At 41.0% G+C, this 572,127-nt stretch overlaps 38 protein-coding genes across 71 annotated transcripts in view; 23 read left to right on the top strand and 15 right to left on the bottom strand.

The window, feature by feature from the left end:
• LOC139657160 (glutamate receptor 3-like) overlaps window positions 1–32,792 on the bottom strand; it is a 72,371-nt gene extending 39,579 nt beyond the window's left edge. The window contains 3 exon segments of the mRNA XM_071534914.1: window positions 15,018–15,257; window positions 32,086–32,244; window positions 32,705–32,792. Of these exon segments, the coding sequence (XP_071391015.1) occupies window positions 15,018–15,257; window positions 32,086–32,244; window positions 32,705–32,792 (487 nt within the window).
• Window positions 32,793–48,947: 16,155 nt separating this feature from the next.
• cchcr1 (coiled-coil alpha-helical rod protein 1) lies at window positions 48,948–56,691 on the bottom strand. Its single transcript, XM_071534926.1, has 19 exons — window positions 56,437–56,691; window positions 55,682–55,973; window positions 55,404–55,571; window positions 55,098–55,215; window positions 54,675–54,869; window positions 54,207–54,370; window positions 53,961–54,075; window positions 53,637–53,747; window positions 53,014–53,157; window positions 52,805–52,915; window positions 52,437–52,543; window positions 52,191–52,303; window positions 52,022–52,094; window positions 51,441–51,559; window positions 51,132–51,320; window positions 50,498–50,599; window positions 50,190–50,341; window positions 49,942–50,089; window positions 48,948–49,805 (listed from the first exon to the last, which is right to left on the bottom strand). Exons 1-19 carry the CDS (start codon window positions 56,504–56,506, stop codon window positions 49,675–49,677), a joined length of 2,622 nt encoding a protein of 873 aa, XP_071391027.1. The 5' UTR covers window positions 56,507–56,691; the 3' UTR covers window positions 48,948–49,674.
• An 8,442-nt stretch (window positions 56,692–65,133) lies between these two features.
• nlgn3b (neuroligin 3b) lies at window positions 65,134–76,181 on the top strand. 4 transcript variants are annotated; one of them, XM_071534875.1, is made up of 6 exons: window positions 65,134–65,614; window positions 67,506–67,565; window positions 68,673–68,822; window positions 70,055–70,240; window positions 72,699–73,488; window positions 75,383–76,181. In XM_071534875.1, exons 1-6 carry the CDS (start codon window positions 65,134–65,136, stop codon window positions 76,179–76,181), a joined length of 2,466 nt encoding a protein of 821 aa, XP_071390976.1. The 4 variants fall into 4 exon arrangements, with proteins under 4 accessions (XP_071390976.1, XP_071390977.1, XP_071390978.1 ...); XM_071534877.1 differs by lacking the exon at window positions 67,506–67,565 and adding an exon at window positions 67,028–67,079 and having other exon boundaries at window positions 65,251–65,622; XM_071534876.1 differs by lacking the exon at window positions 67,506–67,565.
• A 3,925-nt stretch (window positions 76,182–80,106) lies between these two features.
• plp1b (proteolipid protein 1b) lies at window positions 80,107–84,111 on the top strand. Of its 2 annotated transcripts, none has more exons than XM_071534861.1 (7): window positions 80,107–80,155; window positions 82,209–82,395; window positions 82,517–82,673; window positions 82,967–83,144; window positions 83,460–83,533; window positions 83,685–83,750; window positions 84,011–84,111. In XM_071534861.1, the coding sequence occupies exons 1-7, from the start codon at window positions 80,152–80,154 to the stop codon at window positions 84,083–84,085; spliced, it is 741 nt and encodes a 246-aa protein (XP_071390962.1). In that variant the 5' UTR covers window positions 80,107–80,151; the 3' UTR covers window positions 84,086–84,111. The 2 variants fall into 2 exon arrangements, with proteins under 2 accessions (XP_071390962.1, XP_071390961.1); XM_071534860.1 differs by lacking the exon at window positions 80,107–80,155 and adding an exon at window positions 81,707–81,832.
• Window positions 84,112–84,123: 12 nt separating this feature from the next.
• On the bottom strand, window positions 84,124–97,153 carry LOC139657132 (fap1 adhesin). 2 transcript variants are annotated; one of them, XM_071534859.1, is made up of 10 exons: window positions 96,953–97,044; window positions 96,305–96,343; window positions 96,067–96,178; window positions 95,629–95,706; window positions 88,479–88,535; window positions 88,158–88,250; window positions 86,013–87,722; window positions 85,840–85,902; window positions 85,521–85,623; window positions 84,124–85,408 (listed from the first exon to the last, which is right to left on the bottom strand). In XM_071534859.1, exons 2-10 carry the CDS (start codon window positions 96,312–96,314, stop codon window positions 85,310–85,312), a joined length of 2,325 nt encoding a protein of 774 aa, XP_071390960.1. In that variant the 5' UTR covers window positions 96,315–96,343; window positions 96,953–97,044; the 3' UTR covers window positions 84,124–85,309. The 2 variants fall into 2 exon arrangements, with proteins under 2 accessions (XP_071390960.1, XP_071390959.1); XM_071534858.1 differs by having other exon boundaries at window positions 84,125–85,408; window positions 97,026–97,153.
• On the top strand, window positions 90,605–95,156 carry LOC139657169 (uncharacterized). Of its 2 annotated transcripts, none has more exons than XM_071534924.1 (2): window positions 90,605–90,786; window positions 91,572–95,156. In XM_071534924.1, exon 2 carries the CDS (start codon window positions 91,577–91,579, stop codon window positions 92,885–92,887), a length of 1,311 nt encoding a protein of 436 aa, XP_071391025.1. In that variant the 5' UTR covers window positions 90,605–90,786; window positions 91,572–91,576; the 3' UTR covers window positions 92,888–95,156. The 2 variants fall into 2 exon arrangements, with proteins under 2 accessions (XP_071391025.1, XP_071391026.1); XM_071534925.1 differs by lacking the exon at window positions 90,605–90,786 and adding an exon at window positions 91,200–91,336.
• A 3,858-nt stretch (window positions 97,154–101,011) lies between the features above and the next one.
• cwc15 (CWC15 spliceosome associated protein homolog) lies at window positions 101,012–104,472 on the top strand. 2 transcript variants are annotated; one of them, XM_071534900.1, is made up of 7 exons: window positions 101,012–101,062; window positions 101,775–101,916; window positions 102,986–103,098; window positions 103,256–103,353; window positions 103,438–103,548; window positions 103,712–103,848; window positions 104,025–104,472. In XM_071534900.1, exons 2-7 carry the CDS (start codon window positions 101,786–101,788, stop codon window positions 104,152–104,154), a joined length of 720 nt encoding a protein of 239 aa, XP_071391001.1. In that variant the 5' UTR covers window positions 101,012–101,062; window positions 101,775–101,785; the 3' UTR covers window positions 104,155–104,472. The 2 variants fall into 2 exon arrangements, with proteins under 2 accessions (XP_071391001.1, XP_071391002.1); XM_071534901.1 differs by having other exon boundaries at window positions 101,042–101,139.
• A 1,194-nt stretch (window positions 104,473–105,666) lies between these two features.
• On the top strand, window positions 105,667–113,493 carry mtmr2 (myotubularin related protein 2). Of its 5 annotated transcripts, none has more exons than XM_071534895.1 (16): window positions 105,667–105,901; window positions 106,232–106,337; window positions 106,440–106,463; window positions 106,595–106,658; window positions 106,848–106,942; window positions 107,020–107,124; window positions 107,475–107,579; window positions 107,670–107,753; window positions 108,112–108,261; window positions 108,356–108,544; window positions 108,762–108,947; window positions 109,099–109,305; window positions 109,737–109,829; window positions 109,923–110,036; window positions 110,381–110,557; window positions 111,308–113,493. In XM_071534895.1, the coding sequence occupies exons 1-16, from the start codon at window positions 105,822–105,824 to the stop codon at window positions 111,470–111,472; spliced, it is 1,944 nt and encodes a 647-aa protein (XP_071390996.1). In that variant the 5' UTR covers window positions 105,667–105,821; the 3' UTR covers window positions 111,473–113,493. The 5 variants fall into 5 exon arrangements, with proteins under 5 accessions (XP_071390996.1, XP_071390998.1, XP_071390997.1 ...); XM_071534897.1 differs by having other exon boundaries at window positions 107,023–107,124; XM_071534896.1 differs by having other exon boundaries at window positions 106,235–106,337.
• Window positions 113,494–115,300: 1,807 nt separating this feature from the next.
• fam76b (family with sequence similarity 76 member B) lies at window positions 115,301–122,361 on the top strand. Of its 5 annotated transcripts, none has more exons than XM_071534908.1 (10): window positions 115,301–115,796; window positions 117,354–117,418; window positions 117,548–117,602; window positions 117,769–117,924; window positions 118,018–118,202; window positions 118,400–118,450; window positions 118,585–118,662; window positions 118,835–118,970; window positions 119,076–119,177; window positions 121,211–122,361. In XM_071534908.1, the coding sequence occupies exons 1-10, from the start codon at window positions 115,710–115,712 to the stop codon at window positions 121,298–121,300; spliced, it is 1,005 nt and encodes a 334-aa protein (XP_071391009.1). In that variant the 5' UTR covers window positions 115,301–115,709; the 3' UTR covers window positions 121,301–122,361. The 5 variants fall into 5 exon arrangements, with proteins under 5 accessions (XP_071391009.1, XP_071391010.1, XP_071391011.1 ...); XM_071534909.1 differs by having other exon boundaries at window positions 118,838–118,970; XM_071534910.1 differs by lacking the exon at window positions 118,400–118,450.
• A 1,768-nt stretch (window positions 122,362–124,129) lies between these two features.
• Window positions 124,130–144,254, top strand: taf1 (TAF1 RNA polymerase II, TATA box binding protein (TBP)-associated factor). Of its 2 annotated transcripts, XM_071534931.1 has the most exons (40): window positions 124,130–124,409; window positions 125,547–125,661; window positions 126,056–126,179; window positions 126,265–126,381; window positions 126,835–126,957; window positions 127,248–127,489; window positions 127,614–127,829; window positions 127,930–128,172; window positions 128,267–128,486; window positions 128,936–129,043; window positions 129,646–129,813; window positions 130,615–130,742; window positions 131,289–131,396; window positions 131,524–131,697; window positions 131,822–131,995; window positions 132,312–132,416; window positions 132,517–132,717; window positions 132,885–133,026; window positions 133,563–133,693; window positions 133,794–133,874; window positions 133,982–134,131; window positions 134,226–134,345; window positions 134,794–134,969; window positions 135,101–135,333; window positions 135,517–135,724; window positions 136,444–136,615; window positions 136,817–137,028; window positions 137,462–137,570; window positions 137,671–137,769; window positions 137,887–138,064; window positions 138,194–138,261; window positions 138,352–138,474; window positions 138,613–138,705; window positions 138,838–138,922; window positions 139,091–139,158; window positions 140,581–140,697; window positions 141,501–141,596; window positions 141,899–142,124; window positions 142,913–143,087; window positions 143,464–144,254. In XM_071534931.1, exons 2-40 carry the CDS (start codon window positions 125,548–125,550, stop codon window positions 143,684–143,686), a joined length of 5,850 nt encoding a protein of 1,949 aa, XP_071391032.1. In that variant the 5' UTR covers window positions 124,130–124,409; window position 125,547; the 3' UTR covers window positions 143,687–144,254. The 2 variants fall into 2 exon arrangements, with proteins under 2 accessions (XP_071391032.1, XP_071391033.1); XM_071534932.1 differs by lacking the exon at window positions 141,501–141,596 and having other exon boundaries at window positions 143,464–143,686.
• Window positions 144,255–146,601: 2,347 nt separating this feature from the next.
• LOC139657175 (SLAIN motif-containing protein-like) lies at window positions 146,602–152,052 on the bottom strand. Its single transcript, XM_071534933.1, has 9 exons — window positions 151,946–152,052; window positions 151,392–151,463; window positions 149,669–150,115; window positions 148,909–149,048; window positions 148,665–148,796; window positions 148,380–148,478; window positions 148,078–148,296; window positions 147,324–147,482; window positions 146,602–146,908 (listed from the first exon to the last, which is right to left on the bottom strand). The coding sequence occupies exons 3-9, from the start codon at window positions 150,070–150,072 to the stop codon at window positions 146,607–146,609; spliced, it is 1,455 nt and encodes a 484-aa protein (XP_071391034.1). The 5' UTR covers window positions 150,073–150,115; window positions 151,392–151,463; window positions 151,946–152,052; the 3' UTR covers window positions 146,602–146,606.
• A 53-nt stretch (window positions 152,053–152,105) lies between these two features.
• LOC139657176 (ribose-phosphate pyrophosphokinase 1-like) lies at window positions 152,106–157,562 on the bottom strand. 3 transcript variants are annotated; one of them, XM_071534936.1, is made up of 7 exons: window positions 157,302–157,562; window positions 156,101–156,286; window positions 155,010–155,106; window positions 154,531–154,655; window positions 154,182–154,355; window positions 153,410–153,569; window positions 152,106–153,254 (listed from the first exon to the last, which is right to left on the bottom strand). In XM_071534936.1, exons 1-7 carry the CDS (start codon window positions 157,421–157,423, stop codon window positions 153,162–153,164), a joined length of 957 nt encoding a protein of 318 aa, XP_071391037.1. In that variant the 5' UTR covers window positions 157,424–157,562; the 3' UTR covers window positions 152,106–153,161. The 3 variants fall into 3 exon arrangements, with proteins under 3 accessions (XP_071391037.1, XP_071391036.1, XP_071391035.1); XM_071534935.1 differs by having other exon boundaries at window positions 155,010–155,108; window positions 156,088–156,286; XM_071534934.1 differs by having other exon boundaries at window positions 152,109–153,254; window positions 155,010–155,108; window positions 156,097–156,286.
• Window positions 157,563–159,783: 2,221 nt separating this feature from the next.
• slc6a7 (solute carrier family 6 member 7) lies at window positions 159,784–169,196 on the top strand. The gene is made up of 14 exons (XM_071534913.1): window positions 159,784–160,019; window positions 161,882–162,113; window positions 162,658–162,789; window positions 163,189–163,399; window positions 164,594–164,732; window positions 164,864–164,998; window positions 165,126–165,229; window positions 165,318–165,442; window positions 165,828–165,940; window positions 166,053–166,190; window positions 166,308–166,407; window positions 166,575–166,693; window positions 167,798–167,971; window positions 168,183–169,196. The coding sequence occupies exons 1-14, from the start codon at window positions 159,954–159,956 to the stop codon at window positions 168,351–168,353; spliced, it is 1,959 nt and encodes a 652-aa protein (XP_071391014.1). The 5' UTR covers window positions 159,784–159,953; the 3' UTR covers window positions 168,354–169,196.
• Window positions 169,197–172,149: 2,953 nt separating this feature from the next.
• On the top strand, window positions 172,150–197,765 carry rb1 (retinoblastoma 1). Of its 6 annotated transcripts, none has more exons than XM_071534864.1 (27): window positions 172,150–172,358; window positions 172,797–172,917; window positions 173,216–173,319; window positions 176,028–176,162; window positions 176,344–176,382; window positions 176,529–176,578; window positions 176,863–176,989; window positions 177,790–177,922; window positions 178,060–178,137; window positions 179,609–179,718; window positions 179,814–179,891; window positions 181,115–181,202; window positions 181,630–181,746; window positions 181,855–181,911; window positions 182,156–182,187; window positions 182,562–182,638; window positions 182,807–183,030; window positions 192,642–192,757; window positions 193,289–193,443; window positions 193,921–194,066; window positions 194,219–194,323; window positions 194,468–194,581; window positions 194,706–194,854; window positions 194,978–195,008; window positions 195,125–195,267; window positions 195,736–195,782; window positions 195,920–197,765. In XM_071534864.1, the coding sequence occupies exons 1-27, from the start codon at window positions 172,249–172,251 to the stop codon at window positions 195,982–195,984; spliced, it is 2,751 nt and encodes a 916-aa protein (XP_071390965.1). In that variant the 5' UTR covers window positions 172,150–172,248; the 3' UTR covers window positions 195,985–197,765. The 6 variants fall into 6 exon arrangements, with proteins under 6 accessions (XP_071390965.1, XP_071390963.1, XP_071390967.1 ...); XM_071534862.1 differs by having other exon boundaries at window positions 176,863–176,973; window positions 177,777–177,922; XM_071534866.1 differs by having other exon boundaries at window positions 176,863–176,973; window positions 177,777–177,922; window positions 178,060–178,100; window positions 179,581–179,718.
• On the bottom strand, window positions 183,852–186,470 carry LOC139657178 (lysophosphatidic acid receptor 6). The gene is made up of 2 exons (XM_071534937.1): window positions 186,356–186,470; window positions 183,852–184,973 (listed from the first exon to the last, which is right to left on the bottom strand). Exon 2 carries the CDS (start codon window positions 184,842–184,844, stop codon window positions 183,852–183,854), a length of 993 nt encoding a protein of 330 aa, XP_071391038.1. The 5' UTR covers window positions 184,845–184,973; window positions 186,356–186,470.
• lpar6b (lysophosphatidic acid receptor 6b) lies at window positions 188,125–190,672 on the bottom strand. Its single transcript, XM_071534870.1, has one exon. The coding sequence runs from the start codon at window positions 190,075–190,077 to the stop codon at window positions 188,971–188,973; it is 1,107 nt and encodes a 368-aa protein (XP_071390971.1). The 5' UTR covers window positions 190,078–190,672; the 3' UTR covers window positions 188,125–188,970.
• Window positions 197,766–200,133: 2,368 nt separating the features above from the next.
• Window positions 200,134–206,673, top strand: LOC139657173 (short transient receptor potential channel 2-like). The gene is made up of 13 exons (XM_071534930.1): window positions 200,134–200,148; window positions 200,538–201,230; window positions 201,323–201,523; window positions 201,637–201,801; window positions 201,935–202,109; window positions 202,207–202,407; window positions 202,487–202,649; window positions 202,859–202,951; window positions 204,225–204,417; window positions 204,547–204,674; window positions 204,790–204,862; window positions 204,973–205,105; window positions 205,742–206,673. Exons 1-13 carry the CDS (start codon window positions 200,134–200,136, stop codon window positions 206,671–206,673), a joined length of 3,165 nt encoding a protein of 1,054 aa, XP_071391031.1.
• Window positions 206,674–209,196: 2,523 nt separating this feature from the next.
• On the bottom strand, window positions 209,197–215,652 carry LOC139657137 (ribonucleoside-diphosphate reductase large subunit-like). The gene is made up of 19 exons (XM_071534871.1): window positions 215,445–215,652; window positions 214,484–214,572; window positions 214,211–214,388; window positions 213,646–213,746; window positions 213,436–213,495; window positions 213,312–213,351; window positions 213,042–213,204; window positions 212,791–212,932; window positions 212,322–212,405; window positions 212,016–212,177; window positions 211,672–211,751; window positions 211,383–211,584; window positions 211,080–211,229; window positions 210,761–210,982; window positions 210,589–210,665; window positions 210,336–210,471; window positions 210,149–210,244; window positions 209,828–210,016; window positions 209,197–209,712 (listed from the first exon to the last, which is right to left on the bottom strand). Exons 1-19 carry the CDS (start codon window positions 215,461–215,463, stop codon window positions 209,521–209,523), a joined length of 2,382 nt encoding a protein of 793 aa, XP_071390972.1. The 5' UTR covers window positions 215,464–215,652; the 3' UTR covers window positions 209,197–209,520.
• Window positions 215,653–217,459: 1,807 nt separating this feature from the next.
• rnf121 (ring finger protein 121) lies at window positions 217,460–228,014 on the top strand. The gene is made up of 9 exons (XM_071534892.1): window positions 217,460–217,568; window positions 219,235–219,272; window positions 220,697–220,838; window positions 222,324–222,478; window positions 222,832–222,939; window positions 224,597–224,717; window positions 224,828–224,961; window positions 225,979–226,080; window positions 227,021–228,014. The coding sequence occupies exons 1-9, from the start codon at window positions 217,491–217,493 to the stop codon at window positions 227,139–227,141; spliced, it is 999 nt and encodes a 332-aa protein (XP_071390993.1). The 5' UTR covers window positions 217,460–217,490; the 3' UTR covers window positions 227,142–228,014.
• An 817-nt stretch (window positions 228,015–228,831) lies between these two features.
• LOC139657149 (interleukin-1 receptor type 2-like) lies at window positions 228,832–231,339 on the top strand. The gene is made up of 5 exons (XM_071534893.1): window positions 228,832–229,079; window positions 229,153–229,194; window positions 229,276–229,338; window positions 229,484–229,613; window positions 229,860–231,339. The coding sequence occupies exons 1-5, from the start codon at window positions 229,055–229,057 to the stop codon at window positions 230,044–230,046; spliced, it is 447 nt and encodes a 148-aa protein (XP_071390994.1). The 5' UTR covers window positions 228,832–229,054; the 3' UTR covers window positions 230,047–231,339.
• On the bottom strand, window positions 230,826–236,876 carry nlrc3l1 (NLR family, CARD domain containing 3-like 1). 2 transcript variants are annotated; one of them, XR_011696170.1, is made up of 8 exons: window positions 236,715–236,854; window positions 235,504–235,789; window positions 234,019–234,123; window positions 233,791–233,868; window positions 233,573–233,681; window positions 233,219–233,459; window positions 231,275–232,934; window positions 230,826–230,922 (listed from the first exon to the last, which is right to left on the bottom strand). XR_011696170.1 is itself a non-coding variant. In XM_071534891.1 (7 exons), exons 2-7 carry the CDS (start codon window positions 235,683–235,685, stop codon window positions 231,352–231,354), a joined length of 2,298 nt encoding a protein of 765 aa, XP_071390992.1. In that variant the 5' UTR covers window positions 235,686–235,789; window positions 236,819–236,876; the 3' UTR covers window positions 231,344–231,351. The 2 variants fall into 2 exon arrangements, 1 of the variants encoding a protein (XP_071390992.1); XM_071534891.1 differs by lacking the exon at window positions 230,826–230,922 and having other exon boundaries at window positions 231,344–232,934; window positions 236,819–236,876.
• A 4,521-nt stretch (window positions 236,877–241,397) lies between these two features.
• Window positions 241,398–272,753, top strand: LOC139657152 (connector enhancer of kinase suppressor of ras 2-like). The gene is made up of 24 exons (XM_071534902.1): window positions 241,398–241,461; window positions 246,446–246,609; window positions 249,335–249,537; window positions 252,193–252,280; window positions 253,213–253,254; window positions 253,343–253,462; window positions 255,442–255,501; window positions 255,664–255,732; window positions 260,812–260,958; window positions 262,726–262,859; window positions 263,264–263,466; window positions 263,660–263,749; window positions 264,908–265,098; window positions 265,225–265,285; window positions 265,396–265,574; window positions 265,695–265,768; window positions 267,254–267,325; window positions 267,529–267,596; window positions 269,289–269,403; window positions 269,501–269,988; window positions 270,409–270,437; window positions 271,382–271,398; window positions 272,336–272,519; window positions 272,628–272,753. Exons 1-24 carry the CDS (start codon window positions 241,398–241,400, stop codon window positions 272,673–272,675), a joined length of 2,910 nt encoding a protein of 969 aa, XP_071391003.1. The 3' UTR covers window positions 272,676–272,753.
• Window positions 272,754–276,933: 4,180 nt separating this feature from the next.
• LOC139657125 (putative olfactory receptor 7A2) lies at window positions 276,934–277,878 on the bottom strand. Its single transcript, XM_071534845.1, has one exon. The coding sequence runs from the start codon at window positions 277,876–277,878 to the stop codon at window positions 276,934–276,936; it is 945 nt and encodes a 314-aa protein (XP_071390946.1).
• A 5,624-nt stretch (window positions 277,879–283,502) lies between these two features.
• Window positions 283,503–284,465, bottom strand: LOC139657126 (olfactory receptor 52K1-like). The gene has a single exon (XM_071534847.1). The coding sequence runs from the start codon at window positions 284,463–284,465 to the stop codon at window positions 283,503–283,505; it is 963 nt and encodes a 320-aa protein (XP_071390948.1).
• A 16,919-nt stretch (window positions 284,466–301,384) lies between these two features.
• Window positions 301,385–309,778, top strand: rnf167 (ring finger protein 167). Its single transcript, XM_071534903.1, has 10 exons — window positions 301,385–301,785; window positions 303,209–303,339; window positions 303,499–303,579; window positions 303,672–303,809; window positions 303,906–303,993; window positions 304,131–304,221; window positions 304,767–304,872; window positions 305,377–305,470; window positions 306,228–306,308; window positions 306,966–309,778. Exons 2-10 carry the CDS (start codon window positions 303,235–303,237, stop codon window positions 307,397–307,399), a joined length of 1,218 nt encoding a protein of 405 aa, XP_071391004.1. The 5' UTR covers window positions 301,385–301,785; window positions 303,209–303,234; the 3' UTR covers window positions 307,400–309,778.
• A 15,893-nt stretch (window positions 309,779–325,671) lies between these two features.
• srrt (serrate RNA effector molecule homolog (Arabidopsis)) lies at window positions 325,672–336,682 on the top strand. The gene is made up of 20 exons (XM_071534920.1): window positions 325,672–325,759; window positions 327,517–327,635; window positions 327,773–327,901; window positions 327,986–328,132; window positions 328,722–328,910; window positions 331,198–331,367; window positions 332,311–332,495; window positions 332,578–332,694; window positions 332,788–332,947; window positions 333,078–333,247; window positions 333,336–333,397; window positions 333,565–333,643; window positions 334,195–334,386; window positions 334,504–334,674; window positions 334,965–335,118; window positions 335,260–335,453; window positions 335,628–335,784; window positions 335,976–336,087; window positions 336,161–336,292; window positions 336,439–336,682. Exons 2-20 carry the CDS (start codon window positions 327,517–327,519, stop codon window positions 336,512–336,514), a joined length of 2,715 nt encoding a protein of 904 aa, XP_071391021.1. The 5' UTR covers window positions 325,672–325,759; the 3' UTR covers window positions 336,515–336,682.
• A 2,512-nt stretch (window positions 336,683–339,194) lies between these two features.
• Window positions 339,195–342,515, bottom strand: mogat3b (monoacylglycerol O-acyltransferase 3b). The gene is made up of 7 exons (XM_071534917.1): window positions 342,434–342,515; window positions 342,065–342,172; window positions 341,916–341,986; window positions 340,775–340,979; window positions 339,725–339,899; window positions 339,432–339,616; window positions 339,195–339,349 (listed from the first exon to the last, which is right to left on the bottom strand). The coding sequence occupies exons 1-7, from the start codon at window positions 342,513–342,515 to the stop codon at window positions 339,195–339,197; spliced, it is 981 nt and encodes a 326-aa protein (XP_071391018.1).
• A 21,898-nt stretch (window positions 342,516–364,413) lies between these two features.
• LOC139657180 (neuronal tyrosine-phosphorylated phosphoinositide-3-kinase adapter 1) lies at window positions 364,414–379,383 on the top strand. Its single transcript, XM_071534939.1, has 7 exons — window positions 364,414–364,601; window positions 371,876–372,243; window positions 372,324–373,590; window positions 373,882–374,327; window positions 374,686–374,928; window positions 378,235–378,341; window positions 378,961–379,383. The coding sequence occupies exons 1-7, from the start codon at window positions 364,414–364,416 to the stop codon at window positions 379,381–379,383; spliced, it is 3,042 nt and encodes a 1,013-aa protein (XP_071391040.1).
• Window positions 379,384–383,488: 4,105 nt separating this feature from the next.
• On the top strand, window positions 383,489–391,887 carry atp1b2b (ATPase Na+/K+ transporting subunit beta 2b). The gene is given in 8 exon segments (XM_071534915.1): window positions 383,489–383,582; window positions 388,412–388,540; window positions 388,662–388,769; window positions 389,033–389,238; window positions 389,482–389,541; window positions 390,233–390,299; window positions 390,302–390,327; window positions 390,525–391,887. Coding segments are annotated over 8 exon segments (855 nt in total). The 5' UTR covers window positions 383,489–383,491; the 3' UTR covers window positions 390,693–391,887.
• A 5,447-nt stretch (window positions 391,888–397,334) lies between these two features.
• Window positions 397,335–403,191, bottom strand: gltpd2b (glycolipid transfer protein domain containing 2b). 3 transcript variants are annotated; one of them, XM_071534855.1, is made up of 5 exons: window positions 403,064–403,133; window positions 401,982–401,984; window positions 398,441–398,499; window positions 398,089–398,267; window positions 397,335–397,947 (listed from the first exon to the last, which is right to left on the bottom strand). In XM_071534855.1, the coding sequence occupies exons 1-5, from the start codon at window positions 403,131–403,133 to the stop codon at window positions 397,335–397,337; spliced, it is 924 nt and encodes a 307-aa protein (XP_071390956.1). The 3 variants fall into 3 exon arrangements, with proteins under 3 accessions (XP_071390956.1, XP_071390953.1, XP_071390954.1); XM_071534852.1 differs by lacking the exon at window positions 401,982–401,984 and having other exon boundaries at window positions 398,089–398,292; window positions 398,442–398,499; window positions 403,064–403,191; XM_071534853.1 differs by lacking the exon at window positions 401,982–401,984 and having other exon boundaries at window positions 403,064–403,191.
• Window positions 403,192–412,726: 9,535 nt separating this feature from the next.
• chrne (cholinergic receptor, nicotinic, epsilon) lies at window positions 412,727–417,861 on the top strand. The gene is made up of 12 exons (XM_071534851.1): window positions 412,727–412,793; window positions 413,537–413,670; window positions 413,973–414,017; window positions 414,210–414,319; window positions 414,448–414,603; window positions 414,979–415,079; window positions 415,264–415,464; window positions 416,147–416,261; window positions 416,405–416,519; window positions 416,615–416,822; window positions 417,424–417,557; window positions 417,694–417,861. Exons 1-12 carry the CDS (start codon window positions 412,727–412,729, stop codon window positions 417,859–417,861), a joined length of 1,554 nt encoding a protein of 517 aa, XP_071390952.1.
• Window positions 417,862–425,513: 7,652 nt separating this feature from the next.
• Window positions 425,514–450,954, top strand: pld2 (phospholipase D2). 2 transcript variants are annotated; one of them, XM_071534849.1, is made up of 24 exons: window positions 425,514–425,653; window positions 432,529–432,686; window positions 432,804–432,931; window positions 434,729–434,871; window positions 435,039–435,132; window positions 436,361–436,426; window positions 436,559–436,617; window positions 436,733–436,978; window positions 438,197–438,340; window positions 438,439–438,522; window positions 438,688–438,766; window positions 438,891–439,001; window positions 439,116–439,325; window positions 439,423–439,606; window positions 439,708–439,826; window positions 439,927–440,040; window positions 442,675–442,779; window positions 443,267–443,355; window positions 443,779–443,892; window positions 444,717–444,763; window positions 445,074–445,208; window positions 446,501–446,654; window positions 447,157–447,274; window positions 447,442–450,953. In XM_071534849.1, exons 2-24 carry the CDS (start codon window positions 432,551–432,553, stop codon window positions 447,664–447,666), a joined length of 2,904 nt encoding a protein of 967 aa, XP_071390950.1. In that variant the 5' UTR covers window positions 425,514–425,653; window positions 432,529–432,550; the 3' UTR covers window positions 447,667–450,953. The 2 variants fall into 2 exon arrangements, with proteins under 2 accessions (XP_071390950.1, XP_071390951.1); XM_071534850.1 differs by lacking the exon at window positions 425,514–425,653 and adding an exon at window positions 431,312–431,354 and having other exon boundaries at window positions 447,442–450,954.
• A 944-nt stretch (window positions 450,955–451,898) lies between these two features.
• On the top strand, window positions 451,899–486,799 carry mink1 (misshapen-like kinase 1). Of its 7 annotated transcripts, XM_071534880.1 has the most exons (33): window positions 451,899–453,167; window positions 460,269–460,334; window positions 460,885–461,067; window positions 461,161–461,271; window positions 461,357–461,447; window positions 461,609–461,739; window positions 461,836–461,890; window positions 465,159–465,237; window positions 466,882–467,057; window positions 467,210–467,279; window positions 467,400–467,610; window positions 470,846–470,953; window positions 471,487–471,573; window positions 473,027–473,095; window positions 473,828–474,004; window positions 474,109–474,279; window positions 474,637–474,903; window positions 477,235–477,314; window positions 477,430–477,533; window positions 477,634–477,725; window positions 478,052–478,075; window positions 478,524–478,675; window positions 478,768–478,885; window positions 482,139–482,255; window positions 482,685–482,796; window positions 482,956–483,111; window positions 484,770–484,913; window positions 485,278–485,412; window positions 485,552–485,652; window positions 485,765–485,914; window positions 485,999–486,158; window positions 486,280–486,419; window positions 486,576–486,799. In XM_071534880.1, exons 1-33 carry the CDS (start codon window positions 453,111–453,113, stop codon window positions 486,657–486,659), a joined length of 3,978 nt encoding a protein of 1,325 aa, XP_071390981.1. In that variant the 5' UTR covers window positions 451,899–453,110; the 3' UTR covers window positions 486,660–486,799. The 7 variants fall into 7 exon arrangements, with proteins under 7 accessions (XP_071390981.1, XP_071390984.1, XP_071390986.1 ...); XM_071534883.1 differs by lacking the exon at window positions 473,027–473,095; XM_071534885.1 differs by lacking the exon at window positions 473,027–473,095 and having other exon boundaries at window positions 482,962–483,111.
• Window positions 486,800–494,627: 7,828 nt separating this feature from the next.
• On the bottom strand, window positions 494,628–506,667 carry gnb2 (guanine nucleotide binding protein (G protein), beta polypeptide 2). Its single transcript, XM_071534872.1, has 10 exons — window positions 505,845–506,667; window positions 503,576–503,655; window positions 502,778–502,816; window positions 501,823–501,929; window positions 500,282–500,345; window positions 499,812–499,974; window positions 498,895–498,961; window positions 498,599–498,800; window positions 497,289–497,505; window positions 494,628–495,974 (listed from the first exon to the last, which is right to left on the bottom strand). The coding sequence occupies exons 2-10, from the start codon at window positions 503,630–503,632 to the stop codon at window positions 495,868–495,870; spliced, it is 1,023 nt and encodes a 340-aa protein (XP_071390973.1). The 5' UTR covers window positions 503,633–503,655; window positions 505,845–506,667; the 3' UTR covers window positions 494,628–495,867.
• Window positions 506,668–510,960: 4,293 nt separating this feature from the next.
• Window positions 510,961–521,032, top strand: slc12a9 (solute carrier family 12 member 9). Its single transcript, XM_071534905.1, has 14 exons — window positions 510,961–511,106; window positions 514,747–514,993; window positions 515,146–515,280; window positions 515,397–515,534; window positions 515,657–515,959; window positions 516,077–516,184; window positions 516,507–516,618; window positions 516,739–516,896; window positions 516,997–517,079; window positions 517,178–517,302; window positions 517,457–517,649; window positions 517,766–517,940; window positions 518,888–519,034; window positions 519,170–521,032. The coding sequence occupies exons 2-14, from the start codon at window positions 514,783–514,785 to the stop codon at window positions 520,000–520,002; spliced, it is 2,721 nt and encodes a 906-aa protein (XP_071391006.1). The 5' UTR covers window positions 510,961–511,106; window positions 514,747–514,782; the 3' UTR covers window positions 520,003–521,032.
• A 138-nt stretch (window positions 521,033–521,170) lies between these two features.
• hsd20b2 (hydroxysteroid (20-beta) dehydrogenase 2) lies at window positions 521,171–527,381 on the bottom strand. Its single transcript, XM_071534906.1, has 11 exons — window positions 527,190–527,381; window positions 526,216–526,262; window positions 525,941–526,016; window positions 525,713–525,823; window positions 525,451–525,518; window positions 525,189–525,233; window positions 524,977–525,011; window positions 524,735–524,816; window positions 524,526–524,591; window positions 522,736–522,885; window positions 521,171–522,644 (listed from the first exon to the last, which is right to left on the bottom strand). The coding sequence occupies exons 1-11, from the start codon at window positions 527,365–527,367 to the stop codon at window positions 522,516–522,518; spliced, it is 987 nt and encodes a 328-aa protein (XP_071391007.1). The 5' UTR covers window positions 527,368–527,381; the 3' UTR covers window positions 521,171–522,515.
• An 11,151-nt stretch (window positions 527,382–538,532) lies between these two features.
• gucy2d (guanylate cyclase 2D, retinal) lies at window positions 538,533–548,046 on the top strand. The gene is made up of 18 exons (XM_071534887.1): window positions 538,533–539,418; window positions 539,614–539,915; window positions 540,075–540,447; window positions 540,582–540,666; window positions 540,769–540,883; window positions 541,016–541,135; window positions 541,305–541,385; window positions 541,899–542,075; window positions 542,171–542,327; window positions 542,425–542,574; window positions 543,047–543,195; window positions 543,319–543,482; window positions 545,193–545,385; window positions 545,759–545,933; window positions 546,702–546,800; window positions 547,493–547,587; window positions 547,694–547,779; window positions 547,962–548,046. Exons 1-18 carry the CDS (start codon window positions 538,533–538,535, stop codon window positions 548,044–548,046), a joined length of 3,492 nt encoding a protein of 1,163 aa, XP_071390988.1.
• A 7,057-nt stretch (window positions 548,047–555,103) lies between these two features.
• Window positions 555,104–560,299, top strand: LOC139657127 (insulin receptor substrate 1-B). The gene is made up of 2 exons (XM_071534848.1): window positions 555,104–555,452; window positions 557,082–560,299. Exons 1-2 carry the CDS (start codon window positions 555,104–555,106, stop codon window positions 560,297–560,299), a joined length of 3,567 nt encoding a protein of 1,188 aa, XP_071390949.1.
• The last annotated feature ends 11,828 nt before the right edge of the window (window positions 560,300–572,127 follow it).

The following is a 572,127-nucleotide window of genomic DNA, read 5'->3' on the forward strand; positions in this document are numbered from 1 at the left end:
AATGCGTGGTTGAAATGTTTATCTGAGCAATCAAACTGCCTTGAAGGAACTACCTGCAGACATTGCCTACAATCTGTTTTGAACAATTATCCAAAATACAGAGTGGGAGACAGAAATGTCTCCCACTAGCAAACAAGGTTTTGTTCCCAGTGACATGAAACATACAAAAGCGATTTCATTATTCAAAAAGGGAACAGGTTTGAAACGGGTAATTATGGACCAGTATCCATCTGGGTTTTACTTCCAAAATCCTACAGAGAGTGACAGATGAACAAGTCATAGAGTGGGTGAATAGAAGAAAATCAATTATATGAATTCCAATTTGGATTCAGGAAAACATACTCCACTGAACCCGGTCCAATAAACCTGACTGATTGTAAGAAAGGACGCTGATGAAGGTGAACTTCAACACAGTAAACCATGTGCTGTTGGTCAATAAGTTGAAGACCTTGGGGATGAACGGAGTGACGTGCTCAGCCTCCTTCCTCTCAGATAGGAAGGGCAGTTGATTTTAGGGGCTGAATTTATGTAGGCACTGCTTTGGGATTTATTTTGTTTTTACTGTACACAAATTTTATGTGAGCTGCATGCTCTTGTAATTTATTCCTGTATACATTTCTGGCAAGGAAAGATTGTCCAATATAAGGTTCTTCATTAAGAGGCACTTCCAACAATCAGAGAAGCCTACCAAAGGTTTAGGATTATAGTATGAGACAAATTTGCTTTGTCTGTAAGACAATTTTACAGACAAAGCAGATTCAGGGGTGAAGACAAGATGTGATAAGAGGTGTAGAGTATAAAGATTGGTCAATATAACCAGGGAAGCTGAAGCTAAAACTGGGTCAGTTTGATCTTATTTTTGAGCTTGCTGATATTCCCAGCATATGAGATACCTATAACAAAGGGAGAGAGAATAATTAACTCATTTATTAGGAAATGGCTAGGTGTCCCATGCTTCCTTAGCAGTGTAGCACTGTATAGGAAGGAGGTCCTTTGATTATATTTAAAATGTATTAATTTGGTTTATTTTTACAGGGACAATGAACATTATTAATCATCCAGGTTGCTGGATTTTAGAAAAGCCCTTATGTCTATCTTAACAAAGCCATTTTCTCTTTCTAGCCTAACAAAGGAATTCAAATTTGCAAAAGTAAGGCTGGAGTTGACACCAACAGCATCTAAAGACACAACAGTGAAGTGCAGCAAATACTCATAGAAATGGACTGCTAAAGAGGCAGTTCAGCAAGCACAACAGGCATAACTCAGTGGTCTGTTTACTTTGCAGAGCTCACTGTGCCATGGGATGATTCAGTAGATGAGGCATATGAAAGGAAGAAGCTGAGCTAACAGTAACCTGGCTGAGCAGCGAGACTGAAAAGCCAGGGTGCACCCTGTGGAATCTGGGTGGCATGAATCTGTAGCCACATCCACTACTATTGTAGTTAACTAAAGGGGTTTGGATTCATGGTCAGAAACTGTGGCAGGACACAGTTCCACCTTTCCAAAATAGAGAGGCTGGGCCAGAAAATAGTTTTGAAAGCCAGAAATCTCAGCACCTGGCCAAGTAATCATTGAGTCATTGCTATTGATCAACAACCCTATCAACCCCCCACAGATATATGATGGTAATTTTGTGCTATGACATATGGGACAGTAAAAACCTAACTTCTTGCACCTTTAAGCTTACTGCTTGTTGATAGAGCTTGGTTTCTGAACTGAGCTGGTTGTGTCACAGTGGTGGTCAGTGGTAGGGCTGCAACTAACGATTATTTTAGAATATTTATCGATTAATCCATCAATTATTTTTTCGATTAATCATTTAGTCTATAAAATGTCAAAAATAACAATGAATGCCCATCACAAGTTATCAATTGCTTACTTAGTCTGACCAGCAGCCAAAAAAAACTCCAAAGTATTAATTTCATAATGATATGAAACGGAGAAAAGTAGCAAATGTTAGAATTTGTGAAGCATTGTGACTACAGCAATTTATCGATTCTCCAAATTTTCAGTCAATCGACTATCAATTAATCGACTAATAATTTCAGCACTAGTCAGTGGTGAGGTCAGCAACTATTGGGTGAAATTTTGCATTTAAATGAACTGTATAGTAGAAGGCGAACTGTAGAGGAGTACAGGTCTGATCAGTGGGATTGCTCTGGGATGAGAACTGTTGAGCTGCCTGAATGTTTCATGGACCTGATTCAACAAAACATCTGTTCTGGGAGGAACCCACTTGACAAGTGACATACCTGCTCTCCCCCCTCTACATACAGCAGGTGCTCACCCTAAATAACACAAGGGATAGTTAGCCTGGTGAAATTAACAAAATGTGATTTTCACTTTCAGTGAAAACTTTCAGATTGTACAGTAAATGCATTTTTATACCATTTTCTTTGTCCATCTGAATTCTGCCCATTATGTTAACAATCACACATTTCCAAGTCTACAGTAAGAAGCGCTCCAAAGCGGCAGCTGCTGCCTGTCTTACAATTCGGGGGAAAATAAAAACCACAACCATGTCAAATGGAAAAGTAGCATTAAATCGCAAGAGTGTCCAATTGCTAATTTCATTCAGTTTCATTGATGTGAGCAACAGCGAATGTCTTTCACTGATATATCTTCCCATTCTCTGGAAACTACAGAGGACAATTTAACATCACAGGATTTAATTTTAACTTCTAATGTCTCCGCTGTCGAACTCTGTGACAGTTGTAGTTTATATGCCTGTAATATATAATGTTTACATTATAAGTCCCTATATTTTGCAGGTCATAGGTAGAAGATCTTTAAAAGACAGCGTTAGGCTGATTGACCTGAACTGACAGAAAATGGCCTCTAAATGGGTCACTGCCACAGGCGTGTGGCCATGTTGCCTTTTTAAGAGATCAATCCAATCTCTTGTTAAAGGGGCAATCCATAATTCCAGTATGGTGTCGGTGTTTAGGTTTTTTGGGTTAATTTGGATTGATATTGGAGTGAAGATAACATCTAACATATAAACATGTATTTTACAGATATAGTGTTTTGAACATTTGAGGTTTAAAATCTTGTTTAAATTAGTAATATCTATAAAGCCTGAGTTAAAACATGCCTGTGTTGTGAGGAGTAAAGCTTTATATAAGTTGAAAGCTTGTTTCTCATGTTTATGTCAAACCCCTCAAGAATCTATGTGAATATAATTAAAATTAATATAACCAAACCACTCTATATTGGGGCTGTAAGACGACTTCAAAAGCTATAAGTGTAAACTGGGATGAAACGCAGGCGTGAAACAAGCAGTGGAAGAGGAAGAGCAGTGACCCTTTAAAGGGTAATAGTTTAATCAAAGTATGAATATTATTAATAACACTCAAAACAGTGGTAAATAATACTATACAGCTCCCAAGCCAGATAATGAAAGACTGTATGGATGGACAACATAAATCTGAAATTTGCATATTTCCATTATCTGAAGAACAACATACAAAATGTGTGTGAGTGGTGGTGGAAATGCACAGTGGCAGGAGCTCATTACGTAGCGGGTCGTAAGTAATAGACAGAAAAAAAACGGTGCAGGACGTTTTTCTTGCATCCCACAGAGCGAAGCCGCTATAGCTGACTAGACTAAATGAGCAGAAGCAGCATCACATGCTGTGCTATCCTTTCCTCTTATAGCAAGGATAAAACTGCTGATTCAATAAAATGATGAATATTATTACTGTTCCTGCATAAGCTAGTGTGAATTATGTTAATGTAAATGCACACCAGCACAGAGCCTCTGTACTGGGCATACATGAGCTACATGAAACCTGCTCCAAATCCACATCACAGCCAACTTGTTACCGCTCCATAGGCCAGACTCCCATTTACCATCATGACTACTTAAGCTGTCATATCACTTCCAGTCTACGAGTCTTGTTCTGTTTGCCGCAAAATTAAGTCTAGAAGTCAGCATTAATAAATAATTTAGCATGAGTTGGGCTGGGTGAGAGAGTCCTCCATGCAGTGAGTTGTGAAAGTATGGGGACCTTGGAGTGAAATTAGCGATCAGGCTTTTAACATCAAGGCCCCTAGACTGTGAAACTTAGGTGATTATTATCATTATGTTCTTTTTACATCTAATTTCTTCATTCTTCAGTTAGTTCTGTTTATTACTATTAGGCCTGAATTTTACTGTTTCCTTCCCGAATTTCCCTCAGGGGATCAATAAAGTGCAATCTAATCTAATCTTATCTCATCTTATCTTATCTTATCTTAACGTGTAGACTCATAAAATTCTGCTCAAAACATTTAAGAAATTCAATTACAGAATGTCAGTTATTTTTTCTAGTTGCATGTAAAACCAAGTCATGCTTTGGGTGAATTCAACTTCTCCTCCTTACATACAATAACCACATGAAGTGTGTAGCTTTCAGCAACTATAGATATCTTGGAGCTACTTTGCCAAGCCTGAAATTCATTCATTTGAATCTCTATGTATCTCAGTAAGATGTCAGCTGTATGACGGACATTGCCATTAAATTGTCTGTAAAGTGTAAAATCTAGATATAGATGGTATCCCAGCCAACCACATCCAGTTGCTTCAGGTCTGCTGACAGCGCTACTGACACTGAAGCTCAGCATCCATTTATTCCACACTGTACCAAGCAGTGAACAATCACATTTTTCCCTCTTCTAAAATCCCATTTCGTTGCATTACAATCTAAGAGACTGTAGAATATCTCAAAGATAGCACCACTTTGATAATGTTGGTCACACAGTTAAGCACCAAAAAGGAAGTTTCATGAGGTGAATTTAATCTTATCTGAGACTGGAGCATATACCACTTTCTAATATATTTTATAAATAATTTTTGCATGCAAATGGAAAAAGAAACACCCAGAATAAACACCCAGAATAAATAGCTGGCAATTCCACTGGTCCACCAGCACCGGCCTGTACTTCTGCATGACTGATGCACATCTTTTAACCAGAAATAAAATTTGTTTGCAGCAACAAGAACCAATTTCACTCAGCTGTTCCAATACTTTCGCCATTGACTATAAGTGCAGACATGTGAACTGACATGTTCCCAAAAGAGCACCTAGTAGGTATTCAGAGCACAGCGATCCCCCCTCCATTCCTCTGCTGGTGACCTTCACACAGGAGTGCTCAGCAGACAGCAGTCAAATCAGGTATGGCCTTTAAAGACAAGAGGCTCTTGAGCGCTGCACCACCACATTAGCCACTCAGGAGTCTGAAGAGGCAGGGGGAGATGTGCATCCACATGCTTGATATTCAGAGAGGTTAAGACATTCAAAAGGGGTTTTGGTGCGACCATCCTGCCTCAGTGCATTGTGAGGAGCGCTCTGATGTCAGATAAGAGGCTGAGCTGACCTTCGGCTGGAGAGACCGAGGCTGACTCCGTCACCGCCCGGCCTTCATCGGGTCACACGGACAGAAACGCGGCTTTTATCAGCTCAGCGACATCAAAATAAAAATACAGCATTCTATCTCTGGGGGCACGGAGGAAATTAAAAGGCAGATGCTGGAGTGTCAGCTCTTTCCCCGGTATTCTGAGACATAATATTGAATAGCATAAGCTGGGCGATGCCTGACATTTTAAACATGTTACTAGCTGCTTAAGAAAAAGGATTTGGGGGGATTTAGAAATGATTCCCTTGTGAGTTTTATGTGAGTTTTATTTTTGTTCCATTTCTTGACACCAAACTAAGCTGGGAATTTTGGATTTCGGCATTTGTCTGAGCTTGTCAATGTTAGACTTGAGTGCGCTGACAATCAAAATGCATGGACACAAGAAAAGTTAGAGAAAGTCTTGAACTGAAGAAAATAAGTGGAAATGTCATTCAGTGTACTCTAACCTCAATAACTACAATGCACATGGGAAATGTCATACCAGAGCACCACAGTGGAAATGTCACAGGACCTCCAAAGTCTTTTAGTGAATATTAGCACTGCTGTGATTTATCAGTCTGTGCGCAAAGTGAGGGACTTTTGGTTGAAGAGTTTTCATTGACTTTGTAAACAGATGGTACATTTTACAGAAGCCAGCAGGCAGGGCAACAATCAAGGACATTTTAAGCAGTCAATTATACAGCACCATCATGAAAAATAATAAATATTCAGAATCTGGAGCATATTGTTACAAGGCTGGATATAGCAGGGAAAAACTACTTATTTTCTCACGTAAGCGCCAATTTTTACAAATAGAAAAATAGATATGCTTTAGATGTCGGGAACGAACATGAATCAGACCGTCAGTTGAGCGCTATGTGCTGGTGCTTAATTCAGTTTTCATGCATGGGCTCATTCCAAGTTTTATGTTATAAAAACTGAACAAAGATGTTCACTTATGGTAGAGATCTGTTAGGGTTTGACACCAAAATGCAAACTTAAATCAGACCTTAAGTAATTCAGAAGTCCAACAACCTTGTATAACCCAAGAATAAGTTCGAATAAACAAATAAATATTTACATAACTTGACTTCTTGAACTTTAATGCAGTTTTTATGCACATCCCATAAAGTGAAACATGCATTTTCATTCCAAAAGATTCTGAAGTCAAAAACACAAAGACAGGCAGAGACATATGCATGTACACACACACACACACACACACACACACACACACACACAGTACCTCCAAGGCAAAGAACATAAGTGAAGAAAAAGCTTTGAGTTACTGACAACATCTGCTCCATCTGCAGCACAGTAGATGCATCGATACTCAACTGGACAGTTTGTTCTTTCAGAAACTCAAAACTGACTCCTGTCTGGAGACTGAACTCAGCTGCTGTAGTCGCAGACCTGTCGGAATTTAACAAGGAATACAGTTTGCCTCTATTCATTGTCTATGAAAGGCAAATAACAGTTTGGGCACGGCTTGATGGGATAGGTGGTGACGCAAACCAGGCCCGCAACATGATGAGAAAAAAATTTAATAATATGTAAATAAGCGGGAACCAATCACATTCAGACAGCTGAAGCCATTTAGCTAGCTAGCTCGCTAGCGTGACGCACAATATCAAGATTACGTTTTCCATACAGCTTATGGATTATATTTGGGTAAATTCAAATAACAAAAAATATAAAATATACAAAATAGATCTCCATAAACAAACTGAGAATTTGCTCGGATGTTTGTCCACAAAACACACCCAATGAAACACTCATAAGTGACAACGTTTGATAGAGGGAAGCGTGATTGTGCCTGGTCGGCGTGATACCCACTAGGTTCACTCATAAAAAAATGCATGTACCCACAGTAATGTAAGACATTTTGGATAAAAGCATCTTCAAAATGTCATATTACATAATGGATGCTTTTCGTTTTTAAGTCACAATTGTTTACCTTACACTGATTGACAGTACTTGACTTAACAATCACTTTAAGATACATCTGAGGTTGTAAAAGTCTTGTTTCCACTTATATTTTTTTCAAATATTGGAGAGAAATATACCCGTATTTTGACCAAAAGTAGAATTTGCCAAGAGATTTATTTTCCTTTCTGACAGAGCCTGTGCTGGGCCGCAGCTGAGAGCAGGAGGGAACAGATTGTAAAGAAGGTAGTGAGTGTCTGTGGGTTTGATGGCACCTGGCTTTGTGTGTTTTTTTCCCTGTGTGTCTTGGGCAGCAGCTCACATGACGGCTGAGCTTGGTGTGCAGTCTCAACTGTGACTCAGCCGCCCCTCCCCTTCCCCGGAGAAGGTGACCTCTTTAAAACTGTCCTGCAGGCATCTGAGCCGCGTCGTTGTGATGGGGTGCCCAAAGCTGAGTCCACCACCAAAGGGAATTCACACAAAGCCACTGAACCTACTTTAGAGAAATCTCCAAAAATCTCAAAGCTTTAAATGCGGTTCTGCAAAGGAGAATGCCTTCAGTAGTGGTGACCAGGGAAATTTTGCATGAGCACAGAGCCAGAGAAATAAAAGGATTAAAGCTGCCAAATGACAGTAAGGGGACACTTTTGAGTACAATTAGTCTAACAACTCCTACTCCCACTGCAGACCAATGCAGATAACAGCTAGTTTTCCAAATCAGCTGAACTGCAAAGAGTCCCTCAGCGCCCCCCACCCGACCCGCTCCCCCCACCCCACCCCCTCCCTGCCAAATCCCAGATCAGAGCTAATCAAACAGAGTATTTCTTATCTAATGACAGTTGCAATGTTGCGCACAGAATGCTGAGAATGTCTCCTCTTGTTTCTATTCATTTCTTTATGTAATTTTTAACATTTCATAAAGTGATTCATAAACTTGCACTTAAAGATGATTCAGATTCTGAAGTCAAAGACAGACACAGACACAAAGACACAAAGACAGACAGAGAGAAAGCAACACACACACACACACACACACGGGCGCACACACACACACACGCACACACACACAGAGCAGAGATATTCCTCTTCCTTGAACCAGATACAAAGAAATGGAGCTGGCTGGCTCTTGTCCATCAGTGGAGAGCTACACTGGCTGCCTGTTCTCTTTCTGCTCTGCTCCGAAAAAAGAAAAAAACACCCATCCCTTAAGCAAATAAAAATGGCGTTTTTCTCTTGGGCAAACCGGGAAGCGCGCATCACATCCATCTCTTTCATAATGCAAAAAGACTACTGTTCTAATGGCCTTGCGTTGTCCTGAAAGCAAGCGTCCTGAAATAGATGAGAGGCATTTGAACGACACAGAGACAACTGGGCCAAGGCGTAAACAGAGCAGCGCCTAATAAAGTAGAGGGGCTTTCTATTCATCACCTGGTTCCTTATTCAACCATGTTAAGTACTGGGGTAAGAGCAGATTAGATATGACAAGCTGGATCTTACAGAAAAGGGAAGGGGCGGTGGAGGGGGGGGCTCCAAATTCATGAAGTAAATAACATTTGGTGCATCTGACAGTGTGTCTGACAGTGCTTGGCCCCCTGTGCCATTTGCTGTTTTCTGACGCAGGAGAGGCACAAAGGCTTTGCTGACTCCTCTGTTCCTTCCCCCAGACTTCGCCTCCGTACAGTTTCATTTTAACGTCTATTCATTTGAAGATTCTGCTATTTCTTCTGTGAGCGGCTGAGACTTCAGCACAGAGCTGAGGACGGGATAAAATCTTCACTTTAGCTAGTATTAAACCTCTCGCACCTGAACCCCTCTCCCTGCGCTCTCTGCGAGCCGAGAGCGGTGCTACTTCGCTAAATGGATATCTAAAATAAGAGAAGGATGAGTAGAATCACGTGTGGTGGATAAAGGTCATTCTATTAGAAAATCAATAACAAAAATCAATTTGTGTATTGATTTCTGAATTTCTTTCAAGTGGCAGTATTATGTATGTAAAGAGAGAAAAGGTAAGCATAGATTGTATACTATTAAAGGTAAATGATATTGCAAATTTGCTTGATAAAACCTGCTGCCTTATTTATAGAAATGTCAAAAGCTTCCAATATGGTTGATCACACTAGTTTTAGGGGTTCAAGTGGCATAGGAGCTCAAAGTTTTTGTTCTTATATGGGTTTTATGAAGGTCCTCACTGAGGCAAACAACATACTGCCCTCCACTTCTTTACAATTTCCATCTCATTGTGAATTCAGTCAGATATTTAAATTGCATTTGTTTAATTGTTAGAAACCCAGCCTTTTGTTTATGCTTTGAGCATAGCCAAAGGAACAATCTTGTATGTCTCTTTTGATACTGGACTACAATTCATCAAGACAAATCCTACTGACCCCATATTGAGGGGATCAAGGGAGCATTGCTTTGGGCTATTATGCACCTTAACTCCAGAAGAGTATAAACAAAATACAGTATGAACAAAATAATAAAGGATGAATGAAAAATTCATGAGATATACAGTATACTGTACGCAGAGAGAGAGAAAGAGGAGAGAGAGAGAGAGAGAGAGAGAGAGAGAGAGAGAGAGAGAGAGAGAGAGAGAGAGAGAGAGAGAGAGCGAGAGAGAGAAAGAGGAGAGATGAGGGAACTGTCCATGGTACTGAAATAGCAGCTTCTGCAGTGTGGGAAGCGCTACAGTTTCTTAACTTCTCAGTAAGTTAACTAGGTTGGATAAGAAACTGTAGCTCCATACTGTATAGTGGTCGGTACACAAAAAACACCTGAGAGATGTGTGAGTGGACCCGGTGCACAAAGTTGGCGTCCTTTTGGTTGGACATCATCAAAGTATACAAACATCAATATCCACTCTTGCCAGTTTAGAAATGAATGCATCCTGGACGAAGGCGATCATTACTTCATTCAGAGGAATCAGGAGAACAGAGCCGATCATAGAGAAATACCTAGATGCCCATACCACCTATCATGAGACAGCGCATTACAGTTTCCCTCGCAGTGGGAAAACAGTACAGTCAAACACAGACCAGAGTGATTTATAAAGCAATGCATCAACACTATGTTATGTCTTGCTGGATTATAATGTGGCTACACTTGTTTTGCTACGTTCTCTGCAATGCAAGCCAAAGAATCTGCTGGATGAAAAAGTTATATCTCCATATTTGAGAGTAACCATGTCGATAATAATAGACTGTCCTCATTTATCTTTGTTCTTTATGATGGAGTGAGTCTACAATTCATTAGGAATACAAATTACTCAGCCTGAGGAATATAAATCATGTCAAAATTCATAACCTCTCACTTCCCTATTAATTTGCTGTAATTTTCACTCCAAGGTCTGAAACCTGTGGAAAAAGGTATCAGGTATTCTACATCAATAATTCATACATATGATTGTGTAGGCACAGTAGGCTCAACAGCACACTGTAAAGTAGAAAGTCAGCAGCTAACAGGGCGTTTGATGTTGTTTTCAGGCCGCGCTGCCTCTGCATGCGTGGATGTGCATGGATCAACTGGTGCCATTTTTAGCCTGTGGCAGAGTGGAGTGGGCTCTCCAGAGCAGCGGAGGTTTGGTCCATGCAGAAGCACTCAGACAGAGCTAATGTCTCAGCTGCAACTTCGCAGTGAGTGCACACTGCCCTTTGAGGTTTTCACCGATGATGAGGTCACCCCACAGTGACACACAGCACCTCAACAGCCTTTTCCAAACACACTCCATGCCCGACTGTAAATCTAGAGGCAATCAGATTCCCACCGAGAATTTGCAATTCGTTCAACTCTAAGTCAGATAGGATCCTTGCTGACATAAATATGAAGCTAAATAAATATGCTCTCCACAAAAAACAAGAGAACAAAAGCACTCTATTTTCTTATAGTTTATTTATTTTTTCAGGTATAGTCCTATCTAACATTTAAGGAATTAAGAAAATAAAGAAAGACTCTACTTTTTTGGGCTCCAGTGAAATCCTCCATTACCTCCAAACCTGCAGCACCTTCCACTCACTAAGTGGAGATTTCCATTACATGTGTCTCCCTGTTCTCTCCTGTGCTCTTTCTATGTTCCCTGTGTTGCATAATAGAGTCATTGAGCGAGGAGAAAAACAGCTCTCCTGAAGCAGAAGAGCTTGATCGATGAAACTCCCAGCGCAGGACTGATGCCACATTCCCAGCATTAGGGACTGGGAGGAAAACAGTGTTTATCCACAGCGGGGGGAAAGGGCCTATTGATATGCGTCCATCTCAAAGTGTGGGTGCAGTAAGGTGCTCACGGAGTGGAACAGCTGCTTTGTGCCATTCTGTCTCTCTCACCCACTCTATGTTAATGAGCCTGTGTGCCTGACTGCTGAGTGCAGCTATTTAGCACTGTGCAATTAATCAGACGTTTCCTTGCGGAGACGAAACCAACCAGACATCCAGCAGCAGGGCAGTGTGATTACACACTGAATGCAAATTCTCCCCCAAGCCGACCTTCCCTATTTGTCAGAGTGGCGGGAGAAAGAAGGAAAATCTGCGGTTTTGGTTGTTAGATTGTAGTCCTTCATTTGGATGGCAACAACACAAGGACACACAGGTCTAATATATATTAAGTAGTGAAGTGGAAGTGACAGTCAGAATAATTGCATGATGGGATTACACAGTAAGATGTCAATAATTACATGGAATAGTATAAGTAAAAAGAAACTGCGGAGTGATATTGCTTCTCATGTCCCATTTCAGGTCCAGTCATGAAAACGTGTGCATCTCCTAATGTGAAACAAGTTGGTAATGGGGCATGGAAGAAATGATTAAATTTGGGTGAAAATCCGACATGTGGAACTGGCATATCTTGGCAGTTGCATAGTGTTGGCAGAGGGGTGCGCTCTGAGTGCCATCTAGTTTTTTTTCTGGATCTCTGTGGGTTTTCTTTCTCACACACACCAATATATTGTTTATCCTACTAGAGGGACTACAGGTGTTGTCCAAGAGTTGCATGGAAGTAACAAACTCCCATTCCTTTAAAGAGCAGCCGTGGGGAAAAAATGCAAGCATTATCATTATGAATATCTCATGTAGTGGGAGCCATTCAGATCAGCATATTGCTTTCAGCATGACAGTGAAATGGAACCAATTTGATATAGGTATGATTCCCAAAGTGAAAAGACATAGATCCAAAATCACACTGAAAATGAAGTGCATGTTTCATGCATGGGGTAAAATAGGATCTCTGAATATTTATTTTCTATTACAGTCAAAATCCCGTCATATAGCCAGGAAAGAGGACTTTTTGTGATAGCTGTGCCTTCAGGCCATGATAAATATCCCTCTTATGGTGTGTGATGAAAGGGTTTCAAAGTGAAGGCAGGGTCCACTTCTCCAAAGCAGGGCATTTACATTTTCATTTTAATGATTTTTCTTATTTCAGGCTGACATAGTAAGAAGCCATTCCCCTTGTCCAGTTGAAATGCTCTGTTCAGGTGTGTTAAGCGACAGAACATCGTAAAATACTTCAGTAGCACATTGCTGTTGTATTCTCGCACACACTCCCAACACACACTCACACAAACAACTCTTGAGAGCCCCCTGCTAGCCTTAAGTACAGCCCTCCTCTTATAATGAAGATTAAACTGACATTTGGATGAATGGTGACTATATTGCTCCAGAGCGTTGACATGTGAGGAGAAGGCAGGGACTGGCAGCCAAAGCAGGATGGCTATCAAGCCTCTCAGCAAACACAAGCTGTGCAGCATGTGGGAATCTATCCTAAACTACTGTGTTTACACTGTGTCACGCTGTGGAAATGAGCAGAGTATTACAGATGGTGGCACTCCAGCCCAGACACAGCAGGTGAAAGAGGCCACCTAAGTCGAGCAGCGCTGCAAGGGGCAGATCAGGACGCACATGTGGGAAGGCTGATTGTGCCCAAGAGAGGCAATAAACTCCGTAATCACTTTTTCTCAAACACACCAGCCAACCAATTATCAGCTTCTGCAATCTGCCACAGAAACAGAGACACACAGGCCAGATCAATGGAACTGACGTCCCCCCAATTCGAGAGCAATAACCACTTCCTAAATGAGGTCAAACCCGACACTGAACAAATAAATCACAATTATGGAAGGATCTCTGTTCTCTTTGTGTGTTAAAGCGCAAAGGAAAGATTGAGAGGAGGATTCATTTCATGCCAAAAATACTCAGTTCCTTCAGAAAACTGGCTACAAGAAAAGCAATCTTTGCAGACTTCAAAAATGCACAAAATGGCTCTGTGAGAATCGGCGGCCAATCTGTTTCATGCATGAGCAGTGGATAAAACACCCACCAGCGATGGAGATACATAAAGTGAGGCGAGTGAAGCGAAAACGGAAAGCTCTTGTCCTAGAAATGCTCAATGTCAGTTTAAAAATACTTTAAATGCACTACAGTACTGAACAGTTCTGCACATTTACCAGCACAGGCTGCACACAGAGGATCTCTACATCTACAGATCCATTTGAAATACATTTAACATAACTTACATAAGGAAAAAGCATATAGACAATGTGACATATCAAACAGGATGGAAAGCTCATGTACTAGCTGTATTAAGACACTCCTCAGGAAACAGTGGCATACACAAGACAGGGTGGTATTACACAAGAACACATCTAATTTTAATTATAATGAGTATTTTACTGTAAAGCACACATCTCCTTGCTGCTGTAAACAGGCCGCAGTCTGCTTGCGGTCCAGAATCAACACACACAGATAGTTACGCCACTGGTTCTCTTTCTTAGCGCAGCCTCTCCAGATGCTGACCCTCGGAGGACTACGAAGGCCCGTGTCTGTAAATAGTTGGCCTACATCAGGGGAGCGAGGGGCCATCAAGCACATGGAGAAGTCGCAAGTATGTTGTGCTATGTCTTTATATAATCCAATTAGAGCTAAATGATAATCAGGGAGTGCGGAGGATTAGAGACTGAGGCGGTTGGAGCTGCTCAGAGTCGCACCACAGCAGCGGATCAGCAGCACCTGTGAATGACTCACTCCTTCGGAAGCAAGGAGCTATTGACTGCCTCTCTGAGCAGCATTCAGTCACATAGTGAAGCAATTTAGGATCATTACTGGCATAGATTAAAATGTATTAGACCACTTAGAATGAGGATTGGGGATGAGGGATTTCCATATTGAAGACTGCGGTGATATACACTCTATAATAACGCGTCTAATATGAGCAGGGCTTGGCACACCACTGACTTTCTGCACATTTAGAGTGAGATGATCTCCATGGGTAGGGGAAAGCAAACCGAAATACTGCTACACTGCAAAAAACATCCATTTTAACAAGTTGTTTAGTCTCATATTCAGCCTTCAAAACTTATTTTTCTTAAAACAAGAGAAAAATTCTGCCAATGAGGTGAGATAACTCCACTTGTTTCCAATGCAGCTTCACTTGTTTCAGGAATTCAGTATCTTGAAACAAGGCAGAATAAGGCAGATCACTGCACTACTATCAAGAAAATGACACTTGATTCTACAAAATTCTTGAAACAAGTTGATTTGCATTGGAAACAAGTGAAAGTATCTAACCCCATTGATAGATTTCTTCACTTGTTTTAAGAAAATTACAATTTCAGGACTCAATAATAGACTAAATGACTTGTTAAGATGGAGATTTCTTGCAGTGTACATGCTGAATGTTAGTTTGCGGTGTTTGCAGCAGTGTGTGTTTGACTTGAAGAGAAGGCGGCTCTTACCTCTCTCTGTGTCGTAAAGGTAGACGAACTTCTCCCACTTGTAATGGTCCAGCAGACTGAGGACGGCTCCTCGCAAGCCGGGCCTCATCTGGATGACAAACTGCACGTCGGCGTCAGTGGGGAAGCTTGGCGTGATGAAGGAGGTGTGCAGCGCCCCACAGAAAGAGGTCAGCGTGTTCATGGACTTCTTGTCGTAGAAGCCAAAGATGGCATAAACTCCTCGGGAGAACTGAGAGCAGACTGGCAACAGAGACAGAGAGCAGGCTCAGGTCAGGGACAGAACAACAACAACAACAACACTGTCATTCAGAGTCTGCTCTCCCTGCAGTCACTGTCCAGGATCACTCCCTCAACGGCCAATCAGCAGAGGTGGGGACTTGAGTCACATGACTTGGACTTGAGTCAGACTCAAGTCAAAATTTTAGTTGCTTGAGATTTGACTTGATGCATGAAGAGAATACTTGAGACTTGACTTGACTTGGGACTTGACTTTGACTTGTACTTTGATGACCTGAAAAGGTTTCTAAAGTCTTGAGAAAAGAGCTTGTGTTTTCTGTAAGATATTAAATTGATTCTGGATTGATTTGTTCTGACTTGACTTGGTGTTCTACATTTAGACTTGAGACTTGACATTAATGACATGGACTTGACTTGGACATTTAAATTTAGATTTGGTCACACCTCTGCCTATCAGACAAAGTTGTAGTCCAGAAAAAATCAAAATAAATGGAATGTTAACATCGCTACATCTACTAATGGGCAATTTATGGGTATAATCCTTTAATGTAAGGGTGAGAGGTGAGAATGGCATTAATCTTCCTAGTGAAACAGCGGCTATTTGAATAAATGGGTGCCATGTGGGATGTCTGCTCCCCATGGCCATGCTCTGCTGGTGCCCTTCACTTCTCCTTGGACTAAATGCAACTGCTTGGGTAATCAACTAGAAATAATGGGGAAATCAGCACACTGGCCACAGCTCTTAATGGACAAATACCCTGAAACATGAGCATGCAAATGTGCAAGCGCTGGACTGTGCTGCACTATAAAAGATTTATAACAAGCCTTATCTGCTGCCATCTGCGAGCCTATGGAAATGAGCCTTGGCTGTAAACACACGGCGCATCAGACACTTGGGCTTACGAGGTGTAAGTATTTTATTTTATTTGTATATAATAAATGGTTTAATAACACCAAGCAGGAACGTATCAAGGATCTGACCCCGCTATTGCTTGCTCTTGTCTTAATGTTAGTAATAACCGAGGTAAAGGTGGTTGATCCCAATATCGCTGCTCTGCTGTTTCTGACCATCTGGCTGCTCCCTGCAGAGCAAACCACTGTTCACTGCAATCGCTCAATACCGCTGGTCCATGTTTCATAATGTTATGTTCCTACCAGGTTCAATGAGGGGTCTTTTTCTGCGAGTCCATGGGTGGAAAAGCAATTACACCGAGGAACCTTCACCTTGCAACATATGAATCTCTAGCTAATATTTGGGAAACGCATTTTGGGGAAAATTGCACAAACAGTGTAGAACTGGATTATAAATGGTCTTTAGAGATGATTGGCAAAACGAAAAAAAAAAAGGCGTACATCAGAGTCTGTAAACGCAGTCAAATAATTTCACAGTTCTGTGATCTCTCCATGAATTACGTTGGAGCTCAATGCTGCATGTTATTCAACAGTTGCCAAACCCTGTTCTGCTTGACTCCTCCATCAAGACAACCATTCATCCATCCACACATCCTTCATAGCTCAATTCAACCATCTTCCCCTCCATCAATTTATTATTCCTCCGCCCATCCATTTGTTCATGGCCTTCGACTGTGCTAAGTGTACACATAAGATCTATTGGTGTGTGTTGGAAGGCCAGGGGCAACACAGGTGTCCAGCTGAAAGAAAAGCATTGCATTTGTTTGGTATTACCAGTGGAAGATGTGGAAAATAAGTGGAAAATCGGCCAAGAGACTGTTGTGCCGTTGTTTCATATTTGAAGGACATTCTTTTAGCTTTATTTTGAAGACTTGAAGGGCCTTTCTTTATATTAAATGGTTCAATCCCCCCTTTTCCCTTTGAGGAGGCTTGAGAGACAGGGAAATGTCAGAGCAGACGATTCCCCATTCTGTGTTAGATTCATCCTGCTCCACAGACACTCTTTCAGGGCACAGCCTGCATCACAACAATTAACAGCACACAGATCCTCCTCAAATTATGGATTTGCAATCTTCTTTTGCAGCGGATAACATTTAGCTCTTGTTATCCATAGAGAATAGTGAGGAGGCATGAAATTAATGCCTCTCGGCTCGCCCTAACCAATTCTCTGCTCAAAATGGTAGCAATAGCTTTGTTTGTCAAGGTTAAATAGACAGCCTGTTCTCCTATAGGACTAATGAAATCATATATCTGGGCTCATGAAGCAGCAAACACTGGTGAACTACAGTCAATCCCCCTGATCACGGTCAGCCATGGAGATACACATCATTTATTTTATTGCAGGGAGGAACTGAAGCCACAGGCCCTTTTTTCTCCCACTGCAGGCACTGTGCACCTCCGTTCAGAATACTAACGCAGGCTTTATCTGCATGATTAATACCCAACTGTAGAAATGAAGACGAATTCTCTTCACTTTCTCTGAGCATCCACTTCTGTCCTTTCCTTCCTCATCTAATAAACACCCACACCATCAGCCTGTCAGTCATTACTGCTGTTACAGGTAGCGTAGGCAGCTCATTTTCTCCTTTTCTCTCTCTCACCAACTCCATCTCTCTCTGTTTCTCCCCCAGCGGCCCCGGCGCCCTCTCATGTTTTCCAGAAACTTGGGGCGTCGCAACTTAGAAGGTCTCCCCTGCAGCCAGCTGGGGAATCTTTTCTGAGTATATCATAGAACTCACTGATGTTGAGGGTGAACCTGTATGTATGCCGTGCGCTGCAGAGTCCAGCCTACAAAGTGAATTCTTAAAGCGCTATTGCTGAGGGGGGGATTGAGGGGAGAAATAACCAGTCTCTCTCTCTCCCTCTCAGTAGCTGCTGTCCTTGCCGGTGAGAGGCAACACCACAAGCAGTCAGAAAATCAATCCTTATTCATATGACCGAGCACCGCAGTAAGAGAGAGATATGGCTGGAGGAAGACTCGCTTCATATCGGGATGCAGAGGCGAACTCCTTGTACTCAGAGTCACTAAATCTACGACAGAGGCATGATGACTTAAGAAGCATAGAGAGCCTTGAGGTATGAGGGGATTGGATATTGCACTTGGACAAAGTGAGGACAATGACCCTGGGTGACGATAACAAATAGCCTGCTTATGCGCGTGCTGCTGCCCGGTGGGAAGTTATTTCTCTGCTGCTGTCTTAAGCCAGCTCCCTCCGGCGATACCAGAGGAAGCGAGAGCAGCAGGCCTTCGGTTTGCTTTTCCTGAGGGAGCCAAGCTGACGGAGAGGCAGGCCGTGCCCTCTGGAGCAGGGAACAGGGTGGTCTCTCCGCCGCGTGGGGATACCTGTCCCGTCCGAGGGTCACGCGGACGGCGACAGAGGAAAGGCAGAGGACGCAGCGCACAGAACGCAGCTGCTCTCTTAAAATTGGAGGATAGGATCAAAGAGAAACTAATATCACCGAACATATTTCAATCGCAAACCTGATTTACTGTAATCTCCACAGAAGGTGCAGGATGTTTGATACGAAGCAAACATTAATAATAAAATGTTTTTACTTTTTCCTATTTTTGATTCACTTACAAGTGCAGTTGTTTTGGAAGTTGATCGCACAGACTAGGCAGACAGCAGAACCAATTACTGTAAAGGCTGTTTCATGCTTTGAAGATATTTCTGCCTTCTGGCTCAATAAAGATCATTCCAGCCCATTCAAAGCATGACTAATAAATCCCCCTATACACTATACTAACTCAATGCTCAAGCCCCTTCCTGCTCTTGACCTTGAAAACCTTTGAATCACTTGTGTTTTTCAACATATTAATAATTCATCAGCATATATTTAAAAACCAGAAAGCCATAATGCCTGTGTCTCACGGTGTCTTATGCTGATGCATCTTTTGACACACATCGAACACCTTGGATAGACCCAAATCAGGATGAAGCCCACAAACATGGAAATAAGTAAGTAATTAGTTGTGAATTAGTGCTTTCAGTGTCTTCACTCAGTGTAAAAACAGGAGAAAAATCCAAGGCACTGTTGTAGCACAAGATGAAAAGTCTTACTTTATAGACCAGTGGTAATAGGATTAAAAAAATGTGCCAACACATTGCGGCACAGGCATGACTTCTTTACAAAGCACATAGTAAAGGCAGAATCACAGGTGCAACAAATGGCTCACATGCCCGAATAAGGTTCACAGCTTGCTGTCTGATTAAGTTTGACAGTTACACATAGTCATGCACTATATCTGATATCAGAAACGTCACATGAAAAAGGACTTTAACTTTGAAGTATATAAATTACAGTTACAAAGGCAGCTACACAGCCAGTCGTATTATGTGGAATGCCAGTCAGCAGTAGCTGTCAGCTTTATAAAGGCGCCTGACAATCAGCGCTTTAATATGTGATCTTCCAAAGCAACAGCAGGCAACTAATAGAGTTCCAAAGAGGCCAAATAGTCGGTGCAGGTGAATCATCACAAAATATGCAAAATCATTTAATTTGGCAAAGAGAACAGCCTCAAAAATCCTGACAGCATACGCAAAACACAGACAAACTGCATTAGCAAAGAGGAACAGTGTTTGCAAGCTGAAGACCACTGAGAGGGATGGTCACTCAAGAGCATAGTGAAGTTGTCCAAAACCACAAAACTACAGCCTCATAAATTATCACAGAATTGAATCAACACTTCTGTGACACAGTCTCAACAAACACTGTAAGTTGTGAGCCTAACAAAGCTGGTATTTATGACAGGACTGCCATTCAGAAACCTGCTGGGATCCATAGCCAATGCACAGAGACGCATAACCTGGTGTAAGGAGCACAAAACCTGAACCTCTGAGCAATGGGATAAAGTAATATGGTCTCATGAGTTGTCTTAAACCCTTTGTCCTATATCCGATGGCTTTATCTTTGGAGAAAGCCAAAGGATGCCTTCAACCCACAATGTCGTTGTTGCCAACTGTTAAATGTGGCATATCTGTAATGGTATAGGCAGCTATCTACTGGGAGTCATTAGGTCAGATGATTGCTCTGCATGGTTGTTATAGCTAAGGAATAGGGGCCATTTTACAGGACCAGGTTCATCCCATGGTATACTGTGGTACACATTTTCCTTGTGATGTTCATATATTCCAAGATAATGATGCTAATTCAAGAGTGGTTTCATGATCAACAGGATAAGTGGGACATTAGATCCAATATCCAACATCCCACTACACACTGTTCAGCACTTGTATGAGAGCAATCCAAGGAGCAATGAAGCTGAAGTTTCTGTTATTTTGTCAACCTTCCTGGATATTCCAAATAAACAAAGCACATCTATATGAAACACATTTCAGTTCCAAAGGCACAGAACCTAAACAACAAACCAAAACTCAAATAAACATAATGGCATTCGGCAATTGTGCTGTCTGGATCTCTCTGTAAAAAGCTGAATATTCTGGTTTTAGACCCTGTGGGAGTCGGAGTTTGCATCAGCTTCCACAGGTCTGATGTGTCATGCGATGGTTGAGAGAGACAGAAAGGATGACGACTGAAACCAGCCCCTGCATTATAGGGGCTATATTATAGGAAAGTAAATTCTCAGGTATAATCATTCTTTAATATTCACCACTAGTTGAAATTCGGCAGCCCTAACAGCAAAAACTGTCTACCAGAAAGTCAGTACATGTCATTTTTGTGGCAGACACCCTCCCACACCCATTGGCCATAAAAGTCGCATTTACAATTCTGACAATGTGTCTCTCAACTGATTATGCATCTAGTTCAGTTCTAGTCCACTCACTTGATTTCCTGCTAGTGACCTAACTCCAAATAATTATATAATTTCTGCTTAGATTCCTGTGTAGCCTTGTCGTTATTTCCTTAAATTATTTTATTTACATAAAACTCCTAATGGTAGTCAGGTGTTTATTTGCTCCAACAATGAAATTGACAGGGATAAACATTTAATCCCAAATATTTTTTTAATCCCAAATCTTTCCTTAAGTGTGATACTTCCAGTTTCATTAATTTTGATAAGCTATGTGTAAATGTAGCTTAATTAAAAAGCTACAAAGGATTTTTCTTATCAAACTGTAGTGAAATGGTTTGTGCATTGACATTTAAATGAACTGAAAACCAGAAATTAAGATGCAGCATCCTCAAGGCTCAATTCTTGCGCCCTTCTTGGGCGCTAGCTGCTGCATTCATATCAGTGCTTCCTGTTGTTTTGTGTTTTTTGCTGATAATACCAAATTAATCTCTATATATAAAAAAAAATGTCTTCACTTACAGCTGAAGCAAATGCTGGTTTAAGAAAAAAAAATCTCCAAAACATTCCAACTAACTTTTCTACATAAAACTATTTAAAAACATCTAACTTCATTTCCATAGTAAAGAACAAGAAACAGTGCAAAACAAGTGCTTGTCTTTGCATCGGAAAGAATGAAAGTCAGTCATATGAGACAGAGGATAGAAATGCAAAACACACAGAAACAACGGCAGTTACAGCCGGGTCTACCTAGACTATACATTTTCAATGCAGGGTTCAAGATTGGTTTTCTAGTATGGTTTCATTAAAATTTCAAGTTCATACAGTAATAATTTATGTGATGTCTGTGTCTGATTCAGACCTCGACTGCACAGTGATGCTTACGTCAGTTTTTACGCACCTCGTCCCACTGATTCCAGCCCTGAGGTTACATGCAGGGTTACGCATGATGCACAACTGAGTCAGTGAAGATGTACAGTAACTCAAGGTATGTCCACCTTCCTATTATGATATGCGGACTGTGGCTCTAACTTAAGCCAATTCATACACTACTTTCTTCATGCCCCCTAAACCCTACAATATGCCCCATCGATTTCCTGATGGAGAACAACAAATCTGCAAGCTAACAACTGCCAAATACATCAAATAGGATATGAATTGTTCAGTCACAAATCTTAAAGGAAATGAATTAGGCTGTGCAATGCTGTTCATTGGTCTCTGAACAATTGGAATGGTATTTAAAGCAACTCTCCACGACTAAGCAATCAAGATCTCCTGCCGTTTATGTGGTCAAGTTTTAAAGGGATCATCAAGGGAGACGGGACTACTAGGCAGGACACAGGATGCCAAGAAACCGTGTAAATGTGCTGACTGACAGACAGCCAGCGCATCCAGTGTTTCCACATAGATAGGGCCTGGATCGCTGAGCTGTGTCGTCTTTTGAATGATGATTTGCAGAGCCAGGACACGCAGCCAGCATCCCTCCCCCGTGTTATTCCGGGTAACATGCCCCCTTTCCGTTCTGGCGACAGGTGTCAGGTGCCGTGTCAGCCAGACAGAGTGTCCAGGGAGGCTGTGGGAGAATGTCAGGTCTCTGTCTCCCATGCAGTTCTTAATGGCACTGAGCAGACGCACCAAAGAGAGTATAGGCCTACAGTATATATCCGCCAGATACTGACACACAAACGCATGATCGAGGATCTTGATCTTTCCAAACATTATCAGTGCCATCAACTGTACCCATGTTACCATCAGAGAACCAAATTTTCACTCATTCATTCACTCAATCATTTACTTTCTCTACATTTACGCTTACTCCCATTCAGGGTCACAGGGGGCTGGAGCCTATCCCAGCATGCACTGGGGAGAAGGCAGGCAGACACTCTAGACAGGTCGCCAGTCCATCACAAGGCTAATACAGATAGACAGACAATCACTCACACTCGCATTCACACCTATGGGAAATGTAGAGTCTCCAATCCACCTGAGTTGCATGTGTGTGGAAGCAAACCCACACAGGAATTGAACCAAGGTCCTTCTTGCTCCGAGGACACAGTGCTAACCACTGAGCCATGGAGCCGCCCAATAACAAATTTATAACGATAAAGTCATTTCTTATGGGCAAGAATAAAGCCTAAATAATTTCAGATTGTGTAAAGTATATTTTATTATGTTTTTATCCAATTAATGTCCCAAGGGCAACTTTCCAATCATATCTGCGTGCACAGTCATCATAAACAAAATCAAGTTAAAAGTGTACAGTATTTAAAGGCAATGCCTCAGCAGAAAGGCATGAAGAGGTGAGAAGTCCACAGCCCCATTTTCCACCACACCGACGGCAGGGATGGAGAAGTCAAGGTTCTGAGTAAACACGTGTGCAAGCGAAGGCACGCATATTGAATAGGCCAAGTCCGAACAGGTCAAGCGTGCGTATCTGAGTCCACAGAAGACCTGCGTTCATTTATGCAGTCTACATCAAACCCCAAAAGCACAGTGACTGGTTTACACTGTAGGAATACAGAGAGGAAGGATATGTTGAGAAATGTTGGCCATAAAGACCAAGCTGAATGAGATTTACCCCTCTATTTCAGCCACGTGTCGAGTGTAACTCGGGACACGGGACTTTAACTCATCTTTTTTGGTCATGCCCCAAATTGCTTAAGCTTTGGGAGGAAGTATTTGAATGGTTTAGTCTAATAATTGGTAAGCAAATCAACCCTGACTGTGTTCTTGCCATTATGGGATGTTCTGAGAGAGTCTTTGAGCTACCATACAAGACCCAACAGGCTCTCATGTTTGGCATGGTTATAGCTAAAAGGGTTATTTTGAGAGAGTGGAAATCAACCTCCCCTCCTTGCTTCAAGAATTGGCTTAATGACATGGTTTCCTGTTTATATTTAGAGGAGATAAGGTAATCCACATCTAACTCTCACTCAAGGTTTCTGAAGATCTGGGGAACCCTTCATCGACCATATTAGGGGACGGGGTGTTTGATGTGTTGTGCATGTGTTGGTGTGTATGTGCCCTGATGAGTATGCCCCATTGTACATTTAATTTGTTTATCTCGATCTAATCTACCATGCATATTCATTAGTCAACCCCTGACCTTGATTGTGTATGGGTTCCTTTGACTTCAGGATCATTTTGGATCTGGTGGACATTCTGTTCTGGCAGCTATGGACACTATTGACAAGGACTAGTCTGGCATGCATGGACAAGTAACAGTCATCCATTTTATACACTTGATTTGTAATCTGGCTATTTGATTGTTGGTGTGCTTGTGTTGGGGTGGAGAGGTGGGAGTGGTTGGGGGTGTTTGTGGGTTTTGTTTATGGTATTTTTCTGTGTGTTTGTATATTGGAAAAAGCTCAAAATTAAAGCTCTCAAATAAAAAAATAAAATAAAAAATGCTGGCCATAATCTGCCCCCAATGATGTGCACACTTCAGAATTTCCCTGTGCTACTGCTGTGATCACTCATCTAATTTGATATATTTTCTTTTAGTAATGACCAGTGTTGGTTTGTAACATATTACTCTATCTTGTTTTACAGCTACCAATCAAAAGTTGCTGTTTTGGATACCTCCCCCTCTAGATATGAGACTATATCCCACCCACGTTCCTCAGTTTTTGTCATCATCAGTCGTCACCCTCTCAGTTGGAACATGCACACTCTAAACTAGCTCAGATGAGAAATGGCAGAAAAGTTTATTTTCTGTGGGTGGAGGAATTCTCACTACTTTGATTATATCGAGCAGAAGGATAACAACAGTGCACATCAACACTTTTTGTTTGCCATGCTCATTAACAGCAGAGGTTATGTAAAGTAATGTAATGTAATGTAATGTAAAAGAGAAAAGTAATGTTAGGAGTAGTGTAACAAATTACTGCTCCCTGGAAGTACAGCAATGAGGAATACTAACACAAGCAATAACGCAAGTGACAAAAATCTAACTGAAGGCAAAGTGTACACAGTATAAATCTGTGTATTATGACGTTCAAGGATTTGTATCATTTCATATTTATATCAAGATTACTGTCTGTGTTGTTATGCAATTAGCCTCAGTTGACCAAACACAGAGATAGCAGAGGGCATGTAAGGACTGAAGCCTGAGTGGGCATTTCTCCTCAGGCACCATGGTTACATGTTGGCAAGAATTCCCTTTTTGCAGATTATAGCAATGTAAAAGCATGCATGTTCCTCCAGTGGGCTACCCCCCTGCAGACACTCATTATACCAAAATAGTGGGGCAACACTATTTTAGGAGCATTCCCAGGATTAGCCCTAATCTGAGAACTACGACTGGATGCAGCCCACATGCTAAAACAACATGATAGGAGAAAATCCACAGCAGCGAGAGACAGACAGGGCCTGTGGCTATTGGAGTCTTGTATGGAAGAATACACTTTAATATTTCACCGCACCGCAGCAAAAGCACTGCTAACACTCCACCTACACATGCTTTGCACACTGCAAAAACAACATCCCCGGACTGCTATTACAAGAGGCAGGGGAATACAACGCAGTCTTATATAGCCGTTCTTTAAGTAAGTGAATTTAAAAAGGCTGTAAGCTCTGCGGCAGAAGCTGGAATGTGGAAGGGATTATGTGTAACCCACACCACCAAGATTCCCCTCAAGAAAATGAGATGCAATGCTTGTGGGGAAAGTGGAAGGTTCAACGTCTTTGCGTGCAAAGTAGTAGCACCCCTTCTGAGGTGTGAAATTTTGTGAGAACTCAATTCACTTGATCCTGGTATACATCATAACCATGAAACGCAATATTCACCTGATCACCCATCCGGTGTTGCTCTGTGCTTTAAAATAACAGTACAAAGAGACTATATAGCTGTATAATATGTATAATCACCTCATGAGGTTTAAGTTATGTTTCCTGTTTGATTATGAACATCAAAATACTGTAGAACTTTTAACGTTGCTCCTCTACATTTACCCACTAACTGTACTGATATAAATACAAATATGAAGTAGAATTAAGTATGAGGCACATGAAAGTTCTTGAAATCTATGAAAGCAAGCACTTCTAAATTATTCAACGCCCCGGTGGCATCTTTGGCTTGCTTTTGCATTATTCTGCGCAGTTCACAGCTTGTTGTCCTTGAATAATCTCAGGTAACATTTAGTAAATTACCGCACAGCGTCCAGAGGCCGCGGCAGCACTCTGTGGGCACGGGGTGAAGAGTGTTGTGTAAGACTGCAACACACTGCTGCGGCGTGGCTGTAGCTTGTCAGTAGTGATCACTGTCGCTCCGTTACCAACGCCGACATGTAAGCACATTGTGATGCACGGGATGAAAGGGGCGCTGCACATCCCAGTGGCTCGCCCTCAAACCCATTCACTGCGATTCCGCCATTTTACAGCATTATGGCCGGCCGCGCTGTGGGCGAAAACACTGCTGCATGGGTAGCTTCAGAGAGGTGCGGACGGGTTAAGCCACTCAATTTGAGACTAACAAGGAACGCCATTCTTTCATATGATAGCTGTGTGACCGCTTGGCCCAATACATCTGAGTGACAGCGGTGTCTGCAGTCAGCTGTACTTCAAATGATGTTTTAAAGCCTCTGCTGCACTTGGTACTTATGCTCATTTCCTCAGCAGCAGTATTTCCCTTGTCCAAAAGGTGCCAAGGCATTCACGCTGCATTATGACCCATAAATGTTGTCTTAACAAATCAAAGGGCAGAAAGTCTTTAATACCCCACTATTTACACCCCAATACAGCCTAAAAGCACTTAGTAAACTGAGGGTCAATTAACAAATAATTTCAGCGAAAATAGGAAATAACTGTGTCAGTGAAAAAACGGTATTGCCTGCCACTGAACTGACTCTTCAGCCAGATGAAATTATTCCCAAGAGATTTTTAAAGCTCTTCTGTTTTTGTCATGCTGCTAACCAATGAGAGCGGCATGACAAATCTGAGGATGAATGCTTGTCAACTTGGGGCAGGTCATCCAAGCTGACAGGACTCTGGCTGCAGTGGCAGTAACTCAGATATTTTTGTCAGTACATCATAATAAAAAAGGACATGCTTTTGGGAAAGTGTCTCTTTCTGTTCAAGGGCTATCAAACCAAGCGAGTCCATTTAAAATCTTTAAATGAAACATAAACATAAGTCTGATTGTCATATTACAAATATCAATAATCACACAAGGGCAATGAAGTAATTCCTGTATATTTTCTTCATGTTATTCAAGTTTTGAAAATTGAATTCAGTACAGAGCAAACAAGCACATTGTTGGTTTACAGCCAGTGAGTAAGAGAGGCTGGGTTGTCAGACTGATTATCTGTGACCTCCCTGACTCTGATGTCACCCCAACGAATCGCAACTAAATGTTATAACATAATTAGTTATTGTATGTAAACACATTTATTACTCCGATTAAAACAAAAACTATCATGTAGAACGCTCTCCCTCAGGTCAAACAATCTGACAACCTTGTCTCGGGTGCTCATGCATCATTCATGACCTGTCGGCTTAAATGAGTTCTCAGAGATGTGATGGGTCCAAGGTTGTTTTGCATTGTTTGGTTACATTACAACATAATCGTTTCGCTACAGTAACTACAGCGCAAACAACGTAGAGCACTGGCAGCCTGACATTTACCTACAGATGTGTTATTATTTTCAAAGGCTGTGCAGCTCTATGGATCCAGGCTCTAAAGATTTTCTGTGACCAGTGAGTTTTTTCCTGCTGAAACCTCTTTGCTGCTGAAACCACAAGTGAGCGATCAGAGTATAAACCAAAGGCTTAATAGAAAAAATGATCTGGCTGCACAAAATGGTTGGGGGTGCGTGAGTGGGACTGTCCAGTGCGCTACATGCTGAAGTACTGTAACATTAGCCTCGGTCTCAGTAGCACCACACTGGTTGAGTCATGCACAGAGCAGAGGGAGGTTAGGCAGCTATTTTAAATGCTCTAATAAATACTGTCATGATGAAATTTGATCAAATGAAAGTTCATCTCGGGGAAAAAATCGACTCCACGAGGATCCATGTTGCTTCTACCTCTGATATGAGAAGTAAGTAAGAAAAGTCGTAAAAAATGCATGATGTGGTTTTTCAGTCTTGCTACACTGCATAGTGATAGAAATATTCCTTTTAGTCTTTATGCAGTGCTACATGTACCGCACTGTTATCATGGGCTTGCAAATCATTCCAAAATCAACTGTCATTTCATCCACATACATTTTATATGGGCTGATTTGTGTAATACTTAAGTTGAACACATAAATAAAGGATATCTACAACCACTGTTCCACTATTTATAGAGAAGGCCTGAATCATGCATTAGGTACATGCTGAGAAAAAGAAGATATGAAGTTATCCATGTCTGTCCTTTCGCTACATGTAGACACTATAATCCACTAGGACTCGTCTTAATTCCTCCCTGACTGGGCCAGCGAAGTCGGCCCAGCCGGCGGCTCTGTCTCCTCCCTCTCTTCCTGTCCTGACCTCAGCCTTAATGGGTGTAACCTTCCCATTTCTGCATCTATGCGCACAATCCATCCCGGCCCGGGGCAAGGTGTCACATCAACACATACAGTAGCTTCGTTCCAGACACAAATCGGTGAGATAATAAACACATCAGCGCTGCTCTGTCCAATGAAATGCCCTTTGTGGGAATCAATCAACTGACAATGATTGAATATTAAGCCCTGATGATTGTCTGCTTCAGCATTCAGTTAGCTATTTGCTGTTTTATTTTGCTGGAAACTTCACATTTGCAGTGCAACACTCAATACGTCAAACTTTGAGCTGGATATAGTCTCTGCGGTAATGGAAAGTTCTGGAGTGATCTGTTCTGCCACATATTAGTAGAGAGAGGAGTGAGAGACTGAGAGGGAGAAATTGAGAGCTTGGTGAGAGTTGATTTTTCCACACTGGAGAACAAACTGGAGCCACACACATCACTGCTGGACTGTGGCCTTCCACCTATTGATCCACACTGCCAATAACAGTCATTTGCCATCAGGGATTTGTAACAATCATTACACACTGACCCAGCTAGAGGACAGGAGTGGTGTCCTCCTTTATCCCAGTCAGAGTCCATACTTGCAACAAAATACGCACTAATCAAAAAGTAATTTCTACATCTTATGATTTCCTGTCATTTATATAACTGAGTCTTTCCCAAACTCCATTGTTTGTTCCATCTACTGAAGAGGAGGTTTTCTTGACGATACCAGAGACTGCATAAGGGAAATGACAAACAGATCTACCGTCTCAGTCAACCTACCACTTGCTAATATTATCAAAATTGACGAGGTGGACTGTGAGAAGGCACAGCAATGACTAATATATAATTCTTGCCAAAAAAGCAATGTGTCAAACTAATAATCAAATTCATTTGCTAGATCATTTCTTGCCAGGCAACCAGGGTATCATGAAATATTGACAAATAAAACAGGAACCATGTAGCTAGGTGTATTTTCAAGCAATGTTCATCAAAATGCCTTAGTCAAAAACTGGCCTAGTTGGTCTGCATAATTAGCTGCCCGTTGGTCTTTTTCAACTGGAGAGCATCTAGCTTAGTTTGCAGAAACTTCCCTTGCTAAAATTAACCCTCCTGATTAAGAAACAAAATATAGCAATGGTCGCATGTATTGCATGTAAAACTTGAGCTCCTTTTTGAAAAGCCTTGAACCTTTGTTTCAGATTTCAAGTTTCAAGTTTCCTTAAAGTGTTACTACATCACATTTTAACTGAAAACAACAGTATATGTTATATGGATAAAACTGAAAGAAGGGAATCCAGGCCATGGTCTAAACCTCTTTGAAGTGCTTTTAGTAATAGAATTGCTTTTGTAATCCAGTAATCCATCTAGTGAAACAAACTGCAGCAGGTGGTACTGTGGGGGCTTCACCTGTAGCAGGTATGGCTTTTTGCATTTCCCCACATAACCTAGGTGGCTTATGAGCAGGCACATGTGAAGACATCTTACAATGAACCCTAACACTGTGGCATAAGAAGCATTTACCTGAGTTGATGTGGATTAAATGTGGGACGTAATACATGGATGGATGCTGCTTCATAGATTTATGTCATTAACATGATCCTGTGTAATGAAATTCTTCACGTATTTTACTGTGTGACTAGAGACAACTACTGTATGAGTGGATTAAAGAGGACTAGAAGAAAAATTATTTTCTAAGTTATGATTGCAGCCGTTTGCTGGCATTGTCAGTTGAGGGATTTTCGCTGGATGAGTAATTTTAAGCGATGGCATGCTTCTGGCTTCCTAGATATTGTTCACGCCAGCAAGTAAAATAGGGGCCAAGGAGGGGAGTTTGTGCATTATCCCTGTTTTGGCCTATCCAAGCATGTAACACTCTCCTCTCCCTCAAGAGCAACCGCTGAAGTCCCCTTGAGCTAAGCGCTGACCCCACAGCTGCTCCAGTGGAATTAGTCAGTGGCCGACAGTATGAGGCTGTGGTTGAACTGGGAAGCGGTGAGGTGTGAGTGTGTGAATGTGTGTAAACCTCCCCTCATCCCTGCAATGACTCCCCGAGGCTGTAAACAAGAGCATGTTCTTTGTCAACTGCCATACTCGCCAGCCACATCATCTCACCAGTATTTTACATTTTTATAGCTGAGCCCTGGAGGCGTGAGGCAAAAATCTTTTCCTTTTTTTCTTTTTTGTCTTTTTCTCACTTCATTAAGTTACACCGCCATCTCAGTGCCAGCTGACACAGTTTGGAGTACTGTAGCTGATCCTTAAGTGTGAAGTGTGCAGTGCAGTTGGTGAGAAGAAGGATAACAAATTAATTCTCCAGACAGAACTTGGTGCCCTAACTGGCAGAGGAGCAACTGGTGGACCAATTATGAATCCGTCTCACAGTCCGCAACCATTTCCATCGTACAAGCATTTACTTTATCGTACGGTAGATATTCATCAAGCCAGAGAAATGTATTCAGAGGAAAAGGAGTAGATAACTGTCCAAAACGTTCTGAGCTACTGCGCTATACCCTAACACGTCTTTTAAAATCATTATCAGAGAAGGAAAAGTGAAATATGAAGAGGCAAATTAAACATTTGCTTGGCAGTAGTCCACATTTCCAACCAAGCTCACTCTGGATGATTCAAAATTGAACTGAAAAACAAACAACAGCCTAATTCCAAAGCACACAAAGAGGAAACAGCCTAAAGATGGCCATTAAACTGCATTATATTATGGGACAATAGTAGTAAAAGTGGGGATTAGAAAGGCAATCTCCACCTCTCAAACATTACATGTAAGCCAAATCACTTTCTTTAGAGTTATATTTTTGGGGTTATTAATGGACCTTTTTTAAGATTATTTTTGAGAAAAAGGAAAGAGAGTAGGGGATGACATGCAACAAAGGTCCCATGTTGGATTCCAACCCAGGAGTCACAGTTTCACAGTACGAGCCTGAGCCCACTGAGCCACCAGGACGGCCTTTATCAAACTTAATTATTAGCATTATGGCCCATTGCACCCGACACAAAGCCCTACATCTGATGTGCAGCAGTAGAGGGAAGGTCAGAGAAGGAGGTTCAGCAACGTTCTCCCCAACTTCAAGATCAAGCATCTAAGTGACGTTGAGTAAAGCACCAACTGTTTCAGTGGAGTTACTCTGTTTGCAAGATCACAGTTGGCCACTTATAGGCCATCATCCCCCAGAAATGTATTTATTGGACCAGACACTTGGCAGGTGGGGTTTTTAAGTGTAAGACAGATCCATTTCATTCAAACACCCATTTCAGCTCATAAAAATTCAGTGCCTGGTGACATTTTTGTATTCACCTGCCACTGAGACAGCTAGAGCAAAAATAAATGTTTTTCCCATTGTGTGTGTGTGTGTGTGTGTGTGTGTGTGTGTGTGTGTGTAATCTTCCTTCCATCTGCTCTTGTTGTAAGTAAGAATGTGTTCTTTGTCAATTTGACCAGTTAGATATGAGTGAAAAATTTAAACTGTTATTGTATTTCTCAGGATGTGTGCATGTGTGTGTGTGTGTGTGTGTGTGTGTGTGTGTGTGTGTGTGTCTATTTGCATGATAGCCTACAATACCAAAAAATCTGCAGGCCTATTCTAAAAAAAAAAAAATCATTGTGCTGCAACCTGAGGGTTTCAGCGGTCGTTACTGATGAGATTCTTCTCAAACTGCATGCATTGTGATACTCACAGGCATGTGTGACAGAAAAGCTGTTGGAGGACTCGAGGTTGTCTACATTGTAATTGAGGTGGAAGGGTTTCTCCGTCACATTCTGGTTGGTGTTATACAGTTGGACAGCAAACCTGAAGGCGCTGTGCTCCTGCACTGTAGAGCGCATGAACAGTCCACCTACATGAAACACAAATTGTCATATAACATCATTCTGAATAGTTGCTTCTCAGCCTACATGAAGAGTGGCCTGTTTGTGCCAGTGATCAAATATATTTATTTTATACAGAGAGGGCAACACAACACATTTACGCATCATTTGGACATATTACATAAATTGCTTTACCAAAGAAATAGGCAAGTCAAGAAAGAGATCCCTCTGAAATGTGCTTCACTCACTAAACAATGCACTGCAGAGACTGAAACTCGGATTTATCAACTCTATTTTTACCCAGCCGCCCACAAAGACGCGCAGGATCCCATAACCTTATCGCTTAATGTGGAGAAGTGAACTTGGCAATGAATTACGCAAACAATCTAATCAATGCGACACGAAGCTGACACTTGTGGAGACGACGTGCCCTATTTAGACTATGTGAACTGAGAAAAAAATATGTTACGAGTATCCCGTTAAACTTACCAATATTGATTTGATTCGGAAACCCTGCCAGCGATTCCCCCAAAAAATACAACAAAAGAAGGACCGGCGCTCTTGTGCGATGCCACATTTTTCTCCGACAACTGAAATCAACTCCTGGTCTGAATGTGATAGAGGAAAACCAGGGAAAACCATGTAGGCTACACGGGCTTATGCGCAAAGAAATCCACAAGATGCGTCGGGTCTCTCTCTCCTCTCTCTCTCTCTCGCACTGTGTGCACCCACGGTGAATGTGTGTCAGTGCAGCTGCCCCGCCAATCTTCTGCTGCTGAAAATCAAAAGGCACTGACTTATCTCAAAGATGGTGGTGGTGGAGAGGAAAAGCGGGTCTTCTTATTGTGGATAAGGATCATTCAAATGGGCCACAGAAAGAGAGAGAGAGAGAGAGAGAGAGAGAGGGAGGGAGGGAGGGAGAGAGGGGGGGGGGGGGCGTTTATCAAACTTGGTCTGACGTTGAATTATAATAAGAGCAGCCTCCCGTCCTCCCCACGTCACTGCAGAGTTGTGGTGTGAGGCGGCGCAGCCAGCAGCAGCAGCAGCAGCCTGCTCTGCCTCTGCTGGGTTTGGAGAGCGGGCTGCAGGAGGCAGAGCCAGCAGCCCGGCACCTGTTCAGTACAGTCTCCCGAACCCATTTGGGTCAAGCTGCGGGGAATGAATAAGCCTTGTGTGTGTGTGTGTGTGTGTGTGTGTGTGTGTGTGTGTGTGTGTGTGTGTGTGTGTGTGTGTGTTGATGTAGCCTATATAATGTAATATATGTAAGTATGTACCTATATGTAATTTAATATATGTATGTATTCATGTAATGGGTGTATGTATGTGTGTGTTATGTGTGTTTATGTATGTATGTATGCAATGTATGTGTATTTATGTATGTAATGTAATATATGTGTATGTAAGTGATGTGATATCTGTAAGTATCATATATGTATGTATGTATCTATGTATCTATGTATCTATGTATCTATCTATCTATCTATCTATCTATCTATCTATCTATCTATCATGTTAGAAGTGAAATGGCAGTACCTGGAATCAAAGCTACTCATTTCTGCTCCATACATGAAGACTTCGACCAACCCTTATTCAAACAGGAAATGGGAACATCCAGTTTTGGTAGCCAACAGATGGTGGTTGCTACATTTAGTTATTTACAGTTTTCCAAATGCATTTCCTCCATATTGTATTTAGATATAGCAGCACTCATGTAGCACGTAGTCATGTACAGCAGCACCATAATCTTAGGCTGTCCCCTGCAGGTGTTTGAGTGTAGAGACTGTAGAGGTGGAAGCTAACACACTGATTTATCACTATTTAATCACTATTTGGCTCCACCAGCCCAGTAGCCTACCTAATGCTATATATTAGAATCCTAATTGACTTACAGTGTTAGTCATTGAAGCTCACATTCATTTTTTTTAGGTTACATGAATAGTTGATGCAGAGAGCCCAGGGGCGCCAACCTAATTTGAAGCTCCTCACAGGGGCGGGACGGGGTCAGGGGTTGGCTTCTCCCTGCTAAAACACCAAATCAAAACTAATGTTGTGGACATCTGAAAGGAGAATATCGACTGCTAAACCCCTAACACCAAGCAATTAGAGTATGAATTATAACAAAGCACTGAGGGATATTAGAGCTGCCAATCTAAACTAGTCTCATATTTTCATTTTTCTATTTTCATTTTTTACTTTTTATTTCTCCACTGTTAATTTACCATATCCTCTCATTTTGGACACCAAGCCGCTGGACACATTATCAAGTGTCATGGTTAGAAATGCGGCCTTGTCTCTGGACTCTGTATTACTGGACCGTGTGCTGTTAGAAATAATTGCCAGGGGTCTTGTGTGGGCCAACAGGTGCTGTCGGTCAGAGACATTTGTAAACCACATGGAGGCTGTGGAAAACGTCTCTATGTGGCATCTGTGGCTAGACCCCCTAATGACTAAGCCCTTAATCCAACCCATCAGCCATGATGAAATTGCATGTAGGACCCTTTGAGAATGTGATCGATATGTCAATAGATGTAGATTCTGAGTCAAAGTTACTTATGTGTGTTCATCATGTCCAATAAATATAGATTGATTTTTCCTACTGGCATTTTTGCAGAGACATATCGAGAACTTAGATTTTAACATAGCACACACTAATATGTGGAACAAGGACAACAAGACCTGTTCCCCTGCAAAAGTTGCAAAAGACAGTTCCACTATATATGAATCATTATGTGCGGTCAGGCAGCGTGTCATGTATTTTTGTCAGTGTAAAGAAAACACCGTGATTGCCCAGCAGTGCCCTGGAAGCAGAGTTATACAGAATATGATAAGATGCATAAAGTTGTCAGTGTTATGTTTGTATCCGAGACTCAACACTATACTGGTTCAGCTGCTGTCTTTCCAGTAGAACCTCGTCTCTTCCATCCCAGTAGATGCTCCCAGTTGTCCATTGGCCTCCCAGTGTCCAAAGGGATGGTTATTGTGCAGGGTTGGCGAGACAGAAGCCCTAGAGCTGGCAGGGGTTCAGTGCCTTGCTCAAGGACACTTCAGCAGGGTGGATGCTTGCTGTCACAGGGACTTGAACCTGGGGCCTTGTGGGAGAAGGATGATCTGCCGAATCACTGCACCACCCTAATGCTAAAGAAGTTGTTTACCGCCTGGAAATCGAACCCAGGTGACAAGAACGGGCAGAGCAGTTGCCTCTTTCATCCGCCATGCTGATGAATATCTGGCCCTAAAACCCAATGATGTGAGCAAACTTGCCACCCTCAAAAAAATGCTCCAGAGTTATTATGTGGTGGATACAATTCTACTAAAGCAATTCTCCTCGATTTGGCTCTCGTAAACTCCGCAAACTTGATTTTATCTTTTTTTATTGCTTCTCATTTAGACCACCACAATTCTATTTACTCCTGTCTACATCAATACTCTGTAATGCCTCCAGCTTGTACTAAGTGCAGCTACGGTTTTAACTGATGCTAAAAGACTAGATCACACCACCAGTGTTAGCAGCTTCACAAGGCTTGCCTTTTAGTATTAGAACTGATTTTGATTTTTTAAACATTGATGATGTTCTTTGAACTGTTTTATTATAGTTATGCCTCGGTTTTATTATAATGCACTATGGACAGCGCCTCTGTTTTGGAAAAGTGCTATATAGAAGGTTTATTATAAGATTGTGCTTTAAAGCCCAAATTTATTGGAACATATTTTATGGAACTCAGTATATGAAGAACTTTGCTACCTGAGGGTCATTCTCTTTATTCTATTTATTCATTTGAAGAGATTAAAATTGAATTACTCTATTCACCCCAGTATCGCTTACTCATTGTGGGCTACTCGTATACTCCATTAGATTAGCTCAGAAATACAATATTAATTGCGTTCATACAGGGTGTTGTGTTGGAACAGGGGAATGTCTGTGTGTGTGTCTGTCGATATGTGTTGCAGGGGTTGAAATCATTAAAGCTTCCTATCAGACTGATGCAAAACCAGCACAGCAGAATAGGCTACGGGGTCTGTGGTTATTGATCTGGATGTGTGATTTAATGCTTGGCATACAACTCTTGTCATTCACAGGATACGGCTGGTAGAACAGCTGTACAATAACAAAGTTCTATTTCATGAACAAAACATTGCCCGAATGGCATGACCTTTTTGCGGAACTACACTATCTACTGTTTGTCATTTTTCGATGTGAATGCCACGTCTCCTCCAGTGGTGGGAAAAGGATCCAATTTGTTCCCGTCTGCTAAAACATAAATTGAGATAGCTAAAAACGTTCTTGAAAAACTGGCACATGCCAGCGGTGTCTGTCATCATCAACCTATCAGCACCAAAGTCAGCCAGAGTGCAGACTACAACACACTAAACTCTACTAAACTCTGTTTTACCAGATAATGTGTGTGACGGTCTGACAACACAAAATATCTCTGCAGGCATGATAAGGTTTCTGTGTCAAGTGGGTGGAAAAGTTGATACAGTTATATCTGAAATTCATTTCTTGTTATCACTAAGCTTGTCAAGCCTGATGGAGGTATATTTGCCATCTGTAATATTCTGTTTCTCTGCCACCCACCTCTTAATGGGTTGGGCTGAGAGTACAGTCAGTGCCCAGTCTGTTTGCTGGACTTGCTCTGCTGCCTCTACAGCTTTGCACAGACATCCCTTCTGGTTTCACAGAAGATGCTGCCATCCTGGATCAGACTGTTTGCCTGGGTGAGGGGTTCCTGAGCAAAGTTCTGTCAGCATTTCCATAAATGTTAGTAGTCTTTAGGAAAGCCTTCAGGTTGTCTTTGCAGTGCGTCTTTGGGCCACCTTAGGCGTGCGTTCCACTCTTCACCTCAGCAAAGGAGATCTGCTTAGGGAGTCTCTCTCTGATACACAGCCTCTTTAACAAGATTCAATTGAGTGTAAATGTCAGCAGGCTTTTCCAGCACCTCCTATGGAGTTTAAGTAAAAATGGCATTTATAAACTGGTGACCATATGGTAGGCGCAATTAATAACATAGTGTTATTCTGGCATCACTCCAAAGAGCTTACATAAGCAATGTGACGATAAACCATGTTCCCCAGCTAGTTACTGAGAGTCTGTGTAGCCAAATGTCAGCATTTTTTTACGTGATTGTAAGTTGGCTTTGGAATCACAATATTGTTGTAAGGGCGAAATCCACACGATTATACAACTACCGTATTTGACAGATCAGAAAACTTCTACCACAGGAACTACTGCTACAGTATAATGTGCAAACATTTCAGTGTAGCTATAGCATAAAGGAAGCCGCAGATATCACAGCGCAAACACGTTCTATTACTCGTCAATACAAATCTATCAAAGTCTGTGAACTTAGCCCTGTTTTATATACAGTATAGTAATTGCTTGTTGTAACCCACAGAATTATGCACACAAGTTGTAAGCCTGAGGGAGCAGAGTGGCCTAAATACAGGCAAATGCTCCACAGCAGCGCTCCACACAGCACTGTTAGCAGAGCGCACCCAGCCACAGTCAGACACATCAGCCATCTAGAGTAATTAAGTCAGCAAAAACTGCCTCTCCAGTCAGTTTACTTGTAATCATATTCTTTCAAATTCAGTGTGAAATTTTTGTCAAACAGACCACCTTGCAGTGCAGAGATTAAAACATGAAACAGATTCTCAGATTCACACAGTACAAGTGGCTGAATTGTTAAATTTGACAGAAAACTGAGATTCTTAAATTAAATGACTTAGTCAAGCAACGACAGATATTATCCATGCAAAACAGGCTTGACTTTGCTCATAATTTCTGAAGCATGTGTCTGGAAAAAGCCAAGCTTTGCATATATGTTTTATTCCTTTTGTTTAACAGCTTATTAATTGATATTATAAATGCTGTAGGGATTGTCTCTGCACTTGTTTATTTCAGTTAATGTCTTCTGTTTTGCCATCATTACTCAGAGCTAGAACCTGTGAAATTGGATGTGGACCTTTCCAGGCATGTGACGGCTTGCTGTGGCTCTGCATTTCACATTTAAGTTGACATTAGGGCCAAAGCCTGCTAGGGGAATTGAAAAGTGCACAGCAGAAGTGCTTTGATGCATGCGCAGCCTCATTTCCTTAGGCAGATAAGGAAAATGAAGGTTGGCATTGGATAATTAAAGATGAGAAATCCGGTTGTAAACAATGTCTTCAAACGCAAACAGCGTACTGTGTATCTACTGCCATGATTTAGTCTTGGTCAAGGATTAAGAGTTGGCAAATGAAATCAAATAGAGTGTGATAACAAGTTGTACTCCTTGGTGGTGTTTTGTTCAGCAGACCAGACTGTGGCCCACTTTGTTTAAAGTCGCAACTTGTATTTAGCCAGTGTCATACACAGAGAGAAAACCTAAGGGAATATTGTGCAGTGGATAAAAACTGGGATTAATAATGTAGTTATACGTGCACAGCATGTGTAGGAGGGACTGACGCGGTGATAGAGATGCCAAAAACAGACTGCATGGACTGTATGTGACAAGCCAGTGTGTCTGGCAGGCTGTGTTCCAAGAGCAATTTTATGTGCAAGTAGTAAGTAATGCTTTTAAAATTCTTGAGAAGATTCTTGAGATGAAATGATGAGATTGTGCTTTGTGATATAGAGGTCAGACCTACAATAACTGGACTGAGGCAGTTTAGAAAGGTCAGAAGATAAAAAGAATACATTGAAAGCTCTAAAGCTCCATGATTGGGAACCTTTCGTATTTCAGTCTCCTAAGGTTCCCTGGTAAAGTGTCTGTATTTATGATTCAACACGGTTTCAACCAAGCACTCTGAGCCTCCCAACATGCTAATACAGCTTTCATTTTCGTTCAGCACAGACTTTCATTTCATTCCTCCTCACTCACAGACTACCAGGTAGCTCCTGACCATTCACAACTTATTGACGACAGATTTCACTATTGCAATTTATCTCATCAATAGTGGTAGTAGTCATGCTCCAGGTCTGATGACAGTGCACTAAGGCATGCTTTTATGCTCCAGCCCAAAACAATAAATGTTACTCTAGGCAGAAACTAACAAAAAAAAAATCACTCAACAACCTACAAAAAACAAACACAAGGGTTACAAGGTCGGCACCTATCCAGTGAGTTCATCAGCCTGAGAGATTGTCGCAATGTTGAATACAGAGGCTGCTGTGTTTCAGCAGGGCGAAAACACAGTGGAGGGATGCCAACATTTTTCTTTGGAGCAGCTGAGTGGACAAAAGCAAGCTGCAGATGTGTCTTACCAAGACACCTATTTGGTTAGACAGCTCTGAGTAATCGCTTTATTACAGCTTGTCCGCAGCAGAGGACCTCTCTGCCTTTGGCCTATAAGTGATAACTACAGAATCTGCCCTATCCTAAAAATTAATTGTGTGTTCTGGGCTATATTTGAATAGGAGAGATGCTTCCTCAAGGGTTCTGTTGACATTTTAGGTTGATTGCTCCCTTCATGAAACCTGGGAGCCAATCTACTGTGTGTGTTTTCAGTATAATGAGAGTGAGAGTGAGTTAAAAAGTTAATCTTGTGGTTTTGTCTCTCCTTCACTGAGCCCGTCTTTCTCACTGACTGAGCTAGCCAAACTAGACTTAGCAAGTCAGAAACTGAAGAGGCCAACCATCATCTTGAAAATTTTGCGTTGACCAAGCGATGCATGACATAGGCTACTCAACCTAAAGCGACACTGTCAATAACAACATCAGAGCCACATCAGTCCCCCCCCCCCCCAAGTAGCACAATAGTAACGTGAAGCTGCTCTTTTGTCATGTCTAGCTAATTAGTGCAAATAGGGACTCAGTCCATGACTCACATAAGCCTAATACATAACTAAAAACCATTTATCTACCTGGGAGGCTTTTAAGTAGCACATAAGCTGACGTTGCCTAGTAACCATCACTCCTGAGTGTATAGCCTAATACTCTCAAAGACTGCTGTGCCTTTGGTGTGTGTATGTATTTTGTGTTTTTATTTTGTTTTATGAACAGGCAAATTTACAGACCAATAAAACAAGCAAAAAACAAGTGAGGACAACCAGCATAAAAAAATGCAACCAGCAACTGACGATGTTTTCAAGCTACTTTCGGAATATAAATATATTGCAATAAGTGGAACTGGCAACTCTGACCATGTTGTTGCACTTGAAAAAAAACTGTCCAAACTGATTAATTGGAGTGCTGAGTAAAAAGCCAAGCCAAATTCTTCCCAACTGTAAACAGTGTGTCACACATAGATTGAGTTGTGTGTGTCATTCTTCTATACACTGTGAAACCCATTAACAAATGTGTATTAATTTGTTCAAATATATTTGCTGAATTAGCTGTAAAATATTTGTCAACAACATGTTTGCAAACTTTTGTCTTTGAGCTGGTAATTCTCATTTATCTCCATCTTGAACATGCATAGTATCACACTGTTTAGATCCACAAATGTCAAGGAATCTATACTAACATATATTTTATATATTTATATATTTATATTTTATGCATAAATATTAAGATCCATTTCATGATTTAATTGGATGTGTTATTATAATGCAATTACGGTCAGAAGAAGACAATTTACTGATTTATTTTACTCATTGTTCATATCAGAGCATATTATTAGATGCATTACAATTGATCTATGTGTCTAAGCAACTTTTTGTGTAATGAGAACACTCACAGCACTTTCATCTCTATGTGTGCATTATTTATTTAATTTAATTTAATTTACAACAGTGCATACTAATGCTGCAGCAAAAACTGCACTGTTTATTTAGCGAATGGTACAAATTATTTTAGCCTAATCTCAGAAGTATTAGCATAAGCAACATCATGTACTAAATACTGGACACACAGATTTAATCAAAGAGCTTATTTGCCAAAAGTGCATTGTTTAATGAGAAACAACGTACTTATTTTCTGTCATGATATTGTTGTATGGTACTTTGGTATAGTATCGTGAGGCAAAATTCCAGTATCTATCTGGTATCTGGTAAATGTACTGCATAGATAGTGTTCATTTCCAAGCGATAGACACCCAGTAATGTAGTGGTAAATTAAAAGTTGGACACAGTGTCTTCAGAAAGTTGCTGCATTCTTAGGTGTTACAGCCTGAATTCAAAATGGATGACCCATAATGTGAATTTTTATAAATTAATTTAAACTGAAATATTGAAATGTTTTGAGCCAATAAGTTTTCAACAGCTTTGCGATGGCACTCCAAATTGAGTTCAGGTGTATCAAAATCCCATTGGATGTCTGAGATGTCTTTACAACTTGACTGGACACCATCTGTGCCAGTTCAACTGATTTGACATGATTTAGAGTGAAAAACATACATAAGGTCCTACAGATGACATATCAGAGCAGAAACAACCATGAAGTCCGAGGAACTGTCCATAGAATTCCGAAAAAAAGTTGAGGAGAGGGGAGGAGGGAGGGACCTACAACCCAAGGACCGCTCTGACTGAACTACAGAGTTCCTTGCTGCGATGGGAGATTTTGCCGAAAAAACAAGTCAGTGCAGCACTTCACATATCTGGCGGTATGCAATTAAGAATGGGAGAAAATCCGGGGCGCCCCGGTGGATCACAGAGTAGAGCGCGTACCATGAGGCTCAGTCCTTCCCGCAGCAACCCGGGTTCGAATCCAGCCCGCTGTCCTTTGCTGCAAGTCCTCCCCTCGCTCTCTCTCCCATACCTTCCTGTCTATCTCTCACTATATCTGGCCAATAAAGCATAAAATGCCAAAAATTAAAATCTTAAAAAAAAAGAATCCCAAAATCCAAACGTGCCAAACTGATACAGACAGATCCAAGAAAACTCAAAGCTGAATCAGAGAAGTGTGTCAAAGCAAAACACAAAACACTTGGGCTGAAGGATGCCACAGTTGAACGTGTGAAAAACTCTCCCATTCAGTTGAGATAGTGTAGCAACCCTGGAAGGACTGCTCCTCCAAATAGATATACCTGTTGGCATAGTGGTAGCATTATTGCTTGGACAGCATGAGGTCCTGGGTTTGTACCTGTTCCCCAACAGCCACTACAATACCCTCTAAAGGGACTGTAAACTATATCTCCAGTCACTGAACATCATAAGGCAAACAAAAATCAATTACATTTTTGGAAAAGCATGAATTTATTCTTTGTTCCCTTAAAAGACTGTATTTTAATATTGTTTACATCAGTTTGATAGGTACTTGCTATGATGTATATCAGTGGTGTCCAAACATGTGTCATCGAGAGCCATGCACGTTTTCATTCTTTACTTACATACTTTGTTTCACTCACTACCATTTGGGAACCTCTGCTGATATAAATTTACTAGTCATATTATGCTTCAGTAAAGCAGAAATATTACACTTTTAACCTTTAACTGAACATGTGCTCATGAGTGAAAGCAGCTGCTGTAATGTTTGGTCTGAGCATGCACATGGCTCTCGATGAACAGTTGGAGAGCACATATCTCATAAAGATTTACTGTATGTCAGCCTAAAAATGACGTTTAGGTGGTTTTACCCTCCTTCATATCTCTGCTACTATCTTATTAGCAGTACTAGCATTAGCATGTTATGTTGAAAGGAGGGAAGCTGAAGGCAAAGTGTTCATGTAGAGAAATGGATAATGATGCTTTGTTATCATTAGGCTCATCTCTTCAAGTCAAGAACTGAAAGATATTTATTGTTTGCAGATGGCAGAATTGCCTCAGCAAACCACTATTTCATTGGTTCTCGACGGGATGAAGAATTGTGATAATGCATTATTAAAAAGTCTGTTCCGTTGGATAAAAATAAAATTGAATTGTCCTTTACTATATTGAATATGCAACTAAATTGTCGCCTGACAATCCTTTCCAAAGTATTCTTATTTGGAACAAAAAGCAGCAATTGAATCAAAAGGATATATTGTAAAACAGATTGCCCGTAAATGGGGAAAATAATGAAAAAGTCTCTGAAAAACTGGTAATTAGGAAACCTTATTTGAACAGCATGCTGGTAACCACAGGGATCTAAGGTGCAGCAGCACAGATGAATATTAATGGAAATTTGATTAAACATTCCCATGTCTTCAACTGCAGAATATCCCACAGGCAAAGTGCTTACAGAACAAAACAAATTAGCCAGGCAATGTTAATTATCTGTGTTCTGTTTTATCAAACATTCCTTGTCTCTTTTTCTGCCTGATAAGATCTCCACAACAGATGTTTTAAAGGACAGAAACAAAATTAGAGTTTTTGCCCATTGGCTGTCAGTGAGTTTCCAATGACTTTCTTCATAGTTCTCAAGGCCTCTAAAACTATGGAGTGAATTTTGGACCACACACTCTCCAGCAATTTCATTTTTTTCATCAGTGTAAGTCATTGTGACAACCTATCACTACACAATAATGCCTTTATGTCAAATAATGGGTAAGAAATCTCAGAAAAGACAGTTTGGCTATGCCCCAAAAGTGCTCCAAAATCTCTCATATGATCTCAGTTTTGCCATTTTGCCTCTGCTATTCATGCCAGTAGAAACTGATCCCAGTCTTAACTGCTTGCAGTACTGTCTCCTCCAATTGCAAAGCACTTACTCTTAAATGCTACTGCCAACATTTTGCAATGACACCAACACACAGCAACTGAAAACTATAGATGGTGTTTTAGATGCATATTAAATGCACTTCAGTGAGGGTTGCAAGGTAAGCACAGCCAAATAGTAAAACTGAAACAGCATCCATTTGTGTAAGGAGATGGTGAACATGATGAATTGAGGAGAAAACATCATGATGCTGGTTGCTACTTAAATATTGATCCAAAGAATGCTAATATACTTCGACAGTCAGACTGTGGCCTCCATTCAAGAGTAATCTAAGGTAATTTTAGTTAAACAATTGTGCTAGTGCTTTTTAGGTGCTTGGGGGTTTGCATTACTGGAGCAAGTGAAACTACAATGACTCTAATAACTCCACCTGTTAACAGCAAAGTGCTGTGGTAGCACAGTGTTGTCGTAACTACTAAACAACATATTTAATGCATCCGTTGACAAACCCACTATTGTTAGAAAATCACTGAGCTACTTCCTGGTATGTGGATGTCCTCAGGCTGCAGAGGACTTCTACCATACTACCTGGTGTATGAGCGCACACTGATTTAAAACTAAAAAACAAAAGAATATGTAGAGTCTTTAAGTTGGTTCCACTGTGGTATTAATAATAGAGGAGGAATATCTATCACAAAGCACCCTCATTTCAAAATGCAACCATATGGCATATATCTTATTGAAATCCATTATCTAACCTTGCTCTTAAAGGAGCTTATTGGAGAGGCATGTTCATTGCTTATACTTTTCCTGAGTTAATATTGAGCTTAGATGTTACAATAAATCAAATTGTGTGTGGAAACACCTCAGGTATCTATAATAGCTGGAAACATCACTCATTTAGGTAAACCTGCTGGTAGACTATTCAGTTTCTGATCTGAAAATCAAGAACAATAAGTTATCAATATTAAACATTTATTAGAGATTTATTAGCTAGAGTGAAATGTTTGTCATTGTATTATCCAGCTGTAATTCATTCAGTGGCTACCGGAAAAAGAAGGATGTTGTCCCATTGCAACAGCAATTTCCCTTTCTATGATACATCCTTATAGTTAAGAGTCTCTTAATGGTGGAGTCCATGCTCTTAGTCAGGGGTCCACAATGAAACAGAACTCTTGTCATCTATTTTTGTCAATTGTCAGAGGTCGGTATACTACAGTAGTTTGCCCTTCAGCAAAGCAGACAGCAAAAAAGGACTATAAATATTGGCCTCATTTAAACCCACTACAGTAAGGCAGTGCAATAGGAAAATACTGTAAAGTGTTGCTGTTCCATATAAAAGCTGGCATTCAGTTTGAAGATTGGACAGTTGAGTCCACTGAAATCCCCCAAACAAAGCCCCACACTGCCTGCATCTATAAATAGGGTTACTTGGCTGCTTTTCCTCACACAGCTCCTCTGTGGCCGCTGTTCTACCCTGTAGCATGGCCTGCCACAGCAGTGCACAACCATCCACCATGCTCTGATGCAGCATGCAGCGCTGGTGGTCGACTCCACTGACTCACTGGATCACATCAGCCTCAGACACAAATCCAAGTTCACTCTGACCTCAGGCCTGCAAGAACTTTGACAAAGATACGGACTGGGGCACACAGTCCAAGGCACTGCGCAAGACATTTTTGCTTGAAAAAGTCATACATGTAGTACATACACATCCACAGTGCTATTCTCATCTGAGTGCTCTGATTAAAAAATGCAATGGTCTCTCTGCAATATTGATTATAATAGTGATATGAAATTAAAATAAAGACTATTTACATGATTAAGTAACTCAACAGACACGATAAGATAAGATAAGATAAGATAAGACATTTGAACACAATATAGTAAACTACAAACACCAAGCAGTAAAGCAAAATGCAAAAAGTAAAAAGAGCATCATCAAAACATTTTTAAATATTAGGGGCAGCAAATAAGAAAGTAGCTTATTGGGATGTGAAACAGCAGTATGTTTAAAATAACATATCTGAGACGTTATTTTAGAGTTACAGAGTTAGAGAGATAAAAATTTACCAGTTTTTGGGACTTTTGCAGCATATTCCAGTCACTGGCTGTAGCGAACTTAAATGAGGACTGGCCCCAAGAGGACTTGACTTTGGGGACATGTGGCAAAATGTGACAGGCAGAGAATGTATCACGGGTGGAGGATGAAAGTTTGTAATAGGTTCTCCAAATAGGGGGAGTCAGACCATGTGAGGTCTGACTTGGGTTATGGCCAGTTAAGAGAGGAAAGCAGAATAAGTGAAGGATGAACGGTTAAGGTATTGAAAATTGGGGCAGGATCTGACCTTTGCTAGCCAGTTCTCAATGTGCTGGACATTAAGGCATTCTTGCCAAATCCCCAGCTATTTGTAAGAAGTGAGTGTGTGAATGTGTGTGTGTCAGAGGGGGTGTCTTATGAATATTTAATACAAGGTTTAATGATGATAACGGCTATTAACCCTCTCTTGAAAATACAATTCAGTGAAAGGCCAAGATTGTGCCATCTGAGTACAAATGGATGGAGGAACCACCTGCAGGTGTGGGAATCTTGTTTATGTTGGGAAAAAAAGAGTAGAGATGAGCCTTGACGCAGACACTTGGTGACAGGCAGGGCCGACGACAGCAGATGTTCTGACTTGACACACTGCACTCTGACAGCACAGTTAGCAGCCTCAGAACCAGGGGGAAGGGGGTTCAGACGGGTTCAGGCACACCAATACTTTGCAGTCTATCAGTAAAAAGGCAGCAGTCTAACAGTCGTAAAGCTTTGCTACATCAGTGAAGCTAGTGACACATCACTGGTTTGATTTAAGGTCAGTGGTAATGTAACTGCATATGCAGGAAGATACCATATATGTATTAGGAAAATCAGTCAGTTATGGATTTGATTCTGATGATTCATTTGCCTGAAATTTCAAGCTATCCCAAACTACAACACACACACACACAATTCCAGAGTCCAGACCCACTTTACGATCCAGTGGTCTAGCACTGTATGCTGTGATCCAGGGACACAGTAACACAAGTTAAGTGCCTATGCTATGCTGGCACCCACTTGCTGATTTGGATCGCTTATTTTACATGCCATTAGTTTTCAATTGTTAATAAAATGCATTGGGAGCTTATTGATTGCTTTTTATTACCTCATTTATTTCATGTCTTGTCTGGATCGCTATGCTCTACTAAATTATTCATTAGTTTACTACTATGTTGTCTCGCTGCTGTGCCACTCTTTCCGCACTGCTGAGGCAACGAAAATGCATAAATGCATTTATGCAGGTTGTATATTATAACATTCATTTTTGCTGGGCTCAAGGATGGAGCAACCATTTTGCATCATCCTGACAGTTTTTCATTAGAAACCTGTTCTCACGGTGTTGACAAGATTTCAGTTTGCAATTTGTGGAGAAACATCAAAGTAGAGGGGGCAATACATGCTGGTGGACAAGTCTCCTCTGCACATTTATTCAAGTATTTATATGTAGATTTTTTTTCACTACATGTACACATTTCGTCTCATACTAGGAAATGTGTCAGTTTGCATCATTGAGTGTCCAGCTCAATGTTGGAGGTAAGACAAATGTCTGTAAAACCTCATTACCAAATTGACCCTGTTGTTTTTTGATGTTGTTAAAAATTAGCTCATGGTATTCAGAATGTGTTTGCGGGCTGTTTTTTGACCTGTTGAAAAAGGAAACTAATGAAAAAGTTGATAAGTTAATGGTTAACTCTCACACATATAGGTTCACATTTCTAATTTTTGTGTTCTTCATTGTCTTCAATGATATCACAATAAAGATAGTGTGCAAATGATCAAGAAAAAACAATGACTAAATAGAGAAGAGTAAAAGCCAGTAAAATGGTGGAAATCATCTGCTGCTGTCATCTTTGACAACATCGCCCTCTGCTGTTTAAAACTCAAAATACAAACTAGAGACATGATTTGCTTTGAATTGTTTTTTTTTGTAGTACTTTGAGATTTGCTTGTAATGACTCGTGAATAGTGATAATACAATGTAGCTTGTTACCAATCCACTAGTTAGGACATAACTGTGTGTTATCTACAGTAAATTACATAAACAAGAGTTGGGAAGAATGTGGAGATCAAGAGCCAATGATGACATGGCTCGACTGACACAAAGGTATTTTGTATCCCTTTAAAATTATCCAGGTGTCATGATACATGTTCATATACAAAATGACTACAGAGTGTCACCAGAGTGTCGCACTATTGCTTATTATGACAGAAGCATTCAGTGTTCAAAAGACAAAAAGCTGTAGTTACATGAAGGCCCTTTTGATACCAAATAATGCTTTTGAGCTGATCTACAAATACAGACTACATATCAAATATGTTCTCTTGAGTTCATAGTCTTACATGTTGTTTTGCCAACTCTCGGCCACCAGAAATAAGCACCAGTGAACTGCTGAACTCCCCATAATGTTCTTTTCATAATGTTTGATGCATTCATCCTCCACTTTGCAAGATGGATCACCTCTCTAGCAAGCAGTGTGTCTCTGCAAATTATTTTTGATGCTGTTAGGAACAGAATAGGAAAGTCTAGAGTTTATTAGTATTTTCCCACTGCTCTCCCTCGGTTTCCCATGAGAGGCTTTAACCTAGAGGCTTGAAACTTTGAACCATCACAAAATATATTAGAACTCATGACATGACAAATGGTCCAATTATGTGGCTCATCATGATGTTTATCAGCATCCATCCTATTACTAAGTCATTTTAAAAATGACCTATATGGAGGCACTACAAATAGCAAACATTGATTTTTTTTCCTAAGATGAAATCATATAGGTCTGCCATACTGTCCCAGTCTAATACAAAGTGAGGCAGGGCAGATGTACCAATCATAAGAAAACTTGCTGTGTCAGAACCTAATTTGTGAACCTTCTCAAATAACTCTTAAGCCCTGGCACTTAAATGGACTTAAATGGATGTTAAGAATTGTTGATGGAAATACTAAAAATATGACTATATAATATGAAAATATTTTATTTAAAATTGAGAAGGTTAGTATTACCAACTGCCACATTGTGGGTTTCGACCTTGCTACTGATACTGACAACCCATTGTACTGAACCATGTCGAGGTACATACCAAATCATGAATTGTTCCACAATTACTGTCCAAAATACTTTTGGCATAAGTTATGCAAAACACCACCTCAGAGTTTGCAATATTAAGATACTTTATTATATCACACTGACAAGTAAGACATGGCACATAACTATTAGCAAGGTCAACAGAGCAGATTCCTATTAGTTTGTTACAATGTCAAGCACTTACGACCATAATTCATTTACTTCCCCACAAGTCATACCACTTTCATTTGGTGGATTATTCAAGATATTTTGATGGCCAATTTTGAAGGAAACATATTATTAAATATGTCCAATTACAATCTAAAGAAATATGAATAACATTCAATATGAAATGTTGAACATATTTTTGCCAGTGAGGTGAGTTAGTCCAAGCAAGAGAATGAATGCTTTGACAAACCAGACTATTCTGTTATTGGAATTTTAAACATTCATGTGAATTTCTTAAATTTCCTTTCCAAGAGTACTTGCGTAGATTTCACAAAGAATTTTGAAGCACAGGAAAATGTGCACCAAGTTAACAAATACTTTTTCTAGCCACTGTGTATCCAATATTCTCTGCAACAGCCATCTGTATGACAGACGCATTGTGAAACAGAAGATGATGTGAAAGCAATTCTTAAATCTTAGGAATCTATTGCTGTCAAATTTAGGCATATCTTTGCATTAGGTAGCTATCACTCTATTTATTGCTGGCCTATATATTTTGGTTCCCAATAGCATCCTACTTGCCCACCTTTGCTATAAACTAAAAGTATGTTTCCTGGCTCAAATAAATCATGAAGTCTATAATGCTACACCTGAGTATCAGCTTTGTGGGCTGGCTGTGGACGGTCCCGCTCCGTCACCCTGCCCCTCCTCCTCAGCGGAGTCGTCGGAGCTGTGGACCACTGCAGCGCTGAGAGTCTGCAGCTCCTCCAGCACCGACAGGAGTGTCTCTGACAGGGTACAAACAGGCCACTGCTCAGGTCAATAGTGTCTGTGTAGATGTTAACACTAAAAAAACAAACAGTCTGACCTTCTGCCCGAGCAGTGGCGTGAAGAGTCAATATGACAACAAGACACTATAGTTACCTTTGGCAGGTAGCGGGGCTTTTGCTCCCACGCAGCAGCTCCTCTCTGAAGGTCTTTCTGCTTGTTCACTGAGAGCAGCAGAGTTTTGCAGAGCGGTTGTGCGAACTCTCTTATACTCACTCAACAGCCCTCTCTCATGGACAGTGGCCTGGAACACATTCAGTTCACAGAAGGACAAAAACAACTGTGAAAATAGAAACATAATTTCTGAACAAACTGATTTTTACCTAACCTTGAAAAAGCCTTACCAATAGTAGGTTTTTGTCCTTCTCCGTCTCCTTTAGTTGTTTATGTAAATCCTGGACGTCCCTCTTTGTGTGTTCACTCTGCAAGTGCTGTGCTTCTCTCATCTGATCCCGTCTCCTTGCTGCCTGTCTCTCAAACTGTCGCAAAGTCATCACTGCAAGAGACAATACAGACAGAGCAATAGCCATGGGAACATTATACTGTGTAAACAATTCCAACCGCATTAGATCATGCGCAGCAATGCAGGTACGACTCCAACCCACACTTCCAACCAGTGTAGGCTGAGGTGGCACTGTGCTGATCCCTCTACCTGCTTTGGTGTGCTCTCTCCTGGCAGCATTGACTTGAGCCTCCATCTCTCTCAGTCTCTCAGCACAGCGGTCCTCCATCTCAGACACTCTCTCATGCAGGGCTGAAGAGGAACAAATACAACATTCCTCAACGAGAATTTCAATATACCTCAGGTCATACACTGGATTTTGATACATCTGTCAGCAAATCTTCACACAAAGTGGGAACTACACATACAAGGAACTGATTAAATTAATTTCAGGTTAATTGATCATTACCATGCAGGCACGGTAGAGCAGAATGGTTTCCAACAAAGCAAGGTGGCAATAGCCTAGAGGTTGGAGAAGTGGACTTGTATTCCAACTTTTAAAATTGGAGCCAGCAGCAAATTCATGGTTGGTGCACTGAAGACAAAGGAATTTCTAGTGAACCAATCTAAAAGCCAAAATTTGAATGAAATGATTGCTGCATGGTGGATTTGATGTATGTAGCAGCAGAAGCTAGCAATAGCAGACTGCTCCCAGGTGTGAATATCTGGAGCCAGAAGGATGTGGCTGAAAAAGAGCATGAGCGCTCAGTCAACTTTCCCTGGATAAGTAAAGGCTAAAAAAAAAAAAAAAAAAGTGAGCAGCTTTACGTAGCCCCTGCCTCACCCCGCTCACTCTGCTCCTGCTGGCTGAGCAGCTGAGAGCGGAGTTGCTCCAGGTTGACCTTGCTCTCCTCCAGCTGGGTCTGGGTCTGCTGCAGGCTCTGCTGGGCCTCCTCTCTGCCAGCCGCAGCCTCCTGGACCTCCACCCAGCTCTGCTCCAACTCCTGCTGCTGCTGCCTAACTTTACTCTCAACTGAGAGGGAGGGGGAGAGGTTACAAAGGCAGAATGAAACACGATATTGCTAAAAAGTGGGTATGCTACAGATAAACAGATAATGCATAATAATATGTATTAAATCACGAGGATACTCACACTGTTCTCGCAGATCAGCGAGAGTTTTCTCGATGAGCTCCGGGGTTCTTTTGAGCTCCTGTGTGAGCTTGTCTCTCTCTTCACACACCAAGTTAAGCTCTGCCTGGAGGTTTCTGATACTGGAGGGGCAACACAGACAAGGTGGCAGAGCAAATAAGCTAGCAGTAAGCCAAGTAAACACTGGGACAGAGTGTCATACAAAACAGGGCACTCTCTTAACTTGCAAGAAAGTGACAATTTTTACATGCAGCCTAATAATCCCCTAACAGGACTGATCTTATTAAAAGTGAATACTGGAGAAGCCCAATTGGTCCCAACCTAATAGAAATTTCAACAGAGTTGAAACAGAATTTTTTATGTGCTTTACCATTTCTTGTTCATATGCCTTTGTGTAAAGCACTTTGCAAACTCATAGCTCTCATTAGAATTACAAGTAGATAATAGAAGATACATATTCAAAATTAACTGGCCTATGTGTTTATCCTGTAAACTAAAAACAAAAGCAAATGTTTTGTGCATGTATAAACAGTTAATACAATCAACTTCAGCCGAGTTGGGCAAAGATCAGCGGAACCTCATACCTGTCAGCAGTCTGGTCTGTCAATTTATTGGCCTGCTGCACTTTCTGCAGAGCCACCCTCCTCATGATCAATCCTGTGAAGCAAAAACATAATGACTTTCTTTAATCAGCCATGCACAGTTCAAGCTGAACTACTACAATCACCACATTAACCTACAGTACAACCGCACCTTGGATCGTCTCCACTCGTCTTTTAGCAAAAGTTAGCCTCTGGGTAAAAACGTTGAGCCTTGCTTGAGCTGCGTCCACTTCTGCCACCTTAGCCTGAAATACCAGGTTGAATCTATGAGGAAAACATGTGAGGAAAATACAGTTTAAACTCCAAAGCATCTTCCAACATTAACAAAGGCAATTGCTTTAATTACTTTTTTCCTCCAATTGATCCTCTCATTTTAGATTCAGGTAAAAATGTTTACCTCTGGAGTGCCTCTGTCAAGGTTTTAAGTTCAGCCTCTGCTTTCTGACTACATGACTTCAGTTGTAAGTTTTCCCTGTGAGCCTGGGCCAAGTCCTGTTTCAATGTCTGGAAAGACAAAAAAACATCCACATATCAGAGTATATGACACAAATCTAATGCTCAATTTTGAGAATGTGTCATGCCCAGCTGCCCTTCTCGAACCCTCAACTGCTACTATAACCTAAGTAAGTTTTTCATGTAATCAGCGTCCTCTGCTGTGGTAAAACTGTACATGTGTTTATCACTTTCCTAAGCAGCTGTGAATTCATTGTGCATCAGTAAAATTTACAATAGCCACACAGTCGTATCACTTGTTCTGATACCAACCTCCCTGGCCACTCTCTCCAGGTCCAGCTCAGCTATCCTGTCATCCAGACTGTGTTGCAGCACACTCGCCTGGTGCTGCTTTTGTTTGAGCTGCTGCTCAATGGATCTCACCTAAGACACACAACAATGCAACAAGCACTCTTAACACAGTTTCAAACACATAGGACTTGATTGTACTGTGGTATACTATGGGTACGATTGTTGTTTACTGTTGAAAGAAGATTATCCTTCTCTCCTCTTCGTTCAATGTCCTTTGAACGAAGCTGGACGCACAACGTGAAGACTTTCTCTCTCCAGAGCTGAAGCACTTGAAGGCCTTTAGAACCATTCTTCAGTAGTGGATCTGACAAGGTCTATTTTAACATACACGCACGCACGTACACACACACACACACACACACACACACACACACACACAGCTGAGCTTTGGGGTATTTTGTTGATCACACAAGTGGCAGTACTGCAGTCTTACAGCAGAATCATAAACAATAGCAGCTACAGTGTACCATATTGTGTCAATGTGCCCAAAACATCTGTTATAAACCGAATTGGAAGGCCCAAATCCATTTTTAAAAACCAACAAGTTCTACACTAATGTCTACACTAGGTACAAGCTAAACAAGAGCTAGAAGTTAGTCACTACTGGCTAGCAGCCTCAGCAGGTATGCAACATTTAATCTATCTTTTTTATTTTTATCTTACATGTACACAACAATAGTACTCAGTACAATACATGTTTTACCTTGTGATGAACTCATAAGGTCTCGTCTGGGTAGTGAGGCGGTGGTTAGTGCAATTGAAACTTGAAATTAACTGAGGAACAAACACTCACCTTCTTAACTATTGTCTCCTCTTGAAGGGTCAATATCTCATTCACAGAGTTAAGTCTGACTGTCAAAAGCTCTGTGGTCATCTGAAGAGCCGATTTCTCCTTGTTTAGCCTCTACAGAATAATCAAGATTAGAATGATGTACTACAAACATTTCAGCATATATAAGGGCATGAATTACACTAATATGCACATGGATTTATCAATTTTATACTTAATTGGCTACACAACACTTTCTTTACACTACCGAAAAGAAAGGCACAAGCTTGCTTTATCCTCATGCAATTAGTTAACAGTGAATTGATTTTAAATCAATGTTGTCTCCACCTCAACAGTTTCAGTTAGTCTCTCGTTCTCTCCTCTCTCTGGGGAAAGTTGTCCAATGTAATTTCTAAGGCTCTGCAGTGTTGCCGACTGTGTCTCAAAAGCCTGTCTCATTTGGCTGAAAAATGCAAAACAACAACATCCAATAAATGTCAGTGAATCTGAGAGCAAATGCTTCAGAAGTTTAGTTCCCATTACTTACAGGACTTTCATTAAAATCCACTGTATTGTATCCACTGAATGTACCACCTTAGATGTTCTTTCAGCCCATCTCGCTCAGTAGACACATCCATCAGACTGCTCTTCAGCTGCAGCACCTCTGAGGTCATTAAATGAAGTCTGTCCTGTAGTTCACTGTTGGTCTGTCTTGCAGTGGCCAGCTCTGTACTGTAGGTAGCAGTCAACTGCTGCAGCTAGAGTGAACAGAGGCGAACAATGAAAAGTATTAATAACACTGTAATACCTTACTGAAATTCTCTTTTCACTTGCCCCCCTCCAGAGGAAGGTCAAAGGTAGGGTTATAATAGCACTGCTAAGATACAGAATAGCACTGCTGTAGCTGGTAGGGATTTGGTGTATTGCTCAAGGACACTTCAGCAGGGCGGATGCTTGCCAACATGAGGGTTTGATCTCCCAACCCACTATACCACCCTGTTCCCTCAAGTATTTGTAAGCTTAGTGATGGTATCAATTTCCTTGAATAGATTCTCCACACACCTCCATCTCCTGCTTCCTCTGTGATTCCTCCAATTGCTCTGACAGTCTAAGAGTGTGCTGTTTGGCTTCCTCCCCAGCCTGTAGCCTGGCCATCTCAGCCTTCAGAGCGAGCTCCTGGGCCTCTTCTCTGCTCCGCTCTGCATCCCTCCTCAGCCTTGCAATTTCCCCACCAGACTCCCTCTGAAGTCTTTCAAGCTGCAAAGAAAAATATGGTATTAATTCAAGATCAGATGTTGCAGAATGTTTGTCATATGTGAAACTGAGCGTAGCAAATCTGATTTAATCAAAGCTTGTCAATTGTGGTGAACACAGACAACAAGCCAGCATTAAATCAATTTTTAGATTTTCACAAAATACCAGCAAGGCACAGATGATATTGGCTGACATCAACAATTGAACTATTTTGTAGGTAGACAACATTACCTGTGAGTCAATTTTGTCCTTTTCCTCTCTGCGCTGATTGAGCTCCTCTCTGATTTGGCACAGTTCAGTCTTAGCCTTACATAACTCGTCACGCATTGCATCCATTTCATGACTCTGTCTGCAGTACAGAAGTTTAAGCCGTGTTGATCTTGTTCAAAATGATTCATCACAAATGTCTGTAATGTTTAGTCTAATGATAACTATAATATCAGACCCAACCATAAAATTACCCCATTGCAAAGCATTTCATGCACGCTACAACAAACAATTTACAACACTGCTTCACTACATACACATATCTCATACCTGTTCAGGACCCTGTCTTTGTCTCGCATCTCATCCCTGTGTCTCCCTGCAGTGTCCTTCAGTGCCTCCACCTGCCCCTTCAACCTCTCAGCCTCAGCCTTGTGCTTCTCCACCTCCAGTCGCCACTCCGTCTCCCACCTGGACCACGGCTCACTTCTCTCTGCAGATCTGTGTTTAAGGAAGAGGAGCTGCTCATGTCTAATATTTCTGCCAATTGACAGAGGTTAATGGTAAGAATTATAGACCAAATAAGGCATATTCGATATATTGTGAGATACCTTGCCCTCGAGTCTGTAGAGTGATCTATAGGGTTCCTCCCTCTTAGGCTGTCTCCTTGTAACATCATGATTCTCTGATTTTCCTTTCGCAATTCCAGGATTTCCTGTTGGGCCTGAGTGATGACAAGCCATGGATTGGCAGGACTAGGGTCCACTGGTGTTGCTGATGTTAGGCTTGGCCTCATCCAGGAGATAGGTGTTGTCCCTTGGCTCTGAACACCTCTGAGCACTCCAGCAGACTGGACACTTGATGTGAAATGCGATGGGGGCATCAGGTCCTTCTGGATATTCCCTAGATAACAGAATTTGATGTGAATATGTCTAGTGTGTATAGTCTATGTATAGTCCTGTTAGGTTAGGTATAGTCTTGCATAGCCATCTCCACATTTCGTTTTAGAGCTGTGCCAGCTCTGGAGAAAGTAGGTATGGTTTATGAACCTACGTAGGCACTGTAACTAACTGGCTGGTGTCAGTACCAACCACAGAAAAGCAAACAAACGTTAACTTATGGAGAATTCAAACCTTTTAACTTTGAGCTTTGAAGCCACCAGAGTCAACATGACAACTTTCCCTCCCAAAGAAAACACCTAACTTCGTCTTCGTGTTACTATGCACACAAGCTAACTAAACAACGTTACAAACTACCGTTAACTAGGCATGTATTGGGTTATTTTACTTAGCTAGCCGTTAGTATTTGCTTGCGACTGCGAGCGAAATATGTCAATATTATAATGCAGCTAGAACGAGCAACTTACTTGAAACAGCTGGTGCAGTGAAATCAGTGGGTGCGATGAGCTTTTCTTTTTCCAAGCTGTGTCTATCCATGTTAAACGCCTGTCATGGGAAATCACAGCGAAAGTTAAGGGGAAAGCAACCCGATGTGTTTGGGTGCTTCATAAAAAGTGTTTGTTCTCCCGCGGGTCACGTCACTCGTCGTTGCCGTAGTTACAACTGCAGCCTCCTCGCCTCCTCAGCTCTCGCCTTGAGCTAGTTTCGGAAACTTAGCTAACTTTTTGGTGTTCATACCACACGCTGGTGAAAATGCAAATGATAACACCATCCAAAATAACACATTTTCTTATTAGCTTAATGAACTATCTAACTGCAAAGATTAGGCTCGCGCAATGCATCACGGGATAGTTGAAGGACTCGCGGAAGTTGTTTTATTTTTTTTGTTGAAGAGGGGTGGGGCGTGTATGTGTTTGACTGGCACCTGATACGAGAGGTTGTCAACCTGTTTAACATCGGGGACTCCCAGTTACATATAGGCTACATTAGGCCAGTGACTCCGTTCTGAGACGATTTTTGTTGTTAGATATTATCTATAGCTATAAAGCATGGTCTGGCCTACTGTTGGTGGGGAAATAACAGTGGAGAGAGTGAAACCTATCATCAGAAAATACACTAATACATTCTGCCATTCTGTCCCTCAGTGTACTGGAAACCTCTAGCAAATGAAATCTGAAATTAAACCGGTCCTTCTTTTGCTGCGAAGCCCTGCTGCATGAGGTATGTCAAATCCTGTGGAAACAGGAGCAAACTGTTGCAGGGCAGCATATTAATGCAGGTTTGAAGGGTAAACTGGTGGTAATTGGGTTACTTCACTGAATTGTTGGGTTAAGGTGCATGTATTTACATATGTTACCTACAACTGTAAATGTATTAATATGAATAGCTTACAGTGCACATTTGCCATCTTGACATATTTCTGTGTGTGCATATTTTCTTCCATCTGTAGACCTACACCAGTGATGCACATTTTGCACACACTGCATATATGCTGAAAATTGTAGATCTGTGAACTGCAAACATATGCTCATCTGTAAATCTGATAACAAGGATTCTGTGTGTTTATTGATTTGTTTGTTGTATTATCCACAATATGTTATTTTGTCTTGTTTGTTTCCAGTAGCTTCAGTCCTCTCTATTTTCTCTACTCTTACCTATTCTCTATTCTTTACTGCTGCCATGACCTACTTTGCCCATGGGGTTCATTAAAGTTTCATCCAATCTAATCTATTTATGGAGTATTCATAAAACAAAGAGATATCTTTAGGTTGTTTTATTTACACAAATGATCACATATATCAACACAACCTGATGATGCTATAAAATGAAATAAACATAGTAACTGATTTAAGGAAATGGGTACATAAATACCTCAACAAAAGTTAAAAAAAAAAAAAAATTTAAAAAAGGAATATGGGTACATTGCCAAAAAAGACAAGAGGTGACAAGACAACAGGAAAGACTGTGCAGTATTTATCATATCTACCAGTGGAGGGAGAGGAGAAAGGTGAAAGCACTGTAAGTTGTTGGGGGGTGCTTGTATCTACTCAACACTTGGCAGATGCTGCAATAGGTCCTGAAGAACAAAGCAGAGGAAAAGAAGGATCAGACGGGACTGCTGGGAATCCAGAAAACAAAGGCAATACTGACCCTCATCAGAAAGAGGGCAGACTTAAGATGCAGCTCTGCTCCTTAGGTGGATTCTACATAAGAGCTAATGAGGGGGGGGGATGGTTGGATGTAGGGGGAGCAAGGCCTACTGTACTATAACAACAAGGATGTATTTTACCAATTCATCACAGGGAGAGTTATAAAGGGTGTGTTTCATCTTTTAAAATAGGGAGACAGCAGTGAACACAGCCTTGTGATTGGAAGGTTGCCAGTTAGAGTCCCTGCACCATCTGGGGAAATCTGGGCCTGACAGGGAGAATGAGTGAATGAAAAGCAGCCTCTTCTCCCTCAGCAGCTAATGTTGAGGTGCCTTTGAGCAAGGAACTTTACTTAGCCCCGAACTGATCAGTGGCAAACAGCAGAAGTGAGTGTCCTGGGTCGTACTGGGCAGCTCCCAGGTGTGAATGTATGGAACTGTGAATCTGAAGCAGGGCATTGCTGAACAAATACAGATTCTGAACAGTCCCACAGCACATTTGTGGTTTTGCAGACAATAGGTTGCTAAAAAACAAATTCAAAACAAATTGTAAAAGTGCAAACATCAGCCACAGTCCATGTGAGAGAGGTTTGTGAATTGTGACCAAAAAGGTAAGAAGTTTGATAGGGCATGGCGGGTATATGAGAATGAAGTGTGTGGTGGCTGCCTGACTGACATGAATTTGCCTTTTGATGCCCACGGCACCATGGCAACAGCGCTGTGGGTAAAAGAGCAGGCATGCTCAATCAACTTTCCCTGGGTAAAAAAAAAAAAAAGCATTCCTCATGTTTTATACAGAGAGTTGAGGGCAGTGAGAGTAGAGTAGAGAGACCGCCGCTCAACTGGAGGACCTGAAGTGTCCTTGAGCAAGGCACCGAATCCCTACCAGCTTCACATGTGAATCTGTTGATGTTGAAAGAAAATGAACGCTGTCCGGTGTTCTTCTCGCTGCGGGATGTGAATGCAACACTAATAACGGATGCCCTGGCACACCCATTGGCCACGGAAACTGCTTTATGCTTTCTCCCCAATCAAGCTGATTCAGCCCACACTTGAGAGAGTTCATGTGGAGAGAAAATGTCCATGACTGCAAAATTCGGGACTAGAAATTATGTCTTTAATTAAAACTTCTACTTTTCAAAATGCACTTGTTGGCTATCTTGGCGTGCCACATGGGTAATAATGGCAAGTATACAGGGTTGCACCCCTTGGGCCATGCATGTCATTAAAGGTGCACGTCGTAAAAGCCCAGCACACAAATCAGTTGTCCCCTCTAGGAACTATGTTGATAGTCGATCCATTATGTAATGCCCTGTTAGAACCACTGTATTACACTATAAAACTACCCAGCCAAACAGGTAGGCAATCTCTGTGTGATAGGTACTGATCCAACCTGCCTGTACCAAGTTTGCACCAGACAGCTCTACTGTGACGTTATGCCCCAACACGGCGTGTGGCCTAAAGTGACAAGTATATTCTATAAACCCTTAGTATTAATCAAGGTTCATGTTCACCCCTCCTTTTGTTTCTGAGGAAAAACAAACGATGGATCCATGCATGCACACAGTTAAGGAGATATCTGAAAAAGATGTTTACTATTCAGGCAACTGCATGGACTTCACCTCATACATGTTTGTTAATTTCTACTGTGTAGACTGTGTATATTTGCATTTTAGCCATTTAGCTGACACTTATCCAGAAAGTCTATACAAAAAGTGAAACAGTAGAAAAAGCTTAAATTCCTATTACTACAAGCAGCCGGTACACAGCTACATTTCCAGTGCTAATAAATGTTGGATGGCCTTATATAAACACTGGCATCTGTAGATTTTTACACTCTCAGAGGTGAAGTGTAGTGAAGAGTGGAAGAGTCAAAACCACAGCAACAAGATATAGTTTGAATGATTATTTCTGTGTCCTTAGTATCCAAAATAGAGAAGTGTATCAGCAACAGTCTCCTATGGGTGGACTACAATTACTGGTCATTGCTGTGGCCCTCATGCCTTACAGCTGTTACTGAAACGTTCACTATCCTACTTTCAGCCAGCCATGGAGACAATCTCCATGCATTACCCATTCAACCTGCCTGTTGGACAGCGAGTACTAGGTAAAGAAAGAGGCGATGCACTATGGGTGGACTATAATTACTGGTCACTGCTGTGGGCCTCATGCCTCACAGCTGTCACTGAAAGGTTCTTCAGCCATGGGTCCATTGGAGATGCAATTCCCATAGTGATGTGTTGCACCAGGGAACAGGGGCAGTGGCTGTATTCATGCAACCCAACCTGATTCATAACCATATATCTGATAGACTTGGAGCAATGGGTAGAGCTTATTAGTAATCCAACTCAAGATATTATATTAACTTAATGCCTAATGGCCCATGTGAAAACCTTTCTTGGATAAGTGATTAACTATTGTTCTTCTTTATCCCTTCTCGTCACCATTTGCTGTAGGCCCATGCCAACGAAATCCAGTTGATACGAAATGTTATGCTATATTTTGCAAATAACGCCCCATACATCTTTTCACCATGCACCCGCACGTACTCACTTCTTGAATAGAGCTAGCCTACTTGTTAATCTGACAAAAGGTGGATGGGTTTTGCCTGAGCACAAAACATGCGAGTACGTGAGTGGTGTCCGAGGTTACGGTGGTTAGTTAATGGTTTCTAAATTAGGATTTTGTCGGTTGTTGGAGGGTGAATTCAATGCACTGGCGTATCCCGGTGGTTGCCTAGTAACGCGCTGCCAGTGGGCGCCGTAGAGATCTCTATGGTGGGCGCTCCATTAAAACCGTTGGCGCTCCTGACCTTGGCGTCGTGAATGCGCAAAGCACACACAGCCTGTGCGAGGAGGATATTAATTTCAAGCAAAGCGGCAAAGCAGCAGATAAGAGTAAAGATATCGGTGCTTGGTATTGAATCGGGGGAAATATTGTAGGTTGAGTCTGTTGCCCTAGCGAAATTGACGGGCATGGTGATAGAGAAAATCTCGAGATGGAGCGCACATCAGCCCCTATGAAAGCAGGTGAGTTAATAATTCCGTTTTTTTCCGTGGGATGAAGCTTTGTTCAGAGTGATCACTGACATCTAGGCTAATTATTTCACTTGAGGCTATTCCTCCACCAGATAACGTGGTTGAGCGTTTGTAGGCTCGCCAATTTCGTAATTTTCTCTGATTTTTCACGTCCTAGACCTAGATTAAACAAGCTTCACACAGGCTCCAACGTGAGGTAGCGCACACACTACAGCACTTGTCGAGGCTATCTGGGCTGGGGCTTGGTTTCCTGTGTAGGTCTGGATTTGTGTATCAAATTGTAAAGCAGTGTTCATATTAATTATGGTCCCTGCATATAATGTATTCGGTTTCCCTGCATCGATCCTTTCTCCTTTTCATGGCACTGCTAAGTTATGGAATTGGGGGAATCCAGTAAAACCACACCAGTCTAATTACAAGGGCATTGGGAGCCCACACTATTGTCTGATAGACTAGGGCTTCTCTAACGTTTTCATGTCACGGACCCCCACAGACTTAGGCCGTGGAACCCCTATTGATAAGATGTTGTTCCAGGGATCCCCATATGGCAAGATTTTTGTTGTTGGTGATTTAGTATTGAATTGCACTGTCAAGACTGTGGCTGGGGAGATAACAGTGGTGAAAGTGAAACATATGTTTAGAACAGTCATTCTTGTAAGTCTCCAATTGGGATAATTTATAGTGAATTAAATGATGGTGAATTGAACTATAGGACCCCTGGAGGTCCCCTAGGACCCCTCGAGGTCCCCAGACACTTTGAGAACCGCTCTGATGCACCAACTTCAAGCATCAACCTCAAACAGTCATTAGAATAAAATGCTTAGGGAATGAAACATTTTCCTCTTTAAACATGCCACTCATAGGGCAGTGAGTTATGGTTAGCATTTTGTTGCCAGGAAACATTTAAAATATTTTTTTGCCCAGTGTCTCTCTTTTCCTATTGCTGGGAGCAATGGCAATCTACATTGCCTAAAAACGTGCAGTGTACCACACTGGATTGAGTGTGGCAAGCCCATTATGACAAGGCCCATTTGGTGTAGGCTATAAAAGCATTTACCCACAACTGTCCCATGATAGACCACAAGTTGGTAATGGGGTTGAAGCATGCACCTGGACATTTTATAGCCCACTCAGAGGCAATATTCAGTAAGTCTCACACCTATTGTGAGTGTGGGCCTAAGTTTTGACTGTCTGCATTAATGTCAATAAAATTTAAATATATGAGCTACAGCCCCCAAAACAAGCCAATTAGCTTTGGTCCGGTGAATTGAATTTGAATTACTCAAAGTCCTTTGCTGATTCTAAGTGAAATTGCAGCAAATTTGGAAGATGAATTCAAATGCTGTAAATTCATGTGTTATTTAAAGGGGAATACCTTTCATTTTAAGAATTCATAAGTGTTATTACTTTGATCTACCGCAGCCCTGGCAATATTTTTAAATACACAACATCTTTCTAAAGCCAGAGACGAACGAACCAAGTCTTGAATCTGTGATGCTGCACCACTGTACAGCCTGGAACTGCTAATTTGACAATGATTTGTTGGCTGATTTTGTGAACACAGAATTTTTTGTCTGTAATTGGAATCAGTGATTTATAGTAGTGTTATCATTTCCAAAGCAGAAGGTGTACCCTGATCTCCAAAAATACAGCTTTTCCTTCTTTTCCACTTTAATGTCTTGGGAGCCGTACATCAATGTCACACAACAGATAGGGGGAGGAACAAGTCCTGTCCTTTTATGGCTATAGGGGACAGCAGTGAGTGTTAATTAATACAGACCAAACTGACCGAGGGCAGAGAAATAACATATTTCAAAAATGAACTTCTGTGATGTTACCCTTTGAGGAGAAAGAGAAACTGATATAATGCCTCATTGTTAAAAATGATGCAAACTGCACTGATGTGCATATCGGATAATATTACTGTGTTGTGCCTTTGTAAGAGAGCGAGCTGCCTTTATTTGTATTGATGTTTCTGTGTGGAGTCTGCTAGTGTAAACAAAATGTTATGGGTACAGAGAAAAGCCTACATGCCTCATCTATGGTCATAAGCATTGTCCAGCACAAGGGCATGGAGGAAATGAACATCAGGCTTTATGTCACATTTGCCCACCTGTTCTTAGTTTGTATTAATTGAAAAGGCAGTTGTTTCTCTACATGTACAACACAAAAAATAATGGTGTCTAAATATCCAGATGTAGAAATGGTCTCCTGTGTCAAGGAATTAGTCCATCAGTTTGAGAAAGAGCTGTTTAGCCGCACTCTCTCACAACACTCAGGGCAGCACACATCAATAAATTTGATTAGGTTAACAAGCTTGTTTTTGCTTTGTTCATTGACAAGCCATGGGAACCTGATGTCTAACAATATGTGCTTACTGCTATCCCAGAATGCATAAGGACTAAGACTGGGTGCGCCTTCTTGATTACAAAGTTGTTGATTGGGGGGAAAAAAGAACACAGTTTGCTCTCCATGGTTCATTTCATGGGTGAACTTACATTTGATGCATTATGTGGCATATGCACAGGATGTGGCTAGGGGTGAATCTGTGCCCTTCTATTTGCCAAAGGATGCACAGTGATGAATCAGCAAAGACATTTAGAATGAAAATACTTTCGTAAGCGTGGTTGTGGTGAAGATACTGTACAATTAGCTATCACATTTGATCAAAAGGAAGCTCTGGTAACTGTGGTTGTGTTGGAAAACATTAGAAAACATGCATGGTGAAAGGTAGCAGGTTTGCATCAAGCATCACAGATCCAATATCATGGAACTTTCCACCAGTGGATTTAGCAATAAGAAAAATGTGGTATCAGCAGGATTTTATTTAGAGCACCAATAAGGCTGTTTTGTGGATACATAGTTACTCAAGAATGTGTAATACTGTCAAAAATGGATGTAGTGCTGAAGGATAGAAGCGCAGTTGAACAGAGTTCTTATGGTAGCTGAATAAAAACTCTCTCTGGAGGTAGGCAAACAAGCCAGATAATTAGTTTGCAGCACACGCAGATTATGACAAATGAAACTCTCCAAAAGAAGAAGCAAATGATCCTTTTCTTCAGATAAACTCCTGTTTTCTTGAGTATAAACCTCCCTGAAGTCTTACAATTAACCTGCAATGTCTGCGCTTTATGCTGGAAGGTTGTTTGTTGGCAGTGTGGCCTCTTTAGACATGCTTATTGAGGAAGTGCTTCACACTTCTATTATGCATCTGCAAGTCGCTAGTAACTTCATTGTCCGTGTTGCTTAGATATAAGACACTTATAAGGTGCTACAAACCTTCCCTATTTTTTTATATGACGACTTTAAAACACATTAAGCATAAACAAAATCACTGAGATGTCACTATAAAGACGTATTTTCCACTGAGATCCTACTTTTCCAAAGCTTATCTAATATTTGTCTGCTTTTACTGCTGTCTTTTGTGTCTTTTACATAAGAGAAAGTGTGCTTAACACCTTTTATCTTAAGATGCTTTGGCAGCATCACTCCAGCATCACAGCAGATGGGTTTTTCAGATTCCTCCCACTGGCTCCCACAGTAATACACAGAGATCTGTATTCAGTGATATGAACATAAAATACTGTTCTGTTAAAACAGTAATTTGTCCCATAAATGTTATTAGTTTTGAAATGATACCCAGGATGTGGCATACAGACGACGAGCATATATTAAAATATTTATTTAGACCCACCAGCTACAGTAGGAAGACACTGTGATTGAAAGTATAACTGCTGGCACATCATTTAGACGTGAACTCTTATTTATCTGATGATCTTGTTTTCAGATCTGGGTGCACTGCAATGAAAACAAGAAGTGTGGAGTGCGGATACCTGGCTGAGGTGTGTTTGGATTTGATAACCGTCGGAGCCAGCGGCACAGTGAGTGATGTGTGTTTGACAGGGACAGGGCAGAGGGACTGAGAGGACACTACACTGTGCATTTGTGTTGTGCAAGGGCACTCTCTTGCCCAGACCATGTGGCTGGCTACATTTAGAGACCATCTGTTGCCTGCACACCTACTACATCAGCAAGGGACTGTAACCATCACCCACTGTGCTCTTCTTTGGTGGATATTATGTTCCTGCTGGTCATTCACCAAGGCAACAAGCCAGAAATTCTATCCGACCGTGACCACCCAATTTGGGAAGCTGAGAGGCCTCAGGGTGCCCGTGCCCAGTGAGGTGCTCAGGCCGGTTGATCAGTATCTGGGGGTTCCCTACGCCGCCCCTCCCATGGGCGAGAAGCGCTTCATGCCCCCCGAGCAGCCGTCCTCCTGGTCAGGGATCAAGAATGCCACCCACTTCATGCCTGTGTGCCCCCAGAACATCCACAACACCGTGCCAGAGATCATGATGCCCATATGGTTCACCTATAACCTGGACACAGTGGCCACATACATTCAGGATCAGAGCGAGGACTGTTTATATCTAAACATCTACGCTCCAACAGAGGATGGTGAGTTGGTGTGGTAAAATGGACAACGGTGACTCTCCATGTCCATTGATCACCATCGTTGTGGCCCTGGTGTCATCTTGTGATCATCATACAGCATGCGTATCACCACTCTCCGTGTCATCGCTGCCACCAAAGGCTGATTTACCATCCAAAGCAGTGTCATCATCCTCTCACCCGTTGCACTTACAATCCATTTGACAAAATAAAATAACACGTCCGTGTATTAACAGGAAATAATTAATATTTTGGGTGTTGTGGCAACTGAAGACGTTGTCCCGATACCAGCAAACGAGTCTCTTGTACAGATTCACACGGAGAGGCAGGACTAAACATAATAAACATAATAGCGGGGTATGCTTCTGCTTCCCACTAATAGACATCCAGTGAAATAATACTGAGGTAAGGTGTTTTTGAGCATCGGTTCATCTACACTAAGCAATAATATTATGTTACTACATTTAAAATGATGAGACTAGCATATTTGGCTGTCACCACATCACAGGCAAAATATGAAGAAATAGTCATTTAATATAGCAGTGCTACTAGTTTCTTAACAATCCAAAGTGACTACTTCCTCATATTTCACTAAATCAGTGTTTTGTCTACTATGAATCTATTGATAAGCATCTTCTCTAAAAGCTACTGTACTGACAAACAAATTTCCTTAATTCAGTTGACTTCAAGCCATCAATTAAACATGATTTCTAAGGATACACAACATTTGTCACATTAACGTTCAGAGAATTGTGGTGCGAAACATTCAGCATTCAAAGTTGAAGGTTCAGAGGTTCAGCTTCAATGTGTAGCACAACACTCTTTGACTGGCTTTTCTATGGTATCGGGGCAACAACTCGCATACAGCCTGCTTGAAAGGTAGCGGTCCAGAATGGTGCAGCCCACGTTTTCAAAGCCTCCAGTCTGCCACCTTAGGGCTCCCACACACACACATAGCACCCACGCAAGCAGCTTTATTCATTTCTACATTTACATTTAAAATTCAAAAGAAATTGAAGTGACTTAACCCAGCGGTTCTCTACGCCTGTATTTCCTTGGACTGTCTTTATCATCATCTACTGAAATTTAATTTGTGCCACTGGCTTGATGGCCCTGAAACGTTTGCTGCCCATGTCTTTTTTGCTTTCTTAAATCTTGATTTTTTTTTTTTTTTTTTTTTTTTTTTTTTTTTTTTTCACCATGTCTAAAGAGTGTGTTTTTTCTATTCGATATTTATCTTTGTGGCTTGATGCCCTACACAAGTCAATGTGCAGGTCCCTGCTTGGGTTATTGATTATTTATTATTCAACCACACCATTATTCATCACAAACCATGACTATCCTGAGGCGGTTCAAGGAATATGCCCAAAGAACCGACATGATAGTTTGTGGAAAAGCATTTAAGATTACCAAGGAGAGACAAAAGGAGCGAAGAGAGACTTATTACCCCTGTCAAAGCCAAGACAGCTGGGTCAATATAATGATACAGATAATAAACAAAGTAGAGATAAATAGTTGTCTGTCATTTTGAAAACCAACAATATGTGTGTGTGCGTGTGTGCCATTCCTTATCAAGTACATGTTTACTTGATCAAAACAGAATCAAAACAGAATTTCAAACAGTTTCTGCTTTGTAATAGATGCCACTCATAATGTCATTGTCTCATGCATCTCTAAAGATCTTACATCATGTCATCTACTCTTTGTCAGAAAGCAGACACAGGGAAAAAGTGCAACACATGTAAATGAGCTGCTGTCTTTTTGCTATTTCTTACATTTCCTTATGATTTTTTCTCTGATTTTGTCAGATTGATTGGACATCTCATTCTAAATCACAGGCTCAGTCAACCTTGCTATTTTGAATTCTGTACTTCTTTCTTCCTCATGTGAATCCCAGGGACCCAACACAAGAAAAAGGGGGCGGCTTTCTCACATGGTGACAGTGATAAGTCTGAAGGTATTTTTTTTTTTAGAGCTCAAACACTTGATGCATGGATATCTTTTTTTTTTTTTTTTTTTTATGATGAACTAACTTCTCACAATTCTTTGGTTTTACTTTCTTCAGAAACCTCAGTGGGTCGTTCATAAGAAGTGAAATAAAGATAAAGTTTTGTTAGCTGAATTATTACAAAAGTTTGATTTTACTGCATCTTGGCCGTGAATCATTGATTTGAGCACTATAGCCGTCCTTAAGTGCTACATTTCCGCTGCCATGGACGTTGATGTTGGGGACTGCATTATCTATTTTGCCATCTCACAGTCTCTTGAAGATAGTACTTAGTCAATATCACAAATTGGCCTCAAAGCTTTGCATGTAGGATCCCCTGAGCCTTGTGCATTTCCATAGTAAAAATGAACATCTTTGCCATTTTACATCTTAATTTTAGATATCAAGAGCTCTGTGGAGTAAAGTACATTTTAATTTCTGAATCAGAACCGGCTCTACTGTTAAATGCATTTACAGTACATGTAACGAGGTTTGGCACAACTGAAAGCACAACTGAAAATCTCTTTCAGCAACACAACACACATGAATGCTTCTCAAATACATGCAGTTTTTTTATGCTTGTGCATGCATATAATATGTTCAATTGCAAAATGTCTCAAATATCACTTAAGAATTACTGAATTTTCCTCTCAACTGCGATACCACGAGTCAAATCTTATTTTTTTTTCTTTGTATCAATGAACCAGAGCATTGCTTCTTGCCACGTTTAATGACAGCAATATATGGTGCAGAGCACATAAAGCTCCACTATGTCCTATGAAACATGCTTGGTTAAGCACTGACATACACAAAAACTGTTGTGAATTATATTGGACCATCTGCTCATATAAACTTTGTGAGAGTGTACTTACCATGCATTTTTTGAACGTCATTGGTGCTTCCAAACCACAAGCTTTTCACCCGAGCTTGCTGCTAAACTCAGAGTCTTTCCCCATACCTCATACTGAACAGTTGGGATGTAAAGTTTTGATGAGGAAATTTTCTAATGCTCCACTTCATTGCTGGTGCCTCTGCAGTGGTTTTTGTTCAGCGTGTGTGTGTGTGTTGACGTTGCAGACATAAGGGACTCTGAAGCTCGACCTGTGATGGTCTACATCCACGGAGGGTCCTATATGGAGGGAACCGGGAACATGATGGATGGCAGCGTGCTGGCCAGTTATGGGAACGTTGTTGTCGTCACACTCAACTACAGGGTTGGCATATTAGGTGAAGACATCATCTCTGTACGGTATCTTTTACTGGTGTTTGGAATGGGGAGTTTAGCCACCAGTTAATCTGGGAGAATAAACTGTGACATTGGTATTCAATTTCTTCTACTACCACTAGGGATGGGACAATATATTGAAATTCAATATATCGCAGTGTAAAAAAGTGAGCTCCATTTTATTCTGCTGTAGTAATCACAAATGAGATGGCTTGCCCATTACAGTTTCACAAGCTCTCCATTGAAATTCTATTATTTACGCTGTGTAATGACATTTTATTGTTGTTTACATTCTAGCAAGCCATTGCTAGAAAGATTTGTGGCTCAGAAATGTGCTCAATGTGCTATTACCTCATATCTGGTCGTATTGAATCGTGAACCCCATCGTGAGGTAAGCATTTCGTCCCATCCCTAACTACCACTTATAAAAAGGAGCAGAAACATGAGTGAAAAATGCCTATGTAAAAATACTATGAGAAAATATAGGTTGCTATGAGATCTCAGTAGCATAGCATAGCTTGATTTGCATACAAGTTTTGTCCTCAGAGGACAAGGGATGCAAACACTCTTCATACCCTGACCTTCTTACACACAACCAGAAAATACGATATATCTCCCTTTAGATAGATTTATCTAATCTGTACAAAGATGAACAGCCTTTGCCATTCTTGAGAGAATGATTTAAATGTGGAGGGATGCAGGATTCACAGCCAAGGTCGAGAGTGTTTCTTTTCGATGTGTTTAACATTCAAAAACAGTACGAGGTTTAGATGAGAATAGACAAGGGAATGAGAAGTAAGGTCAATTGTAAGAGAGCCAGTGACCTCTGTGTTCTTCTGAAATTCATGTAATGCACGAGGAATAAGTAAAAGATTAGATATTTTTCTTTCAATCCAGGACAAATTTATGCACATTGAATGTTCTGTAAGAGTCTTGAAATCATGGTTAACATCTTCTTAGGCTTAAGATATTCTGCGGAGAGAATTCAGATTTCATTGGTGGCCACGGAGAAGCCTGACGGCCTCCTGAGGGACGCCACTGCCTGGATCTGAACCAGAGCGGTCTACTAAAGTCGTCAAGACACTGTGGGAAAGAGCAAAGGAGTATTTGCACCTGAGTGAACACAAAGGCAGTGTCAGATAATTCAGTAGCCCTAGCGGGTTCTGTATTACTTCAGATCAAAGCTCAGATCTGTGCTTCATTACTTACTCTATTGTCTCCCTGTGTACGCCAGGCTTCCTCAGTACTGGTGACCAGGCAGCTAAAGGAAACTATGGACTCTTGGACCAAATTCAAGCTCTCCGCTGGATCAGTAAGAACATTGGCTACTTTGGAGGAGACCCGGGTCGCATCACGGTTTTCGGATCTGGAATCGGTGCCGCCTGCGTCAGTCTGCTAACATTGTCCCACCACTCAGAGGGTAAGAATGGGCTGCTGACCCATGAAAGTCACTGTTTCAGTCACCGTTTTACCTTGATAAACACAGATTTGTGTTGTTGTTACTAACTGTTATGGTATTAATTAATACACATGGAAACAGCAACAGTAGAAAGTATGGTACAACCTATTAACCTGAGGTATTACTGATATATTATATTTTATCATGTTTGTATTGTATTACGTTCTTGCCTTTAGTGTCATCACTCAGTGTGTGTTTCAGTCTGCCTTCGAGCTGCCCCAATACAACACACACAACACACACAACACACACACACACACACATATCCATGCACACATGCTTACATGCCTGTACACACAAACACACATACACACACACATGCACTCACAATTTGATGATGATAGTACATAAGATATGGCTATATTTATTATTTCTAATTCCTAGATATTTACATTATTTTTTAGAACCCTAATATTCAACCAAATCCAGATGATTTTTGAGTTGTATTCTTGGTTTCAAGCGCAGCTCTAAATGGTCTGTCAGAAAGATGAAGTGTTATGATATGGGAGCAGGGTAAAGGGGGTGTTCGTTAAGTAAGTGATTGCCATTGTTCCCCTCTACTCAGTCTAATCAGCCTAAAAGCTTTGCCTCTTAAAATGTGCACCTCTTAAAGGAGCACACTGGCATTATAAAGTTTTCATCATCTCATCACGCTCACCTGTTTCTATCAGTTGTTTACTATCTCAGTTGATTCATTTAGCAATATTTTTGGTCAGATTTGTTTACCCCTGTTTACCTACCTGTATTGTACCTGTTAACTGGCTACAAAACAGTTCAAAATGTATCTATAACATTCAGTTTAGGTGTGCATTGGTCTTCCATAATTGCAAAATCTACCAAAGATGAGGTTCACATGGGGATGAAGTAGGGTCAGGCTTGACAGCCAAAATGGTCAATTTTTATATTTTTCTCTTTTTTGACAGTATAATTTGTATAATCAGTATAATCAGTTTTATGATTTCCTTTTTGTAATAGCTTCATCATGGCAAAGCTTTTGTTCAAAATGGTATATTCTAATCCAATTTCCATTGCAAATTTCTTTTATCCTACTGCTGGATTGATCATCCAATTATCCAATAACAAATCACCAAAATATTGTAAAAAGTCATAATCTACCCACAGCAAATAGAGGGACTGAGATCCATTGGAAGGTTAAAAATAAGCAACATATAATAAATGCCATTTGGTGAATGCTTTTATCCATATTTTGGGTTAGGGTGGGTTATGGGTGATCCAGTGATAATTGAACCTGGACAGGACCACAAGATGGGCAGGAACATCATGTTTTTATCATCGCTGGTGATGCTGCGGCAGCTGTCCTTTGTGAGATTTGTATTTGATGCCCTAGCTCAGCTGCAGCGAATGCACAAAGACCTCCGGCTGTCTTTGAAGTAGACTAGCTAGTGCCCTCAAAATCTGAAATAAATGACAGGAATGGAGGGGGAAAGTGACACTGCCCCGGCTCTCTTTTTCCACTGACTGCTGTGCTTTAACCTCAGCAGAGTATTTTTGAGTTGATACATATCACTTGTCATTTTTAGGTGGTAGAGACAAAATCCCTAGAGACAGAGGTGGCATACTGCATATAAACAATTCAATACAGCGGTGTGTTGTAGTGTCTCAGCATTGGAGGATCAGGGTTACTGCATATTCAGCTCCTTACCCAGACCTTCCACCGCACAGTCGGTATCAGCAGTCTGTGTGTTAGCAATCCTGCTTCTCTTTTTAGATACACAGTAGTAAATTATTCTACAATAGGGCTCTGGAAACTGGTGTGGGAAAATTAGGTACCTTGTCATTGAAACAATGCTGCAAATTGATCATTAATTTGAGCTGGACTGGGCAGCATTATATACATACATAAGTTATGATATGTACCATTCATTATTGAAGTGATTCATTGATACACCACAGGAAACAAATGAGGTATTGACTGAAGACAGTAGGTATTTCTATATTTTGTATCATTATAATTCTCAAAAGGGAAGGGGCCAAATGTTCCTTTGCCACCTAATTTCTGGCACCAGCTGCTTTACTGACCAGCTCCCCATCAGCTAGGCTGTGTGAACTGGCCCCTCTCACCTCCTGTCATTCTTTTCTCCCTGGCTAATATTCAGAATATGAAATATGGCATCACACATCACATATGGGCTTGTCTGCCCTTTGCCTCCCTAAATCTTGTGTGACAACAAGCCTTTGATTTAATAGAAAACAGCAATTAGTGTAAAGCACATCAATGGGCACACGTATTTGCTTGCTCAGAGTTTGGGCAAGGTGTGTGCCCTTGGAAATTGGCTGTTAGTGAGTTGAAAGAATAATGGACTAACACCATCTTTGATGTAGGGGCAGGAGTACTAACCGCTGCTGTCGGGGCCTCTGAGCTGTGTGTGTGTGTTGTTGTGCTGCACTTTGTCCCCAGGTCTGTTCCACAGAGCCATCATCCAGAGCGGCTCAGCTCTGTCCAGCTGGGCCGTCAACTACCAGCCGGTCAAGTACACTCGCATGCTGGCCGAGAGGGTTGGCTGCAACGTACTGGACACTGTGGACATGGTCTCCTGCCTGCAGAAGAAGAGCGCTAAGGAGCTGGTGGAGCAAGACATCCAGCCTGCCCGCTACCGTGTGGCTTTTGGCCCAGTCATCGACGGCGACGTGATCCCAGACGACCCGGAGATCCTGATGGAGCAGGGCGAGTTCCTCAACTACGACATCATGCTGGGCGTTAACCAGGGGGAGGGGCTGCGCTTCGTGGAGAACGTGATGGACCTGGAAGACGGCGTGTCCGGCAGCGACTTTGACTTTGCCGTGTCGGACTTCGTGGACAGCCTGTACGGTTATCCGGAGGGGAAGGACACGCTGAGGGAGACGATTAAATTCATGTACACAGACTGGGCCGACAAGGACAACCCGGAGACGAGGAGGAAGACCCTGGTGGCTCTCTTCACCGACCACCAGTGGGTGGAGCCCTCGGTGGTGACAGCTGACCTCCACGCCCGCTACGGCTCGCCCACCTACTTCTATGCCTTCTACCACCACTGCCAGAGCCTGATGAAGCCTGTGTGGTCCGACTCGGCCCACGGAGACGAGGTGCCTTATGTGTTTGGCATCCCCATGGTGGGCCCCACCGACCTGTTCCCCTGCAACTTCTCCAGGAATGACATCATGCTCAGCGCCGTGGTCATGACGTATTGGACCAACTTTGCCAAGAGTGGGTGAGTAACAGTAAATCTGAGGCAGTTTTGGACAGGGACAAACCTGTCCCACAAAAAGGAAACCACAGCACATAATGGGATGAGTGTGAGGTATTTTATCAAAATATCAAAGTTGCAGTGGGTTGGTGTGTGCTCCTTACGGCATAATGTTAGGAATGAACAGGTGCAGGTCTTGTTGGATAACGAACCCCTGATTAAGAGACTATAACAATTCACCCTTAGATAGCACTCCTACATTAAGTGCAGTCTGAACTCATGCAGTCATTTCTTCCAGTCTCATCTCCTTTTTTAATTCACAAGACCTCACAGATGAGAAGTGGTATTTCAGGATAAGATTTATAGATTAATATGAATTTCTTAACATTAATAGTCTAAAAATTAGATTTATCACTGATGCGAAGACAGTTCTTAAGCACTTAAGCTAGGTCTGCTTCCCCTTGCTCTAAGTCGACTTCACCATAGTAATAGGCCTAATTAATACACATGGAAACAAAGCAACAATAGGAAGTATGGTACAACGCATTAACTTTATGTATTACTGATACATTATATATTATCATGTGTATATTGTATTAGGCTCTTGCCTTTAGTGTCATCACTCATTGTGTTTCAGTCTGCCTTTGAGCTGCCCCCACCCAACACACACACGTACTGTACATAAACACATGCATACATGCATGCACACACAAACACACATACACACACATATACCCTCACAAATTGATGAGGATAGTACATAAGATATTAACCGGCTTACTTACTTATGCCATACTTTAATGACTAGATAGCACTCAGTAGATATTTAACTCTATACACACACCTAATGCTGAAACATCAGGACATATTTAACTGTACAGATACACCAAATGATTCTGTAGAATCCCTCTTCCCCCACATGGCTGACAAACGTTTCATCGCTCTTGGGTTTCCTGGTAGTGATGGATCTGGAAAATGTACAGTTTACTTCACATACATTTTTAAGGCAGTTCTTGGCTATTTCACAAAAAGGTTATCTTGAAGAGAACATTTGAAGAGGCACTTGTAGATCTGCTTTGTGAACTTAACCCTACTTCCATGCGAGTTGTGATTTCAAGATATTGCGATCGATCGATCTATCTATCTATCTATCTACCAGGTTCCAACAAATGAGAGTTTATTATCTTAGACATACTATGGTCTGATGTGGAACTAATATTATTGATATTGACACTGCATGGAAAAGTGAAGTTTACTTCTATAACCTTTCATCACAAAAACACAAGGAAACAAAAGCACAAGGCACAAAATAAATCAATAAAAGCATAGCGTTGAAAGGGCAATGCAGCACTGTCTCTGACAGCTTTTTCACAGTTCGTCACAGATAGAATTTGTATTTTTGTTGAAAAGAGCAGCCCAAGTGATTCGCGTAGTAGTGGAAGGCTCCGCTGCACCCCTGCTGCAGTCATCCTGAATATTGAATGAGTAGGCTTCCCCCAATGAGCCCTTTGTGAGCATTGACCCCAGCAGTGGGAGGCAGCGCAGCGCGGGTCACTGTGCTGGTCAGTGTGTAGGAATGAGGGAATGCTGAGCCCTGGAGGAGAGACGGTGACACTGCATTCTTCACCTCCAGTTTATGTTCTGCTCTTATGTTTGTCAGGTGGTTTCTAACTGTGCTTTGAATAGTGCTATGCAAATCTAATAATATACTAATGATAATAATGATAGTAATACTCATAATACTACTACTATTAATAATATTAATAATGATGATGATGATAATAATAATAATAACAATGATAATAATAATTTCACAGTTAAGTACTGAAGCGAGCAGGCCTACTGTTTCCATTTGCGTTTGGAAGAGCAAAATTGCATTTAGAGTACAACTAAAGTTTTCTTTCTCTTGTGTCTGTAGGGATCCTAACAAGCCGGTGCCCCAGGACACCAAGTTCATCCACACCAAGGCCAACCGTTTCGAGGAGGTGGCCTGGTCCAAGTACGACCCCTACGACCAGCTGTACCTGCACATCGGCCTGAAGCCTCGTATCCGAGATCATTACCGCGCCACCAAGGTGGCCTTCTGGAAGCACCTGGTCCCCCATCTCTACAACCTGCATGACATGTTCCACTACTCCTCCACCACCACCAAGGTCACGCCGCTGGACTCCACCCAGTCCAACGGTAAGAGCAAGTCCTCCAGCACCAGCCGGCCCCCCTCCTCCACCGCTCGCGGCGACGGGGAAGGCGGAAGAGAGATGGGCCCTTTGATCATGCCGAACCCAAGAGATTACTCCACAGAGCTCAGTGTCACTATCGCCGTGGGCGCCTCGCTGCTCTTCCTCAACGTGCTGGCCTTCGCCGCTCTCTACTACCGAAAGGACAAGCGCAGCCGGCAGGACGCGTCCCGGCAGCCCAGTCCCCAGCGGGAGAGCAAGGGCAACAGCGTCAGCCACACCACCACCATCGACGAGAGCCTGTCCCAGCAAATGAACCAGTGCGACGCCCTTCACAATCCCCTGCACATCTCTCCCAGCCTGGACTACTCGCTCACGCTGCGCCGCTCCCCTGAGGACATCCCGCTGATGACCCCCAACAACATCACCATGATCCCAAACTCCCTGATGGGCCTCTCCAACATGAGTCCCTACAGCACCTTCCCTGCTGGGTACAGCTCCGCAGGCCTGCCCAACACCCACTCCACCACACGGGTATAGCCTGGGAGGAGACTGTCAAGCGCGCAACACACGGAAATGTAAAGCTGTATTTAGGATGTGTAGGTAAAATAGGGTTGAGTATGTTCGTTCTGTCCTTTCAGAAGGTGTGCGACCACCAAACATTCTGCCTTTGCTTTCTCATAATAGGAAGTCTATACGCAGAGTCATTTTATAATAATCATTTTCAAAGGCAGTCAAAAAGAAAAAAGTGCATTTCATTTTCCACTTTGGCTTTTTTGGAACTTTACCTAGCAAGAACTTAGTATAATGTTTATACAGTTGGATTTGTATGGGAAGCTTTTTCTTACTCTGTGATATCTATTTTGATCTCCTATGTGGAACAAAGTGACATTACGACTCATGGTGGACAGCGATGATATCTGGGAAAAAACTGAAAAGCAGTAATATTATTATTATTATTATTATCAAGCTATTTTATACATATTTCTCATGGTACATTGCTTATTATGAAAAAGGTATTTTTACTGTAATTACTTTAAAATGCCTTGTATTGTAACATGCTCACATAGGGAATTACCATGTTATTGTAACTACAATGGATTGAGCTTTTACTAGAATACTGATCATCCCTGTGGTAAAAATGTCCAATTTATCCAAAATATTTCTATTTCAATATGCAAAATATAATACCCCTGTTTGTGTGTGTGTGTGTGTGAGAGAGAGAGAGAGTGAGAGTGTGTGTGTGTATATGTGAACATTGTATTATATTGAAATAGTGTGCGCGCGTGGTTGTGTGTGTGCTGAGAAGTGCGCTATAAAAGTGTAAATTAAGGCATTGTTTGAAATTAACAATTCAGTTTTGCATATGTAGTGTTGTGTAATCGATTGTAGTCTATTTGAGTATCCTTGCTATATTTTTGTTTTGAGTGTCTATAATTTTGCTTAATACATTGTAGGAATATGACTTCTGCTTCAGTATAAAAAGAGAATTGCTAAAAATGTATTCTCCTACTCTAATCAACTCATGGCTCTTTTGGCTTGGCTTGTTTGTACAGAATAAACTTAGACCAACATTTTATTTGTCGTTTGTTTATGAATACTGTACGGTCCTCAGAAACTTAACTGTAATTACATTGTAGCTGTATGTATACCAACTGAAGTATTCACATTTGAAAAGGAGTTTCATGAAACTTTCAGATTATTGCTCCTTCTCCAAGTGGTTTGAACCCCATACTAACAGAGTTCTATCCAGGGGTCACTCTTTACTGCTGCATTTGTGAGGATGGACATCAAGCTTTGAGATTTGATTTCTTTGATCCTATCATAATGTTGTTTAATCTAAATGAGCTGACTATTAAAAGGTTTTTGGAACTAAGGATGAGTCTTGTCAACAATCCAATTCAATTCTTTATTTGGGGAACAAAGTGTTTTGATTTCCAGACATGCTTTCACTTTTAACGCAGAGGGTGAGGATTTTTCAACAGAAATGAAATGCCACACTTCTCGAGACGATGCACTGTCAGTTTGTTCAGGGACTGACTGTCTGATTTTAGGTTTAAGGTTTTTAGCATTTTTATCTGAATTATGAAAAGGCCAATTAATTTGATTGTCTGTTCCTGTCTTTCTTGGTGCTGTTTCCTTTTCAACCATTTGCTGCTGTGCGTACACATGGTCAGAGCTGTGCTTAAATTTACGCACATTCTCAAACACAAGTACAAATGGATAAATCCCACTCTTTGCTTAAAAATGGTTGTACACATGGTTTACTCACATATTTGTACATAAGCACTGTTGATAAAAAAGGGCTGTGGATTCTCTCAACTAAAAAGACGTGCACATTAAGTTTAGGTTTAAATTTCAACCTCTGTTTCAGTCTTCGCACAGTCTACTCACCAGAGGAGAAGGTTATTGCCATTGAATGCGCTTCTGCCTCTGACTGAGCCTGAGATATTTTTGTCCCCCATTTCTTTGTCCTCTCCATGAGTACGTAAGTGGTTTAGTAATGAAAATGAAAGTTCTGGCACAGGGAGAATTTTGCCATGAAGAGAAAGTAATGAAAGCATTTACAACTGTCTTAGTTAATAGCTTATTAAGCCTTAGATAAGTTTTACTCTAACATGAATTCATGCAATAATTAACATTAGTTAAGGCAACCTATACCCAGTGATTCATCATCAGCTCACATCCCTGACAACCAACAGAATCTTCTTTTGTGGCATACAGTTTATTCATAAATGAATAAATGGCTCTCCTCCATTCAGGCAGGCTTGAGAGCCTCTAAAACTTGTCCTCCCACCTAACCCTATGCATTGACCGTCAGCACCGCTGCCTGTTCACATCTCACAAGTAGAGCTGACAAAACATCATACACACTCAGATAGTTCAGGTTCATTAACACTTCCCTCCCTTTTCTCTCACAAGGTTTCTCAGAGATTTCAAAGGCAGCGTTCCTCTCCATACTTCACATTAGCTGATAATGAATCCTTTCTACATACTATTTACTTGAGCTGTTCTGGGTTTTTGAAGGGATAACAGGCTATGGACTGTAAAATCACAAACAATTTACCAGTCCACAAACGTTTCAGCTATGATTTTTTGAAGTCACCATCAATTATGACCAGTGAATTTTCTTTAAACATCAGTTGTTTAGTCCCACAATCTTCTTAATTGTTTGAAGGGACTGTAGGCAGTAAACAGATGGTCACAGCACATGGATGGTCAAAGCTTTTTTGCAGAAAACACCCATAGGTGAAAGAGCAGTTGGCCAATGTGCCTGTAGTGTAAAAAATTAGTGAGTAGCTTTAGCAACCAAGTGGTGTGCACCGGTCTTGAACTCAGTGTTAGTGAAGGTAACTTTAAAAGTCCGAAATTACTGATTACCTCACTGAAGTTGTATTCCCTAATGAGATATAATGGAGTATTAATTCATGTAATCTGATAATGTAACAATAACAGTTACTGTCAGTCACCTACTTGTTTGTCATGGGCTTTAAATGGCAAGTAAAATAGGATGAGAGGCTACTCCAGAAAAGATAGCGTGGTGTTTGCTCCACTCCACACTAGCTTCTTTGTACTGAACCCAGCTTTGACATCAACTAGGTCAAAGATGAGGGAGGGAGGGATGGAGGGCAGCAGCTGGAGCCCACCGTCAATGTCCCCTTGTTAGTCAACTTCATCAATGTCAGTCACTGGCATTTCGATGGCCACCCTTTATTTTACTGCTTTGTCTGTGCGTTCTTCTTATCTCTGTCCGTTTTCTGAAGAAGCAGCTCTGAGGCGATAAACTATCTTGCTGACATCCAGCATGTGTTGTCCTTAAAGTGCAGACAGACAACACATGCAGGCCACAAACAGCTGAACCACTGAAAGAAAATTAAATGTCTTGCAGCCTACAAACTCTACTGTAGTGTAGTGTACAATAAGTCAACAAATCTGAGAATAAAATATTCATAATCACCAGATAGTTGTAGTTGTTGGTTAATTTGCATCCCACATATTACGTTATAGAAAACAGAGCGCTTATGTTTCTATAGGACTTGTAATGTGAATTATTATACATTGGGCTTGTTTAGTATTAAATATACTGGCTTTGATCTACTGGGTGGCTGATATATAAAGTGTGCATGTATAAGGACAGACTTGCCTTGTACTTCTTACAAGGCATATCACACCTTTGAGTGTAGTAAGAAGCAAGTATTAATGCGAGTCAGACCAGCTGAAATACAGCAAATACCACCAAATACCAAGAAAAAAGCTCTTATTGGAGTCTGTGACCCGCGCCCTGTCCTCAGTCCTGAACCCATGGCTCCATAAATAATGACTGGCAGCTGAAATGGGACTTTGTGACTTTAAGATGTGACTCGGGAAGATGGGGTCTATCTATTGTTGATGAGACAAAAGCGCGAGTCAGATTCATATAGGAGTGGCTGGGAATAACTTCTCATATCCTCATAACACAGTCACAAAGCCACCCAGCAAAACTTCAATAACCCCACACTTCTTTCTGGACATGGGTGAGTGCACAGAATTTTTAATCATTCTTATTCATCTATTATTAATGTGATCTGCAAATGTGAATTTCAATAACTTACTAATGTACCCTTTAATGTATTCTTTCTGTCCTTAGAGAAGATGTTCCCTTCATGCATTGTGGACACTATTTGTTGCAGATTAATCTTCTGTTTTCATTTATCATAAGTATTCTGATATCCACCTGTGGATTATTGATTTATCATGGATTCACCCTTCACCCTTTTTCCTAATATATGGCATGGTTTTAACAAACTGATCATTTCAGTATACTTGAACAACTGAATATAGCACAGAGATTCAGACAGGATGACTTAGTTTTCAGTAAAGGAATTATCATAACCTCATCATAACCTCCTCCAACCCCATTTAACCATATATTCAGCAAGGTTACATTGGACACAGAGTGACTCTCATCATGGCAAGGCCATGCAAGGTCATTCATGTGAAAGAGGTCAGATACTCCCACATGTGTCACAGGCATAAATTAACAAATTTACACGAGAACCTTGGGCCCAAATAACTTTGGAGTTGAGTCCGCTGTTTCTTCTCACTTGCAAATTAAATGCCATCTTTCACTCCATTTTTAAACAGCTTTGACTTGTGTTGGCATGGCATCTAAATGCATTCCATTGATGCCTTTTGCTCTGAATTCATATAGAGGTTATAATGGCCTGTTTGCCATTGTAAACACTGTTACAGAGCTCAGCTGAAGCATGGGCGTCTACAGCCAATATAATTTTTAGGGACTCTAACAATCTTCCTGCTGTTACTGTTTGTACTTAAATAGCAGTTTGTTTAACTCATGGGCTCTTGTTCCACCCATCTAAAATCCTGTGAATTGTGAAATTATAGGGACATTTTCTCACTCTGAGGTAATTAAGGCACCTGAGGCATTCACAATGTCTAACCGTAAACGTTTCTAATATTCCAAAACAGAGTTTGTGAATTGTACAACACTGATGAGTGGGGTTGTTGTTGTGAAGATATTCAAATGACCCCTCTCGTTCATTGTGCTTCCACCCACTCTTGAACACTTGAACCCAGCCCCCGCAGGCGTTGACACTCAGTGCCATGGTACCAGTCTCAGCCAGCTGTGGGTGTAGGCTGGCCTGAGTGACATTGCCAGTGGTGCTGAGAGGGTCCTGGTGACCCTGCAGCCACCAAGGACTCGCTTACTACCGTGTGTGTGTGTGTGTGTGTGTGTGTGTGTGTGTGTGTGTGTGTGTGTGTATGTGTGTGTGTGTGTGTTGTGGCACTATGCTCTTTGTTTGTTTGACATCACTGCCCTTTGTTCTTCTCTGATCATGGCAAAGACAAAGGATATTGTATCTCCAGCCACAAAGAGAAGCTCTTTCTTCAGGCCCCTGAAGCCCATATTTCACTACCATCTCTCCCTCGCCTGGTGACGCCTGTGACCGCTGGTGACAGAGGGTTGGACTATAGGGATAGTAGGGGCTCAGCTGTGAGGCGTTGGCACAAGCAGAGGAGCTGTCACATACGGATGAAACCAGTGCAGGGAGGGCTATTTTACAGTAGCAATACCTTGTAGACAGTCCTTCAAATCACTGGTTGACGTTGGGATCGTGCTTGTTGTGGAGTACAGGATCAAAAGCAGCAAATGTTTCCGGTCAGGCAGCCTTGGCTTTGCAAAGCCTTAGGTGCTTTCCTCTCTCCCATTTCTGCCAATGCAATTATTAACAAACTGGATATCTGCTACCCGCTTCAACAGCACAGCTTACACTGGAAGAAGTGCATGAGATTGTCGTGAAGTCAGTGGTGACTGGTTTTGTATGGACGCTTTATTGGGAATCCCTGCTTGAACACTTGGTTTTCACTGCTGCTCTAATTTTTTTTTCTGTTGCTTTCTTGCCTGCTGATGGAGTTTGGTGCATGCTGATGGATTTGCAGACAGAGCAAGGCCATTTTCATAGCCCCCCCGCAGGGTGAAACGGGTCCCTACCGTGGCTTAGATGTGTTGTGTGGTTATATGTGCGGTGTGTGCCGCGTGTGTGCTGATATATTATGCCCCCTCAGGTTGTTATGATTGCTGTATCCGGTGCTTTGGGGCAGTGCCCTACCCGTCCCTGGTGGCCACCCTGCTGTGCTTTGCTGGCATGGCATTATTTTGTGGCTGTGGGCACGAAGCATTGACTCAGACTGAAGTCCTCGTCGAGACTTACTTCGCCCGCAACGTTCAGGACTATGTGGTCATGGCCTCATTGTGAGTGACGCTTCAATAAAATTCTTTAGATTGTGATTTCTGATTTCTTAAGTATGTGGAATTTGTTTCACGGCTGCACTGTACTGTTTCACTGACTTCTCACTGTGACCGCGTGTCCCAGCATCAAGTACTTCCAGTACGTGATCTACGGCCTGGCATCATTCTTCTTCCTGTACGGCATCCTGCTGCTGGCTGAGGGCTTCTACACCACGAGCGCCGTCAAGCAGACCTTCGGCGAATTCAGGAGCACCAGCTGTGGCCGCTGCCTCAGTCTGACGGTGAGAGCAGGGAGGGAGGGGTGGAGGTAACAAGGGAGGGAGGGAGGGGCGGAGGTAACAAGGGAGGGAGGGAGGGGCGGAGGTAACGAGGGAGGGGGAATGTGACGTCAGCTCATTGTTAAGTTGCTGACTGGAGGTCTGTTGTTTTAGCTTGTAAGCTCATTCAAATGTTCTTTGTTTCTGTGAATTCTATACAGGGACATGAATCACAGCTGATAGTTGAATTAATGAGATCATGTCAGTCACACAATACATTTCTGTGACCTCATGCACTGCACTGTTTCCTTCAACAGTTTATTGTAGTGACATACATCTTGGCCGTCATCTGGCTGGTAGTGTTTGCCTTCACCGCCATCCCGGTCTTCTTCTTCTTCAACATGGCACAGACCTGCCACAACATTAACATCCTGGCTGAAACAACCCCCAGCATTAATCAGCATGGCTGGATTTGCATGGATGCCAGGCAGTATGGTGCGTTGCTCTTACAACGATCGACCTCATGTTTGACCTGAGAACTGCTGAGAATGTTAATATGGCCTAGGAAACTCATGCACTGATCTTTAGAGAGAAAGAATACACTGTTAAGTTGTTGATTCTAGTTCTGATATTCTTATAAATTATAAGATTAAAGATAACTATACCTTATCTTCACCTCAAAATCGGTTCTAGTCTTTACTGCTGACATAATGTATTTAAGCACGATTGGGAAAACGACTTAGTAATCATCAAGAATCATGATTCAGCAATGTTAAGAGATACATCACTTTGATCATATCTTCATTTAAGGTCTGCTACCTTGGAATGCAATGCCAGGAAAGGCATGTGGAATGACCTTGGCATCCATCTGCAAAACCAGTGAAGTGAGTAGCTGAATACAGTATTCAGTGTTCAGTCTTCCTTGTCACCATCCTCAGACTGAAAGCTTATTATGTATGGGATGGATGCATAAATAAGCATTTTTATTTAATGTGCTCTGCCTATATTAAACTACATTGTATTATGTTTCCACAGTTCTATGTCACCTATGACTTGTACATAGCTGCATTTGCTGGTGCTGGGATTGCTCTCTTAGCTTTGGTGAGTAATTGCTTTGGCAATATGCATTCTTTCTGGTCAGATAAAACATTTAATTTAAGCTTCCTCAAGTAAATACCACTAGATGAAGCACAACACAAAACTTTTGTGATTTGCTTTGTAGTTGTGGTGTCAAATGAATGTAAACAGAATGCCTGCCCACATTGTTTGTGATCTTGCCAGCATATCTGTTCAAACCCATTTTTCTCTTCTGTACTCCTTTCCATTCCTTTTCCCCTTCATCTCAATGTCTCCCTCTATAGTTCCTGTATGTGGTAGCCACCACCTACAACTACGCAGTGCTGCGGTTCCTGGGCAGGAAAGGGATACGCTGTTAAGCGCAGCACCACCTTCCCTATCTGGGTATGAGATGGACAGTCAACACATGCCACACTGATTTCCATCCATCCTCTGTGAAACAGCAACCCCAAACCTGGATCACCTGCTAGTACTTCTTTAGACCATGTCCAATAACAGACAAGTGTTTCTCATCACCATTTTGTATGAACAACAGGCAGAGGGATGAAGATAACTCATTCACAGCAGCAAGCTCTGGCCTTCTCATCAAATCCTCCTCTCAGATGATTCTCTTACGTTTGTTGTTCATTTTCCTCTCGGAGGCAGTATCCTCCATTTTGATTTACCCTTGTCGTGAAGCTTTATTGGTACTGATGTTGTCGTCGGATTGCGATGTATGTCCTTTCATGAATAATTAAGAACGATGACAGCTCGCCTTGCAAATCATAACTGCATACACTCCCTTACTGTGCTTACTGATGCATATATTGATTTTGAATATGATTTTGCTGTTGTTACCTTACTGTGATCAACATTGTGTATCAACATCCCATGAACTAAAGCAAATAAAGCTGAATGTACCAAAGTTTTGTGCAAGGATGATGTGTAGGCTGTAAGCTATCCTGCCATCTCCCTTTTTGCTTTCACTTACAATGCATGTACTTTGCATTCACTCATAGGGCATTTTTGCTTTCTTTAAATACCACTGTGTGGGGGGAAACAAAGACATGTATCCATTTTCTTGGAGGTGCTTTTATTACTGGTTAAAATAAGCAGTTTTTATGTTCCAGAGATATTGATGCTCTCACATTTAATAATAACATGCTTCCCAGGTGACTTGTGTTTGACATGTAGTCCTGCTATTTACTGAGCTGGGTTGTGGTGTGTGTATGCTCATTTGAAATTAAGACTTTGATTAAACCTTTTGAATCTGAGGCACCAAAATTGTGATTTTATTTCAGTCTAATACAGTATCTTGCAACACTTATGTAGATTGCTTAGTATTTCATTTGAGCATCTTTGCAGCAATAAATAATTTGCTCTCAAACCTTTTTCTACAGAATTCTTAATCCTGACAGTACACTATGCCCTAAAAAACATCTTTTTTGCACTTTCACAAGGCATGGCAATTGGCAGCTCTGAAGATTTCTTTTGAATATAGGGTAAAGGCAAAGGTGGCAAAGTTCCCAATTCAAACAACACATTAATCACTGCATGCTTCGAGTGTTCTCCGACAACTTCTTCGTCCCAGTTAGGCCGCAGGTCTAGAGAGTTTTTGCGAAGCAGCTTTCACAGTGGATCACTTGGCCGTGCAGGAACATGGCTGTCAGCATGTCTCCCAGGACCCTGCCACACGCACCACACTGCAGCAGCAAAACACACACTCAACATTAATAGGATGCCACAACAACATATCCACCAAAATATATAATCACAGATACATGTTTCCTACCAGGTAAAGAAGACAGAACAAACCTTCAGACAGTCAGGGTGACTGTGCACTGGAGGGTAATTAAGTGTAATCTTGACATTTCCATCAATTATTTTGTCACAGAATGAACAAATAGCGTGGCCATCCCTATTGTAGAGAGGAAGAGTTCAAAAGATTATATTGTGTTACTCTGTATGGCAGACACTGGATCTATCCCATAAAAAATGTGCTGTGCTGTTATCGACTTTAACTGCTTACATCGTTAAAGTTACATAATGTTGTTAAAATAACATAAGGCAAGGTACGTATGTATGAATTAAACCATATCTGTGTTGTTTTAAAGCTCAGAGACTAAGAACCCACCTTGTCTCAGACAGAGTTCGCGTAGTTTGTAGATCCACTGCAGGTTTTTGAAACGTTTCAGAGCTAAAAAAAAAAAAAAAAATAGCCATCAATAAGATGCATTTTCTACAAGGACAAATAAACACACATCACAGTGAATGTGATGTTGTTCCTGTTTATGAGAGCCTACTCACGTGTTGGTGCTAGCAGACTCCTGGTTTAGTTTCACCTCCTGTTTTGCATCTTCCACAGGTTCAGGAACAGCTTCAGAAACAGGTGCAGAAACAGGTGCAGGAACAGGTGCAGGAAAAGCTTCCAGAACAGCTTCAGGAACAGCTTCAGGAGAAGCTTCAGGAACAGGTGCAGGAACAGCTGCAGAAACAGGTGCAGGAACAGCTTCAGGAACAACTGCAGAAACACATGCAGGAACAGGTGCAGAAACAGGTGCAGGAACAGCTTTAGGAGAAGCTTCAGCAACAGATGCGGGAACAGCCTCAGGAACAGCCTCAGGAACAGCTGCAGAAACAGGTGCAGGAACAGCTGCAGAAACAGGTGCAGGAACAGGTTTAGGAACAGCTGTGGGAACAGCTTCAGGAACAGCTGAGGGAGCAGCTTCAGGAACAGCTGCAGAAACAGCTTCAGGAACAGCTGCAGAAACAGCTTCAGGGACAGCTTCAGGGACAGCTTCAGGGACAGCTTCAGGGACAGCTGCAAGAACGGCTTCAGGAACAGCTTCAGGGACAGATGCGGGAACAGCCTCTGGAACAGCTTCAGGAACAGCTGCAGAAACATCTTCAGGGACAGCTGCAGAAACAGTTGCAGAAACAGCTTCAGGAGCAACTTTAGCTGTGGCTGCCTCCACATCTGTTGCCTTTGCTGGTTCAATGGCACTTTCAACTAACTGATCCCGTACAGCTTCACCAACTGAATCAGGTTCAGCAGAAATCTCAACATTCGACTCCGTCTTGTGATCCGTTGCAGTCTCAGGTGCTCTGGTCTGTAAAACTGTCTCTGTTTGTGCAGCAGACTTGGATTTAGACTTGACAGCAGTTTCAGCAGCAGGCTCAGTAGGAGATTCAGATACAGAATCTGCCAGTAATTCAGCAGTCTCCTCTCCTGGTGCAGCATTAGTTACAGCAGTGGTCTCAACTGATGACTTCACTGCAACTTGAACCACTGGTTGAACAGTCTGCTCTACTGCTGGGTCTGTGGCAGGTTCTACTGTGGCTTCTTTTGGAGGCTCAGCTTTAGACTCTACAGACTTGATAACAGATTCAGCAGCAGGCTCAGTAGGAGATTCAGATACAGAATCTGCCAGTAATTCAGGGACTGGTTCAACAACGGCTGTGTCTTGAAGAGCAGACTCCTCTCCTGGTACAGCATTAGTTACAGCAATGGTCTCAACTGATGATTCCACCACAGCTTGAACCACAGGTTGGACAGTCTGTTGTACTGCTGAGATTGTGGCAGGTCCTACTGTGGCTCCTTTTGGAGGAACTATCTCACAACTCCCCTCCACAGGTAGTGTGGTTGATTCCACTCCAACATCCTCCAGATTTGAAGTGTTTGCTGGCTCTGTTTCTGTCGAGGGTCCCACTTCAGGTTTGGATTCCACTTTCAGTTCAGCAGGCACTTCAGCAATTTCATGACTCTGCCCTGTCACTGCGATAGCTGATGATTTTCCCACAGGATCACCTACAGGAGCGTCTGCAGAGACCTCAGCAGTCCCCTCACTGGGTTCTGATTGGTCAACGGGGGCATCAACATATTCTTCCTTGTGTTCTGCAGTTGTGTTAGCAACAGGTTGCTTAGTTGGCTCCACAAAAGACACTCTCTCTGAAATTCCACTTGTTGGATGAGCTGGTTCTGCCACACCATTTTGGATGAGTGTTTCTGCTTGGGGCCTGTATCACAGAGAGGGTTACTCATAACTATGCCTCCAACAGAACAGAGACTGTGCATACACTGTATGTACTGTATATGTGCTGTGTGAAAATGTTTCTATGGCATATAATTTTGCCTATCTGACAAATGAGGCTTCTTCTGTTGCTTTCCCCTCACTGCTACTTTTAAAGCAGAATTTACCAGTGGGAAATCAACACCAGGGAATCCCATAATCTATCTGGATTAAGTTCATTGGGCCTGCCGATTGTTAATAGTCAAACTGGTTGTTTGATTGTTGGTTGATTTGTTTGCTTGGTTTGATTGTTTGTTTGATTAGGATGTCTTCACATATACTTTAACAGCAACATATTAATAAAAATCCTACATACAGAATTTCACAATAATCATGAAGTTATATTTGAAACAAAATTACAGAGATCTTCTCAGACACTAACTTTGTATCCTCTGTTGTCTCCACTGTTGACCCTTCAGGTTGAGGATCTTTTTTGGGAGGGAGAACTTCAATATTTGCATGATTATCTGAATCACTAAAACAAAGAAGAAGAGGAAATAAGAGATTTACAATAAAAATACATCTAGCATCAAACATTCATACCTAGCTTGGTCTAAATGTAAAACTTGTCATAAACAGCATCACATTTGATTGAGATTAATCATGTAAAACTTTTTAAAGATGTGCAAGGGAAAAACAGATATGAGGCAGGGTAGAATATTGTTTACAGTTTGCACAATTCATTTTGAATTGAAATACTTACCCTTCAGCTGGAGAGAACTGTAAATCGAAAGGAGGGCTCACTGGAGAGGCGACTGATCTACAGGGTAAGAGATAAAGCTTGAAAAGAAACTTGCATGTCCAAGCTAGATGGCGGACTATAGCTTTCACAAAACTACATCTCACTAATTAATGCTTATGCACTTTGTGGAAAAGCAGTATAAGTGAACTATGAAACAATGAGAGCACACAAGATTTCTTCAAGACCTCTCAAACTAATTTTGGTCCAAATTGCCATCAAAGTCAAATGTTTTACATCAGGCTGATGAAAGAGAAGACCAACTTAAATGATGTCTCTTAACCCTGATTTTCACAAATATGCAAGGAATGATTTAACTGAATTTTATCAAAATCTTCTATGTGTACACTTTAATCGTTGAATATCAAGTAGTAATGAATAAATAAGGAAGTTTAGTTGTTTTGAGACTTAATCAAAAGTAGCCTACCATCTAGTCATTCTATAGGGAGGGCAGGCTGGGTGTTGGCTAACAAGTTAATGAGCTGCAGACAACTGTTAAAATATTAGTTTCTGATTAAATGCAGGAGAAACCACGGCACCAAAGCTACTACTGTCGTTTCAGAATATGAACAAGTTCTCATCTATAACTTTGCATTCTGCTCAGGTCTGTAAGTGGGAGGTTTATCTCCAACTTCTACTGCACCAAAATGTTAATTTGAAAATGTCTAGCCTACTAAAGAGTAACAGAATTAGGACAATGAATTACACATATAGGATACCAGAATGTGACTTGAATGTGGAGAAAATCAGGCATGATCAGAAAGGGTATAAATTGGAGAGAAAAATCAAGCTTACTTCAAAGCTAGATTGATTAATAAAGCAAGTTAGAGCCATAGGTTCCCACACAATGTTTATTAACAACATAAATATCACCAAGGAGGGAGGGGGTGGGGCTGTTGTCTTGAACAAAGAATGTAATACCTCACAAGCTATATGCAATAGATGGGTCAGTTATATCTGCATTAACAAACAAAGTCTTAATGTGAAGTTGTAAGAATACAATTGTTAATGTGGAATTGGAAATATCTAATCATCTGTATTACCATCTCTACCAGCGCTAGCCCTTATAGGCCCACAGCTTGTGGATCACATCAAACACTGTCCTCAGAAAACACTGCAATAATTAAAATGTCTGCCATTCACTCAATGAGCCTTATGGAAAGACTATATAGGCCTACAACTCCTCTTGGAAGCAGAAACCAGTGTCAAGACAGCCAGAGGAAAAAAATGATTTCTGGTGAAATAAAATAAAGCCCTTATTGACAGACATGTTTTTGAGGAATATGAAATGCCAACTTGAAAATACAGAATATTTTAGGGAGGAATCTGTAGGCCTACTAAATTATTTTTTTCCTAAATATCCTTTTCACAGTATATGCTTATGCAACATGTCATATAGGGATAGCAAAAATCACTAACAAAGACTCAAACACAAAACTTACACCAGACACCTTGGAAGGATGTCTACTACATTGGAAAAGTACATTCTAACTATAGCTGTTTTTACATTGTTCCTGAAGGCTGTAGATTGGGAACTTCACTATATGGTGTCAAGTCTGCCAGAATAAGCCACCTCTTGAAATGCGTGCTAGCCAAATAAAAAAGCTGTCGAAAATGCACAAAGACTCAAACACAGATCATATACCAGACAACTTGGAAGGATGTCTACTATCTTGAAAAGCTGTATTTCAACCCACTGCAGTGGCACAATTGTTCCTAAAGGCTGTAGATTGGGAACTGCACTATGTGGTGTCAAGTGAGGTGGTTGATTCTGGCTGGTAGGTCCCACTCTAGGTCTTATTCTATTTTACAGCTATATTTTCACGATATGTGAGTATTTTGATTTTTTCTGCACGCCTCAATACTCCAATATTTTTTTTTTTCACTGCGAGAGTTTTTACACTTTTATTTTGAAGGCCAAATGGCTTAACTTCCGGTGTTATATCGTTGTCTCCTGTCTGTCTGTCTGACTTTAACAGGTTGAACCAGCAGTGCAGCGAGTGCACGCCGAGCAAAGGCGCGGTCGTGTTTGTGACAGCGTAGTCTTGGCTCTCTGGAACCGAAAGACCTCTAGCGGCGATTATGGACGACACAGTGATACTTGGCATACATTTTTACGCCTAATGCTGGCACAGAAAAGCGGTCAGGACCCACATCGCTGCAGTCGGTACACAGTACGGTGCGGCGTTACAACCAACTTGGGACACCCAACCGACGTGTTTTCTTCTTTCCCCCACCCCCGAGAAATTTGGACGACGGATCCCCACGAACAGTAAGTCCACGATGTTTCAACAGGTTTCCATAACCATGCGCCAACTTTAACAGGACAGAAAATACAACATACAGGTCCGTTTTTGACAGATGAAATGGTGCATTAATCTAAACATGCAGTGGACGTGAGCTGCGGTCGCGGTAGCTTCTGTTCTCCCGGTTCTAACCATGGATGTATTAAACTAACCCTCTTTAACCCTCGTACTAGCGAGCAACGGCTCGAACGGCCATCTTGTCAACAAACAGTGGAGCAAGAATGAGGAAGTGATGTAATTCCTGTACCGGCTTGGTTCTAGGTTGCTCTCTGTGGTTTATTGTTGTCATCAGGCAAGTTAAACTGAAACGGGGGATGAATGTGACTGATCATCCACGCTGAAAAGTTTTACTTTTTTTCTTGATATTTTTACTGTGATAGTAACATTTTAGTAATGCCCACAGTGAAATGGTATTTACAACCAGTGATTCGACATTACTTGAACCAACGTTACAATGAAAAGTTTCACTATTTGTCGTTACGGGAGCATCAATAACGGTTTGCGCTGTGTAATTAGGTCACTATTCAACTTCCTAACTTTTTACACCAATATCTGTAAACTTCTTTGATTGTTACTGCTCTGCGATGTCAAAAATGTATTCATGATCTAGTTTGTAATATGCAGCCAGTGATGTATTAAGTATTAAAATATGTGATACTCATAGTGCGTTCTTAGCATGCATTGTTCATTCAGGCATATTTACATTGTTTTAGTGTATCATTCATTCATGCATTTTCTGTGCCATCCATAGAAAATATGCCATCAAGAAATCATCTTGACAAAATTGGGAAGAAGAAGAAGAAGAAATGGACAGAGGAGGCCATGGAACGTGCGCTGGTAGAGGTGAAGGCTGGAAGGTGCACAGTGAGGCAGGCCGCTAAGGAGTTTGGAGTCCCGAAATCTTCCCTGGGGGACAGGGTTAGTGGACGGGTGACACCGGGCAGCCGCAGTGGGCCAGCTCAGCTAATAACATCTGCTGATGAGGAGGTGTTGGTGGAGTTCTCCATATACATGTCCAAGCACGGATTCCCGCTTACAAAGCAGCAGCTGGTATCTTTTGCCTCATCAATATATAGACGGCAGCACCGCAGGGTGGCATTTTCTAAACTGGGTCAGACCTGGTGGCTCAATTTTAGAAAACGGCAAGAGAAGAATATCACCATTCAGCAGGCGGACAATATTGTCAGAGGGAGGACGATGTGTGTGAGGAAGGAAGCAGTGGATCAGTTTTTTCACCTACTGACCACCGTCATGGACACTAATGGGCTGAGGGAGAAGCCTCACCAAATCTTCAACTGCAATGAGACAGGATTCCAGCTGGGCAGGAAGAGGGTGATCCTTCCCAAATCTGCCAGTCTCGGCTACAAGCCGGCTCCAGGCACAAGGGACCACATCTCCGTCTTGGCTTGCTTCAGCGCAGCTGGGGAGGACATCCCTCCGTTTATCATCTACTCAAAGGCCTATCCAGGGGGAGTGTGCTACAAGACACAAGGGCCGCCTGACGCCCTCTACGGATGGTCGGAGTCGGGGTGCATCAATTCTGACCTCTTCAAGAAATGGTTCCTCAAACACTTCCTCCCGCGTGCGCCGAAGGAGCGGCCGCTGCTGCTGATCTTCGATGGCCACAAGTCGCCTCTGAACCTGGAGGTGGTGGAAGCAACTCGTAAGGAGAACGTCATCCTGCTGTGCCTTCCGCCACATTGCTCCCACATCCTGCAGCCGCTCGATGCGGGTCTCTTTTCACTACTGAAGCAGCGCTTCACAACACTCATAGGTGACGGTTGTACCGCTGAGACCTACTTTCTAGTCAGCAAGAAGGAGTTCTCAGGGGTTTTTAAGGACCCTTATCAGGCAGTGAAGGAGGAGGAGGGAGTAAGGATTGTTAAGGAAGGCTTTAGGAAATGTGGCATCTACCCGCTGAACCGCTTTGCCATCAACGAGGCCCATCTGATGCCATCACACAGCATGACCCCAGCAGCTGGACCCTCCTTGTCCACAGCAGCACAAGGGGAACCCAGAGGCTCCCCTGTAGCTGACCCCACAGGGCCTGGACCCTCCTCTTCCTAGTTAGTGACTCCCCAAGACTATGAGTCAACCATTGGTACCTCAGGTTTTGAGGCAAGATCACTTGACTTTGCATAACTTGACAAACTTGAAATAATAGAAACTAGTTACATCAGTTGGCCACTTCTTGGATGGATTTACACTCCCACTTACAACCACCTTCTCCTCCCCAGTGTGTTCTGTCTGGCAGCTGGCCACAGAAAGGAGGATTTATTGATATTCATTAATTTATTTACTTGCAAACAGTTTGCTCTAGATCAATAAAGCAGGCTTTTATCTGACCTACGTTGTTTGAATGTTGTACATCTGAGTCTAACAAGCTAGATCGGCCAATTCAACATTTTTTTTAAAATATTCACCTCAGTTTGTCAGTTTGTCAACAAATATTTAATGTTAACTTCTGGTCAAGCAGTAAGAATAGATACAATGTCACTTTTTATTTGATCACAATTTAATGGATTTCAGACACTCTTAATTCATTAGTTTTGTTAAGTGGTAGGCTTCAAGGCATATACTGTGAGCTTGCTTGCTAGTTCTGACCTACCCTGATCAAACAGGTGGTTTACTTGTTCAATATGTGTTTATGCAACCAACATGTTGCCGTATGAGAACACAATCACCATCATATCATAAAAGATGCTGACAGAGATCAAAGGACCAGTTCAAGCCTTTGCTGCATTGCCAAGTGTCATATAGGTTAAGACATTCCAATTTTGATAAATCAAAATTTTTTCCTAGATCCACTCATAACACCTGCTACATGTGATATTTTTCCAATGGACCAGGATCACCTTTGCATTTTTCCAGCTCACTGTGAAAGGCAATGAGAAATATCTGAGGTAAACATCTGTATTTCCACATATAAAGATGGAAGGGTAAACCTCAGACTCGACTCGAATGCCATTGTGAACCTTTCATTCATTCCATCTGCGCTTGAATATTCTGAATGGATTTGGTCCATTAAATCAGTTTTGAAAGGAAAATATTGTCTAAAACTATCTAAATAAGAAGGCTGAGTATTATATATTATGGTTGCATTCTTTCCCTTGAGGTAACATAGATCAAATGACATTAGAGAGTGCATGCTTTCTATTTTTGTTTTTTGTTACTTTTTCTGCTTAAATAATCTCTTTACAATTGGGAGGTCTTTATACATTCCCACATATCTAGTGTTTCCTTTTCACTTTGATAGAATGGACTCCATCTTGTGATCTCAGGAAAAAAAATCCAAAATAAATCTATTTTTAAATATTTTCTTGTGGCACAAACGAATGATTTAGCAAAGGGAGCCAAACTTTTTGGAGCGAGTGTGTGTGTGTGTGGGAGAGAGAGAGTGTGTTACTCAAATATGTGTTCAACTCAAATGATGTAATATCCTTGCAATGGGTACAGTTGGCAACAATACCCAGTGCTGGAACGCTGTGCATTAATTTATCACTGAACAATCACCATGATCTGAAGGTTTCATGACATCGTACAAATTACAGTCTATCTATAACGTAGACTAACACTCATAATGAGAACACATATTATGGGTCCAACACCTACCTATTATTGAATACCATGTGCAGCAGTATGTGAGCAGAAACTGAGACAAAAACTTTTAAAATTCATGAAATTAAAGACGTTCAGGAAAACACTGAGTTGGTGATATATGATGTGTGACAGTTGTTAAAAATAAACATTGTTTACGCTGGTAAAATATTAGTATAGTTTAAATAAAAGATATATTTTTACATTGTTACCAAATGTCACATTGAACGTTCACCAGAATCCTGAAATTCGTGATGAAGTGACTTTTGAAGTCACCAAAGGGCCCTTTCTGTACTGAAGGGCAGATGTGCAGGTGCTCAGGCAGCGGACATGCCTCAAAGAAAGCGCTCCCAGAATGATTGTTTTCTGATTAATGTATTCATCAACCAATTAAAGCACGAACGCCTGCAGCATGTCTTTGTGAATGCAGCAGAGTTGCCCCACAGCTGAGTTAATGTTTATGTTTGTTAATGTCACAGATGGTGATTTGTGCCTGAAGTACTTACACATGCATTAGCTATTATTCACTGACACAACAGAGGCGACGGAGAATTCCAGTTTAATTTGCAGGACTGTAATGAGACTGTAAGTTTGTTTGTGGTATCAAGATGAGTCTCAACATCACAATTTAACAGCATTGGTATTTTTTCAGACCGTGGAGCTTGGTATTAAAGTTTAAATACCAGATGGTTTCCTTTTGTACTTTTCTATATTGTACAATTTGCCAATCAGACAATGATAGCCCAATCATTAGACCTATCAATCAATGAGCTTCACTTGCTATAGCGGTAAAGTATGTAAGTAAATGACAAATGCAGTAAACACCTGCTTCCAAGAAGACTGTATAAAAATGATCCTTATTTGTACCTTGTACTATGAACAAATATTTCCTCGTCTGACCTCATATTTTAGTTAGGAATGTTGATGTTCTTTTACTTCTCAAAGCCTAATTTATCTTTGACTTGGTTTTGTCCCTAATATTTTTGTGTAAAACACAAATTATCACAAAATATGTAAAATTACACTTCTTTTTTTACACTGATGAACTGATAGAGTGTAGCCCTGTTAATACAAGCAGCTCATTAACTTATTCTCTAACGTATTAGTTCCTGATTTATTCCTACGTACATATACATTCAGTGGCATTTTTATCCTTTTTTACCCTTCAAGATAAGCATTAATGTTCATGTTTGAATATGTATTGCACTCACTCGAATATCTTGGCTGTTGAGAGGACGTATGAATGCTGTCTGACTGCGAGCGGTCTGCCCTCCACAGCACTGTCCATCCTGCACAAGAGAGGAGTTCATAGTAAATGTACAGCATGTTTGTTCCACCATTTCACCAAAACCTGATGCTCACTCAAATGTCAGTGCTTTCATACTGTTTGGCCTCATGTGTCAGCGTATGTATGGACAAATAGAGGGCATATACAAAACTTAACAGGTTTCAATAGAGGCGTTCAGTTCAGTGTGTGCTGTCCTGCTACACCAGGGCATATCAATTGGTAAGATGCAGTATCAGCATCACATTTATAATGTTTTCCTGTATCTAGATATATGATTCATTAAAATATTGCTGCAAATGAAAGAATGAAAGCACATTTTTGACATTGCATCTTAATCATTGCGTGGCTTTTGGCAGAATACCGTGGTTTCTCTTCCTCTTCCTCTGCTCCTTTCGCTCTATGGATCCAACTGCCATCTCCCTTCAGAGAAGTCCGCACCCTGGTGGTTTGAAACACCTGGGTTCTGTTAACATCTACAACACACACACACACACACACACATTTTATCTGTCAGTACTGTGCACCAAGCATACTGTCATAGGAAATGGCATACCATATGTCATCATACAAATAGGAATGAAATGGTGAATATAACTTACCTCTTGACATGATTCTAATATTTTCCTCAGATGTTCAGCCTGGTAAGAGTGTTGAAGCAGAAAAGGAGTAGGATAAAGTTTAGTTTACTCTAGTTTTATTGCCCCCCCCCCCCCCCCCCCCCCCCGCATTTTATGACTCAAGATTTCAAAGCAACCTGTGCTACTGCATTCTTCAGTAAAATCACTGGATCGACTGGTATCACTGGGATTGTAAAACTGGCATTCACATTTATGTTGTTGCTGGATTCCTTGCGTGTGGTGTACGCTGTTAGAGTTTGGTACACAGAGGAATGTCGTTGGAATGACTCAAAAGACTTTTATTTTGAAAACCTTTTAAAAGATGCATTTGCTGAAATAAAATAAATCCTCTTTAATAAATCCTGTGGCGTAAACAATGTCAGCCTGACGAAAATGGTGTAATAATTCTGTTCCACATTGCATATTAACTATCCACTCGGTGGCTTTGAATGTGTACTTGTAGTGCATTTATGTTTCACGTCCTGTCTTCACTCTATATGAGGTTTTCCAGCATAGTGTGTTAATCCTGTATTGTATAGCTGTCTGGAAATGTTCCAACACCAATCAACCAGGTCAAACTCATTGCGCTTGGCAAATTAAAGCAATTCTGATTTGTGAGACGAGTCTTACCGTGCCAGTTTAAGAGAAATGAGGAATAATGAGTAATCCCTTGTTAGGAGGTATGGAGCTAGTCAGTCCTCACCTGTTCCAGTCAGCTGTGTTATCGTTGTCTGTCAGACAGGAGCGGTGATTTTGCTGAGCTGCTACCTGACCTTCCTCTGGGTCTTCTTCTCAATCTGCGATGGACCAGCCTGCAAGCTGGTTTATCAGACAGAAAGGTTTCACCCTAAACTCCCACCCCCCCTATGCATTTAAGATTCCACACCTACGAGTCTGACGCCCGGCCCCTGGGTGCCGGTATACAGGTTGGTTTGGGTGATTGAGTGGGTGGCATGCCATTTGTTAGGGTGAGTGGGAAGATGGAAGGTGTCATTTTACTGTAGTTGCATATTGCTTAGTGAAAGTGAAAAGACACTTTTTCCAGATTTCTTGAACTGATAATGCACTGAAGCTGCTTTGCCAGCCAAATCTTCACAAAACAACTATTACTAGAATATTTCTCCACAATTTTCTAACTTGTGTGGCAACCTTACATGAGTTAACTTTGATAAAATAAAGATGTTCAAGCACCAGTTAAGCCAGTCCTACATACTTTAGACGAGGAGGGAAATCAATGATCAGTGCTTTTTTTACTGACTTTGGCATTTTACACCATACTGAAAATATCTTGGCCTGGACCACAACGCTGTACTTAATTAGTTGAGGAAATCTGTAAGAAACCTCATAGTGTTATTTCACTCTTAAGCTCCAAAGCATAGGACATTCCTTCACAAACACCATGCGCTTGCTGGAGGGATGCTAGGAATCAAGAGAGACCAGATCTTAATCTGCGGTTGGGAAGCTCCCCACTGCTGAGGCAGAACCTTTCAAAATCATTTAGGCTGAAGTCAGTGTGCAGCCAAGTGCACTGGATTTCACACGAAGAAGAGCTGTGCAGTGTCAACACAGAACAGGCTCTCATAGGAATAATAAAAAGTAAACAGCTTGATAATTTATCAGCTTATGTTCCCTCCCTGTGGAGCTGAAACAGGCACACAGACAAACTAAACCTCGTTACTGATTATCTTTCATCTTTGGTAAACACATTTTAATAGTGTTTGCCACCCTCCATATTATAAATATCCACCTCGTTTGTTCCTCCAGAGCACCGCTCTGACTCAGAACAACAAAAAGCAGCAGAAACAAAGGAATCATAGTGCACTCACACACACATACTCACACTCACACACACACCTACACACACACACACACACACACACACACACACACACACACAGGTGCATATACTATGAATAAGATCACATCACATCAAATCAATCAGTCATGTCACAATACACTGTTCAGGAAATGACAGTATTACTGTATGTTTTTCACCAGCACTTGAGTATTGGTAAATGTCTCATCAAGTCTTCATCTGTCCACTTTTCTGGCTTTTCTATTCTTTTTATTTTTTTTCTATTCACGTTTGCACCTGACAAGGTAATAAAAACATTTTACATACACATAATATTTTAATGCCATGTGGAATCCAGCAGAACCTCCTCTGTCAGTTTTCCTCCCTCAACACCAGCCAACGTCTTCAGTGAGAATCCTTGGCATTCACATCCAGCGCACAGAACCCAAACAGGATATATAGAGTATGTCTGTCTGATATATGACATGTTGTCATAGATAATGACATGATGTACAGAGGAATGAGAATAATGCACAATGAAAATTGTTTCAGAGAAACAGAAGGGTACATTCTGATCTGAAATGAAACTGTGTGTGTGTTGTGTAAACATGCATGCCAAAGAAAAGATAACAATGATGAGAAGAAATAAGCCTTCTTATTCATTTATTCATTCATCTATCTGGTCCTTTTTGAACCCCAAACATATCTGATCTTCCTGTGAGTCCTAATACAAACTCTTAGATGAGAGTGAATGTGTCAGTGAAGAATATCACACCATTTTCATTGTCTTTTTTATTTATCTGGCATCACATGGATGTGCAAGCCTTTGAGTGTTTTATCATGATCTTTGTGGCTATTTACTCTGTCATTTCAATATGACTTTTGACAATTTCTCATAAAAAATTGATATGAGACCCCATCTCGAAGTGTCCACGTTGGCCTGGAAATGTCTGCCTTGACTTACATCTGTGGAAATCTGCTTGACTTTTCCCCACTCTTCCTCTCCACCTCATTGCAGTGCTCATTATGTGGACTGGGACTGGGTTGCATCCAGATTGCATGTTGCCATCCCAGACACCTAGGGATGTGGTATGGCTTATCAGATTACAGTGCAAAAGATGACTTGGCAGCTTCCAGCCCTGCCAGTTACTACATCCTGGCATGATCATTTAGTAAAAGTTATACTGAAATGACAAATGTAACCATAGTCTATTTTAAACCATGTTCAAACAATAACATCAGCAAAAAGACCAGCTCATTGTTCAAATACGTGCACTGTAGAATTAAAGAAACCTTGAATTGGGGCAGTTTCCTGAGGTATGGAAGCAAGCTAAGCCAAACACAACTGTGTACGCACCAGGAAGTTCTCATGTAGACATACAGACGTCACTGCAACATGATCTAGAGAGGAGAAAATAATGTGTTGATATGAACAAATTAGTACTAAATATGAAGAAGACAAAGGTAATGCTTATTGGTTGTGTGAGGAAAAGGCAGAACAGCCCAGTTTATCACTCACAGCTGATGGTACACAAATTAAGCAGGTAGAGGAAAATATACTGTTAGGTGTCCAACCTGATAGCTGTCTGTGTTGGACATCACAAATATCCTCTCTGTGTAAGAAGCTGAGTAGAATAGCTAAATACCTGTGAAAATACCTAGACAATTGGCTCAGGCTCTAATTGGGAGGAAGTAAACTACTGTGCAGCCTTTGCTTGTGCTGGAGAAATACAGAGGCTATAAACTGATTCTGAATAAGGCTGCAAACATATTATTAGATGTCCATGCGATACTCCTGTTGTAGGACAACAAAACATTCTGGGGTGGTCATCAGTTACAGATTTGATAGGCAAAAATGTCCTCCATGCTGTTTATAACTTGCATGTGAAAAAGAGGCCAAGGCTATTAATCAGCAAGTGAAGCACAGGCATTTATTTGGAACAAGAGCAACAAATACAACTGATTATGAACTACCAAGGATGAGATTGTCAATTGGGAAGAGGATGTTTTCTTATAGTGCAATAATATAGAATAGTTTACCTATTAGGAGTTTACCAAAGAGTTAATTTAAACAAAATATCAAGGCCATATTTAAGGGCATTTGATATAAATCAATCCTAAGAATGATTACAGAAGGAGTTTTCATAAATTGTGGATGTTCGTGATTAGGTGCAGTCACAGGAATGTACACTGTAATGTTGTATTTGTAGATATTGGATTGTATTAGATGGTAAATGTAATTCTAAAATAAAATCACTGGCATTATAGCATTATATAAATGCTACCACTTGAATTACAGGAAACTTACAATGTGTTTTTAGGCATATGGTATGTGGGTGTGATGTATAATGGATGATTGATTGGATGTGTTGTATAATGTGCGTGATGTGCGGAGGGTTTGTTTTTGTGCACTTGCTTTACTAATTGCTGTCATCTGTACTATTAAATGTGTTAAAAACAACAACAACAACAACAACAACAACAACAACAACAACACTACAGCACTGCACATCTTATGGAGGAACATAGCCCACTGTTTCCTGTCTGTTCAAGCAAAAGTGCCAAACAAAGTGGAGATATAAGAAAAGGAAATTTCCTTTGTAACACAGTTTTGCTGATCACATGGCAGCACGCTTGCCCATTATATAGCTGGTTTAGCTGAATACCTTTACCTGCATCTGAGGTTATATGGTAGCATATTACAGTTTTAGTTAAGTGGTTCACAAACTGGGGGTCCTTGAGAGAGTTAGGGAGTCTCCAGCAGAATAATGATTAGTTCAATTTCACTGTTCGCATGCCGCTATTAGAGTGGTACTTTTCATTTGGTTGTTAAAGATTTCCCAGTTCCGAGTATTTTTGAATGCATCTTTTCAACAGAGGGACCTGTACCGGATGTGACGTTGACTGTTGTATCTCTCGCTTCTTTCTCGTGTGCGAGCAGGTCTGTAAGTATTGCTACTGTAATTGAAGCTTTAAATCGCAAATAAATAGTATTTGAAGATCATTCGAATAAAATAGCCTGGTGAGATATATTTAAGGTGATCTTTAACGATGCACAGCTGGCCGAAGTAGCATTATAATACTCAACTGCGATGCTAAACCCGGCTAGCCTGCTAGCAACTTGTTAGCTAAATTAGCTAGCTAGCTTAGGTTCATACTCTAGCGTCAATATAGTATAGTTTAGTTATCTTTGGTTAATATAACGTATTGCTAAAAGTCCAATTATGTTATAAAACTATTTCAAGCCAGTGATTCTGTTATATTTGCTGATTTTGTTGTTGACCAGATCAGCCAAAAAGCTTAATGGCTGAAATTGTATTTGTAGCTTGTTTTTGAACTGTTGTGAGTTTACAGAGTTCAGTAGCATAACTCTTTCCCTGCAGACCAAGGCTACTAAACTATGCCGGTAGGATCGTAAACGTTAATGGCACATCTTTAACCAAATCAACTGTGAATGAAAAGATAGCCCAAGTACAGTTGTGTATGTGCTTAGTCACCTATTGATACACAGGGTTGGGCGGTGGGATAGGGGGTGGGGGGTCTGCTACCTCACTGTAGACAGATCGACTTGTCAATTGTGTGAGAAGGAGATGACCTTTTGTTTACTACCTAGACCAGTACTTTGTTAATGCTCCTCTCATCTGTTTAACACAACAGAGCCAGCAAAGATGACTACAGCTGCAAGACCAACGTTTGAGCCGGCAAGAGGAGGGAGGGGTAAAGGAGAAGGGGATTTGAGTGCGTTGTCTAAGCAGTATTCCAGCCGTGATCTTCCTGGTCACACAAAGATCAAGTACAGGTCAGTGAATAAAGCATGAATGGAACTTAAGATGTTGTTGTGCAACACTGACTGTAGATCAGTGTGTTGCTTAGTGTACTGTTGGCTGGATATCTAGGTACTGATTTGTAAGCAGCAAGCTGCTTTTTAAACTGTTGGCTCCTGCTTCTGTCTCCTGACTCTGATCGCCTTATTGAGCAGCCTTGCTCATCTTCATTGCATGTTGCATCCCATTACCAAAAGCAACTGTGAGTCTTTAGCATTCATTTGCTTACATGTGTCACTGTTTGTGTGGTCTGTGTGTGTTAGAATGCCTCCTTGAATAAGTCAACATCTTTTTCAGTGTGAAAATTGAGGGTTGTGTGTGTGTTTATCTGCCAAACTAAAGCAACAAAATACCCTGCATATTGGATTATTGCTCAGATGAATGCTCGGAATGGGGAAATACACTTTGTTAAGTAGACATCTGACAAGATTATCAGAATCAGTTTTATTGGCCAAGTATGTACGCATACAAGGAATTTGACTCTGGTTTTTCGTTGCTCACAATGTCCTTACACAGAATAAATATACAGCTAAAAACAAGGACAACAAAATGGACAGAGGTAAACCTAACGATCTAACTACTATGTACAAATATGCATATATATATAAAAAAAAGTATAGAAAGTATATATATAAGTGAATTATATACATGAGGTAGGTGTTACAGGTTTATTGCACAGGGATAGTTTCTGTCGTTAAGTGCTTTAAGTGTTCGTCACAGTGATGGCCTGTGGGAAGAAACTGTTCTTGTGTCTGGTTGTTTTGTTGTTTTGTTTTCACATTTAAGTCAGTTAAATTATTATTTATTTTTATTTTTTTCTCGAAGTGCAGGCTTGAAGTATTCCTTTTTATATCCAAACAACGTTATTATTATTATTATTTTTATGTTATTAACTACTTTATCCAATCTCTCAATTAGTGAAACCCTCAAGCAAAAGCACAAGCAAAAGCCCTACTGAACTATGAGTTTTATGAACTGTAATACCTCTACTTGTTGTTTACTCAGATGTTTATACATTTTTTTCCACATCTTGTCCTCCCTCAGGCAGCCCACCCAGGATGCCCCTGAAGAGGTCCGTGCCCGTGACTTCCGCAGGGAGCTGGAGGAGAGGGAACGTGTGGCTGTTCGTGAGAAGACCAGAGAAAGGGGACCCAGAGGTGCGTCTCGCTGCAGACGTTAGACGAACATTTATTGGACAAAAAAAAATCTTCCAGTGGAAAGTTTTGACCAGTGATCCACTGATCCTCACTTTACCTTAAGTTGATGTTCATAGGGATACCCACTCAAAATGTTGCACGGTCCCTTGTTTTCCAGATCATACCACATCCTCCTCCTCTTCTTCATCCTCAAAGCGGCCCAGGCTGGATCAGATCCCAGCAGCCAATCTGGATGCTGATGACCCTCTCACTGATGTAAGTGCTTGACTAAATGGACAGGACCGGTGCTTAGCTGGTGTTACGCTGCCTCACTGATGTTGTGTTTGTGTGGGACTACAGGACGATGAGGAGGAGGACTCCGAGGAGGACAGCGACGATGACGACACTGCGGCCCTGCTGGCAGAACTGGAGAAGATCAAGAAGGAGCGCGCTGACGAGCAAGAACGCAAAGTAAAGCATTGTCTCACACTGATCTGTTAGTGTACCTGCTGTCTGACAAGAACAGGACTGAAAGCATAATCAGCAGACGCTGGATACAAATTCAATTTGGAAAGGGACGAAATGTTACCTTGTTTTCACAAGTAGCCTAAATGTGTTTTTTGTCCCGTCCCAGGAGCGGGAGCAAAAGGCTGAGGAGGAGAGGATTCGCATGGAGAATATCTTGAGCGGCAATCCGTTGATTAATTTGGCAGGGCAGCAGCAGCAGCAACAGCTAAACCAGACTCCGACTGCATTCAGTGTCAAGAGGAGGTATGACACAGACACACACACACACACACACACACACACACACACACATCATGAGTGTTGTTTTTGAAGGAAGTAGTCAGTTGATTCACTTACCACTGTTCAGACTGAGGCTTTGACATGACATAACTACATTGCTAATGTTTTTTTTTTTTTGTTTTTTTTTATCCTTTTCTAAGGTGGGATGATGATGTTGTGTTCAAGAACTGTGCCAAAGGAGTGGATGACGCACGGAAGGAGAAACGCTTTGTCAACGACACCCTGCGCTCCGAGTTCCACAAGAAATTCATGGAGAAATATGTAAAGTAAAGGACTTGAAGTTTTTTCTCATTTCACTGCTCTCCTCCCTCCAGCTGAAAAGGACACTGTCATCAATAACGGGAAATATCATCAATCCCAAGAATGATACATTGCTATTCATGACACATTGGGCTTTGTATAGTCAACACTTAAAATATTGTATATAAATGAGTTGCTGAGTTATACCCTATGAGTTAAGATGGTAAAAAGTTGCATTTGTGTGAGGTTGTTCAAATGTGTTTCTACATCTGAGTGTCTCTAGGTTTTTTTGTTTTTTTTTTAAGTAATTTCATTAAACTTGAAAATTTGTCTCTAAAAAGGTTGTTGTGATTTTCTCTGAGTAAGATCTTGGAACATGAATGTCATTCATCAACATGACCTCTGACCTCTGGTCATGACTTGTGTCATCTGAGGATGGAGCGTTTATTCTCACTTTTTATCACTATGTAGTGTAAGTCACAGGTTCATTTTGGGTTCACTGTGACCTATAGTGACAAAAATCCTACCACTTTAAAGGTATTTAAAGGTATTACTGCAGCATGTACACATGTAATGCTTTTTGCAGACCATGGATGTTTATGAAGACTTTCACCCAATTAAAATTTTCACTTTTCAAGATGAAACGGTCTCACATCAAAGGTTATCTGACTCAACGATTGGCATTATCATGTTGTCAAAGGTGCTGTGAAAGTCTTCAGGATAGTTTAAAAAACACATCAATTGAGGGCATTTTTCAACTTAATTAGCATATGCAAAATCAGAAGAACAGCTTCACTCAGTCCATTAACCAATACAAAACAATACATTGAGACGAGACTATTGTCTCAATATTGTGCTATTGTAATACTAACTATTGCAAAAAGACAACAAATGTTGTATATTTGAACATACAATAGCCTATATGACATAAAAACACATTCACATGTTAATTGTTATTGTTACATAAAACCTTTTGCTGTTGCTGTTGGGTCCTTAGAAGCTAAATAGTATTGAAATGTGAAAAGGTAAATGTGCAGGACCTATGAAATTGTCACAGAAAGATGCTGTAGGATGAAGCACTGTTACAGCGCTCAATGTGCTCACATGCAGTAATATCAAAATAATCTAACATCTTAAAAATGTTTCTAATTATGTACGATATTTTAACAAATTCACGATGTTTTGCATGTTCTCTCACTTCTAGTTTCACTAGTTTTTCTACTAGAATTTACTATAATAGTGAGATACCGAGATATAACGCTTAAGGGACAAGGAGCATGGAATCCAAGTGATGGTAAAAAATGATGTGCATAAGATTTATCTAATAAATTAATTAAACAGCAAGTAGTTTGATTTCTAAAATAAAACATTAACCAAAAACGACTACTTTTATTATCTGTCATTTAAGAACAAAGGGACTTTAATGCATTCACTACTCGTATTTACGATTGTCTTTGAAGGCAGCATGCCATAAAATGACGGTTGAGGCGGCAGGGGGCGCCATCTCCAATCAACTCATTGTTGTGACCACGGCTAGGGAGGCTGGGAAAAGATGGCAGCTTCCTATTCTTTGTGGGGATTAACTTTAGTCAGAGAACTGATTTAAAGCATTCACCAGTGGGTATCCAGAATTTCCTTCTCATACTTTGAATTCGCAATAACGTTACTCAATATTCAAATACTTTTACAAGCAGAACATGGAGAAGAGTGGAAGCGTCGACAGTTTGGGCTCGAAGCGCTCCTCTTCCAGACAGCCAAGTGTTGATTCATTGTCCAGGTAACTCCACGCTCTTTACGCTAGCTAAATTTACAAATTAACGAGAGGAGGTTATTGATGAATATATGAACGAGTCAGTCGATCAATATGTCTAAATCTAATGTGACATTTGGTGTAACCATTCAACGCTGGCTTTTACTAGCTGTCACGGAACGTTAACGTTGAAACAATTTAGCTAGCGGGTGTCTGGTGATGCTGACAGTAACTTAACTTACAGTTTCTCCCAAAAAAGGAGAAAAACACCATTGCGTAACGCAGTGAAAAATGCCAGCTATGGTAACTCCTATTCAAAACAACAGTTTCTTTATGCCAATGTGATGTTATTTTTAGCAGCACTTCCACGTCTCGGTCTGATAGGTCTGCCCAGGCCAAGCCACCCTCTGCAATGTCCTCTGACTCTGTGTCCACCTCTACAGAGCTCTCTCCTGAGCTGAGGGTCAGTAGCCTGTCTGTAGTGTAATCTGCTGCATTAGCTGTGCTTCATCAAAGCCATTATGATGATGACTAATGCACGACTCTCTCCTCCTCCCCCCTTCAGGTTAGGCCCAAAGCTCCTGCCAAGGTATCTCGTCTCCTAATCACAAAGAAAATGCTACCTGTCCTTGAATGATGTTTTATGGTAAAGCTGTGACTAGTCTGATGTAGCCACACATCAAGTCTCCAAGTCTAAGTTGTATCAAATGTATCCCACAGGTGCTTAGAGATTCAGTCAAAGAGGAACCACAGTTGCTTCCAAATGAAACTGTGCAAGACATGGGTAGGATTTTTCTTTGCTGCAGTCAGCTATCAAACATATAATCAAAATGGCATGTGTGTATATCCATTCTCCATATCCATGATTAAAGCAATTTGCATTTGTTGCATTGTTATTTTAATAGTGCTTTATTTAAATAGTGAGTAACTACTCATAGTGGTTAAATTGAGACATGTTTGTTTTGTTTCATAGCCAAAGATGTCACCTATTTCTGTCCTTTCACTGGACCACTGAGAGGAACGCTGACTGTCACCAACTACAGGCTTTTCTTCAAATGCATGGACAGGGTATGCTTGCTGATTTTAAAGAAACTGAATATTTAGAATATGTATTTTGGTTTTATTAATGTGTTACTGATTTCTAGGAGCCAGCATTTGTGCTGGACCTGCCCCTTGGGGTGGTGAGTCGTGTGGAAAAGATTGGAAGCGCATCGAGCCGTGGTGACGTGTCCTATGGACTTGTTTGCAAGGTGGGAAAGCCATAGAAATGGTCTGGAATAGCCACAGTTGTTTGACTTGGAGGCTAAGTTGCAACACCAGGGGCCAGTAGTATAAACCTTTGCTTAGATTCAACGCTAAATAACTGTCTGCACACAGAGAGGGAAACGGGTACGCACAGATTCTCTGAGATTTTATAAAGCACAGTGTACGCAACAGTGTCATAAATCACAGTCATTGTGAAACTGAGCGTATGAACAAGCTTTATGTCCACACAGTAGATCAGAACTCTTGACAGCAGTAAGGACACTACTTGTGTTGTAAACTGGCAAATCCCTGCATATTTACATACATGACCTGACCATGATCTCCCTATCTCCAGGATATGCGTAATCTGCGGTTTGCACACAAGCAGATGGACGACTCACTCAGGAAGTCAATTTTTGAAATCCTGATGAAATTTGCGTTTCCTGTTTCCAATGGGCTGGTGAGTGAGTCAATAGTCTCAGCCACTGTTTCTGACTGTGTAGCTCTGCACTAAAGACCAACTGATGATTTTCTCTCTTCTTCTCCCTAGCAAATCTTTTCCTTTGAATATGGGCAAGTCTTTCCTGAAAATGGATGGAAGGTGTATGACGCTCTCTCTGAATACAAGAGACAGGTATATAAAATTACCCATTAATGACTGTCATTAGATTTTACCTTTTTAGAATAAAATGTGTTTGGTATCCTGCATTTTATGTAATTAACCTAAATTTTGAAAACAGCCTTGTAGCGGAGACCAAACTAGCTTGTTATGAGTGGTTCCAACTAATTTGTGGGACGAATAGTGGAATGATAAAGCTATCTTATTCCACACAGACTTTTTTCAGGCGGATAATTACTCTTTCAAAGCAAAATGTTTTGAAGTAACGATGCAGGACGTTGGTGATTGGTAAGAAGTGCCATGTGCCAAGGATTCCCTTTAAATGTTATAGAAAGCTGTGACATTGGTTGCATGTGTTTGTTTTTTTTGGAAGGGTATACCCAATGAAAGCTGGAGGATGACAAAAGTAAATGACCACTATGAGCTGTGCGACACCTACCCATCAACCCTTGTGGTGCCTGTCAACATACCAGACGAAGAGGTGAAGAGAGTGGCTGCCTTCAGGGCCAAGGGGAGGGTACCTGTAAGTGACCTTTCTTCAGCATCACTGTAATTATCCTCTCTTATGTAGCTGGTTAGCGGGACGGTCTGTGGTGACGCTTTCTTGTCCTGTACAGGTGTTGTCATGGATCCATCCAGAGAGCCAGGCTACAGTGACCCGGTGCAGTCAGCCCATGGTTGGGGTGAATGGGAAGCGGAGCAAAGAGGATGAGAAGTACCTCCAGGCCATTATGGACGCTAACGCTCAGTCCCATAAGCTCTTCATATTTGATGCCAGGCCCAGTGTCAACGCCGCTGCCAACAAGGTTTATTAATCTCTTTAACATGATTTTGAAAAGATGTAGTCATATTTAGAAGAAAGCTATTACAATAACATGTGATACTTTATTGATCCCTGTAGCTGGTAGGGATTCAGTGTCTTGCTCTAGGACACTTGAGCAACAGGGCTTGAACCTGGGTCGTCCGGTTGAGGAACAGTCTCTCTAACATCAGGCCGCTCCATCTCCACTTAATTTTTTCCAGATGAAAGGGGGTGGATATGAAAGTGAGGATGCTTATCAGAACGCTGAGCTGGTGTTCTTGGATATTCATAATATCCATGTGATGAGGGAGTCGCTCCGCAAGCTGAAGGACGTGGTCTACCCCAACATCGAGGAATCCCATTGGCTCTCCAATCTTGAGTCCACTCATTGGCTTGAGCACATCAAGGTGAGCACAAAGATGGACCGCTGTAATTGTGAATTGGAAGAGGGACGAGGGTCGAAATGAAGATGCGCTAACTCCTAGCCTTTTGACTAAGCTGTGTGTGTATGTGTGTTTTTGTGTGTGTGTGTGTGTGTGTGTGTGTGTGTGTGTGTAGCTGATCCTGGCAGGAGCGCTGAGGATTGCAGACAAGGTGGAGTCTGGCAAAACATCAGTAGTGGTACACTGCAGCGATGGCTGGGACCGCACAGCCCAGCTCACCTCCTTGGCCATGCTAATGCTGGACGGTTACTACCGCACCATTCGCGGCTTCGAGGTGCTGCTGGAGAAGGAGTGGCTGAGCTTTGGCCACCGCTTCCAGCTGGTAAACAAGCTCTCACAGTTCCTTTATATATGTATTACAACTTTTGGGCCATAATTATGATTATGCTGCTTCCAAAAGTCCTGCCTAAGGTCATGTTAAGTCTCCCACAATCCCATAAGTCGTCAAAGGTGGGCACTTGAGTGTTATATATTTGGATCTAGTGTTATACTGGGACACAGTGCTGTCATGGAAAGTACTTCATGATTACCAATAGTTTAGAGTTAAGGAAATGGCTGTTTCAGGTATTTTAAAGAGTGAATGTTGCCTCAGTTTCAGAGTGGGCAACAGACATGCATCCCTGCTGTGAGGCACTTAAGTTTTCTTTTTCTTTAACCATCACATCTGTGGTCTCCACTGCTTTTTTTCTTCTTTTGTCTGACTTTTCCAGTCGCATCACTGATTGTCCTTTCTTCTTGCCTCCCTTCTCTCAGCGGATCGGTCATGGTGATAAAAACCATACAGATGCAGATCGCTCACCTGTTTTTATTCAGTTCATGGACTGTGTTTGGCAAATGACCCGCCAGGTAAGCAGTACTACCTGGCACTGAGGTGGACAAAAAAATTCTTTAGCATAACATGATCTTTTAAGGACATTAATGAAACTGTTTTCACTTAAGTTTCCAGCAGCCTTTGAGTTCAATGAATACTTCCTGGTAACCATCCTGGACCACCTGTACAGCTGCCTGTTTGGGACGTTCTTGTGTAACAGCGAACAGCAGAGGGTGAAGGAAGTAAGAGCATCTTTTTTTCTAAGTGTTTTGAATGTGTAATTGTGGTTGCTGACACACAAGTGGGAATTAGTTTAGAATATATGTGGTCTGGCATGATCATTTCAGGTTCAAGACTTTGTTGTCCCTCATGGGAAGTTTGGCTTGCAGCACAGCATATGAAGCTGCACATAATCCCAATAAACCAAATACAAAACCATTGAAGACGCTGCAAAACAGAACAATGACAAGAATAGTAGACTGGCTAGGGAAGTGACAGTATGGAGTGGAGAGTCTGTCTGTTACAGTTAAGCAGATTTGCAGCACATTAGTGTTATAACCACAACACCTTTTCTGTTTTTTGACAGGAGATTCCCAAGAGGACGGTGTCCTTGTGGTCCTATATTAACAGCCAGCTGGAGGAGTTTTCCAACCCTTTGTATGTGAACTACTCCAACCATGTGCTGTTCCCTGTCGTCAGCTTACGTCACCTGGAGCTTTGGGTGGGCTACTACATCCGTTGGAACCCTCGCATGAGGCCTCAGGTATGTTAAAGCAGCCTCTTAAATGTTTATTAGCTGTGTGAGTGTCCTAATGTCAATGTCCTACCTGGAAAATTGCTCCATTCTAGTGATTAAAGCAATATTCCACTTAGTTTTAACATGGGAGTTATTTGGCACTTGACCGCCATGAAAACCAGAATATAAACTAATCACCGAGATCGGATGTAGCTGGATGTGTTTGTAGCGGTCAGATTTTTACTTCCCATTCATTTGAATGAGGCCACGAAAATAGAATGAAAACTGGCATTTAATAAATTTGTGAACAGATTAAACAACAGATCCCACTACTGTGATTTTCAATTGACTGTGGGTCCAACGTTTTAGAACATAATTTCACCATATAGCATTTTTATTGATAGAAGAGAACATAGTGGAGGGATACCATTTAGGAGAGACCGGAACTACTTTCATTTTTAAATACTAATTTTAGTGTAAACCAAGAATAGAAATGCAAAATGACGACAGACCCAGGACTGCTTTGTTGTCTTAAAAGCAGGATCTGTTATTGAATCTGTTCACAAACGTGTTAAATGTTCGTTTTCAGCCTATTTTTGTGGCCTCAGTCAAATTAATGGGAAGTCAAAATCTTAACGCTATAAACTCAAAAAATGTTTTCATGGCGGTGAAGTGCCAAATAACTCCCATGTTAAAACTAAGTGGAATATTGCTTTAAGCCTTACTATCTGGATCATAGGAAAACACATTTTTGTCTTTTTTACTTTATTTTTCCAGGAACCTGTGCACCAACGCTACAAGGAGCTGCTGGCGAAGCGTGCCGAGCTACAGAAGAGGGTGGAGGAGCTACAGCGAGAGGTGACCAATCGCTCGGCTTCCTCTTCCTCAGAGCGGGCAGGCTCGCCCACACGCTCCATCACCCCAGTGCAGACCTTTGTTTGACATGACTTGACCTAGGGATGTGCCCACAAGCTGAATCCCATCTCCAAGAAGGTGCCATACCCATAGTAACCAGTAGGCCCCACCAGAGAGGATTTGTGTGACAAACCCCCTCTTAGGGTGACACACTGCTTTAGTAAGCCACTACCAAAAGTCCGGTGAAGCAGATTGCTGGCCTTGCATCTCTCACAGAGGAGGTCCTATAGCGTCTGCTTGCAACAGGACCGTCTGTGTCTCAGACCACTTGACTACAGCCATACTCTACTCCTCTTCCAGGGTTGAGAGGACACGCAACCTGATTAGATGAGTACGCTTTAGCATATCGGCCTACCTACAATCAGTGTTGATAGTTTTTCAAGTTATTAGTACACTAAAATATTACTCGGGTAAATCTAAGTATGCCTTATACACTTTATAGGAACATTCAGTTCATTCCCTACTTTGCAAAGGTGTGATAGATATTTGTTTGAAAGCCATGGTAAAAAATGGTAAAGCAATTGTGAAGATGTATATTCCTACAAAAAATATTTTGAGGTCAGAACACTAGTACTAGAAACTACTAAATGGCTTTGGATTGAATTGAGAATGTAGCTAAAGGGCTTGAGTGTTACTTTGCTTCTTCTGTTAGAAAATAGTAATTGGGCGCTTTAAAAAAAAAACGGGGTCTTCTTCTTAAGTCAATGCATTCAGAATGTTGTGACCAAATATGTATGATTGTTTATATGCATACATAGTGTGTTATGTACGACATTCCTCTCATTGAATAATTTGAGTTGTGTAAGGTTCCTTTTTCTAACTCATTAACATAATTTATTATCCTGTAGTCCAGACTTGTATTTATAATTCGCAGCCATGCTCTGTCTCTTAGTCATATAGTGAGTGAAGATGTTCTCAAGCAATAGTGAGCTACACAGGATAGGCAATAGCGCATTTGTTCCAGTTAATGGTCATTTACTCAAAATGTTGATGTGTGAGCATTTCTTGCTCATGCTCAATAAAGTTGGGATCAGACAATATGTAATTTATTTTATGGGTAGCAGGAGTTACACAACTAATTTGTTTTGGGTGTTTTTTCACTGCATGATTGATAATGAATCATAATGATTGTGAATTATTATCTGTGCCTTGTTTTGAACGATGGCTAGAATAATACTCAAGACAATGGTGTGCATACTTTTAGTTGCTAAAGTTAAACAATTAATACAGTGATGAGTCTGTATTTCTTCTGCTTATGTGAATACTTGAAACAAAGACAGGAGTCAACTAGGAGTGAGTATGGTTTGTTACATCAGCGCGTTGTGAACACAAAACCCTCTAGGCTATTTGTAGAGTTCGATGGGGACGCTGTATGTTGTTGAAATGAAAGCAGAAGCCCAATGACATTAGTAGCAAATATCTTTAGTTAAAATCTTAGCCTAAAATATATCATCAAGAGTGCCTTCTTTTATGAATGAAGGAAAATAAAAGTGTGACTTAGAAGTATGAAAATTAAAGTGTGACTGTGCTGGAGATGAACATTGGGCTGTGATGGCTCTGAAAACATTAGCCTGGCTGTATTCAGTCTGTTTCAGGCTTATACCTAAATATTAGACATTTAGATGTTGGCTCCTTTTCACAGATATTGTCATCCATCACATTGATAAATGGGCTCTAAAACATGCATTGCCCCTTAACATGCTTCTTATCCAAATATGACTTTTCTGCATTTCATTTATGCCTATTATTTAAAAGGTACATCTCTATTATCAGCAATATTAGATTGCTCTTTCCCTTGAAAACTGAAAATTGTTTGTTAAACCATGACAACTTTCCCTTCACAGTTTATGCAAAACAGTTCTTATTAGATGTATTTTTTTGCAATATCTTTCAGGCATCAGGGAGACTGCACTGCCATACGCACTTCATTACTTCAAAACTTGTTTTCAGCAATTAATGTACTGCAGGCAGCAGCTGGTCTTCTATTCTTCACTGCTACTAAAATGTCAAACAACTGCAAAAATGTAATAGAATTATAAATTAATAAAAGTCTTAATCTTATAGTCAAATGTATGGGAAGGTGTGCAGCTCTTTTCATTGTGATCATCTACAAAGGTTGTTGGGGAAACACTCTTGGCATAAATGTATGTTGTTCTATGATTTTTCACAGGTTTTCATTGTGGTCTAGCAAGGCTTTTATGAGAAATCAAGCCTACACCTGCTTCTTTGTTGCTAGTTAATTAGCAAGTGATTCCAGGGAGTCATGCAAAGACATGTCTTTCAAATTTAAACATAAGTGGTGCCCAGAAGACAAAGGATATGAGCCAGCAGAGAAAAGAAAAGGGCCATGCACACACCCTCTGATGGGAACAGGAAGACAGTGGCTTTCCTAAAGGCCTGGATATGCTTCCTCAGAACTGCTTCTGAGAACCTCCCAAAACCTCCCAACCCCTACTATCTGGCACTTCTGTCCCCTTTAATCATCACACCAAATAGCATAAAGCTGATTTGCATCCTAGAATGCTCTTGGTGTAGATTCACAGGCATGAATATAAAGACTTGACTGTGATAGTACCGGCTTTACTTCTCTTCTCAAGGCTTTGAGCTTGATGAGGAGAAGGGTAAAGATGTGAAAATGATGTTGTCAGCTCAGCACCTGCATCGCTGCTCAGAACTGGCCATGGAAGCAGGTGAACTATTGGTGGTAAACTTGCCAAATAAACGATGTAGTGATAAAAGATTTGCAGCCTAGATCTTGACGTGTCACCTTTAGTTGCAGAACTGGTACTGCGGACCGCCATGCTGCCAAGGTGCAAGGTAGCCTTCACCCCGTCACCTTGCCTCTGATCACCCCAGAAGCATCCTGACCCGTCTGCCCTCTGCCCCATGTGCTGTAGAGCTTCACGTCCCACCCTGGTTATTGGCAAAGAAGACGTTTACAGTAGAATTAGAGTTAGGATACTCATGAGAATAGGTACAGTATATTCCCAACACAGTCCCATAATAATGTGATACTTGATTGATCATCCAATTTTGACCCCTCCACACAGAGGTCAGAGGTTACGGTCAGGTGCGTCCCTGGAGCCACTGGGGAATCAGAGTTCCACCAGAGCAATGTATGAGTCTTTCCCAAGACTGATAGACCTGGTGGAATAATTTAAGTACTGAAGGGCCTGGCAGCTGCAATGGAGCGTAAACAAAGAGAAATACTTTATCAGTCAAAATAGAGCAAGAGTACAAGGGCCCTGTGGATCCAACTGGTTTTGGAGATAAAGGTAAACAATTCAATACGGCTAGGGATTGAAACTCCAGAGATATTCAGATCACACTGCAGTTAAACAGTGATTGTAGCCTCCAAACTGCATTAATGCAGGAGGTTTGAAAATTAACAGGCTTCAAAAGAATAGAGGGTTCTGGTTTGAAAAATCAGTAATTAAAAAAATAATGTCCACAAGGTAAGCAGGCTGGGATATTAGCACCAGCGTCCATATGCTTGTAGATTTGGCTGTGGCTGGTTAATTTGTCGACTCTACCCGTTACTTTAGGAACTAGCAATTATTTTGAAGGGGTTTTATGTTCCAAAATATTTTGGCTTGTAAAATAGAGTATGAATTTAGAACAGTTTGATTTGATAGTAGTAGGTTCAGATGTCACCTTTTTATAAAAGTGGATGTCTCGCTTTGGAAACAAACTCTTCTAGGTCATAAATTGTAATTATGTACAAGTACAAGTTAACTTTGAATTCAGATCCGTGATTGGCTGCGCCGTTCAAAATGTGAATCCCGCGGACGGATGTTGTGTCGCGATAGGTTTTCCTTTCTTGTGGAGCCGTGGGCCACTTCCGGTTACATGACGACGGCGTTGATACAAAAAGAGAGAAGGAAAACAGGAAAATACCTTTCTTGGCAAGAACACTGGAAACTTAATATAAATAGTCGCATTTGTAGTAACTGATTACTTAAATGCCAGCATAGCTAACTATCGATCTCGAGTCATTCTGGTCCGCCAACGCATCAGCAGACGGAGATCATAGATATTTGGAGTTTATTGTTCTTCGCCTGCTGCCCAGGTCGCTCTAGCTAAGCTATTTCTGGGCTACCTAACGCTAACTAGCTAGCTAGCTAGCTAACGTTAGTTGCCGACACAGTGTGCTCTTAGCTCTTGATTAGCTCACTGCTGGAAAGGAAATAGCAACGTTAAGCCACCCAATTTGTAGCTGGGCTCTGCTAGCCTGTTTTAGCTCGGTGACTTTTGTTGGGTGAGGATGGCAACGTCGGCTCTGTACGCCTGTACGAAGTGTAACCAGCGGTACCCTTTCGAAGAACTGTCGCAGGGGCAGCAACTGTGCAAGGTTTGGGAGTGTGTGTGTGTGTGCGGGTGACTGCCAACAAGACACAGCTCGTCAGTAAACCTTGCCCATACCCTAGGCTTTAACACACAGAATGGAGGAATCTGCGGTGATATTTCCGACTGTCCTCTATATTTGGATGTGTTGGTGTTCCGCCAGGCAGTAGTCTGCGTGCTTCAGATTATGTAACAGCTTTTATCTTTCCAACCTGGAAACGCTAATGCTATGATGGTAACCTTGTTTAGATAATGCCACAAGGCCATGCTGTCCATTTGTTAAAGAGCAATAACGCATTAAAGCCATATATTTTTCAGCTGAACATCTATGTATTTGTCTATGAGACGCTGTAAGACAATATTCTGGTCGAAACTGCCATTACTGTGCATTTTGAGGATTTTTAAAGTTTCGTCAAAAATACCAACTTGTTGCTCTTACAGTGTTTCAAATCTTGAATTGCCTTTCTTCTGGACAGACGATTGTATAGATGCACGAGTTAACAGTATATAGCTATTAAAACTGAAGCCAAAAACAGGAAATTATATAAGAAACGATTATTTTTCTACAAGATAGCACCATCACGTCCATTACATGCACAGACACTATCAGGAATGTGGCCAGCAGAATTATTGAGAAAAGTGGCATTAGTTGCCTATTTGTAAGTGTGCCCCTTGCAAAACATGTTCTGGGCAAATTTTAATTACGCACAGAACTAATGGCACATCACTTCAGGGTTAATCTGCAGTTTAAGTCGCCCCCTTTGGCCATGCTTAAGAAAAGACAGTGTTGGAGGCTTCATTACCACCCATACTCTGTCTCTGCTAACAAGCCGTCTGTTCCCACGTTCCTTTATTCCAACTGTCAATCTGCACTGTTGCTTCTTTCAAAATGGCAATGGAGGTGGAGAACTGCCAAAACAGACAGTGGCATCACTCTATAAATGTCCTGCTGGCTCTTTTGGAGACTTTTCTTTTTTCTTTCTTTTTTTGGGGGATATGTTGAAGGACAACTTTTCTTTCTACAGGAATGTTAAAGCACAGGGTCAGCTGCAAAACCTGGAGCTGACAGGGACTTACGGTCTTGCTCAAGGACACTTCAGCAGGCTGGATGCTTGATGTCACAGGGGCTTAAACCCTGCTCCCTGTGTTTTAGGGAAGGTGTCCTCCCTTCTCCCTACCTTTTTTAAGTTTGTGTATAAACAATGACTCATTTTCACTAATTGGAGGCCAAACAGTTGGCAAAAAGCCACAAAAAGGCTTTAGTATTCTTTAGCATGTACCAGTTTTGAGCAGACACTATGGGCTGAGCGACTTGAAACCTCATCACACATGAGGGCGTGTACACATTCCTTTTCATTACAACTCTTGCTCACTTACACTGTGCTCTCAGTGTCGCTCTTGACTCAAAGTCTCTTAGATTTAGAGTCTCTTAGACAACAACTTGTGAGGCGGCTGGTTTCTGGTGTCCCCATTAGACATGTAATTGCATAATTTACATGTCAATGTTGTCAGCAGATTTCCATGAGAAAAAAACACTAATATTTATTCCTTTTTTTTACCATAGGAGTGTCGCATCGCTCATCCAATAGTGAAGTGCACATACTGCAGATCTGAGTTTCAGCAGGAAAGGTGAGACTCGTCGACACTGGCTGCACCTAGTGGTGACTCTCAGCCTGTATTTATCCAGGTATGGTGACATTCTTTACATTTGTGTCATTTGTCTTTGCCGTAATGGACTGATATGTTTTCCCTTTACAGTAAAACAAATACAATCTGCAAGAAATGTGCCCAGAACGTCAAACAATTTGGGACAGTGAGTGATATGTTTCCCTTGTTTTCTTTTTAAACATTACATGAAAGTTTTAACTGCCGTTGTATTTGGTGATTCCAGTTGTATTCAGTACATATGTTTTAAGTCCGATTATGTTGAAGTAGTTTTTTCCCCTTTTAATGTTTGGTCTTTTGTCTTCCCCTTACAGCCCAAACCCTGCCAGTACTGTAACATCATTGCAGCTTTTATAGGGACAAAGTGCCAGCGTTGTACTAACTCAGAAAAGAAATATGGACCTCCGCAGACCTGCGAGCAGTGCAAACAGCAATGCGCCTTTGACCGTAAGGAGGAAGGCAGGAGAAAGGTATATATATACACACATATAGTATATACCCACACAGACTCACTCTCACACGCTTGGGGTAAAGTTGGTCTAACAACCGCTCTGTTGTCTTAGGTGGATGGGAAGCTGCTGTGCTGGCTCTGCACTCTGTCCTACCGCCGTGTCCTGCAGAAGACCAAGGAGCAGAGGAAGGGCTTCGGCTCCTCCAACTCCTCCTCCCTGAACGAGAAAGACCACCACTCCAGACAGCACCATCACCACCACCACCACCAACACAGACACAGCAGCTCTCACCACAAGTAGGTCCTCCTGTTGTGTCGCATTGCTCCCACAGCTCATCTCTGCAGCTACTTAGTCAGACTGTTGATGTTGAATGCAGGGTAGTGAAAGAATTTGAAGAGAACATTGTAGAGAGTTGCTACAATGATGTACTGTATGAACTGAAACGAGCAGTATTGCTGATCTAGCCAACTAACGGCTAACTTATCTTTTACAGACTGAGTGGGAGCTTGAGTCCAGAGCAGGAGCAGGGACTGTGGAAGCAGAGGTAAGACAAACTTTCCCTCTCTCAGAATCACATCTTCAGCTTCTCACTTGACCTGTACAGCGTATTTCAGAAAATGGTAGATGGCTGGAGTTTTTGGGCCCAAGTTGTACATTGCCGTTTGATTTTCTTTGCAGCCATAAATCGTCTTCAATCCAGAAGGAGACTCCAAAGAAGAAACCAAAACTGGAGATGAAGCCATCCAATGGGGACAGGTATGAGAGGTTTTTCAGCTGTCTGGTGAAACATAAGCAACACCACAAGTCTGGCTTTCCTCATATTGTTTGTTGCTTGATACATATAAAGAGAGTTTTTGCTCACATGGGTTGACTGCGCAGCTCAGTATTGACATGTCCTCTTCCTCTCTCTGTCCTCTTCTCCCAACAGTAGTTCCATCACCCAGTCTATGGATTCTGGCGGAACGGACAACTTCATCCTCATCAGCCAGTTGAAGGAGGAAGTAATGTCACTAAAGAGACTCCTGCAGCAAAGGGACCAGACCATTCTAGAGAAGGATCGCAAGGTAGACTGTCTGCCTCGCCTGACCCCTAACTCAAATTAATTAAAACTGCATTACTCATGGCTCCATGAAATCAGTTGATTTACTGATTATGCCTTTCTCTCCTAGCTCACAGAGCTCAAAGCAGACTTTCAATACCAGGAATCCAATATGAGAGTGAAGATGAACAACATGGAGAAAGCACACAAAGAGTCCATGGAACAGCAACAGGTAAGAAACAACATAAGCACACTTGTCATGTCCGGAAAGTACAGATGATGCATGCCAAAGCAAGCTGTTACTTGGAACTTGCTGCCCAAAGACTTATGGGTAAACCTACTGGGGCTTAAATCTACAAAACAAAGCAAATGTCCAATGACAGTGTTACCTATACCACTCATATCCATCCATTCCACTAAAGAGGTGTCAGAAAGCAACAGTTTCCCGTATTGGAGAATATCGGTAGAAGAAATTCAGTGTCTGCAGTGCTGAATTTTTTTCTTTTTGGCTTGGAAAAAGTCCAGATGGTGAAATGTCACCAGAATCTCTTGTCGGGGAGCGATGCTGTCATGAATCCCACTGGAGCCCAAAGGTAACTGTGGGTTCACGCAGTATTCCCTGCTACTCATTCATGAGTTGAATGTAACGGTGGATAAGAGGCAAATGTGTGCCATGAAGAAAGTGATCCAGTGTGTCGTCGTCATATAGCAGCAGCTTCACGTCACAAACTGCTAGCATATAAAACGGCTTGTAGATGAGTTGTTGGTGTCGTAACTGTGGATTAGTATCATTCAATATTGTAGAAATGCAAAGGAAATGTATTACCTTATTTTATTTGAAAGGTCCACAGGTTGCCTAGGGCAACACCCCGAACCTTTCCTCAAAGCAGTATGCAGGACTTAAGCCCTATTCGGACGGCATTCATTTTACAGGGGGAAGAGGCGTTATGTAATCATTACCAAAGTGTCTGTAATTTTAGTCCAGTCCAAATCTGACATGTCAGTCATTTTTACAGACTTTGCGTCCGGTCAAATCCCGGCTTCTTTTACCTCCTCTGAAATGCCCAGTAGAAATGACCTCAGGTGAAACTAGTCCCATCTGAATTGACATCCCTGAAATTGTCATGGACCCTATTCCCACAAGCCAAAGGTGTTTTTTTAACTCAGTCATTTTTCTACAACAAACACTAATTGGGATGTCGAGGTCAGACCCAAAGACTCCACTCTGGTCCAGTTACAACTTTTCTTTGCTTTTGCAGCCACGCTGGATTGTCACTCCCATCTCTGTAATTTTGGAGATGATTTAGAGGTCTCTTATCCCGTGTGAATTGTCCATTAACATTGCAGATGTCCTGTGCTAACAGTTACTTTACACACATTGTCCTGAAAACCGATCCTTCCCAATAGAGTTTATGAGGGCATTTCAGTTTCCAGGGATACATGACTATTACAGGGTGGCCATGTAATAAAACCATTCCATAACAATAGAATACAGCATGATCATGTGTAATTTCCAAATTTGTGTGTGATTTACAGTATTGATCTGTGTCTGTTGTGTCCTGCAAGTACACTTGTGCTATAAAAATCTATTAGCTAAAGTATAGAGCTACAGTTTAAACACTGATATAACTTTGACAGCTGATGCCAAGTCATCAAATACACATCCAGAAGCCCTCTAGACAGGTGCCAGACCAAGTCCCAAACAATTAAGACACAAATGTACTGTCATGCTGAAGAGCAGCCCGTGGTCAAAATATCACTTTTGGTGTTAAAATTAATTTCCTGCAGTGTGAGCCTAACTGTGGACTTAGATTAGAATACAGTCCTAATGACTTCAGTAGTTTCCAGTTTGACCATTCAGGCTGTCGTTTTGTAATATAATTCTAATTCTGTGGTGGACGTGTAATATGTTCATCCATGGCACTAAACGCTATGTATTTGCCAGCTGTTCCAGTTTGTGTTGAGCAATCTAACTGGATAAAGCCAGCCCATGTTAGCTGGCAGCATCTTGTGATGAATATAAATGAATGCTTTGAAATTATAATTTCCTTCAGCTATCTAGTCTGTCTGCAACTGCAGAATTCAAATTGTGTTTGATAGTGGTAGTGATTTAAGATTTCAGGTAAATGTGTGTGGAGCAGTTGGCCAATACAAAATGGTTAGCGTTGCTCATAGTGTTTTCATACATCCTTCCCCTGATACACTGCTGAGAAAGTATCACCCATTATAGTCATTTATAACTCTGTTTACCATTTATTTCCACAGGCTAAGAACAGAGAGCTGATGAAACAAGTGGCTGCCCTCTCCAAGGGGAAAAAGTTTGACCGGACAGGAAGTTCACTGCTCTTACCCTAACAATAGGCCCAGCCGGTAACAACACAAGAGTGGCTTCATTGTTGTAACACTGTGAAAGTCTCCCTCCTGTGTTTCCTCAATCATTGCCATCGACATTGATTATGTTCTTTATTGGTAAAGCCAGAGACCATGTTGTACATGGAAATCAACTGTTGACTCAAACAAAGAGAAACCATCCTCTAAATGTCAACATCTTTTAGATATTTTATGATGACTTTGCCACTGGCTGGGATGTGACTTTGGGAGGAGTGGAGGATGAAGCCCTCGTTTTAACACTGCCGGGCCAAAAAAAAAGCATGGTGTGCATATGTGGATAGCATTCTGTCGACTCCATGTATCCACTTGATTTCTATGGATGTCATGCAATTTATTTATTCAACTGTATTTCTTAGCTTTTTGTTTCCTCACAACATACTCAGAGAATCTCCCACATTTTGGGGTTTTCTTCAATAGCAATTAGTTATATTTTTCTAAATGGACGTGAGTATGGAAGACAAGCTCTCCTTAATGGAGACCCTGCGCAACTTTACAATGTATGCAAACGTGGGAAGGGTGACCGCAGAGTTGCTGCCCAGCAGTAGAGAAGTCTCTCCGTATCAATCTGAAAACAACCGACGAACATTTTGAAAGGCTGTTTGATGGAGAGACACCTCTAGGCTGCCCTCTTTCTCACTGTGTGACAGCTGTAGTGCTTCGCTGTTTCTCTTTAGTGGAACGATTGTAATACTGCATGATTTTACTGCCATATACCGGTTGGCATTGTGGTCTCATGTACTGTAATGTACTTTTAGACTTCTTTTTCCCCCCTCTTTTAATTAGTTTTTTAAGAATCACTTGTAAAGGTATTGCTGGGGTCAGCCATTGTATTTAAACTATTGCTTGTATCTGTTTTAGTGAGTATGTGTATGGTAAGGCCAGTTGAAATTAACACGTCTGTAGAATATGCTTTTTAAAGGAACACACCTTTCACCATGCATTATTGAGCTGGTTTCATACTGTGGCGTACAGGATCACTTTTGTACTTTTTTCCAAACCCAATGTTTTAAAACTATTAAAACTGGCTAAACTAATGTTATTGTGTGTTTTTTATAAACATTAAGCAGGAGTTCTCTGTATTTGAACGTTAATATTGCTTATTATTTACTGTTTAGGGACCATTCTAACCTGTTTTTGTTCCATAGTTATTGTGCACAAAATTGTAGTTTAAAATAGCTGAGTGCATGTTTTCAACAGTAAATAATGTTGGCTTATTTACTACAGTATTACACAGTATATTTTTACTATACACACTATAGTGTTAATGCAAAGATTTTGGCTTGAAGAGCGCACAATGGTAAAATCCACCCAGATAAAAGCCAAGATTATATTGACTTTGGGTTTTATACTGCAGCTTCTTAACCGAGAGAAACTGTTTCTATGGTATTGTGGAACAGTCAAAGTCTGGGATGAACTGAGGCACGGGTGCTTTCAAGGCTAGTAGAGGTCTAGTTATCTGATTATTTGTTGACTGTTTTCAAACATACTGTTTGTATCATCTGCAGTCTAGTGATCACATTCAAAAAGGCAGGATTAAATGTTAGAGAACTCTAAAAATGACCATGAGATATCTTCTGCGTTTATAAATGATCACTGGTAGGTACGACAAGACATCCATGAGAACCAATAATATAGGTTTAACAATTTTCCTTTTGAAACACTAAGAACTGAATACATGTTTTCCATAGTTACCTGGCTAACTGATGAAATATGCCTATCCCCCTGTCAGATCAGAGATGTTTGATCCTACAGCCAACACACTGTATACAGCAGGCATATTTTCATACTCTTGTCATGGTGTCTTTATAACAACTGGATGATGCAACAGAATGCTGAGCTCTTTTTAACCAGAGGAGGCTGGGGGAAATCCTACATATCCTACAGGGAAGAGAAACAGGAAACCGTTTGCAGTTGTGATCCTCACACAAAGCTCACTCTACCCCACCAGGAGGATGCTATACAGGCACTCCTTAGAAGAAATTCTTCCAAGAAACACTGCAAACATTGCTGTGGGAGTCTTGAGATTGGTAAAGCATAAGAGCCTCTTCGTCTGAGGGAAAACTACAGACCTCACTGTCCTCAGAGAGGTATGCAAGCATTTAGAGAGACCAAAACCCTCAAGGACCCTCTCCACCTAGGGCTGCCCTTAAGAAGAATATTGACTGGTTAACTTTACACAACTACTTATTTAAGATTAGCTAAATAAAGCCCCTGAAGTTATGCGATGTGGGATTCATGAGACCCTGACCCATAAAAAGGAGCTGAGAATGGTCTTGCAAAAGATACTTAAATAGACCTACATCTAAACATGAAAAATATTTCATAACTGACACTAATTAAGGCTAATAGTTACAAACAGTAAATAACAACGTAGTGCCAAAGACAATAGTGAAACACTGCAGCAGCAAAGACAGGAGGCAAAATTAAATGGATATTCAAAGGTAAGAAAAGTAGGCGGGCTGTTCTATTTGAGTAGAGATTAGAATGTAAACAAATTGAGCCGTCTCTAGGTAAAACTTCATATACCTGTAATCAAGCACGCATGTATCCTCGCATATATGTGCTCACTGTATAATTAATACTAATACTAACACTAATACTAATGACACAAATAAATTGTCGGGCTTTTGAAAAGGCTCAACTTCTTGGACGCAGACTCCAAAGTTAACCACGTTACGATGAGTGCCTGAACGCACCACAGGCCATCCGGGTACTTGGAGGTTCGGCTAGCTAGCTAACGATGCTACCAGTGTATTTATCTTCTTGGTTTAGCGCCGCTGTACATGACAGATACACAAATAAAAAAACACAAATTTATATCTAATCAAGCCGTTTAAAGATTGCATTAAATACCAATTCGGTGTGGATATTATTTTAACCTTACATGGTAACGACGCTGACGCTGGCTCACGGGGAAACGATGTTTAACTTAGATGTTAGCTTCTAGCAAGCTATTTTGTCTAGCCAACTTTGGCCAGACTGAAACTGTGCCAGCTAACATTAGTTAGCATTCAGCAAATGTATGAGCTGGCTAAAACCCAGTGGTACTGAATCTGAACAGAAGTCACGCAAGGTAAGTTTAAGTCGCAACTACATATATACAACCGCGAAATGGTTATATTGTAGTTTCTAAGCATTCGTTTTCATCATAGCTACAATGCAATAGGAAGCACCAGGCTGCGTTGATGAAGTCAAGTAGCTACCAGGATTGCTTCAGTTCAAGATGGGATTCATAGACCGTTTTTTGTCCCTGAATGCTTTTTATTGAACTGCAGTAAATTAGTAGATAGAATGAAACTGCCGAAATCTAAGGGATTTTTAAAAGACAACCACCATGTTTGGCTAATGTCTAAAATCACAACAGGAGACAAGCACATTTACAGAATTGAGCCAAGTGTAATGCAAAAACAAACGAACAAAGCGAACAGTTAGGAAATACAAACGTTCACAAGTCAACAGCAACTTCCCAACTGGTCAGTACGAAGTGTGCGTGTTCTACCAAGCAGTGCTTGTTGTAGGCTGGTCAGTAATACACAGATTTTAACTATTATTTAACCACGAAAGATGATAGATATTATTTACAGAAACAGTGTTAATTATAACCTTCACTTACAACAGTATAACATTTTGGTCAATAACCACACGTGATCAGAGCAGCAACGTAGATGTTTTGACTGATCTGGTGTGTTTTCAAGGCAGCAGACCATTGTGGATGGACGGCAGTTTAGATGAATCCAGTAGGACTCTTTCATCCGTTTATATTCTGTAACTGTAACGAAGGGTATATGCACACAATGTATGAAGCTGAACTGAAAATGCATAGCAAGTAGCAACAATAATGGATTTCCTATTACTGCTTTACAATGACATTATTACAATGTTATATCCCCCCTTTCTACCCAGAATCATATCTCCTCTCCCATTTCTCCATCCTATTTACACTAATATACTCTTACCTTGAAGTTGAAAAAAACCCAAAACCTCTGCTTCTCTCCTTAGCACCAGCTTAGTACTTATTTCACTGTTCTTCCCACTGACAGGATCATTCGAGGGTCACAGGAATGTCTATGGCCCTGTGTACTGTGTAGCCTACTTACTTACTATGTTGCTTGTCATGTTGGCGATGTATGTTGCACTCATTGTGAGTCAGTTTGCCTAAGAGGATCAGCTAAATGGCTAAATGCTATCTTACATGACCCTGATATTTCAGGATGTCAGACTCTGACAGTGATGAGGACCAAGACCGCCCGTTCTCTCTGACTGGCTTCCTCTTCGGAAACATTAATGAAGACGGCCAGCTGGAGGATGACAGTGTTCTGGACAATGTGAGAGTTTTGAAGATGCTTTTTCATTTAAGGGTCACATTGAAGTCACATCATTTTGCATAGCATTTAAGTTAAATGAATCTATAGTAATCCCTGGTGGAATATTGGGTCATTAAAGTTTCATCGTATCTTCAATCCTATGAAAAAATCCATCAATAATGTGACTCTACCTTAGACCAATTGCCACAATAGTACATCAGAAACTGGCTGTTAGTATGTGCTTTAAGGGGAATTTAAAATATAACAAACACTTCAACATCTTGAATTACACGATTATTAATTGTGGAGACATAAAATCTCGATACACAATTTTCTGCAATTAATTGTGCGACCCAGCTTGCTATGGTTTTTCACTGCTGACTGCGACTGTATGCCATTTCTGCTCTCACCCCAGGAGTCCAAGAAGCACCTGGCTGGTTTGGGCTCCCTGGGCCTGGGTTCACTCATCACAGAGATCACTGCCAGTGAGGAGGACGATCCAGACGAAAACAGAGACTCGGGTAGCACAGATGCAGAAGGTGAGCGTAAAGGCTTGAAGTAGCTTTGCGTCTCTGTAGTGAAGCGCTGGATGGAATGACAACTGCACTATTTTACCTTGTCCAGGTTGGGTGAAAAGTACCGAAGATGCGGTTGACTATTCTGACATCAGTGAGGTTGCCGAGGATGAGACCAAGAAGTACCGTCAGGCCATGGGCTCGCTGCAGCCCAGCAGGAAAACAGGTGAACAACCTACAGCTCTACAGACTCTAATTTACCGTTTGCTTGCTCTTATAGTCACTGAATAAAATTCTACCTCTGGCTTGATTTTTTGCATATTTTGTTTGACAATTTGCACATTCTGTTTTTGGTAGAAATTATTTCAAAATACTTACATTTGTTATTTTTTTTCTGAGATGTATAAAGGTGCTCTCATCTATCAAAATGAAATATAAGTCCAGACATGTTTTTTTGAAGGTATAACAATTACAGATTTTCCTGAGAGTTCGCAAAGTATACTTTGTTAGGTGTTTTTTGGTTGTTTTTTTAATCACCTTTCATTTATCTTTACCAGGGGTTCTAAAATTTCAGTGTACACTTTGTTATTGTTTTATTATTCTTCACTCTTACTCTCAGTGCCATTACCTTAAGTCCATATTAAACTGATTGCGTTTGTGATTCCTTTATCTGACCAAGATGATGAGGATGACTATGACGCCGACTGCGAGGATATTGATTCCAAGCTCATGCCTCCTCCCCCACCACCGAGTCTCCCTACACCTGGCAAGAAAGATGAACCCTCTCCTCAGAGCGCAAGTGGTGAGGACACGTTGATTGATAATGATGTGATACTTTATTGATCCCTGTCTACGGAACAGTAAGCCTGGAGCCGGTAGGGATTTAGTGAATTGCTTAAGGACGGATGCTTGCTGACATGGTCTTGAACCCGGACCATCCAGTTGACGGACATTCTCTCTATCCAACAGATACTACACTTGATCTTAGCCAAAAGTCAAAGAGACACAGGTTTATGTATTTGGGATCAGAAATATTTGTTGCTAAATTATTTTAGAGTCTCTTCTATTGGTGTGTTTTGTGTCTCCTCACAGTGGGGGAAGAGGGCGATGGCATCATCCTGCCCTCCATCATCGCCCCGTCCTCCACGGCGGACAAGGTGGACTTCAGCAGCTCTTCAGACTCTGAGTCAGAGACCGACCGTCCCTGCCAGGGCTCCGGGGCTGGAGGCCCCCCGGACCGGCTCACCCTCCCTCTGGCCGGCATCATGCAGAAAGACGCTGCCAAAGCGCTGCCGGGCGTCACAGAGCTCTTCCCAGTGTTCAGGCCTGGAAGGGTGAGGCGTCTGCAAAGGCTCTTTACTCACCCGAACATGATCATTATTACGTGTGCTAATGGATTATTTTGAGATCATACACTTTTCCCAAGGGGTTGCGCTGATGTCTTTTAAATCCCACCAGGTGCTCAGATTCTTGCGGCTGTTCGGCCCTGGAAAGAACATGCCGTCAGTTTGGAGGAGCGCCCGCAGGAAGAAGAAACGGAAGCATCGGGAACATCAGCCCGGGACGCCTCCTCCAGAAGGGGAGCCCACAGAGCAAGGCCAGGAGAAGAAGTCTGGATGGACTTATGAGTATGCGCCACCTCCGCCCCCAGAGCAGTGTCTCTCTGATGATGAGGTAAATCTTCATGGCTCACAGGCTGTTATAAGCTCTTCTAATGTCAACTAGTAATTGATAGGTATCGCAAGGCTTCCCAATACTCTTCTCTGCCGTCCAGATAACCATGATGGCTCCAGTAGAATCCAAGTTCTCTCAGGCATGCGGAGACGGCGACAAGGAGGCAGAGTCTCGACCCAAGGTTGCAGAGTGGAGATACGGTCCAGCCCAGCTGTGGTACGACATGCTAGGAGTCCCTGAGGATGGAAGCAACTTCAGCTACGGCTTCAAAATGAGAGAAGAGGAGACGGAGGAGCCTCAGAAGCAGGAGAAGCCTGAACCAATAAAAGAGACTGCTCAAGAGGTTTGCAGACCGTGGACGTGTGTAGTGATATCAGGGAAATGACACCTGATACATTGTGTCTTTGCTCTTGTATCTAATAAATCTCTGGTTTCAGGAGAGGGATGATGATGATGATGATGATGATGGTGAGAAGGACCAGCAAACCATTGAGAATGAGCTCTTCCTGATGGTCACCCAACTCCAGTGGGAGGAGGACATTATTTGGAATGGGGAGGATGTAAAACACAAGGGCACCAAGACTCAGCGAGCCAGCCTGGCAGGGTGGCTGCCCTCTAGCATGACCCGCAATGCCAACGCCTATAATGCACAGCAGGGTGAGTAACCCAGCCACTTCAGCCCCAAAATACAGAAAATTAAACCTCACTATGGCTCTTTTTGTGATGTAAAAGGCACATTATATGGTAAGGGTGGTGTTTACTAAGTTGAGACATTGCAGCGGTAACAACACAGAGGCGAACAGCACCTAACAACATTATACAGCTGTTGTACAGTGTTAACAGTTGTGTGAAGCATTTGTTTGGTGATTAATGTGAATAATGGTGAATAATGTCTGGAAGGTTGTGTCATCTGCCATGTTGCATACAGACTATAAACACATCTATGTTTGCTGACGACATAAGGTAACAGCCAGGCCCACAAACACATGTGTTTGTGGGTCTGACCCGGGTCTGGGTGAATGAAGTGGCTCCTACACAGGATCAACCTGGATCAGCATAGTGTAATATTTTTGGGTCATGAGTGTAATAATATCTTTACCCCACAGGTCTGACTAGAAGTAATTCCCAATTGGTGCCACCCACACCTCCACCCATGCCCAAAGCTTCTTCAATCTCTGGCTCCAAGCGGGACAAAAACAACCATGATCATCAAGGTACTGCAGTGTCTTTTATTTTTCTATAACGTAAATCAGAGCAAACCAACCCTTTCTATTTAAGCCTGACTTTCTACTATCCCTGTTATTGTTGTAAATGATTAGCCGATGATCGATTAATTGCTGTTAAGAATTTGATTGATCAAGCTTATCAGTTAAACAATCAAAGTGAACAATGTGTGGTCTCATCTTGAACTGCATCAGTGGGAGTTTTAAGTGAAATCATTATTTAAATAAAACACAAGGGGGCGCAAAGTAACTATGATGAAACATGCCAGGGTTACACCGGTCCACAGCCGGGCACAGAGCAAGACAGCGGACAAAATGCAGTCCAGTGTGGGACCATTTTACCTTAAAAGATGACAGTTTTCACTGCAAGCATTGTGATACAGTGTTGAAATGCAAAACAACTACAACAATGATAATGTACCATCTAACAAGCCAACATCCAACTGTCTTCTGGAACTGTGTTTTCTAAGCTACATTTTGCTGTTTTTTTTAAAAAGATTAATTGATCATTATTTTGACGATCGATCGATCACGGAAATTTCTTAAAATTGAGTTGCCTAATCCCTGTATTGACTGTTTTTGTTCCTCCGCAGTCTCTCATGAAGATGACTCTCCCTGGTTCTCCATCTTCCCTATCGACAATGAGGAGCTAGTATACGGACGCTGGGAGGACAACATTATCTGGGATGACCAGGCAATGCATCGCATGCTCACCCCACCTGTCCTTACTCTGGACCCCAATGACGAGAATATCATTCTTGGTACAAATTCATAAATAACATCTTCGTGCATTTTGACACTATTCCACTGTTTTACTAATAAGATTTAATAGAAATGGTGAGTGGCTGCAAAGCAGACAAAATGCGGCCACATTTCTGAAGTTGAGTTCAATTTGGGCTAATGTGGGCTACATGTTTTTGTGAGCTGACTAATCACAATGAAGTGGAAGTGGGATTTCACGCTACTTAGGGAGCTGACAGTTTAACTGCAGCCTCTTCCCCCGGCTCCTCTGCCTCTATCACCAAAGCCAGCGCAAACAGTCATCTCTTGCCATGGTCAAACAAAGCACATGAAAACCATAACTAGCCGTATGCGCAACATGCATGCATGTATCTACTGTTTGTTTATGTTACCTACGCATATTTTACAATGTAAACAAAGCTCTGCACATCATCACCAGCTGAACAGAGCGCCTGGTGTTGGTTTGGAGACACAAGTGCAAATCTGAGGACCAGGATTGAGAACCATTGGATGTCAAAGTCACTTGACAGATAACAGGGATCTGCATTTTTGATAGTGGATGGGGCCAGAAAAACAATGTTGTCATTACAATGAGACAGATGGTGTGTGGTTGATCGCACACTTCTCATATGAAAGGCAAATATCATATGGTGTAAATATTCATAATGTAGGCCATTGAAAATGAAATTGACAGGATACTTGCACTCTAGGCAGAAAAGTGGGAACGCACCCTTACTTTTAATTCTGTAAAAATGCGTGCCACCCAGGTTACTTGAGAATTGCTTACTTTGACACCACTGTCTGACTGTTGTCTCTTGTAGAAATTCCTGATGAAAAGGAGGAGAGGACGTCCCATTCCCCATCAAAAGAGAACAAGAAGGAGTCCGCAATGAAGAAGAGCCGCATTCTTCTGGGGAAGACTGGGGTGATAAAAGACGAGCCCCAGCAGGTATGTAGTCACATCAGGAGAGGTTAGGGGACATGTTGGATTATGTGACTTGGCAGATAACAGGGATAAGTATCTTTGATGGTGGTTGGGGCCTGAAAAAGTGATGTCGTCCCTACAGTGAGACAGATGGTGTGTGGATGATCATGCACTTCTCGTATTAAAGGCAAATATCAAATGGTGTGATAAGTCTGTAATTAAAAAAGGCTACATAATGTAGGGCATTGAAAATGAAATTGACAGGAAACTTGCACTTCAGGCTCCTGGGATTTTGTTTAACATCATTATGTGTGAGCAGAAACTGCAAATGTTTGGACTGATAAAGTGTATTGTAAAGGTTAACTAAGTTTTCGATATAAACAAAAACAGTTCTGTAGCAAAAATAGATGAGACGGGTATGACATTACCAGTAGGTGTTCATTGGGAAATGAATATAGTTACCACAAACTGCAGAGAAATGCATAGTGTCATCTGTGGTTAAGTGACATGCAACTCATTCATGCATGTTAATTTGACTCAGAACCTCAACTCTGCTTTCTCTCGACCCAGAACATGTCCCAGCCAGAGGTGAAGGATCCCTGGAACCTATCCAACGATGAGTTCTACTATCCCAAACAGCAAGGCCTAAGAGGGACTTTCGGTGGCAACATCATTCAGGTGAGTAAGGGGCTCATGGCAGTCGCTTGTGGTCAGCCATAGCCCGTCAAGTAAAAGTTAAAACCAGTCAATATGTATAAGTTATCCTCTTGAATGAGTCATTCAATGTCTTTTGCTTCTTTACCAGCACTCTATCCCAGCCGTGGAGCTGCGACAGCCCTTCTTCCCCACTCACATGGGACCCATGAAGCTGCGCCAGTTCCACCGACCCTCTCTGAAGAAGTATTCGTTTGGAGCATTGGCTCAGCCAGGTCCCCATGCCTCCCAGCCTCTGCTCAAACATATCAAGAAGAAGGCCAAGGTGGAGCCCCGTTCAAAACAAGCATCAGTCTATGAAGTTACAAATTGACCTAGTTGTGTTTTGCCATTTTATATTATTAAGTTTGGTGGTGTAATTAGTGTGTATGTTTATATTTTTGTCATAGATGCGAGAGCAGGAGCGGCAGGCCTCAGGTGGAGGAGACATGTTCTTCATGCGAACAGCCCAGGACCTGACAGGCAAAGATGGAGATCTGATCCTGGCAGAGTACAGTGAAGAATACCCCCCTCTCATCATGCAAGTCGGCATGGCCACCAAGATCAAAAACTACTACAAAAGGGTGGGTCTAGACTTCAGCTTCTGCTTTAAAATTAAATACAGCAGCATTTTACGTCTTAAATTCAGTTTAAGAGATCTGTGTGACTCTCAGCCTAGTCACACAGACCTATATACTGATGGGTCTACAGATGTTGTTATTTTAATGTTTATTTCAATTTGAAAAATTCTCATATAATTCATTCAATCATAAATTTCATTCTGACATCAAAGGTCATAAATTCAACTTGAAGAAACTTACAGACACCCTATTTTTACTTGTCACTTGTATGTTACATATAGTTGTTAACATGTACTATGTTTGTGACTCTACTCTTCAGAAACCTGGGAAAGATCCTGGAGCACCAGACTGTAAATATGGAGAGACCGTGTACTGCCACACGTCTCCTTTCCTGGGTTCTCTGCACCCCGGACAGCTGCTGCAGGTCGGTCCTCAAGTCAGAGCCAAAGACTCATCTGTTGACATGGAAACATCACTGATCCGTTGTCATGGCAAACTGTTATATGGTATATGTTTTCTTGTAGGCGTTTGAGAACAACCTTTTCCGTGCCCCGATCTACCTGCACAAGATGAAAGAGACAGATTTCCTGGTTCTGCGAACGCGACAGGGCTACTTCATCAGAGAGCTCGTAGACATCTTTGTGGTCGGTCAAGAGTGCCCCTTGTTTGAGGTTCCCGGGCCCAACTCTAAACGAGCCAACACCCACATCAGAGACTTCCTACAGGTATGTTTATTTACCCTAACTCTCTCAGAAACTTAAGCTACTGTTGTTGCAAGTACATAAACACTCCCCAAACATATAATTAGAACAGACAACTAGTAAAATTAGCTTTTGCCATTGCCTGTGAGGTCTGCATATATACACTCAACTGCCACGTCCGTATTTTGTAGGTGTTCATTTACCGGCTGTTCTGGAAGAGCAAAGATCGGCCCCGCAGAATCCGCATGGAGGATATAAAGAAAGCCTTTCCCTCGCACTCAGAGAGCAGCATCCGGAAACGCCTAAAACTCTGTGCTGACTTCAAACGTACAGGTAGACAATGTTTATCCCCAGCACATTCACTACTGCTGTGACCACAACCTGCCATTGACACACTGAGTCTGACTGGATGTCCAGTGAATTGTTCACTGATTGTTAAGATTGTTATTGTTAAGCTGGACTAACCTAACCCAGTTATGTCCTATCAGGGCAGTGTTGAGGTATCAGAGAGGGGATACTGTGTTGTTTGAAGCTGGTTGAGCTCAGCGATGTGTGTGCCCTACATTGACAGACAGGAATCTGGACAGGCAAAGAGCTTTTTTTGACTACTATGGATTTTACAATGCAGGTAAGAGGTAGTGTGAGGACAGTGTAAAGTACAGATGTTCAGTACGTAAGTTGAACAGACATGATTTGCTAATAATGCTTTTTCAATCTTTGACTCTAATAATGTTTAATATGCCAGTAAATGCTGAATTGTGTACCTGTAGTGGACACGATTTCAGTTGTTAACCATGTTGTATGATCAACTGTAAGGCTGCAGTTATGTGCATAGGAAAATAGCTAACACTGCCTCATCCTCATCCCAGGGATGGACTCTAACTGGTGGGTGCTGAAGCCTGACTTCAGGTTGCCTACAGAAGAGGAGATCAGAGCCATGGTGTCTCCAGAGCAGTGCTGCGCCTACTACAGCATGCTGGTGGCTGAGCAGAGGCTCAAGGTAACACAGTGTCTGTCTTCATATAACTTGATTCCGCTTATAGTGTACACAAGTGAGTATTGTTTCCACTGCTGTACTATAACTCATTTCACCCTTTCAGGATGCTGGATATGGTGAGAAATCCTTCTTTGCTCCAGAGGAGGAGAATGAAGAGGACTTCCAGATGAAGATTGATGACGAGGTATGGACCCACCTGTTTCCCTCATAATAGATATCAAGTGCTACTGACTTTGGATGAAAACTCAGATGTTTCTAAACGCCACACCGATCCTATCTTACTCACTCTAGGTCCGGACAGCCCCCTGGAATACGACAAGAGCCTTCATCGCTGCCATGAAGGGAAAGTGTCTGTTGGAGGTGACGGGTGTGGCTGATCCCACGGGCTGCGGAGAGGGATTCTCCTATGTCAAAGTGCCCAACAAGCCCACTCAACAGAAGGTCTGACTCCCCCACCAGAGTTTTCTTTAAATATTCTACCTTCTGATAGTTAGTACAGAGGGTGAAGTGTTTTGTCCTGCTGTGTGATTTGCAGGATGACAGGGAGCCACAGCCAGCCAAGAAGACTGTGACCGGGACAGATGCCGACCTGAGGAGACTCTCACTCAAGAATGCCAAGCAGCTGCTGCGCAAGTTTGGTGTTCCAGAGGAAGAGGTAAGAACACGGCACTACACACAAGCACAAGAGGGGACCTAGTGGTTTGAGACACCGTCCCGTAATCAGGGAGTCTCAGGTTTGACCCCTGCACCATTGTGTCCATCAACAACATCAGATTACTTACACTAATTATATAATGAATTATATGTTTATGCACTCCAGCAAGAATGTCCAAATTTAATAAAGTTAGAAACATGTACCTGTATTCCTAGAAAGACATTGTGTAACCTCCTGTCCACAGAGTCACCTATTCATTGTTAATGGAACAGATCCAAAATTTGTTGCTTGATGAAATCACAGGTTACAGTCCTGGCCTTTCTGGCTTAAAGGTTTAGGAGATTTGTTTATGGTCACAAATCTCGGAATGTGAGTTTAGTTTTAGGATGAGTTTTTACTCCCCTCATCGTTCAGTCTCTTTAAGTGTGGCTGTGTGTGTGTCTGACAGATCAAGAAGCTGTCCCGTTGGGAGGTGATTGACGTGGTGAGAACCATGTCCACGGAGCAGGCGCGTTCAGGTGAGGGACCCATGAGCAAGTTTGCCCGAGGCTCCCGTTTCTCCGTCGCTGAACACCAGGAGCGCTACAAGGAAGAGTGCCAGAGGATCTTCGACCTGCAGAACAAGTGAGACCAACTCTCACTCATCACAACATATTTTACTTCCCGTTCTCCTGAGCCGTCAGCAACAGGCTTCTGTTCTGAACACAACTTAAATCCTTTCGGTTTTGCCCCCCCCCCCCCCCCACCATCACCAGGGTGTTGGAGTCAACGGAGGTGCTCTCCACAGACACGGACAGCAGCTCAGCAGAAGACAGTGACTTTGAGGAGATGGGAAAGAACATTGAGAACATGCTGCAGAACAAGAAGACCAGCTCCCAGCTTTCCCGCGAGAGGGAGGAGCAGGAGAGGAAGGAGCTGCAGAGGATGCTGATGGGCGAGGAGAGCGACCGTGACAACAAGGGACGCAAGGAGCGGCGCAAGGGCTTGTGTGAGTTTCTGTGCAACAATGTGTGTGAGATTGTGTGTGTTAGAGAGAGACAGAGAGAGAGAATGATCCTTATGGTGTAGTATGGTGGTTGTGTCTACATTGGCTCTGTGAGGTAATGTGAAAAAGGCTGTGTATGTTTTTGTGTTTATGTGATTTTAACCTCTACCTCCCTCTGCTCTGCAGCCAGCTCCTTGTCCACCAGCTCCCACAAGGACGACGACGCGTCCTCCGTCACCAGCCTGAACTCCTCGGCCACTGGACGGCGACTCAAGATCTATCGCACCTTCAGGGACGAGGACGGCAAGGAGTACGTCCGCTGCGAGACGGTGCGCAAGGCCTCAGTCATCGACGCCTACACCAGGATCCGAACCACCAAGGATGACGAGTTCATGTGAGTCTCTATTCAGATTTTTACCACAGCGCTTCAGTCAGGTCAGTCAGTGAGGTTGAGACACTTTACTCCTCTGTACCTGGGTGCTATGAGTTTTCATCATAATGTGGTTAAAAAAATCATTTTGTACAAATCAAGTCTCTTCTTTATTGAGTACTATCTAATTAATAAAAAAGACGTAAAACCATAAATTATGACATCTTCGCTGCAATTTAGCTGCAACTCCCATAATCCTCTTTGTATGCAAATTAGTTTTGATGATGTTACACAAAGAGAGAACGCACTTCTGGGTTATACTCATACTTGTTGTTTAAGTATTTTATTTATTTTAATTTTAAGATTTATTTGGCAGGGACAGTACACATCAATCAACATTTTAGTTCGCACTTCAATGTAAATGTGTCAGAGTTAGCCAAGAGGCTAATTTACATCTGTAGTCCCCGGGCAGGTCAACAACATAACAAGAAGTAGTGCCTTTCTGTATATAATATGCTATACGTTTTGTTTGCTAACAGTTCAGTTGCTAATGTTAACCAGCAGGCCAGCCTGACGTTACTGTATTTTCCAAAGAAGAGATGAAGCAGCTGGTCAACCAGAGAGCCAGAGAGCTGAGATGACATTCAAATAAACTGCTACTTAATTGGGTCTATGTCATCACCACAAATGAGCAATGGGACTGTACTGAGTCTGTACTTGTTTTTTTTGTTTTGTGGCTACAGACGGAAGTTTGCCCTCTTCGATGAGCAGCACAGAGAGGAGATGAGGAAGGAGCGGCGGCGTATTCAGGAGCAGCTGAGGAGGCTGAAGCGAAACCAGGAGAAGGACAAGTTCAAGGGCCCCCCAGAGAAGAAGGCCAAGAAGGTTAAGGAGAGGCCAGACCTCAAGGTAAAAGTAAGCTTGCTGATTCAGTACTTAACTATACTTCTCTCTTTTACGCTCTTTCCTCATCAGATTCTATCACCCAGCTAAATGCACACCTAAGGCCAGCTTGGTTTGCTTCAGCCTTGAATAGCATGGCATTCTTTCAATATCATTATATTTGCACGTGCGGAGCATTTGTCCTGTTCCTTAATGTGTGCCTCTCTTCCCTAGCTAAAGTGTGGAGCATGTGGAGCCATTGGACACATGAGGACCAACAAGTTCTGCCCGCTGTACTATCAGACCAACGCCCCGCCCTCCAACCCAGTCGCCATGACAGAGGAGCAGGAGGAGGAGCTGGAGAAGACCGTCATCCACAATGACAACGAGGAACTGATCAAGGTGGAGGGCACCAAGATCGTCTTGGGCAAGCAGCTCATTGAAAGGTAGAGGGGGTTCCAGTTCCAGTTCTTTCTCTCTTACTGTAGGCAAGCATTATATCAAAGCTGTTCAGATTTGTACTCATTGCTAATTTGTGTATGTATGTATGTATGTATGTATGTATGTATGTATGTATGTAAGCTGCAAAATCCTTTCTGTAGTTGAGGAATAGTTTAATTTCACTATCATTTCATTTGGAGAGGGCAGTTTATTAGAGAATATAAGCATGACTGTTCTGATTCCCCACCATTATCTCCCCACCTGCAGTATAAACATTTGTATACCAAATCATTTCCAACAACAAGAAGGTGGGAGTCCCTCAGACAAAGTGTTATCTTATCTGTCTGTGGCCAAATGTGTATCTGTTTGGCGGGCCTTGAAATGAAAGTGTTTGGGAACCCTTGCTGTAGTGTTTGACCATATTATTTCCTCCTCCAGTGCTGATGAGGTGCGCAGAAAGTCTTTAGTGCTCAAGTTCCCCAAACAGCAGCTCCCACCAAAGAAGAAGAGACGCGTAGGCAGCGCTGTGCACTGTGACTACCTCAATGTAAGTAATTTTTTGTTTTACAGTATGCTCTAACACTTGAAATGAGAATCCTTTTAGCCAGTCTTTTGTAATGTTCTTGCTTTTGTACTGTTACTCACAGAGGCCACACAAGTCCATCCACCGCAGACGCACTGACCCCATGGTGACCCTGTCTTCTGTCCTGGAGAGCATCATTAATGACATGCGGGATCACCCCAATGTAACCACCAGGCACACACCCAAGCACCTCAACTCACAATATTTAACTTTTCTGATAGACCTCCTTGCCTGCTCTACTGGCTGTTTTTTTTTTACTATCTTTTCCTCTTCTGCACAGACATACCCATTCCACACACCAGTCAACGCCAAGGTGGTGAAGGACTACTATAAGATCATCCCTCGACCCATGGACCTGCAGACGCTGAGGGAGAACGTACGCAAGCGGATGTACCCGTCTCGGGAGGAGTTCCGTGAATGTGTGGAGGTCATTGTCAAAAACAGCGCCACATACAACGGTAAAGCTACAAGAACGCTGTTAACATCCTTTTGGGACTATTAAAAGCTGTGTGATGTTAGGTGCAATTAGACTTTCATTTTAGAAACTGGCACTGAGGTTTCACGTTTCTCGTTTTTTGTACTTCCAGGAGCAAAGCATCCAATAACCCAGGTAGCGCAGTCCATGCTGGACCTGTGCGATGCTAAACTGAAAGAGGTGAGTGTGAACTTAAACAGCAGTGAGGCCCTACTTTTTTCGCCATGTCCTCTTCCACGTTGACCCTGGAACCTCTATGTGTGTGTGCAGAAGGAGGACAGGCTGGTGCGGCTGGAGAAAGCCATCAACCCCTTGCTGGATGACGACGATCAGGTGGCCTTCTCCTTCATCCTGGATAACATCGTAACCCAGAAAATGATGGTGGTTCCCGATGTGAGTCGGCTCTTCTCACTGTTGTCTCACCTCACTCATGCATCTTCTGTTGCAGGCTGGATATATTGAGAACATTGAGTGTGTGTTATAAGTTAAGGTGATCTTCCCCTCATTCCTCCACCTCTCTCTCCTCTCTAGTCATGGCCGTTCCACCATCCTGTCAACAAGAAGTTTGTGCCAGATTATTACAAGGTGATCGTTAGCCCCATGGATCTGGAGAACATCCGCAAGGTGAGAGACACTCAAGGTTTCAGTCTTGGGACGTATATACTCCCTTCATTTTTTATCAACAGCAAAACATGGCAATGGAAAGATAATCTCTAAACCTCCGTCTCTCTGTCTGTGTATGCTGCGGTTCACCAGAACATCTCCAAACACAAATACCAGAACCGCGATGCGTTCCTGTCAGATGTCAGTCTCATCCACACCAACAGTATCAAGTACAACGGTCAGTGGTGATGCATTTAGGATCACTTTGTCACCTTTACCCCTGCAGAAGATGTCTCTCTACAAACAAACAGTGTGGCAACCTTAAAGCACAGTTATGAAGTTTCATAAAATGCTATCGAATGCGAATTATTCTTTTTATCCTTTTTTCTTTGTGTGCCTTTCACAGGCCCGGACAGCCCTTACACTAAGACCGCCCTGGATATTGTCAATGTGTGCAAACAGACCTTGGCAGAGGTACGTATAGTGTGGGCCTTAGATCACTCTTTGCCATTTCAGATAGGCCGACTGTGTTTATGGCTGAATTTTTAAGCAATAAATCACAAGAGGCCGTGTGGTACCATGATTTAGAACAGCTGAGAGGCGTTGCTAGGAATGACGTGAGGCAGAAAAAATGCTAATGTACAATAAAACTTTTATTTCTAATCAATAATACTATAATTAAATGTTATTCTTCCACCAAGCAATATAGTTCTAGTACTGGTGTTGGTGCAGGAGTCGTGATTTTCTGTTGTTAAATTAACTTATGTGTCACAGTTCTGCATTTATTGGGTAATTTACAATGGCTTTGAATGCGACTCAGCAGCCAATCAGAACTGTGGACCAGAACTATCCATTTTCATAAATTTCCATAATCACTGCTGAGTGCTGTCTGATATTTCACAATCTGTGCTTCCTTCTTTTAATTTGTGTGTAGTAGATTCTCTTTTGAATAGACACACACTGTGGATCACTCAAGCCAAACTCAAGCCATGTAGGATAAGATAAATGTCTTACCTAGAGGCGTATCCTCTCACCCTGAATATTTTACTTTTATGAATTTGCCATCTTGTGATAGGTGGGAGATTTGTCAAATTCATAAAGTCATCTCCATAATGAGTGGTGGTGGTCTGGGTTGCATCCACACTGTAACTGACCAGATTATGTCACTGTCCCAGTCAAATCTTTTGACACCAAATGTAGACATGCTGCCCAATCATAGGACGGCTTATATTTAGAAAAAACATTCATAAAGTGGTTCAAAATATTACAAACTTTATTAACCCTGCTTCATGAAGAGGTTAATCCCTTTAAAGTCAAATTTGCAGGATTTTTGCAGCCAAATTAACAATGCCGGTGTGAAAAATGTCGTCAGCCATCATTCTGAATAGCGTTTCTTTCTTTTTTTTTATAATAATATTTTATTAATTTTAACACAACCAAACAAAGAACCAGACAGCACAGATATTGCCAAATTGCAAAATAAGAATAAATAAATTAGTTAACATACATGGGTTGCATTACATACATGTGAATTGTGACTTACATGTGACTTATTTGTGAAAACAATGCGCGGGCACCCTTTCTGCAGTAGGCCAACAAGATCACCAGGAAGATAATCAAGGAAAGGTTGCCAAATATTATAAAAAAAGTTGTCATTACCCTTTAATGTAGCACTGAGGTGTTCCATAGGAAAAACCTTAAATGTTTCTCTGTACCACTGTGTGACTGAGGGAGGTGTCTCCCTGATCCACTGGAACAGAATGCAACGCCTCGCTAGAAGCAGAAGTTTACCCATTAAAGTCAGCTGTCCAGCAGATAAAGAGAACTGCCCCGTAGGTTTATTCAAGAGAAACAAACCTGGTTCCATCTTTCTGAATAGCGTTTCTGTTCTTCCAGTATGATGAGCACCTGACCCAGTTGGAGAAGGACATCTCCACCGCTAAAGAGGCCGCTCTGGATGCAGCGGACCTGGAGAGCCTGGACCCCATGACCCCGGGGCCATACACACCCCAGGTAGGAGTACAAGCCGGGCCCAGCGATTATTTATTAGCATGCTGACACACACACACACAATTTACAACGAACCAAACCGGCAATAGAGTTTACGCTCTCAACTGCCTCACGGGCCACATGTGGAAATGAATCTCCTCGCTACACCTTGTAGCGCCCCTCCTGCCCTTTTAGTATTTCTTCACCCCTTTCTCTGTAGTAACTCTTCTTTCTGAACTCTCACTTCTCTTGACTGTCATCTCTCCAATCTAGTTTCTTCACTGTAGTCTCTCCTCTCTCCCAACCTGTGTTTTTCTCCTTCGCTCCTGTCTCCTTGCCCCGTCTCTCCGTCTGTGTGTGCTGCTGTGTGTGGTGTTGGCCAGCCTGCTGATCTGTTTGACAGCGGGGCTTCAGGAAGTCTGCCCAGAGAGACCAGCAGCCTTTTCTCTGAAGGACCTCTAGTGGTTGCTCCAGAGAAGAGAGGGGGGCAGGTATGAAGAAAGAGAGAGAGAAGAGAGAGAGAGAGAGAGAAAGAGAGAGAGAGAGAGCCTGAGAGAGAGAAATACAGCTTTCAACCATCTGCCACCTCTCCCTCAACAAACTTCCTTCCTCTGCCCTCCCATAACTCATTTCCCCTCTCCTCTATCCCCCTCCATCAGAGTACCCAGCTTGTTGATGAGAGTACAGAGGATTACATTGCTTTTGTCATGCCCACTCATGTAAAAGTGGTTGTTGCTCATATGATTACAGATATAAAATGAGACTTTGCGTTTTGCCTTCGTCTTCCTGCAAGAGTGTAGTCAGACTGTTATCCTTCTGTCCTTCAGGGTCGCCACGGCAGAAGACTCGGGGAGGAAGAGTCTGATGTTGACATCGAAGGCTTTGAGGAGGAAGATGATGGCAAACCCAAGACTCCAGCTCCTGTAAGAAAGGCAGATTGATAGAAAAGTCATGTAGATCAGATGAGACCGCTATCGCTTTAGGCAAATACTCATCGTAAAATGTCACGGACCGATTATGCACCAAAGTTGCCCTCCAGTACATTGCCAACTTTTCAGGATCAGTGCACTCTATTAGTGACTTTATCAGAATCGCACAACTTTAGAAGACTCATCATACATCCAGTTTCTCTATGCACCTTAGCTTTCTCATAGTAGTCTTATATAGTAGTCTCTCTGAGTAATCTTAAAAAGTCTGGGCTTTTTTCTCCATCCTGTTTCCCCAGGCAGAGGATGGGGAGGGAGATCTGGAGGACGAGGAGGACGAAGACGAGATGCTGCTGCCGCCCCGCAGACGGCTGCACGACCAGGAGGAAGAGGAGGAGGAGGAGGAGGAGGGAGAGGACGAAGGATCCAGCCGCCCGGCCCAGGCCAGCGTGCTGTACCAGGACCTGCTCATGTCTGACGGAGAGGACGACGCCAGCGAAGAGGAGGGCGACAACCCTTTCTCCTGTAAGTCCCGCTGCAGCGCTGAGATCAGATGAAGCTTTCACGATCTCTGCAGAGAAATTGGGTCGTTGCAGCAGAAAATAGTAATAGATACAGCAAAGAAAGAAGAATATCAACAGAAAAATCTAATATAATGAATATAGCAAATGGGGGCTATACAGACATACATAGACAATAATTTCAACAGTAGAACATGTTAAGTAGAAGGTATGAATGGTACGAGGGAAAAAGTATGATGCAGAATATGTACGATATGTAAATATACCAAAAATATTAAGTATTTGCAATATTAAATCAGTGGTATCATTATAAAAAATATCAATGTATATGCAATATATTAAAAAATTAGAATAATATGGAAATATAAACAAAACAGATATGTGGAATTTACAGTGAATTATATTATTTGCGAAATGTGCAACAAGTGTACAGAAGGCCATTCAAATAGGCTTGTAGACGAGCACTGTAAGAAAAACCCCAAAAAAAACACCTATACACATTGTCAATATTCACTTTACAGATGTAGATAACATATGTACAATGTTATTTGGATATGCGCATTACTGTCCCCCCTTACCCAAACACCAGATGGAGGTACCATATGTAGAGAAAATTGACAATACGCAAAGCATCAGAACATACACAAAGAAAATGGCTGATGCCGTTCTTCCTTGTATATTGACTGAATCAGTGATAATGACTTCAGTTGAAGCAGTCTCTGGCTAATGCCATGCAGAACCCTCTGTGTTTGAGAGCTGAGCTCCTGACCGTGTGCTGTCCCTCTCCTCCAGCCATCCATCTGTCAGAGAGCGGCAGCGACTCAGACAGAGAGGTGGACATGCGAGCTCCGCCTCCGCGCAGAGCTCACCAAGAGACGGCCCGCATGGGCATGGAGCAGGACGAGAGCATGATGTCATATGAAGGGGACGTGCCCGACATGCCTCACATGGAAGACAGCAATGTCAGGTACAACAAGTCGGGAGCCAGTCATACAGTATCAATGAGCCACATTGTTGCTACGTTAAGGGTTTAATTCCAAAATGTTTTGAAAGTACTAACATTGATGATTCTAGTCAAAAATTATATGTTTATATTTGACATTTGCTGATGTCAAAATTGTACATGCAAGTGTCTTAATATAGGTGGTAATTTTAAAATATTCCATAGTGAACTTTATTTTGGAGAAGGTAAGCATTTTATTAGAATAGTTTTTTTTTATATATCTATATACAAATGTGCTAGAGTGCTTGCTGACTCCTTGTTAGAGTAGATGTCCATTTTTCTAGAGATATATTGCTCTACCTGAATCACATGGGTTTTTCTTCTTTCTTTTCTGTCTCAGTTATGGCAGCTACGAGGAGACGGAGAGCCAGAGTCAGTTGCAGCCCATTGGCATGGGCAACGGAGAGGAGTACGGCATCAGTGAGGAGGAGGAGGAGGATGAAGAGGAAGAAGCTAGGAGGAGAGGTCCGGCCGTCCTGTCCCAGGTGCAGCTCAGCGAAGACGAGGAGAGCGAAGAGTTCAGATCCATCGGAGGAGACAGCGACATGGACTCAGACAACTAGTGACATTTTCTCTAAATTCTTGAAAGTTTTCTTGAAAGCCAATCAAGGATACATTTTTTTTTTTTTATCCCAGTGTCAAAATAGCGACAGTGAGACTTGTCAGTTATATTAATTGTACATTGTCCTTGCTTTGTTTATGATGCTTCTGTTTGTTGCTACACCAGGACATTGCATATTTTTATTTTGCATTTACATGTTGAAATAATATTGTTTGTCATGGGGTACCCTGAAATTGAAGTGGTAGTTCAGTGGTTCTGTATCGTTTCAACTGTCATTTTAATAACAGAAACAACATTTTAAGCTGAAAGTCAGCATTGTTCAAAGGACAAAACGATAGCAAATTAAGTTGATCAACGTGAACGTGAACTTCAGCTGCTTCTCGATCACGGTGTTGCTGCACAAAACTCTTTGCTTCAGATCTTCCCTGAAATGAGCGTAATATATACTCTGAGAGTTTTTGCTCCTCCTAGAGACACTTGTATTATACTACCATGTGAACCATGTGGCTTTTGATCTCATTTTTTTTATTTTCTAAGCTTTAAATATAAAAAAAACTGAAATAAAATTGGATCTGTACCTTTTGTAGACAGAGGCGATGACAGCTTTTTTGTGGAAGCTTTTTTTTTTTTTCACACACACAGATACAGGGGACTTATACTCAAGTAAAAATCAGTTCATATGAGGAAAAGGAACACACACTGTTTCTCTGTTGTCATTGTAGTGTGCTGTAGACACATTTTGTGCACTTAGCTTGTTCCCCTTCCTCCAAAAAATACAACAGCATTGCTTTTTATGATGCCATTCGGAGGGGAGAAGTGGGTTCAGGTCTGTGCAGTTTCCCACTTGTTACCTGCATATCAGCTCAGCTGTTTGTGTTGTTGAGGTATAAAACCAAGCAGCTTATAACATCTCACCTCAAACAAAATCAAGATGACAAGCTAAGACACAACTGGTTTGGATTACATTATCAAAAATTAGCATTATCTTTGTGGATGATTCAGTCCACACTCTGGTAGAGGAAGAGGGGCAGGAGAGCATTTCAATATTTGCAGCGGCTGTGAAAAGTGGCATCAAATTGCTGCTGAAACTTGGCAACAAGCTCACTGCCGCACCACAACAGCAGAAATGAGACCACAACTTGCCAAAGCTTTTATGTTCATATACTACAGGGATATCTAGGTTAAATGTATAAATGATGATGATGATTTGACACTTATTTATCTTCCCTTTGTCACATATATTATCTGAACTGTTTATATTTTGTGCTCTGTGCATTTATGAGCACTGTGTTAACCAATTCAATATAATGAAAATATGATGTGCACTCACCCCACTCTATTCTTGTTTGGACAGCTTAAATATTTAACTGGCTCTGTATGCGGTGCCAGTTGTGCTGGTGATTAATGGATCCAGGTGTAGCATGCAGACAAAAGAGATCAAAGAGAACTGACAGCAATTGTCTTTTGATCGATTTACTGGGAAATAGAGTAATGATATAAACACAGAGGTGTCCTTCGGGTGACATGCAGGAACACAACAAGAGAAATGTACTTCCTTGAGAGAAGATGTAAATCGGCCTTTATGCATTTCCCTTAAATAAATTGTCGCCCCAGTAGAAGAATTTGAGGGCTCAGTTCCTGGAAACAGGTCAGACTGAAAAACTCTAAAGATAATATGTTCTTTAATGGGATATTCAGATGTTTTTTTTGCATGAAAGTAGTCTTGCCACCATCAAGGTAGTCAATGTAGCAATCACACTTCCTGTTTGCAAACTGTTTCCTGCAACTCTGCAGAACATAAACTATTCTGCAACCTACCACACAAAAGTCAAGTTTGACTTCAGATCCAGATTCATATCAGGGTCCAAATCTACATAAGATTGTCAATTTGTGACCCAGGTAGACATGCAGTTTCAATTAATCACATTGTTGCACTATCTCAATCCAAGCAGAAACTTGTGCACTGTCATTGCTTCAGGAGCTTCTTCTCACACAAGTCGTTTTACCAGCACCACAGACACCAAGTCCTTCATGTTTTACATTCTTACGGCTTCAACAACTTTACGTCAGTCCAAGGCTCCTTTCCTTGTGCAGCAGGTTTTCACATTCATGTGGACAGCGCTCTGAGATTTTCCCCCCACAGGATTTCCTCAAGGTTTGCTTCCCATCATCAAGTGCTGCTTACGTTGCCAGCCATCCAGCCTCCTCATCAGCAATCAGCTTCAAATGAAGATGACTCACATCCCAGGACTAATGACATAAGTCTTTAATACACAGCTCCAACAAGTGCTGCATGCCAGCCTAATCCTCTGACAGTCATCTCAACCAGCGATAGATCAGAGCAGACATGTCTGAGGTGTTGATGCCTGCAGAATCACACCAAACCACATCAGACACTGTAAAGTCTTCTTCACCTCCACAAGGTCTTTTGGATGATGCCATTCAATTCACGTGGGTGTAAGGCCCAACAACCTCATTAACCAATATGAGCCCAGTCTGGTAGACATGAGCATAAGTCTGTTCCTTCCTGGCCTCATGTCTGACATTTCCCTCTGCAATCTGTCAGGTTGTCAACTCCACTCTGTCCAACTGGCACAAGATATGACAGCCAAGACTCTGCTCCAGTTTGAAAAGGTGTCATGGTTTTGCTGATAGCTGCATTGCTATACTGCACAACAAAGGAAACAGGGAACTTGAGTGTAAAAGCTCTCTAAAAAATCTTTCACAATTTTTCACAATTTTTCACAATCTTTCACATTCAAAGTGAAAGTTATCTACAGGATTATGGATCTTGAGAATAAAATCAGTAAATGATTACAAAATGATATGACATGAAACATTTCATTATAATGGCTTTAAAAAATTTTAAGCTCTCTAGCTTACTGTTACCCTAAGAGTGAGGGATTCACTGGTGACATTTTTCACCTGCGGGAGGGCGGCACATTTCCACCCCAAGCTAACATCGCAGCCCTCTCAGGAGAGGCAAACACACGTCCGTGACCAGACAGGTATCCTCCTGCAGAGAATCCCTTGGCAGGGTGAGGGATCCTTGAGCTGGAGGGGCTGAGGGACTGAGACCTCTGCGGCCTTTTAACGGCTGTTGCTGGGACGGATGAGTCTCTCAAGGAGCTCTGGGATCCCGCCGACGAGCCACCGGAGCTCATGTAGGCTGCAGAAAGTGACGAAGACCAGCAACTCTTCCCCATTCTGGCAGGTGATACACCTAGGAGAGTATCCATTTTTGTTTTTATAAATCCTAGAAATACACTCTCTCCACAGAATCCACAGAAAATTGTTAAATCATATCTGTAAATTAAACTACAGACAAGTACCACACTCTTTTCCACATCACTGACTTGTGTGTTGAAATCCATTTAAAAGTAAAACCTGACAAGTGATGTTGTGAATTTGTGAATGCGTGCATGTGAGTTACGATGAGTAGCAAGGGACTTCTTCAGTGAGGAGCTCTCATTTCCATGTCAACATATTCAAAGCAGACAAATTTGGATGAGCCTTTTAAGACTGAAGATATGTTGCTGTGTTGTAATAAAAGACACTTGTTTGTGTTTTTCTGCAGTATGCATATGCTGTATTTTCTTGAAGTCAACTTATTAAATCACTAGAGAACACATCCCAACCTGCTGGAGGTCTTAATGCAACAGGGTAAGAGAGAGGGCTGATGTGGTCTTTGCCCTCCACACTGCGGCTGTCCCTCACAGCCTGCAAGGAGCGGAGGCTGGTTCTCAGAGGTGAGGGAAGACTTGACCTGCTGCTCCTTGATGCTGCTGCTGCTGCTGCTGCAACACACATCAGTGTCCACACACAGAAATCCAGTCTCAAGTACTGTTTGTGTGCTAATACCTTAGAGAGAATGTTATTATAATCTGTAAATATCTTCAGTTTCTCAAAAAGTATTCACCCTGTTAACTTTTTGCTCATTTTCTTGTGGCAATCAAAAAAACAAATCAAGATGCGTTCAAATAACATCAAAATGTAGTTAGTAAAAATGTAAAAACTTGTTTCATTTAGACATAATTCTGGTTAATATAACAAGAAAGACAGAATTAAAACAATTCTTCAAGGAGAGTATTATTCAAAAAATCCCCACTCCAACCTAAAGAGGCCTTTTGTATAATATATGCTGGGAAATGTTAAGCAACTTGTTCGCCTCTGAGGCAAATCAGCCCAAATGAAACAACTGGGTGACTAATTTTACATTGATGTTTTGATGTTAATACTTTCACACAGATTTCAAGACTTTCATTTTCTTTTTGAAGAAATATCCTAAATAAGTCCATTTTGAAACCTTTTGTTGCACAAGATAATGTCCCAAAAGTCAGGGGGTCTCTCATTTCTTGAGTCACTACAGTGGATGCATGACACTCTATTTACCTCTATTCTGAGCAAGCTTGAGCAGCTTAAACTGGGTGACTTGATGGTGAAATCTTGAAAGCTGTGGGCTGTGGCAACTCTGCTTAGCTGAGGATGTAGGGGACTGGCAGGGAGAGGAGCTCCGTGACGTGGGCGTGTTGTTAAAATTTGATGAAAGCAACATGGATGAGCCAGGGCTTCCAGGTGAAGCAGGGGTGGAAACATAGTCCTGCCTTAAACCTGGAGGACATGGAACAAAGTCATCTCCCTCCAACATGAATCCAATAACAGTTAAAATCAAGAAACGGCATTTCCATACTCACTATCTTCCTGTATACGGGCCATAATGTGGACGTCTGTCAGGTCCTGCAGTCTGTAGTCCATGGTGATGGAGTCATGTGAGACACTTGGCTCATTGTAATCTGTGCAGGTTAAAAATTACAAGACGATAAGATATGATGGGGTATTTCTAGATGTTGATTGTTGTTTCATTGATATCCTTTTGCAGCACTGATTTTATATCATTTTTATAGTCAGCCAACAACTCAGTGAACACTTTGCAGAAAAAGGAGTAAGAAGGCTTGTAAGGCTCTCATCATCATCACTACCTAAACTGTCAGAGGTACTGTGTGCTGTATTCGCTGGTCTTTGGTCCCCAGTAGAGTCCAGACAGGTGTAGCCGGTCTCATGGAAAACCACAGGACGTCTATAGGAGCGAATGCTGAGGAAACTCCTTGATCCTGAGAATACAGAAATATTATCACCAATTTTGAATCAATCTGAATATGAAGAATGTGAATCAATCCTAGTGCTGACAGTGAATAGGACTTTGAGTCTATGCCACTTGCTTACTTTGATCCAGAATATTTCTCAGTACACGACATGCCACCTCCATCTCAGGACTGGGGTTATCCAGGACTTGTCTGCACCACTTGAGAGCAGACTTGTTACTTTCCTCCACAAACTCTTGTTTCTTTGGGGACTCATATAACCTGTGAGGAAAACGAGGGCACATTTCCTATAGTCGCTAAAAAAAAACTAAAAAAATCTGCTCCCTCTCTATGTAAATAAGTTGTAGACAATTCCTCTACTGTTGGAATGGAATAACATAGACTACCTGTTCAAAAGAGTTTTAAAGTCAAATACCCCCCGTCAGACTGCCTGCCACATCAGCTCTCCTGATCAGTCCAATAGCCTCTTATCCACCTCACTGGCTACTGTCTAACTCCTACCTCTGATAGTGTATGATGACTTGTGTAGAAGCATCAGCCGGGCTGATAGGCTTGTTATTTACCTTTTGAAAGTCTCTGCCCATCTGACAGATGAACTCCTGACTCATCTATACTGTTTCTTATATTTACTGTATATTATTACTGCACAATTATGATTAGTAGTAGCGGCAGTACAAGTAATAATAGTGTATTTATTGCTCATTGTGATTTTATTTATTGCACTTGTCACATTTTAACCAACCTGTGAAGCCAAAGGCAAATTTCCACTACGATGCACAATAAAGTTCTATTCTATTCTAAAGGTCAGATGAAAAAATGAAATAATTTAACAAACAAATCCCAGTCTCAGAGAATACACTGTCAGTCTTGGTGGCACCTACCAGCTCTCTTCATCCTGCACATCGTCCTCCACATCCAGAAGCTCCACCAAGTCCAAAGCAGACTGTTCTTCTCTTGGCTCACTTTCCCAAAGCTCTTTTTGCCACTTAGTGTTGACCGTCCCATCCATGTCACAGCAAGGCAAGTGTGAATTAGAACCAAAGTTGAAATTGTCTAGTCGTTTTCTGGTATCAGCAACAAAGGACGGACTCTCCGCACTGCTGACTCTTGCTGACTCAACGTCCATCCAGATGCTGCGGTGTGAATCTGAATTGCCCTCCAGTCTAACAAAGTTGCTTTTGGACTCAGCGCTGAAAAGATGATGGTGAGCATTTGCATCAAACTCTGCTGGTTGGTTGTAAATATTCCTGCTCCTCTCACTCTTCACTTGGTGTTGGAGTTCCATTCTCTGAACTAAAGTTAGCTGTTAGCTGTTACTAAATCACAACCTGCAAAAATTGGGCGAAAGCTTAATTTAAAATCAGCCTTGAATATAATTTCTCTATAAGTTCTAGCTATAGTAATTTTGCTATGCACACACAGCGACTCTGTAGCTTCCCCATACAATCTATTGACCCAGATTTGATGAGCAGGGCTGTTAAGTGCAGACACTCAACAGATTGGATGGCTTTAAAGTGGCATCAGGAGTTTATTGGATTAAAGAGTGCACATGCTGCCTCTGAGGAAAAAAAAACACAGCTACTCAACATCAGAGGATCAACACTAATATGGACAATACTTATAGTCAAGGTAATGGCTGTTAATCAGTAGCTAGTTTTGTTTTTTGTTTGGTGTCACATATAGATTTATTCAGTATTTGACATTTATTTGTTGCCTGTTCTCAGTTAATCGTCTGTCCGGGACTTTTGGACTTTTTGCATTCAAAGCACCAAGGAGGAATTTCTCTGTTTAAAGTGTGTAATTGCTTTTTGCTGAGAGATGGGAGTGTTGTCCCCTCTTTGGGCTCTTCCTCTGAGAGAATATCACTTTGAGAATATCACACACACACACATACACATTCACATACGACTAAGATTTACAGTTTCTCTTCCTGCTATCGGAGACTTAATATTCTGTCACACCAAAACCCCTTGCTGCTTTATTTTATAGCATTACATTTCAATTACAAATATTATCGAACTGTGAAAAACTTTTAATACTTTCAGTTGCAAGGAATTTAATTGTAGGCTGCTTGGCCTGTGGCAGGGTTACACCTGTTTTTGTTTTGAGTAAAAGAGGGAAAACTATGCTGCTGCATTGGTTAAAGATTGAAAGATTGAGGATCAGGGCCAGCCAGAGTTTGATACAAGTGAATTTGTATAGGCTTATATGAATGTCTTTTACCCTGTGTGCCCCATAAGGATTGGACTTGATGAAATACTTTTTGCAATTTTTATTCTGTAATTAAGATTGACTATTTTTGTTTTCCTGTGTACTCTGTGTGTTTGGAGGTTGAAAAACTTGCCAGCACCATTTCTACTAGGTTCTAGTGGGTATTGGTGCCATTTGTAATCCTGGATTATTAGTGTAAATAAATGTATTTATTGACAAAATGGGAGGATCTGGTGAAGTAGAGAGGTGTTCTTCATGAGATGTGACAGCAAGCACTGACCCTGAACCAGCTGTTAACTCATCAAGTCAAAACCACTGGGAACAAAGCACAACATATAGTAGTATGATAATTTCCTGCAAAGGATAATTAACAGCGATGATAGATAATCTCACCAGGTTATGATGATACATCTCCACTAATGTGTGTGGGTGGACTACTGTGTCACAAGACCGCTTACTTGCAACCTGAGGAGGATTAGAGGAGAGAGGGAGGAGAAAGACATTTTAGTGACTGGCTGTATTGAAAGCCTCTCTTATGACCTATATTCTGCACGCTTTTTATTAATGATGATAGAGTCTGCTCGTACATGCACTGTAAACTGTGGTAAGTACATTTGTTATTATACTGTACATCCTGATAAATACAATTCACTAAAGAAGGTAGTTCATTGCCTTCTTATAGGAAGATATAGGAAATTACAATTCAAATGAACTTAATAACTTTTGTTGGCCATGCTTAGTATGCTTTGTGTTCCCTTGTATATTTAGATTACTATAATAATTCTACTTCATTCATATATATTAATATTTAAATATTTGGATAATAACTAAACCATCTGCATCACCAAAGTACCTGTAATTACAGCAATATAACAGTTTTCACTGCTCCCTAACCTCCTCCTTTTACAGGCTCCTAAAACAAGAAATTGAATATCTATTTTCCCAACCTGAATGCTCAGCTTTCTTTTACTCGATGATTCTTTATAATGGTCCATGTTTGTGGGTAATACTTCTGCAGTCGATGGAGCTTTAGCACATGAAGAATGAATATTTTTTCCAGCCACACGTCTGATAAACCAACAAAATTTCATTTATTTAGCCCAAGCATTATTGTTTGGTGATTAAAAAAAGCCATCAGTCTGTACAGATTGAGTTATGAAATATTTCACATAATCAAATGGTTTAATACAATGAAGCATATAAAGGCACTTAAATATTCCACTGCAAATGTATCCTAAAAACTGACATGAAACCAACCATGAAAAGTGGCTGGGTAGCCTCACTTTTCAGTGTTCCACTTAAAGCCAATTGCCCCAGTAATGATTTGAAAATTTGGCCTTGAATGCAATTCAGTGGTTTCAAGGGTCAAAATGTGACACATGATTCTAACCCAGTGAATAAGACACAGTAGGTTTTCTCCTCTGCCAATACCTGCTAAACTCCTGAACCTCATTTTGACTGGGATTGTGAGTGGTGGAGAAAATCTTATATCAGTTTCTGAGAAGGAGCTGATGAATAGGAATGGGATGATGAAGTAACACTAAAAATATCTAATGCGTAGAAAATAATAAGCTAGGAAATATCTTACCTTATCTTATCTTGTGGCATTGGCAGCTATAGTTTAGTTTTCACCATATCAATTGACAATGCCTTAATGAAACAATACAGCATATTTACATAAGCTATTTAGTTACAATCGAACAGGTCAAATAGCCAGCGGTCAGTGCACAGCAACATAACTCAGTGAGACAACTCACATACTGAAATATGAAAATTTTATTGAGAATATAAAGCCAAATGCGACAGCAGGGACAGATCACTGGTTGATGCTGGGGTGGTGGTGAGGTAAGAGATGCAAAAGCAGCAGCAGCAACAGTGGCAGCAGGGCAAACAACAGTAGAGACAGAGTTTGACAGCTTAAATAAACCGCCCACCCTATTGGGCAACGGCAATATGTGAGCTCAGCTGATTTATCAGCTGATGCGCAGCCTGAACTAGCTTCGCAGGATTCACTTCACAGCAGTCAGGAGAGTTTACCATAGTGGAGTTCCTGAGTTCCTCCAGTCATGAGGAACTGGGTGGCGATGTTGAGACGCTGCTACTCCACACATTCCTCCTCTGATGCCGCTGGCCTGTGGTTGCTGGACGTTGGTCCCACAGATGTTACAAAGGCACGTTGTTGAAGAGGTAGGACACAGATTCTCCATTGTGTGTTCGGCGAATGGCTTCTGCCAGGATTATTGCGATGTCAATAATCTAGAGGGGTTCAGTGCAAAAACAAAAACATTGAGCATGAAATCAAAACCTCAAAACAGATTTTGGGGAGATTGTGGGGAGTGGGATTGGGAAAGGGGGTCAGGCTAATCTCAGTAACCTTATGTATGAGTTGCTTTTGTACTCAAAAGACTAACCTGTATTTTTGAACACTGCTTGATTTTCTCCTCCTGAGGGATAGTGTTTGTCACAACCACAGCTTCAAAACCGGCGGCGTCAATGCGGGAAATAGCAGGACCAGAGAAAATCCCATGGGTGAGGATGGCGTAGACTTTCGTAGAACCAGCTGATACAAGCCTGAATATAAAAAACAATGTGGACCAAATCAAAAGGAAATGTCTTGTTCTAGGTAGAAACAGTCACAATGTTCATGCCGGCTATAATATACAGATTAAAGGATAATACCAGTGTAATTATAGTTTTTTCCTATCACCATTAATGCCCATGAAAGGTCTAGACCCACCGATGTGTTTGCCACAGTCAGAGGCTACTCCTGTTGTACTGCAGGTTTGCCCAACCTCCTGGAAATTATAGGCTCCTGTTGTTTTCAAATACTAGTGTAATCCATCATGTTGAACAGCATGTGTGTTGTATTATTTCCTAACATGACTTTATTGCGTTTAATGGGGACAATTTTCACTTCATTTCTGTGCAATTACTGTTTCAGAGTGAGACTTCCTGCTTCTCCTCCTTCCTGCTTCTCCTCCTTCCTGTTTTTCTTTTTTTGTTCATATTTTTTCCGTCTGAATGTTTGTTACTGTTTTGTATTGTCTGAATATGTTTCAATCTACAGCTGGTCGGAACAAGGCAGCAACATGTGAACTTTGGATTTAGTTAAGACATTTTTTTGGTTAATGTTAAGTTGCTCTGCTTTGAATACCAAAATTGCCATAATAGAGACACACTAACTTATCTGCTGCATGGCAGATTGTGCCACAAGTATCCGCCATGTCATCAATCAGGATGGCCACCCTGTCTTTTACGTCTCCAACCAGAAGCATGCGGTCCACTTCATTGGCCTTCTTCCTCTCTTTGTGGATGAGAGCGAAGTCCACATTCAGCCTGTCTGCTATGGAGGTGACTCTGCAGAGATTTCATAACAACCCCAATATTTCCACAGTTAGCCTAAAAGCAAAGCAAAATTATCTAAAAATGTAAATGATAAGGTTCCATTATCCATTAAACACCAATGTAACAAACATTGGAGCCCACCCTTTGGCCCTTGATAAAGACAAGATGAGGGTTATTTGGTCTTTACCTCTTGGCACCTCCAGCATCAGGAGACACTATGATGCAATTCCTCCAGTCACTGATGTTGTCTTTAATCCATTTCAGAACTGCCGGCTCCGCGTACAGATTGTCCACCGGAATATCAAAAAAACCCTTCAAACAGAACAATTGGGGAAATGACAGCAGCAGAGTTTCTTTGACAATTAGCCTCTTGGGTGGTTCAGTTAAGTGTTTCTGTGTTTCACACCATCTACACAGGGTATCTGTGGGTTTCTGCAAATGGGAGAAATCTAACAGAGTTTTTTCTGAGGATTGGTTTACCATCCACCCAAACAGATAAAGTGTGTATTGGTGAGGCCTATTCGACAAGCTGAAGAAATTTCTGAACTCATGAAACCTTTAAAAATATAACCTAACCACACGATTATGTCGTCAAGGGGCACGAACAGCTGCAAACTTGCCATATATCCCTTTAAGCCTTCACTTTTTCCCTTCTGAAACACTCACTTGTATCTGAGATGCATGAAGATCCATGGTGATGATATGATCAGCTCCAGAGACAGACAGCATGTTGGCTACAAGCTTTGCTGTGATGGCGGCACGACTCTGCAGAGGAATATACATATTATCTGTTAGAAGACCTGGAAGACCTGAAGCAAAGTTGTTCCAATTACCTTTTCATAACTGGTAAGACAGATTGAGAACAAACAGTAATGTAAATATTAACTAATTTTAGATCTGATGAACATCCATACAAAGGGATGAATATGCCCATTGTTGATACTTAAATGGAAATCAAGTTTAAATTGAGCAATTATGATAATTCATCATAATTGCTCCATTTACACTTGTATTGTTTGATTTATGATTGGATCAAATGGACTGAGATATGAGAGATAGGAGATATGTGTGACCAATATAATTATTTCTAATTATAATGAAATATGACAACATAACGGATAAGATGAAGGAATATCACACACGTCATTTGACAACCCTGAGACTGTCAAATGTCAGTGGGGTAACTCACTGGTAACCTTTGAATCATGGATGTACCCTCTTATCTATTCTGTCTCACAAATACTCAGTATCACTAGCTAACTCAGCTCAATTTCAGAGTGATAAAAGGCCTTGAATCCAATAAACCAAACCATAAATAAAGCATGTAGTGGGGTGACAATGGGCCCCATTCTCCAATTGTGGATTGGGCCTTTAAGTCTGATATTGATGAATCACTTGGACATACAGTATCTTTGGGTTTTTTTTACATTTCCTTAAAGCTATCGCAGGTTTTGATATGTAGGCTATAGCTGATGTATGTGGAAATACTGCTGAGTGGTGCAGGTCTTACAGTTGTACAATAAGCCCTAATCCTTTCTATTTGGTGAACTAGTACTACTGATTATGCAAAAATGAATTATCTCTAATTTCGAGAGATGTAGGCTACTATCTCAACCCTCATTTCAATCCTTATCTAAATCCTATAACTGACTGAATATGATGAAACACAATACATGTTCAAGATAAAGTCCCAGTATATTGGCTGACTTGGAGTGAATTGGTGCTTAGAATAAAGCATGAAAACTTCCCTCACCTGCAATTTGTCCTTCTTGTCTTGCCTTGCGTATGGGAAACATGGGATGACAGCTGTCACTCGTGAGGCAGAGGCAATCTTACAGGCATCGATCATGATGAGGAGCTCCATCAAGTTATCGTTGATCTCACCACAGCCGCTCTGGACAATGTAGACATCTTCTCCTCTGACGCTCTCGCCAAACTCCACACTGCAATGGCAAATAATGTCGCAATAGCAAGCAAACACTCTAAACTGGTTACATTTGGCACACTCAGAGCCGCAGGGGTCATTCTGTAAAGGAGTAGGAAACTTTCAACCCACACATGTATTTCACATATTTCTGACAGCTTGTATGTAAGAAAACATGCACAATCAAGACTTTATTTTAGAAATTAACAGTCCATTGTCTCGTGATCTATCATTTTCAATATGCAGGGAAATAGTAGGTTATAGGCCAATGTATGGCTGCTGTATTGTGGGCTTTGTTCAGCATTCTCTCTAGTAAATGTTGGCATTCATTGTAATATGAAGGAGACGAGTGGACAGCAACCATTTTGTTTTTTTGCAGTTTTTATATTAAAATGCATTTATTTGGTGTTTTTTCATCTGAAACCTACACAAAGTACTCAAAGTGTATGCAAATATGGGTGAAGTTATGAAAACTTCAGTTACCTATAACTGACCCCTTTGCTTCAATTGACCTCATTGCATCAGGGACAAAAAAAATGCTCAACATTCTACAGTATATCCTATAATATATCCTTCTGATAATTCCTCATCAGGTTGTAGTTAAAGGCTTAAATAATTGGTTCCTTTAAGAATTGCACTAATTTAATATTTATTTCAGTTCAGTACATCTCTGGAGTGGATTTTTCATCTGAATACGAATATGTGGTTCAAGCATAAGTGGGATATTGATTCCTGAGGTTTCAAAGAAATTCAGTGTCCTCAATTAGATTTCTCCTATATTTCCATTGTTTTCATTTCTATTACAGTGCATTAAGTCATTTGAAGTACCAGTAGCCTATTCAGTAAATCGATCTGGAAGTTAAAGCAAGGGTGATTGTTGTAAACTAATTTTCCACGGATTTCATTTGTTACACAAAGATATTGCAAGTCATTTTAAGTAAAACTGCAATAAACTGCTAGCTAAACTCGCTGGCTAACGTTAATAAACTCGTGACGTCGTTTCTAACTGCTAGGTAACCGTTGGGTTAGCTTACCAAGTCTCCCCGTTGCTGAACTTCGTCGTCACCACCTTCCCCAGTTCAGTCCCCAAACAGGCAGCAATCTTCTGGGAAAGGTCAGGATGAGAGCTGCCGCCGAAGACCTTAATGTTTGACATTTCTATCAGTATCTTCTATCGGTTTATTTAATCTTACCTTAAAACTAAATTACTGCTTTACGACAATGTAAACAATAAGCTAATGCAGAGAGAAAGTATTAGACTGCGCCGTTGACCCTGGAGTAGTGCCAAGATGAGAGGGAGCCCGACTTTCGCTTTCTGTTTTCCCCCCTGTGAAACTCAGCTGACACTGTCTTGTCACAGACCTTCCTGATCCACCTCCACTTTTTATAGCCAAGGACCGCGGTGCGTTTGTTGGTAGGCAGGGACAACAGGCAGGTTGCATAAGCCCAAGCCAGGTGTTGTGGCAAAATTTGTATCCCCTGTAAATGTGTCCACGATATGCCTCGATGTCACACCAGGGAAAATAATTTGATTGTTTTGTGGATTGTTTTCCTAACACTGGCTTTTCTAAACTGCAAAATAGCCTTCTGGGATTACTAAAATAACTTGCCTAATGCCCAATGAACAGAAATGCTTGTTTATTCTATCTGATTATCTCAAACCAAAAGCGTCCATTGATTCTACAAGGAACTCAGCTTGTCATTTATTAAGCAAAACATTAATTGTTTGGATCTTCTCTTCACTAAGACTACCTACATAATTTATCAATGAAGGCCAGTTCAAAATACCATTTGAATTAGAGGTATTAAGAAGGTTGGTGCATCCTATCTGGAGAGCAGTGGGCAGCTAGCTATGAGTTAATTTCTACCTAAATTCATTTTACATAATAGCCTATGGGAAAGGATGGTGATCATCCATATACACATATACACTGCCCGTCAAACGTTTGGGGACACCTAGCTTTTGAAAGTGCTTAATAAATAAGCATGTTTTCTTTGTAGATTTGCAATAACTTAACCCCATTAAAGACTAACTAGATTTAGTTTGAAGAACAACACATAGGCTTACATGTAAATATGTGTGATAACACTAAAACAATTATACATTCATTTAAAAAACCTCCTTAGCAGCTGTAACTGCTGCTCACACTTCCTTCCTTCAGACGTCCCAGAGGTTTGTGGCGCTTTGTGGTAGGCAAAACCTTCTCTTCATACCAAAGAAGACACTTTGATGAACATGAAGCGTTGAATAAATACAGTATATCCAAAGTATTAGCCTAAATATCTATTTTATGTTAACAAGAACCATTGTAGGCATTTTTTTCCTTACTTGTTCATTGAAAAATAACAGAGAAAATCATATAGTACTTAAGTAAATTCAAAAAAGGCAAACTTTTGATGGGCAGTGTACACACAAATGCCTTTGTGCATACACAAAATTCATTTTCCTCTAAATAAAATGTACTAATCTTGGGGTTAGGATTAGACAGATTTGGGGTTAGTTACTAGTTAGCCTTATGGTTGAATGATAGAGTAGCAAGCTATTATACTCACGTATCTGTTATTAGTAATTAGGCCTAGTTACATTATGTTTTGACAAACAAGAACAGCATGACTGCCACCAAGGCAAAGAAAAGGTCAGAGAGATAAAGCCACCAACACTGCCATCCAGGCAACAACCTGTCCCAAAAAAGATCCTCTGGCTGATGACGCCCATTCATTAGCACAAAAAACAACCTGTTACCTTAACAGCTTCTTCCTACCTAAACAGTCTCCTCCTCACCATCCAGTATCTGTAAACCTTACCGGTGTTACCATTTATCATTGGCCAAGCAGATTTTGCATAATTTTGCACCACTAAAATGTCTGCACAACTCTGTACACCATGACACTTTTCACATGAAATAATAATAATTTGAAACAAACATGTGAGAAAGTCATTTGTCATTTGCCAAAAGGTTATTTGAATCAACATGTTCATTTATCACTTTTTTCACATTTGTTTTTCCAATAGCCTACTAGGCTGTAAGATAGACTTAACTGTTATGAAAGTATGGATATTCACAATTATAACTGAATGATTAGCCTATAACAACATTTAAACCTGTTAAACTCGTTTTCACACCTTTAAGTTTAGGCTGGTTTAATGCGAGGCCTATAGGTAAAAATCGAATCAATTTCTAAGATAAATTAATTATTATTTGGTTTACAGACAAGGTTTCTTGTAAAGACACACATACAATCACACAAGGAAAAACAATAGGCTACAAACAAACAAAAAACACAATAAAAACATAACATAAAACATAAAAACGGCCCCAACATGTGCCGCACAGACAAACATCGGTGGGTAAGACCAGACAAGGAGTCAAGGCCTCAGAATAATGCAATTAGTGCCAAAACAAAGCACTTTTAGCAGCAGTTATACAAGACAGAAGGCGGTTTCGTCGCAGTGCCATCCTCTCTCCGGGCCGCTACTGCACCTGCGCCCTCCGCACTGCCTGCCCTCGACGACACCACAGCAGCGGACTATTTCCTTATCGTCAGTGCTGATGTAGCCGGTTCCTCACGCTTGGTGAACACCGACCGCCGGTAAAAGCATGTACTTACAATTAGACGTTACCGTGAAAAATGTATGCTACTGAGCAGACATAGAAAACAGTGAACCATCTCTCTGAACGGGGGAAATGCAGAACCAAGAGCACAAAGCGGTACCTGAGAACTCCGTTGAAGCCAATGCGACCTCACGGCAGGTAAGAGCGGAGGTTTGTTATTCAGGTTATTCACCGTCGGGACAACACTATATGCTGCTCTGTGTGGGTATAAACTATATGGTGGACTCTTGAGACCACTACGGCTGATTTAATTTGACCTAATCGCTACTATATTGGCCAAACTTGGCTTTTAAGACCAAAGTCGGTGAAGTAGTCTAACCTGTCCGTCCACATTGCTCATTCCTGGCTGCAACAGGCTTTTACACTACAGCCACTCCGCCAGCTGGAATGAAGGCTGTAGAGATAAAGCCGAGCTGGTGTGCTAATTCGCCAGATGTGATTGTCGAATAACTTATCCCAAGTGATCCCAAAAATACAGAAATGACTGACTTTTTTAGCTCGATTCTTTACATTAACGTTAGTCAGTATCCAACCTGCTTCAGTCCTTGTTTTGTCTTTAATAATGGTGTTACAATGGTGTTACATTCAGTGTAACTTCAGTTCACTGTTGAAATGTTTGTCAGCGTCAGCAGGTATAGTAAGAAAGGGGATGAATCAACGTCCGGATTTGATCGGTTGATTTTTGGTTAATTCACAAAAAACGCTGTAATATATAAGGACTTGTAGCCTCATTAGTGAGTTTAGACTGACCTTTAATTATCTTCTATGGTATCACTGTATAATATCCCTACATGTTATTATATATCGTTTATAGATTGACTGTGATACATTTATATGATTACTATAGGGTTTTTTTCATATGAGTAGTTTTGCGTCCCCTATAAATAATAGCCTACTGACTAGACTCACAAGAGGTCATGGTAACTATTTTCCTGTTCTTTATATCATAAACAATTCAATTGTCACTGGGCCTGCTTCATTATATTTTCAACTTCCACTAGTCTACTACTTCTCAAAACACTGGATTCTCATTTTCAGTCATTTTAGAAAATCGAATTTCTTTTGTAGGTTTTAGAGAAAGTCATTAATCATCATGTAGGTTTTAAATCAGTCATTAATTTTTACCTGTTTATATGAACAGAAACAACGTATTTGTTTGAGGATGCAGAGTTTCTCTTCTCATAAGTTCTGTACTTGGCTGTAAAACAGGAAACCTTGAAGACATTACATTTTGGATGTATAAAAACTTGAACTTATTTATGATGAATCTATGGTTATTGTATTTGGCCAAATGTAGTTTAGTTGGTTATATTTTCAGTAGACCTCTATGAAAGCTCAGAGAAGCAGCCTACAGTCCACAAAATCAGGGCATTCATTGTTTATGGAGTAACTTGATGACAGTATGAATTGAAGTGTTGGGTATTGTAGAGTATCACTTTGGAAGACAATTTCTTATGTTCACAAATATTGATTGGACAGCCCTAGGCCATTGGAATAATGTGAATTTGTAAAGTTTAAACACTTTACAAGTTTTTATGGTTGCCCAGTTTATAATAATGGCTTGTAAAGCAGAAGCTCTACTATTATAACCAGACTTCCTCTCTGCGACCTGACATGTGAAGCTATAGTTCCCCTCTTGTTCAGAGATGAAAGGATGCCCTGCAGGAAGGAAGAACAGACAGCACCATGGGTGGTTTCAACAAATCATTTGTAAACTATAGAGAGGCATGGCAAACTCTCTGCAAAACCTGTATAACAATGTGCTGTGTAATAGTTCATGACGTACAAACTACACTGGGCCAACCTCCAAAATATCACCTCATCAAATGTCTGTCAGGTCATTCAGACATCGATTTATCTAACATAACTCTTAACTTATTAGGCTATTATTTTTTTCAGGATGAAAGGCTGAAGAATTAAATGCTTAAAAACACAAATAATCCAAATGTAAACAACTTGAGTTTTCACTGTAATAATAATGTGATTGTATTCTTTTCTAGCATTCAGTACATTTGAACGGGCATACTGTGGCTCACAATGTCCCCAACCCTGCGCCTACTCCGACACAACAGTGTGAATCCCCAGCCCCAACTCCTGCACCCACTCCAGATGCGCCTGTCCCGAGGGAGCAGTGGGGTGGGAAGTACGAATTCCTGCTCTCCTGTATTGGATATTGTGTGGGACTAGGGAACGTGTGGCGGTTCCCCTACCTTTGTTACCGCAATGGAGGAGGTGAGCAGCCCACAGGCAGGTTCACTGCCCTCTGAAGCCTCAAATACTTTGAAAACGTAGGCATATTGTTAGGCCTATCATGACTTCATGATTTCATGATTTGTTACACCCATATGAGAAGGAACTACGTTTCTCCCTGCCCTCAGGTGGGTACTGCCCTTCTAAGCATGCTGGCTCATTTTACACTCAATCCAGAGCTATCCATGTCTGCCTTTGGTGCTGGAAAGCTGGAGAAGAAGCTATTTACTAATCCTATAAGGAGAGACAGTGGAGTTCTCAGATACACACCCAGACTTGTGGTCTAGCGGAGAATCCAATCATTACATACATCCTCATTTGAAGCTTTTACATGTTGAAGCTTGAGTACCAAAGGAGCAGAAAAAAGTCAACATCTGTCTGCGGGGCAGCCACCCAGATATACTGTAGGTTGTGTAAGTGAGCACAAGACCTGCCACTACAGGCTGCGTCTACAAAATTAATGAATGGTCATGCAGTGGATGTTACCCCTCCCTTTTCCAAGCTGACCTGTTTCTTATGTCCACAGGTGTGTTTCTCATCCCCTACTTCATTATGCTCTTCTTTACTGGTGTTCCACTGTTCCTCATGGAGCTGAGTCTAGGCCAGTATGGAGCAGCCGGCCCCATCACTGTGTGGAAGTGTTGCCCTCTCCTCAAAGGTAATCACCTCCTCCATCATGCTTTTTAGTCCAATAATTACAGACCAGCACACACTTACTGCAATTCAGTGAGGCAACCTAGAAAGTGTTAGAGTAATCATGTCAGAGTCATGAATTAAACAAAATGTATATGAAGAAATCCAGTTTGATCACAGTTCTGGATTAAATTTCTGGGAACGTTTGAGAATCCAATTTCAACCATAATAATGGTTGAAATTAAATTATTATAAATAATTTGAATAAATAGGATTTCAAGTTACCATTAAAATGCCCAAGTTAGCAGTCAATCCTGACAAAAGTAGTAGTCCTGTAAAGTAACAGACAGTATGCCTTACATAATATTGCGTACCTCTGGATCCTGCTGTTCAAAAATACTTAAAGTTGTGTCTCTGCCTGCAGGTATTGGCATTGGGATGCTCTGTGTGTCCACTCTGGTGTGCCTCTACTATAATGTCATCATCGCCTGGACATTTTACTACCTGGGCAGCTCCTTCCAGAGCCCTTTACCCTGGTCCTGCGACGCTGTGGCCAATTTTGCTCTCTGTGGTAAGAATACCACAGGGAACAGCTCCTCTGGCACAAACCTCAGCCCCACTGAAGTTTTCTGGAAGTAAGTGAGCCTTTGTACAAGCATTCACAAAGAAGCCTTATGACCTGTCTAATTGTGCAGGAATGAAATCTGCCTTCCAAGCGTATACAGACTGCCATGAAATAACTTTAATTCCTATAGCACTTGTTCACAGTGTACAGTGTATGCAATGTATATATCTTCTTGTGCTTGAGAACAGAATCAGTGTAAATGCTGGTAGCAACAAGAGAGAGTACTCAGTGCAATGTAAATTGGAATTTATACTCAAAAGAAGTGGTTCAACTGAGGAAAAATAACTTTTGCCACTCTTTTTTGGCAGATCAATAAATTGTTTTTACAGTATGCTCCGCACATACTTTTCTCAACTTGTTTAACCTCCTTCAACAAACACCATCATTTCCAATGACTGGCTAAAACTGACACCAATTCAGCTATTTTGGGGGAAGATATTATTCTACTTTATTAATAATCTTCTACGTCCATTTATCCAATGATTGAACAAAAATGGGTAACACTTTATAATAACCATCATTAATAAATGGTAAATTGATAGTTAATTAAACTTTAGTTAATAGTTATTTTACTGTTAACAAACAATGAAATGATCATTAATAATGTTTACTAATTATTAGTAATGCTATAATTTATGTTATTTTATCATTAGTTTGTAAAATCATTTGTTTATAAATTATATATTGTATCATAGCTGATAAGAGACGGTAAAAAGGGTAAAAAGCTATGATACAATATATAATTTATAAACAAATGATTTTATATTACACAAACAAATGATAAAATAACAAATTATAGCATTACTAATAATTAGTAAACATTATTAATGATCATTTCATTGTTTGTTAACAGTAAAATAACTATTAACTAAAGTTTAATTAACTATCAATTTACCATTTATTAATGATGGTTATTATGAAGTGTTACCCAAAAATGTTGCCCATTTTACACATCTTGTATGTCTGTCATGTATTATAGCATCAAAGAAATGTAGCTTGAACAGCTGAAGAGAATGAGTAATGTTTTTTTTTTCTTCTCCAGACAAATGCCTTCACAGTAACGCCTCAATGCAGCCTAACAACTATGTCCTGTTTGTTTTGCGTCAGTTAATGCGCAATAGGTGTGGCACATGGGCAGGTCTCTATTCATCTTCTTTGTCTTCATCTACTTTGTGTTTGACTCTGAGTGCTGTGTGTGTTCTAGTGAGCGCGTGCTGGGCGTAGTAAACAGCGAGGGCCTCCATGACCCGGGTCCTGTCCGCTGGCCTCTGGCCCTCTGCCTCCTGGCTGCCTGGATCATCATTTTCTTATGCATGCTTAAGGGCATCCGCAGCTCGGGCAAGGTGAATCAACACAATGTTGTCAAAACACACTCGTCGCAACTATCACAAAAATGCATGCAAAACACACACACACAAGTCTCCCCCTTGGTGCCACATCTTGTAATACGCGTCTCTGTTGTCTGTGTTTTCAGGTGGTTTATGTGACAGCAACATTCCCGTACTTTGTCCTCATTGTTTTGATCATCAGGGGTGCCACACTGGAAGGCTCTCTTCAGGGTGTTGCCTTCTACCTCACACCAGACTGGGACCGGTTAGCCAGTGCACAGGTATTTGTGATGGTAGATTAGCATAGCTGTGGCTGAGAATTCATGTGCAAGTTGCTTTGTTACTGGAATAACAATATCTGTATGTATGTTCAGTATATAAATGATACTTTTGTTTTTAACAATGCAGGTGTGGAACGATGCAGCCTCACAGATCTTTTACTCGTTAGGTATTGGAGTTGGAGGACTGCTTTCCATGGCCTCTTATAATAAGTTTGACAACAACGTCATCAGGTTTGTCTGCGCTCTGCTTTAACGGTTAGCTCTGTCGCTACAATCATGATGGGAAGTAGACTCTTAATCATGGTGCTGTTGATTTCAGGGACACTCTGATTATCACCATAGGGAACTGCAGCACCAGCTTCTTTGCCGGCTTCGCTATATTCTCTGTCCTAGGTCACATGGCATGGAGGAAGGGAGTGCCTGTCGGGAAGGTGGCAGATACAGGTAGTTACTTTGGTCATCTCACTCAACAAACTACTTGAAGCTCTTTTATACAAACCTCAGACATCTGAGCTTATTGGATAATCAAACAGGCATAATGAACAAAAACAAATTCTCTTAATTCTGTGCAATTGCTGAAATCTCCTTGTTCGTAAATTCTCTTAATATCATTTGGAAATCAGACTGTAAAGGGTGTTGTGGGATATGTGTGCATGCTTGTATCCTATATTTAATTTGAATTACTTGAATGTATTGTAGCCACCATTTCTTTGTCTCAGATTACCTCCATTTCTGAGCAGTTTGGTTTAGTAAGACCTTATGGTACAAGCATCTTTTGTATAAACTTTCTAATGACTTTTTGTATTCTCTGTTTATTTTCTGGCTCCAGGTCCTGGGTTGGCCTTCGTTGCTTACCCAGAGGCCCTTGCTCTGCTGCCAGGCTCAGTGTTTTGGTCCATTCTCTTCTTCCTCATGCTCTTTATGCTGGGGGTTGACACACTGGTAGGTGATCTCTCCATGATAAACCACATTGTTTTGTGTTGTCGATAACAGAAAGATGAAGACCTAAGAGTCAACATGTGCCTATAAAACCTTCTGCTCTGCCACATCACAGTTCGGCAACATGGAGGGCATCACTACGGCAGTGCTGGATGAGTTTCCACAGCTGAGGGGGAACATGAAGCAAAAGTCTCTGTTCTTGGGCGTGCTGTGTTTCAGCTTCTACCTGATGGGTCTCCTGCTGATCACCGATGTGAGTGTGTATTTAGTGAACCGTACACTGTATCGAGTGAGGTGTGTGTGTGACGGCACACGCTGCCTGTTGTGTGCGTTCGGACTCACATTTCCGATGCTGTCTGTGTCTTCATAGGGAGGGATTTACTGGTTCACTCTCATTGACTCCTTCAGCACTAGTTTTGGCCTCATCATCATCACCCTCTTCATGTGCATTGGCATCTCCTTCTTCTATGGTAGACCACCTGACACCTCTAACCCTCACCACACGTCTCACATCAAACACTTCTAACACTACGTCATGTTTCATCCAGCAGTTTCTTCAATTTCCACCGTTCTCTAGTCTCTTACAGTATCTGGACTTTCTCCAGTGTTTCTAATGCACGTGTGTTAATACTCTCAGGAGTCAACCAGTTTTGTCAAGACATCCTCGATATGATCTGCCACTGCCCTCCCTGGTGCGGCAAAGTGCTTCTTTACTTCAAAGCATGCTGGGTCTTCATCACTCCGTTTCTTCTACTGGTAAGTGAGCAGATTTAAACACTGATATTTATTAGTGGTAGGAACCAATACAATGTGGCATTGGTTGACTTAACCATAGTTAATATAAAAATACTTTTCAAAATATCTGTTAATGATCTTGGAAAGCTATGGCAGGTTGGTTCATATATCTTGCTGAGGGAAGTTCATTTATGGTTCCCTAGTTTACGACTTCTGTTATTTGGTTCTTTGCGATTCTTTCAATTTTTTTTCATCCTACACGTGTTTGCTGGTGGGGTAACAGCAAACACATCTTCTGTTTATATTTCAAATATCTACTTCACATCACTGCTTTGAGGGATAAGGCTAGAGCGAGGAACATTACTTTTCAGGCTCTTTTGTGTAGCATTAATGTAGCAATAAAAACACTGATTATGTGAGGTTAGGTGCAAAACATTGAGAACTGTGACGACGACCAACCATATCCAGTAATGACCAACATTGCTGAATGGATTTTGCCTGAATTGCATTGTTATTGTTGAGCTAAGCTGCATATCATGTACTTGCAGCATTGTGGGCTTGTATGAGCTGCACATGCCTTGTCACATGTTATTCCCTCTCTTCTTTCTTCTGTAAGTTTGCTTTGTATGTTACCTGAAGCAGAAATTCCATTAAAAAAAAAGATGATTGATATGGAATTTCCCTATTGGTGTATTGGTGTGTCGTATTGGCATCTATTATTGTATTGGGTTGTTGGACTTACAGTCAGGGTAATTTGATGAGGGGTGAGCAGGCATGTTATCCCTGTCTAACAGAATTTAAAATGTCCCATTCAGTAACTAGAATTTAGGCGAACCTGAGGGAAGTATAATTTTTCAGTTGTGTAATAACCACCTGTTACAAAAGTAACTCTAACAAGGCCAAAATAACTTACAGAATGACATCACTCTTTCCTTGAAATTCAGCTAACTGTGCAGAAATCCAACAGTTGTGAATAATTCAAGAGGAAAAACTGACATTCAATCTGACTAACCCCCTTGCAGCATTTCTCTGTTGGCTTCCTCAGTCGCTCTTCTTCAGTTGCCATTGTAGTATTTTGCTGAAATGAACATTCCTTTACTTACTCTATGCCTTTTCCCCCTGCAGTTCATCCTGACCTATATCTTCATTGAGATGTACAACACTTCACTGCACTATGGGGACTATGTGTTTCCACGCTGGGGCAAGGCACTAGGCGTATGCATGGGCGCGACCTGCTGTCTGCAGATCCTCATCTGGGCCATTGTGGCCATCAGCAGGGAAACTGGGACACTGAAAGACGTCAGTATGACCGCTGTGTAACTCTGTCAGTAGGAGGTCATGTTACACCTCTGCCACAGTCACACTGCCACTGCAACTTAACCAGATTGTCACTTACCCTTCTGCTGTATTTGTTCAGATTTATAACATAGGTGGATGAAATCAAACATCCTCTGTTGGCCTGCAGGCTGCCGTGTGGGAAGGTTTATATCTTTTTGTCTTTTTTTTGCAGCGTTTTCAGAAATCCATCCGACCTCTGAATTCCTGGAGGGCGAACAACTTGAACAGCACCGGACGAGTGGAGGAGCGGGTTGAGCCAGAGAGAGTGGAGGCTCCATTCACAGTCACTCTTACTGACATGGATTTTACTGCTATGACATGGGACGCAGGAAGCGAGGCGTGACGACTTGGAGCACAACGCTGAGAGAACTATGTTGTCAAGAGACAAAGGGATTTACTATTATGTTATTTGCCCCAGCTAGGGTCTGGTGGCCATGTCTCAACAGACTACATGTCCTGCAGGGCAGCGTGGATTTATTGCTTTATTTATATCACTCTGATCTTTGTTTGAATTGTATTTTTTGTACACTTTTTTACATTGTGAAGAATATATGGGTATGGAGGCAAAGTTTGGATCATCAGATATTAGATGGATGTAGTAGGGCTTGACCAGGATATTTGGACCATAATATCCAGTATATCTGCTGATCATTATTTATCTTTATATTGTAGTAGCATAGTGTTATGATGAACATCACCCACTAGTGGCTAAGGGACCAGATTACATTCACTGTGTATGAGGAGGAACGAAGAGTGCGGTGACACTTGCAGCTACCCTCCGCTATCATTGATGGACTTGAAAAAGCGACCACAAATCATCAGTCTGCAACTAAACGTTGGTCAGGAATATTTTTAATCCAATTTCCCTTTTTAGAATTAATAATAGTTAAAATACCTGCTAGTAAAAAATCAATTAACTAAATAAAAACATTTGTCAAATGAAGTATCTTTCATATTACTGTCCACAGATGAGAGTTGCAACACAGATACTGTATGTCTTTACTGACCATCTGCATGTGAAATGGACAATTCACAACAATTTCAGGTGAAAAAAGGCAGACAGTAGCAACCAATTCTCTCTTGGTGAAAATTATGTGTTACTCAACATAGATTGTCATTGTCACCTTCTTGACTAAATTCTTTACCAGTATTGTAGAACACCCTAATAAATAGGAGTTCTGTTTAATTGTTTGTCGTTATCTTTTAAACAACCATTTTATGTTCTACATGATCTACATGTAGGTTTTTTTGACAGGTACCCCCTTTTCTTATCTCTACTGAAAACTTGGAATTTAATTGCCCCCCACCAAAGGGGGGACTATGGATCGGTTTCCGTCCATTAGTTAGTTAGTTAGTTAGTTAGTTTGTTAGTTAGTCAAAGTTATCATAGGTAACATAATAGTCTGCACACACTACACACTTGGAGACATCAGACTGGGTTGATGTGTTGAAGTGAGAGTCAATGGAGAATTTTTGGGCAAACATCTTGTTGGACTGTTGTACTGTTATTGCACTCATCACTGCACTACCACTGTGCCGTCAGTGTTGACTGCTTATATCATATTACCACTTACCTACTGTGCAATACCATATATCACTTATCATTTAGCATTTATATTATCCATAACACTCACACTCATGGTGTTGTATGTTATATTGTATATTGTATTATAAATTGTATTGTAGTGTACATTGTGTAATGTACGGATTGTATTTATTGCGCATTGTAGTTCTTATATTTTGTACTGTATTGAGTAAAATCAGGACAATTACAGTTACTACATTTCAAGATATAACTTGTAAGCCTAATTCTGAGGAGAGTAGGCAACAGAAATATATGGTCAATCTGTCCTTTCATTGTCCCATACGAAAATGCTTATACAATTTCACTCATATTTCAAGTAGGCTACACTCAGCAATCACTGACTGACCCAAGGGTGGAACTACATCACTGGTGGGGGACAACATGTTTACTATTTGCTTGTTGCTCTGGGTCTGCTGGATGAGGGCTGACATTATGATACCTAACACATTTAGGTCTTAGCATTTGCTAAGGTTCTCCTGAAATCCCTTCAGTGCAAGTTTCCCTTCTGCTGTTTATTGGTGGAAAGCCCTCCTTGTAGATCATCTCTTAGGTTTTCAGTTTGCAGGCCTCTAAATCTGCATTTTTTAGAAGCCGATGCTTCCTACTCCTGGTGTATTTGGTACAGTTTCCCACATAATTCATATCCTATTAAGATTCTACCATTGCAATAAAATGAGGTGCATTCAAACTCCGGCTTCATAGACTAATGCAGACTATCAATACTTGTGTGCCTCATGCTTCCCTCAGAATAGCACATGCCAGCTCATGGACTGATGAATTTGATTGCTCTTTTTGGGGGGATTTTTGCACCTCTAAGGACAATCATGACATTGATCATGAAAATAAGAAGAGATTTAGACAAATATGCTTCTTTGCTTGTCAAGCCGACATGAATGTATATTTTCTTATTTCAGGCTGCCTGATACATATGTATATGCATCAGCTGTAGCATATATATATATATGTATATATATATATATATATATATATGTATGTATTGTTCCTGTCTCATGTTTTGTAATAGGCCACAAAACATGAGACAGAAACAATAACTGCAAAACATTCAATGCTTCAAGAATGTTTTTACTTTACAACATTTCACTCCAATTAGTAGCTCCATTCTCCATGTGTATGGAGAATATACATGGAGCCTGATGGGGGAATGACATCAGGCTGCCCATTGCGTCATCCAGAGGCATAGGAAATCCAAAACCAATAGACGAAGGCCTTAAGGAAGGTTTTGCTGAGTCTGAGATTACACATCAACATGCATTAACATCACAGTAAAAGTGATAAAAGTAACTAAACCTGGTAACTTCGGAGAAATGCTTACCAAACAATTACTAGCCTAAAAAGCTTTCCCACACCCCGACCCTATCAACCGATCATTAAAAACAAAAGGGCCGTGGTTGTAAGACATGAATTTCACCACACGGGGGGGGTGCTTGTTTCCTAAATCTCCATTATGCACAATCACAATCCACTTTGAAACGAGTAACAAATAATTAATTTTACAGTGACCAAAGAGAATACAGTATGTGTCAATTATTGAAATGTAGTATTGTTCATCTGCTGACCACAAAAAGTTAGTGCAATGTAAAGATCAACAGCAAACGTCCGTCATTGCATTGGTAATCAGGTGCCACTGTGTAAACTTAGTATGCACACGGTGTACTGTAGCAACCCTGTTCAATACGTGTTGTGAACGAGATGTTCGTTAGCGAGTTTGTACCTCTCATCTGCTATCAATGTGTATGTCAATCACTAGTGTTAGGGTGCTGGGTGTTGCTGTTGTTGGTTAGAGGCAGGGGGAGGCGGGTCAAGGAAGTAGGTGATTGGTTCTTGTTGTTGTTGTTCCGTCTCTCGGCCTGTCCTAAAAAGCTTGGTTGTCTGGGAGAGTTTGGTACGGCGTGGTTACGGCCGACAGTAACCAAAGTTTAGTAAAAATAAATGCACTGAATTGCAAGATAATCATTTCTCCTGATTCTTGTGATTATTCAACGTATCGGTCCTTGACGGGACGCTACAGTACAAAGAGGAGTAGGGGTACGGGCAATAGAAGCAACACATGGGTGACAAACATTGTACCGACCGTAAAAGTACATTAGCATCTATGTGTGACTATTCGGGATGGCGGGATAATGTGCTTTGGGCGGATGTTGCGCAGACACTTTCCCGCGTTTTCATCTAGTGCGTTTGGGTTAGCTCGTTTGGCCTTAACACCGTGACGGTGTGTCACATGATCCCGGTGAACTAATGTAGCGCGCTGTTTATCCTCAAACTTGTAAGTCGGGTAAAGAAACCTGTAATCTAAGGTTGCCATCGACAGCACTAGATTTATGCAGGTATGACTGATCGGAAGAGCTTAATGTATAAGTTAGCACTGATAGGGTTGGTGACAGAGTCTAATATAGAGATGTCGGCGGCACAGGCACAGCAACGCGCAGTTCAGGTTAACAAAACGAACGCCCTCTTTACTGCGACTACAGGATTCAGGAAGTCAGTCGGGTTTTGTTGTATTGCTGCACGGGACTCGTGGAGTAGTGGGCTTTAAACTAAGTAAACATTGCTTAACACAGGTATAATTGTAGTCAAAACATTGTAATATTTTTTTTTATTTTTATATTTTCCTGTTAGCTAACCGGCTATCAAGATGGCACCTAAAAAACGCAACTCTGGGACAACACAGACCAAGGAGCTGAAGCCCAGTGTTAAAAGTGCCTCCCCAGAGAAGAAGGAGAACCCAGAGTTATCTGTTAAAAAGTAAGCTACCCCATTCTGTACATTATTGGTCAGCGAACTCAGTTACTTACTGGGCACAATAACACTGTTAATATTTTGCATTTCATAGTGTTATTATGTGACAAACCGGCAGACTGACTAGCTAGCTCTCTCGAATTAGGCCAGGCCCTCATTTAGAGCTAATGCAAATCCTCAAGCTAGTGTTAATGTTTCTCAGTCGTAGAGAGTTGGCCACAGACAGGCTATTAACTATTCAATAACAAACATAACGTTAACAATGCACAACACTGTTATAACACACACACACTCTGACACAGTCTTTAACTAACAGTAAAATGAAATCTTCTACTGAAAGGTCATTGTTGTCATCTGTCCACCATGTATTGCCAGCTGATGTTGTGATGTGCTAAAGTTTTGTTTTTTTCTGCTTGATCTTGATTTATGACCTTTATCCGCTAGACACAGAGAAAAGGATGCTGAGTTTGTGACCCTGTGCAAGAGTCTCCATGTGACAGACACAGTGTGTGACCGTGCCTGGACGTTGTGGAAGACTGTTCAAGAATCAATGGATGAAGTCACTGTATGTATCTATTCCTAGTTATCCCACAACAAATTGGAAATGTAAACACTCAATGATAAAGGTGGATAACAGTAATTCTGACACATGATCTAACATTTTGGGTAGGTGAGGTTATGTGATAACAGTCCTATAGTGTTAAGTGGACAGTTGCAGTTGCATTCAATCATCCTGATAACATCCGACCTTATCCACCAGACATACACAGTTACTGGTGACAGTGTTACCAAAAATGATTGCGTGTTATAACTTTTTTTTAATATATGTTTGTAACTCTATTTTTTTCTCCACTTCAATTCAGGACAGTCAGAAAAGGCTCTGGGGTGCTTGTTTGTTTGTGTCCGTAACAGACATGGATGTTGCCTGTTTTACCTTAACTCAGGTTCAGAAAGCAGTGGATCTGAAGTAAGTGTACTCCATGCACCGTGCACGTTATTGACAAATATTGTAATTCTAAAAGTGCAACTGCGCTGTTAACATTGATACATGCAAAACACATCTCTTTTTCTACATAATTTCTTCTTCAACAAATGAAAATGTAAAAACAAAAACCTGCGGGTCAAAATGAGAAGCCTTTTCGAAAGAATGGTGTCATACTTGACAGCAAAGATACTTTGAAAGAATATATTTTATGAGAGACAAAACATTTTGGCACTGGCCTATAGGGTTTTTGTGTGTCACAAGCGAAACCATTAATTTTGGTAAAATCATACCAACATCAAGTGGTTTTGCAGTAATACATAAGATGTGCATTCAGGAAATCATGTAAGTAAAAGTGCAAATCCATCAACATTTTCAATAAACATCAAAGATTAAAAGGGGTTGAGAAAGGACTTGAGATGCACTTGTCCATCAGAAGATGAATATATCCAAACAAGTGGCTGATAACAAGGACTTGTGTGGTTAATGTAAGCATCAGGCGATGAGCCATAAAACAGTCAACACACTAGTCAAAATACAATCTGTTAATTAATGTCTATTTGTGGACAAAACACATTATATTACAGGAAAACCACTTAATAAATTCCTCATTTATGCCACTAGGGTGTATTGTTTTCAAAGTCTGCATCTAGAAGCATTCGCTCTTTAAAATGTTTTTCTTTTCAACATCTCCCCCTCTGTGGCTGAACGCTGTATGTTTCAGGTCTCCTACCTTATGCCCATCATGCTCGACATGGTGTCATGCTGCAGGAGATTGTATGTGTTTGAGTTTCATGCAGCATTTGTGCTCACTGATTCCCCTTGATGAACGTGCTTCTTTTGGTTGTGTGTGTGTCAGCTTTTATCAAGAAATCTATTATGTTAGTTGTTTGATGGTATTGAACAGCATTATTTTTCTATCAGAGGAGAGAATATGCCAGTGTTTCATGATTGTAGATTTGATGACATGGTTAAAGGGATTCAGGGTTCAACAGTGTTGATTGCCCAATGGCCTGGGGCCAGATAGATGTAGATTTGGGCCAGTTGACTGGCCAGTCAGTGGCCAAATTGGGCCAATGAAAGAAGTTTGTGTTTGCACTGTTTGTCACCTAGTGACAAAGCTGTTATGTTTGTTTTTACTTTCCCATTAGCCCACTTTATTCTCTGTTCCGCTTTTTCTGAGCCATCAGAGTTATGTAGAGAGCAAACATGGTGGCAGTTACTTCGATTTATATTAATCAAGAAGAAGAAGTCTGTTGCTGCCATAGTGGAAGCAACCATTTTCTTGGTTTTAAAATGATGACTCAATCCCTGCAATGTTCTGTGCAGTTTGCCAGTGATTTCCAAGGGAGGCAAATCAAGATGGCGCTTTCTTGGCTCATTTCAAGACACAGACAATTATCACAAACATAGTTGATGTCCAGGACTAGAGCAGGCAGAACCTAGCCTGTATGTTGGCAAAACAGCCAGCTGACAACACAGCAGGTCTGATTTATGTGTTGGCAAGACAGATGACTGGAGAGACTTAACAGCCTCATAATTTCCCCTCTAGCTTCTGCTTTATTGCTTGTTACATTTACAGAAAAGCCTCTAAAAGTTGGTTATGAGGGTTCATCTATTGTTAAAAACCATAAAATCATACACATTTACTCACAGTCAATTAAATATTGTTGTAGTCAGTTTGCTGTTGTATATTATGAAAAGTCAGTATCATACATTCTATAGTAATGAATCACTTACATTTATGAAAAATAGTTATTTTCACTTTCGCCTGCTGGGCAAGTGAAAATATATTAGGGGTGAGTAGAATGCTTATCTGCAAGGGGAAAAAAATCCTTACTGTTGAACCCTGGGATTATATGTTAAATTGCAATTCAATCTACTATGATGGAGTAGGGTCTGTTCATTTTTCTTTCTTTATTTCTCTTTCTTTATTGCTCTTTATCTGTCCTCCAATTTTCTTAAAGCTGATTGGATACATGCCTCTGGATAACCTTTTTCTTTAAAACTTTGTAACGTGATTTGACTCTGCAATGACAAATCCATATCTGTATTACAGATTCTTCTAAGTGTAGTTGACTTATAGGTAGACTTCATAACAAAATTTGTTTAAAAGTATTCTTGCTGTCGATTGCAGCCCCATTCTTTTCAATAGACATTCTATGCAAGGATAAAGCACCGAGTGGTCTGAGAACAGTGGTCCACCTACAAACTACGGCCAAAATGAGAAGCAAATGCATAGGATTTGCTCAGTTGTGATACAATGGCACATTTCTTAGATTTGCAACTTGGTTTATATGCCTGGGGTTCTGCACAACACAAGAACACCGTATTCAGGAGGCTTTCTGCAGCATATAGTGAATGTCAAAAGTCAACACATCCTTACAAATTTTGTAGGTTTTAATGCCGGTAATGAAAACCCATCAAATCAGACCTTTTCACTTTCATGGCAATAAAAACTAGGAAGGATGTGTAGACTTGATATTGCTTATACGTATTTCCTGCTAAGAAAATACGTATTTGTCATTTGTCAGCCATTTGTCATTTGGAAATTGCAGTAATCAATCTTACAAATTTGATTATTGTTTTCAATTCATTTTGTACCCATAGTGTGAAGGTATTGCAATGTTTCCTTCTTTTTTAAAATGAAAGGCCATTTTAGCTATCTTACCGATACATGCTTTCTTTTGTAGTGTAAAGCAGTTCCTGGCTCTGGTGAGGAAGATGGATGTGAACTTGGATACAATAAGCACCCGGGTTGATTCAGTACTGACACGACTGGAGAAAAAGTATGATGTGACGCTGGCTCTCTACCAGAGGTTTGAGAAGTGAGTGATGGCGTAATATCAATAAAGTACAATTGCTTTTTAAATGTATGTAGCACTGTAGGTGGCTTCTTGGTGAAACTGGTTCTTATAAAAAATATTTGAAACATCTAAAGTTATTCATTTAATTTGAAGAGGGGTTATTAGTCAAAACTTTAATTGTTCATGTCTGTTTTTATTTCAGAACATGCAAGGAAATCTTTGCTTTGGGCTCTGATGACAAGTAAGTTAAGGAATATGCTACTACATGAGCAGAATGTATTTATCACACTCCTGTTTTTAACAATATCTTTGTGGTTTCACTTTTGATAAATGAGTCAAAGATGTGATGTTGGTGCATGTTTAATGGTTCAGTGTCTCATTTTCAAGGGAAAAGGAGACCATGCGGAGCTGTTGGACAATGTTTCTGTTAGCCAAAGGTGGGTTAAGGCTTATTACACATCAACAAATATACCCACTCACATGAACAAAAACCATCAGAACAAGGAAGTGGATAAAACTGTGTGTGCAGAAACACACTTCATGAAATAGTTTCCATTTTGCTTTATCTCCTACATTCCTTCCTTCCTACTTCATGCCTTGCTGTGGAGGTCAAATGAAATGGACAGTTTTCTCCTCACGGCGGCACTTCTAGTGTTACTGACTGTCATAACAGTCATATTGTGATGATGCTCCTCATGTGCTGCATCTCTGCTGTCTGCAGGAAGGGCCTTGCAGATGGAGGATGACCTGGTCATATCGTTCCAGCTGCTGCTGTGTTCGCTGGAGTTCTTCATCAAGCGCTGCCCTCCAGACCTTCTGCAGCCTCTCTACCGTAAGCTTCAGTCTCAGTCACTTACGAATTTTTTAAATACTCAATACTTTGCAGTTTGCACTGTTCCTACACAGGTCTGGAAAGTATAGAAAGTTAATTTGATAATTTCCAGTTCTTGAGAAAAAAGTGGAAAAGTAATGTTTTTCAATCAGGATATAAATATGACATCATGTTTTATGTAGTTTTAGACCCAATGTCATTTCACATTATTTGTTTGGAAGAATTATCTTCAGCTATATAATAGTAGCCACTAGAGCTGCAACGATTAATCGATTAATCGATTAGTTGTCAACTATTAAATTAATCGCCAACTATTTTGATAATCGATTAATCGGTTTGAGTAATTTTTTAAGAAAAATAAGTCAAAATTCTCTGATTTTAGCTTCTTAAATGTGACTATTTTCTGGTTTCTTTACTCCTCTATGACAGTAAACTGAATATCTTTGGGTTGTGGACAAAACAAGACATTTGAGGACGTCATCTTGGGCTTTGGGAAACACTGATCGACATTTTTCACCATTTTCTGACATTTTATAGACCAAACAACTAATCGATTAATCAAGAAAATAATCGACAGATTAATCGACAATGAAAATAATCGTTAGTTTCAGCCCTAGTAGCCACTATTAGCTTCTTAATGATCAATGGCCAAAATCCTCAAATCCAGTCAATAAAGCAAGGTTTGGTGAAAGCGTGGAATTTCTGACATGGAAAATGTGTAGGGACCCTGACTTTGAAAAAGATTTTGTGTTCAAGGCACCCACAGATTTTTTTTACCCTCTTATACAATTTCTTTCTCTCAGAATCAGCCATCAGCAAAGCTCAGAGCCCCCCGACACGAACATCCCGTCGTAACCAGAGCAAAGCCAAACCCCGCTTGCCCGAGCCGGAGGTGGATGTGCAGCTTCTCGAGACCCTGTGCAAGGAGAATGAATGCAACGCAGAAGAGGTCCATGCCCTCCCCCTTTTTTTTTTTTACACCACCTTGTGCCATCATATAAACACATACAATATCCTGAGAAGACATTTTTCTATATTCAGTGTGTTTCTGCCCTCATTGGTCCTCTATGCCACTGGTTTTGACAGGTGAAGAATGTGTACCAGACCAGTTTCTCTGCTTTCCTGGAGTCAGTGGATCTCGCAAGATCCCCGGATTTTCCTCAGGTAGGGAGGCATTGTCACACCACCTGCTTGACTGTTTGGTTTCCATCAGCGTCAGGGCTGTAATACAAAGACTGCCTGCATCAATATATCCCAGCCTTTATGAGCTCCCCTCCGTGCTTACTGTTGCCATTAATTATTTGTTCCTGGCAGCTGCCGTCATTGTCGAATGTTTGAGTGTCTGATAGCTGTTAATTGTTCTCTTAGTTGTACCTACATGTTTGTTTTCCATATGTGGTGTCAGGAAAATGTGTTGTCAAGCATGGGATCCTCATCCATTGTGGTGTCAGGGTAGTATATTGCAGAGGCTGGTATGAAAACAGCTGAGGCAGGATGCTGTTGTTTGCTGACACTGACACACTCTGAAGAAGCATATTTTTTAACTGTTGCATTACCCCAGTTGCCGAGTGACGGGCAGTAGGCACACATTATTTTCACAAGTGTCGCATTCCAGCTAGCGGCTGGATAAGTATTTGTCCAACTTGTTGATCTGACTTATGGGCGGACAGTGGAAAATGAGAAAAAAAACACCTATGTACACTAAGATCAGCTTCCATTGTCCCCGAATATCCCTGTTGGTTAAGTAAAGAAACTTTGTATCCAATTTGTTGACCCAATTTAGCCATCCCAAGTAATTTTCATACTTGTGGTAATTCTGAGTCCTTCCAGAGATGTTGATACTGTCAGGACCAATGCCTGGCCCAGATTACTTCAGGAATGTGTGTAAGACTCAATCTGTTGCCCCGATCTAGTTGCAGACAAGTTGCAGCCAGCCCAATTACTTCAGACATTTTTATTTTTTAAGATCGAGATCTGGACAAATGTAGACAGACGCACCATCTGAGAACAGAGCCTGGCAATTGGCAAAGAGCATTAAGCTCAGTTGGTAATAGCAAATGAGAGTTGAATAATAAATAATGCATCATGATTGTAACAGTGTATCCAAGTGCAATGACTCAGGACTCCACTCGCATCTTTTTAGTTTTTTTTTTGTCGTGGTTTACTTCGACTTAGTGGGCTGACACACAATGAGAGAGAGAGCATGACAGTTGGAGTTTCTCATATAGACTACCTAGGCAGGGAAAACACCCAGAGCCTAGAGTCTATGTTAGATATAGTACCAGGAGTCAGGATATCAGGATATTACAGTGAGAAATTGATGGATGTTAATGATGACAGTGTTGTGTAGGCTATCATGCAATTCAAATGATCTCCACTAACCTACACAGTTTGTCATTTACTTGGTTTTGCCTCATCGATGTCAAAAGGAAATTCTAATTCTGTGTGCATTAACAAGCTTCCTGCCAGTGGTTAAGTAAATAGGCTGATACGTCAAATCATCATATTTAAATATATTTAGGACTGTCACAGTCCTCAAGCGTGTGGTCGGTGCAAATGAGTGCACAGCGGTGGTGTTTAATATGTGGGCAGGCTGTTCACTGTGAGTAACCTTGACCTTTTATTTCCCCCCCAGGTGAATGACCTCAGCCAACAGTATGAAGAGCACTACCTCAAGAGTAGAGACTTTGATGGACGGCTGTTTCTGGATGGAGATGAGTCTCTTCTCGCTCCCAAATTAGAGATGTAATATAATTTATTCAGTATTTTTGTTCTTTTAGATTTGTCCTGTATCAAGCTTTTCCACAGTGGCAGTTTAATAATCCCCTCTCCTCATTCAGAATGCAGGTGGAGCGAACGCCAAAGAAGAACGCACCTGAAGAGGATCCTGTGCTCATCCCACCCCAGACTCCGGTCAGGTGAGCAGTCACTCCTTCCTTCTACTCTTTCTTTTTTTCTTGAGAGAAGGATTATTTTCAAGCTTTATTTACCCAGGGGAGATTGACTGAGCACTCATGTTCTCTTTCAGCAGCACTTTGTTGAACACTTAAACAGTCACACACCTTCTCACCTGGGAGTTGCCCAGTACAAACACAGTCTCATACTGTTGGCTGCTGAGCCGTTCACTGGAGCAGTTGGGAATTGAATGTCTTGCTCAAGGGCGCTTTGATAGTAGTTGTGTAGGGATGGAAAATCATTAGTCATTCACTTCCCCCTGCTGCTGGTTGGGGAAGTTGATCTTTGACCTTTTGGTCACAGGCCTGCATCTTTAACCTTTCGGCTACTGCCATCCAATTATAGAAATACTTGTATCCTTTAACGATCTACTTGTGCCATTCCTGTTTCAGGCTAGGCACCACTGGTGAAATGTTGAATACGGACACATATACAAACACTCTCTGTATTATGACTATTATTTACTTTGTTATTAACATGTTAATGTTAGCTAAAAGTTGACAAAAATGCACAGATTTGTATATTAGTTACAACACTTTATTCTCAGCGGATGAATTCTGAATGAATCCTTCTTTCTTTATTTTAGCTAAATTTGTGCATGGTGTATCCTGCTTGATGGAGCTGGTATAAAAATCAGTAAATTCTATTTTATGAAACTACAGTAGTTACTGAAGAAAAAAAAATCTCAAAATTGACCAATTCCATTTTAACCTGTGTTGCCTTGCCTTGATCTCTAAAACTGTGAATGCAGTCATGAATGTGTATTGACTTTGATTTATATGAAATCACTCACATGACCCTGAAAAAACACCACAGCGAGACCTGCCTACATGTTTCCACATGGCTGTCGGCCATGAAGCATGCTCCAAGTTGGTGTGATTGGTACTTGAAAGGGAAGGGGGGCATGCTGGAGCCAAATATATCTTTTCTTGATGATGATCAATCAAATTAATTGCTTATCCAGGGTCAGCAACTAGTAGATACACAATAGACAAACCTATTTATCCAGAAATTGAAAACCAAGCTTTGGAGATTACCGTCAAATTTCCTGTATTGTATGCTTTGCATTAGGCATATTAAAGTGGTGGCATATTATAGTGCCATTGAAATTGTATTAATTATTTTTAGATTTTGTCTGATTCTGTCCTTCCACACTGTCTAACCCTAACCCTTTTTTTCTTATCAGAGCTGCCATGAACTCCATTCAGCAGTTGAGAGTTGATCTCACCTCCAATGGGGACCAGCCATCTGCTAACCTGATCACATATTTCAAAGTGGGTCTCTATAAGCATTGCTATTTGTTTAAAAAGCATGGCAAAGTATAGAAAATGAATTGCCTAATTTCCAAGTCGAGAAAAGTTTGTGAATTGCACAGAAAGTCTGGAAAAGTAAGGAGAAATATTATTGTTCGGTCCTGATACATATATGACCACACATTTTAACTGTAGACCCACTGTCATTTCACATATTGTGATATGTGATATTTGTTGTGAAGGATAATCTATTATATCTGTTATATTGCCCAACCACAGCATACAATTGAACACTGGCCAAAGTCTTCAAATGCATTCAAGAAATTAAGTTCTGGAAAAAAAATCCCATAGAAAATATGTAGGAACCCTGTTTGTTGTTGAGCAACACTGTCGTTTGATCGTAGCAGTTCTTCATCCCCCCTGCTCTTTTCTCCTCTCCTGTGGTCAGAACTGCACGGTGGACCCTACGGAGGAGGTGCTGAAGCGGGTGGAGACTCTGGGACAGGTGTTTGGCCAGAGGTTCGCTCAGGCAGTCGGTCCACGCTGTGTGGTTCTTGGCAAGCAGGTACGAACAAAACACTCAGAAAGACAACGGTGAGGAAGAATGGCAACACACACTTTAGCCTCAATTTATTGATGTATGATCGATTCTATATTTCTTTTCATCTTTCAGAGGTTTACCCTTGGTGTCCGGCTGTATTACAGAGTCATGGAGTCAATGCTCAAATCGGTATGTTGTATGTTGTCCGTTTATTGTGTCACCATGGTGACACAATAAACAGCTGGCATGTCCTGCATAGTGAAACAAAGACAAAAAAAACATGTGTTGTCATATTTGGTTAATGGGATAAGCAAATAGTCAGCACCAGTGATGACTATATTGTTTCAATTTACTGAGAGATATTTACAGTACCACATGCACTATCTCAAATAATTCAGAGTCACTCTGTTTTTCCTCACATGAAATTCTGTAGGAGGAGAAGAGACTGTCGGTGCAAAATTTCAGGTATGTTTTTTTTTCTTCATATTTCATGAAATCAATTGGTAAAAAATAAGATACTACGCGCTCAACTCACAATAATACCATGACAATTGGGTGCTGGATCCTTAAAGTAGTTGATAATGAAAAAGAAAAACTTGACTTTTTATTTGGCACACGTGTGGCAAATAAAAAGTCAATTTGGAGTGCTGTCCTAGTTTTTCTTTTTCATTAAATCAATTGGGAAATATAAACTAATGCTACTGTCAAAGCTGATAAGTAGTGGTGTCCACTCACCTACATTTTTGCTGAACATTTTTAGTGCATGCATGCTCCTTGTTGTTCAGATATGTAGTGAAGCGTTGTTTGCCTCGAGCTGAGTCATGTGATTTCCATTCCAGTAAACTTCTCAATGACTCCACATTCCACACCTCACTTTTGGCCTGCACCTTGGAAGTGGTCATGGCAACCTACGGAGGTGCGTCCCTTAATTTGCTGCATTTATACGTGAACAGATGCAATCACATATAGTGATTCTCCAGTAGCCATATTCTACCTTACTGTCATCAGTAATATTGATACATTTGTACACTTCTAGTAGTTGTGTGTCAGGCTGTAATTTCTGCCAATTTCTCCTCATTAATAGGGAGCTGTTTTAAAACTGGAGGATACAACCATGGAAGTGGTGGTGACCCAGCTGAAACAGACTTGTGCTTCCCCTGGATACTGGATGTGTTCGAGCTAGCCGCCTTTGACTTCTACAAAGTCATCGAGAGCTTCATCAAGGCTGAGCCCAGCCTGAGCAAAGATATCGTCAAACATCTGGAGAGCTGCGAACATCGAATCATGGAGAACATCGCATGGAGGACGGTCAGTCTTGTCTCTCATCACCACTACAACATGCTCGAAATAATGTCACAGCACTTGCATAAAACACATGTATAGCAAATAGACACATATATTATATACAAATATCCACCCGCTATAGCATTTATTGGCCAATGACATCAGCGCTGAGTTATAGAGCTATCATCCAATTTGAACAAAACCATTAGCAGGAATTTCTTCAAATGTATTCAAAATTTCTACAGTTCAAGAATAACATAAACAACATATAGACATATAAACTCAACATAATCAGCACATAAACTCTTGTATTCTTTGGCTTGACAACATTGGCTTCACAATTACTGAACAGCACTTTGTCATATCAGGCAGTTTCAACATAAAATGAACACAGCCTGCATATGAAAAATTTCATGGTGTATCATTGTTTTACAAACTCATTGAGCAAAATATGACAAACAAAATGCAACAAAATAACCTAAGGCCACTATCACCGCCAAAGTGCCCCTTAGCAAGGCACTTAACCGCAAACCGCTCCTGAGGAGCTGCACTGACCTACAAGGAAGTGCATATGCATAGCGGGCTCTGTGTGTGTTTATCAAGTAGGGATATGCGGAAAGACAAATTCCTGTTACCTTGTATAAATATGTCCAATACATGCCCATCTTTGTCTTCTTAATTATATGTAAAGACCGGAGCCTTGTCTCTTTTTAAGTTAAGTTAGTTTTAAGTTAAGTTAAGTTAGTTGCTATTCTTGCACCCATGGGACTAACGTGCTGGTTTAGACGGGACTAGAGATCATCTCGCTATGGTTCCCCTCCAGCAGCGGTCTGACATGATCTGTCTCACTGGCTGCCGCTGCCTCCACTGCTGGCTGGCTCCCTGTGTCCCAGGCTGCTGGAGAAGTAGTAGATGAGCGGGTTGAGGCAGCAGTTGGAGCTGGCCAGTGACAGCACCACAGGGTGCACGGCCTTGGTCACCTTGGCCAGACCACAACTGGGCAGCAGCCCCACATGGGTGAGAGTGTATCCCAGCAGGTTGATGTGGTAGGGAACGAAGCAGAGCAGGAAGACAGCCAGCACCCAGTAGATGACTGTGAGCGTGTGCTTGCGACTGCGTCGCTTGCTGCGGGAGCGGTGTCGCGGCTGGCGGAGCACACTCAGCATGCTGCAGTAGCTGAAGAGAAGAAGCGCGGTGGGCAGCAGAAACGACCCCAGCACCAGGCCCAGGGCTATCAGGATGAGGGTGCGCTGGCGTTGTGAGGACGGATCCAGCAGACAGGGTTGGTGTTGACGGGCAGCGGCGGAGCGCAGCAGAGGCAGACCCACACTGAGCCCCAGCACCAAGCACCAGATCCCCCCACTTATCAGCTGCGCAGCACGCAGCCTGCGGGGCGTCGACACCAGCGGGTGCACTACAGCAAAGTAACGGTCCACAGCGATGCACACCAGGAAGAAGATGCCCCCGTACAGGCTGATGTATTTGAGGGTGAAGGTGAGCTGGCAGTATGCCGCCCCAGGAGCCCAAGCAGATGCGTCACTTGTCTTGGAGAAAAAGGCCCGGGCCTTTTGGTGGTAGTAGTAGATTCTCAGCGGTAAAGAGATCACAAAAAACAAATCGGCAGCAGACAGGTTGGCCATGTAGATGGCTGTGCTGGTTAGGGTGCAGGGAGAGAGCCACACTCTGCGCAGAGCCAGGCTGTTGGTGGTCAGCCCCAGCAGAAAGATGACGCTGTAGGACGCTTGATAGAAGGTGAAGCGGTAGCTGGTGTCCACAGTGCAGTTGGACAGAGGTGAGAAAGGCTTGGCTGACACATCAGTCATGTTCCACGGCTCCATGTCTCAATATGATTTGCTATTCCAGTCTTTATCACTGTGTCTCCCTCATGTCTGGAGGAAATTAGGTAGGTTGAAGTGAATATAACATGGGATGAACATATCCAGTACCTGCTGCCTGAGCAGTTAAACCTGTGGCAAGTAAAGACTTAATGAACTCAAAATGTCTGCAGATTTATGAAGTGTAAATTTGCAGAGGTGACATACTGTATATACAGGACTACTGCTGGCACAACTGAATTGTGTTTGATATGCTGGATAACAGTCAGTTGAATTCTGTCAACAAAGTTTTAACTGCAACTTCCCACTCTCATAAAACAAGCTAACTCACACACACCTGGTTACATTACATGGAAATTTCCACTCAGTAATAAGAAAAGGGTAGGAATTGCTCGAGAGCTCCCAGTATTATCTCAGTACTGATAATGATATTCAGTGCTGCAGTACTGACTGTTAATGCTGTTGGTCTTTAATGTGGCTGTAGTAAAAAGCAGAAATGCAACCTCTTAGGGTGAAATAAAATAAAATGTCAAATTACCTTTGCCTAAAGTAAATAAATAATAATAAATTAAGCCATAAGTCAATTCCTGTATGAAGGTCAAGCCTGTTCCGACTTCCAGTCTTTCAGTTTCCACTTTTTCCATTATTCAAGATAGGACATTAAGTGGCATTTATTGTCGTGAAATGTAAATAGAAATAATAAAAATGAAACATACATATTTTTTTTGTCAATTTCTCTTCCCAAACCCCCCAATTCTGACTCTCTGAACCTATTAATCAGAGGATAATTCATGTTTTTTTTGTTATTTTTTTCTTTCATATGATATTGAGGTTTATATGTCTGAATTGCCTGCTTTGGCTCTCTGGTAATGGCCATAATAACAATCACCAATTCTCAGCCATCATTATTACTAAACACCTGACAGGCTAGGGCTGAATGTGAATTTTTTTCAAATTTTAGGGCATTTAACTGCTATTGATTTAAATTGATGTGAGCAAAAATTGTGAATCATGTAGCAGTTTCATAATTCTTGGTCTCATCACATTCCATTAATTTAGCTTTCATCTGCGTCTTTTATTTGTTAAAGCCAAAGACGTTTTTAAATATCACACAAAAAACAGGAATTATCCTCCAAAATACATGATGACCAGCATTTTGCAACTGGGTGATTTCAAGGGGTGTTAAATAGTATTCCACAGAAAATATAGTCATCAGAATATAACAACAACATTTTGTTATTGTATGTATCTGTGCCATCTTCATCATTTAGAAATAGATTTTTTTTATCAACCTTCTTCCCTAGGATGTTTCCCAAGATTGCAAAATTATTTTGAAATTACTGCTCGCAAAGCTGCCCTTGTATTTCAATTCAACTGATTGCTGTTTTGATTTTATAAAAATGTAATATATTTCTAATAATTCTACTGGATTCATATAAAAGTCACTTTACAATCAAACAGTGCTGAGGAGAATATTGAAACGGACAGGACAGAACTTAGATTTGGTTACTCACCAGTATCAGGATCTCATTAATGCAGTGAGATTGTGATAAAGTTATATTTCCAGTCAGTTGATGTTCAGCAGGAGATTGAATTCTTATGATGCTGCACTAGTGCACACAATAGTGATGATCTATTTGGAATATTCAATTCACGCCACAGGCTAGGGTCAAGAGTGAGAGAGAGAGAGAGAGAGAAAGAGAGAGAGAGAGAGCAAACTCTCTCTCTCGCGCGCTCTATCGCTCTCTCGCTCTCTCTCTCTCGCACACACACACACTCATATGTATAGTACAACAACCTACACACACTCCTTGTGGTTCCTGTAGAGTCCTAATATAAACAAATCATTGTGTAACATTCATCAAAGTACTGTTTCAAGCATGTACTGGTAAAAACTATGTTAGAACAACTTTGCCTTCTTAATTCTCACAGTGTGAAACACAAGCTTGGCTCAAGGCTAATATTACAGATGGAAATGAGCTGGTGTGAAAGTTTTCTTTATAATATTTGCATTCAATTAAGCATTTCTGTATGTGCCAATTTTATTTTTTTAGAATGAAATTCAGTTGGCCTACATATCCTAAATTTAAAGAATGCGTAATCTGTTTGATCTAGGTAGCCTAAACCTTGTATTAAATATTTGTGGATATGTATGAATTGCGTTCGTTTGCTCAGGTGTTTGTATGTGTGTGTGTGTGTGTGTGTGTGTGTGTGTTGTTCACATTAGAATTTAAAGTTGATTGGATAACAGTAAGTTAATGCTGATATATTACCAGGCTATGTGCTTAGCATGTCAACTTTGAATCAGAATGATTTTCCTGCGCAAGACTGTTAATCCAGTATAACCTGACAACTGTTTCATTTGTGCTGGGTGGAGATTATCCATTTGCATCCTGAATGTAAGCCTAGTTGTATCACATACCATAGCGTGAGGTGAGGAAGCAAAACTTGGTGTAAATACGACATTAGAAGCTGGGGTTTGCAATGTTTTTCACAGGGATACTACAGTTTGGAATTAATTGCAAAAGTAACTTTATAACTGTTATTTATCACACCCTTTTTAGGATTACAGCAGCCACTGTGCTGTATTTTGCATACTTCTCCCTCAAGAGGCTTGTGCTTACTCGCTTGCCCTGGTTTCACCATACTTTCCACCAGAAGAGGACTGATGATGACTGTACCCTTGTTAGACCCTCGGGGGAAACTGCTCAACAGGAATGTAGTAACGCTCGGTCTTGTAGCACGCAGCTCTTACAAGATGGAACAAATTTGACTTACATTTAGATTACACCATAATCCATTTGGATCGTGGGCTGCTTTAGTAACTTGAAAATGAAATCTAGTCTGTGAATTAGAGTGAAATTTGTTCAGTTTCCTCATATTCCAGTATTGTCTTATCCACAGATATGCTGTAGGGGAACCTCTTGACTTGTCTTGATCTTTCTTACTCTTCCTAAATTGCCCACATAAATGACAAATTATTTAGAGAACGCCCTTGGCAGTGCTAATCTGTGTTTGTGAATCTGGCATTTATAGACCACACCTGTAATCTCTTAACAACTCAGCATTTGAAACTGATTGACTCATTGGGGATTCATGGTATTGGCCAGCCAGTCTCCTACCTGTTTGCTATCTTGTTAGTAACTGCATGAGTAATAAGTTTAAGTCAGTTGATTCAGTGGCACCCAGATAAAATGACGTATGTGAACAACTGATAACCATCTGTTAATGTAAAATATCTTTTCTCTACACCCCACTCTACCAACCAGGAAACTGAACAACAGTCAGATAAATTTCAAAGTTAATATCCTTTTTTTATTCACTTTCAGTAATGACAAAGGCTGTTATAGAACATGTTTATCTGTAAAGTGCTTAGACTTGTCTTTGTTATGCCACAAATATTTAAACACTACACAATACACTACATAAAAGACAGAGCTGTAATACTGGTTCAGCATTGCCAAAGCAGAATTCTTTGCAAGGGAATCTGCTCAGGGGCATAAGACTTGAATGTTATGGGTAATTGCTGACACTGTTTTGAAGCACCATGCATCAGAGTATTGCCTATACATCTGTGTCCACTAATCCCTATCCACAATTTCAAATCTATTCCCTAATAGAAATAAGGAAGAGTTTAATGTGAAAGACCTCTCTACCTTGTGTGTTGTAATTGAGTATTCTGACTCATATTGCCTTACAGGGGTAAATTTCCACTTCCCACTGAACCAGGTGATGTCTGCTTGTTTTTAGCATATTGACATGTGATTGGTCAGTTCTGAGACAGCCATCTTTGATTGTTGCTTGATTTTATATTCTGTAATCTGTGTTGTATTTGTTACCTTGATTAAGGCAAATTTAAGCTGCAACACATTTTTTTTACTTTAATGTTTTCTCTTTCACTTGTTCCACTCCTATATTAATTGAATAGGAATCAGTTGAGTAATAGTCTTGATTCTTAGTAAATAAATAGTCTCTGTGCTGTCCAGTAGAAGGGAGAGTGGCTCCTTAGAAACCACAGTGTCTTTACTTTGTTTCTGTGTTGTCCTGTAGGCCACTCTGCTGCCATCTGCATCTGTTTCACCAACAATGCTCATTAAATCATTTATCATGTCACATCATACAGTTAACATTACACTGTAGACTCATTGTTAAAGACTTTGGCTCTTAGGGCCCTCAGGCTCAGGCTGCTGGGCGTAGTGTTTGGACTGCTTTGTGTGGTGTCCGTCTCCAGTCTGGCAAAAAGCTTGCCATCACTGTGTGCAGCCATGGACTTGCGTTTGATGGAGTTCTGAATGGTCTCTGAGGTGAAGTAGTAAATGACAGGGTCAAAGCAGCAGTTGGTCACTGCTATGCACAGAGCAATGGGATAGATCGTTCTGACCACTGCTTCTGCGTAGCATTCTGCCAGGACTTTGGTCCGGACCAGGGCATAGAAGATGAGATTGACATTGTAGGGGATGAAACAGAAGCAAAAGATGAGTAGATGCACGATGATCATCCGTAAGATCTTTGTCTTGTTGAGCTGGCCTCCACGGCTGATGGTTTGGGGTTTCCTCAGTGTCTGAAGGACCCTGGCTGAGCAGAAGACATTGAGCATCAGTGGGATCAGGAAGCCCACTGTCTCAATTAACATGACCACCTTGGACAGCTTGGACTCCCACTGCTTCGTGGAGTAGTTCTCAAAGCAGTAGATGGAGGAAGAGTTGCGTTGATTTTTGAGCGAAGTGGTGTCCAAAAGGAATCCTGAGGGCAAACTGCCAGACAGAACCAGGATCCACACGGCACAGCAGGCCAGTTTGGCATTCCTCTTGGTGCGAATTGTCTGGGACCAGAATGGGTGCACAATGGCCAGGAAACGATCAACGCTGATGCAGGTGAGGAAGAGGATGCTGCCGTACATGTTGGTGTAGAACAGTGACACAGAGAGCTTGCATGCCACCCTGCCAAATGGCCAGTCTTTCTTAACGAAGTAGAATATCCGAAAAGGCAGGGTGAGGACAAAGAGCAAGTCAGAAACCACAAGATTCATCATGTAAGTTGTGGTCTCATTGCGCAGCTTTAAGGTACAGGCGAAAATATATACAGCAATCATGTTGAAGAAAAGTCCAACTACAAACACCAGGCTGAAAACTGTGCTGTAGAGGGTGTACTTAAAGTGATCGCTCTTATTGCAGCTCATGGATGGTTGAATCAATTCCAGGGTGCTGATATTGATGTTATCAGTGCTATTATACATCCTTACAGTGATTTTGGAACATGAACAAAGTCACAACGTTCTGCTCAGTTGAATTTATCTTTTAAGAATATCGGAGCGCTTCGTTTTTTGTCAGTTGTAAAATTACCAGTTCAACTCACCATGCCCACCATGGGCTATGGGCTGGAAGAAATGACATTGCATGAGGGCAGGCAAAAGGCAGTCACCAAATACTTTGAAGAATTCTCAGTTAATGTCTAATTTGATGTTATGTGGTATCGAGGAGAAAAGAAACAGCTCCTAGTAATACCTGTATTGGTATCCAAAGTTGTTAGACAATCCTCAACTTTAATTTCTCCTTGAATGTTGTCCTCTGGTTCTAGTAATCCTTATTTGAAGGCGGTTTCCAGAGTTTTGCTTCTTCTTCCAGAGTTGAAATGTCTATTCCCTTTGAGAGAAGAGTCATGTGCTTCTCCTCAAGTCTGCGAGCAGTCGAGTGGTTCTTTCCTTCTCCTCTCTTTTCCTGTCTGTTCCTGCAGCAGCCCCTGGGGCATGGTGGTTCTCACTCTTATGTTCCAGAGGTTTCTTTCTTCTATTGCCTGACCGCTAAGCAGAGACCCACAGCAGGCTGCTTGTCAGAGGCTCTAACACAAAGTACCCACCGGACTGCTGAGGCACAGAGGGAGGAGCATCCACCAGAGTCAAAGTCCTCCCATCGCTGCCTTGTTTATGCAGTCACCTGTAATCTGAACAGAGACGGGCGTGGCCCATGTTGTTTTTTGATTTTCTATTTAAATTGCAGAAGGTTGAAATGGGGTTCTTGACTGCCATAGCTGTATTTAGATCAATCCGCCAAGACTTCAAAGTATTTTTGTGTCCAGTAGAAGATTGAATTACAAGATGTCATTAATGACCTGCTAATGCATAACATATCCTAATTAAATTGTCTTGATTTGATTAGCTTTTTTGGGGGTTTGTTATATGTTTTGATTTCCACACAAATAAACAGGTAACAATTTTTAGGGACAAGAAATTAAGGCTGATAAACAGTGAATCAGGGAATTTCATGTCATGATTTTGTTCAGCCTAATTGGAGGTACCAGTGTCAGTATCCATTATAAGTCATATACTCATCTTAACCACCTGGCATACTTTTCAAATTTGTCAATGGCGTCAGCAGGGAGCAGCGAGAATGAAGGGGAATGTACTAATGACAAGTCTGTACCTGCAGATTTGCTGTGTGAGGAATAGTAAACCCCACCCAGTACCTTGCCTCATCTCATCTCAGGTTTTTTTCTTTGTGGATACATGCTGCTGTGCACGTGCACCACTCACTTTCACACCTTTCATCTTGACTCAAATGTTGTGTGAAAGGAGGCCAAAGTAATAGTCTGTGTGTTGTTGTTAGAGGCCCGACTCTTGGCTATGTTGGTATCTAGAGAAAATCCAGTTTTTAGTAAAATATCTTTTTGATTGTAGTTTGAGGGGTTTTCCATATGCATGACTAATATATATCCCAGTCTGATACAATACTGCAGGGGAGTGTCTTTAGTCCTAAAGTCAACATAAAATGAGGAACAATTGTATTGTTAATCCTTTGTTTGCATTTAGCCATTGTGTTTCTGGAAAGGTAGTTTGATGGGTAAGTTGTAAATGTAAATGATTTTTTGATTGCAGGGGAAATTATTTTTAAATATGTGGTGAGTTTCTTGTCAAGCACTTGACAATGCTGTCAAACCTCTTGCTCTGGGAAAAGAAACTGAGCTTGCTATGAAGTGGATTATACCATATAGCCTACTAGCCTACATAACATGACTTCAAAGGAGCATACCAGTGTAAATTTCTTTTTTTCATATTTCACTATCACCAATGATCTTATGTAAAACCTCACGTTTTACCTTTTCAGCCCATTCATATGATTTAATGTTTTGTGAAGAACTGATTTATAAGACCAACAAGTACATTGTAATTCCTCATAAGTTCCCTCCCTGGTGTTCCCTCCCTCCCATCTCCCTCCCCATGTCACCAAGACTGCAGATCTGACGTTACCTCATATAGTGTCAGCAATAACAGCAGTGATAGTTTTATGATAAATTTAACTGCCAACATCAACATATCAGTATGTTAGTATCAGGTTGTGCTATCAGATCAGATTAACTGAAATAAAGTTCAAAAGTTTCTTAAAAGCAAATCTAAAAGTCAATCAGGAGTCTTCAGTCTGTGTCTGCCCGGTGTTCCATCATTGCAAAATTTTCAATGTCAGACAAGTATAGCGTGTTTGCTCACTATTTTTACAACTTCACTGTTGGAAGTTGTTAGCGTTGGGAGTAGGTGTCATCACCAGCTGTTAAAGCTGATTTGGGATCAGCTTCTTCTAGCCTTGGGACGGGTAGCTAACTAATCTTGTATCAGCAATGTTGGGACAATTTTATCCTATCATCCAAAGTTTGTTTCCCGAATCAGTTTCTGGAAAAAAAATATTAAAAACAGCAGTAATAAGTCACTCCACATGATTAAGATGCACTTTGAAGGAATTCCATGACTCCTTGCTTGGTTAAATAAAAATAATCTTTCCTGGTTAAATGTAAATGTTTGTGTCTCTCCAGGGCTCCCCTCTGTTTGAGCTGCTGAAACGGACGCATGAGGAGGGTCCAGCAGAGCAGGCGGAGACCCCTGCTGCTTTTAACCAGCCACTGCAGCACAACCACACCGCCGCTGACCTGTGAGTCTACCATCCCATACTCGGTCTATGGTATTTTACAATGGCTTCGGATGAGTCTCAGCCAATCAGAAATGAGGGCGGTTTTTAGTAGGTCAATAGGTTATTCTAATAATTAATCGGTTCTGTCAAGTACTGGGGCCCGACTGGAACTGACAAACTAGCTCTATACCAGTTTCATGGACTTTGAATGAGCATATGAATAACTGCAATACTTTACTGTAGGACTGCGGATGTGGAGCTGCAGATTGTTCCTCAACTGTCTGACAATTTGGTGTTAACCATTTGATCTGATTTTGGTTTAGACCCATGCTATCTATTAAATCCCATGACTCATAGTGACAATGACCCTTCCTCTCTGTAGCTTTACACCCTTTTATTCTCCTACCATTCTATGAATAGTCAGCTATCTGTGGTTTCTGTTGTACTTTTAATGGAAAATTTCACTCATAAATGACTGCATATAATTTTATCCATACTAATGTTGGAGCTGTAATTGACTGAGCCCACTGGGTTTCTCTTTCGCCCCTGCAGATATCTGTCCCCGATGCGTCCGAACCACCGTGTCTTGCCTCCGGAGTCCCCAGCCACGCCGAGCTCTCAGCCTGCCTCGCAGGCTCCCGCCCAGCCTGCCGGCCAGACCCCACGACTCCCCAAGTCCAACTCTCTCAGCCTCTTCTACAAAAAATGTAAGATGTCACCTGTAGTTTGTTTTTGATTTGGTTCACATCAGGAGTGTGACTTTGTTGTAGATTTTTATTGGTTCACTTATTTTTCCCATAATTGTCAGACAAACCATATTTTTAAAAACAAAAATTCATATAGTTCTGTAGGTTAATGATTTATTGTATAAAATGTGTAATCATAACAGACAAAAAAAATATGGCTATCATGTATCAGTGGATTTGCAGAAACTTAAAGAAGGTATGGGAAAATTACAACTAATAATTGGCCTATTGGCTTTATTCAGTACGCAAATCCTTAATGTTTTTTCCCCATTGGCTTTAATCTGAATTGCACTCACACTTATAATCAACCGCTCCAGGTTGCAGGGAAGCACCTCCTCTTTGTTGTGATTGGTCATGCCACTATATTCTTAGTCCTGTGGTTACTGTGTGTGCTGCTGCTACCTGTGTCCAACTGCCTCGTGCCTCTTCTACCTGTAGTGTACCGACTGGCCTACACGCGGCTGAAGATGCTCTGCTCCTACCTGCTGTCTTCCCACCCTGACCTGGAGCCCATCATGTGGACGCTGTTCCAGCACACTCTGCAGCACGAGTACGAGCTGATGAGAGACCGACACCTGGACCAGGTAACACCCGAACCTGACAATATACACTTTCTCTCTCTCTCATCATCTAATCTGTTTCTCTGTCTTTCGCTCTCTCTCATTGTTTCTCTATTTCTTGCTCTCTCTCACTCTCTCTCCCCCTCTCTCACAATTACCTCTCGTTGTTCTTGTAGTTGATGATGTCAGCCATGTATGCCATATGTAAAGTGAAGAATGTCGATCTGCGCTTCAAGACCATCGTCACGGCATACAAGAACATGTCCAACACCCGTCAGGAGGTGAGGCGACCTTGTGAAATCCCTCGCCAAATGAATCTCTCACCCGTTAGCTCAGTCTTCTGCTCTTCTGATCACGTCTAGATTTGAATCATGATGTAGAAGTCTTTTTGAACTCCCCTTCTCATCTCACTGTCTTTGTTGCAGACCTTTAAGCAGGTGTTGATCTCTGAGGGACACTACGACTCCATCATCGTCTTCTACAACCAGGTGTTCATGCAGAAGCTGAAAACCAACATCCTGCAGTACGCCTCTACCAGGGTGAGACGCTTCCCCAGTGAGGGACAACAATATTAATTTAACACATACTAATACGAGCACGATCACATAAATGCCACACACATACTCAATGAGTATCCTCTCCTTGTGTTGTTTTTTTCTCTAGCCCCCGACCCTCTCTCCAATTCCACAAATCCCACGCAGCCCCTATAAGTTCCCCAGCTCCCCTCTGCGTGTGCCTGGGAGCAACAATGTTTACATCTCCCCCCTGAAAAGCCCACGCATGTCCCCAGGGATCATGACCCCTCGCTCCAGGTCAGGTTTCCACATTTGTTTAGTATAAGCTACTATTTTAAAATAACATCGTCCTTGAAATTGACTTTGAAGAAAGCTTAATTGCAAAGGATTTTCCTAACCTGTTTTTTTTCTCCTTTACAGAATGCTGGTGTCGATCGGTGAATCTTTTGGGGTACGTGCCTCTTTTGTTTACTCTGCAGCATATTAAAGGATAATCTCCATTTAACAACTACAAACAGCAATGATCATTTCCTCATTTCCTGTGTTTTTTGTTGTTTTCACGTGCAGCTATCCAATCGGTTCCAGAAGATCAACCAGATGGTCAACAGCAGCGATCGCTCCTTCAAGAGGACCCTGGATCTCGGCTCCCCTCCCAAGCCTCTGAAGAGGCTGCGCTTTGATGTGGACGGGCAAGATGAAGCTGACGGCAGGTTGGTCTCAAATGGTCTTATTTCCATGCAATTGATTTGTTCATTTCACAAGTCAAAACCACTACAGCTTTTGTGCTATGGCAACCAAAAGAGTGAAAAATCATTCAGTGATTCATCATGAGCAGGGAGCCTCACTGTTTTTGTCTCAGTTTTTGCAAACATCAGAAAAATAGTGAGTAGAGATATAATTCACTTCAATACAGTAGTAATACTTACTGGTTATCTGAAGTAGTTTGGTGAATAAAGTGTGTAGATACAAAAGTGGTATTCTTCAAATGAGACTGTATAGGGTGATTTGTAATGTGTTCACATGGATATTTTATATTTTACCTAAAGGTTAGAGCCATATTTAAATGATGTGCATTACATAGGCACAAAATCCCATTCCCAGTGGATTAGCAAAATAGGCTACTATATAAATGCAATACAATTCAATAATTCCGACTTCTATCCATGTTTTTTTTACAGCAAAACTAGTGGAGATTCTACACTCATACAGAAGCTTGCAGAGATGAGTAAGTGAAATTTAATTTTTGCCACTTAATATTCTCAGTCTTTCTTTGAATGGTATTCTCATTCTCCATCATATCGCTTGTACCATGTGGAAGTGTGTGTACGTGCACCATAATGATGTGTCTGTATTTTCATCCAGGCTCCACTCGGAGTCGCATGCAGGAACAGAAGATGAAGGAGGATGCAGAATCAAGGAAGGAGTAACTGAAGCCTACTGAACCGACCTGCACTGTTCGCCACGACGTGAACCCTGTACTTTCTGTTCACGTACGAAGTGAAACGAGTTTCCCTGTACATTTTGAATTTGATTTTAGTTTATATTTAACTTGTTTTCCATAAACCATTTCATCTTTGAGGAGTACTTTGTGAATATAGAGAACTTTCTCCTCTTTTTTTTTTTTTTTTTTGCTGATACTTTAACTGACTGTTTTAACTGAGTAATGTTTTTCCTGCATCGTCGGATTTGATTTGTGGGAGATTAACGATGTTTGGTCATGTTTTAAGAGTGATATTAATTTGTGGATGTTATAAGAAATCATTGTTTTCACTACATCATATACTTTCACGAATAGTCTCCATTGCCAATGCAGTGTGAAGACACATTGCTGGTTTTCTTGTTGTGGAGTGTAAAATAACAGGTCGAGCCCCAGCTATCAGAATCTTGGAACTGTTGACCTACTTCTTTTTGACAGAGAAATGACATTTCTTAACTCAAATGTTTCAATCATGATGCAACATTTCAAGTGTTTTAAATCATGATCACTCACTTCAAAAAGGATAAACCGTCAGCCTCAGGGAAATCAAGATATGTCTTTTCCTTGCATCAGTTTTAGTTTTAAAGTGATATTTTACTTGGGAATAATACTTTAACTTTAGCGTACATAACTTCGATTATAGGAGTTCAGGAGCAGTCAACTTCCAGCATTAGCCTCCCTGGAGATTGGCTGTCACCTACTCTTTCCCCCGGCTCTCAATATCAATAATTGAAAATAGGCAGCTTTTTTTGGAAGTATGGCCCAGTAAACGGAGAGAAATATTACCTGGATCTGCTTAGCTGTGTTTGTTTATGTGTCAGGAGTAACATTTTTAGAAGAGCTCAGTAAGTATTGACTCTCAGTGGCACTCCAAAGCACCCAGTACTGGTGTGGTTGACTGTTCATGAACTCCTAGAGGCAAGTGTGTCAAAAAGTCAAAATGATACCCTCAAATGAAATATCACTTGGAAAGGAAAACCATATATAAATTTACATTCACCAAAATTCATGTATTTTCTACAACACATTCTCTGTGGTTTGAAAGGATTTGGTCACAGTTAAATCAATGTTTCACTTTGGTATAACGTTTATGGTTTTATAGTAACTTTTGTTTTACTTCCAGGTGTCTAAAAATCATATTCCAAATGCATACAGGGGATCTGAAGGAACATTTGTTTCTGCTCTTAGGTCTGATTTTTCAAGAAATATCGGCTAATTTGCAATTATTGGTAATGAGAGTTCCAATGGTGAATACACACCAGATGGAGCACGTAAGGTCAGAGGTCACACCAGACCAGCAGGTTTATAAAGGACCATGTACCAAAGTGAAATATTGCTGTAAATGTCAATCAGTTATCAGATTTTTTAAATTAAAATGTGTTAATAAATTGTACTTTATTGAAGTAGTTATTTGAAGAATGTAGTAAATATTTGTTAGGAAAATATTATTTTCTTGTTTACTTTTGTCTTTGTACTTTGTTGGAGAAAGAGGGCACTACATGCATGTATTTTCTACCCTTTGCTAATCCATTGCCATGAGTCCGTTCCTTTACCCTCGCCCTGCAGCCTACAGTAGCCAAAAACAGTGTGGAGTTGTGATTAACTAGCTGATAAGTTGAAGAGCATTAATGTGATCAGCTGAAACCGGGAATTGTCTCATGCATGATCCAGTCCTCACCATCACTTTAGTCATGTTATACTTTGTATTTGTAAGTAAATATGAAAACTTAAGCTGTGTGTGTGTGTTTCATATGAGTCATTTAAGGGTATTTGTTATCCTTTGTTGTTCGCTGCAGCCTGTAACCTTCACCCTAACCACAGCCCCCCATTATGAAGTGGTTTTTGTACCAGGTCTTTGTGTTCCTACAGGAGCCATGGGTATTGAGTAACACCTGTATCCTCTTTAGGATTCTTGACCTGCACCTTTGTGGAGTTTTGCTGTTACAGAGATAGCACAGGTTTCCACATGTCTATTCTTCAGAACTATACTGTTTTTATTCCAACTTTCCATCTGAGGCTATTGGTTTCCCTTTGGTTTGTATTTTCTCTTATGGACAGTGTGAACAGATTCCCTGATTGTTATCTTTTAGGAAAAAGCCTTGTTAATTTGTTAATTCCATGTTAATTTGGTTTTGAAAAAGGTATATGACAAAATTGTTTTTCAGGAATTTTGTGCCACACTTGTCACTTCTCGTTCTCAAGCTCTACTGTCTGGGCTCGTGAGAGATTTGTTGAGTACCAACGTTAGGACTGCCTTTTTTGCAGAAGTTTGTTAATGGTAGTACAAGCAAACCCATAAAGAAAATGTGTCGTTTGAAAACCACAACTGGGAGGTTTTACACAAACGTGTACAGGAGAATCTGGTTAAAATTGCAGAAAGCCTGAGACAGAGTTAGTTGAAGAGGAGCCCATGAATAACTTTATAGATGGATTTGTGGGAGCCGGAACTGAACTGAAAGTGGAACAGTTCAGGTTGTAGCTTGAGTACCGGGAGGTTAAGTGTCAACTTGCACCATCTCCTGGTTGTGTTCAGAACCAAAACGATCCCTGGTCATTTTTCAATTATCAAATTTGATCAATGATTGTAGATCAGTAACAGCCTGGACTTTGACAGCATCTATGAATAAAAGAAAAGTCATTGGACATTTTGCAAAGGCATAAGACTGTACACATGCGAACCAGTGCCAGCGCTGTTAAATTGTCTCACCTCAGCTCAGATTCAATTAATGCAATCAATCAATGCAAATTCAATGCAGATAAGACAACTTTTTTACATACCCTGATTACCCTGATTCAATCAATGAGGTTTTCAACACACTTGAGTACTAGTTTGATCTGACTAAAGCCTACAGTGGTCCTTTTCCCCCCTCTGCTGTGCAAAATTATACTTGCATGTGTTTCAGCACTTGCAGACAGTCAGGCAGACTTATTATTTGCTCCATGAAGACGTTTGTTGCTCCTTGAAGCAACCAAGCACATCTACATTTGAAAAATCTGAAAGATTCACTTGGCTGGCTTTGAGGGTAACATTAAATTCCTTTGGTGTGCCAAGTATCATCAAAAATCTGTGTCAGCCCTATACAAATATGTTTCACAACATTTGCATATCATAGGCAGGTCCTGGAAGCTGATATCATGGCAGGGTGCACAGTCTCCCCTATCTAGCATTCACTATGGCAAAGTAAATAATCATTAAAGCGGTTTTAGGAGAAAGGGTGTGGGGAGGGATTTCCCCCAAACACATCAGGACGATCTATCTATGACTACAATAAAAGCTGCTTGCCAAGTTGAATGATAATATAAAATGGACTAGGATGAAAGTAAAGTGCAAATGAAAGAATCATTTTAGTTGTTAAGGGGAGGTTGTCAGATAAAAGATTCTACACTGATGAAGAGACGTCAACAATATCAGAGAAGCCTCTCAAAACATAGACAAGACAATATAAAGTGATTCTTGCCAAGAGCATATTAAGAGATTTAAAAGTACAAAAGCAAGACTGAAGAAGACATGAAAGAAACCTCAAGACGTAAAAATGAGAATGTGTCATGCCTATTTTAGAAACTGAACTGCATGAAGAGAAGAATAGATAGTAAAAAATAATCATTGTGTCTTTTACTTGCTGCTCCTTGTTTTTCCAACTACTTGCAGCTCCTCTGGGGAGCGATGACAGCTGCTGCCTGTTCAGTAACAGCTTCCTTAATTGTATCATGGTGCTGTTTCCACTGGGGAGCGCAGAGTTAATTCCTGTTTGAATGCAGGGACGGTCTCTGGTTTGGGCCTAGCCAAGCATGAAACACTCTGAAACGGTTACATTTTAATTGGCCTTGCCCCATGGGGATTGAAATGTGTTATTTAGTTTGTGGGTGCTGACTCCATGCAGTCAGCCGACAGCACATGATCACAGGGCTCCAGAGCGCTCAGTTCTCTTCTTACTGAAGATGCTTGTGCAATCTGCTTAGCCTGCTGAAATCTTCATCTTTCATCTTCATCTCTGAACAGCAAAAATAGCTGGGAAAATATATTTTACGTCTCCAGCGAATGTGATTCTGTTTTTGCGTTAGGATCATCACTCAAATTTGTGCTGTCTTTATATCAGGAATGGAAAACCTCACGGTAAGAACAATTTTATTTACACATAGTTTATGGAATTTGTCATGAAATAGGTCAAAGTTAATACTTGATGCAATATGTGTGTCATGAGGTTCATTTGTATATTTTATTAATCAGTTGTTTTCTTCAAACAGCATTGACAGAATCTGTCATAAAATGTAGCTTATATCATGTACTCATTTTCTAATATGTACATTACAGCACTTATGATTCTTTGCACTTCCCTTACCTACAAATTTTTATTGCTGTTTTATTCACACATCCATTACCTCTTATTTAATCACATTGGCAGTTTCCTTATTTTCTGATGTCTGTTTTCATCTCATCATGAAGTTGTGAAAACAGACACCTCATACTGGTGTAACTGTCCTGTGTTTCTCTGTTTCCCTCAGCCAGAACAATGGCGCGAGATTGTGAACAAGAAGATGCAGTTCCCTCCGGAGCTCATCAGCGCCATCCAGGAAGGGAAATCAGAGCTGGTGTGTGGACTGCTGAAAACGGGTGATGGCATCATCCGCCAGCTGGACGACTCTGAAGACCGCCAGTGGAGGGAGGCCCTCAACCTGTCCATCCGCCTGGGCAGCGAGGGCACCATGGACGCCCTCCTACAGGGGGTCAAGTTTGACTTCCGGCAGATTCACGAGGCGCTGCTCGTTGCCGTGGACACCAACCAGCCCCGAGTGGTCAAGCGTCTGCTGGACCGCCTGGACCAGGAGAAAGGCAACAAGATGGACGTGCGTTCCTTCTCTCAGGCCATCTTTGACCACTCTATTGACAATTCCCAGTTTGCCCCCGGGGTGACCCCTCTGACCTTAGCCTGCCAAAAGGACCTGTACGAAATAGTCACCATGCTCACCCAAAAAGGTCACATCATCCCGTGGCCGCACAAGATCTCCTGTGCCTGTCTGGAGTGTCGTAACGGCCGGCAGTACGACCTCCTGAAGTTCTCTTTGTCCCGCATCAACACCTACCGCGGCATCGCCAGCCGTGCCTACCTGTCCATCACCTCAGACGACGCCATGCTCAGCGCTTTCAGCCTCAGCAAAGAACTCCGCAAGCTCTCCAAGAAAGAGCCAGAGTTCAAGGTCTGACGGCGCTCGCAGCTATTCCCACTCGCAGTTCAGGTCGTGTTGTTTGTGGTGTTTGTTGATGACGCTGTGGTGCCTCTCCTCCTCAGCCTCAGTACCTGGGCCTGGAGGAGCTGTGTCAGGAGTTTGCTGTGGAGCTGCTGGGGATGTGCCGCAACCAGAGCGAGGTGACCACTATTCTGAACAGCTGCGGAGACGAGAGCCAGGACGCCTTAGCCCAGCAGGCCTTCGAGCAGGGCATCCCCAACCTGTCCCGTCTGCGACTCGCTGTCAACTACAACCAGAAGCAGGTAGCTAGATAGAGGAACTGCTGTCAACCAGAGAAATTAAGACATTAAGAGATATATTTTGTCACAATTAATCGCCCCCTATGTATGTGTATGCATGTATGTCTTGTGTGCAGTTCGTGGCACACCCTATCTGCCAGCAGGTGTTGTCATCCATCTGGTGTGGGAACCTGGCAGGCTGGAGAGGCAGCAGGACGGCCTGGAAGCTGCTCGTCTCCGTGGGAATCTTCCTCACCATGCCCCTCCTCTGCCTCGTCTACTGGATCGCACCTAAGTCAAAGGTCATATTACCCAAAAATCACCATGCTGGGATAACTTGTTTGTATAATAGAAAATAATGCTGGTCAGGTGTTGGTAAAGTTGCCCATGTACGATGCCTCAAGATCTTGATGTCATGTTTGTTTTTTTTACCAGGTAGGAAAACTACTAAAGATTCCTGTGATCAAGTTCCTGCTTCACTCAGCCTCCTACCTGTGGTTCCTCATCACATTGCTGGGAGAGTCAATAACCATGGAGATGTATCGAGACAAATTTGCTTCACGGCAGCAGAACATCCTGCACAGCTCATTCCACATGGTGTGGGTGGTTGGTAGGTTCACCGTCTCCACTGGCATACATAATAAACTCATGCCTGAAAAAATGGTTTGAAGGAAGTTTTAGGCTCCATGTTGTGCTGTCTCATGTAGGATTCTTCTGGTATGAATGTAAGGAGGTGTGGATTGAGGGGCTGCGAAGTTACTTCCTGGACTGGTGGAACTGCTTGGACATGATGGTGCTCAGCATGTACCTGGCCTCTTTTGCTTTGCGCGTGCTCATCATGCTCAAAGGCTACTTCCTCTGCCACGATCCTAACGGGACAGAGGAGTGTGTCTATTTCACCCAGACAGGTGAGGAAATGAGTTCATCCAAATACCTGTTAGAAGTTTTAACATTTCTTATGCTGAACTGGTCTGTGTTGTCCCACAGTGCGTGAGGAGTGGCATCAGGAAGACCCCCAGCTGATCGCAGAGGTGTTGTTTGCAGTGACCAGCATGTTGAGCTTCACTCGGCTGGCCTATATCCTGCCAGCCCAGGAGTCTCTGGGGACACTGCAGATCTCCATAGGGAAGATGATCGATGATATGATGAGGTAAGAGCACTGCCTCAACAGCAACTCAGTATATATATGTACCTCCTGCATGAAACACTTCTGTTTGTATAACCATTTTTACCCTGAAGGAAATTCAGTGCACACTATAATACATGTAAACAATATTCTCAAGTCAACAACATTGGTAGCTATTAGTATTAGTGTGATACTGCTGTATATATTTTACAAAACTGATTTTTTTTTTTTAGATTCATGTTTATATTAATGATCATTGGAACAGCCTTCCTCTGTGGCATCAACAATGTCTACGTTCCTTATGTCATCTCTCCTCATCTTGGCAGGTAAGAATATAAGATGTTCAGCTACCTAGATACTGTTCTTTCAACTCAATGGTCCTATCATGGTTAGAGAGGTGAATAAGAGACCACAAAATTGCTGGTTACTTTGTGTTTTTGCGCAGCATGTGTGTTATTTATTAACTGTTAATTATTATGAAATTACTGATGATCACTTTTTGCATGAACGAGGATCCTGTCCTGCGGTCTAGGCTGCAGCTTTAGTTTTATATTGGTCAGTTTGTCATTTAACCGTTGTTGTTGTTTTTTTTATTTAACCTTTATTTAACCAGATAAAGTCTCATTGAGATTTAAAAAAACAAACAAACAACAAATGCAAAAAACTGATAAAATTAGTTACACTGTACTATCTCTCCCATTGTGAGATACGCTTACTTTCTATTTCCTTACATTTGAAGTGTAGTGGCAATCGAACAACAAAAAAGGCCACTTGAGGGAATTTGAAGGCATTTCCAACGCGTGTTGGTGCAAAAAATGAGGTCTGCCATGGAATATGCGTTTGACACTTTATTTATATATATAGATTTAAAGTCATCTACAAAGGCCGGGTGCACTGAATGAATTATATAAAAACCAGCTTGTAAATATGAAACAAAACAAAAAAAAACCTAACAACACGACAGGACCAAAAAAAAACAACACACGGTTGAAAAACTGTGTGGCTTCCTCAATTCCTAACTCCCTGCAGCTGTTCACCTGTGACTCCCCTATGTAGGCTAAGTGACTACTGTGATTACCTGCCTATGCCATCTAGTGTGCAGGTGAAGTAGCTGCAGCAACATTTACACAACTTACCACACACAACATATAGCACACATCAAAATTGGCTACAACATGAAGTTTCCTGAGTTTGAGAGGTTCATGGGAGGTGAGCTTTTGATGAGGCCTACATGCAGGCAGTAAGCCAGTGAAATGTAACTGAAGAATGGCTTTATAAAACTGCCATTAATGTAGAGAAAATGTATGCATCATTACAGCAAGCAAGTACTTACAAAAATGTTTAAACACAGGATACCACTGCACAAAATAACATTCACTCAAACACTCAAACCCAAAAGAAGTGGCAAACCTCCTGTATGTTGTTTCTCTTCAGCTTGAAGAAACAGCTTGCATTCTACCATAAATGCAGTTTTAGACTGCAACTATCTATCTATTTACTGACAGTTGTAAATAACAATGTGTGCTTCATCATTATGCCTAGTAAAATAAGGGTTTGAACAGTGTCATCATGATAATACTCTTGATCCAACTCCTGCAGGTTTAATGAGACCTTCCGCTTCCTGTTCTGGACCATGTTTGGCGTGGCGAACCAGGACTATGTGGACATGCCAGAGTTTGTGGTGGCAGAGTTTGTAGGCAGGATCCTGTATGGGATCTTCACACTCGTCATCGTGATCGTCCTGCTCAACATGCTTATCGCTATGATCACCAACTCCTTTCAGAAAATTGAGGTAAGTTAAAGAGTCCCATTCAGGAGCAAAGGGATGCTTTCATGTCCCGCCTGCACATTCACAGCACTCACTCTTCTCTAAAAGCAGTAAACAAAGAAAGGCACTGACATCCCATCCATTTTTCCTCAGGATGATGCGGATGTAGAGTGGAAATTTGCCAGATCAAAGCTGTATCTCAGTTACTTCCGAGAGGGCCTCACCATGCCTGTGCCCTTCAACATCATCCCCTCTCCCAAAGCCGCCTTTTACTTAATAAGGTGAGATATACTGTGTCTGCTGCCAATCTCCTCCAAGAACAGCTTCAAAACACCTTCAATCTGCAAGGCAAGTTCCTCATTTATTTGTTTGTTTGTTTTTTAAATTCTGTTCCAGGGGAATCTTTAGGCGAATCTGCTGCTGCTGTAACTGTACATCTGAGAAAGAATATCCCCCGATAGCCTCTATGGTAAGTTTCTGTTTATTGCTAACATAATTAGTGCAATTATAGTAAAAACAATGTTAACCTCTTAGATACCCTTTGTTGCTGTTTGTATTCTGTAATATGTTAACATTCAGTCCAATGGGAAGGGAGTGAATGGCAGGGGAAGTGGAGAGAGCCAGATGCCGTACCGGCAGCAGGTGATCAGGGCTCTGGTGCAGCGCTACATTGAGTCGGCTCGCCGGGAGTTTGAGGAGACCAAAAGAAAAGGTAGCCATGACACTGACTTGCATAACCTGTTATGGCCTGTTATGGTTAGAGGCACATACCATGTACCCCAAGACGTATAGGGTTTAAATCTGGCCTGTGACCCTTGTCGCAGATTGTCCCATCCCTCCCATCTTTAACGTTTAACTATCAGATAAAAATGCAAAAAAAAAAAAAACTATTTAAAGAAGAGAGAAAATCATTAGCAGTACAGCATTTGCAGTAATATTGCACTACTGTTGCTGAATATAGTTTTAAAAATTTGCCTTTATTTGGAATATGCTGGAGTGTGTCACTGCAACTTTAGAAGAGTCTCAACAGTGCCTGACAGACAGAAGCAAGATAGATAAGAAAACAATGACTTTGGTTTCCACATTTCAAGATGAGTTTGACACCATAACTGAGGTGTTGTGGTAACACTCACCTGCAGAACAGGAAAAAGAGTGGTAAAAATATAACTGTGTTCTTGCGGTCGTGTCCAACCCCATGGTACGCCTCCTGCTACCTTGGTGTAACACTGTGAAAGGGTTTGTCTCATTAAATAGGAAAGTGTTTTGTTCAAGCCAGCAGCCTTAGAAATACAGTTATTTCAAATTAAATGCATACTGCTGTATTGTGATTGGTTTATTCCTCCCTCAGACATCGGTAACCGGATCACAGAGCTGAGCAAACTGGTCGGCAGGCTGCACAATGAAATGAAACTGGTCCAGCAGCTTCTGGTGGATGAGGGCCACATTGCAGGAGATGGACCCAGCAAGGATGGCTCCTCCATCCTGGGGAAATACATCATCGGCGCCAAGAACAATTTCAGGGGTTTTAACAGCAGACAAGAGGACAAACACACACCACTTCAAGTCACAGTGCACTGTGGAGGAGAAGAGAGGGCTATGCAGCCACACAGGGAGGCGGATGAAGAAAAGCTAGAATCAGTAGATGCAAAGCCGCAGACAGACATGAAACAGAAGGGAAAGAATGAGCTGGGTGAATGCGGAGCGGAGGGATCAAAGCAGGTAGCAGACTCTGATGTTGTGAAAATGGAGGAGGGCAGAGCAAAAGGAGAGCTGGGAGAGAAGTGGATAGAGGGAAAAGAAAACGTGTCAGCTGAAAAAATGGAAAATACTGACATTGAGGTGAAAGAGAAGGAAAGAAAGACAAGTTTTGTAAAGGAAATAGAAGAAAAGGCAGAAGCTGAGGGCACACAAGGTGACGGAGAAGAAAGAAGGGGAGGAGAGAGGCTCAAGGGGGGGAATGATAAACACACAGAGAAAACAGCTGAACAAGCTGCAGGCATCAGTGTCAATGATGAAAAGACAGACATAGCAGACGTGAAAGAGGTAGAAATGAAGATCAAAGACATGGAGCTGAAGGAAAAAAAAGTGGAGGCGAGGTGGATGAAGGGTAGAAAGGTTGAGCATAACACAACAGAGAAGGCCGGTGTCAGGGAGACTACCGAGAAACCTGGAGCCATGAAAGTGGTTCCCTCCCCAACAGGCAGCAGCAGCTCCCAGGACACAGGCTTTGGTTCCCAGGAAGGGGAGGGGTCCATCGATGGGACGCCCGTAAGACCCTAACCTCAGTGGCGCTCCGCTTAAAGGACGACACAGACTTGTTGGGAGTTTGGTGATGAGAGGATTGGTGCCAAAATCATCTCTGTGTCTCCAGTAGATAGCACTGTCTGGTGTGCATGCTAACTCTTTAGCATACAGTCTGTTAAGTAATCACAGGCGACTAGCATTATCTTTAAAGTATGCAGATAGAATTTGTAGTAATCCAATCTTGATTTTCATTCTGTGGCCTGTACATTCATTATGAATCAACACCACAAACACAGCATATTAGGGCCATTGTAGGTATGTAGGTAGGTAATATTCTGAGAAAAAAGCAATCAGAATTTCTGAGATTAAAGTCAGAAATGTTTTATTTTAATCTCAGAAATGAGAGTTGCCAAGAGTTTTTTCTCTGGAAAAAATCACCTATGGCCCTAATACACCATTGTAGTAAACAAAACAAGATACACTCAAAGTTTTGTGGGAAAGGGAGATCTTCTGCCGTTGAAAGCAGAAAGACTGCATTTTTGGCAAATCCAAACACTCACCATCCAACCTTAGAACTGCTTCAAGTTCTCATTTTCTCACTTTTAGGATAATGCTAGTTGTCTGTACTGCATGCGCACCGGACAGAGCTATCTAGTGGAGACACAGAGATGATTGATGATGATGAAGGTCAAACAAAACGTTGGTGTAGTCATTCAGCATGTTCAGCATGCAGAAGTCAACTTAGCGATCAGTTTACTATAGCACATAATTTACATTGATACACCTGAGCATCTGTGGTAGTAAAGTAGGGTTACTTTGCAATATGAAAATCCATATTAAAATATAATATATTAGTAGTAAACATTTAAAATGGCATGGGGTGCTTCATGGTTCAATTGACTGGGGGAAATGCCTCAAAGCATTGTGGGCTTGAGTCCAGTGGGGTACCCCCTCTCTTCACTGCCACTTTCCAAAGTGTACTGTTCAATAGAAGTGAAAAATGCCTGAAAAATCATTTGTATGAGAACCCCTAGGCCAACCTGGTGACTGCTTTCTCTTTATGTGATATTCAAATCTCACAAGAAAATATGCAGAAAAAGCAGCTTTATGTTGAATTGTTAATTTACTTTTTAAAACAATTAAAACACATTGAACATACTTTTTTTCTGTGTCTCTTTATTTAACCAATGCTTTAAGGAACACTAACTGAGTATGATTGACTCCCCAGCTGCTGGGGTTATGAGTTACTGTATTGCCGTCTTTCTTTTCAGTAGGTGGCAGGCCTACATCTTATGCTACAGTATGGTGCAGGTCTCAGCTTGCTTTACACATACTGTTCCCATGAGGTTGCACCAACACAGCAGCTCATTAATTCATCACCTGAAGCATCACATCTGTCCCAAGGCACATCACATCCGAGCTCTTCCACTGGAAAACAGCTAGGCCTTTGGACCTTAGATGCAGTATTCTAGCTTGAATGATACCAACACCTTTCCACTAGTCAGACACCTTTGCTTTGATGTCGCTACACCACTGGCTCCTTTCTTCAACACAATCCAGGCAATAGCCAGTACTCATATCATGATTATCATTTATACTTAGCACTCTACGTGTTCATCATCATTTTCATTTTGGGTGTTGTGAGCCTGTCCTTTTTAAAACCCAAGTAGTATTGTCCGATTCTGCCAGCTTACCCAAAGAGGGTTAAAGCATACATATATTTTGCCCCAAAGCGCCCAACATCCTACCCACTCTGCTCCTAAATTGGGAGGAGCTATTGAGATACCAGTCAGAGTTCAATTCCACATGGACGAGCAAACAAGTGCACGTCTTGGGTATGTAGGCTTTGGCATCAAGCATCATGTCAAATTACCAGCCAACCACACTGGTCCCCCAACTGGCTCCAGTATATCCTGTTAGAGCACAAAGCTGAGCAATAGGCTGCATCCACTACAACAGAAAAGAGAAGTCCTTGAACAGGAGGCTCCTGAAGCAAGATTGCCAGCTTGACACATCCAAGCCAAGACTTGCAGAACTGAAATGCAGATCATTTAGTCCTCAGCTTGGAAGCCAAACAGTTTTTCTGAACATAATTAACATTCCATCAATTCCACCAGTTTGCCAAGCAGTCACTATAAACTACATACCAGCCAATCTGGGCCTGAGTTCATACACCTTAAACCAACACTACTGTACCAAGAGATGGTATCATGAAGGTGTCTCCCACCCCCAGGAACGCATGAATCCCCTCTGGCCAAGGATCAAATCCCACAACTTCCCTGTATCTCAGCTGCTGTATCCAAGTGGAGTACCCACTCACCCCTTCGTAAAAATAATTACTTCTCTGGCTGTAGAAGGTATGTTGTTGTCTTTGTAAACAATTTTCTCAACATTTTCAAACCTCAAATTATTAGTCCTGTTTTAATAAATGGAGGCCAATATGAATAAACTAGTGTACATTCTCAGTTTATAGAACTTGTTTACCCATCTCAGAACTGGTCCTGATCTATGCCAATAATTGATACTCCTTACAATATCAGTAGTACTAATGAGACCATAGTATGACAAAAGTTTAATTTTCCACACAGACAAACATGAAGTTCATTAAACTTATTGTGACCCACAGATTTACATAATTGTGTTGACAACAAAACTAACAGTTAAAATATTAATTCATTACAATCCCTTAATTCTATACATGTATACAAAAAAATTGTGACTTGAAGACAGCGGCATATGAAAAGCGCTATTATTAGGACATCATAACCAAAAAAGCCTCTCCCATTCATTGCAGCTGGTGTCTCTCCCAGAACTCATTTTTTAAATAAAGCTGAAATAAGTGAATGGGTTACGGGGAAGTGCATTTGTTTGTGTGAACCACATTTAAGAACCGCACATCAGGCACTCGTCTCTGTTCTCCAGGGAACAGACCATGGCTGCAGTGTTGCGCTCTTTGGTTTCTTCCTCTAGGGACTTGGCTGGCTCGGCCTCCTTTATCTTCTCCTTGTTCAGGGTGAACTGGATGGGGTTGGCTGCAGGCTTGGTCCGCAGGTAGTACATGCCAGTTTTCAGGCCCTGCAACGAGAAGGAGACAGGCATTTAGAAGTTGTTTCTTGACTCTAATGATAGCAAAATCTCATTCTCCGATTCCTCTGTCCCTCTAGACTGCTCTCCACCAGCCCTGACTTACCAGCTTCCAGCCATAGAAGTGCATGCTAGTCAGTTTGCCATAGTTTGGCTCTGCAATGTGGATGTTTAGTGACTGGCTCTGGTCAATGAAGGCACCACGGTCTGCTGCCATCTTAAGGACAGTCTTCTGGGAGATTTCCCACACAGTTTTATACAGCTGCTTCAGGTCATCTGGGATCTCTGCAATTCCCTGTAGAGGTCAGACATGTTAAAGATGTTTACTACCAAATAAGAAGTCATTTTAAATCTGAGGAGCTTGATGCAAAAGATCCCATTAGGATTGGAACATATTTATTCAATTTGATTAGGTGTGACCTTTTACCTGGATAGACCCATTCTGAGCAATCAGCTGGTTCTTCATCTCCTCGTTCCACAATCCTCTTTCTGTTAGGTCCTTTAAAAGGTGAGGATTCACAATCTGTGGGAGAGGCAGAAATGACACATTACAACAACTCTGTGCAATCCATGTACAAGACACTAAACAGTGAATGCACTCAGACACTGCGAACCTGAAACTCTCCAGAGAGAACCCTGCGGGTGTAGATGTTGCTGGTGTAGGCCTCAATGGACTCGTTGTTACCCAGGATCTGGGCTGTGGACGCTGTGGGCATCGGGGCCAACAGCAGACTGTTCCTCACACCATGCCTGAGGAGACAGAGGGGTGGGGAGGGGTGTGAATCAGTGATGAGCTACAAACTCTACATACAGTAGATGATGGTGAGATGAAAAGTGACGAGAACGAGGGCATTCAGTGAAACCTACTTGGCAATCTTCTCCTTCAGTGCTTTCCAGTCCCACAAATCCGTTGGGGTTTTCTCCCACATGTCATACTGAAGGATCTGGAAAACAAAAAGGTCTTAACTAGGATCTGAGCCCAAACTGCTCCATTGTATTCTATAGGGCACAGATTATATTCATTGTGAAAGCTACTCACTCCCTTGCTGACAGGAGAACCAGGGTAGGTTTGGTAAGCGCCGTGTTCAGCTGCCAGCTCACAGCTGGACTCCAGAGAAGCATAGTAGATTGTCTCAAAGATCTGAGTGTTCAGCAGCTGGGCCTCTGGACTTTCAAATGGGTAACGCATGAGGATGAAGGCATCAGCCAAACCCTGGACACCAATTCCAATTGGCCTGTGGCGCTTGTTTGAGTTCTCAGCCTGCAAGACAGGAGGGGAGAGCCATTTGTTCACAACCTGAAGGGGGCAGCCTAGATGTGCGGTTGAGAAAGAATCAACAGTTGAAGAGGAAGCGTACCTCAGGCACTGGGTAGTAGTTGATGTCGATGATCTTGTTGAGGTTCTTGACAATGACCTTGGTGACATATGCCAGCTTTTTGAAGTCAAAGGTCTTTTCCGGGGTGACATACATGTTGAGGGCGATGGAAGCCAGATTACACACCGCAACCTGAGATGAGGAAAGAAGAAGGAACCAAGTTTAAAAACAGTGATCAAGGAGGTAATATAATGGTTCAAATTGAGATTACAGAAGCTCTGAACAAAATGTACAAGACCATCTATAGCATGCTATATAGGACGATCCCCATCGTTTGCCCCTCACCTCGTCATGGCTGGTGTACTCCACTATCTCTGTGCACAGGTTGCTGCTTTTGATGGTGCCCAGATTCTGGTGGTTGCTCTTCCTATTGCAGGCATCCTTGTAGAGCATGTATGGTGTGCCAGTTTCTGTCTGGGACTCGATGATGGCGTACCACACCTGTTGAGCTTTGACCACGCGCTTAGCCCTGCCCTCCTTCTCATACCTGAGGACATGCAGCAGCCAGGAGACAAGTTAGCACTAGAAACTGAAGCTCTGTGTACAGAAGAGATTTTTGGTGTGCTGGTCTTACCTAGTGTAGAGCTTCTCAAATTCCTCTCCCCAGCACTCATCCAACCCGGGGCAGTCGCTGGGGCACATCAGAGACCAGTCCTGCGAGAAGGGGGAGAGTCATTATAACATTTTTCCAAAAATAAAACTTTAAAGATTTTTCAAAACTGGTAAAAGTTTTTAGCATGAAAACAAACAGTAGATTATAAAATGTCACACTGAATCCCATATACGTTGTTTCTCAAACAGTCTACACTATGCAATTCAAAGAATAAACCTACAATATTTTATTAATATACATCTATAGGTCTCGACCTTCCCCTCCTGTGAAGATGAGTCAGGGTGGAGTTTCCTTCTAATACCCACCTGGTTGCTTTCCACTCGTTTCATAAAGAGGTCAGGGATCCACATTGCATAGAACAGGTCTCTGGCCCTCTGCTCCTCTTTCCCTGTGTTCTTCTTCAGCTCCAGGAATTCAAACACATCGAAATGCCATGGCTCCAGGTACATAGCGAAGGCTCCAGGTCTCTGAGCAAGGGAGCACAGAAGGTAAGGACAAAATCTTACCACCTACCACCACAACTGTCGCTAGATGCAACAATATCGAGCTTCATTTTTGTGCATACCATTGATAGACATCTATGACAAGGTACAGTAAATCTCAATCCATACCTTGTTGCCACCCTGGTCAACATAACGTGCGGTGTTGTTGTACACTCGAAGCATAGGAACCAGCCCATTGGAATTCCCATTAGTCTGAAAAACAAGGACCACCATAAGTAATACACAAGACTGACATATTTAAATAGAAAAGTGACTATTTCTGGTTGACATAAGTGTCTGTATAAACTGTATGATGAAAGCTGCCATCCTGATCTCCTGTTTTGTGCCTCATGCTTTTTTTTTTGTTTGACAGGAAACACAACTCCTGTTATCAGTTACCTTCATTATACCAGCTTCCTTTCTAGCTGAACATTTTGTTAAATTATAGCCATCTCCACATCACAATTCGATGAGTGAGCCAAGTAGCCCACAATCCAAATCTGTGCCACCGACTCATGAAGGATGGGTTCTCTCACTTTTACAATAAGTTATCAAAAACCCTAGCATCCGCCTCTAAAATGGCATACATATTACTTACCCCAGCAATGTAGCTGCCTGTAGCTCTGATGCAGCTAACCGCCACTCCAATGCCTCCAGCTGATTTGGAGATGAGGGCACACTGCTTCAGGGTGTCATAAATTCCATCAATGCTGTCATCCTTCATGGCCAGCAAGAAACAACTGCAAATAGAAGAAATCAGTTTATTTTTTTAAATTGTTCTTTTCAAGTATGCAGTTTATCATCAGATCCTACAGTCACCCTCCATTTCCTCCCTGCTGCAGTCCGTACCTCGACAGCTGCGGCCTGTTGGTGCCAGCATTGAACAGTGTAGGGGAGGCATGGGTGAACCACTTCTCGGACAGCAGGTTGTAGGTCTCGATGGCTGCATCAATGTCTCTTTCATGAATTCCTACAGCCACTCTCATGAGCATGTGCTGGGGTCTCTCGGCAACTAAAGAAACAGCGCAATTCATTAGCAAATAGACAAACATTACAATAAAACTAGTAACAAAACTGCCAGTGGTAGTCAAAAAAAATAATAAAAAAATCTGCCCTCACCTTTGCCATTATCCTTCAACAAGTAGGACCGCTCAAGTGTCTAAAGAGCAGAAGGACAAATTCAATTTATACTCCAAGGATACAATACATTAGACTTGGTATGAAATGATCTTGTTAAAATTACCTTAAATCCAAAGAAGTTGTAGGAGAAGTCTCTGTCGTAAATGATGGCTGAGTTGAGACGCTACAAAAATGCAAGACACCACGTGAGCAATGCAATGCATTTATTTGTATTTGTATTTGTATACTTTATTATCCCCGTGGGGAAATTTGTCTGCATAACTGCAGTAAATTCAAATGTAAATTGAAAACATGACCAGAATATGTGACTTACATCCTTGTTTTCAAGAACAATGTCGAGGGTCTTCTTGGAGATCATAGGAGAGTGGCGTTTACTTAGGGGGTTCACATAGTTGTACAGATCCTCCATCACATCTACAGCAGGAAGGAAAAACATGTATTATTAGCACAACCTAAGTGAAAGTACTGATAGCATGGGCTGTACCTTTTAGACAACATTTTTAGTTTCCATGACTAAGCCTTGCCCAGATATTGCAATACTGGGCAATATAATGACACAGAATAAACTGTTTAGTAATAATTACTTATTACAATACCTTTAAGTCAGGTTTTTCCTGACTGAGAAAGATGAAGCAACTTGTGAATAATTGATTCCAAATAATCAGACATCATAGCTGTCCCAATGTGAATATGGGTCCACATTCTGTAGGAAGTTGAATTTTCATCTTTTTTTCTCATTTCATTATTTGATTACTTCCCAATATGCTAAAATGTCAAAACAAATTCTGACAGCCTATTGCTATGCGAGTTTGTCTTTTTCAAAACTGGTCAACATTTCCACAAGTTCTGTACCCCTGTCTCCTAAAACCTATACTCACCACTGAAGACTTTCTTGGTCTCTTTGTGCAGGTTGGAGACAGCAATGCGTGCAGCCAGGATGGCGTAGTCGGGATGCTTTGTTGTGAGGGTGGCAGCTATCTCTGCTGCCAGAGTGTCCAGCTCCACAGTGGTGACTCCGCTGTACAGACCCTGGATCACCTTCATTGTAATCTGGGTCTGTAGAAACAATGGGAATTTTAGTAGATTATATAAAAGGAAGTTGAGAGAATTTTTAAAAAAAAAAATATAACTTTAGAAGGGTTTGGACTTACTGGATCCACAAAGTCAGAATTGAGGCCATAACAAAGCTTCTGGATGCGAGAGGTGATTTTATCAAAAGTCACACGCTCCTGGCGTCCATCTGAAATTCAATAACATTTCTCAGTTTAACTTATTTTGTTACTTTCTTAAATTCAAAAGTAAGTTCTCAGTAACGTTACCATGGGTGAATGAAATGGTAGTGGTAATATGATAGCCTATATCTTAGACGATATTTTTTTTGTGATGTATTATCAGAAATCTCACAATGCTTTAATATTAGTTGCTAATTATCGGCAAGTTATTTCATCTGGTCTACAAAATCTAATCAAGCTCATACTGTAACATTACACCTGTCAGACCGGTTATTATGAAATCAGTTGGCGCCAACTATAACAGGCAACACCTAATACCACAACTAGCCTAATATAAGTCTCTTCGTACACAATACACACTACTATAAATGAGCCAAGTTTGAAAATGATTTTATTTAACAACACAACATAAAAAAAAGGTTTCAACTTCTTGAATAGCTAACTAGGTCACTAGGTCAGACAACCATCGGCTGCAAGCTGACATTAACGCCAAGTTAGCTACTAAAATTTCTAATACGACCAACTGCGCTAATGACGGTCAATGTTAATTTTTACTCAATAAAGGCAAAACAGCAAACATAAACCTGCATGTCAGGGTTGTTTGACAACTCTTGACTGGTTATCTAAAGTAACGTTAGTACAGGAAGCCATTGGCTGTCTGCTGGTTTCTTTCTTTTTAATGCCTTAATTTTCAATGTTAAAATAATATTTAAGGCCATTTTAGCAACCCTTTTAACATTTTAAGGACTTCTAAAACTGAATTGAAGACTTCAGATGCTATATTTCATTGTGTTTTAGACTATTCACGCCCTTTAAAGACATTTTAAGATTTTTTTTTTGCAGATACTCAACATTTCTTTGAAGAAATAGTCCAACTCACCCCGCTTGATTACATGCATGCTGGCAAGTTATCAGTCGGCTCCACAGACAGCAGCAGGTAACGATATCTCTTCAGCTGAAATATTTAAAACAAATAAAACTTCTGTGGCAGAGAATTGCTGGCAGGTTAATACACCCTGTGCGTCCTTCTCCAACACTGTTGAATCTCAAACTGAGAGCGCCAACAACACAAAGACCCGATACACCGCATATTGTGTCAACGGCTCAGCCAATCAGAGAAGAGCTGGAAGGAGTTTTAGACCAATCGAAATCCTTTATTCAACCGGTTTCCTTCTTCCGGTCGTTTTCCGACATAAAATATGGCGGGATATTTCACTGAGTTGTGTAAACACCGGCTCTAGGTCACATAACATATAATTTGCTGCTGTATTTCAAGGCAGGACCAATATTGCATCATTCAGTTTGTAAAGTTTGTTAAATTAAAGAAAACATCACTCACATAACACATATGCACATATGGATGTCATGTCCTTCTTATAAACGGCAATAAAGTGTGGGTCCACAGCATTTTGTGCATTTCATTTTGCATTACCTTACGAAACAAGAACTAGTAAACCTATAAATATATTTTCAAAGGGTGTTGTACAAATATTACAGCAAATCTATAAACTATGTGTAATATCCTACAGCAATATGATAGAAGATTAAAAAAAAAAGATATTAGATAAGGCCTCTATAAACAAACTACTACAGTCTAAGTCCCTATAGGAATACAGTAAAGATTTTCTGTTTGGGATATTTTACTTGTGAAGTTCAAAAGTTAAATGTTTTATTATGCACAGCTATCAGCAATTAAAATAATCCTCAAAAGCAAAGCATAGCATATTAGTTGGAGTGATATATTGAGGAGAAATTCATCTTCTATTTCACAAATTAGTTTTGTCCCATTACAAGCACATTTGCCATCTAATCTTGCAGTCTCTATGACTCCACTGTAAAATAGCAGTGTAGAGGACATGAAAGTTATGTGAAAAGGGTTAAAGTTTTACTGTCTTTCAAGAATCAGTATCTAACATCTAACACTAAAATAAATGTCTAACTATGACTAGCAACAATAGAAAGGGCAGCCATTTACAATGGAGGTATATTCATAAGGTCTCAGCAAATATCTCATATCGGTATGTAGATATAGCCTACCCCATATCGGTCGACCACTTTCTGTGCTTTGCAGTATTGAAAAGTCCAACATTTTCCTTCTTATTCCTCTCATAGGGTCTGTGTTGTCACAACTGTTTATCGGAGCTGTAATTCATTAAACGAGTCAGATGTGGTCAAGGAGCATAGTTTTATAACCACAACATTAACACAACTCGGTGGCCTCATAGTGGGAAGACAGTCAGACGCCTTGCAACCTGACAGGTGGTCAGCCAGTTGGTAAGTATATGAAATCTAATCATCTTTCAAAAATATCATGGAATACATTATAGTCAATAACGACACATTTTATAGTCTGTGTTTTGGCTGTTACTAAATGAAGACATTCTTCAGGAGTTGTTGACTAACTTAAAACATGATTTTATCTCATGAATTTTATCAAGCCCCTGTGACTCTAACCCAACTTTGGGATCTATTGTGCTTTTATTTTCTAGTGTGAAATTAGACAAACTATTTGGCTTAGTAGCTACAAAAGTCAGGTTATTCAATTTAGAACAATGCACAACAAAAAGATAACTCTGACATACAATATAAATAAACAAGTATACATAAAAGGAATGTAAAGCAGTGATAAAACAGTTTAGGGGTCTTCTAGAATAGAATAGAATAGAATAGAATAGAATAGAATAGAATAGAATAGAATAGAATAGAATAGAATATTAGCATTTTTCCTCTTCCTGGTTTTTAATGATCTGAAATGGTGACACTGTAGTGAATAAAAAAGACATGAAGTCATATCCATGGTTTGCGACTTTCATGTTGAAAAAAGAGAAATAATTAAATACGTTACACATAATTAATGAATGAACGACCGGAAGTGGCCCCGTCATGTTCGCTAATGGACCCGGAAGAGTAACGCAGCACTCCGAAGATGGCAGGGGTGTTTGAGGTGGAGGTTGATGGTGTAGAGCACGATCATGGACTGGAACATCACGATGAACCAAACCAGGTCAGGGTGCGACAGGCCTCACACTGTACATGACGAGCTAAACAGATGCGGGTGAAGTTAAGTCCTCCGTGATGCTGCCGACACGGAGCTCTAGACCTCTGCCGGCTGTTCTCCCCACTCGGCTTTAGCCTAGCGTTAGCAGCTAGCGACTGTTTGCCATCTGTTATCTAGCAGAGGTATGCTGTCTTCATGTGCATCGTCCATTGAGTGCATTTGATCGACTTTCTACCGATTAAATCATTGTGCAATCGAGCTACGCCCTCGATCCATCTTGGAGTTACTCAACATTAATATTAGCTAGCTAAACCAGCCGGGTAACAAATCATCTACCAGCTGGTTTATGATAACGCTATCGTGCTATCATAAACTATACTTGTTTCACCATCATGTAGAAGTATATCACACCAGCATGGTGGCCATTAATGTGCAGAAAGTTGTTACGACTCAGTTCATAAATTCCTCAAATAAAGCTGATGTGGCTGATGGGGTCAAAGGTCACGTCTTGTCCACTCAGTCTTCCGTTATCGGATTCAACTCATTTCCGGTCGGTATCTGTCTAAATAAAAAGCACGAGGGCAAATTGACATTTGAAACTTTTCAGATGATTTCAGAGATTTTAATAGATGACAGAATACAGACTCAATTTGTGGAGAGATGTGTATTAATTAAATGAAACCGTTTAAAAAGCTACCAGCATCCAGGTATGCAGTGTGTGACCCTAACAGGCTAGCAGTGCTACTGGTCTCTCTTAATGCCTGCAGTATTACGCTCTCATAAAGTCTGAAGCCAAATTGTTCCATTGCTAAACATCATGACGGGCTCACAAAATGCAAATGAGATGTTCATATTTGGTTCACTGATGATCTAAATGTATGTGGTTTGGATGGAAATGTGTAAGTAGGGCACATTTGGGGACCACACTAACTTGTTTTTCCCCCTAGGCCCTGCCTCTCTTATTCTAAGAGAGCATACATTTTACTGCAAAATGCTCAAATCTGATGAATGTACCTGTAAAGCGGCATTAAACTCTATGGAAGAAACATTTGGTTTTCACACACAGCTGTGTACAAATTTGTGCATCGAGCCTTCTACTATAGCCAGACACTGGTAGTCCTCCAAATATTTTTTATGCCTGTACTAAGGAGTTACAAACTGGACTACAAAAAGCACAGATGGTGACTGAAATAGAAAAAACTGCCAAACTGCTTTAAAGAGACCTGGGCTTGAACCCGTAGCTGGGTATGAGTTTGTGCAGCTGGCCTTGATTCAAATTTTGAGTGTAATAGAAGCTTTAATAAACGCCCCCCATTCAACCTCAGATGCATGACATGGATGATAGCATAGCAAAATACTTAGGTTTAATGACTGAATCACAAAAATCATATTAATCTTGGGAGGACTTCAATTTTGGCAGACTTCTTATTGCAGAAACAAGTGTTTAAAAACTCTGGAGCTCCATCAGAGCTCCTGTTCTACTACAGGTACTACAACTTTTTGTGTTTCTCTCTTCAAGTGAGCTTTTCATACATTCCTAAGTCCCACTAACTATTTTATCCCCACCTTTTAGGTCAAAGTTCATATTTCATTATCCGATGTGTTCAGCAGCTCATTTGGTGTTATGTGAGGAAACACGGATAGTAATTGTTTTGCCTTTTCCCCTCTTTAGTTCGACCTGTCCAAGCTTTCACCAGAGGAGAAGTGGAGGTGAGTGTCTTTGGAATGCATGCATCATTTTTACATACATAATGTAATTATATTGCTCTCTCTGAAATGCGCTCAGATTGACAGACGGACAAATCTGCACAACAAAATTCAATTCTTGCACTTGTTAGGGCGTTGGCTTCCTTGATTAGTGTGTCCTTGGCAGTGTGTAGAAATGTCAAGTAACTCAAATAGTGAATGAAATGACTCATGAATAAATCTTTTGGATGGAACTGAAGTCAGGACATTGCAGGTTCTGCACATCAGATGAGATGTTTTTTAACAGAATTTTTTAACAGACCACTCTAATTCATTTCTACTGGGTATCGCCTGTTTTTATGCATTCCCCCCATTATTTCAGGCTTATTTTGTGTTGTCTTGATTACATCTCTGGGTCTTTCTGACTGCTAAGATACCATGCTGTCTTCTAAAAGTGATCGTGTCTCAGGAATTGGATAATTGTGGGCAAAGGAAACCGAGGAAACAAGCTTCACATCTGCAAACACATTAGAAAACATTTGATTGTGCAGTTTGCCTTCATTCCAAATGGGATTCAATAAATAATAATAATAATAATAAATCTAGAGGCAAGATTTTTATGCAAAAATACACCTGCCTGCAATAGAGAAGAATTGAGAACCTGTAGATAAGGTACAGACACTTCTCGCCACACAGGAAGTGATGCGAAACTTGAGCGTGAAATGGAGCCACTAACATGTTAAGTTGCCTTGTGCAGCCTTAAAGGATAAGGCTGGTGTTTTTTAATACATTGCTTACCGTCAACAAATCCTACGAATATAACAAAATCAGCAATGGTTTTGTTTTGCCAGCAAGTCTCGTCCATGTAGCCGGTGCCCAATAAATCCATGTCCCAGCAGCCATAGAACTCCACTGTATTAAAAAAACTATTAAAAACACGTCACAGAGCCATGCCGTTGCTCTGGGCAGCATATTTCATCATCGCGATGCACCAGGCCAGCCGACTTTTTCCTCAAACAACTTAATAAGTCGGCTGTAAACACTTTGTGATCTCAGGAAAGTAGTTCTGTAGCACCGAAAATAGTCCCCGGCGTAATGAAGAATTTGTTCCCATTTGATTTGGTAATAACTACAACAGCTTGACTTTTCGTGGTAACAGTTAGCGATTTTTAAAATTGAAACTATGTCTTTGTGAGCTTTATTTCAAGGTTTTTAGCTTACAATGGGAGCCAATTACTTCCTGGTTGACGGCTAAAAACGGTACGTGGGAAGTCAGAAAGTAACGGGAGAGCAAACGCATTGTTGATTTTGTTATTTTCATAGGATTTGTTGACGGTAAGAAAACACCAGCCTTATCCTTTAAGGACACTCCTACCTTGTTATGAATCAACAAAGGTTTGCCCACTAGTTACGTACCATTAGTTGAGTATGTGTTCCTTTTTCCACAGGGTGGAGCATGCCAGGATGCATGCCAAACACAAAGGCCATGAGGCCATGCACGCAGAGATGGTGCTGATCCTGATCGTCACCCTGGTCATCGCTCAGCTGGTCCTGGTGCAGTGGAAACAGAGGCACCCCAAGTCGTACAATGTAAGACAAAAGCCACACAAGCAAACCTTTTTCAAGCTCCTTATGCAAAGTGCAGAAATACCTTCATGTGGAGACACACAGTTATAAGGATATGGGAAAATAGGCTACAGCATGGTTACCGATACAATCCATACAGGCTAAGGCTCTGTGTACGCACGCGTGTGCGTGCACATACAGTATATGTGTGTGTAATATATGTATATGTGCGCGTGTGTGTGTCAGGGCTAAAAACGAACTAAAACCTTTCCCAAATATGATTCCAGTCTTCCCAAAGTGAGCATGAACTGCTCCAAATGAGAAATCAAGCTTTTGTCATTTTCTTAGTCATTTCAAATGACATGCAGGCCGTCGCAAGATTCTCACATTTAACATGTTTTATAAAGCGGTGTGTCCATTTTGAATAACAGTACACCTATATAATATGTTTATTTTCATTGTGGGTCATCTTTTTCAGGAAAATTGCACACCTTGCTCATTTTCCTCTCATAATACAGGAAGTTTTTGTGCCAATCCTTAGAAGTAGAAGTGTTTTCCTCAGTATTTTTCTTTGGCTCCCTCTTGTGTGCAACTTAAATATAACAAATATTTCTCTAATTAATGCATACTGATAATGAGACTGATAGCACAGTTCAACTCAAGTTCATTTCCACAACAATACTAACAATAATTTGTTAAACTTGATGCATTTACACTACGGCTGGGTATTGATAAACCTAAGGGTGCCACACTGATGTACTGATGTTGATGTTAAGACATCATAAAGTGTCAAAAAGTTTTCAAATGTTGGTTTCTTACAAAGTTATCTGATGTTTTATACCGAGCCTCAGGTCATTTATTTTGGAACAGAAATTGAGTATGGTCTAATTCTATTTAGAAAAGGAGATGGAATACACACGCAAATTGATTTATTCGATTGCATAGTGTGAGTATGTTTTCATTCAGCAAAGAAAGGTTTGAAATAAGTATTGTTTTATACAACCAGTATTAAAAATACCAGAGTCAGTATAGGTGGTGGCAAAATTTTCCAGCAACACCCAGCTTTAATTTACATGACGCAGAACAATCAAACAGGGATTTTCCATGAAGCTCCCTTATTTCAGTTTAATAGGGGGGACTCCTGGGATTACATAAGAGTTTGGGGTAAAAATACTGACTGTGACAGGGAAGGTGGGAATGAGAAAAGGCGTCCTGAGCCCATTTCACACCCACAGTGTTGCGACTCACAAGTATGTGACATAGCTTTTTATACATAGACCAATTTGTGGCCGCCCATCACTATATCAATACTTCATGCCACAAATATAAAAAGAAAATTAGAGTATTTAAAATAAATTGTTTTGGACTGTTTAGGCTTGTGCTAAATGCTTTTTTTTTTTTTTTTTTAACTCTTTTTAAACTTGTTTTTGGATGCTGTTAACTCTTTATCCCTGGCGTATGTGTTGGATGTCTTTATTCTAACGTGTATCTCTCTCTGCTGTCTTGTAGCTGGTGACTCTGTTCCAGATGTGGGTCGTTCCTCTCTACTTCACCACCAAGCTTCACTGGTGGCGGTTCCTGACCACGTGGTTCATCTTCTCCGTCATCACGGCGTACGTCTCTTTCCGTGCCACCCGAAAGCCGCTGGACTGCACCACACCCAGGTAAAACCATTAAAACCAGTTATACACAAGTTCTCGCTTTATCCTGTCCTCTAAATTAAAGTAATAATCCGCAACTTTTCCATATACATAAATGTCTGTTTTGCTCCTCTCTAACACTGATTGATACCAGGTCGAAGAATTTTAAGAAGCCGTAGTCTACATTGAGTGCAAAACACCAAAGCAATGACCGCTCATCACCAAAATGTGTATCAAGAAAAACAAGAATCTTGTGGATTATCACTTTATCACAGATCTATCTTTTCTATCTTTACATTAATAGGATTTGAACGGCTCATAATGCGTTCTGACTTTCTGACTGAAATGTCCCCGTTCCCTTTGTCTTCTGCGGCCAGGTTGGTGTATAAATGGTTCCTCCTCCTCTACAAGATCAGCTACGCCACAGGAATAGTTGGCTACACTGTCGTCATGTTTACGCTTTTTGGTATCAACTTAATATTCAGGTATGTATTGTCAGTCGTACATCGTTGTAACACTGAGTAATTAACAATTTTTGCCTTGACATTTTGTTCTGTGTGTGTATTATATTGTCAGACATTATCTGTAAGAATGATGGTCTCTTGTAGGATTACATGCCAAAACACACACACACACCACTGACACACGTCGAGTGAGTAACATTAGGTTTAATCATGACGAAAAAATAAAAAAAATTCGGGAAAACCGGATTGTTTGCTGTTATTTTCAGAACTGATCAGATTGTCAGAGTGGATATTGACCGTTCCTTCAGACACCACTGACAATAAAACCCTTTATTGTCAGTGGGCTACTGCAGCCATTTCAGGATCTCTGTCTGAAGTGTTGGAGGTTCTGTGAATCAGCTTACATCAGCAAACTGAAACACGAGGGTTTTGTCACAGAACAACTTGTTTTTAAAACAGGAAGTTTAGTCCTGCCCTCTGTCCCACATTACATGTCTCCCCTGCAGGCCACTAGATGTTGCTGTTCTGCCTTTTTTATGCCCTTCTCAAGCGTTCCTGGTCCCACAGTTTTGCATCCATAGCATCCACTCTCTCCATCCAACATTCACCGCATTCGTAGATGTTTTATTCTTTTTTTCCTCTCTATTCATTTGTCTGTCTGTCTGTCTGTCTGTCCATTTGTTTTAACACTTTTTATAAGTGCTCTATAAATAAAGGCTATATTTTATTATTATTATTATTACTGTAGTACTGTATATGGGCTGTAATTGCGTACCTTCCTGTGTTGGGTCATAAAGCTATTGTTCAAACTAATAGTGCTGGAAAGAACTACACAAGTTCTCCCAAAATGACAGAAGGGATAGTAACATCAGATCCTGTTTATCGGTGAATGTCCATGGCGTGCGGAGCTAAGACTGTTGTGAGTGCTGCACTGATATTACTGATAGCTTAGCAGAACGTGCTGATGAGACAAAGGCAGTCTAGTTCAACAGGTATACGCTTGCCAAAGCTTTTTGTTTGGACGGCAGTCATGTGTAACTGTGATGGAGGAAGGCATGCCAGTAAAGCCGGAACAAAGTATGGTAAAATGAGCTACCATGTCAAGGTCAAAATAACGCTATAGAAGAAGGGCCAAGGGCACTAGAGAGATGTGTCATAATATGCAAAATAGCACCCTCAATTGGCCTGCAGGAGCTACGCTAAATTAGTGGGCCAGGTCCACTCACCAGTGTGTGTGTGGGCTGCTGGGTAACTGGGAAGTATGGATATGTGCATGAAATTATGGCATGGACTTTCTGTCTTCCTGGAATTGCTGTTGTTTTAACATATAAACCAGATTTTTTATTACATTGCCTACAAAGTCTAGAAAATATAATATAAAAATCACTCTTTTTAAGCATTATTAAGTATTTCAGATTATGATTTTTTTTCTGCTGTAGATTGAGGTCAACGCCCCAAAATTCAAAACATATCCATGTTTTTTTCCCCCCACAAAATTGAAACTGATTTCATAATACCTCCAGCTAACAGGGTCAGTTAACGTATTTGTTTTACCCGTTACACAAAAGAGAAAATAAGAGCTGGGAATGCCTATTTTTTTAAAGACCACTGCACCAAGATTAGACCGAGCCGTGAATCCCATACAGTCTCAATACTAAGGAATGTCTTCTCTGTCTAGAATAAAGCCGGAGGATGCAATGGACTTTGGTGTTTCTCTGCTGTTCTATGGTCTGTACTACGGAGTCCTAGGAAGGGACTTTGCAGAAATGTGCGCAGACTTCATGGCTTCAACAGTCGGGGTAAGTGGGCAGACCGTAGACGCAATGTTTCAGTGTCATCCCACTGCTGAAGGTACTGGCTGTAAGCTATACTGTACTTTTGATTCTGTGTGTTATCTGTTTTTCTTTAGTATTACAGTGCATCTGGCATGCCAACCAAGCACCTGTCAGATAATATCTGTGCTGTGTGCGGTCAGCCCATCCTCGTAGATGTCAGTGAAGAGGGGATCATCGAGAACACGTACAGACTGTCCTGCAACCATGTGTATCCTTCCTGTGACATATATGCCAGAAACATACACACATATTTTGCCACTACCAACTCTAGACTCATCGAAAGTCAAGTTCAGGTGCATGATGGAGGTGTTTGTTTAGATTAAATTTGTAGGGGTATTTTGCAGAGGAAACGTACTGTGTCCTCCATTACAAGCCCAAAGGGGAATTGACTAAGTAAACTTGACCTTTCCGTTACTATTCACGTTAATCTGTACCTGTAGCCTACTACTTCCCCTCCAATTGTCGTCTGCTATTTAGTTGTTCATGTCATCCTACAGGTGATGAGTTGTGTTTTTTTTGTTTGTTTTTTTTAAACATATTTTGGAACTAGATCTACATTTTAAGGCTTGGAACAAACAAGCCTTAAAATGGCACATTCAAGCCTGCCTTTTGTACAGTTGAAGTGAAGTATGTCGAATTCAAACAAAATCAGAAATTCCCCTTCAGGGATAAATAGAGTATCACAAAAAAGTAGTTGTAATTATATTTGACTTTACCTTGGATAGTGAGAAGCAACTATCAGTTCAGAGCTTAAACCTGTTGGATCAGGCCTCCACATCAATTTCTTGTCTATAAATGCAGTAACATGCCAGTAACTAAACCAATTTAAAGTGCCATTTTGGGACCTTTATAAGCCACCAATATGCACATTTCATAGAAAATATAAAAAATTCCGCACATTCTGTTGTATTTTTCAAAAGAAAAAATATTGAATCAGTCAATGGAACGACCCCAGATTTTGTCTTTCTATGAGATTGCAGTAGGCTTGGTTCTCTGGATACCATCTTAGGGGAAACATTTGCAAGTTCATAAATATTGATTGAACTGTATTGAGATCATAAGAAAATCTTGATATGTTCATCCAACATATTGATGATATGTTTATTTTGTTATTTGTACCACAATAAGATAATAAGAGATTCCTGAAGTAAATCATTTTTGAGCCACCATAAATTTGAATATAATGCTCACATACTGCCACAGCAAGCCTTAACTTCCTGCCCAGTTTCCATGAGTTCTGCATAAGAGGATGGTGCATCGTGGGAAAGAAGCAGACGTGCCCGTACTGCAAAGAGAAGGTGGACCTGAAGAGGATGTTTAGTAACCCGTATCCTTCTAAGTCTTTAGTCCTCACATATTGTCTTTTGCATAATGTTTTCTCCTGTCTTCATAGTCTTCATATCGTGTTTTGCCTGAGTCCTGCCAACAGTGTTTTTTTCACTGGATATCATCTGGATATCTTTTTTTTTTTTTTTAAACAGAATTTTATTGGTTTTCAACAGAAACAAGAGAAATACATTTCGCCATCATAAAAATAAAAATAAAAATAAAATAGTGCCATCCATCCACCCTAAACAGAGAAATCTCCCAGCTGACCACCCCCCTCCCCCACCCCAGCTCATCTGGATATCTTGATTCCTTGGTTCGTTAATGTAGTTGGAGAATCAAACAGAGTAATATGTGATGCGCAGGCACACATGGGTTTGATGGAAGCTTTTTATCCAAAGCTACTTAAAGAAGATAAATACATTTTAGTAGAGAATATGCAGTAGAGTGGGAATCAAAACTTTCACTTGGGCAATGCCATTGTCACGTGCCACACATTGAGCCACAGAAACAAATTCCCAGTCATGGACTAGGTTTCACCACCAGCGTCCAGGAAACCCACACATGTGAATTTTATAGGAGAAAGTGGTCTTTCTTGTAAACGGCAGGAAGTTTGGACAGTAAAGTTGAGGTGGATTTTTCAGCCGGTACAGCAGATGAAACATTTACAGGTTATATAACTGCTAAGTTCCTGTTCCTTTTTTTGGCTCAAAACGGTGACACCTCCAGCTACCCTGACAACCGTATTCCACTATGCAGTAAATAATGCCTCTCACAGAAACCAAATGCTATTTCTGTCCTTGTCTCGTCATGATGACTCATATGGGTCACTGAGGCTGTGTATTGACATGTCTCATTCCAGCTACTGTCCAAATTTCTTATTGTCACCCATTTATTGAGCCTGCTTGCTTGATATTTGATCCTTAACACATTTTTTTAAGCTGGGAGAGGCCGCATGTCATGTATGGACAACTGTTGGACTGGCTTCGGTACCTAGTGGCCTGGCAGCCCGTTATTATTGGATTTGTGCAAGGTATCAACTATGTCCTGGGTCTGGAGTGACCTGACTGTGGCAGCAATGGACACACGCGCCATACGGAGAAGATAATGCACTGGCTCAAAAGACTGGGGGCCTAACCATGAACTAAAACATCAACATGACACGTGTCAATACTTTTTTGTATATATTTATAGGCACGAAGTATCTGTATTTACGGTTTATTTGAATTTTACTAGTAATCAGATTTTTGGATGTCTGTCTCAATTTTCCGGTTCCGTTTTTTGCTTCACAACGTTACACCTTAATAATTCATTCATCTGATGGCCTAGTAAAGCAGTTCTCAGATTTAATAGAGGTGCTTTTTGCCAATTGATGTCTTAAGTGTTTCTGTTAATGTATTTGGTTTCCACAATAATAAGTAGTTAAAGGATCATACCGGAGTTCTTTTTTTTTTTTTACCCTCATGTCCAGTGGTGTTCACTAGCGTTCAGTTCTACCCATCACAACTTTAGTTCCGTCCGGTGCTTTGTGAGAAACTTTGAATTGAAATTTACATTAGTAATTGCTCCCTGTGCCTCCAAAATGCACAAACTTAGATTTTTTGTGGATTTTTGTTGTCATTGTGTAATCACTCTTGTCTCAAATGCTTCTTTGACCTGTTTGAAATTGTTTCTAGAACTTGAATTTATACACGAGTGACAGTTCTCCCAAGTGCTGACATAGAGTCAGTTTTGCCATGTCCATGTGTGCGTGTGACGTTTCTTCGAAATACCCCAAGTCACAAACCGGAAAAAATTGCTAATGAAATACATAAACTAAAGATTCCTCAGGCTTTTTAAAATGAAACTTTTACCTTTAAAGAGGCCATGTTCATGTGGGTATCTGATTAAGACTGTGTACTGAAGATGATATTAAAATTGTATTAAGAACTGCTAGATTTACAGTTACTCCATCTTTAAATAACCTCTTCCCTGGTTTGCATCACATCTGGTCTTGATTGACACCCAACCATAACCAACTGGTTCATTCTTTTAATCAGTTAATATTTGCATTGACACCTTGTAAAATATCTCTTTTCAGTAAATTTGTATCATTTGAATTAGAGAAATGGTACTGTCTACCTAACACGCTTCTTTATTGACATTGTTCTAATGTGAGAGTTTCTTTCAAGTTCATTCACAAATTACTGTTTTTACTAATCAATACTGAAATTGGAGCCACAAGGTAAGCACATGTTAAAATACCTACTTGTAAATGGGCTGAAATGATAAACAATGCAGATTAAGGCAGAAGAGATGAGGGGGGAAAAAACTGAAATCCTGGAATGATCCTTTAACATTGCCCAGGTGGGAGAGTGCCAGTCTTATTTTTGGGTAGTGTGTTCAGTCGAAGCCGGTCCCTTATTTGCAGATGTCCTGTTCCAAAAGTGTCTGGCAGGCTAGTGGTGATGGTCCTTTGCAAGTACTGATCACAGTATATGCTTCATACTGCCAACTGTCTGAGGGGGACACAGTCTCTACTGTCTCTACTCTGTCCATCAACTCAGATACCAACTCTGTAAAGGACTGTATACAAGAAGGGTCATCTGATCATTTCGGCTATTTTGTTGACATGTTCTCATCAATGTCTGTTAATAAATATCACATGGTTTAGATCACGTGTACATATTTTATCCACCAATCTCTAGGGATTGTGTCTAACATTTAAAGCCAAGTAAAGTGTTTTCTGGAAGAAAGTGTTTATTGACACTTGGAATCACAAGACATGAATTAGTCAGCATGTATGATTGATGTAGACATTACCATAAAATGTGAGTGAACAATCACTGTGGGCAAGTTTATGTGGAATTTCCCTGTGCGCGCATATGCAACTACTTTGAGTGGGTGTAGGGAAGTGCTGTGTGTATATATACTAAACCTAAATGACAAAGTGTTACAAGAGCTAATAGCAAAGAGCTGGTGTTGGACGAGGCAGAATGAAGCTGACACGTGTTTTCACAGGTAATTATACTCATCTCCCACTCATTTTAACTTGAGTTATGGCATTGGCTAAGAGTGTGTTCTGTCTTCACAGCCTTGGGATCTTTTTGCTTCCTGCTTTCACCAGCCTCTACAGGTGGGTTTTGTGTGTGAGAACAATTTTTTTTTTTTTTTTAAGGAATTGCTTTCCTGTTATTAATTGAAAATTATTATTAAGGTTCTCAAGAGGAATCCCCTGAAATCATTGGGCCAGACCGTATCCAGTTGAAAGCACGTCCAGGTAACATTTGTTTTTTAAGTGCATTTAAGTTCCAACCCTAACTTCATCTTCTTATATTTGAAGATCTGTTTTTAAGTGATACTGTACATGTACTGAAGCTGTGTGTGAATGTAGTGCAGGTCTGAGTGTGTTCCTCTCTCAACAGGAAAGCGGCTGGTTCTCCACTGCAAGGCATATCCAAAGTGTGAAGATGACCAGACGCTCATCTACTGGCTGGTCAACGGCTCTTTCCCTGAAGACACCTTCACTAACGGCAGAGTGGCAGAGACAAAGGAGTGAGTTTGAAGAGTTTATTTTACATATCACCCTTTTATTGGAAAGGCCCTTAACATAGCCCAAAGGAAATCATTTAATTACAATAATACATATAGATGCAATATATAACTTCTCAGCAGTTAAACTGGTGTATATTATTTGCTTGTAAGTCATTTCTGCTATGACACATATTACTGTAAGATGCAATGGATTTATCACATCCTGAAAACAAGCTGTGGATGGGTTGTAATAACTGTGTGTTTCAGATCAACGTCAGAGGGCGGTACAATCCTACAGAGGAGTTTGGTGTTGAAGAACGTAACATCAGAGGACCTCAGATCCACCTTCATTTGCGTCGTGACAAACCCTGTTGGGATTGCCCAGAAGCACATAACACTAAAAGCAACAATAAGGAAAAGACTTACTGAGCGTCACTGCAGTAATAAAGTGTAATTCTGTGAGCACTGTGTTATCTTGCAAGCTGAATTAAAAATAGAGTTATAGTTAAAACAACTACCTGTGACTTTACTATTACACTATTGGGTGGAATGCACTGGGAAATCTATGCCAAAGCACAGAGCTGGGTGTGGAAATGTATGAAACTTGTAGTTGTTGATTGTAATCACACCCTGTTTTTATTCGGTCACATGACCAACTTTCACTGGCATTTTGATTCTACCAGACAAAAGTATCTACTCTTCTTCATGAATGCTGTCAATAGATATTTGAACTAAATGCTGTGCTTGTATCATTCCAGTGTGTGTTGACTAGATATGCCATCTTATATTTATATAAATTTTTTTAACCACACATGAAAATATACCATATAATCGTGAGACAAAATTTGATCACTCAATGTACTGAGCTCCATATTTGGCCAGCGATGTACATAATGACTATGGGTTTAAGTACAGGCTCAGTTTAAGACCTACAGCAACATTTTAACATGGACCCTCACATTACAGGGCACCAAAACATTAAAACAAGCAGCTTTTTTATGTGTAGTCAACAAACCTTAAAGGTCCCAAATTATTCAGCTTTCATGATTTATTTTCAAATATACTATGGCTCATGTTGTTCATGATATTTTGCAAATAAATAGTAGTGTAGATCAAAGTATATTTATTGAATGAATTTGAAGGCCGAGTCCTCACAGGCAGAACAATACCAGCCCCTCTAATTTAAATGAGGTGAACCTGCTGAGTGGAGGCGTTGCAGTTCAAATGCTGTAAACTGGGCTGATTGGAAGGATTTTAGAAATTTAGTGAAGCGTACCAATCAAGACAAAGTCCAGTCATGATGCATTGACTGAAATTAGTCCAAAACTGCCTGTAAAAAAAGGATTTTAATTAATTTTATTTAATTGTAATTATAACAATGTCTGCATTAAACATCTTTGATTGTATATGTATATAACTAGAGGGACATTTGAATTTCTATAATAGAGCTGCTTTAATATGCAATGACTTTGAGTCATTGCATAGTCCATAACAAAAAATCCATGTAAACCTATTAAACCACAAATATCAACATACAGACAGATTCTCTTTCCAGTCCTTTTGCATTTCAACATATCTTTGGGATTTCAGATGTGATTATGTTTGGCTCTTAATTACACTGAGGCACCATGGAGTATATTGTTGGCTGAACGAGAGATAAAAAAAGATCCGAGCTCAGTTACCTGCTTTCAATCAACATGTTCCTGCTTTAAGATAGGCATAAATGACTTCAGCAGTTTTTCTTCATACCAATCCATAACTAAACTGCTGACACTGAAGCCTCCACACCCAGCTCCTCCAAGCAGTGCTGCAAGTTGGCCTTCCTGTCAGGATGCACGTTTTCCCGGATGCTCTTCCGGATGAGGGTGGCAGCATCTTCGATGACAGACGGCCACTTCACTGAAGAGGTGAAGTACGGCTGGAGTAGCTCTTGGTTGGCATTCAGTGCCATTCCCAGCAGGAATCGCAGGAAAATGTCCAGTCTTCCGTCTTCATAAAGCAGGCTTTTCTCCACAGCGCTCTTGTACAGTTCCATCACACTCTGTGCCTTGAATATACGCGAGATCTTGGTTTTCTTTGCGTTGTCAAGAGCATTCTTCCCATGGTTTCTAAAGGAGAGAAACACATACAAGGCAGCCATGTACTCCTGCATGGTGCTGTGGATAAAGCACTGGACCCTTTCCTGTAACATGATGTATTGCTCTAGTATGAACTCTGTGCACAGGCCGCTGTTAATCACTGCCTCCTCAGTAGTTAACCCACTGTCTTTCCAGTAGGACTTGGATATTTTGACCTGGGCTTTTTCCAGCAGGGTGAAGGCCACCTTTCCAAGTTTCATGAGGAAGTCTCTCTCTTCCTCTGAGGTGCGGGGCGGCGCTCTGCAGCTGCGCCCATGCAGGAGCACCCGCAGCAGCTGTGTGTACGCATGGGTGATGCTCCTGGGCAGCTCTGCCTCTGATCCACGTTCACTAAACACATGCTGGAACACGCCACTCAACACTGAGCAAAACAAGGGCAGGTGACACATGATGTGGAGGGTCTTGCAGGAGTTCAGATGGGTGATAACTCGATCTGCTTGTGCTGGGTCCTCAAACCTCTTCTTAAAGTACTCTTCCTTTTGCGTGTCATTGAAACCGCGCACCTCAAACACCTCGTGCAACACATCCCCAGGAAAGCTGCGCGATTTTAGAGGGCGAGAAGTGACCCAGATGATGCCATTGTAGAACAGTCTCCCTCTGAGCAGGTTGACCACCAGCACATTCAGGGAGGTGGGCTGTGTGTGGTCGCAACGAAGCTCAGTGTTGTAGAAGTCAAGCTTGTGGGGGTACTCATCAAGACCATCACAGACTAACATTACTTTCCCCTCATCATCACTCGCCAGCTTCTTCAACTTTTTGGTTTCTGGGTAGAGCGTGTTTATTATATCCACCAAGCTTATCTCGGAGCCCTCGAAGGCGTTCAGTTCTCTGAATGGCAGTGGAAACAGAAAAGAGATGTGGGGGTGGGTCCGCTCTGCAGCCCATTCCTGGATTAACTTCTGCACCGCCATAGTCTTCCCTGTGCCTGGCATCCCAACAGTCATAAGAGACCTCACACGCTCACTCTGGATCATATCGAGACTCAAGATCTCCGTACATGAAAGCGGCTTCTCTGGTTTCCGGTTGGTATTCAGGTTTTCTAACTGCCTGACCTCATGTTGAGTATTTGGGCCATTATCCCACGTTGTTGTAATGTAGAGATTAGTGAAGACACTGTCCAAGGCCTTCTTCTCTCCCTGCATGGCCTCCTGTACGTCGCCGTACTTCCTCTTCAGAGTCATACTTAGCTCAAAACGTACTTCATCTGCAAAAAGAGAAACCAACATTTTAAAAAAGGAAGTTTAGGTGAAAATGCACAAGACTCTCATGTGTGTTTCCAACTGACACTTAATTGGGTGCTGTTTAATCAGAGCATAGTGAAAGTTAAAGACTTCTTTACTACTTTGTACTTACTGTAAATCTTTTACCCTGTGCAAATAAATCATTGAGTATCTTATCAATCCATTTAATTTGAAACTTAATTGTTTACACGATTTGTCTCCTTTACATTCAAGTAATAATAAACCACAGAGTAAAGCAGGGGCATACTTTTGATGCGCAGGTCCTCGAGATAGCGAACGAGCTGGTGCAGCCGCATTTCCTCAAGGAGGGCCTTGGTGAGCTGCAGAGACACTTCTAGGTCGTAACACTCCAGCAGCCTGTCCACCAGGTCCACCATGTCCATGCCTTGGGGAGGAGTGTTGAAAGACTCTGGGTAACGCCTCCACAGAGTCGCTTTGAATCTCCTCAGATCCAGCTCTGACAGCTTCGCCAAAGTTTTACAGATAGCCTGATTCCAAAAGAAGTACAAAACTAAGAGTTGTGCTTTTCAATGTGAGTGTATTTTCTACGCCATTTGTTACAAACTGACAAATACAGATGAGCCCACAAATTAACACCAACCTTGAAAGTGAATCCCACTGTCAGACTAGGGTGCCTAATCTCATTTGGGTCCCGGATTAATTCAGGTCTTTCAGGAGGCTCTGAGATGTCCTCCTCTTTGTTTCGAACCCTGGTGCGGCCATAGCGGGGAGATTGAAATATGTTTTAGTGCCATTCCGCTATACACACACGCCCACACATGCACACACTTTTAAAAGATGCCATGGGTGTATTTTTACTTGTGCGTTCTTTTTTCACAATCATCACTGTCCAAGGAATAGCAGCTTGAGTATGAATCTGTTCTCTCTAGATGGACCCTGTACACACGGAAACACAGAAGACTTGCATTGCAAACAGTGGGACTCCAAGATTTGATGATGTTAGTTTAGTTCACTATGTTTATTACTGTATTGCTTGAGTGTATGTATTGTTTTTTTCCCTCTAAATACTTTATGTTGTGTTTGTACCTTGTGGAGGAATCATCTTCGTCATCCATTTCAACAGATTTGTGGAAACCCTCGCTATTCATTGAAGTGTAGCTCAGGGCCGGAGGCGCGGCCTGTTCCACGTGCCTACAAAGTGAAAAAGTTGGAAGCCACTTCAATGCAAAAGGTGAAAATTTAGTAAGTGTTCAGTAGGCGTAAACCAATAAGGCACAAAAAGAGCAATTATAGAACACCTATTAAACCACTTTCCACAACCACAATTCAGGAAACCGCCTATGATCAGCAGATAGATACTACACAGAATTAGAAGCTAAATACTTTCTCAACACATTCATTTCAATAGGAAGCATATTTCAATCAGACAACATTCATGCTGGTGACAACAATTGGCAGATGCTAGTGGCACCTGTACCACAAGAGGAATAGGTTGTTCTGATGCCCTGAAATATATCTCCCAGTAATATGTCTACATTGTCTCTCAAATTTGACAGAAAAAAGACCTTTAGAGGCTGCTTGCTTTGTCTTTTTAATCATCCCCCAGACCAAAATTGTTCCAACACTCTTAATTTGCTACTTTAGGCCTATTTTGCCTCTCATCAAAGAAATATCACTTAAATGAGTCACTACAACAGTGGGAAAGTGAACCACTAAGACATAAGGTTAGTTGTCCCCCACCAAAGGGGGGACTATGGATCGGTCTCCGTCCGTTAGTTAGTTAATTCGTTCGTTAGTCACACTGTAACGTTGTTGACTTTGTGTCGCTAGGGGGCGGCATTGACGATGAATGGGGACTCAGTGGTAAAGCAGGTCATACAGTTAAAGTTATCATACAATGTGGGGGACAATGAATGGGGACTCAAAGGTAAAGCAATACAGTTAAATTTATCATAGGTAACATAATAGTCTACACACACTACACACTTGGGAGACATCAGACTGGGTTGATGTGTTGAAGTGTGAGTCAATGGAGAATTTTTGGGCAAACCTCTTGTTGGACTGTTGTACTGTTATTGCACTCATCACTGCACTACCACTGTGCCGTCAGTGTTGACTGCTTATATCATATTACCACTTACCTACTGTGCAATACCATATATCACTTATCATTTAGCATTTATATTATTCATAACACTTATGCTCCTGGTGTTGTATGTTATATTGTATATTGTATTATGAATTGTATTGTAGTGTACATTGTGTAATGTACGGATTGTATTTATTGCGTATTGTAGTTCTTATATTTTGTACTGTATTGAGTAAATCAGGACAATTACAGTTACTACATTTCAAGATATAATTTGTAAGCCTAATTCTGAGGAGAGTAGGCAACAGAAATATATGGTCAATCTGTCCTTTCATTGTCCCATACGAAAATGTTTATACAATTTCACTCATATTTCAAGTACACTCAGCAATCACTGACTGACCCAAGGGTGGAACTACATCACTGGTGGGGGACAACATGTTTACTATTTGCTTGTTTTAAGTAAATGAAAAATGTCTCACCACCAACTGCTAGTATCCATGGGGGTCGGGTCGGGTCCCAGGTCCAGAGACGGTCTTCTCTCAGGCACATAGTAGATGTCATCATCCTCATTAGACGCACTCCTTCCTCCAGCAGACACCCCTTCCTCAAAGGAAGAGCTGCCCGACGGTGTGGATATCGTCTCTATTTCAGTGTCTTCCATCACTTCATATGCAGGGTCAGCCGATGGCTGACAGTCAAATCACATGCAAGGATCACTGTTGTTCAAAACGTCACAGGAGGTGAACCCATCTGCGTCTGCGGTGACTGAACACATGAAAAAACAGATTGATTCGGAGCTACATTTTCAGGGTGCATTACAGGGGCAGTACACCAAAATTGATTTTTATGTTGCTAGGAAGACAAGGAGAAGCGATTCAGTCTGTTTCAAGGGAAATACAATCTTATGACATCATCCAATTGCATTGCCTGAGATAGTTCAAAGGATTTTTTTTTTTTTTTTACTTTCCTGTACCCATATAGAACCTCTTTTTCTGAACGATGTTTAAGGTAACATGACCATACCTTGTTTTATTTTTTTGTAAGGGAGGTGGGTATGTTGGGGTTGTCAGGCGTGAACAAGACAGACTTCTACCAAGTGGTGGCCTGGATGAAAGGTAGACTGTCGTTTCATAGGGAAACATGGCTAAAGTTCCTTTCAACAATCTCAATGCAGTGCAATTCGATGATGTCATAGCATTGGATTTCTCTATCCTCGTGACGCCCCGTGAATCAAATGAGAAAACGTCGAGTCAATTTTAGGATATAAGTAATTTTTTGGCTGAGTGACAACCTAAAAGCCACAAGTTCGGTGAAATGTCCATTTAATTACAATGGCCTTGACACCCATGGGAAGCTTTTCATATCATTCACTCTCAGAAACGGACCATAGTTAATTCAATGTCCACGTTACCGAAACAGGAGTAGCAGCTACGGCGTCATAAGGACACTTCCCTACACTCAATGTGTCAAAGTTCAGCTCTTCTCAACACACCACTTCACATGAAACGTGCAGAAATACTGCAATAGGATCATAATGTGATTTCCCCAATACGTTTGAGAATTTAAAATGTCTAAATCTGTCTATAACATGTCTATAAAATGTCTATAACTTTGAAATTTGATAGTTACTCAGGCAGGCTCGGGATAACAAAGATGTCGACCAGAAAGACTTAATGTGAGCACAACAAACCGGGAATTAGACGTCCGCTCTTCAGATAGTTTCACGTCAAATTAAGATAATATTTCCGTAGTGGGCAAAAGTGAAGGCTAAATAAAATATCTCTATGAACATACCTCGGTTTTACTTCCTTATCTTTGCCATGCCAGGACGTTATCATACGTCCGCCCCCGCTTCCATGACAACTTTCTCTTTTACTCTTACTGGGGGATTAGCAACTAAGATCACACAGCAAACTCTGCCACCCACTGGCCTGGAGGGTGAAAGATAAATGATTACTGTTAGAAACTAGAAAGTTTACATCTGAGGGAGATGTGAGAGTGCTTGCTGAGTTTAAAAAGTGCTATTAGCCTAGGGTATAAGTATGAGGTATGAAGTAATTTAGATGACATGAAATGGTGCAAGTTGTAAGGATATTAATCTGAATAAAATGTGGTAAAATATGTTTGAGGGTCCTGTTTGGTGCCTGTTTGTCTCCACAGACTGCCATGTGTTTTATTGTGCAGGACAAAAAAACCCAACTAAACTCTCATTGATAACACATTCACCACAGCTGAACACGTTTTGCCGCACTTACACAGCACATTTATAATTTCCTTATTTCAACTCTCATTAAGAGTTATACTTATGGTAATGATGATTAAGCATTTGAACAGTGTGTAAAATTAATGCATAAAACATGCAATACCTCCTAAAAAGTCCCAAAAAATGCAATTTTAAAAAACATGCCTTGGGGTTAGGGTTAGATTTAATTTGTGCTATGAGGCTGTTTTAGACTTTGTATGCTGTTTGCTTATATGCACTACTGCTTAGTTTTGCCCACTTTCCATGTGTCGCTCATCCTCTTATCTGGACTTGTGCTGCCTTTTGGGTTCCTTCATCCACATGTTTCTCTGGTTGTTGAGCCAATTAATTTAATTGAAATTCATATCTAAAATGACACAACAACCCTGAGCAGCCTCAAGATGTAAGTGAATACAAATGAGTGACGTTGAGACCATTGGAGTTAGTTACAACAGAGAAGCAATGATTTTTGTCCAAGTAAACAGAGGGTGCACTTTCCACTTTCTCCTCTCTAAGTTTACTATGGAAGTCAGTGAAATAAAAGGACAGAGCTGAAATCAAATGCCATCCATAAGTGACACAGGTATCCCACACTGTTATTATGAAGCAGAGTAGCCTACATCCTACACCCTAAAATCCCATTAAGATGTCGCGAAGAGACCATTTCACTGTGTTGGTCAGATTTATACTGAGCAGCACAGCTGGCCCAAATCAGGTCTGATTGGGATCCAATGTATTCAAACAGCTGGCCCTAATTATCTCTTTAATTGGGTTGAGTTAACCTTTATATGTAAATTAATGTTTCATGAAAATATCACATATAGGCCTACAGTAGAATGTTGACAAATGAGGAGGCTTGTTTATTTGATTTTGCTTGTTTATTTATTGATTTATTTTTTGAATAGTAATTCTACTTCTACATTCCCATTTTATTGCACTGTATTTTTTATTGCAGCCCTCTGCTGAACTTTTTTTTTCTTGTCATTTTCACTTAGCCTAGGCAATATCAATCTTGCCACTTAATTTAATGGCAGTGCTACAGGCTGATCTATATATCTATCTATTAAACAATATCAGTATGATCAATCATAGTCCAAAGCTTTCATTATTGTAGAAAGACCTCAAGCTTTGTCGTCTCAAAAATACAAAATTTGCATTACAGCATGTATCTGGTTCGAGCTGTGTTGGCTTTCATTTTGTTATTTATTTAAATATTTTATTTGCTTGCTTTCCTTAGCTGTAAATCTAGTCATTTTATCAATTAGTAACTTCACACAGGCTACTTATTCTTGTCCCTGTGCCTTCATGCACTTAAATCATCTTCAGTAAAACACAACGCTTTTCAAGACAGCTGCCAAATCCTGCTCTGTCCTGTTTTCTCTTAATAATGTTTGTCTCTAATGACTATGCCTTGGTGTTTTTAATTTTCTTCTCGTTTTTTTCATTTTTGTCACATGGTGCTCTTTAATTGCTCTCTGTGGGGAGTATAAACTAGCCTACTTAATTAAATTGAGCTTGTATCTACAAAACGTTTACAGTGCTTTATCTTCGAATAACAAGCAAGTTGGCAAAAACGACACACTATAAATGTATTTGTAACTATAGCCATCTAAAAGCTACGGAATTACATACAGTTAGCCTAATACAATCACTAGGTTTGTTGCAGACAATTAACACTCAAGTGTTATATTAGGCTACAGTAGGCTACTACCAAGGGCAAACTCCCAAACCCTATTAGGGCACAGTACAGTAAACTCCAGAAATGCAGGCCTACTTTTTGCTGTAACACCAAATTTTAAATTCTAAATTTTAAATATGAACTGCTACTTTTGCCATTCCGTTTTTCCATCTTCTATGCCTTTATGTGTGCTGTAGGGTAGCCTGTAGTTCTTCTATTGAATGAAAGAGTTGTTCTTTTGTTAGGCGCTATAGGAACACAAAGTGAACCTTATGGAGGCTACTTTGTTAATCTCCTATGATATCACTATGACATTCCTATAGGGACTAATAATATTGCAATAATATTTGCTATGACACCACTTGTCGGGTTTGTATTGTAAGACAATGAATAATGGTTGAACCTGTTTCTCAATAGATGAGAATAAAGCGGAGCGCATGTCAGCATCCTTGTCTCTTCGGCGACCGTCGTTTCCACTAGACTGCGCTTTGTGTGATGGAGGCGCGAGCAGCGACAAAGACGGAGGCGAGGAGGGAAACGGTGGGAGGTATGAGGGCTGATTAATGCCCCCGAGAAGTAGGAGGAGGAGAAGCACTGTCAACATAGCCAGTGTTTTGAATTGTTTTAACAGGGACTTGTGCTGCATTCACATTGTGGCAGTAGGATAAACTGGATGTTCATTGTTTTCAATGGGAGAAAGATGATTAAGTCTGCCAGCAATACCACCTACCATGTCTGCAGAGACTAAATTCAATTTTTGCCATCCACACTAGCAGTGAATGCAAACTAGATGTTGAAAAGTCTAGTAAAATGGATGCTTAGGCTATATGCAGGAGAACATACATACATTTGTGCCCCTGCTTTTCTTGTCTTCTCTTTCAATGAATAGAATATTAAATGGAGCTTTTTTTTCTTTTTGACTATCCATTTTGGAGTTTGGGAGAAAACGATGTTATGCCAAATCTTGATTTGGTTGGGCTATTCCTATTCCCTGCTTGGCTTCCTATTTATTTACATTGGAAATCATATTTAAGAATTTTTTCAAATATAAAAAGAATGCTCTGTTATTTCCCCAGGCTGGACTCAGTTTCGTGCCAGCCTTTTCTGGTGTAGTAGTGCTGTAGTATAGCTTCAGAAAAACGACCATTAGTCTACTTTGGGTCATATCTCTTGGGAATAGGCCTGCAGCAAGTTTTCGTGTCCCTACCTTGAGAGTGTATCTTTTCACATTGGTTTCTATCACATCCTCATCAAAAAAGTAATCTTGGTGATTCGTCATCCTTCTGCATGAACACTGACCCCTCGTCTTCATCACACCACCACTATCATCGTCCTCTCTATGAGCTGGTACTTTAGCTTGGCAAAAAAACAAACAAAAAAAAACGAATCCAGCTTAGCTAATTGGCTAACTTCTTCTCCTGCTCTTGCTTTTCTTTTTCTTTTCATTTTTGAGCATCACTCTCACCACTGATAAGGCATTACGGTCTGCCAGTCTGTGGCTGTTCAAGAGCTAGGTTTTGTGTTAACAAGAGCCCGGGCCATTCAGTCTGCAACCTGAGCCCTGACACCTGAGCCCTGCCACAACACACTGTGTAGTGGAGGGCCACAACACACTGGGTGCAGCGCCATCGTAGCCACCAGTGCAGCTGGAAGCCTCCTCTGTCTCCATTGCCAAAGCCAGCCTGGCAGGCTTCCATTGCCATGGACAAACAAAATGTACACAAATGTATCTAATTGTTCACCTAAGTAAATGTTTATTTTACAATGCATAGGCCTATACAATTCTGCACATCATCACCAGCTAAACAGAGGGTCTGAAATTATTATGGATTCTGTCACTCAAACAGCTTTTTCACAATATTTAAATATATATTAATATTTATATTCATATATTTGTATTTTCTCCCCAAAAAGCGGTGTAGTGTGAACATGCCCATAGTTTCCACTAAGACCCTTCTCCCCCTCCTCTGGCTCCTCCTGCTCCTTTGCGGCATGAATCACCCCTCATACATAGTACACAGCACGGTGAGGGCTATGACTCCATGTCTGTGTATGAGGGAGGATTGTGTAGAGCGAACCAAACCTTCCCAGACACCAGGGTGATGTGGAAGCCTGCGCGTTGTTCTCCTGCTCTGGATGGTATTGAGATGTATTTGAAAAGGGGGTCGGGCAGCAGCAGCCTACCAGCATCACCGCCGCCGAGCCTGACATGAATGACAAATAAAAGAGCTCTTTCAAGCGAACCAACAGCAGAGGAATGTGCAGAAGTCTGTCGGGCTACACTCAAGCTGCTCAAAGCGACATTTTGGACCTTTTGGACCTACCTCGTTGTTTGTAAACACCCAAACCCAACATAGCAGAATTTGGTGCGCCTTGGATTTTTTTTTGAGGGGGGGTGGGTTTGTTGGGAGGTGTTTTTCTTTTGTCAGGCGTGAACAAGACAAACTTCTACCATGGCACTGGTCATGGAGCCTGTGAGCAAGTGGAGCTCCAGTCAAGTGGTTGACTGGATGAAAGGTAGGCTGTGGCATGATTGAAACTGAAATTTAGATCACCAAACTGCTATTGCAATGAATCGTACTGCACGGAAATAAATGAAACGTTTCACCATAGGTTCACTTGTGATGAGGACAAAACACCTGCTGAGCGTTCACATATCGGCATGTGGCTTGTAAAGGCTATTAATAATAGCTTCAAGTCACTGAATCGATTTTTCAGTCAATATCAGTGTTTAAATCATGTGTCCTTACAGACCAATACATTCTCCTGAACCTGAGAATTTCAAATTACTGAAACGGTTTAAAACCTCTATTGTGTCTATCGTGGTTATTGTTGTTACAACGGGATCGCCTCGCAGAATTGGAAAACACTTGGCGGAGATCCAGTAATTACACAGAAATAATTAACCTTCAGTGAATCTGGGATCAAACTCTCTATTTAGAAAGTTAGCAGTGAAGCTTTGTATTATATTCAATTAAGCATTTGGCTACATTGCCGCTGCTACAGTAGCCTAGTTGATATCTGTGCAAAATGTTGATCCATAGACGACGAGGAGAACTTAATGACTTAATAGAGCATCATGTATGCCTAGATAATGCACTGAAACACAAAGGTAATACTAGACCATCCAATATATTATTAAAAAGGATATGTTCTTTGTGTCTACAGACCTTTTGTCAGACATACGATGTGTTATGTGTTGCTGATCTTACTGACAGAACAGCTCTTCAAATATAAGAAACATACAACAGACCAGTAGCCTAAGTTGAAATGCACGTGCACAGATAGGGGCCAGTTGGTAATCAAGCAATTGCTCCATTGACTCTCAACGCAGAGAGTATCCTTTTTGTAGTGAGTCTACTGCTCTTTTCAACTGAATTGAACTGTATTTTTTGGACACCTGTGGACATTCAGTAGCCTATGGAAATTCATCTGAAAAGATGAACTCTGTGTTGCTGTTGGATGAATATGGATAAATCTAGGAAATTGTCCTTTCTTTTGAGATCTATAAATGGCCGACACACAGCCTGGATACTTACAGGGTACAGATAGCTTTGCTGCAAATCTGTATTTATGCCTGTTGGTAATGGTATTATAAAGTTATTACTACTTCCCATCACAGTCTACTGACAGCGAAGACAGTCAAATATGTAAAAACTGACAAGGCTAACATCATTACAAGCCAACAAAAACAAAAACTGTCAGTTCATATGAACTTGTGACCAGTAGCTCCAATTTTAAAACAGTGAAGCAACAAAGACGACAAAGCAATGATGAGAGGAAAGATTTAACTAAGTAATGAAAGATAATGAGAATGTGAAGTTAGGATGCGATGTTATACATTTATTATTAATATTCATACACTGAGTCTGTGTGTGCGTGGGTGTGCATTTGTCTGTAAACGTAATTATTTCAGTACTGTGTGCTGTTTTTGCAGAGCGACGTGCTTATGTGACAGTTCACAGCCTTTCAGAGATGCTCCACATGAAACATATTCATACTTACATCTTTGCTGCCTCAAAACATGCATACATTCTAAACTTGTAGACCTTTTTCTGCTGGCTCAGATGTATTACGAATGCAAGGATCAGACGTCAGTCAGTAGGAGTTGTGTATTACAAGGTGTGTGCCTGAATCCCACAGTGTCTTTTTTACTGTGTAATGTTGTGAGCATGCCAGCTGAGTTAAGAGACAAACGTTAAGTGTAGCTGGAGGATTCAAGACACACAAAGGAGGCACAGGCACAGTAGGACGCGGAGAAAGAGAGAGACAGTATTAACACAACAGTTAACATGAGATCTAAGATGATGTGGATGAGGGGGGTCGCATGAGTGAGAGATGCAGAGAATGAGAAGCGGAGATTGGATATGAGAGAGGGCTCTTTAGTGGCCCACATCTGACAAGTGGAGCAGAGACAATTCTTGTGCCCAGAGTCCAGTAATGGTAATTTAAAGTGAGGGACAGAGAGGCACTGAGAGACAGAGAGAGAGAGGAAACGGAAAGGTTTTTTAATCTTGTCTCACATCCACTCTTAGTTCCCGAGGACTGGCAGCATTTTGTCATTAGCATTCACAGGTTCCATTATTAGCATACAGCTCAGTGATGTCACTGGAGGCCAAACAGGGGCACCCTGTGACCTTCCCACAATCCCACTCTCCATCCCCCTTGGTGTTTTGTGTAACCAAGACACTCTATTCCCAGCTGTGACAAAGCCCCTTCAAAGGAGAGATTTGCATTACGAAACGGAAAAGAATCCCGTCTTTGACTGACGGTTTGTGCTTGACATACCAAGTGCAGTTTAGCTTTGTAAATACATGTAAGCGATCTGTGATATTCTCAGTATTGCTTTTATATATTACCTGCGTGTTTTGAGGCACTCTGAGACATTTAAGGTAAAAAATTAACACACAAAAATTAACATTTGCATAATGACGTGTTGTGCCTGGCAGTGTGCATGCACATAATTCAGGTTTTGTGAAATACATAATTTTTATCTTTGTGCTTTATGAGTTCTCTTTCTTTCAGTCTTTCTCACTCAGTCACTCATCATTCTCTCTCTCACGAACACACACACATTCTTTCTTGACAGTGATCAATGAGAAGTGAGATTAACAAAAAAAGCCAATACAAGAGTGTTTACAGCCCTAAATGTATTTCTCTCACACCACATTCTGAGCTACCAGTGGATTATCTAGAATGGAGATCAGGATGTGTCAGCTCTATGCTTTAATTTGTCTTTAGTGTGCCTGGTAATCTGACCCATACACGGAATGGACAGGGGAATTGATGTAGGAGAGATCACTTAGTTCAGTCTGTGTGGTAAGGGGGCTGTAATCTATCGAGGACAGCTGTCAATTAGACAATATTACAATCAAAAGAGGAAAAGTGTTAGTATAGAACATGATATGGTGCCTCAGTGTTAAAGGGGAACACCACTAGACTTTAGCATTCATATACTGTACGTTGTCCCAATACCACAGGATAGCTCACTTTTTATAGGTGAGCATTAACTACTTTCTCCCATTGAGCTCAGTTAGATAAGACTGAGAAATGAACTGCGACAGCTCTGCAGGATGAAGTACTTTATCTGGTGCAGGACTTTTATATACTACTGTAATATAAAATTCATTAGGATCTGAAAATTTAAAGAACTACCATTCTAGCATACATTGTCAATAGATCAACTACAGATTGATGATTTCATTAAGAGTCTTGGCTCTTTGTGAAATCAGAGTGGTTATCTTGGTTCTCTGAATTTTATAATAGTAATGATAATAACCATTATAGTCACCTTTATTTATACAGCAAATGCTTTACAATGGCACTTAAATAAGTAAAAAGGCAAAAATAATAGAGCTCTCTGGCTTTGTACGAGTTGTTCATATTCCTAAATATTTACTACACAGTTCCAAACCTAGGGGAGTTCTTTAATTGAGCAATATTCCCATTTAAATGAGCAGATAGCTATGTTGGCTAGATCGTTCATGCTACCAGCTATTCACTTTTTTTTCGAAAGCACCATGTCCTCTCTTCTCTTCTCTTATTTGTTTGTTTTGTCCTGCAGTCGGGGAAATCCCTGCCAAAACCCTGCTTCATGGTTTCTATGGAAACATGGGAATACTTCACTGACATAATGAGTCTCAATTAACTTGGTAAAGAGGCTGATTAGTTAAGCCTTTAAATTTTATGCAAAACCATGAAACTCCCACCCATGTTTCCTCTCCATCATTTAGCTGCCAGCTGAACTTGAGGTGAATGCTTGATTAGGTTTAGGCAGAGGAAAAGACTGAGACTGGATCACATGTATCTGATTGATCCACACTCCTTTTTTTCTGTGGGACAGTGATGAAAGGAAGAGTAAAGAGCTGTGGATGAGAGAGAGGGAGGGAGAGAGAGAAGCTGGAAGCAGACTAACTTAGAAAGAGTGTACAGGGAATGCTTAACAAGGACTCCGCTTTCCACACACCAACACTGCTCTATATTTATCTAGGGGCAACTGTAGGATTTGTTTTAAGAAGTGGCCAAGGATAACCAGAGCAGGCATGGAGGACATTGTCTAGTGACATTCAGCTATGATACCTGCAAAGTTGTAAGTTTCTTATTTTAAGCCAACTAGTATAGATTTTACTGGAACTGAAAACTCAAAACCTCAAAACCAGATCCTTTCATGGTCCATAGCAAATTGCATTATAATGTACTGCACAACACTGCCAAAGACACTGATTACACACTTAGACTACATTCAATCAACTCTATTTATCAAATTGTTTCAATTAGTAATATTTTCACCCTTAATTAGTGTGCATACTTGCTATCAAAGTTGTTCTCCACAAAAGTTTAGCAATAAGACACTGGCACGCACTGATACAGAAATTTTGAATCCAAAACAGATGGCAGTATTTAAGGAGCAAAATTAGTAAGTATTTGATATATAGGGAAAAAAGTAAGTAAAAGTATTTGCTATTTTAGTTATCTGTAACATAAATATGTACTGACAATTTAAACATAATTGTAAGGTGTTAGGGGAGTAGGCCGGTTTGTAGGAAGCTGCGGTGATATGTGTCCCATTATTTTTTACTTTAATAATAATAACTATAATAATAATAATAATAATAATAATGATATGACTGTAGGCATTTTTGAGTAAAGTTTTTGCCCCTCCCAGATTTCTTAGAGCCCTACACCCAGTTTCCAGTTTTAACACCCAGCTGTTAAGATGAGAACAGATATTTCAGACTGTCAGAGACAGCGAATCAGTTTGAGTTGGTCCTAGTCTGCTGCACTTCATCAGATGCTCTAACAAAAGACATCACACCTGCTGCAGTAGTGAAAGATTTAACACAAGGTGAACTCAGCTGTAGACTGCTGTTTAAAGCTGAAAATGCACCGAGCAGATCGTGACAGTGGCAGATCAGATTGATACAGATGATGAAGCAAACTAAATCTCTGCCCTATGGATCCACACTGAGAGTATCCCTGTTGTCCTGTGCTGCTCCCCCAGGTCTGGATGACTGCCTGCAGCAGTATATCAAGACCTTCGAGAGGGAGAAGGTGGAGGGGGACCAGCTGCTTCGGATCACCCACCAAGAGCTGGAGGACCTGGGAGTGTCCAGAATCGGCCATCAGGAGCTCATACTGGAGGCTGTGGACTTGCTCTGTGCTCTGGTCAGTCCAAGCTTCCTACAATGTCGCCCAACTACACTGCATGAATCCTTTAAGGTGTCACATATCACTGAAAACCTTGTAACCTTGGTGATTGTCATGTTTTTACTTCAGCTGAAGAAGCAGATACTCCTCTACGGGTTGAGAAAAATCTCTGACCTCTTGGCTCTTATGAAAGTCATTCAAAACCCATTGGATAATGTAAAAAATGCTTTGTCATCTAGCTAAAAAATGAGGCTGTTTTTCGTAATTCCTGAAAAGCTGACATTCTGGAGATACAAGGTTTTCACCCGACAGCGATGATATGCTGAGTAAATTATCTTTAGTATCCATTTATCATCCGTGAAGCCTGTTAATTTATCAGGGAACTATGCAGGGAATTATTACAGAGATCGAGTGGCATCTGCACAAACAGTCTCATCCAGTAGCCACTGATGGCTTCATAAGTTTCCTTTTTCATTTTTATAAGTGATAGTTAATGTCTCAGCTTATTCCTGGAGGCAATAGACGACTCATTGCTTAATCGGTGAGACAGCCATTCCAGGAATTAGTGATTGAACATTCATGCAAATATTATATTATACAAGGACTTGCATTCTGACCATTCGACCTTCACCACAAAGGAAGAAAATGCTTTAGGCTGCCATTTTCCTAAATCAGAGCAAATCTACCACAGTTAATAGTCCAATCGAAATATTCTCTACAGGAAAATCTTACAACTGTCATTTATGTTGACATGGATTATAGCCTCTTCTTGGGGTGATTTCTCTACTCGGTCTTAAACCCACAGGTTTTGTGCATGTCAGTATGATAGACTGTTGTTCTGCTGATTGGGTTAATGCATATGAGAGCAGTGAAAGCATATTTATTTGTCTTGTTACGCTCAGCCCCTATACTCACTGCACATGCCACTATACATTGACCCCGGCTAGCGAGCTGCGGTGCCTTGTGATCCAGGTCAACAGGCTACATTCATACTAGCAAGGACTGTATCTGAGTCTCTTCCCAGTCTTGAACCCACAAGTCCTGATAGAAAGCTGTAGCACTGACTGAACTCATTCAAAAGCACCTGAATCTGCCAAAGAATAGTATATTTTTCTCCCATAGGAGTGAGTTTAAAAAATGTATTAAATTCATTTATACAAATCACTCCAACTTTGTCTTTAGATGTGATTTTTTCCAAACGCTGAACTTTTTGTAAAACCTTTTTTTTTGTCAAGAAATCTGCAGTATAATCAAACTGTTTTGTTTGCAACTGGTCGTAATCAAACTCTTAAAAACTGTTTTCGATTTTCTCATTATTCATCTGTTTATTCATTAATTTATGTATTTAAGTAATTATTTGCTTGCTTATGGTTTGTTTAGATTTCTTTGTTAGTTATTCACTTGTTTTTTTTAGGTATTTGTTTATGTGTTTATGCATTTACATACAATATTCATACTGTACATCATCCAATCCCTTGGACAAAGCTACACTTTGATCTACCAGTATCTTATTGCATAAAACATTTCTTCTCATATGCTTTTTTTCCAGGGTCCCTAATTTACATAAACACCATATTAGGTGGGCCAACACAGGTTCTGGGTCATCTTCGCAAAACTTTCAGACACGCTTAAGATGTCATTCGAGATAGTAGAAGTTATCAGTTGAGTTCTCAGTCTAATTACATGAGGCCAGTAGGGAATTTCTGCTAGTCCTACAGCATTCAGCATTTATACTCTAATTTAACTTATACTCTAACTTAACGTTCCCTTTCTTATTTTAGGAATATTAGTTATTTTTCTTAGTGTTGGTCGTCCATCTGTGGCACCATGGTGATTTCTTAGATGAGGTAATTGCCCTCCTTTTTGGATCCCTATTTTTATCTGCATGCCGAAGGGACAGTCACTCCCTATAACTGATTTTAGATGCAGTAAGGAAATAAACATGGATGATCTTTGATAATGCTCAGGATTAATCACCAATCTGCTGCTGTGTCACACAAATACACCATCTTCAGAGATGCTTTCAGCTGTGATGCGGACAGAGAAAACATAACAAGGGCAGCGGGTGATGGGTGAAAATAAGTGAACATTAGTGATGAAGAGGAGAAGGTGGAGTCGAGAGGGAGATGGATGTGTTTTAGCCTAAGAGACCAAGAGAGATTGGATTGAGAATTAGCGGACTGAGGTCGCAGATGTTATCTGGATCTAAAGCCCTCTCATCCTGCACCGCGGCACGGGGGGCCCTGCTTCAGCCCCAAAGCCCCTTATGTAACTGGGATTTGGTTTTAAGTCTCTCAGGCACTGCTGTATTAAATATGATTACTCCCCCTCCTGCCGCGCAACCCCCTCCCAAGAAACTCTGACATGACAGACGCCCACAGGCCTGCACGTGCAGTGTGGCATTGTGGGTAGCGAACGTTCCGCTTTCCCCAGACATGCAAAGTGACAGCTGGAGGGGAGCGGGGCTGGGCGGAGGGGTCAGTGGTTTTCTTCCTCACATGTTTGTCATATGAGCAGGATCTCCAGTAGCACAACAAGGTGGACTGGCCCCCCTGCGAGCTCCTTTCACTGTTTCTGTCTTTTTATTTACAAGCCAAATAATCTCCAAAGCGCTGTTTAGCGTGGCGACAAAAAAAAGGCATTTCAGTCTTCATGTTGGTGAAATTCTTGGAACGCTGTGTAATTAAAGCAAACAATGAAAAACTGGCCAAACAAAGCAAACTTAGTTTCCTCTCTCCTTTAGAATTATGGGCTGGAGACGGAGAACCTGAAGACGCTGTCTCACAAGCTCCATGCGTCTGCCAAGAACCTGCAGAACTTCATCACAGGGAGGCGTCGCAGCGGGCATTACGACGGCCGCGCCACCCGCAAACTGCCCAACGACTTCCTTACCTCCGTGGTGGATCTCATCGCTGCCGCCAAAAGCCTTCTGGCGTGGTTAGATAGGTGAGATTTGCAAAGAGTTGCATGCATAACACATACACACATGTTAAATGACATATGTTGTGTGTGAGCACGTTGAAATATGCATAAATACACATTCACACGTGCATTCATGCATACATGCACAAAGATAGCGTTTCCCCATTAGTTTCTGCAGCAGCAGTGGGAAGGGTAATTTTGGCTTTAATTTTGCATCTCTCCCTAGTTTGGGTGCAGTTTTGGTCCTTGGGCAGGTTTTAGCACTAAAATGAGTCTAATGTGGATACTTTATTATGATGATGATTCTAATTCTAATATAAGCTAAATATGAACTCTAACCCCACAGTCTTTAATATCAGAAGCTAAGTAGCACCCAGCCTTCTGTCTGTCCAAAATATTAACTTGTGTTTTGGAGAAACTTGGCTAAATATATTGTAGTTTTTCAATTTCACATTTGTCTCACATAGGTTGCAATTTACCTGTTGTTGTGCTGCACCACTGCAGAATGAATATAGTGGAAACACAATGTTGAATAGGATGAAGCAGTCTCATGGTTATATGGCATGATGCAATGGTTAGTGCATAGTGTTCTGGGCACTGCAGTGTGTTTTTTTTTTACCACATGAACACCAATATGTTTGTTTTCTTATGTAATTCCCATGACCAATCAGCTGACAAAGATAAGATGAGCAAAAGCTTTATATAAGTTGTTTTTGAGAGTGTGGCCATAAAGGCACTGAGCTTCTCTCTATCCCCCCTTGGTTCTCTGTGTGACTCTGTGTGTGAACACATTTGATTACTAGGCATTTGTAAAATAAAAGAGTTAAAATATATTATATATATATTATATTATCATTATCACCTTCAGGTTTGGCGCTAAAGGCAGACCTCTTCACGGGTTGTATGAGAACGGTAGTGATTGTGTTGTTTCTGCCATGTAATTTATAGCATTCTTTTAAATTGATATTGCCTATTCCTATGACAAAATACTGTTTCAAAATGCTGTTTTTATGGTTAATATTTATTTATTTATTTTTTAAATTTTGGTAGATTGTAAACACTGACTAGTCATTTGTCGCACCCACCATGAAAAAATAGACTTTTGCACATCTCTATTAAAATACCAGCCTCTTGTTGGCACCGTAACGCACCATGGCTAATGTATACCAGCTATTAATGCTCATATTTGGTATCCTAAGCAATCTGCACAGGCATGTAGTTGGAGGTACAGAGTACACTGTACTTTGCTCAGTGTCAGATATTATTGGCTTTTACCATATTTGGCAAAGGAGTTGTTGTTTTATATTATGTATTCATAATAAGTATTATTTGTTTGCTTGATATATGCAAATGATATACAGTGGGGTGCAGAAGTCTGAGTCTGCTACCAAGAACTCTTTTTACTAATATAAGTAAAAAAAAATCACAGCTTACACTCTGTTTGGCATCGATTCTACAAGTTTTTGCAGAATTTGAGAATTTCTTATCTCATTATTCCAGCACTCTTTAAGAGCATCCTAGAGAGTGTGTTGTGATGTTACAGTATGTTTCACCTCTTCCCTTTTCAAATGTTTCCAAAGATCTTCTATGGGGCGGAGGTCTGGTGACTGGGACAGCCATCCAAGTCAGCACTCCTTGCTCTTCCTTGGACTTTAAATAGGCCTGGCATAGCTTTGATTCATGTTTAAGGTCATTGTCCTGCTGGAAAATGAATCCTGTTACACACAACTTAAGGGATAGCATACATCTGCAGAATAGAGCGGTGCTTCTCTTTGGTCAATGTGTAGTTGATCCTGTGCAAGTCACCAACTCTCCGGAATAGGTGAAACATCCCCACACCTGAATATTTCCACCACCATGTTTGACTGAAGGTTTGCACTGTTGCCTTAAGCTCTAATGCGGTTGTCTCCTCACATAAGCTCTCTGATTGCAACTGTAAAGTTCAAACTTAAACAAGACTTTCTTCCAGTCAAAACAGTGAAACTGTGGTATTGCTTAGCCCATTCTTAACTTTCAGACTTGTTTTGTCGTGGAAGAAGTGGTTTGGAAACTGCTACTCTCCCATTAAGGCCGCAGTTTGCGAATCGTCTTTTGACTGTACTTTTACTAACTGGAGTAGGCTGTTCTTTGTTCAGTTGGCTTTGTATCTTGGATACAGATGCTGTTCTGTCTTGTGAAGATGTTAGCGTGATATACTGGTCTTCAGATGGTGTGGTCACTTTAGGTCTGCCTGGTCTTGCCCTGGATGAAAATGACTTGGTTTGTGAAAATCACTCCAGCGTGCGCTGTACTGCTCCCTTAGAAACTTTCAATTCAGCTGCAATTTGGCGCTGGGATAGTTTTTCAGTACTCAGGAGAACAATTTGGCCCCCGAACCGCTTCACTAAGCTCTTTTGACATTGTCATGAACAGCTGGATAATATTTTTCAACAGAAGTCCTTTTTCAAAGTTAAAGCACTAGCAGTAGCAACAATAACGCATAGAGGACCATATTAAAATAGTCAATATGTTTATATCCAGACTGTGTATTCAGGGTGCTTCTCAGAAACATCATATCAGAAAATTTCTACTTGGGAGTATTGAACTAATATGTGTTGCATATGCAATATATTTACCAATGAATTAGGCTCAAAGTAAGAATGATCTTATGGTTCATTCCAGGTGCTACTTCTTTTTCAGGTCTCCATTTGCCGCAGTGGCAGACTACTCCATAACAAGAAACAATGTGATCCAACTGTGTCTTGAGCTCACTACAATTGTACAACAGGTAAAAAATTCAATAAAACACAGCTCAAACCCAGTTATTATTAACTGTTACTCTAAATGAAATGTTCCATTATAAATACCTGTACCAGACTACAGTAACCCAATTCCCTACAAGAGAATATTAGGCTGATATTAAGTATGTAAATGTAAAAATACGTTACTTTTCAATTTCACTATTAACTTCACTATTTTTTAATAGTTTAAGAAACATATCTGCACGATTAACACATTTTCAATTTGATTACAAATTATGATTTGTGTAATCTTTGATATCAAGAAAAAATGCAAGCAACGTTTCACATAATACCTTGTATAAACATCTGAGATTTATTAATAAAAAGTGTATGCCAAATACACCCAGGCACTGTGCTTATCATGTTAACTGCTAAAATGTGATTTTCTCATGCATGAGTCAGCAAGACAGTTGTGTAAATGTTTTACTGGCAATTGATCTTGATAACGCAGATCAGATATCATTGTCAGTGTGTTCCTCGACGCACGCAGCCATGTAAGTATGACAGTCAGCGCTGTGCGGCCCGGGAAGAGCAGTGAATAATCAGATGTCAAAGGAGGAATGTCTAATAGCTTTTGTTTTTGGATGGGCACCATGGGAGATAATGTCTATGTGGAGTTCAGAGGAAAATAAAAGTAGGAAAAATGAAAGGTGGGAGTGAGAGAGGGTGGAAGGCAGAGAGAGAGAGAGAGAGATAGAGAGAGAGGGGGAGGGGGAGAGAGGTGGAGAGAGTGAGACAGGCCTCTGCATTGGTGACTCATTTGTTTTGTGTTTGTGCATGTATGTGTGGGTGTATTGGGGGTTATAGGTGCCAAGCTGCTCAGTGTTTGCTTATATCCACCTACAGAAGAAATGCCAATAATAACTCCATTTTGACACATTCTCTTGAGGTAACAGCACTCTCTAAATGTTTCTTTCAGGACTGCTCTGTGTACGAGACAGAAAACAAAATCTTGCATGTGGTGAGTCGCCCGCTTTATTCCACTTTATCTAATGTAAATCGAGCTCAAACACTTAAAGATGCCATTTAACGTTATATCCCGTCCCTAGTGTAAGACTCTGTCTGGAGTGTGCGACCACATCATCTCTCTGTCCTCGGATCCCATGGTGTCCCAGGCTGCCCATTTGGAGGTGGTGCAGCTAGCCAACATCAAATCCACTGAGGGATTGGTAAGACTACGTCCAAACGACTACACAGACATTTTGGGAGTTTGACCCATTGGTCACCTTACCCGATATGTGATGAGAAGATTGGCCCCAAAATCACCTCTGTGTCTCAGTAGATAGCTCTGTCCAGTGCGCATGCTAACACTTTAGCATACAGTATGCTGAGTCATCGTAGGTGATTAGCTTTATCTTAAAAGTGAGAAAATGTAAATAAATATTTGACAAAAAGAATGCACTTTCAATGGCAGAAGATCTCTCTTCCCACAACACTATGAGCATAACTTGTTTTGTTTACACAGCAAGTGAGTGAAGTTAGCCAAACAGGCCATAGAATGAGAACCAATATCAGTTTTGATTATTAAAAGGTTTATTTTCATACTTTGGATAATGCTCGTCACCTACAATTACTAAACATACTAGGCTATATGTCTTGGCATGGGCACTGGACAGAGCTATGTACTGGAGACAGAGTGATGATTTTGGGGCCAATCTTCTCGTCACATATTGGGTAAGGTGACCAATGGGCCAAACTCCCAAAAAGTCAGTGTCGTCCTTTTTAATTAAATCTTAAAATTACTTAACTACTGGCTTTTGACACGTCAGTGTATTATTCAGTGTGGGTCATATATAGCATGTGCAAATTATCTTGTAGCATGATGATTTGTTTTATACACACTGCAAAAAATTCCAGCACAAAGCTTTGACAGCTGCCACCATCCCATAACTATGTCTACTGAACATCAACATCAACAACATAGACTGGCCCCTTTTGGCGCCCTGAAATCAGCAGACCATGTACAAAAAGTACTTCTTAAACTCTTCACACATTATGGCTGAAAATACCATAAAATTAAAGCTGACAGTTGGCACTTTAACCCCAGTCTACGTGTCATTTCACATCCAAAGTAGTAAGAATATGGAGCGAAAACATTAAAACTGTGTGCCACAGCCGCTGTCTTGTAACTCTCCCTGTAACTCTCGACTTATAAAACAGCATGAAAATAACTTCTGAAATGGGCAAGATACAGAGAGCTAAAGATCTTTTCACTGTAACAAATGATTATCTTTATACTTATTTTTGGGATACAGTGGCTATGTTAAATGGCAGAGAAGACACTTTGCCTGCCACTGTATAACCATCTGCCTTTTGTTGGACTCCTCCATCTTAGCACTGACCTACACTCAGACATGAGTGTCCTGCTCCTGCTCGGGGCTACAGTAAGAGCCCCACCCCCACCGAAATGCTTGTAGGGGCATGGAAGTTCTCTCATCCGTTCAATAAAACCTGTACAGAACACTGGGCCAAGTGGCCTAAAAATAAACCTCTTACACTCATCTTGGAGACTGGCATGCTGTTTGTGTGTGTGTGTGTGTGCGTGTGTGGACTGTGTGCTGGCGCGTCTGCGTGTGTGTCTATGTCTGTTTATTTGCAATGCACTTTAGACCTCTTTTAGTGAAAGCTTTGTGTTTTAGCTTCTATGTCAACAGACCTGGGTCAGACATTATTGGCAAATAATTCTCAGTGTTTGTTTCAATCTGCTTGGAGCAGCATTAGGGTGGGGTTCACCACATGGGGTTCACCACATTCACCAGGGCAATTCAGATTGTGTTGGGTATATTGTCAAACACAGGAAAGTATACCAAATTGATTTTAAAATGCTTCCCCGTAATTATCTAAACATTTTGTATTGTTTGATGAGGCATATCCTAGCTCAATAGGAAAAGAGTGAGACACACCTCCAAGTCTTTCACTGGTGCTAGACAATAATTAAGATAAATCCATATAAGTTCCTACCCATCTTGAAGAAGAAATGCTAAGATTTACAAATGCTGTTTGACCCTGGTCTCTTGTGCAAATGACTGTGCGGCTGAAGCGAGATGCAGTGTGTTTAATGAGCCTTGTGTTTGTGTCTGTCTGTGTTTGTGTTTGAGTGTGCATTAAAATGTAAATGTGACTTCGTATTCCTACTGTCTTTCTACAGGGCATGTATATAAAATCAACATATGATGGTTTGCATGTAATCACTGGGACTACAGAGGGAGTAAGTACTCAACTTTTTTAGAACGCTCTGTCAGAACTAGCAGATATTTGGCACACTGATCATTCACTGTTGGTTGTATCACAGTAAATCTCTATCATGACAATGAACAGAAGCAGCAGCAGCTATAGTGTGTTTCTGACTCTGCCTCTGTCTATCCATCAGTCCCTGGCTGATCGCTGTAAGAAAATCCATGCTGGCGATGAAGTCATCCAGGTCAATCATCAGACAGTGGTGAGGCTCTCTGCTAAACTCATATTTGCCCTTTGGCTTGATTTGTGTGTGCGTGCATTTCATTTTGTCTGTCTGAAGTTGCAAATTATCTTGTATGCAATTGTTTTTAAATCTGGATTCATCCTCGGAGGGTTTGTTGCGCAAACATGATCCTTTTCAGCAATACCCTGCTTCACATTGATTCACTTCATTCAGACACATTCACACCTGGGAGCTGCTCAGTACAACCACAGTCTGTATACTGTCCAGTGAGTATAGCACCACTGGGACTTCTTTTGGGTTATGTACCTTGCTATAGCGCACCTTGACGGTAGTTTTTGAGGAATTTGGTGTGTTAGTCTGTTTACTTTTCCAGCCCAGATGTTCCCAGATGGCCAATTCAAATCATCGAACCTGCCCTCACTTCTGTAACCTTTCGCCCAAAACTGCCCCCAGTGCCCCTGACATTGTATGACTGTGCAGTACATTTCTGCTTGTATACAGTGGATAGTCACAAGCAGAAAAACGATCTTTGAAACAGGGAATCCTATTGTAACTGTAGGAATTCCTTTTGGTTTACAGCCTGTATTTGGCTCAATAACTAAAACATAGATAGTAAAATTTTTGTCCAAGCTGGGACGCAGACCTGTAGGCCACATTCCAATCAAGCAGTAGGTACCTACCTGCTTAGGGCCCTTAGCAGGGTATGAACATGTTTTTTCACCATATGCAGTGTGGTGTCTGTGAGTAGGGGCTGATTTTGATCATTGCCAAGGCACATACAAACTGCCTGTGGCTGCAGTGTACATGGCATGCTAACTTCAGAGGAGGTGAAGACAAAAAAATTCCCTTTGATGCACAATTTAAATATAGCACCATTCCTCCAAAATAATAGCTACTTGCATGCACAACAGAAAGAGGTGCGACGATGACACTGCCGAAGTCAAGTTCATTTCAGTCAGATAACTCACATATTGAACATCATCATCATCATCACATCTTTATAGAGAATAAATGTAAATGCTGATATCATTTTGGCGTCAAGGCTCTGTTTCGTGCTTCCTGTGAAGTGTAATTTAAAGCCAGCCAAAAGCGAGAGCAAGGAGAATTCAAATGCAGCCGCCCCATGGGGAAAGATACAGAAACGGAGCTCACAGATTGGTGGCCCAATTGGTGATGGCAATACTCAAGCTCAGCTGACACATCAGCTGATCCGGAGCTGAACTAGCTTCACAGGCTTTGCTTCATTTATACAAAAATACTAATAATTAATTCAATTCAGTGCGGTTCATTTAAGAACAAATTGATGGTGGCACCGCTAGTGGGGGGAAAAGGAGGAAAACTATCAGGGGGCCCCAAGCTAGAAGGGCCTCCTCAGAGACACGAGGTGGTACTGTACTAAGGTAGATGCATCAGGATGGGGGGGTCAGCGTCACATCTTGTCAGGAGGCCCAGAATTCCTTGCAGCAGCAGCAGATATCATGGTAACAGACCCGTAGTGCAGGAAAAGAAAGAAAGCTCCAGGCCTGAAAAGAAGAGGTGCTTGATTGAAAGAGATCAGGGACCTACGATTGATCTATAATTCTTCAAAAGGCAGTTGGGTGGAGTCCAGCAGTAGGACGCAGACCAAAGTTCACAGGATTTCAGCATCCTTTTCCATCAGGAGGCAGACATAAACATAGAAGTTCTGGCTGCTGAGGGAAGAGAGGTCCATCAAGCAAAGGAAATTAAAAAAGAATGATCTGTGGTAAAAAAAAACAAAAAAAAAAAAAACTGCAGTGTGATTGACTTTGAAAATGTTACTAAAAATATATAAAGAAAAAGCTAAAGAAATTGGGGATTATTTGGTGCTATGGAACACAAATATTTGATGGCTGTAAAAAAAAAAGAGGCAGCATATCAGAACTAAATGACTCCAGGCAACAATGACAAATTGAACTTGTGGTGCAGGAATGCTCAATAGATGGGAAAGGCTTCAGACAAACAAGGAAAGGGCACCAGTGTAGCACAATGAGACTTTAACAACCATCTGATAACACTGAAGAGAACAGAGAATCTTAAGGGAAAAAATAAATAGAAGGAACCAACAAGGCAATGTTTTATAAGGAGCCATTTAAACCAAATCTGTCTTCACCAAGGGAGAAGAGTAGATGTCTGAAAGCAACACATCAGGGGCTCTAAAACCACTTTAAACCAACACACGCACAGATATGCACAGGGATTTATTTTTGGCAAAACAAAGCAAAACAATCTTTAAATCCTGCAATATAGCAGGGGTTTCAATTCTAAAAGTGAGTCTGCTTCAGCCTATCTGCCTCCTTAATGCACTTTCTGTGTCAAGACTTTTTGTGTAGTAGCTGTCAGGGTGACAAATTACTTAGAAAGGTACCAACTGATTGCTAGGTCAGTGCTCAAAGAATACCTGGTTTCTCAGGCTGCTTGGAAAATACAAGATGAACTGGAATCCAGTCGGGTCAGCCGAGCACGAGAGGATATTTCTCCATAAACTGGATCTGGCATATTTGGTTCAGCAGCAGACAGTGTTTCTGTGGGCAGGATTGTATTTTGTGCCAAACATCATCAAAATTGGGTTAAAGCCTACTTACAGGCGTCTTAACTATTCACAACACACAACACCAGAGCTTACCACAACTTGACAGCGCCTGGAGATTGATATCATGCGAGGTGCACAATCTGCCCCTTGGCACTCAACTTTGCATTCAACTTGGAGGTAATCATTAGGGCATCAGCATGAGCCATCAGTAGGTGGAGGCTGCAGGCTGTGCTGGGCGCACCGACAGATTATTACAATAATGACTACAACAGCACCTTGTACAAAATGCTGAACAACAGCCCAAATTGAGTTTGAATCAAGAGGTCTCTCTTGTGTGAAAGGAAAACTGCCTGAAAATAAAAAAAAAAAGCTTTTTAGTTTGAAGAGGCAATTCCAACAATATTTGAGAGGCCAGTCAAAAGTTTAACAAGACAAAAAGCAGATTCAGGAGTTGAGGCAGGAGACAACTAGACGAGTTGCCAGGTTTAAGTAATGCACATCTTCAGATGAGACAAGTTTATTTGTATTAAGACTTGTTAACATACAGTATATTTTGTAGTACATCCAAAATATTGAAATCAGCCATTTGCAGCGCCTGCCAAGGTTTTGTTGTCAGAAAGTGTGTGGGTTTTCAATACATCTCACGTAACCCCTTTTAAAAAGCACTTAACCTCAATTTTAAGAAATTGGATGGCTTTAGGCAATTTGCTGATGCCTGGATGTAATAGCCTAGAATGCAGTCTTCATAAAAGATTTTTTTATTTTAGCGTTGTAAAAAGTCAACTGCTCATAGAGATATTTGTTCTTTAGTGAATAAAATATAGCTGGCCTACGGCACTGCTCAGAAATGATGTGAGAAGATGAATTATTTTAATTTAGGATGGGGGTCTATTTAAACTTGAAATAAGTTGCCAGAATGTGTTTTCTACTATGCCTCTAACTTTCTAATCTTTTGATAGATAATGTAGGTTTATCTTTCGCTTGTTTGCATATTTCATTTTAATGCAATTGGCAGGGATATTTGTGTCTTTCTGTTGGGTTTAAGTGGACAACTTCTGGCTACTATCTGCCCTCGTGAACGAGACAATCTTGCACGTTGCTCACAGCATAAGACACGTCCATCCTCCCTTTCCCTGCCACATTGCTGCCTTCATACTAAATGCCATAATACTAAATTTCAAACCACTTAATGCGCTGGATGTATGCACAGACTGGCTTCTCTTATGAAAATTGCTCCAAATTGTAAGATGAAAAAAATTGCTTAGCTAAATTGAAATAAACTATGTTTACATGCTTAGGTTGTTGGCCGTTAGTGACCAGCTTGTAGCTCTTGCCGAGCTTGTAGTTAATGCAGACTAGAGCAGATTGTGCTAATTTATGAGTCAAATCCTCTTGCTGTCTAGGGTAAGGAGATTCTGGGCAATCATTTTCTTTTTTTAATGCATTTCTTGCTCTCCCTTCTTCTGTAACAAATGCTGTGAATGTATTGACACAACCAACATGGCGTTTCTCCCTTAGCTGCAAAGTTGATGGACTAGAAGAGTTTGTTTCAGTCCCACCTCATTCTGAGCCAGCTAACAGACAGTGTGGCTGCTGTGATCAACTTCTCAGATTGTCTGGCTCACAACATGATATCTTCATATGAGGCAGACATTGCTAATGCTGTCAATCATTTGACTTTCACTGCAGACAGCCAAATTATTTTTTTTTATTTATTATTCACCATTTGGATAGATTTTGTAGTGATCAGTAAAAGTAGAAATGAGATGGGAAGGGGGCATTCGCTTGTTCCTCTGTCCATCTGTTTGTCCCGTGTGATATCTCAGGCACCACCGATTTTGCTGAAACCTGGGGGAACGAGGCATCTAACCACTGTTTCGCCATTTTCAAAATGACACTGATTAGCGCAAGGGCCGTGCCACACTTACACATATATTTGTGGTGACATATTTATTAGTGATTGGTTCAGAAGGGGACTGCATCATTCTTGGGGGACGAGATACTGTTACTGTTGCCATGTAATTATTATGAATTGTGTATCCAAAAAGAACTTAAATTGGTTAATCTTTGAGTTCCTAATTTATTTTGGCAACATCTTTAGTGCTAAGCGGTCATTGCTGTGGTGTTTCTGCACTGTACTTCCTAGAGATAACTCAGTCATAAACAGTGCAGTGATGTCTTTTTCCTCTGAGTTTAATTTCTGTAGGCCAGGCTCTTTTCTTTGTCTGTTCAGCCAAAGATCTCTGCTCATGCTAACTACCCAGCTCTTTTTCTGTTTATTCCAAACAAATAGAAAACATAAAATGCATCACATCCTGTGCATAGAGGATTTTTTTTATGCTGTTTAGAACAGCAAATGTAAAAACTTTTATGAAATGGCTATAGGTTGAATCAGTATTGTGTTTATATCAGTCGATGATAGAGTAGACATTTATTTATATGAAAATGTCACAGATAAATACATTAAATTGTTAGTGTGAATCAAGAACATCTATATGCCTGTATATTGAGGAAGCCCATAACTCTATCATGCTGCTCTGTGGTAGGTGGGCTGGCAGTTGAAGAACCTGGTGAATTCGTTGCGTGGGGACCCTGCAGGTGTCACTCTGACGCTGAAGAAGCGCCCACAGAGCACGCTCACCTCGACTCCGGCTCTTCTGAAGAACATGAGATGGAAGCCCTTGGCTCTGCAAGTATGACTACTGCTTACATCCTCCGCACTCTTGGATATGCTTGTCCGTGTGCGTGTGTGCGTGCATGTTTGTGTGTCTGTATAAGACAGCACAGATTCCTAACATCAAAAATCAGCCGGTAAATGGCCAAGATAAAAGCAGAATATAATGAATATAAAATGAAGAGAGCTATATACTGTATATACCAGAACTGTATGATTGTGTTTGTCAAGTGAGTAAACACAGATGAAATGTGAGCCTGCCTAATGTGATGCATATGTGAGAATGATTATGGAAATGAGTGTTTTCAGGATAGTTATTGTATTTTTACATATTTTGAGTTCATAGAAAAACTAAATTCCTGCAAACATGCACACATCACCTCTTCTCGCTATTAAAGGTCAACATTTCTAAATTTGAAAGGCCATAACTGCTACATCACTGGTCCGGTTTTTACAAAAGTTAGAGGGATGATGCATGTTTAATGTTTTTTATTTTTGTTGACATTGTTCAAAGTAAATTAATGCAGATGTGATCCTGTGTGCGCAGGAGTTTTGTTTTTTTCTATGGACTTGGAACATAAAGGAGATTAGTTCCCTACACCACAAAAGGGAGCGCAGTGATTTCCTCTATCTGTCTTGTGTACATATTTTGGCCTTAGGCAATTATATTATTAGGATGATGTGCCTGAGCTGGACTGGGTGGGAATGAGAAGGGTGTGTATTAACTTCTCTGAGTCCCCTGCCAGAGAAAATGTTTCTTCCTCCCCGCTGAAGCACAACACGACTCCGCCTCCTCACCCCTTCCTCTTGCTCTTCCCTCTCCCCCTCTCTGCTTCTCCATCCTCATCCTCTGCATCACACCTTCACATTCCTCTTTTCTACCTGAAACTAATTTGTTCTCCTGCTGGCGTTTTAAGGAGAGAAAAGAACAAAAGAAGAAACTTTTTGTTCCATAATGTGACAAGTGAATTAAGGACAAATTAAGGATGTCATGGTAGCCTGTTAAGTTACTGAAAAGAACGTTGGACTTGTGCATTGGAAGTCCTGCAGCAAGTCTGGCACGCATCATGGTTTTATGATGGAGCACATCTTCCGATAATGCCTCTCTGATATTAGTCAGCTGCTAGTTATGCAACATATTAGCATAGTTTGAACAGTGGTGAATTGGTCTTCTATTGTAGAAAGGATTTCCATTCTTCCTTGTTTAAAATATTCTGCATATTTTTTTTCCATAGTTTTTGGATAAATCTATCATAGTCCATGTTTTATTATTAGAAAACAGGCATCTTGTGATAGGATTACACCTCTTGCAGTGTTCAACTTAAGTAAGCAATTTTGCTATAATAAATGTGACAAGAAGGATACAGTTCATTATTGTAATATTTATATATACTACACTATATATACGATTTAAAAAAGATGCCATAATAAAGATATCATAAATACAGGAGAAACAAAAGTGACCTATTTGCATGTAGAGCATTTAAACTAATAGACTATGTAGGCTATGACCAGATTTTCCTTGACCTGAATGGGAGGGATGACTAAACTGCACACCAACCCGCCTCGCGCACCAGTTAGAATTGGAACATCTTAAACGTACAGCGCATGGCTCATTTCATGGTAGAGACGCTCAGCTGCACAGTCTGAACCGTCTCCTAACTAACTGATAGGACTGTGAATTCAAAATTTTCAGTGTGCCAATCCACTCAACCATTTCTCTCTCTCTCTCTCTCTTTCTCTCTCTCTCTCTCTCTCTCTAACACACACACACACACACACACAGCCAATCTTCCCTCAGAGCCCCAGCAGTAGTGTTGCCACGCCCACTAGCACTCTGAGCACTCCATCTAGGAGGGATAGCTGCGCCCTGCAGGACCTCTACATCCCCCCTCCGCCAGCAGAACCCTACACCCCCAGGTGAACACACACACACACACACATACACACGCACACAAAATACATGCTTTGATGAAAATGCTGCTCTCTCAAATATAGGAGAATATCGCTGTTGTCGTGTGAAAACCTCATAATTCCAGTTTTGGTGATTTTCATGTTTTCACTTCAGTTGAAGGATTATATGTTCTTCTATGGGCTGAGAGAAATTCTCCAGCCTCTTTGGCTTATGAAACCATTTCAAAGCCCATTGGATAAACTCAGAAACTCATGGTGATCAAGCTAAAAGCAAGGCTGTTTTTCTTAGTTCCTGAAAAGTTGGCATGTCTTCACTTAACACGATCACCTTGCTTGCTGTTTTTTGTGTCATGTGTATCGGATCAGACTCTCCACTGACATAAAATGCCTTTCTGCGTTCTTCACCCCAGAGACGACAAGGGCAACCTGCCGGCCGACGATCCCCAGTCGGACGTCCAAGTCGCCAAGGGCTCTGAGTCACCTAACGCCTACCTGGACCAGGAGTGTCGGCGGCGCTTCCCCCTGGTGGAGGAGGATGCCATACTGTACTGTTACGAGTACGACCAGAACCACGGCGTGTCACCGGTGCGCCGGGGGAGCACTCCCACCTATGGTAAGCCCTCGCCCCCCCGTCTGAGAACCCGCCGCTCCGAACGCCGCGTGAGAGCCGCGGGTTCAAAAGCGACGCGGTTTGCGAATGTGACGTTTGTATCTCTGAGATGTTTTTGAGATGTCTGCAGTCGCTTTGGTGTGTGCGTGTGGGTGAGCTGTGCAATATCGACGTTCCCCTGCGCTCTGTGCTGCAGGCAGGCTCAGGCCCATCTCAATGCCGGTGGAATACAACTGGGTGGGAGACAATGAAGACCCGGCCAAGCTGAAGAGAGAGAGCAGGAGAGGTGAGTGGGAGGTAGTGGGAGAGAGCAAAAGGAAGGGAGGCAGAGAGAGAGAGAGAGAGAGACAGAGAGAGAGACAGAGAGAGAGACAGAGAGAGAGACAGAGCTGAGGTGAGTGGGTGGATATCTCATAATATGGCTAAGGGATGAGTTTTTACCTCAGCCTCTCAGATCTCGGAGCCAAAAAGCGGAAAGGCTGAGCAGGCTTGTCAAGAATGATAACATGCTGAATCTCTTCCCATCCAATACTGTTGTCTGTCTATATCAGTTCCTGCATCTATCTCTTCCCTATGTTCATTAAATCTCACTCTGTTATTTTTTCCCTTTATCTCTCTCTCTCTCTCTCTCTCTCTCTCTCTCTCTCTCTCTCTCTCTCTCTCTCTCATCTCTCTCTTTCTCACCCTCTCTCTGTTTCTCTATTTCTCTCTGTTTTTGGATGTAGAAGGTATGCTGTTGCCTTGGCAACTGTAAAAAAAAAATATTTTCCCAAGATTTTCACATTTTGTTGGTTACCGCTGAGCTTGGTGGTAAATGGAGTGGGAAGAGACCGATTGTCTTATTTCAGTCTTGAAGAAAGCGCTCTGGAGTGATGTGTGTGTGTTTCTTTAGGGGATGGTGGTGAAATGTTGTTCCTTTGGGCTTTTCAGCAGAAGCGAGGGTGCTATATTTATCTACAAGAGACAGTATTTTGAAGTTTTGAGGGCTTCCTGCCTGACGATAGCCTTCTTCTGTAGTGTTTTTTTTTAAATGCCTTACAGATATTGTAATGACAGTCCTTTTGAAATGTCAGCATTCACTGAGGCAGTTAAGTCACACAATTGACTGGACTTACACTGGGTTATATAGGCCACAAAGTTTGGCCAGTGACATACAGATGTAATACAGACATAATGATATACAGTAAACAGACTAACATGTTGTCGAACCCCTGGTCTATGTTTAGTTCAAGGGCAGAGACAAGAAATTGCGCAAAGTTCACTCACTAGTCAGCTGCCTGTTTGTTTTCATCTTTTTATGCTACTAAACTTGTGCAGTAACTTACAATGCAAATGCATTCTGTGGAACCCGCAGAAAGGATTTAGTATATAAATTATAGATTCGTGACGATGAATTTGTTGAAATGTGTGCAGTAAAGGGCTTTGCTTTGTTGTGTCCCTGTAGAGAACTCCCTGCTGCGTTATGCGAGTGAAGACAAAACCCCGGGGGAGGAGTACCTGATGGGACGCAGCCTGAGCCAGAACAGGAAGAAGAGTGAAAAAGCAGGCAGCCCCGCTCATTACACACTGGTCCCCGCACTCCAGATGGAAGTCTCCCTGTCCACATCCAGCTCTGACTCCGCCTCCCTCTACCATGTCAGTCCCTTGTCCCCGTAATCATAAAAGTCTCATTATTTATATGTGAGATAGAGTAGTAGCAGGAGCAATTAAATAGGCAGCATTGGATCCCTCTGCATTTCATTGTCCTGTTTTACTTTGCAGGTGTTTGAACGGTCCTCACTGCTCTCGAGGTCAAAGAAGAAGAGCAAAGGTAAGCGCGTTCGTTTAAGTAGTTTCAACTCGAGCGCTCACGTGTCAAACGGAAAAGAAAGCCACTTTAGAAGGTGCGCACTCTGACTCCTCTCCTCCTCTGGTCCCCCTCTCACCCTGCAGCTGGAAGCCCCATGTCTTCAATGAGTAAGCGGCGGATTTCCTGCAAGGACTTGGGTCAGGGGGACTGCGAGGGCTGGCTCTGGAAAAAGAAGGACGCTAAAAGCTATTTTTCCCAGCGGTGGAAGAAGTACTGGTTCATCCTGAAAGACACCTGCCTGTACTGGTACATGAACGAGGAGGTGAATATGTCATACTGATGGGTTGGTGTCGAAGTTGAAAAAAGGGCAAGACTGTCAACATTGCTGTGAAGCTTTGACTTGGGTCAGAATGATTAATCTCCCCCATTTTGCTTGTCCCAGGATGAGAAGGCAGAAGGCTTTGTAAGCCTCCCAGAGTTCAAGATTGACCGTGCCACCGAATGCAGAAGGAAGTTGTGAGTACTGATTTTCACCAAGGATCAACTTTAGTAAAAGTTTCATTGCTTATGCTCTAAATAATTGGATGCAATTCACTAACCAAGCACAATGAATGGAGACTTCACAGTGCATGTTCAGCTACAATACTATAAGTGTATTGTCCGAGCAGAGGTAATCCTATGCAAATTGTTTTTTGGCAGAAAACAATTGGCATATATATTGAATGACTTATGGACTTGACCATGCGAAACGGGCTATTCACAGAGAATGCCTGACTCACAAACAATATGAGCTTGCATTGTCAACTAGCAAATAACATTTTAATATGATGGCAGTAGGACAGCAGATGCATAAATATATGGATTTATTCATCACTGCAGTGGGTAAAAATGAGTAGGCTTACATTTTACAGTTTTAATTAATTGTGTTTTTCATATGAACCATCAACTGAATAAAAATAAAAAATATATATACACTGATGGTTCAACTAAATCTAAAGCAACATTACTATGTTGTTTGGGAACTGAGGGCGGTACCGACAGGGAAGGCAGAGGTCCTGTGGAATATGAGGGTTGATGTGTTTACTGATGTTTAGTAGGTGGTAGAATAATTTACTGAACATGATTTACACTTCAGGAAAAGATTGAAGAAAAGGAGAACAGGAAAAGGAGAATTTTGGATCATTTTGAATTTCTATGTTTTGACAACTAAAACAAAGACCGACAATTTGACATAAATTCCATTGCTGATCAAGCAAGGGGCAGACTGCTTGGAGTGCATGGAGAAACCAGTGCATAACTAGCTCGCCTGGATGAACACTGGAGACCCGAGGGCTGTCTGAGTTCTAGCTGCTAGAGAGTTGTAAGAAAAAAATAGATTTAGACTGAAAATGTTTCTATTTCAACAAATAGCCTATCAATAATTGAGCCTAATTTCTGATCTGCTTAAAGGAGGTCTAATCTCTTTATCTTTCAGTTTCAAGTTTAAACTAAATGAAATCTTGCAAACCCCATATAGGCAGTTGAACACAGTCAGAATAATGGGTCAGTGCAATTTATGTGGTGGCAATCGGTTGTTAACAAATGGAATGGTTTTATTGTTCACAAATGGATTAATTGTCAGCAGATGCAGTGGGTTTAAAAATTAACACGAGGGCATTGTGTTTGAAAATTATACCTTACCCATATCCGTCTTGATTATGCAGCTCTGCTTGCGCCCCCTTCGATACAGGGATTGTGCTTGCATGGGAGTCTGATGTGCCTACAATTCTTATTCAAACAGACACACACGTTCTACTTATAGCTCTTGCAAATGAACAGGGCAATTTATCTCACAATGCAATCTTTGCAAAATTTTGCCCGTCTGAATGTGTGATCATGTGCCAAGTTTATCTTCTGTAGCTGCAGGCCTACCTTACTTATATGTTAATATGTGCCGTATGTCTCTATATATATTCTGCTTATCCATACATGTGATTAAATATACCCTTGGTTCTCTTTCAGTGCTTTCAAGGCTTGTCATCCGAAGATAAAGAGTTTCTACTTCGCGGCGGAAAATGTGGACGACATGTCCCGGTGAGTTAATGAGGCAGAGCTGCTATGAGTGGCTGCTATTCAATTTAACCTGAAGGAGAGACGTGCAGAGAGATAGTCATGTGGCAACTCTCCACCTCTGCAGCCACATGTATGCTCACTAACCTGCGAACATGGGATGTTGTACAGGGTGTCAGGCTGCCACACGTCATTAGTGAATTGTGAATTGCTGTTGTCCTCCTCAGGTGGCTGAGTCGTCTCAGCATGGCGGTGGCCGGCTACTCGGAGCAGGAGAAGATTCGTCACGACCAAGGTGAGATTAGTCACAGATACACAACTGTTCACAGCGCTGCAAAAGACGCTCCATCTGTTACAGGTCCGAAATGATTATTAACACTAAGCAGTGGGATGTCAAGCTGTTACTTTTAGATGGTAGAATCATACATAAAGAAGTTCTGATGAATGCACAGATAATTCCTTTGCCTAGTCTCCACTTGGAGAGGTTTAGATTTGCTATAGCGGGCTCACAGCAAGCATTTTCCACTGTCATTACAACCTGTCTGCACCTTCAGCTGGATGTCATACATGCTGCAAACGAGAAGCTGAGGACTCCATGCTCCCACACTTTAAAACTCAACCAACCAAGGAATTTGCCTATGAGCACATTTATTTCACTGCTTAATTTGTGTCTCTAGAAATTCCCTAAATAATACATTATGATTGGAATATGCAGACTAAAACTTGTACATTACAGCCTATATAGTATCCTTAAAAGTGCATAGTAGTCAGCAAACCAAATGTACATGTACTTAAGCAGCAAAAAATGTATGTTGGATATAAATACCACATGATTCCATCTTAAATTAACTTGTTGCCTAGTGTTGTTTTGCGCAGCTTATGCTTTGAAACTAACAATGTAGAAAGTGAAGAGTTTTAAAAGAGTTTTAAAATCTTTCGTTGGTTTCTATTGCTGTGATAGGAAGTCTATAGGCTGACTATAGGCTGCCTCAGTATCTTTTCTTCTTTGCTGTTAGCTGATTGTCAAAAATTAAAAGGATTAGAAATAAATAGTACATCCTAATGCTTAAATCATAACGTTGGATTATCTTTTTTGGAATTTGATATGATAACCTGGCAAAATAGACACGGATGCTTTCCAGAGCAACAGAAGATGGTTTTTAACACCTCCCCCCGATTGCCCTTCTACTTCAGAACTGATTCAGGCGTCTCTGCTTTGTGCTGAATATAAATGCTAATTTTAGGTGCAGAAGGCGTGCTTGTTATTTTCATATTCTGATGTTTTTTGGCTTCTTACAAATGCACAGGATCTGATGTAACTAACCCTTGTGCTATTTAGAGGAGCCTATGTAGAAACCTAGGTTGGGTGTTGGTGGAAAAGGGGGGGCGGGTGACAGCGGGTTTGTCATTGGGTCTGTCAAGGTGGCTCCTGGCGTCACAGATATGTTGCTGAATTGGGCCCACAACGCCTCCAGAAGGTTCAACAGGAAGTTCTGCCATCCCAGATTCATCCCCCTCTGCATTTCCTCTCAACACGAGTCAGACCTATTCTTATCTACAGGACACCTACACTATCCTGACATCGCACCTACGCCTATGCCTACTTTTAGTCCAGAATGCCCAAAAATATCTGACCTCGCCACCAAGCACTACAACAATTGACTAAAGTGACGGCTGACTCTTCTGGCAGCGCAGAAATTGTATCAACAATTGTATATCATTTGTATCTACATGTTAATAAATGAGTATGCAAACCAAAGCATAGTCTCATAAGCCATGGCTAGTCCTAGTCCTGACTGAGCACAGATACTGGAAGCCAGCTATAATGATTCTTAAACTTAGGTATCAATATAACTGGTTTGGTTGTTTTTCTTCATGAAGTAGAGTCTCCTCACTTTGGCATTTAGCAATATTGGTTGTGATTCCGCTATAGAAATAATCACTCATTGTCTTATTTCTGTAATGATAGTGTCTTTGTTCACGCCAGATTACTGGAGTGAGAGTGATCATGAGGACATGGAGTTGCCTTCAATGCCCAAACAGGACAGTCCGCCACCGCCTTATGACACCTATCCCAGACCGTCCTCAGTGAGTCTCTGTCTGTCTGTAGTTCAATAGATAGATGGCACCATAAGTGACAAACCTCTTTCATTTTCCTGAGCTTCACTGTTTTAATACTAACCATGTGGTTTAGGTGAGTCCCTACCTGGAGCCTAAACACGGCCACCTCTCCTCCTCTGAGACGTTCCAGTCACGCTCCTCTCATGAGGAGTTCCACCCCGAGCCTCAGGACGGCAGCAACAACAACGGCGTCTCCCCCGGACAGAAGTCAGGCAGCCACCGCAACTCGTGGCAGGACCTGATCGAGGCGCCCCTGAGCAACACGAGGCTGCACTACCTCCAGACGCTGCCGGTGGACGGGTCCCTGCTACGCGAGGACAGAGGGCAGCTGGCCATGGAGTACCGCAGGCAGTCCACCCTGCCCGCACAGCGCAGCCTGCTACCGGAGCAGTACGGGCCGCTGCCCGTGCCCCTCAGCCCCAACATCATGGCAGAGGCAGGAGGGAAACCCCGCAGCTTCACTCTGCCCCGGGACAGCGGCCTCCACGCCGTCCTGGCAGCCACCGCCAGCGCTTCAGATTACAGAGAGCCGCAGCACTACCAGCTGGACCAGGCCAGAGACATAGGTCAGTCACCAACATGGTCAGATAACAACATGTCAGACACCAACATGTCAGACACCAACATGTCAGACACCAACAGACACAAGACGAAACATCTTCTCCCATCCTCTTCACATTCTTTTGCAAGTACCTTAGGCTGGGGACACACCAGTTAAAATCCTAACTGATTTTGAAAATGCATTAGATCATAATGACGGATTTCGCTGATGTGTTTTTGTCACAGATATGCTCACAGTAGATAATTAGGCAAGAATGGGGAATCACACCCTTGATGATATAACTGAGAATATCTCGATGACTCATTAAATGTTGTCAGGACCTCTAATCTCACGGGAGCTTGCGCCATCCACTGTGAATCAATATGTATATTAATATGAACGTTAATGCAAGGTGCATTAATATGCGCAAAAAAACCAAGCAAAGAAAAAACACAAAAAGAGAATTTGGGTGAAGTCGTGGCTGGAGGGACGCGGTCAGTGTGGGCTGAACACCTTTCAGTAGAGCTGGAGGAGAGCAGGCTTCATCGGAAAAGGGAAAAAGGAAAAAGATAATGGCAGCTGATTTCACTGATTAGCCCACCTTCAACCAGAGAGGAGGAACTCATCAGTGAAATCAGCTGCTGTAGTGTTTGGTTGGAATGAAAACCTGCAGCCTCTCGGCCCTCCATCGCACATGATTGCCTCTTCCTGCCTCAGTGTGTCCCCAGCCTCACTGTGGACTGGATAGAGTAATATAAATGAAAATGCTATAATGTGTCTGTCTTTTGATTGGCATATGATTGCACAAGTATACTTGTTTATAGCCATTTTGTAAGTGGTTATACTCAGTAATTTTTTATCAAGCGAAGCTGCTAATAGGCATTCAGAGCCAGCAAGTGTTAGAGGTTGAATACTCGCTGACAATTATTACCTTATTGGGTTGGATTTGAAGCCAGCCCAATTCCCATCCCTTCAAGACCTCCAGGGCAGTTCTCTAAGTGAGATGAAATTTAGTGTCCTAATTGACACTGATTTATCTTGGCAGTCCGCTAGCTCTCTCTCTCTGTCTCTCTCTCTGTCTCTCTCTCTGTCTCTCTCTGTCTCTCTCTCTCTCTCTCTCTCTCTCTCAGTCTCTCTCTCTCTCTCACACACACACACACACACACACACACACACACACAATCTCTCTCACGCTTGCTCTCTCTTTCTTTTTCTTTTACTCTCTTGCCCGATCGAAATGTCATTGTGCCCCTTGGCAGCGTTTGGATGGCGAAGCGAGGAGGAATCCTTTCAGTCCATGTTAATGTTGAATTCTGCACAGGACAAAGAAACACGCCTAAGGGGCCTTTCTTCTTGTCCTCATTTATCTGTTGCTCTACCATTCCTTTTCTCTACTGCTGTCTGTAAAGACCAGAGAGAAACACAAAAACAGGCGGCAAATAAAGCATGATACACTTCAAAGCAGTGCCCCAAAGCTTCATAGCTCACCACCCTCCTTCCAAAACACACTTTGTGCAAAACAGAATGACAACTAACAGATTCAGAGTGCTAGTGATGCTTGGTGGGTTTTTTGTGCAATGTTAGAATCGGCCATCAGAGGGCAGTGTTTAAAAACAAAGGGGTGGATTGGTACAGTAATTTGTTGGATTGGTGCATGTGCTGCAAACTCAGTGTTTTGGGTTTGAGGCCAGCTGTCTTTCCTTTTTGCTGTCTCTCTCCACTTTGTGCCCCCTAGTGAAGCAAAAATGCCATAAAATAATGTATTAAAAAAGAGCAGGACTGTGAATGTCTTGTTGAGCCAATCAGGAAGAGGATAATTTGTCTGGGTAAGCAGGGAAGGATATAGATTATGTTTTTCTAATTATTTTCTTGTGGTGTGATCAGGAAAGCAAAAAGTAGGGGGGGGGACATCTTATCCCTAAGATGTCCATAAAAAATGAAATCCTGAAAACACTGTGAAAATGTCCATCTTAAGCCCTTTAGTCTCATATTCAGTTTTTTTTTTTTTTTTTGTTAAAATTAAGTACATTTTTGTTAAACAAGTGCAAAATTCTGCCAATCAGATAAGATAATTCAACTTGTTTCCAATGCACTTTCACTTTTCAACAAGTGTCAGTGTCTTGAACAAGGCGGAATGAGGCAGAAGAAGAAAGTGACACTTAATTAAGAAAATTCTTGATCTGCATTGGAATCTCACCGCAGTGACCCATTTTTTCACTTTTTGTAAGAAAAATCAGATTTCAAGATGCAATACTAGATTAAATGACTTGTTAAGGTGTATATTTTTTTGCAGTGAAAAAAAAAGATGAAAAATGTCATCCTTGAGTTGAGTGTAGTGTTTGTTTTGTGTTGCCAGGCTGTGAGCGGGACAGGAGGCTGCAGGCCGACTCTCTGGGGGATTTGTACCGGGCCTTGGAGCAGACCAGTCTGTCCGGCATGGCGGACCACAGACCCGCCGCCCGCCTGGAGTACAAGCGCTCATTCGTCCGCCGAGTCCACGACCCGCTGCTCAGCGAAAAACTTCACCGCCTCCGCATCCTACATAGTTCACTTAAGGTACGTAACACTAAAACACTTTTTTTTTGAGCATTTCTTTGTGTTTTTGGCCAGATGGGTGAGTGTTTTATTGCCTCTTTAATAATTCATACATTCAACTCCTTACAGAATGTCCCTCTTCAAGACAGAGACCCGTCGCTGGGTTTTTTAGGGTAGCCTGTGAGGATCGGTGTGCAGGTAAAGCCTCAAACGTCTGTGCCTCGCCCAGCACCCTACTCCCCAGGAACCAGAGGCACCGGAAACCTTCTTCTATCCGCTCGGCTCTCCAGCTCCCCTCCTCTAACGGCTCCTTCCACCCGGCTCACTCTGCAGGAGGACAGGGACCCCCGCGTCTCTCTCTTTTAACGACCAGAGTTGTTACAGAAGGCAATAAAAGACGTCTCGCTTGTAATCTGTAAGAAGTTGTACCACACGCAGCGCTTCACGCCTGGCAGACGAGCGCTTCGCGTCCCTCTAAAAGACTGTAATTCGCCGCTCACATGCATGGCCGTTTACCTATCGCTTCCGTAAAAGCAGTGTTGAATTGTTTGCTGGAGTTGTGTACAGCCTCTCAGTAAGTCCTGATGGTAAAGGGATTACAAGCAAAGGTATTTTGGATGTCTACAAGATTTTGTTATGCATGTGTGTGTGTGTGGTTAACGAGTGCGTCTGTTCCATGAGTGTACAGGATGTTAAGCATATATTTAATATTACATGTGCTACAGCAACAGTGACTACACAATGTTTCGGGGTGCAAATACAAATTGTAAATCAAGTGCTGTGCCTCAGTGATTGTGAATGTACACTGTACCATTCCAAGATAAATGAGAAAAGATATCGGCGGCAAGCTATTCCTCAAAACTGGGGCACAGAAACGTGAAGCGTGGCAATAATGAACTAGTATTGTAAATTATAAAGGAATGATCAGAATAGTTGTCTATTTTTGTATGCATGCCGTCTACCTGAATGTTTGTAAATGGTTTTGTATTCCCAAGTGTGTGTGTGACCGGTGTCAACCCCCCTTTCACATTGTGTTTCTAAGAATTATTTTACATTTTACCGCAGAAATTGACTTTTTTAAGTGTTCTCCGCAAAAGAGGAATAACTGTATTTATAAACTGTTTAATGTGCGAGCATGCTTTGTATAACTAAAACACATTACCATGCCATTCGAAACTGACTGATGTTGCACAAGTGTGCCATATTGTAGCTACTTTACTTTTTTATTCAATAAACTGTGGCATGGGCATAATTAAGCCCCCTCGTTAAACATTATGATTCCTCATAATCATGTTTTTTTACTTAAATTTCTATTGCTATTTTCATCAGCTACTGAAGAACTATCAGGGAACTACAACAAGGGTTGACTTAGAGTATTCGTTCTATATGCAAACAAATGTAAATGTAAATGTAATACACACTCAGTCTTTCAGTGAGCATGAGGCCTAAGACAGTCTTGTAGGAATCCTGTAAGTGTTGTTTTGATTAGACACACAGAAGAGGACAGATAGGCCTTATCCACAGTGCAAGTACATAACAATATGAAAAAGTGTTTCCAAAAATACATAAGAAACCTGTGAGAGTCAAAGATAATCTTTCCATCACTATACAGTGGGTTTCAGGTGCAGGATGGTGTTGCAGAAACCATACAGAACCTCCCACAGCCAGTCCAGACAGAAAAACAAGGACAGTACAATTGCACCATGTTGCCCCAGATTTATCACTCACTGAACACACTTTTTATTTTGCCATCTCGGCCCTGCCTCCATATTGTTTATATCAATGTACGATGAAGGCATCATATATTAATAAGCTGTAATTAGGATGCCACTTATTGAATGAGGAAGATAAATGACTTCAACAGACATTCATAGAGAGACTTTCATATTAGAACAGGAGGTGGACTGAGTGAGAAGCACAAAGCAGAAACTGAACCATACAGACATACTAGTTTTCAAGGTCAGCAACCCCAGCTGAACAAATGACAGACATAAAAAACACTAATGATCTATATGAAATATTGTGAAAATTTGTTTTGCATATAGCTCCTTCATATGTGACCCATCTAGACCACTGGACTCACTAGAATGCTCTTTGAATACACAAGTGCATTGCCTTGCATTTGAATGGTATTTGTGTGGTATCATCAGGTTTAGCTATTAGACTATATTGTGTATAACATGGTAACTTAATGAAATATGCAAATTCAAAAAGACTCGCAACACTGTGGCAGCTCCCAATATTTTGCTTACTTTATTCTACATTAAAAAATAATACGACGTTTCGAGCCCTCACGGGCTCTTCGTCAGGTAGGTTTTGCAATGAATCAGACAGGTTCAGGTGTTCCTCATTTACAGAATGGATATATTTTCCATGATCGCACCTATCGGAAACGTTGTATTTTTTTTTCATGTAGAATAAAGTAAGCAAAATATTGGGAGCTGCCACAGTGTTGCAAGCCTTTTTGAATTTGCATGAAGTAACTATTTCGACTCAGCACCTGGAAAAGAGATGTGCGTGTGTTCACTCTGACTTCTTCTTCTAAATTAATGAAATATCACATTATTGACATCTGGAGGTAATACATTATCTTGGAACTTTATTATCACAAACTTTAATATCACCTTGCTTCAAGATATGGAGACACGTAGGTATGGTAAGGTAAGAATTCTTCTGGTTATTCATTGAGCTCAGTGAGGATTTTAGCAAGAAATTTGCTGTGGTTGTCTAGTGTGAACAGTGGCTTTCAACTAGTTTTGCATCACAACCCAAACATTCACCAAGTTGTTCTCAATGAGAAAAAAAAAGAGAAAACATGTAGCTTAATCTTCAGATCTGCAGCTGCTACTCCTTAAAAGTAAATCAAAAGGAAAAGTATGTTTAATAATTACACTCGTAATTATATACTTTTGAAGTCCCATGAACAATATTTCAGCCAGCCTGATGTGAAGTTGTGGCCGCAAAGTTGGAGGTTTTTGTCTGTGACTTAATTTCCTCGAGGTCACAGCAGACTCTAGATATTCAATAAATATAAACATTTGTCTTGAATGGTTTAATGTGATCTGTGTGGCAGTATGATCGCTTTTGAACTGCAGAAAGCCACTGTGTCTGTCATGCAGCCTGGCTACACACAGCTGTCACTGACCAACTTCCCCTGAAGTATAACACTTTGTATTTTACTCTGTTATACAGTTTGATGCACAAATTCAAATGTTGGGGTCATAGCAATTTTGCAACCTCAAACTAGGGTGACTTGCCAAAAATGTTGAAGAACTCCTCGTCAAATGGCTTTTTTTTTTGTAATTTGTAATTTAAAAATTTAATTTTCCTTTTCCAAAGAAGGCCCCATCTACCAGAGGCTTAATAGCTGCTGGGCAAAGCAGAAGAAAGGAAGATTTTTCTGAAGGACAGGATGAAATTGGTGAAAATGTGTTTCTGACCAAGCTGTATGGCAAAATGAAACAAACAAAACTCTGTATGACTGATCTGAAGATTCACATTTATTATGTAAGTCTACAAAAAAGAGGCTACTTTCAAAAGTCAAAAGGCTACTTTTAGAAAGTCCATTCATGTTCACTTCTCAGCTCTATGAACGTTGCGTATTTGAAAGACAGGATCAAAAGAATTATTGTACAGGTAGAACAAAGACAGGAGGCAAAACATAAAATCCTGTAGGATAAAATGTATTTGACCAAAAGACTGCAAAAGACTGCACTATACATGTATTATTCATAATCCATTGGTGAAGCACTAGTAAACAAAAATATATTTGATTGCCATTACTAAATCATTGCAGGGGCTGAGAATAAGGAGAGAGCAGTATAATCAGCAGAACAAACAGCAATCATATTTGAGTTTGCACTGTATGCAGGACAATGCAAGAAAGATACATATGAAGCACATAAAATGTGGATAAAAATTCCCTTTCACAATTCCCAGTTTTCCTTAATGTTCAACAAAGTTATTCATCAGAAACATGGTTGCAATGATATTCGCCAGTTTCCTTAGTGGTATAAGCACTTCAACTGATCCAAATGAAATTACTGAACACTGAAAATGTGATGTTTATTTGATAGCATTCCTGCGTTATGATCTAGTATACAGTGGACAGTGAGATGGGAGAGAGGGAGAGAGAGAGGGAGAGAATGACAAACTGATCCAAACCTAAAACACCATGAACAGAAAAGCTGAGCTCCAGCCTGCTGACCCCTCAGGATGCCTCGAGCAAAGGCCAAGCATCTAGAGATCTGTATATCTACTGATTTGAATTCAACACTGTTCAGTACTGGCCGATCTATTCTCCTTTTGGTTTATGAGATAACAAATAAGATTAGATGACAGGGATAGACGGGAGAGTCTGTATGCCATGTGTCTCCAGAGGCATCAGCCTTCACAACACACTCAGATCAACGCACAATAAGAACAGTGCTCCCAGCTACTTCACTGGCACCAGTCTCCTCTTACCTCGGAAGATCTTAACCAGTGGCGCTCTTATGGCTTGAATACTCACACCATAGATTGCTGGATTAAGAAAGGGGGGGAATATCAGAAAGTACAGAGACATAAACACCCTTGTTTTATAAGGCAGGTGACTTACGTTGAATCGGCTTTGTACTATTTCAAAAAAGCACCCGATAGAGTAGTTGATTATTGCTAGGAGGTGGGGAGAGCAGGTCCGCAGGGCTTTGAACTTGGTGTCTTTAGATGAGAGTGCACATATCCTCAGGATGTGTGCATATGAGTAAAGCACCATGATGAGCTGTGGGAATGTGTATATAACCACAGACAGCAGGCCCACTATGTTAACGACAGACGTGTCTGTGCAGGAGAGTTTCACCAGAGAGTAATTGACGCAGTACAGCCTTTCCATAGTCTTCTCACAAAACCGTAGCTGAAGAGTCAAAATGAAAACAATGAGAAATGCGACCAGGGGGTAAAGCCAAGTAAAAGTAATAAGCTTATACACTCTAGTCAGTGACATGATGGCATGATACTGCAGCGGATAACATATGGCCACGTACCTATCGTAACTCATTGCAGCCAGAATAGTAAATTCAACAATAGCATATGTATGTATAGCATAGATTTGTGTTTGACAGCAGGGTAGAGACACCTCATATGAATATGAGAATACGTTGCTCAGTAGTGCCGGCAAGAGAGCAGTGCTGCCATAGAGGCCGTTTGCAGCCAAGTTACACACCAAGAAATACATTGGCTCATGCAGTGTTTTTTCAGTATAGATCACTCCAATTAACACCACATTTTCAACAATAATGGCAATGTAGATAATCAGGAATATGCAGAAGTAGATGGGCTTCAGGTCTTCCATCCCATGGTATGCAGACAGAAGAACTGATGTCACTCCAGATGAATTTGCCATGCAGAGGCAAATTTGTCCAGGGCCTGCAGAAAGCATCTGTGTTACCCACAGTATACCATGCAGTATAGTGCTTTGTATGAAAAAATGAGACAAAATATGCTTTACCTTTGTGTGATGTCCCCTCCACCACTTCACTGAACTGACTATTTTTTATACTCTTTACTTCTCTTCTCCTGTGAAATCAAGTCATGTGGTTTTACCAATGATCCAATGAAAGACTACAATTCACACCTATGGGGAAAGGAGTTGTGTTGATGATGTAACCTATAGATGAATCTGATTAGATTGCATACAGTAATGGCAGATAAGTAAAAATCCTATCAAATCTGATATCCTCTATTTTCTGTGTTATTTCTTTAAAAGTTAAGATGGGTTGCAGGAATTTTGTATAGACTGCTAAAACTGTGTATGTAAAATATAGGTAAAACTTTCTCTGGCATGGGGAAATACTGAAGTAACATGAACAGCACAAACTGCCTCCTGTTTTTATTTTCTTAACACAATTCAACCTTAGCATGACAGATTAGATTACAACTTAATAGTTGTATTCTAACAGTATAATTTAACAGTAATGCACTAATATTAAAGTTTGATGATATTTACACTTTTTTTTACGTACTAGTTGCCTCTGCCCTGTTTACTCACTCAGTCCCACTCTGCGTTAAGCGGAAACCTCTGAAGTAGCATGTGATCATTAGAAAGGAGAGCCAAGAACATGATCACTTCAAATGGTGCCTCTGTGATTTATTTTTGCCCTCCAGCATCAGTTTGATCTTTAAGTTGGAGAGGCTATGGCTGCAGCCCAAAGTACCGAGGGCTTTCACAGCACCTTAACTGTTCTCAATCCTGAAAAACTCACTCAAGTCAGCACATCTGATGTCACATTTGAGAAGCACCACTCTAACTCAGTGGTGCCTTTTTTTTTTTTTTTTTTTTTAAAAAGATTAATTTTTGGCATTTTATGCTTTATTTGAGAGATATAGTGAGAGAGAGACAGGAAGGTATGGGAGAGAGAGTGAGGGGAGGACATGCAGCAAAGGACCACGGGTCGGATTCGAACCCGGGTCACTGCGGGAAGGCCTGAGCCAAATGGTACACGCCCTACTCGGTGAGCCACCAGGGCACCCTGTCTTTTTTTTTTGAGAGAGGCTGACTATAATAACCTTGATCTGTAGTATAGTGAATAGCTGCAGTTCTATTTTTCAGCATTGGCATATAGTTGGAAGTTTGACTGAAGTTGAACCTATAACTCTCAAAGAACCTGCCATCAGTTAAAAACGTGTACAAATGGCAGCCTGAACACACGATACACAATGCATTTGTATTATACTACATTATTGCTCAGATAAAAATGTGTTCTGAAGGTTCTGCAGCATGTCAGCTTTTCTTGGGTGCTGTTTGTACTGTCAACATTTTCACCCAGAGGACAAAGGTGACACAGCACCCAGCTGAACCCCTCGCTTTTAAAAATCCCACAAACTAAAGCAAACAGTTGTCACTCCAAAATGACGAGCAGCTAACAATAAAGGAAGCCAAACAACCAGCAGTGCAGTGTTTCAGCATAGAGCCATAGGGGGAATGAATGTGTGTGTGTGTGTGTGTGTGTGTGTGTGTGTGTGTGTGTGTGTGTGTGTGTATGGGGGGATTCTTCTGAGTGTGCATGGTTGTGTAGAAAGCAAACATAAAAACTGGATTGATTAAACAATAGTATAATTTTCAAACGTTCAAATAATTTATTTTCTTTAAAAATATAATACAATAAAACAGAACAGACACATTCAGTAATGAATTAATAAATCATTAGATTTAGTTTTAATCACTTGGTGGCAGGATATTGAGGAGAGGGCCCAAATCCTGACAAACATTTTAATATTGTGACTTTTCCAGTTCTGCTCTAGTCAACCGGCAATGATATGAAGGCAATCATTTCTTCTTCAACAAATGGATGCACTGTTTTGTGGAAAAAATATAATGTCTGATTTGGATGTCTGATAATATCTTCAAATTTCAACATTATGTTGTATTTTGCATCAGTAAGGTGCATTATTTGTGTTGTATATTCTGTTTAATCTTAAATTGAGTCAACATATGAGTTTCACATTAATGTAAAATATAAAAAAAAAGACTTCAAGGTCTGTCTGTAACCTGTGATCCAGAGTTTTATTGCTTCAATTTATCAATAATATTGCCAATAACCCATCTTTACGCTTGTTGTTTCATCACAATTACATCAGATAACGCAGGGTCATTTTTGCTCTGTCCTATTCTCCAGGTGTTGTTCCCAGGCCCAAGACGGTCTGAGTCTCAGTCCTGAGGAGTTCCTAATTGCTTCCAAAGGGATGGAAAACAATGTGTATCATTGACCTCTAATGAACATGTTTATCCATTTACCACTTGGTTCCTGGTTAGCCTCATTTCCCAAGAGAGAGATAAAGAATTCCAAAAAGTGAAAAACACCATGCAAAGGAAAAAGGGTTGACTGTTTGCATCAGGTTTGAATGTGTGGACAACAGTGTTGCAACATAGTTAAGGCAATGTGATAATTATAAAAATACTTAAAATACTTGCACTAAACTAAACTAAACTAAACTAACCTAAACTAAACTAAACATTTACTCTTTATGTTTTCATTAGGACAAGCACTACATTTTACACTGTGCTGCTAGAAGTGGAATCAAAAAAGTATTGCTGTAAAATATATGGTTTCTCACAAGAGGCCGGGCATGCATTCATGTATTCATAAACCTGCTCTTTAACATACTCATGCAACATGATTACATATAAATTTCAAAATAAGACAAAAGTCCTATCATCTATGTGCTACTGTTCTGTTGAACATCCATTAGACAGTCCTACCCATAAACTACAGTTTTAGGATAATAATGGCTAATATACTGCTCATTTATACTAACCAATGCAACTCCAAAACAGCAGTTGAGGGCCAACTGATGTTCACCGGTGTTCAAATTCCCCATTTTATTGCATGAAAACAAGGTCACCAGTTAGCCAGTGGGTGTGCTGGTTCTGATGCTCTGATGCTGGAATTTGCCCAGAGACAACAATGTTAAGGTCAGTGTTTGGAGGGGCGAGGGCTGCATGTGAGAGCCTCACTGTAAAGGATTCATCTCTGTATTTTTGACAGAAACCGGATGATTTTGCTCCATTAGGACCTCAGTACTTGACAACATTCATCATCTATCTTGTCATTATTATTCCGGGGTAAAAGAAATCATTAAAGCCCCTTGGAATCCATTCAAACAGGCTGCAGTAAAGACTTGACTGAGCCTCTTAATAGAATATACTATGAGTCTTAAGTTCCATATGTGTCATATTTGAAGCGGATTTAATGAATCTGAGTGACAAACAGTGAGCTTCATAAGAGATGGACAGGAATGTTTTTTTCTGCTTCATGCTCTCACTTTTGCTATTATTTTGAATTTGAAATAACAGTATAACTATGAGTTTAAAGGGCTGATTTAAACAAATTTGGGCAGACTGAGATGATACTCAATACATTTTCAGTATGCAAACATAAATTGCACTGTGCAAGATATTTGTAGATGTATGAAATCCATAAATCTAACCAGACTCACAGGTTCTCTTTGAATCTTTGTTTTTCATTTGAATGTGTCTGTGAGATTTCAGCTGCAACTCCACTTGGCACAAATTTATTCTGAGGATTTGCACAGTTCACGGTTGCTTGGTTCAGGATGCACACCGCAGCACTCCCAACGCTGTGAGGAATACCGGTTACACTCTGAAACCACAGATAACTGGGGAAACGTACATTACCTTCCCCTTTGATTTGGTAGTGTGATGGTTTGTTGCCTGTAAGGCTGCAGCTGCTGCAAAGGCTACAAGTGATAAAGTAGATCTACTGAATAAGGTTACTGCAGATTTTAAATTGGTAACAATAAATACATTTCTAACAGCCATAAACAAAGACTTGTAACAACCTTATCAAGTTAGCAGGACCTGGATGGCCTTGCGTGTAAACCTCCTGGACTATAACGCTTCCAGTGAGGTATAGGAGCGTGTGACAGGTGTTTTGGGACATTGAATTTAATGAAGACAATTTCATCTAATTTAATTTTCACTCTTTATGATGCAACTGTCACAGGTCATATAGGCTATTACAGGACTGATTTGCTGAGGATGTACCAGACTTTTGAAGCTGTTAAAAGTCCCAATTTATTATCTGCTAATTAATTTCTTTTCAAATGTAATAAGTCTCAGGACAGGAGTAACATGCCTTGTGATGATAAAAAAATACAGTTACGTTAGTAGGTTCTCTCTGTTAGACTGTAATTGGCAAGTGGTTGGAGAGATTTCCCCATGATGCAAATCTGAGGTTACAGGCATTGCAGTGTGACACCAAACCTGTTGCTAAACTGACTGATTTAAAGGTTTGAAACAGTTGTTTAGGGAGATCAGGATCTCATTCAGTTGTGAGGCTTTAGCTTGAGATAAATCGAGATCCTAAATTGCCTGTAACAGTGAATGGATTTTTGAAAATGTAAAAGTTGTACATCTGGCTGCTCAAGCGCAACAGTTTGTCTATCTCTTCTTTACGCAGCCCTGATCAAACATTTTTTTCAATACATGAATACAGCTCCGGTAAGGATAACAAATTAGCCCACACATTTAGAGCATTTTTGTTTATTTATGCCAACCTAAATATAAAATGCTTAATTACAGTGCACAATTACAATCCCTCACTCATGTCAGCTAAAAATGTAACATTCACCGTTCATAATGCAAGGCTATTTCAATCATCACAATGTTAGGAATTTTCAAATTGTCCCATTTATTATAAGCCTAAAACCTTTCTATGTTATCATTTTAAGCTTTATAGAGATGGAGAGTGCAAGGCCGGAAGAGAGTACACAAGAAACTGAGAGAGGATGGGAAAAGGAGAGCTCATTCACTCTCATTTATCAATTACATCATCATCCTTCCATGATCCTCTTTACCACAGTGTCCATGACAGAGAACAACCTCAGCATCAGAAGACGTCTGTCGTTTCCAAAAAAACATCAGAATTTCTGACATGTAAAGACATTTAATATGCAAACACAGAGATATGTAGACAAGAATTAGTGTCCACTCGGTAACGGATTATTAATGAATAAAATGCATAATCAACAAGCCTTATTAGTAAATATGACATAGTATAAATGCAGTTGTTTTCAGTATACAGTATATATAGTATATATTGTTGTGTATCTATCTTCAAAATTGTCAAATGAACGCTATTCTGAGTAAACACTAAATCAATTAATGTTATCAAATCAAACAACAGTCTATAGTACTATGCTTTGGTAAGTGAAATAAGCATTTTCATTTTGCATTTCCAAATCTAAAACACAACTTCTAATTACAAGTTCTATAGTCTTGGCTTGCTTGTTGTCCTCAAAGTTGTATTTTCCTAAAAAATCGAAAACAATTTTTCTGTGAATGTTAGTCATCAGGTTATGGGAACGCTGATACTGTCTGAGATTACAGCTGATATTGTTAAAAAACAAACAAACAAAAGGAGTCTGAATGAATTATTTATCATCATGTGCATTATCAAGTCAAAATGTCAGCAAATGTCAGTGTCATGGATAATCCTTAGTTTGTACTTAAGCTGCAACCACTGTCTTTCTTCGTTTTGGTCGCAGGCTCTTACATCTAAAATATAGTTTTAAAAAATGACCTCTTATGAGTTGAGTTCCAAAGCCATACAGCACTGGGTTTGTAACTGATGGAATTATGACAAAGTATATCGACATGAAGATCCGCGCCTCATGGGCGATGTGACTCACGTCAAATCTACTTTGAATAATCTCAAAAAAGGAACCTATGGTGTAGTTTCCCAAAGATAATAAATGTGGGATACAAGTTTTAAGAGCTTTAGCTTGAGATTCTTTTGATAATCGTTTGCATACTCTGAGAATTTGCACATAAGAGAAAAGAATCATCAGTAGCTGAGGGACTATTAGGAACATAATAAGCACAAGCCCCACAATATTAATGTGAGGCGCCTTCAAACATGAGTTTTTGACCACTTCGAAATTCAAACAGTGTAATTTCTGTATGACTCTTTCACAGAATTTCAGCTGTAAAGTTAGGGAGAAATAAATGGCAAAAAGAATGAGTGGGTACAGGCATGCCAACACAACCAGCCTGCTCACTTTTGAAACAGACATGATGCTCTGGTAATGGAGTGGGTAACAGATGGCAACATATCTGTCGTATCCCATAACAGCTAAAACACAAAATTCAATACTTGCATATGTGTGTAAAAAATAGATTTGAGCCAGACACCATTTCAATGTGATCTCATACGTCTCGGATGTAAGCACACCCAAAGTTGCAGGCAGTAACGCAGTGCTACCGTACATTTCATTCAAGGATAAAAAACAGGTAAACACATACATAGGTTGATGCAATTCCTTCTGTTGATATATAACAAAGATCAGCTGTGCGTTCAAAGTGATGATGATGAAATACAGCAGGAGAAATATAGTGAACTGCACATATTTGTAGTTTTCCATGACTGCATATGCAGCCAATGTGAAAGTCGTTACTGAAGCATTGTCCATACTTCATAAATTCTGAAAAGAGAAAAAAGACATGGATCACACTTAGTTGCCAAAAGTTAAATACATTAAGGACATGACTGATCATTTTAAAATATGGTTGACCAAAGCAAACTTTTTATAGGAGCTGATTAATGCCACAAAAGAAAAAAAGAAACACTTTTTGACACAAATGTAAAATTCTAACAAGTAACATTTTAATTTTGAAAGTCAATTCAAGGATTAGATGGTACCTGTGTCACCTAGAATTCACACCAACTTTCATGGTTTTATGAAGCAAATATATATGAAGGCAATATACTATTTGAATTATTGGTGTGTTTGTCAGTGTTGCTGGTACAAAGTGCAGAGACACACACTTAGAAAGCTTGACTGAGTCTACAGTACCTGGATGGTCCTCCTCTCCATGCAGGGAAGTCCGCCAGTCAGGCATGGATGGCCTTTTAATACCGCTCATGGTGGAGGAGTGGGATGTTGATGTCACTGGCTAAAGTGCGTATGCCTCATTATTACCGTGAATGTGTTTCTTGTTACCAAGGTTACCACTCCTTAACTCCTTGACTATGGCGAGCCACTAGGAAGTGCAACATCACACGACTGATGTTGTTTAAGAGTTTCTTTGTAAAAGGTGTAACATGGCACATATGAATGACAAACTGTCATATTAATATTAATTTAGCATAATTTCATTATTTTGCACTGAACTGAAGTTGCTGATTTCTTTGCACTTTGTAACAGATGACATAACTATGTAACAAATTCTGACTTAAGGATTGAAAAATTCTTGAATGTACCTACCATTTAGCTTTTATGAAGCCCTTGTCCAGGCATTATGATTATGTTATGAAGTGGGGTTTATGGAAAGGGTCTAAAGGTAACAAACGATTCCGAGTTTTGGTATCAAGTCAAGTTCAAGTCAAGTTTAACTTTATTATCCATTTAGGAAATCCTCTGGTCCCTGGTGCACAAACATACATACACATACTCAGCAACAATAAAACATCAACATCAACAACATCAACAAGAAACAAACAACAGCAGTTCTAAAAATACATTTTTACACATCTAAAGTAGTTATAGTCTAAGGTAAATAAATAGGCTGGAACCAATACAAATATTTGCACATTGCAAAGCTTATGAGATTGTAAAACAAAATTCATACTGAATGTTGAATACATTAATGGCAGCAGGAACAAAGGACTGCTTGAATGTGGTTGTTTTGATTTTGCGCTGCAGTATTCTGCCCTCTCTGACTCAATTAGTTTTTTGGTGTAGGGATGAGTTCAGTCAGAATAGAGTGGATCTTATTTAAAATAAAGTCAGTGTAGAGCTTAGCTACTGGCACCTATTCAATTCTATCCTGCTTGCTGTCTTTATTATGCTGGAGTTTTCTTTGAGTTTTCTTGGATGCTCATGTTCCCAAACACACAAATCAAACCGAAAGTCAGAACACTCTGTAATACAGACTTATAAAAAAGTCCCAGGACATTGTAGTTGACATTAAAACTGTTTAGCTATCACAAGTAAAATACTCTTTGATGCAGTTTTTTTCTATTTGGATGCTGCACTCTTGAATTTGAGCTTTGACCGTATCAATCTCTATCCTTCGACTCTTTCTACTAATTCACCACCAATCTGGATGAGAGGAACAACAGACTTATGTTTAAAATTGATAATCATGTTTTTGGTTTTATTAACATTGAGCTGAAGATAATTGTCAATGCACCACTGAATGAAATTTGCTATCTCTTTCTCAAAACGATCACCATCAGACTTTAACCCGCTAATGCTGTATCATCCACATGTTTAAAAAATATATGATTTGGCTGAGAAACGTGTACAATGGCCCTGTGGTGCTCCTGTATTCATTGTTCTTGCAGATGACAACACAGAATTAAGTTTTACTTGTTGGCTGCAAAATCATCAGAAAATTACCCAGCATGCAATATTGTCTCAAACAGGTAATGGAGTCAAGCGATTAGCAGCCAGTTGGCCTGTTTGGCACGGCTGAGAGGATCAGCCCCGCCAGCAGATGGCGATCAGATATCAGGGAAATCTGATGCATTTGGAACATGACTGGTGTTTACTTATACTGACTGATCACAAAACTCAACTTTTCACATACTTTTCCTTAGAACTTTTGAACATTCTGCTAATGTCTTCCTGATGTCTCCTGGCCCAGGAAAAAATACAAAACTAAAAAAACACGAGAAATGTATCTGGTTTTCAATATATTCTTTTTTTGCTTTTAGACCAGGCCATGTAATATCCTGGCCTCACTGAAAGATTCACCATGACCCACTCATATTTAGGCCAGTGTCGATTATATATGGTATATACGTAGAAACCAAAGGCATCTATGTTTTAGACCAGTGATTCTCAACGTTTTTCATATCAACGACTGCTAATTTAGTGCATATTAGGGCCACAGACCTAAATCTGAGAATATTTGGTAACACTTTATTTCAATCAGGAGAGACAAGTGAATGAAGTAAAGATAATAGTTTATTATAACAGATGATTTGGTGAGAATTAGGACTTAACAAGAGTCTTTGTCGCTTAGACTCTACAGGGAGATTTTGAAATCGAGGGGCACCAGCCCTGAGCAGCAGCAAGATAAATCCCCCCGTGGAGTCCAGACACTGGTGGTTGTGGCTGATTCTGCTGAAACTGATAGCTGGTGAGGTTGATGAGTGAAGAAGCTGATGAAGGTGGAGGTGGAGGGGTGCGCATAACAGCAGCATGGATGGACTACAGCAGAGAGAGAAACATATTTAAAAAGACAGCAGCAAAATGATAGGCTAACGATAGAGATGTGTCGCTGTGCTATTGGATAGATGTGACCAGCTGATGTGAACAGCTGATATCTCAATTGACAGCCCGGGAAAAGACAGCAATGAAATAATGAGTGAGCATGCGTGAGAGAAGTGAATGGCAGTATGGAATGAGAAGTGAAACTACAGCATAAGCATGCAAAATATAGTCTTCCTGACTGAACCTTCGCTAAAGCTCCATTTTACAGCCCACTAATTACAATTACAATTTCACATTTGGCAGACGCTTTTATCCAAAGCGACTTACACATGAGCTCTTCATATAACTCAAGCAAGGTTCTTGTTAGGAGAGAACAACGAGAGTAAGTGCTATAAAGCTAAGTTCTGGTCCAACAGGACATAGGTGCTACGAGGCAGTGCTACAAGGCAGTGCTATGAAGCAATGCATAGAGTGCATAGAGGCACATATTTTTTTATTTTTTTTTGGTTTGGTTACACGGGCCATTAGGTGAGAAGGTATTCGCTAAAGAGCTGGGTCTTTAGCCTTTTCTTAAGGATTGAGAGGGACTCTGCGGATCGAATGGAGTTTGGTAACTCGTTCCACCACCGGGGAACCACAGAAGAGAAGAGTCTAGCTAGTGACTTAGGGCCTTGCTGTGGTGGCAGCATCAGGCGCCGCTCCTTGGCAGAGCGTAGTGAGCGGGAGGGAGCGTAGACCTGAATGAGGGAGTTCAGGTAGGTTGGAGCCGTTTTGGTTGTTGTTTTGTAGGCGAGTATCAAGGACTTGAACTTGAATATATGGGATATGAACAGTGGAGTGATATGTGCTCTTTTGGGCTGGTAATTACGGTGTAACTAGTTTGTAATTATGGGGTAGGCCTACTAATAACATAACAATGCTGTAGTTACAGGGTAACAAAACAAGAAGTCCGGCAATTAAGGGGTAACAATTTTGTAATTATGAGAGATTTATAAGGTAGTTATTGTGTAATTGTTTTCATAATTACTGCATACTTAAAACATAATTACATGGTACAATAACATAATTAGCAGGGACTAAACAAATGTTATCGGTGCTGAAAGGTTCATGCACTGGAAAAAGGCCATTGTAAAGTGCTGCCCATGTTTCTATTAACCACATGGGTTGATGCACAGGTTGATCTGGAAAAAAGAAATTCTATACCTGAAAAGCTGAATTGAAGATAAATAACTTTTATTTTATTTTCCTAAAGTATTCCCTCAAAAATGATAGTAATAGTAATAGGTAATAGTAATATATAGTAGTAACAGTAGTAAGATTAGAGTGAGCTTACTTAAGATAGCTTAAAACAGTGAAAGTGCAATAGGAATTAGCAATTAAATGTTTTCTGCATAAAAACATAAAATATGCTATCTTAATACAAATTCCAAATATTCAGTTATGTGTTTTTAATCATGTGTAGTTTATAAACCATGTACGAAGTGAGACATCTCTGTCATCAAAGTTTACAGGAGCCTGAGCTTCATCTGATGAGTCATAATGCAGCTGGACACAATGCAGCAGAGATCAGAGAGTTTAGAATGTCGGTGTCATAAAGGAGCGATTGACCTGAAGACAGACTCAGACTCACAGTTTCATCTCTGATCGGTGTTCACCTGCAAATTGAGACAGAAAACTCACGTTGCATTCATTTGGAGAAACATCAACAATATCTACCTTTTAGAAAGGAAAACATGGAGAGTGATTTCCATCTTGGTAAGCCACATGCATTTATAATTTTATTGTTTAACAAAAGATTAGTACAGAGGATTTTGCTGAACAGACAAACAACAGACAGTCAGGATAGACTAGTTGTTTGTGTTGAAGGATTTAAATTTGTGTCCAGTTCTTCCGTAGTTTGATTTACATTGTAAATTGACAGTAAAATTTGTTGTTGAAACAAAACTATGATGAAAGGCATAAGATGAAGCTGTGATGAAGCATGTTGACCTTGAATGAAGCTACATCAGGTGGCCTCATGGTTATTTGATTATTAAGATGTTTCTTTCAGCATCCATGCAAATGGTCGCTCGACTCAATGCCCTTCATGACGATCGCCATGAAAACATCAACTGCATGTTTGCGAAAGTCCTGAATAAGGAGCAGTACCTTTATGCTGAAGCCTCTAGTTTCTCTGGAGTGACTGCTGAGCTCAACTGTGACCTTTCACCTCAGTCTGCTGTTGGTCTCGGCTCCAAACCTGCTTGTGGATTTGGCAGCCTCAATATATGGGAACCAATAGTCAGCACAGCTTCATCAGCATGCAAACTTCTCTTGGATATGGACAAAGGAGACCTTCCTCCCACAGAGAAAGAGTCTCCTCTCATGACCAAAGACACAGCGTTAGGTGCTGGAGCATCCATCCACCCAGCTCAGCATGTTGAGGCTCAGTCCAACCTGCTCCGCCTTGTTGAGACTCCAATGACTGATGACTTCAAAATCATTGAGAGATTGAGGCTGCTTCAGCACTCCCCCTTTGGTTTTGACAATGACTACCACCTGGAGGCAGTTGGAAAGAGATACCTCTATGCTCCCCCATGTGACTCATCTGGATTTGTGGCTGACTGCTGCTCACCCTGTGGATCCACTCTGGGCTGCCTGGATGAGTGGGAGCCACTGGTCAAATCCCACTTTGACTTGGAGAAGGAGGGATTTGGTGAGGAGCTCCTCTATGCTTCATCACATCTCTCTAGATTTGCAGTCGACTGCTCCCCACACCATGGGCCGACTCTGGACCAGCTTGATAAATGGGAACCACTAGTCAGCACTGATTCTCACCTGATGCAGTTCCTCTCGGTCCTCCTGGAGGAGGAGGAACTTGGTGAAAAGCACATCTTTGCTTCCTCAATAGTGAGTTCTACATTTATGGCTGCCTGCGCTGCACACCATGCCCCTACTCAAGATCATCTTGATGAATGGGAGCCAATTGTCAGAGCAGACTCTAAACTGAAGCTGTTCCTCCAGGACTTGGAGAAGGAGGAAGAACAATGTCCTTTTATCATCAAGAGGGAAACGGTCAACTCTTGTGCACAGATTGAGGCCGCTGCTGAAAGCTCTGTCACCGTCCTGCATCAACCTGAATGTTGTGAGGGAACAGAAGTGACTGTCCTCTCTGCTGGACCTGACAGTATCTCCACCTCAGAGGAGATTCTCCCCGTCTCTCTTGCTGAAAACACCCTGATTCACCTGCTTCAGGAAGGATCAACCAACCTGCTTCAGGAGTCCCAGGCTCCAGCCATCCAGGTTGAGGTCAAAGCTCCACCAAGCCTTGTGGTTGAAACTGTAAAGGACACCAAGGATCTGTCCGGTCTGACCCTGGAAAAGACACTTTCACCTGTCCAACTGGTCAAACCTACAGGACCTCAGAGTTCCAGTGCCAAGGACAGCCTGTTAACAAAACCAAAGAAGAAGAAGTGTGGTTTCTTTTCTTGGCTATCCCGCATATTCCGGGGGAAGAACAAGAAATCTGCTGACAACATGGCTGCAACAGCAGAGACACCGCTCCAACAGACCTGCCAGACAGAAGCAGATGAGCCAAACTCCTGCCTGAACACCCTCTCACCTGCAGCCCACTTCTGAACTCGTGTCATCTTCCTATACACTTTACTGAATTGAACAACTGAATCAATTTTTTTCAATACATTTATTTGCACACTACTGTTATAGTGTCTTTGCACATTTCTTCAAAACACACCTTTATTCCTGCAGTTATGGGTAACCTGTAGCCTAAAGCAGTGAAAGTGTAATGGAATTAGCAAATATATGTTGGCCATTAACATTTTCTATACCTCTATTACTAACAATATAATCAATATTTATTCTAAATGTGGCTGTGTTTTTACTGAGAGTCCATTTTGCTTTTAATATACCACTTGTTTTCTGTAAACAAAAAAAACCACATAAAATTGTTATTATTATGGTAAAGCTTTATTTTACAGGCCGCTAATTACGGTGTAACTTGTAATTATGGGGTACAAGTGAAATAACAATGCTGTAGTTACATGGTAACAAAACTATATAGCATACACAAAAAATATGGAACTTCAACACACAGTAACAGACTTAATTGAACATACAAGAGCTTTATTGAATCTAATATACAGTATGTTGAGATGAAATATCAAATATGTCAATTTTATAATATAAAATGTAAAATATAAACCTTCATAATTATTTTACAAAACAATTTAGTGTCTTAATACTTACTCCATAACTACAAGGAACAAGCACCGATAACATTTGTTTTGTCCCCCCTAATTACGTTATTGTACCCTGTAATTATTTTTTAAGTATGCAGTAATTACAATAATACACCATAACTACCTTATAAATCTCTCATAATTACAAAATTGTTACCACTTAATTCCTGGACTTTGTTACCCTGTAACTACAGCATTGTTATTTTACTAGTACCCCATAATTACAAACTAGTTACACCATAATTAGCGGGCTGTAAAATAAACCGTTAACAAATATTTTTATTGTTAGATGTGATCTTGTCCAGAATTTCATCACTATCTGTATTGTAGGTAGAGAGATAACAGTGAAACTATGATCAAAATAGTCATTCTTCTACATTCTCTAATTGTGTTAACTTCTTGTAAATGAAACAATGGTGAAGTTTAACAATTCATCTATTTGCTGGGGACCCCCTGGAACCCCCTCAAGTACCCCTGGCGGTCCCCGCACCCCACGCTGAGAACCACTGTTTTAGAGGATGAATCACCAAATAGAAAATAGTGGGCATTAACCCTCACACATGCACTCTCCTCCTGCAGTATAAGCATAACGACAGCTCTTTGCCTCTCCCTCTGCCCAACACATAATGCATTATCATTGTGAATTAGATTTTTTCCCCACTGCACTCTCTAGTTAAGAGAAACTCCACACAGGTCAAAGGGGAACGATGCATCTCTTGCATCATAGATGAGTTTTTGACATCTGAAATCCAATATCTGTGGAAATTCCTATGCACAAGCATTCTAAGACTTAACAAACACGTAATTTGTGGTGAGCTGCGACCTATTTGGCTCTATGAAACCAAATACAAAAGCCTAATACAGCTTATTGGTTACTTACAACAATGCATCCTGCTCCCATCACATCGGTTTTCTATCTTATTTTTTTCATACTGCTTGAGGATGCTGGTTCATCATACACTGAACAAAAATATAAACGCAACACGTTTGTTTTTGCTCCCATTTTTCATGAGTTGAAATAAAACATCTAAGACTTTTTCTATGCACACAAAAGGCTTATTTCTCTCAAATTTTGTTCACAAACTTGTTTAAATCCGTGTTGGTGAGCACTCCTTTGCCAAGATAATCCATCCACCTGACAGGTGTGGCATATCAAGATGCTGATTAAACAGCATGATTATTGCACTGGTGTGCCTTGGGCTGGTCACAATAAAAGGCCACTCTAAAATGTGCAGTTTTATCACACAACACAATACCACAGATGTTGCAAGTTTTGAGGGAGCGTGCAATTGGCATGCTGACTGCAGGAATGTCCACCAGAGCTGTTGCCTGTGAATTGAATGTTCATTTCACTACCATAAGACGTCTCCAATGTCGTTTCCGAGAATTTGACAGTACATCCAACCGGCCTCACAACCGCAGACCATGTGTTAACCATGCCAGCCCAGGACCTCCACATCCGGCTTCTTCACCTGGGAGATCGTCTGAGACCAGCCACTCGGACAGCTGATGCAACAGTTGGTTTGCAAAACCAAAGAATTTTTTACTGCTCAAACTGTCAGAAACCGTCTCAGGGAAGCTCATCTGCGTGTTCGTCGTCCTCACCAGGGTCTTGACCTGACTGCAGCTCGTCATCGTAACCGAGTTGAGTGGGCAAATGCTCACCTTCGATGGCGTCTGGCACTTTGGAGAAGTGTTCTCTTCACAGATGAATCCCGGTTTTCACTGTGGTTTCACCATGGTGGCGGTGGGGTTATGGTATGGGCAGGCATAAGCTACCGACAACGAACACAGGTGCATTTTATTGATGGCAATTTGAATGCACAGAGATACCGTGACGAGATCCTGAGGCCCATTGTCGTCCCATTCATCCACCGCCATCACCTCATGTTGCAGCATGATAATGCACGGCCCCATGTTGCAAGGATCTGTACACAATTCCTGGAAGCTGAAAACATCATAGTTCTTGCATGGCCTGCATACTCACCAGACATGTCACCCATTGAGCATGTTTGGGATGCTCTGGATCGGCGTGTACGACAGCGTGTTCAAATTCCTGCCGATATCCAGCAACTTGGCACAGCCATTGAAGAGGAGTGGACCAACATTCCACAGGCCACAATCAACAACCTGATCAACTCTGTGCGAAGGAGATGTGTCGCACTGCATGAGGCAAATGGTGGTCACACCAGATACTGACTGGTTTTCAAAAAATGCATATCTGTAGCCCTAGTCATGTAAGATCCATAGTTCAGTGCCTAACAAATGTCTTTTCTCAAGATAAAACTGCACATTTTAGAGTGGCCTTTAACTAGATCATATACAAGCTAGGGTCTTCAATTCAGCTGATCTGCATGTCATTGGGAGGAAACCCACGCAAACACAGGGAGAACATGCAAACTCCACACAGAAAGAAACAAAAATTGATATTTTATTCATTGCTGATGAAGATATATACACATATACACACATTACTACATATATACTCTATATATATATATGCAGTAATGTGTAGGATTAGGATAGATAGATAGATAGATAGATAGATACTTTTCCAGCCTGTGGGAAACTGATGATGCAACTCATAAATGGATAAACAGACTTATTAGAAGTCATTAGTCCACTTTGCACTTCCATCCCTCTAGAAAGCAATTAAGCAGCAGTCAGGCCACAGAGAGCTGTTTGGACAGCACCTTGAGAATAGAGAGAGTGGTGAGAAGCAAACAGTAATGACTTCCCGTTGGACGACACTGATGTAACACTGATGAGACCATACCACCATCCAAAGACTCAACTGATTGTTTATCTCTAATTTGGTCATGAATTTAAAATTCAGCACATCCTACACTTTGTGGCAAAAGTATTAAGATGTGAAATTATTTCATTTTGCTGCTTATAAATACATGAAATGTGCATTTCTAAGCAAAAGGTGACAAAAATACTACAGATTCTAACACTTTATTTTCTTACATGTAAATCATGTTGGAGAAATTTCAGGCCACTCATTAAATTTCAACTGATCAAAACTATTGAGACAATTATAAATTGCAGTCACTTCTCTGAGAACAATTCCTCTGAAGCCTATAAATGTTATGTGCCATTAAGGAGTTGCAACAAGTCCAGACTGGGTCAGTACAAAATACTTCAAAGTATCTAATGAGAATAAGATAAATACTCATCCACCCATCTCCAAACAGGCCAAGACAAAGGTTTCAAAATATTCCAGAAATGTATCCACTCACTCCATCTGCACTGCTTTAACCCATTCAGTATTTTACATCTAATGTACTGTGTGACTCTATTTAATACTAACAGCCAACCATAGAATGACTGATATTAAATGTTTCATGTGTTTCACTGTAGTGATCATGTTTTTGTTCCTGTTGAGCAGTTTACACTTTTGCAAGGTGTCACATACTGTCAATAATCAGTTGCTGGGCCACCACAAGTCACCAGAAAAGCTTCAGTAAACCTTATAGTCTTTAGAATGTCTAAAATTCTGGTGAAGGAATCCAATAAATTTACAATAAATGTCCAGTTGCATTAGATCTCATGAAACTGACAGTAATGGCAAATGATTTCCATTTTTTTTATGCTCATCAAACCGTTCAGTTATCTCTCATTTACTGTTGTCAGAGATGTGAAAGAGACAAAGCTTCACCATAGGATGAAAGTGATTTATTGGTGTTAACATTGCCCTCTAATGAAGTGTTTTTCAAAATACCCACCATTGGATCCCATCTTAGGGCCAGGTCAGATAGGATGAAATAAAGCATGTGTTGAATGTGGCATGAAGTATGCTACTTTCTTATCTAAGAGACAAACAAGCTAAGAAGAAAGAAGAGCTTCATTTCTGCATGGCTAAGGCTTTTACATATTCTGATCGCCATCATACATAATAAATGCATTACAACAAGGAACAACAACAGAAATATCAATACAATGAACCTACAAAGTACATTAACAACACAATATAGTAGATTCAGTTGTACGGTGGCCTGGAAGTACAGAGCAAAACAATCGCAAAAACAAAGTAACAAGGTGAAAATGAATGAACAATTCAGATAACAAAACCTTAAAGAATAAGAAATATTTATATTTAAACAGCTATAAACCTTTACGTTACGTGTTGACAGGTATGTCTTGCTCTGATCATGTTGCTCAGTATGCTTGTGTCAAGTGGAGTTTGGCCCTACGCCATGGGAAGAGGACACTGATCTTATTGAATAGGCTGCTGGCACAACATTCCTACATCGTCTAATTTTGCTGGAGTCTGGGACATCTCCCTTTTTTCTGCAGACTCTGTCCAGGGGGAGAGAGTCAAGAGCTTTATTGCTAAATCAGCAAAATAAAATACATGTAAGCAAAAAAATCAAACCAATTAACCAAAATAAAATGAACTTGTTTAAAAAATGATGGTTTTGATTGATTATTTTGGGGACAAAATTGAGGTTTGATAAACCAGACTTGCCATCAAATGCTATCTCATCCACACAACCAATTTGAATCATCTTACTTCTTTACCACTGAATTTTTTATGTTAATACTATTCACAAAAACCTGCTGGTTTGCATTTTTTGTAAACAATGAAAAAGTTTTATATCTACAAAAATAGATGCATTAACAAATGCCTTTTGACCTTTAGCATGGAAAAGGTTTGCCTTACCGCTGCTTGCGCTCTCTGGCACAGAAAGCTTTCTCTCACACTGAAATACCAAGGTTAAGGATGAGCATGAGTTTTACATCAGCTGCAAAAACGTTTTGCTGTTTTTGGGAGGGATGTTCTCCTGTCTCATGACAGCGTTGATCACGGGATGAGCAGTGAAGTAGTTTTCCTAAATGTGATTAAGAACAATATGTTCTTTCAAGGGTGCTCATAATTGTATAATAAAAAACCTAGTGACCATTATGCTGTTTCATATTAACTTCACTCCTCCCCTGAGACCAAAATAAAAGCAGGCTGAGGGCTATTTCTTCATTTTGGACCAACAATATTGGGGTAACAACATCGGAAACAAGGATGTCTTGTTATCGTGTGATGGTTTTGGCGGTCTTGGTTGTCTTATCACTGAATAGTAAGTCTTGATTTGATATTTCTGCATGTTTTTTCAGCTACTATCTGTGAATGGTTAACAGTTATGCTTTCAGAGATTATGCATTATTTTTTTAGAATCTTATAACAAAAGGAAACAACATTAAATCCTGGCAAAATTATTTCCTCCCTTTGATTATAGTTGTTGAAAATGAGGCTGCAGCCTTCCCCTGGTCCTGCCCCAGTCTAAGTGGTGTGTGTAGAAAGGTTTGCCTACCAACAGAGCTGTTCTTTGGACCTCTGGGCTGCGGAAAAGGCTTCTTGTAAGTTCAATTCAATATTCTTATATATAGTGCATGAATGTATTGGATATTTGTGTTTTATGATCAAAAGTAATATATTCTTTTGGAAATCTTCCAGATGCTGTGTGTCTCATTTTCTATGAGAGCTGAGCACCATGGGATAGGAATATAAGTCTGCTCCAGCAATGTGTTCCTGAAAAATGTCATCCAGCCATAACAACAGACTTGACAACTGACACAGCAGACTCAACAGAGGAGACTACTGTGGAGGATAATATCTAAATTGATATAACTACTATTATAATTATTTTGGTTGTGTAAACTAATGTAACATTATTAACTTAGAATGTTAAGTTATCTACATGTAATTTTTGCTGATTTCAATGCAGCTCAAATTGCAGGGGTTGAATAAAGTATTACATGAAACATCTTTGCTTCCTTGCAGTTTTTACATGTCACTTTGAAGTGTTTGTCACAATATGATGCAGTCTCACACTTTAAAAATCAACCAGGAGTGTCATTTATCATAGCACAGTTCTGCTGTCAAGGACTTTAGCCCAAATCAAACAAGGGACATGTTTTCTTTGAATTTTGTCCAATTTTCTGTTTTACATTGATAGAGTGGAGTATGTACAGATCTCCCACAAGTTTGTGGTACAGCAAATGAAAGATCGAGGGTTGCCTTCACTTTTGCATACAACTGTATGTCTGCCAGCTGTCTACCCTGATCCAATGCTATGAACTTCCCATTTTTGTTTTCACTGATATTTACTCACTGAGACCAAATACAAACGAAAACAAAAATGAGTGATTTGTGATTCCTACTAAATATGTTTTTGGACTGAAGCAGGTGATTACTTTTTCAGCTTGCTTAACAAAAGGAAATCAAAGCCGGTAGTTTGTTGTAACTGAAGTCTTAACAGGCTTGAAAACTGATTAAGCAAGATTTGGCACTTTTATACACGTCATTACATATTCACTCACTAGTCATAACATTTGAATGTCCTAATAAAAAATCCTCAGCCACTATGGGGATGGACAACTGCAAACAAAAGCATTGAAATTTGAGAAGTAACCAGTGCAATAGTTTGGATGTGAATGGACCAATTTTTAAGACTTGTGATGATCAGTGTGTGCTAAATACATGCATATAGCCACAAACAATGTTTCAAATGATGTGTTTATGTGTGATGTGTGTATGCCTATTTTATTCCATTTGATTATATCATTTTTAATTATCATTAATTTACTCCACAAACCCATTCAACCATTTTGATTTGCACATAAAATCCAAGCATGCACCTTACATAACCAGAAATAATGAAAGAAAATGAAATCATTCATCGTCTATTTCCAGCCTACATTGCCAGCAATAACATTTTTGAAGATGTACATATTTGATAAATGGGCCTATATCAAAATGTATTTATTTTCACAGAATTCTCTATGTGCCGTGGATGGAACTTTTACTGGATGTTTTGGCTGTGCAAGCAGGAAGTGCAAGGGTCTGAGTTAAAAAAGAGAGAAAATGTTGCCTTGACCATGATGCCTTCATGATATGTCAGGATCACAGATGGTATAAAGCCCATAGTCAAACAATCATGCCAAATTCACTTCCAGACACCATATAGACAAAGAGTGTGTTGAAATCACATCTAGAGGCAGCATGACCATATGGATGATTCCCTGCTGATTGGTTGTATAAACAATATTCATGTAAGTCACTCAAAAGGTCAATTTCATTCTCAAATTCAACTGCATGGACCGCTAGATCTTAAAGCCGAGCATTGGCCCCTCGGAGCAGGAGCTGTTGTACTCTGCCATGTGGCGTGGGTCTTTGTCACTGTTGTTCATTTGACTCGCACCACATCTCTTTGACAAAGAGGTCTGTCAATCATCGCCATCCGTTTGTGTTACATTTTATTTTGGGACCAAATGTACAATCAGACTGTTGTTTAAGATGACTGAAGCCAGAGGCAACAAAGGAAACAGACAGAGTGGAGGAGATTGATGGACAAGAGAAGGAAGAAGATAATCATCAGAGAAGCTTTTGAGAAAAATGCAATAATGAATATAGTTTTCCATCAAACCGCCACTGATTATGAACCAGGCTATAGTGGCCTATGAAACATTTTTGAACGTCTGTATTTAGAACTAGGCTATAACTTTTGGGGACTTTTCAACTTGTGTCTGTCCGGTCCCACATTCCACACGACCAGATGGGGCTTCAACCTACTTCCAGTAAAACTAGGCCCCTAGGTCAAGCAGCAGATGGTGAGAGCATGCACTGATAAAACAGCAAAACAAATTAACTTGAGAAAATGTCAGAAGAAGAGACCAAATGAGGTTCACTGGCTCACTTTCTAGTGAGCTTTCTGATATACTTGTCACTTGGTAGCTCGTCCCATCTTCTGTAATGAGACAGTGACAGTTGAAATCCTGCATCATGGTATCGTGAATTTCTCTGTACCAGTCATCAGCTGTCTGTGTGCTGACAGTTAAATTGCTTAGGATATATTTGGTTCAATACATTTCTTTTGATTATGTTGTTGTCAATCATTCTAACAGCGTCCAGCGATAAGACTGTATGATGATGCAACTGAAACATGGCAGCCTGACATTTAGAAAAACACTGTTACTGTTTACTGTCGGTCCCCAGTGTAATAACCTGTGGGTCAAGGTCTGTACCCCCAAAGAAGCCACCTTTGGGAATCTTCAGCAACTGTTATAGTGGACTCAGATGAGGTAATTATAACTCCCAAAGGCAAGCAGGAAGCTGGGAAGGTTAGGAGCAGGAAAACATTGTCCCGTCCTATCCCAGCATGCAGTGGGCAGAAGGCAGCACCCTGGACAGGGGCTTACAAAATCTGAATCTTAATGTTAGGACTGTGTGCACTAATGTTAGGGTAATGCTGAAGCTGGGTTCAATAATGTTACAGTGAACATGTGGTTGAGTAATTCTCATACAAAAGCCGCTCTATCACTCTGTCTCTTAACAGAAAGGCCAAAGATGCACACAAACTGTATGAATCCCTGACTGACTATTTGGGATTAGAGATCGCTTTGAGATTGGTAGTAGAAGGCTTTCCAGTGAAATCACATTACTCTATAGACTACCTGTTCTCCCATCATGAGACAGATCAATTTGTGGTGGCATGGTAGTTGCAGGTGAAAAATAAATGACCATGTCAACATTTTCAGTTTCCTCTTGAAATGTAATTGCCGTTCATCTCAGTGATCCTACAAGGCAACCCATACTGAAGACAGGGAGTAAATGAGTAGTTATCACACATATGGACATACATTGTAGACCACAGCTTTACGTTTTCTGCTTGATAACGTTATGAGAACAAATACTGCAGAAGGCGGTTATATTTTTGTGATATCTGACAAACCAGAAAACCTTCAGGGAGATGTTGGAACATCGGTCTTTGTTATGGCTATATTGTCCAAAATATGATTTAACTGTCACAGCTTTATGTTTAAAGGTCACAAAGCAAGAATGATGAAACCATTATTCTCTAAATCGCTAAACAAGTCCTAAACAAGTCCTTTCAAACATTTCTATGGTTCTATTACTACAGCTAAGGAAGGATACAGAATGGTGTACTGGTGATTTTGAGAGGAATGCTTTCATAGGCTACTGACTCACACTACCTTTGCTAACAAGAGCCATTAGCTGGTACTGAGGTTACAGAGGTTAAAATATATTGCCAATTTGCCAGTGTAGGCCTATGTGTAAACAACCTGTATTTGCATCTGCCCTCCTTTCACTGAGTTCCTTCCCTCCAAGTTTCCTTTGAGAATATCGACCTCTGCTGATCTGCTAGTGCCATTGCACAGCTGAGTAGGCCTAGTATACTCCATTTATGTTTTTGCCAAGTGATTTTCTTTTATATGTCCATCACGTTAAATGAAATCAGTCAGACAGACGGAGTGAACTGAGACGTTTTCACCATTACCCCTTCAGTTTTTGGATAAAAATCGTAAGATGTTTCTGTAAAATTGTAGAACATTCAAAAAGTCTATGAAGGAGAAAACCTTCCATCATTGTCTTCCCTCCTACAAAATGGATTTCCATGTAGCAGAGGTGAATGTCCAGTTATTTGATTTAAATATTCATGTGTTATTATTAGTATCATTAGATGTTTTACAGGAACAATCTCTCTTCTTAATGTAAGAAAGTAAGCAGTCGACAATTTTTCTTTATTGAGAGATGCAGTATAGAGCAGCCACAGGAGAGAAGATAGAAATAGTTGATACAACTGGGCTAATAATGTTTAACTTCAATTATATTCTGAATTCTCCATATATAGAGCATTTGATAGATAATTATATTACAGAATAGTATCCTGAAGTAAACATGATAGGGATTTAATTTTCAAAGAAAACAATCATTGGTCATAAATAGCCTTCTTGCTGGCTTCTAAAGACAATTGCAGTTTGTTTGTTTTCTTCAGAGTTCACAATTTCCCGTTATCCTTCAAACACACAAAGGGGGCGCTCCATTGAGTGCTATTTCTCCTGCTGGTCGGTGGTGGCGCTGTGGTTCAGGTCAGGGTGCGACGACCTGCCATTAAAACACAGCGAAGAAAACCTAGGAAGCAAGAAGCCACAACGACAACAAAGTTAGCAGCAAGCTAACGTTGGGCAACACAGCACAGGGGCAAAGCGTTTGTTTAGAAACGAAGAAAATTATTCTAGTAATTAAAACATTGTTGATTGTGTATGATATAATGTAGACGTGTTACAGAGAGGTAATTTAGTCGCCTGTCACAGAGACGATTTACGTAACGTCTGCTAACTTTACGTAAACACTAGCCAACGTTAATCCCTCTTGTCTTTATCGCGTTCTTGTGGATTCACGCTCCAGAAAGTACTGGTTGTAAGGGAAAACTAGCTTTTGTCATTTCTACTGCCTGACATGTAAGAAACCCGAACACGACAGCTGGGATAGCTCACAGCGTTACCGATATTAGCCGTGTCGGGATACTACGGTATGTAGCTACACACCTTTTCCCTTTTGTTTACTGTTAGTTTTCGAGGCCCGCTGGATTTCCATGCTAGGTCCAGAATAACCTCTTTTGCATAGACAATGAACAGCTATTGAGAATATGACCTAATGGCATGATATTAATAATTAGCCAAATACTATCTGCTTATTTATTTAGTGAGATATGAATCAACGAAAGGCAGTCTCTACCAGGCCAGAGTTGTAAGCTATTAAGAGTTAAAGTCATAGGTTATAACCCGTCTGGACTAACATGGGGAAACAACAGTAAATAGTTAAAATGTATAACGTTGCAACATATAATCACGAGGGCATCTAGCATAAATTGTCTTCTGAAACTTATTCTAGGCAGTTACAAACATCAAAGGGGCAATGTCGATTAAACATGCGCACAAGGCATTTCAGCACTTTCTTACAAACACAGGGCGGTGTCTTGACTTGGGTTAGTTGTTCACTCCTCATGCCATATGCAAAGTCTGGCTCGCCTGAGCATGCACTTATCTATTGCATTAACATCTCGCCCGCTGAGTGAAATCGGCTCAGTACTGTATTTATTTTAGTTACTCCCAACTGCAGTTAGCTCTCCAAACCTGTTCCAGTGACAGTACAGTAACTGTTGCAACAGCTGCTAACCGGAGCTGCGGACAGGAAAATAAACTGTACTCTATTTACAGAAACATTAGGTCATCCCCATGGGTCATCCTAATGTGAATTGTGATTAACATGTTTTTGCAACATTCAGAATCAAATTGACAAATTTAAAAGTTGACAATGAGACTCTTAAACTATTATTCAAACATTTTTGTTACTAATCTCCAGAAAGTATAGCTCAAATGCATTATATTTATACAAAAACCTTAATCTGACTTATCTTGAGGATATAGTAGGGAGGTAATTCCATTAACTTGTTTGTAAAGGAAGCATATTTTCAGGTGATCTATAGGCTATATCATGCTTTTAATGTTGCTGCTCATTGGCTCTCCTGAGCTCCTTTCACATGATGGGACATTATGTTTGTACAAACCTGCTGAAATTTGTTCTTGCAACAAGTATACTGTAGCCTTCAGGCTGATCCATTTAAGCGAGCCTGCAGCAACTACTCAGCTTAGGTTTTCTCAGCTAAACCATGAACACAGAGAACACATCCCAAATCTTGATGCATACTTCCTGCTGGAAAACCAGTTTACAATCCTCCTCGGGCGCATATCCATGTGTATTTAAATATTTACTGCATACCTTGTCTATTTACATTGGGATGTTAATGTTGCCAGGTGTATATACTGAGGCTGCAAGATCAACTTCAGATTGAGAAACCGGAAGGGTCAGGAAAAACGGTATCCTTGTGCTTGTTATTGATAAAGGCCCAGTCTTGTCTGGGGTGTGTAATTCTGTCCTATCTTTTTCCACAGTTCAGTGTAACCATCAGTGAGCCAGGATGATACGCATGGGTGTGTGGTGCATGGGAGCTCGATTGAGCGTCCTTGCCCTGGCTTTGTGCTGCACACTGGCACCCTCACCCACACATGCCTATATCTACGCTGTGAGTAATCCTGGGGCTTCAGCTTATAGACTTTGACATGCTTCAGCTTTGATGTGATTCCTTCAATTCTCCAGAAGATTATGTCAAATTAGATGCACATTCAAATCGTCATGGTATGATTTTTACATTTTTTTTGGTCCATATTGTTTTTTTTGGCAGCATTACAGCAATATGACCTCCATGTTGTTCGAGGATCTGCCTGCCTTGTTTGGATCCACACTTCCCAAGGAGGGACTAATGGTGAGAGCGGAGATGTGGAGAAGGTAATCATACAGAAAAACATAGGTTGTGAGCCTCCATAATAGTAACGTTTTTGTCCTTGTGTCCACAAGGGAATTTTGGTGGAGTCTCGTCCAGTTAATGGCTGTACAGCAATAGAACCCCCCCCTGCACTGCCACCATCCAATGATGCCAACATCACCAAATTCATAGCTCTCATCAGACGCTATGATTGTAATTTCGATATAAAGGTCAGTGATAATTGTGATGTAGACTATTTGAATGACATTTAATACTTTGTATTGTGTGTGAAACAAACTGGGCTAATGTGAGGGATTGGTTTACAGGTGCTGCATGCACAGCAAGCTGGATTCAGCGCCGCCATCGTTCACAACATGTATTCTGACACTCTGCTCAATATGAACTACAGCAATGGTGAAGCTTCTTCCTAAAATGTCTTTACCCATTCACAACATTTTACTGTAAGATTTCCTAAATATGATGGCCACTGCCGTCCACTTTCTATCTAAAGATTTGCTCTTCAGTGTTATTCTGTTTTGATCTTTGCACAGGCACCATCGCTGAGGAGATTGATATTCCCTCAGTATTCACCAGCTACTACGCCTCCCAAATTCTCAGGACCTTTATCATTCCAGAACAAGGGTAAGTAAACACATTTCAGTGTTTTTCTTTTAATAAATTGTCCTTTTTATAGTAGAATTTTGACAATTAGCAAGGGGACATAACTGATACAAAAAAAACAATAATAGTGGCAACCATCATGGCAATCATTGGTGGGCACAAGGGATTGATAGTTCCACTAAAATGTATCCTTTTTAAAAGTTTCCTCTAAGCTGCACGCCATTACAGCCTTGCATGGCTGTGCAATAAATCAGTAAATAAATAAAGCCAGTAATCATGTGACTGTGACTCAACTAGGGGCGCCATACTACACCTCAAGTTTGGGCCTTTAAGAACTACAATCCCAAAGAGGAAACAGAATTAGACAGTATCAATAGAATCGTAAAAAAAAAAAAAAAAAATTTAATTTCAAATGCTACAATTTTCTTAAATTACAATATCTCTCATGTACATGTGATGGCTGTGGTTGAGAGCATGCTGACTTTGAGGTGCATTCAAGGTGCAAGTGGTGCATTTTTGTGACAGTGTCCTGATCCAGAAGCTAAACTGTCTGTTTTGGTGCACAGGGCCTATGTGATTCTCAAGCCAGAGTTTGCTTTCCCACTCTCGTACTATCTAATTCCCTTCACTGGAGTGGTTGGCATGATCATTCTTGTGATGGTTGTCATCTTGGTAAGTTTATATTGTGTGTCATTTCCTTGGACATTTATTCAGCATCAACATTTATTTCTTGTCATTTTTGGTCTTTTGAAGTTGTAATATAGAGGTTTAAGAGTAAAAAGTGACTTGTGGAAACATAATTTCCTTAGATTTTATTTCTTATCTCATAAAAAAATCCAAAAATAGTTAACCATGAATATGCTTCTTTGTATTGTAAAATAGTGGGAAGGAAGGACTACTACAAAGGCCTAATAGTATTTCAGCTATACTAGAGCTATCCAATTTTCCTCTTTGAACACTTAATTTATTCAGTATTTAAGACAGTTCTTTTCACTTAGCGGTTAGCTACACACAAACTACACTACACTCATACTTTAAATGTAACATTTAATTCTGACTGCAAGTATCAGACACACTGGAAAATTGAAAAACAAATCAATTCTTGCATGGTGAGTGTCAATGTCATTGTCACAACAGTAACATTATCTGTTGATTTCTGGTTTTGTGTTGGTTCAGATTGTACGTTGTGTACAGTACAGAAAAAGGCTGAGGAAAAATCGCTTGTCCAAGGAACAACTGAAGCGGATTCCAATCCACAGGTTTAGTAAAGGTAAAGAGAATGTACAATATTCACTGATTTGATGAGTGTTGCAAATAACTCATTCATTTAACATTAATGGTTACATTTTGCTGATGTTTGTTTTTTAATGTTTCTAAGGCAATTACCAAAGAATTAAGACATTCACCCCGGTTTTCACTGTTTAATCAACAATCACATTGAAAAAACAAATTATCCTTCAAGTCGGTCAGCAGTATACTGTATGTCGCTACCACATTGTAAGACAGTGTTATTTTTAGGAATGTTGAAAAACGAGTATGATGAGTTTCGTGATCTGGTTTTCCTCTCCTGTTTCTTCTTGTGAATTTTAACTCATGAGTACATTGATCATATTTGGTGTTAAGTTTAAGTTAAAGTTATACTATAGCAGAAACAGCTGATAAAAGGATTTTCCATTTACTAATTTGGCGTATCGTATCAGTGTATAGCTCCACACAGAATTGATTTAAAATGATAGAAAAGATGAGTATGCAAGGTGGTTTTGGGTATATTTGGGTATATTTTATAATAAGAAATATTAGAACTACTATGAAATACATCCAATATAGGTGTAAAAGCTAAAACATTCTCTTAGTCCATAAAATCAGTTTCTCATTTTCAGTGGAACGTTTTGCTTTGGGAAAGAGTTCTTACACTCAGATGTTAATTAGTCAGTTGTACACCAGAAGATTGATGTGGGATTTGCTAAATAGGTTGATATTTCCCTTAAGTTTTACTGATTAAAGTTGGTGACTTGCTCCTGTTTCAGGTGATGACTATGATGTGTGTGCAATCTGTCTGGATGAGTACGAAGAAGGAGACAAGCTGCGAGTTTTACCTTGTTCACATGGTAATTATACCATTTTATATGTTGATATGAAGTTAATTATGAGATGCATATGTTATGATAAGTATCTAAAAATGGTCAATGTGCACATCTACAAGTGGGGCGGTAAATATATACATTTCCCAAGGTAAATCTGGTAAATGTGACCATTTCTGGGTTAATTTGAGAGCTTGAGGCTCTCTCACACTCCTGTCACTCCATTTTGTTGTGGATATGATTTACATGTAGCCAAATTATTTATTTGGATTGGCTTCTGTAATAAACTGGCACGGGAGATTTATTCATGTAACACTGTAAGGTAAAGTTACACAGAGAAACTTGACCTTTCTGTCTCAAACAAAAAGATCTATAACAGTGTCAGAATATCTGAGGGGGGATTTTTCCTTTAAGGGCCTGGAAGTATCCCATACTTGGATTTCATTTCTAGTGGTAAACCCGCAGATAATATATCATTTAAGCAAAAATAGTCACTTCCAAGAGCATCAGTAACCTGTGTTCATCTTACCAAAAGGTAGTATCTTGCTGTATATTATAGTCAAAGTAAATCCTTCAGTCATCTGAGCAACTTCCCAAAGTGTTTCAGTCAAAGGAACTTCTATTATACCCTTTGTCTGTTGGCGGGTCTTTCCTCAATGTCCTGAAATCCCTCTTTCTCTTCAGCCTACCACTGCAAGTGTGTGGACCCCTGGCTCACACAGACCAAGAAGACATGCCCCGTGTGCAAACAGCGCGTCACCCGGCAAAACCCGGAGCACTCGGAGTCCGAGTCTGAGGAGGAGGTGGCAAGACGCGGAGAGGAAGAAGGAACAGAGGGCGAAGCTGACTCTGAGCGCACTCCTCTGCTTCGCCCCTCCAACCCGGGATCCCCCTCTGGCAGCCCGGGGCCCTATTCGGCCACCACCACCACCACCACAGTAACCACTGCCCAGTGCCTGGCCTCCCCTGCCCCCTGCGACTCGCCCATCCTGGGCTACGAAGGCTACTACTCCCCGCAGGAGGAAACAGACTCAGAAAGTGACGACACAGGGGAGGACACGCACCACACCGACGATGACACTGCTCAGCTCATTGGTAGGGGTGCAGTTGAGGTCTGAGGCCTAAAGTTAGCTGTAGTGAGATTACCTAGTTCTGTCTGATAAGGTCTTTCTGTCGCCAGGCGTGCAATTATCACACTACAATTTAAAGTAGTGTGTGGATTTGTGGTTATGAAATTGTCTCAGCTAGATATTTTAGAATATTTGCCACTTTGGTGGGTTGTAACAGGATCTTTTACCCAATAATCGCAGGGGGCCTGCTTGTTTGTGTTGAAGCACATGCATTTATCAGCAAATTTAGCTAAATCAGACATTTTGATAAAGGCTATCACCCCACGCTATCCACACACACACACACACATACAAACCTCTACACCATCTTTTAAGAGTAGGCCTCATTGGTTTAATGCATGTTGTAACTCAACTTAACCCCACATGACCTAACCACTGGTGTTGCACAAAACGAATGGGCCACTAGATTGTCTCAATAATAGTGCTCTAAATGTACTGTTGAAGTAGAGTATGATCTGAGTAGATTAAGGCTGAGGTTAAATGTCAGATTCTGTGTAGCTAAACAGAACAAATTCTGTGGTAGTGAAAATATTGGGAAGAAATCATTCAAGTTTGTAATGGGAACTTAAAAGCTCTCATTTCTATTTTCTGTGCTCTATGTATGGCTTATGTCAGGTTAGTGCAGTTTGAGGACTGTGTTGTCTTAATCATAGATTGTTTAATATTTAGCAGTTTTTTTTTTCTTTTATGAATCAGTTACTAATGAGGATATGCCAATGGAGGGGAAATGTTTGTCTTCATGATATTTTTTAATCCCTTCAACTTTTTATGAACGTGTTTTAAAGCTGCATTTCAGTTTTTTGAGATGTCGGATTTCTCTGTGTAATTCCGCAGTAAATTACACTATCATGATAGAATCTTATAAAGATGTTGCATTTCTGCTGCTTTTACTTTGTATGTTATTGACTGTGCTATATGGTCAGTCTGAAAAAAATATTTTTTAGCTTTATCCAGTTTGTCAAGTTGAACAAACTCAGGTATAATAGCAACATATTAAAGGTCAGTCATATGTAAATTAATCAGATAGTGAGAGTTAATGGGTTTGGTCTCAGAACATTTTGTTTTGTTTTGGCTCCTTGAATCAATATAATGTAGATATATAAATACTTCATGGATATTTTTCCATTTTTATACAGAATGTCATGGATGACATGTTAAACCCTGGAACCCTGGAGGTGTTTTTAGAAAAAAAGCATTTGCCTTACATTGGCCTTTATCTACATGTATATATGAAATTAATTTTTTGGAAAATGAAGGGACAGAATTCACCCTCCTGTATTTTTTTTCTTGTATAGCTTGTGTTATATAGGTTAGGACATTTTGATCTTGTCCCCATGTCTCCACATTTGTTTTTATAGTGAATAACAGGAATGAGCAAGCCTATCAGCCTAGTCCAAATGCTATGTGTTACAAATGTTGACTGCAAATAGCCAGCATCAGTTCAGTCATAACGCTTGGTTTGGACCTGGAAATTTGGACATGCTAACCAGCTGTTTGTTTCTCTAATCACTTGTACCACGGCTTGGGTGAAGACTTTCTTGGGTGGGATCGATGCTATTCATTTAATGGGCAGTACAACTGTAAATTGTATGAAGTAGTTTCAGCCAAACTGTTTCACTGTTACAAATACACTATATTGTATCTAGCTTACCATAAGTTATGATAAATTCACAATTACAGTAGCTATGTTTTGTATCTTCTTGAAACTTTGGGTGAGGTGGAGCATTCCCAAAACAAGTACTGTATAACATTCTCCCATACTTATTTACCTAGATGTGACTCTATTTACATGTGATCCAGAGAAATGTTATTTACGAAGATTTGTTTTTTTTTTTAAGTTGCATTTTGACCTGGGAGCTTTGAACAGGGGAATTGGTAGGACCATATAACCGTGATAACAACATTCCAGCTTTATCTTTTAGTGATTATTGACTAAAAGACTCCATGCTGTTTAGATTTGATTGAGACCAGTTTGGCAATAGTCTGTATTATAGAATGGAGTGCTGCACATACAAGCTGGGACGCTGGCTGGATGGCTATTTGCAATATGCTTCAAATGTCTTTTGTACTGTACACTTTCTTGGTCACTAAACGTCTCCATTCTAGAGACTCAACTGTTAATTGAAACATGAAGAACTGATCCCCAAATTGCAAAATGTTTCATTTTTTCTCTAATTAGAATGTGCCTAGTTGATCACACCTAAATAACAAATTTATAGTGTCAATAAATATAATGTTCATATATTCTTAATTATCAGATATATAAAGCAGTTTTCAGGAACCATAGGAACTCTAAACACAATTAATCTGTGGAAAACCACATTTAAATGTGTGATTTGTGGAAGATTAAATGATACTGAAATGATACTGTGGTGACTTTTTTTTGTCTAGATTAGAAAAATGGGGTAACATTTTCCCTTACAATAACCTTATTGCAGTGTATTAACCTGCAGTATAACATTAACATACACAATGATAATTGTTTAATTTATTAATTACATTTGTACACTTTCTACTTGCGTGTCGTTACAAAGTACATTATGTTTTAGGGTGGTGTTATTGTGCCCTTTAAATACCTCTACATTGGTTAACACATTAGAATGAGGTCATTAGAATAAGGTCATTGTAAAGCTAAGTGTTACCAAACATGGATGTGTATTAGAATGTGTTTTAACATTTTTAAAGTACATTTATATCAAAGGATTTTGCAGTTCCTGCACACAGAGCCCCATAGTTTGATGGAGAACATACCTGCTAAGAAACCCGTAGTCGTTCTCCGCCTGTAACAGCCTGCTAGGAGTGTGTTGAGATGTTTTTGTCCGCTCTACATCCTGTTCCATTATCCTAATTGTTCTCAATATTTACAGTGTTGCATATCTTTATTGCTTATTAGTGTGCTTGCTGTAGGCAAAGCACGCTATTACTATCGTCTTTTTCTGTTTTTCTTCTTCTGTTTTTCTTCTTCTGGATATTTTTTTGCCAACTTTCTTCACCTACAGTTTTTACGTTACATCGACATATCATACATCAAAATGTGCCCCCCTACGTCGGGCAAGTGTGCTTGTATTTTTCTAAGAGATCTGTCATGAGGTTTCGGAGATATTCACGATAAACTGATACTTATTTATCAGATCTGGCACTTGGGTCTGGCAACCCAGTAGGTTCTGCTACTGTCCACCAATCGCAAGCAGCGACAGGACGGGGGTACGTACTCTCCTCCAATGAGAAGCAAGGATGCATTGCATTGTGATAAACTGAAGCGTGAAAAGTCAAATTTATACATTTATATTATATCGCCGTTTTACTGATGCATGCAACACTGACACTGCGGCTATGTCTGCTCCGGGGGATTCGGGTAGCCCCAGATCAACTCACCAAATGCCTGCTCCTTGGTCCTAGTCCTGGTCCTGGTCCTGGTCCTGCTCAAACTTACATTGAGTGTCCCTGGGCTTAGTACCATGTACACGCCACCATAAAAGTTTCAATAAAGTCTTCCCTTTTTTCTTAAATGCACTTTTTTGGAGCTGGGAGCTACAGCTAATGCTACCATGTGATGACGTCGACTACACACAGTTCACATCAGCGTGGTAGCATTAGCTATATCTCCCAGCTCCAAAAAGCTGCATTTTGTTAAAACGGAAGACTGCCCTCAGAGGGTCATTCTGACCCCGTTGAACTTTGGGGTCATTCTGACCCCGTTGAACTTTGGGGGCCGACGCCTGAACTGGATACTGTATCCCTTGGAAAGAGTTGCTAACACCTAAGGTTCCAAACTCAAGGCCTCCCAGTGGCTGAGATGTTGCGGGGAGGCTCGACTCCCATGACCTTTGGGCGGCTTGGGGGGTCGGTTGGTAGGGGCCCCGTTTGGGTACCCTATCCCTTGGCGTCCGAAAGGCAGGCTGTGGAGGGGCCCTTTGGAGGTGGCCCTGCTGAAAGGAGGAGCGCCCGACTCTCGAGGGACTCTGAGTGCTGGCTGCAGGGTGAAGAGTGCTGCTTGACTTTGTTCACTTGCGCACTACGCTCTAAGGCTTGTTGGGCTGCAGGCCCAAACATCTGGCCTGGAATGACAGGCAGCGTGCGAAGTGTCTTCCTGCACCCCTTTGACAAGGGGGACTGGGCAAGCCACACTTGGTGCCGGGCCAAGGTCAAAGTGGACATCAGTCTGCCAAGCTCTCTGGTCATGAAAGCAAACGCCTGGAGCGAAGCATCACTCAGGCTCTGTGCCGGGGCATCAACTCCGGCAGTCTGGAGAGTCTGTGATAGAGCTAGAACAAGGTGGGAAAGAGTTTTTCCAATACGCCCCATCCGAGCTGCTATATCATAGCTCTTGGTAAGGAGGTCATCAGTTATTCTACACTGTGGGCGTGGACAACGGGCATCCGGTCTAAGGGCTTCATCTGGAAATACTATCAGAGAAGCAATGGAAGCATCAATTGTAGGCATCTGGTCTAGACCATATTGGGTGGCGTCCATCATGGCAGCCAAAGCCCTGCAGTCACTCGGTAGGTGGAGGAACGCCTTGGGGTCTGGCCAGCACCTCTGAAGTTCAGCAATGTATGGCTCAGAGGGTGGAACGCTGAAGGCAGATGGTTGTGGAGTGTGCTTGAAAAAGGCATTAGAGGGAGCAGCCTCTACAGGCGCAGCATCCAGACCAAGCCGTGAGATGGCCAATTGGATGGCTTGCTTAACTGTATAAAAGACCAGCCTCAGCATCCCTCAAGGAGTCTGCTCCTAACCCGTGAGAGCCTGTCACCGAGGGGAGGGGGGACCCCCTCTCCAGTTCCTCCTGTTCTCCTGCTTCCTTGTCAGTAAAAAAATTCCTTGAGACCGCAATAGATAGTGCGTCCTCATCATGCTGCATCGTACAAATCATACTGTGCTACGGTTCCCTAACCGTCGACACAGTCGTCGTAACGAGGTGAAAACACCTCAGCGAGACTGGTTGGTCAAGTATAAAACCCACAAGCTAATACAGCACACGATAGCAATTCACCCGCAATGAGCAGAGACGCGAAGCGGGTAAGTTAGCAAGGCACGCCCGCCGGGAAAATAAAGTTGGTAACTTACCTGGAAAAATCCAACGCTTTGTGGTCGGAGTTTCGGCAAAACTCCCGGCGGAGATGAATACCGGCTATGCAGCCTCTGGAGGACGAAAACGTAGCTCCCACCGATGGGTTAGGAGGCTACTGGCATAGACGGTAAAGCACTGATGCTAGCTAATGCTAACAACATACACGACCTGCGTGGTTAGGCGAGAAGATGAAAAAGAGACGACTGCTGGGTGCCAGGCCCCTTTATCAGGTTGCTTGCATCACCCAGGTCACACGTGTGATTTTGTTGGTACTATGTCTCGACCTCCTGCGCATGCGTGCGCTGCATATCCAGGTATTTCATACCGTCTCTGGCAGTCAGGAAGAATGAAATAGAACCGACTGTTTAAAGAGGTGTTCAAGCCATGCAGATAACTCCCATAATGCACAGCTTTGCTTTATGAAAAATTTATTTGGTTGCTATGATAACTAGCATAGTAAACAGGAAGCTAGTTTGCTAGTTTGGTAGTCACAGAGAGTTTTATTTTCATACAAGCAATCAAATTGTAAAAGCGAGTGTCACATTTTCCAAATGGCAGACATTGTGGAACATACAAACTACACACACAACACACTTTTGTGGCATTTTTCCTGTTGCAAGAAATGTACTGTATCTGTAGATTAACTGAAGAGTAACTTCCAGAATTCGTTTTCGCGCCAAATTCCTAGTTACATTATTAACCCACAGTCCTTGTACATTCAACACCTTGCCAGGATAAAAATACACTCTACCCTGCAGACAACAATGGCGTCCAGATCCCGGTCCGGCAGCGTTAGCAAGCTTGATTGTTAATGACGCTGCGGTTTACAAGCAGACTGTTTCTCACCACAGAAAAGTTTTCCCTCTTAGCTCCGCATTTCTGTGTCTTGCTCTCCAGGCCTCCATGGTGCTGAAAGGCCGCACAGCACTATATGTGGACTTGTAGCGCAGTGGATACTCCTCAGTACCAAACAGGATCTCGTTTTTACTGTGCAGCTAATGACATTCCAGTTTCCTACTGGGATTAATTAACTATCATCCTCGCCCAGATCTAACCATAGTGGAGTCACCCTTCCTTAACACCTTCTCTATACACACACACACACACACACACACACACACACACCAGCATCAAAGAGGACACTGGCTGTAACGGTCAGAGAGTGCAGACATACAGTAGCAGCCTCTTGCATAATGAAAGGCCTAAGCTTCCTCAAAGTAACAGATAGCAAGCAAGAAATTGTGTTCTGTGATTAATTAATGGTCTTTTATCCTTTTGCCATGAACTGTTCAGAGTAACTAATTAGAGTAACTAGACCCTGCTGGACTCAGCGCTCTTCAGGTTCCTTTACTCTCATGAATGAATACAGTCAATGGAAAAAACGTCTAAGTGCAGTACGAGTCAATGACGGGTGTTAAATCACAATAAACAGCTCAGTAACTAATTAGGGAGCCTGACATTATAGCTGCTGGTCCTTTTGGGTCTTTGTGCATATTTCTCAATATAACTAAAACCGCCCACACATGAACAAAAAGGAATGAGACTTGGGTCATGTCCTGTCCCATGCATGCTGTGATGAAAGTTGAAAGAAAATAAGTTGCTGCTCCTAGGACTAACAGTGTTCAAGGATAACTCTCAATGAAGTTTGGTTATAATTGGTTTGAACACTGTTTTCATCATCTTGAATAGATTTAATCCCTGCAATCTCCAATAGCAATATGTAACTGGCTGTCAGTATCCTCTGCTATGTCAATAGTAATGTCATAATGTTTAAACAAACTGTCATCCTCTGGAACCATTTCATCTTCTGAAAACCTGTCACCCTCTGAAAGTCATTCACCCTGAAGGCTCTTCCTCCTTTGCTCCTCTTAGTGATCTTAGCCATGATCTTAAACTACTTATCCAATCTCAGAGAATCTTATGGCAAACTCCTGGCCCTCATTAAGTGTTGCTGCCGTTATATTCATGAATGGTAGCTCCCTGTAAGACTCCCTGCAGTCGATTAGTCAGTCCTCTTAATCCTTCCTAACAACCACCATTTCCTTTTAAATCTCATTTTTTGCATTTTATGTGCCCTTAATCAAGTATCACCCACTGTTTTATTATTTAAGAAAAGAAAAACGCTGAATATTTGAGTGCCATAAATCTTTCAATAGAAGGTAACTCAGTGGATGATTGCACGGACTGAGCTGGTGGGTTTCTATAAGTTTGTTCAATGAAAGCTGAAGAATGAGTGTACTGGTAGTTATGCATATGTAAATGGGGTGAAATCACTCATACAGTTGTCATACAGTTGTTTTTTTTTCACAGGAAACCTCCAATTAGCTTTTGGTTTGCACCCTTATGTTTTAATGTATGAGAAGTATATATATGAAATGTATCTGGACACTGGCCAGTTGGAAGCAAAGATGCCTGGGTCACTGCAGTCCCACTCCTCTGTGCCGGGATCGTCCTTCTTGCTCATCTTGATTGTCTCTGCATTTGTACTGCTGGATTCCAGAGAGTTCTCTCAGGACCACCATGAGGTAAACTACAAAACTAGAGGTCATGATTTTCTTAAAAAACAATATAAATTCGATACGATATGATAGGACTTTATTGTCAGATTTCTCTGAAATTTGTCATGCATCATAGCAGCTCCGTTCAGAATAAACACAATGGCCCTCATTTACGAAACAAACATTTCCACGCAAAGCTCGGCATTTATCAATTTGGACGTGAGCGGAGGCTACGATCAAATCTCACGTCAAGTCTCAGCGTGGACTTGCGGTGCAGCATAGTAAATCTGGCTGAGTCGGAGAATTGTTATTAGACCATATATTATGACTGGCATCATATGCAGCCACATATTCATCACTTAAAAATATGTAGCCTATGGCAAAATATTCTATTTTGTAAAGGCCTACATCGACTATGTGTCATATAGCCTATCCCTAACATAAATAAGTATTTTCAAATTGTTTGCAATTAACAGGGTTAACACTTTTCTGGTGTAACATTAATTTCTCTTTCATTTTGAGATAGCCTACTTGTTTGAGGTCTGACCATTTTTTCTTCACCTAAATGTAAAGAATTGCGATGCAAGCTATTATATTAGGCTACTATTATATATATATATATATATATATATATATATATATATATATAGGCTATACATATCACGGATGTATAAATTAAATATTCAAACCTCAGCTGGAGTTCGATTGTCGATGGCAACGCTGTTGACCGCAGCAGTGATTTCTTTCCGTACTGCATTTCCGACTTCCTTTGATGCCACTTTTCAGGCTGCCAAAGAGAACTAATTGGTTCAATTGGACTTGAAGAAGACTTGAGAAGTTTCTCTTCTTGGACATATTACGCATCTCCATGTCGTAAACTCTGGGGGCGAGGCCTCTACGCTGTGATTGGCGAGATACGAACGTTTCATGAATCACACGTGAACCCTGTCGTAAGATGATTTCTGCGCTCGGATCTGCACTGGTTTCTACATTACATTGATAAATGAGGGCCAATGACATGACATTGCACATAAAACACATAACCACACCACATTCAATTACATGTAAACATCCGAATAACACATAAATAGCAGATAAATAGCACAGGGACCCTCAGTTATCCCCATATTGCGCTAAGCTGCTGTATCGCACCCAAAATCCTAATTTTACACCTCAATTCATTTTGCATTTGTTACGTGACATGACATGTCATGGCATGTCAACATTTTTAGTGGGTATCTACTTTCACAACAAACATTTCAAATGTAATTTTTCAAAAAAATGTCGAAAGTAATTAAAAATGGAACATAGACATAGATGGCTTACCTCTGTATTGTATTTTCAAATGCAGCTAAAGCAAATGCAGCTGATAACCAGTTAAAGGAATAATACTAGTCTGCATTCACATACCTGTGTTTGTCCCATACTCAGGACAGTTCATTCTGTCTCCTATTGTCAAAAAACAGCAGTTTAGCACTGTAATCTGTCAAAAACGTAACTTTGACATCAGTGTGATTTTAAAGTCTTCAAAGTCTAACAGTGCTACCATAAAGGAAGCTTATTATGGTTCAAATATTCTTTGGATTTGCAAAATCGAACTCCTGTTCAGTGTCAGTGGAGAAGTTTGTATCTTGACGGCATCTTGTTCATGAATGCAAACTGAGTTGAAGGTTAAAAGCATTACAGATGTGTTACTAAATTCATTGGTATTGCCTTTAAAGGCAAGGCACCAGGTGAAAAAGATGATTCTTCTGTAACAACTATAGTTTCATAAATTGTACAATACAAAAATCAAAAACAACTATGAACAGATAATTTACTAATTTGTAGCAGAACCAGGTCTCCACAGCTCAAAATGGACCCTTGAGTAACATTCTTTCCCAGGAACAAAAATGACCCTTCACCTTTAAAGCTACAAAAGTGTCACCTTGAAGCTGACCAAGACTAAGGGGGATCTCCTCCACCAATCAGACAACTCTCTGAAATTTTATCTACAAGCCACATCAGACTGCAGACCAGGATCTCCCTCACACACACAGACTCACACAAATTAAAATAAGAAGATTTCTTTTTATAATAATTAATTTTATTTATATAGCACACTTTAAAATACAACAAAATCTCAAGGTGCTTCGCAGAAAGAGTAAAACAATCATAGTACGTTAAAACTGGTCAGTTTACACAGAAAAAAACATAAAATAATTAAAATAAGATTAATAAAATTAGCGACAAATAGGGACCCAAGTTTAAAAGGAAGGGACAGATGAGCCGGGACCCTAGGGGAAAGCAGAGAGGAACAGGTGAGTCTTAAGATTTGATTTAAAAACAGCGAGTGAGTCTGAGGCCCTAATCGTTCCTGGAAGCTGATTCCACAAGCGTGGCCCCAGTGACGAAAAGGCACAATCTCCCATGCTTGTGCTTGACAGCTTAGTCCGTGGCACAGCAAGGAGGTTTGAGCTGCCAGACCTGAGTGTCCGGGGTGAGGAGCTCCTGAAGGTAGGTTGGACCGGTGCAATTTATGGCCTTGAAGACAGGAGGAGAATCTTGTAGATGATCCGTTGGTTTATTGGGAGCCAGTGAAGGGAGTGGTGGACTGGGGTGATGTGCTGTGATTTCCGTGTTTTGGTGAGAACCCGGGTGGCACTGTTTTGGACATATTGTAACCTCTGGACCAGAAGACTGAGTTCTATTGAATTGATGTTGGACAATTAGTCACATTAGATAATTAAATACATTTTGTATCATGTTACCAAAAGGATCAGGAATTGCTTTCTCCCTTCTCTTTTTAGTTCCGTAGGAAACCCCCACCTTTCTGGATAGAGCCATAAAAGTCATAAATCCATAAATTCTTTTCATTCTTGGTTTAGTCCTCTTCTCTACTTTGTATTTCATGTCTCCAATGAGTTTTTAGAATAGTGTGAATTATATACTAAATTGGTTACACTAAAGTGTTTTAATTATTCTCCCAATAGTTGGACCCCATTATTCCCCTAAGACCACACTGCTACCTAAGGTCTGATTATATTTACCCATTCTTGGCCCCCACATCGATAATTGTGTTCTATTTCATTGTTTCCCTATATCAACCACCAAAGTTACTATGTATTCTTGATTTAAATATTAAGATTATAAGTATGTATCTAGGCTATTCTGCTAAAACAACTCAGTTCACAGCAAAGTTTGAACAGTGAAAGTTTTATTGTCTAATCATGTTTCATGTAATGATTTTATGCAATCCATAAGTGTTTGATTACAGGTTTCATGATGTTCACAGATTGACAACAGTAATTGGTTGAGTATGTAAAATCCAAACGTTATTCTAAATGGTCCGTGTACCATCGGATAATCCGTAATTCATTTGTAATTTAAAAACGAAAAAAACGTAAATCTGTGGTCCATGTACGTTTTGATAGTTTGTCCCATATTCCGTTTTTCTGTTTAAACCAAAAACGAGAAAACGGGCCCGTTTTCCGTTTTTCCAATGTCCATGAACATTGAAAATCAAGTGGAACAAAGTGGAAAAACCGTCTCTTTTTTGGTTTGGTGTAATTTCCATTTTTCAATTTTCCCTTCCGAATTGAAGACCACAGGTGACTGAAATCAATGGAGAGGGTGAACCGAAGTAAAATTAAACCGTCAAAATAAAAGTGAAATGTGTGAGAACTTTACTGTCAGGAGAACGAGGCACTTTGCGAATGAATTGTTTGCCTGTAGCTTCAGATTAAGCTAAAGTTAGCTAGTTAGTGTGATATATAGTGATATTATTTTAGTTGAGTGGCATTAATTAATAGTCATTGTGGAAACTGTTACGAAACCGAAACCGTCAAAATTAGCCCACGTGAACAAAAATATAGTCTAAACCTAATCTGAAATGACTTCGTGGAGGGCAGCCAAAACATCCTCCATCTTGCTCAACAAAAAAAAATCTGCCCCAAAACTGTCATCCCTGCATTTGGGACAACTTGGGGAGTTTAGGACCCACTCTCTAATGCAAGAGCTGCACCCCACCAGGCTCCTGCAGCAGGGTGCGACCACAACGCCATCCATCGCTCCTGCAAGAAAAAAGTATAAATGATCAGAACAACAGTTTTTGGTCATTATCTTCATGGCAGTTTCAAGCTGCAGTTTGCATCTCTGTGCTTTGACCTGCTAAATAGCCCAGAACAGAGCTCAATACATGGTCCATAGAGAAAACACAAAATTAAGGTTTTGCTCAAACCCACGCAAACTTACTGAATTTACTGAATGAAATCACACATTAGGCACACCCAATAAAAGCTTCTTTGTCCCTAAATGTATAGACCAGTGGTCACCAACCTTTTCCAAGCCAAGATCACTTCTCATGTCCAAATATAGGCCAAGATCTACCGTTCAGAAATATAAGAAATAAAAGCCCACAGATGTTTAAATGCTGAATAATACTGCCTCTTTTCTTTTTCCCCTGCAACATAAACGTTAGGTGTGAGATTATCTGTTGACCTCTTAGTGAAGAACATACAAACTGTTTTCTTTATGTTTAATGTAGCCTATTAACTAGTGTTGTAGTCGAGATTTTCATTATTTAGCCTACTTTCATGTATAGGCTACAAATTGTTTTTATGTTATAGTCTTTTGACTTAGACTGTTGTAATCAACATAGCTAACGTCGTAATTTGACTGTAGGCTGTAAAATATTTATTTTCAGAAATAAAGCCACTGAGACAATTTACCAATGTGACAACTTGGCCCGCTCTCCCCTAATAAGCCCCATTGGGCAGATGAAAGTGAAACTTAAAATTCCACAATTTACTCGCCTGTGTTACTAACATGGGTGGATTACTGAACGGGCCAACCGGGCACAGGCCCAGGGGCCCAAGAGCTCAGGGGGCCCTTGAGCCAGAGCCTGATACATGATGATGCTGTCACTAACTTTACATTTACTGCCCTGCAGTTGAAGGGCTTTGTCATTTATTTATTTACCAAAGCCCCAAAGTTCCCCCTATAATAACCTAAACATTAGTTTTGAAGGTGTCAGCATGGCTCTGTCACAGTGAGTGTTCCCCTCAGTTTATCTATAGCAGTAAAGCTCTGCGTTATTGTCCAAAGGCCTCGTAATGTAAAGTCATGGTTTACGAAGACCCCAAAATGTTGTTTTCCACTCCTGATCTGTCAGAATAGGACCCACTGACTCATACCAAGTCAGTGGGCAATCAGAGGCATTTTGCACTTTAAAATATGTTTTTTAGGCCTAGAATAATACGTGTTTGCACCTTGTAATTCCTTTGTAATTGTTAGAATTTAGCTTCTCTCCCATAAGGGGCCGGTTCACATGCCATCTTTTGCACACTCAAATCCATAATCCTTATAGCTACCTGGGCCCAGGGGCCCTTTGTCTCATAATCCGCCTATGGTTACTAACGGTATAAACAGTAACCTGATAACACACCTTCTGCTGTCCTACAGACTTTAACAGTAGGTAACCTTGTGGAATTTAAGTAGCCTAACATTAGTGAAATTATAATTTAATGATAATTGAATGCGCCATGGGCCTGTATAGAATCGCTGCTTGTTCGAACTTGTTTTGCATTCTCCACCATTCGCCACACATGGTGCATTGCTGTCCCACTCCATCCTGTGTTCCTCCTCCATCCTCTTTCTTGACGCAGCTCTGACGGGGGTGAGGGTGGCAGCGGTTAATAAACTTTCAAACTTAAAATTAGCCAAGTTATTGGTTGCAATTTGAAGGGGAAAGTTTTACATCCAATCACAGTAAAAATAAATAAATCAGACAATGCACCGGCAAGTTATGATGTTACTGCAGTTGTGGTCTCGACTGGTCTTGAGATAAAATTCTGAGTCCTCTTTGTCCGAGACCGAGTCAAGACCGAGTAAAAATGCAGTCGATTCCGAGACGAGACCGAGACCATCAAAATGTGGTCTTAAGACCGGTCTTGAGACCAAGACCGACCTCGAGTACTACAACACTACTTAATGCAGCAATTCATGCAACAAGTTGGGGGAAATATATAATGATGAATAAAGATTACGTTATGTGACATAATTGTCTTTTTAAATTAAATAAGTTGTTCTGTCGTTAATTAATTTTACTTGAAGGATTGGACAAGCCTGAACAGGTTTAACTGATAGGTTGTCATTACATAATTATTACATTTTCCAAGTACAGTAGGCCTAAGTGATGACAAACCTTAAAAAAATCCGTAATAAATTATCCGCAGTTAAATCGTCTGGTCTAATCTGCGCCGTCCTTTCACCGCGTGTCAGAACACCCTACTCTTTGTCACTAATGTGATCCTGCCTTTTTACAAGCCGTTTATACTACGAGGTTGAGCCTCGCTTTTATCATCACCAGAACCGCGAAGACTGTTATTCCTTATTTTAAAGTTATTTTAAGAACTAGTTGTTAATCCGTTAATTAGTAAAAGTTAGAGAAGTCAAAAGCTCCAGTCAACTCTCTCAGCTGACCACCGACCAGCCTGCCGAAGCCTCCTGCTCCATCCTGCCTGGAAGTCCTGTCGACAGCGAAAAGCCAGACGCAAGGACATCCACCTGAAAAAGCATCTTTTTCAAAAGACCCGCTCCAACTCCATCGTTTGCTGTTGCCAGGCGACCCGACCAATAATTATCCCTAATTCTCATTTCATTTTCACTCCAATATTCCTTTCCTTCTCATTTAATTTTAATTTCATTCTCATTTTGTTTTATTTTATTTGTTTTTATCTCATTTCATTATTCAACCTATAGTTTAGTGTTTTATTCTGGTTTATCATCTGTCCATTTATCACAAATTTCACCCGTTTCATGTATTACATGGTTATTTGTTTGTCTAGTAGGTAGTTAATAAATATATTAATTCACTATAAAGTTGGTTGTTCTGTATTTCCTTCTCTGCAGAGAAAAGTAATCCCTGAACTGAAAAGATCTCATGATCTTCAGACTGATGACTGATTAGTATAGCCAATTAAAGGTCTATTTTTCCTTCATCTATGAAGGTGGTGCCCCTACAAGTGGAATTTGATATCTTGATCAAAGTTTCATATTTCCACACCTTTACTAAATTCTAAATTCGATATTTTCGACTCTACACACTACACATTTTATACTATGCACAAAATTTGCGTCTTTTAGCAACTTAGCGGCCATTTTCATAAAATGATGTACTCCTTGTATGCAAACCACTTTTTTTGAGACTTAGGTTGTAGATATAGCCACCAAATTTTACATGGGGTTCCTTAACAATAATAGCTGGTCATTTTTTTTTAAATTATTAGATAGTCTTTATGAAAAAATGGGTAAAAATTAGAATTCTTCACGACAGTGTTTTTGCACTAACTTTATCCATTGGCAAAAAAACCCCAACTGTTTCAACTAATGTGCAAATTTATGCATTTTTCAGGAAATGTTGTCCAATTTCCATATGGTAATGCTAAAATATCTAAGTCATAATACAAAAAGTGTTTGTATTTATGTCCTTATTCATCATATAAAGTTTCATTCTGATAGGATGGTGCCCTTTAATATTCCTAAAATAAATCTTGTAATAATGTGGTGATTACCACATATTAAACATACAGTAAAAGAAAAGAGGGAATAACACTTTATATTATGTTAATGGTTGGTTGTTTTCATGTTAATAATAGGTCATAGCCAAGGATGGGCCAGGAGAAGACTTTGCATTTGGATCCAGAGATGACCAAACCTTTCCAAAACAAGAGGAACCTGTCAGGGTTTTGACTTTTGCCCTGTCTAGATGTTGTATTTCTTTGTATGTTTTCCCTGTCTAGTTCTATTAGTTCTACGTGTATCTTGTTTTCTGTCTGCCCCAGCTGTCTCACATTTGTAATCACCCAATGTGTATATTAGTCTTGTTTCCCCAGTCAGTCTTTGTCGGTTCATTGTTCTGTTACTGGTGTCAGTTTGTGTAGAGCGCTTGTTTTTTGGTTTCCTGTGTCACCTGCTATCTGTGCATTAAACTCCCAGTCTTGGGGTTTTTGATCACCACCTGCCTCGCTGTCCTGCGTTTGGGTCCTCACCACACCTCCCTGTGACAGAACCTGCATTCACCATGGAGGATGAAGCACAGGACACTCACATCTGGCCACGCCTGCTGCTGGATTACGTGAGGCGTCAGTTTAGGTTCAAAGCAAGGACAAAGACAAGCACAAAAAAGGATGTGCTGCATGATCCATCAGATGATGAAAGTAAAATGAAAGAGTATGAGAGATAAGCGCTATAGAAATATCAATCTAATTATATTGTATTAAAAAATTGTTCACATCTGAAAACTGTTCACCGCTGCTCCTTTCCACCACTCACATCCTACCACTTGTCTCCTACTAGGAAGTAATTTGGAGGATATGAAGGCGGTGTAGGACGTAATTCAAATTTGGCTGTTTGCACACACACACACACACACAGACATATATGACCTAGTTCAAGTCATGCAAGTCAAGCACTGCTACTTATTTTATCAAATTTGAAAGACCTAATATGTTTGATGTAATTTTTGTATTTTTGTTTATTTTTTTCACACCAAAAATAACATAAGGTTTCAGCAGGACTAAGTAGAGAAATAGAATAAAGCATTTAATCAATATCTTATCAAACAACATGCCAAAATAAATGCCATGGCTCTCTGTATATTAAAAAAATACAGCAGCCTGCTCTCAGACATGGATCCCTGCTACAGACAGTAAGGATCACACCCTGGTTTTCTACAAGTAGTAGGCACAAAGGCATTGAGGGACTCCGGGCATTGAGGGACTCCATTAGTTTTGGACTGAATGTCAAAATGGGCAAAACTCAAGTGACAGAGTGTGGTATGATCACTGGAGCAAGGCAAGCCCGTTTCAACATCGAAGAAATGGCCGCCCTCCTGGGTAATTAACACATGACTGTCCTGTATACTGATGTTAAAATGTTTTTTTGTTTTTTTTTGCCATTTTCACATCAGCATGCTGAAAATGCAAGGATGTTATATTCTTTTACAGTAGATTATACTGACTATTATTATACTTAACCAAAATTCATATTGTATTAGGACAGTAAATTTAAATTATTATAGGCTTTAGTGTGTTGTTTTGCACACACTGATTTGCATGCTAGTGTAGCTATATAACATGGTGAATAAGTACTAGAGAGGTTGAAGGAGGATGAAAAGAATCATACATGCCACCCCCAAACAGGAAAACAACAGGCGTCAGCATGGACCATTAAACACCATCCACAAACATTGTGACTCAACATTATGTTTGAAATAACAGTATACAGTATATCTGCTCCCTGTCTCTCCCAAGACTTTGCAATATAGCAGCCGCTGGCAGCCATATGACTGCAGTGTTTGCATTTACATTTGACATATTTTCCTGCATGTCTATTCAGTGTGCTTGTTTCTGAAAGGACAAGTCTTACCTGTTGCAGGGACGGCACTGAAGAGGAAAAAAAAAAACAGACAGAAAACAATTATGTTGTTTTGTCTCCTAGCTTCTTCTGTCATGTTGTTTTCCCAGGAACACAAATCTTACATCTTTCTGCGTAGGCTATTGTATTGTTACCAAGGGGGGGACAGCTCAATTGATTGTAAGAGACAAAAAAGATGGATGTATGGATTGTCTTGTCAAATGCAGAAATTCAAACCTTATGGGCGAACAGAATAGAGATCTGAATGCAGGTTTGTGGTTGGACACCTCACAGCTGTGCAGGCAGGTAACATCAGACACACAGTAACAAAAATAACTGACCACTGGTTACTTCGTCAGATGGAGTTTTATGTAAAATTATATAATGTGTAAAAGATACCATCCTCTGTCTAAATCATGAGTGTTTCTGAATGACCAAATTTCAAACTCCTTAGCTGGAAAACAGATCACCCACATGGCTCTTGATACCATGAATGACACATCACACCAACCCTAACCCTCCTTTCGTCCCCAAAACAAGTTGGAGATCTTGCCCCGCAGTATCTTTGACATCACCACAATGTGAGTTGGTCGACAAGTTGTGACATTAACGCCTGTCCCAACCAGAGGACAAATTATGGACATTATGATGGGTTGAGGAAGCAAAATTACCATGTGCACTGATTCAGCTGCTGCACTGATAGCTTTAAAGATCACTCAATCCAGGATTATATCTTAAGTAAGGATGTTTATATGAGGGCTTATAGAGGAGGCTCAGTCAGGCTTACCAGGCTAAGATTGGGGCATTGTGCTATAAATAGTGGACTAAAGCTGATCGGAAAGCACCCTGGTGGTCTTTGTGACTGTGGTCTCCACAAGACAGTATTTCATATAATTTTGTCTGCAAAAAATATGCAAAACAAAGAGCAGAACTATTCTAACTATTATAAGAGGTTGAGGATCTGGGAATTTCCTAATTTTCTTTAAAAGCTTTGCTTGGTCGACATGACAAACAGAAACTTATGGAGAGGAGGGCTCTAAATGGTTTGCATTTAACGGGCGTGTCAGAGGATTTAATCGTTTAGCTTGATCTATTTCTTTTAATGAACTGTGGGTGGCAGCCTCGTAGTGTTACGAGCAGCACAGCACTTTTTAGTTTTTTAAGGGAAACAGGATTAATAAATAGAATTTAGTTAGAGCCTCCAAGTCTCTACCCACACTCCAGCCCAGTAGGTGGCGGTAATACACCTTACAGTTGGATGTCAACCGCCTCAAAACTAAAGAAGAAGAAAAATAGTCTGTCGAAAACTAGCAAGAAGAAAAGAAGAAGAGCCAAAGGACAACGAGAAGAAGCACGAAAATCAGCCAAACAAGTAGCTGAAAGGTATTTAAATGTTTGCTAGTAACGTAAGTTAAAAGGTTTATATGTTATTACATATATAATTAATTGTAAAGTGGCTAGCAGGTGAGTTAACGTTAAGTAGTTCTCTCATGTAGAATGCTTTAGATAACTGCTTGCTAATAGCCAGCTTAGCTGTAGCTAATATTAACCTAGAAATATAGCCGGACAAAGATGGGGGTGTTATACTGTAAGAAACATATAACGTTATTGACACAAATTACAACTGGATAACCCCAGTGAAAGTCAAAAGGCCAATTCTTAGAAGGGGTTTAAATATGTGCTTAAGGCTCCACTGCTAGCTTATAGCATAGTAGCTTTGTTAGCCTAACGTTACACCAAAACAATGTTGTCACCTTAGTGTCGAGTAGCCAGTGTTAGTATTAGTAGTATTATGTCACATTGTCCCAATTAGTTCCAATACTATGATAGCAATGAAAGTGCTAGACTAGTTACTGTTCAATTCAAGACAAAGACCCCCACGCGCCCCACAACCAACCACAACCCGTCCTCCTCTCTCTCTGTGTATCGCTGGCAGCTGATGACACAGCCACCTCAGGTGGGATCCTGATGGTGGGACACCCTTCCAGTTTTGTTCAACCTTAAGAGTATGTCTCTGTAATTATCCTCAACTCCATGCGACTGCACCCACAACAGTTTGATCCATTAGATCAAGGAGTAGCAATGGAGGGCCGAGTATTCGTTCCACCCACAGGCTACACGAGGGGCCTGTCTCACGAAGCAAAATTAGTGGATTTTCGGTCTGACGACGGTGGTTCGCTTTTCAGCATTTTCTATCTCCATGATAACTGCACAATATCTGTCCCAGAGTAGGTTATGTTCAGGCTGCTGGAGCCAATATCAAAAGCCAATCGGCTCTCTGGATAAAATGGCATCACCACCATGGAAATATTATATTATCACCTCTCCCAGAGGATCGTGTAGACTTCTTTTAATAACCTTTGTTGCAAAATATCCATTTATAAAACCTGATATTTACAAACACATTGCATTCAAATTATTGAGACAACTGAAGTAATAAAAAGAACAGCACAGGGGATACTGTTACAGATAGTAAGAAGGGCTGTTCGCAGGGCGCCGATGTTTAGAGACCAGCAGACTTACTCATCTTGAATATGTAAATAAACAGTGAAGTTATTCAACTGAATTGTCTTGAGTGCGGCCCCTGTGTGTAGAATTTTGTGGATTTCCTGGGGTTTCCGCACCAAGAAAACTACAGAAGCAGTCCCTCTGGTGAGCACATTGTCTATTAAGCAAAAATAGAATAGAGACCATGATGATTTATTCCATCTCTAATCTAATACATGTTTGTAGTGTTTCCATTGAGAAAAACACAATGTTAAAAACGTATCAAATTCAAGCTACCCCTATGAGTATCAAAAATTCCAAACAATGCCGAGCTGGGCCCTGTGTGCACATGTAGCCTGCAAGTAAATTAGTAAATTGAGAGACATTCCCCTCTTGCCACAGAATGAAGTGCAGCACACGAAACTGTTCTTAACATTATTTTTGCATCACAGATCACCAAGTGACCATCCTCCTTTCTCTAGCATACTATCCTGGCTGCTAGTCGCCTCCAGTAAACAAAACTTTGATAGTAGAACCAGCAAGTTCAGAGCAAGGCTACCTATCTCTGATTGACGGCAGCCCAGACCCCAGTCAGGTAACTTACAATATTACCATACCCCGTTATAACCTAGCTATCTTGTTTCTTCATGGAGATGGCAGACAGCGACGATGAATACGATCGCAGGAGAAGAGACAAATTCAGACGAGAGAGAAGTGACTATGATCGTTCAAGAGAGAGAGAAGACAGGCGCAGAGATGACTGGAATGACAGGTGAGAAATAGAGATGTGGGATAGTTCAGAGGACTATCTAATTACAAAAATGTAGAAATTGACTGAGTGTGCATGAGTTTAGTGATTTACTTTTCGTTTGCTTTGACTGTTCTTGTTTCTTGGAACCAATCTGCCAGGGAGTGGGACAGGGGCAGAGAACGGCGCAGCCGCGGAGAGTACCGGGATTATGAGAGAGGTCGTAGGGAGAGATTCTCCCCGCCCAGACACGACATGAGTCCCCAGCAGAAACGCATGAGAAGAGACTGGTGAGATCAGCTGCTACACTATTCTGTTAGTCTTTACAACTTGTCTCTGCTGTGGTTTAAGCTCTTTTATCTGTGACTGGGCAGGGATGACCACGGCGGTGAACCTTACCATGGGGGATACGACTTGGGATACGGTGGTGGTGGAGGCCCCAGCTATGCCCCACCGCAGCACTGGGGCCACCCTGACCTGCACCTCATGCAGCCTCATCATGGCATCCCCATCCAGGCGAGGTGAGAGGTGATCAGGTTGGAATAAGCTGCTGCTTTGAAGTTGATTCACATCTCTTTAGCGATGTAGAATAACTTGACAGCAAGGGCTGCAACTATTAGATATTTTGTTTGTTGAAAATTCATGTAATTTTGTATTTAAAAAAACACTACGAGGCAAGGTCTGTAGCTTATGTATTTAAGCATCAGTCTTGACAAAGCTGTTGCTCTGCTGCATGTTTTGTTTCTTAACTATTACCGTTCCTATTTCTCTCCAAATTTACAGGTCAGCCCCTTGATTCCATCCTGGTGAGCAAGAGGCCCAAAATATTGTTCTATTGACCAGCTGCCTCTGTTTGCCATTGTAGATAAAAAGGCACATTATGGTTGAAGTCAAAACCCAACTCTCTTGACTCTTGGAGTTTTAGATTGAGAGATCAGTTAAGGCTGATGCTTTTATTACATAGAATTTATTACATAGTATTACAGAACTGTATAATCAAAATTAATGTAGAGAATATAAAAAAGGCTACTAGCCTGGCTGGCCCGTGCCCAAAATCCTAAAGTTCCACCCCTAAACTCATTCCATCTAACCTGTTATTCTCTCCTTTAGGCTCGGTAACATCCATGACATGGATCTGGGTCCTCCCCCTCCAATAATGAAGAGCTTTAAGGAGTTCCTGATCTCCTTGGATGATTCTGTGGATGAGACCGAAGCAGTCAAACGCTACAATGAGTACAAGATTGACTTCCGCCGACAGCAGATGCAGGACTTCTTTTTGGCTCACAAAGATGAAGAGTGGTACGATACTCATTGCCTTTACTATGTTAGCCCTAATAATAGATATTAGTAGTAGGCTTTAATTTAGGTGTACAATATGAATTTCATTTCACTATCATTATTACTTTAGATATTGGACATTTTTCTAAAATGACAATCTGATAAGTCGGGCCTGGTTCTGTGGCGGGTGCATCATGGGACATTACACTAATTGAATATTGTAGCATAGTACTTATAATGCAGTCATATTTATTTGATTACTGTGATGAGTCTAGTGGTGGTATTAACAAACTTGGCAAGGGAATATAATGCACTCAAGGCTTTTTATGCATTGCAGGTAATGGTTAACGTAATGCTGCAGTAAATCCATGCCAGTTTATTAAACCTTTATCTTATCACAGTGATTAAATGTGAGAGTAGCTCAACTAAATTAGAGAGCAAATGTGAGCTAAACGTGATTGATTGTAGTTGCACTTGAGATGCACAAGTCCAAAGCAGGGGAAACCAAGTGACCCAAGCAGGACAGTCCCACCCACACCCACATACGGGAACCGGACCCATGATAAGTGTAGAGTTTCTAAGAATCTGTGTTACATTACGTTACATATTGCTTTTAAAGGAAAAAAATCAACCCAAATTCAACCATAGAAGTCTATATGTCGTCATTTTGTTTGTTTGTGGAATCAAATATGACAAAAGAAATGCGTTGCAGCAGTTTGCACAGAGGCTTCTGTGAGTATTCAAATAAATTTAAGTTATCTCTGACGAATTGACAGATTGCACAGCAAGTCAAACATTAAGTACATCCATACTACCTTCACCTCCTTTGAACTTTGCTTGATAACTTTATTCTGCTTTACATTAACACAACAAAACCACATTTGGCTCTAAATTCCATTCACAATCATGTAACTGAAAGATTAACAACATGTGTGTATCACAAGTTTCAATTTGAGTTCTGCTCATTGAGATATGCAAGACCTCCATATTGCTGGGGTATGACCTTCTGGATGGGATTGGACATGTTCTGTTAAGGTTTGTTTTTATTAATGGGAAACAAAATATAATAGGGAACCATCTGGCCATCCTGACCAGCCCCTTAATTACAAGTTGCAACTTGTATTTGCAGATTGTGATAAACATGTAAATGGCCAGCTTGGTCATTTTTATGCACCTTGTTTTTCTGTCAATTGCAGGATTTTGAATGGATTTTAGCCTGAATGTGAATTTCGGAATTTTGAAAGACAGATTTGTGACTTGAAAACACCTCTTTACTGTTTGGGTTGATTTTTTTTTTAAGTTGTCATTTTAACTTTGCAAACATTCATAGATGTATGATGCCTGTTAATGCTTTTACACTTATTTCACAGGTGTGTCTAGGGATCATACTAAATTGTCAATGTTTCTGTTTTGACATAACCAATCCTTCTTCCCTCCATTCCTACTACTACCTTGACGACACGTTTTTTGAAGATGAGAAAAAGTGGAACTCGTCCGCGAGAATCGTTGTTAGTCAGCAAGGGCATGCACTGCGCACAATGCAGTTGCTCTTAGACACACAGTACCAGGGATTTTAGATAGACAGTCAAGTAGCCTTCCGCGCATGGAGATTTTTTTTTTTGTGTTTTATGCTTTTTCCTCCCTATTTTCTTTTTATATTCGGATCAAATCGAATCCCAAAACCGAATTTGTGTGTATACAGACACACCAGGGGGGTGAAGTGGAGCGCATTTTCACAGAAGAGACCCTTCTCAGTATTTATTTGTTATTAAACTGGCAGAAGAAAAGGTAACTTTAGTCCACTCAATGATAAAATTGATCTTTTGAAATGTGAAATTATGATTATTTGAATGTTTAATTTCATAATCTGTCTCCCTGTTGTGTTTTTGCTTTGTTCCTGGTAAGTTAACCTCAGGCTTCCTGATGTGTTCAATAACCAGCTATAATCACAAAGACAAAACATGCATACACTGAAGGACCTAACACTACCACAAGGACTAGGCAATATAAAGTGCAGAAATCAACATCTTCTTCTCTTGATAGTCACCTGGATAGATATATTCAATTTCATTGATGGACAGGCATTTTTAAACTCTTCCCAGAAAAGAATAAAACACCTGAATGTAAAACAAATACCATATTAACTGAATGTTTTTGTTAAAAAAGCTGTGTTCTTAGTGTTATTTTTATTATACCACAGATGCAACATAGATGTAATATACATTTGTTCTCTAACCTTTACATCCCGTCCATCCCAACCCCCTACATCCCCTCCCTACACTTTTTTGGACCCTAACTGCGGACACAGGTTCAGGTCCAAGTACCACCCAGATGAGGCGAACCGACTTAAGGCCGAGGCCCAAAGTGCCCTGCAGAACCGTCTGAATGTCTACATATTCCTGATGGAGAACAGCTGGTTTGATAACGTCTCCTTGGACATTGAACGTGCCCAAGCCATCATCAAGGTCCTGGATGCAGGTGATGCCTCACAGGGGGATATATAATACTCAAAATTGCCTGTGCTGTGATGATATTCTTTTTTCCTACTCATGTCTCTATTTTGTCCATTTTAAATTATACACTATGAGTATATAATTTAGAGGATATACTATGATTATATCATTTAAGAGAATAGAGTTGTAGCTGATTAACTTCTGTCTATGTCTAGCTTACATTTCCACCAAACATTTCACAATACTTGCCGTATATAATTAGATTTTCTATATAATTTAGATCATTTCTCGTTGTTTTAAATACAAACTTTACGGTGTCAAACCTGGCTTGAAATTAATTGTTGTCCCGGTTATCAAAGACACCCTAAATAAGAAGACATGGATGTTACAGTACAGTTTGTAAAGTAAGGGATTTTAAAGATTCTTTTGTGGTGGAAACTTTCATTTCTTCCTGTGGGTGTCAGGTGATTGACAGAAAGCAACGTAATGTGTGCATTGATATGAAAACACTTGAATCGGGCAAACTGAAATGATGGTAAAACAGAAACTTTGACAAAACCAAATTATGGCTTCATGTTATACTGTGATGGATTATCTATCTTGGGTTAATCATTTTCAAGTTTGTGGAAGCTTTTTTCTTTCTATTTCTCCCCTTTCTGAGGGGAGGAAAACGAGCCCTGATATCTCCAACTAAACTGACTGTGTGCAGAAGGCATCGGGAATAATGTAAAGAGGGGCAACCTAGATGATTGGCACAAATTGAAAAACAAAACAACATTATCCTTTAAGATGAATCCCTATTGCTATTCAAACGCTTCATTGTCTAACTATCAACTATGGACCCATGTGCCATTGTAATGCGTAGTGAGTGGGAAATGTACAATGAATATTGGATAACCTTTAAAGGAAAAAAACCCCTGTAATTATCAGTCATAGCCTAAACCATATACCCTCTTGCTTGCTTTCAGCTGTGATAAAGATGGAAGGAGGGACAGATCATGATCTTCGTATCTTGGACATGCCATCTGAGGAGGAAGAAGAACGGGAGAAGTCAGTAGCTGTTTCAGGGGGAATCGAACCTCCCAAGAGAGAAGATCTCAAAACCGTGGATGGCGACCGCAAACCTCCAGCAGAGAAAGACAAGAATGAGAAGGTATGCCTTGTCTTTCTTGTTATATCCAACAGACGGTCAATATTTCATTGTGTTGTGTTGATGACAGTGAACTGTCCCACAGGAGGAGAGCAGTTCTTCCAGCACAGAAAGGGGCGCAGCAAGAGCAGCAGAAGGGGAAACCGAGAAAGAGGAGACAGAGAAAGAGGCTGCCAAAGAAGAAATGTCTGAACCCAAGAAGGTTAGTGTCATGCCTCCTAGTGGTCTTCTTTACTAACAAGAGGCAGAAATGAACCAAATAGCCCTTACTGTTCATTATATTCTCATTTACCAGCTGAGGAGGAAGAGGAAGCACAGTGGAGACAGTGAAGATGAAGCCTCTGCCTCGGAGAGTGACTCTGACTCGGATTCAGACTCCAACTCCAACTCTTCTGACAAACCTGCCAAGAAGGAAGAGATGGAAGACAAGGATGAGGAGGAAGAGGACGGGGAAGGTGAGAAATGCCAAAGCAGTGATGGAATTCATAGGAAGAAGTCTATTTTCATTTTCAGAAAGAGTATAATGCAGATGTGTAAGTTATCAACATTTATTTGACTTGTTCCCACCAAACTGGTTTCTCCCAGCTATTGACAAAGAGATTAAAGAGGAGAAGCCAAAGGAGGAAGTTGAAGAGGATAAGAAAGAAGAGAAGAAGCCCAAGGATGACGCTCCCAGACCGCGGCCTCTCCACAGGACCTGCTCTCTGTTCATGAGGAGCATCGCTCCCACCATTTCCAAGGCTGAGATTGTTGCTGTGAGTTGGACTCAGGAAGCAGTGTTCGGAGTGTATTAGAATTGTCTCTGCGAACACTGGAGAGCTCATTTGTTTTTCTCTCTCTCAGCTGTGTCGGCGATATCCTGGCTTCTTGCGTGTTTGCTTATCTGACCCCCACCCAGAGCGCAGGTTGGCCCCCTACTGAAAACTACTTTTCTTTTCTTTATTCCACTTTCTTAGTGTGAAAACGATTTCATACATTTTGTGGGATTGATTCAACGTCAGTCACAAGTTGTGGAGAAGTAAAGCTACGAATTACACATGCACAAAGTTTAAATGAACCTTGTGCTGTGCAGGTTTTTCAGACGCTGCTGGGTGACGTTTGACCGCAGTATCAACATCAAGGAGGTCTGCTGGAACCTTCAGAACATTCGAGTGAGTGTGTCAACCTCAGCAAGCTTTCACGGTTGCATATTATGCAGCAATTTATGCATATCAGACAGTGTTTTTGACTGGGCTCATTGGCAAATCATGACACTGCAGCCTCAGATGACCTGGAGTAACTGTTTTTAATTTATGTGGCGAGTTAATGAGCTGTTTATTTTATGTAATGGATGACTACTTTATATACATTTTTTTTTGTTTCATGGACCACTGAGTCTCTGTGCCTCTCCGATGGAAGTTCATTCATCTCAGATGAGAGAACCTGTTATCCCTGCATCATTCGGTTGCAGATGCATTGTGTTGCAATGAAGGTCTTACATGTGTTGGATTTTTTCTACTCCACTGATAATGTATGCATTAACTTTGACTAACGTTGTTTTGTCCCTTTTTTTTTGCCTCAATATGTTTGAGTATAAGGAGCCTTGCTTAGAAGTCTCCATCCAGTTTGCAGAAACAAATGCATTACAGATTAAGCATGATCCCAGCATAAAAAATTCCCTATGGGGCTAATAAAGGTCTATTCTTTTCTCTGCCCTTTGCAGCTGCGAGACTGTGAACTGGCACCAGGGGTGAACAGGGACCTGGCCCGCAGGGTGCGCAACGTTAACGGCATCACTCAGCACAAGCAGGTGCTCCGCAATGACATCAAGCTGGCTGCCAAGCTCATCCACGCCTTGGATGAGAAAGGGGACCTGTGGAGCCACAAGTCCCAGGAAGAGGGGCAGAGCACTGAGGTGCAGTACTGTTTCCCAAGTACATACATTTGCGCGCACAATCCGAGCAGATGTTTCTCAGAGGACTTATGCTGTCACTGAATTATTTATTTACATGTGGTTTGCTTTATTCAAAAGTTGCCAGCTCAGAACCCCATCCTGAAGAATATCACTGATTACCTGATAGAGGAGGTGAGCGCCGAGGAGGAGGAGCTCCTGGGCAGTGTGAGCGGGGTGGATCCTGAGGAGGGCACCAAGGAAGGAAACCCCACGGAGACCACTGTGGAGAGGGACGACAAGCTGGTCAAGGTTTGCTCATTAGTGCAGTTACGACCTTGGACAAATGCATACAGCAATTGAGAAAACGACTCCCCATCTGAACTATTACAATTACATTTCAGCCAACAATTTATGTTTTGCATTTTATTTGAAAGCGTGATATGATTTAATTTAATTATGTGGATACACTAATATGTTGTAGTATTGATGTGTTATGTTGGTCACTCAGATGGCTGCAGTAGCAGCTGGCCCATGGTGATAGAGGAGTTGAACAATGAAATGTAGACATTTAGTCGTCTTTACTTTCTGCCTTGCTCCAGGTTTTGGACCGCCTGGTTTTGTATCTGCGCGTCGTCCATTCCATTGACTACTATAACACCTGTGAATACCCCAGTGAGGACGAAATGCCCAATCGCTGCGGCATGATCCATGTACGCGGACCCATCCCTCCCAACCGTATCACACAGGGAGAAGGTCAGTGTGTTTCTGTTGTTTGTGTTGTACAATGAGGACAAACTGGCACTGGGAAGAGAGAGAGTACAAGCCAACCCTAACTTAGAGGGTTTGGTGTGGGTGGGTGAAGTATATAATCAAACCTCTATCTTGTGCACACAGTGCTACAGTGGCAGAAGATGATGGAGGAGAAACTGAGCCCCTTGTTCAGCTTAAAAGAGATACTGTCTGAAGAAGAGGCAGGCAAGATGGGCCGCAAGGATCCTGAGCAAGAGGTGGAGAAGTTTGTGTCTGCCAACACTCAAGAGCTGGGAAAGGACAAGTGGCTCTGCCCCCTTAGTGGCAAGAAATTCAAGGTGAGCCCTTGTGAAGCCAAGTATGTGGGTTTGTGCAACACATTAGGATATAGTGATGTGATTTTAGACCGTAGTTATATCTATCTATCACTGCATGCAACCAGTCATTCAGTATTTTGTTGCTTATTCCTTTATATGCTGCTAAGATATTACACATTCAAAACAAATTTCCAGGGCCCAGAGTTTGTGCGCAAACACATCTTGAACAAACATGGGGACAAAATTGAGGAAGTGAAAAAGGAGGTGTCATTCTTCAACAATTTCCTCATGGATGCCAAGAGACCGTCCCTGCCAGAGATGAAACTACCCCCCCTACCAGGCCCAGGACAAGGTGGACACAACTTGTCTATCTAACTAGATTTAGATGTTGGAAACAAAGGATTTTTATTCTTTAACAATGATTGGCTCAGGAAATAAGTTGAAAGCTTAGAACTATGGTGTGCCGGTGCTTGAATAATTAATTAGTCTTTTGCCCACAAAGATCTGAGCTCATAGTCTTTCTTTCTGTTTCTTCTTCTCTAGGTGTGCTTTCTCCTAATATGCCATTTCCCCCTCAAGCTCCCCAGGGACCGATGGGCTTCGGCCAGCCTCGTCCACCAGTAATGGGCTATGGAGGTACGGCTTTGCTCCGACTGTGTTCTTCATTACATCTTCCTCTCTTCACTCTTTTTTCCCCCCACATGGGCAATAGGAATACATTCTGTCAGTCAGACTACCAACCTTTTTTTTTTTTCATCAGGTGGACCTCCTTACCCACCCAACCAGTATGGAGGAGGCCGAGGTAACTATGACAACTTCCGGGGACAAGGTGGCTACCTGGGGAAGCCACGCAACAACAGGTGAGCCCATTGTACGTGTGATCTTAATTGTGCTTTTATCCCTATATTCTGCCATTTGGATAATTTTGAACCGCAGGGGATTCATGATCATTTATAAACTTCTTTCCCTGGTCTGTGTTTTCTCTCTGCACCTTCTACCATCTCAGGATGACACGGGGTGATCCACGCAACATCATTGAGTATCGTGACCTGGACGCACCAGATGACGTTGACTTCTTTTAGAAGATTCGTTTGATCCTTTCAGTATTTTAGTCAACATACTTTTCCAGTGTCATGTCCTGTTTGTCTTATGTAATGATTGGCTTATCAGTTTTTCTTGAGTATCATATTTTGCAATTATTGTGCAACTAGCGCAAGCTTCTGCTGTAATCGATTCTTCAAAATAAAATTGCGTTCTAATTACAATAATACATGTTTCATTTTTTATTATAAGAGAAAAAACACAATGTGTGTGGTGGGGGAATTTAATGTTAAAGGTAGTGTGACTTTGAGTTTTGTGATGCCACAAAAATACCACAAAATTTGTGTGTTCTGCCATTTATTCATAAATGAAGTATTACTACTGATCATATCTAAGTGGATCACTTGCACTTGGAATGTGGCATCAAAAAGTCATAATTTACAAGGTGGGCTGATAACTTTTGCAGAATGGCAAAAGAATGGCATGGTGGGCTGGTAACTTTTGCAGAATCACTTCTGTAAATGACTGCTACAAGTGTACTAAACAGTGTGACAGTCACAATGTTTTTCTAATCTGCATGGTTTTAGAAAACCAGTTGACTAACTTAGATCAGTGGAACTTGTGACAAAACGAGAATCCTCAAAAATATTTTGAAATTTTGCTTTGTGTTTTCGATGTTTTCACCTTGAATTTGCCTTTTCTCACAGAACCAAGAAGCTGTCCCCTTTTTGCAAATCAAGACAACACTCATTCTGACAGGTGGGAAGTATTTCCAATGAGTATTTGAAATAATTACTTTTGTAAAAATCAATCAAATTGTTACAAGATACATCTGAGAACAGTATATTTGTGTTTTAAAGATGCCAAAATACCTTTATTTTAAGACACAATTAGAGAATACATTTTCCCCTTGTAGGGCTTTGTGAAACGCTTGATGTGATGGAAAGCTGAGGAGAGTATTCAAATGATACGAACAAGCAATCAGTCAGACTTTAAGGGCAGGATGTCCTGATGAAGGGAGATCATCTGCTCTTTTACACATCCATTCCCCAGGACCCACATGCCCTTCTGTGTCATATCAGGTGTTCAGAGCTGCATTCAGTCACATCCTGGGGTCGCGAGTGACATTCAGCAGCATCTCCTATGAGAAAAGCACTGGTGAAATCACTTGGTCTAATCTTTTGTTGGAATGAAAGCCTACAGACTGTCTCGGCCCTCCATGGCACATGGTATGAGACCCCTGTGCTAAAGCGAAGTGAAACGACACGGATTGACTGGTGAGGAGTGGTCGCCCTCTAGTGGGTAAATTGTAGAATTACATATGTGGTTGTCTGGGGCCATTACATTGGGCACAGCTGCCAGCTAGAAAACTGCATTAAGTTACACAAATCTAAGTTAATCAAGTTAAAGCACCCTGTTAGAAAATAACTCCTGTGAAAGTACCCCAGGGTCTATCCTACATGAGAAGAAGTAGTTATAGAAATGTACTCAAGTATAATCAAAAATACGTATTTGTTAATTTGAGTGGGACTGACCTTTTCAAGGAAAACCTTGTTCAATTCTTCCAGAACATGGTTTTGGCAAAACTGCTGGAATCCTTGGAGAGGCACAGCAAGTTTATTTTGGGAGTTCATCACATTTTAATCAACTGTAAATAACTTGAATTTAAGGAAACCAAACTTTCCATTACTGTTATAGCCCATCGTAATTCCCGGAATAACTTTGCTTTAATCCAGTGTAGACGTATTCATGTTTAGCTGTCACAGACCGTCAGTTTATATCAAAGCTCAGACAATGTCAAGTGAATAAGGGTGAATCCTCAATCACTTTGTAAACCAAGCTAGTAGCCAGTAAGAGGGGGAGCCACATACTGAAACTGGATTAATTCCTCATACATTGTGAGTAGGATGAGCAATAATAGTCTCAAGCTTTGATTGAGTGTATGTACAAATCGCTTGTTGGCCCTTTTCTCATAGCTAACAGCATTGCTTCTGGTTCTGAACTGAGTTTGCCTCCTAACCAGTCTGTGCTGCTGACCCACATCCTCTGAGCTACTAGTCTGAAGAAATGCATCAATCCCTTGTTTCTGCAGGTTGGATAACCAAACCAAACTAGGAAGGTAAACATTGTGGCACAGACTTCATCTCATTATTGTTTTGAAATACACATTTTCAAGTACACCAAGAAAAAACAATTTTATTTGACCGTCCCAATGTTTTTACCACTGACTGTAAGAAAAAGTAATATAGAAACCCTGTTTTGACATATGAATGTTCATTTATTTTTTGAGACAAGTTATTTTCTGTTTTAGTTTTTATCACAGGTATGCAGTTTTGTGTGAACACTTAAAATATGTTTTGTCGTACTGCGCACATAGTCAACATCACATAGCATCACATAGTCAGCATCACATAGCATCACATAGTCAGCATCACATAGCATACAATAGCATACCACAACATTGCTACATTTCACTGTTTTGCAAACAACATTCCCAAATCATGGGCTGCACAACTAAATAATTATTTAAGCCACATATTCATGTTAAACATTTTCAAATGCAGACAGAAGTTATGAACCAAGAAACCTGATGGATCTATATATTTAAAAGCAAACCCGTCACCACATCAGGTCCAGACTGTAAGCTCTCATTCAAGTAGTCCCATTGATGGCAGCATGGCAAATAAAGTAATTTACAATGTTCATATGGGAGTGAAAGGTCTAAATGATCCGAAGCTCATGACTTTCGGAGAGTCCACAGCCGACCTTGTGTTCATGGAATAACTTAGACAGGGCCTCCATGTAAAGGCCGTGGTAGTGGTCCACCTCCTCCTCAGTAGGTAAAACACACTTTGGCACAGAGATGGGACTTCCCACTGGGAGAAGAGGGATATTACAAAAAAAATTAGTTGGGCACAGGGATCTAAATTAGGCCTGTCAGAATAATAAACTACTCACCAACAGTAGTGATGGGAGTCCTGTAGGGCAGCCATGCCAAGCGCTCACCAACAAACAGACAAGGGGCGAAACCCATGATCTTTTTGAACAGGTCCTGTAACTTCCGCCCTATGCTGCCCTCTGAGAAAATCACCTGGCGGAACAGTTCGTTCTCCCCAAATGAGTAAACGGGCACCAGGTCGGCCCTGAGGAGGATCAGAGGTTACATGATTGTGTCCAGTACTGCTCTGCTTGCTAGATGTTATGACGTTTGATTTGTGTTATCTCTCTTGTGTTTCTGAATGCGTTCTCACCCAAACTCAAGGGCCACCCTGACAAATCCCTTCCTCTGCCTCATGACCACTGTGTTGACTCCGGGGGACGACGCCAGAGACTCGGCCGCTCCCCCTATCACTATCACCACTGCATTTCCTTTGCCACTTTTTGAAAGGAGGTGCACAAGACTGGGCTTGCTGACCGGAAAGAGGCCTAGTCAGAGAAATAGAGAAGAGAGTTAGAAGGTGGCAGGTGGCACCCTGAGAGCTTCACCTGGGGCAAGTACAGGGTTTTGTAGTCATGCCTTGGTGGTTTGTGACTGGGCGTAGGTCTTGCTAGAGGTTGCCATTATGCTTGTCCTTTTGCACCACTCTGATTCTTTATCAATTTCAATTTTCAGTTTTTACCAAGCCCATACTACTTTTATTGTACTCTGTCCAGGCTGTAAACAAACACCTTCCTCTGTCACAGATAAAGAAGAAAGGTCCATGAACTGAAAGTAAATTAGTAACCTCTAGTGGATTGCAGGAGCTACACAAGGCAGGGAGACTTTACAATGCATGTTAACATGTGCCTGAAGGAAGAGGTAAATTGATATGGATTGTAATAGGTTGGACTTAAATTATTGATTAATGCAAATGAATACTCTTCTTATCATATTGGTTTTAATAATGCAATCTAAATGTCTGTTCCTAAGTATAGGAATTCAAGTGTTTTAGTTTGGTGTGGTGACAAATTATTATTATTTTTTTTAAAGACCTCAAGTGTAACTTATTTAATTGAAATGTCCAAAGCAAGTTTGTATTCAGTGCTCCAGGTTGCTCTGTTTTAAAGGGTGCAGTTGATCTATAGTAAAGTTGACACTGATCAAAAGTAGTTTTCATTTTGGTCTAATCTAATTTCAATCTAAAAAACTGATAATGCATTTCCAGAATCATTACTGTTATCACCACTATCCCAATAAAAGTTTCAGTGTTAGATATGTTTGATTGTGGGTCAGTACAACTCTTTAATCAGTTCTCAGCTGCCATAAACCGCTAATCACACAGAGGTGGAATAGTCCAGTCCTTTGAACTTGTTGTAGATACCTGCACTCATGATGTACTCCCTGTAGAGTGGTATCCTGAAGAGGCCAGCCAGTATAGCCAGGGAGGAGCGCACCCCGGGAAACGCCTCAGTGAAGCCACAGCTTTCTGTGCTGAAACAGGTAAAGGCTCCGGCACTCATGATGCCATGCGGGTGACAGCCCAAGACATAGTTCTTGTTTGGATTCAGCTCTGCTGTCTTCACCAGCTGAGCAAGAAGATTGAGACGAGAGGAGTGAGGAGGAGGGTTCATTAATATCTGGTTTACTGAGAGATAAAAGCAAAATGCCACATAGAGTTGATGTTGGCTCTGAAAATTGAAAGCCTTTGTGACATAATGCTCATTAAAAAAAATAATTTTTGCCTACAGTTTAGTTCAGTTTATTAGGATCCCCATTAGTTGTCACCAAGGTAACAGCTAGTCTTCCAGGAGTCCACATTCATTGTCATATCTGTAACCCTACTTTTAAAACTCATCAGCAGATAATAATCAGTTTCAGAAAAAATACCAGTATTTATACTGTGAGCCTGCTATCAAATCAGTTAAAAGGAACCTGAGTACAAATGAATGAATAAGCACAGGCTGTTACATTTTCTCTGTTCCCCAATCAATATAATGGTTCTTTTATTCCTGTAGCTGATGAGGACAGCTGGTGTGCATTTTTTGGGAAAATGCAAAAGTGGAGCGGAGATTTTTGAAAAGATCTGAGAGAGGATAGGTGGGCCTCTATTGTCAACTGTACACAGACATCATCTTTGCTTCTTAAGAACTAGCTGTTTTGTTTTTTGTGTGTATCTGTATCTTTCCATTTGTCCAATTCAGGCTGTTGTGTAAGGTGTGTCTGTCTCATAAGGTCGGGCCTACTGTTTGTTTTAAAATAATTCTCAACAGTCCCAAAATGTTTACCTGGAACCAGCCCCACTGAATCACTGCCACCCCCACTTTTAAAAATGGGTGTGACAGCAATACAGGGGGGCAGGCAATCATTGATCAATATGTAATTACAAAAGCCTATCGCTTATCTCCATTTGCCTGGCAAACTGAAGTTCTACCAGGTACTATCTGGCAAAATAAAAGCAAAATCTGATCCCACTGTCAAAAAAGTGCAACGTGAATCTGTCAGAAATCCAGTCATCACTTTACCTTGATTGGAAAATAGTCCCTGAGATGCTTCCATACGCTCCAGTTCCTCACAAATGCCGTTCTCCTGCCCCCTGATGGTGACAGAAGTGAACTTGTATACGCAGAATTCTGATATTATCATCGGTGCTTGATGATGGCAATTTATTTACCTCTTTCAGGGGTTTGCCAGTCCTTCACCAGCCATATGAAGTACACAGTGGAGAGTGGCCACAGAGAGGTAAACATAAGACACACCAGCAACACAATACAAGCCACTCCTGAAGTTGGGGATGTGGATTATGGCGTGGTGGTAGTGAGAGAGTCCACATGTATGGGATACAAGAGATTTGATAAATGAGAGCAACTGCAAATATTAATATAATGTTGCTTGGCAGCCAGTCTGTCAGCAGCCTGCAGTGAAAGGCTTCTGGAGTGAATTAACAGCTGAACCATTCTAATTATAGCAAAATGGTGTAAGGTGCACCTTTGACATATAGTATTCACACATTCTCAGACATAGTAAGTACGATGAGTCTTACCTAAGAGGAGGAAGCTTAGTACCCATTGCAGAACACTGACAGTCTCTAAAAACTCCTTCCACTGAGTTTTTTCTTGCTTCATTCCAGCAACCTGCAGGCCGTACCATCAATTTTCAGCCACTGATAACATTTTGAGCTGCGATTTCATGTATTAAAGGTCATGTGTAGATAAATGACATATGCCTGTAGAAGTTTCAAAAGTTGCCGTATCTGAGATAATAATGATATTCTATGATAAAGGTTTGATTGCATTAGTAATCTGCACTTTGTCTTGTGGCCTAAATTCTCCGTAAGGAAAAAAACTTGCATGACATGCAGTTGCCTAATAAGATGACCAACTTACGAAAAAGCCCACAGGCTTACCTAGATACTAGTAATTTAATTTGCTTACAAATAAAACTAACTTTACCAGCTGCGCTTATGGGATCACAAAACACTTTAAAAGATGTGAAATTATTGTCTAAAAATCGTTGAGTACTTCAAGACCACCTTTAAGTCCACAATACGGAACATAAGTCTGTCTTTACCTTATTGTAGTATTTCCGAGTCGATCTCAATGGATGCAGAATCACCAGTTCAGGAAAAGCACAACATGCAGTATGCACTTTGACCAGTTCTAGTAGGGCTACTGATAACAAATCCACTCCCCCCCATACTTTGACACACAAGTAAGCAATGTCAGAGATAGAAGTGACAAAGTTGAGTCATAAGATTCAAGACAGACATAGGACAGACATATTTGAAACCCTTACAGTAATTATGTATCGCATGTCTTTAGGAAGGCATTTTGATGATGAAATCACTGTTTTTGTTTGGTGTTCCGTTTTTGTTTTAATGAACATTGGGAGTAGGTGCGTTCATCAGACTTCTGATAATGTGAGAGGAAGACTTGCTCACTTATCTTTTCATGAACTGATATGCTTTAAAGATAGTTCCTATTTTTTGTCATGTGATATTTAAATGTAGGCTACTAATGTAATACACAACTTCGTTCTCTGATAATCATCAGCAATATTTATTCACTTAGCCAAGTCTCCATCAGATTTAATCAAAATTCAATTTTTTAAGCGTATCTGATTCATAATGAGTCCTTTGAGTCTATCCAAAACGTACTTGCCTCTCTGTAACCCACTCAGTAACACACATGCCTCTCTGTAACCCACATTCGCTGACTCATGTTTTAGATATTATGACTTGACACCCTAGGGTGATCATTACTAATCACTGACACCTGTTCTGTGTCAAGGAGAATGTAAGACCCACTGCTTCATTGTTGCTGAAATGCGTAGGTGTGCTTTAAGATCTCTGCCTGTCTGGGCCTCCTGTCTTTTTTTTTTTTTTTTTTAACCTTTTTTTTTATTATTTTCTATCAAGAAAGGCGTTTTCACTTTATCCCTCACATCTTGAGTGCCTTGGATTTTTTTCTTGCATCTTAGCATTTTTCCCTTTCCAAATAGCACCTTGGAGTGAATAAACACTTTCTCATGAGGCTCAGTTGACCCTGTGAGCGCCTAGATCTTTTTCTAAGCTTGAGATATTGGAGACTGAAATTGTTGTTATCTGTTAGTGATGCTAGAACAAGTCATGTCATGTAGTTTACCGAGTCCTAACCAACTTCATAGCTTGCTGTAAATCGTGAGAATGTCATTCTGCCAAACTCGTCTTATTGAAGCTCCCCCAGATTAGTATTAACATAGAGGAGTGCGGTGGCTGGCTGATCACACCAACTTATGTTATAACACCCTGTCATAGATTTGCATGCTGAGCCCCTTAAAACCCAAGAGCAATATGGCCTCCACCTCATGACTCTGACTCTCTGACACACGTTAAGTTAAACTTTGGTAAAAACCTAAGAAAGAATTAAAGAAATGCAGCATTTTGCCTAGCAGTGACTAGATCCAGTCTGCAGAAACTACACCACTATAGGTCACCACCTTAAACCATTCAGACGTCTTAGTTCAGTGGGAGGAGAACGAATAAAAAATGACTCACTCAAGTGATGAGAGAGCAGATGAGGAGAGTCGAATGTCTTTAAAAATGGTAAGTGTAATGAAAAAGCAAAAATGGATTACAATGACCGACTGCTTAAGCTAGATAATGACAATTATACAAAGAATAACGTATGGAAAATATTTAACTGAAAGGTAGTAACTGCTATATTGGCACTAACGATGAAGATGATGCTGTCCTCTTCAACCAGAATGGTTGTTGGTTTGCTCTTCTCTCTAATCCCCCTCTAGCTTTTCCTGGGTCACCACCTTTCATCTCTTTTAGGCAGTATGAAATGCATTTATTTTTATTTTTCAGATTCTATGCACTAAAAGCACTTACATCATGCCCTTTGCTCTCACTCCCTCATTAACCTTGCCCAAGCTGCCAGGCCGTCGCTGCATGCTTCCTCAGCTTCCCTTTTCTAAATCACCAGCTAACCTTCACTTTCACGTGGAACAGCATACATGTTGTTTGTGACAAAGATAACCTCCTTCCTGCCGCCTATTGGGATATTGCTGATACTGATCAGTTAGTTTAGTTTTGACACATGTCCCGCGTTCCCGATTAAACCTTTGATCATAAGCTTGACAATCTCCTGATGAAAAAGATGGAAAAGAAATCAAACTGGGGCCAAGTATTTTTACACAGCATTGTAACCAGTGTGAATGTGTGTTTCTGGTCTTTTGTCTTTTCTTCTGCAGGACTATGGACAGTTAGTCTCAGACCCATCTTAATAGTAGTCACACACACACACCCAAAAATATTTTTCCTTACTAATCGTGTATTGTTGCTCTTTTGGCATCAGGACCAGCTGAATGGATATGGGCGTTGGGTCTGTCTGGGACTGTCAACCTAATGGCTCAAGATTGTCAGCTGACCCAGTATGAGACTGAGCGTGACTGGGATGAATGAACGTAGACAATACGCTCAGCTCAACATGCAAAGGTATGTTGAAGGTTTACCAAATGATTTCCATATGGAAATTAGTAATTTTACACTTTGACATATCTGGACTGACACTGGTCTGCAGGCATATTTTTAATGAAAATAAATAAATGTTGCAGTCCTGAATTAGCTCCAATACAATGGGCTAAAGTAATTGTTTGTCCTCCAGTTTAATTTCAGCTTGTGTAGACCTGGACCAAAATTAGCTAAGTTGTCACAAAGTAGCACAACAGATGCAACTGCCTAAGGTTGTTTCAGCCTTGTCACAAGACAGAACAGTGCTGAATAACAAGCTACTGATCAAGCAGCTGAGATGTTTGCTGCAATGTGCATGTGATGGCAATATGGTGGCAAAATGAGATGCTGCTACAACATTACCACCCAGAGGTGAGGACTCGAGTCACATGACTTGGACACGAGTCACAATTTTAATTACTTGGGACTTGACTTTGACTTGTACTTTGATGACTTGAAAACTTTTCTAAAGTCTTGACAAAAGATCTTGTGTTTGTGTAAATGACTTGGATTGAAGTGATGAGATTTGTTCCACTAGATGACTGAATTTAAAGTTTCTTAATTTGTTGAAGTTGAAACTGAAATCAAACTCATGATGCTCTTACCAAGTTTTTATCCTATTAAAACCATATTGCATTGAAAATTGCATTTAAGATATTAAATTGACAGTGGACTCTTGATTTGTTCTGACTTGACGTTCTACATTTAGACTTGAGACTTGACATTAATGACGTGGACTTGACTTGGTAATCTACATTTAGACTTGGGACTTGACTTGAGACTTGTGCCTCAAGACTTGAGACTGACCTGGGACTCGAGCAAAGTTGCTGGGCTTTGTCAAACATGCCAACAATTTCAGTCTCCAATATCTCAAGCTTAGAAAAAGATCTAGGCGCTAACAGGGTCAACTGAGCCTCATGAGAAAGTGTTTCTTCACCATAAGTGTCTGGACAGCATGGGGGTTACAATGACGGTCCTGTGTACTTCTGGTAACAGGTAGGCTACAAGATGCAAAATTGTTACTTTTACTTGCACACTGTTATACATCTTGTGGCAGAGCAGTCAAAATATCCCATTAACTGCAAATTTACATCAACATAAACATGAGCGTGCTACACCTTCTGTTTCACAAGAGATAGCACTTGCAATCTATGGCTCATTTGGTTGGAGAAAACTCAAACAGGCTTTCAGGGTCCTCAGATGATGATGCTGTCATCTTTACATCATCTCCCATAGACTTTAGGGGGCGTGTCAGTCTTACACTGGCCATGTGTTGGCTAGTTGGTCATGTGACCTCCCCTGGAAAAAACACTGATTATGTTCTGCGCTTTATAATATATCACAACATACTGCCCATACCACATACCCCCCATATATGAGAGAAGATATTATATTATTATATTATTATATTATTAAGGTGGTATTTCCCGCCATGGACATGCACAAACACTACAGAGTTCCACACCTTCTCAATCAATCCCCTTTAATTCTGTAAGATCTATTTCGCACCAGCTCGAATTGAAAATGGCTAGTCACGGGTTCGACCCCTAAATCACCAAAATATCCCTATATGGACTTACTTTGTGTCTATGATATTGAGTTTATTGTGACCTTATCATACTTAATGGTATTTTTTCTTATCTACTATCGCATCGCTATAATATTCCTATAATATTCATATAAGGACTCCTATAGTTTTGCTTTATTTTTGTATCCTGTCTAAGATTATTATAGGAACACAATAATTGTTTTTCCCAAGGGAGGGGGGTTTGTAGTAAAATGTGCATCCCCTACTGTCACAGTGCATCACAAAATCCATCCGGACATTTAATGAATCTGCTGCTGAATCTATCGCTAAATATGAGTCGTGAGAGGAGAATTCATTTCGGTCTACTGATAACAGCAAAATGATAACAGCGTCACATCACATTTGGACCCAAATCCACCTCGGCTGTTTTTTTTTTTAACACAACCATTGGCCTGCTCTCAGGAACTACTGTATGAATATTAATATGAATGCAAATAGACTTTGAGGATGTCCAGCGCTTGGACCAGCATAGCGGTGATATTTGCGCATTTTGGTTTGATGTTGTTGTGTTTTTGCCTCAACTGAAACCATGTTTTATTTGCGGAGGTCGCGTCGGAGTTTATTTTATATCCAAGAACGGCGTTTTACCTGTGTGTTTGCAGAGGAACATTTTGTAACGTCGCATTGAATTGCATCATGGTTTTCAATCAGATCTCGTACCGGTCAGGCTACACCGAGCCTCAGTAGTACAGTGCGCGGTTAATCATAAAAATGGAAGCCCTTTTATGTAAAGAAAAGGCGACAATCCGGTAATATACGCTTGAATAATTGATTTTATGTTTTGATGCGTCTTGACACAGCTGGGAAAGGATTTTTCTTCCCTTTCATCCGCCAAGACAGCTGTGTCATCAACATAGGCTACCGGCGTGGTTTTGTTGTTGTCTGATTTTACAAGCCTAGGCAACTGGATATCGGCATAGTCTACCTCTGCGCCAGCCATAGGCTACCTAGTTACTAAGGTAGGTAACCCACCTTCATTTATGTTATCTTTTGGTCCTTAAATCACCGCATCTGTTGTTTACATCCTAGATATAACACACTGTCCTTGTCAGAATACATTGTATACCTAATTGGCAGCATATGATGTGATGCTATAATGCGGGGGGTAACGTCGGGCCTGATACCATGGGCTATTTACACGTAAACCTAAGCAATATAAGGTTGACATTAGCCCACAGTGTATTGATAACCCATATTATCCAGGCTTGAAGCCGTATAGCCCACATCGGCGAATGCACAGGCCTGTTTTTCCTCACATTACCACAGATGTAAAGATATGGCAAAGAGAGGCTACGCCGCGCAATAACCCACATCCCGTGTTTAAGTTTAGTCGTGACAAACCCTTATAAATATTTCACCAAAAAACAAGCCTCCATCAGCTGACTTGTGATGCCGGAGCATGCACGGCATTATTAATCAAATAGCCCATAGTGACAGCAGTGTCAGTGGAGCCTTATTTTTTATTTTTTTTGCCAGGCCACGATGAAGAGCATCTGCATGTTTACGAATAATAAGGATGTGAGAGGGTTTGTATGTTTTGAATAGGGTGGTAGTTCCCCATGAATATGAATAGGGATAATAGCTGTGTGTTTGTGCGCAGGCAGGTGAGGCTGGTCTGTATTGGCGCGTCTTTGAGGTGTTGAGAGGCAGGCGTCTGGCTGGAGGGGAGCCTCGTTTGTTTTTCTATAAAGAAAACCATGGGCTGGTTATCGATTGTCGCAATATCTGACCTAAATTGTGATTTTGGGACGAGCCAAAAGGGTCGGAGGTTGTGAATGAGCCTAAGAAAAAAAAAGAAAATAACGTCCCAGTGTGTTTTTTTTCGGGCGTGACAGCCACTCAAGACGCGCATCACTCAGACTAAGAAATTTATTTCTTCCCCACAAGCCGGTGTGATTGATGGGATTTTAAAATACTATAGTTCTTGCTCAGTATAGGCTATTCAAATGGAAACTGGTTTCATATGTTTGTTGTTGTTCTTTTGGTGGGAAGTTACATTCACCTGACTGGTTCTAACCAGAGTCTTTCCCCCAAAATAACAAGGAAGAGTCTGGAAAGGCTCTTCGACTTAGCAGGAAATATAATGTCTTCTGAATAGAGCATCACATATTTGTAAATTATCAGCCTGTCAATATTGCTCATCTATCACTTTCAGAAAAGAAATACAGTAAACATATGACACATTTTAGAGGGATTATATACAGATATCACAGCAAAACTACAACTCCCTATAAGGCATAAAAAGTATTATAAGAAACCCACTTAAGTACCACAGACGCACTATAAGTCTTTTATTAGAATATTATAGGAATATTAGTGCAAATCTTCAGGGGTGTTGCAGGTTGGATACTTCACTAACTGCCTCTGTTTGGAATGAAATGAATTACCAATCAGCACCACTTGACCTTGGAGCTGAATGTGATTGGTGGAACTAAAGAGAAAAATCCTTACATAGCTGCAAGTGTTGCTTAAGCTGTTTACCAATAAGCTGGATCTGATGCAGCTATACCCCTGTTTCAGTGAAGAAACCTAGCTTGGATGTTAGAGGAGAGGAGGGGTGGGTGAGAGTGGATATGGTGTTGGGGTCATTGAGTGCAAAGTAGAACTACACTTGCATGTTTTGAACCACAGATGCAGTTTGTATTGATCCCATAAGAAAACATGGACTCACACAATGTAATATTAACTGTTGTCCTCACCTGATGATCCTAAACTCAATCCAGAAGTGTGATTAGATCAGTGAACATAGCAACTCTCAGTGGCAGGTTGGTTAGTGTGTTCCCTTCAGGTTTATACAGGCGTAGTCAGGTGTAGTGGGAATATACAGTACACTATGTCTAACTTCACTTGAGTTTTTTTTTCCTTAAGGCATTACTTTTCAATCAGTTTTCAGTGCTTTTTGTGTTACACGAGTTACAGTGGACAATATCAAATCTCAATCATGTTTAAGAGTCAAGGACCAATGTCAGGAATGGCATTGAAAGCTCACAGGACTCATGGTTAAGACTGTGATGTATAGACCAAAAGATAAAGTCACGAGGCTTTGCAATGAAGGAGAAAGAGCTGACTACATTTCAGCATTTCTCCGTGAAGCGGGTGATTCAGTCGCTCTGACCGGCAGTATACTTCTTGTGCGATTCCAAAAAGGGTGAGTAATTCAGATTGGAAGCTAGAAGAAAGCACAAACATCCTGGGCCCGCAGAAGGCTGAGCGAAGGCCCACTCAGGGCCAGAGAGCAGAAGGGACGGGCGGGGAGGGAGGAGAGCGAGAGGGAGCGAGGGACTGATGGATGTGAGACAGACGTGGCAGATGCTGACATTTTAAGCTCATTTCTCCAGTCAAGTGGATCCCCCCCTGTCTGGCTGAGCAGTAATGGATATTTTTGCCATGGATTTCCTCGATCACCCAAACAGATTGTTGCCATGCCAGATTTTTGAGCAATAGCGGGTCAATAGGTTAGTAAGAAGAATCTGAACTCCGACTACTGGCCGCTCATGGAGATATTTACAAATCAACACCAGTAATATTATGGCTAGCTGGCTTTGCTGTACATTGGTTTTCAGGTGCGAGCAGGTGCATCACCTGTGTGTGATAGCGCCATCTGCTGGCTGGGCTGATCCTCTCAGCCATGCTAAACAAGCAAGGTAGCTGGTTCAATATGGCAACAGAAATGACTTGGAGGAAGGGTGTTTCTGGCACACACTGCATCATTTCAAAGTATCAGGGCATGTTATCACTTTTAGAAAAATTGTGGTCATGGTTTTGAAGCTCGGCTCCCAGTTTCTGTCAGCGTTTGTGAATATTCAGTGTTCATCAGATGAGTGATCGTCATGCTGGAGAGATTTCAGCTATGAGACACCAACTTGGTGTGAGGAGTAAATCATTTTATGTCCTCTGATTAGAAACCATGACGTTTGTGCTCAGAGATAGTTGAATGGTAAAGGTTGCTGTCACTTGAGCGCCCGCTGGCCTTCGACTGAATCCTGCCACAGCTTTCTCTCCTGTCCCTCTGCTTCTCTTCTCCCTATACTTTAACACTAAAGTAAATAAAACCAGATACTTAAAGTGAGCCACAGCCCACTCTCCTTTTAAAAGAGAAAACATTACTGGTGTATTTCTGTTCATGTGTGGTCATATGTTATCATATATCAGTAGTGTTATCAAAGATGGGAAAGTATTAATCTGATTCAAGTACATTAATACATACGTACAAGATGTGTCACTCTTGAGACTTTTTGAATAAAACTTTGTCTTATTCCTCTTGAGTTCTGAAAGTTGGCAGATGTCCTGGCCTTGTACACATTATGGAGGCGTGTTTTTGCAGTAGCCACCATCTGTGTATCTCCAATTTCCTGAAAAATGAGTATCATTTTTTTGATCCTTGGTTGCACGCATGCTATGGCAAACTCTATTCAGTAAGCAATGTGTTTGCTAACTTGTGAATTGTTGGTGCAGAGTGGGATAATTTAGATCGCTTCAGCAATTAGTTATCATACACCAATATACATATTGTTTCAGCTAGTTATTATTATATTATGATAATATAGGTTTCTGACGTGACCACAGGAGTATTGGATAAACATTTTTTTTTTCATGTTATGACATTTCTTTTTTTTTTTTTCCCAGCAAATCAAAATGATACAGAATTATCATGGTATCTTTTTGAATCAATGTCCCATTCCTATCAACTTCAACCTTATACCTCTTGTTTCTTGAGGATCAAATCAACTATTTCACACACTTGAATCAATCACAATATTGATTTAAAATGGGTCCAAGCTAAGGCAAAGTGGCTCAGGTGATTAAGGGGCATGCCATGTGCCAGTGACATCCTGGGTATGAATCCAGCCTGGGTCATTTGTTGCATGTAATCCCCCTCTCTCTCTTTCCTGGCTCTCTCCACTTTAGAGTGCCAAGCAAAAAAAAAAAAGGATTGGATCCCACTAGAGCTTTCTCAACTGAATCCCTCCCTCTATCTTCTTACTGTCTAAATAAAAATAATAACAGTCCTAAAGGCGAATGGATTGCCCACTCTCCTTTAAAAAAATAATTATCATCATGTTTTTCTGGCTCCTAGCTGTCCATGTTTTTTTTCTTTAATGCAGTGAGTGCAGGGGCTGAAGAAAAAAACATTGCAAAATTTAACCGGACAGACAGTCCCTCCACCCGCTGAGGAGAAAGGAGGGGGGGCGGGGGGGATTAGTTTGGTCTGCAAATGACCACTGACTGGGAGCTTCCCTCTGCAGCCACTGTAGCCTTGTTGGGTGTTTTCGGCCTGTTGGATGCCTTCACAATTCAAAAAGGTCATACATGTTGTGTCCCTTGTCTGACCGGAGGATGTCTGGCATGTCTATGCCAAAATTAATGAGTGAAAACTCCAGTCAAATCGTTTCTTTCTGGCTTTTAAGCATCTACAGCATCCGTACTTCGCTGCAGTGTGTAGTCAAGAGTAATGATGTGTGGTAATGATTTCCTAGAGGCAACTCATCTTTGTTCACTTCCCCTCTGTTTTCCTCTCATTAAACCTTCCAAAGTAATTTGCATGGCACCCTGGAAAATAAATAAAGGTACCAGTCAACTGTTACTCCTGTCTCAAGTCAATCACCATCTAGGAGCAAAGGATGACATCATATCTGAACTATATTGACTTTAATTCAATGTATAATATAACACAATATGTTTCATAAAAACACTTTGTTCACCCAGTTTTTCTGTGTTGGCGGCAGTGTGGTCTCAGTGTATGCGGGTGATTTTGAGGAGTATTTTGATTTATATCTTGGCAGCTAGTTAAACCCACATAGTCATGAGTGTATTTTGTGTGTCTTTGTGTGTGTGCATATTAAACAATGAAGCTGTCTAGCCAACGTCAGTTAGCTAAAGCTATCAAAAATATAGAAGCTTGTGTGACGCCCACTAGTCAGAAGAGTCCACAAATTCACAAATGCCATCAATACAGGAGACAAGTCGGAAATCAACTTGCAAAAACTGTCATTCAACAGTTGTAACAAGGGAAAGACAATCTCTTCTCTGCTTGGAAATATTTACAGATGACCTTTACACTCTCAGAAATTGCAGGAATCTTAATAGACTCTTAAGTGGTTAGTGAACTCTTTCATGTTTACATTTGATATGACTAGAGTTGATTCATCAATTAGATTTTAGCCCCATTTCCCATCTTGTGATAGTTTTGTTTTAGTATCCAGTATCTATAACTGTCAAGCCAAAAAAGTATCAAACTATAGTTGCTACAAGAAAGTGCGGGTGTGAACTATACTCGCATGTTAAATCCCTATATGTCATATATTAAATCATATATGATGTAATAACCCATAATAAACATATTTTAGCTACCAAAGACAGAGTTAATATACATAATTTTTGTTTCAAAAGATGAAACAGTACCTGCCACACTGACATGCACAGATTTTTCTGACAGAGAAATTTGTATATATGTATCATTCAACTCTCAGGCATTTTTTTTTTTTTAAGTCTTTAGGGAAATTGTGTCAGTGTGATTATGTGAGAAAAGTAATTGCCAAGATTTGGAATTACTAGAGCATTACTAGGTCACTTTGTAGTTGCATTTTTTAATTATGCATATTTAGGTATGCATAAATGGACTAAAGTGGTCCAGATTCATGAGTTAATCCTCCTATTCCTATTAATTAGCTACAATTATGCTGAAGACCTTCAAAAGACCTTGGATAATGTTCAGTGAATCATCACGAGCCAACAACACATTATGCCAATAATACTTTATTTGTGACAGCTGTGAGTTGCAAACGGTGGAAACGGTGAAAAGTGAAAGTATGTTAACTCACCTCTGCAGTCTTCGAGACTCTAACACGCCACTCTAACATGTGAATAGAAGGTGCTGAAAGCTGATTTGAAGCAGTACGGCCCTGGAAGTATCTCACAGCAGGAATTCATTGTCTGTGACATTCCTAAAGGTCACAGTAAACCTGCAAATAACTCCTGGTCCAGGCTTACATAGTGACTACTATGTTGCTGTGACAGAGATACAAGTCTGAACGTTAGACAACTTAAATATGTGTTGTAAATGTCAGAGCAATCTTCATCTGTACTGCAACGAAGCCCACCTGCTTGGCTAGGTGGCAGTAAACAGAAACCTGAAGTGTATCTATTGATTCCAAATACAGGCATGTTGGAGGTTCATAAGGTCCCCAGATATGTTGTTAGTATAATTTTAGGATCCATTGCTGCTCATATAGGAGAGAAAGTGAAAGGGCAGATTTACCAGGTGCCAAATTTAGCCTGTGTGCTGTCAGCAGCCCATCTTTGATCTACATAGCGACCCCCCCATAGGCTTATCTATTCACTTTCTGCTCAGAAATTATTTGTATTGCATTCGAATTTTTTTACTCTTATTACATAGCCCTGCAATGACTTTTAATATTGAGTAAATTCTATTGAAAAGGTGAATAATACATCTCAAAATAGCTGTCCTTGCACGCTCTTGAACACAATTACTGGCAATTAACAATGCTATGCAGTTTCTGTGAAGATGCACACCAACAACCAGCCGTTGGTGTGTCGACAACAGTTACAGAGTTGCAGTAGAGAATGAGACTGTGGAGGTGAGACTATAAAAGCCTGCACAAGTGTGATTCTCTCATTTCTGGATGGGAGCCACTTGGGCTGGAGCAAGTCACTGCACGAACCACGCATAATTGTCTCGCTAGTTAAAGTCAGTGATATTTTCCCATCGTATATTTTTGCCGTGTGTCCCACCCAACCCCACGCCGCCAGCCGCAATGTAGAAACCGCTGCCTGAATCAGTGGCCCTGCGGTGAAGTCACCCGTTATCATCTGTCATTTACCACACCTCGTTCCCTGTCATTTTTTCACTGTCAGTACAATGCACATCAGCAATAACAGGAACAGGAATTGCTCGCGCGAGACCCGGAGCTGAAAACCTGTCAATCACACCTGGAAGGCCAATGAAAGCCGAGCTCACAGGGGGAAACTCACCTGCTCCAGTGTTCGTTCCCCCGGTTCTCTTGCCCTTCTCTTTGCACTACAGACCCCTAGCGTCAACTTTTGGTTCCAGCAGGTTGTTTGCTTGCTCCCAGAAATGGCTGACTCATTCTTTTTCAACAACTCTTAAAGTGAGTGGTTTGATTTGACTCACATATGCAGCCGAATCCAAATTTCAAACACCAACAGTGCTAGGCAACAATGTACATGGCTCACCAGGAGCTGGCCCTCATCACACAAACACTCAAATTCTCAGACTTGTGCATTTGTGAAGTATTTCAACCTGCTGGGTGACTTGCGTGTATCAGAATGTCAAAATCTTTTCTGCTGAGGTGCGATCATGCAGGCGAACACACGATGCCAGAGAACCGGACCATGTGAGACGTGATTTGTATGCGGTAGGATGAATGAGTGGGAGAGCTGTGTGTGTGGGCATGTGTGTGTGTGTGTGTGCACCCTGTTCCACCTACAGTATGACTCGCTTAACGAGGGATATTGAGAACAATGAGTAGGCAGACTTGAATGTTGGAAGACCACTTGTGGCCTACCTGCCTTGCCAGTCACTCTGATGCTACTGCTCTTTCGTTTGATCATAGGTTATTCAGCAAGTTCACCAGCAGGGTTAGTGAGACAGTAGGGCATGACACTCACATCAAGTGTTTTCTCAGCCATAAACATGAATTACTGGGTCAGTTCTGCTGTTTCCTTGTGTGCGTGTTTGTGTTTTTGTTTAGTTTTTTGATGCCATGTTACCGCTAACCTAAGACTCAACTTCCACTTCCCTCACCATCCGGCCGACCCTAACACTCAACACTGTCCTGTAACTGCCTGAATGTGGCTCGCATTAAGCCGGTGCGCAACAGTTCGCACGGACTGGTTCAGGAATGAGTCAACCCCATCACAAACCACTGCAAGCCAAATCGTAGGAGTTTGCAGGCCGATGTCTAGTTTACTGGGATGTTCGACTGATCCCTGTTATTTGGCTTTAGGCTATTTGGCTTCTCTTAATTGTTGCTGAATAGTTTATGAGGTTCGGCGTGTTGGGGCAGGGGTAGCCTACAGCGCTGCTGGCTACGATACGCTGTTCTCGACTTTGTATAGGTGGATCAGATGAATCAAAACACTGGAAATATTATAATTAGAATCAATAGCCGCTAAGCTGTTATGTCACAGCTTGTTAAGGCTGGCCGTGCTGGAAAACCCTAACCCTCGGTCCAGCCAGGTTTGGCTCGGCTCTAAAGACAGTAGGGGCTAGCTGGGAGCCAGATAGGCCAGTGGAGAGGAGACATTAGTCGCCTCCCTGCAGCTTTAAGAGATGAACGCATGAAGCACTGTGGATAGATTTTGTGTTCAACTTACAATCCTGATTAATAGCACATCGGTGCTGAGTACCATCAGTTATGTCTGGCAGACAGCCTGGAATTTTTTTATCTTCATTTTTTCAAATTTGAAAAAATGGAAAAAAGACAAAAGAACAAACAAATAAACAGGGAGGCGGGCAGTGTTGCAGGGTAATTTACGTCTAAAATAAGTCAGATCTCGGTTAGAAGAGGATGCTGGCTTAGTGAGGTGTGTGCAGCTGCAGAGTGGAGCTCTCCCCCTCCTGGAGGAGCTACGGTGTTTTTTTTTTTTTTTTTTCAATTCTCACTCCCTGCAAACACAGCGCTTCCTCAATGTCTGGTTCTCAGCAACCAAACACACAGACCAAAACAGAAATAGGTTATTTCTCTATGATGTGATGGGCAAACTCCAAGAGATTACTTGCTGGATAGCATCCCTCAAAATCCCTCGGCTATCTTGTTTGCTGAGGGAACCAGCACTCGGCTAACAGTAACACACACACAGAGAGGGATTGAACTCCCTCACCTCACGCTGCATCCACTGATGCTGCTCATACTGCACATGTGCTGAGCATCCAGACTTGCGGCTCCCTCCCTATGTCATTTTTCACTCTTTATTTCTTCCTTATTCTCTCTCTCGCTCTCTCTCTGCCCCTCTCTCTCTCTTCCACTCTCTCTCTCCTTCCTAAGTTCCTCTCCCTCTCCCTCTCTCTTCGCCCTCACCGATGCAGACAGGACCCAGCAGAGCACATGAATCGTCTGTTATTCCTTGCTGAGCGTGCATATGCCTCAGACAGTCAAGGTGGCGAGGTTTGCCCTGGGTGTTTTCTCCCTTATATGACATGGCACTTCCCCACCATTTTGAATCCTCACATACACGCATTGTATGTGTGTGTATTGTGTGTGTGTGTGTGTGAGAAAGAGAGAAAGTGAAAGAGAGAGAGAGAATGGGAATGGGACTGTGCACACTGTTGTATGAGTGCTTGTGGATGTGTAAGCCGGCAAGTCTTCATGTATGCTAAGTGCACTGGGTCACCTTGGTTACTGCAGATTCCAGCAAGAGATGATGGAGCCAAGGGCAGGTTGGGGTGGGAAACGGGGAGCAGAGTGGAAGGTGTGTGTGTGTGTGTGTGTGTGTGTGTGTGTGTGTGTGTGTTGGGGGGGGGGCGTTCACTGCCCACCTATTTTGACCATACCAGAGAGAGAGACAGATAAGGGCCACACTATTTTTAATTTGATTCACTTGCTAGTAGCCTCCACCATGTAACTGCAGCTGTTTCCGTGATGAGCTGTTCATCATGATACATACTGTGCAGACATTTGAAGCCATGCGCATTGAACCTAATTGCACATACACAGACAAACCTAATAGATTAGCTTGTTGTTGACAGAATAGGCGCATGGGCGAGGCAAATATTAAGTGTCTCCAGGAGTTTGTTGTCACTCCAGTCGGTGTCCTAGTAGCGCAGGGCAAGGGGGAACAGGGGAAGCTGATTTGAAGGGTATTTTTGGTTCCAGTCCATGAAAGATTTATCAGTCACTCAGTTTGTACAACGCAGAGGAAGAGAAGCCAAAGTGTGTCCTGTGCATGTATATTTGAGTGTGTGCGTGTGTACTTTTTTTTTTTTTTTTTATTTCTGTAGATTTGTATTATTATTTATTGGCTTTTTTGTGCGTTTTGTTAAGGATAAAATTACATAGCATGTCTTTGATTTAAAAAAAAAAAAAAATAAGTTTTAGGTCATGCCCAAAACATGGGAAAGAGGTCAAGAAAAAAATGCTGCTTCTTCCCCTCCCTTCCGGCCATGGCATGGAGAGATGCATCAACCTCTTCTTCTTCATCTTCCTCCTCCTCATTCTGTCCATGCTCATCAGCCACAGGCATTTCACTGCACAATGCAATATTGTGGAGCATGCAGCACACAGCAGTGGGGTGGTGCATGATGAGAAGTTTAGACATGCTGGCTCTAGGAGCTGCAGTGAGGGGCCACATACAATTCAAAGGTGAAATTAGTGTCTTCTGGTTTAGTAATTCACAAGGAAGGGAGTCTCCTTTTCTCCTTACCACAGACATACCTCAAAATACATATTAATTAGGTTCAGTGCGCAAAAAGTCTGCTCCCAGGTTTTTTCCCATATAACACAATGCCTTGGAGCCTGGTTAGCAGACCAGAATCTCCACATAGCAACAATATTTAGCAGATCCAGGCCTGAGGAGATTAGAAGAGGGGGCGAAAACAGGCGACAGCGCAGGGTTCAGGACTTGGAAAGGATGAATACAGAAAAGAAAGCATTTCTTCCATAATAACAAATAGAAGGCAGGTCAGACTACCAGTAGTGTCTGACTTGTTGCCTGGATGGGCGAGTGCACCACAGTATGACTGTGGACTAGGACTGAGACGGGTTTGAGCAGGGGCAGGTTTTACCTCTGTATGTGAGCAGAGTGAGTATTATTTTGTTGTTGGGGAGGATTAGATGGATTTTTGGTCATAACCAGAGGGTAAGAGTCAGTGAAGCAATAGAGAAGTTTGCTGGGTTGTAGGTCGGGAGGTTGCAGGTCTCTCTGGTCTTGGATCTCGAGGTTTGAGAGAACAGGAGTCCGGCTCTATCCAGTGCAGCTTGATACTATCAGAGCAGAGGACTGCAGCATCCTGTTTGGCGCCTAACACCATCCAAGTGTTTAACTTCTGTTTGGGAGCTTTAATTTGTACAGCGTAAAGTTGTGACATATGTGACCTGATTTTTTTAAATGCCTTTTTCCCCAAAAATCATGATCTACTTTTTACTAAGTCAAGACCACTGATTCATTTTTGTCCCCCAGCCCAACCAAGCTCTCTGGTTTTCGTTTCATAACTCTGTCTTGGATGGTCGTGAGGATGTCTTGTTTCTTCATATTTAGAAACTACAACAACTCAATCCAGATTGTTGATCCTTTAGTTAACAGACGAGCGAAACACCACCAAATGACTCGGAGTGGAAATAGTTGTTTGGATTGACTCATACTAACTTGATCACAGTGATGCAAATTCAGTGTCTTTCGGACAGTTAGCAGGGATGTTTGATTTGGTCCAGTGTTTCAGTGGTCATGTGTTGGCCTGGAGGAAGCAAAGCCTAATCAAATTTACCAACTGTATTATTAACTCATTGACCATCTGATCGCTTTGTTCAGACCATGGTGTGCATGTGGAAGTTGAATGTACTTTGAGTGTTCGACAAGGAACACGTTTGAGCATTTGTGAGTGAACCACTTCCTTGAGAAGAGACCGCAAACCGTCTTCGCCTCACCCATTGATTCAGTCTGCTCATCATTCACCATGGGACTGCTGTTACCTGAACCTGGAGCCTTGGTATCGTCAGCCAGTGGTGGGTTTCTCCTCCAAGCTCACATTATTGATATCCATCTCACTACAATTCTGTTTTTTTCCCGCTGTGCCGGCGCTGTGAAATGTGATAAAACGCTGCTCTATTGCAAACGCCTGGACCTGAATTTGTTGTCATGCTTATTCAGTGGCTCGCCAACTTCTTCAATCCAGACTTTCAATTGTCAAGTGAGAGGAAGGAATCAGGTGGCTCTGTTGATAACGGCATTCAATTTCTTAAACCGTAAGTTGAGTGCCATTATCTGTCTTTCATGAGTGACTGGGATATTGACTGAAAAAAAAGAGTACACACATTGGTCGTGAGGCTGCTTGGTATGAAACAAGATATATGGCATGTACAGCATTTTGTATGAAAAATAAACAAATTTAAAGGATGTGTAGAATGTGAAGGTGGACATTTATAGCACATTTATATGTATTTTAGAAGATGGAAAAACTGGTTTGGCCTTCCAATTTGGTTTTGACCTTTGACCTCACTGATTCTACTTTTAAATCATAGTCATGTAATATCACTAATGTGTTTTTTATTTTATTTGATTTATTTTATTATTATTTATTTTAGTTTTATCTGATTTATCTTTAAAAGCATGCAGAAAGCATATAACAAAATGTCTTCAACAGTGCTCCATGTTATTCATTTGAGTGCATTATTATAATTTCCTGTTTTGGACAGACTTACTATGGGGAAAGCAGCATATGTGACATCTGGAGAAAGTACAGTGTAGCTTAGTGTGTCATGAATGTCAGCAGCTCACACTGAGGTTTCATGGTTTCTACTGGATACAGATGTTAATGTCACAGTGAAATCAAACACAAATTAAGAAGTCGTAAATTGGATCTGCAGAATGTTAACTTTTGCACTGGGATCATCATGAACGACAAGGCTAACGTCTCGCTTTGTGCATATTCAGTGGCCAAGGAAGACATGCATGGCTGACAGTGTTGCTAGGAGACCACACACAGTGACTAGTGTGAGAGGCTTGATTTCACCTCCCTCCCCCATTCTTATAGTCTGGCTGCCTTTCACTGTTTTTCCATCCTCTCTTCCTCTCACTCGCCTCCATTTGCTTATTCCTCCTTTCTCAAATTCCCCGTCTCGATATTCCCCTCTCTGTCCGTCTCCGCTACGTTTTTCCGCCTAATCGTATTTATCTCCAGCCCGGTCGCTCCCTCAATGGCTTTCTGTTTATTGGCTTCCCCCCCATCTTTCCCCGTAGCCCCCTCCCATCTCTTTCCTGCTGCCCTCCCTCTCTCCTCCTCTCTATCTGTGTGTCTCTCAAGCTGCTCCTTCTTCCCCTGAACGTTTCGCTCCCTCTTCTCGCACCGCTTCCTCTCCGCCTCTCTCCTCCTCGCTCCCTGCTCATTTCTCTGGCTGAGCTGCAGCGCTGTGTCTGGTTGCCGTCAGAGTGCGGTGACTGTGGTTTACAGTGTGGCCAAGGGGTCAAGTTATGATAGTGTGCAGCGGTGGGCAGGAATGGGCGAATATACATCAAAATGTACCATGTAAATACTCCTTTAACCAACACATAACAATATACAATCAAATATATGGCAGAGAGAAATTTAATGAACTGAAATACATGTATTACTCAGTATGAAACTACATCTTTGAAAAAGTGAGTCATAAGCATCCATGAACATACAAAATCCTACCCATTGTCACATGCCAAGTTGAAAACTGTAAGGTATGAAACCAGGAAGTTAAACCTGTGATGTGATTGTCCAGTCATGTGTTTCTGTTTACATGAAATAAGCTGTTTGACCTGATTTTGACTCCAGGTTTTGAATGGACGCAGATAGATATAAGGGCATGTCGGTCCTGGGACTGGATGTACAGAGGAGAGTAGATAATGTCCCTTAATAAACAGGACATTCTGTACCATCTGCCCTTTGAATCTAATTGCTCCTGTTCAAGCAGGCCTACAAGGGCAGATATGATTTATGAATGCTATTTTTTTCTGATTTAACAACCCTTTGAGAGGAAGTGTGTTTATATTGGTAAGAATATCTTCGAATCACAGAAGGGCTCGGGGAAGTCTGCGAAATGCAAAGTATAATGCACAAAAATGTAATTAAATGTGTATCTTGAATATGTTTATTAGCTATTTTTATTTGCTGTGAAAGTATCCTGCTGCCTCACTCCCAGCCAGGTGCAGCAACACTACAGGACCACATGGGGAGGAGGCTGGAGGGCAGAGGGCTGGAGAGCAAAGCATCTCAAACGACTTTCCCACAAACAAATTCGGCGGCGGTGAATGTGAACGACAACAAGAGCGTTTCACGGCTCAGTTTAGACAGGAGATAAAAGTAAGGCCGAAGCTAGTGCTTTGACTACACCAATCCTTGATGAATTGCTGTAGTACACTCATAACCTCAGCCTTAACAGCCACAGATAACACTTAAAATGTTTCTTTTCATTTATATATTCTTCATCTAATATTGATTTTTTTTCTTTTTATTAAATTCCCTTCTATCAGTTCTCCACATTCAAATCAGCTGCTGAGCATTTGGGATTACAGCTTGACAGTCAGTGTGTGTGTATGTGTGTGTGTGTTTTGTCTGTGTGCGGGATTTGTGTCTTTATGTGTTAATGTTCGTGTGTGTGTGTTATTTGTTTGCTTATGTGCATGAATGGGTAAATAATCTGCAGCCTTGCATGCAGATCCAGTTACATGAATCATGGCTCCATCTGCCTCCTAGATCTAATGAGGGGAATTTCAAAAGACTTCTGACCCTATAAATGCTTCCTAAATGCACAGAATTTATTTGTGATTTAAAGTGTGACTGCAGGGTTTGGCCACATACATCCACTATGAGTGCATTTATTGTGTGTGTTTGTGTGTCTCTGAGTGCGTGCGTGTGTGTGTGTCTCCGGGCCTGTATGCTTTTTTAACCGTAAACATGTCAGTGTTCGTTCGCTCAGTTTGAGTGGATGAACCTGCCTGTAGATGTAAGATGAAGGCCGCAGTGAAGTGAGGGTCTCCTGGTTCTTCCAGCTTGGCTAATTGCACACCAACCCGCAGCATGTAATGCGGCAATTGCAGGGCTGCCTGCTCAGCTGCCAGACCCTAGAAACCCAAATCAAAGCTCCTGTTAACAAAAGCCCAACCTACAGTCGCAGCTCCCTAACCTAATTAACATTGAGTCAGCGAGCATGGCGGCAACAGCGGTGGAGGTTGTGGTCAGGGCCGTGGGATACAGGAATAGCAGTAGCCACTCTGACACACTGGGTGACACACTGGGCCATGTCAGAATCACACACAGCCACACACCTCAACATGCAGCCTGGCCCAGTTCACTGAGTCTGATGCTCACACTTCAAGGTTTAGAATTTAGGTGTTTTTTTGTCCTTATAGAGAGACATAGGTAAGATATTGTTCTGTTTTTACAGTACAAAGGCACAGTTGTTGGTAAATATGTTTTAAGAGTTAAGCACTTAAATATGTACGGATTTAGGAGTACCACTGCACTTATGGGAAATGTAAATGTAATGTGCATTTTTTTTATGCCATGTTCGTGCTGCAGTTTGCATTTTAAGTCAAGTGGAATTGTGTCATGGATACCATGCTCATGTAATATGTAAGCATTTTTCAACACTCATTAACTTGGACTCATATGCAGTCCCATTATAACATTTTCTGAAAGCAGTATGTTTTTTGGCAATGTGATCGCAAAACCCGCAAAACAAAATTTGTTGTCTTTTATTATTTTATTTCGAAGGTTTTATTTGTTTTCTACTTTATGAGATATAACACACAGTGGAGAGTGGAAAGGAAAAATGACTGTGAGACATGTTTTAACCAACAATGCTGCAAACACAAGGTATGAAGCTTCGCTCACGCAGCAGCCAGGATGCCCCAGAGAGAACACATCTCATTTAAAGTGTTTGATCCAGTTTTGGCAATGCCATTCAACTCAAACCAAACCAACACAACAGTTCCACATGCCAGAAGCATGCTAAATGCCCCAGTGCCCAGTACCAAAATCCCTCCAAACTGTCTCTTTCCATTTGAACATTTATGATGGAAAAATACTGGAAACATGCATCAGCTGACAGCTGCGCTTTTCTTAGCCAATTGGATTGCACGCTCACGTTCTCCAATGTGAAAACACTGTTGGGCCCTCAGATATCTGCCCCACAACAAGCCTGACTTCTCGTGGGGTGAGCGTGTGTAGGAAGCCGTGCATGCGCTACATATGACAAACCACATTACTGTCTGGCTAGCAGACAGGCTTAGCTAGGCCATCCCGAGGCCTGCAGCCAGAGCCGCTCTGCAGCTGAGTTACCATGCTTACTCAAATATTCATAAGTGGATAATGAAAATATAAATAGTTTTCATGTGATACACTGGAGGTTGGGATAAACAAAACTGCAACCTCCATCATTATGCATCACTGTGTCTCCGCTCTGCAGGCTGCCAGTAGGAGTAATGGGCAGGGCCGTCTGCTGTGACACAATGACCCTGATAAGCTATGATTCCCCCAATGTTATGCCAATAATTGGGATATCATTATTTGGATTTCATAGTGTATTGCCACATCCCAAAGGATCTCTCTCAATCTTGTCCGCTGAAAGTAGGAGGTATAGGTAAGCTCAGAAGCTAAACATGTTTTTAATGATTTATAAACGCTCACATTGCCCCCTGTCCTCTTCTTGTTCAGGTGAGTTGGAGGAGGCCGGCCGTGACAGACGTCCCCTTCTCCCGGGCCGTCTTCTATACCATGAGCTCTGGCTCCGCCCAGGATGTGGCAGTCGAGCATTTCCTGCGTGACATAGAGAGGCGAGGCAAGCGGCTACACTGCGCTGTGATAGGCTGCGAGGAAGAGCGACCCCACAGCGACATGAACCTGCTATATCGTAAGAGTCGTCTGGACTGGAGGCAGAGGGACCAAGAGGGCGGGAAAAAGAGGTGAGGGGATCAGCGCATTAGGCTTCACTTCAGTGGAGAAATAAAGCTCTTAGTTTGATTCCTATAGCGTAAGTCCAGGCACAGATCATGAAGTGAGATGCTCCTGGACTGAAAAGCCTTGGTCAGATTTGTATAGCAGCACTCCATAATGATGTTAACAATAATGTAACATATGCTGTAGATAACATCAGCTACTATAATGTTGTATTTGTAGCCAAAACTTCATTGTTGGGTAAGTTTACAGAATATCAGGGAGGCCAGAAGGGAACCAAACCCGAATATAGAGCTGGTTACCTCATTTATCTCAGTATATACTGTAACCAATTAGTTTGTCTCTACATGCCATACTTCTATCAGAGAGTACAATCTCTGAGCTGTAATGAAACCAGGTAACTCCTAACACAAAGCAATTCATCACATGAATACAATCTTTCTACGCTATAGGGAGCTGTATGTAGTTCATGCAACCTTATAACTTTTGTTTTGTTTTGCCCAATTGTCCTATGATAAGAGGGGAATGTGAAAATGAAAGTTTGATTGTTATTGTATTGATCGAGGCTGAGAAGTTGAATAAGTTCCCTGAAAGCATATTTCACACTCCCTTGATATTCTCTATAGTTTCCCAACTGAGGAGGAGGAGTGAATAATGAAACTTTACCTGCAGTATGAGTCATGTGTGTTGTAATGGAATATTTAATGACTATAGGTAACGCAGCCCTTGAAGCTAGACCTGCCAGTAACGTCGCAGTAGGATGGAAAAGAGTCGTTTTTAAACTGAGTGCAGTGTGTTCAGTTGTCCAATTTCACCACAATTACAACACAGTTAGCTGCTAATGTATCAGGCCCAGCTCTCTCCCCTTGGCAGTCTCCCAGCAGAAGTGAAAAGTAATCATAATAAAATCAAAGTACAGACTCAATGTGTATAGATGCAAATCAATAATGAGATTTGTACAAAAAAATTCAAGTCAGATTCTAGCCAACATGGGAAGCCAGTGTAAACAATCCAGCACAGTCAAATAAAATCAAATTTATGTAAAGTGCATTTTACACATTAGTGTTGCAGTACACTTTACACAGACATCGAGAACCGTGACTAAAGCAAACAATGAGGTTAAATGAATAAAAAAAAACATAAAATCGTAATAGAATAAACAAAAAAAAACTCTCAATACAATAGTCATAAAGCTGTGATAGAATAAACAAAGAGAGACAATACAAGCACACTAGAAAACTGAACAAAACAGGCTACAACAACAACACAGGAACATCTTAACACAGAGAATAACAACAGTGTAGTGGTGGAAAGTGTGCCTGCATGCCTGCGAGTGAGAGAGAGAGCTTGTGTATTTGTTGGAGACGGAGGAGAGATGTACTGTCCAGTCGTGAGTCACCTATAATTGACCAAATTCCATGCTATGTACTGGGCTGTTTGTACCGGGAGAATATCAAAAACAACAATGAAGCTCGTACATAAGAGCGGTCCGGTGCCGACTGACTCAGCGCGGTAAGTGGAGGCACTTGTGTTTGGCAATGCAGATCAACGTCATGACAGCGTCAGCCGGCGGAGGTGTAGGGCAGTGAGTGGGACAGCGGGACGCGATGAGCGGTGGGAAGTAGAGCCAGGCGGAGGTGAGGAACAGGGACAGGGACCAGTGATGATGACGGACGGGGGAAAGGGTCACCGATGAAACTGGGAAGGGATGGAAAGCAGACGGGAGGAGAACATGAAGGACGCAGGGAGTTTGGGGACTCAAGGGGGGCTCCCTGGAAGTCTTATAGGAAGGGAGAGAAACTACATTTAGATTCAGATTCAGATTCAGAAAAGCTTTATTGAGTAGTATTGAGTAGTTTTGAGTGTTGCCAAAGCATATTACAGAGCATGTTACAGGACAAAACAAGGTACAATATAGGAAATAAATTCATATTAAATTAAATTCATAAAAAATATAGGAATTCCTAATTATAAAAACTCTATTTTGAAAATTGTTCATATGATAAATATGATTCTATTCAATGCTATGGTCAATATCCATATGCTATGCATATGCTAGACTATTTCACTAATTATTATCCCTCAGATTATAACACAATGAAATATATCTGGTAGCAAATATCATTGTTTTCTCCTCCTCCCCAAGAACCACTGGGAGTTTGAGTGAGTTTGGGAGGGAATAGAAAATTAGTATATTTATATAGTGTATTTATATATAGCTGTTTATATAGTGGAGATGGTTTTGTAGATACAGAATAGAGACTGAATAGAGAATAGAGACTGTTCTCATGTGCTAATATGGGCAGACAGACTATTCCCATCAGTGGGATCGGTGGGAGAAAGCCCCGGTGCCAACTGAGGTTTTATTGAATCTCGCACTGAATAATAGACCAGTATGAATGGGCTGGTATGGGTGTAGCATGTCACTTCCACTATGTATGCAGGTGCTGTGATTAATAGGTGAGGAGAATAACTTGTGGTCTGCTCAATTTTTAACTGGAAGTCGGCGTAGAGATAACAGGATCGAAGCGATGTGGTAAAATTTCATTGTTCTCATCGGGGGCCTGGCGGCTGCTTTCTGAACCAGTTGTAGGTTTTTGATGGAGGCACCAGAGAGTTGTGCTTTACAGTAATCAAGTCTTGATATAGTCATGTATCAACATTTCAGCAAAGAGTGTCTCTGAGCTTTGCTGTATTTCTAAAATGGAGAAAAAAATGCAGGTTTGGGAATGTTTACGATGCTGGGAGGCAGGTAAGAATGCAGCTCCATCCTCAGGACTTTAAATTGCCACTTGGGACAGCACTCCAGCCATCTAGATCAAGAGACTTGATAGACATGGTGTTTCTGTGCCTCTCGGGGCCTAAAATCATGATGCTAGGGGTGTAACGATTATCCAGTCCAGCGGTGCAAGATACGGCTGTACCGCAGACGCAGGACTGGGTAAGAGCTGGGGGGATCGTAAACAAATCATATCAGCTGTTTGTGGGCCAGGGAAATCTGATTCAACAGTCAGAATAGTGAATATTGATTTCTCTATCAGTTTTTCTTTCTTCCTCCCTCCATGTCACACTCTGCTACTACGATACTGTCTGAATGTGACTGGAGTTCATGTTGTGTTTGCCTGATGGGGGAATATTTGTTGAATGACTTGACGGCTCTAAGTAATGATTTGGAAGTTTTCTGTAGACTTTGGTTGCAGGTGATAATTATTCATTATGCTCTTTTGTACTTACTGCACATGCACTTAGTGACTGATACACTGGAGTTTATGTTTTACAGCAAACCAAACTGCAACCAAATTGCGATGTCATCCACAAACAAAAAAAAAAAAATTGTCCTGCCATTGCATTTTCTGTCAATGCAATCTGTCACAATCTGTTTAATTTACAGAAACATGTCACTTCCACAGTGTTTCTATTTGGATGCTTTAACATTATACATACTATTTAGCCCAATCCTTTGTTTCTTTTTTGGAAGGGGGCTGGAAGACTTTACTATTTCTAGCAGTGAGTCAAAGTTTCCCATCACTGAAAGAATGTAAAATATGGGAGGCAATGAGAAGTTAATTTATATTGTCAGGCTCCAGAGAAATATCAAGCTACGGTACATTATGTGTCAGAGTAAAATGTGCAACTGGTCAGAAATTTTAAGTATTTGGATAATGTTAAATTGGTTAGATGGATAATGTTGATTAAAGTTGATTTGTTTTTTTGGTTGTAACAATATGAGTCCCAACCAAATAAGGACAACATAGCAAGTAAACTCTGCATTGCTCTTAATGGCACTGAATCAAGTTGACTTGTATCAAATCATATCATAAAAAAAATGAATGCAGAATTGGGGCAGAATAAGACAATCACTGCCTTGTTGTCTTTTAAGCTTCAAGAAGTTATTACCCGGCTTGTTATTAATGGTCGCATGACTCACAGTCAGAAGTGGAAAGTATTTTGGTCATCTAGCTTTATAGACACCTACAGCTGTGTGTCACCAGCTAAGTTAAGTGAAAGCTCACATCATGCTGGCCAGTTATTATTATATATTAGTGGAACCATAGACAGACAAAGCTCCTATATTATATACTACTACATGCTGCCTTGAGCCAAATCAGTATCAGCTGTTTCAAAAACATGTTGTTTTCTTCCAGTGATCTAAGAATAAAATCAGCTTAAAACTATACCAACCCATAACTTAATGCGATCAATTATAATGCTGTATTGTGTCAAATATGACACTAAGGTCCAAGAGAATGAGGACCGATACCCAACATCAGCACTTAACCATAAGCCATCTGAAACATTAACAAGAGCCATCATAGTACTATGATTTGCCCTAAAACCAGATTGGATTTTTGCTAGGATAATATTTTTACAGAGATATTCATTCAGCTGTTTAAACATAACCTTCTCTTAAACTTTGCCCCAAAAAAGGTAAATTAGAAATAGGACAGTAACTGCTAGGGGCAGAATTATCTAGACCGGATTTCTTCAGCAAAAGCTTTATCATCACAGTCTTAAAAGCATTTGGGAATATCTCATACTCTAAGGAGGAGTTGATATTCAAGAGTCTTTCCAAAGATAAGCTATCAAAGGTGTTGTTGAAAGGGCTACGGGGGAGCAGCGGATGGCCTCATACAGCTTTGATTGACAGGGACACACTCCACTCAGCGATGCACATTTCTCTCAGTTTATTTCCAAATATTCCAGATGAATAGCAGAGCTTCACTGGTAGGCAGCCGTGAGATTTAGCAGAGAACAAAGACAGAAAAGTTTCATTACAGCAAGAAGTACAGCAAAAAGCTTTTTTTTTTAGGTAATTTTTTCAAGTTAAACTTAGAAACGATTTAAAGATACCTAAATTATTGTTGTTGTTGTTGTTGTTATTATTATCATTATTATTATTATTAGTAGTAGTAGTAGTAATGGTAGTAATAGTAGTAGTAGTAGTAATATAATACTATTATTATTATTTTTGTTGTTGAACTTAAAGTTTTTATTCAAGTTATTCAAGTTAAACTTTGTAAGAAACGAATGAGAGAAACCTAACATTAAAACAGGCAAATACATTCTGCATTAGGGCTTTAACACAAAGCAAGACAGGAGCAGAAGTAGTTACATATGGATAATAACTGGAAATATTTCTGGCAGGAGTGTAACTTCAATTTAATAACATTATTATTATTGTTACTATTATTGTTGTTGTTGATGATTATGATGATGATGATGATGATGTTATTATTGGACTTTAAATATTGTATTTTTATATTAATGGAATTGGTTCAGTATGACTGATGGGTTAAAAGGTCATCTCATAATTCCCATCCATGATGTGGGAGGGAACATTAGCAAAGAGGAAGTAAGGAAATAAAAACAGAGCAAAGCTGCTGCTGGAAGGAGCTACGCAGCCTCTGTTCTGGGCTAAATATGGCCTTGTGGTATCTATGTCGATTATGACAAGTCACACACTCCCCCACAGGCATTCAAGTACACAAACATACAGATGCAAACACACTGTGTACCCATGCCACGTACATGCGCGGACTTATTCAGGCACGCACTGCCTCGCATACAGTGATGTGATGAGAAGGAAAACAGTTGCATCTGTGTTCTCTGTGATGAGCGGCCTCACTGCTGCCTCCGCTGCTTGCAACGCTGAATAGAAATTGTAAGCTCCAATTGTCTTGATCTGTGCTTCGCTGCCTCACGAGGATAGAAGCAGATCTAAAGGACAGAACTGCATGACCTGCAGATAGTCATATACTGGCATCCATATACTTTAAGTTGAACATTATGAATTACTTGCACGCAAAAAACACATATTTGAGGTATTTGATTGCAAGCTCAGAAAAACAATATCTTCCAACCCCAAACATGTAGAGATAGATCTCGATATCCAGATTTGTTCCCTATCTCTTTGCCGAGATGTGATCCGCAGATACCTTCTGAAATAAAAATCAGACTGGTGAGACGGCACTGATCCATGGTTTATGCTCAGTGGAGCACCCGTGATTTCCTCCCGGGTGGCTGCAGTAAATTCTGTAGTCATTTTTCTTCTTTTGATGGTATTTGCAGTACAGATGTGAATGTTTTTTTTTTCCTCTCTCCAGACACTTTTGTTGAAGCATAGTAACTTCACAGTAGCCTTGTTAATGAAAAATCGGTTGTACAAGAGGTAAGTAGGTGAGCCTTGTTCGATCCAAGATGGCTTAAAGGCCAGGGGCTTATCTCCTGATGCTGCTGGGTGAGGCAGCATAACATCGCCCTGCAGAGGACACCGGTCTATTGTGGGACCTATCTCTTTAAAGCTGAGAGGCTAGCAGAGGGTTATCATGTACCATTCTGTAAGCCTTTGGTGAACTCGGCTGGGGATCAAACCCCAAAACTCACAGTATCAGGGCAGAAACTCTAACCACTGCGCACACATTCAGATTTACATCCGCCTTTTCATGTTACTCTGCAGTGATACACTGGAAAAAATAAAGCAAGCTTTTATCTATGCTAATAGACAGTTGAAAGCTGCTGGATTTGGATTTTGCGTTTTTGTTTTTTTAATTACTGGAAATATTTCAGTTGATGTAGATTATGTCATAATTAGCTCAAAGAAATAATGAAATTCCTAATCATATTTTTAAAATTCATTCCCATTTTAGTTAAGCACTGCAATCATTTCTCAGATTTTTCCAGTTTCCAGTTTTATTTGCATATTGCGAGAGCTCATATCAATCATGATTTCATGCGTTCAAAGACAAGCCATCAAATACATGAACATCAAAACAGTTCCCATAGTAACAGATTAAATACTTCTGGCGATCATGAGAGCAGAGATGTACAGATGTGGGATGCGGATATAAGGAATCAGGGAATTCCAGCAACACAGCGCACACTGAGAGTACTTTGGTTTTAGAGGGAGGGGGGGTGCGTGGTGGTGGGGGAAGTAATTTCCTAATTGAATGTGTTTGAGAGGGGAGCAGATGTGGAGGAATAGAGATGGAAAGATATGTGAATGCTGAGGATGGAGGGGCCTCCAGGGCAGCTGCTGCACCACTGCCTTGTCAATCTCTCAGCACTGACTCCAACAGCAAACTGCCTTCCCTGTGAGGGTAAGAAGGGGATTATAGATTAGATTAAATATAAACTATGTAAAGGTAATGTTTGAAGAAGAAAGAGAGAGCGAGGAAGGAGTGAAGTCAACATAAAGGGATAGTAAATGACGGTTCTTCACTTAACTATGATTGCTAAATGTTTTTCTCCCACCCAAACCTTCCAACCCCAACCCCCACTGCAGCTCCAACCAGAACGACCCCTCAGCTACTGTCGGCAAAGCCCGCGACTTGGCCTCCTTCCGCCGACACTTCCGGATGGGTTTCATGACCATGCCGGCCTCCCAGGACCTGTCCCCTCACTCCTGTGCCTCGGCCATGGCGCCGCGTTCGCAGTCCTGCCACGCTGTCGGTGCCGGGGACACGAGTCTGGAGAACGGGGATTACTCCGACACCCAGTCCCAGCACGGCGGTCGCTGCCCCCCGGCCAAACCCAAACGCCACCCCAGCACTCGGCTCAGCTCCACCTCCAGCGACACCAGAGGGCCTCCTGAGGCTCCGCCCCCTCCCCCACCGCCTCATTCACAGGCCAAACACTCAGAGAAGAAGAACTGTAAGAAATGTCTTTTCAGGTGCATATTTTACAGTGTAAAGTATCTCTGTCCTTGACTTGCTTTTTTTTTTCTTCCACAGCCATGAAGAAGTCTGACTCGGGAGAGATCGGAGGGAAGAAGGTGCCTCCGTTGAAGCCCAAGAGAAGCCCCAGCACTCAGCTTTCTTTCGACCCCCCGCCTCCACGTGTGCCTCCCTCTGCCACATCCTTGCCTTTCCAGGCAGCGGAGACTCAGCCTCAGAGAGGGGACGGGGAGGACGAGCCGGTCTATATAGAGATGGTGGGACAAGTGTTCACCAGAGACAGCCAGACTGCCACCCCCCACCCTGTCACCCCGGTGGCCACCACGCCTGACTCTGACTCGGACCAGAGCGAGGCCATCTATGAGGAGATGAAATACCCAATGCAAGAGGACAGAGAGTCCCAAAGACGCCCCCCTCTCAAGCACGAGAAACTGAAAACCTCAAAACACTTCCATTCCACCCCCTCCTCCAGCAGTTCCTCGCCTCTGCCACGCCCCTCCTCCTCCTCTCCTTCCTGCTCCAAACCCAAAGCTACAGTATCCATCTCTCATTCCTCTCCTCTGCCCTCCTCCACGTCCTCCACCCCCGTTCCCCAGGTCCTGTCCTCCAGTCCACACACCCCTCGAGCTCCTACTCCCTACCTGCTGCAGGGGAATAAATCCGAGGCAGAGACCAACACCAAGATCCCAGCCCCCTTTCCCAACCTTCTACAGCACCGGCCCCCACTGCTCGCCTTCCCCCAGCCAGCAGCAGCCTCCAGTGGGGTTGGGGTCCAACACAAAGCTGCTTCTGCCAAACTGGGAACTCAAACCTCTAGCGTGACAACTCAAGTCAGCACCTCCTCCTCAACTATCCCCTCCTCTAACCTCCCTGTGCCCCTGTCAGGCTCCAAGGAGTCGTCTGGGGGGAGTTCGGCCCAGCAGGACAAACACAGCAGAGACGCCCAGTTAGGTCCTGCGCCTGGACTACGAGCCAGGAGCCACTCCACACCGCTGCCGCCCTCGTCCAAATCCACCTCCCCTTTCTCCCATCACCACCACCACCCTCACCATCGCCCCTCGCACTACCATCACTACCGCAAGCCAGAGAGAGGAGACTCCCCCGCTCCAACCAAGGGCAGCTCTCAGAGCTCCAGCCAGGCCACTGTCCAGACCCAAACCCAGGGTTCAGGCAAGGAAGGCAAGTCTGTTAGCTTCCTCTTAAAATCAGATAAAGGAGAAAGGGATAGAGACAGAGACAGAGACAGAGACAGAGACAGAGACAGGGACAGAGACAGGGACAGGGACAGGGACAGGGACAGGGACAGAGACAGGGACAGAGACAGGGACAGAGACAGGGATAGGGACAAGGATAGGGACAGGGACCGAGATAGGGACAGGGAGAGGGATCGGGATAGGGATAGGGGTAGAGAAAGGGACAGAGAGAGAGATAGAGACCGGGAAAAAGACAAGGACAGAGATAGAGAGAGAGAAAGGGACAGAGATAGGGATAAGGATAGGGAAAGGGAAAGAGACAGAGACAGAGACAGGGACAGAGACAGAGACAGAGACAGAGACAGAGACAGAGACAGGGACAGAGACAGAGACAGGGATCGGGATAGGGAAGGAGGGTCACACTCCTCACACGGGGACAACGCTCTCACCAATAGCAGCCAAACCTCTCAAAGCAGCACCAGCTCAACCCCGACGCCGCTATCTTCATCCCAGCGTCCTCATTCTCGCCCCCACCTGCGCTCTCACACTCCTCACGGCCTGCCGGCGTACAAGCCTCCGTCTTCGGACAGCCCTCTGCTGTGGACCTACCCCTCCGGGGGCTTCCGGAGGCCCCCGGCATACGACAGCCTGCGAGGAAGCTCTCAGACACCTTCTCTGCAACAGGCCTCGGGACTGTCTGGTGGAGGCGAGGGGGCCTCCAAGAGCAACGGGGGTTCTGGGTCCCTCCAGGCGAAAGCTGGCTTCATGCCCTGGGACAGCAGCGCCAGCTTAGCCTTTGCAGACGAGGGGTCTTACTGGCCCATGCAGAGGAAATTGTCCTTCAGCCATGGGAGCAGAGAGACAGAGAGTAAGTCAGGGGTGATTTTGAATGCAAAGTGCAGATGCCGTATTGGAAAAATAGGCTTCTATAATAAGGATGGGACAATATGCTTATCTCACGATACAATGGGTTTACAAAGTGCAAATAATGTAATTTCAATGGAGAGCTTGTGAAATTGTCAAGGGCAAGCCGTCTCATTTGTGATTACTACAGCAGAATACAATGTAACTATTGTATTGTCACTTTTTTGTTTTGCGATATATTTATTTTCGATATATCGTCCCATCCCTATTCTGCAGATACGTTTAAGAGTAAAATATTCCTTGAAATGTTTGTCACCATCTTGCATATATTCAGCCTCATTCTGTTCCTTTCCCTGTCTCAGAGGATGAAGGGCGAGCGTGGAACGGCAGCGCTGATGCCCTACTAAGGATGGACAAGGAGGAGCTTGGAATGGGGTCTCGAGGAGGCCACTCGGGCATCCCGGTCCACTTCAGCAGTGCCAGCGGCCGGGGCCTTGGTCACAGCGAGTCCCTTGCTGGCATGGAGAGCAGCCCAGGATTCAGAGCCCTGCCCAGAGTAGGGCTGCCTCTCCCCTGCCAAACCTTCCCTGCCTGTCGCAATGGAGGTAGGAAAACATTCCCTGCTCACAACCTTTTAGTTATAGCTTCTAAGGCGCGTCGATTTCTGTCAACACAAAAAAAGCCTAAGGCATCCCATTTAGAAAGGAACTACATCAGCAGATTTACAAGGGAATTGTGTTGCTGGCTCCATTGTGGTTTAGCTCTTGAACTTGGACAGCTTACTTGTTTGTCTTCCTTTGAGATGGAATGCAACTTTTTATTTCCAGGATCTAGAAAGAGATACACATCCACAGGCAAGTATTAATTTTCTTTTACAGGAGTGGAGAATCAAACTAACAAATAATACTGATTCAGTAAGAATCAGTAAGAATACGGTAAGGCTCTACTAAAGAAAAACCACAAATGTGAAGTTACTGTTGCACACATAAACAATCACACAAGAATTTGCTCTTACTTTTAGAAACAATTATTAAATTAAAAAAAGCAAGGATCCAAGATACCAAAAAGTATTTTCAATTATATACAATATTCTCTCTCTTCTCTTCTCTTCTCTTCTCTTCTCTTCTCTTCTCTTCTCTTCTCTTCTCTTCTCTTCTCTTCTCTTCTCTTCTCTTCTCTTCTCTTCTCTTCATGGTACCTTGGTATCATGACCTCGAAACACATTTCTGTTTCCCATGACCCCAGTTTGAGATCAGTCTTATGAAGAAGACGAAGTGGTTGGTTTATCTCATGCACACTGATTTAGATGTGGGACTTGTGTCCAAATCCACAGCAGTGTGCAACACTCACACCTCTTCTTGCTGTGAATCAATGAAGAATATGGATGAAGGACTATATGTCTGTTGACATTGCTACCACAATGTGGATTGCAGATGGCCAAGCAGGTAAAGATGGCACCATATGAAAATGCTCCATGTCTGACATTGAACAGACCAATGTTGTCAACAACTCTGTGCTGATGCAGATAAGCCACCTGTTGTTGCCCAGCAACACCATGAAAATGCCAGCAGATGACTTATTGGACAGGACTTTCCTTAATGCCACATTTTCTCCAGGGATCCAAAACGTCTGGCAAGGTTGGGCAGAAAGTGTTTCGATGGATTTCACAAGGAATAAGTTCTGCCACCAGAATATCCTTGGCAGGATGGAAACAGGCTTGAATTATTTTGGATTATCTGCCCTGGTGACCATTACTTCTACTGTAAGGACTCCACCATAAAGCATAGATTTGAGCGCAAATATAGTACTGTTCGTCTTCACAGTCTTCACCCCTCTGCAAGCTGGAGGTCTCCCCCACACAGTTATACCTCTGCCTATCACAGATGACTACCAGCTCTGCCCTCAGTAGATCTTCCAGAGAAGTGCTGCTATATCTTATGTCAGGCTTGAAGCTCTGCATCTCCTTGTCAATCTCTGCATCTGCATTCAAGGCCTTTCTCCACAGACAGACACCTCTTACCTTGAGAATCCAGGCCATACTTCCTTGAAGCATATTCAATATGAGAAGTGTTCCATAAACAGCTGGGCTATATCTGTATGCTCTTCGGATATAAAATCCTTCACCACAGTATTCCTTTTGGCATCAGACCTTGGTTAGCTCCCTGTAGTTGCCTCTGTGCTCTTGATGCTGCTCTTTTTGCTTCATGAGGTGCTTTGCTTCAGAAATCCAATTGTTTCTCTACGTGTAGGCACATTTCCTCTGCCCTTTCACTCTAGGAACTCTAAAGTGCATAGTGGCCAGTTGATAGACTTCCACTGTATTTATATTTCATCAATAGTTGCATTCAAATTGCCAACCAGTCAGTATACTTAGCTGATCAACAGTGCTGTTACTAATGTTGCTATCATTTTCAGCCTTATAGGTATAAAATGCATAGTTATAAAAGTTGTTTATAGACTTCTATTGTATTTACAACTCAATTTGTGCAACTGACACTTAAAAATATAAACCAAAGGATAGGTAGTTCTCCCTTCAGGAGATTCAGATAAGTTCAGTCCTTATATATAGTCCTGATATATTGTATTTAAGTCCAGAGTCAAGACCTAAATACAGACACACCAACAACAAAAAAACAACAACAAAAAAACAACAACACAGTCTCCTAGAGTTTTGTGAAATGAGCAAAAATGAGCAAAAACCCTAAACTAAGGTTAGGGTTTGGTTTAGGCAACTAAAATAATTTGGTTAATGTTTTGGTCATGGTTAAATAAATTAAGTTAAATAATCCCTGAAAATTAAAACTTCACTCACAGTAGAAAATGTCATTGCATGAGTTGGGAATAGAAGCTGGATCGCAGGAGTTGAAAGCAAATTATATTTTCCACCACTTTATTTCAGTGTCAGACTAATGCCTGTTTCTAGTTGGGTCTCCTTCAGATAATCATCTTTCATGGTGGGGAAACTTATTTCTACCCAGCTACCTTTCTTCTTTGTCCACATCCCTTTCTCTTTGTGTACTTCTCTGCAGTCTCTCACTGCCCTTGTGTTACCCAGTGGACAGGCACAGGCCTACATATCTGCACACACACAGTGTATGCACAAGCTCTGGCCCCATTTCTTGGTGTTTGTGATGCACTTTGTGACAAACCTGCTTGTTAAAAATGCCATATAGATAAATCTGACTTGACTTGATATAGCTTGATATATAATTAGTTATAAGAGGTGAGTGTAATTTATATGACAGGTAAACCTCTCCAGGTAAGTAGTAATATTATTAATATTACAGGAAACTATAAGAGAGTGTGAACCTCTGCCAACACTGAACAATTAACTTGCTGTTACACTCAAAGGCATCATTCCTATCACCTATGTTTTTAATTAAATTGATTGCAAACATACTCTTAGGATTTGGAATCAAGTCTCTATCTATTTCATGGTTATGGCTGAAAAACAATAATCATCTAACAGCAGAAATTCCAGATCCAGATCAACACCAAAATCGAATCAGTTTTTCCTTCGCCTAAGACCTATCTGTCCACTAAATTTCATGGAAATCTGTTCATATGTTTTCAAGATCTTCTGCTGACAGACAGACAAACAGGTGTGAAAACATAGGTGCCTCCTAGGTGTAGCTAGAGCTTGATACAGAAACAAATCATTACTTCTCTGGGTAAGTATAGTTGCATTAATAAAATGTGTGACTTAGCTCCCACACCTACGTATTGCAATTTATAAATCTATGGTTACTTGATAATTGTTTTATGGCTTGAAATATCACAAATGGCAGCACACATATGAAGGCTCTATATAACTCTAATAAGCGTAGTCAGATGCTGCATAACTGTACAGCTATATCCCCAGGTTCCCATAAGCAGGCATACAGCATAATGCTTGTTTCTTTGTATCACAGAAGTGGGGCGGCTGGGCCGCTCCTCCTCTACCTCTGGAGTGAGGCAGGTGGGTGGTGGAGATGTCCAGAGACAGAGCAGTCTACCAGCACGGGAAGCCCTGAATCAGGTGAATATACTGTATAATACCCAAGCTTATCATTATAGAGATCTATTAAGATCATTCATGGTAGAACTGGGAGCAGGCATTAGTATTGTTCCCATTATTAATATTTCCTTTCCTGCTGGAGACAGTGCTCCCGCAGATCTATTTATAGCTGGTAGATGCCCACCGAGCAGAATAAGGTTGTGGCCGGCCTTAAAAGAATAAGAGCAGGAAAGATGCGTGACGTAGGCAGATATGCGAACTGTAGCTGTGAGTGAAGAGTAGAGGAGAGAAGATGCTGTACAGTGTTTTGGAGTGGTGAGCTGCAGTCCAATAGCAGCACATTTTACCCAGATCCTTGGCTGCATAACAAATGCTGACGCAGTTCGAGTGTGCTGCAGAGACCGTCTGCGTGTGCTTGGTTGACCCTCCCTCAAATTGCAGAAGATGGTGCAGCGCTGCATCCTGGTGGCTGTCGTTAGGAATTACATTGTTATGCCGGCTCTGCTGGGTGGGTCGGGTTGGGCTTGGTCCTCAGTGCTGACAGCAATGCAGTGATCATGCAGGGTATTTAGAATTTTAAATACAACATTTACATAAAACACTACGTATTTTCACTGCTGCCTTTTTCCGATGTGTTCAGCTGCACGGCCTGCCCCAGCCTCGAGCGCCCTGCAGTCCCAGCGTGTCTCGGCAGCAGCAGCAGCTCCAGCTCCACCAGCAGCAGCTGCAGTTAAAGCAGCAGCTCCAGCAGCTTCAGCAACAGCACCACCTCCAGCTGCAGTTCCAGCACCTCGCCCAGCTGGCACAGGGACAGCCTCCTATCGGCGGGGGCACCACCCAGTCCACAGCACAGACCCAGAGAGACGGCAAGCTGCTAGAAGTCATCGAGCGTAAACGCTGCCTGTGCAAAGAGATCAAGGCCCACAGGCGCCCTGACAAAAGCCTGTGCAAGCAGGACAGCATGCCCATCCTCCCTAGCTGGAGACGGACACCTGAGCCTCGTAAGACTGGCACGCCACCTTGCCAGAGGCCACAGGCCGTGGTATGGGACACAGCTATCTGAGCGGGGCAGGCAGGCCAGGTAGTATAGCACGCAAAGGGGAAAAACACACTGATTAGTAGAGGAAGATGGTGGAACAATTAACAAGAGGAGAGAGTAAAAATGGGTAAAATAGATGGAGAATTCTTTTAAGAAGATGAGACAACATAACTACCACAGAAGAAGGAGAGGATGTGGGTGAAAAAGAAGAGATTTGCTTGCACTCTTATGGTATGATAAACTTGAGCTGACCTAAGGACAGTAATAAAAGTTATCGGAGACATTGAACTTGTTTAGGCAAAAAACTAAAAGAATCATTGATAAAAGGAGTGAAGAAAAATAAGCGTTACAATCAGACTAAATTAATTTCTACCCAGTTGATTTGTATTTGCTCTGTATGTCCTTCTTGATGTGTTCTAATTGCCAATGATTTCAGTATTTATTGCCACAAAATGAAGACACCAGTTAAACAACAGTGGGTGTGATGTATTTTGAGATTAATGTTGCCAAATTTCCACCTGACTGCTCCAGGCATAAAGGAATTATGTTCCCACTGTAACACATGGAGGGAAAGTTGCAGAAGGCACACACCAGTAAATGGCACACTGAACAGCTGCCCAACACACTTAGAAACTACTCACAACTATGGATCAGAAAAGGCTAAACTCATTGAAAAGATATTGAAGTGTTTCTTGGATTTGTGAATGCATATGAGATGTCTTGGTATCAATAGATTGTCATTGTGGATGCAAATAATCATCACTGAGGAGTAAAAGCTACCTAACTGTTTGCATATTTGTAATGTAAATATATTTACTTTCTCAACGTTTCTGCAATTTTATAGCAATATGCTCCCGATGTCGGAGCAACATAATTAAAACTTGTGTCAACTAGCCTAACATATCTAAGACTTGAATAAGTCATATTTACTGTGTCATTCTCTGCATGTCACAATAGACATACAGTATTGTAAAAATATGTGTAGAGATGATCATGTCAGACTTTTACATACTGCAGATCTTGATAATGATATCATGTGGTTGTATAAAAAGATGAATATGTTGCTTGGGGCATCATTAGAAAATGTTGTATGACAGATGGCACATACTGTGCAGTCCAGCCAAATATAGATACAGATCAATTGTATAAAACTTGCATTATTCATGCTTATTCACAGTTGCACATAAGTGATTGTTCCACCCCACAAAAAACAAGCACTGACACCCATCAACACAGACTGTAGAATATGGTGCAACTGATAGGACTGTGAATATTGATCACCTCAAACAGAATGCTGGAACAATCTGCACAAAACATGGTATACGCTTAGGAGAAATAAAACCCTATTGTACTGTAAATAGATATGTACAACTGTATTGAAAATGTAGCAAATATTTCCATTTTCATACTTGTAATCAATACATATTATGTAGCATATACTGTATAAACATAACTTTGTTCACTTGTTTTTTCTAAAAGAATTAAGTACTTTATCTGCTGCAGCCAGTCCATGCATTACTTATAGTTCTACTAATAAACAGTAAGCCCTCTAAACAAAGGCACAGTCCGACAGTTGTCTACTCAAATTTATGCAAGACTCCCTTTAACCAGTATTATTGTTTTATTTATGCCTTTTTCTACATTCATTTTTATTTGTGTACAGATTTCAACAGCTCATTGTCTTGACATTTTGAATACTTTGCTGCTATCTTGAACTACTGGTGTTGTTCATTCAACTACATGGTGTTACCATGAGTAACATTATTAATATAGTGGTTATTGTTACATATTTGTTTTATTTCTGAAAGCCACGTGAAATGAAGTTTGTACCTTAAAGAGTGAACCCCTCTGTAATAGTATTAAGGCACTTGAATGTCTCTTGGTTGTTGTTGTTTTGATAGTTAGCACCAAATTGTACAGTTACACCCAGTGAAAAAGAAAAAAAGTATCTAAATGTTTGGGTTAATGTAACAAAGTCACTGCTTTGCCTTTTTTTTATTCCACCTGTTCGTGTTTGAGGGTGCAGGTTGTCAACCTTATGAAGTCCATTTCAAACACAGAGGCCAGGACCAGGTTGAGGGAAATGGGCGAGTGCAATGCATGCAGAGATTCTTTACACTGAAAATGTTCAAATGATATTGACTATTGTGCCCAATTCAATTTCAAATACCAAGTAATCACCTTATTATGAGTTTTTTTCAATGATTGATATTGAACTTTAGGCATCATTTCCAAAATAGTTTACAGAAGCTGTTGGTTTTGTGTGTCTACTAAAACAGTGGCCATTATATGAGTGCCATACTATATTGATATGGTAAGATACGGTGTACCTTGGAAATCACTGTAGTGCTATATTTGCATTGATATTGTCATTAAATAAATTTTATATAATGAACTTTACATAACGAACAGGATCTTTACATGTATTCTACTTAATATTGTTTCACAGCTTCCCAATAGAGGCACAAAATGTCGACCAACATTGCTGAAAGAGTGTTTCACTGTGGTGAATGGGGACACAATGTACCCGATGCACTTCAACATACAGTACAACACGTGTTGCAACCCCCTCAGTATCCAAGTGAGGGCACTACTTCCACTCTCCACTGCTGCTCTTGTGGCTTTGTGCACGTGATAATGCAGTCAACTGGCCACACACACACACACACACACACTGAACGCCCAGAAAGTTATGCATCAGACCTTAAAGGAAGACCTTGATATTTTGAGTTTTAGTCTGTTACTTTCCTTCACCAGATATTTGTCACAATTCTAGGAAAAAATCTCTGTATTGCAGGTCCAGTTGAATGAGAATTGTTAAGGAGCACTCATCCAAATCAGTGGATACCACTAGCTGCAAGCTGTACCAACTGCTTTCAGTGAGAGATGCTAACAATTCCAGGATGGCATTTATGAGACTCAAAAGTAGAAAATTTCCCCCACTATGTCACTAGCATTGGTTGGAGTTGAATAACAGATTAAAATCCAAAATGTTAGGGTATCCACACACTGCCACATAATGCAGGGATAAACTTAGTCAGGGCATCTCTAAAAAAGCCTGTTATTTAAGTTAAGTTACTATTTGGTAGGTTAGAGTTGAAGTGTATGTTACAGTTTGCATTTCCTGGTGTACAAACATATTTTAATATGCCTGATCCATATCAGTATATGATGAGTCTATACAATTAGTGTGACTAAAAAGGAAAAAAATCCATGACTAAAATGCTTCTGTCACCCTTGTTTGACACCTCGCCCATGGCAAACATACAGTCTGTATATTACATCATTACATTATGTCTATATATGTCCCTATGGGAACAGATTATAGATGATACCATAGAAGATAAAAACATTAAGTATAGTAAGGTCACTATAAACTCACTATTGACAGACACTGGGTCCATGCAGAAATATGATAGGAATATTATAGTGGGGTTTTGTTAGGGGCCTGGCAGTGTGGTGAGAGCACATAACGGCCTCGGAGCCAATGAAGAGACGCCCTCAGCTGCCAATTGATTTGCTGACGTGGCTGTCTGTCATGACTGCAGCCTGTGAGGAGTCAGGTTGCAGTGCAGATGATTGGTCCGTGTCGGGGCCAAGTGGGCCGGCCTCTCCTCTCTTCTGGTGGGAGAGGAGGAGGAGGATGGAGGGAGTAGCTTTAGGGATGGAGGGAGGGAGGCGGGGACAGATGATGAGGTCGGGGGGGGGGTAAAGCGTGGAGGGGGTGGGGGTGGCGGTAGAGAGAGAGAGGCGGAGAGAGTGCTTTACCGCAGTATCACTATATTTCTGCACCACTCATCAAAACTCTGCGGCATGCAGACAAGAGCTGGGGGGGAGGGCAGATACCAGGTCTGTGCTGAGTGTAGTATCGCTACCTCTATCCATTAGTACCCATTTTCTGTTATTAGATAGTAGCATAACGCCGGATTGGTCTTTCTTTTATTCCCCGCAGCACTCATCTGTGCGTGTGTGTCTTCATTTAACCAGACCTGTTTGATAGCCAATTATTGCTCTGCTCTCCCGGAGCAACGATCGCAAGGGTCTTTTGCTGCCAGGCTAATTACTTCATCCCAACGCATACTGCAGTAGGGCGCGTTTGTCGGTCAGTTGGAGTCCAAACTTATAAGACAAAATGGCCAAGGATGGAGAAAAGAGCGAATGGAAGGACTTTATATGGAACCCGAGGACGAGGGAGTTTCTGGGCAGGACGGCGAGCAGCTGGGGTAAGTCCTCTCTCTCCAGCTACAGCAATGCAGCAAAGATGGTCCCTCTGTAACAGGTCTCAGTCCCTGCCCCTTAAGCCTTTTCAATATGCTGAATCAAGACGGGGCTTTGCCAGAAATTATAATACATACCCATGTCTAGCTAAATTCTGCACCGGTTCAAACTTATTTCCTTCATAATTCCCCGTTTGCCTCGGACTAGCGCACAGCTAACGAGATCGCTGTCGCTGTCCACTACGTCGTGGTGCTGAAATCCAAATGCGGCATTGCTCCTGTGGAAGCCGGCGGAAAATTTCTCCTGCCTAGTTTATTTTTTATTTTATTTATTAATTTATGTCACTGGGCTTCCTGCGCAATGCGCTTCACATAAGGGTGTGGAGGCATATGGTCTTATTTTAAATGTGAATTAGCCAGATCATTGCGCATTCATGAAACACCTCCACTCTGTTGGAAAGAGCTTTTCTCATATCCAATCCTGCGCTCTCTGTGGGAGCGATGCTGGAGTCCTTTAGCTAGTTTTAACATTAATTCTGGCGCAGACTGGACTCATTCGTCAGGGAGATGGGTTATGGCTATTTGTTGAAGGTAAACGCGGATAGATATGTCTACCCGTAGCATTTTCAAATAGCCTAAGCATTCCACATAAGCTCTAAACTCTATAAGATTTATTTTCAGGCTTTTTCCCAAGAATTTTGAACGAAGATTGAACAGCAGCCTCTTCAAAGGACAGTAACGCTGGCATTCAGCGCATTATTTTCTGCCACACACCCAGCCGGCAACTATTTAAAAGATTCATGAAATGATATGGCGCATATGGCTCTGTTCTAATGACATTGGAGCGTTTTAATCTGGGTAAAGCCGAGGGCCAAATGCTATTTGTATCAGCTCCAACCCAGCCCCTCCCAAGTGTGAGTAAATCAGTGAGGGATTTAATCCTAATCTAATGACTTCATTGGCTGACAGGGAAGGTATCAATTCAGGACGTCAGTTCTAGAAAAGCAAATCACTTTCAGAAACTTCGCTTATTTTTTTTATCCTTTCCTTTTCAGTGTGAACATGATCTCAATGGGAACACTGCAATGTTGTGTTTGGGGATGGGATAATGCTGACAGCCGAAAATGTTTTTGCTTAAAATGGTATCCTGATGATTATGTTTCATGAATAGACATTGTATTAGGCTATAGCATTGGGTGGGGAATCATTGACTGTAGCTACCTATGCTGGAATCCTCCCACAATGCACCACTTAATCCAGCTCAATGCATCCCAGGTGCTTTGAGGACTGGTGGCCTCTTTAAGCTGTGCTCTCTAAGGCTGGTTAATTAGGCTATTTCTGTAGTAAGCCACAACATGTAGGCCTGCTATACTTGGTTTTTCAACGTACCATTTCCTCCTTGGTTACAATGAACGAGGTAAATTGTACCTCTACTTCCGCATTACATCAAAGGCTTCTTTGAGGCAGAAACACAAAACTCTCCTTTCTCTGTTCTGCTTTGCGCAGAGGGCTGTAATGATATGGAAACAGCCTTGATAAAGCAGAGTAATCCTGCAGTTTTGATGTTACAGCGCTACCAGCTGACACCAGGCGAACATGGTCAAGCAATTCCCTCTATTTAAAATAGGCCTAATTAAGTGTTCTGTCCCTCCCACATCCAAAAACAACTAAAGGGTGTCACTGCATCCCAGGAAAAGACCCTCAAAGGAGACAACATAATAATAATTGTGGTTCTTACTTTCCATGATGAGTTTATTTAAGATTGCACACCGTAAGCTAGATGGAAAATGGCTTGACATTAAAAGAACCGCAGCTCAAAGCTATTCTTTCTTTTTTTCAATACCATTTCATTTTCAGTTCAAAGCTCTGTTTGATCAACGATTTACAAAGCAAATGAGCAACATGTCGTCCTAATTAATTCTGAAAGAAAAGAGACACCTCCTGCCATTATTATGGGAGAAAGAGCAGGATGCCGAGCCACCCCACCCCGTCCTTTTGTTCTTTTGCTTTCAACTATCGCTGTGAAGAAAAGGAGGGTGAAAGAGAGATGCTTGGTTGTCCATCATCGGCTTGGACTGAGAGGGCAGACTGTAAACCCAACACCCTCCCTGCCTGGGGGAAAGCCACCCTGCCTGCACGCTTAACCCTGCATGCATGTGTGCACACATCGCCTCCCCAAGGTGGCGTTATATTTGTGGTGAGCACAGCGTCCCTCTGAGTCACAGAGAAAAACACACTGTTTTGTCCCGTCTCATCTCTGATTCCCGCACCATGTAGAGCCTTCGGCCTGATCCGGGCCCTGGGCCTGACTCTGTATATTTGATGACTCAGCGTGGGTTTTTTCCATGCTACCACCAGGATGCCCACTGTCGTCTTACTCAGCCCTTCGTGAATTTTTACGTTAGATCCTAATCATTTTAGGAGCAATCAGACAGAAACACACACACACGCACAAGCTCTCAATCACCGAGATAGTCCGATGTGTAATTGCCCCCCGTGGAGGAGCTTCCCCTTGACATTTTGTTATGGATTCCTGTAAGCCTGGCTGTGTGGGGAGGCCTCCGCAGCGCTGGGCCTGCTGACAGAGGGAGTGAGCTGCATGCTGGGGGCCATCCAGCAGAGCCACAGGTTCAGCGCGCTCAGCTGCTACCCAACACTGGCCTCAGGTGTCTAGGCTAAAGGTGGGGGATGTGGAAGAGCAAATGCTAGTCACATTTTCACATTTTATATGTAAGCAGAAACATCTGAGATTGGATGAAACAGTTGTTTCAAAAATGTCACACTATATACGGTGGATTATTGTAGTGACTGACACTGCTTTAGGAAAGGGTTCGTCTAACCTCTACGCATCGAATAAAACAGCAGTGCAGTACGCCATTTTAACCTGTGATTTCAGTTTCAGTTTCATGTTTTTGAGCAGCATCACCCTGAGCATATGCTGCACCATTATGACTATGGTCTTCTTATACACTGCTAATGTAATACTTTACACTGGACTGTAATCCCCTGACCCTGTGCCCCAATCTCCAGGGGGTCCTCATTCTCCCTCCTCTTCTATCCCCTTCTGTCATCATTCCTCCCCCTCTGCTTTCCTTCCATTGTTACTGCAACTTGATAATGAAATTGGACAAAGACCAGCCATTCAATCCCGGTTTAATTCACACTATTTATGGCTTGGGGAGGGGCAGCGGCTGTGCGCGTCTTACAGCCAGGATGTTTGTCAGTCGTGTGAATGCCAGAATGCGAGGGAGGGTGAGCAGATAAATATATGTTTTGACCATTAAATAATTGTTTCTGCATTTTACTAGGCCCTATTATGCAATTCATTGTATTTTTAATCTGTAGGAGAGTGTGGTGTGTGCGTGTGTGTGTGTGTGTGTGTGAGAGAGAGAGAGAGAGAGAGGGAGAGAGAGAGAGAGAGAGAGAGAAGCAGATGTTGTAGATGGAAAGAAGAGCCTCTAGTTTAAGGAAGATTAACTGGCCTCCTGCCTACATATTTGGTCAGTTGCTCACTGATCAGAGAGAGTGACCAGGCAAACACTGCAATCCTGAAGTCAAAGCCTTCCGACCGGCTCAGCAGCTTCATTTCATTTAAAATGAATTTGATTTGGACGTAATATAATTTCTCAAAATATGCTTGCACATTATTTATGAAATGGACGGCACTTATTTAAAGCTGCATACCTTAGTCTTATGTACCCTTCATGCATAAATCACAAACCTTCAATTCAAACACGCAACAAGCTCAACAAGTATAGTCTGGACACAGCAATCATGGCTGAGGATAAATTTAAAAAATGGGCAGAAATCTCATCTTTTCTACCCTAATGCATAACAAAACAGCATAGGGAAGGTTTGCATGCAGCAGCCCATAGGAAATGTTATGTCAAGTCTGGACATGGTGCAGAGCTGAGAACTTCTCCATATCAAGCTCAGGATTTATAAATAACCACGTTAATGTGATTCTCTACATATCCACATTGTGCGATCAAATTTGATCATGAGACCTTTTTATGAACGAGGCTCTAGCTCTTCAGAGCTTCAGTGCAGATCAAGTCCATATTGAAGGGGGGAGACTGAGAAATGTTCTTGTTTTGTTTAAACGCTTTGTTGGTTTGTGTAAACTAAAATATTCTTCTTTTTGTAATGCTTTCTCATTTTTTATGTTTAATTGTAGTTTCATTGGAATCTCAATGGTACTAATTAAAAAATTTTAGTATCTTATTTGCCACAGGGCACCCTTTACAAAAAAGGTTGATGAATTGAATTGAATTGAATTGAATTGAATAGAACTGATCTTACTCCCATGGTGGCCATTTTGAATGTACATCTGTACTCTACCAGGAAGATTGGCATATATAAAACTAGTGCTACTTCAACACAGAAGTGTGGACTTCAGATAGACCTAACAGTTATCAAATTAGTGAGCAACAACTACAACGGCTGCTTGAATTTAACAGGGAAGTTAGCTATCTTACTAGCCAGATAGCTACCAGCTAGATACCTAGACTTGATTCTGGCAGCTAGTTGCAGTGGGCTAAATATAATACCTTAAAATATGAACATATGTCCCTCCTGATTCTTGAGATCCATTGTTTCTAATTTGTTTTTCAGTGGGGAATCTGTGAGATGATAAATGAAGTAGGACATAGCTAGGCTGTAGGCTACTTGCCCTGTAGTGTTTCCCAAGTGTGACATAAGTTCAAAATGGCTGCCATGGAAATAAGGTCTATTGAACTGAATTGTTGGATCTTTGTCATTACTGTTTTAATAATGTATTTCACATTGATATTGCATAAGGTTGATAAGACTCTCGTCTCTTTTTTTGTCTGCAGGTCTTATCCTTCTCTTCTACCTAGTTTTCTACATCTTCCTGGCCGGCTTGTTTGCACTGACCATGTATGTGATGCTGCAGACCTTGGATGACCACAAACCAACTTGGCAAGATAGGCTCTCCACACCAGGTGCAGCAGCTAAAGAGCAGCAATAGACCACTGGGTCATAATAAAACTACAGTAGACCTACATGAACATAGGTCACAGTCTGCACCCTGAAGTCATGAAGCTGTCTCTCTGTCTCTCATAGGCATGATGATCAGACCCAAAGGAGACGAGTCTCTTGAGATCGTCTACAACATCCAGAACACTGAGAGCTGGGACATGTACGCCCAGGCCCTGGACAAGTTCCTTGCACGTGAGTCTGCCTCTTAGCTTCTCTAGGTTTGAATACAGTGAAGCTTACTGCTTTGGGTTGTCCAAGGATCAAGAATGAATTATTTTAGATAATTCCTCAATAGTATAAAGAGAGAGATTATTGGAAAAACAAGACTCACAGGTGGGTTGTCTGTAACTCCTGTATCATAGTTGGAGATTGCCCCCTACCAGGGTTATAGTTGAGTCATACTTTAATCTTTACAAATCAAATAACCCCCCACCCCCCTCCCTCTTTCCCTGCAGCCTACAACAACTCAGTCCAGGTGCAGAAAAATGATGAGTGCACCCCGGACCAGTACTTTGTGCAGGAGGACAGTGGCGATGTGAAGAACAACCCAAAGCGCTCCTGTCAGTTCAACCGCACCATCCTGGAGGACTGTTCTGGAATCAATGACCGTTACTATGGATACCAAGACGGCAAGCCATGCATCATCATCAAGCTGAATCGGGTATGAAAGGGAAAGAGGGATGGGAAGAGGGATGGTGTTGCTAGGAGACTTGGAGTGACTGAGAAATAGAAATTGGTTGGGAATCAGGAAAATATCATCCCAGTAAAAAAAAAAAAAAGCCAGGATCAGGATTACATACAGCATTTATTATTGATTGCTGGCATATCAGACATGGATTTTAAACATTTATCTCTAGCCTTCTGTTTGTTTTAATATCAAGAGTGAAATGGTCTTTCTCACCAGGTGATTGGGATGCTGCCAGGAAAGGACGGACAGGCTCCATATGTCACCTGCGGGGCAAAGGTAAACCTTTCTGTCTTTCACAATAGAAGGCCTAGCAGACAGGAACATTTTGGATTTCAGCCCATTCATAGCTACTGTATCATGTTTCACTCTCATCTGTGATATGAGACCTTATTGCTCACCCCCATTCCTCTTACTGTCTGTGTTATTATTTTTCAATTTCTACTATGTCTGTCTTGCATGCTACCTTGTCATTTCACACCATTGTGTATGTTGCTGGTCTCTTTTTTCCTTTTTGTCCCATCCATTTGCTCACTCTCAGAAATACAAAGTTGGCAAAGATGAATGGGTAAGAATGTGACAGGATCCTCTGTCTGTATTTCACAGTCTGACCTGTTGTTTTGCAGAATACACGCAATAGCAGTAGTGTAGATTATAGCTGATAATGATAGGATGAATCATCTATTAACAGAAGGTAATGTAACACCATTTCAGGAGATTTGTTTGAACTAGTAAAACACCAACTGAGAATAATATTGACCAAGTGAATATCGAAACTCTACACATCAAGATGAGGTGTTTTTTATTGAGTAGACTGGTAAAGTAGATGATAGTGAAGTAGATGCACGTTGGGAAATGAGATTTGAAGACACAACAGAGATTAATGTGGATCCCCCCACCCCTCCCCCCTTCCACCTCTATGGTAGTAATCTGCCGGACCATAACTGATGAGCTTGTTTCACACCCACAGAAAGAAGACTCTGAGAAAATTGGAGAGTTAATGTACTTCCCTCCCAATGGCACTTTCAACCTCATGTACTACCCTACTATGGCAAGAAAGCTCAGGTAAGATTCTCCTTCAAATCACAATATCAGTTTCATTCATCTAGTGACAATTACACAATGTAATTTACTACTAATTTTGAGATTATTCAACATTTTGCACAATTTTAGGGAGTAGCCAATGACACAGAATACATAAATTCCTGTCTTGAAAAATTATGTTCTTTAAAAATTGCATTTGAATGGCTCTCCTTCCGCAGGTGAACTACTCTCAGCCTTTGGTTGCCGTCAAGTTCCTTAACATTACTGTCAATCAAGATATCAACATTGAGTGCAAGATTAATGCCAACAATATTCCCATTGGAAGTGAAAGAGACAAGTTTGCTGGAAGAGTGTCTTTCAAGCTGAGGATCAACGCTAATAACTAGGTTGAGCCTTTCTCTCCTGAAAACTACTTTCTTCATTCTCTGCAACAATGCGCACACACAGAAACAAATCACAGTATTCACACCCTTGGTTTGGTATGTAGAATTTGTTTACAACCCCCAAACGTGGGCATAGTTTGTCCTGCTGTGTGATGAGATAAGGCAAGAATAAAGGGTGGTAATCCTGTCATTATTTCTGTCTGTGAGCTTTGGGACAAATTCTTTTCTGTAAATTAGTTTGAGGTGACGTCTATTTATACTGCATGACAAACTAGGGGATATAAAGGACATAAACGTGTTTTCAGAGTTTGCAAGGATCAGCGACATTACCACTTTACTGCTGCTCCCTTCTTGCTGCCTCCTTATAGAGTATCCCTCTATATATGAATATACACAAAGTACAATACAAAATGTGTATATCTATTTATACGGTATCATAACCTTATATCAGTATGTCTATTTTGTTGCACTTAAAAGAATAATCCAACAGACTGGCATATAAAATATCTTGATGGATGGATGCAGAGATGAAGCCATTTTGCATGTGTGTATTGTCTTTAGTGTGCTATGAGGGCAGGAGGCCCCGTGTCCCACCTCTCTGCTAAGTGTGAAATGAGGTTATGTTAAACCACTGACCACCAGGAGGGACCGCACTGCACTGCAGTGATCTAACCTGCACACACAACTGCTGTGTGTTTCCACATAAGATAGGCTTCTCCGACAATGGGAGTTAGAGATCAAAACCTTTAAGTCTGTGTGTGTGTGTGTGTGTGTGTGTGTGTGTGTGTGTGTGTGTGTGTGTCTGTGTGTGCGCATAAACCTATAAGTGAGTGTGTGTGCGTGTGTGTGTGTGTGTGTGTGTGTGTTTGTTCCATTTACAGGTCCAGTTTCATACTGTAGGTCGGGAAATTGCATGCAATGTGCAATATTCATTAAGTGACATACATTATGAATGATCATGTATCTCAGTCATTACTTAATTCCATTCTTTAGAAAAGAGGACTTTTGTTCTGTTTAAGGATAATTCCTTTTTTCATTTGATATTTAGCAGGTTCTTTGGTGTAAGAGGAGCTTTAAACAGGTGAGACACATGGTTTGGTTCACTGGTCACATTAACACTAATTGAATGAGAGTGACGGGCAATTTATGTTTAAGGTTTCTTGGCAAAATCACCATAAGTTAACAATACTTGATTTTGTTCTAAGTGAGGATTAATTAAATAAATTTTGAAATATATGACGTTGCCCCAATAACTCCCATTCATTTAATGGCTAAACTGTGCTGATGTTTGTGGTTTTTGTCAGAGAACTACACCATGCTGTCTAGTTTCTCCTGGTTTCTAGACCACACTTAAACAACAACAACAACAACAAACGCCCAAACAACCATCTGAATATCATATGGAAACACCAAGAATTATCCTCCTGTTGCACATTGAAGTTACATTTCCTTTCACTGTGTCTATCATTTTATTCTTAAGATTCAACTAAGAGCCATTTTCTTCTGTCTCAATGGTTAATTAATTTACTCATAAGTATTTAGAGCTTTTTTGCATGTATTGCATCTATTTCTGTACATATCAGAAATAGATGCCATTGTTATATTTTTTATTGATTTGCACTGGAAGTGTTTTTTTTTTTTGTGAAGATGAGTTGAATTAATCATTGTACAGTTTTGGGGAGGAGGATCTAGAAAGTGTGTGTTTGTTCCGTTTGTTTGATTCATACTCATTATCATCTTCCAAAATATTTGTCCAGCATATCAAATTTGTAGATTACATCTTCTCTTAAAGGTCACTAGAGTCTTGAATATGTGAAGTGCTAGTGCATCCAAGTTTTGAAATCTTGTTTTATAGGCCTGTAGGGAATTAACAAAACTGGAGTTTGCCTCCTTGACAACATAGAAAATCTTTTTCGTTTCATTTGTTGGGTTTAGTTTTTTGTTTTTTTTGTAGTATTCTCCACTGTTGCATGACTTGAATCAGGGTGAAGAGAGAGCTGTCATGATAGAAGGGCCACCAGCTTGTCCGACCAACCTCTTGAAGATCAGAGCAGAGAGCTGAGTTTGTGCTTGAGCAGTTTGCTTGAAGTGTGTGGCAGCGTAGACACACAGCGCAGGGAGAAACACCTGTTCACATCGGGTGGAGAAGCTGTGGATTCTGGTCTGTTCAGGCACTTTTGAACTCAGGCACATTGCCTTGACATGGCTGCGACTTTGTGCCAATGTGACTGCGATCCTGCCACGTCACTGCAACAGATTTAGAACCACAAGCATCTGTTCACTCATATTAAGGATTGGCTTGACTTCCACCACCTAATTTCTCTGAGTAGTGGGTTTCTCAGTATGCTTACAAATCCCTGTCTGTGGTCTAAATGGCACATCGTGATCTAATCCAGACTTGACAGAAAAAAACAAAAACAGCGTGGTTTGATGCAGTTGCCTGGTCCATATCTGGGCGATAATGTATGATTTCACCATGAAAGATGCGCTCCTTGATGAACAACTATGCGAGGGTCTTTTATTTTGTTGCTTTTTGTCAACTGTGGATTGACCAGTTCCCATGCACTTCTTCTTTGGCATTCCTGCAGCATTTACTTAATTTCACTGTAATCTCTTAATCTGGTTGGCTAATCCAGAGCAGGCACACTGAAGTTCTTTACTCTACTTGGTTGCTCCTCCTCCTTGTGTCAAACCCCTATTTCTCTGTCATCTTCTCCACAGACCATGTTTTCAAAATGGATGTCAGCTACAGTACGGCTGATTCATTCCACAGTAACTAAGCATTCAATCCAATTTCCCCCCCAAGCATTATTGAAAAACCCATATATGTTTCGGTGAACCTGTTTTAATTCACAACACAAATAAAATATTTTTTTTTTTATTACCCAATTGGACCTTCTTGTTTTACTTTTGTGCATGAAAAGAAGATTAGTTCAAAACATTACCCTCAACCAAAGATCCTCATGACAATTTAGATGATATTTAGTTAATTGTGCTGCATTGACACATCATCAACAACAGATCTGAGCAAGGGCCTCAGGCTGAGATAGGTTCCAGGTGGATGGCTGTGGATCCCGTGTTATTAAAAGGCCTCGTCTTATGTAATAATACGCACAAGAACAGGCTTCACTAAAAGATAACAGTGCCTCCTGGTGGACAGACCGCGTTGTTCCCCAGTGTCACAGAATGTTATTTCCTGTTATCTCCATTTATCCGTTTTTCTGTGATAATTTGGAGATGTCTTCAAAAAGCAATATATTTATTTCTTGTGTGGCTGTATGATGTATTTATTGGAAAGGCTGTAACAAAATTCAGTGTAACATGAATCATCAAGAGCAAGGAAGAAAAAGGCAAGAACACATAAATATTGCATTCACATATAAAGTATGTTTTGCCAATGTGCATTTTCAAGATTGAACAATATAACAAAAAATATTGTTTTATTTAAAAAAAAAAGAGTATTTTTATTGCTATTTTGTTGTAAAGAGGAGAGAATGTATTAGCTTGGATTGTATCATGACAAGGGAGCTACCTGGTTTTCATCAATAAATACAACAACTTGAAGGTTGAACGCAAACCATTTTTTTTTTTTTTTTGTAGAAGCATTTTTTTCTCATCATCTGAGTCCTTCCCACTTTCTATAATTAGTAAACTTGCCATAGGCTATTGATTGTTTGCAGTTCTCAATCACAGCTTACTGGCTACTGTTTGAGGTGAACACTGCATGTGTGTAGATGGGGTCTATTGTATCAGAATTAAGACACAGTCATTCATAATAATTTGATAATATGGTGAATACATTATTCGGCTGCAAGGAATGAACAGTGCTTTCCCGGTACTTTCAATAAGAGTGCAAAACCTTCAGCAGTTTTTCAGTACAGCACAAAACTTGAACAAGGCCAATACAAAGGACAAACAGTCAACTACCTATGTTTCAAATGAGGAACCAATACAGCAGACCCCATAGTCCATCCCTTCCCCTCCCGTCCCAAGCAAAACATACTATTGCCTAAGATTGTGGTGCAAGGATAATTCAAGAAAACAATGAGAAAGAAATCCATGAAATTTGTTGGGAGATTCTCGCCCAAATGGCTGATAATTCTATTCTCTTTGGATCTTTATTTTTTGCTGTTACTGTATGTATATTTTTGCTCATGTTTACTGCAAAAAAGATAGAGAAATTAATAAATGTCATTTAAGGGAACTCCAGCCATTCTTTTCTTTTTCTTTGCCTCTCGGTTGTCTTTCCTCCTACACTGCAAAAAACATCCATCTTAACAAGTCTCATATTCAGCCTTCAAATCTTATTTTTCTTAAACCAAAAAATCTGCCAGTGGGTTGAGATAACTCCAATTGTTTCCCGAATTTCTACAAAATTCTTGAAACAAATTGATTTGCATTGGAAACAAGTGAAATTATCTAACCACATTGGCAGATTTCTTCACTTTTTTAAAGAAAATTACAATTTCAGGACTCAATAATACTAAATGACTTGTTAACATGGAGATTTTTTTGACAGCAGCGCACTGCTCAGCTGCTACACAGTGACACTCAGATTAAAGTGGAAGTCATCATGAATCGGAGATCCAAGTTTGTGCAAAGTCAAACGTAGTGAGATGAGCAGGGGGAAGAGAAAGACAGGAGCCACAGAGTCAGAAGTAGCGGCAGGTGGATATAATCTAATCTCATTCACTGTAATCCTCGCAGCCACCCAGCCTTAACCTGTGCACACATAGATGGAAACATAGTAAAGGCAAAAAAAACAAAACAAGAAGACAGTCGAGAAGAGGCACAAATTAGACGTCCAACTCGCATTGTGACATAATCAGCTATGAAGTAAATCATTGAGAATCTCAGCACACGTTATCTAAACCGAACTTCACAAGAGTGCAAAGAGGAAGTGAATAGTAGAAATAGAACACAGTAAAATGCTGTCATCCTCCTCCACTCTATCAGTGGAACAGCCTCAGAAAGCCATAGATTAAAGGTCACAGATTAAAGTCTTTGTCTGGATTCAAGCGTTGGCAGAAAGCTGTTCATAGTCACAAATATTCATTGAACAACCCAAGACCAAAGGAATTAAATGTGTGAATTCTGTTTTAGGCTGGATTTTATTTTCTCTCTTCGGGCAGTGACTTTAATATAGTCCACCGCCGACTGTACTTGACAAGATTACAGTAGAAGTGCACTTCCGTTTTCTGCCCTTCCTCCTCCTCCTCCTCCTCCTCCTCTCTCTCCTCTTTGCTCTTTGTGCCCTCGCTCTATCCTTATCTCTCTGCTTTCTTCGCTGTCTCCTTGGAAAGACAGCCAGTGGAGGAGAAGGGAGAGAGCCAGGATTACATGGCATTAGAGGTATTTGTGGGTTTAAAATAGTCTGATCGAGAGCAGCACAAGTGACCGATAACTGCACACGCAAGTCTCTGCGTGTTACACGCATGCACGCAGACAGACACACACACTTTCACTCTGGACACACACACACTAACTTTCACTCTTGACTTGCGCATGTCTCTTCTGCAATCTTGATTAGGCTGGTTTATGTGTTTAAATTGAATTAATAATATTTTTGAAAAAATATATTCAAAAAGGTACAATCAGCTCCTTATATTCATTGGATCTGGAATTAAGATTTTTTTCTAATGTGTAAACTCTAACATCTAATGTTTTCACAGAAACAAAAATAGTATTGTGAGGTCTTTGCAGTTGGGTTCATTCAAAAACCTGTTCCTACTGGCACTGGGACATTTCCACAATGTGTGTCCGGGCAAATGGCAAGAGTGTCACAAAGAGCTGATTATATCCAAAACGTTACGTAAGCGAAGATTAGTCAGCGGTGGAGCGCTGGAACCTCTGCTGGATGATGGGTAACACTACACAACACCACAATGACATCCAAATGCCAAAGATATCACAATACTAGAATGGACTGTTGTTAGAAATTAGTCACTGCGATTTTCTCACAAATATTTCTTAAAAAAAAAATTCACAATGCAAAATAGAAAACTTCATACGTCACACTCACACCAGAGAAGAATTATGCCACTATAAAAGACTGCATTGTTCTCTCTAAAAGTTCATTGAGTGTTCAGCATAAACTGATTTCTTATGTAATAACTGCATAATCATGATGGATTGGTCCCGGATTTGTGGGCTATGAGGTATCTAGAACTAGCAAGTTTTGAGGTAGCGAGCTAAATCACTTGGCGTTCTATCACTATGGCATTCATTTTCAATAGCCTGTCACATGTATATGGAAAATTAACCATTTACATAAATAAATTACAATTGGCTCTGAGCCTGCCCTAAGGCCTCAGCAGCAGCCTTAAAACATGTCTCTTAGTCAAGACATTATCTCACAAAATGTTTTTGGTGAGGAATGTCTTCAGACTGAAAGCAAACCGACTTTCAGTAGATGATTGTTCCCGCTGCCCTTTGTTTGGAAGGAAAATATGGCACTTGTAATAACTGATTAAATCAAGCCCATTCACATTTTCTCAAGAAGTTTATCCTTCTTCTGAGGCTAGAAGTCTTTGTGTGATTGGTATGATGCTGACTATACCATGATGACACAGTAAGACATGGTAAAATAGCACCAGAGGCTGTGCTGCTACTACTGTATCTGTCCAGGTCTGCTGTTCTCCTTTCCTATGGCAAGTCCAGCATGCCGTTTTCCTCCAGCGCTCCCTGAGTCCTGTCGTAAACCTCTCCGATAGCCTGAACCACTCTGTTCAGCATGACGGCGAACTCCTCCTGGTTTTGCACACACACCAGCCTGTAGAAGAAGCCCCGCTCGGGCATGGCGATGAACGCCAGCTCGGCCGCCCTGCGGACGAACCAGGTGTGGTGTTGGGCCAGCGTGCTCTGGTAGGCCTCGCGGCACAGCTCCGAGGGGCTCCGGAACCGCCCGGCCACCGGTGTCTCCGCCAGCTTCTCCAGGAAGAGCTTGAGCCACAGCAGGGCACGGTGCAGGCGCAGCAGGGTGCGGCAGCCGGAGTCCGTCTGGCGGTGGAAGTCCACCTGGCCTTGGCTCAGCTCCGCCCGGATCATGGAGCGCACGGAGTGGTAAGCGCTGGTGTTGGGTAAGGCCTCCAATTTGGCCTCCGATTCTGTCCTCACAGGATCTACTGGGTGTAGGTCTGGGCCCAGCTCCGCCTCGGGGCTCTTGTCTGCCTGCTTGGCCAGTTGGCGGATAATATTGGTCTTGGTCTCTATCTCGTTCGATATCAGTCCAACCATCGGGCCCAGAGCCTCCATGAACCTGGTGGGGTGAACACAGAACAGGGCAAATGAGCTTAGAGTCCGGATCATGGTGACCCACAAAGGCCTTCATTCATGTTAGAGGTTATAAATGAATGCATTTCCGCCTCGCCGCACTCCCGCTTCCTCCTAATGAGCTTACTTCACAAGCTCGTCCCAGCTGGAGAGATACGGCTGCAGCAGCACGTCAGAGGTGGAGGCCGGTGCCGTCAGCAGGTGGGACATCAGCAGTGACACCTGGAAGGTCTGACCGGGACACTCGTCCACGACCCCCGGGCCCTCCGCCCCAACACGCTCACTGCTATTGGACAGATGGTGAAGCTGGGGACGGGGGATGGAGGGAGGGAACGGCGAGATGGAGAGGGGACAAGGAAAGAAAGAGAGAGAGAGAAAGAAAAAGAGACAGAAGAGTCAAATTGTCCACCTCCTTTTGAAAATCAACTTTAATGAGATTAAATGTGATGGATTACTTTATAATTTGATTCCTCTCTTACCGTATTGACCTGATTATAACCTTTCAGACAAGAATCCCAGTGGTAATCCAAACCTCCCTCTGCAGTGGGACATTGTCAAGAGAAAGAGGGAAAGTCACACAAAGCTAGCAATACTGTAAGTAAAAACACAAATGTTAATTCCCAAAGAAACAAAGGGAAATTTTTGCTGATAAAGGAATACTGTAACCTTGCAGGATGCAACACTGTGAACTGAACCACAAAAACAGACTGAGCTCTACCGGTGCATTTAGCACATCAGATTTAATTATTTATGAGTCTTCATTTTCATATTAATTAATAGAATAAAATGTGCTAAATATACATAATTACATATATTAATTTTCCCATTAAACTTTAAGAGGATATTAGCAGCCATGAAGGTTATTCATGTCAGGAATTAAGCAATAGGATTATGATGATTTGAGGCTTACTAGCTCAGACTGTAGTTTACTTATATTTATCCGACCATGTAATGACACAAAACAATTCATTTCCGGGTGGAGACACCATTAAAACCTCACAGTGAAGCATAGTAACACAACAAGGTTGAGCTGTGAACCTAACAGTTTGATACAAAGAGTTTGATGATGTTTGAGTATTGACTTTTCTATAAATATGGCAGTGTCAACAAAATGGGCTGTATTTCTTTCTTTTATAGCTGAAAATATTGAATTACAGCTGAGAGTCTGCACTTTAACCTCAGTCATTATGTGAGGCTTTATGGATCTTTTTTTTTTTTTTCATCTTCGTTGCCTTGTCTGTAATAAAGAGATAGAAAGAGAAGAGTATAGTTTTTAGCATAGTATATGTGTGTTGTAATATATAGCATGGTAAATTTAGTATACTATATTTCAATACAAAGTCATGTCTCTAATGGGAAATACTTATTTGTGCTTACATGTATCATGGGACGCTCCTTGTGACAAACAATCCCCTGCTTCACTATTTCAGCATATTAAAATAGATTTGAGTATCTTCTCTCATAACAACTCACTGACAAACAGCATCACCAACATGTGACAGATCTGGTACAGCGCTAACATGAGAAACTGATTATAAAACGGCAGAGCGCCCACCTTATTACATTCTTGAGAAATTGCAATTAGGTTTTAGATCATATATAGCACAGAGACAGACATTCTTAAGGCAGCGAATGACCTTCTTTTGACAGCGGCTGTGGGGTGATGTTGAATCCTTTCAGAACTCAGTCCAGCCTTTCACAAAGCAGGTCATGCGATTTTAATTGACTGTCTCGAGCACTGGGTGTGTATCGCAGACACAACACTGAACAGGGCTCCTAGCCTGCCAACAGAAGCTTCTCTGTCACAGCAAGCATCATCATCCTCAGCAGACATGTGACACGTGTGGAGTCCAGCAGGAATCAATTTTGGGCCCTCATCCTGTTCTCCTAGCATGCCTCCACAGGGCCACATTATCCATAAACAAACTATTATGTTGGTTTCCACTGCCAGGCCAATGATACCCATGTGATATGTGCCTCTAAAACCTTGTGACACAAACTGTCCTGCCATCCTCAAAAACTTCCTTACAGGCATCCAATATATATTGCTAGATAAGATGCATTATGTGGGGATTGCACGTGCTTCTCATAGTCTTGTTGTTATTTGAACCTGTGAATTTCATGTGATTTTATATTGTTTTATATTTTATTTTTTTTCTGTTTTTGTTTGTTTTTTTGTACTGTAATGTTTGTAATGTGTTTTTTTTTTTTATCTTGTGCTGTAATCAGGGCGTCCTTGAAAAAGAGAGCTTGCTCTCAATGGCCCTCCCTGTATAAATAAAGGTTTACATACATAAGCTGTTACAAAAATAACTTGTAAGGAAAAATCCACCCTTGAATACACTTACACTGCTATATACACTATCATCAATCTGTCATGTTCAGCGCAATTATTTTGTCATGACGTGTTGCAATTTACTTTTTTGGTGTACCCACTTTCCCTCAACCTGCTGCATCCACTTCTACTTCAGTAAGTGATTTCCTACATTTCCCAGAATGCCTTTCGACAACCCCCAGGCAAGGGGTGTGAACTTGCTGCATTCAGCTGTGAGACGTGACTGGAGGATATAATGCCACTGGTTTCAAAGATTGAAACCAGCAGTAAATTAATGATAGTAAGTAAATAAGTAAATTGTTCTCTTCCTGTAATCACAAATATATTCATCAATGTGATTTTACTTATTTGCTTTACAAGTTATTGAAGGTGTAAAAATGAATATCCACTATCAAGCTAACTTTACTCTACTCATCTGTACTTAAACTTTAAGTACAGATGGACAGAGCAATAGCTGTAGCGCTAACTGTCACTGCCAGCTGATAAACAGTGAGAGTCGTATGTCCTTACTCAAAATGCAACATGTCTTGTGGCTGCATTGCATTATGGACAACTGAGGCTCCTATGGATCAGCTTCCACCTGAGTGTGAGATCAGCAAACACAGTTGAATGGCATCACAAAACGCACCTTTTCATGTCGACCTCCCACTGATTTTACTGTCTGGTTGGTATTTCTTTCATCTCTGGTTCTGATTTCACTCTCTGTCTTGTCAGTATTTCTTTTATGCATATGTCTGATTTTATTGTCTGTCTTGTTGTTTTTTTTTATATTGCTGCTGTTCCTTTTGTGAAATACTTTGTAACCCTGGTTTCAAAAGTTGCTATATAAATGAAGGTTAACTTACTTATTTACTGGTGGAGAAATTGCTATCTCTACCTCTTGTATGGTGCATTTCTCTCTGTATGAATGTTGGTGCAAAATGGTGAATCTAGGAAGAAGCCCTCGCTCTTTGATAGTGAGGGACTGACACCAAAACCTGATGTTTGCCGTTGATGTTTAAGATCGTTGAAAATGTTTCTGCTATTAAACTCTGTTGTAGCTGAACTGGAAATATCTGAACATGACATCATGTTGTCTACGTTTGGCCACTTATCCACGAGAAGAAAAATACACCGCCAAGCAACAAAATGAACACAGGACTGCAAGGTACATTGTCAGTAGTTGTTTTTAACAGTGTTCAAGTGTTTTAGGATGGATTTTTCCATTAACAAAAGTAACTCTAATCTTTGTACACCCTGTGGATGTTAGCCAGTAATGACCAGCTTATACAAATGTAGAAACGAATGCTTTGGCTGCAGTGACACAATTAACACTGTGGTGCTCCATCATGTGAATAATAGTCATGTGACACTTAACAGATTTCTGCAGGGAATTTGGCTTCCCCCCATCCAGGGGGGTCAGAGGTCAGGGTCAGTGACAGACCAGCAGCCTTGGAGCCGGAGCTTCGTCGAGCAGATGCTTGATGACACAGGACTTGAACCCGGGTCCTAAGGTAGAAGGGCCGTGGCTCTGACCACTAGACCACCTTACTGCAAAAAGCCACAAAGGCTGCCATTGTTGTTTACAATTCTGTTGGGTGACTGCAGCACCCAGTCACTATGTCACTAAGTCACTGAGTCACTGACAGAAGCACCCAAAACATCAGCCTCCAAAATTGAAAGGCCCAGAAGGTTTTTCTTTGGACCCGCTGAACTTCTGAGCTTCCTATCAGACAGAAAGGTCAGCTCAGTCTGGCTCTCTAGGCTACCAAACTCCCATCAATTCAAAATGAACAAAGCCTGTCTACCAGTGGACAGAAATGTATTTCTAACTTATGACAGTGACCTACATTTTGCCAAACAAGTCAAAAGGGATGTGAAGTCTTGCTTCTGCAAACTGAGAACTGTCCCTAAAATTAAGTTTCTAAATTCTAAATTGACAATTTAGAAAAGGCTGTTCCTTGCTTGTATCTCCTTTCATTAAAATGACTGAAAAAATGAGTGAAAACCTCTCTAATAAGTCTGTTCTCAAGTCTCTCAAATCTCCAAGTTGTATAGGATGCAGCAGCTAGGATTTTAACTGGGCCCAAAGATCACATGACCCCATTTGTAACCTTTTTACACTAGTTATTAGTTAGTTTTAGACTCTAACATTGCTCTCTCATACACATAATTATATCTATTAATTTTCCTATTGAACTCTGTATGGAAATTAGTAGGGGGAAACAACCATGAAAGTTGAATGAATGTCTATAATGAAGGATACTTTTGTTGTTCTCCATACTGCCTCAGTGTAATTCTAAGCCACAGTTTAATCCCCATGGAGACTTACTGAAATACAAAAAAAATACAAAAAAAATAAAGATGGACAGAGAACTCTACAATAAGATACCAAGAGTTTGGTTTAATGTTAATGATAATTAGTTGCAGACCTTTAACTGTCATAAAAAAGGGCTACATTTCTTAAATTGTTTATTTGATGTGGCTGAAAACAGCTTAAACTAAAACTTAAGAGTGTGTACTTTAAGCTCACTGTTATTGTCTCATTTTACAACCAAAATAATAAGCCAAAACATACATGAAAATATTGCTGTGCTCAGAGTACGAGTGAGCAAAAAGTGGTGTGAATGCCATGCTTGATTCTGCAGCCACCGCACCATGTGACACATTCCAGACCTACAGCTTATGCATTCCAAACAAGGGAGGCTTGTATAGATTAATAGCATAATATAGTAGCCACACACACACACACACACACACACACACACACACACACGGAAATACTCACGGAGCCACAGGGAGCCGAGGAACAGCAGTAGGACTATGATAGCCGCAGCAGCCTTGCTCTTTACCCCCATACTGAAGTTCAGTTCTGGGTCTGCCAATCCCTCTCTATTGCCTCTCCTTCTCTGTGTCTTTTATCTGTTAATTCCTCTGTGTCTCACATGAGTCCTTGTCCCCTTGCACTGGCTGTCACCACAATTACTCTCTATTAGACCCCTGCCTCTGACCCCCCCGGACTCTCAAGACTTTCATACTCCTCCCCAAACCTCAAATACAAAGTTGCTTTCTTTCCACCACCATTCCTCCCTGTTTTGACCAGGACAATTAGCTCTATCAATTTTTAACTTCTATGTTACAACTGATGTTTTCCCTCGTCGCGCTAGTTCAACTCAGTCCGCAGTTTCTTTCTTTTTTGTCCTTGTGTGACTTGATCCAGTTGTTCCCCTGCTCTGCCTCTTTTGTCCACTGTTTTTCAAACTGCCTGTCTCTTGATATGTTGCTCAATCCGAGGGTCCAGAGATTAGCCGAGTTCAGCCACTGTCTGATAAAGCAAGCCAACGCAGCCTGTCCGCCAGTAACCCCCTTCCTCCAGACTCATCTTCTATATATGCACTATATTCCTGGCCAGCTCAAGTAAACACTTGCTCCCTCTTCTCCTCCCACCATCAACCCCCCTCCTCTCCCTCTCTCGCTCTCTCTCCCTCTCTCTCTCTCTCTCTCTCTCTCTCTCTGTCACTCACACACACACACACAGACACACATGCACCACCAAGACCACCAACACAACCACCACAGTGCTGAAACCTTGACAAATTTCTCAAAACGTGTTGAGACATCTGAAAATATAATAGGAGAAATAAAGTATAACAGAAGCAGTAAAGCAACCATAGAATTGAATGGTAAGTCAACAAAGCAAAGGACATTCTCTCCATGTAAACAAAGTCTTTCATCATATTTAACATCAAAACAAGAACTACTGTGACACAGTCGTGACAACCTAAACCTCTGTATTGATTCAGTCATGGGACAACATAATCTCCATTCAGTTTCTGGACAGAGAGAAATGTGTTCCTAAATTCATGCTTGTCAATGAATGACAAAGTCTGCCCTGCCTTTTTATGGCTGAGATGGCACAAGGAACAAAGAAAAGTCCATCTATGTTAATCTAATTCTAGATATGACAAAGACCACATCTGTGCAACTCTGTAAAAAGCACTTAGCAGGATGAAAGGAAAATAATCTATTTAGGAGATATGAAAAAAAAGCATAATTTCCTTTCTTCTCAATATATCTTTTACGACAATTGGTTTAGATTTTGTAATTAATCTCAGTTTTGATTTCTGCATGATGATAGTTTAAGGTGGTTTTGGCTGAACTTAGTCCTGGCAAAATTAATTGAAGTCTAAAGTCTGATATGCGTCAATAAATCAGGAGGGCTGACGTGCGTAGAAGATAAAGGGTGTTCCCACCATTATCACCTCTGATAGATGTTAGTTCCTATCAGTGGGATTGCTGCTGGTGCTGTGGGGGAGGTGAACAGACATTGAACTCAACGCTCAAGCCAAACCACATGTGTGCTCCTGAAGAGAGACTCAACAATGGTATTTTTCATTGGAGGAGCGGGAAAAGTGAAAGCCGGGGCATTCATTAGTTGGAAGGGAGGGGCTGGTCATGGGGCTTTTATTCTGTGCAACCAATGGAAGAAGGCATTTGAAACAGGCAGCGACTGGAAGGGGAGGCTGGAACCTTGTGAAAACATGTGACACTTTCTGAAAACCTGAAATGTCTGGCCCTACAAAGCCTGTGCCTAAACTCTAATGGATCACTAGTCATTGAGGATGAAATAGGCTGATTCAGTAATACGAATTTAAAAATAGATATAGTTGTTATAATTGGTTTAAATGCAGAAGAATTAACTAGTTTAAAGAAATGTTATTCTTTCTTTGAATTTTATTCGTGATCACTCAAATCTACTTTTAGAGTAGTTAAACCAAACAGAAATAAAAATCAACACATTTCTTCATCAGCGGTCAAGTTACATCCACATTACAGATAAAGAAAATCTGTCAGTGTACTTGGTGGACAATTGTATTCAGTTAATGAAGTCTGGCTGTGGCAAAAAGCAGTCAAAGCTGTTGATTGTTAGCATGACGAATGACACCACAGTGCCATTAGACTTGGCTAAGACATATGGTATGCTTACAGTCTATGTGTGGGTTTGTGTGTGGGTGTTGAGTAGTGGAGAGATACCTTGCCATGGACAGCTATTGGATTTCTCACCATTTTTCTTGTTCTTTAATGAAAAGTTACTCCCCCAAGGGTTTTTATTTTATTTTCAGCAACAAACATGCTTATACATTCACAGTAAAGATACTACAAAGATAGATATCAGTCTAACTGTTACAAGTGGACTGTCAGTGGACTGGCACATGTGATTTTCAAAATGTGGTCTTTGAATATTCCCATACCGCTCTTGACCCCTTACAGCATTAACTCTTCAACGTTCCCATATTAGCTTGAAACCCAAGCATCACTGCATGTGGATATATTTATAACCATAACTCCTACTGACTTCCTTATCAGTCATGCTGAAGAATTGCTGAATAAAATCGGGCGGGGGTGAGGGCAAATTCTTGGCTGAGTTGGCTTTTATGGTTTTGATTTTCACATGACTGTGCTGGGCCACCCACTTAATTGTTTATAGGTGTATATGATTTTTTTTTCTTTTTGGGGCTTTCCCTATGGTCATATAACAGAGATCTGTTCCGTTGCATAATATACAGTATTACTTTGAGGCGACTAGGAATTTAGCCAGATAGGCACATAATAGCCAGCTAATGTTACCAAACAGAAAATTAGCCAGAAGGTGGTCAGTGCTGGTGGCAACCCAAGAACCCACTGGTGGACACCAGCGGTGAGGGAGGCTGTAAAGCTGAAGGAGGCCTTCCACGCCTTGTTGGTACAGGGGACTCCTGACTTAGCAGAGAGATACCAGCAGGCTGCAGCTGCAGCAGCTGCAGAAGCAAAAGTCCTCAGTCCCTCCTGAGCCGCTGAAAAGTTTTGCAGAACCTTTGAGGCCGCTCGAAATAGCCTCTCCAAAACCATTCAGTGACTCAGGAGGGAAAGGCAGTTCTCAGCAGGGGCGGGTAAACACTGACCTCAACTGGGGTCAATGACGGAAGGTGGAAGGAGCACTCCAAAGAACTCCTAAATCCGACTTTGGAGGCATTGCTGGATGATTCCCATCTCCTTGGTAGAGGTCACTGGGGTAGTTAAAACCTTTTCAGAGGCAAGGTGCTGGGGGTGGACAAGATTCATCCTGAAATGAAATGCTGAAGGCTCTGGATATTGTTGGTGGGCTGTCGCCCTGTTTGTGATATTCACAGACAGGATATCAAGGCACAGCTGAGGTCTGGAGAATCTCCAGTTTGGTGACATTAAGGTGGCATCTCTGATGTTTGCAGATGATGTCATCCTTCTGGATTCATCAGGCCGTGATCTCTGATGTGCACTGGAGTGGACTGCAGCTGAGTGTGATGCAGCTGGGATGAGGATCAGCACCTCTAAGTCTGAGGCCATGGTTCTCTCCCACAAAAATGTGGCTTGTTATATTCAGGTGAGGGGGGAGGAACTGCCCTAAGTGGAGAAATTCAGGTATCTTGGGGTCTTTTTCACAAGTGAGGGTAATAGGGATCATGAGATTGACCGTCTCTTAGGTGTGTCGGCTACAGGGCGTTGTAACAGACCACGGTAGTCAAGAGAGAGCAGAGCCACAAAGCAAAGCTCCTGATTTACCAGTCGATCTTCGTTCCAACCCTCACCTATGGCCACATGTTGTGGGTAGTGAGCAAAAGAATAAGATTGCTGATGCAGGTGGCCTAAATGAGGTTTGGCTGGCCTCACTCTTCGTGATAGGATAAGGAGTTCAGCAATATGGAAGGACTTCAGTCCTGAACTCCTCCGCTTTGAGAGGAGCCAGTTGAGTTGGTTCAGACAACTGGCAAGGATGCCCCCCGGGCGCCTCCTCTTGAAGGTGCACTGCGCACAATCGTCTGGGATGAGAACCAGGGCAGACCCAGGACAAGCTGGGGGGACTACATCTCCTAGCTGGCCTGGGAGTGCCTTGGGATCCTCCAGGAGGAAATGAGGGAAATTGCTCGGGAAAGGACATCTGGGCCGCTCTGCTCTGCCCTGTTACCACCCTGTCCCTGGCCCGGATAAGTGGCTAGCAAAATACTCTTGCTTACTCTTGCTCTGATGTTTTTATTTGCCCATGCTGGACAGATCTAGCCCCTCCTCCATTTCTGAGCTCTGACTGACCGTGAGACACATTATTGGCCTTCTGGAGGCTCCAGTTACCTCAAAGGAGCTCATCTCTGTTTCCCCAACTGTATAATTAGAAGTACATCACATACCGTGGGACACACATGGCACATTCCGAAAATGAGTCTGTTCCCCTTGTCACTTTAAGGTGACAGTACTTACATGACTTATTTTAATAGTTAATTGAGCCTCTGGGTTTGAAATATTGGTAAAACACCATAGACACTGTAAACTGTATAGTTTTAAATCACTTATCTAGCATGATTTGTGTTGGAAATTAATTAAATAAGTTGATGTAGATCAAAAATCCCTGAATCCATGATTTTTGATGTGCACATCAGTGATTGGCGTTATGCAAAACCTAATGCACACTCTTGCTCTCTCTCTCTCTCTCTCTCTCTCTCGCTCTCTCTCTTTCTCACACACACACACACACGCGCACACACACACACACACACACACACATTCTGTGCATACACATGGACAAAGGACAAATATGCAAAGTCAGCATAACTTTGAAAATGTGCCACCAGTAGTTCCCCTCATGAAAAAACAACCGTAGTAATCCTAAATATAATTTAGAGGGATATGATACAAATATCACAGTAAAACTATGTATCATATCCTATAGGAATCTTATAGGAATATTGTTGTGATACCATAAGCAGCATAAGCTAAACTCACTATTGCCTAAACTGGAATTTGTCACCATGGCAGACTTTCAAGACCTATTCTCTCTAAGGTCTATTCATGGTTTGTAAGTGATTCTTATAGTATTTCTAGCAGGAATAAATACCTCTATAGTATATGTTACTGTCATCACCGCTGCTAGTTATTGTCTAATGATGATGATTATTGTGGACGACCCAAGTGTGACTTAAAGTCCTAGTTTAGCGCTTCCCAACTGCTGTGTAATCCGAGCTATGGATAGCGACAGCTGGGGGAGAGAGGCGAGGGGTCAGAAATACCTCTACCTTTCTCTCTCTTACTCTCTTTCAAAGTTTATACTGAAATATAGTGTAGTAGAAAGAACAGCGTGATGGCAGCTCGTTGCTTCTGGACATTTCTGGGAGTTATAATGATTCTCGGGACTTTACTGGTGCAGGGTAAGTTGCGCAGTCGCAAACTCTTGGCACTTCTTCATGCATTGGCTTGCTGCCTCCATATCTATCAAAATCGTCTCTGTCTGTCGTGTGTTGGTGTTTTCAGTGTGACTGCCAGCTGTACGGTACGGCAGAGTAGACTAATTTTTCTGTATTTCAATCTTCCTAAAAACCTTTTCAACACTTGGACAAACATTCTGCCTTAACTAAAATCAAATGTACTTGTCAAATATCAACTTTATGTTTAGAGATATGCGTCAACATCTACAAAACAAATGTCCAAAAATAATGTACATGTAGCCTAGTGTATGTATATGTAGATGATATCCATTCAAAACATATTTTGAGGCTGAAAATACATTTTCCTTCTGCTGACAGCATATATCTGAAAGTATACCCAACATACATATATACCCAACAGAATTATTGGCTGAGTTGGCTTTTGTGCACCTCTGATTTTCACATGACACCCACTTATTTGTTTAAAGGTGTGTATGATTTTTTTTTATTCTTGCTTGCAAGGTAAACCACCAGCCTGCTCATATAACTGCAGTTTTAACTATAACTGCTGATGCTTTGTTGACAGGGATTACCCTTTTTGTAAGATATATACAGTATGTATGATATACATTATTAGCTTCATAAGACTGGGAATCTAGTCAGATAGCCTGAGCCCATCTCCTTGGCAGAGGTCACTGGGGTAGTTAGAAACCTTATGTTAAGTAGAAGTGTGCACATCCAATCCACATTGGGCTCAGGTGCAGGATAAAGTCAAAACTCACAGATGTGAGTAGTTAGAAACCTTCTCAGTGGCATAGTGTTGGGGCTGGACAAGATTTGCCCTGAAATGCTGAAGGCTCTGGATACTGTTGGGCTGTCACGGTTGACATTTCTTCAATATCGTATCATGTGGATTTTGGCAACAGTGCCATGGTCCCCATTTTCAAAAAAGCGGGCCAGAAGGTATGTTCCAACTATCAAGGAATCGCACAGTCCCGCTTCCCTGGGAAAGCCTATGTCAAGGTGCTGGAAAGGAGATTCAGGACGATTATCGAACTTCAGATCCTGAAGGAACAATGCAGATCCCGGCCTGATCATGGAAAAGTGGACCATAAAAAAAACCTTGCATCTCCAAAATGTCAACTTTTCAGGAAGTAAGAAAAGGAACTAATTCTTGCTTGCAAGGTATTAATTTTAGCTTGTTGATGGCTTGTTGATGTCCATCATTCATTTTTGAATTTAGCCAATGGGTTTTAAAAAGGTTTCATGAACCCAAGGGGTCGTAGAATTTTCTCAATCCATAGAGAACCATGTTATACTTAAAATGCAGTTAAATTAAGAGAATCACCAAAACTGAGTTATGAGGTTCTGAGGTTCTATGAGGTTACAAAGGCGTGAGGTATCCTGAGGTATCCTGTGGAAGGTGTTGTCGGTGTATTGGGTGCTGGGGCCACTGCTGCAGCCGCTCGGCCCCTAAACACTCGGAGTGATAGCTCTGTTTGCATTCTTGGCATTACGTCAGCCTCGATCAAGGTAGGCATTGGACTCCCACAAGGATGTGCCTTGTCCTTGTTCCTGTTTGTGATATTCACAGACAGGATATCAAGGCACAGCCGAGGTCTGGAGAGTCTCCAGTTTGGTGATATTAAGGTGGCATCTCTGATGTTTGCAGATGATGTCATCCTTCTGGATTCATCAGGCCATGATCTCTGATGTGCACTGGAATGGACTGCAGCTGAGTGTGATGCAGCTGGGATGAGGATCAGCACCTCTAAGGCTGAGGCCATGGTTCTCTCCCACAAAAATGTGGCTTGTCTCATCCATGTGAGGGGAGAGGAACTGCCCTAAGTGGAGAATTTTGGGTATCTTGTGGTCTTATTCACAAGTGAGGGTAATGAGATTGACCGTCTGTTAGGTGCATCAGCTACAAAAATGCAGGCATTGTATCGGACCACAGCGGTGAAGAGAGCACTGAGCCACAAAGCAAAGCTCCTGATTTGCCAGTCAATCTTCATTCCAGCCCTCACCTATGGCCACATGCCGTGGGTAGTGACCAAAAGAATGAGATCATGGATACAAAAATTGTGGATATAAGGCTGAAATGAGGTTTGTCCACAGGGTGGCTGGCCTCACTGGCCTGTCATGAGAGACTGGCTGGCCAATGACAGACAGACTCAAAGCTATTAGTCTACTGCCTGAGTGAGAGGACATGAGGAGGACAGCAAGGCTGTCCAGGGCATCATTCAAGACACACAGCCAACATGGAGGAAAGTTTGTGCATGTAAGCAGTAAGGAATGGAGGGTCTTGTCTGCGCTGCTTAGTGAGGTGAATTTATCAATCATCTCTGCTGTATGCCTGGATCACTGGATTGGCTCTGCCCCATTTTCAGATGAGTCAAAAAAAACTTTGCTTGATGGAGTGTACCTTCATCTCATAATGTGCACTTGGTAAGCAAAATACTCTTGCCCTTCTGCTGTTTTTATTTGCCCATGCTGGACATCCAGCCCCTCCTCCATTTCTGAGCTCTGACTGACCGTGAGACACATTATCGGCCTTCTGGAGGCTCCAGTTACCTCAAAGGAGCTCATCTCTGTTTCCCCAACTGTATATTTAGAAGTACATCACATACTGTGGGACACATATGGCACATTCCATAAATGAGTCTGTTCCCCTTGTCGATGTAAAGTGACACTACTTTTATTACTTACATTACTTATTTTAATAATAGTTAATTGAGTCTCTGGGTTTGAAATAGGTAAAACACCCTAACAGTCTATCTGTACACTTTTAAATCACTTATCAGCATAATTTACTTGTGTTGGAAATGAATTAAATAAGTGAGCTAGTTTAACTTGATGTATGTAGATCAAAATCCATGCACAACGTTACACACACACACACGCTCTGCTGTATGTATTAATACCCTGGTCACATAAGCAGGGCTGCAGGCCCCGTCACCTGTTCACCTTCAGCTGCACCCACGGGTATACGTCTCTGATTCTGATCTCTCTCTCTCTCTCTTTCTCTCTCTCTCTCTCTCTCTCCCTCTCTCTCTCTCTCTCTCTCTCTCTCTCCCTCTCTCACTGTCTATCTCTCTCGCTGTCTATCTCTCTCTCTCTCAACACACACTCTTTCTGTCTCTCTCTTTCACACACAAACACACACACACATTCTGCACATACATACACACAGATGCAGGACAAATATGCAACGCGAGCATAACTGAAAAAACAACGATACTAATCTTAAATATAGTTTAGAAGGATACGATACAAATATCACTGCAAAACTATAACTATGTGTAACACTCTACAGGAATATTATAGAAACATTTTAGTGATACCATGGGAAATAAGTAGACTATCATAAAGTTCCTATAAATGCAATATTGCCTAACCCCTGGAATAAAACACAGTATATCTTGTGCCTATCTGTTCAACACAGCCATTATTTTTGGCATTTTTGAAAAGGCCATTCATGTTTTCCGCAGGGATTTTGGAATACACACCAAATGAAATGCTAAGGTATGGCATACAAAATGACACAAAATGACAACTTTCGGCCTCTATAGTGATTTTTCATTAGGATTTTTTTTTATATGCCCTGCTGTCACTCTTGAGAAGATAAAAACTGTGAAGCTACATTTAGGGTTGAGCGATAATTCAATATTATCGTTTTTCAGTGGAATCATATCGTGATCAAATTTAACATGATTTTGCATACATGAGCCATATCATGATATATATCAATATTGACAAACGTCCTTTTGTAATGTGTTTGCTCAACCATGTGTCACACAAAATAGATACCACTGATCTGATTTTGACAAAACTTGGGGAAATGACCCATCTCATCGCTGCATTCCAGCATTCAAACTGACACTGATTGGACAAAAGGGGAACTACAGTTACAGCTCAGAACATTGTGACATATTTGTTATTTGACTGGCCCAGATGGGGACTTAATCATTTGTAGGGACGACATGTTTTCTGTTGCCTTGTAGTATGTGTAACTGTCACCGATGGTTATTGCCTAATGATGATGATGATGATTATTGTGGACGACCCAAGTGTGACTTAAAGTCCTAGTTTAGCGCTTCCCAACTGCTGTGTAATCCGAGCTATGGATAGCGACAGCTGGGGGAGAGAGGCGAGGGGTCGGAAATAACCTCTACCTTTCTCTCTCTTACTCTCTCTCAAAGTTTATACTGAAATATAGTGTAGTCGAGGAACACAGCATGATGGCAGCCCGTTCCTTTAGGACATTTTGGGGGGTCGTAACTATTCTCGGTACTTTAATGGTGCAGGGTAAGTTGCACAGTTCTCAGTAACTCTTGGCACATCTTCGTAAATTGACTCATCTTCTCTGTCTGTTGTGTGTTTGTTTTCAGTGTGACAACTAGCTCTCTAACCTTTACTGCACTAACCTGTACACCAGAGAGATCTTTCTACATTTAAAACCTCCTTTTCTAAACACTTGTACAATGTATGTGCATGTTGATGATATCCATTCAAAATATATTTTGGCCCCTCAAAGTATATTTCAAATGAAAGACATGCACAAATACATATTTGGCGAGTTTTTACATATTTTGAAACATATCTCAGCAGTTTGAATTGATAGGTGAAACATGTTTTTTGCAATAGGCTATAGAGAGGAGCGGACAGGAATCAGTAGGCTATTGTCATGACAACTGAATTAGTGTGCTGATGTTGATTTTTCAGAGCAAGATAAGCAGGGATGTAATTAGTGAACCCATCCAAACTCAGTATACTGACCTTTTTATGCTGACCTAAATCTTTCTGTTCATAGCACACATCATACTAAGTAGTATCAAACTGATGAAGATGACATGTTACATTATATGAAGATATTTTAAGGAAAGATGAGCATAACATAATGCTTTCCTAAAAGTATAATAGATTTTTGACATATTATTGAGATCAGGTGACTGTTTCACAAGTTTCCCCCCCTCCCCTCATAGGCTACACTTCTTTCAAACACGCATGCACACAAACTCATTCCCTATCTTCTCCCTTCCCTCAAGCAGTGGAGTGTAATGAGGAGTCACAGTTGATCAGCGACCTGTTTAAAGGCTACAACAAGAACATTCGCCCGGTGGAGCGTCCCGAAGACAAGGTGGAGGTTCAGATCAAGCTGACGCTCACTAACCTCATCTCCCTGGTGAGAGCTCTTTCTTCCTCCCTGCTGCAACATTACACACATTAGAAAAACATGCTCAAGGTCCCATGAGCACAGATGATTCCAACAGCTCTATACTGCAAATACACAAGATGCTCTACAAGTTCACACTCATTCACCTAGGAGAACACAATCAATCACCCAGCTGCCCAGAGTTTTTCACATAAGTACGTACGTATGTCAGTATTGTCTGGTTCAAATTTGACTCTGTAACGGTAACTTAGCAATGCATGATCAACACCGACACCTCAGATATTCACGCTACCTCTTCACTTCTACTACAGAATGAAAAGGAGGAGACTCTTACGACCAATGTGTGGATTGAGATTGTGAGTTTTCCCTCTCTCCATTCATGTATTCTTGTTTAGAGTATTTCTTGGCAAAAACCTGGCAAGGCTGATGGTATTCATGTGAATTTTCTTTAAAGGATTCAGCCTCTCTCACTTATTCAGCCCTCTGCTGTGTCCAATTGGTGTGTTTACGTCACTGGTGACTACCCTTCTCTCAAATGTCACCCACAGCAATGGAGTGATTATCGCCTTGCCTGGAACAAAACAAAATATTACGGCATTGAGATTATCCGCGTGCCATACAACACCGTGTGGCTCCCTGACATCGTCCTTGAGAACAAGTAAGTGTGCACTAAGAGTGCCATCCTGCCTCTTTCCCACAGCTTGCAATGCCGTCATGTTGCTTTTCATGCCTGTGTAAAGTCTCAAGTCAACTCTCATGTCTCTTCTTTACCCCCACTATCTGCAGCATCGATGGCAAGTTTGACGTGGCATACTACGCCAATGTGTTGATCTCCAACGATGGCTGGATGTACTGGCTGCCTCCTGCCATCTATCGCAGCACTTGTGCCATTGAGATCACCTACTTCCCCTTTGATTATCAAAACTGCACCCTAGTATTCAGGTACGATACATGATATAATTGAATATCTTCATTTGAATATCATCTTTTAAATCTCTTCTTAAAACATACTTTTATCGTAAGGCCTTTTTATAACCTTTGACTTCTATTCATTTGTGTTGCCTTGCCTGTTATTTTATTCCATATGGCTGGATCTGTTTACCTTACCTTTTAGATTTTTAGTGTTTTATTTTTATTATTATATATTTTTCATTACTTTTACCTGACTGTTCTTTGTTTGTGAAGCACTTTATGACTTTATTTTGTTTGCGAAGCACTTTGTAACTTTGTTTTGAAAAATGCTATATAAATAAAGATTATTATTATGTTCCATTCTATTCAATTTTATTCTATTCTCACTGCTCCTGTCTGCCCCAGGTCCCAGACATACAGTGCCAATGAAGTGGACCTCATCTTGGCTGTTGGAGAAACCAGGGAAACTATTGAGTGGGTGGACATTGACCCTGAGGCCTTCACAGGTGCGTGCATGTCCAACACTCAAACACACAATTTCTGGGTCTATGTGTGTGTGTGTGTGTGTGTGTGTGTGTGTGTGTGTGTGTGTGTGTGTGTGTGCGTGTGTGTGTGTGTGTGTGTGTGTGTGAGGAGTCTTTTTCTTCTACCTACCCTGGCACTCTAGCCTAGCATGTTGTCCCCCTTTAGAGAATGGCGAGTGGGCCATTGTCCATCGTCCAGCCAGGAAGCTGATCAACGCACGTTATTCCCCGGACGACCTGGAGTATCAGGAGATCTTCTTCAACCTGATCATCCAGAGGAAGCCCCTCTTCTACATCATCAACATCATCCTGCCCTGCTCCCTCATCTCCTCCCTGGTTGTACTGGCCTATTTCCTGCCTGCACAAGGTCAGTGGCGTCATTGTTTTATTCCCTAATGCCATTACCACACAGATTAACAAGGTTGGTAAATGGGGTAATATTACAAGGAGTGTCATAGCAGATCCACACTCACATAATATCGTTACACTGTGGACATAAAAAAAGAATTTCTTCTCATTAAATTTGTTTCCACTAAATTCAGACAGTAGCATTTTAGTAATTTAACGTCACTGCCAGAAAAGTACGGGCCAATGTTTAGGGCTAATTCTAAATACTGGCCCAAATATAAAAGGACCAGTGTTTAGAATTAGCCCTAATAAAGGCAGTGATGTACAAGCATTAAAATAAGACCCATTTGAAAGTACAACCTACTCTGAAATTGGACCTGGTACAGTGACTAGGTCTAAGACCAAGTTCAGTATGGAAATGCTGCAATTGCCTGAGAAATTCTAGGGGGAACACTGGCATACCAAGCATCTGGTTGTTTGTGGCTTTGTTTACTATGAGTGACAGAATAGTTGTTTCATCTTGGACCCAATCCCTGTGAAACCAGTTGCTGAACGACTGCATGACATTTGTTTTTTATTCATATGTGTTACCATTGTTTCACTGCACAGTGCCTGGGCACAGAGGATGTGCGCATTTGGTCCCATAATTGTCAGGAGAGCATGGTCCTCCGTTCCCTGACTCTCTGTTGTCCCCTTCACAGCTGGGGGACAGAAGTTGACTGTGTCCATCTCTGTCTTGCTGGCTCAGACTGTCTTCCTCATTCTTATTGCTCAGAAGATCCCTGAGACATCTCTGTCTGTCCCCCTCATCGGCAAGTGAGTCAGTGTGCGCCTGTGTTTCTCCTCTGCATCTCTTTGAGTGACATTTCCCCGCTCTGGATCTCTTCGAGTTCTGCTTTTACATTTTTAATCTGTATGGTCTCATCCTCAACACAGCTCTCCTCTAATGTCTTCCTCAGGTACCTGATCTTTGTCATGTGTGTGACCACGCTCATCGCTACCAATCAAATTGTGGTGCTCAACTTCTCCCTGCGCAGTCCCAGCACTCACACTATGTCCCACACCATCAAACATGTATGTAGATCCTGCGCTATACAGTCAGAAAGCTTTGTCTATTCAAGGGTTAATCGATGTGGACTGACCGTTCTCGCCTTTTCTGTCTCCCTCAGGTGTTTTTGGAGATGGTCCCTCGCTTCCTGGGCATGTCCCCGCTGGTGGATGAGGGCGAGGAGGAGGCGGAGGTGAACGGATTGAGGGAGCGGCGGCGCAGCTCCTTCGGCCTCATGCAGAGGGCAGAGGAATATGTGCTGAAACAACCGCGCAGTGAAATGATGTTTGACAAACAAAGAGAGAGGCATGGTCTCACACGATCGATTGGTAAGAAATCCTCTCCTCTTCAAATTGCTCCTATAGCTCTGTCTTAAAAAACTATAAATGCATTTGTTCCAACCCTTAGATCTTACCAGTCATTACGCCCCAGCCTGATTTTTTTTTTGTATATTTGGTATTTACACATTTCAACTTGACTACTTATTAGTCAGCTAATGTCATAAATTTAGCTGCTCAGTTACTTTTGTGCTATCTACTGCTAAGTGCGGAAGTCTGGCAGTCCAGTAACACATTTAAAAAATAAATAATAATTACCACCCTGCCACTAGTAAATGTAAAAATACACAGGGTGCACTTAGGCCATTTATGTCCTAAATTTGAAAGATTCAGTGTGCTCAATGATAGAGAAGATGTTGTGAAACTCAGGTTTTAAGAATATTTAGCATCAAATCTATTCATATTTCCCTACACTACCCACATATTCTGTTTATCACATGGTTATTATGCCGTGTGTGTGTATTTCATATATCAGTAGTGCATAGAGACACACACCTTCTAGCCCCATTGGAGTGACTATGTGGCCATCTCTGCCCCAGCTAATGCAGCGGCATGGCATGGCGTCTAACTGCAGCCGTCTCCTTCCCTCTAGTGGATGACATAGATGTCAGCTGCACAGCCAACCTGTATAAGAGCTTGGCCCAAGCTGCACCCGAGATCAAGCAATGTGTGGATGCCTGTAACTTCATTGCTGAGAGCACAAGACAACAAAACGATACTGGATCTGTAAGTGTAACTTTCTAACTGCCTAGACATTAGCTTTTAGGCAATTTGAAATTAAATTCAAATCTCTCAAACAATAGATACAATTTAAGGGTGATTTTTTTTGTACCTTCTCTCTTCCGCCTTTATTTCCAATTAGGAAATGGAAAGCTGGGTACTGATTGGAAAGATGATTGACAAGGTGTGTTTCTGGGCCGCCATGCTCCTCTTCACCATTGGCACAGTGGGGATCTTCCTAACAGGACACTTCAACCAGGCGCCAGACTCTCCCTTTCCTGGGCAGAGCAAAAGATACGTCCCGAGTTAAAAAGCCTTCAGCACTCCCAAAATCTCACCAAGGGTCGCTGGTGTCTATAAGAGTTAGCGGTCTTGCTCTTTTCCTCTCAGGCTACGATTCAGGGTTGAGTTAAGTCCGTGCAGCAGGGAATTAATACCAAATCTGTGTGTGCCCATATTCAGAACTCAGACAGGTGCAGCACAGCCACTGTCCTCAGAGGGTTTTGATTCAAACTTGCAACTTAAGTTCTTTGGAGATGCACTATCTGCTCCGGAGAGAAAGTGGATCAAGTTTGGTGAAACAAGTGCTATTTTTAAGAGAATCCCAGTTCATATTACTTTTCATAAAAATCTACATCAACTTGTCCACTGGGGATATGAATAATGTAATTTCATTCATTCATATGAATTTAATGTATGTAGAATTTTGTTAACTATTTAAATTTTAGGTAAATTCAAACAAGTTTAATGGTGAAATGGAAAATGGGCATTATGGAACTGTCTTTGCCATCATAACTTCACAAACATCAGCAATGTGAACAAACCTTTTTACGGCTTAAAAATACACACAAAGTTGATCTTTAGCTGTCACATACTCATTGCATTGTAAAAGCTCAAACAATAAGTTTCAGAGTTTAAAAAAATGCGACCAAACCCAATAAATCACTATGAAAACAAAGCTAGCAGTGAAGCCACAGTGTTTCAACAGGGAGTGAGATACTGCAGACAGGGATTCGGCCTTTAAAATTTGCAGAGAACTCTTCCTTCATTCTGGTGATTTTGTCATTTTTATGATTTCCAAATGATAAATGTGTCCTAGCCTAATAATAATATATCAAATACAATAAATCATGTTCCTCCTCCACCAGTTTTCTTTAGGTTATAATGGTCGACTTACTGAACCCATTTCTAAGAACCACTATCATCAAAATACTGATAGCAGCCAAAGCCTGTCCAAATGAGTGGTAGCTTCAAGCAGATCGCTAACAATACAATCTGATGAAAATAAGTAATTATTAACATTGTTAATCTGCATATGTGTCTGCATAAATTGATGATGTAAGCAATGTTTCCCTGACATGGAATGATAACAGGCTACAGCATATTGCTCCTCTTGAACCTATTAGAAACAGTTCATTTTTACCAGTGATTGGTCCAGTAGAACGACATGTACAATTTGTCAAAAGCCCCTATAGTATGAATTGTAAGGCTGAATTTCTCAGTGTAGGCTTTAGGCAATGTAGAAAACAAATCAAACCTGATTTTTTTGGTGATTGTAAGCCTATTTCAAAATTAAATCGATCACAGTCATTCATTAAATTTCTTTATCTACTGTATAACTCATAGATGAGTTTTTGTAGACTTAACAAAATGGTTCTATATAGTAGAGATTGAGAATGTGAGATTTTCCACATCAACTCTATAAAAAGACCTTTTTAAAGAACCATAAAAGGACCTTTATTCTTATTTGTCTGGTTATTTATTAACTATATGGTGGTTCAAACTTTGGTCATCAGTGACTCTATTAAAGCCACTTGTCACCACACAGTCTGTGTGTCTGTTGCAGCGAAGAACTATCAAAGTCAAAACCACTAAGGCATTGTTCGGTTTCATATGGAACCACCAAGCTCTACCTGTTAATGGTTTTACAAATAGAAGTAAAGAATAAAGGTTCATTGATTGACTGATTGATTGGTTTCATTTCCATGTCATGCACTAAAGGTGGTAAGACACATCCATACATCACATTGCAAAACATATTCCCAAACCAACCCTTGTATCAAACAAAGTGCATTGCTGTTTTACAGGTTTTACAGACAACGCTTGCCACATAGAATCCACCTTTTCTGAAACATATCAAGTATTTCATGATTGTTTAACCAACATAAATTAGCAGTAATAGGAGTAATCTTGCAGTAAAACACACTTCTCAGCTCATCTTATAAAGGACAAGAGAACTTACATTTATTTTCATGTGGTTCTTGATATAATAATGTTCTATGAAGCACCTTTTTAGAACATCTCTTTTTAAGAATGAAATTGATTAAACTGACATTGTTTTATTTGAGCAAAAGATATGGCCCAAGCAATTACATTTCTCACAAATAACAGCAAGTGCTTAAAAAAAGGCATTTGTGAGGAGCATTGAATTGAAAATCCCATTCCTCGAAAACACTATTGACAAAGCTTGGCCACCAAGAAGGAAGACACTGCAGATGGCTAATTTCAACATTTAGGATGCAGCACCTAAAATAAAGGTTAGACAACTATGAAGCCCAAGTCTGAACACAAATCCATTTCCCTTGTCTTATGTGAAGAATTTACACACGTAACTTAAGCCAGCCAACTCTGAATCAGAGCCTCACTCTTCTTATTATGACTTATTTTTTAGGAAGTCTTGTTATAGTTAGCTACGAGAGATATTGTCTTGATATCATTGTGCCATGCTTTTTTTAAAAATAAATATTCAATTTGGTGCATCATAACTTGCTTAACCATTTCTTATTACAATGTGTGACTTATCTTCACATATACTGAAAATCCCATGAAACAAAAAATGAGGAAAAGACATTTATTTAACCTTAAATTTTATGTCATAGCAGTTGTGCCTGAAGTCTATCATACATTAAATTGGGCTAAACTATGTATTTCAGAAATCTTCCAAAAAGAAAAAAATAACCAGGATACTGTATTTTGCTATCACAGCAACATCGTGGCAATATGTACTTCATGTATGTCTGCTAATCTACTGGGGTGCTTGTCCCTCTACTGTATTAGCCTGGTAAGACCATCCTGATCACATGACCTCACATTCTGTCCGTGGAGCGAAACAGAATGTGAGGTCACGTGATCAGGATGGTCTCACTAGGCTACTACTGTATATGATCACTGTGAGAAAACGCTTATATGACAAATCTCTGTACTAATGTGATTGATATGCTACATGCTACATTCAAATTAAGAAGATCCTATATATAACTATAGACAGCTGTGAAATTTAATTTTGCAGAAGAAAGGAACTTAAAATGAGAAAATGTGCCCACAGTTGAGATTGACTGTAATAGGCCTATATACTGTAGCATGGTAGAAAATAACACCAGAATGGGGGAACAATATGATGCTTGTATCACAAAGTGGTGGTTAATTATACTACATTTTAGCATCAGAATGTTTAAATGAGCATTGATTGTAACATTAACTTAAAAGTGGTCAAATTTACAATGTCAAACTGTTACTGTTACTACTGTAAATACTGTAAATGTGTATGTGTATTATATAGGATCAGTATGAAACATCATGAGGCTTTTAATATGTTAGTATAAAATACACCAAATTAAAAAGATGAACACATACTATATGATGTCTCCCATTCTGAGTATAAAACATAAATGCCAGGAAAGGTCAATTTCGTCAAGCTTTTTCTCAAAATCAGCACAGTAAGTCTACATCTCTAAATCCAGGACTGGCCCTTCTGTGTAAGTGTGGTTATACACTGCCATGTGGTGTGAGCCTGCACTGCATCCAGCATGGGCACAGCACATCTCTAAGTGACAGTGCTACTTGGACAAACGTTCATTGCTATTCAATTGTAACTCGTCTGAAAGGCCTCATCGTGTCACTGTTATTCATCTGTATTTACTTACATCTTGGGGCCATTTGGATCGGTTATTTTAGTCGGTTTAACCCACAAAGGCAGTGCTGCTTGTCTGACACTAGAGTTCACCAACAGTGAGTGACAGCCAGCCTTCCCAAAGAAGAGAATCTGTATTTAACAGATGTCCAGAAAGTTTGCTCATTTTGTCCAGTGTCCCTAACTCCATTGTAAGCTATTTTATATTGGGCAACAGTCTTAATAATAGTGTGGTTGGTAGGCCTACTGTATTATCTTATCACTGGTACTGGCTTGCAAATCAGTATCCAAATTTCAGCCTATTACCTGTGTCATCGCATATGGCCAATGGTTGACAGAAATCCCATTCTGGTTCTCCTGGCAATTGTTTGTGGTGCTGAAGTGAAAAAGAATTCACAAATGTTAATCCAATACTGTGCTCCCATAGAAATAACAGCAGCCATAAACAGGGATGTACAGTAGCATAAGGTGAACCCACATAAACTCAATTTATCCACATTGCATAATAGTTTACCACCCTTGTTAGAAGGACACAAATCTTAATGAGATACTGTACATTTATTGTACATATCATAGAAAGTAGTATCAAACTGAGTCTGTAAATTGTATGAAGATAGGGTCTTTTAAGTAAAGGCAGAAAATAATGTTTTTCTGGAAGTACAGTTGATTTTATTGAGTTTATATTGGTGGTTGTTTGCCTTATGATGATCACAGACTGGAGGTCACATTACCCACCTTTTTATTCACCACTGCATAATAATGAAATATGGACTAGGTTACAGGGTGCATGATGACCATTAGCACCTGCAAACCGCTAGAGGCTGCTATTGTGCAGATAGACTTTCTTCCTCCGCGGTTAGCTCTAATCTACTCCGCTCACTAATGACACCATCCAAAAGAAAGTAGATAGGCATAGTTTATAAAACGGATAATTCATTGGCTGCGTCACATTAGAACCTGTTGTAAAACACCCGACGGACATCTGTGACCGCATAACAGCTAATTTAAAGATTAATGCGTGCACCGAAAATCACTGCTACTTATGCGTTGCTTAGCAACCACTTCTTTTTGCTCCTGCTCAAGAACTACATTGCTTTGCGGAAGAATAACAATCAACTATCATTTAACTACTAACGGTGTCAAATAAAAGATGTATCGAACATTTGTTTTGCGTAATTAGTCCAGGCATTTTAGCCAAAAATGTGGGTCAACCTCTCACAAATTGCAACAAAAACAAACTCAATGGATTTTGTGTACTCAATATGTTCTGAAGAAAACAAGAGAGAAGAGAAAAAAAATCCTAAGGAATTGTATGAAGGGAAAGTTTTGAAAATCACCTAAATATGATCCTACCAAAATGCTTTTAGCCTTTTTTTTTTTACAATGTAAGTCTATGGGAGGACTGTTCAAACCATGCCCATTTTGAACTCTAACTACTCTTTCATGCTTTCATGCTACCGGGGTAGAACAAAACATGACTTTGTTTTTTCATAACTTTGACATGTCCCCTTCATGAAATGGATGGTCATAATTTTTCTTTTTACTGCAAAAGTAATTAAATTCATCAATGAAGTGATTCACCACATAGGCAAAAAAGTGCAAAAAAAAACGCCTGCCCTGAAAGAGGGAGTACCAAGTTAATCCCATGTCATTTCCTACTTGTTGTATTTACATCATATTTGCACTGATGGTCTACAGGTAGTGTCCCTACACTCCAAAGCAACCAGAATGTCAAAATATGGTTCTATTGTGAATCAGCAGCCTTTTATATAAGGCCTTATTATAGGCGGAAATATCAAACAGTTAATTTTTCTGAGAAATACTCACTTCTAATCCTAATCCTAATCTAATAATACTGTAATCAGTACCCAATTATGCTAATAATTCAGTAGCCACTGACATTGTCTCATCAAAAACAAGTTTTTGACATAGTTTGTCACTGAGCACTATTATTGTGACTATCCAGTGAGTATAACCCACAAAGTACACAAAAATGCCTGCCTTGTAACAGGGAATACCAAGTTGATTCCATGTTTTTTACCCACTGGTTGTATTTACATACTTCATATTAGCACTGATGGTTCTCAGGTAGTATCGCTAGACCTCAAAGCAACCTTAAATTAACAACAATGTCAAAATTGAGGGCTAGGAGCCAAAGGGGCGTAAGTACAATTTTGGTCGAATATGAGTATTATATATCAATTGAAAGTTCTCAGTGAGATCTTTTCAGTGCCAAAAAGACACAACTGAAATCATGACCCATAAGTTAACAAATAACAACAAAAACTGAAAGCAAAGGGGCGTAAAAGCTCATTTACTATGTCAGTCGAGGGTTAGGGTTAGGGCTATTAAAACTGCATAGGTGGAATTGGGTGCTTTTGACTGGGGTCCCCCAGGACCCCAATACATTGGTATTTTTTAAAAAGCACTAATTAAAACAGAAACAGAAAACAATGAATGATGAATATGAAGTCATTAGGAACAAATTGATTGACAAAGGCATGAAAAATTGGAATGATAGAATAAAAACACCTGTGAGACAAAAAGTATACCTCTAGGGTCTGCGGGTACCCCAGTCGGTAACTCAAAATTGGATCTCTCATCCCTACAAACCCCTGAAATGTGGTATTATATATGATTGTAGAAGGATTTGATGAATAGTATGTGTATGTAGTGTTAAAGTTGTGTGAACTGTCACAGTTTTAAAATGTGTGAATTTAGCAAAAAGTCCAGCCTGTCTGCTAGAGTGAATTATGACATCACGCACTGTAGGCTGGCTCCATAAGATCCCATTATAAAGGTTGAAAAAAGTATAAAACTTAAACTGCGATTTCTCAAAAAGTACAAAAGGTATCAAAAAGCTGAATACGAGTAATAAAGTACTAAAAGTGGTGACCCGTTTAAAGTTTGAATGGAGTTTCTATCTTAAAGTATGAAAGAGTAGTTAGAGTTCAAAGTGGTCATGGTTTGAACAGTCCTCCCATAGACTTACATTGTAAAAAAAAAAAAAAAGGCTAAAAAGGCGTTTTTGGTAGGATCATATTTAGGTGATTTTCAAAATTTTCCCTTCATACAATTCCTTAGCACTTTTTTTCTCTCATTCAGAACATATTGAGTACACAAAATCCATTGAGTTTGTTTTTGTTGCAATTTGTGGGAGGTCAAGTTACATTATTACTGGACTAAATGCCCAACATCGCTACTCCAAGGTAACCGTGAAACTCGACCTTTCGTGGCTTATCGCTTCAATAAACAGCCTCTCCCAAAAGTATTACGGTAAGTTTAGCTAAGAAGCGAGAGTGCAATTCCGGTCTGTACGCTTTACAATAACGTTAAAAGCTCCTGGGCACTGCTTCGATGTTTTGAATAGCCTACTTTATTGTAAAACAGAATGAAGCAGTCGAAAGTATGAATACACAGCTACGTCTCATCCTATATTTTGACTGTGGTACCCATAGATATAAAAACGTTTTATAGGTGGTACCTGATATTTATCAAGAAACGTCGCAACTTATTTTCGTCAAAAGAGGTTTTATTTTGAAAATGTTGACCGGAAGTCTAATTTTATATCCTGGCTGGCTGGCTTGATACTGGTCGAATACCGACCAGAAACAGTTTCACATACCACCCCTCTCCTCTCCTCCCCATGTACATTCCTGTCTGCTCTTCCCCGGATGGCATCCAGTTGGGACTTGTCCCTGTTTTGTTTTTTATCAGCAGGCTTCTTGTCGTGCGCAGTGTCCAATTCTACGTGTCCCTAAATGCCTGTATTGCTGCTTTTCCACACCGCTGCTCAAATCTGAGAACAGCTGACCACTGCACTCAAAACGTTTCCTATAATTTTCTTACAAGTGCCTCGCGATCCTACAATAATAATAAAAAAAACAAAAACAATATCCAGTAAAATTCCACAACTGCCGGTTAGGAGAGACGTGCAGAAACGATGTCTCGATATCTCTTATTCTTTTCTCCCCCATGCTCAATCACTTTCGTCGGTTGGATTTGGCACCAAATGGGAGGGACTTGAAAGTGTGCATCACCTATGGGGAATACCGATATACACTCTCCTCCTCTAAGGAAAGACCGAGTGATTTAGGATGAAGTAATCTTTTTTTTTAGCTTGATTCTTGTATGTTTTATCGTATGGGCCCGCATGTGGAATAGTTGTTTTCTGGAGCGACGTGATCTGAAAGTAAGTAGGCCTGAGCTGGACTTCAGCGCATATTTCACCCCTTGTGTGTATTGTTGCAGTCAGTCGATGACCGATTTAACGTTTAAATGTTGAGCAACTGCGGATTTCACAGCACCGTGGCACAATAATCCAATCGGTGTCGTCTGAAAAGAGTGTTGTCAGCTGGTTAGCAGAGATTTGTAGCGTAACACTTGCGCACATTTAGGTGCAATTTCTCCATGGAATGCGGTGCTGCAGGAAACTGGGGAATGGGTGGAGACGAGAAAATTTAGCCTTCAGCGTTTTAAACCATTACAAAAGTCAGAGAAAACTTTTGTATCCGGGGGGTTAAATGGACTTACTATCTGGCAATGTATGGCCTTTAGTGGCGTAGGAATTTGGCTTACGCAGATTGTTGAATTTGAAGAAAAGTTGAACCTGATGGGAGTGGAAAGTCCTGCCAAGTAGCGTGACGATGAGGCAAAAGTGCATATTTTTCTTAAGCGATTACAAGTTTTGTATGGTAAAACTTTTAAAAGAGACTTAGTTACTATTGGTGTTGGGTAAAGGGTAAAAAGGATACACTCAGGAAAAATGAGTCTTGAGCCAATAATAGACAATAGGCTCCCATTTGGGGAAATCTGATGGGAACCAGCGCCGGAAGAGTTGACTCAGCAGCGCTGCTGCCTTAATCACACAGGAACATCTTGTTGACACTTTATATTCCAATGCACTGTTGATCATGTGGATCATTTTGTTGCCTGTTGCTGAGATTGTTGCCCATTTATGTATGTTGCAATACTGCAGAAATTGCCTGTTGTACCCTTAAGGATACCGCACACGTTGGTTGTAAAATATTCAAAACAAAAGCCAATAATCTCTAAATAATACAAAAAGCTATTCATACCTTTTCTGCTGAACAGGCTGTACCCTTTCTGCCCCAATAATATGAAGGTACAAACTGAACTGAGGAAAAAACACACATATATAGAGCTGTGATTTATCTGGCTTTGTGTTTTCTTGTAACACTTCACATAAGTGATACTGCAATATCCAGAAAAGCCTCATTCCAAGTTTTCAAGTGCGACTTTATGATAATGAGCCCTTCTAAATCAGGGTAATAGGTTTGGAAGAAGGCTGTGAAGTGTAAACCAAGCTTCATAGTGAGTGTGATAACCCAGTTTGATTTCTAAACCTTATGTGAAAGGTCTAATCACTGAAACCTCCCAAAACCTGGACCCCCTTTCATGATGATTGGACATAGGTTATGGGATTATGAACTTCCATTGGCAAATAAATTGTTAATATTGGCAAAATTCAACAAGATATCAACAAAATTTGTTCCTTAATAGCCTGGTCCATCAGAGCTGCTGGTCAGATTTGGTGGTAATCAAATAAATCAAAATTGCACAAAATCCAAAGTGGCAGACTTCAGATTTGTAGAGCAGGGATAGCTGATACATGCACACCCAAGATTCATGCTCATATGACTGCATGTGTGCAAGACGTGGCCATTTAAGTTTCTTTGACTATCAGTAATAGCACTCCCTTCTGGCCAATTTGGTTCATATTCAGAGGAACCTGCGAGGTGCAATCCTTTATGCATGTGTGAAATGGCATGTCTCTGTCATGTCATATTTCACGGGACACTGAGTAAACAGTGTAGGCAGAGTTTCACCCCAACTAGCCCAAAAACAAGAAAGTCATGTCAAATCAAAATGGGAATTCTCTGTTTTAGAGACTTTTTTTGGCAGAAAAGCTCAATGTTTACTCAGTATATGATGAGATTGATCAGTTTCACCTTTGTGTGACCGATGTTTATTTTTCTCCAGTGTATGCCAGTGTAATGCTAACACTTACGCACACTCTGTGATAAGTGAAGGGTGCAAGCCTCCTCTGCATCATCTAACACTGAAGACTGAACACAAAGAAGAAACTGCTGCCAGTCTTCTTAGCACACAACATTAAGTTGATCAAAGAGATTATTTGGCAAAAACGTTGTTGCATTCCTTTAATTCTGGTTTGAGGTGAAAGTGAATAAACCATTTGTTGAATATCTCAAGTGGAAGGAAAACACTTATGTAGTTGAACTTATCTGTCAAAACCAACAGCTAGAAATTCATTTGAATTAAAGGGTTTAATGTCAGATAACATGGCTCAATGGCCCAAAATGGAATTAGAATCATAGAAAAAATTGGTCGAGCCAGTAATCTCATTTCCTCTCTGTTGCACAACAGAGACACAACAAAACAACAGAGAAAACACAGAAAAAACAGAGTAGAAAATGGCCTTTGGAAGAAAAAAAAATGGGAGTTTAATATGGTTTTAAGTAAGTGGGGTGGAATGATTCAGATATATATATATATATATATATATATAGGGTTGTAAAGGCAGGCAATATTCCACTTGTTTTGTTGCAAATTTCCTAGGTAATTTTTAATTTTATGACTTTTATGTGAGAATTTTAGGAATTTGCAACTAAACAAAAAAAAAAAAAATCATACATATTAAATAAAGCCTATTTCTCTTACTTGAAACCATGGCATGTGGGTCAAACTTAGCAGACACCAGATTTCACCAGTTAGTGTATCTATTAAACCAGGAGACCTAAACACAGGAGCCCTCCAACAATCAATCAATCAATCAGTCAATCAATCAAACTTTATTTATATAGCACCTTTCATACAGGTTAGTGCAGTTCGAAGTGCTTCACAGATGACTGACAAGTGGACAGTTAGACAGGGTTAGGGTTAGGGTTAACACGTGTAGACCGTAAAAACAATTTGAGACCAACGCAAAAATAAAAAATCATGACAATGCAATACAATAAAAATAGATTTAAAAGCAAAAATATATAATAATACTATTAATAAAATAACAGATGAAATAAAATAGAATAAAATTTGACAACATAAAAACAATAAAATATGTGAATAAAATAAAGTAAATAAAGTCTATAAACCATACTTAATCAAAAGCCAGGCTGAAGAGGTAGGTTTTAAGTTTACGTTTAAAGATTTCAACACTTCAGCTGCTCTCAGATCCACAGGCAGACTGTTCCAGCGGCTCGGAGCATAAATGCTAAAAGCTGCCTCACCTAAAGTTTTAGTCCTGTACTTTGGAACAACTAACAGACTCGTGCCAGAGGACCTGAGGGGCCGAACTGGTTCATATACTGTAAGCATGTGAGACACATATGCCGGTGCAAGACCATGAAATGCTTTAAAAACAAGTCAAAGAATTTTAAAATCAATACAGAAACTGACAGGCAACCAATGTAAGGACTTTAAAACAGGTATAACACACTCCACATACAGGGAATCACAGCAGCCTCTCGTCTAGATGTGGCTGTTCTCATCTAGATGTTTACCAGATGATGGTTATGAAGTTATGCAGTTTGTTTTTAAATGTTTCTTATCTTATCTTATGTAGGAGAAAGCTGGACTTGTTGGTTTTAGAAGCAAAGCGCTTACAAAAAATGTGATGAAATCACATTTGTTATCAAGTTAACAAACAAATATTTTATCTAAATAGCATCAATTTTGTTGAGATTCTCTTATCAAGTATTCTTTGTCCATGTATTTTATCCAGTAGTGACTCATAGTGAAATATGGGTATACAGACAATGGAAAAATGTCAGTCAAAATGTTACACCCCCCGAGTGCAGGAAGCACTTCAACTGAATATTTTTTATGTTAGAGACCTCTAATGGAATTGGACAAAAACATTTTCTCATTCTGCTTGTAAACACAGAGGGAAGTCCTTGCTGCACTCACTCATTTCCAAGGTAATGTTCTGTTAGACTTTAGCACAAGTTTTTTTTTTATATATATATTTATGATCCCAGTAAGTTACAGCAAGATTGGCGATTAAGTGTTTTACTACAATCATATTTCATCACTGGTCCTTTGTTTTTATTGTCACTTCCTCCTCAAAGTCATCAGTCTTTATAGGGGATACCACTCAGCATTTGGCTGGCATTGTCACAAACATGATGTGCCCACCCACTGGTCAACAGGTTTGGGCATTTCACCCCTCCCCATATTTCCATCAGTTCCTTCATTGAAGGAGTCTAATTCATGAACAACTTTGTGTTAATTTCTATTCTTTCCATTTGGCTATAAAGAAGCGATAAGATTGTCTGCTCCACTTATTTTTTCTTATGATTCCACCTCAATTTTAGACCACTGAGTCTCATTAAATTACATTAAAGGACAATGCCACATATTTAAATAATTAATATGTTAGCGTTGTGCCCTTGGACCATAATCAGTGTCTTGTCTGTGAACTGGGACATCTCTCCCAAAGCTAGAAACCAGAGAACAAAAACTAAAACATGTGATGCCATCGAGTTTTAAAATGTACTCTATGGACAGTGAGCAGGAGACTTGATGGTGGGCTCATGGAACATTTGTTTTATAGCCACATGAGATTTAGTATTTAATAGAGTTATGAGTTCTGAAACAGAAAATGTACACTTATCCCCAGAAAATCCAACTTTGTGCTCGCATAGTTACCTCTGTCTTTGTTTCCCAAGTCATTTACTATGAATGGATGGATTCATTTTCTGTGCCGCGTTAAGCTCTTTCTACGTTAAGCCTTTAACTACATCCCATGAATGAAAAAGGGCTATGTGTTTCAAATGTTTTGCACACAAAGATAATCCTTGAAATGAACCATAACATTAACAGTGGTAGATGTACACAAAATTAGCTGTAAGCCACTGTAAAGCTTTGGGGCTGGTTGACACATTCTTTTTTTTATGAGTAGGGTATTAGTATATCACATTTGTGATACCTTTGAGAAAGTACATTGTTCTTCATTTCTCAACACGCATGGGTGCCACCTTGATTCAAGAGAAAGAGTAGGGGCAGAGTGTTATGGGTGGGCTCTGTGTAGTAATTGTCATTGCTTAAATATGTGTAAAAACAGTATTTCTCAACATAAAGGACAAAACATTCATAATCAGGTGATCATTACATGATACTAGTATCTAACAGAAGTGCTTAGGTGAAAACTTGAAAACTTGAATCTGATGGGATGAAGTATGGCCTATGTTATTTTTACCCATTGAGAGTCACTTCTAGACCAGTATGAATACTGCTGCTACTACTACTGCTACTACTGATACTACTACTGCTTCTACTACTGCTACTACTGGTACTACTACTGCTTCTACTACTGCTACTACTGCTACTGCTACTATTGCTACTGCTAAGAAATAGATTCTGTTATGGAACACAACAAAGCAATAAAACAGCAGCAATTATGCAGCAGCTAATCAAAAAAATTAAAAAGTATAAATATGGGAGGTAGAGGCAGTTTTAATTTTCATACAAATTATATTGAACATAGCAAATTAACATTTTTCTTTTTTTCTTTTTCTTACAAACCTACATATTGCAGAATTAAACTATTGAGTGTGTTCAGTTTTTAGATGTGTCTCTTAGTGGTTTCACCCTCATTTTCACTCTCAAAATTTAAGTCTCTGTCTCTCTCCCTCTCTCCCTCACTCTCTCACCCTTTCTGTCGCTCTCTCTCTCCCTCCCTCCCCCATGGCCTTGTTGCCCTGGCAACAGTACATTCAGCCAGTCAAAGACATCTGCCCACACACGTATACAAAAGGGTGCACACACACCCTTTTCTCTCACGGTTTAGCATTAGCTACTTAAGTATGTGTCCCTAGACTTCTTGTGTGTCACGCTGGCGGTGATATTACCAGGTAAACACCAAAAGACGACTGCAGTGTGTGACAGCTTTCTGTTTGTGGCATTATAATGCAGATACCTCTCTAACTTTATACGGCCTGTCGTCGACTGGTGGGATATTGCGTTGTATTTTGATGCCTCTTCCTGGTGTGGTGTGGTGTGGTGTGGCGTGGCGTGGCGTGGCATGATCAGTACTTGATGTTCCCATCAAGGATTTTATTCAGATTCACTTGAAGTCCGCTCTTGTAGCCGTAGATCATCTCACTAACTATATTCAGCTCCTTCAGATACTGTGTATCCAGAGCTTCTGTGTATCCTCTGGCAGATGGGTGATGAAGTTTTAGAGATTAAGAATTTGTTCTCAGTTTAATTGGAGAATGCCTGAAATGTTCATAGATTGACTGTTTTACTGTGTTTGTCCTCAGCTAGTGCCACTGTTCCTCTGTTGGCTTTCTATAGCCAGGAACAGCGGCTTTATTATTATTATTATTAGTAGTAGTAGTATAGTGATGCAAGAATACAGACAGTGATACATCCATAGTACTCACACAACTCTCATGTAAGTCCTATCCATTTTTGTGGTGCAAAAATGTACTTTAAAAATGAGCTTTTATAGACTTTATTATGCCTCCCAAATTACAAAACCTGGGGGATATTTCACAAAGCAGGATTATAAAATTATCCAGATAACTATAAAAAATATTATGCTGTAACACAATGATACTGATTTGAATCTGTTAAACAAAACTTGAATATTAGGAATATGATTCCGTCATGCATGTGAATGATTGCTAATAATAAACAAAATTTGAGAGGATATTTCATAGCACTTCTTAAAGTTAGACGCCAAACTCACTAATCCTGCTTTGTGAAATACCCCCAGGTCTGTACATGTAAACAAACCTTTTACCTGCCTCAGAGTACAGGTACAACCCATCTTTAGCTGTCACATACTGTCAGTCCTTTCAGCAAAGTTTAATGAATAAATTTAAGAGTGAGATGAAAATCTTCAATCAATCAATAAATTGCTATGTAGGCAAATTCAGTAGTGGGCTGTGTTTCAACAGAGAGCTACTGATTGGGACTTTAAATAATTGCAAAGCATGCTATTGCAATTGCAATCTGCTATTGGCTGATCTTGACCAGAAATGTAAAATGTCCCTTGTTCCCTTTTACTCTTTGTCTTAGCACCAGAGCAGCAGGCAGTACGATGGCCAGTCCAGAGGAGGATGTGATCGAGCCTGTGGCTCACAGCTCGACGGCCCAAAACCTGGGCAGAAGGCGCTTCACACACGACAACCACAATCTGAGTCCAGAAGAGATAGATGGCCTCATGGTCAGCAGTGGTGAGGAAAATCGGTTCCTTTCATAAACACCCACCATGGGTATATCAACCATCCATTCAGCCACCGTAACTGCATTAGAAAAGATTCAGTGAAAAATTCTAATCTTCCAAATCACAGAGGGCCGTCCTTTCTTGGTGGTGCATCATCTTCTGGATGTGAAGGAGGCAGGTGTTCCTTTCCTAATGCCTGGTGTCCCAGTCACATGCAGAGTGGACAACACAGAGAAATATACCACTCGCTCAAAGGTATGCAATATCTCTTTCCCAGTCTACATGGCAACCCATTTTAAAATGTATGCCCTGAAAATTGTAGTTGTTAAAAATAGGCAGTAGTACTTACAGTGAGCTCTTTACACATTTGGACGGTGATTCAATGTTTGACATTTTGGCTCCATACTTGTATTATACTTGATGGTTTAATGATTATGAAGTATAAGTGCACATGATCATCTTTAATAGTTTTTTCATCCGGACAGTTCCTATTGTGCAGTGACGTATGGAAGTCCGCAAACACCCTGAAATTAAAGCTGACTTTTGTCGCATCCAAAGTAATGAGTATTGACGAATTACTGATGCAGTTCTGTTTCTGAATGTATGAGAAGGCTGTTTGAAGAGTCAGCTGTCCCTTAAGCCTGTTAGTCTTGATACAACTGGGTGTCTGAACTGCTGAGCAGGTTGTTTCAAGCCAGAAGGGTCAGTTGTTGTATTATATATATAGTCTATTGTTTAGGTTGAGAGGGAGGTTGGAAATTACTGGGTGAGTTGTTTTGGGCTCGGTCCTAGTGCAGGTGCAATCTAGGCAGCGTAGGTGAGTATAGGGTGTGTTGAGAGCGGTTGAGGGAGTGGGTGGTACTGGGATGCCAGAATTTACTGTTGAGCCTCCTGGAGGTATTAGGGGCCTAATTTCATAAAACATCTGAGATGGGAGGTTCCCACTTGATGACAACCAATGACGTACTCATGTTCACCCAGTCCCCTGTCCCTGAACACCGAAGCCACGTTTCTACATGAGCGTTTCCCCTAAAGAGCACAAGGTCCTGTGTGTTGTTAAATGTCAATATGGAGCCAAAAAAGAAAAACAATGTGTTGCTGTCCGAGTATTAATGGATCTCACTGTAAATAGCTAGTAGTAGCTTTGTGTTTTTAGCAATCAGTTTTCTATTTTACTTGTCCCTATTTAATAGAGAATAATACTTATTCAGTAGTTACTAGGAACTATGATGATTTATATCAGTCGCTTTACTGTTTTTACTGGTTGTAAATGGAAAAATGGTTTGTCATTGAATTCTATGTGGCTATTCATTTATACATAAATATCATCACTGTCATTTATTAGTCTCTATTGGCACTCTCACCAGAAAGTATTCTAACCTTAACAGTCATTCATCATATTTGAAGTACTAGCCACTATTAAATATATTGTACAGTATTTCAATAATTTTATTTAATTAAAATTAAGTTCATTTTTGTTACCAGTCAAGTTACTTGTTACTCTTTAGATCAAACTGAAAGGGTTCAAAATGTTAACATAGTCAAATAGTTTCAAATAGAGATAAGATAACAACTTTATTTAAAGGTTTAGTAATGACCAGTAACAATGGAAACATGATACTGGAAATTGGAACGGTAGCCAATTTCCAATAATGATAATTTCCAGTAATATTACTGGCAACGATTACTTGGTTTGAGATTGGAACACTTACTTGTAGGAATTTAAATGGAGTTTAGTAAATGTAGGATGATGATATCTAAAATGACTAGTCCCATATGATTCAGTGGCATAGCTGCTTAGTTGCAAATTGTAAAAACAGGAAAGAGACTCCTGAAAAATCTAAATTGTTACTAGTACTAGTGACTGCTGAATAAGTATTGAATAGTCACTAGCAAGGTATAAGGGTTACTAGTAGTGGTATAAGCTAATTAACATAACATTTCATTCAGTAAATGCAATTATTTTGTTTGATTTTCTTCTAGCTTTGATTTTCTGAGACTTATACTAGTATGTTTATGTACATGCTGATAATAATAATAATGTGTGTGCAGGTGCGTGTGGGCACCCTGTACACTGTGCGACTGACACACGGTCAGTTCAACTGGACGGTGAAGAGGAAGTACAAGCAATTCCAGGAGTTGCATCGAGACCTTTACAAGCACAAGATGATGCTGCACTTCCTGCCTCTGGGAAGGTTGGCACACCACTCTGTTTAGCTTAATCATGCAAATCAACCTCTGGCTGTGCGGCAGGACATTTTTTTAATGGAGAGGGGCGCAATTGAAGTCCGTGCGGTGGCTTGTTGTGATTTCTCATCTAGGTAAGCACTATGCATTTTGAATATTCAAATTCCTCTTGTAGATTTGCAAAGGAGAGGCAGCAGCTGAGGGCCATGTCTGAGGAAATGCCCAACCTGCACGGGACCGAACGGACCAGAAGGACCTCCAGCAAAATGGTATCAAGCAAACCAATCAGACACACATATACATGCTCTATAGAAGCCCCTTCAAAACACAAGGGCACAAACATACATACAAATGTGTCTTGTTGACAATTACAAATACTTTTTCTGCTCTGAATTACCAAATAGTGGTGGCAGGATATTAGAATATTTGTGTTCTGCATCATCAACATATAGAAAATACATCTATGAAACAATGACATTTAAATATTTAGATGTAGAAAGCTGCTAAGCTGCCTATCAGTTGGTTTATTTACTTATATTATTTACACTTAGATGAGACTAATATCACTCACAGCACTCAGATATTCAATTAATATCACAGGGAAATACACTCACCGAGCATTTTATTAGGAACGCCATACTAATACTGGGTAGGTATCAACTTTCAGCTCAGTGTCAACCGGCTACCAAAGGTTGGACGTGTTGCATTCTGAGATGCTTTTCTGCTCACCACAGTTGTAAAGAGGTTATCTGAGTTACTGTAGTCTTTCTGTCAGCTCCAACCAGTCTGGCCATTCTCCTCTGACCTCTCTCATCAACAAGGCGTTTCTGTCTGCAGACCTGCCGTTTGTTTTTGCACCATTCTGTGTGAACTCTAGAGACTGTTGTGCGTGAAAATCCCAGGAGATCAGCAGTTTCAGAAATACTCAAACCAGCCCGTCTGGCACCAACAACCATGCCACAGTCAAAGTCACTGAGATCACATTTTTCCCCATTCTGATGTTTGATGTGAACATTAACTGAAGCTGCTGACCTGTATCTGCATGATCTTATGCATTGCACTGCTGCCACATGATTGGCTGATAATTGCATGAATAAGCAGGTGTACAGGTGTTCCTAATAAAGTATATATAAGTATATATTTATGAAATGCTACATTTTTCTGTTAAAATACTGAGATTATGATTGTTTTCACACCTGAGAAATAAAAATTACAAAACACAACATTAATTCAATGTGTCACATTGTAAAGAATTGCTGTATATTTAGTGGAAATATTCTAATAACACTAACTGAGGCCCACAGATTATAGTCTCATTATATTCATACAGTCTCAATGACACAGTTAGTAACTTATTAGTTGACTTCCCCAGACAGACCCCATTTAACAAATCTTTTGTCTTTGTCTCACTCTCTGACTGTTTTATATGTCTACTAATTTGATGAGTTGATGTTGAATAGTGAATCACTTTTTTCTCATCTGCTCTCGCTATTGCAGAAATACCTTGAAGAGTACCTAAATGGTCTGCTGGAGAACGCCTTCTGTCGGAATGACCACAGCATGGTGAGAGCTATGTAACACACACACACACACACACACACACACACACACACACACACACACACACACACATATATATGTAAAATTGGTTTGTCATGCAGTAAGGTGGAGCTGTCTCTTTTCTGTTATTTTCAGCTGGAATTCCTTTCTGTCAGTGCTCTCTCCTTCATCACGGATCTTGGACCCAAAGGCTTGTAAGCACAATAACAAAAAGAGACTATCTGTGAGTGAGTGAGAGACCGTGAGAGTGGGCGAATGAGTCAGTGCATGAGAGAAAGTTAACGTGTGCTATGTGTCACTTTGTCTCAGGGAGGGGCCCATCTTCAAGAGGTCAGGCGGTCACCGCATCCAAGGTCTGAACTGCATCGGCCACCATCAGTTCTGTTTCCGCTGGTCCCGCCGCTGGCTGGTGGTCAAAGACTCCTTCCTGCTGTATCTGAACCGAGACAACGGGGTCATCTCCTTCGTTTTGCTGTTTGACCCCGAGTTCAAAGTTAAAGTGGGCCGTGCGTACACAGACACCAAATATGGAGTCTGCATCGAGAACTTCACTCGGTAAGTCAGCTGTGTGTTACCATATATAATGAAACCTCTAGCAACATGTTGTTTGATGGTTTGATGCCATACATTTTATGAGAAATGATTAAGTGCTCACCATCAGCTTTAGAGTGAGACATTTCAGAGAGCCATATCAGACGAACACTTAAAGAACTATAGCCCTTTTGTACATCATCCACCATCTATTTCCGGGTGCCACAATTATTTGGACAGGGTTGAAGTTGTGAAATCAGCTTTGATTTATCATGTTCCTGCAATGGAGCTTGAAGAATGCAACGAGCAACTCAAGCAGGTTTTTCTTCCGAATAATTTTCCTAGAGTTTAATAGGAAAGTTGGGATAGAAAAGTATAGCAGCAGCATGACGGGGAGGATGATGAATCTAAACCGAACGCTCCGACCCATATTTAGTTGTATTAGCTCAACCGTGTACTGTATGTGTAGTTACAGTTGAATCCTCTGAGAGACAAATTGAAATGTAAAAAGGATGGAAAGGGAATCTGGGGAGAAAATATCAAGTCTGGTGATGGGTTGCAGACTTTTAGATGTAATTACACAATGAAATTTACTACATGACTACATAGTACATGTAGTCATGTACTACAAAAAAGGGGCGGCTGTGGCTCAGGAGGTAGAGCGGGTCGTCCACTAATCAGAAGGTTGGTGGTTCGATCCCCGGCAGTCAGCATGTCGTGTCCTTGGGCAAGATGCTGAACCCCAAACTGTGGTTGTGCCAGCACCCTGCGTGGTAGCTTGCCGCCATCGGTGAATGAATGTGTGAATGTAGGCATGTTGTAAAGCGCTTATAAATGCAGTCCATTTATAAATGCAGTCCATTTACTATACAAAAGATCTGTTCAAGTACTTCTGGCACCCAGACACATGGGGGAGCATCTACAAAAAGTACTGTACTTCTTTAATATGCCATGTAATATGCCTGAATAAATCAAACCAACGCAACTCTCTGCACTTAAACCATTGTGTCAATTCGCATGGCAAGTAATAACAGTATGGAGTCAAACATCAACCAATGTGTTGCTTCCCAAATACTTATTTTGTTCATCATGCCTCATGTAGAATATCACTGTACAATATATGATGTGATCTCAGCATTTGTGAAATGTATACCTCCTTCAAGAGTCTTGTGTCATTGCAGTATATTTATGTATGAGGTTATTCTATGGTGTGACATGTCAGGCATGTTTGTTCTTGTTTAGGAATCTGATCATAAAATGCAGCAACTATAGACAGGCTCAGTGGTGGAGTCACGAAATCAACAGACTGGCGGAGGCATGTGACTTTCTCAAAGTGCAGCGCTTCCAGGGGTTTGCTCCGCCACACGAGGACACGCTCACTAAATGGTCAGTTACGTGGTCTGTCTGAGATTTGCAATGCCTGACATTCTTTGATGTTTCTCCTCAGTTACTAAACTTCTGTGGTTCATTGATTTTGTTTAAAGGTATGTGAATGGCAGTGGCTACTTTGAAGACCTGGCCAATGCTCTGGAACAAGCCAAGGAGGAGATCTTCATCACAGACTGGTGGTGAGTGTCAGCAGGATCTGGATATGCTGATGAACAGGGTTTAATCTATGAAACAGAAATTTCCACATATTGCAAAATATTTGAGCTACATATGTAGCGTATTTATCAGCTGAATAGTGTTGATATATAAAAATAGATGAGAGTGTTCTCTGTCTTTTCTCTCAGGCTCAGCCCTGAAGTGTACCTGAAGAGACCAGCTACTGATACATACTGGCGCCTGGACATCATACTCAAACGCAAAGCAGTAGAGTTTCTCTCTCAATCTTTCTCTTCTCATTTTAAATTTTCAAATGGTTTCAAATTGTCCTTTACCTTTTGCAGTCCTTTTTTCAAATGGCATCTCCTTTTTTTCTGTCCATTCTCTGCAGGAACAAGGTGTCAAAGTATGCATCCTGCTCTACAAAGAGGTGGAGCTAGCACTTGGTATTAATAGTGACCACAGCAAGAGGACGCTCATGAATATGCACCCCAACATCAAGGTCTCACATTTTACAATCACTCTCAGCTCTCCACACATTTGGATACTCAGACAAAGACAATTACTTGAGAGCATGTTTTCATGTCTGTTTTTCCCCTTTGATGTCCCTCATCAGGTAATGCGACATCCTGATCACGTGTCATCTGTGGTGTTCCTGTGGGCTCACCATGAGAAGATGGTGGCCATTGACCAAACGGTAGCCTTTGTTGGGGGCATTGACCTGGCGTTTGGGAGGTGGGATGACAGCCAGTACCGACTAACTGACCTGGGCTTTGCGGAGACAGCCAATCATGGAACGGAGGTGGAGCCAAAGGAAGCCACAGAAGTAGGAGGTCTTTTATATCAAAAATTGATTATGCATGAGTATATTTTCACGGTCATTCATGGACAAATGTGTATTGACTATGTGACATTCCCTGCAGACACAAACAGATCTCTCCGTTAACGAGGATGATGGGACGTCTGATGATCAAAAGCCATCAGAGCCAGTGGAGAAAGCAGAGCAGGACCCCGAGGATCTGACCTGCAACAGTAAACTGTGGCTGGGCAAAGACTACAGCAACTTTATCAGGAAAGACTGGATCCAACTGGACAAACCATTTGAAGGTACACTATCTAAACCTCTGTGAGTATCTCTTCCCGCACGCACACATACACAGACGCACAAGCACACAGACACACACTGAAATGTTTTTTATTTTTTTCAGATAACATTGACCGTACTCAAGTTCCTCGCATGCCGTGGCGCGATCTGTCTGCAGCTATTCATGGCAGAGCAGCCAGGGACTTGGCCCGCCACTTCATCCAGCGCTGGAACTTCACCAAGGTCAGCCTTCAGACAAGAGTTCTATAGGCCAATCTTCGCACGACTAAAAGGAAGTACAGGAAATATCTGGCTTTCATTTCCTTTGTTTTGTCTGCTGCAGATCTTTAAGAACAAGTACAAGGATGACTTCTACCCCTACCTTCTTCCCAAGTCTCACTGTACTGCTGAATTACTGTCCTTCACTGTGCCTGGGTCCAGAAAAGCCAAAGTGCAGGTATTTAATGCATTCATGCAGGCATGGACACACACACACACACACACACACACACACACACACACACATACACACTTGCCACAGAAAAGAAATCACTATTCCCTCATTATGTTGAGTTGGTTGAGTCAGATTTGCCCTACAAATCTGTACACAAGGTAACGACAGCACTGACACCATGAATGAGCAGATGAATGTGTTTGTGTTCTGGTCAACTAAATAGTCAAAAGTATCTGAATATGTGTCCTATCTGAATGAGCTACACTATTACTTTAATAAATCATGTTAGAGTATTTCATTTGGAAATGTCAATAAAATGGCATGAATGTGTTGCTAGAGTCCAACTGCCAAAGACCCAAAAAACGCAGACAAACAATAAACACACAAAAAAAATTCAGTGTAGAAGCAGTGCAGAAGAAACACCAGCACACTAAAATACTCACAGTGCGTGTTTGTGACGTACATCCATAACTCCCACAGGCATATTTAAAGAGGCCCCCTCAGACGGCATCAGGGTTGGAAAACTCCTCCTTCCTCATTTGAGAAGAAGAAAGAAATACAAATTAGAAGACACAGCCATGGAGAATATATTAGACTTCACACATTCAGCATTTTTGCTGAATCAGACTGCTTGTTTCACATATTAAAGAAAGCTGCCATGTGTAGCATTTTAACATCAACATCAATCATTACCACAATTAATTTTGAGGCATTAGTATCATTACCATAAGCAAACAGGACCATTGCCAAGAAGATTGGAGGCTTCTGCACTGCATTTTACATTGTGTGACACTAGGTCAAATTTTGCGGAAATCTGATGGATTGCTTTACGGCACTAAACAGGAAGAGGGCGCTGTTCTTCCAGTGCAGATGGAGCTTAAGATTTTTTTTGCAATGGCAGATGGTGGAACGAGTGAAAGGCTTATGGGAAAAAAAGTAGCTTCCAACATGTTTATCCTCTTCAATAAAGCGAAAGAGAAAACAAACGCATGCAGAACGATGCCAGGGAGGGGGAGGGAGGAAAAGTGGCAGCATTGTCTTTCTAACAGGAAGCAGTGGAGTTTATGGGAAATGTGGTCTTAATTTTGAGAAACACTAACAATACCACTGGCATGAGATAGAGGCTACCAATTGTCTTGACCATGGTCTCTGTTAACAGTAATTACACCAAGGTAACACATTTAATTTGATAATGATATATTGATGTTTAAAAATGCTACAAATAGCACTTTTTAAGATAAGTAATTTGGTGAAGCACAGGGTATCCTCAGGTCCTCAGGTATAATAATTGTTAAGAGGACTGAAAATTATTCCACATCTTACGATGGCAGATCGCTGTGAATGTGAATATGAGTTTGTGTCTGTAGTTGTCTTTTCAGTGTCATCACATCATTGGGCTGAGTTGACGTTGCGTTACATTCTCCTCTTTATGCTGGTGACTAACTGTAGGCTAACCGCAGCAATTTTCACTATGAATACCGGAGGTCACATTTGTCACACTAAACAGCATAGGCTATGACATCATCAGCCAGTCCCATGTAGTTTTCCTTTGCAAGCCCTGGTTCCTCTTCTGCATCAAAGTTACAATAAAGAAAATGCACATTTCTACCAAGGTGGGAAGGTGTAGGTTATAGGAGTGATTCTCCCAGTGTCACGCTGTACATACACTGTTAGACGTTAGCTACATACATAGCTCTATGCTTGGAATGAACTCTTTGCAGTACTGTACAGAGATGTTTGCTTTTCTAAATTACAGTCCTAAAAGCCTTGGCTGCTTGGTTATTCTCACTCAATGTCAAATGAAATGATTACAATAAAACGGTTTCTAGTGCTTAGTAAGTGTTCAGATAGTGAGTGTTAGGTAACAATAGCTTTTGCTGTGGGTATTTTCCTATTGTACTGTGGGCGTTGGCCTGTAACCCTAACCCTTGCTCCATATTATGCAGTAGCTCTCCTATCAGGTTTTGGTGCTCTCTTATTCAGGTATCCTTGGCAGCGCCTCAGCTGTGGCATTTTGTGTTCAAGAGAAAGAGCACAGGTCTCCATGCTTGTGCTGTTCAGGATAAGGGGATTTTGTTTCACACATTGTTGGCTAGGATAAGTATGCTTCCTTCTGGAGTAGTGTTTTGTTTGGTTTGGGAATGTAACACTTTCAATAAGTCAATAAGCTAACTACATTACTAACTTAAACCAGTGCAAAACTGATGGCAGCAACTTCAGGTTTGACGTTGGCTATGTTGTATATGCAAATATACAATTCAACAGAAGTTTAAAGTGTAACATTTCTGTGATCTGCCCATTTCCAGCACTCAGACATTAACGTTTAAGTTATTGTGACATCAAGTTGATACAGTCTGGAAGACAAAGAAGATCTTATGTTTTATGAACTGAGGAGGACGCACAGAAATAAACACTGTTCCTCCAGTGATGTTGACAGAAACGGCATAGAAAAACACAATAAAATTTAGGATATTTCTTTTTTGGAATGTGGAGAAATAAAGTACAACATATCCAAATATGGAAACACTTGAATAAAGTACAGATACTTGAAACATGCAAGGATGTTTATTTACTTTATCACTGTCAGGAAACCCACTCAAATGTTTATACTCTTGTTTTCTCCTTTCGCTCTCTCAGGTGTTGCGCTCTGCAGATCGTTGGTCAGCTGGAACCTGTGAGAACTCAATCCTCAACGCCTACATCCACACCATCGAGAACAGCGAGCACTACATCTACATTGAGGTAACACAAGAAAGCCTTAGTCAATTATACAAATACTGTATATAGCTCATAGCAGAGTGACTATACCTATTATTAATATCTCATCTATCTATGCCTTTTGATTGCTTTTTATTTCATTTTTTCTTTATGGCCTTGTGATGGCACTGATATAATTACATGGGCAGCTTTGGCAAAACATCTCTCTGTAGACTCACAAGGTCCTAGTATCTTCAACTCAGATTTTAGTTTTGTAAGATATTGTGCTGTACATCTACTTAGTATGTATTTTACCCTGGATCCCAGCCTGTGTTTGATTACATAACACTGGACACTTCCAGTTCACATGACATTGAGAGATTCTGTAGCCAATGTGTTTGTAATCATGAGGTCGCACATGAGGCCCGAATGCTGTTGCAGCCTGGTCCCTTCACTGTCACAGGTTCAGCTTCCTGCCCATTTTAGCTCACACCTCACACCGAGTCACCATCTGTCTTTCCTCTGCCCTCAGAACCAGTTCTTCATCAGCTGTGCCGATGGGAAGAGTGTGCACAACGGGATCGGTGATGCGATTGTGAAGCGAATCCTGCGTGCACACAGGTCTGGTCACCGTAACGACTCCCTTAGTTTGAGTGTACAAACCTGTGGTGCTCAATTCATTCTTTGTGCACATGCTCCTCTGTGCTTTCCAACCTTGACGTTACACACTGGGAAAAAGCAGCTTCTTATAAAATATGCACATGAGGTGGAGATCTATGTAAATGGAAAAATGTCCAACGAAGTACAGAGATGAGTGAATTCCAGCCTTGATGTGCATCACTGAAAAGCCTTGCACATTTTATAGCATGCAATAAATGGAAAAAATCAATGGATTACTGTCAGATATTAGTCAGGTGTGCTACACATTTATTCGTTTTATTAGTGCAATAAAAAATGGAATGAACATAAATTATAAATGGAGTAGTCCACTTGTATAAATGTGTAAATAGTCCACTTGCATGCTGACTCTGTGTCTCATTCCAGTGAGCAGAAGAAGTACAGAGTGTTTGTGGTGGTTCCTCTGCTTCCTGGGTTTGAGGGAGACATCAATGAAGGAGGTGGAAATGCCATCCAGGCTATACTGCACTTCACTTACAGGTCAGAGCATTTTCCTGCCATCGTCATCTTCGCTCAACCCACAGACACACACTATAATTTACTGCAACCTTTGGCAAACTCCGCTCAAGAACTTTAATCTGGCGCAAAGACATGCTTCCAATCATGTCTCACAATAAAAATATATGTGTTTAAAAACTGTTTAAAAACTCAGTGTCTACTCATACTTGCACAAGCTTTCTCTTGGTGACTTGAATGAGATATTCAGGACTGCCATTATTGAGTTGAAATATACAACTAGAATCATAATGCAGTTATACCATTTAAAAGGTCTTGTTAACGACACAACCTATAACACCTAATATGTCTATTTCGAGTTGAAATTTGGACACATTTAGTTAAAAAACATTCCTTTTCTTTAATTATCATGCATTTAAAGAAACATGTAGTGGATTTCTAGTCATTGCTATCTGTGTTGTAACAAGGAGAGCCGACCCACTGCCTATGTAGGATTGTTTCTAGAAATACAGATTCCTCCTTTTGTCATTTGTTTCTAAAGGTGAATAAGACCATGAAAATATTACGTAGCTGCTATCTGTGGGCCTCTCGTTGTTTAAATAGCTGAGGTTTCTGTCAACCACAAACACAAGTGGAAAGAAGCCTGCTGCTTTCCCTTTGTCGCTATAACTTGGTGGGTTATCAAGTTAAGCATGCCAGTATTATAATGGTTCTTTGTGTTCCTCCATTTGGGTTCCAAAGCCTATTGTTGTGCCAAAACGTTTAACCGGACTTAGTCTATGCCAAGATATTATTACTGTCATAGACTGTGTTTAGTACTGTAGTATAACAGATTTTTAATGTTTTAGGACTATGTGCCGAGGAGAGCACTCCATCCTGTCGAGACTGAGTGACGGTGAGTTTTCTGTCGTCCATCTGCTGTTCTTTTCAACTCAAAAATCCACCTGACATCACAAAGTACCACCTGTTTACTCTCTAACATGTGTCTCTTTCTTTCTTCTTGTGTTGCTCCTTTTAACTGAAGCTACTGGTGCTAGGTATCTGTCCAACCAGTCTCCATTTTCATCCTTAACTAGTTCACCTTCTTTTGACATCCATTTTGAGTGTCCATATGCCATATGTCTATACCATTTTCTTAGTAAACCTTACTGTTTCTAGCTGGATGTTATTTCTCCAGTGACTAATGTGTTCGTTGTCTCCCCCAGTTAAGGACCAGTGGACGGAGTACATCACCCTGTGTGGCCTGAGAACTCACTCCCAGCTCTCCCAGTCGCTTGTCACAGAACTCATCTACGTTCACAGCAAGACCCTCATTGCTGATGACCGCTGCTATATCATCGGTGAGTCAGCATTGGCACAAACTCATTCGGAGACAGGCCATCACTTTGACTTTGAGTCACCATTGAGCTCAATGACAAAGTAGCTAATTACTAATCTCCCTCAGCAAGAATCAGCATTATAACACTATTTCAGCCACAGAGGAGGAGGGATGACCTCTGTTGAAATGTAATGTTTTTTTGTTTTTCTTTTAGAATAAATGATAGTATTTTAAAAAAAAGTACTTTGGGGAGTTAGAGAGAAACATCTACCAGATGCATACAGCAGTAACAGAGAACGAAGCAGGGGAGGGAAGGAAGGAAGGAAGGAAGCGACAGAGACGAGTGGCATTTCCATTATGCAAATTGAAAATAAGTGTGAATAAGATGAAGATGATGATGATGATGATGATGATGATGATGATGATGCTGCTGCTGCTTATTATTAGCATTATTAGCATTATATTATTATGGACTTAATTATAGTTTCATAGCACTTTTCAAAACTGGCAAATACAACAGCAGTAATATTAAAATATACATATATATGGGTAAACACAGATTATATGGAAGCCTGTCTATAAAAATGTATTTTAAGGAGTGATTTAGAGTATGACAATGATTTTTGCAAGCGTGAAGCTCTTTGAATAGAGTTTTCCAAAGCCCAGGGGCCAGAGAACGGCAAAGACTGAGCAATGCGGTACAATATATGATTAACATTGCAGGAAAGGCTTTGCATAGCTTATATTTTCAAGAAACTTACTATTTAGAAGCTGCACAAATAATATTGACTAAATTTTGGCCTACTAAAGTCATTTAATTAACCTAAAAGCACAACGATTTCATCCTAAATCAATTTTTGGAAAAGTGAAACTCTAATCACAATAGGCTTTTGGAGTTGAATTTATATATTTATATTACTTGCCTGTTTAAGTTCTACACTGTTTTGCTTTTTATTCACTGTCCTTATGTAAATTCACAGCTGACCATTTGTGGACTTGTTATTACATAAATCAGTAGGCGGCACACAGTGGCAAAGATTGACACACTTGTGGCTCAGGTCAAGTTTTGAGGCTCCCATTATAGATACCTACAGTAGGTACCAAGTGCTTCATGTCAAATCAAAAGCTGGACTATAAATACACTGTTGAATCTGAGGGAAGGGGACCAACATGAGAAGCAGCACCCATCTTCGAGAATATGTCCTGTTATAGGTATTTCATTGTAACAGTTGTGTAATGCTGTGAATACTGATTTGAAAAGAATGACGACTCCGTAAGGACAGATTGTAAATGCATGTACTCTCCACATTCCAGGCTCGGCCAACATCAATGACCGCAGCATGCTGGGCAGCAGAGACAGTGAGCTGGCAGTGTTCGTGGAAGATGAAGAGAGGGTTGCGTCCACCATGGGAGGAGAGGAGTACCAGGCAGGGCCGCTCACACTGGCTCTGCGCAAAGAGTGCTTCAGGTCAGGACAACAAGTAGCTACTGCAGTGGCATTGTGACTGTGAACTGAAGGAGGGGTTACTACCTTTGCAGAGGTGATTCAGGAAGGAAAGGAAGCATAACACCCACTCAAGAAAAACACCAAGGCCTAGCACAGCTGAATACAAGAGTACACAATTAAAAGAGAAGCAGGTTAGCGATTATATGAATTTATGTTTTTCTACAGGTTTTTGTGAGCTGCTTGACCAAACATGAGAGTTTTCTGTGTCTGTGGAAAACACAACTACAGAATGCAAACTGGCAGCTAGGCACTTCCCATGTATATATTTTCTTTACAGGGGAACCATCTTGGATGACAATTTTTAGGAAACATAGTTATCATTGTCCTTATGAAAGATATTCACCCAGGGCAACATTTGAATTTGTTAACCATATAATGTGAAGATTTACAGTGAGTCTGGCTGTTGTTTGAATGCGCTGTTGGCTGAAATCTTTGACTAGGCCTGTGTGTGTTTCCCCACCAGCGTTCTTGTTGGAGCTGATTCAGACCCCAGTATCAATATCCAGGATCCAATCAGTGATGAATTCTTCTTCTTGGTCTGGAACGCAGCTGCTAAATTAAACGCCTCAATTTACGACAAGGTATTAATCAAACTGAAAACGGCCTATCATAAATCCTACAATGACATATGATTTCACATTATACCTCTCAGATCTGTCTTTTCTTAACCATTGCAATGCGCAGCCTCAGTTTTCTTACCTCTCCTCTGTCCCTCTTGGGCAACCCCATGATGTGATCCTGAATCCAGGTCTTCAACTGCCTGCCGTGCAACGCTGTCCACAACATGCGAGAGCTGAAGGACCAAACCAGCAAGGAGCGTCTGTGCGACACGGACCCTGAGCAGGCCACAGAGGAGCTGAAGGCTGTCCGCGGGCTGCTGGTCCACTTCCCCCTGAGGTTCCTGTGCGAGGAGAACCTGCTGCCTCCGCTGGGCAGCAAAGAGGGCATGGCTCCTGTTGGGCTGTGGACGTAACGGGACCAAGTCCGCCGCAGAGGCCCAGATCAGACTGCCGCCTAACAACTGAAGGGCTACTGTACCAGCTGCCCCATCCATGTATTTTTTTTTTTTAATCTCACCAAATGTTTATCCCAATAGACTACAGTAGTTACTGCACTGGTGAGGAAAAGATCTAACATAGCCTTACGCCTTAACACAATGTATTTGTTAATAACTCATGTTTTTATATTTTCTATTTGACTGAAGATGGGGCTACTCTGAATAAAACCACTCAAATGTAGATTTTTATGAAAGATGATAGTTTGTTATAATAGTAGATTAGCTGTATTAGCCAGTTTGATCATGATGGCAGTATCTGCTTCGTAACTTCTACAATGCAATCTGAACTGTAGGGCTGATGGTGGTGCAAAACACACATAAATGAATGTATGAGTCAGGGGGAGGATGGGGAGGCTGTATTAGAAGTCAAGCATCTCAGATGATCGGGGAACATAGTGTACATTTATTGTAGCAAGGTTTTTGGGTGGGTGGATCTGTCTCTCTCTCTCTCGCTGTACCTCTCTCTGTTTCTCTCTCTCTCTCTCTCGCTGTATTTCTCACTGTTTCTCTCACTGTCTCTCACTCTCTCTCTGTCTTTCTCTCTCTGTTCCTCCCTCCCTCCCTCCCTCTCTCTCTCTCTCTCTCTCTCTCTCTCTCTCTCTCTCTCTCTCTCTCTCTCTCTCTCTCTCCCTCCCTCTCTCTCTCTCAGGCTTCACCTCTCACTGCAGTGCCAGCAAATCTGTCAGAACATTTGTGGTTGTTATGGTGACGGATATAAAGAGATGACTAGATTGTAGCTGAAATAAAGACTGGATAGGGCAGGAAAAGGAGAAGATTGATAAGAGGGATAACTTACTAAATCAGGATTGTGTATCGGAAGATGGAAGGTAATATGTAGTAAGATGACTGACAGTTTCTGTGGAAGGAAAATCATTTTAATGGTTTTGGTTAAATGACCATGTGAAAAACTATAAAATGAAAGGAGAAGGAGGAAAAGATAATTAAGGGGTGCTACGTTGATGTAGCGTTAATTGTTGAATTTTTTGATGTCACCATGACAACCAAGTGAATTATTAACCATGTTGTCAGTGGTCCAGAACATTCCACTATCCATTTGGTTTAGAGAAAGCTGTGTTAAGCAGAGCTACAGATTGTTTGGCCATTGCAGATTTCAGCGCTTTCCATGTGGGCTCCATAATCCTGTGTCCAGTTGCCATAAAATGTCTTGCATTTCTACCTTATATTAATTTGATTGCACTGGGGATTTATTTCGGTGTATTGCACAAAGCTTCTCAACTAGTTCCCTTTGCTAAACGGTTATATTTAGTGTGTTTAGCCTTAACATTGCAATTGAGTAATGAGTTGACGTAGCTTCCCCTCATGGTGCAATACCCATGGACTGCTGAGATCACTATTTTGGAACATTATCAAGTGATATTTCCATCTGAAGCTGCAAAGAGTTTTAGATTTATTTGATATAACATCATGTCATGCTCAGTTATTTTCTCGAAACCTATTTATTCTCTTTGCCAAACCAGTAGGAAGTGAGTGGCTACTATTGAGCTAACTGGGAAAGTCTTGCACTGGACAAATACCTAGTACTGGCAGTAAATACAGAGCAAGCAGTTTGGCTACTTCAATAACTAGCTTGTAGCCTCCTCCATGCAACTACCCTTCTCTTGATATATTGTATTGGGTCATTTGGAAATATCAACAATCTTTGAAATGTGCAGTCATTCAAGAGATCATGGATGCTCCCTTCCTAATGAAGAAATGCACTTGGTGCTTTTATGCAACAAAAAATGTGATAAGGATGTTGTTTTCTTAGTTAGATATGGATGACATAAAAGGAGTCTGAGCATTTGTGAAAGGCTGAGGGACAAAACATTTTAAGGGGTTTTTATTGAGCTGGGCACAGCTCTATGGCTCTTGCCTAGTGCAGTAACTTGAGATTCAACACTTGACCATAGAGGGCATTTGAAGCCAATGTTCCTATCATGGCAAACAACCTGGCCAAATTCTGTCAGTGGCTCTGTAAAGCACCATAATTGTGTCTCAACCTGTTTTTTGAGTGTTACTAGGACCAAGCAGAGGAGCAGACAACAAGCGGTGTGTGGAGCTTGTGAATGGAACTTTATTATGTGTTGCATTGTTTGGGTCTAGTCTACACTGGAGCACCTTTCACACAGAAAGGCCAGTAAAAACAGCTGTATTTAGAAATGGTGCGTTGCCGATTTCAGAACTATACACGCTTTCCATTAGGAGTTACCAGAATGCCACTATGTACCTTTGCTCACTAGAAACTGGAGATTTGCAAGCACCTCTTATACAGCACAAAATGGCTGCTTTGAGTAGTATTCATTCTTTAAAAATCCCTCAAACATGCCTGTGATTTACTGTGGAGAATTTCCTGTTACTGTTTTCTATCATGGATTTTATTTTTATTGGACCAATAGCCAGCATTACCAATACATCTTTATTAATGTATTACTAATAAAAACACATTTTTTTAACTCATCACTGTCATCCTTAAGAGTCACCATGTGAAAACACCTTGAAATGAATCTCTTTTGTTTAGTGGATAGTGTTTTAGAAGTCCAGTTTTATTTTTTATAAGCAAAGGAAACCTTTGTGTACACAAATCAGTAAATCCAGGTTGTTATTATAGTGATGTATAGGTTAAGTATTACTCTAGCGCTGAAGTACAGTTATGAATTATTTGTACTTTAGGGTACATTAGTCTTTTTGTTTTTCTGTTTTAAGAGACTTATTCTCTATTGCATTTCAAAACAAATATCTACTTTTACTTAGATTAAAAGGTTAAACGGTTCATCAAACAAGTTAAAATATGTATTCAAATTAAAATGATGAACTTTCCATATAAGAACCAGACATTTTTAAGAGCAAGTGGAGCAATGAGAACAAGTACAGCCAGACCCTTAATGTCACATAGAGACACATAAAGAAGTTGCCTGTAATGTAATAAATAAATAAAATCTTGCACAGTACAGTCTAAATATGTGTATATCAACAAGTGTCTCCCACAGCCAGCAACAAGACAGCAGAAAGTATTGATATCATCAAGAGACAAATCCTGAAGCTGTTCTAGTCACAGCCTAGTCGAAAAAAAAGAAAACACCATAATATTCCTATTGGGGCTTAGGGTGCGCCTCAAGTAGCCTACTCAATAGTGGAGTTATAGTGACCTTATCATATGGTTTGGGGTATTTTGTTTTTTAATCCTATGGTATCACTATTCCTGTAATATTCCTACAATATTCCTGTAGGGAGTTTATATTCATATTGGATCTTAATAAAATTTGTCAAAGGCACTAAGTTATTTTTTGTAAGGGAATGAATGGGAGGCTGACTTTATGGATGCAGAGATGCACTGATGGTGTTTTATAGGGATATAGGCTTTTTTTTTTGCTTTGCACTAAAATGAAATAAGGTTCATTTGGAGGTAAAAGCTCAAACATTCAATGAATCCACAAATGCAGCTCAGTGTATTGTCATATAATAGCTCCAGGTTTGTTTTTTTTTGGATGACATTCCAGACTGGCCTGCTGAACTCTATTTTTCTATTTTTCCTAACTCTATTTATTGAACTGTTTTAGATAAGGCAGGCCTGCTCTACTGAAAAAGAACTATAATAATCACATAATAACTATACTATACACATATCACAAGAAAACTATTCTGTAAGTCCCTATAGTAGTATTATACGAACATTATAGTAAAATCACAGGAGATTAAAAAAACACAAAAGACACCCTGAAGCATGATCTGGTCACTTTAAACTCACCACTGAGTACCAAGTCTTTATAAAGGAATGGTATAAGAAATGGATAGTGATTTTTCGTTAGGGTAGAGTTTTCCAGCACAGTCTAACTTTCGTTTAGGTAGACTACACACCCAATTCGTCCTATCAACATAATCAGATATCAAAGTACTGCTTCCGTCACCGATTATTATACATTTTAGTTTTAGTGTTCAGTGAGTACAGGTCAGTTCAGTACATGCTACAGAATGACCTCAGCTGCGGGCTCACAGCAGTGAAAGGCAGACGTTGCGTAGGTTGAGGTCCACTGTAGTCTTTCAGGTAATTTGTCCCTGATGAAATACCGTAGCCCTCGAAGAACAGAAAACACTTGAGGAGTGTTGTGTGCAGCCAATCGTCATTACAAGCCCGCAAGACTACACGGCTGAGAGGGAGGACTAGGGCAACAAAACATGGCGAGATAACAAGTTGGGCTGTTAGCTGCAGTTTGTAACTGCACACTGTGTTACAGTCGTGGGATATCATTAGAAGTTGCGGAAATCTGGATGTTGCAGCTCGAAAGCATCGCTTAATTTTAAACAGTCGAGGGCCCCAGCTGACAAGCGCTACGGTTGCTGGCGAGAAATAGTGCCTGTGTTTTCCCCGGAAGGTTGGCGGTGCTAGGCGCGACTGTCAACACAGAAAATGGATGAAGAAGGAAACTTTATTCTGGAAAAGACTGTTTAGCGTGCTAGCTTAGCTGACGTTAGCTAGCTAGTTAGATCGATCGCTCGCACCTGACTCGCTATTCTAATTAGCGTGCGCTCTGGCCGAATCTGAGGAATATTAAAGTCCTGTTAACAAGTTTGACAACTGCAATCGTATCGAATCGCAATACGGACGAGGGCGTTAGTATATTTCCCCTTACTTATCCTTTGGTAAAAACCTTGGAAGAATTATACATAAGGTTAATAATGACAGGCTGACAGTCGGTTCTGGTGCGGTGGGAACGGACCAGGCGCCATCACATCAGACGTTGCGTTCTCGCATAAAAACAACCATTGCCTTGCTCAGCAGTAACTGTCGTTTGACTTTATCGACACAACGGGGAATGTTATGGTATCGGATATATTAGCTGTTTGTGCAATGGTCAGGATTGGATCCTAGCTGGGATTGTCATGCAGCAGTAAAGACGCGGCGCCTTGTCAAAATGAACGCAGCAAGGTGTTCAACAACATTGGAGGTGCATTACATTGAGATCCTGCCAGTTTTAAGAACGCGTTCGATGGCCGGATAACGGTGACGTTAAACAATTTGTTAAAAGCTGTCATTTTAAGTTGGATTTGTTTTGAAGAAATATTGCTACTGGCTTTTCTGTAAAACAACTGCGGATAACATTATAGCTCTCGGCCAGAGTTGACGTGAGCTAGCCAGCTGGGTGCGTCTGTGGCAGCTCTATTTGCGATTTGTTTGCTAATCTAACGTTAAGTACTACGGGGTTGTTCCGCAACAGTTTCAGTGTATTGGACAGCCCGTTTGCTAGATTTCATCTACATACAAGCCTCTTCGAGCTCGCTTAAACAGCCACTTTAAATTTCCCCAAGTACGTCTTGCAATTAACTGGCTAACTTGTTAGCTAACGTTACAAGTTTGGCCAGCAATGTCTGAAAACGCCCCCACACGAAGCCTGGATGACATAGACCTCGCCGCGCTCAGGGTGAGTAATGTTGTTCCAAGATGAGCGTACAGCACTTTAATGATGTTCAGTTGTGTTAGTCGGTGTCCTTGGATGCTTTGTATTAAAGACATAAGCCTCAATTTGCATCTGACATAAGCCAATGACCATTTAAATCCACGCGACAAAGTTAAGATGGGATAAACATCTTTTGGCCTGCTACACCTAGGGAGCTGTGCTGATTTGGTGCCACAGATTTCCATCAAACTGTGGAGAGGCACTTCAAGATTTTGTCGCAGATTTCTCCAGCTAATAAAGCACCACATTCTCCAACCCAGTTCAGTGTGTTCTGGTAAACAAATGAGAATCGAGGCTGCCCCTGCCTCCTGGGGGCTGTAAGAGAAATGCTGCCAGAGCCCCCCCTCCACCTGATCCACCTTGTGGTTGTCATCCAGCTAATCATTTAAATGGAAGATCTATTCTTACAGAAAGCATGCTAAACATGTTCATCTTTTATTGATTAGAATATTTAATGTTTTGAGTATATGCTGATAATGTGAGCTCTGACATTGTGATGTGGGCTACAAACTACATTCCTTGCGCTTAAGCATTTGTAGTTTTGGAGGTGCTATTGAATTTGGTGGCCTGACAGCTTGTTTTATGTTAAATTAGCACCAGCCTCTCACCAAATGGTGGTGCATTTTAGTCGTGGCTTTGCTTGTAGGCCTCAGTCTTTAAATTCTACTTGCCATTTTGATGTATTTTGTTCAGGCTGCCCCCTCCGAACCAAGAACTACTACTCTTCCCATGCAAACCAATGTTGTATCTCTCCGTGATGATTTCAAAATTATTTTTTTTGCAGAAAATCTCCTTAAGACATGCTTATATCAGCAATATAAAGCAGTGTTTGATACATTTAGCTTCTGCTTTTTTGAAAGGATAGACCACAGCTCTGTTTCATACAGCCCTGGTCGCTCCGCCAGCACAAGAGCCCCACCAGGCCAACAGGGTTCTAAAATAGTATGTTTAAAATAACATCTGCTCTGTTTTAATATTGGTTTCTAAACATGACCAGGGTTTCACTTCGGCGGCCTGCCCAAGTGATTTTTAGCTGCCGCCCAAATAAAAATGGCCAAAACGTTATCCAAAATGCACACCAGGCAGCATTCAAAAAACAAAAAAACTTGACAGTTGTCTTCTGTATTGGCATACCATTTCTTTTGGACAGTGATCTAGACACACTCAGGCTATTAACATCATCACACCAGTTGATGTTGGTGTTGATGTTGATGTGCGGTGACAACTAACAACAAGCTCTACTCGCTGAGAATATGAGGTTGTAAATGGGATATGACACTGCAGACTACAGTAGCGTGAAATCTATGGAGCCCCTGGGTGACCACTTAGTGGCAAACAAAAGGAAAAAAAGTTGATGTGGAGATCCATATTGTAAGTTTTTAAAACTGTGTGTATGGTCTAACAATCCATGCCCTCAAAATAACCTTTCCTGCATCAAATGGACATTGTTGCACAAGTTGTGTCAAGCTAGCGTCAAGCTAGCAACAGGTAGCCTAACTACAGTAATACTAGATGTTAGACTATTTGGTCTTTAAAATATAGGCTATGTGCAAAATTTGACACCTTTTGGAAATAAAGAATTACAAAATTATTAAATGTGAGGCATATTTACCATCTTAGTTGGAAAAGTCCAAGATCACTTCAAGTTCAAGTTTGTTTATTTATATAGCCCTTTATCACAAGCATGTCTTGGAGGACTTTACAGAGAATGAGCCTTAGGAGATCTAACCAAGCAACAATCAGTTGTGAAACAAAATGATATAGGGCTTGATCTTGTTTGAATAGTAGACAGGCAGCATGGTGGCTCAGTGGTTGGCACTGTCGCCTCACAGTAGGAAGATCTGTGGTCTTTTCAGTGTGGAGTTTGCATGTTCTCCCTGTGTCTTGAGTGGGTTTCCTTCCACAGTCCAAAGACATGCAAGTTAGTTGGACTGGAGACTCTGAATTGCCCATGGGTGTGACTGGGAGTGTGAGTGTGATTGTCTCTGTATCTGTGCCCTGTAATGGACTGGTGACCTGTCCTGAGTGTCTGCCTACCTTCTGCCCAGTGCATGCTGGGATAGACTCCAGCCACCCCATGATCCTGAATAAGTGGGCAAAGACAATGAATGAATAGTAAACAAACAAAAAAATCAAATCTGGAAATATTAATTTGCCAACAACCTGCCATACCAGTTTCAAGCAATGTTGCAGTGCCTTCATGCAATGTGTTGCATCACGTCAATTTAGGAGGTTCTCTGTGCCTTCAGCTGGGCCTGGAAAAACAATCGAGGAAACCCTGCTGCAGTGAGTCTTCTTTCTTACGCTGCTAGGAGTGGAATGGGAGAGACTGATATCTGGAAACAAGTAGTGTAAATCAATGTTGGTAATGAGCCAAAATCTAAATTATACAAACGCTATCTAGTGATGAACCATTGGTGAGATTTTCCTCTTAATCCCCGTCACCATACCATACTTCATGGCATCTTTCACTAGGCTCTCTCTCATATCAGATTTCATTTTGCACTCTATTCAAATAGAGTGAAAAACAATCGTTTTACAATTATCGCCTGAGATTTCCTTTTATACGTGTAGACTGAATTATCCAAGGCTAATAGTTATCTGGCTGTTAACAGTGTTAAGAGTTTCATAGCTTACTATACTGTAGGTGTGCATTACATGGGATTCATTCATTCATAGGTAAACATCAGGCAGCAGTTACCCTTCTATAGCCTACTTGATACACAATGATCATATTTATTTTGTGTAATAATGTGATCACAATTATTGATCAAGATTATTGGTTCTGATGAATTGGTGCAGACAAAATGAGATTCAGTGTATAGTGTTCTTGTTATAGACACTATATATATATATGTGTATGTATGGAGGACGGGGATGGGATGCTGCAGCAACCTTGGCCTTCATGCCCTCATTGTACTGGATTTTGTGATGATTGTTGAGGTCATTGAATAGATTGGTCATATTACTGTAAGGTGCACCAGCAGCTCTAAGGTAAATTTTACTTTGCACAGTATTTGTGCATGCTTGACGTCGTCAGGTTTGTATTCCCAGATGACTGACAATAATACAGTTTTCGCTACCAAAAGATTTTTGTTTGAGAGGAAGGATTTTCCTCTATCATCTATCGACTATACATTCTTAAACTGGCATTTGGGCCGATGCAATGCCAGTTAATTTAGTTTTGGCTATTCACTTCTTGAAGTTCAGGCACTAGGCTACTTGTTTCTCCTGCTAACTACATGCAAAACTTAACTCTTTCTGCTGAGCTTATACATGCTTGATTCATGGAATGGTGGAATGTTGTATGCTGCTCAGTAGTGTTTAATATCTAAAAATGTAACACGGCTATGATACCACAGAAAACTAGAAAAGCAATGTCTCAGAACGATGGTCACAGAGATGCTTTGCTAAGTTACTTGTGTTACCACACTTGAACAGCTTTGCAGCAACCTCTGCACGGGGGTTTTGATATGTTGGTTGGGTGTCCATCTTTGTTGGCTCTGCAAGCAAAATGGTTCTGTATTTTGCTTCTGGAACCAGTTTTGTTAAACAAGTTTAGAAAGGAGTTGGATTCAGTTCAAGTCGTAGTGGACTGTTTGTTGCTGTTAGTTGTTCGACTCTGTTGAAATTTGCACTTACTGCTGTAGTCCACTGTCTAGACTTTTAACTATTCTAATCTATGTGCAATCCGCATGCATGCACCTTCTGGAGGTGAATAGGAATTTCGTCTTGCAGATCACAATTGGTCATATCGAATGTTTATAAAATTCCATGTTGAACTAAATCTTTTGCAATGCTATCAAAATAGTATGGAAATTTAGGTTGTCGTGGCTTGATGACTGATTGGTTGCTATGCTCATTGTGAATAGCAGAGGAATGTTAATGGGACTTTTTCATAGTACAGTGGACATTCTAAATACAATTAAATGTTCACATATTGTTGAATTCTGCATACAAATCGTGTAAGCTAAAATCGTAATATAGGATTATACATGATTAATTGTGCAGCCCGAAGCCTGATGCATTTTGGATGCATGAATGCCAGAAATACGGGTAGAATAGAGCATTCAATTTAATTTGCAATGCTTCAAGAAAAAGCTAGTTGCCTACATTAACGGAAAGAATACATTTACAGTACTTTAGTGTTATTGTGCATCAGTTGGTCCAGGACGTTGTGTTTACATGGTACAGGCCTTAGCCCACTGAGACACCAGGACGCCCCAGGCTCTGCAGTGTTAAATCTCAACTTTAACTTAGCTTCTATTATGATGAAATATATGGTCATGCGATTTGTGACACTCCAGCATTGAAAGTCTTTCAGTTTAAAAAGTCTTGCTGTAATCATTTAATGGTGTAATAGTGCTACTTTGACAGGTATGAAAGGATGCGTCAAAGGTGAATTGATTTTGGACAATCAAAAAACAATATTGAGGTAAACAAAGTAAAGCTGCTGTCCACCCAAGTCTCCAAAACAAAGAAAATCAATGCAGTCAAGTAAAATCATCTACAGCAAGTGACACGTTATTTTGTGTCTACGAATTGGAAATGACACCTATATTGATGCATTGACAAGAGTTTTGGCTTGAGCATTGGAATTTAACATCCACACCATGATAGGCTATATGGTAAATAGAAGAACTACAACGGTGAACAAAATGGTTAGGTTTTAATAGATTCTACAAAAATGATTGCTTTGTTCGCTACAGACTACAGCATTACACAACAACCAGTCCATTGTACATAGGCAACAACAAATGCATTGTGCAAAATGGTTAGGCTAACTGTTTCAATTCAAATTGTGCTGGATGAAATGAAGCCATCCTCAAAAATGTTAAAGATCAGTTTGAAAAAGTGAAACATGTTTCTCAGAAATGTTTTCACTATAATCTTGTATCTTTCCAGTTTCAGTTGCAGGTTGAGAAATTTGTGTGAAATAGGCTATATACAATTCCTCCTGAAGGAAATGTTAGATGTAGTTCTGTTGTCCCAATTTTGCCTTTCTTCCCTCTCCTGGGGATATTAGTTTAAATTTTGCCATTGCAAAGAGAGCTTAGGTAGAATCGATTCATTAGTTAAAGGGGCATTACATAATCTATGACTTTTATCAATCAAATTTCAACAACATTGACAGGTCTCTGGCTCAGCTTTTGGTGGCCTGTAATTGACACAAATAATTAGGCTAAGTCACATTTTCATGATAGTGATGAGAGTAAGCTAGCTAATTAGAGCAGCGCTCCAACAGAAATGTGTATTTCTAAGAGGTAATAATCCAGCAATAATGCTTGAAACCTACTTAGTTGTTAATTTACAGCCATGGGAAAGTGACTTTTTCATTTTTCTACAAATTCATACACAAAAACTAACACAGTGTGATAAGAATTTTGGCTGAGGAAATAATGGGCTCATGCATTTTGGAATTTGTACTTGTTAGAGTTTAATTATGCAGCCATAGATCAAGCAGGCTATTTGGAACAGACATCCCCTACCACCCAACTCTACCCTGCTGTTATGACAAAAGGGTAGACGCTGCTCAACATCAGCAAAATGTTCAAATCTCAGTATAGGAAGTTTGTACACTCAAGTTATATGGGATTGTAAAATACACAGTCTAGTTCCCTGAGGTTTTCAAATATATTGAGTTTACACATTAACATGACAGCATGACATCGGATAGAGATAACAGAACTGCTATTTGTTTGAGTTTAGCAGACTGATTCCAAGATTCTCCTCTAGTTTAGTAGTTTGCCCAATGGTTTTACTGTTTCCTTGCCTATAATTTTTGTGATCATTGTTGACGGTGTGCTGCTGGTGCAATCCTTCGTACTCCACTAACAAAGCTCTACCCTTCCCCCTCTATCACTTCATTCCCTCTCATCCCACTCTCTGTGCTGGACGTGGGTGATTCTACCGCCTCTGCCTTACCACCCTCTGTATCATTACATTATCCTCTTCCATACCATCATTCTCTTGCTCCTCCCATATCTTATCTCATGACTCCCCGTCTTTTGTGTACTTGTACATGCTCAAACATCTGGTGAGTATTTTCCGGTTTGTCATTATATGAGATAAGTGCATTTGTTAAGAAAAAACACTCAACATATCTGCGGTCATTAACCAATTTTACTACAGGCTGTTTAATATAGTGTATGTATCATATGTACTGCGTATAGTATGTATCATTCTCTCATAAACCCTCCTTCTCTTAAAGGCAAAATGTTCTTCCTGCTTGTCAAAGTCAGAATACTCATCACTGGAAACGGATGAAAGCAGGATAGGTCATGCTGTACATTCTAAACCCAAAGCAGCAGTCCCACCACCCACACACCTTCTTCAAGCCATATTGAAATGGTGTGAATGTGGAACTGCTTGTCTTTTTTTTTTTTGCCATCGCTGGGGGGGAAAGGGATGATACATAATATTTATCTTGAAGTAACCTATCCATTATTGGTGTCACTGAGATATTTGTTCAGTGGTTGAAAACATAAAATGAGCAAATCGGGAAAGGCCACTAGTGATATCCCTACCGTAATGGTGCGTTTCTCTGTTCTCAGTACCCATCTTTGTAGCTCAATGCAAGTATCTATGTGTCTGTGAGTCACTGAGAAATGTTTTTTCAACATTTCATCATGTCATTTAGGTTGTATTTATTGTACTTTTAGAATTGTTCAAATTTAGCCTTTGTGTCCACAAAGCTGATGCCAGGTTGCAACAATTAACATAACAGGTGCAATTCAATAAGATTTTAGGGTTTAGGAGCTAAAAAAACATGAGCATAGCAACATGAAATGTGTCCTTCACTTAGGGATGGCATTGAAGTCTAGTTCCTGAGGTTTCAAAGAAATAAGAATAACAAAAAAAAACAACAACCATCCCCACCCACTACTATACGTGAAAATAAATGCAGTGCACTTGTATTGAAGTCTTCTTTTGTAATTTTGCTACTGAAGTCAATGGTGACATCAGACAGGGGACAAAATTAGCAGTTTATTGGAATGCAGTTGTTACATGCAGATATTTATTTGAAAATTTGACTGATGGTCTATCTTCCCATGTCTCCCACAGGATCCAGCAGGAATCTTTGAGCTTGTCGAGGTTGTTGGCAATGGGACCTATGGACAGGTGTACAAGGTAAGATATGATGTGGGGCAGTGGAACCTCGTAGTCTGTCTATGAGGCAGGCCAACAGTGGGCTTACACTTGGTGATCACACGTGATGCATTTGTGTTGCTTTAAACTGTGTGTCGAATTCCACACAAGTAGATGTAACTGATGTGATGTGGTTATCGAATGAAATATTGCAACATAAATATTCATTGCAGTTCTGATTCACTTATTGTTTTCCTCACAAAAACGTCAGAGCTAGCAACACAAGGTCAAACAACATCCGTTTTAGTTTGTGCATGTTTTATCAATGCATAAGTAGAATAAATCCAACGCATGTGACACCTTCATAGCAATTTGTACGCAAAAGAATGATGTTGTGGTACCAGATTTTCTCATTTGAAATGAATGGACTTCCATTGGAGACGCTGTAAAATGGGAGCAACAAAACTTTGTGATGAAACAAGTTGCCACACCTAAAGGGAGAAATTGTAGTTTTTGAAGCGATGAACTCCAAGTTAATTTTAGACCTGACTGACCACAGTTAATGTGATCAAATCTGTTCCCCTTCAATCAGGGCCGTCATGTGAAGACTGGTCAGCTGGCTGCCATCAAGGTGATGGATGTTACAGAGGAGGAAGAAGAAGAGATCAAAGCTGAGATCAACATGCTGAAAAAATACAGCCACCACCGCAACATAGCCACGTACTACGGTGCCTTTGTCAAGAAGAGTCCCCCAGGACACGATGACCAACTCTGGGTCTGTCTAAGCAACCTTGTCGCTGGCTTGATGGTGTTACAGCAGTACACCTCATTGATTGTGCTCACCAAGTATCTGTTTGTCTGCATGTAGCTGGTGATGGAGTTCTGTGGGGCGGGCTCAGTGACGGACCTGGTGAAGAACACCAAGGGCAGCTCTCTGAAGGAGGACTGGATCGCTTACATCTGCAGAGAGATCCTTAGGGTGAGAAATCACACCAGACCAGACCAGACCAATGTGCAGCAGTAGGGTGTCCTCACTGACCAATTTTGACTTTGTCTGTATCCAGGGCCTCTCCCACCTCCACGCTCATAAGGTCATCCACAGAGACATAAAGGGCCAGAATGTGCTGCTAACGGAGAACGCAGAGGTCAAACTTGGTTCGTTGATGAGATTTTTCTTTTAATGCATTGCTGTTAGAATCTACCAGAATTCATTGGGAGTTGTCAAAAAAGAAAGGTATTTGGCCATTGTTTTCCAAAAGTGTACCAACCCTGACTGTCACCTCCCTGCCTCCTCTCCTTCCTTTGTCCACACTCAGTGGATTTTGGGGTGAGCGCTCAGTTGGACAGGACCGTGGGGCGAAGGAACACCTTCATCGGGACACCCTACTGGATGGCACCAGAGGTCATCGCCTGTGACGAGAACCCCGACTCCACCTACGACTACAGGGTAACATCTACACTGTGTGTTTGTGTGTGTGTGTGTGAGACTAGACTGTGAGAAAATATGAAAGAGATTAATCTAGTCTCCTGTGTATCTCTGCAGAGCGATATCTGGTCCTTGGGGATCACAGCCATTGAGATGGCCGAGGGAGCTCCCCGTAAGTGCAAACACTCATTCGCACACACCTTTTTTTATTTTGTTGTTGCATCATACATTGCTATGAACATAACAGGAAATGATCTCTTGTAGTCTCGGAGCTCATGCTATATAAGACGTCATGACTCAATCCACCTTGCACCGTATGAAACCTTGTGGGCTGTGTTTTCAAAAGGACAGCTCACTCACTGTAATCAAGGTAGTCTAGTCGTGAGCTGGCAGTTGGTCTGTGGGGGGTCGTTGTACGGAACTGTGTGTGCCACTTAGCTGGAAGATATCTGTCTGCTTGGGAAGTTGCTTAAATGTGGTGTCAAACCTGAGTGAGAGTGAAGAAAATCCCACCTACGAGTAGCAGCTTAGACGCTTGTCAATCCATGTAGTGAGGAAATTCCATGTTAAAAAAGGAGCACAACTTTAATTAGTTTGTCAACTTTAGTGACCACAGTATAGGAGGTAACTTAAGGATTACGCTTATCGTGAGATGTTAAACATAATAGATAACAACAGCTTTGTGCAATTTCTTTTCACAAATGTATAAAATCAAATCGTCTGACCATGTTTGGTGTTGGGTGGGCCATGATAGTTTGACGTATGACCCTGCCTATTGCTGACTTCAACGGGCCTACTCCAAGCCATCACTTTACACTGTTGAGAGCTGAATTCTACACTGCACTTAATGTTATTGCATCTCTCACTAAATCGGTAACAAAATACCCTCGCAATCAAGGTAGTACAGTTTATGAGCTGTGTGTTTAAAAAAAAAAACATTTCTTCTTCACTCTGCCTGAGTAGCGCGGCCACCTGCTGGTAACAGCTAACCGAGTTAGCTAACAATTAGGGGTGCAACGGATCACAAAACTCACGGTTCGGATCGGATCACGGTTTTGAGTCACGGATCAGATCGTTTTTCGGATCAGCCAAAAAAAAAAAAGGGTTAGAGTTAAATGCACTTTAAAAGTAGGTAGGTAGCAGCACAAAGCAACAAGCACTTCAATGTATGTTTGAATGTATAAATGTGATAACTGGTTTTGCTGTTCTTATTTTATATATTTTATTTACTTATGTATGTGTTTTGTGTCTGTTCTTAAGAGCTGCACTGATGCAAATTCCTGTCAACTGTGTTGACATGGCAATAAAGTATTGAATTGAATTAATTTAAAAATATGCTACTTTGGCTCTGATGCAGCCGCCTCTCTCTGTCTGTAGTCACCACTCTGTAGTCTCGCTCAATGTCCCGCCCACAGCACTATCTGGTTGGTTACACGTCACGAGTAATATCCTATCAACACTGAAGGCTATGCCACAGACAGGCAAAGAGACTGGAGCTTCTCCGAGCGGAGCTGTGTGTCGGAGGGAAGGAAGGCAGCATATTGCCGAAGTTGAAATAAACGCAATCTTGTGATCTATTTCAATGATGACCAGTTTCCCAGTTATACCACTGAAAATGCCCGAAGTCACAGCCTACGGGATTTCACTCAATGGAGGCGAAAGCGAAGGCTTTTAAATCAGTCGCTCTTCTTCTTTTTTCTTCCCTAACGCAATCATTGCACTTCAGAGTAAAACACAGTGTGCATCTGTCTTGTCTGTATCTTTTCACTGCGACTCTGCATCGAGATTTAGGGAATTATTACTTCAAAAAGTAACAGCGGCAGTAAAACTATTTCACACTATGATGGTTAAACTTTGCAATTAATCCGCGGTTCACATGTGTGCCGAACCGTGGGGGGGATCCGTACGGATCACGGATCAACTACAGTCCGTAACACCACTACTAACAATAATTTAGCGGTTGAGAATATTATCAAGACTTAAAAATATTTAAGCATAAGTTGCAATCTTGCGTCTAAAGTAGTACATTTCTACCACTTTCAGAATTTTCATGCATTGAAAGCCACATATTCCCTTTATACATACCGCTTCTAATCAATGATGTAGAGAACAGAGCTCCTACAGACCATTATCCTGTTGTGAATGACATAAACCATGCAACTGTCAAGCTGTTGTTGATGTGCTGTTATAAATTATGCAGTGTGTACTTACTCACTTGATCAGTCTCATTACAAGTGTGTTTTCTGCTAATGAATTTGCAATGTTCCTTTCTATTTGTTAGACTTTTTGTTGTTAGTTTAGCCTGGCCAACACTTTGTCATACAGCCTTTCACTTTAGTATAGCATTCATAGTTTTATTGCAGTTTTGATAAAGAGAGTAGAGACCATAAAGCCTGAATGTTGGTTATGAATACACACTCTGGGGGGAGGTAATATCGGAGCTTGAAGGAACAGTTCACTCCGAAATGAAAATTTGTACAACCACCAAAAGTTAGCTACTGCAGGCCCATCTCAGCCTTCTCCCAGCGAAGTGTACAGGGCCTGTTTGATTAGCATTCCAAAAAGCGCATAAAATGACCGTCAAATGTCCCTAAATAATAATCCAAGTGTTTTGTAACCAAATGATTGTACAAAAAGCCTATATTTAACTCATTACCTCTTATATTTACTTCACTGACAAGTGTGAATGGTTGTGCGTCTTTTCACACGCACTCTTTAACTCGCAGTGAAATTGTTTTGCTTCAAATTCTAACGGAAGTGAGTGGATGATGACCAATTTATCGTTTTGGGGTGACCAGTTCCTTTAATGGAAGTCCCATCTAAGCATACTGAAGAAATAAAAATGTCGCTTTAACTATGAATCTTTGTTTTATTTTCCCACCATGTAAAGTAATTTGCGCTGTGCTATACATATTTCAAAACAGGCTGTAATTCAGTTGAGCATGTCATATGTTACATGAAGCAGACGCTACTCTGATATCAGTGTAACTGTGATCCTCCAATTATAATATGGCCCTGAAATGAAATTCACTGCTTGCCTTTGGCTGCCTCAGTCACGTTGCATATGTCCAAAAGACTGCCTTACAAAGCCTATTTACCGTGGAAACTGTAAAGCTAACCAGACAGGTTTAGCTACCTACCTACGCTGGGAACACAATGACTCACAGTCCTTGCTCTTACACTCAATGCAACAATAAGCCTGAGGCACCAGGAAAGATTGGATAACAGGAGCCAGAACCATGCATGAGGATTCAAAGAATATGTGTGATGTTGGCTAGTATTATTTACAAACCATTATGTGTAATACATGGATACTCTATCTCTGCCATTAAAAATGATTCCGATGTGACTTTGTTTTCTTCTGTAAATCCTCCTACCCATGTTGGGAGCTGTGGTATAATGACACCTAACACCTCTCACCCACTCCTCTCTTTCTATAGCTCTGTGTGATATGCACCCTATGAGAGCCCTTTTCCTCATTCCCAGGAATCCCCCTCCTAAACTCAAATCCAAAAAATGGTGAGTGCTTAAGCTTCCTGCTGTTACTACTTTTTTTTTTTCACTCGTTCTTCATAGGTGCAATACAGAATGCCTGAGTTTTTGCTTGATAACCATAATAGAAACATAACTATTGTAATCCATGTCAAATTTCAAATAATCTAAATGCTATGGTGACAAAAAGATAAAATGGTAATCATAAAAAATAAAAATCAAACCAAGAAACACTTCAGTAATGCCTACATCATTACATTACATTAGTACAAACAGCAAAATAAACATACTGTTGCACCTGCATATCCCACCTATCGTTATGCCCCTTCCCACTGGTATACATATTCATAAAGATAATATCAAAGATATCAATCAACAATACAGTAACAGTATCAATGACCGTAACTATTATAATAATACCCCTCACACCCTGTGGATCACACACACAGACACACACATTATGCAAATACATCATTTATTACAAGTAATCTTATATTATCATGGATTTTGCTACCATTAAGGCTCCTTCTAGACCTCAAGCTTGGCCCGACCAGCCCCCTTTCAACCTGGCAAAGGAGGGTTCCATGTTTAAAGTGTCTATAAGGAGCTCCCTCTATTTCTGAATGGGAAGGGTGTGTGGTGGCTGTCATCCCTGTGTTAGCATTTTCTTAGTGGCCATGATTCCAGCCAGCCACAAAATAGCCACTGCATAGCTAGATTTTATATTGAATGTTCTAGTAGGTAATTATATGTGGAAGAGACTACTCCTTTTGGATGACTAGAGAGGTTATTGATGAAGGCAGCTAAAGGATGAGTGTTAAGTTGGGAGTAACTCCCCACAGCCTGAATAGTGGAACTTTACAGTAGATAAAAGAAGAAAGGGGAGTTAGGCAAGTTAAATGTCAGCCTTGAAAGTAGAGTGTAAAATTGGGGACTGATAATCTTCCCAACTCTCTCTTTCTTTGTAAAAGGATCAGTATGATCTTTGGTCGCCTACCATTCCAGAGAAAACAAATGCTGTGTGTTCTTTCCCAATATTTAGGTGGGGGAGCTGGAGTTAGCAAAATGTATTCTTGGAAGGATGTTCATGTTCATTTTCATAATGGATACTCTGGCTGAATCGTTTTTTGATATAGTCTTGCTTATAGATGAAGAAGATTTTGAATTAATTTTATAACTTCACAAATGACTAAACTGATCAAATATGTTTAGGGCACATGGAAGACAATGTTTTATGTCAGAAGTGAACAGAAGGACATCATCCGCAAACAACAAAATGTAATGTTCCGTTGATTTAACATCAGTAGGCTTAATATCAGGTGACTTACATATAGGCTGTGCTAGCTGTTCGAGGGAGAAAATAAATAAAGTGGTGACTGGATCTCCTTGACTGCTTCTGAAAATCTTGAAAGAAGGAGAGCAGAAGTTATGTGGATCAACTTTTCCGGAATATCGACTCTGGCTCCTGTTTACACGTGACCCCGGTGCAGAAAATTACGAGAAGATGTATGTGTAAAAGAGGCTATAGACTGACCCTAGTTATGGGATAGACTGTTGGTTCAGGGCTCTGGGCAGCAGCAGCCCAGCTACCAACTGTTCCATGTCTGCCCTCCCCTCCCTCCCCCTCTGCCTCACCAGTTTATCTTCTACTAATCTCCCCCTTCCTCCCAGGTCCAAGAAATTCATTGACTTTATAGAGGGCTGTCTGGTCAAGACATATCCCAGCCGACCGTCCACAGAGCAGCTCCTCAAGCACTCTTTCATCAGGGACCAGCCCACCGAGCGCCAGGTCCGAATCCAGCTTAAAGACCACATTGACCGTACGCGCAAGAAAAGGGGAGAGAAAGGTAAGCGATTGAGATACAAAGAGTCTGGCCTCAGTGAGTGGCTTTGAATGGGCATGAACCAGCTTACATTGTCTGGTGTATGTGGATAGTGATGAAGGGATGATGTTTGTTTTTTCATGTTTCGACTTTCCTTTATTCTCATTTTCCTCTAGAAGAGACTGAGTACGAGTACAGTGGTAGTGATGAAGAGGATGAAAATCGTGGCGATGAGAGAGAGTCAAGGTAATTGCACTTCAGTTTCCTGTCCAAGTAGTATGCAGTCTGTATCCTGGGCTAGTATTCTCCATGTTAATGATTGTCCCCATAAATCTCTCTGTTCTATCTGCTGCTTTTGTTGTGTAGTTCAATCCTCAATGTGCCTGGCGAGTCCACCCTGAGGCGGGACTTCCAGCGTCTGCAGCAGGAGAACAAAGAGCGCTCAGAGGCTCACAAGAGGCAACAGGCCCAACTGGCTGCTCAGCGCAGGGACCCTGAAGAACACAAGAGGCAGCTGTTGCATGACCGACAGAAACGCATTGAAGAGCAGAAGGAACAGCGCCGCCGCCTTGAAGAGGTAATGCTAATATCTATAAGGAAACGTCACAGGATGTTTTACTTGCCTTCCAACTTTTCTTCTGTCTTGTGGCTGCTGCTGAGTCCTTTACAAAGCAGTTGGCATCCCAGAATTTCCCACTGGGATTGTTGCCATCTTGTACTTGGGAGTGAAGTTGTGTACCTGCAAAAGAAAATATTTCATAAACTTATTTTATGTAAAAGTGTTATCTCATTTGTCCATTCCAGAAAAAAAACCTGGAAAAAAAGTAAAAACACATTCACTGTGCTTTCTCTCATGTAAAACTAGGGCAAACCAGCTGGCAGACTTGCCACACGATAAAGGATGTAGTGCGTTCCAATTTGATGTGTTACACAAAACAACTATGTTTGACTTTGACGATTGAGAATCAAATGCCACTGACCACAGTGTTGAGTTTTTCTCTACATCTTACGTAGGTAACACTGAATTTGGACAAATGTTGATACTCAACTAACAAAAAGTGTTAAAAAGATGCTCAACAAAGGTATGGATGTCCCGATTAACTTCTTTTTGTCTCCGATCCGACTCAAGTTTAATACTGAGTATCTGCTGATACCGAGTCCCAATCCAATATTTTTGTAATTTTGTTTTATTTATTTATTTTAACAATCAAACAGCTGTATAGCATCACTCTGATCTAAAACTAAAAAAAAAAACTCAAATCAAACCAAGTGAGGAAAAATTAACTGCATTAAGAATAATGGTGTACAGCATGGCTGCATTTCTTTTATCTTTAATAATCTTTGTCATTGTTGCTATGTTTAAAAACTAAAGTGGATGTAGCAATAATTTGACAAATAATGCACTGAAAAAATATGCACCCACTTTTTATAATCTTTGTGCATTGTTTACGGGTGTAACTTTAATGAATTTAGCAGTAGAGATGCTGGGCAGCCAGCTAACTAGCTTGTTAGCAGGCTTGTCTTTAGCTTGGCATCAAAGCAAGCTAGCCAATAAATAATTGATAACAAATAAATAAGACATTCACAGATATACTAAAAATTACATGCAGAATTGGCTTTGCAGTGGCGTTAGATACGGTTAGGGTTAGATAGGGTTTCAAGATGCATGTCCACTGATGCCTTCTATCTGTCCAGGGTGACCAAAAAAGACAGATAAGCCTGCTAACTTGTTCATCCACTTTCTTCTCACACAGCTAATAATCTGTTCTAATCAATTTACTATAGTTTTATTTCAAATGAAAGAATCCTATATAGGCACTTTAATTGGCCTGGAGTAACCCAAATGGATCAAACCTGATTTAAGTTTCAAGTCAGTTGAAACAACCAGGCTTCCATTTGAGAAAATTAAATGTTTGCAGATTACTTCACTTCTTTAGTGCATCTTTGGGTGTAATTTTGTTTAAAAATAAATTTGTTCTGCACACCAAAGTAAAAAATGGCTCAACAGTTTATGATAAAATAAACATATGCAGTGATGTGGCAGACCCTGCATAGGTATTGTACGAATCAACAATGTATAACTTTTTATAAGATATGTATGACTGTTGTTGTGAGAAATAACAGCTTGTGCAAGTGTAACTTGTGGTAGCGGTTAGATGAAACTAATGGTAGATCTGCTATCAAGCAAATTCTGAAATGGAAAGCAGAGAAAATATTGCAGTTATTGGCGTGTTCGCTTAAGTACCACTGACGAGACTAATATGAATGCCCACTGACTGGAGATTAAAACAACTTACATATTACAAGTATTGGTGGACTAGTGTAGTAGTTGACAGAAGTCGATGTCTGAGTATGCAGTTCTATTTTTGTCAATATTTCTTGTCAGTCTGAATGTTTCTAGGGTAGTAGGTCATCTTCTCTGCCTAGTTGCCATCCTCTGTACTTACTTTATGGTTTTATCCCTCCAATGCCCAGTTGACAAAGTGCATTCACTGCAGTAACAAATTGTGAGTATAGATTAAGGGCCTTGTGGAAAGCCCTGCCTTACAGTCTCTAGCTTTTAGCCTCCATTAGTAATAGGCTAGTAGATTGGCTGGTGGAGTCAGATTAATGGTAATTTTATGTATGATGTGTCACCATTTATCAATAAATATATAAGAAATTTGTCTGAGATTTTGTCAACATACTACTCTGTCAGTCCATCCTGTTTTGTGTTGGATTGTAATTTTGCACTGATCGTAGAACCATGTCATTGTTTGACTGGATAACCAAAGACAGAGGCTGTAGAGCAGATATTGATGGACGAGAGAAGGAGGAGAATAACAGTCAGAGGTTTTTGAGTCTATGCCGCGGTTTCATTTTTAGGGTTAACACATTACAGTTCAACATTGTCAATCAGATTATTTGTGGGCTGACAGTCTCAGTAGATGTGAAAATGTTACAAAAAACTGTGTGGGATTTGAAAGAGGCAACCCTCTTCACACTAAAGATCACTCTCCATTCTGTAGTTGAAATACCCAATAAATATCCTTTGTTATCTTGTCATGATTTACTTGCAATTTATAGATGAAATATGAACTTGGGAAAATAGGATTTAGACCTACAAAAGCTCCCTGTTAGACCTTGAAGAGAAGGAGACAATTCTGTTGGTTTTCATTTGTTCTTCATTGTTATCTTATATTTCTGGAAAGCCTACATTAAAGTATTCTCAGCATTGACAGGGAATTTTAATAATTTTGATATTCAAAAATCCATTAAGTTAGTTTTATATGTCCATGCCCAAACTATCAGTGCAGTGGTGAGGTATTCCACTGCAGTAAGGATTTTACTCCCCTATCCGACCTCCTCCACTATCTTACCTGTCCCCTCTGTTCAACAGTTATTAATGATGAACTGACAACAACAGGCAAGTGGACATGAGTTTGGAGTGTTTTGTGTGTCATTACCAGGTGGGAGGTTCTCTTTGCACCACAAAGAGCAAGCCTCTATAAAGAGAGTTGTTTTAATGTCCTTTGAAAAAGCAGATAAAACTGCTCCCTGTCGCTGTCAAAAATGAATAACTGACCAAGAGTTTGAATCAGAGTAACACTCTCAGAAGAGGCTGCAGTGTGTGTGTGTGTGTGTGTGTGTGTGTGACTCACAACTGCTATTCTCTGCCCCGTCTCCCCTCTCCCTTTATTTCTGCTTTGTCCAGCTCTCTGCACAAAAACAAGGGAGGGTTTGCTCATAAGCAAGCTATCCATTATAAATTCCCTTGTGCAAACATAGCCTCTATGCTCATTTCTCTTTTTCCTGTCACCCTTTTCTCCCAGCAACAGAGAAAAGAGCGAGAGATGGTGAGGCAGCAAGAAAAAGGTCCCCATCGGAGACTTGACGATATGAGACGAGAGGAGGATAGAAGGCTGGCTGAGAGGGAGCAGGTAACCAACCACAGGACATGTAGGGCTGCAATCAGCCAATCTGTGAGAGGTGTGGGTGTGTCCGTCAGCAACCCTGTGCAAGTCGCTCTGGTGGTGAAATTCCATGAGTAGGTTGCCATAGCAGCAAGGATCTAAATTAGTGTATTTATTCAGAGATGAGTTTTCTGTGGGTGAGCTCTCTGCGTCTCTTATGCTCCGTTTCCAGTCTACCCTTGGTAACACAGAGTCTGGCATCATATCACAATCACCATGTAGTGCAATATATTGATTTTATATTAGTATGGTAACTTTTTTGTGTCTATTACAATTACTTAGCAGGGATAGTACAGGTCTTGTCACTAAACATATAAATGCAATGCCAGCATTGTAGAATTTTATCAGAACACGCAGTTTCAATTGTTGATACTGGAATGACATTACATAACTGTTTCCGCTTCTATCTTCTACCCCCTCCTCCCCCCTCTCCATCTATTTTCATCTGTCTTTTCCACTTCTGTTCCTTTCATTCTTGCTTTCTTAACCAATTTCCTTAGGAGTTTATCAGACATAAGTTAGAAGAAGAACAGCGACAGTTAGAAATCCTTCAGCAGCAGCTGCTTCAGGAGCAGGCACTGCTTATGGTAACTCCTCCTCACTACTTAAGATTTCTTGCTCTTGACTGCAGTGGTTACCATATTCTCCTTTTGGTTGTCGTACCTCTCATTATTAAAGGTGATTGATTGGCACTTAAATATACTATATGTGTATACAATATACAATATGAGTTGTTAACGATATCTGTTTTTGCCAAAACACACTGCAGCGACCCTTCCATGTCTGCTCATGCTTTGGGTATTTGGCTTCATGTAATGCAAAGGTTTCACTTTTTTTGCTTGTGGCCAGCTGAGACGATAACTGTCACTGTCAGATTTTAACAGCTCTGCATGTAGTTTTAACAAAATAGTCAGATACAGTCGGTAGATGCCCACCTCCTTGATGTAGATGCTCTCTGTTTGGTGCAGAGTAGGGGTGCAGCCCCCACACTGTCCTCTAATATCTCAAAGCTATTGCTTAAAGGATAAATCCAGCTATTTCAACCTGGGCCTTATTTTCTTAGTTTTTGCCATCATGACAGTTGATTGTGTTCAGTATTTCATCACTTACTTCACTGAAGAGCTTGACATAGCTTCAGTTCACTGGGAGCGCTGCTCTCCAATACACACACACAGGGCAAACGCAGTCTCCAACAGTTGAACCCAAAAACTGAATAAAACATTTGTATTTATGAATTATTGAAAATATATATATAATTAACCATAAACAAACTACAGTAGATATTTCTTGCTTTTCTTAGGTACGGTTGATTGTATTAGTGTGGATATAGCTGATCATTTAGATATTAATACCTTGGACTGATGACTTGGTGGACTGCTGTGTTTACCGTTTGTATTGACACACTTCCTAAATTTGTGACACCAGGTGGGAGTTAACAGCCCACAAAAATTCCCACATATTCTACTTGTAATTACCACTAGAAGGTTGACATGAACGTTTGTTCCCAGTCAGCAGATTGCATTTACCGAACATCCAGTATGCACTGAACGCAGCATCCCAGTACTTGAGCAGTGTGAGTGTTAGTGTTGAGGACGTGTTTTAATCGCTTTTTGGGTTTAACTGTCGAAATTACACTGGCCCTGTATATGTGCGTTGGACAGCAGTGTTCCCAGAGAACTGAAGCTACGTCAAGCTTTAAAGTGAATTAAGTGATGAAATTGTGAACACGATCAATCGTCATGATGGCAAAAACTGACTGATGTGTTCAGTCAAAGAGATTTAACTGAAAGTTAGATTGCGTGATTGCCTGTGACAGATGGGAGTCCAAAACATAGATTTTCAAAAGTTGAACTTAAATGGATTGTATTACCTTATTATTGCAGACAATTTTGCATTGAATATTAAAGGGTGAGAGTATCAACAATATTAAAAACAAGGTTCACAGAATGAAAATCACTTTTTCCTTGAAGTTGAATACCTGTTATGTATGAATCCATCCATCTGTTTTCTTGCCACTTATCGGGGTCACGGTGGCAACAGGGCAGAGCAGAGCAGCCCACACAACCTTTTCCTCAGCATCGTCATCTTCATCAGGCCATGATCTCTGATGTGAGTTGGAGCGCTTTGTAGCTGTTATATGTTAAGTCATTTAAAATTTAAGCTAATAATAATGAATATGCACTAACAAACGATAACAAACACTCAACTCAATGGGAAAATTGATTTTGATTCTGTGAACTCAATATTGTTTGTGCTCATCAAATGTTACTTTGAATGATAAATTTACACAATCACAAGAAGATCCAGTGCATTGCATGTCATGTTTTCGTCTCTTCTGTTGCATGGAGGCATATTGGACGCGAGTCTGCATTTGTGTGACTCACAATTAAAACTCTTTCATGTCTTTCATTTCTCTTTTATTATGAATGCACTGGCCAACAAAAGGTTGGGAGACCCACGTAGGCTACAATTCACAATGAAAAACCAATAAATCAACTGACTTTTAGACAGTCTAGTTAATATACAGCATGGAAATTTGGAGCTACAGACAGAGATCAATATTCTTTTGATGTGGGTCGGTAACTGACTGTTGTGCTAAAAATAGGACTACACCTACAGATGATAAAATCTACCCAAGACAGTTATTATCTCAGTCGACGAAAACAATGGTGGTCAGCTAAAAATTAAAATCCCTGTCTGTGGTTTGAGTGAATGTGCAACTGTTTACAGACATGTGTTTGGTCATGACCTGGCATAAATGTTCTAAAAGGCATAAAAGGTGTACTGTGTCCAGTGTGAGGTAAGCAGTTTCTTGACTGCATTGTGTGTTTGTTTACTCAGGAGTATAAGCGTAAGCAGCTGGAGGAGCAGCGTCAGTCAGAGCGGCTACAGAGGCAACTGCAGCAGGAGCATGCCTACCTGGTGTCTCTGCAACAACAGCAGCAAGACAAGAAGCCCCAGCTCTACCACTATAACAAAAACCTGGAGCCCAACAACAAGCCTGCCTGGGCACGCGAGGTAGCAACATTACCTGTATCTGAAGCATTACACACCACAGTCTGCACATTGCCTTACAGAGATAGTTTGATATATTCTTCCTGTTCTTGTCCTCTTCATTTTAGGTGGAGGAGCGCAGTAAGCTCAATAGACAGGGCTCACCCAAAATCTGCACCACTGTCTCTGACACTGCCATCCAATCACGCTCTGACTCTATCAGCCAATCAGGAGCGGTCCAGTCTGCTCAAACCCCACCGATGCAGAGGCCTGTTGAACCCCAGGGGGGGCAGGGCAAGGTGTGTGTGTGTTTGCAAGTGTTTTGAATTCAATTGATTAGAACCTCTTAACATTTGGAGTGTGAGGAAAATAGTGATAGATAAGACTGTTTATGCCTTTCTCATCTATATTCTTGAGCTGCACTACCTGAGAATCCTACCTTTACTTACGCCCCCTTTTTCTTCTTTTTCCTCCTTTCCCTCTCTACCGATCTGTAATTAATTCCTTCCCACATATCTAAAATTCTATCGTCTTAAAATACAAACACACTCTGCATTCTTCCCCACTTTGGCCCGCTTCTGCGAATGGCTTTTGCATTCTTCCTTCCACTCTGGCCTCCGCCCTTCCTGATTCGCTGCTGCTGCTGCCCTCTGCAGTTCCAGATGGCTCACTTGGTTCCACTGAAGCCTTATGCTGCCCCTGTCCCCCGCTCCCAGTCCCTCTGTGACCAGCCCACTAAGACCATGTCCGCCTTCCCCACCCAGGACCCCTCCCTTACCCCCACACCCCGCCCCATCCACTCCCGAGAGCTGGTGCGTCAAAACTCTGACCCCACCTCTGAGATCCCTGCACCACAGGCACACCCAATCAGAGAGGACCGCGGCCCCTGGATCCGCCTGCCAGATGTGGAGCTGCCACCCAAGGTGAGATCCTCACATACTAGTAGCAGACTTTGGCTCAACAGTAGGTATAGAATCTAAACTGTAGCCCCCCTTCACACCTGGCATTAACTTCAGCTTCTCTCCGAATATGATTTAGCTGCATTACATTTACACCTGGCATTAAAGTGTGTCTCTTTGTTACACATTAAAGTCTGTCTTCTCTTTCCCTCGCCAAAATGCAGATTGCTGCGCACATCGCTTCCTCTCTTAATATCTACTTCCAACTGACGAACTCCTTGTCACACTTGTTCCCTATCCATGTGTATCCTGACAATCAGTTTGCAGTGCTGGCTGGTTAAATTGAGCACTAGACACACCCCTAGACCAATAACATTGTGTCAGGGTCCAGCTAATTCAAAAAAGGGGAGCAGCAACTGAGGAAGGTGAGGTGCGAAAAACACTGTTTGCTTGGCACAGTAAGCTAGCTAATTTAGCTGGACTAGCCTAGCAATAGCTGGCAAGGAGAAATGGTAAATAGAAAGAGAAAAATAAACCAAACATGCCTGTCCTTGCTCCCGTCCTTGGTGCCTGGTGTCACAACTACACGTTCTTTACCTAACCGGAGCCTGAACTTCTCTGTGGACAAGGCTGTGCAATTATCCGGCAGCACCACGTCACTGTTAGCCTGAGCTTCTCCCCTCCATCTTCCCCCGGGTGGAGCGGTAAGACTCACGGCGGCAGCTTGTTCTCGTCTTCTCTGCAAAATCTCTGTAGCAGTTTATTATGGTTCATACAAGGATGGCTGAAGTGTGGACTCCGATAAAAATGTGGTTGAAAGTCATTACATTTTTCACAGTTGCATTCCTCTCTGCAGTCATGGTTACTTCAGCTTTTGGAAATATGCAGTTCACTAGCTAACTGGTTAATTTTCTAACCTTCAACAGCTGAATTTTTTTGCACTCCCATAACAAAACAGCCACCGCCTCCAACAGGGGAAGGCAAGGTACCAACAGAGGTGCCAACAGATACCTGACAAATACCCAAGGAGAGTTGGAATTTCCAATCAGAAGCACTGACCTTCGTATGTTCATCTAGGAACTACTATATTTGATGTGTTTTTTTGCCTGAGTTGCCTTCTTTTAACTGTTTTGCAGGGTGAGGAATTAACTTTTTGATCCACTAGCCACTGTCTGGTAGATTCCTCAATTCTACCAGCCACTCACATTTTTTTACCAGCCACTTTTTAAAACCATGTTATAAGCTGTAGTTAATGGAAAACATAAGCCACACATGTTTATAAACTGCAGTTCATGTATGTTTTTTCAAGGATGTTGTTAACGATGGAACAAATATGAAAATAATATTGATAATATGACAAGAAGCTGCTTATATCTAATGCTTTCAAGAGAGCGCAGAGAGCAGAACTGAACTTCTTTAAATGTTATTAGGTGGACCTATATAGAAGCTGGGCTCTGTGTGTCGGTTCGTTCTTGTGTAACACTTTTTGGTGATGCACACTGCTTAGGGGAATTACAGTATACAGTATACAGTGTGCTGTTTCAGCTGCAGAGCCCCAAGAGCCCTGCATAAGGGAAATGCAGTATGCGGTGGTACAGCAGGCTGTACAATAGAAGTCAAACAAGCATCAACCAGCTCAAGGCTGGTGTGCTGCATATTCACATACCAGGAAGTAGCTCAGTGCCTGCCCTTTTTAATGTTTTCCTTGGTAAAGAGATTTCATATCGGAACGATTTGTTTTGAAGCTACATCGCTAAGTATGATTCTCAGGAGTGGTCGTGGGAAGGAAAAAAAGGCATATTGGACGTAAATAGAGGGCAGTGCATAAGCGTCACTGTGGGAGCATGCTTCGTAAAAGGTCTGCTAACTGCTGATTGTTTTTAAAATCTTTTTATTATTATTTTTTCCCTGAGTTTGGGCAAGCGTTGCTCACCCGTCTCAGTGGCTGGTGGGACAATATTACTAGCCACTGCTCAAAGTCACCCACATTTGGCCGGTGTTAATTTCACGCCGTGCTCTCATGTGTTTGAACCTGGGGTGGCAACGCTGCTGCCCTGAAGAAAGTGCTGATTGACTAGTTGATCATTATTATATACTATCAAATTAATCTCTGAGCATCTCCAGAGGTGGTTTGTGTGATCAGATCTTCAATGCGTCTCGAGGGTGCATTTACACCCTGTGTTTGTATTGTATATTGTATTGTCACACCGAGCAAACCCCAGTCACCTAGGACATATGTTAATGCCAGGTGTAAAGGGTGTCATTAGGTTTAAACACAATAAATCCTGGGTCATTTCCTAACGTATTTGCAAAACAACTGGTCAATGTGTGAGGCCATGATGTTGTCATTCTCAGATCCCCCAGAGGACGGCCTCCATTGCCACGGCTCTCAACACCAACCTTAGCTCTGGCATAAGGCATCCAGTGAGAGCCAGGTACTAAACACAGCCAAATGATTTGATCAGATATGTCCTTAAATTAATGCTCCTTAAATGGTGCTATATTTGATGATGAGTTGATGTAACTGATTTGTATCCTCAACTGTGGCAGCAACCCAGATCTCAGCCGCAATGATCGCTGGGAGAGAGGAGACAGTATGAGCATCGTATCCAATCTGCCCCAGACTGGCTCCCTAGAGAGGCACCGCATCCTCAGTGAGTCCCTACCTCCCTAATGCTATTCCTCTGCAGACTGTCTTTGCAGTAAGTCAGATTTCAACAGCATAACTACACTGTATGACACTGTTATTTTCAGGTTCCTCCAAAATGGATTCACCCATTCTTTCCCACGATGGCCGTCATAAGCCTGGGGAATCTCGCACCTCTTCCCGCCCCGGTCGTCCTGCTGTAAGAAATAGTTTTTTACCAGATATTATACTGGCTCTCTCTCTTCTCCCTCACTTTGAAAACTAGTTCTGAGATGTCTGCATGAGTGTCTGGAACCTCCTAATATTGCCCAGATCTGCAATTTAAAACAAAAAGCATAACTTTAACATGTGGCCATTTTGATCTCCTGTAAGTATGCTAACTTAAGGTTTTCTCTCTTTCCACATTATGTATTTGCGTAACCTTCCCTACGCATTTTTTTTTTTTTACTCCACACCATTTCCGTTTCCCTCCATGTTTCTCCTCCTCTCAAAACCCTATTTGTTCACTCTACCTTCAATGTACAGAGTTACAAGAGAGCTATAGGAGAGGTTAGTATCACTGTGCTTGCTATCTCTATCTCTTGGTGTGTATGTTTGTGTGTTGTGGAATGCCCCATGTCCATGCATGGGTGTCATGAGGTTGTAGAAGCCTGCTGCAGCTGTAGTCCTTGTGTATGCAGGGAGATTTGCATGCTTTACGCTGTCTTCACCTATCTTCCACACACATCTTTCGTGTGTAACTCTTTTTTTTTTTTCTACGTTTGTCAGAAAATTTGAAATGGTCCCAATTTATGCATAGACTCAAAATTCAACTTTTCAGCTCATCCTGCCCATAATATGCTTCATTTGTGTTTGGATTGTCTTTACTGTAAATATTACTGCTGCTCATTTGTATTAATTTGATGCTCATTTGTAACTTTTTTGTACTGTAAAGTGTGTTGAAATATTTTGTTAAATGCTGTCTAAAATAAATGTATGTGTGTGTGTGTGTGTGCAGGACCATGGCCTCTATGCCAAGGAGCGTGCTGAGGAGCAGCCAAGGCCCCCAGTTAAGGCCAATGATTATTCCTCCTCTTCGGACAGCAGCGAGAGTAGTGAGGAGAGCGAGAGTGGCGAGGGAGCAGAGGAGGAAGAGAGCCCCACAGATCGGTCAGTAACGTCTACAAAGAGTGACATTCAGGAGGAGGAGACTTGTATTTATTTTTATTGGTGAACTTTGCTTTTAAAAGGCTTTGTTTCAGTCACAGGGATGCAGACACTGACTCGGTCAACACCATGGTGGTTCATGAGGAAGAGGGCGAAGGAGGAGAGGGGGAACAGGCGGGAGGCTACGGGGATCAGACCATGCTGGTGCAGAGGGTGAGTCATTTATATATGTAAGGACGCTTAAACTTTACAGTGACTGTAATGTTAAACAGTAATGTTAAACAAACAGCAATTGGCGACGACTATCTAAAACCATCTCTGGCACTGCTCTTATAGTTTGTCATTGTTTTTTATGTAATGTCAGTAATGTATTTATGTATTTTATTGTATTGTTGTATTGTCATTGATTTGTGACAAGCTGCCCAGGATCAAAATTAGCTCCTTAGCTAACTCTGGCACATTTACATTGATGTGGAACCTGGAATGTTGATTAATGTGCATTGTCCCTGTTAAATAAATAAATAAAAATAAAACATCACCAGTAAACCTCAGGTTTTGGTGTCAGTCCCTCAGAATCAAAGAGCAAGAGCTTCTTTCTAGACTCACCATTTTGCTCCAACGTTCAGCAGTCATACAGGGAGAAATCCATTGTAAGAGGCAAAGACACCAATCTTTCCACCAACAGTTGCTTCAATAGACCATAAAGAAAAGCAGTCACAGCTTGTGTCTTTGCAGATCAGTCGTCGGTAGCGTGTGAAATATAATGCTCTCGACGGCTGCTTTTTTGTAATTTGAACAACTGGGCACAGCAACCACGGCATTGTTCTCTCTCCATTCTCACCTTTTTTTCCACTGGAAAAACTCACTATGCTGTCGCCATTGCTATCGCTCTCTCCACCCACAGATACACGGCACAGCGAAACCCCTTCTCAGGGGCTTGTCCAAAGGCATTCTATGAAATGTAGGAAATCACTAACTGAAGTAGATGAGGCAGTTAGAGGGGAAAGTGGGTACACCGAAAAATGACTGTGATGAAATTACATTAAATTACTGTGATGATTGAAATTACTGTGATGAATAAAATCTAAAACCCAAAATAACTCCTGGAATACTCGGAACATTACACATTGATGATATCTAACTCTATCCAAGGGTGGATTTTTCCTTTAACACAATACTTCCTAATGAAGAAGCACATACATACATACATACATGTATGTTATACATATAATAATTACATGTAATAATTACATGCATATGAATTGGGAGTGGTAAAGCACACAATATGAATATATGAACATGAATATACAAACATTAACATAATAGGCATGAAATAAATAATCAAATAATGGGTTAAACTGAAAAAAGGAGGAGGGTTTGATGCAAGTTGATTCAGCCAGCCAAATACACTATAATGCTTCATTAGAAATTCACTTACATTGCTATTCCAACTCTAATTTCCAGAACTTCCTTAGGAATAAATGATGCTGGGTATCTTACAGTGCCTTCCCAAAGTGTTCAACTCAGACTTTTTCTGCATTTTGTGGTGTTGCAGCCTGAATTCAGAATTAAATTAGGAATAAGAGATTTAGATTTCTGGATTTAATTTTTTATAAAATCGTAAAAAATTCTAAAAACATGGTTTCCACTTTATCATGATGTGGTGATTTTGTGTGGATTATTGACAAAAAATATCAATCAGTTTTAAATTTGAGCTGCAACACCACAAACGTGTCCATTGAATACTGTCTGAAGGCGCTATGTTTTTTCCTCCCTAGTAAGCGTGCGCCATGGTAACTCATCAATAATGTCACCTATCAATAATGTTTAAACTGTGTTTTCCTGTGAAATTATTTTTGGTTTTCATTCATTATATCGCCTACCTGTGTTAAATTGGCACATAGCTGTAAGACATTTGGAGAGACAGCAGTATGATTCAGTGACAGACAGCATACATACTGCAAGTGGCTCCTGATGAGTTGAATGTGCAAAATGAGTCACCTCCACTAATGTGCAATATTTTTTTTGTATTTTCAATGTTGAAGTTTGTATTAAATATTTGATCTGAGCAACACAGACTTACATTACTGTGTATTGGGTAAAGATATTAATTCATCTTGCATTTAAAAAAAAAAAAAAAAAAACACCCCTACATTCACAGACCATTTTGATCGGTTGCACACATAATTAGGTTTTCTGTCTGCCATAGCACGTACAAAGCAATCTCATGTTCTGAACCAGTCCCACCCACAGCGTGGCATCTACCCACAGCACAGAAATACAGTTGCATTCCATGATTATGTAGCCTACTAGATTGGGCAATAAATATTACTGTTTGGGGATCACATTTTATCACACTGTGCAAATAAGACATTCTGCATTTGCTACTGAGTGGTGCAGATACGGTTTTAACTGAAGTAAAATGGAGGGTGTAGATTGTCCTGGTGAAATTAGGAATTAGTAAGACTAAACAAGACACGGCCTACATTGTGCTGAGAGGTAAGGGTGACAGATGGCACATATATTTTCCACATGTTTTTAACATACTACCAGTAAGTAAAATCTTGATACATTTTTCCACGGAGAGTGACTCTGACACTCTGTGCAGACTGATTCTCAGCTGTTAGGCTTAGCTTCTGCCATCTGAATTCAAAATTCTGAATACGGTTTTATATAAATAATAATAAAATATATCACACATCGATTTCTGCACCTTTCCTAGATTTAGTTATCAAATACTCTTGCTCAATTTTTTGTTTTGATTGCAACAACTTATGTTTAGCAGTCTGTCCTTTTTAAATTTGTTTTCTATATTTTTGGTAATTATGAAAACAATTATACATTTGTAAGGGTGAATTTAATTTATTTTATTTGTCTATTTCTGATAATGTGCTCTTGTCCACGTGTCTTGTTTTTCCCCACAATGAAAGTGAGGCTAAGGATCCATAATTATGTTCATTTTGGAGTAAAGTGGTGCCATTGCAAGAACTGCCTCATTATTATTTCTCTACCTCAAACACACCCTCCTCCAGCCATCCAAACTGCTGATGTCCCCACTGGTAATAAGTAGTCAATGAGACAATAATCAGTGTCATTGTTGATATAAATCAAGGGGTGTAGAATTCTTCCATACAAGCTATCTAATTTAAATTTGAAACATTTGAAAAAAGCTAAAACTTGGAATGAGAGCAGGTTTTGTCCACTGATGGGTGGCCGGCCTCCTACTGCCTACCCAAATTGGCTGGCTCTTCTAGTGTTAAGAACACAAAGTTGGCTTGAAAACAAGCTTGGTTACAACTGTTACTTCACAACTTGTAGTTGCTGTGGTGTGCTACCCAAACTCAAGCAGTTCATTTCATATTTCAGGTGGTCATTGGTGCAATGGAGAAGCATAGATAAAACTGTTCATAAGGTTTGGTAATACATGGCGCTGTGTTTGTGTGTGTGTTTCTCTTTTGCCTGAAAGACACCAGAGAAGCGGAGCCATAATGGATACACTAACCTGCCAGATGTGGTGCAGCCCTCCCACTCACCCACTGATTCAGCCACTCACTCTTCCCCTGGGAAGGACTCTGTGTATGATGTAAGTTTTTCTGTTGCTAAATATATCAGTCTTAAATTTCTCATCTATCCCTTGAATGCGTTATGTACTCGTCAGGGTTTCAGTTAGCCAATAATCACTGGCAAAAACTCAATTTCTGAAAAATGTAAATTTTCCAGCCATAACGTCTGGTACAAGTTCCACCCAGATCAAAGAATTTTATGAATATCAGTTCAGTTTGTTATCGGCTTGTCCATCAGAAATCTTAGATCAATTAAATTAATGAAAATGTAGGCTAGACTTAACTGAAGGCAGATGTAGGTGAGACTATTTGGAAAGACAGATGTAGGTGAGACTATTTGGAAAGACAGAACTAAAAATGGCTACATGGTCACTGACATGACATGTTGGACAGGGCCGAAGTTTCCTAACAGACGCTGTATTACTTGTATTGCTTCTCTGCTCCACCAGTATCAGTCCCGAGGTTTGGTCAAGGCGTCTGGCAAGTCCTCCTTCACCACCTTTGTGGATCTGGGCATGTACCAATCACCAGGGGGCACAGGGGACAACATATCTATCAGCGGTGAGTCAGAAGCTTTTCAGACTTGCATCAACCTCCGTTTGGAGTTTGTTATATGTTAAAAGATTTGTGTCCAGAAAGCCTGAAGTCCTGAGAGAAGAACAAAAATCACCTGAACTGAATTGCCCTCACTAATCTAGCCATCTCCGCTGCTGCTTCCAGGTATAGGCTCCAGGTTTGAGCAGCTGAAAATGGAGGTGAGGAAAGGTTCCATGGTGAATGTAAATCCCACCAACACGCGCCCCCCCAACGACACACCGGAGATTCGCAAGTACAAGAAGAGGTTCAACTCTGAGATCCTGTGTGCTGCTCTCTGGGGTGAGACTGGAATCTGTTCTTAGAAATGTTATCATATCCACATTTAAACTGGAGCCCTTTTATTGTTAGACTCCATTTACATGTACACCAATACATGCAAGTAGGTTAGATCAAGCTAAACGCCTTAAGCCAACTATATTACGTCAAATATGGTTATCATTGGAGTAACCATACTGTGATTTAAAACGGAGTACTGTGAAATCAGTCAGATTATTGGAAGGTCGTATGGACATATCCACAATCACTAGGGATTCAAAGGCATTTTCACAAATTCCTACTAGAATTTCACATGCTTACAACCAAGGGGCCAAAACTGGCCTTGGCATTTGAAGTCAGTCAAGTCCTGGGAGAGATGGTGCCTCTGTTACTCTCTGCAGAACAACTGGAAAGTCCACCCACCCACCCACCAAGTCAAGAACTAAGGCCTTTCTTCTGTGTCTGCCTAATATCTATCTATCAAATATATTACATCTCTAATATCTCCCCTTATGGTGAGGTTCTCAGTAGTGAGAACAAATTCTAATGTTTGTGGGCTTTTCACTTGCTTTTCTTCTGGGTGTTGAGGCCCCAGCTCAACATCTTGACAACATCTTGACACAGAAATCAAAGCTGCGTCAGCCTCACCGGGGCTCTGGTCATAAATGTGATCAAAATTGAAATAATGCGACCTGGAAATTGGGTTTGGATGCACTGGTGTGGCTACAAATGATTGACATTGTGCGACTTTAATGAATAACCTCTTAAGAGCGAGCATTGCAGCTCCTCTCCTGTTATCACAGCTGGTTAATTGGCTTAACCGACTCCTATCTATCTGGTCCATCATGGGGAAAAAAAAAGTGAAACTGATGTTTCTATGTACCACACTGCGTGCATGTGTTTGTTAGTGTGTGCAAGACAGACTTGACACTTTTTAGTTGTCAGATGTGTCAAATTGTCCGACACTTATTACCCTGCTGGTCGGTTTGTTTGGCCTTGACAGTTAGGATTCTGTATGATAGCAGGGTTGAGATGTGATGTTTAGAGAGCAGGAAGCCAGGCCAACAACGGATGGTAAATGTTGTTTGTATTTTCCATATCTAGATATAGAATATATCCACAATATGCACCAATGGAAGACAGCTATGTTTGGCAAGAAACTAGGTTGGTTGCATGGAAAGAGATTGTCAGGTTGGCAGCAGCAACCACGGCTGCATGCGGGTTTGTGTTATGACCATATAAGACAAAGTGGGCTGGCTTTCCTGCACTTGGGTGCTTCACCCTGGTTCCACCTGCTTCACCCTTTAACTCTACTGCGCAAACACTGGCTCCAAAAGTACAACATGTCTGCTGCAGAAATCCCACTTCCAGGGCTTCAAATAAGCTGGTAGAAAGTCAATGGGTTACATCACTTTTTTTTCCATTGCAGCCAGCGTTTATACTTCTCTTCTAAACAAAATTAAATATCATGGGAGTAGACTTGCTGCAGCTTATGATGGGGAAATGATTATATGCTATAAATCTGTAAGATTATATAAAACAGGAGGAGTAACAGAACATTCTTTTTAACGACACAGGTATACAGCAAAATTATTATTATTCTCAGTCAGAGTGAGGGCAATAATTAGATTCATTTTGTGCAAATAAGAAAAAGCAATTTGTTTGTGTGTGTGTGTCCCCAGGTGTGAACCTGCTGGTGGGCACAGAGAACGGTTTGAAGCTGCTGGACCGTAGTGGGCAGGGCAAGGTCTACCCCCTTATCAACTCCCGCAGGTTCCAACAGATGGACGTCCTGGAGGGCCTCAACCTGCTCATCACCATATCAGGTCGTTAGTGCTACTCAGCACTCGTCTGCTCTCACTGCAGAGGAGCCGCCGAATCAGTTACTGCTGTCTCTGATAGTGGCATCAAAGTACTCTCTTTATTGGGATGCCAAATACTAGATGCCAAATTGTACTATTGCCTTTAGAGTGCGTATGTATTGCATTTTGATTTTGCACTTCAAAAACACATGAAAAGTATTTATTTTTGTATCTGTATATTGCAAATTGTACGATGTCATGATGCTGCTGTCTTGATCAGGTCAAAAGGGGAATTTTAAGTGCAACGAAAATAAATGTAAATAACTAGTCATAAATAACTCATAATTAGTCTCCTTAGTAATTGATCTTCCTCTGTGTGTCTATTAAGGCAAGAAGAACAAGGTGCGTGTGTACTACCTGGCCTGGCTGAGGAACAAGATCCTCCACAACGACCCTGAGGTAGAGAAGAAGCAAGGCTGGACCACTGTAGGGGAGATGGAGGGCTGTGTGCACTACAAAGTGGGTGAGTGATGGAAGACTATTTGTTATTGTTGTCTAGCCCACCCCACACCAATTCTCATAAATGCATTTGCCTCCCTGGCACTGTGAATTATTGATTGCAAATATCTCATGTCAAATGGCCTTGTTGTTATTCTATCCAGTGAAATATGAGAGGATAAAGTTCCTGGTGATTGCTATGAAGAATGCAGTGGAAGTGTATGCTTGGGCACCCAAGCCTTATCACAAATTCATGGCCTTCAAGGTAAGTCTCCCCTTTCCTGTGAGCTGGGTTAGTTATTCCAGGCCAGTCAACCAGAAGAGCATTCAGAGTGCTTATCTTCTCATACTCTCCTCCGCCCCCCCCACCCCCCCAGTCTTTTGGAGACCTCCCTCACAGGCCTTGCCTGGTTGACCTGACAGTGGAGGAGGGTCAGAGGTTGAAGGTTATCTACGGCTCCAGTGCTGGTTTCCATGCCATCGACGTGGACTCTGGAAACAACTACGACATTTATATCCCTGTTCATGTAAGTTGTACAGTTAGTGGTCAGACAGCTGTGTTTTTGGAGGTGTGCAGCCTGGCTCATCCCTTCTGTCCTCGTCTCAAACAGATCCAGAGCCAGGTGATGCCACACGCAATTGTGTTCCTGCCCAGCTCTGACGGCATGGAGATGCTGCTGTGCTACGAGGACGAGGGCGTGTACGTCAACACCTACGGACGCATCATCAAGGATGTGGTGCTGCAGTGGGGCGAGATGCCCACCTCTGTTGGTACGGATGGAATACACACAAAACAGATTTACATGTGGACATACATGAGACCAAACCCAGAATCTGTAATCATCTTTATCAAGCAAGTTGCTTTGCACTAATATGTCACTTTGTCCTGCAGCCCATATCTGCTCCAATCAGATCATGGGCTGGGGAGAGAAGGCCATCGAGATCCGCTCTGTGGAGACTGGCCACCTGGACGGAGTGTTTATGCACAAAAGAGCTCAGAGGCTTAAGTTCCTCTGTGAGAGGAATGACAAGGTAAGAGACACACACACTAACAAACAACAAGTTAACAAGTTGAATGTGCTCTCTCACTGAGTAAATATGCGTTACTTATACAGGACAGCAAGGTCAGAAGGTTGAATTTAAAGATGGTACTGACATGCATATCCTTGTTCCTGTGCTGGTTCTCAGGTGTTCTTTGCGTCTGTGCGGTCCGGAGGCAGCAGCCAGGTCTACTTCATGACCTTGAACAGAAACTGCATCATGAACTGGTGAAAGAACAGCTGCTGTGGTCAGTGTGTGGAACCCACCAGGGTTTGGAGAGAGAAGTGCACCCCAATTCTTGAACACGCACACACACAAATGCGCACACCTCTCTCGTCCCCTCCACCTCTCTCTCACTCACTCACACACACACACAACACACACACACACACACACACACACACACACACACACACACTCCACACATACACACACACACACACACACTCCACACATACACGCACGCACACAAACACACACACACACACACACACACAAACTCTAAATCCATTCCAGCCTAAATTCCTTAAGACACAGTTCATCATATGACTCCTACCGAGTCTCCCTGATAACATTCTCCCTGGAATCATGAAACATCACCGATGAGCTTCAAATGTTAACACCATCTATTAATTTGTACTGTATATACTCTTGTCTTGATTTACTTTACTCGGTGGACCTGTGTTCAGTCGTAACTATTTAGTTCCTAATTGTGGATGTTAAAACATTCCTTGGTGGTTATACATTTTGAGGGAGGCATTATTTATCAATATGTCGAGGTGGAGCTGTAAATAGATAGCACCTGAAACTTAGATTTGAATCACTTGCAGGCCTCTTTATATAGTCTCCATTCTGTGTGTTGCCATAAGACACATAGACATGAAATAATAAAATGCTGGCATGCCCATCTGCAGTGGTTCTTGGGCCCCCGTTGGTTTGGGGCGCCAAAGATTTCAGGGGGGCCTAAGGAAGAGGATTCAATACAAAAGAGTCAATCAAGAGAGACATTATTGTTGTGACAAAAGTCAAAAGTAGCCTATTGTAATCCAGTTGTTTTTAGTTATCTATAGCAGACAGATAGTAACCATAAATCCTGCTTTCACTGACTTTTTCTGACCTGAATGGCAAACAATGTATGTTGCAACACTTCATCATGGCAACTAAGCCTTGAATGCTCCAACACCAAGATAAAATTCAGTTTAAAACTAAGAAGTAATTCACAAACTAATCAGAAGTTTCAGACACATGTGCAGTACTGTAAGCTCAGAATCAGTACTGAGACATCTCTTGCTTTGCCTCAGTTTATTTTCTTTACTCATGGTTTAAGTGAAACCATTAATTGTTTGAATCATCTGGCTTGTATCTAAACTTTTTTTGTTTTCATAGATTTACAAAATACCTACAAAGATTTGATATTTATATGTAGTGTTTCTGTATTGGTATTAGCCTACTGGTATTCTTAATTTTACTCTACTGTAATTATATTGCTATTATATTGCAATATATGCTATTCTTGTGGAGTCTTTGTTTGAGGAGAGGAGTGCATATATTTAGTTTTACAAAATATGGTAGTGGTAGGGAGTATGATGACTTTACAACTTTGGAGGAGAAAGAGGTGACGGGACGTTGGATTTTAGTTGGAATGGTAAAGGAGAATGTGGGAGAGATGTGGAAGGAGGATGTCACTGAGATTGTAGTGAATAAGGGAGTTAACTTTCAGGATCTTTCCACCTTCCTACAGTGATCTACTCTACTGTACTGTATTTCAGTTCTTACAAATTATTTCATTGGTGTGGATTTATGTGTGAGAAAGCGTTTGTCCATGGGATTGCAGTAGATCAGCTCTTAGTGTGATTGCAACGTAATATTTGTCTTAGGCCAGTGTAAAAACCTAATTTTGTAGTGGCTCTGCAATACCACAACAGAGGAGAGGACTCCATCTCATTAGGCGCTTTGGAGAATACGGCTGGAACACATGAGACTTAATATAATTTATATCTATACCTCCTGCCAAAGTTCACAATATCGTCTGTTAGGGGGGTATGAAACAGTCTTGAGGCCAAAGGGAAAAAGCTTAAATGGTGACTACAAGGATTTGAGAAGAAACCTATCCTACAGATCACTATCCAGTATACTCCTTTCAGCACATCCATCCAAAACATCCTATGGCATTTCTGCTTTATTAGATGTTCAGGAGCTCCTCTATAAGAGCCTGGCTCTGGGTGTTCATTGGTTGGTTTACTTGTTTGTGCAAAAGACTTTCGGCAGTGCACAAGGCTTAGCGAAATTACAGTATGTGTTCTTTAGGCCACACAGAGCGCTGCGTGAGGGTAAAGGGGTTAAAGGGTTAAAATGTGCTTGTACAGCAGGCAGTATAGTAGAAATCAAACAATCATGGGCCAGCTCTAGGCTTATTGGTGCGCTCTACATCCACACACCAAGAAGTAGCTTTGTGATTTTCTAACTGTAGTGGCTAAGTCAACACATGAATTACATATTTTGTTTAGCGATTCTGTTCGTTCCAACAACACTGTTCTACCACAGCACTTTAAAAACTCCACCTGTTAACACCAAAGTAATTTCACTCACTCCAGTTATGTGTATCCCCACTCTACCTGAGCACCTAGAAAGCGCTAGCACACTTTTTCACAGGGGAGTGACGGGAAAGATTTAAAAAAAAAAAAAAAAGAGTGTTTGAAATATGATGAAGCTAGCAACCGGTATTTAAATAGACAAATAACGAATTTGTCGTATGCACAAGTACACTATATAGATAATAAATATTTGATAGCAGCCTTCTGGAAGCAATACCAATGTAACTATTGGGGAATAAAGTCACACACGTTCTTCCAAACAGTTCTTTTACTTTTTCTTACTCTTGCTAGGGTCTGATGGATCAGCATGGAATTACTTGCAGGCAGGAACAAATAGAAATGGTTCTTTTCATGCACTTGAATTGCTAAGAAATGCTGACATAAATGTTAACTGAATGCCATTGTAAATTTCCCAAAAACCAAAGTACCAGTATGAAACATTTTGGATATTGTGAAAGGAATCTTGGCTAGTGATCAATAGGATAGTCTCCTAAAAATCTACAACTCACCCTTTAAGCTAAGGATAGATTTTGTAGTCTAAATGAAAACTATAGAGAATACAGTATATGTATGGTCAGGGCAGATGAAGTTCAATCAAAGATTATATAGCGTCAAATAGATAGGTTACAGAATATAAACTGTAAATGGGCATGGAAAGCACTTTCACTTAAGTAAACATACATTTACAAATACTGTATATCTCAAGCATTTGCTTTGGTGTGCACATGAGCCATATAATCAGATTATATAGTACTGTATAGTTGTTTTCCCCTTCAGCGAATGTGTTTTAATTCTTAGATATTTGTTATGTGCCATGACCTACATTTCAAACGTCACAATTACCAATCCACCAGGAGCTCTGGCAGTCATGGTTTCATGGTTAAGTCATTATTTTTTAAAACAACCTGCCGTGTTTACAGTTAAAGCAGTGCCTTGGAGTTGGGAAAGGGAGAGGTTTTAAGACGGGTTGTGAGTAGCCCCCACCCTACTTGTCTCTTACTTGGAATCCCATGAAGAAGAGGCGCAACTAGAATCGCTCCCCTGTTAAATATGATGTCCTGTGCCAAACAAGTGCACTTAAATCAAATCCAGAATATCCAGAAGATGGACTTGAAATGTTTCTTTGACACCACTTGAAAAACATTAAATAAGTGACATAAAACAGTCCATTCAGAAAGGTTCAATAACACATAATGTCCAATCAATCAATCAATCCAATGTGGCACGTAAAAAAAGATTTAGCGACAGTGGGAGCCAACATATAGAGAAAAGCCATAAGTATGAAACGTGTTTGTTCAGAATAGTATTTGTGCACAGATGAAATAGGGCTCAATTGCCCGGTGTGTGATGTCTGCTCAGAAAATGTAGGTTCTTGCAACTAAGAAAAGGTAAACGCTTATTCTTTAATGATGTTGATTGTGTAACCATAAGTGGGGAAAGTAGCTTAATATATTCTGAAAAGACTATTTTATTAAATCATATGTAAATTAGCCTATATTGAGAAATGAAAATGAATGTACATCTATAAAACAGATTTGTATTTATATAAAACCATGTACCGCTATATTAATCAAAGCACAATGTATTTTAAGGCACAGAGAGCAAAGCTATAGTTGAGTGTACTCTAACAGAAAGACAGGAGTGTTCGATTTTTTATTTTTTGGCACATGAGTGTGGCTGTGGTAGGACTCTAGCGCTAGTCAAACTTGTCAGTGTGTAATCAGTCTGATACATAGGGGCTGTTATTGCAGTGGAGCAAGTAGTCAACTGAGACGGCTGTGTGTGGACATGATCAATTATTGGTACATTTCTGAATATCTGAATTCATTAGATCTGACCTGATTAAGTAGGGTTTAAGAATGTGTTCTTGATACCAGATGAATAACTAAGGCAGTGATTGAGCCTCACTCATTTGACGCAACAACGCATAATAAGGTGGAGACTGTTTATCAGCAGATACCAGCAAGTGAACAGTGACTTGGTGAATTTACACTGTAACAGTGGAAAGATGGCTAGATCATAATTGGAGAATGCAAACACTTCTACCCACTTAGTTTCTTGATGACTTGACTCACCAGGTATGAACTTGCAAGTGTGTTTCTAATGCCAATAGCTACACTATGCCCCTTAATGCAGAGTGGTGGTCAGACAGTCCTTCAGCCACTTTGTTTGCAACATCTCAGCTGTGTTACCTAGCAACCACACTTGGTGCACATGATAGGAAGTTGTCGTTTCAAATGTGGCTTTTGAATGTTGCTGATTTACTGTTGGAAATCTTAGTGTCCACTGTTTCGAATCTCAATTTAACTAAAATGCATAGACAGTGAGTGACCACTTTTGACCTTTTAAAGACAAGTGGACACTTGATCATGTGTTGTGGCTTAGTGATTTGTTTTGGATTGACACTAAACTGAATGTACACAATTAATGTACATTTGATGACGACAACATACAGCGACGGTGTTCGGATGTTTCCCATATTAAACTCAGATTTGTGCTGTTGAACTGACTTGAGACGCATGCTGAAGTTAGATAATGTAGAAGATAAGTGGAAAAGTTCTATGTATCCCAACTGTGATGAACAGGCACTTAACTCTGAATTAGTGTGGCACATTATAAATATTTCAGTTGCCCATATCCAGAACTTGACAGGTTGAGAAAGAAAGAATGTGGTCTTATGAGAGTTTACCCTTGGGGAAAAAAATGAATTTGAAGAAATCAAATGACTTTATTTGCAGTTTAAGAAGATAAAACGTCCGTAAAAAAGAGAGGATTTGGAATGTCTAATTGATAATATTAGTTAAAAAAAAAAAAAAAAAAAGACCATGCCACATGCCAGCATATTTGCCCTCTGCTGTCTAAATTTGCAAATGCATTTATACATTTGTTGGATGATGTAATACTTCAGCCTGTTATATATTTAAATAGAAGATTTAGTGTGAGGAAATTCATGTAACAATTTATGGGCGTAAGATATATATGACTAAATGTTTGACTGCTCCATTTAAATTTGATCTGTCTGCTGCTTTTACAGGAATATCCACTCCATGTAAAAGAAGCCTTTAATCTGCTGATACTCATAAATAGGTTATGTGTTATATCCATTCATGAAAACATAACACAGAATATCACCCTTGATATACGTTCTCATTGTCTTAATTGCTTAATTTGTGTTGACAATTACTTTTCTGGATAGCCTTGTGTGTGTGAATAGTCTTTGACTGTCATGATAAATTAGACCTGATTTGGAGAAACACGAGACAAACATGTGTATGTAAGAAGCCACTTATTCCACCTAACAATCATCTAGAAAACTAGCTCCAAATGTGCTGTGGATCAACATCATCATTCATGGCTTTTGATAAATAGTCCTCTATCCGTATACCTTCAGATGTTGTTGGGATAGGCTGAGTAGTAGGTCATCAGCTGAATGGAGCACTCATTGACATTTTCAAATATTTAGGTCTATTGTCTAATTTTATGAACCAGAAATTCCTATAATGGATAATGCATTGCTGTTTCTCAACTCACTGAAGCCAACTAACACAGAAGAGCTCACTGGACTGAGTTGTAGACAGAGTCCTGAAAGGTAATGCTTTCCTATCAGATGATGACATTTCTAATAAGCAATATTAGTATTTGAATAAGTCCAAACCTTGGCTGTCCATCTCAGTATGACCTGTAGGAAGTGATGATTTTCTGTGGCCTTTGGCAGACTGAATGTAGGCTGGCTTGTTTGTCTCTTGTTAGAGAAACTGTACTGTACTTTGCTTAATCTTTTAATCTTTAATCACAAGAAATTATTACTTCTAGCGCTCAGCCAGTATAATAATACAATCGCTTAACTGTTGGGATGCTTCTTCTGATTTTGCATTTATGAAACGATCCCAGAAATTGCCTTTATGAAGTATGAGTATCGATTAATGAATTGCAGATAATAGAGTTTGGTGGGAGAGGATGTGCTTTATCCACTCAACTCTTATTCTAATGAGACACTCCTTAATCAGCATATGTTTCTTATCAATAAAGTATGAATGGATTTGCAGAGGATTTGTGAGACAGGTCAAACTTATGGAGCTCGAAAAAACTGAATCTTTGGACAGAACTACAATATCTATTATATCCTTTTTCAATAACTTTTTTTTTTAACTGTAAACATCTTTGCAATGTTTTAGTGTGTGTGCGCGCGCGTCTGTGTTATTTGTGAGAGGTTAACTCCAGATTGTATTTCATAGACTGATCAACTTTAAACTTTCAAAAGATTGTGTTGAATGAATTCATGTCTTAACACAGAATTGTTTGAAAAATAAAAGACATTGATCTCATGTTAGTCTGTATTGGTCTCATTTCCTTTTAATCTGTTTAATGCTCACTTACAGAAGATTTCAATATGGATCAATCACTTGACAGTAGCAGAGCAGTTAAAAAGTAAAACTAGTACTTTTTAAAAAATAATTACCAGTAAATAATCCATATGTTACAAGTCACTCTTGGAAATTTCCCTATTACTTATCTATCCAAAAGGTTTTGGTAATCACTCAATAACTAAGTATTCTTACTCGTCAATGTTATGTTTTGAATTCTATGAACTAAATTTCTATGAATTATCATTACTGGTTCAGCTTGATATCAACTCCTTAATTAGAATGTGGACATGATATGATGATAAACACTGATGGAAACAAAATGGAAAAATCCAATTCACTCATTGTACAGAATCATATTATTTGATATAGGTGAATTTAAATGATGTAGGAGTCAAACGTACTATTGTGGTGTTTAACCATAAGATGGCGCTATAATCAGCTCAGACCTCCTGGCTCTGTTTGATGTACAAATATGAAACTGCTGTTTGCTGTTCTACCAAAATGCAGAATTTCCACTTTGAAGGAGGCACAGTTGACAGTTTTTACAGCCGTACAAGTTCAAAGGGATGAAATTAAATCACTAGGAAAAGATTCAGAGAATATAAGATAAAACCTTTCATCCTCGGAGGCAGAGGGTGGGGGATACTGGAAGTGCTGCAGCACCCACTGGTGGTCAAAGACAAAACCTCTGAGACACACAGGCCCCCTAAAAATACATCTGTTCCTGTATAAAGTGTTACATTTGTTTCAGTGGGTAAGGGGGGAAAAACATGAAAAGTGAATCATTCAAGTATAAATGAAAAGTAATGATTTTAAAAGAAATGACTAACATCTGTATCTGACCTGAACACAGATTAGTCAGTTTTACTTCTTTTTTTGTCTATATTTGGAGTAGGAGACAGTCACTCTATAGTCATATGATATTTAATGTATTTTGATGGTGCAAGTTCTTTCCACACATTGATGAAAGACATTATTTGGCCTGCTGTGGAGAACTGTAAGTACAGTATCCTCAGTCAGGCCTGTTAAAAGTGTTAGTTTAGTTTTTCATACTTTATTGATCCTCAAAGGACAGATTCTCTCTTGTCACACACCAGTCTAACTGCAGCTGAATACAAACTAAAGCTCATTCAGTTTGCCAGTTATATGCAATGTGTGGAAATTAAGTGACTTTCAATTTTTCACAATTTTGTAAACAGACATAGCTTTGGAAAAAATGAAACACAAAAACTGGCAAGAGAGGCTATGTGTATTTATTAATAGTATGTACAGTTATACCATCATAAAGTTGACATAATATATTGACAAAGTCAAAGTATGAATATTGGCCCCTGCTTGTTTAAGATGTCTCTTGATAATCCTTTTTTTTTTCCTCACTCACCTTATGAATCTCTCATCTGGTTGAGTTCATTAATTTAAATTTCATCATTATTCTCCATTAATAATCCTTAAAGTGTATCTGAGGCACACAGGGAAAACATGAATAAAATAAGTGTAAAAAAATTAATAAAACAAAAACTTCAAAACCAAAACTATTATATATTATATGTATGTGGGTGTACATATCTATAAAAACAGTAACTACATAATGACATTATTATTATTATTTTTTTGAGCCAGAAGAAAATAAGAATTGATATTTTCCTTGGACTGTATCAATCATCGGTCCGTCCCGCCCGCCCTCAATAACTGTGTCAGTAATCTTTTCAATGTTAATGGATTCCCATGATTCCCTTCCACAAGCTTTCTTCATTCCTTCACGTTACCATAGCTGAGAGAAGTGTAGTACTGAGACAAAAGTGTAGTACAGAAAAATCGTTTGAAGTGCATTTTGGACTTTTTATCGTAAACAAAGACGGAATTGTCCAATAACTTCTCCTCCCCTGTTTAACTCAAGGAGTGGTGTCTCTCAGAAAAAAGTGTGTGCGTTATGTGCGTGCGTGCGTGTGTGTGTGTGTGTGTGTGTGTGTGTGTGTGTGTGTGTGTGTGTGTGTGAATGAGGGTGTATTAAATGTGTTAAAAGGCTTCAGGTAAATATGTGGCATTTGTGTGTTTTCATTTGAGCAGCTGGAGATTCTATTGTATTTGGTCACATTTTGACATTGTACAGATTACATGTGTATGGTACTGTAGCCTTGCTGTTGTGCACATAAATCAGTCGTGGGTAGTGTGGGCACGTGTTTAGATCTCCTGTGAACCTTTCCTGCATACAGTGTGTGTGTGTGTGTGTGTGTGTGTGTGTGTGTGTGTGTGTGTAAACTCATACCTAATTCTTGTCATATATATTATGTACAGTAAAATGTTTGTTTGTCTGTTTATATCTTACATACAGTGTGAATACAGTGTGCAAACTATGTGTCCCAAAATGTGAATAGCATCTGTGTGTGGCTGCGTGTCTTGTCTGCTGTGTGTGTGTGTGTGTGTGTGTGTGTGTGTGTGTGTGTGGTCATCGTTTATGTGCATGGCTCATGAAACTGGTCAGTTCCAGATCTTCAGGAAGCTGTCCCAGGACCCGGTGGACACCGCCATGCCGTCATCCGTCACACCTAGACAGCTCACACGATTGTCGTGGCCGGCCAGGACTCCTGTCAGAGAGAGAGGGACACACCAGGCTCATCGTTCAGTGACGTGTTACTGGAAAACACTGCTGCTCTCAAGTAGAGCTGAACAGTTAATCGGAAAGAAAAATCTAAATATGAACGTCAATTTCCACATCGTAGAGGCTGCAATTGATTGATTAGTGGAGCGTCCAACATGGATTTCTGAACAAGGTGTTTTAGAGCTGCAGGTAATCTTTGGTCCATGGATCAAGTACAATATCGGTGAAAACCTTTCATCATACTCAAACTCAGTAAATCCTGCACACTGACATCTATTTTTTTTTTAAACAATTTTAACATTCTAAAGAAATTCTGACAAGAAAACACAATTGCAATTGAAATCACAATTGCAATATTCTGTCAAATAATCCCAATTACATTTTTTTGTCAGTATCTCTCAGCCCTACTCTGAAGACTGTGCTGCATCAACTGAGCTCAGTCTTCTCAAAAAACACAGCAGCAGCCCTTGTATTTATCACTGCTTTTACCCTGCAAAGAGGTGTAGGCGGTTTACCAGTAGGAATCCACATAAAGATGTGGGTTTTTTTTTTTTTTTTTTACAATACCACCGTCTGTAGTAAATAATCCAAATGGAAAAGGAAGCTGTGTGAATTTATGTGTTTCTTATACAAACTTTGCATTGGGTTATGTGTAAAATTCAAATGTGAACAGACTTAGAGCCGGGCACAAATTCAATTTCTATGACTGATTAAAGAAAACCGAAGCCTTCAGTTACTGTTTTTGATCCTCAAAACACTCCAAACGTTTACAGATAGAAAATCAGATTACAAGTCAGTCTTCTTGGCTGCCATCGAGTCAGAGTCAAATACTGTTTCACATCTGGAGCTCAGATAAGAGTTAAATCAGTTTTTCCTTGTTAATGAAGGCTGTTTTTGTTTTGTTTCAAATGTATGCCTCCTACAGCCTTTAAATAGATATTTTACCCACTGCTGAGACTTGTCACAGTTGAAGATGCACACAAACATCAGCTCTTGTGTCTCAATGGCAGAATGATCTTAACATAGCACATTAAGGTTGCAGATCTAGGAGTAGTTTAAGGGCCAAGTTTTAGAGGTGGATTTTCTCACAACTGGCAGATAATTTATGGGAGAAAATGACACCACTACAAAAAAAATTGTGTGACTTTGTGTCAATGAAATATCTCCAAAACTATCATAACAGAAGTCAACTGAATCCTCGGTACAGCTTCATCATGACCCTTTTCTGTTCTTAATAAATAGACAATTTATCCATTTATTCCTCCACCACATCACTTTGCTCCAGTCCGGTCCCACTGACCTGCTCGATCTCCCTTCATGGCGTCCCAGATGTTGCAGTTGAAGTCGTCGTAACCGGCTAGCAGCAGGCGTCCGGAGCGTGAGAAAGCCACAGAGGTGATGCCACAGATGATGTTGTCATGGGAGTAGAGGCTGAGCTCCTGGTCGGCGCGCAGGTCAAACAGCCTGCAGGTGGCATCGTCGGAGCCTGTGGCGAAGGCGCTGCCATTGGGAAAGAACTGAGGAGGAGAAGTGAGAGGTGTGGGTTATTTAAAAAAATGCTTACTGGATGTCACGATGCCGTTAACATTATTTGAAGGGGAAAACACTGTAAAACAGACTTCATTGTGCTAGTGACTTTGTAGAGTTTAGTTTAAATTTTGGAATAAGGCTGGGGACACACTAGAAGACTTACTAGCAGGTTTTGAAAATGGATTGCATCACACACAGCGACGGATTTCACAGATTGTCTCTCAGGTGTAAATATGCTCACACCAGACAATTAAGCAAGAACAGGGAATCACACTTAACAATATAACTGAGATTATCCTGATGACTCATTAAACGTCACTGACGTCAGGACCTCTAATCTCACTGGAACCTGCATGATCCAGCATGAATCGTGCATGGAAAAAAACGAGAAAAAAAAAAGAGAATTTGGGTGGGTGAAATTGTGGTTGGAGAGAGGCAGTCAATGAGTTCCCACATTATTATCCCTGCATTATTAATCTTAGTTATTATCATGAATATAACTCTTCCGCCTCACCTCACTGTAAACTGGGCTCTCATTGGCTATTGCTGCCTCTGCTCTTGAAATGAATGTGTGATCCCCACACACTACAAGATCCTGACCAAGCCTCACATCGGGGGTTTCCCCTTCCATTGGTCAGGACGTGCAAATATGGTCTTAATCGATAATCCTGATAATCCTCTAGTGTGTCCACAGACTAAGTCTCTCCCAAAGCTAGACACAAGAACGCCAAGACAAGTGTATGATGTCATCAAGACAAATCCTGCAGCTGCTCTGTTGAAAATGGATTGGACAGATTGACGGGACCCAGTGTCATTTTATGACCATGGCCATGTTTTTTGATCCAGAAATGATAGAAGTACCATGAAATAAAGCTAATTTGGATGTAACAGGAGTCCACAAACTCTTATTCATTGTCAGTTCCAGGTTTTGTCTCTTGGTGACGTAGATTAGAGCCAAGGTTCTCTGTTTATATCTTTGGGAGAGTTGTTCATTTCTGTGATCACAGGAAAAAACATAATAGAGGGTGGATTTAATTTACAGGTTATATTTTGGACCCCTGCTGCCCTCTGCACACTCACACAGACTGCGTTGATGTCCGACTCGTGGCCTGTGAAGGTCTGTCGGCACATGCTGTCCCTGATGTCCCACAGCTTGATGGAGGCGTCGCAGGCTCCTGACACAAAGGTGCGGAGGTCGGGCGACAGGGACAGGCTCATGACGTCACCGCTGTGGCCCGAGAAAACCGTGGTCTGCTGACTCGTCTCGATGTCCCACAGTGCACTGGGGGCGGAGAGCGTAGGGTTAGATGTCTGCACTGCACTCTCGCAACGGTATGGAAACCAGATGTTTTGATCTGTGCTACAACAGGACTCACCATGTAGTGTCTCCTGAACTTGTGATGATTTGATTGTCATCAATGAAACGGCAACATGACAGGTAACCTATGAAAACAAAATATATATATATATATATATATACACACACATTTGGATGGGTCACTCTGTGGAATTGAATGAAACTTAAGTATTAAAGCTGGTGTATTTACATTCACATACAGTTGTTTGTCTGTGTAAGGAGCATCTACTTTAATAAGTGCCAGATAGGAATACTATTGTAAAAGTAAGCTGAATGTTCAAAATATTATAAACATCTTCCAGATGTTGAGTTGCAGCCCCTTTCCCTCAATCCACATCTCAATTATCTCAAAGCTTAAAAATCCTTCTCTCACTCGTGTGCTTCTCTTATCTACATCTTCTCCTATGTGATTGGTAGATATTTAATAAGGCAAATCAATAAGGGATAATGGCTTTTACCTGGATTCACCTCATCAGTGGACTTCATGAAAAGAGTCTGTCCCTAATAGTTTGTACATTCAGTGTATTTGTGTGGTTGCAAAAAAAAACCTTCCCATTACCCCAATAAAGCCCTTTTGTGGAATTTCAGGGATTTACAGATCTACATTGTCTGCATATGCTCTGCTAAGCCATGTCATGATACTGATTTTTACAAAATAAAAACAGTACTAAACTTAATAACATACAGCAGCAAAGTTCCTGCAGCATGCCAGGTCGGAGACTGGCTCTTTAGGAGTTGATGTCTCAGCTCATTAAGACTGTGTTGCCCTGCGATTAATTAACCATGTAAATGAAAGCTTCATTGTTTAGGGGTTTGGGACCGGAGCCTTCCCATGAGGCAGGGGCACTGGCGCACACCTCGCCGAAACGTGTTTTTCTGTTTGAGGAGCGCGACTCACAGGAACACTCAAACACAAACGGAGCGCGGTGCCTTCACCTGTGTGGCCGGGTAGCTCCCTGCTGACCCGGACGTTGCCCTCGCGGGTCTTCAAGCAGTAGATGGAGCAGATGTTGTCGAGACCGCCGCAGGCCACGTAGTTCCCGGACGGGGCGTACGCACAGGTCATCACCCAGGAGGAGCGCAGGGGGATGGCATGCATCTAGGAGACCAGGTATTCAGCGGCAGCGGACATTAAAACATTTCATATCAATGAACAGGACTCAAATAACTGTCGGGGGCAGAAGGAAGCCAATCCAAATCCTTGACAAGAGCACAAATGTGGGTCAACGTTAATACTGAAAATCTCTAGATATGATAACAGACTTTTTTTTTTTATTAAGTGGTTGCAAAGGAAGCCTTCATGAGTCAACCACATTCCTACAAGAGGAAGACTTTACCCCAGTTTCACTTCTGTGACTTGACCTATTCATCCACTAAACGACCCGATGTTACTCTGATGACTTTACCTTGTTAGTGGTGTAGCTGTCCCAGATGATCAGTTTTCCATCTTGAGAGGCACTAACCAGAAGCCTGTGGAGACAGATGTTTCAAACACAAACTACATACAACTAGTGCTGCACATACTGTATGGCTCATGTTATTTTTCTGATAAATTATATCGTAGAACCTCATTTATACGCACCTCAGTCTTCCAAAGTGACTGGTCTACCAGGCAAAAGTAAGAAAAAAATTGATAATTTGAAAACTTTATCTATTAATTGTATGCACTTTGGTGGAATTTGATTATCGATACTGTAATACCAAAGGCATTTCAAATGTAATTCAGATTTTACAGTGTTTCAGAGCGCCTGTGTCACAGGTGTCATTTAGGCAAGCAAGCGCTAGTTTCCTTGCTAGGTGAGGTTCTCCAGTCTTGAACCCACAAGTCCTGTGGCTGTCAGTATGACATACAAAGTCATACAATGAGCTCCGCAATAGTTTGGAAAGTGACAAATTGGCTGATGTTTTGGCTCCATGCTCTTAAAACCTTGGAGATGACATAATAACTATGAATTTAAATTGCAGATAATCAGTTTTAATTTGAGGATATGTTCATTTTTAGTCAGTTGGTCAGGTTGGTCTGTCGGTCCCAAAAAAAACACTGTGCATACAGAGCTGCTGGACACAGGGATACAACACTCTTAAGTTCCTCAGGCAGACACACTGGTCTTTTAGCTCTCCTGGTTTGACACTGGACTTTCATGCGGGAGTTGCAGGTTCTAATCCCAAGTGGCAAATTACTCTAATCGAGTTTGACTCTCGTATTTTTCCACCAAGACACTATGAAAAAAAGTTACGCCCCACACCAAAAGTAATCTTTAGTTTGATAACACTGATTGATGTTGCACACAGTCAGAAGGAGGAAGATGATTGATTAGGTCTGTTCATGAACATCTTTATTAGTGAATGCACAATCTAAACTGGTACAGGCTGAGTCTCCGGCCCAATAAGGCAACCTGCACCGATCTGGCCACAGCTTATCATGAATTACGTGCTTGTGTATTTTTGTTCAGAGTGCCTAAAAGTTTTAAGATGTTTCACTCCAATTTTGGATTCAAGCAATACCACAGTTTGGTGTGACACCCCAAAGCAAATACTACCACACCCTGCCAGTATAGAGTTCAACAGGATTACTGGTACAAAGAATCAGCCATTAAATGGATCCATGATGATTCAAACAAGACCCTTGTTTACATGTCTTCATTTAGTCCCACCATGTCCTCCATACTGACATTCTCTGTCATTTCCCATCCAAAGTTATTAAGGTACGGAGTCAAAACATCCAATAATATGTTGCCATCCAAATACTCTGAGCTCGCTGTATTGGCTACCGATTTGGCCAAATCAGCAGGTTCATTTTCGACTGAGCTACTAAATGGAAACAGTGTGTAAACTGCATTTTGGTAATATACCACAGCAGTAAAGTGAAAAGGTTTGATCACAATCAAAGGTATTAAGCCAAAAACAGAAGAAAAACCCTAAAATGTTTGGCTGAGTATCAGCTGACCTTGAGTCGGAGCCCCAGTGCATGGCGTAGATCTTGGCGAGGTGACCGCGAAGAGTGCGTCTGGTCCGCATCTGAATCCGCCCCACAGGATCCAGACCTGCAGTTATCTGGGTCAGATAGACACGTTAATCAAAACATTAGGTTTCATTAAATTCACTGAATGAATTCCTCAAAGCCAGCTCTTGAGATAGAAACTGTGGTAGTTATGAGACGGTTTTTGCACCAAACACTGTGAAACATCTTAGGAGAGTTGCCCTAAAGTTACAAATTTATTACAAAATAAAAAAAATAACTTTAAAACAGCATAGGAATAGTGGGTATTTCACACCAATTTACAGATAAAAATACATCTAGATCTATCAATACATGTATTTATAAAGCTCTTCAGCTCAGTACAGCAGTTCAATCTTGCCAATCTTGTTCTTACTCATCCAGGGGCACCAAGTACCTGTGGTGATGATGGGGGTGAAAAGCACCAAGAATTTCTCATCTATTTTTGCCAAATCATGTGTTAGAAAATGAAAAGAGGCTAAGAGTGTCACGGCAACAGTTGCAGCATCATTTGTCCATGCAGCTTCATGTTAAAGATGTCTTTTTGGCCCTTGAGAGTTATTATGGGGACGAATCTAACAATTAAAGCCATTATGCTACTTCTGTATGAACCACAATGTCCCATGCCTTTAAAATCTGGCAGTACCAAGTTTTTCCCATGTGATTATTCATATGTTTCAATATTAATAATGGTCATCACAATGAGCAATTAAGCCCCACAGGTGAGGTGTGAGAGAGGCAATATGAAATGTATCAAAATCATGATGGAATCACTCAACCAAAGATACAGAGCTAAAAAATAGAAATTTAGAAAAGATGCATAAGATATATAGACATTTATAAAAGTTAAATAATGTAGCTTACGCTCCATAACACCCTCCGTCAGAAATGTAGTGTCACTTACCTGTGTCAGGGTTGAATCCCCACATGCTTTCCTGGCATCCTAATACACATGGAATCATTGGATGGAGAAAAAAGAAATGGCACAAGAGGTAAATATCTTTTTTCAGGTTGAAGCCCTTCCTTCTATTGTCTCCATTTTTTTGCTGCTCCTGCAACATCGGAGAGAATCTGCTGGTTTCAGATTCTCTCAACAAATGTATTTATGGAGGTAAAGAGAGAAGAGAAGGGAAATCAGTGCTATAATACCAAAAAAGGATGAAAATCAACCAATTTCAGTTACACTCATTATTGCATTGGAGTAGATTATTACAGTAATGCAGTTTTCTGTGTACTTTTAAAAGTCTGTACTTTTACTTCTACTTGATTAATGTACTTCTGCTTCTACTGAAGTGTTTACTCCTACTTTTGCTTGAGTAAGATTTATTTTTAGATATAAGAGTAGTGAGCACAATGACATTTGGACTTCCCATTAGTGACAATACTGCTTTTTTGATATGAGCTATAAAGAAACCCAAACCTTGGCTTGGTAATAGTGACCCATCAGATTATTAGCTAGTATCACAGCATTGGGGTAACATTTTGGGACGTGCACAAACATATTTTTTTAGTGAACTACCCTTACTTCAGCACTTTTCAATACAAGTGGTTTTACTCATACCTGAGTAAACCTGAACTGAAATAGCAGTACCTCTACTTGAATAAAAAAAAAAAAAAAAAATCAGTACTGTTTCCACCTCTGTGTAATGCTTCCCAGCACAGAGCTAAAGTTGTTAGATAGGAGAGACAAGCTCAGACTTACTCTTATCTGGTTCCTAAGTTGCTCGGCCTCCTGACGAAGCTGCTCCAGCTCACTCATTTTGGATTTGTCCGGGCCGTCACCTGGTGGTATGGGAGCAACAGCTTAAGATACCAGTGTTTCATTTACATATAGTGCTACTTCAAAGTGAATAAGTATAAAGTAACCGTGGCTGTGTATTAAGTCCCATTTGGAGTAGCTTGTAAGTGGGGTTTCATGCTTTCAGCACGATCCATGGCTCCACTTTCATCAGAAGGAATCAATACAGCGCAAAGTAAAATAACTCATTTGAAATACTATTTGACCCCGGGTTGGGAAAAAAAAACAACACACATTTTAATCTCTGGGTTTACTGAACTCGCATAGTGAGAAAAGCCCTGTAATCTGTTTATGGCAGTGCGACCATGCCTGGTTTAACTGAGGAGAATAATCTGTAATGACTAAGCTGCTATCGAGCATCCAGCATCGCCATCAGGCAGCGGCTATTGAGTGAACACTCCCTTCTGAGCCAGCTGAACCTGTTACATTGCCTATGGTCTGGTTGTGCATCAGGTCGAACGTCATGCTAAGGCTGGACACACTGCAAAGTCCTGTGTGTGGCTCTGCCGTAATCTGGTGTCAACTGAGGCAATATGGCACAGACTTAACACAGAGGTGAATATGGAATCTGATTTTCTAGACCCAATCCGGATGCATCTTTTACCTATGGGATTTTAAAGCCAATTGTAACTGGGGTCACACACACTGTACACCACCGTCACGTTCTCAGTAGGGAGATACAGTTGCACATTCAAACCATATCCCAACATGCATTTGCATTTGTGAAGCCAATTCAAATTCGCATGATAACGCTACACAGTGAATGGCACAGCAGATTTGCATGAATGTGACTTCTGTACCTTCCTCACTGCTAGAGACATTTTGTTTTTTTTAAAAAGTGCATCACAGGAGCAAACACTTTCCACACACTAAAAAAAGCATTATGCATACAGTACACACTATGAGGGAGAGCAATTAGCTACAGTAGGTCATTGTTCCCTGGGGGGACCTCCGACCAGATGGATCACACGGCACTAATGGAAGGCAACAGGGGTGCATCAGTGGGTCCCAGTCTCCTGGCACAGCTGTTAATTTAGCCAATGAAGCGCTGAGGGGGGTGATGCATCACAGATCAGGGCTGGAGCATGCATGGCCTGGGACACCATTGTCCAGCCAGATGATCAAAAAGCACCGTTTGGGTTGCTTGTGACTACGGACTAGAGGATTGACGGAAGAGGATGAGCGATTTGGTCAATTCAAGCCACCGTCGTTTTAAACCAGCGGACGGGGGGGGGGGGGGGGGTGAGAGAGGGCCATGTGGGCCTTCTACTGAAATGGAAAGTATAGTGTTAACCTGCTCACATATTTTCCTTTATATATCAGTTTCTACTGGTGTGCAGAAGCTCTGGCACATCCCAGCACTGGAAGAGGCCTAGCAGTGGATGAGAGGCTGCCTCTTCCATGACGATGATGAGGATGATGGGGATGAGGGTGACACAAAGTACAATAAACCACGTGTTCAGTGCCTAAACCACATCAGCTATTACCCATACATGTTGGGGAAATTGTTACCGGCCAGCTTGGAGAGCATGTTTTATAACATAACGAGGCAGATATTCAAAGAGCATGATGCAAAATGTCAGTGTGGCTGGCCCCACCCCTTTCAATGCACAGCGTATCTGTAATGGGGCAGCTGAGCTGACACCAACATGACATGGCTAATAGCTGGAAGTGGCAATGAGTGCAGTGCCGACATCCACTGCATCTCTGCCAGCCGGCCGGGGTAAATGAATAGCGGGTTAATGTCAGAGAATGATACAGCTCGGCGGCAGCATGCTTTAGCCACACAGGCCCGGACTGGGAAGGTTACTCCCATAGTTCCGCAATAAAATAAAAGCCGCAGTAAAAAGGGAAAAGCAGCTTCAGGCCAGATTGAATGGCCCAGGTTCCTCCGAAGGGCTTTTATTTTTCACTGGGCGCAGAATTTACGGCGTTTCCCCGACTATGAAATTAGGAAGACAGGCTCCATGAATGCAGGCTACAGCATATTGATCTGCAGCCGGGGCTGATGAAAGGCCTTGGCCACATTTGCCTCACACACACCGAGCCCCTAAAATGCGGATGTAAATGCATTTAATCGAAATGATGAGCCATGAATAGGCACATCACCCAGCCATCTTACACCCAATGGGCTGGCCTACGGTTGTCACAGGATTTGATAATGGGTGGCTACCTGTTAATTCTCCCGACGATTTTGCTGGTTTTTCTGGCGTCAAAACTGAAAGCAATGTCTCAGAAAATCCCGTGGAGGATTATATGTATTTTTCACTCATTAAACAATCGCCGTGCAGAGGAGATATTTTGGCAATCCACTTTGCTCCGTGTGTCACGATCAGGCTCTCGTCCGGTAAATGTCCAATGTTTCCAAATCCTTCAGTAAACAGGCAAACGAAGGGCTACATAGATATCCATGTCTCCGTTTTAGTGGACCCTCCTGAAAAAGATGAAATCTGCGGTTGTGTTGCCGTTTCCTCTTCAAAATGGTTTTGCCGTGTTTTTTTTTTTTTCACGCCCGACAACTTAACAAAAACATCTTTGTCCTGTGCGGCATAAACAAACACAATTAGCCCCAGCTCGGTCCCCGCATCAAGGATTGTGCATTAAATACAGAGGCGGATAAATACTATTCAGTCCGTTTTACTCAGATTCTGCTTTTCGTGACGTTATCCTCGTTTCCTTCCTCTCTTTAGTTTGCTCTTCCTCCTCCCTCTACTGACACTTCATCAGGACTGTCGCCTCCTCGTCAAAAAATGAATTACTGAATAAATTGCAAAGCGCCTTACATAGAAATAATGGGATCAAAAAGCGACTGGCAGCAGGAAAGCAACCCATCGGTAGACTGCGTGGATTTTTTTTTTTTTTTTTTTTTTTTTTTTTTTTTAGAAAATTGTATGTAATGTGTGGACCCAGGTCAGTTATCCACACGATTCCTGGTGGAGGCTATTTTTTCCTCTAAATATCATCATTGAAAACACAGGCTTACACACACAGCCAAATCACGCGGTATAAAGCGCTGGCAAAAGGATCCTCATAAGCACGATTCAACCACACCCATTTCTTAAAGACTAGCAAATCCTCTGATGCTGCTGCTGGCTTTCTCCAAACTCAGTCCGGGGCTCACTGCAGGTTTGGTCTGCACACTGCCAACATTAGACTCTCTGAACCAGATTTTCTCTAGCTGACCACGAGAAAAATCCCACAGTTCAATGAAGAACAGCCATAGGTTTTCGGGAATTATAATTATGGCCTTTACAGTGGTTCCCAATGTGGGGCCCGGGGACCCCCAGGGGTCCTTCCAAGGCTTCCAGGGCATTCCCAGCAAAATGAAGGATGGTTTAATTTCACTGTTATCTCACTCGTTAGATGTTAAAACAGTTATTATAGAGAATGTATAACGATAAATTTTCACCCTCTCCACTATAGACATGCAACCAAAATCCTCTCACATTATTAAATGGGGGGTCCATGGTCTATTTTGGGGTCCTTGGCATGACAAAGTTTGGGAGCCTGTGCTGTAACTCATTCTTTGATCAAACTACTTGGAGTATAGCACTACAGAGTAATTACTCTGTGTAGCACATGGGTCTCCCTGGAGATGGACACCCAAGGGTTCACTTTTAATTAGTCTAGATGCAGGAGAAGGTAGGCTGGTAGAAAGAGATACCCATCTGTGACATCTATCTATCTATCTATCTATCTATCTATCTATCTATCTATCTATCTATTGATGAACTTGTAGGCCTAGTTTTCCACTGTCTGTCCATGGAATTAAGGTTCAATATTTAACACTAGAAAGGCCAAGCTGCTTAACCAACTAGACTTTGCCTGGACCCACTTTCTGTACAAACCAGTGTTGTTGCATTTTGAAAATCGTAAAAAAAAAAAAAGTAAATAGTGGTTACAATAATATTAACCCCCTTCAGTTGACAACTTGTGGGCCTCCTCTTAAGACCCACAAGTGTGTCCAGTGTTAAGAAATTTGGTTGTTAAGCAAAATCTTTGGCAATAACCCTGTGTGGACTACTTAGTCCAGCAGAGATTGGGTCCAACAAAAGGGGATGATTCATGATAAAAGCTTAAATATACCCTCTGTATTTCTGTATATTGCTGCAGGTGAACAGAGGGTACTGTATTGTGTCTGTAGTTTGTATGTGTGTGTGTGTGTGTGTGTGTGTGTGTGTGTGTGTGTGTTTAGAGGTGGAGGGAGGAGTCTCAGAGCCACTAGTTGAGAGGGTAGACAGGCTTTGGGAAGGGGATGTTCAGGTATAGGGAGGTGCTGGTGCTGAAGGCCTGGTTCTGTGTCCCGGAGCAGAGGGCAGCTTCTCAAACAAAGTGGCTGACTGGATATTTGCGGTCGGTGGAAATCGACCCTGCCCTCTTCTTCCTCACTCTGACATCATGCGAGTGCTCCGTGCAGCGGCCCTCTCTGCGGCCTTAGAGTGGGAGGAGGCATTTCATTTACGCCAACATGTCAGGCATTCAGCTTACGCTCTCATCCAGAGTGAATTACGAGTGCGATCTTAAATTTCCTCCATAACAAGCAACCAATAGTGGGATTGTATGAATCAGAGCCGGAGCAATAGATGTATCAAATACTCCTGTGTCCCTAGGGTGATATTGTATGATAGAGAAGCGCTAGATAAAGACATAGAAGCAACTGAGGAAAAAGTAGATGGATTTTTCCTTAACAAGACCTCAACAGTGCAGCTAGAGGATGGAGATATGGGAGTGAAGTAGGGAGAGGAAGGTAACAGGTGGGACGTACAAGAGATGAGTTTCCAGGTTATGACAGAGGATTGGGTGAGCTTGGACAAGGAGTTGGGTCTCTGGTAAATAAAGGTCTGATTTAGCAGATGTTCTGGGTTGCAAACTTGCAGAAACCAGTGATGTGTGTGTCAGAGGAGGGAAAAGAGGAGAACACTTTAGTGTTGTCAGCATAGCAATGATAGGAAAACTTGTGGGATGTGGTGACAGAGTGAAAAGACGTAGTGTAGAGAGAGAAGAGAAGAGGAGAGGTCCCAGTTATGAGCCCTGAGGAACCTCAGTGCAGCGTCTATGTGGTTTAGATAGACACCTTATACACAATACTTGATACTTTATTGTCATTCATTTCTGGTGGAATATTTCAAGGAAGATCAAGGAAGAAGCTATATTGCAAATAGTCAAGTTTTCTGCTTTTGAACTTCACTAGCACTACAAGTAACGTGAAATCAGAAAAAGTTCCAAAACTACATGATAAGAGCGCTATACTTGTAGTGTCATAAATGGGGCATGGTTGGAAACTCATATTTCCAGCCTCTGGTGATTCTATAAATTGTATTTGTATTCATGTGTGATGATGTGAGTGGTCTCACATCATCACACACTCTCAGTAGAGCTTTGAAAATGGCAACACCAGTTTTGCAGTTTTACCTCATTGTTTAAAAACTACAAACATGGGCGGGTCACAGGATGTAAGAATTTGCCATCTTTTTGAGCCATTTACAGAAAAAGAAGGATTCAAGTCAAGTTTATTTCTATAGACCTTAATCACAGTTCTCAAAGTGCTTCACAACACCTACATTATGAAACAATAAATCAAAACGACACCTCATCCAAAATTCACCATCTAATCAGGGTCTTATCTTTTTTGAGCCATTTACAGAAAAAAACACTCACCCCATCCAATCAGGATCCGATCCACCATATCCAATTGTCTTGTCACCAAAAGGTCACAGGTTCATTCCCCACCCCACATCCACCAATGTGTGCCCATCAGCAGCCATGTGTCATGGCAAAGTATCCTTGAACCAAGATACTAAACCCCTGCCTGCTCGCTCATTATAGGTCACACTGTATAAGCACGGCAGCAAAATACTGCAAGAAAAACAAAAAATGACAAAAAGTTAATTACGCGATTCATTAAAATCCTGTTGAGTATTGTTAAACATGTTGATATAGAAATGTCTTGTGTTCAATGTTATATTTTCCTGGTGCACGGCTTCAATACAGACAGCTGAATGGGTCTCATAGGCTTTACTGTAGATATTCAGGAAACTACAGGCCTGTAGAAGCTAAATGAGACTGAGATATAAAAATGTATTGAGCACCTCCTGCCAACCAGCAACCAGCAGAGATATCCAGAGGGCCGAGCATCTTAAACAATGCTTCTAATGATTTAAGACATGAGTGTATTAAGTCAAGTTTTATTGCAAAGTCAATCATTTTTCTCATGTCTGCTCCAAATTCATACATCACCCTGCTGTTAATAGAATAATTGTCACATCCAATAACATTAGAATTAATTACAGAGACAAATCTTTTTGTCAAGCAGGCTTAATAACACCAACACCACCACCACCAATAATAATAATATAATGTTGTATACAGGTTTAAAACAAAACAAAACAAGTTCAAAGGTGCATAACATAAAAAGGAAAGAAAATGCTGTAACATAATTTTAATTAATTTAATTACTTTATTTGCATTTTATTGGAGAACAGCCACCATACCAAAACATCTTCCAGAGCTTCATCCATAGACACTCCTGACCAAGTTTGGGTGTAATTGGTCCAAAGATAGAAAGAAAAGATAGATCTTTCTATCCAAAGAAAGATAGAAAGACATTTAGTATTTTAAGACGAGGTGTCGCTATTGCACCAAAAATTAGATTCAGCAGTGATCTTGGATGCGTCCCTTGGTTCAGCGAGGCTTTGATGAGAAGATAGCAAAACAGTTTTTAGTGTTTCGGTTTGTAGCTTTTTCATATAGTATTCTTTATGTATTCATTTGATGAGCAGCTTATTGGCATCTCAGCTTAGCCCACTTCCTTCAGTCCAGCCACACGATGCACGTCATGGTCGCTTCAGTTTCACTGGATGTCATCTCTGTGACAACAGCGACCCCTCGTGTAAGACAAATGTCACTGCCGTACAGACAGTACATTAATGCTTAATGTATGCACATACATGAAATACAAATTGGCACTTTTTTATTGATGTGATTTTAAAATGTTTATAGAATATTGATGATGTCACACTGGCCTGCAAAGGGGCGTGGTTATTTTAGACAGGCCCGTACCTTGCTCATCAACATGTATTTGTGGTATTATCACCCTCCCCTTTTGGCAGTCACATGAGCAGTTTCTGTTCTCCCGTGACAGCTTTTGAACAAATAACAAGTGGACGAGGCGTGCCACGGCTGCGTGTGTTATTGGGCCAGACGGCTACAGCATCCAACTTGCCTGAGGAGACAGTCAGTGCCTCCGTCCAGTGGCCTGCAGTCACATTTCACTGTCCACTGCGCATCTCACTTCGGGCATCTGTCCCAATTCAAGGTATACAGCTGCGTTGTCTAAACAGGCGAAGACAGTCTGAGGAGTCTGATCATTGGACCGCAGTCGACTTGCAGAGTTTTGTCAAGCGGAAGTGTATGAAACTGACTCACGGACATTTAGGTAAGTTTGCCTGCCTGTCTGATACAGTATAATCTCAGGTCGTAATGCATCCAGCTGTAAACATCCCGGACGTTTAGCAGCATGTTATCTGATGCCAGCTAAAACGGTGCGTTGTTTGATGACTGCCGCGCGAGCTGACAGCGCGGTGTAAACGTTACGTAGATGAAAATCACTTCCTGACCGAGAGCCCGGAGGAGATGGCCCGCTATAAAGTCTCTCCAAATATAAACAATGACATTTACCCGCAATGCAAACTCTGACTTTCCCCTGGGATTGTGTTTTTGTGCCGCCTAGTTTCTGCTATTCTCGAGCTAAAGCGCGCGAGCAGCATGTTTTCATGTTTTATTCTATTTTAATACGCAATCCACATTTACCCCTGTGTCTCGGTGTCCACGGGTAGCATACAAAGTTTTAATGTCATAGTTTGCTCCACCTTCCTGTACGAAAACGTGACGGAAACGTGAATTGTTACAGTAACCGAGTGGTTTCTAAAGTGGGGTCCTGTGAGGTGGCCCCAGGCGGTCTGCATCAAAATAAGGAATAGCTCAGTTTGACTATAATGTACTTCTATTAAAGTTGGCACAATAAGAGCATGCTTAAGAATGACTATCTTATCATAGTTGTCACTTTTAACAACAACAACCAAATGTCAGCTGGAGGTCAGGGACAAAATCTGGACAAATGGAGGCAGGGCCTCTGCCTTTTTGGGGTTGAGACTGAGAGCATGTTCCATTAGATGTAATGTTCTATACAGACATGTGAATGTTTATCTTCTTTGGCAATAGCAACAAACAACAGTGGTTGGCCAACAAAAATTGTATGAAATGACTTTCAGTCAGCCAGCAGTATCTGTGGTGGATAGAGACGTCTGATAGAAAACTACAAATAGCTGCCAAAATCAAGGAAAAGATGCAAATTATATATTGAAAGCAGGTACTTGTACACAGGTGTGGTCCCTAATAATTAAGCTTTAAATGCCCCTTCATCATCACGCTTAGGGTCATGTATTAAAATGCTGCAGTTCCGGTTGCCCAACATTGTGGTGCCAAAGGATCCCAGTGACTGAAGAGAGCTGAGTGTTGTGGCAAGGTTGCCAACTTGAGGAAGAGTGGCTGAAGAAGTCTGAGGCCAAGACTTCAGAAGTGTTTCGCTCCTGGACTGAGATGTCTGTGCTTTGGTTTGAGATGCAAGGAAAAACAGACAAGCAACTGTGAATCAGCTGACTGCAAATGTCAAACTAAGGTGTGAGCAGGCAGCTTCATCAAGAGCAGTTAGTCGTGAAATTCACAGACAGGGATTTTGTGGTCCGGTTGCAGGGCACAATCCCTGTATTACACCTAAAAATGCACTTTATTCGGGAGTGAACAAAAAGAACACAGGCAGTGATCTGCTGAGCAGTGGGAAAAAAAAGTCACATGTTCAGATGAGTCATCCTTCACCTTGTTCTCAGCAAGCATCAAGTAGCGCTTTCCAAGAGAGATCTACAGGCCGGGGTGCTGGTCCACTTGCTGGATTTATTTTGCAGACTTGCTTTGTCAGTTTACTGCATGATCTGTGTGTAGAAAGGTTTCAGAAAGCTGTTCAAAAGACTGTTTTGAATGTTGAAAAGATGTACATTGATGCACATTTTTGCTTTTCTTGTCAGAATCCCAAAAGATGTTGATTGGCCTTATTCAAAATCAGATATTGTCTATTGAAAGCCCTTAAACTCAATTGATTCTAATGCAACATTTTGATCAGATTCCACACAAGTATGCATTAATATGTTATATGTGTATTATTATTATTATTATTAGTAGAAGTAGTAGTATTAGTAGTAGCAGCAGCAGCAGCAGCAGCAGCAGCAGCAGTATTGTTGTTGTTTTGATGGAGACTTTTAGTGTCTCATGGTCAAAATATTTTTCCACCCCACCAAGAATAACATTCTGGGAACTGGGCATTGAGTACTTGTAATTTTTTGGCATGAAAATGGACAAATTTAAAGATATTGTATATTTTGGCACAAAATAACAACAGCTTCAGTCCATAAGATATTGGTATTGTATCTGTCTTGAAAAACCCATTAAGTTAAACTCTACTTCATTGTTCTGGATACCATGATTTTCTCTTTCTTACCCTCCTTCATATTCTTCACTTTTGGATCCCATCATGTCTCTTCTGATGAGCTTCTAGTGTATGGGAGAGACTTGTCCTCCACTTTGCACTCTCTGAACATGAGTGTTTAAGCCTGTATGTCGCAGCATCTCCTCCGTCAGTTTGCTGAAGCTCTGTGTGCGACTCCTGCACTTTACAGACAAAGGTTTCCCAGTTGTTCACATTTGGCAAGATCCAAAAGGGGTTTATCCTGCAGAAAAGCAAGATTCAATGTTGATCATTGAGGAACATTTTTTCTAAATGGGCGATATCTTTTTTTTCCCAGCTGATGCCTGAGCTTTTGTCATCTTGGCTTAAGAATGCTCTTAAGAAGCTGTTCTTGCCTTTTCTTTAACATGAGATGTGAGTTATTTGACTGCTTCTTGAAAATATTTGTAGGAGACTATTTGCCATGGAAATCAGTCTGTATTTCCTGAGTAACATGGTTAAGACAAACGTTTCTTCCTGTCTTTTTGTATGAGTATTGAGTATTTTCCCAGTATATGGTGCAAAAAGGTTATTGTGAAAGAGCAGAGTCATTCTTATGTGAGCAGGGACTTTGGGTTTGCTGACTTCCCTCTGGTCTTGGTTATAGGGCAGCATTTTCACATTTAAATTTAAATTGATGTTGTTGTATCCTGTATTAGAATTACAAATTTGTGAGTTTAAAATGGCACACACCAAATATTCACAATAATTGTTTTTTGTTTTCAGCATGACAGAGAAATGAGGTAGACAAACAGTGTAGCATAGTGAAATTAACAGGTGTTTTTTTCCATAGTTGGTGAGCAGGAAAATAGTTTTGAATGCACAGGTAAGGAGTCACTGGCAAACGCTGACAACACGATGCCAACAATAACACCTGAACATCCCTGCAGATGCAGAGAACACAGATCTAACTTGATACACTTGACTATATGAGAAATCACCACAAGTCAAAATGAACACAGCTCTGAAAAGTGAGCCCAAGTTAACAATTTGTCTATCTGAGGCTGGCAACATTCATAAGGCAATGCATGTAGGATTGCACACACAACGATATTCACTTTTGGAAAGGTCTGGAATGGACAAAAACCCAACCCCGGATTTTCTTCCGTGACTAGAAAGTGCATTGTCAAAGTGACAATATTTGTTGTAAACTAGCATGGTCACTGCACAAAGCTTTAACATGAGAGCACATTGGGCACAAAGCTTGCTTGAGTGCGGACTGTGTGTCGCATCCTTGGCATCCTGTGACATAATCCGGGCAAAATGTCAGAAAAATAAGGACTCCTGTGCATGAGAGATAAATTTGCCTCCAAGCTCTTTTTCCACACAAGGCCAATAGAGTCTAATTAAAATGATTGAGGCAATGAAATCCAATTTCCCTCTGTCCTAAGCAAGCAGTGTCACATACAGCTAGGTAATTAACAATTTAGCAGCTAACAAGCATGTTGGATTTTTGTCACACCGCAGTCGATTAAATTCTGCAGTAATGTTCTTTTCTGTTTTTTCTCTTTTTCCACAGGGCAGAGTAATCCCTAAGAGGCCGTCCTAACTTACCATGTCAAACGAACACACGCCCCTGCTCACCCCGGGGGTGTGCGGTCTGACTGTCGGGACGGCAGCATGCGGCATGGGGTCAGACGCGACCCCCGAATCGGGCTCTGGGACCGAGACCCCGACTAAAGATCCCCGAAAACTTAACACCTTTTTTGGGGTGATGGTGCCTACCATCCTGTCCATGTTCAGCATCGTGCTGTTTCTGAGAACTGGTGAGTGATGAACGATCTAAGACTTGCTGTGTAGGGATTTGAAAAACGGGAAGGTATATTGGACTGCAACACTGAAGACAGTGGGTCGTTGTATGTATCTGCACTGAATTGAGTTGTTGCAGTGACTAACGATGACATAATCTTCCTTGTAGGGTTTGTCATTGGTCATGCGGGACTCTTGCAGGGTCTTCTGATGCTGTTTGTAGCCTACACCATTATATCTCTTACAATACTGTCCATCTGCGCCATTTCAACCAACGGCGCTGTACAAGGAGGTGGAGCCTATTGTATCCTTACAGACCCAAATATTCTGATGATTTTTGTTAGTGTTAACTGATCTTGCACACAGATTCAGCCGCAAGTCACAATTATGCTGAAACATAAACCCTTGACAAACTATCAGACATGATAAGTCGGTCACTGGGCCCAGAGTTTGGAGGAAGCATCGGTCTGATGTTCTTCCTGGCCAAGGTGTGTGCATGTGGAGTGTATGTCCTCGGTCTTGTGGAGGCCATACTGGACGTGTTTGGTTTGGACCCTGGTAAGTCTTGAAACAGTTACTTGTTTTTTTTGTTACTTGGTTTTACTAACTGAATGACGTCACTAACTGCATATCCCCATTTATTCTCATTCATGTCCGCGGTCTGTTTTACTTTGTTTTAGAGTCGTCTGTGTCCGCGGGGGTGCGGGTGCTCCCTCAGGGTTACTGGTACACCGTGTTGTACTCCTCGATAGTCCTGCTGCTGTGTCTCCTGGTGTGTCTGGTGGGCGCTCACATCTACGCCCGCACAGCCTTCGTCATCCTGCTGGTGGTCAACATATCCTTGCTGTCCATTTTCATCAGCCCTCTGGCAGTGAAGGCCGGAGACTTTGTCATCACGCACCATGGGCCTGGCAACCAGACGCACCGCTACAACGTCAGCTACACTGGCTTCAATGCCACCACACTGAGGAACAACCTGGGCTGTGAGTGTTGGGGAGGATATGAAAGTACATTTGCAAATGAGAAAGTAAACCAAAGCTGCTTATACATTTACGAGCATCTATTAAAGTGTCGGTGTTGTTCCTCATTTTTCTCTCCAGCTGAATACTCTCTGGACTACAGCACCAACTCTGTCATGTCCTTCGCCACCGTGTTTGCCGTCATGTTCACCAGCTGCACTGGAATCATGGCTGGAGCCAACATGTCAGGTTAAAGCTCGTCGTCTCAATATTCCTCAATATAATCACATTACAGTGTGAGTATCGTCAATGCTCACAAGGCCTATAATGTCTTCTCGAAGTGCATCCTGTCCTGCTGTTGAACCCACGAATCATGTGCTTGCCAGCAGGATAATATCAATCAGACTAATTCAGACTTTGTCCTGAATTAAACAAAGAACAGTATTTCTACCAGAGGATAAACTCGTTCCTCCAGATCTCTTTGACCCCGTTGCATATAGATAAAAACACATCACATTTCTCACTCACACACACACACTGATATGTTTCCTTGTTCCTTCTGTCTCTGCAGGGGAGCTGAGGACCCCTAGTGTTTCCATCCCTAAAGGCACCATCATAGCCGTCTTATACACCTTCACAGTCTACGTCCTCCTCTTCTTCCTGGTCAGCGCCACTTGTGGCAGGTCTGGAAGAGCTCATGATAGCATTGTCTTACCTGATTAATATTTAAAATGAAATGACTGAGCCAATAAATTTATGCTGTTAAGATACAACTTTGTAGTTATTTATTTCTTTTGCTTAAGGGCCCTTTTGATTCAGGATTATGGGTTCTTCCAGCGAATAAACGTCTGGCCGCCATTCGTCACCATCGGGATATACTGCGCCTCTCTGTCAGCTGCTATGAGCTCTATGATCGGGGCGTCCCGCATCCTCCATGCTCTTGCACTGGATCAACTCTTTGGTAAGGACTGAGATTAGACTACTTACTCTAGCAATGCCAGAGAACTTCCTTTGTGTAACGAGTAATGTTCTAAGCGATGTTACGTTTGTTTTCCTCACAGGTTTGCCATTAGCCCCTGCTGCTATCAAATCTAACTCTGGTAATCCATGGGTGGCAGTGGTGTACACATGGGGTTTGGCACAGGTGAGGGGAACTGCTGTGATTTACAGCCTTGTATTTTCAGTATGTGCAGCATTAGAGCCAGTGTGACAAGCCGTATTTTTGATATGTTTGTGTTACAGTGTGTAGTGTTCGCAGGCCAGCTCAATGCCATAGCCGGTTTGGTTACTGTTTTCTACTTGCTTGCCTATGCTGCGGTTGACCTGGCCTGTTTGGCTCTGGAGTGGGCATCAGCACCAAATTTCAGGTAATCAGAGATCAGCCATTATTAAAGGTCATTGTGTGCTTTGGGGCAGTAAAAGTCTTATTTATTGCCCCTTTAATTCAGTACCTGTCCACTTTGGTTTTGCTTGTGCATTACCTTTTTAATCTTATCAGCTTTGTCTCTTTGTTTTTAACAGACCCACCTTCCAGGTCTTCTCCTGGCACACCTGTCTGCTGGGGATAGTGAGCTGTTTAGTGATGATGTTTGTCATTAACCCTGTGTACTCATCAGCCAGTATTGTCCTCCTGCTGCTGCTGCTGCTGTTCCTCCACTACAGAGTGCCCACCAGCAGCTGGGGTTACATCAGCCAGGCCCTCATCTTCCATCAGGTAACTGGACACACACACACACACACACACACACATAGGCACACACACATACATGTTGACAGGCTTGCAGTTCAGTTTGTAAATGCTGTTGTATTCCTTTCTCCACTGCGGTTCAGGTGCGTAAGTACCTGTTGATGCTGGACGTGAGGAAAGACCATGTGAAGTTCTGGAGGCCACAGGTGTTGTTGATGGTGGCCAACCCTCGCTCTTCCTGTCAGCTCATCCTCTTCGTCAACCAGCTGAAGAAGGGAGGGCTGTATGTGCTGGGCCACGTGCAGCTGGGGGATCTGGGTAATGTTCTGAGGATGGTCTGTTCTGGCCATCTCTAGCCAACACTATTAAATTATTCTTATCTTTTTATTGTCACTGCACAATTGCCCTCTGCCAGCAGTTATCTCAGTTGATACTGACAAAAATAGTCTGGTAATACTAGTACTTTTTTTTTTTCTTGTTGTCAAAATGCCCAGCTGACATATACCTGGCTTTGAAAGAGTGGAAACAAAGATAATTCAGTATCATACCACTTTTGAAATTCCCTTGTAAAGCAAGGCTTCCATTTTTATAGACTACACAAATGCATAATGATAATAGGAGCAGTGTATTCTGTGAACTTGCTACAATGTGGCTTAATTATTTCACTTTCTTGTTTCGTTTTGGTCCAGTCTATTTTTACTGACTGTGAAATTGTGTCTTTATATAAGTCATAGGTTTGGTAGCCAAACTGAGCTCCTCCTGTGTAACATGACAGATACTTCTCACTTCATTTTTATTCACTCTTTGGTCTTGTCATTGCCTGGCAGGCTTTCACTAATGTGTTGATAAAACCTGGGATCATCACATCAGCTGGTAATCACGTTCAGCCTGCGAGCAAATGAACAGGATCTGCAGTAGGATGCTCATCCACTTGAGCTGTAAACTTTTCCCTACCAGATCTGATTGGCCTACCGAGTCCATTGACCCCACAATAGAAAGCTACAGCTGCAGGCTTTCATTTCCCATCAGCTGCTTCTTTCTGCCACACTCTGTTCCAGTATTATTAATAGCTGCTGCACTTTTGTCAGTGCCTTTGCAGCATTAATCCTATTTTTGAATTATGCAAAATACCTGACTCCTTGTTCATTTTCAACACAAAATACAGAGACACATATCATTTACAAATTGTAAGAAAATTTATATATTTTTTGTGTGATCCATGTCTATGCAGTGTAATCATTCTGTTTCCCTTTTCTGTGTTTTAGACACCTTGCCATCAGATCCAGTCCAGCAGCAGTATAACTTCTGGTTGAGTCTAGTTGATAAGCTGGGGGTGAAGGCCTTTGTAGACCTGACACTGTCTCCCTCAGTCAGACAGGGAACACAGCATCTGCTGCGCATCACAGGCCTAGGTGAGCACTCCTATGTACTACACCTTTTAATATTGCAAAGGGCAGCTGTGAGGACAGAAAAATACACCTAGATTCAAGACCTAGATACACCTAGATGACTGTTGTGTGCTCTCCTTTTCTGTTTGTCTCCACAAGGTGGGATGAAGCCCAACATGCTGGTCTTGGGTTTCTACGACAGCTGTACTCCTGAGGACTTCTTCCTACAAGACACCGCATTCTGTGACTCATCGGTGGGAAACGGCAGTGACGGAGAATACAATTTTGGGATCGACCTGCCTTCGCTTCAGGCCCATTTCCCCCCGGTCCGACACATGGAGAGCCCGCGCTGGCTGTCACCGGAGGAGTACGTGGGAATCATCTCTGACGCCATTAAGATGAACAAGAACGTGTGTCTGGGCCGCTACTTCTTCCAGTTAGAGGGAGAGGGCAAGGACAGCAAGGTCGACGGCTCGGAGCGGACCATCGACGTGTGGCCGCTCAACCTGCTGCAGCCGGGCAGCCGAGACGACGTGGACGTGTGCGGCCTCTTCCTGCTCCAGATGGCGTGCGTGCTGAACATGTCCAACAGATGGCGCCGCGCGAGAATGAGAATCTTCCTGAATGTGGAGACGGAGTCCAGCGACCAGGGCTGGGTGGTGAATGAGGAGACGTTTCGGGAGCTGCTGAGGAAGCTGCGGATCAGGGCGTCGATCAAGATAGTGCCGTGGGACTCGGCGGTGCAGCTCCACGCTCGGCCGGAGGGAGCGGGCTCCACACAGGAGCTCTCTGAGGAGTTCCTGTCCGCGGTGAACGGCCTGCTGACGGAGCACAGCGCCCAGGCTGCCGTGCGCTTCCTGTATTTGCCCCGCCCACCGCCGCTCTCCAGCCAGTCACAGCAGTACATGGCTCAGCTGGAAGCAGTGACCAACGGTTTAGGGCCGACGCTCCTGATTCACGGTGTCACCCCGGTCACATGCACTGACCTCTGAGCATACGCGGCCAGTTTTTCATAATTGTTTTTTTAGTGTTATGTAATTTGATATTGTACATGCAGAAATGTCTTATCTGACTGCTTACTTAGGCATAAGCATAGTTTCTGGTTACATGGAAAATTAACACACACAGTACTGAAAAGTGGATGCTAAGAATATAGTGGCACTGTAACACTTAACACTATATCACCTAATACAACTTTTTGTACTTCCTCAGTTCACTTAAGCTTAGGAAAGGACTGCAGTCAAGCGTATTTTGAATAGCTCTACCAGTTCTGTATTTTTTGTATTTGAGTAGGATATTTGCCTATTTTCATATACTTGAGCTGGCCAGGTGAAACTGGCAAGGAAGGAGGAATACTAATACTGTTTGTGATTGTGATTCATGTATGTATTACCTCCTGTCTGCATTAGCTTTATGTCTGTCTCTTCACATAAGACAGAAATGGGAATATTTAATTGACTCTTTTGAACAAAAAAGGTGTTTGTTTTGAGTTATACGGGTTGTCCAGGACATTAATTACAGAAACATCTTCATATAGAGGAATGAAATCATGTATTATGATAATGGAAACATATGTTTTTTCTCTGTTTCAATTTGTGAATGGTACTGTGTTAATGCAAATTACACTTTTTTTTTTTTTTTAATCTCATCAGTATTTTTCTCTCGTTGCTTTTTCCTACTTTCTGCCGGTTGCCTGGACCAAGTGATCCAATGACTGTTTCCCAAGCTGAATTGTTTTCTGTGTTTTTTTTTTTTGTTTGTTTTGTTTTATATACAGTAATACAAACACATTTTGTTTTGCTGTTGAATGTATACCGCCTTATCCTCTGTACACCACAAAGGGAACTGTTTCTGCTCTAAAGCTCTGTACATGTGAACTCCTGTTTGGTAAAATGACAAATAACATTTGTTGCTGCTGTTTGTGTGTAAACTTCAAACATCATTGGATTTTGTGCTTCAAGAAGCTTACGAAAGGGATGAATTGTGTCTGATGATCTAGCCAGATGTCACACTGATTTAGTGTGTCAGGCTACTGCTATCTATCAAGAAAACAACAACAAGCTGGTTACAGGAATGATGGGTTTGGGATTTTAGGAAATCTATCTTATTGATTAGAGTCCTGAAAAATTGAGAAGTGAGCTTGTGACTGGCTGGTTGCTGGTTTGAATCCCTGGAGTGACTGGGACAGTCTGGGTGGCACCAGACTGTCCCAGTCAGTCCCAGCCGGAACATTAGAAGTCTTTAGTTTACTGAGACACTCTCAGGTGTGAATGTTAAGAGCTGAAGAAGTGTGAAGACCCGGTGTACTCATCTAATCTGGTTACCTAAAGGTGGAAAAGAAAAAAAAAATTCTCAGGAACTGCAAGCACTTTCTCCCTTAGCGATAGACTATCGCCTTTGTCTTTACTATCGCCGATAGTAAAGACAATCCTAGTCAAGTCTTAAACAAGACCAGAACCAAAGAGGGATCAGACCAAGTCAAGAATCAAAACCAGAGGAAGGTGTGTGATTTTCAAGACCACAGCAATTCATTTGCAGGATATACAAAATATATGATTGCATTCCAATCATGCTATTGCAGTTGATAGTGTACTACACTGCATGGAGAAAATATGGCTAAGTTTTGTTATGTTGTTTGTAAAATTTTCCTTTAAGTGACAGGAAGTTGCTGAAACTGTCAAGAAGTCTTTGCATGAGTTGTATTTTGCCTTTTTGGGGTGTTCTGACATGAGTTTTGGTTAGCAGTCAATAAGAAAGGCTTCTTAAAATCCTGATTCTTCCATCGTAATGGTTATTACTGTAGATATTGTTAATGCTATACACTCAGATGCCATAGGAATAAGTATATGCCAAATGTATATTGTCTTCTCCGTAATTGTAACATGGTAAGTTCTTAACAGAAAACATATTTATTGAAAAGGTTGGTTAAATGCAATAAAAAATGTAAAAGATGTGTGTATTTCTGTCAACTTATGTCAACTTAAGTAAGATGTAACAGAAGAAACTCCAGTAGGTAATTTGCAGACATTTTGTCCCAAGGACACTTATAGCCTAGTCAGTAAATCAACCTGCTGTAGTCTGTTGGACATATTGAGCTACAGCACGAAAGACCAGTAATACTAGAACAAACGGTTGAATGCAAACACTTTAAGGCCAGAGGTACCATAAAACTTTACAAAATGGATCGTTACTCTTTTGTCCCTCTGTCTATGTCCTAGGAAACTTGTTTCTAATGGATTACAGTGCATTCCTTAGATGTACATGTTAGCAAAAAATATTTTAAAATAATATTTACATGGATAGTGGTAAGATGTTCAGTTATTACAAACATTTTAGCTGTCAGAGAACTGTACCGACAGTAAGGATAGCAATTTTAGAAATCTATGATCTTTGATAATCCCACACTTAGTAGTGGAAGTTTATGTCCATTTGCCTCCCAACAATAACCTCTGTTCCACACTTTGTGTACGTCGGCATATGAAGATGTGCGGGCAGATGATAGTGCTTAGTCCTCCTTTCCTTTGGGCTGTTCTGTCATCTGACACTCCTCGGATCTTGCAAGGCTGTCTAGCTTCCTGATAAAGAACGATGAGAAACGAACCCAGTCCGGCAGGAGTGTTGTGAGAACAATGTTCTGTAGGATAACAGAAGGGAGAAAGGGAGACATTAAGATGTCATCACATTAGACAGTTTGTAAGTCAGTAACAGTTTCCCATCCCTCTGACCTGAAGCGCGTGAGAGAGGCAGCCGCTGGTGTAGCTGGAGTGACCCACGGTGTTCAAGGCCTCGCGGGCAAAGTCTGGAGCAGTCTTCATGAAGCAGTTGGGAGGAACTTTGTGTGTCATGTTGGTGGAGACGATGAAGGGGGACACGCACTGCAGAAACAAAACAAAAAAATCAGACATGATCCACTTCAGCTGTTTTTGTGTGACATTTGTAAGTTACTGATTTTTATTGGATATTATGCAGGGAGGTTGAAGTAGACTCTAGTCGGACCATCATGAGCTGGCAATCCATGGCAGCAGCATCTAAAGTACAGTATATTGGATGCACCCTCAAAAGCTACCAATAGATGTAGAGGAAGATTAATCGTAGCTGACATGCTACTAGATGCATGATAATATGGGGAGCGCATTCATCAGGATTGCTCTTGTGGATGGAGGAAAGTAAGAAAGACAAGAAAAGGAGAGGTGCTTAGCAAAAGGAAAGGGAGTCACACTGATCTTTCTACGTTTTAGGAAGTCTGTCATGTCAGCCAGATGAAATCCAGCTGCAGGATACAACACTAATTTAGCAGAGCATCAGCAACCCAATTCCACTCATTTTCAACCTGGATCCTATTTTCCCATCACTTTCCATCATGCCGATCAATTCTGACCAAACTCTCATCAATTTCTTCACTATAGAACTGCTTACGCCTTGCTTGCCTGGGTGTGTGTCTGTTCAATACAGTCCTATGGGGCCAGGGGACTCTCCAGATTCAACCACTAAAGCACCCAAAGCATGTCTTTTTCAACATATTAATTTTCAGTTTATCCACTTTATCTACTTGACAAGTTTCAGTATTTGTTTTGCACTACTTTACACAGCGGCACATGTTGGCAGGCTGGCACAGCCGGTAGGCAAAGAGCAGACGAAAGAGCAACGGCCAAATTGGCATCAAAACTATATGAGAAAGGCATGACTTCAGATAATTTTCATTTACATCTTTTTACCGACATGTCTTATTACAGAGAGGGCAACCCATGTGCTGAAAAGTCATGCTTTGGGTGCTTTCGGGTGCCCTATTGGACTGTGTTGGAGAGCCACGCAACAGGCAGACAAGACGAATGTAGCTCCACAGTGATGCAATTGATGAGATTTTGATCCAGAACTTCTCAAATCTGCTGTTGCAAACCCTCAGATGTCATAATCAAGTTGTAATCAGAGTTGCACGTGTACTTGAAAAACATATTAAACAAAAAGTACATTTGAGCAAATATCATATTACAAGTTTGCAGCTTCTATTCCATTCATTCAGCTTGCACATTTGTAAGTCTTCCCTGTGAATTCAAATGTGTCCTAAATTCCAACATGCAAGTTCTCAGGTGTTTTGTTGCAATAATACCTTCATAAAGTCTGTTAGAGAAACTACCTGTGTATACTATGACCACCTCCACAGTGTGGCAGTATTTTACACTTAGAGATGACAGTTACTTGTGAAATATGTCAGAGAAGCCTTTAGTGTTAAGAATGAGCCACAAATTCTCTCACCACCTTCTTTCTTAGAACTTTCATTTGATTGGTTGAAAATGTTTTATTACTGTCTCTGCATCCCAAAAGTCGAACATCGAACCAAATATATAGTTATAGTTATCGTTTTGGATGTTTTTAAAGTTATCATTGTAGTGGGAACACAGACATTTTATTTATTTAGAACCATTTAAATCTTTTTTATAGTTATAGTTATCTTTATAGTTATCTTTCTAGATGTGAATAGGCATTTACAATCATCACAGTGTGCAGCATACATTACCTGAACAGTAATTCCCCTTGACTTATACTCAGCATGCAGACATTGAGAGAGATATGTGATAAAAATCTGAAATAAAGATGAAAGGAGATGTGATCAACAGGCACACTGGAGTGCAAGTGTTACAAGGTTCTGCATGTAAGTTCATGCAAGTACTTCAGGGCGTGTTTGAACATCTGTGTAAATCAGGCAGGATTTGAATAAGCCAGTACCTTGGTGGCAGAATAAAGAGACAGTAAAGGCTGCGGTCGGGTTCCCGCCTCCGAGGATATATTTATGATCAGTCCTGTCCCTCTGGGAACAAGAAGGGGGAGAGAGAGAAAGTATCAGCACCCACGCAGTCGTCTCACATTATCTGTCTCACATTATCTGTCTCACATTATCTGTCTCACATTATCTGTCTCACATTATCTGTCTCACATTCACAGTTTAACATCTTGATGTCTGTCAGTACCTTTCCACCATGCCTGGGAGAACCAGTCTGGTCATCTGGGTAATGATAACATCATCATCATCTTTTTTCATACAACAGTAATCATTAACAAAAGCAGTATTGTGTGCCAAATCCGATACATTAAGCAAAGAGATGTATGCAGCTGACTAAACGCATCACATACTTATAGAAACACAGTCGTATACAGTCAAACAAGCAAACAGACACCTTACCTGGGTGACAGAGAGCATGTTGCAGTTGATAATATCAGTGATTTTCTAGAGACAGAATCAAAACACAAGGGAAAATGTGAGTATGTGAGTCAACAACATACAAGCTGGAAAGGCTCCTGACAGTCTGATTCAGTAGAAACATGTAGTTGGACTGGTGTTTCTACTAATTCAACCCGTTTGTAACAATCCAATACATTGACAAGCAAATACCATTTAAAATGCAATGCATGTAAACAACCGGTGAAAGTGCACTGAATCCTACCTGTTCAGAATTTGATATTTCCAGGAAATATGCAAAATTTTCAGAATAGGCCATTCCTACGTTGTTAACTGTGTGTGGGTGACAAAAAGACAAATAAGAAGCCGTGTTAATAGTCATCTTTCTTAAATCAGTCTTTAATTGATGAATCTATTCTTTTTCCCCTTACTCTTCCCCTCCCATATTTCACATTTCATAATGCATCATTCTGACTAACTTCCCAGGGCTTTTCTTCTGCCCTGTGATTGATTGTCCTGTTATATACCTAGGATTCCAATTTCCAGGCCCCGCAGTCCGTCAGCTATAGCAGGGTAGATACTGTGGCCGTCTGTAAAGTCTGTCTGGATGGTGCGGGCTTTCCGTCCATACTGAGCCTCTGAACAAGACAAAACATGTTGTCAGTTGTGTCTGTTCTAGAGTTGCACATGGAAAGACAAATGTGCTTGATGAGGAAACAAGAATATCATGCCTCAACTGTTTTCATTTTACTCACCAATCTCCTTGGCAACTGTTTGGAGTTTATCATTGGATCTGCTTATCAAAACAACATCCATGCCTCTTCGGGCCAGCTGCAATGGGCCATGTAGAGAGACAGGTTTGGTCACTGTCTGGAGCAAGAATAACTATCTGCATGGTTTAAATATAAATGTGCAAACCTACAGCAAAACAAACGTGTACCAGCTGTGGCTTTGGGACTGTGGCACAAAAATTCACATTTAGGAGGAGAGTAATTAAATTTGTCATTTTAGAAAGAGATTACTGTCTCACCTCATTGGCATAAGCTTTACCAATCCCAGATGTGGCACCTGTGACAACTGCACAAAGGAGATAGTACAGAGATATTACAGGGATCATTTAGCATTAGCCATTAAGCTACTGGAGTTATTTTCATTTCATCCAAGTGGTTATCCAGTCATAACTTAAGCTTACAGAAGCCTATTTGAGTCAGTCTAGGCAATCTGAGTCCGGCTATTTACACATTGACACTGGAACTTGAGACACAATGACCAAAAGCTGACCCTCATTTGCCAAACCCTTAAACCAGTTCTGCAAAAACACAAGCATATGGTGTGCTTCTCACACTGCTATTCTAAATCACACTACACCCAAAACACTACACCCAATTCTTCATTTGGCACAAAACATGTGTTCCCATGGAAAGCCCTGCCATTTAAAATGCTAAACTGACCACTACCTGTTCATAGTCAATGTGGCCAGTCAATGTGGCCAGTCAGTTTAGCCTACAAACAATAGCTGCTAAATTGTTTAATTACAAATCAGAGCAGAGGGCCAAAGGTGAGAGAGGTAGAGGGAGAGGAAGGGTGAGGGTGAGAGGAGGAGGAGGAGGAGGAAGAGCATCCAGGAATGCTGTGTTACTGAAATGTAAACACTATTTTGTTAATGTATTTGCGTGATTGCTGTATATTTGAGTGAGCTAATACTGTAACGTGATAGTCTTTTACAACAGGCTACTGTACATACATAAGTAGTCAGTGTAACATAGAAAAATGAAGAAGGTGGAAGTCTATTGATGAGTAAAGGTATTCATACTAGCTTTCTGCTGAGCACATCAGTGTGCATCGCTTCTTAGAAAGATCTACTCATATGATGGTTTGTGTGTGTCATTTGGATGCAAAATTTATTTTTGAGAGAACACATCCAAGTACCAAGCACTAAAAAACTGACATTTGTCCCAAAAACATGCTTTTCTAATAGGGAAAATATAGGTTTTATTACTTTACCTGCCCATTGCCCATACGTCTTTAAATCCACTTGCCAAACCTCTGACAGCACAAACACTCTGAATCCACACCAACATCTCCAAGCAAGTTTCAGCAGGTGGAAAACAACTGTAAATCCCCCAATGATGACCAGTCCTCCAGTAAACCACATGTTATCTGAGGCAGCACTCATGACCATGCAGTGTTCAAAAATGGCTCTTCCAGAGGAACTGTTTATGTAAAATATCAAATGTCCCTCCCATGTTGCTCCTTCTCTAAGTTCCACCCCTCCCCATTGTTTGTTTAGCACGCGAGTGAGCTGGGCCCCTTGACCCACATGGGGCACCTGAGCCCTATCAGCTTCCTGCAGACCAACTGAAGGGGCTGTTTTGGTGGCTTTATCACCATTAAAATACCAACACATTCTTCTTTTCAAAAATATTTTGCAGAAACAGCCACCTATCAGCTGTCTCCATGTGTTTGACTGAATAATAATCCACGGCATTTTGCAGATCTGGAGGATCATCTGAAGACTTTGATTATGAGATTATACTCTTTACTTATGGCTATGTAAAATAGCCATAATAATATAAATAGCCAGAGAGGAGAGATGGTGTGAGAAAACAGCATGTAGTCTTACTTCACTTCAGCATGAGCCCTGTCACTCTGCACCCTGACACCAAGGAAGCCTGGGTGCTGAAAAGTGGATGATCATGTTTTTTTGGGTGCAGGCCATCTCCCCTCTTTGAATCCAATATGCAAAATAGTCTCCTAACCGTCATGACCCGGGGAGGAAGTGCTTGTTACTCAGAATTTATCCTAAAAAGGCGAAGCAGTGATTTATCTGTACTGTACTGAAATAGGCTCTTCAGTATGCTGAAATGAGTCTGAATAAGCTATTTAATAACAGGAAAGTGACCAGATGAATGTAGAAGCTGCACTGTTTGCTGGTGTGTGAAATTTATTTTCATTTTTTGAAGGCTGGGTCTGGGATGGAATGGGCTCCTTGTGCATTCTTGCATGCATATTGTATAAATAGAGTATTAAAACAAGCAATAATGTCAAGCTGAACTTCAATTTGTAGCTAAAGGGAGTTATTCACTGGTCTTTGATTATAATTTGGATAATATCTACAACAAATAACTTATCCTCATTACGTGAGTGGCACATGCATCTAATCACAAGGCCTAAAACAAAACGAGAAGGAGCAGTGGAGATATAAAATAGAACGTAGCTGTGAACGTGACAGCATGGCTGAGAGCAGATAAGCCTTCGCGGTGGTTGCAATCTACCAGTTTCCCATGCCAGCTGAGATAGGCCAACCCATTCATGTAAAAAGCAATGAAGTGTTTGTACACGGATAAGCTGAAAACGCTCGTGATTAAATGTTGGAATGATAGTACTTGCGCATGTCCAGACGTTCTAATTGTACATATAGTACTATGTTCAGTCCTGTGTTTCAAATGATGAGAAAGAGCTGTGTATCTAAACAGTGTTTCTCTGATAGGCCAAGTCATCTTTGTTGTGTTTGTTCACATTCACAGTTCAGTGGTTAAAGAAGGACAACTTGGTAACCAGGCAATTTAGATTGTGCAAATAGCCTACAGGTAAAGGTAATAAATCAAATCTTTCACAGAAAAAAGACAAACAAGCAGTAATTGTGCTGTTGCAGTATGTTTTGTGAGCGCTGTGAGGCTAATATTCTTTATTTCAAAAAGACAAATAGAAATGTGAGCTGAACATTTACTTTGTTGGTGTTTAGGGGTTGGCTGTGGTAACTTTACCTTAAACACACAGTAACTATGTGCTGTAATAATGGCAGGAATTCCCATGACAAGCCAGGGTGAAGTTGAATCTATTGTAAAACAATTCAAACACTATTATTCAGTTGCTGTCAAATCACTACACTTGCCTATTAGTCTTACTTTCGTTTAGATCTATCATTATTCTTTGTGATTTTTCTTCTTGAGCAACATATGTCGCAGATCATTTTCAGTACAGAATTCCTTTTCAATCACACAATATTACTGCATTTGCATTTAAACATATCTGCAGCCCATTTGTTTTTCATTTCACAAAAATTGCTCTTTTATCACATCAACATAAGTTTTTCTGCATATTCTTTATTTGTCACACTTTATTGTTAATTCTGAAATAAATCATGGATATTTTTGCCAAGAAAGTTTTGTCAGTATAACCCAAATCTCTAATATCCTCCTGTATAGTCTGCTCTCATCACTTTGTAATCTTTTCATATTTTCTACTGAACAAATGTGAATGGGCAAGTGATGCGTGCGCTGTGGTAGCACAATATTTAAATGTCAGACAAGAGATAACGTTGATCTGCTTATTTGTTAGATAAGCTTCTGTGATAGTTCAGTTTCCCACTGAACAACAGGCCAAGGGTTTTTATGGTGGAAAAAAATTAACAGAACAGAACAGAACAGAACAAAAAAGAGACAAAAACCAGTCTCCCTTTGAAAGATCTACTTTTTTGCTTGTTTGGTCCCTCTCTGGGCCAGACTGCTTACCGGTCAATCAAAAAAACTCATAGATAGTGTTTAGAGCTGATGTGAGTACCAATCCAGTCCAAAGGTGAGATGTTCACATATTCAGTATCCTTAAGGCCTTTCTGCTGTCGGAGCCAGCTGCACCCTGAAGGTCTCTGCTGATACTCGCTCCACCAGCTCCAGGTTGCAGGAGCCTGTAGTGCCGCGGACAGACAGCAGATGGAGCTAAAAGGCAGTAACACAGTCCTGGACTACAATGCCCGTCAGCCAACTTACTGTACGTTAAGTCAGTGGTTCCCAACGTGCGGTCCGGGGAACTCCAGGGGTCCTTGAAAGGATTCCAGGGGATCCCCAGCAAAATGAAGAATAGTTTAATTTCACTAATTTCACTTTAATTCCACTGTTATCACCTCGCCTACACTATAGATGGTTATGCAATTGTTCACACAAATCATAACCAACAATATCTAGTGCATATCTATCTGGGAATCACTAACATGAAAAACTTGGGGAACCCCCTGCCTTCAGGTAATATGACAATTTCTTTTTGGGAGGCTGCTGTCCACCACCAGGGGGCCTGCTGTCCCCCTGCATCCCATAGCCATGACAGGATCTTATCCATGAGTCAAGTTTTCAGTTTGATATCTTCTTTTACCCATGTTTAAATGTCAAAAGGTAGAAAGCGGAGAAAAAAATGTGAAAAAAAAACGTTGAATGAATTGTTCATAACAATCCAGTGCAAGTGAACATAAACATGCAATCACAGGCCTAACTTAAGAGCATAGTTCACTACAACATGAAAAAAGCATAACATTTCCAAACAGGCCATGCAATGTAATTAAATGTATTATACTTTTTGGTCATGGCAAAATATTTGGCAAAGTATTATACAGGTAATTGTTAGACTTGTAATTTGAATGCCTCAATCCATGACTAATGTTGCCACATAAGGTTTAAGTGTATTCATGTAGATTCTTGAAGAGTTTGATTTGCAACTTTCATAACCCATCATAACTCAGATTTCTGTTTTAGTTCAATGTTCACATACATTACCAACCAACAGAACCACTCTTTGAATAACATGCACTTCAAAAATGCTTCATTTTTAATATATTCCATACATAATTATAAGGAAAAAAAGAAGAAAAAAATCAATTCACCCATCTTACAGAGTCAAGGATATACTACATCCTCTATGTCAAATATTTCAGCTTTGGAATAAACGCTGCGGCTCAACTCAATTTAAGTGCAAAATTACATGCAAAAATGCAAAATCCAAAAATGCATTCGAAATGGAAAATAACATTATTTTGGGTGTTGAGACACTAACAGGTCTGACTGCTACAGTAGTTGTTGAGTGAGGGAGGAGCCATCCACTGGGAAATCAAACCTGCAACCTTCTGGTCAAAAGCCCAAAATGGTTGATAATACTAATACTAATACTAACACTAATACCAATACAAATACTGACCATCATTATCACCATTCCCACCATGACGTCCAGGTAATAACAACATTACCAACATCAATACCCCTACTACCACTATTTCTACTCTCCCTAAAATTTTAATTAATTAATTAATTTTTTAAAGGTATGACTGTATGTACGATTCCCTACTTGTTGAACACACTTGTTGGACACAACACGTCTATATGAGAAGCACTGCTCTCATTCAAATGCATGTGAGAGTCTGAAGTCGTGCTCAAAGGGCAGGGGGTTGTTTGTTGGGTGTAAGGAGCCACGCCCTCCTCTGTAGACAAGTACAGTATATGTTCTGTACATCCACAACTTCACTCAGTGGCTATACACTTCACCTTTGCATACAGACACCACAGCACTTTGATAGAAAGAAATGTTCGCCTAGTCCTCAGGCCCTGTTCTCAGAAGAAAATCTGGAGATCAGTGTTGGCCACTTGCTTAAATCCCTTGTGGCCCTGAAACAGGCTCCTCCTGGTTTCCCTGCTGTATGTAAAGGACAGCAGGGAACAGACAGAGGCAGCCGGCCAGTAGAGGGCCTGAAATTTGGGCCAAAATTTGCATTGAAATAAGTTAATTCATCCAATGAAATGCAAACTAAATGCAAACTAAAATATTTTAATTTAATTTCTCGATTTTTACCTCTGCCAAGAAGGTTATGTTTTTGCCCCTGTTAGTTTGTCTGTCAGCAGGAGATCTCAATCACAAATGTATTGTGGACAGATAGGCCTTGAGCCAAGGATCTATTGATTCAATTTTGGTGGTGATCCAGATCTGGGATTCTGGCCATTAGACGATTATAATTTTTTTTTAAATCTATAATTATAAAACTAATGCAGACAGCGACATGAGTCCTAATCCCAAGGGTAATGTTTACAGTGTCAAGAAATCAGCTTAACATTTAAGTGATAGGAATGATGTCTGGGTGTAACAGCAAGTTGGAGGACAGTTCAGTGTTGGCGGAGGTTTGCGCTCTCCAAGTGCCTTCTGGATTCAAACTGTCTCTGCTCCAGTTCTGCTCCAGCTCCCTATATTCGCTCATGCTATTTTAGCACATGCTTGGTAATTCCCTGCATCAACGGCTCTCAGCAGCAGGCCGGGCCTTCCTGAAGTACTGGGCACTACTTCACGTTAAGTAGAGACAAGTTAGTCTCTAATTAGCAAGCTAGCCTGCCAATAGTGAAGTATTAATAGCAGTGCTGCTTCACCGGGAGCGCAGAGAGATTCTGCTAAATCACTCAACACTGATGAGCATTTTGCACTGTAAGAATGCAAAATACTGTGTACTATTGTACCAAGCCTTTGATCTTTGCCCCTGTAACTTAGTCAAAGACCACTACTGAGCAGTTCTGATTTCTTTTAATGATACAGTTTGTACTGTAGTGTTCAAATTTGTATGATGTTAGTAAATGCTGAAAAATGTAAGCAATGTTCAGAAATGAAGTGAAGATGTTCCATTACATTTTCATTACTTGGTACATATTGGTATTCTGCCTGATTTGAATTGGAGAATGTTTGAGTGTTTGTAAAGTGTTATATTGCTAACCAATAATTTTCCCCCTGAACTCCAAGTATGCTCTACTATGCTCTTCTATTTGTTTCACCTCATGGATGCAGTCTGTCTCTGGAGTCCTGGCAACACCTTTTTAGCCTCTTGCTGGGTGTATAAATATATCCGAGGCCAGATTTACGTTTAATCCAACCCTGTTTAACTCCTAACACTTCTGTACAAAGAAGTACAGTAGGTCAAGTGTGCATTAATCTTCACCACCTCTCAGAAAGTTAACCCTTTTCTTGGAAGAAATAATGCAACAGGCATGTATTTGTGTGCTAAAATATAATTTGCATTAACATAATATGGTATCACTATACCTATAATTGCTTTATTATGTACACCAATCCTAAATCTTTATTTTACAGGCTGGAGCATGTTTCATGTAGCGCACATTACACACAGAAGCTCCAACTCCAGCTCTGACTTTTAATGGAGGCCCCTTATCAATGGACCCAGTGCTTAAAGATGTCAGCCTCTTGGTCTGATGTCATTACACTTGACCCAAAGCTCAAAACATCTCAGCAACCACTCTCAGTCTGGCTGAAGAGGAAGAGGCAAAGCAAGCGCTAAGTGTGCGCCAGGAGTGTGGCCAGGAGGACTGAATGATGTCATTCTCGGAGGTTGCCACATTTCTTCACCTGATCAATTAGTGGGGTGACTGAGGAGGAATGTCTAAGCTTCTCTATTGCTGTTCCTACATGTTTTCTCAGTAGCGGCAATTTGATTAATTAACTCTGACAAAGAGCTTATCTGGAGAAAGGAAAGACTTCCAAGAGAGATGGTTATAAATTGTCTAGTCCCAGTATAGCTTTGCAAGTAATGTGACCAAGCAAATGTCAGTATTATCATGCTGTTTTACAGGCACTGACACAATGAATTTAAATCACATTTAATGCCTTATGTTTTAGTTAAAAAATAAAATACTTGTGAACCTAGTCCAAAAACTTATTTGACTCTTTATGCATAAGACAGTGCCATTCCAACAGGCTGTTTCAACAGTGTGAAACATCAAATATTTGGTGCAGTCTAATAAAATGTATTATTATTATAATTATATCTACACATATACACTAATATATGTTCAATTAGTATTAGGAGTATAATCAGGGTTAATGTGGGAATGACGAGATAATATGCATGGACCAAAGGGCAATGTGAACATCTTACATATAGAGAGCGATGCTGATAAAGACATAAGAACTATGTGATACATATACACACAGTTATATGTTTGTGCTTATACATATACTAATACATACATATATATGTATATATGTACTAATTATACTCCTACATATCTATACTAATTATACTCCTAATTATATAGCATTATACATATGCTACTTATCATTACTCATATTTTGTGCTGCTTCGTTCCTTGAGGTTAATAAGGGTTACAGTTAGGACTCTGATGACCTAGTCATAGGTCAAAAGTGCCGCTGTCCTCCTTTCACCACTGTGTTGCTCAGTTGGGATGGCTGTATGTCCAAGCCTGACCTTGCTTTGCAGTGATTTCTGTCAGTGCCGTTGGCCATGCCACTAAGAGGCTTGAGGGCAGCAGATCAGTTTAGCAGATCCTCACCTGACTAATCTGATTACTTCAACAGGGCAAACACATGTCCACTCTGCAATATTTATGAGAATATCTCCACATTCATAAAAGTCAACAGCCCTCATTGAAAGGGTACAGCATGTGCTTGTTGTATTATTTGAGTGCAACTTCTGTTTAGCAAGTGTTTGAAGTGTTGCCCTTCCCCCATAACCTTCTGACCTTGCCAGGAGCTCCAGCTGTAGTACAGCAGTAAACTGTACACACTCCCATGTACTTTGCCAGGTCAAAAGGGCAACAGTAGACTTTTAGTAGCTTACCACAAGATATTTCCAGCCCTCGGGTTTGGGTCATAGTTCTTATGTCTTTATCAGCATCACTCCCTGTATGTATGTAAGATGTTCATGTTGACCTTTGGTCTGTGAATGTTATCTAGTCGTTCCCAGTCTGACACCACAGCTCAGCCTCAGGAGGGGTGAGAGGCTCCACAGACGTCAGCAGCAGCCCGCAGCCTCTGAAAATTTGTGGAAAATGAGTCACATTAAAGAGGGTTTGAGAAAATGGGGCAAAATAAATGTAATTACATTATTTATAGATATCTGTAGGAGAATAACAAAAGCAATTGTTTATCATTAACATTTTCTGGCATTTTATCAAGTGTGAGTTTGGGGTTAATGAGGACAAAAAAGTTGGGAACCACAGATATAATCCAAATTTATTGACTGAATAGCATACATTATTTACTTTGATGGGATGAAAGACCTATTTTACTGGTGTGTGGGGAGAGTTTGGGCTTTTGTGATAAATTTCAGTTAGCATGTCTAGCTACTGTGGTAAGAAAATGAGGAAGAGCGAAGAACAGCAGAGAAGGTCCCAGAAGGGTTTGAGTCGTGGCCAGCAGGGTTATGTGAGGCTGCAGAATCGCTGTACCAGCTGTGGCCCCAGGTGATTACATGTAATTCAATAAATTAAGCAATCAGCTATTGGTATAGGACTATTAACAGTGCAAAGGTTTTCTTTGTTCTGCCCCGGTGGCATCAACCACATGGAATACCGAAGACTCACATAAATGACTATTCATTCAAAAACCTATTAATTCAGGAGAGGAAGAGGAAGTCACCCCTCTGAACCAGGGCAGCGCCTCATCCCAGTGGTTTCTGAGGTTGGCAGGTGGAGCTGGAGGTGGAAGGGCGGAAGGAGGAAGGGCGGCAAACCAGTTCAAAGCTCTTAACATAGTTAGAACGTGGCCTTCTCAGTCTCATCACAGTTCAACCCAGTTTGTACTATTAAGGCTGTAGTTCAACTGAATATAAAGTGTTATATGTGCAGTTCACCAGCTTTGGTACCGACTCTGTATATAAAGTCACATACTGCGTTCCCTGTGACACAAGAGCATATAGAGCGAATATGCTCCTACTTTCACCTGCTCATCTGCTTCACCCTTCCCCCACACACACTCTCTCTCAGGCGTCCCACACGGTTAGTATGGATTAAAAGCTAAAGAGGGTTGAGAAGTCAAAGCTTGCCTGCCCGGCCCACCCTTTCCTTCCCTTCACCTGTTACATCTCCCCAGTTCTCCGCCGATCTATTTTTTTTACCAATCCAGACTCTGGATCGTGTTTGCACTTCTTCTCACGCTCCTCCTCGTCCCCTGCTCTGTAGTTTGGGGTAGGTCCCAGTCCAAAACAGGGACAGCGAGAACCAGGACTAAACTATTGGAAATGTGGAGATTTTTTATTTTTACTATTTTCAATAAGGACTTTGGATACAAGAGGAGATAATATGGACAGTTTTTAAAGTTTTCATGCTATTTGGAATACCTATGATATATTTCTGTTTGCTGATAGAAGACCCAAGAAAAGTATTCCTGCTGCACACATTTGTACACTTAGTCCACCTGCAATCTGGATGGTGCTTTTCAAAGACGGACAACATCAGTATAACTCTCATGTAGACAAACTGCTCCAGGTCAGAATTGTTTCTTTTCAATCTGCAAAATGCAAAATACCATTTTCTTCATTAATATTACTATTAAGGATAGTATTCGAGAAGTTGTTTGTTCTATTTATTTAGACAAAGTCTGTGCAATACTGCAAATAACTGACTTCACTTGCAGTGTTTTCATTCACCATGGGAACTACGTTGTGGAAACATCAAACTATGAATTTGGCATAGACTTCATAAATAATCTAGTCTTTACATGAAAAAATGAAAAGGATTTGCAGAGATTAACATAATTTGACCTGTTTTTCTAAGTTGCACTTCAGAATAGGGATGCAATACTCTACTCAGTGCTCCTCTTAGCCTATTAGCAACTGATAAGCCACTGCCATTATTAGCCACTTTGGGAGGCTTGCTGTTCACTGTTACCTAGATTCAGTTCAGCTAGCAGACAAGAGCTCAGATCAAGTTCTGTTTTTTTTTTGTTTTTTTTCATTCTGTTATCCTAAATTTGATTTATCAATCAATGAAAGCCACAGATGTTTGGCCTGTAAGCTCTGATCCTAGGCATCATTTTATTCTGACAAAGGACACAAAGACTTCCTAAAAGCCTTAATGCAAAAGGAGCCAATTTAACAATTTGGATAACAGTGCACTAACAAAAATAAGATTGGTCTCTTTTTTCCTGTCTTCCAGTATGACTGCAGTTGGATTAGATGTTATAGCCTACTTTCAGTATAAGGGGTCAAGAATTGGACTAAAGCTATTTGCGTGTCCTCATGAAGCAATATTCCACTTTGGTGGAACATTTTTACTTTTTGACATGTGAATTTCCAATTAATTCAGTAGCAGTGCTAAATTATTCAGACTTCAGCATTGGCTGCTCTTGAGTTTCAACACTGGCAGGTCGTTCAGGCCTGTCAGGCCTTTTCCCAGCTCTCACTGTCAATAATTACAAACAGGCAAAACTTTTCAAATTTCTTAAAAAGTATAACCCTGGACACAGAATTAAATAATATTAGCTATGTTTGTACATATATTACAAATATGATTTGGGGTTTTTCAAAAAAGGAAGTGTCTGTTATACTGATTGACCCATCATAAATTCCTGTAGAGTGCTGAAAATGTTTAATCGAATTAAGGATAATTCCAGCTATTTTCACATGATAGTCAGATGATTCTTTGGTCCAACGTGAATTTGCAATACATGATTTGGTTTTGTGGTCACAGCTGCCACCACAAGTCTTAAATCTTGTGAAAAATAGCCTGCGTTGAATCTAGTTTAACTTGAGCCACAGACCAGTCTGACTCCCATCTATCTCATGATAAAAATAATCAATTAATCTTGAGATATTTCTGTGCTGTTTTCAAGAATCAGATTGGAGAAGATCTAAAGAGATTGACTTGAGAGGGAGAAAGAGTTATCAAGACTAGACAGAGATATCAACGGCAGATTTAGCTCCAGGTTACTTGGCAAGACTCGCAGAATGGCTTATAAACTCCATGCCCCGGCACAGCTAATCAGCTTGCCACACACATGTCATTAATTCTTGATACAAGACACGGCACTGGCACTCTGGGTACCATGGCCTGGTCAGACAGATGGATGCTGATGAGATTCAACATCACATTCTGTTGAGCAAAATAGCTCTCAAGATGCAAGTTGAGGTCAGGGATCATGCCTATCCCCTATTCCTGGAGGCTGATTAATCCCTGAGATGGCTTTCGCAGAATTTGGGAGGCATATGTAGATGGGCAAAAATACATCAAAATCTATATAATTACAAATGAGAAATGGCCCAAATAAATAATCAAACCCTAAATATGAAATTGATGATTGATTCCCAGAAATGCACACAAAATACACAAAACTAAGTACAGACATACAGTATTTCCATTATTTGCTGTTGAAATAGTGGACCTCTGTGAGTCCACATATGCCCACTTGACCCAGATCTTTTCTGCAATCCCAACATTGTTATAAACCTTAGACTTACAAGAACAGCCTCCAACACATGAAATGTTTCAATTGAACAATCATTCTTCCTTTGTATTTTTTGTGTTTTGCTGCATGAGAGTACATGTCAAGTATATGGAAAACAATTTAGTCATATATATTCCAAAATGTCTAACTTCTTTTCACTGTTTTTCTTATCTTTTTGGAGGCAGTGATGGCTTGGAGTCCTGTGGTCACCTGGCCAGCTTTGGGCTAGAGCCCTATTGAGTGCCAAGGGAGACAATCCCATCCACAAAGACACACTCTGTCAACCTAATCACCATAAACTCTCTACTCCTCCTCTGTGTCTCAGCAGCAGAATAGCTGTGCGAGGAAATGGCAAGTCACAGAGACCCTCACTTTCTGCACAACCTTTCCTACCACCCACGATGGCAACAGGAGTCAGGAAAAGTGGAGAGAAAAAGACATACGCGGACAGTTGTAACAGACTCACTAAACAATTGTGGGCATTGTCCGTTTAGATCATCATCATTATCATCGTCATTATCGTCGCCATCATCATCATCACCATTAAAAACACCTTTACCATCATCCCCTGCGCTACGCTCCAAAAGCTGGTGGGGGAATTGGTTGATTCTCCCACTTTTCATGGTCTCCTATCTTCCCTGTGAAGCCTGGGGAGCCACGTTCAAGGTGGCCCTCATTGGACCCTGGACATGTGACCCCATGTACTCCAAAGCCCTCCCTGACTTGGCAGCCCGCCTTGCTACCAGCCGCATCAACAAGAACCCCTACCTCAACAAAGGCTACTGGTACGACTACACACTGATCAGCGAGGATTGCAAGTCGTCCCGTGCTCTCGCTCGCTTTGCTGAGCTGGAAGGCTACGGTGCTGCTTTCCTGGGCCCGGCCAACCCAGGCTACTGCTCCTCAGCCGCTCTGTTCGCAAAAGAATGGGATACTGGAATTCTGTCCTGGGGTTGCCTGAAACCCAACATGGAAGAAGGAGGGATGTACCCCACCTTCTTGCGGCCACTGCCACTGTCCTCCCAGGTACTTTTCTCTGTGTTGCGTTACTTCCGCTGGGCCCATGTAGCCATAATCTCAGAGGAGATGGACCTGTGGGAATCCACTGGACACGAGCTGGCCTCCTCACTAAGGGCCCTCGGCCTGCCGGTCAGCACTGTGGTCACTATGGAGGCCGACAAGGATGGGCCTCAGAGAGCGCTGACGAAAGTGCGGGAAGCAGACCGGGTCAGAGGTGTGTATGTACACGTGTGTCTGTGCGTGTGTTGAATGAGATGTAAGGATGTTTGAAATGTGAAACAAAAACTTCTGAAAACACTGACAGTAGAGGCATCCTCCTCAGCCTTATTCAACATGCAACATGCAACTAAATTAGTTAACTTTTGTTGCTCACCTTTCACTCTCTCCCTCTCACCCTCTCTCTCTGCAGTGATCATCATGTGCATGCCTTCTGTTCTGATCGGTGGTGAGGCCCAACACCGTCTTCTGACCAAAGCCGTGGACATGCGTATGATCGACCGTGGCTACGTATTCATCCCCTATGACACCCTCCTCTACTCATTGCCCTACAAGGACGCATCCTTCTACATGCTGGGCAATGACACCAAGCTACGGAAAGCCTATGACGGGGTCCTCACCATCACCATGGACTCCGGGGAGCGCAATTTCTACGAGGCCTTCAAAGACGCCCAGAACAGCTATGAAATCCGCAGCAGCACCCCGCCAGAACAGGTGAGACTGTGGGCAACACTTGCTCCATAACATGAATGTATATTCAGAGCACAAGAACATGAAGCCAGTAAGATAAACAATAAAAATGTCAGCCATTAATTAAAAACAGTGATGCAGCCTCCACCAGTAGCTCATCACCACTGTTGTGTCCTCTGCTAGGTGTCTCCATTCTTCGGCACCATCTACAACATGCTGTACTACACAGCCATGGCTGCTGAGCAGGCCCGCCGTAAAGGAGGCCGCTGGGTGACTGGAGAGATCCTGGGCAATAGTGAGGGTGGCTTCAAATTCGAAGGCTTCAACCAGCCCTTACAGGCTGGCAAAAATGGAGAAGGCATGCAGGCACGCTACGTGGTGCTGGACTACAGTGGCATCGGCGCCAATCTCTACTCGACTCATGCTCTGGAGGCCGTCCATACAAATGGCATATCCAGCGGCTTGAAATACCTTGGTCGTTCAATCCACTTTGCAGGCAGCACACCCTACACCGACTCAAGCTGCTGGTTCAGCCCATACTTTGCCTGTAGTGGGGGTGAGTGCACTAGTTATGTCATGACAAGGAAATATGTATTTGTTGGTATGGTGTGTATTGCTGTATTCTGTCAACTGTCTATCACACATAGATTCATACTTTCTCTCCTTGTGCTCTTATCTTTATCCCCAAAGGAATGGACTCAGTCACTCTCTTCTTTCTTTTCCTTCTGTTCGTTGCATTGGCTGGATGTGGAGTTTTCTTATTCTGCCGTCTCAAGTATGTAAAGTAGGATATCAGTGTCGTGTCATCAAAACCTGGCCCACCTGACCATAATGTTTTTTTTAGAAACTCTTTTGATAGTATTTTTGGTCTATCCAGGAGAGGCGGTAAGGTCGGGTTCAGCTTTGGAGGAGGTGGTGGTGGCAGTGGGTCAACGAAAGTAGTCCTGACCCTGGATGACCTGGTCTTCATCAACACCCAAGTCAGCAAACGGGTCAGTTCTGTGTTGAATGTCTGACGTGCGTACAGTACTTAGCAAGTATGTGTTGAATGAGAGTCACTTACCTGTAAAAGATTATCTAGTCTAAGCTGACCCCCTCTCCTCTTGAACTGGGTCTGTGAGCAGAAGCTAAATGAGGAAAGTGTGATGAAAAGCCAGCTGGATATGAAGACGCCTCGCCACTGTGTGTCCGGGCGCAGCTACCTGGCCTCCACACCAGACAGCTCAAATGTTGCTGTTTTTGAGGTGAGGCAAGTCTATCACGTACAGCCAAATTAGTCTTCATCTCACTCTTCATCTAAAACATATAACTCCATACACTGTTGCATGACTTATGTTTACCATTTTGGTGCTTTTGCCTCTGGCCATTTTGGGTAGCCTATGCACAAAATCTGTCATACTCTCTACCTCCTAGGGCGATTGGGTTTGGCTGAAGAAATGCCCCAATGGAGCAGTGTCAGGTGTCAATGGTGATACTGAGTCTGTCTTTGTCAAGGTAAGTGAATGTGTGAGGGAATGTCATGTAATGGGTGAATTTGTCCTCACACAAAGGGAACATTACTGAATTTTAGTATTCAAATATGTTGGTTTCATTGGCCAAGGGCAGATCAATCTGTATTAGCAAACGCTGACTCTCTATCATAGCCAGAAACCACAGACAACAGTTTTGTCCTATTCTGTGATTACACTATTGACACTGAATTAGAGAAAGTGGAAAAGATGACTGTCAGAGGCCCAAGGGAAATGTGCTGACCATTTATGCGAAAATAAACCTTATTAAGCAGTCTGAGTGCACCAATTAGCCTCCCACTTATTGAGCAGTTCTAGACTAAATTAGAGTATTGTCCATCTGAATTTGAATTGCAAAAAACAGATTTCCACGTTCAAAAATATCGAAGGCACTGTCCCTGACCACAGAAATCACATATTGATTCTGAAATTGAGCGATATTCCACCTGCAATGACATGATGGCCCACAGCCTTACTGTTTCAACTATCTCCCTCTCAGCTCCGGGACATGCGGCATGAGAACCTTAACCTGTTCCTGGGACTGTTCTGCGATTCTGGGGTCTTTGGCATTGTGACTGAACACTGCTCCAGGGGCAGCCTGGAGGACCTGCTCAACAATGAGGATGTGCGCCTTGACTGGATGTTTAAGTCCTCTTTGTTGATGGATCTGATTCGAGTAAGACAGAGACAAAATTACCTCCTCATGTCTCATTACCCACTTTGCCATTTTGTCATCATCATTCACATATTTCATACAAACTCTTTTCTCAGGGATTGAAGTACCTGCACAATCGTGACATCATCCACGGACGGCTCAAATCACGTAACTGTGTGGTGGACGGGCGCTTCGTGTTGAAGGTGACTGACTATGGGTTCAATGAAATCTTGATCGCCCAGAGCATTAACCTAAATGAGGAAAAGCCTGAGGGTAAGTTGATCCATCCTCAGGCTAATGATTTAGTATGTTTTTTTGAACACGTACATGTCTTTGATTACTTACAGTTGTGCTTCATATGTCCAAAAAGATCTGCTGTGGACGGCTCCTGAGCTGCTGAGAGACTCAAGTCTGAGGAGGAGGGGCACTTTCTACGGCGACGTCTACAGCTTCTCCATCATCATGCAGGAGGTCATTGCCCGCTGTGCTCCTTTCTGCATGCTGGACATGCCTCCGAAGGGTGAGAGACATGGCATTACTAATCCTATGGCATGGTAACAACGAACGACAGCTTTACTGGAACTATGTGCAAAAGACCTATTTCTATTTAAAATCTTTGTGGCACATCTGTGTATGCTATTAAACATTGTATACAGTCCCTCTAAAGATGTCCTGCATGACACTAACTGCCGTCATCCTCTCCTTTGCCTGCCCACTGACTGACATGTTGGGATAATAACATGTTTATCATGAGTACATTAATTTTTTAACCTCACCTAATTTATGTATCTGACACACAATTGTTGCTGAAAATGTTAAGCTATACCTCCTTTTATATCCTCAATGCCATTCATATTCCACTGACAAAATTGGTTGCACATCAGAATAAAACTTAAAATTTCTCTTTGCAACTAAAGTACAAACATTGCTATTATTATGCATGGTTGTCTGTTTGTGTGTGTGTGTGTGCGTGCGTGCGTGTGCACTGACAGAGATTATCAGCAAGATCAAAGCGCCTCCTCCTCTGTGTCGGCCTGTTGTGTCAGTGGATGAGGCCCCACTGGACGTGATTCAGGTTATGAAACAGGCCTGGAGCGAAGAGCCAGAGAAGAGACCCACTTTTGAGGAGATTTTCAAACAGGTATAAAAACAAAAACACATGATGATCCAGCTCTGCTCCTTATCTATGGCGCTACCACAGCAGTATACTAAAGATGGCTTTCCTCTTCCTCTTCCTGGATGCACACATCCCTGTTTCACACAGTTCAAGAGTATAACCAAGGGAAAGAAGACCAACATCATTGACTCCATGCTGCGCATGTTGGAGCAGTATTCCTCTAACCTGGAGGATCTGATCAGAGAGAGGACAGAGGAGCTGGAGGTGGAGAGACATAAGACAGACAATCTGGTGGCTCAGATGTTGCCCAAGTGAGTGTCTTGCAACTTGCATTGGCGCGTTATAGGCTTTGTACATCCCTGTTGTGAATTGTAATTACGTCATGCTCGACTGGTATTTCACTTTTCTGTACAAACATCTATTGAAATTGATGAGCAACCAACAAAACTGCCTGTGGAGGTCTGTAGCGAGCACCATTTCCTCATGTTCATTTTGTAACCTTGTTTAAAAAACATTTTTTTAATACATCTACAAACAAGGAAAGGTATATCCAAATAATACAAACAATAACACTGTGATACTTCAATGATCCACTTAGGGAATTCCCTTTTTGCTGGGAGGTCAGAGGTCAGGTTCAGCTACAGAGCAGCATCTGTGGAGCTGGTAGGGATTCAGTGTCTTGCTCAAGGACACTTCAGCAGGGTGGACATTTACCGACTTGAGTCTTTAAACCGGGTCGCTCTAACTACTATTCATAGGGATGTAACAATAATCTGGAATTGGAAAGTTGTGAAGAATCATTAACTAATCGTATTGGTCATCTTTTGACAAGGGAAACCAGATTCAACTCAGTCAGAATCGTGAATATTGATTTCTCTACTCATGTTCCTTCCTTTTGCATCTTTCTTTCTCCCTCCGTGTCACATTCTGCTAAAACTACCAGAACGTGACTGTAGTTTATGCTGTGTTCACTCAATGTGGCGATATTTCTTGAATCACTTGAAGGCTTAAAGCAACAATTTGGAAGTGATCATGCATTCAAACTCATTTGATGCTGTCAAGTGACATGATTATAGATTTTGGTTGCTCATGATGACAATTATTCTCATCTTTTTCACACTTAACACACGTTTAATTTATAGAAACATCACACTGACATAGTATTTCTACTTGCATACTGTATCTTATAAGGAGTAATTAGCCCAGTCCTTTGTTTCTTTTTCTTTTTTTTTTTTGTTGGTGTGGTGGAATGGAGGATTGTCATATTTCTGGCAGTGGGTCAAATTTCCCCATCGCTGAAAGAATGTAAAATGTGGAGGCATTGAGAAGTTCATTCATGTTGTCAGACTCCAGAGAAATATCAAACATTACATTATGTGTCACAATACAGTGTGCAGTTGGTCTGAAATTTCACTTATTTTACACAGGTGCCTTGCCCACATATAATGCTAATGACATTATCATGCTAACATTGACATTTCAGTCTCACAGCTGGATAAAGTTATTCTCACATGATTATTTTTTGATTACCACGAGTCCTAACAGATTCAAAATAGGGACACCATAACAATTAAACTCTGCACTGCTCTTCGTGGCATTTAATCTAATCAAATCACATCGTATTGAATCATATTGAATAAAAAATGAACGCAGTCGCATCAAAGACATCTTTCCTGTAGCCTACTGAATCGCCAGCTACCTACTGACATTCATATCAGATTGGTCTAAGGAGAGATTCACCTCCCTAATAGACCATCATGTGTCTGGGTCATACTTTTAAAGAAGTCGCCTATTTGCAGTGATCACTAATGATAGTTGGGGAGTAAAGCCTGAATACATCACATCCATAGGATTAGAGGGGGGTGGCTCCTGAATATCCATAAAAGTGTGTGTGTGCTGAAAAGTGAAAATGCTCTATTAAAGTGAAATATTGCTTTAAGCAGTTGAGAAGAAAGGTGCTGTCTCTGTCAGCGCCCGGGGTGCCCAGCTTCATCTTCTTCCTCCCTCCACTCACCCCGCAGGTCTGTGGCCCAATCGCTGAAGACAGGCAAGCCTGTCAAACCGGAGCATTTCAGCGAGGCCACCCTGTACTTCAGCGACATCGTGGGTTTCACGACCATCTCAGCGCTGAGCGAGCCCATCGAGGTGGTGGACTTACTCAATGACCTCTACACGCTCTTTGATGCCATCATCGGGCTGCATGATGTGTACAAGGTGAGTGAGGAGGATGTTGCATTGTAAATTTAACTGTACTGTGATATTTTTAGTAGTTTTAGTTTAGTTTTTATTTAGTTTTGATTCTAGTTAGGGGTGGCATAATGATAGAAGTTCAGAACAGGTGAACCCAAGCTCTACAAACCCCACTTGATTTCAATATGTTGTGTCTCCTATTTACTTAAAGATTTCTTTATTTTGGTAGCTACCAGTACATTCAAACTTTTTACCGTTATTCATATATAAATGGCCCTTCCATAGAGAAACATGTTGACTGAGGAAGACTGAGGAAAAATATCACATTGCACCTCAGTGAGCTCATGGGAGCTGATGTGTGAAAGTGTGTGTCCAACTCTTGTTGCATGGTATTTAGGTGGAAACTATCGGCGATGCCTACATGGTGGCCTCAGGAGTCCCAACCCGCAACGGAAACCGCCACGCAGCTGAGATGGCGAACATGTCTCTTGACATTCTCCACTGTATCGGGACCTTCAAGATGAGGCACTTGCCTGAATTAAAAGTCAGGATCCGTATTGGCCTGCACTCTGGTGAGCAGTCTATCCATCCTCTTTGTGCAATGATAAGATGCTCAAACCATCATGATATAGTAATAATTCTTATGAATTAATATCACACTTTTAGAGGCACATGTGCATGTGGACACACATGTCATTCTCAAAGGACAGGTATATAAAAACAGAACAGAACAGAACTTGAGAGTCTTTTGGTGTAAAATAAAACCAAACTGCATTTTAGAGTGAATACAAGTGAATTTGTTGCATTGGAAGGCCTGAGAGTATGGCATCACAGGCTGCTAAAGGCAAGGAGGTATTTTTACCTAATCCTTGTCTGGAACATCTTCCTGGAACTGTGAAATGCTATCCACTTAGAGCTCCGTCATCCAATTAGACACTGCGTACTGTATTTCTCCTCACTCCATTCTATAAATTAATAAAGGCATTACACAGTAGTGGTAAGAGCATAGCTTTAATATCTTTTACATCTATTGAAAAAAAAAATCCATATATCATTGTAAACCACTAGTAGATCATCAGTTTACTAGAATGTATGCTACTGACATTATAACCAATATTACTGACTACTGAGTCTTCAGAGTTACAGTCAGTGTTTGCATGCCAAAATGTCTAAATCTGACACACAAAATGATTTTGAATATAAGGAAGGACTTCCTACTGAAAGCAGCACTTTCTGCTCTTGTACGTGCGCCTGTGTGTGTATGTGTATGTATGCGTGCATATGTGTGTGGGTGTGTGTGTGTGTGTGCACGTGCATGCTATGTGTATCTGTGTTTCCAGGCCCAGTTGTAGCCGGAGTAGTGGGTCTTACGATGCCTCGGTACTGTCTGTTCGGAGACACTGTCAACACAGCATCTCGAATGGAGTCCACAGGGTTGCGTGAGTACCTGGCAGATCAATACACAGAATTGACAGAAATCCTTTTTTTTTTCTTTTTTTTTTTTTTTTTTACAGTGTACTGGTTGAAAGGACAGGTGTATGGCAGTTTGTGTGCACGAAGCTAGAGGCTAAACAGGGTTTTAAGTGAGCAGTCCTTCCTAATCCTTTAAGACTATCAGCAGAATTAGTGGCCAAATTCAAGCTTTGATGTAAATGTCCTCCATGACCAAGTTTGCCCCAGCTACCCTTTCCATGCTGTTTAAATGGAAACTATTGTACTGGAATGATACTGAAGTACACTTTACTCATAGCTGAGGAATGTAAATGAGACACATTTGATGGTGCTCCCAAAAGATAATACCATAAGAAATTAAACTAATCATTTTTTATTTGATAAATGGCAGTTTCACTGAGTCCCCTTTGATATATTTCAATTACCATTGCATGGCAATTAGAGAGTGTCTATTTCTTTTCTTGCTAGGGGAGGGAAAAGCAATAATGACTTGTCTACTGCCACCAAGTGGTTTTATATATAAATAGCAACTCAACTGTATTGCCTAGTTTCTCAAGTAACAGTGTAGAGCGAGTGTTTAAACCTTGCAAAGTTTAAAGGCAAATGTAGACTTGAGACGTTTATCTACTGCTGAAGCAAATTCATTGTGTAAAAGTTTTTCCTTTGCTTGTTGTCATAGCTTACAGAATCCATGTCAACCAAAGCACAGTTGATGTCCTGAACACCTTGAATCTGGGCTACAAAATTGACGTCAGAGGCTTGACAGAGCTGAAGGTGAATAAACACACAAGATTCACACAAGATATGCAGAAGATGTGCAGTGAACCCAGCAATGGACTTGTGTTAGCTAATGAATGCGGATAATTCATTTCTATTTCAGGGAAAAGGGATTGAGAACACGTATTGGTTGGTAGGGAGGAATGACTACGGGAAGCCTCTGCCCATACCACCAGACCTTACACCGGGGTAAGAGCACATGTTGTTGTCTTACTCCGCTACATGTGATTTGCCTGGTCTGACCTCTGTACTACATTAGCTAATGTGTGGGGATTCTTGCAGCATAATGTGATGCAAACTAAGGACCTGTTGGCCATTTTGCTTTCTGCTCTGTGTCCCGATCAAATTAAAAGCTTTATTTGTCATTACAGGTCAAGCAATCATGGCATCGCTTTGGAGGAGATACCTGTAGACAGAAGACAAAAGTTCCTGGATCGGCAGAAGAAGATGGGCTAGCCTGGTGCTTTTGGTTGATGTCCCAGAATTGATAGTTTCCACGAGCAACTTTGTTATTCAGTGAATGAATGAATGGATAGATGTGTGAAGGAAAGGGGAATAATGAACAGCTTGTGCGACATGCAACACCTATAATTTGTCAACAACATTCAACACCATAATTTGTGCTACACTTCAAATGTCCAGTTTCTTACACTAAATCCGACAACAAGGACATGGACATGTACCCTGTCTGGGTTTGCCAAAACCTCTTCTACACTAAAATAATCTTTGTTGGAGTTTATCATACTGTTGCATCACAGTCTTACCACTCCCCTACCATGATAAACCCTGGCTCCAAATTACAAAAATAAGACAAAATCAAAGACGTTTTCCATATATGATATTTGTTACACAATTCAACACTGACTGTCTGGACATAGTGAAATTAGAGTGCACATAGCTTATATATGTAAACCACGGTTGAATTACAGCTATATGAAATGCAAAATGTGTAGTAGACAGCAATCGCTTGGATGGTACAAGAATGGATGGTGATGGACTTTCACAATATCACAATATTGTGTAATATATTCAATGTACTGTATTTATTTGTACTGTCCTTTATACTTTGTAGAAATCTTGGAGAGATTTTATCATGAACACCCCACAGTTGGAAACTATTATTACTTGACTATTCATCTCAAGTATAATGGAGTAGGTATCTATTTTGCACTCACTTTCAAATCATTAGTATTTTACAATAACCCAACATAGAATTAATATAATTTCACACTACTATAAGGCACTGGGTAGGTAATTCTGGGTTGAGAGTTCAGGTTAAGGGTAGCTGAGATTTTTGTTTTTGTAAAAGCAATATGTCGCACTACGATGAATCACACATACTTGATGACTGGCTGAGAACTGCGAAATATCAACCCAATATCAGCAAAACATGTCAAACAAAGCATCTATTTTATTTATTTAATATTTGATTAGATTATTAATAGATTAAAGATTAAAGACAATATCTGTTTGGCTACTGGGTCTCTTATTCTTGCCTGAATCAGATTTAGCTCAGATCAATCAGCATCTTATTCCATTATTGAGATAGGTCTATTTGATTGTCTATTGACTCGATTGATTTGTCTGTTTGATTCTCATTTATCACTGCCATGGACTTCCAGTGTCTCTGAAAGTCTAGCACTAAACAAAATTGCACTTCGAAACAGAATTGACATAAGTTGTTCCAATGATCTCAGACAGTTCAATCAATATTTGTGAACCTTAATCTTAATGTAACATGAAGCTACTCTTTTGACAACAAACTGGAAAGTAACTTGGGGCCAAAATAATCTGTAATCTGTAAAACTGGGAATAATCACTTAACTCCTACAGTACAATTAATGACAAATAATTCATTCAAAAAGAATGACATGGGACCCACATGTCAAAAACGCCGGTATTGCTCTTTAAAACTTGTAATGTACATCTATGTTTCTCTCCCTACTGATGTTATGATTGTAAGTATTCTTTTTTAATGACCTGTGTATTGGTTTTAACATAATGTGATGTCATTTTCTACAAAAACATAGACCTAAGGCTGAAGTACAACCATCCCTGACGGACATTAACATGGCTTGACTATGGTTCCACTGATATGTAGCCTATTACTGAAATGTGCTGCATGCATGGTTGAATATATACGGTCAACAGAATCTTAATGGGACAGCAATGGGAAGAACTAATCCTTATGACATACAGTGTATCTGCACTGACATGTAGAATAGCATGTCTGAGTCAACTGACCGAAATGATCGTCTCCTGTAATGTGCTTCAGCAGATGGGGCCTTTTAGTGTATATCACCATCTTCTAGGGGAAAATGTCTGTCTGTGTCTGATTCTTTAAATCCATCATAATGCATTCAAAAAGCAAGCAACCACATTGCTCACTCGCTTTCTGTTGGCTAACTGATTGCTAGCCGCAGCACTAATACTGAAGCAACAATAGGACAGGCAATGTCAGGATGTGATTTGCCTCCGACGAGATGTTGCTCAAAAGTTAGGCTGCGGACAATTTCTCCTTGTCGAGCACACTGCTGACCGCTTTGAATACAAGCCGATTGTTACAGTTGCTCAGCATATAGAAAAAGAACGGACAACTGGCAACTTCATCTTTCACACCAATAAGTGTTAGCACCAGTGTTGGGTCTTCAAGCATGATTAAACCCCTGATGTAGAGGGAAACACAGGATTCTGGATCAAGATCAAGAGCGTAGGGGAAACTCTGAATCTGTCTGTGATGGGTCTCTCTAGAGGACAAAGGGGTAGGGCCTGCTTTCTATAGGTTTTTAATCTCTTTGCCAAATAGATAGATTTGATTGAAATGAAACTGACTATCTTGTTTATTTTGAAAGTGATCTCCTTGTGTCTCTGTAAATAAATTATGGTTTTAGTGAAGGTTATGTGTTCTTACATTTGTCTTACAGTCTAGACGTGACGGTCTGGAGTGGGCCACAAAGAGGGGCTTAGTAAGAGGGTGTTTGGTTTGTGCGTTTTATATGCCAGCACTTAAAGTCACACTGAAGTAAAAAATGTCTATTTGGCTTTATTGATGACTTCTTTGTGTACAAGGGGGTGTACATGAAAATTCCAACCAATAAAACAATCACAGACTTATGAACAATCCTGCTCTCCCATCAAATAAAACTCTTTCTCCCTAACTGATATCTCATTGGTTTACACTTTTGAATGATCCCTCCCTGCAATATGTCCTGCCCCAATATCCTGTTTCAATAGGAAATACATCACATTAAGGAAGCAAGATGCTTTCAAAATGTGGTTTCATTGTGACTTTAAGGTTTGCAAAACTTTTTGCTGGTGCCTGCCTTTGTTTCGTTGGTGACTTATATCTGAAACACGACCACTCTGAGTTTCCAATGCAATGGATGCCGTACCTCACCACTCCAATACAAAGTCCCATAAGCCATGACTTAGCAAGTTAAGGTTATGCTAACAAGGGTTTACACAGATGACAAGGTTTTGTACAGAATGTAAGCTCCCAAATTTAGAGGCCAGACATCCAACATCATAGTTATTATTGACATTATTGACACATAAGACATCTTGAAGGAATCTTGTCCTCCATCTTTACATTCACTGACTATAGGCCTATGTTAGCAGTGAGTGAATTGGGTGTGGCAATATTGTTAAAAGTGAGTTTGTTAGCAGTTTTATTGGTTTTAATGTCATCATCAAGGTTATTATCTCAGTCAGAACATGGGCAGAACATGTCTGCACTGCTGCCACGGATAGATACGAGTGCCATCAACACACTGAGGACTAATGTCAGCTTACAGAAGTACTGTAGGCTATTAGAGCTTCTACCACTAACTGGGTTTGCTGTGAAGATAATTTGATCAATTGACAAGTTGCTAAGCAATAGCTGTTTGCTATTTGGCAAATTGGTATCAAGTTTCTCTACTGGGATTCAACATAGAAAAAAGACAAAAACTGAGCTGTTAAGTTATCTGTCTTTTCACAGATGACAGGGATATTAAACAAATACATTCCAATAATGATAATGTGATAGGCCTATAACTCTAAAGTAGTTGTTTTTAAGAGCAGTGTTGGGCTTGTTACTAAAAAAAGGAACACAAACACATTGCTCATTACTACTCATTTCAAAAGAAACAAGCGCAAATTAGCTTAGCGCTAGTTGCATGCCAGCTGTGAGGATCTTAGCAAACATGACAGCCAACAATAGTGAGCAACACAATACAGCTTAACACTTACAAACACAAAACAACATTAGCCATTTCAAGTTTTGAAAAGTGACCTGAGAATTTAAAATAAAACAAATCAAACCAATAGTCTCTCACTACTGCAACTTAACAACTAACGTTACCGCTAACATAACCTACAGCTATCAATGCCTGCTACAGTTATGTTAGGCTACATCTTCAACAAAGGATTAAGTCTACTTAATCGGACGGACAGGGAGTGTTTGTTCCACAACAGAGTCGGGGCTGGCAAGTGAGTTTAGAAAGCCAGAAATCTCCGCACCTGGTGAAGTAACCATTGATGGTATTGAGCTACAACCCTATCAACCCCCCACAGATATAATATGCTCATTTTGTGCTGTGAGACAGTAAAAACTCTTTTTTATTCTGTTTTTCTTTCTTCTTTTTTTTTATTTTCACTGTTTTGTACACATAAGTGAAAAGTCAGCTACCAATATTGTTTGCTTTGATGAATGGTGATGGTGACAGGGAATCTATCCATTTCATAGAGTTTGTACTGGTTAACTATATAACTATATATAATTAACTATATATAGTGTATTTTACTGTGTTGTGTTCAATAACTCACAAAATTAATTGGATTTATTTTTACACCACAAGGAGTTCTTGGTGTAGCTCATGGTTATTGAAATAGTGTATTGTTTATAAGGGATAATGTTACTGCTGAGAAACTGGCCATATCAACCAACTGGGCACATGGTGAAACTATATTTTACATGTATTGTTTTTGAAGAAAATTACACCAGAAATGATACTGGTGGTGTATATTAGGCCTACTTGTTCAAACTACATAAACAATACAGTATCTTTTCAACGTTTATTAATGGCATGTTTGGTTCAGGTTTATGAGGAAATATGAGGAAACATAGTTATGGTTGCACTTGTCATTTAAAGCCATTTTTCAGCCCATCATGCCAGGATACAAGTCTGGACGCATTGCTATCAGATCTTCAAAACCAGATATGGAACTGATCAGGCTCGCTTTTTGACTGTAATTCTACATAGTCCAGATGCAATCCAGCTGTAATGTGCAAACAAGAAATGAAGATATAGTGAACCAGGAAAAATGATACAGGCACGTTTTGGTAAATAAGAGACAGATACGAGACGAGACACACAACAGTCATTTTATGGCTGGTTTATTTTATTTTGAAACGTACACTCAATTATTAATTGGCTAATTGATACTAGTATTTCACTGCTATGTCACAAATAACACACATAAGTGATACGTGAGTGCCTAATGAAAACTGATACAAATATTGCAACAATACTCATTATGTGCCATGCAGCTGTTATGAACATCTTGTTCAGGCGTTACGGATGTGTATCAACCGGTGATTTAAGTAACTTTGCAGTGTTGAAGTGAATTGAACCTGCCCAAATGAAAATATAACAAAATATTCCTATGATATTCCTATAGAGACATACTGTAAGTGTGTCTGTGGTGTGAATCTGTCTGTGAATTCTATTATGTTCCTCTAGAAACACATAGTGACTTTACAGTGACCTTATGGTAGGTTACACCTCCTATGTATTACTAGGCCTATAGGATTTTCTGTGGTAAAATATCTTGCCATGTAGAGGATGCATTAAGTTTTGCTGTGATATTTATCCTGCTAAAATTTATTGTAGGATTACTGGTTTATTTCGTTAGGGTGTAGCTACATCCATATCTCAAACACAGCATTTTAATTTTCTGTTCTTAAAGACTACGTTGTTGTTTTCCTCCTCTCGCATTTGTGCAGTCAGTCCGTCTAGAGACTAAAATCATGTTGAATACACAACATAAATTGGTCTGTTCGTCCATATCCTTGTAAGCGAACATAGTGAAGCTGAACATAGTGTTCCTCTGCACCTTATCAGTCCTGAAGCCTCCTGACATTTGACTGGCACCGGCTTGGAGGTGCGAGTCTGGCAGCAGGAGCGCGTCAAGCTAGCCAGAGTAAGCCACAATAAGACAGGAAACTGAGCGAAATGGCCCTCACAATAAAGCATATTATTTGTTATTTTTGTGAGTGGGAAAATAAGCAAATATTGGATTGTGTGTAGGCTACAAAAACAAAAAATGCATCAAAATACCCAGCGGAGTGGTTGGATGGAGTGAAGCTATAGTTGAAAAACAGACACTAATAATGTTATATTGTGGACTATAATGTTGTGTGGCACTCAATTCCGGTCCTCGAGGTCCAATGTCCTGCAGGTGTTTGTTCATGCCTGACAGTTAATGTGCCACACCTGGTCTGTCTGTAGGCCTATCTACCTGACACCAGGCTCATTAACAACCAGGGAGGAACAAAAACCTGCAGGACACCAGACCACGAGAACCAGAATTGAGTACCAAATAGGTCAGGATAACTAGCTACCCCAAGTGGAGGAGTTCAGGTGAGTCGTATTCATGAGTGATGGTAAAGGGATGGTGAGACTGACCACCAGTTAGGAGCAGCAACTGCAGTAATGTGGGCATTGTAGCAGACCATGGTGTTAAAGATCATCAATATTCGTTCCAACCCTCACCTATGGATACAAGCATCCAAAATGAGGTTTCTCTGCAGGGAGGCCAGCCTCATTCTCCCTGACATAGTGAGGGGTTCAGTGATCTGGGCGGAGCTCGGAGGGGACATCATCAGGTTGGGGCACCTGGTGTTCCCCTGGACACCTCTCTTAGGAGGTATAGCCTAGACTGTGGGGCAAACCCTGGACACGCTGGAGGGACTACATCTCCCAGCATCCCCCAGGTGTAGCTGGAGGAAGTTGCTCCAGCTACCCCGTGACCCTGACCCGGACAAGTGGCAAGAAAATGGAGGGATGGATGGATGAATTGATGGTGCTTCAATACGGATTTTATTTTGAAATTTCGACCGGAAGTCCTGTTTTTTATTTTAACTGGCTTGACACTGGTGGGAATAGACTGTGGGCAACCTCAGACAGGTGGAGGAGACGTCCTCAAGCAGCCCAACTGCACCGTGGTTGGACTTGATAGGGCAGGATAGGGCTGGGCTACAAGACGAGCATCGGTGGACGCTGTGCACGCCTGTGCGCAGATTCCCTTGCAGCTGTTGTATTCGCAGTATGATGCCAGATACAAAACATGGTTTGGCTGATTTTCCCATCCTGAGCACTCGCACACATGCTGGATAACCCACACTTCAATGTGGACATGGGGAGGACGAGGAGTGTTGCTATAATGGATTAATAAGCCGACACATGGACTGAGATTTTTTTTTTCCAGAAATTACTGGCCTGATAATAATAATAACATTACTGCCTTGGCCATGGAGAACCAAGCAGCAGAGCAGCAGACCTATGAAGATGTGCAGAAAAGCGGCTATCTCCGCAAGCATAAATCTATGCACCGGCGATTCTTCGTGTTAAGGGCGGCCTCGGAGCATGGTCCTGCTCGACTTGAGTATTATGAGAATGAGAAGAAATTCCGCAGTAAATCACCTGTCCCCAAAAAAGCCGTGAACCTGGAGACTTGCTTCAACATCAACAAGCGGGCGGATTCCAAGAACAAGCACATGATAGTGCTTTATACCCGCAGCGAGAGCTTTGCCATTGCTGCAGACAGTGAGGAGGTCCAAAATGAGTGGTACCAAGCAATGTTGGACCTTCAGTGCAACTGTAAGATATGATAAGACTGATGTGATTTCTATTCCCTGTTTCTGCATCAGGCCTATCCTGCTCTATTTGTTATTGATATAGGATAGATTTGGCTCAGCCATTCGTGATTGCCCATTACATTTGCCCGACTTGAATTATTGGAATATGTTGGCTGCAGGCCTAGTTTATCTCATTAATTTGAATAAATTAGCCTAAAATGCAATTTGGACTATGTGTTTTTAACCAAGAGAGGCAGGTGGATCCGACTGAAAGGGCTAGACCAGCACGCTATGGGCGGCATGTGCTGTGTTTGTGCAGCACAATTTCAATAAGCATTGGTTGAATACAATAATAAGATCCGGATTTTCTGTCAGCATAATTTTATTTGATGCATTGAGTAGCTACTACATTCATATTATTTCCACCATCGCTATTTTGGCTGAAATGCATCCCATTTGTTATTAAGGTGTATTTTTGCATGGCGCAGTGGGCATATAGCAACCATTCAAGGGATGCATCATATAGTAGTAGCCTATCCCAGTCCACTCCGCTGGAGCCTGTGTTTTTGTTTTTCTGCACAGCTCTGGCTGTCGCTCGCCTAACCTACATTTCTGTTATATGGTGCTGCTGGTAGGCAGGAGATGGCATCGTCAGTGCGCTCTCATTGGAAAATGTGTTTCTGTTGGTTACCCTCGTGTTTACGTTGTTATCGTTATGCTGGAGCTGAGCATCGCCACCCACCCTGCTATCCTTTGCATTTCAGTCAGTTGAGAATGATGGGCTTTACCAGCTCGTTTTCATGTCACAGACCCCTAAATAGACATATTAGGGCAGGGACCCCTATTTGATAAGATTACAACCCCCCCCCCCCCCCCCCCCCCCCGCTCTCCATGCACCGCCGTAAGGAAAGAGTGTTGTTGATTGCCTATTGAATTGTATATCTGATACTATACATGGGGAGATAAAAGGGAGAGTGAAACCTATGATCGTATATACCTATAGTCGGTCTTATACACGCTCATACTGGGCTAATTTAGTGAATTTAATTATATTAAAATTCAACTATTTTTCATTTTGCTGGGGTATGCGTGTGTGTCTTCGGGCCCCGTTTTAAAAACCACTGGCTAAACTATATGTTCAGTAGCCTAAAGATCGCAGTGACTGTGCTTTGGGGCAAAACTAAAACCATCTACCTAATTTTAGCAAGAGTTAATCATATTTTGTAATTTGGTTTGTGATTGGCATTGAACTGAACTACAGTACATAATTTGATGGTCAAGCATGCTATGTGTTTTTCAGTAGGGTTATTGTTATGCTTCCTAAGACTGTTAGTTATTTATAAACCTCGAGCTTAAACGAAAGGGATGGTGAAGAATTGGCTGCAGCTACTCAGATTGGCAGCCACAATTGATATGCAGCAATTTTTTAATGATAGAGATAGAAAAAAATATTATTTGATAGTGTCACCAATAGAATTGTTGGTCAGTTGGGCTTTGATCAATAGTTCAACAGGTTGTATCTCCTCTGTTTCATGCTTATCCTCAGCACTTAATGTCTATTGATATTTTGATATATTGATATATTTTTAATTCCATGCCTTAATTGTCTATTGTTTTTATTGATTATATTTATTCTTCATTGTTTTTCCAGGCAAAACTCCTGATGACTGTGGCAGTAGTGGAGAGTGTAGTTCTCCCTCTCCTGTTCCAACCTTCAAGGAAGTCTGGCAGGTCAAGGTTTGGCCTAAGGGTCTTGGACATGCCAGGAACTTGGTGGGCATCTACCGGCTGTGCCTAACTGACAAGACAGTCAACTTTGTCAAACTCAACTCTGATGTGGCTGCTGTTGTACTGCAGCTGATGAACGTGCGCAGGTGTGGCCATTCAGAGAATTTTTTCTTCATTGAGGTGGGTCGCTCGGCGATTACGGGCCCTGGAGAGTTCTGGATGCAGGTGGACGACTCTGTGGTGGCGCAGAACATGCACGAGACCCTGCTGGAGGCCATGAAGGCCCTGAGCGAGGAGTTTCGTCAGCGCAGTAAATCCCAATCCGTCGGGACCTCATGCGGAGGTGGCACCGCCTCCAACCCCATCAGTGTCCCGAGCCGTCGTCATCATCCAAATCTGCCACCGAGCCAGGTGGGCTTCTCCAGACGAGCTCGTACCGAGACCCCCGGAACGGGAGGCAACAGCACCAGCACTTCACCTACGTCACGCCATGGGTTCCCGAGGGCACGAACTGCCAGCATCGGGGCCAGGTCGGAGGAGGGCGGAGCAAGCGCCAAAGGGACATGGGCCAGCTCCAGCCCGAGCCTTAATGGTTCCTGCTCTACTACACCCACGCTGAGGCCCAAGCCCACCAGGGCCCCAACCCCTGCTAAGATTACTCTCAGCCTTGCACGTTACACACCTAACCCCGCTCCCTCTCCAGCTCCAAGTCTGTCCTCCAGCTCTGGTCACGGCTCAGAGTGCGGGTTAGTAGGAGCAGCAGTGGGAGGCATGGCAGTCTGCTCCTACACCCGTGTCCCTCAGAGAGTCTCCGTCTCGGGTTCACCTAGTGACTACGGCTCCTCAGATGAGTATGGTTCCAGTCCTGGGGAACACTCTCTGCTTGTCCCCAGTCTATCTGGTGGATCCCATGGGGTGCCTGGACATCATGGAGAGGGCTCCTCCAGCTATATAGTCATGGGACAGCGAGAGGGTCTCCTTGGTTCCCATCATCGCCCCAAAGGCCGACGGATGCTGCGACGCTCCTCCAGTAGGGAATGTGAGGCAGAACGCAGACTGCTAAGCAAGAGGGCTTCCCTGCCCTTGGCAGCCCATGACCGTCTTACTCCGCGTAGAAAGGAGGAAGATGACGAAGATGATGAAGAATATGCCATCATGTCGCGGAGCGCTAACAGAGAGAGAGCAGATTTGCATCACGGCTCAGGGGGTCTAGCAGGGGGAGGTGGGCAGCTTGATGTGGCAGGGGAGACAAGGAAGAGAGCTGAAAAAGGCAGGGCAGAGGTGGACGCAGGGGGGGCTGTGGATAGTGGCTATATGTCAATGCTGCCTGGAGTGACGTCTCCCCCTGTTTCACTTTCTCTCTCGGTAGGCATGTCTGATGCCGCTGCTAAGCCTGGGGCTGATGATGAGTACATGGCCATGACCCCCAACAACAGTGTGTCCCCCCCTCAGCCCATCCGCCAGCCTAGCTCAGAGGGCTACATGGTCATGTCTCCCAATAGCAGCAGCTCCACAGACCTGCATGGGCTGGGCATGTGGGATAGCAGGGCCAGCATGGAGAGCCGGGCCGCTAGTGACTACATGAACATCTCACCCGTCAGCAGCCGCTCTGCCTGCAGCACGCCTCCCTCCCACCCTGAGCAGCACCAACTGCAACCTAAAATGTTCAATTCCTACTTCTCCTTGCCACGAGCTTATCAACATACTCTCTATACTCGCTTTGAGGAGGACTTAAACCAAGGGAAAGGAAAAAAGGATAGCAGTGGCCACGATAGTGCTGGAAGGGGAGGGGGAGTGGGATACAACAAGAGAAACAAAATCACAGTGGGCTCTGCAGGAGGCTGTCAACTCTCCTTGTCTTCCTCTTCTTTCTCCTCCAGCTCAGCCAGCAGTGAAAGCCTGGAGGACAAGTCCATATCAGCAGGGAGAGGGTTAAGTTTATTAAGAACTGGAGCAGACTACAGGAGTGGGGGGACATGCACAAAAGATGGGCGTCACCAGCAAAAACGTGTATCAAGTAGTAAGAGCCCAAAGCAGCAAAGGAGGGGCCGCCCCCTGAGTGTGTCTGCAGACATGTCTAAGGCAAACACCTTGCCCAGGGCGAAGGAGAATCTAATGCCATCAGTGTCTCAGAACGTCGGTGAGTATGTCAGTATTGTGTTCAAGGAAGGCAGCGAGTACGGCAGAGGAAGGCGGCTGGGGTCCGAACATGGGCAGTCTGTGATCCATGGCACCCTCCGGCCCTTGCACCAACCAGTCCGCTGCCATGATAGCCCCGCTAACCTTCCCCGTAGCTTCTCTGCACCGTTGGCCACCTCTGCCGAATACGTCAGCATGGATTTAGGGAAGTCCCCAACCCCGCTGACTCCTGTTCGGTCCACATTCAGCACCCCACAGGGCCCACCAGCTGTTGCCCCTAAGGCCCGAGATGAACACAGTAGGTCCTCTCCTCTGGCAGCAGAGGGCAACACAGGGTACAGAACAAAAGTAACAATGGCCGCAGTGCCGACAGACGTCCCTACCCCATTTACAGACAACGCAGACAAGGCCTTCAACAAAGGTTCAGATCCCACGCCTCAGTGTTCCAGCATTGCAGCAAGGCCCTTATCTATGGAGCAAGAAGCAGTCTTAGGCTTTTCACCAGCCAAGTCCTTCTCCTCACCTGAGCGGAGCAGCAGACTGGTCCGAGGTGACCCGCAGGGACGGCGGAGCCACCGTTCAGCAGAGACATTTAATTCACCCCCCTCTCTACCACACCACCCATCCTCTTCTACCTCCCTCTTCCCGGAGGGCAGCCAGGCAGCGAGCCATCGGCATGGGTTGGACTGCTCACGGTGGGAGAATGGACAGGCGGCGCTGTCTGCCACACCGCCACCCCAAGCCTCTGCCTCATCTGCTGAACAAGGCCTTAACTACATTGACCTTGACTTGGCCGTTAAGGAGAGCCCTCAAGCTGGAGTGGAGCGTACCTCTACCACCTACAACATTGGAGGAGCCGGTTTGGGTAGCAGTGCTGGCTCCAGTCTCAACACGTATGCCAGTATTGATTTCTATAAGTCAGAAGAACTGAGAGCACACCAGAGCAGTCGGAAAGATAGTCAAGGTAAGGGCTACTGGGACTCTAAACCCATGTTATCTTAAAGGATGTATTCAACAAACGGGTATGTTCGTTATTTAAAGAAAAAAAATATTGATCATGACCCCTGTGATCTGGCTGAGGTATATTTTGAATTCCCAATTGTGGGATGGCAGCAAATCCCAAGAACAGACAGTAACCTGATTCTTTTCTTTTTTTAATGCATGGTGCACAGAGAAGTTTGCGCCATATAACAGAAGGTTACACTGTCTATGGGTGTCAGCTGCTTATTTTAAAATTCATCAACATAAATTAATGCAATATTTACACCAATACATTACATTAGCACAAAATATTTAAAAACTATGATATACAGTTTCTGATGTGAGTGTCTCTGAAAAAACATATTTCTGTACTTTAATTATGATCTGGAAGGGCACAATTTATAAAGGTTTCATGAGGGGGAATAACACCCATTCGTTATTAAGGCTAAATGATTTAAGGGTTTTAAGTGTCCTAATCTAATATGTCTCTCATTCACAGAACAAGCTTTACATACTCTGACTGTTTTACTTTCTGTAGTCTACAAATCAGTGTGTCTGGGGAAGAGCCTTGTTTTGCTTCTTTATTGTGTCTGGCAATAGCGTATTTTCTGTATTTATTTTCAGTTCATATGGAAGTTTTACTGTTCAGAAGTCCCAAGTTGTTGGGAGTGGTTTAGTGTGGCTCACATATACCAAGCCACAAGGACATGATGGTAACTACTCCATAGGTGGAGCAGTTGATAAACCTATTTAGGTTGGTCTGTTTAGAGGTGCAGGATGAACTTAACAATTATGAATAATTAATTATAAATAAGTCCGGGCAAAATGGGTGGACCAACATGCCAGCCAAATCTTTGTATAACCCTCAGTTAGGATGTTTTGTGTTGTTGTCCTTATCTATGATGCATGGTTCCTGGTCACATTTATCGAGCTGATGGTGACTGTTTTCTTTATGTGATGTGCATAATCTATAGACAAAACTAATGTCTGGATGGTATTCACTCCTTCCACTTTCGTCCTTTGCTGCTGTGTGCCTTAGCTTCATGTTGGCGGGCGGTGCTGTGCTTCCAGGCTGTGGGTTGTCTGTAGAGTCTCTTATTGTCACAAGTGGGTGTTCAGAGAGCAAAGCCAATTGATTTGTCTGCTGGTAATGAGCCATTTCACATAAATGGAGGTAGAGGGGGCAGAACATGGGCCAGGTGTTTATATTTATGTGTGGGTGTGCTATTGGCTGGAGGATTTCTCATGGCAGCTTTGAGGTTTCCTTCACATTGCACGGATGAAGATCACTTAGTGGTTGATGTTGTTGACTGGAGTACATTGAAGATTGAATTGTGCATTGATTGAAGTACATAGGAGACAGAGTGGTTTTTACAACTGAAAGTCGCGGGAGCCATAACGTTAAAATTTAAACATGGTTCTAAATATAAATAGGATTTTTCACATCAGAGGACCATATAGGTAAATGGAACGAACCGCTGGTGCATCTTATTCATTCAGAGCAGATACCTCATTTGCATGAGAGGCATTTAGTGCCATTCACTGACTACGTGTGCATGTATAATCATAATAATTGTCCTTACTTATTTCAATTGGGAATAATTTATTTATACACTTTACATCCATAGCAAAAGAAGGCTTTGTTAATATTCCACAAATTACTCTTTCATGTAATTGTGCATGCTGCGATTATTGATTGAATGTGCTTCTTCTCTTATAGGCTACAAAAAGCGTTTTATCTTTTCCCTCCTGTCATTAACTGCAGCCATATTCTAACCATGTAATTTTGCTCAAGACATGAAGGCTGGATATAAGGAAAGATAGCAGCCATAAACCCTAACAATTTATGCTATGTTTGGCAAGTGCTGCAATTTATGAAACCTCTGGTATGCAGGCTTATTCAGTATTCAGTGTAGTATGGTGTTTACATGCCCAAACAACGCTCTAATAATGCCACTAATATCACATCACTCCACCTGTCTTCATTACATTTTAAATTATTATTTCAAATATAATCTCAATCAAAGTAACATAATTGGTTTAAGGTGTTTACATGACCCACGTTTTAATTGCAATATTCTCATAATTGCATTATGATCAAAGTATAGGTGTGCATGTAAACGTAGCCCACGACTGTTCTGCTTTACCAGTGATGAAAGTCAGATTCATCAGTTTCCTGTCTATCACAGATTTGGAGCAGAGATGCAAAGTCCGATTCTTTGATGTAACTTGAATCTACCAGGCTGTCTGTAAATCGATTATAGTCGCTATTTGATCCACTTTCACCAATATGAGAAGCTGAGAATACCCCTACTCCAATATGATAAATGAAGAACTAGACTCAACCATGTGAACACAAGCCAAATAGCCTACAGGCCAATAACAGAGATGAGCTGAACATCCTGATCTTTCTTTGCCATTTCAAACAGGTGACGTCCAGTCTCAAACTGTAATGATGAATCTGCATCGAAAAAGTGGAATTAGTGTATCCTTAAGGGTTTATGGATAAACGTTTGTACATATTAACTATATGTCCAAATGTTGTTTGAGTTGAAGGAAGAGAGCGGCTTGATAGGCTCTATATGTTAGAGAGACTGTTCAGTAATGGGAGGGTCCCAGATTCAGTCGTCCCTTGTCCCTGTGCAAGACACTGAACCCCAGCCAGCTGACCTGGTGCTCAGGTGAAAAGATGAATTTCCCTTCAGGAATCAATAGAGTATCACAACAGTAGAGGACAGAATATACAGCTGAACTCATCTTAACTGAGGTGGTTAGATAAGGCTTTGTTTGAACTCACAGGAGTGTTTGTGTTTTGAGTGCTGTGGTGTACATTTCTATGATTGATGACCAAATGCATATCATTCAGTTTGAGACAGATAAAAGCACGTTCTGACAATGCTAAAACTGTCAGCAAAGGCAGAAGAAATTATGGTTTATTTTAAAATGTAATCTAACATTACATAAATTTACATTTATGTTTTTGTCATCCCCTGCCAACAATTCCCAAAGCAAATGAGCCTGTCACAATTCAATTCCTCATTTTCCTACTCCAACAAAACCAGAACCTCTCGTTCATGCAATTTGAATGAATACTAAGATTTTCCTATCATTTTCTAAGAAGTTTGACTGCTGCAATCTCTCTATTGTGGAGATCAGGGAATACAGTGCAGAACATTTCAACTGATACCATACAGAATGGCTTTTTTTCACAGTTTAAACACATCTAGAGTGTTGAGGTTGCAGACAGTGGGCAGACTCACAACTACTCAAACCACAGGTTGATTTATCATGTCTTTGTCTGAGCCTCTCTTGATGTAGAGAGACTGTTTGTGGCTGTTTGGTGAGGTGAGGCTTTTATAAGGTCTGTTCCTCCACAGACCACAAAAAAAAGAAAAAAAAATCATTGTAATTGCAAGCTGACGTTCATAACGCTCAGCTGTTTCTCCCAGTTTTTGTTGCTGTTCTATAGGGAGTTACAGGGGGCTGACATGATCCGAACTACAGCTGAACTGAGCGCCTCATTGTTTAGGTGGCGCACCAATGAGGCACTGTTGAAAATCTTATAATGGTCTGTGATTAGACTACTGCAAAGACAAGATACATGATATTGACATCTGCAAGTGCGTGCATGGAGACACCAAGGAATCAGAAAATCATTGTAGAGAGTTATCTTGCATCATGTGTTATTTATTCAAGCAGCAGGAACTGTAGATAAAACAAAAGCTATGTGCTGAGCAATATGCTTTGGGGAATATAGGTTCCACTCTGAACTGTCTCACTTATGTAAAATGGAGAAATGGATGGTCTTTACAGCTACAGTGTTTGCAGGCAGATTGACAACACAAATCAGTGGAAAGGTAAACAATAATGAATTAATTTTACTTAATTTCTTCAATGTTTATCTAGTATTCGTTCTCAAACTCCTAACCTCCTGCACAGAGTTTGCCAAAATAGTGCTTTTTATTGGGAAAGTACAATAGCATTTTTTTTTTATTTGTTGTGCAGAAAATGTATGATTTTAAATTCCAGCTTGCTTTTCACTCTTTTGTTTCAGATTGTTGATTTCCATCCTCATGTTGGAAGTGAGCGTGACACCGGTGCCGGCCCAACAGCTCCATACTCAGTCTGCAGGGGAACGGTGGGCAGCCCTCTCTGTCTCCTCTCCAGAACTGTAAACTGGGATCTGAACACTGAAACCATGGTTAACTCATTTCCATCCTCTCCATTGGTTGCTTCCAACCAAATGTGTGCCAAAAGTTCACAGGTTTCATCAAACAGGGTTCGTTGAAGTGGAAAAAGCCCTCCGGCCATTTAAAAGGGAATTTTCCTACCAACAAGTAGCCAATGACACGCACACGCACATGCACACGCACACACACACACACACACACACACACACACATACACATGCATGCACAGGGTAGGCAAAAGGTTTTGTTTTTTGCCTTGCTTTAAATCAAAATTATATTTGATCATCATGTAATTGAATATAGATAAAGGATGGCAATTTGATATGTGATCATATGAGTCCAGTCTCAAAGTTGATCCTGATCCGGTTGATTCCCTCGCAGTCTGTCCAGTCATCATTTAACTCAGAGGATCACAGTGCTCCAACAAATATGAATGCATTTGGTTTTTCTACAAGGTGTTTCGAGAATCCCACAAATGCCCAAAACTCCCATCTCTGAATCCAGCTGACTAAATTTGTCAAAACATGCTTGGTTGTGATTGGTGCATGTGGATACAAATCTATACAAATCTTTATTAAAAACATCTATACAATACTTACTGAAACCCCAAAACAACAAAATTGGGCTGTACAGTGGCATTTGGAGTGTTTAGTAATGTTTTTATATTGTCACATATGGAAGTTGAATGATGATCAAGCATCGTTTTGACTCAAAGTCAGACAGAAAAAGATACAGATTGGCAGAGGTTTCACACACTCATACACTTTGTCACTGTATACATATTTAGTTTAATATATGCAGTTGCTCAAAACAGCTTTTATACTTCTTGACCATATTTTCTTGTGCTACAAAAGGACTTGAAAATGTATTTTCTGAGATCTACACAAAGTACACTTTCTATCAAATTGGCAATGATTTTATAGGAACAAAATTCATATATATATATAACCCCCAAGTTGCATTTAAGCTTTTTCACACCATGGAATTTTTTGAGTGTGAACAGCCCACACAGCTTATGCAATCTTTGTGAAATCCATAGGAGTTTGAACTGCAGTCAATGGGGCATCATCTGATTATATTTGCATTTGTCTGTTCACATTTTCAGATTGCAGTTAACATCACACTGATACACTTCTGTTCAGACTTCGTCTTTATGTTGTAGCGGAGGGCTGAGAACAATATTTTCCTATTCATCCTGTCAAAAATATAAAAGGCCATTTTCACACAGGACTACATGGAATTAAGATTTATCCCTAAACTTCTGTTAGAGACAAGCATTCACATGGGGTACGTTTCTACCCCAGATTTGATAGTAGACAAACTAAACATGTCCTGTCATGTCTTATGGCTGATATATTCAAAAGGCATGTGTCAGTGTGAAGGTCCCTTCAGTGCATCTTAATGGTATTTTAGGATATTTGGCAGATTCTCCATCAGAATAGTCACTCATAGTGTGGACTACATGGCTCACTTATACAGTAGACTGTGTTCAAGGTTTCAAAGAAAAGATAAATCATCACCCTCCTGCTTCTATGTGTAAAATCACAGTGGGGATGCTTTCTCCTTTATTCTTTCTCCACTGCCTTCCATTATAAAATTAGACAAAAGAAAGTGCGCTGACAGTTCAGAGCCTTCTGCATCCCAGAATCCAAGCAACTACATTTACATGCATGCTAATAATTCAATCTTAAAGCAATTATGAGAATACTGCAGTAAAGACTTAATACTTTCATTAGTGTGCTGCAGCTGAAACATGAAGTACTGTGATATTAGTTTGATTATTTTAGGGCTGTTTGTACATGTAAACTCTGTACTTCAAGCTGACTCTTACCCTACATACCTTCAGTTAGTATTTCTTTTTCTACAGAAACTGTAGAAATTTACTGTTTACATCCAACCTTCATGCCTCAAGCCTCAGTTCAATGGGAAATATGGGGAAACTATGGGAAAGTCACATGTGAAGTCACATGGAAGCAGCAGAAATAAAATGGTAGCAACATGACGGCAGTTTGTGACAGGAGGGAAATGACTGATGTCGTTGTATCCTGCAGTGTAGGAGGCACAAAACAATTCATTTATTCACTAACCGCAGTACGCAAGACTGCATGAGAATGGCCAGATTAACAGAGCATTCTTCTGCTGTGCATGTAAACAGCTTAATCAAATAATTCTCATAATCAAAGTAAAGGCAATAATTAGATTGTATGTATGTAAATGTATTCATTGAGATGTACTGAAGGGACCTGATAGCAGACTGTTAGCAAGAGGAGTAGAATAGAGCAGTTTGGAAAATAAAATGCTTAAACAGCTCTTAAACAGCCCAACTACAACCTAAATGTGAAATCATAACGACATCTAATATGAAATCCTGAACACATATTTGCTAGTGAGGTAATATAGCACAAGGTGGTGAATGCATTACTAGATTTTTGTTCATATTTTCTGCATTTGAAGTTCATATGTTGATTAGATCAATTAGATCTCACATAAATGCATTTTGAGCCAATTTGTAGCGCAACTTAATATGCAAAAAGTCAAAGTTCGAATACTTTTTTGAGCAACTGTGCTTTTATATTATACCTGTATATTATACTATAGTATATACTATAGTATACAAGTAGAACTACATAAACTATAGTACACACTGTAGTTTGTTTTTCCTCATTTGCATAACAGTAAACATAATTGTGATATAAATGTGACACATTACAATGGTATATAAGAAAAGATATACAATATACATATGATGATTAATACTATATAGCCTAGATATCTATATACTCTTTTATAAAGTGCCTCATTTTTGATTGTAGCTGTTTTTACACAGGTAATCTTGAAATGGTCCGTGAAAATGGGAAAAAAAAGAAGTATTGTTTCTCTCTTGAATCAAAATTGTGAATATGTTGAAATTTACAGAAGACAGACTGGAAACTTATATTGCTATTAGTAAACCATAATCAAATTGCCTTACTATGTTTGCCAGAAACATTAAAAGAATTCCTCATTTTACTTTATGCTGTGCCTAACACTTCAGCCACAATGTAAGCACTCCTTTGCTCTTCTATTTGGCTTCATCTAGCTGAAGTTCGGCCGCAAAAAAAAACAAAAACAGACCTGTAACATCTCTCTCTCTCTGTCTGTATCTCTCTCTCTCTCTCTGTAGTTTCACACTGTGGGACGTATCCACTTCAGACCTCGACTGTCAATTTTTTCCTGTTTGTCCACTGCTGATCACTTGTTTAGTGTGAAGCTAACAGCCTGTTGCAGTTGGGCTGCTGTCCAGCTCTTGAACAAGTGTTTGCTGGTGGACAAATGTCGATGTGTTGCAGCAGTTAGCTTGTACTGCTGTTAGTGAATTAAAGCAAAGGCAATGTCATTGCATTTTTAGTTGTACATCCTGACTTCAGTTACATTACACATCGTGCACATTCACATTAAAGATTTAACCCTATTTTTTACTACTTTATAAAATTTTCACACAAAGAACAAATGACGAACAAAGTTGCCAGTCATCACCTTGTATATAAAATGATAAAATCTCTAAAAATAGAAGTAGTCACATCTTTTCAATTCAAATTTCACAGGTCCATGTACAAAAGAGGGGGAATATACAGTGATATGCATCCAGAATAAATATGTAAATTATTAATAAATAAATAAGCTAAGAACTAAACAAATAAAAAATGTATATTTATATAAAAAAGCTATAAAAAAAAAGACAAAGTATAATAATAATAAAAATAATAATCATTAGTATCCAGTCCTCTTATGGCTGGTTAACCTGATGTGAAAACTCGAGAGGATAACTTCTCTGAATGCACGCGCACACACACACACACACACACACACACACACAGACAGATAGCGTCCATCCAGAGCGAGCAGGCCAGTGAATGAGTCTTGTGTAAAATGTGTAATGTGCACATCATGTGTAAAAGCTAGTGGCTCGGTCTGGATGGCACGTGATCTGCATGCATCCAGGAGCCCAGTTCACTCAGCATAATCTGTGACTGAGCTTTGCTGTAACAACACAGACTAAACGATCCCTCACAGTATCATTATAGGAGCTGGGAACTCCAATATTTTTGCTATATTACATCTAAAACAGTATTATATTTGAGTAGAACATTTTATCTCATTATCCAGAATTGCAAACAGTATTTGAAAGTAAGACCCTGGACAGAAAATGAAATAAAATATATAATAATATAATATCTGCATTATGTGCGTCTAATTTTCTGTGCTTTATATATGTTGAAACTGGATTCTTAAACTGGATTCTCAACATGAACATGAACGGAGCTGAAGAAAAGCTTCTGTAGAAGTATTTGTGCTAAAAAACTATATTAACATTGCTTGTATATTATCATCGTAATTATCCAGTTGTCTGGATGTGGATACAGATCCCAGCAGGTGTGAATAAGCCTTCTCGCTTTTACTCTCTCTCTCTCTCTCTCTCTCTTCTTCTCTCTCTTCCACTTACATGTGACTTGGTCTCAACTGTAAGACAGTGCCATTCCTGCCCACAACCCCACGCGTTAACTTTCCATTAATAACATTTTGCTGCTGTGAAATAAATTGCCAAAAAGTATATTTTAAGTCCTACACCATTTCAACGGTCTGCTAAAAAGATAAGTAGCAAAGAGTAGAGCAGCCAAATCAGCCACAGGTCTGATTTGCAAAAAGCTATGAGGCTTTTTCACTTGAAATGGGTTAGGCACTGGGCCGAATCGATGGTTGAACAGGGGAAAAAAAGATTCAATGGAGTCAAATTTTTTTAGCAAACACTGTTTTCCCTGAGGTAGTGTGACTTGTAGTTTATGACTTGTTGCGTACTGTATCCAGAGCCACTGATGGAGCGTTCGGCCAGCTTGTGATGTGAGCGCCAAACTCCTTCCAGTCAGAGGCCCTGACTATGTTTATACAGGGTACAAACTAGGCTTTCTTGATGTATTTTTGACACTGGTAGGATTTCCCACTTTTAGATTTCATTTTTATGTATGTTTTTCACAGGGCTCGTGTATACTAACCAAATAATTTTAACCCCTTTTCAGATACTATTATAAGCTTACAGTTACACAAATATACAGACTTTGGCGTTTTCATTCTAGTTGAACGGTATACTGTGTTAATGACAGATGTTTAATACAGAGAGGTAAAAGAAGATATTTACAGACTGAATTCTTCACCTTTTTCCACCTGGCAGGTTACTGATATTCACTCTGCTCAGTTCATATTATACTCCAGTATTGTACTACAGTTTATTGACACAGATTTACAAATCTAAACCCAACCCCCGACTTGCATCTGAAAGGACACTCAAGTGCCTGGCTGTGATTATCGGTGTCTGATTATTACTCAATTAGTTATATTCAGTCACTCTCAATTATATCAACGCATAGAAAGAAGTCCAAACCAGCTCCTGGAAAAACCAAGTCTTCCATGCATTATGTTAGTGTTCAGTTGGAGATGTGCACAACGCTCAGCCAACATTTCCTCCATGCAGGACTTGTTTCTGAAGGCCATGTTGAGCTCAGAGCTGCAGACTTAAGACCTGTGAGCATACAGGACTGGGGACCCCCGAACCTGAATAGATGGACAAAGCAGTGTTTTAGCAGCACTGCTTTAGACATCTTGGTTTTGAAAATCTGGTTTCATTTTATGTTTTTATTTGAATCTAATCACATCCATTCATTTGACTTTACTGGACTTGTTTACATTTATTTCATTACACTGGTAATTGTCATACAGTATATCTGTCACTGTTTTTTTTTTACTTCTGGATTTAATTCTACAAAACAAAAAATGTAAATGAATTGAGTGTAGCCCATTACTGCCAACAGTTTGTGGTCATTACAGAAAACTTTATTGCCAAACTCTTGTATAACAAATACATCCAACTACATGGACTAGTTACACTTTTATAACAAATGGTACACTTGTGTTACGCTTTTGTTGAAGTCTTGAAGTGATCTTTTATAATCTCTTTGTTATTCCTTTAGAGTTACTATTCTAATTGGGGATTACTGAGATTCTCTTACCTCATAATCTCAAATCCAAGCAGACATAACAGTTGGTAGTAAAACCCCTTGGAGAGTCTGAGAAGGGTTCAACATATTACTGACTTCAGATACTAGAAAAGTATAAATAAAAGCTTTGGATTTGGGTAGATATCATTTAAATGTATTGTTTTTATCAAAGCTACTTTAACAGCCTTAGGCTCTCTTCTATATTAGCGCTCTCATGACATACCGCAGTTGTATGAAAACGCTTCGCATTTATGAATCATCAGAATTCTGTCAAGTCTGAAGATTTTCAGTTTGGTGAAACGCAGAGACTTGATGGTGTCGTCTCTTGGGAATATTTCGAAACAACGTGTTGTTGACCTGAGGCTTTGTAAATCACTCACCTGCCTCTAATTGTGGAAATGATACTGTATGTACAATCAGGATAGTGATTATGATTACAATGGAAAGAGCATTGTATTTATTTTAAAGCTATTGATAATACTTTGATAATGATGTATAATGTAAAAAGAATGAACAGGAGCTATAGGTATGTAAAGTATACTGTGTATAAAGGAGTTTGCTCCGGGGGAGGGACGGGCATGGGGTTCATTCTGTTCATGGCAAATTGTTCAAAACAGAATATTGATGATTCTTGTCTGTGATGTAGACAACGTCTATGTTTTTTTTGATAAAAGGCAAAATGATATGAAAATAGCAAAACTGCGTGTGTGTGTGTTTTCTTTAATAATATTTCTGTTAAATTGAACATAGAACTTGATCAAGTGTTGCAACATGTAATCAAATCAGTCTAGACTGTTGTAAGCCGTCACTGATCTGACTTTTTAAGGATAAGCCTGTGGGCAGAGGGCACGTGTGTTTAATCCCAGCATGCTCCTCTGTTTAAACATATGGTATTTTGGTGGCACTTCAGTTTAGGGTGGAATAACAACAGTGTGACATTTGTTGTTACTGTGCTGTTTGGCTGCCAGTGATTTCCATTAAATCACCAGTTGATCCATAATTACTAAAAAAGGAGTAAAGGTGATGATCAAAATACACAGGGAGGGAAGTACCTGCAGACCCATCACTCTTTCTCGTGAAGTCATTGCATTTTACAGCTAAACTATGAAATAAAAGTAAGGGAACGTGTTTATTCTAAAGCACAACATTCAACCCTTTTATATGCTTTTCCATGCGTTTTGCCTCATTAAAACAATTACTGGAGACACATACACAGACAAACCAGAATTGTTTCCAACATATTGATAATAAAAATTTGTCTTATGAACTGCAGTAGCTCATCAAACATATCAGCAATCACAAATACCCCAGAATACTTAGTGAAAAACACTAAGTATTCTGGGGCTGGGGAAAGATGAAACAACTATTTGGTAAGTCCCTGGGTGATGTGGCAGTCTAGTATGTTGGCTAGTATGTAGACGACAAGACAAATACTTGTTGGTTTTATGAAACTTACTGCAGGGTTTCATGTACACAGCTTGATGGCTCATTGTGTTTAAACAGCCAGAACAGAGTTGTTATATAAAGAAGTAGTAAGTCGATAGAGATGAACAGGTGAGACACTCAACAGTCTTTCATTTGAAAGGTAAAAAAGTGATATTTTGGTTGTTAGGACCTTCATCAGCCACAT

This window comes from Centroberyx affinis, unplaced genomic scaffold (genome assembly GCF_046629955.1).
Source record: "Centroberyx affinis isolate AG114_WGS23_722 - 3 ecotype Tasmania unplaced genomic scaffold, CSIRO-AGI_Caff_v1 ptg002635l_1, whole genome shotgun sequence".
NCBI lineage: Eukaryota > Metazoa > Chordata > Actinopteri > Beryciformes > Berycidae > Centroberyx > Centroberyx affinis.

Coding starts and splice junctions, on each gene's coding strand:
- LOC139657169 (XM_071534924.1), top strand. CDS start 91,577: ATGCCATCAAGAAATCATCTTGACAAAATTGGGAAGAAGAAGAAGAAG.
- LOC139657152 (XM_071534902.1), top strand. CDS start 241,398: ATGGCACTGGTCATGGAGCCTGTGAGCAAGTGGAGCTCCAGTCAAGTG. Junction 267,326..267,528: donor AATGTGGACGACATGTCCCG/GTGAGTTAATGA, acceptor TGTCCTCCTCAG/GTGGCTGAGTCGTCTCAGCA. Junction 267,597..269,288: donor GAAGATTCGTCACGACCAAG/GTGAGATTAGTC, acceptor TGTTCACGCCAG/ATTACTGGAGTGAGAGTGAT.
- plp1b (XM_071534860.1), top strand. CDS start 81,793: ATGTTTCCGGTCAGGCAGCCTTGGCTTTGCAAAGCCTTAG. Junction 81,833..82,208: donor TTGGCTTTGCAAAGCCTTAG/GTGCTTTCCTCT, acceptor ATGCCCCCTCAG/GTTGTTATGATTGCTGTATC. Junction 83,534..83,684: donor CCATCTGCAAAACCAGTGAA/GTGAGTAGCTGA, acceptor ATGTTTCCACAG/TTCTATGTCACCTATGACTT.
- rb1 (XM_071534864.1), top strand. CDS start 172,249: ATGGCACCTAAAAAACGCAACTCTGGGACAACACAGACCAAGGAGCTG. Junction 177,923..178,059: donor ATGAATGCAACGCAGAAGAG/GTCCATGCCCTC, acceptor TGGTTTTGACAG/GTGAAGAATGTGTACCAGAC. Junction 182,188..182,561: donor CTGTCGGTGCAAAATTTCAG/GTATGTTTTTTT, acceptor TTTCCATTCCAG/TAAACTTCTCAATGACTCCA.
- nlrc3l1 (XM_071534891.1), bottom strand. CDS start 235,685: ATGGAAGACACTGAAATAGAGACGATATCCACACCGTCGGGCAGCTCT. Junction 233,869..234,018: donor GAAGATGATTCCTCCACAAG/GTACAAACACAA, acceptor CCGTGTGTACAG/GGTCCATCTAGAGAGAACAG. Junction 233,460..233,572: donor CAGTGGGATTCACTTTCAAG/GTTGGTGTTAAT, acceptor TTTTGGAATCAG/GCTATCTGTAAAACTTTGGC.
- LOC139657176 (XM_071534935.1), bottom strand. CDS start 157,423: ATGTCAAACATTAAGGTCTTCGGCGGCAGCTCTCATCCTGACCTTTCC. Junction 156,287..157,301: donor TTCAGCAACGGGGAGACTTG/GTAAGCTAACCC, acceptor TTGCCATTGCAG/TGTGGAGTTTGGCGAGAGCG. Junction 153,255..153,409: donor AGCAGTGTTCAAAAATACAG/GTTAGTCTTTTG, acceptor GAACCCCTCTAG/ATTATTGACATCGCAATAAT.
- LOC139657126 (XM_071534847.1), bottom strand. CDS start 284,465: ATGGACAATGCTTCAGTAACGACTTTCACATTGGCTGCATATGCAGTC.
- slc6a7 (XM_071534913.1), top strand. CDS start 159,954: ATGCAGAACCAAGAGCACAAAGCGGTACCTGAGAACTCCGTTGAAGCC. Junction 162,790..163,188: donor GTGTTGCCCTCTCCTCAAAG/GTAATCACCTCC, acceptor CTCTGCCTGCAG/GTATTGGCATTGGGATGCTC. Junction 165,941..166,052: donor TGCTGGGGGTTGACACACTG/GTAGGTGATCTC, acceptor GCCACATCACAG/TTCGGCAACATGGAGGGCAT.
- mink1 (XM_071534881.1), top strand. CDS start 453,111: ATGTCTGAAAACGCCCCCACACGAAGCCTGGATGACATAGACCTCGCC. Junction 465,238..466,881: donor AAACTCAAATCCAAAAAATG/GTGAGTGCTTAA, acceptor CCTTCCTCCCAG/GTCCAAGAAATTCATTGACT. Junction 474,005..474,108: donor AGCCTGCCTGGGCACGCGAG/GTAGCAACATTA, acceptor TCTTCATTTTAG/GTGGAGGAGCGCAGTAAGCT.
- cwc15 (XM_071534900.1), top strand. CDS start 101,786: ATGACTACAGCTGCAAGACCAACGTTTGAGCCGGCAAGAGGAGGGAGG. Junction 101,917..102,985: donor CACACAAAGATCAAGTACAG/GTCAGTGAATAA, acceptor GTCCTCCCTCAG/GCAGCCCACCCAGGATGCCC. Junction 103,099..103,255: donor CAGAGAAAGGGGACCCAGAG/GTGCGTCTCGCT, acceptor CTTGTTTTCCAG/ATCATACCACATCCTCCTCC.
- LOC139657173 (XM_071534930.1), top strand. Junction 201,231..201,322: donor AGAAAGAGCCAGAGTTCAAG/GTCTGACGGCGC, acceptor TCTCCTCCTCAG/CCTCAGTACCTGGGCCTGGA. Junction 204,863..204,972: donor ATCCCCCGATAGCCTCTATG/GTAAGTTTCTGT, acceptor GTTAACATTCAG/TCCAATGGGAAGGGAGTGAA.
- cchcr1 (XM_071534926.1), bottom strand. CDS start 56,506: ATGGATAGACACAGCTTGGAAAAAGAAAAGCTCATCGCACCCACTGAT. Junction 55,216..55,403: donor AAAGACAGGGTCCTGAACAG/GTATGAGATATG, acceptor TCTGTACTGCAG/ACAGAGTCATGAAATGGATG. Junction 52,095..52,190: donor ACGAGTGGAGACGATCCAAG/GTGCGGTTGTAC, acceptor TTTGCTTCACAG/GATTGATCATGAGGAGGGTG.
- hsd20b2 (XM_071534906.1), bottom strand. CDS start 527,367: ATGGTCATGAGTGCTGCCTCAGATAACATGTGGTTTACTGGAGGACTG. Junction 526,263..527,189: donor GACGTATGGGCAATGGGCAG/GTAAAGTAATAA, acceptor TCCTTTGTGCAG/TTGTCACAGGTGCCACATCT. Junction 524,817..524,976: donor CTCCCAGGCATGGTGGAAAG/GTACTGACAGAC, acceptor TCTTGTTCCCAG/AGGGACAGGACTGATCATAA.
- slc12a9 (XM_071534905.1), top strand. CDS start 514,783: ATGTCAAACGAACACACGCCCCTGCTCACCCCGGGGGTGTGCGGTCTG. Junction 514,994..515,145: donor CGTGCTGTTTCTGAGAACTG/GTGAGTGATGAA, acceptor TCTTCCTTGTAG/GGTTTGTCATTGGTCATGCG. Junction 517,303..517,456: donor GCATCAGCACCAAATTTCAG/GTAATCAGAGAT, acceptor TGTTTTTAACAG/ACCCACCTTCCAGGTCTTCT.
- LOC139657132 (XM_071534859.1), bottom strand. Junction 85,624..85,839: donor CGAACTCTGTCTGAGACAAG/GTGGGTTCTTAG, acceptor TCTCTACAATAG/GGATGGCCACGCTATTTGTT. Junction 85,409..85,520: donor GTCACCCTGACTGTCTGAAG/GTTTGTTCTGTC, acceptor TTGCTGCTGCAG/TGTGGTGCGTGTGGCAGGGT.
- rnf121 (XM_071534892.1), top strand. CDS start 217,491: ATGGCAGGGGTGTTTGAGGTGGAGGTTGATGGTGTAGAGCACGATCAT. Junction 222,479..222,831: donor CTGGACTGCACCACACCCAG/GTAAAACCATTA, acceptor TTCTGCGGCCAG/GTTGGTGTATAAATGGTTCC. Junction 226,081..227,020: donor AAGAGGATGTTTAGTAACCC/GTATCCTTCTAA, acceptor CATTTTTTTAAG/CTGGGAGAGGCCGCATGTCA.
- srrt (XM_071534920.1), top strand. CDS start 327,517: ATGGCAGACAGCGACGATGAATACGATCGCAGGAGAAGAGACAAATTC. Junction 333,644..334,194: donor GGAACCTTCAGAACATTCGA/GTGAGTGTGTCA, acceptor TGCCCTTTGCAG/CTGCGAGACTGTGAACTGGC. Junction 336,088..336,160: donor GGTACGGCTTTGCTCCGACT/GTGTTCTTCATT, acceptor ACATTCTGTCAG/TCAGACTACCAACCTTTTTT.
- chrne (XM_071534851.1), top strand. CDS start 412,727: ATGGCAGCCCGTTCCTTTAGGACATTTTGGGGGGTCGTAACTATTCTC. Junction 412,794..413,536: donor CGGTACTTTAATGGTGCAGG/GTAAGTTGCACA, acceptor TCCCTCAAGCAG/TGGAGTGTAATGAGGAGTCA. Junction 416,262..416,404: donor TCTGTCCCCCTCATCGGCAA/GTGAGTCAGTGT, acceptor TGTCTTCCTCAG/GTACCTGATCTTTGTCATGT.
- fam76b (XM_071534908.1), top strand. CDS start 115,710: ATGGCAACGTCGGCTCTGTACGCCTGTACGAAGTGTAACCAGCGGTAC. Junction 117,603..117,768: donor ACGTCAAACAATTTGGGACA/GTGAGTGATATG, acceptor TTCCCCTTACAG/CCCAAACCCTGCCAGTACTG. Junction 118,971..119,075: donor TTCTAGAGAAGGATCGCAAG/GTAGACTGTCTG, acceptor TTTCTCTCCTAG/CTCACAGAGCTCAAAGCAGA.
- gnb2 (XM_071534872.1), bottom strand. CDS start 503,632: ATGAGTGAGCTGGAGCAGCTTCGTCAGGAGGCCGAGCAACTTAGGAAC. Junction 500,346..501,822: donor CACTGGGGCTCCGACTCAAG/GTCAGCTGATAC, acceptor CTGTCTCCACAG/GCTTCTGGTTAGTGCCTCTC. Junction 497,506..498,598: donor CGGACATCAACGCAGTCTGT/GTGAGTGTGCAG, acceptor TCTCCTCCTCAG/TTCTTTCCCAATGGCAGCGC.
- LOC139657137 (XM_071534871.1), bottom strand. Junction 212,406..212,790: donor CAGGCAGCTACATTGCTGGG/GTAAGTAATATG, acceptor CTTGTTTTTCAG/ACTAATGGGAATTCCAATGG. Junction 210,983..211,079: donor ACTACTACCCAGTGCCTGAG/GTACGCTTCCTC, acceptor CCTGTCTTGCAG/GCTGAGAACTCAAACAAGCG.
- lpar6b (XM_071534870.1), bottom strand. CDS start 190,077: ATGTATAATAGCACTGATAACATCAATATCAGCACCCTGGAATTGATT.
- LOC139657178 (XM_071534937.1), bottom strand. CDS start 184,844: ATGGAGCCGTGGAACATGACTGATGTGTCAGCCAAGCCTTTCTCACCT.
- mogat3b (XM_071534917.1), bottom strand. CDS start 342,515: ATGAAGCAAGAAAAAACTCAGTGGAAGGAGTTTTTAGAGACTGTCAGT. Junction 342,173..342,433: donor ACTAAGCTTCCTCCTCTTAG/GTAAGACTCATC, acceptor CCCCAACTTCAG/GAGTGGCTTGTATTGTGTTG. Junction 339,900..340,774: donor GGAGTACATCATGAGTGCAG/GTATCTACAACA, acceptor TTCTCTGACTAG/GCCTCTTTCCGGTCAGCAAG.
- taf1 (XM_071534931.1), top strand. CDS start 125,548: ATGTCAGACTCTGACAGTGATGAGGACCAAGACCGCCCGTTCTCTCTG. Junction 128,487..128,935: donor CGCCTATAATGCACAGCAGG/GTGAGTAACCCA, acceptor TTTACCCCACAG/GTCTGACTAGAAGTAATTCC. Junction 134,132..134,225: donor ACAAGCCCACTCAACAGAAG/GTCTGACTCCCC, acceptor TGTGATTTGCAG/GATGACAGGGAGCCACAGCC.
- pld2 (XM_071534849.1), top strand. CDS start 432,551: ATGGCCAGTCCAGAGGAGGATGTGATCGAGCCTGTGGCTCACAGCTCG. Junction 438,767..438,890: donor TCATACTCAAACGCAAAGCA/GTAGAGTTTCTC, acceptor CATTCTCTGCAG/GAACAAGGTGTCAAAGTATG. Junction 445,209..446,500: donor TGACCGCTGCTATATCATCG/GTGAGTCAGCAT, acceptor TCCACATTCCAG/GCTCGGCCAACATCAATGAC.
- gltpd2b (XM_071534852.1), bottom strand. CDS start 403,133: ATGGGGGTAAAGAGCAAGGCTGCTGCGGCTATCATAGTCCTACTGCTG. Junction 398,500..403,063: donor CCTCGGCTCCCTGTGGCTCC/GTGAGTATTTCC, acceptor GTCCCACTGCAG/AGGGAGGTTTGGATTACCAC. Junction 398,293..398,441: donor GGTTATAATCAGGTCAATAC/GGTAAGAGAGGA, acceptor CATCTCGCCGTT/CCCTCCCTCCATCCCCCGTC.
- rnf167 (XM_071534903.1), top strand. CDS start 303,235: ATGATACGCATGGGTGTGTGGTGCATGGGAGCTCGATTGAGCGTCCTT. Junction 303,340..303,498: donor CACATGCCTATATCTACGCT/GTGAGTAATCCT, acceptor TTTTTTTGGCAG/CATTACAGCAATATGACCTC. Junction 303,580..303,671: donor TTCCCAAGGAGGGACTAATG/GTGAGAGCGGAG, acceptor TGTGTCCACAAG/GGAATTTTGGTGGAGTCTCG.
- mtmr2 (XM_071534895.1), top strand. CDS start 105,822: ATGGAGAAGAGTGGAAGCGTCGACAGTTTGGGCTCGAAGCGCTCCTCT. Junction 106,338..106,439: donor AGCTCTCTCCTGAGCTGAGG/GTCAGTAGCCTG, acceptor TCCCCCCTTCAG/GTTAGGCCCAAAGCTCCTGC. Junction 107,580..107,669: donor TTCCTGTTTCCAATGGGCTG/GTGAGTGAGTCA, acceptor TCTTCTCCCTAG/CAAATCTTTTCCTTTGAATA.
- LOC139657149 (XM_071534893.1), top strand. CDS start 229,055: ATGAAGCTGACACGTGTTTTCACAG. Junction 229,080..229,152: donor GCTGACACGTGTTTTCACAG/GTAATTATACTC, acceptor CTGTCTTCACAG/CCTTGGGATCTTTTTGCTTC. Junction 229,339..229,483: donor CCAGTTGAAAGCACGTCCAG/GTAACATTTGTT, acceptor CTCTCTCAACAG/GAAAGCGGCTGGTTCTCCAC.
- LOC139657125 (XM_071534845.1), bottom strand. CDS start 277,878: ATGGCAAATTCATCTGGAGTGACATCAGTTCTTCTGTCTGCATACCAT.
- LOC139657175 (XM_071534933.1), bottom strand. CDS start 150,072: ATGGAACTCCAACACCAAGTGAAGAGTGAGAGGAGCAGGAATATTTAC. Junction 148,797..148,908: donor GAGAAATATTCTGGATCAAA/GTAAGCAAGTGG, acceptor CTGTATTCTCAG/GATCAAGGAGTTTCCTCAGC. Junction 146,909..147,323: donor TGCATTAAGACCTCCAGCAG/GTTGGGATGTGT, acceptor ATACTCTCCTAG/GTGTATCACCTGCCAGAATG.
- LOC139657180 (XM_071534939.1), top strand. CDS start 364,414: ATGAGCTCTGGCTCCGCCCAGGATGTGGCAGTCGAGCATTTCCTGCGT. Junction 373,591..373,881: donor AGAGACAGGGACAGAGACAG/GGACAGAGACAG, acceptor AGGAGGGTCACA/CTCCTCACACGGGGACAACG. Junction 374,328..374,685: donor TGGGAGCAGAGAGACAGAGA/GTAAGTCAGGGG, acceptor TCCCTGTCTCAG/AGGATGAAGGGCGAGCGTGG.
- gucy2d (XM_071534887.1), top strand. CDS start 538,533: ATGGCAAGTCACAGAGACCCTCACTTTCTGCACAACCTTTCCTACCAC. Junction 540,667..540,768: donor TTCTTATTCTGCCGTCTCAA/GTATGTAAAGTA, acceptor TGGTCTATCCAG/GAGAGGCGGTAAGGTCGGGT. Junction 542,328..542,424: donor AAATGAGGAAAAGCCTGAGG/GTAAGTTGATCC, acceptor ATGTCCAAAAAG/ATCTGCTGTGGACGGCTCCT.
- LOC139657127 (XM_071534848.1), top strand. CDS start 555,104: ATGGAGAACCAAGCAGCAGAGCAGCAGACCTATGAAGATGTGCAGAAA. Junction 555,453..557,081: donor GTTGGACCTTCAGTGCAACT/GTAAGATATGAT, acceptor TTGTTTTTCCAG/GCAAAACTCCTGATGACTGT.
- nlgn3b (XM_071534875.1), top strand. CDS start 65,134: ATGTGGCTGGCTACATTTAGAGACCATCTGTTGCCTGCACACCTACTA. Junction 65,615..67,505: donor CTACGCTCCAACAGAGGATG/GTGAGTTGGTGT, acceptor TGTGAATCCCAG/GGACCCAACACAAGAAAAAG. Junction 70,241..72,698: donor ATTGTCCCACCACTCAGAGG/GTAAGAATGGGC, acceptor CTTTGTCCCCAG/GTCTGTTCCACAGAGCCATC.